The sequence below is a fragment of the Rhinatrema bivittatum genome, chromosome 2, assembly GCF_901001135.1.
Source record: "Rhinatrema bivittatum chromosome 2, aRhiBiv1.1, whole genome shotgun sequence".
In the NCBI taxonomy this organism is placed as follows: Eukaryota; Metazoa; Chordata; class Amphibia; order Gymnophiona; family Rhinatrematidae; genus Rhinatrema; species Rhinatrema bivittatum.
In genome coordinates, this window is record NC_042616.1 from 119,691,764 (window position 1) to 120,194,421 (window position 502,658).

Consider the following 502,658-nt stretch of genomic DNA (forward strand, 5'->3'; position numbering starts at 1 on the left):
CTCCGGTGGGTCGTGAAACTGAAGCTGGCGCCTCCAGCAGGTCGTGGAAACTGAAGAAGTAACAAAGTTGTCCAGCAAATCAGAGCCAACTCACTCCGCAGCCAGTCCAGGGGTAAACGCCAGAAGAATCCGCAGCCAGTCCAGGGTCAAGAGCCAGAAGAAACCGCAGCCAGTCCAGGAGTCCAGAAACAACGAGAGTCCTCAGCCAATCCAGAAGTCAGGAGCCAAACAGGAACGAAAACCAGTCCAGGGATCAACACAGAAGCAAGCAGGAACCGGAACCAAACCACACTGGAGCCACGAAGCCGAGGCAAGGTCTGAGGCTCCAGACCTTGCCTTAAGTAGTGCAGGGAAGCTTGAGACAACAGGAAGGAACCCCCTACACTTCCTGTAGGGGTTCCTTTAAGGCTGGGCATTAGCTGCCAGCGCGGGCCTAAGAGAACCTCAGGGGGCGTGGCCTAGCCGCGGCGAAGATTCGGCGGCCATCTTGGAAGGCAGCAACGCTGCCGCGGAGGCAGCCTTCGATGACGGCCCCGAAGAAGCGGAGGTGAGTGACCGGCCCCCCGGTCGTGGTTCGCCACGACCGGCGGTCACAACAGAGGAGGAGAGCAGTGATGCCTCAAGCTGCCTCCTACTTTCACTCAGCGCCCCACTCAAATTTTGAAATGCAGCGAACTCCATATTGCCATGCTGTTCAAAACTCCAGTTGGAACCTGGACAGCAAAGGAGAAGGACATGGCCTAAGGCACCACTGCCTCTTCTTGTAAGCCTGAATCAGCATAGGAGAAGAAGTGTCATGTACCTGACTTGTTGCTCACCCCAAGTCTGGCACCTGATTCCCACAATTCCATGGGAACCTGGCAATTCAATGGCAAGGGCTGCATTTTGCTGCCCTTGCTGTTGCTGTGGAATTGCAGGCAACCAGAGACCCTGACTGTAACTACTAATTCCTCTTCATCCAGCCAGACCGGTCCAGTCCAGACAAATGGATTATGTCCACCAAAAAGCAGCTGGAGACAGAGATCAACAGATTTGCTGTCAGCACTTCTTTTAGGCTGCCATGCTGACCTCAGCCTACCAGTATCCTCTGTCTCCAATAGATGGTAGGTGAGCATATCCTCTGGTTAGGCTGCATAAGAAAAATCCAAAATGAAGTTCCTGAGATGAAAGCTTGTTCTTCCTCAGTTGAACATCACCGGGGGCCAGTGGGCTTCCAGTGTTTCTGAAGAGGCTTTGGACTAAGTCTGTAACTGGACTTTCTTCCCTTTTTGTTCCCACTTAGGGAATCTTGTCACAAGCAGCAAAAAGAAATTTAAAAAGTGGTCTTTTCTCTGGCTTCTGCTCTGTTCAATGAGGATAAAGTAAAAAAAAAAAAAGGAAAAATGGAGTATTGAAGAGTGGTGCTTAGGGGTAGTCTCCACCTGCAGCGGTGAGTTTCTACAGCTTGCAGAGGGGGTCATGACTGCTTCAGTGGAATGCAGGAAAAAAGCTGCGCTTTGCAGCAGCTGCAGTGTGCTGTATCCGCAAGCTGGGGGAGTCTCTAAACTATGTAAGACGTGGAGGAGAGGGGGGGGTGCCGAGCAGGGAGGCGATATCACTGCCCCATAGTGGGGCTGCAGTGACAGGTCTGGCTGATTAAGCAGTTTCTGAGGATGGGGTCTTGGCTAAAGTGGGAATGGTGGCCATATTTGGAACATGGTTGAGAGATAAGGATTTAGAACCTCCCTTTCTCAGTCCTCTGGTGCAGAAAGCTGATTTTAGCTTGATTGATCAGATAGGGGCTGTCTCTTTTAAAGACACAGTACCTTCCTCCTCAGTTTTTGAAACTTTTGCCTGGGCACACCTCCTCCCGAGTGCTCCTCTCTGTCATTGCGATATAATTTGTACCCCAGTATAGCACTGTCCCATTGGTTATCCTCTTTCCACCATGTCTCTGAGATGCCAATTAAGTCTATGTCATCATTTACTGCTATACATTCTAATTCTCCCATCTTACTTCTTAGACTTCTGGCATTAGCATATAAACATTTCAAAGTTTGTTTTTTGTTTGTATTTTTATTCTGCTTTTTAATTGATAGGGATGTTAGAATTTTTTAGCTCAGGTGAGTTTTTAGTTACAGGCACTTGGACTACTTTTCTAATTATTGGAACCTCACTGTCGGGATGCCCTAATTCTAATGCATCATTAGTATCCTTTAAAGATACCTCTCTCCGAACCATGCGCTGCTGAGCGACTGTCGGCTTTCCCCTTTGTTCTAGGCATACCTAACCAGTCAGGTTTTCAGGATTGCTTCAGTGAATATGCATGAGATAGATTTTGCATATCCTATGTCTCCAATGTATGCAGATCTCATACATATTATGGATATCCTGAAAATCTGACAGGTTAGGTGTGTCTCCAGGAGATGGTTGGGAAACACTGCCCTAGAAGCCAATTTTAAAGGAGGATAAATTGTACCCATTGGTTTCACAGGAGAAGGAAAAGCTGAAATTTCCCAGAGTAGATGCAAGTGGATTATTTCCCAGAGTAGATCCAAGTGGATTATTATTCCTCTTGAAGGGGTGCACTGCTCTCAAGGATTCACAGACAAGAAAATAGAATCAGTTTTAAAGCGAGCCTTTGAGGCTTCCAGTATAATGCTTCAGGTAGCTGCCTCCAGCTGTATTGTTTCAAGGTCTAGTTTACGCTTGTTGCAGCAAATTTAGGAAGGAACCATAAAAAGTGGTTCAGTAATAGAGGAAGCCTCTCAAATGGAACCTGTGTTGTGAGTGTGAAATAAATGCTTAAAACCTGCAGCTTGAAAAGAAAAAGTCCCTTTATTCAGAACATCAAATAACAGAAGAATAAAATTACCATACAATAGAATAGGAACAGCTCTGTCAAAGATTGCTCACTGATACTAGGATCTAAACAGTTCACAGCCTTAACGTGTACACCACATGACTAAGTTATTTACGGCCTGATTCACTAAGGCATTTCTCCCCATTCTTTGTCTATGGGAAAATACTTTGATGAATCAGGCCTTTAGTTAGCAAAACATGTCTCTAAGTGGATGCATGAAAATTTCTTCTCTCAATATGCAAGTGCTATTAATATGTAAAATGAACCTACAGCTAGACTGGAATGCTGGCATTGGCCTTTGGCACACTTTTACATATCTCGGTAATTTTCCAGGGTGCACTAGTCTTTTTCCAGCACATTCTTTTCATGCTGCTTTTATCTTGCAGATACCTTGTATAATACTAATAAAAAATGCAATATAATACTTATGAATAATGAAAAGTTTAAGGATAATGACTTACTATGGCATGTCTTTTTAAGGTTGACATTTTGCCCCTTCACCACTCTGGAATATATTTATTTATTTTATTTATTTAACGGCCTTTATATACCGACGAACGTTGGGAACATCTCATCGGTTTACATGGAACAAAATTAGCAACAGGCTTTACAGGTAACGCATGATTAAAAGAGGAACAAGCTTTACAGGTAACACATAACTAAGGAGGAACAAAAATTATCAATAGACTTTACAGGGAAAACTTAAATAAACTTAGTGGAGCACTAAATTCATAAACGTTGAGAAAGCATATATACACAGGATTGCATGTAGGATACAAAGATAATGCTATATATAAGTGATGTACAGGGATAAGATCGCAAAGACGGTGAGTACTTGTGTTTTCCCAGTCGATTCCGGTTAAACCGAATTTTTCTGTCAGAAGACCGTCAATGGCTGTCTGGCCTTCATAATGGCAACAGGTTTTAAAAAATGCCCGAACTGCCCTCGCACTATGTCCATCACCGACCCGCATGTCGAGTGTGTGCTGTGCTTGGGTGAATCCCATAATGTCTCCACCTGTCCACAATGCGCCGAAATGATGGCCAAGGGCAGGCGGACCCTTCAGGAGAAGATGGAGCATCTCTTCCATATTCAATTAATACCATCAACGTCCACGTCAACTCAGTCGTCTCTAGCTGGAGCGGCTAAAAAATTAGTCGTTTGAAAGTGTTGCCCTGATGGCTCCGGTGACCGCTTATCACCGACTCCATCCCGGTCATCGGTGAAATCTACATCGGTACTTGAGAAGAAAAGCATCGCCATCATCATCGACTGACCGACACCCGATGTCACATCGATTCCGGGAACCCTGTCGATGCCCAAAGGAACCATCGCCAAAAAGGTCTCAAGTAGAGGAGTCATCGATGCCTCTCACTCCAAGGCATTCCCCACCAGTAACGGTGCCGGGTACCGAGCCACCACAGGGCCCTGTGGAAGTGCTGGTTCCATCTGCTCTGCCACCCCCTATAGCTGCTCTGACCTCACCAGCTTTACGGGAGGAACTGGATGGTTTTATCCGCCAGGCAGTAAAAGAAGCTCTCCGAGACCTTCAACTTTCGATGCCGGCACCGATGTCGATGCCAGCACCGATGCCGATACTGCCGTAGATGCCAGTACCAACACCGGACCTTTCAATCTTCGCACCGATCCTGTCGAAGCTCAACACCCTCATCAGTGCTCTCCCTGCACAACCAAAGACACCGCAAATACCAATCCCCGTGAGTGAAGACGAAGCCTCCGGGGTTTCTCCCATGCCTGAACCTGTTCCAGGACCATCTGGGATTTCTCGGCCAAGAATTCTGGTGTCTCCATCGATGCCCATTTTCTCCTCCATCGATGCCACCCAAGCCATCACAAAGAGGGGAGTAGCTGGCTTGTTACGGTGGTTACTACCCCAAACCAAATGTGCCTGATACTTCACTTTCGATGCATATCCAGCATGGCGCTTTGCTTCAACAGCATGGGAGAAAGACTGATACATCACGCATTTCCAGCATAGCTCTCTGCTTCAACAGCAGGGGAAAAGAAAAACTGATGCTTCACGCATATCCAGCATAGCTTCAACGGCAGCGGAGAAGAAAAAAGGATTCGCAATCACAAAGTGGGGAGTAGCTGGCTTGTTACGGCAGTTACTACCCCAAACCAAATGTGCCTGATACTTCACTTTCAATGCATATCCAGCATGGCTCTCTGCTTCAACGGCATGGGAGAAAGACTGATACTTCACGCATATCCAGCATAACTCTCTGCTTCAACGGCAGGAGAGAAGAAAAACTGATACTTCACGCATATCCAGCATAGCTCTCTGCTTCTACGGCAGGGGAGAAAAAAAAAACTGATACTTCACGCATATCCAGCATAGCTCCCTGCTTCAACGGCAGGGGAGAAGAAAAAACAACCAATAAGGGCTGTATAACATAGTCTGGGTAAAACAAATAAGCATGGGTGTAGCTTGCTTATTGCGGCGGTTACTACCCCTAACTAATCAAGCTAGATATTTCACTTGGATGCAGCTCCATCACTGCTCTCTACATTAATGGTGGGGGTGGAAGGGAAATAGAACCAAGAGCTAAGAGAAACAGATAAGTATGAGAGGAGAAATGTGTGAAGCTTGCTGGGCAGACTGGATGGGCCGTTTGGTCTTCTTCTGCCGTCATTTCTATGTTTCTATGTGATGCTATCGATGCCTTTGTTTATACCACACTCTACTCCCCCACGATGTCCTTCATCAGACACCTGGGAAGAGGGAGACACGGATTCCTCATCAGAGGACGTACTGTCTGAGCCATCCGCACCTGAAGAAAGGAGGAAGTCACCTCCAGAGGATCTCTTCTTTTCAAACTTTGTGAAGGAGATGGCTGATACCATCCCCTTTTAACTAGTAGCAGAAGAGGACACCAGGCAGAAGACCCTAGAAGTTCTGCAGTTTGTGGATCCTCTTAAGGAAGTTCTAGAAATTCCAGTACATGAAGTCCTGGTGGATCTGCAGCACAGTTTGTGGGAGCACCCATGTTCAATCCCACCAGTGAACAAGAGGATGGATGCCACCTACCTGGTACAACATATCCCAGGCTACCAAAAGGCCCAGCTCCCTCACTAGTCTGTGGTGATGGAATCTGCCCAAAATAAGTCAAAGGATCGATTCCCACTCATCGACACCTCCTGGCAAAGAACAAAAGTTCTTAGACACTCTGGGCAGGAAAGTCTTTCAAGGCTCAATGCTGGTTTCCAGGATAGCGTCATATCAACTCTATATGAGTCAGTATCAACACAACCTCTGGAAGCAGATGCAACAACTATCTGAGACTTTACCTCAACAGTATCAAGACTCAGTTAATGACATAATACATAAGGGCCTAGAAGCAGACAAACATGAGGTCCGTGCAGCCCATGATAGCTTTGAAACCTCATCCAGGATGGCTGCAACTGGAATCAGTGCACGCAGGTGGGCCTGGCTGAAAGCCTCTGACCTCAGGCCTGAGGTTCAGGAAAAGCTAGCAGATTTGCCTTGTGCTAGTGACAACCTTTTTGGAGGAAAAGTTCAGGATGCAGTAGCACAATTAAAAGAACTCTCTGAAACTCTGCGTCAGCTCTCTGCTGTTCTGACAGAAACACCAGCTTCTGCACGTAGGACAGTACGAAAAGACACCAGAAAACCCTATTACCGGCCACGGAGGTATTATCCACCAGCATCCCATGGTAGGGCTTCTAGACCAGCACAAAGGAGTCAGCCTAGACAACCAAGGGCATCTAGGCCCCAACCTCCGCCTCAGAATGAGCAGTGATTCCCACAGGCCTGGAGACAAAACAGACTGACTCCAGCCTTCTTATAACAGTAACTCTTTATTATAACTTCACACATGTACAACCATAGACTGTCTTCTCCTCAGACAGTGTACATTCTTTACTTTCAGTGTGTTGCATCATCTCAGCTCAGTGTTTGGACAATATTGCATACAAGAGCTGCCTTCTTCCTGGGCCTGATCTGGTAATCCCCATCTGGATCCCAGCTCTTTTTCCCAGTCTCTGGTTATGCCCTCTGAGCACCCCGCCCTGCAGGATCCTGCCCATAGAGCATAGTCTCCTTAGAGAATTTAAGGTGGCCCAGGCATGTAGCCTGGTCCTGCAGAGGTAAATAAGGGAACACTAGGGGCACTTCCTCACAATCCCCTCATTTACTCTCTTGTCCCTCTTCCCACCCTCACTCTGCTTTTTCTCCCTTTGGTCACTATCCCCCACTCATGCACTTACTCTCTTGCCTCTTCTCCCAGGGTGGACAACAGGGCCTGGGAAGTTAGTGCAATAAGCAGCAGTGGGGCCAGTAAACCAATATACCAGTAGTAATAGAATCATTAAGGCTAATAGGCAATCGGGCATTCACCCTGTGTGTCTTCAGTCTTGGGCCATTCTCTGTCACTGCTTCCTCACTTGTGCTGAGAAATCGCACAAAAATCAAGGCCTTGTGGCTGTCCCCATCTCAAGGGTAAGCAGCTGCAACACTTCCTCCAGGGCCTGAAGGGCTAGAAATGGTTCGTGCCACTACTGGTTCTGCTCCATTGATACTAGGAGCCAGAACTAATTTACACTGCCAGCTCTACTCCACGTCCTTGGGTCCTGGAAAAAGGATGGCAGAACGCAGTTCTGGGTTGCTCCATCAGAAAACAAACCTAAAATAAAATAGGTGGTATAGTATACTTTAATCCATATTTAATTCCAACAATTTTTAGAACAATTTACACAAAACAGATCTTTATGTATAGTACTTTTTGAAAAACATTGAGTGAAAAACCAGTATGTTCACATACGCTTTGCAACTTGCAAAAAGATGACGCTTAATAATAAAGAATAACCTTTATCTAATCATTACTATAAAAACACTCCCTATAATTCTCAAAAATGTGTTGCAGTCATTAAACCATATGTAATAGACACAACAAGGAATTGAATTAATTTAGCACAAGTTTGAAAGTGGTGAGCGGTAATGATATTTATCAAGGCCAGGGTTGAAGGCTTGACAATTGGCACTATTGCTTATAAGTTTCAAATTAATGCTAATTCAATCTCTTTTTGTGTCTGTTCTTTGCTCTGCTAGTGTCTGCTTCAGAATTAACCCCCCCCCCCCCTCCTGCTCCCCTAAAGAAAAGTGTGTGTATGGGGGGGGGAGGCAGAGTAATAGGGGAGGGAGCTGGATTTAGGAAGCAGAATGGCTGTTCTCTGTCTGCTCCAGATTCATCCCCTCTCATGCAGACTACCTGGATGGGAGAGGCTGGAGCAGAACACCCCTGCTGCTCTGCCTGTTAAATCTGAAAAGAAATGGTTGAATTGCTGTTCCTCCACAAATAAAACCCTGATTAGATGCGGATTGAATTAGAATGCCTGCATAAACAGAGTGTGTTAGAGTTTCTAAAGCCATAGTACAGAAAGGTCTCTTCTACATTGCTTTCCCTGTTTTTCTAAAATAGCATTGTGTGTGAGGGGCCATGTAACTGTAGGACTTTAGCACTTTGGTTGTAGTTCCATTATATTATATGATGACACCTTGAGTTGAAAAATAATCCTAGTCTTTGCTACCATGACCCTGTAGTTTTACAAGAGTATTTAGCCTAAGTAACGTGCCTTGTTGTCCTGAGTTTTGTGTTGGAGCTGTGTGGCTGCAATGTTGTGGTTCTTTTGTATAGCCTAGCAGCAACTGGTGTCTTCCTTTGCCAATCACTAGAAGCCCTGTGCTGACAAAACCCTCGTCTCAGATACTGCTTCCTCTGTGTCCTTTGTTTGGTGAGCAGTTCCAAAGCCCTGGGCTGTAGCTCCACAGTACACATCGGGATTTCCATGCTAGGGCCGATACAGTAAAGTCCGCGGGAGAGCGGACGAACGCCCGCTTTCCCGGCGCACGCACCAACCCTTCGCCAGTGCGCGCGATTCTCTATTTAAATTAGGTGACGCGGTAGATCCGGGTAAAAGGAGGCGCTAGGGACACTAGCGCGTCCCTAGCGCCTCCTTTTTGACAGGAGCGGCGGCTGTCAGCAGGTTTTTTCAGCCGACGCTCAATTTTGCCGGGTTCTCGAGCCCGCTGACAGCCACGGGCTCGGAAACTGGACGCCGGCAAAATTGAGCGTCCGGTTTTCGGCCCAACAGCCGCGGGCCGAATTCAAATTTTTTTTTTTAAACTTTTCGGGACCTCTGACTTAATATCGCTATGATATTAAGTCAGATATTAAGTCAGATATTTCCGGTGCTGGAAGAAATTAGCGCCGACCTTTGGGTCGGTGCTAATTTCTGAAAGTAAAATGTGTGGCTTGGCTGCACATTTTACTTTCTGTATCCCGCGTGCATACCTATTAGGTGCCGCGGGTTGGACGCGCGTTTTCCTCCCCTTACTGAATAAGGGGTAAGGGAAAACGCGCGTCCAAGAGCAGGCTAACAGTATGCTCCATCGAAGCGCACTGTACTGTATCGGCCTGTATGTTAGCTCAGTAGAAGTGCTTTCATCTATGAAAGCATTTTACACATACGGTGATAGATTTAGGATTTTGCCGCCCCTAGGCATTGTTCATACTCTCATCTTGTGAAGGGGTACAGAGGAAAAAACCTAGAACACTTTAATACAGTGATTCTCAACCTTTTTACAGTCGGGACACACCTGACAGATGGTTCTCACAAGCATCACACACTGCTCATTACAATCTATGGTGGGGGGGAAAAAAAGGCCCCACATTACTTTTATTGTTAAGAATGACACAAGGGAAAAATAAGACTACACTCTCTGAACATAAATTATATAAATAGTAAACCTCCCATACCAGATCAGCACCAGCATTCAAACAATAACCAACTTGCCTAAGGAAAGGCAACACTGAAAATATTACACCAGGCCTTAAAACTCCAATACTTCTATTAGGAAAATGGAACAAGCCAGGCTGCTATAGAGCCCTACCTAGAAACTACATGCAGCAAAAATACCTCACCTCAATCACATGTGCAGACCCTCACCTAACAAAGAATAAAGAGACCATAAAGCATAAATAGAAACATGCAGATGAAAACTGAACTGGAAACCACAAAAAGTTAGAGTCTCTGTAAACAGTGCAACAAAGGAAAAAGAGAAATCGCCAGTCCTCATAAAGAAATATAAAAGCAATAGAAATAAAACAATACTAATAAAAAGAACAGATTATTTCAAAATAGCTATTGAATGGAATATCCAATAATTAAAAATTCAAATAAAAAAATTCTAGTCACCAGAATATTTCAAAATAGCAGACACAAAGACCCAATAATTAAAAATAATAAGGATAAAAAAGGGTGATTGGTTCGTTCTGAATGTCCATGTGACTATAAATTTCAGTATGTAGTTGAGCGCAGTTTGACCGCCATTAGGACACTGGCGAGGAGGCTCATTGCACCCAAAGTTAGAGTGAAAAGAACCAAACATTAACATTTCATGAACTTCGGGTGTCACTGAGAAGTTAACCTCTGAAGAAGGATGCCATCCAAAACTTGTACAAGTCAGGTTCCCTGTACATACCAGGATCATTCCAGACGGTGGGTTATGTTCCATGTCCAGCAGATGGAGTCAGAACACAAAATTCCCTGGGGAGGACCCATATAACCACGCCTCCCCTGTAACAGCTCTCAGTAACATTCTGACTCCAGCAGATGTGAGCAGGGGACTTGTGGTCCCCAGCTTGTTAGCTTAGGGCTACCTCCTCAGGGGGATCAAGTTTTTAAAAAAAAAAAAAAAAAGGAAGTTTTAAATTTACAGCTTAGGTCACTTTGCTAAGGCTCCTCTTACAGCAGGGGGAGAGCTCTCCGCTGGTGCTGGCTCATCGCTCTCTAGCCTGGTGACTTGCTGACAGGCTGTTGCCTGTTTTCTTTCTTTCTTTTCTCATTTTCCTCACTGAGGGCTCAGGGAGAGAGAGAGAGGGGAGGGAGGCTCTACGGGTGGCTCGCGCCTAAAATGAGCGCCGACCCGGCAACGAACGCTTGCTGCGGTCCCCCACCGACCTAAAGAAGAACTGACGGGGAATTAACCTCCCGACAGCAGGCGGCCCCGGGGAATGGTGCTTCGCGGGGCCGCAGGTCGGGACGTCGGTCGCTCCCCAAAAGGGAGGGGGGAAACCTGGGTCAGGAGGGAGAGGCCGGCACTACCGACTTTCACCTCAGAGAGCCGAACGGAGTCCAAAAATTGCAGTCTTCTGCTGAAAAAGAAGATTAAACAAAAATACACTTACCCCAACTGAGCCCTCAGTGAGGAAAATGAGAAAAGAAAGAAAGAAAACAGGCAACAGCCTGTCAGCAAGTCACCAGGCTAGACAGCGATGAGCCAGCACCAGCGGAGAGCTGGTACATCCGCTAAATCTACCCAATGATGCCAGATGGACCCGCTGACAGCCGCCGCCCCACCCAGGAGCGGGGCAGGACCTGGAGGGTCCAACAGGGCCGGATTATTTTCTGAAGAGGGTCTGTGCTCAGGCTGTCTTCCCGAGGGGGAATGTGTGCAAGCTACTAGCAAGGACATTCGAGCTGCAGACCGCGTGGGAAGGAAGCGCCAGGCCCCGTTCCCTCTCAACGCGGGAACGGCGGCCATTTTGTTGCAAGATTCTGATGCCGCGCTTTCTGAGGAGGACACGGATAATCCGTTCTCCACTTCTAGGCCCGTTTTGGACCCTTACTCAGAGTCTAATCCTGATAGGCAGAGGGGGGATCCCCGGGGGGGGTGACCCCTCAGGATGCCAGGCCTTTTCCCCTGAATTCATAGTCCTGATGCACAGGGCTTTTCTTCAGAGCAGAGACACGACCTTTGGGACCTGGGGACCCTTCAGCAGAAGACTGCAATTTTTGGACTCCGTTCGGCTCTCTGAGGTGAAAGTCGGTAGTGCCGGCCTCTCCCTCCTGACCCAGGTTTTTGCTCTCTTCTACGAAGAGTGGGTCCAAATCACGTCGGATCAATGGGTTCTGGATATTCTAAGACGCGGTTACGCTTTGGACTTTGTTTGCGCTCCTTGGGACCGGTTCCTGTTTTCCCCTTGCGGGTCCTTAATCAAACAGGGAGCCGTGTGGCAGACCCTCGATCGTCTCCTTCAATTGGGGGCCATAGTGCCGGTGCCAGCCGCCGAACTGGGCCGGGGGCATTATTCAATCTACTTTGTGGTTCCCAAGAAGGAAGGTACTTTTCGTCCTATCCTGGACCTCAAGCAGGTCAACCGGTCCCTCAGAGTCCCTCGTTTCCACATGGAGACACTCCGTTCAGTGTTAGCAGCAGTTCATCCGGGAGAATTCTTGGCTTCGTTGGATCTCACGGAGGCGTATCCCCACATACCAATTTGTGAAGCTCATCAGCGTTACCTACGCTTCAAAATTTTGGGTCAACACTTCCAATTTCGCGCTCTTCCCTTTGGCCTGGCCACAGCTCCACGGGTTTTCACGAAGATCATGATGGTAGTGGCGGCAACCTTGTGCAAGGAAGGCATCATTGTGCATCCTTACCTAGACGATTGGCTCATCCGTGCAAAGTCACGAGCGCAGTGTATCCTCGCAGTCGACAGAGTGGTACAACTTCTCCAATCTCTGGGATGGATTGTCAACTTCACCAAAAGCAGCCTGGTCCCGTCCCAGTCGTTGGATTTTTCTGGGAGCTCACTTCGACACCAAGAATGCCAGGGTTTTTCTGCATCCGGACAGAGCTCATTCTCTGCGTCAGCAGATTCAAGGATTTATGGCGCTCGAGACGCCCACTGCCTGGGACTACCTGCAGGTACTGGGGACCATGGCCTCGACCATCGATCTGGTTCCTTGGGCATTCGCGCATCTGAGGCCTCTGCAGAGATTCCTACTCTCCTGGGGGCAGCCGGTGTCGAGAGATTTCCAGGCAATCCTTCCGATTCCGAGAGGATCCTTTATCAGTCTCCATTGGTGGCTGGAACCGCGGCACCTAGCTCAGGGGGTGTCGCTGGAGGACCCGGATTGGGTGATTATCACCACGGATGCCAGCCTCACAGGCTGGGAAGCGGTCTGTCGGGACAGCTCAATCCAGGGTCGAAGGACGGAGGAACAGTCGAAGTGGCCCATCAACCACTTGGAGACCAGGGCGGTCCATCTGGCGTTACAGGGTTTCTTCCCCATAGTACGCCATCAAGCAGTCAGGATGCTATCGGACAATGCGACTACAGTGGCGTACATCAATCGCCAGGGAGGCACGAGAAGTCGGTTGGTCTCTCTGGAAACCGACAAATTGATGGTGTGGGCAGAGCTTCACCTCCAACAACTAGCGGCCTCGCATATAGCGGGAGTGGACAACGTACAGGCGGACTTTCTTAGCCGACAAAACTTGGATCCCGGAGAGTGGGAGCTCTCGCAGCAGGCAATGTGGATAATAGTACGGCGATGGGGGACACCGCACGTAGACAACCGCCGGAAATGCAAAGGTCGCCCGCTTCTTCAGCCTCAGGCGGGAGTGCGGCGCCGAGGGCGTGGATGCGCTGGTGTTGCCCTGGCCGCGCCACTGTCTCCTATATGTTTTCCCACCGTGGCCCCTAGTGGGCAAGGTCATCTGCAGGATAGAGGCACCCCAAGGGCCGGTGATCCTTGTGGCGCCAGAGTGGCCCCGACGACCGTGGTTCACGGATCTGCGCAATTTGACGGTGGAGGGTCCCCTTCGTCTCTGTCAGCTGCCACGTCTTCTATGCCAGGGACCAATATTTTTCAAGGAGGCAGATCGCTTCTGTCTTGCGGCCTGGTTTTTGAGAGGCGTCAGTTGAGGAGGTGCGGTTATCCGGAGCCGGTTATTTCAAAGCTACTGAAAGCACGTAAGATGTCCACCTCTGTTACCTATGTTAGAGTCTGGAAGGTCTTTGAGGATTGGTGTGGAGGGAATGACATTCTTCCCATGCAGGCCTCAGTGTCACAAGTCCTTTCCTTCTTGCAGGCAGGTTTGGATTTAGGTCTTGCTTACAATTCTCTTCGGGTTCAGGTGGCTGGCCTTGGGGGCTTTTCTTCGCAGTGGAAATAAGGAGTTTCTGTCCTCGTATCCGGACGTCTCCCGTTTCCTTAAAGGAGTGAAACACTTGAAGCCTCCGATTCGCCTACCTTGTCCGTCCTGGAATCTGAATCTGGTGCTCCAAGTCCTCTGAGGTTCGCCGTTCGAACCTCTAAGCTCGGCTACCATCAAGGACGTCACTCTCAAGGCCATTTTTCTCGTGGCAATCAGTTCAGCAAGACGTATTTCCGAGCTGCAGGCCCTATCCTGTCGTGAACCATACCTTCGTTTCACGCCTGAAGGGGTTTCGCTGAGGACGGTTCCTTCTTTTCTCCCTAAAGTGGTTTCGGCATTCCACCTCAACCAATCGGTGGAATTACCATCTTTTGCCTCTTCTGAGTCTGGAGTCCTGCGTAGACTAGATGTACGGCGGTCTCTGATACGCTATCTGGAGGTGACTAATGATTTTCGGCTCTCCGATCATCTGTTTATCCTCTGGTCCGGACCCCGGAAGGGTTGCATGGCCTCCAAACAATCTATAGCGGGTGGTTGAAGGGTGCGATCATAGCAGCGTACCTTGGCGTAGGTAAGTCCCCTCTGCTGGTTGTCAAGGCTCATTCTCTTCGAGCCCAGGCGACATCTTGGGCGGAGAGCTCCTCCGTCTCCACTCAGGAGATTTGTAGGGCGGCAACCTGGAAGTCTTTTGCGAGACATTATCACCTGGACGTCGGTGCTCCGTCGGGCGGTCAGCTTGGAGACAAGGTAATACGAGCAGGGCTGTCTGCGGCCCACCCGTGATGGGAAACCTTTGGTACATCCCACCATCTGGAATGATCCTGGTATGTACAGGGAAAAGAAAATTATTCCTTACCTGCTAATTTTCGTTCCTGTAATACCATGGATCATTCCAGACACCCTCCCTTGGTTTGGGGGTTTGCTTGTGGGACATCTCTGCCTACCTGTCTTAACAATCTGTTACTCTGTATTTCGAATACTGCGTGTCTTTTTTGTTCACGCACTGCTGTTCGCAAGTTCACTGTTCAGAATTTAGTTGCTGTTTATTTGGACAGCGGTTATTTCAATTCCTTCTTTGATTACTTGATCCCTCTGTTTTTAATCTCTCTCTTTTGGGCTTTGTTAGTCTAGTTACTGAGAGCTGTTACAGGGGAGGCGTGGTTATATGGGTCCTCCCCTGGGAATTTTGTGTTCTGACTCCATCTGCTGGACATGGAACATAACCCACCGTCTGGAATGATCCATGGTATTACAGGAACGAAAATTAGCAGGTAAGGAATAATTTTCTTTTGATTAACACATCCAAAATGAGCATTGGAGAGGAAACATCGATATACAAGGCAAAACATTCAGCTAAGTATTTACACAATGGCGGTGATTTGAACATTGGGATGTCATACATGACACAATATAAATATAACAAATAATTGAGAGACATTTGATATAGAAATAGTAAATGTTATTGTTTGTGGCACGATTGGGATTATACAAATGATGGGGAAACCTGAATGGTCCCTGCTCAAATATTATATGAAATCACCATGTTTCACTTTAAAAACATTTTTTACACATTAAAACATTTTTCTAAAATATTATAGGTGACCACGGCAGTAAAATTTCATATGAAATAAAGAGGTAGTGGGTTTCATATTATTGAAAGTTTTAAGTTGAGCCCATACTAGTGATCGTATATTACTTGGTTTAAAACAAGGAGGGCTGCAGGCCTATGGCCTCTCCAAAATTTCCATGCTTTTGCTCACCTTGGTGGCTGCTGCCGCTGCTACTGCTGCTCCTGCTCTTGCCCCAATACCCTCACTCATTCTCCATGTTCTACAGAGAATAAGGATTATGGCCTTGCAGCACCACGGGCTGCTTCCTCCTCCTCAGCTGCTCGTACCTGAATGACTTCATCAGGCACTGACAGCCGAGGAGGAGGAATTGGCCTGAGTTGCTATAAAGCTGCGTTCCTCATCTTTCAGAGCATGGAGGGTGAGTGAGGTGATCACGGCAGCACTAGGGGGGAGGGGCATGGAAAGGAAATAATGCATTGTCCCACCTGCCACCAATGACACTTCATATTGGAGATGGGGACTGTATGTGAGTGGGCAGAGTGGGGTTGGTGAAGTTGGTGAGGGGACAGTGAGGGATCGAAGTGAAGAAAGTGGGGAAGGGAGTGGGTTGTGAGGGGTGACAGTGAAAGTGAGTGAGAATATTGTGGTGGGGAGGGAGTGAAAGTATTGAGATTGTGGAGAGTGAGAGTGAAGAAGATGAGAGGGGAGGTTGGAGTGAAGGGGAGATGGGATGAAGAAGGTGAGGGGATTGTAGGGGTAGGAGTGAAGGAGGTGAGTGAGGGATGGTGGGTGAGAGGGAGTGAATGACAGTGAGTGAGAGGATTAGAGGAAGGGTGGTGGGGGCAGGGGGAGAGGATGGGGCAGGGGACAAGAGCAAGCAGGGGTGGGGATAGGGGAAGAGAGGATGGGCTGAAGGAGAAGAGATGCCAGGGGGTGGACAGAGGCAGCCTTCCATTCTCCAGGCACAGGGACTCTTCAGCAAGGCAGGTACAGCAGGCAGCCATCTTCACTCAGGCACAGGGACGCTTTAGCCAAGGCAGGCTCAGCTGCAGGGATGTCAGAGCACAGGAAACTCTGAACAAGGGCAACTTTCCTGTGCATGCATATTCATTAAGGGTATCATGATAACCTGATTGGCTAGGTGTGTCCTGAGCACTGGATTGAGAACCACTGACATAAGATATTCACCTTTCAAATTAGAAAAGTGAACATTTGGAGGCTGATGACGTCAGCGACACGAGTGGCTGCCTAATCCGGAGCCCCTGGCCGTGCCGGAGCGCATCTCTCTAATATCCTAGCCATCCTGAACGCCATCGGGGCAGAAATGGCATCAAACAACTCCCCACAAGCTACAGATGTCCAGTCGGAGAAAGGTTATGGACTTTCATAAGTTTTCATACCAAAAATCGGATCGGGACGACTCAGCCGAAAAATCCAAAATGGCGGCCGCGAGCGGAGACGACCCGCCTGAGGCCGTGGAGGACTCGCCATCGCTCATGGACTCGGAGGTCCCCTCCCGGGGTGAGTTCAAAGCCTGGTTTGGCGCACTGAGCCGGGATCTCAAGTCCTTCAAGACAGAGATAAGAGAGCTTGTGGGGGACATGAAAGAGGAGATCAGCGAAATGGGGAGACGTATCTTTGAATATGAAACTCTCACTGAGGCCCAAACTGATAAACTGACTAAAGTTCAGCAAAATCAAAAAGAGATGGCCAGTGAGTTACATCAGCTATCTTCTAAACTGGAAGATTTGGAGAATAGGAATAGAAGAATAAACTTACGTTTCAGGGGGATACCCGAGTCCCCAGAGTTTAATGACTGCAAGCAAGTTATCACGCAGCTGTGCACAGATTTGTTACAATCAGCAGCAGGAGAGGCAACAGCGGACTCTGATGCGGTCCCCAGAGTAAAGATTGAGAGGGCGCACAGAATACAGGGCCAGCGGGGCACTAATCTCCCTAAAGATGTGATAGCCTGCTTCCATGACTTTCCAGTTAAAGAAAAAATAATGGCGCTGGCAAGGCAGAGGGGGAAACTGCAGCTGAAGGGTCATGATATTCAAGTATTTGCTGATATCTCTCCCATCACTATTAAAAAGCGCCAGGATATGAAACCAGTCACTGCTATTTTGCTGAAGGAAAACATTAGGTATCGCTGGCTTTTTCCGTTTGGTCTCAGTTTTACATTGGAAGGAAGAACATACAGAGCTCACTCTGTGCATGAAGCAGCGGGAATTTTCAAGGATCTTGGATTCAATATCGCGGATCTGCATCCGTCTTCATCTTCACGTGCTGACCACAAAGAGGAACCTCGCTGGCAACGAATGGGAAAGGGGGGGAAGAGGCTCCGCCGAACCCCTGACCCAGAAATAGTGGCTGCAGCCCCGACATGAAGAGGATATATTTCTATTCTGCTACAAACTTTACTTCTCAGCACTAGGCTTCACTCAATTAGTTAACAAACCTACCCACAAAGCCGGCCACACGTTAGACCTGATCTTCGTTAACGCTGCAATCAAGCCCCTATCTATTCCAAATTGCACAAAGGTCCCGTGGTCAGATCACCACCTCATAACAACTTCATTCTCCATTAAAGATACTAGCCCGGCTTGCATTCCTTTGCCCTCCTTCACTTACAGGAAAATTTGCTCCCCAGAAGACCTCAACAATCACCTATCACCACAACTACACCAACTGGACCTTACAGACCCGAACACAGCACTCCAATCTTGGAACACCATCACCGAAACTATAGCTAACAAGCTATGCCCAACAATTACAAAAAATCCACACCAAAATTCTTCCAAAAGACAGCCCTGGTTCTCCTCAGAACTTAGAAAGCTCAAACTCCAACTAAGACAAAATGAGGCTAAATGGCGCAAAAACCCAGGAACCAACACCCTTTCAACCTACAAATCATCACTGCACCAATACAAATTAAGCACCTCAAGATCCAAGAGGGACTACTACGCCTCGAAGATTCACGACATCGTATTCGATGCCAAAGCCCTCTTCAGCTATGTAGCCAACCTCACACAATTAAACCAACCAGAGATTGCACATGACCAAGCTCAATCGAAAGCGGAAGAATTAGCTCTATTCTTCAACAACAAAATCAACACTCTTCTATCGCAGTTCCCCACTAACCCCATTGATCCACCAACTTCTCCTCAACCCTCAATCAACTACTCTCGGTTAGAAGAACTTGACACAACTTCATCCATTGAGATCCAAGGAATTCTAAGGAAAATGAAACCTTCCTCTCACCCTTCAGATCACATCCCAACTAAACTACTTCTCTCAATCCCAGACTCTATCTCCAAAACCCTGGCAGATATCATAAATTGCTCCCTCACACAAGGACTCTACCCTGACAACCTTAAACTAGCCTCACTTAAACCCCTTCTCAAAAAACCAAATCTTGACCCTCTCGATCCGAACAACTTTAGACCGATAGCTAACCTCCCCTTCATAGCCAAGATAATGGAAAAATTGGTAAACTCACGACTCTCTAATTACCTTGAAGACAACAACCTATTTTTCCCATCACAATACGGATTCCGTAAAACCTTAAGCACAGAAACCCTCCTCATCTCCATGACTGACCACATCATCCTAGGCTTAGACAAAGGACAATCCTTCCTTCTGATCCTACTCGACCTGTCATCTGCATTTGACACGGTCAATCACTCCCTCCTCATCAACCAACTAACAGCCATAGGCATCTCAGGCACTGCCCTGTCATGGTTCAGAACCTTCCTCAGCAACAGAGGATATAAGGTTAAGATTCACAATAAAGAATCCTCTCTTCACCCCATGTCAGTAGGAGTCCCTCAGGGCTCTTCCTTGTCTCCTACTTTGTTTAACATTTATCTGTTACCCTTATGTAAACTTCTCACCGACCTCAATCTCAAACACTTCCTCTACGCTGACGATATTCAGGTCCTGATCCCCATCAAGGAGTCGCTCGCAAAAACACTGTCTCACTGGGAAACCTGTCTCCAAAAGATCAAACAGCTCCTCACAAGTCTCAACCTGATACTAAATTCTTCAAAAACAGAACTTCTACTCATCACACCAGAAAACAGCTCCCTCACACACACTCATCCTACCGTACCAAACACTACACAAGTGAGAGACCTAGGAGTCCTAATTGACAATCACCTAAACCTGAAAGCTAGCATCAACAAAACCACCAGAGACTGCTTTTATAAGCTCCAAGTGCTGAAAAGAATAAGACCTCTGTTCCACACACATGACTTTAGAACGATTCTACAATCAATCATTTTCGCAAAGCTGGACTATTGTAATTCCATCATGCTTGGTCTCCCCTCATCACACACCAAACCACTGCAAATGGTCCAAAATGCCGCTGCCCGCATACTCACAAACACCAGTAGAAGAGAACACATAACCCCCATCCTGATGGGCCTCCACTGGTTGCCCATCTACTTCAGAATAAAATACAAGGCCACTCTCACCATATTCAAAAGTATCCACCAACTAGCCCCAATCGATCTCCATTTCCCCCTTCGATTACACCATTCTACAAGACCGACAAGAGACGCTTACAAAGGATCACTACAAGTACCTCCAGCCAAAACCACCAGACACATCACGCTAAGAGATCGGGCTTTCTCCACAGCCGGTCCAACTTTATGGAACTCCATTCCCCCGGATCTTAGAATGGAACCCAGCATCTCAACCTTCAAGAAAAGACTCAAGACGTGGCTGTTCACACAGGCCTTTCCTAACTCCAATATCACTTAACTCTCTTCAACTACCACGCTTCTCTAGCTATAGCATTAACAGCCACCTCGTACAATGTTATTATTTACATATATAATTATCTGATCTTCTTTTTCCTTCTTAATCCAAGTTATTGTTTCCCTGTTATATGTAACTGCTTCTCTACACTACAGTTCAAATTGTAATGTTTATTATATTTACACCCCTGTTCTTTGTGAACCAGCATGATGGGACTTCTGTCTTGAATGTTGGTATATAAAAAACCTTAAATAAATAAAAAATAAATAATATCCTTCATATTCTCCTCTGCAGAGCTGGATGGCTAGGTCAATTACCAGTATTTTTTCTTGTTCTATAGAGATGCTAACTGGTGGGACAGTGACTGTGAGCTGTCTTCATTCACCCATATTTGGTGGTGGAACCCAAGAGTTGATTGTGGTTCCAGCGAGGGTGGGGGGTGGGGGGGAAAGGTTATATAGGGGATCTGTTACCTAAGTGTTGTTTACTTTGTTTTTTTCTTGTCCTGATGCTAGGCCTTTTTAACGGGCGGTCAAAATGGAGACTCCCTGCCATTGTTGCGCTGATGAGGTTTTTTTTTTGGTTTTTTTTTTTTGCTGTTTGCCTTCTTGATAATGTTTACATAGATGGCGACTTTCAAGGTACTGTCATTCAATGTTAAAGGCCTGAATTCGCCCCGTAAGCGTAAATTACTTTACAAGGAATTACAGAGGGCGAATGTAGCCATTGCTTTTGTGCAAGAGACTCACCTGAGGAGGCGCTATGAACATTTAATGCGCTCATCTTCTTATCCTAATCAATACTGGGCTGCGAGCTCCAAATCTGCCAAATACACGGGAGTGGGGATACTGTTCCAAAAGGATTTTGCTTTTGAGTTATTGGACTGTATTGCGGACCCCTTGGGCAGATACCTTATGCTTTTACTTAACATTGCAGGGGAAAAGTATATGTTACTTAATATTTATGCTCCCAATGTCCATCAATCTGAGTTCTTTGACTCCTTAACACAACTGGTACAAATGAAAAAAGAAGGCCAGTTAATTATGGTGGGGGATTGTAACATCCCTCTTTCCCCTACCAATGATACGTCTGGGGGCAGGTGCTCTACTTCCAAAAAAGATCGTAAAAGTTTGCTTAACTTTCTAAGGCTCCATCAGCTGGTGGATGTGTGGCGATTTCTCCACCCTACTCACAAAGATTATACCTTCTTTTCGAATCCCCACAATACATATTCAAGGCTAGACTACATTTTTGCGGATAAGGGGGTGGTACACAAAGTGCTTCAGACCGCCATAGAAACCATCACGTGGTCCGACCATGCTCCTGTTTGGGCGGAGCTATCTTTTCCCAAATATGATAGGGGACAGCGTTTTTGGAAGCTAAACGATAGCCTCCTAGATTGTGAAGCCTTTGTGGCTCAGTGCAGGCAAGTACTCGGAGATTACACAATGCTAAATAAGAAGCCTGATTTATCTCCTATAGTTTTCTGGGATTGTATGAAGGCTGTGATTAGAGGGACGTTTATTGCCCGAGCCACTTTTGTTAAAAAACTAGCCTTACAGGAGCACAAACTTTTATTGGACAAGTTATTGGAGCTGGAGCAACAACACAAACGAACACCTACTGCAGCCTTACGCATTGCGTTAGATGATTGCAGATCACAGATTGGGGCCTTGGATGCGGCCAAAATAGCTTATGACTTAGAGCGAGTAGAGCAAATATACTTTGAGGGTGGCAATAAAGCGGAGAAGATACTCGCAAATAAGTTAAGGGCCCAACGCCTGCAAAATATTATCCCTAAAATTAAAGATGAACAAGGTCATTTGCTTACCTCTAATGATGCCATTCGTGACCGCTTCCTTCAATTTTATTCCAAGTTATATTCACATAATACGAATATAGACTCGAGGAGTATCTCCGCCTTCTTACAGGAGACTCCCTCACCTAAATTATCAGATGCAGCCTGTGAAGTGTTAGATAAGGAAATCTCTGAATCTGAAGTGATATATGCCATTAAGCAACTTAAAACAAATAAATCACCGGGATTGGATGGTTTCACTGCTAGATTTTATCAGTGCTTTGTCGGCGAGGTAGCCTCACCGCTGATTGCGATGTTCAACGCACTGCGAACCACAGGCTCTTTAGGCACTAACTCTAATGTGGCGGGTATAACTGTCCTTGCGAAGCCTGGTAGGGATGCGACTCAGTGTGGTTCCTATAGGCCTATCTCTTTGTTAAATATTGACCTCAAACTCCTGGCCAAAATATTGGCTAACCGGCTTAATGGCTATATTGCACAGATTATTCACCCGGATCAGGCTGGATTCATACCGGGCCGTATGGCATCTGACAATGTTCGAAAATTATTAAATTCTTTATAGTGGGTCAGATGGAAAAATATCCCATGTCTCTTTATGGCCATGGACGCTGAAAAAGCGTTTGATTTGGTACATTGGCCCTTTTTATTTCAGGTTTTACAAAAAATGGGATTTGGGAATTTTTTTATTAATTGGATTCAAAAATTATATGACAAACCACGTGCTAGCATTAAGGTGAATGGAGGTTACTCTACGTTCTTCTTAGTAGAACGTGGTACTCGACAGGGATGCCCGCTATCCCCCTTGCTATTTGCCTTGTTCATTGAACCTTTAGCACAGAAAATACGGGACTCCCCTGCAGTGATGGGTATCAGCGTGGGGACATATTCCTCTAAGCTAGCTATGTTCGCTGACGATGTTATTTTGACTTTGACAGATCCCATGCGATCTCTACCAGCAGTCGTTGATATCATCAAAACTTACAGCCTGGTTTCTGGCTACTCGATTAACTGGGACAAAACTGAAATTCTGAATGTCACCTAAGGAGACGAACAAGTTCGGGACCTTAAAGCTAGTTTTGCTTTTAGATGGGCGAAAGAAAAGATTAAATATCTGGGCATATATATTGGGGCTCATCAGAATGTTTATAGCTTGAACTATCCGCCACTCCTTGAAAAACTATACAGGGAGATGGAAGAGTGGAACCGCTACCACATCTCCTGGCTGGGCCGAATAGCCACCTTTAAAACGAATATTTTACCCAGGATTAGCTACCTGTTTCAAACCATTCCGTGCACGATTCCTCCGGCGATTTTGCTTAAATGGCAGCGCAGGATACTGAAATTTTTATGGCAGGGCAAACAGCCTCGGATAGCACAAAAGGTTTTATACCAGCCTAAAAGCAAGGGCGGTCTTGCAGTACCCAACCTCTTAAGATATGTTGCGGCTCAATTACGGGCGGTAGTGGACTGGCACAGAACATCTAACCGCAAGCTTTGGGCTCTTATGGAACAAGAATTTTTGGGATCGCTCCCCTTGACTAATCTGGTATGGCAGTCTAGTAGATCCTGGCCTAAATTGGATAGCCTGTCCACTCCTATTCAATGCACTTTGCAACTATGGCAAAAATGGAAATCCATGTTAGTGGGTGACAAAACGGGGTCCGCCCTTTTTTCCCCTTTCTATTCCCAGGATTTCCTAGAGGGTAGAGCTGCCACAATATTTCACCGTTGGCTGACTAACAGCATATACAATTATAGCCACCTGTGGGAAAATTCAGCTTGGGTGGGATTCCCGACTCTGCAATCTAGATTTGACTTACCACAAGGGGAACTATATCATTATCTCCAACTGAATAGTTATACACGTACCTCTCGCATACATTTGGATCTGGTTAAACCGGTCTCTCTATTTGAGAATTTTTGTAAGTCTGCTGACAAAGTCCAACGATTGATGTCCAAAATTTATAAATTGCTAATTCAGGGCATTCGGGTACAACCCACCTTTATTACCTCGTGGGAGGTGGATTTGGGTGCGCCCCAGGGAACGGACTTTTGGGATGACTTGTTTATAAGTGGCAGTAAAGGCTTGATTTCGGCCATGCTACTAGAAAATAGCTTTAAACTTTTATATAGATGGCACTACACCCCCTTCAAGTTGCATAAAATATATCCCGCAGTGTCTGATAGGTGCTGGAAAGGCTGTGGGGAGAGGGGATCATTTTTCCATTTGTGGTGGGAGTGTGCTGCTGTCTCCCAGCTGTGGAAGAGCCTGGAGGGTTGGCTTACAGATATCCTACATATGTCTATCATACTTACACCAGCTGTAGCTTTATTGAACTCGGGTTACGACCAAGGTGATAGATCAACTCAACGATTTATTAAATTGGTGGTCACTTCTGCTAGATGTGCGATTGCGCTCCACTGGAAAGCTAAGGAGGTACCCACACTGGCTATGGTGCAATCGAGGGTGGCCAAACTTTTTACTCTTTGTAAGATCACAGCACATAGACGGAAACAACTTGGAGTTTTCAATCGTACTTGGAACCCATACCTAAGTTGGCACCAGCAGCAGGTGCTGGCTTGACATCCTTTTACACTATAATATAGGTGAATTCCCGCAAACTTACCCTCTAGCGTCAGGAAAGATTCTACTTTTTGACAACCTTTTTTTCTTTCTCTTTTATCGACTTAGGCATGATCCCAGGGGTCTTGGGGGGGGGGGGGGGGATTAAATGAGAAACGAAGAGACTGTTTGTTTATCAGTCTGTTTATTGTACAGTTTACAGTTGATTGTACCTTTCTTGCTGAGTGATGCTGATTTTGTACGTTTTTTGCATTATATTTCTCTAATAAAACTTAAATTTCAAAAAAAGAAAAGTGAACATTTTTTTTACCTGCACTCACTCCTCCTGTACCCTACCCTCATACCCACCTAAGGCTTACCAACTTCTTTGGGTCCAGATCTCACACCACTCCCTCAAAGTGATGGGTGTAGCTCAGCTCTGCCAATAAAGAGGGAAATGTTTTAGTTATTTATATTTTGTTTGTATTTTATGATATATTTTATGCTGTAATCTGGCTAGCACAAATTTTCACTATAGACAGAATAAAAACATTTTCTAAATAAATAAATAATCTGGCCCCAGTCAGTCTCTCAGTTGCTACTCATTTGCTGTGAGGATTATGGAACAAGATGCATTGGATCCATGCTTCCTCTGATAACTGGCTATCTAGGTCTCCTTCACTTTCAGGCTGGCCTTGAGGACTCAGAAGCGGTGGGAAACCTGGTCACTGGTATATCTTCTATTCTTCCGGGCAATCCTGTTGCAGTCCTGCTGCAGATGAGGGTCTTCGTGGCCTTGGATGGTTTTGCTGCCTGCCGTCCGATGAGTGGGCCATAATTTGCCAGGACTCCTTGGATGAGCGTGTCATTCTCCTCTGTGGAGAACTTGCAGGCACAAATCAACTGCCTGCTCTCACTGCTGCTGTCACCAGGTTGGCTTGAATGTTCCGGGGGTGGGACTCTGTTTCCTCTCTGCCTCCCTCCCTGTCTTTCCAACCCACTTCCAGCTCCCTGCCCATCTTTAACCTCCCCCTCTGAGTGGTCTCCCTCTCCCCTCTCTACTGTCTTTCATTCACCTGCTTTCCTCCACCCTTCTGACTCTCCTGCTTTCCCCTCACCACCTCTCTCTCTCCCTCTAACACTCCCACTCTCCCTTACTCTTATCTTATCCTTTCTACCTCCTCCTACATGGGGACCCACCACTTCGGTGCTCCTCCTCCTCCTCCCCAGCCTGTTCCCAGCCCATCCTCCTCTTTTAATCCTCCCTGTCCACACTTGCCCCACTCACTCCCCTGCCACTCCCCACCCTTGCCTCTAGCACACACAAGCTGCTCTTTCACACTCTAAACACAAAAGCCAAACAGACAAGACAAACCGAACAAATACACAGTCTTCTTTCACTTACACATAAAGACTACAGAATATGGAAAAGGTAATAATAGCAGGAACACAGAAAAAGACAAAACACAGCACTCAGCTAATCATAATACAAAGCCTCCTCTTCAAAAAAAACTCTTACCTCTAATGCCTAACCAAGGTGAAACCCTTAATGTGTTTTAAGTCCCAGGGAACAGAAACTAATTTATTACTCTTTTGGGCTGCTCTGGCTAGCATTTCTCCCTTGGCTTTCACTCTGTCTCCCAGAGGTGGATTCTTTTTATGAAGGGAGATTCTCATCTATGGCCCAGATAGTGAGATGAAAACCCCTTTATGTTTTGATAGCTGTGGCATCCCCAGGAGGGAGTTGCTGCTACAAAATAGGCAGGGACCAGGCACGGGTGTTAAATAATAATTTTATTGATTGATAAAAGTCTAATTAAAATCCATCTTTAAATAATTGTGCAGTTACAGTTGAATTTAATACAGATAAGGTATCTCATCTTGGGTAGGTGTCCTTTACTTCAGCAGCCTGCAGAGCTTCCCATGGTAATGGTAAATGTGCACAAAAGCTCTCCTAGTGGCTTATCCGGCATTCCTATGACAGGGGTCCCCTTCTAGCATAGAAAAAACTGTCATGCCTCAGTCTCCAGTTCAAATCTGAACACCCAGCCCGGGATCCTAGTCCCATATCGGTGGAGATGCAGATGGGGTCTCCATGTCCTTACTTGATTCTTTTGGGTGTTTTGAAAGGGTGACTCCTTGAATGGAAAAGTCAGTGGTTCAGGAACCTGCTGATCCAGCCAGGCTCTCAATGAGGAAGGGTGGCTCAAAAAACCTCACAACAAAAGAGGAAATACCTTCTTAATCAAAAATCTTCCCAGACTGGTGTTCTGCTGTCACAGGTGCTTGGTGAATAGGCTCACTGGTCTACAGCCTCTGCTCTCTGAGTCCAGCCAGCAAGAATGACTTTCTTCAGAGAAGCAAAGTTAAACACAGTCCCTTAAAAAATAGGACTCTTCTAGCCTTCAATCGCCTCACACTGCCAAGCCTGTCACAGGTGCTTGCCTCATTCAGGGTTTGACTGGGCTCACTGGTCTTCAGTTCTGGAGTGAGAGTCCTGCAGGGGTTCCATCAAAAAGATGTCCTAACTGTAGCTAAACTCCAAGAGACCCTCTGGCAGTGTGTGCACAGAGGAGTCTCCCCTCAAAAAGCAAAAACCTGATGAGGCAGGGAGGGGAAAACATACATCTTTACTGCTCTATGTCTGTCCTGAACTGATTCTAGCCACACCTTAAACTGCAAAATGGCTGGTTATAAAGCTAAGAGCAGGGGCGGATTCCCAATGAAGACTGGCCCGAGGATTTGCCGCCCAGGAGATATCACGTGGTCTGCCGAGCGCGACTCTGTCACAGCCGCGCTCGGCAGACCACGTGACTAGAGCGACCGGCCCACTGGGGGATGCCCGATTCCCCGATAGGGCAATCCGCCCCTGGCTAAGAACAACTAATCCCAGATCTCCTAGATGGGAGAGGGGGATAGAAAGCTCAAATGGACACTAAGGGCATTTAATGGCATACTGGGGAGGTCCTGCCACACAGGGTTTCCAAACTGAGGGTTGGCACCCCAAATGGGGTCACAAGACCTTCAATTGGGACACAGTTAAGGTTTTGTGACTCCTTTTGGGCTCACAAAATCTTCAGCAGCAGCAATAGCATTAGTAGTGGAAGTTAGCATGGGGCTTTTGAGTCAGCATGTGCTCACAGGCATTGCCCTTGCATGAGTTTCTGTAGTAACAGAAAGCCTTGTGTGAGGTGGGATTTGGGTTGCTGCAGGGCCTGTGAGCTACCACTAACTTACAGGCCGTATATTGACTTTTATTACTAAGGGTGCTGCTGCTTGCAGATCACCATTTATTTATTTATTTATTTTATTTAACAGCTTTTAATATACCGGTGTTCGTAGGGCACATCACGCCGGTTTACAGTAAAACTTGAGAAAGGAGGAAATAAAAGTTACAATAAAACAGGGAGCGGGGTGATGGAGACAGGTGAGAAAGGGGGTGCGAGGGGGTAGATAGGCAGAGGAGGGTAGCAGCTGAGAGGACAGAGGGTTACATTGGGGTAGGGAACAGTCATGAAGAGAGGGGAGGGGAGGGCTAAGTGTGCATGGGCTGGAGGAGACTGTCACTGCTCCTCTCCTCCCCATCTGCACCACCATTATCACAGAGCGCAAGGTCTCCATGTGAAAATGAGTCACCTTCAAATGATGGTTGACCCTTTTGAGATCCAGGATGGGACAAAAGGAACCCTCCTTCTTGGGCACAACAAAATAAATGGAATATCATCCCATATTTTCTTGAGACGTGGGCACTGGAACCACAGCCCTGAACCTGAAAAGCCTTTGAAGCGTAGGCTCCACTGCCTGCTTCTTCTGTGGGGAGTGGCAAGGAGACACCATGAACACATCCCGAGGAACACTGTGAAATTCCAATTCATATCCTACTTGTATCACCTCCAGGACCTACTGGTAGATGTGATGTCGACCCACCTCTGATAAAGGAGAGAGAGAGAGATGTCCCCCTATCTCTTGTTCCCGAAGGTGGGTCGGCAAACCTTCACTAGGAAACTCGGGAAGATCTGCCACCCAAGCCCGCTCCACTCTTGAGCTGTCTGAGATGAAAGGACTGAGACCTACCGAAAGGCTGAATCCTCTGAAAGGTCAACCCCCTGTAGTGCTTGGAACCCTGGAGATGACCCCTCATGCCAAAGGGGCGCTGCAATTGATTCTTATTCTCTGGCAACTGAGGAACTGGAGATTCGCCCCACTTACTGGCCATTTTCTCCACTTGCTCCCAAACAAAAGCGAACCTTTAAAGGGCATCTTTGAAAGATTAGCTTTGGAGGCTGCGTCAGCTGACCAGAGTTGATGCCTGGCTGTTATCTACGAAGCCACTACTCTGGGCAAGGTATGGACCAAATTACAGCCTGCATCTTTTAAAAAGGTGGCAGTGGGTTCCATAACCACTCTGGAATTCCCTCCAGAGTCATCAACTCCTGAGAGAGAAGCAGACAAGATCGTGCCACTCAGGCACAACAGGAAGCGATCTGTAAAGTCATCACCATTGCCTCAAAGGCTTGCTTAAGGATAGTCTCAATCCTCCTATCTTTCACATCCTTCAAGGCTGCTTCTCCCTCCATGGGGATAGTCATCCGCTTAGAGACGGCCCAGACCAGGGCTTCTACTTTGGGAAAACGCAAATGCTCTCTCAAAGCTGAATCCAGGGAGTACAGGCCTTCCAATGCCCGATCTCCTTTAAAATGTACCCCTGGAGCATCCCATTCAAGATCAATCAATTCCTGAATGTCATCCATCACAGGGAAAAAACAAGAGGCTTTACACAAAGAAACCAAAATGGAATTCTTTGGCTCCGACATGGCATCCAAACCAGGAACACCCAGCTGTTTGTTTCAAAGTTTGGGAAATCAGTGCCGGCAGTTCATCTCTATGAAAGAACCTCCACATGGTTCAAAACAGTTCCAGTCCTGGAGGAATTATAGAAACATAGAAATGACGGCAGAAGAAGACCAAATGGCCCATCCAGTCTGCGGGAATCAGGATCTACCTCTTCATCAGTGTCATCCAGATCCCTGTCGAGAACACGCGCAGGGAGCTGAGGCGAACTCCAGCGCTGAAGCCTAGGACTGGAAGACAGAGGAGCCACCAGCTGAGGGTTCGACTTGACAAGATTGGGTGAAACAGAGGACTGCACCTGAAGAAAAGCTTGTAAGCCTTGAAATAATTCCACCCAAGAAAAGGCAGTTGGATCCAAACCAGGCCCAGAAGGAACTGGAGCTGATCCCACAGAATTGCCCTTGCCTGCGGAGGAGCCAGTCAAGGGAGAACCAAGGTCTGGTGTCCCTCCAGTCAAAGCCATAACCAACCCATCATCAGAACGGGTGGAGCCAGGCTTAGCAAAATCCAAGGATGACAACTCTCCCTGAGTGTGAGAGCAGCGCTGACACAGGTTAGAAGCCAGGTCAGGCTGAGAAACCCTAATATGACAGGCAACACAAATAGGAAGATGCTTAGGCTTCTTGTTAACAGCGCTATCACGGCAGTAAATGTGCATCTGAATGGCTCGCGCTCAAAAATTTATGCTCACAAAACTGAAGCGCTGCAGAAGCATGCGTGACAACGTGCACACACAACTTATGTGCCAAGTCCCTAACAGTGAAAGTCCAAAGGTTGTACACGTAAAAGGTACACCCAAAAATGAGCGCACAGAACTGACACACCGCACGCACTGATGGCCTGTAGAGGGTAGCAGAGCATGCAAAAAAACCACCACAGCCTAGCACGTAGGTTGCAAAGAAAAAGTCTAACTGCGATGCCTAGCCTACAGGGGCCGCTCAACCTGCCAGGCTGCCCAGTTCCCCAACCCCAATGGGAGCGGGAACAAAGGCGGTACGGTGCGCCAAGCACAGAGTCTGGAGAAAGTCCTAAAACCCTTTTAACTGTCTCTGCTTAGAAGGTAAAACTTTTTTTTTAAAACTTACCTGAGCTCAGTGCTTACCGGTTGAGTACAGAGCCAGTCTCCAGCTATGGGGGGGGGAGAGGGCATCTGCCGTCACCGCCACGCTCGGCCTCCTGCACCTGCTGCCTTTCAGTTGAATGAGCAGCTAAGTCCATGCCGGGAAACCCGGCTGCTGGATCAAGGCACACCTCTGAGGGACCACGGAAATCATCTCAGGAATTCTCAACTGGGAGAGGGACCTTTTGGCATCACCTCAGGAGAATGGGGCTTTCTTTTCCTTAAATCAGAATTTCAAATTTCTCCTTTGAAAAAACACGAAGCAATCCCCATAGGGAGATGCAAATCCACCATCTGCTGGAGATGGAGAATACTAGCAGGCTGGGGTCACTGAAGGAGTATATATACTGTGACATCAGCTTGCTCCGTCTCCATCTGCTGGCAGGAAAGCATAACTCCATGATCCTGAGTCCATCTGTCTACACGCTAGGAAATTGCTACATAGCCTTTCTTTGGGACTGGCAGGACTTGATGAGAGGCTTTTATGGCTTCACAAATGTTCCCAGTGTTCTGGGAGCTATCAACTGCACTCAGATGGCCATCATTCCACCCTGTGACAGGGAGGAGATGTACCGCAACAGAAAGCTCTTCCACTCCATCAAGGTGCAAGTGGTCTGTGACGCTCGAATGTGCATCCTTCACGTGGTGGCCAGGTACCCAGGAGCCTCACATGATTCCTTTATACTTAGCCAGTTAAGACTGTGTGAAAATTTTGAGTATGGCCTGTATGGTGATGGTTGGCTTATAGGTAAGAGAGACTCTTCTTTCTATATTCCATCTCTGGCTATGTGTTTGGGGCAAACGGCATGGACATGAGGGGTGGCTGGTAGGGAGGAAAAGCATAGCTGCCATGACAAGTGGCTTGTAAAGTTACGTCAGCAGCCCATTGCCCCAGGTCCTGGCTTTTTCTCCCCTTGCTGCAGAGGCCTGCTAATCTGGTGATGGCAAACAATGTACCAGCCCAAAAGCTTGGTGTGTGAGCAGGCACTATACACTTTCTATGTGTTAAATTTCAAAATGGCCCTGCTCTGTTCCTATCGTCCCATTGGGAGCTATTTAAATCTCATTGATTAATGACAGGCTTGAAGTGTGCACAGTGCTGGTACTGCATGATCACATGTGTCTGGTTAGTGAAATGTCACCTACATTGTCGGACAGCCTCACACAGCTCTACCAGAAGCAGTGTCCTGTGCATGTCAGTGGCCTGGCATATTCCCTGTGTCGGGCCTTACAAACTGGTAACCTATCATTAAAATCATCCATTGTACCTGAAGACTGGAGGGTGATTAATGTAACCCCAATATTTAGAAAGAGCTCCAGGGCAATCCGGGAAACTACAGACCAGTGAGCCTGACTTCAGTGCCAGGAATAATAGTGGAAAGTATTCTAAAGATCAAAATCACAGAACATATAGAAAGGCATGGTTTAATGAAACAAAATCAGCATGGCTTTACCCAAGCAAGTCTTGCCTCACAAATCTGCTCCACTTTTTTGAAGGGGTTAATAAAGGTGAACCGGTAGATGTAGTGTATTTGGATTTTCAGAAGGCATTTGACAAAGTTCCTCATGAGAGGCTTCTAGGAAAAGTAAAAAGTTATGGGATAGGTGGTGATGTCCTTTCGTGGATTACAAACTGGTTAAAAGAGAGGAAACAGAGTAGGATTAAATGGACAATTTTCTCAGTGGAGGGGGGGTGGGCAATGGAGTGCCTCAGGGATCTGTACTGGGACCGACGCTTTTCAATATATTTATAAATTCTGGAAAGGAATACGACGAGTGAGGTAATCAAATTTGCAGATAATACAAAATTATTCAGAATAATTAAATCACAAGCAGGAGGACCTTGTGAGACTGGAAAATTGGGCATCCAAATGGTAGATGAAATTTAATGTTGATAAGTGCAAGGTGATGCATATAGGGAAAAATAACCCATGCTATAGTTACACAATGTTAGGTTCATATTAGGAGCTACCACCCAGGAAAGAGATCTAGGCATCAAGGTGGATAATACATCGAAATCGTCGGCTTAGTGTGCTGCAGTAGTTAAAAAAGCAACAGAATGTTAAGAATTATTAGGAAGGGAATGGTGAATAAAATGGAAAATGTCATAATGCCTTGGTATCGCTCCATGGTGAAGACCGCACCTTGAATACTGTGTACAATTCTGGTCGCCGCACCTCAAAAAAGATATAGTCGCGATGGAGAAGATACAGAGAAGGGTGACCAAAATGATAAAGGGAATGGAACAGTTCCCCTAAGAGGAAAGACTAAAGAGGTTAGGACTGTTCAGCTAGGAGAAGAGACGGTTGAGGGGGGATATGATAGAGGTGTTTAAAATCATGAGAGGTCTAGAACGGGTAAATGTGAATCGGATATTTACTCTTTTGGATAATAAAAGGACTAGGAGGCACTCTATGAAGTTAGCATGTAGCACATTTAAAACTAATCAGAGAAAGTTCTTTTTCACTCAACGCACTATTAAACTCTGGAATTTGTTGCCAGGTGATGTGGTTAGTGCAGTTAGTGTAGCTGGGTTTAAAAAAGGTTTGGTTAAGTTCTTGGTGGAGAAGTCTATTACCTGCTATTAATCAAGTTGATTTAGAAAATAGCCACTGCTATTACTAGCATCAGTAGCATGGGATGACTTAGTTTTTGGGTACTTGCCAGGTACTTATAGCCTGGATTGTCCACTGTTGGAAACAGGATGCTGGGCTTGATGGACCCTTGGTCTGACCCAGTATAGCATGTTCTTATGTTCTTATATGGAGGACATACTGCAGAGCCTGCAGGGACATGTGCAAACACATAATGACGTAACTTTTTTCAGCTAACACAGGTGTGGCAGCTCGTAATTATTGCTTAAAGGTTGGAAGCCTGCTACACACCAGTAGCCTTAGCAAGGGCCTGGCATGCAATTGTTGGAATACCCAGATGCGATTTAGTTGTCTGGAAGAACAGAGCTTCTTTTGGCTACTACTATCCTGCACATATACTGGCCCAGAACAATGTGACATGCACTTAGGCTAGGCAAATCAGCCTTCAAGGCTCAGGGAAAGGTACAGGCAAACTTATACGGACTTATAGGATGCTGTGGTTTGCAAGCCAGATCTGCATATGACAATGCTATGAATGATGGCTGAAATCTGTATTTGCTGCAGGAGATTCTGGATACAGTTGCAAGTCCTGGTTTCTGAACTCTGTTACCATTCCCAACACACCGACAGAGACAAGGTACAGTGAGGCCTTATGTGCTACCCGCTGTGTCATCCAACGCACCTTCAGAGTTTCAAAAGTCACTTTCGTTGTTTGGACAAGATGGGTGGAGCTTTAATATATGCCCCACCCAAAGTTGGAGAAATTGTACGGCTCTGCTATGTCTTCCATAATATCGCCAGGGGCGGTGTAAGGGAATTAGACGCTCTAGGCACCTTCTGCCTTGTGCCCGCTCCCTTCCTCCCTCTGGTCGCACCACCAGCACCCCAGTCTCGGCCCCAACTCAGACTCCTACCTTGTTCTCAGTTTTCTGGGCTGCGAGCAGGTTGGGCGCTGCTTGTGGCCTGCCGAATCTCCATGGCCCCACATGACTCGCACCCTCTAATGATCGGTGCCCTAGGCCCAGGCCTAGTTCGCCTAGTGCTTCCGCCGGCCTTGAATATTGCTCTGTTCCATGGACTACAAATGGATATAGTTCCTGATCTTCTCCAGGATCCCCCATGTGTCCCCGTACAAGCGGAGGACACTGAGTTGAGTGGCAGCCAGCTTCGCCAAAACTTTATACACTACTTGCCTGATAGGCCTCACCTATCGCATCCTCTTCTAGGGAAGGGAGGCCAGTAGACTGTTAGTGCTGCTCTCCTCGCTATCATCTTTCTTTCTCTCACTGCTTCTCTGACTGGGTCACTGTGTAACAGAAAACACATATGCCTACTCAAGATTTGTCTTGACAATGAAGCCGTAGAGTGTACTGGAAAAACAGTCAGGAAAGTAAAGATGACATAAAATGTATGTGGCTGCCAAAATGTGGTTTGCCTCATACTGACACAAAAAGAGGCATGTGTGGCATGTGAGTTTATGAACGGCTGCCAACACAGAGTTCATAGTTTGACCTGCAGACCCCATCCTAACACATACATGTGGATGAGATAGTGTAACAAATGTGATGCCACCCCAGCTGGTCCTCGAGCATGGAGAGCAACAACTCTAGAAATGCTGTAAATATCAAATAGCTCTGATGCTTAAAGGCACAACCTGAAGGTACAGGTAGACAGTTAATGGTTTCAATGACAGAGTTCCCATTTTACTGTCTCATTCCATAACTGACACAAGATGTGCATGTGAAGTTATATACCTGTACTGTGTCGGCTTACTGACACATGGGCATAGCAAGACACAGCTGACACCACAGCATCAACAGTTTTAGAGCCACTGCTGACTCAATTTTCCTACTGCATCCAGATTTCCTGGATATGTTGATCCAGTCCTGGTCTTACTCCCGTGCATGCAGGTATTGATAGTGTTGTTTTGGCTTTGAAAAGCTATAGGGAAATCTAAATAAATCCCTGCATGTAATGTGTTCCAAACCAGGACAGGATTTACCTGACCTGAAAATTGGAGCCAGCTGGCACAACTTTTGCTGACATCAGAGTGATCTAGTAGCACGCCTTCCCTTACAGCCTTGGGTAAAGGACCTCTGGTACCTGGTGGCATTCCCACAATGCGCACAGATCCTTCCAAGGTAGCATGCCTCTTGGTGGTTGCATGTACCCCGACACACATGCACCGTACTACATCTACCTATGCAATTTGTAAATGATAATGTGTAGAAAGGGAGGGCCTTAGCCACTGTGATGTCATGTAGGTGCGGCTGGCTTCTGGGTAAGCCTACACCAAGATGCACGTTTGGCTCTGTGGAGGCAGAATTGAAAATCTGATGGTGTCCTGCCTTCACTTGTATTTTTCTATGAGCTCGGAGAAATCACCATCATCGTATAGTTTGTAATTACTCCAAGAACATACACATCTCTCCTAAGCAAAGGTTGACATCATAGAAGCCACCGGTTAGGTGTGTTTCAACCTCTGGCCTTCATATTACCCGTCACAGCTAGCCTTACAGAAATATTGAGATCTGGTGTTGCAAGGCCCTTGACTGCTATGGCTCACTGATAGTCATGTGGTGCAGCTGTATGTAAGTATGTATGTATCCAGAAAATATGCCGAGAATTTTGCTTGGACCAATAGCTAGTCTCTCTGAAAGTACTGGTGTGATCTATTACCACCCTTAAAGCACATAGGCTGAGCACTCCTGCGCCAAACAGCTTGCAGATAGTTCCATTTGCAACGTCATTCCACACTTTTCCCTGGTTTAATGGTTGCAAGCCCTTGCTCATCCACATGCCTGTCATGACTTGGGAATCAGGAAGAGCTGCTGTCCTCTACGCTGTGCCTCATGTGGTATAAGTCACTTTTACAGTTAGTGGTGAGCAGGGCAGGTGTGCTCCTACATTGTGAATGATCTGCTCTGTGTAAAGCATTAAGACTAGAGAAACTGTTATCAGCTGATGTCTTCATGAGCCTACAAGCTGACTACATAGTACACAGGACACAGTGCTGAATGCATAGACCTACTGCTCCCAGAGGTCTCATGGGGTTGGCATTATGCTGATGGCCTATCTGTGTTTCTCTCTTGACAGACACACATTTAGTTCCACTTAATGCCTTGAGGGGCCTATGTCAGTACCTCAGACAAAGTTGGTGTCATATATATGCCTCTGACAGATGTCTTTTAGGTGGCCAGGTATACATAATTAGTGCCGAGGTAGGACTAGCAATACCTCATTAGCAGTTATGGACAACTGGCACACACATCAATGTTGTTTAATGACAAACATTCCTGGCACATACTCATTGGCCATGTGTAGGTGCACAAAGTGCGACAAGTAGTCCGTACTCAAAAGATAAGTGTGTCAGTGTGCAACTCTGTGAGTGACGTGCTGTGTTATCCTCTATCAATCTCTGGCTCTGGGGGTGCTGTTGCACTAGGAGGTTCCTCCCTTACCACAGCAATGCATATCCCAGAGCAGGCAGTGAGTGCATTAATTTTGCACACACAGCTTTTAGACAGCAGTGATCGAGGGCTTACACGTTTAAGAAGGGGTGCTTCTGAGAGTTGACTGTATGGGCTGCAGTATGAATGGCCTCACACGTTATACTCTAAAATTTCCTCTGGTCCGCTCACTGTTTATACCTAGCATTGAGAGAGGGGTGGAGGTGTGAAACCTGCCAGCATCATACATCAAATATGCAGTCTTACAAGTGTGCATATTAGTAGACATTTGCCTGTAATGTACACCATGCTACCCCTGCCATGGAGGCTTTTGCACCAAGTACTTGGAGTGGGCCTAATAGTCCAGTTATTTGGGGGGGGGGGGGTGCAGGCTACCCAAAGCTTAAGCTGTCACTGAGGCTTGCCACTTTAGGGATGGAGGAAGTGGTGTTAAGAAGATGTCTGCTGACTGTGGGTATGCTGGGATGGCAGGAACGTGGCGTGGCAAGGACCTTCTAATGGCATCGACGTTGGCCTAATTAAGATTAAAGTTTTGGATGATGGTTTAGTGGCAGCATGTAGTGAGCTACCCGATACAGGGGGCTGTGTTTGTATGTGGGGTTGGTTTGCTTGTGGGTGCCCGAGGTCTGGCAGGAGTCCTAATTGAGAATCTCTTTTTCCAATGACTGGTCTCCTTAGCCTCGTCTCTGTTGATCATATCATGAACAGTAGACATAGAAGCTGCCACTCCAGGCCACTTCATTGGACACTCATTCTGTCCTCTGTATATGCTGGCGGGGTAGGGCTACCTTCTTTCTGCCATATGTAGGTCTATGGCTTTCCTGTGCATACTTAGAGGTGGTGTGGCCACATCCTAGAACCTAGGGGACAAGTTTTGCTTAGTACTTTCAGCACTTCACTTGTATACTAACCAACCTTTCCCTTCGACACCACTGTGCACTTGGTGACTGTTGGAACAGAGTGTCAGCTGCTATGTGACAAACAGGGAAGAGGAGTGAGGGAGTAGTGTCTTGTCCAAAGGCAAACAGCAGAGGGCCTAGACGGCTGCTGTTGCTGTTTGTCACCAGTCAGACTTCCGCAGACTGACTGCCATCCCTGTAGTGGGCTGCCTTCGGGATCTGGATACTACCTGCAAGGTCATCCTTACTTTACACATATTATCCAGATCCCCAAGCCATGCCAGTACAGGACTGGCAGCAAGGCTGTGAAAGTGTACCTGATCCCAAGCAGAAGCAGCCCTCGAGGCCTCTGCTGATGGCCTGTGGACATTCTCTACACAACAATATTCCCTCACTCCTCCTCCCTAGTTGTCACACAGCTATTGACAATCTGCTCCAACTATTTAGCAAGTAGACGTCATATTTGGTTTACTGTGAAAGGTTCAAATGGTTGGGTATACATGGCCTTTGAGTCATGACAGAAGTGATAGGGCCGAAGATCAAGTCTTGTGTTATGATGATTCTAAGTTCCCCTTAACACCACACAAGCTCTACATGTACACAATATACTGTGTTGGGCAGCTAGCTACTGTCCATCTCCCATACAGGCCCAAGTAAGCTAAGAGTATGCATTGTGAAGAAGGCTACAAGAGGCAATACTGAAGGTCCCCAGTAATAAACATCTTCTTTACCTCTTGCTGTTCAGTTGTATGGCCTAGCCCATATAGCCTTGCCTGCTAGATAAGTGGCTTCTTGCAATGTGCAAGGGCACGCTAGCATGCATGGTCATGTGGAGGGCAAACCTTGAATCTAGTGAACCCTTTACACAAAAACCATACAATGAAAGGAGCCAACCAGCAAGGTTTTTTTTTTTTTTAAGCCAGTGACCACCTTATTAGGGAAGACATGTATGCCACTGTTTGAAATCAAGTCAGTCTTAGGTGTTACAGTTTTGGCTGCAGTGCAACCGCCTCACCACCAGGGGTCCCTCTAGTGCTGGCTTTCCTGACAGGCCCAGTCCATCTCCTCTGTCCACTCTATGTTCTGGGTGTGCCCTTATAACCTTGCCTGACAGTTGCCTCGGTGCTTCGGCATCGAGCTCTCCTGGGCTCCCTGCTCTAGCCTCGTGCGGCCTTCGGGCCTTCTTCCTTGCTTTTCTTACCTGGCCTTCTGTGTGTGTGGCCTACGGGCCTTCTGTGTGTGTGTGGCCTATGGGCCTTCTGACCTGCCTTGCCCAGCTTACGGTGTGAGGCCTACGGGCCTTCTGTGTATGTGTGGCCTACGGGCCTTCTGACCTGCCTTGCTCTGCTTACGGTGTGTGGCCTACGGGCCTTCTGACCTGCCTTGCCCCGCTTACGGTGTGTGGCCTACGGGCCTTCTGTGTGTGTGTGGCCTACGGGCCTTCTGACCTGCCTTGCCCCGCTTACTGTGCCCTGACCCAGCCTGAACCTAGACACTGCTATCTGCCGCCTGCCCTGACCCAGCCTGAACCTAGACTCTGCTATCTGCCGCCTGCCCTGACCCAGCCTGAACCTAGACACTGCTATCTGCCGCCTGCCCTGACCCAGCCTGAACCTAGACACTGCTATCTGCCGCCTGCCCTGACCCAGCCTGAACCTAGACACTGCTATCTGCCGCCTGCCCTGACCCAGCCTGGACCTAGACACTGCTATCTGCCGCCTGCCCTGACCCAGCCTGGACCCAGACCCTGTACTAGCCATTCTTGTCTCTCTCAACCTGGAGCCACCCTTCGGGGTGGTGTTCACAACTCCTGACCGGAGCCCAGCCGTAACAGTATGCCGAAGCCATTCACATTGGGAGAGACAGGACTCAGTATTCAGACGGTGAGTCCTCACGGTTTATTATCTGTACCATTTGTCAAACTCTGAATTATCCTACGTACCTGAACTGTTTAGCTTGTCAGCTCTCGGACCAGGAGCACTGGATATGCAGCAACTGTCACAAAAGAAATGTGTCTGTATACCAAGAATGCCTTAATTGCAATTCTCCCAAACCAGGCTGGTGGAAGTGTCTCTGTCTTCCTTGTCTTTTGCCTCCAGGCAAACCCTGCCCCCGCTGCACAGCTAACGGGCCACCGTCTCCTCATAAAGATTCAGCCAGAGCTATCACACTCTGCCCTGCTTCTGGCTCAGCTAGGAATGTTTTCACCCTGGACAGTTTACTAACAGAAGATTGTAGCATAACTTGTCACAAAACTTTTCACCAAAAAGCAACTTATACTTCAGGAAAAACAAAAACTTACCTGGCCAAGAGAACTTCTAGGGCTTCCGTTCTAGGAGATCAAGCACAAAAACAGATGGAACTCATTAACCCGAGCAGGGCTCTGCTTCCCACAGCTGCTGAACAGCCTGTAACGAGCACCTTCCCTAGACGTCCTAGAACGGTCTGTGCCTTCTCTAACCTGCTCCTCCAGAAACAAAATCAGGAGCTTCAGACTTTGGCTCGAGGTATCAAGCCCTTGGCAGTACAATCTGTGTCTTCCATGTACACTACTTCTAACCTTGCTGCTCTGCCATCTGAGTTTGCTTCATCGCCCCGAGAGGGGTCCGAGCCTGCTTCATCGCCCCGAGAGGGGTCCGAGCCTACTGCAACGCCCGGACAGGTGTTCGAGCCTGCTTCATTGCCCCGAGAGGGGTCCGAACCTGCTTCATCGCCCGGAGAGGTGTTCGAGCCTGCTACAACGCCCCGAGAGGGGTCCGAGCCTGCTTCATCGCCCCGAGAGGGGTCCGAACCTGCTTCATCGCCCCGAGAGGGGTCCGAGCCTGTTACAACGCCCCGAGAGGGGTCCGAGCCTACCACAACGCCCGGAGAGGTGTTCCAGCCTGCTGTTTCACCCCAAGAGGGGCCCGAGCCTGCTGCACTACCCGAGAAGAGCCTGCTAAACCGGTCCTGCTGCCGCCCCCGGAGGGGCTTAAACCGGTCCTGCTGCCACCCCCGGAGGGGCTCAAACCGGTACCACTAACAGACTTTCTGACTCAGCCATCTGAGCCTGTTGAATCGCTCCAGCTGTTGCTGCCCTCGGAGGGGTCTGATTTCATTTTTGAGTACCCCCTGCTAAGATGGGACCCAGGAGGAGGGGGAGGCCTTGAGGAGGGGGTACTGTTACAGTTTTGGCTGCAGTGCAACCGCCTCACCACCAGGGGTCCCTCTAGTGCTGGCTTTCCTGACAGGCCCAGTCCATCTCCTCTGTCCACTCTATGTTCTGGGTGTGCCCTTATAACCTTGCCTGACAGTTGCCTCGGTGCTTCGGCATCGAGCTCTCCTGGGCTCCCTGCTCTAGCCTCGCGCGGCCTTCGGGCCTTCTTCCTTGCTTTTCTTACCTGGCCTACGGGCCTTCTGTGTGTGTGTGGCCTACGGGCCTTCTGACCTGCCTTGCCCCGCTTACGGTGTGTGGCCTACGGGCCTTCTGTGTATGTGTGGCCTACGGGCCTTCTGACCTGCCTTGCTCTGCTTACGGTGTGTGGCCTACGGGCCTTCTGTGTGTGTGTGTGGCCTATGGGCCTTCTGACCTGCCTTGCCCCGCTTACGGTGTGTGGCCTACGGGCCTTCTGTGTATGTGTGGCCTACGGGCCTTCTGACCTGCCTTGCTCTGCTTACGGTGTGTGGCCTACGGGCCTTCTGTGTGTGTGTGTGGCCTACGGGCCTTCTGACCTGCCTTGTCCTGCTTACTGTGCCCTGACCCAGCCTGAACCTAGACACTGCTATCTGCCGCCTGCCCTGACCCAGCCTGGACCCAGACCCTGTACTAGCCATTCTTGTCTCTCTCAACCTGGAGCCACCCTTCGGGGTGGTGTTCACGACTCCTGACCGGAGCCCAGTCGTAACATTAGGTAATCACAATCTGCAAGATCAAGATAGCAAATAGCACAAAACATTGCTAATTTATATGCACAGCACATGCTATGTAGACCTGTGCATACATTGAAATGGCATCATTACATATACAGGCTTAGCATCTTATCCTTTTGGCACAATCATGATGACAACAAAGACCATGGAAAGTGTAAGTTGCACCCGCAATAGCTACAGTACAGCTCTAATATTGGAGCTGAAAGCAGCCTTGCTGTGTGATGGATAGGACACGGCCTAGACAGTCCATGTTGAAAGAGTGCACTCAAGGAGACAGCCTAAGGGCCAAAGCAGCAGTTTCAATTGAAGGCCCTAGACAGCCCATGTTCAAAGAGTGCACTCAAGGGGACAGCCTAAGGGCCAAGGCAGTAGAGTTCAAGTGAAGGCCCCAGACAGTCCATGACTGGGCTTGGTGAACCCAGGGGTTGCAGCATTTGCAATGGCTCCTGAGCCTGTGTCTGCTGCTGTTCTTCCTCCTCCTTCTTGCTTACCTGAGTCTGGGCATCCATCAGGAAGGGCCTGTGCAAAAGGGGTGCTGTACTGCTGGTCCCTGGGGCATCCTGGCTGGGATCGGCTGCTTCGTGGGCAAGAGCTGTAGAAACAAAATGTAACACAGCAATGGAATGGACCAGCGTGTGTGAGTTTTGATATTGATACCATCTCCTCCTGCTAGAGCTCTGTTTGTACCGAGACATTTAAAAAAGAATTATAAGAGAGTGCTATACTTAGTGAGATTTCAAACCCATTTATACAGTTGTGTACATACACTAGAATCACCAGAGAAGAGTGTTATACTTCGTGGGATTTCCAACCCATTTATACAATTGTGAAATTTATTCATATAATTTGTGAGAACATCGGAGGATGTAATTTGAATGCCCTTCAGAGAACACCGGAATGTGTAAGTTGAATATCCACAGGCTGCAAATGATTGATAAGACCGGACGGCTCTGTATGAATGTATTGAGCACGTTGACAAAGGCTTGCTGATGCAGTCCTGTTCTTCATAATAATTTTTTCAAAATAATGTTTTTCAAAAATTTTTTTTTATCATTTTGATTAGACGGTGCGACTAATTGTATACCTTTTTTGGCGATACCTTTTGTATTGATTGAAACAAAATGTAAGACATAAGTACCAATGGCAGCAAGTATCCTTTTTTGCATTTGACATCAGAGATGCACTTTCCTTCTTTGCATTGTGAGCATCTTATGCCAAATGATGTGTTCACCTGTTGCTGCCTACCCATGTACAGGTGAGGTGAATTTACCAGCTGCAGCTCACATATGTCCAGCCGCTCAGCCATGCCCTCGAAGACATCCGGTCCTAGCCTTTGCACAAAATGCTCCTCCATGGGGTCAGGACGATGGGACAAGAGATTCCTCCTCCAGTCTGCCTTATATATTTATTTCTGGCCACCACCCTGGCTTTCAGTTGCGCCTTGATATCCGGTACCTGTGGGCCACCTGCTCCCTGGTTTGTTGGACTCTGCTCTGCCCGTAGATGCCCTGGGCTATGTTTCACCAGATCTGGTCCTTGGCTGCCTTTGAGGTCTTGGCCACTCAGTTGCCAAACAGCATGGCATAATGCTCCAAAACCTCTCCAATGCCATCTCATTATCCTGGATGCTGAACTTGACAGCCCTGAAATAACGGTGTCCTGCTGCCTGGCTGCCAGAAGGGGGTGCCACTTCCATTTCTGGAGAGGTGTCCTCCCTTTCTCTCCTCCCTTCCTCCTCCACTCCTGCCCTGCCAACTCCCTTCCCCTCTGCCCTGTCTCAAAGAGGCAGCTGCAAGAAGCCAGGATATATAAACTGAAAAAAAATAACACACCATGCATTAATTTATGCTGTGTAAAATGGCGCAGCACAAGTTGGTGTGAGGTGCTGATAACACACCCTGCGCTAACACAACGCTGCATGCATTATTTACCTATATGAAGCGGCAGACTGAAATTTTCCTAGCTCGCCCTTTTTTTCGCAGGTGCTATTTGCGCTATATTTATAGTGATTTGATGAATCTAGGTCAGAGTAAGCCATGTTTCATCCCGTACCTTGAGGACAAAGCAAACTAATCGGTGGAATATTCCATCAATAAAAGTATTATAGCAAGTGTACATGCAAAATGCTGCTTTTTCTTGGGTTGTGCCACAGCTTTGGAATAATTTACCAGTGGAAATTAGGGCTGAAACTGATTTTTTACAGTTTAGGCAGAAATTGAAAACTCATTTATTTCAAGACTTTGTGAAAAGGATAGAGGAGTGATAAACCCTGAATGGAGGCATGAGATACTGAGGGACAGTATGATTGGTTTCATGTAATGTAATTGATTCGACTGAAGTCAGAGTGCTAGCAGGCCACTGTATTTTGTATTTGTTTTATTTGCTATTTATTTTGTGTTTTAGAGATTTTAAGTTTTGCTGGAATTTCAATGTTTTAGGCTTTGTACACCGCTATTGGTGAGCAATGATCTGGAAGGTGGTAAATAAATTATTGTAAGTAAATAAAGTGTCTTGTACATGTTCTTTGAAACACTGTTCTCTTTCTTCAGGCAGTGTCTTACAATTTACCATGGAAATCTAGGGCTCACTTTACAAGTGAACCTTAGGTTAGCCTTTCATTTCTCCTCTCCCTCTGTTTCGCCTCACTTCTGCAGCAAAATATTTATGTTTCAGTTACTGATTATTTGTCTCCTTGAGAATATTCCTGTTCACAGTAGCTTCATCTTCTCATTCGAAATCAGACAGGCATCTGCTTTCCAAAGTCCAGTCTCAGGCTCTTGGTTTTCTTCCTCTCTGGTAAGGTCCTATAGACTGCTGTGTCATCTTCTTCCCCTGCCTAGCACCTGTTTCCAGCAAGAATTATCACTCTTTGGATTCAATCTTAGCTCAGTTTCTGTCCTTATGTCTACTAGCCCCTCCTTTCGCAGGGCTTTCCAAGCCTTTATTTTACTCTTCACTCATGCCACTGTGTAAATGAAAATCCAAATGGGTGAAGGCACTTTTAGCATATGTTTTCTTTTTTTCAGTAGAGTTTATTTATTTTATTTATTTAACAGTTTTTTATACCGACCTTCATAGTAAATTACCATATCGGATCGGTTTACAATTTAACAAAGGGGAAAAAAAAGGGAAAAAAACTAGAGTAACAAATTCACGTAAATGAAAGATAACAATAAGTAGGAATAAGTCAAAGTTACAATCAACAGGGGGAGAGAACTTGGAAGCTTGCAACAAGCTGGAAAGAAGATAGGCCGGTAAAAGAAATTTTACCATAGAGTGTACAAGTTAAAAACTTAAGGACGGTGCTTTAACCTGAATGTCTCAGGTTAAACTCAAGGAGGTTGTCACCTCCTTGAGTTCTCTCCCTTTTTGGAGGATAATTGGGTATATAAAACATTACATATTTCAATTCTATTTTCCAACTGGACAGCTCCCAAAAATTTGGCCTTGTTCATTATTTTTTTCCTTTATCTTAAAATTATGCAAGCATGTCACTATATCTCTTGGCATATTATTTCTCTGCGGACTAAACGTCTGTGTGCTTGGTACACATGAAAGGAAAATTAGTTTCTTACCTGATAATTTTTGTTCCTGTAGTACCAAGGATCAGTCCAGACTGCTGGGTTATACTTCCCCTCCAGCAGATGGAGTCAGAGAAAAGCTGAAAAGCACCCCCTAGATATACCGGTGTGCCACCTGCGAACCCTCAGTATATTCGATATCAAAGCAGAAGGAACTAAATAATCACTTCCGCCAAGAAATCAACCTTTTTAGCCCAACCACTGACCAGATCAAGTAGTAACATTGCCTAAAGACAGAAACAAACCTGTAACCCTATATATTAAACTAGAAACAAACCTCAGAACAACTTACCATATAATCTGCAGCAAGACTTGTAATTATAAGCTGTAGGTGTAGATCACTGCAAAAGAACGAACAGATAGAAGCACGAGCGGACTCTCATAAAAATGACTTGGGCGGGCGTCTGGACTGATCCTTGGTACTACAGGAACGAAAATTATCAGGTAAGAAACTAATTTTCCTTTCCCTGTACATACCAGGATCAGTCCAGACTGCTGGGATATACCCGAGCCGCCTTAAATGGGGTGGGACCCAGAGAGCCCCGCTCGAATCACACTATTCCCAAAGGACTCAGTCGACGGACCACGAACATCCAAGTGATAATGCCTAGCAAATGTATGCAAGGATTTCCAAGTGGCCACCCTGCAAATCTCCTGGCAAGACACAAACTGGCTTTCAGCCCATGAAGTCGCCTGAGAATGCAGAGAGTGAGCCTTCAGCCCATCAGGAACAGACTTACCGCAACCAATGTATGTGGACACGATTGCGGTCTTCAACCATCGTGCGATAGTTGTCTTGGATGCCTGAAGGCCCTTCATGGGCCCATTCCACAACACAAACAGGTGATCTGACCTCCGAAACTCATTAGTCACCTCCAAATACCTCAGGAGTACACGACGGACATCCAAAAGCCTCAAGTCCCGACCTTGAGAAGACTGGAGCTCCTCCTCCTAAAAGGAAGGCAATTCCACAGTCTGATTAACATGAAAAGCCGATACCACCTTAGGCAAGAAGGAAGGTACTGTGCGCAACGACACTCCAGACTCAGAAATATGCAAGAACGGTTCCCTGCACGAAAGAGCCTGAAGCTCCGAAACACGACGCGCTGACGAAATGGCCACTAGGAATATTGTCTTGAGAAATAAATCCTTCAAAGAGGCCCGCTTAATAGGTTCAAAAGGGGCAGTACAGAGACCACAGAGGACCAAGTTCAAGTTCCAGGAAGGACAGGGGAACCTCACAGGAGGACGCAAGTTCTGAACTCCGCGCAAAAAACAAGCAACATCTGGATGACATGCCAGAGAGGAACAGTCAACCTTGCCCCTCAGGCAACCCAGAGCCGCCACCTGAACCCTAAGGGGTAGATTTTATAATTTTGCGCGAGCACGTACTTTTATTTGCGCACCAGGCGCGAACAAAAGTACGCTGGATTTTATAAGATACACACGTAGCCGCGCGTATCTTATAAAATCCGGGGTCGGCGCGCGCAAGGGGGTGCACATTTGTGCAACCTGCGTGCTCAGAGCCCAGCGCGCGCTGCCTGTTCCCTCCGAGGCCGCTCCGATTTCGGAGCGGCCTCGGAGGGAACTTTCCTTCGCCCTCCCCCCACCTTCCCCTCCCTTCCCCTACCTAACCCCACCCCCCCGGCCCTATCTAAACCCCCCCCTTACCTTTTTTGGCAGATTTACGCCTGCTGAAAGCAGATGTAAATCTGCGCGCGCCAGCGGGCTGCTGGCGCACCATCACCCGACCCAGGGGCTGGTCCGGAGGCCTCGACCACGCCCCCAAGCCGGCGCCACGCCCCTGGGCCCGCCCCGAAACGCCACGTCACGCCCCCGAAACGCCGCGTCATTTTCGGAACGCCCCCGACATGCCCTTTTTACGAAGCCATGGGACTTACGCGCGTCCCGGGGATCTGCGCGCACCGGTGGCCTATGCAAAATAGGCGAGCTGGCGCGCAGGGCATTTAAAATCCAGCTGTAAGAGAACTGTAGGCCAAACCCTTCTTTAAACCATCCTGCAAAAACGTAAGGATATGCCCCATAGAAGTCTGTCGTGGCGAAATCTTTAAGTCACAGCACCACGAGTCAAAGACCTTCCATACTCTAGCATAAGTAAGAGTAGTCAAGGATCTGCGCGCCCGAAGGAGTGTAGTAATAACCGCTTCGGGATACCCTTTCTTCCTCAATTGCCTCCGCTCATAAGCCAAGCTGCCAGACAAAAGCGATCCGCCAGATCGAAAAATACTGGACCCTGGTGAAGGAGATTCGGAAGATGACCTAGACGCACTGGCCCGTCCACCGCCAGATTGACAAGATCCGCGAACCACGGGCGCCTTGGCCACTCCAGAGCCACGAGAATCACCAGACCCCGATGGGATTCTAAGCGCCGTAACACCTTTCCCACTAGGGGCCACGGAGGGAACACATAAAAGAGAACATGAAGAGGCCACGGAAGCACCAGTGCATCCACTCCTTCTGAACCGTGCTCTCGCCTTCGGCTGAAGAAACATGCCGCCTTGGCATTTAGTTGAGTTGCCATCAAGTCCAAGCGCGGCACCCCCCAACGCTGAGTTATGAGATACATTGCCTTGGCCGACAGCTCCCACTCCCCCGGGTCTAGGTGCTGCCGACTGAGATAATCCGCTTGAACATTGTCCACACCTGCAATATGGGTGGCCGCAATGCGGGATAAATGACGTTCCGCCCAGGCCATCAACAATGACGCTTCGGCTGCCACCGGCCGACTTCTTGTGCCTCCTTGTCGGTTTATATATGCCACCGTGGTTGCGTTGTCCGACCGTGTACCATCGGGAGGAGTTGACGCAAGACCAGATGGACCGCCCTGGTCTCCAGGCGATTGATGGACCACGTGGCCTGGTGAGGAGACCATGTCCCCTGTACCGCTCGGGACTGACACACGGCCCCCCCAGCCGGACAGACTGGCATCCGTCGTCACGACTATCCAAGGTGGAAGTTCTAAGTCCACACCTTGCAGGAGATGGTCCGGGATCAACCACCAAGCGAGGCTGGACCGGGCCAGTTCCAGCAATGGTAACACCATGTCGTAATCCTCGGATCTGGGATCCCAACGAGAAAGAAGTGCTCTTTGTAAAGGCTGCATATGCGCAAAGGCCCATGGCAACATCTCCAGAGTAGAAGCCATATGTCCAATGACTTGTAAATAATCCCAGGCCGTAGGTAACGGGAGATCCAACAGGTTCTGATGTGGCAGGAACACCTTGCCTACCGAAGTATCGAATCGGGCTCCCAAGAACTCCAATTGTTGGGTCGGTTTTAGCTGGCTCTTCACGAAGTTGATAACCCAACCTAGCGTCTGAAGTTGTTCCACCACCAACCGAACTGCCCGCTTGCACAATGCTTCCAACTTTGCCCGGATGAGCCAATCATCGAGATAGGGATGTACCAGTATTCCTTGACGGCGTAGAGAAGCTGCGACGACCACCAGAACCTTGGTGAACACTCTTGGGGCCGTCGCTAACCCAAACAGAAGGGCACAAAACTGGAAATGGTCCCCTAACACCAGGAACCTCAGGTATCTCTGATGATGCTCCCGGATTCCAATGTGGAGATATACCTCGGTTAGATCCAAAGAAGCCAAAAATTCTCCCTTGTGGACAGCCGCAATAACAGACCGTAGCATCTCCATGCGAAAACGAGGAACGCGTAAGGCCCTGTTGACCCGCTTTAAATCCAAGATCGGCCTGAACATGCCTTCCTTCTTTGGAACCACGAAGTATATGGAATACCGGCCAGTCCGATGTTCGGCCGGTGGAACTGGGATCACTGCCCCCAGTGTCCTCAACCGGTCCAAAGTTTGTGCAATAACTAGCTGCTTTTCCGGAGGACTGCATGGCGACGCCAGAAAAAGATCCCGGAGCGGATGAGCAAAATCCAACACGTAACCATGACTTACCATGTCGAGGACCCACTGGTCTGAGGTTATCTTGACCCATTCCTCCTGAAACAGGGACAACCGACCCCCGATGAGCGGAATGGAGGAATGGGTCTGCGCGCCTTCATTGTGTAGCTTTGTTGGGGGTAAAGGCCTGCGAGGATCCTGACAGCTGAGGTCACCTGCCATGAAAGGAAGGAGTCCAAGATTGTGCCCTCGACGCTTGCTGTCTCTAGGGAAGGGAACCACCCCTCCCCATACGGAACCGGCACTGACCCCGAAACCGACCCCTGGAATTCCCGAAGGGTCGAGACTGTTGGGGCTTATCCTCAAGCAACTTATAAACCTTGTTGTCTCCTAAGTCCTTGATGAGTTGATCCAGCTCGTCTCCAAACAACAATTTTCCCCTGAATGGAAAAGAGCCCAATCATGACTTAGAGGAAGCATCTGCCACCCAGCGACGGAGCCAAAGTAACCGCCTGGCGGATACTGCAGAAGACATAGTGTGAGCCGAAGTCCGCAGCAGATCATATAAGGCATCTGCTGTGTAGGCGACCGCAGCCTCCACGCAGTTAGCCTGCTCCGCCTCGTCTGGCGGAAGATCCTGCGCCGTAAACATTTGTTGAATCCAGTGAAGAGTGGCCCGCTGCACTAGGCTGCTACAGACCACCACCTGGACTCCTAACGCCGCAACTTCAAAGATGCGCTTCAATATGATCTCCAACTTCCGGTCCTGGAGATCCTTCAACGCTATACCTCCTGTCACGGGGATGGTAGTATACTTAATCAAGGCCGTGACCGCCGAATCCACGATGGGAGTCTTGAGAAGGTCCAAGGACTCAGACGGCAGAGGGTACAACTTATCCATAGCCTTGCTAACACGCAAGGAAGCTTCCGGAAGATCCCATTCCTTAGAGACAATCTGGAACAGTTTGGGATGAAAGGGAAAAGTTTGCGGGGGGTCCCGAAGGCCCGCCAGAGCTACATCCCCCGTGGAAGTGTCAGCTTCCTGGTGTGGTGCCGAGATTTCCAGTTCCTTCAACACCGGCCAGATCAAAAAGCGTAGCTCATCCTTGCCAAACAAATGAAGAACCTGGGGGTCATCCCCCTCCACAGTCGCCTGACCTTCCAACTCGCCCCCTCTGTCTGTATCCGGAATGTCCGGAGTGGGATCCGGGAACTCCGGTACTCCCGCGCCCCCCTGTGGACGCGGACAACGAGCCCCCACCTTCCCCTGATCCGGTGTCGCCCTGGGGATCTTAGGTGGAGAGAGGCCATCCGCCTCCCAGCCTGCCTCTGCTTCCAAGAACGCTTTGTGCATCAACAGCACAAACTGCGATGAAAACGGCACTGGCCTCTTAAAGGTGTCCCCCGCGGGTCGGGAGGGACGGGCTTCATAATCGGGCGAACTGTGCGGGCTTAAGGCAGGTGGGGAAGAAGGAGGGGAATCCTCCGTCTCCAATGCTGTCCCCTCTGTCGGCAACGAGTTCAAAATGGCCGCCGCCTTCTCTATGGGAGGCGGGGCTGCTGATCGAGAGCGGAGCACTCCCCAATGCCGCGCTGAAACAGCAGGAGAAGAAACGCTGCGGGCAGCGCTCGGCCCCTGAGAGGGTCCCTCGCCCCCGGGAAGACATCGGGAGCAGAGACCCTCTCGGGAGAGTCGCGCCCCCGCCCCCCCGCAGGCTGTACAGGCCGAACATCGCGGCATGAGGAGAAGAGTCGGGAAGACAAGCGGCCAGAAAAGCGCACCAAAAGGTAATGCACTACCTCCTAGTTAGAGCAACGAGCCGGGTGAACCAGCCACCCCCTCCGGAGTCCCGGGGCTGACCCGCAGCAGGCCGGGGCTGCAAGAATAAGTCCACTGCCTGCCACCAACAGGACTTAAGTGGCTCCTTTTTTTTTAAACAAAGAATGTGTCTGCTCCTAAAAGCCCCCTTTATTTATTTATTTATTTATTTATTTCTGATTTTTATATACCGGCATTCGAGACCGTAGTCACATCATGCTGGTTCACATAAAACAGGGGTGCATAGTAAACTTAAGCTAAAACAATGGTGCGGAAAATGGTGAGGAAAACCTCTGGAGTAGTGCAAATGTGGGGGGAGGGTGACCGGCCCACCGGTAATCTCTCCCCCTGGACCAACTGGGACTAACTAGCTCCGGCCAAATGGTGTGAGGGCAATGCCCTCCCAAGCCTGCCGCAAACCTGCCTTCTCGCTGTGCGGGTAATCCGACATAAGAACAAGAAACTAACTTGCCCTAAAACTTCCTACCTCTTATTTTATTCTATTTTTTTTTTTCAAAGAAATAAACTAGTTGATCTAGTCAGTGTTACTGTAATAACAAAACCTGGATAACAAAGTAGAAAATGCAGAAGGACCAGGACCGCAGGTTATGCCTCTCAATCTGCTGGAGTCAGAGAAAATACTGAGGGATCGCAGGTGGCACACCGGTATATCTAGGGGGTGCTTTTCAGCTTTTCTCTGACTTCATCTGCTGGAGGGGAGGCATAACCCAGCAGTCTGGACTGATCCTGGTACGTACAGGGAACATCTTGGTCCCTGTTGCTGCTTCCATCTTTAGGATTTCTCTGGGAACTTTCTGGACAACTGTGTGCAATCTATATATTCAGTATTGTCTACCAGTTCCAGATTATGTTACTTTCTCTGTTTTTGCATCTCCTCTACAGTTCTCCTCTTGTTCATCTATTCTGCTCTTCCTGTTACCTATTTTGGCAGTGAGTCTCTTCAGCTATGATACCACTGCCCTGCAACTTATTTTTGACAGATGCAATATCTACTTTGAGTTCTCGCAACCAGGCTCTCTTTTCTTACCTACTAAATACTATCTCCAGCTCTGGCCTATTCTCTAATCTGACTGGCTCAGTTGCTGATTCCAACACTACCATGTTTATGTGCTGTGTCTCTCTCCTGCTGTTGCTTTTTTTCTTTCTGATCCACCACTTGCTCTTATAGCTGTTGTTTTTTTCTTTCACCATTACTTTCTTTACCGTTTTTGCTTATTGAAGGTCTTGTCTTGTGATGTTAAGGTGAAAGCCAGGCAGGGGCTTGAACGAGGGTCAGTTCTGGGGTTCAGGATAGGAGTTTTAACCCTTAGACCAGCTATCTGCCTGAAGCAAGGGGAAAAAGCAGGAAAGACAACTTTGGGTAGCCCCCAAAGCCACATCTCTAGGTATCGGGGATTGGCTGGAGCTCAGTCAAAATGGACTGCAGAGGAAACAGGAAGTTGTTAGCAGCAACCCAAAGACTGCCTTGCCCTCTTGCTATCAGATTTGCTACGTGCTGAACCTTGAATCTCCAGACTCTTTGTGACAAACATTTGGTTCCAGTTTGTCACTGCAGTCTTGTCCTTCAGTTCCTTCCTGCAGTTCTACCAGTTTTAGTGTTTACTAGCTCTGCTATTGCTTATGACCGGTTTTCTGATTTTGCTTCCTGACATGCAGTTCCAGCCTGCTTCTAGTACCTGTAACCTGCCTTGTAACCTTGTAACCTTGCCTTGTAACCTTGCCTTGTAACCTGCTTGCCGATTCCAGTACCTGGCCTGCAGGAAAATGATGAATCATGTTCTCCTGCTCTTCTTACCAGCTGGTTCCCTGGCTGTTTCCCAGTCCATGCTTGGCCCAGCCTGTGCACTAACACCCAGCTGTGGCACTGCCTGCGACCCATAAGTACCAAGAAGATGGGAGCCTCACATGTGGACAGGACAGCTTTTTTTTTTTTTTTTTTTAATACTGGTTTCTATTTTTCAGCCTACAGAACTCATCATTTATGCTGCCATTCCTGCTGGTAGTATAATTTCATCCAACCTCGTTGCCATTTCTTCATTCTCTCTATGCACTCAAACCAGGATCACACCCTTCCTTTTTATTTATTTTTATATTTTGCCTTTTGACACTTCAAAGCAGATTACATTCAGATACTAGAGGTATTTCCCTACCCCGACAAGGGCTTACAACCTAAGGGCTTAATTTCTTTAAGGCTTTTCTCCCATTCTGTGCCTATGAGAAAAATGCTTAGTAAATGAGGCGCTCTGAGGCAATGGAAGGGGAAGTGACTTGTGCAAGAGCATAATGAGCAGCAGTTGGATTTGCACCCTGGTTTCAATGTTTTTCAGCCTGCTGCACTAACCACAAGGCTTACTCCTCCACACTCCTCTGATGATCTTCACTGTCTCTCACCTCCAGCTCCATCTGTCCCAAAACTACACCTCCACAATACTCCTCTGCATTGTGCATCTTGGCCCCTCACGGGGTTACTCTCATAAATCTCCTGCTATCTGGTTCCCTTCTCCCTATAACAGCCACCACTATTCTCCAACATCCGACTGACTCTTCCTTCACTCCCACCCCCTCCCAGTGTTTATCCCACGCCCCTTTGAAGGACTTCAAAGGGGTATGGGATAAACACTGTGGATCCATAAAGTCTAGAGGACATGAATGAAGAGTGGGTGGCTTGCGGGAATGACGGCTACTACCTGGAGATAATACCCTTATTCAATAAACATACACACGGTTAATGCAACTCCAACATTGCTCTAAGCTTCAACAGCAAGAGGAAATGTGGAAAAAAGGATATGTATTCACAAAAAAGCGGGGAGTAGCTTGCTTGTTACGGCGGTTACTACCCCAAACCAAATAAGCCTGATACTTCACTTTCAATGCATATCCAGCATAGATCTCTGCTTCAACGGCAGGAGAGAAAGACTGATACTTCATGCATATCCAGCATAGCTCTCTGCTTCAAAGGCAGGGGAGAAAGTCTGATACTTCACTCATATCGAGCATAGCTCTCTGCTTCAACGGCAGGAGGAATGAAGAAAAGTGGATCTATATACAGACAACAACCAACAAGGACTGAATTACATAGTCTGGGTAAACAAATGAGCATGGGTGTAGCTTGCTTATTGTGGCGGTTACTACCCCTAACTAATTAACAGGTCAATCCAGTAACGAGTGGTAGGAAGAGCTGCGTTAGTGCCCGGCTCACCTGCGGTTGCCGCACACACAGTCCAGCTCACCTACCACTCGATCCTGTATGTAAATAGCTTGCAAATGCAAGCTGCATCTAAGAAGCGTCCGTGAAGCGTTAGGCCCGCGCAACCCATTTTACTGTATAGAGCACTATACAGCGCCTATACAGTAACCTGGGTGCTCGGGCCTAACGTTTCACGGACACGCTGGTACCTGTCATTTCAATTGTCATTTGAAATGACAGGTACTAGGAAGTGGACAGTTCTCCGACGCTCGGGATTGTCAGCCCTCTCTCCCCTCCTCCCGAAGCAAGCAACGAAAGCGGAAAAAATTGAAAAAAAAAAAAAAAAGTAGCAAGAGAGAGGACGGGCAATCCTAAGCTCGGGATTGCCAGTCCCCTCTCCCCTCCTCCCGAAGCAAGGCGCGAAAAGCAGCCTTGCTCCGGGAGGAGGGGAGAGAGGACTGGCAGTGTAAAGCGACGAAGCGACTTATTTTTTTTGCAACCCCCCTCCGGAGACGGACATCGGCGAGGACGACCGCGGCTCCCCTCCCTCCAGCTGCCCGCAAAGATAGACGCATCGCATGGGCGAAAGCGGCCCCTGTGCGTGCAATTGGGCCGCTCAAGACATGACGTCACATGCCGTGATGCCAAACGTCGTGACGTCACGCCTTGAGCGGCCCAATTGCACGAACAGGGGCCGCTTTCGCCCGTGCAGGCGTCCATCTTCGCGGGCAGCTGGAGGCAGGAGAGCCGCGGTTTTCCTCGCCGATGTCCGTCTCTGGAGGGGGGCTGCAAAAAAAGTAAGTCGCTTCGTCGCTTTACACTGCCAGTCCTCTCTCCCCTCCTCCCGGAGCAAGGCTGCTTTTCGCGCCTTGCCTCGGGAGGAGGGGAGAGAGGACTGGCAATCCTGAGCGTAGGATTGCCCGTCCTCTCTCCCTTGCAACTTTTTTTTTTCGATTTTTCGATTTTTTTCGCTTTTGTTGCTTCGGGAGGAGGGGAGAGGACTGGGGCTGCCCCGGAGACCAGCACCCATGGACGCGGCCAGGGCAGGTGAGCGGGGGCTGGGGGAAAGTTTGCCGCCTACCCTTACCCCTGCCTCTAACGCAGGGATAAGGGTAGGTGGTAAGTTAGCAGGTTAGACGCGCGGCAAAACAGCAGGGTAAAAAAGCGATAGTCGGGGCACGCGTTACTGGATGATAGGGAATAGCTAATTCGATCGTTTACATGTAATATACATGCCGCGTGCGGAAGGGGTTACCCGGGGATTTAAGGACGCGGTAAGAGTAGGTTAAAGGGGATTGTGGATCGCAGGAAGGGCTAACGTGGCCGGAAAGTGAGTAGAAAGCGGGGTAAGTGAGCAGGAGCGGGGTAAACGCGGCCGCACTTTACTGGATTGACCTGTAAGCTAGATATTTCACTTAGATGCAGTTCCAATACTGCTCTCTTCATTAATGGTGGGGGTGGAAGGAAAATAGAACCAAAAGGTTACTAAGAGCCAAAAGTAACAGATAAGCATGAGAAAAAAAAAAGTGCAAAACTTGCTGGGCAGACTGGATGGGCGGTTTGGTCTTCTTCTGCCGTCATTTCTATGTTTCTATGTAAATTCACCCCTTCATATTCTCCCATCCCTTCCAGTCTGATTCATTCACCTCATCCCATCTCTAATTGCTTCTCCCCATTTATTCCCTCTAATATTCCCAGGTCTCCATTGCTGACTTTAGGGAGGTGAGGTAGGAGATGGCATTCACCCCCCACCCCTCCCATCTCCCTAACATTCACTACCTTTTACAATGGCCTCCTCCCCTAAGCATTCAGCCTCTCAGTGCCAGATTTAGGCACAATCTACTGAAGCTACAGCTTAAGGCAGTAGTACTCAATTCTAGTCCTTGAGACTCTGAAACGGGTCAGGTTTTCAGGATATCTCTAATGAACAAGCATTAGGACCGGATTTAAGAGTTTGGCGCCCACAGGCCGAGTGCCAGGACGCAACAACTATGAAGCTGTGCTGGAACATGGCACTAAAGCAAGAAGCAGGATCCTCTTTGGCCTGGATATTTGGCACCTTCAAAATTTGGCACCCTCTGCTGTTGCCTAAATCCAGGCCTGAGATAGATTTGCATGAACACTGCCTCAACTGTATGAACATCTATCTCATGCATATTCATTAGGGATATTCTGAAAAGCAAACCCTTTTGCAGCCTTCGAGGTCTGTAAGTGAACACCATTGGTTTAGAACCTCAGAGTATGAGGGGGTCTGTACAAAAAATTAGTAAAGTTCAAGTTCAACATTTTTTTTGGTAATGCTAGGGAGTTATTTATTTATTTATTTAATTCTTTTATATATTTGGCACAGTTTAATATGGCCCTGCAGCCCCTTCTCACACTCCCAACACTCACCCCTTCTCATCTCCTTTCAGTTTTCGACTCCTCTTCCTCTCTCTCTCTTCTGCTAGCAGCTGACTCTCGAGTCCCAAGAGCACAGAGAGTTACAGGCCAGATGTTGGGACTGCTTTTCCTGGCCCCAAGCAAAACTAGTCTGGAAAGGTATTAAGTTAGTCCAGTAAGAACACGGTATTGCTTTAGATTTCTTTTTAAACTGAGCTATATTTTCACGGATTGGTAGGAATTTGAGAGAGGCTGTGATGTGAGTGCGCTCTTGGACATGGGCTGAGCCCATCAGCTCATTTCACAGGGTTACCTTTATAAGTCCTTACCAATTTGAACAGCGCTCTGAATTAAAAGAAGTCAAATTCCACACATTCTCATGTGTGCTTGCAAGCTGTTTGCCAGGGTGCAATATTTTCTTTACTGAAACCCCTTTTCCTTTCCTTTATTTTCAAAACCTACTGTGAATCAGTCTCAAGGGAGGAAGGTTTATATACAGTTTGCTTAATAGTTAAGCAACTAAAAGTCTGTTTCTCACAGGAAAACCTTTTTATTTAACTCGGCAGATCTTTGCAGATGTTAAAAGAGGAATCTTTTTTGCTGTTTCTCTTTCAGAAATATTAAGACATATGGAACATAGTTGCAGTTGCGTACTTGGCCTGATTTACTACGGCTTTTCTCCAATTCTGTGTCTATGGAAATACATCTTAGCAAATCAGCCCTTGGTTTCCCCAGCCATCCATCTTTGGGCTGTTCAAATGTAGCACCTGCTGGCAGGGCCAGCGTGACCATTAGGTGGGACTAGGTAGACGCCTAGGGAGACGTCAGTGGGTAGGGCGCCGCCGGGGTTCACGTGCCATTTGCAAAATGTGAAAGGAGGGGTGACAGCAGTCGCGGAGCACTCACTAGGTTTGTGCGACATGCTGTATGCAATTTGAGAGAGAGCGAGCACTGTATGAGGGAGACCATAACTCTCTATATCTACCACTGAGGGGTACATTCAACTCAGGGTGGGTTTGGCACGGGCGGAGGGGATGTTACATTGGTCTTCCTAGGGCGCTATAGACCCTTGCACCAGCCCTGCCTGGAGGTAGAGGCAGGGGGAATAGAGGGATGCCTGGAAGAGATGGATTGGATTTGGGAAAAGAGTAGCATTTCTCTGTTCTGCTCTGTCCATTCCAATCTTATTCCCTCCTCTTCTATTGTCTGCATGACAAGAGGCTAAATTAGGGAGTACAGTAGCTCTTCTCTGCTCCCCATGCTCTAGCCTCAGTTCCCTTCCCTCCTGTTTCTTGTAGCACAAGCTAAGCCCTGAGAACAAAGCTGAAAGTCAGCAACTCAATTCCTGTCAGAACTGTAGATACTAACAGGCTGACACAATACCGTGCGCTCTGGCTAGCGTACAGGTTAACCCACGGTTGGTTGCGCATCCATGATCCCTTATACAATAAGGGGATTAGCGTGTCCAAAAAGCGCGTCCAAACAAGTGCGTAGCTAATAGCGCTCATCACTTGTAAATGCCATGTTGATGAGGCTATTAGCTAGTACCCCCTTATGTAAAAAATAAACATGCCCTGGAGCTGGCATTAAGTCTTGAAGAGCCCCAAAAGTTAGCAGAAAATACTTTTCTGTGGTTACATAAGAACATAATATAAGAACAAGATATGCCATACTGGGTCAGACCAAGGGTCCATCAAGCCCAGGATCTTGTTTCCATCACTGGCCAATCCAAGTCACAATTACCTGGCAGTACCCAAACATTAGATAGATAACAAGCTACTATTGCTTATTAATTACCATCATAGCAGTTTATGGATTTATCCTCTAGAAACTTAGCCAAACTTTTTTTAAACTCAGTTACACTAACTGCTGTAACCACATCTTCTGGCAATGAATTCCAGAGCTTAACTATGCGCTGAAGGAAAAAGAATTTTCTTCGATTTGTTTTAAATTAGCTACTTGCTGACTTCATGGAGTGCCCCCTGTCCTTCTTTACATTAACTTGTTCAAGTTCTTTCATGATTTTGTAGACTTCTATCATATCCTCCCTCAGCCGTCTCTTCTCCAAACTGAACAGCCCTAACTTCTTTAGCCTTTCCTCATAGGGCAGCTGTTCTCTGCACTTTCTCAGGTGCAGCTATATCTTTTTTGAGATGCAGTGACCAGAACTGCACACAGTATTCAAGGTGCAGTCTCACCATGGAGCGATACAGAGGCATTATGACATCTTCCGTTTTATTTTCCATTCCCTTTCTAATAATTTCTAACATCGTGTTTGCTTTTATGATTGCATCAGCATACTGGGCCGACGATTTCAATGTATTATCCACTATGACGCCTAGATCTCTTTCCTGGGTAGTAACATCTAACATGGAACCTAACATTGTGTAACTACATCAAGGGCTGTTTTTCCCTATATGCATCACTTTGCACTTGTCCATGCTAAATTTCATCTGCCATTTGGAAGCCCAATCTTCCAGTCTTGCAAGATCCTCCTGCAATTCATCATAATCCATTTGAGATTTAACTACTCTGCATAATTTTGTGTCATCCGCAAATTTGATCACCTCACTCATGTTACCCCTTTCCAGATCATTTATAAATATATTCAAAAGCACCGGTCCAAGTAAATATCCTTGAGGCACTCCACTGTTTACCTTTTTCCACTGTGAAAACTGACCATTTAATCCTACTCTCTGTTTCCTATCTTTTAACCAACTTGAAATCCATAGAAGGACATCACCTCCTATCCCAGGACTTTTTAGTTTTCTTAGAAGTCTCATATGCGGGACTTTGTCGAATGCCTTCTGAAAATCCACATACACCACATCTACTGGTTCACCTTTGATGACATGTTTATTCACCCCTTCAAAAAAATGTAGGAGATTTGTGAGGCAAGACTTCTCTTGGGTAAATCCATGCTGGCTGTGTCCCATCAAACCATGTCTATCTAAATATTTTGTGATTTTATTCTTTATAACAGTTTCCAGGATTTTTCCCAGCACTGAAGTCAAGCTCACTGGTTTATAGTTTCCCAAATCACCACTGGATCCCTTTTTAAATATCGGGGTTACATTGGCCATCTTCCAATCTTCAGGTCCATCGAATGATTTTAATGATAGGTTACAAATTTTTACTAATAGATCTGAAATTTCATTTTTTAGTTTTCAGAACCCTGGGGTGCCAGGTGATTTACTTCTCTTCAGTTTGTCAATCAGTGCTACCACATCTTCTAGGTTCACCAAGATTTGGTTCAGTTCATCTGAATCATTACCCATGATTGGTGAGAGAAGTAACGGGGGTGGGGCCGCTTGGCAATGTTGATCATAATATGATCAAATTTGATTTAATGACTGGAAGGGGGACAGTAAGCAAATCCACGGCTCTCGTGCTAAACTTTCAAAAGGGAAACTTTGATAAAATGAGAAAAATAGTTAGAAAAAAACTGAAAGGAGCAGCTACAAAAGTAAAAAGTGTGCAAGAGGCGTGGTCATTGTTAAAAAATACCACACATTAAGAAAGGTGGAAAGAAGGCAAAACAATTACCGGCATGGTTAAAAGGGGAGGTGAAAGAAGCTATTTTAACCAAAAGAGCTTCATTCAAAAATTGGAAGATGGATCCAACAGAAGAAAATAGGATAATGCATAAACGTTGGCAAGTTAAATGTAAGACATTGATAAGACAGGCTAAGAGAGATTTTGAAAAGAAGTTGGCCATAGAGGCAAAAACTCACAGTAAAAACTTTTTAAAATATATCCGAAGCAGAAATATATCCAAAGCAGAAACTGAGGGAGTCAGTTGGACCGTTAGATGATCGAGGGGTTAAAGGGGCACTTAGAGAAGATAAGGCCATCGTGGAAAGATTAAATGATTTCTTTTCCTCGGTGTTTACTGAAGAGGATGTTGGGGAGGTACCCGTACTGGAGAAGGTTTTCATGGGTAATGATTCAGATGGACTGAACCAAATCACGGTGAACCTAGAAGGTATGGTAGACCTGATTGACAAATTTAAGAATAGTAAAACACTGGACCGGATGGTATACACCCCAGAGTTCTGAAGGAACTAAAAAAATGAAATTTCAGACCTATTAGTAAAAATTTGTAACCTGTCATTAAAATCATCCATTGTACCTGAAGACTGGAGGATAGCTAATGTAACCCCCATATTTAAAAAGGGCTCCAGGGGTGATCCAGGAAACTACAGACCAGTTAGCCTGACTTCAGTGCCAGGAGAAATAGTGGAAAGTATTCTAAACATCAAAATCACAGAACATATAGAAAGACATGGCTTAATGGAACAAAGTCAGCATGGCTTTACCCAAGGCAAGTCTTGCCTCACAAATCTGCTTCACTTTTTTGAAGGAGTTAATAAACATGTGGATAAAGGTGAACCTGTAGATGTAGTGTACTTGGATTTTCAGAAGGCATTTGACAAAGTTCCTCATGAGAGGCTTCTAGGAAAAATAAAAAGTCATGGGATAGGTGGCGATGTCCTTTCGTGGATTACAAACTGGCTAAAAGATCGGAAACAGAGAGTAGGATTAAATGGACAATTTTCTCAGTGGAAGGGTGTGGGCAGTGGAATGCCTCAGGGATCTGTATTGGGATCCTTACTTTTCAATATATTTATAAATGATCTGGAAAGAAATACGACAAGTGAGGTAATCACATTTGCAGATGACACAAAATTGCTCAGAGTAGTTAAATCACAAGCAGATTGTGATAAATTGCAGGAAGACCTTGTGAGGCTGGAAAATTGGGCATCAAAATGGCAGATGAAATTTAATGCGGACAAGTGCAAGGTGATGCATATAGGGAAAAATAACCCATGCTATAGCTACACAATGTTAGGTTCCATATTAAGTGCTACTACCCAAGAAAGAGATCTAGGCGTCAAAGTGGATAACACATTGAAATCGTCGGTTCAGTGTGCTGCAGCAGTCAAAAAAGCAAACAGAATGTTGGGAATTATTAGAAAGGGAATGGTGAATAAAACGGAAAATGTCATAATGCCTCTGTATCGCTCCATGGTGAGACCGCACCTTGAATTCTGTGTACAATTCTGGTCGCCGCATCTCAAAAAAGATATAATTGCGATGGAGAAGGTACAGAGAAGGGCGACCAAAATGATAAAGGGAATGGAACAGCTCCCTTATGGGGAAAGACTAAAGAGGTTAGGACCTTTCAGCTTGGATAAGAGACGGCTGAGGGGGAATATGATAGAGGTGTTTAAAATCATGACAGGTCTAGAACGGGTAGATGTGAATCGGTTATTTACTCTTTGGGATAATAGAAAGACTAGGGGGCACTCCATGAAGTTAGCATGTGGCACATTTAAAACTAATCGGAGAAAGTTCTTTTTCACTCAACGCACAATTAAACTCTGGAATTTGTTGCCAGAAGATGTGGTTAGTGCAGTTAGTATAGCTGTGTTTAAAAAAGGATTGGATAAGTTCTTGGAGGAGAAGTCCATTACCTGCTATTAATTAAGTTGACTTAGATAATAACCACCGCTATTTATAGCAACCGTAACATGGAATAGACTTAGTTTTTGGGTATTTGCCAGGTTCTTATGGCCTGGATTGGCCACTGTTGGAAACAGGATTCTGGGCTTGATGGACCCTTGGTCTGACCCAGTAAGGCATGTTCTTATGTTTTTTAAATTTTCTCTGGAACGGGTATCTCTTCAATATCCTCTTCAATAAACATTGAAGCAAAGAAATAGTTGAATCTTTCCGCGATGTCTTTATCTTCTCTAAGTGCTCCTTTAAACCCTTGATCAACCAATGGTCCAACTGACTCCCTTGCAGGCTTTCTACTTTGGACATATTTTAAAAAGTTGTTATTGTGAATTTTTGCCTCTATGGCCAACTTCTTTTCAAATTTTCTCTTAGCCTGTCTTATTAATGTTTTACATTTACCTTGCCAATGCTTATGTTTTATCCTATTTTCTTCTGATGGATCCTTCTTCCAATTTTTGAATGAAGATCTTTTGGCTAAAATAGCCTCTTTCACCTCACCTTTTAACAATGTTGGTAATCGTTTTGCCTTCCTTCCGCCTTTCTTAATGCACGGAATATATCTGGTCTGTGCTTCTAGGATGGTATTTTTTAACAATGTCCACGCCTTTTGTACACTTTTTACCTTTGTAGCTGCTCCTTTCAGTTTTTTTCTATTTTTCACATTTTGTCAAAGTTTTCCTTTTCAAAGTTTAGCGCTAGAGCTGTGGATTTACATACTATCCGCCTTCCAGTCATTAATTCAAATTTGATCGTATTATGATCACTATTGCCAGGTGGCCCCACCACCATTACCTCTCTTACCAAATCCTGTGCTCCACTGAGAATTAGATATAAAATTGCTCTCTCTCTCGTTGGCAGGCAAGGGTCTTGGCACAGAGAAGCTGAAGACAGGAAACAGATAACAGATGATTGCGGATCCAAACAGGAACTGAAACCAGGAGTAGCCAAGGCAAGGCCTGAGAAGCAGGCCTTGCCTTAAATACCTGCAAGTTTGGGAGGAGGAATCTGGGCCCCTCCTGCGGTGACCCCTGAGAAGGGGTCAGGTGGCACGCACGCGTGGGAGGAAGGCCAGAGCAGCAGCCGCCGGCGTATTGGGGAAAGGCACGCATGTTATAAAATCAGGCGTAGATTTGTTTGCGCCGGGTTGCGTGAACAAATCTGCACCCACGCGCAGGTTTACAATCTGCCCCTTACTTTTTAGGTACTTGCCAGATTCTTATGGCCTGGATTGGCCACTGTTGGAAACAGGATGCAGCCTGTCTTCTCCTGCCCGTGGCAGGAGCCGCCGACGCTGGGGCCTTTGCAGCCTGGCCGCCATCTTGCCGTCACGGTAGGAGCCGTGCCAGGCCTTCCCTAACGTGGCAGGAAGCCACCGGTGACCTTGTTGGCTTCGTGGTCCGGAGGCTGTCGAAGCCGGGACCTCTCCTGCGACTGGAGCTGCCCTCGGTGGTTCTTCAGCGGCTTGGACGCCGTCGTCTTCCTCAGGGCCTATCCAAGGCCCTCCTCTGGCTCCTCTGCATGTCTGCAGCAGCATGTCGCCGTCCAGGGTCCTGCCCCCTGCTACAGCTCCTCCTAAGGGGCAGGCCTGTGGCTCTCTTCCGTATTTAAAGGGATAGTGAGGGTGCGGCTCCTAGAACTCCTCCCCCAAGCTCCTCCCAGGGAGTTGCCACCTCAGCCCTACAAAAGGGCTCCGAGCTCACTTCATCATTGCTTTGTCAAGGAGCTAGTCCTCCTGGGCTAGTCCTCCCAAGGACTTCTTGTTTCCAGCTCTTTCCTGGCATCTTGCCTTTCTTCCATGGATGTTCATTTATCTTCCTGGTCTCTGTCCTGATGTTCCTTGATATCCTGATGTCCCAAGTTCCGTCATGTTCCCGATCCTAATGCTCCAGGTCCGGTGGGACCCGTACCTCTGGAGATTCCCTGCTTTTATGCTGAGTTTCCAAGCTCCAAGGTTTTATCTTGCTTCCCAAGTCCTGACTCCGGAGGATCCGAGGGGTTTCTGCTAACCTGCGCTATGAGACTTTCTGAGCCTGTCCCGATCTCCTTGTGGTCCGTGACCAGCCATCCGGTTATGTAGGGCGCGAAGGGGACAGTTTGGTCCGCTACCAGCCCCACGTGTTGTGTAGGGTGCCTGAGGGTCTTGCTCATCCCTCTTGTTTCCTGTCTTCATCTCAAGCTCCACATCAGAGTCATCATTCCAAGCTCCAGTGCCTACGGCTTCCTTCCTTCATGATCTCTGTCCGGCCTGCCGTCTCTGCTGCACCCTGTGGCAGGTCCGAAAGGGCTAGGAGTAGTTGGAGGACCACTCAAGAGACCACCATTGCGTTGGTGGTCTCATGGGCGTGCAGCTTGGCGGAGGATTCGAGGCTCCTGACTCACAGACTTGGACTGTCTTCACCGCAAAGGCACACATTCTCTTTGTTCCACGCTGGAGACTTCTCTGTTGTGCTCCATCCCATTGTCAGCGCAACAGGATTGCCAAGCCTTGAGCGTTCCGAGCTCGAGGCCAATGCAAGCTACAACAGACTGTGCTTCTAAGACGGCATTTTTTTTTTTACAATGACCATGCCTGTTTGTACACTCTTAACATTTGTAGTTGTACCTTTAGTTTTTTCCTATTTTTCTCATTTTATCAATTTTGCCCTTTTGACAGTTTAGTACTAGAGCCATGGATTTACTTATTGTCCCCCTTCATTAATTCAAATTTGATCATATTATCATCACTATTGCTAAGTGGCCCCACCATCATTACCTTTCTTATCAAATCCACTAAGAATTAGATCTAAAATAGTTCCCTCTCTCATTGGTTCCCGAACTAATTGCTCCATAAAGCTGTCATTTATTCCAACTAGGAACTTCATCTCTCTAGCATGTCTTGATGTTACATTTGCCTAGTTAGTATTGGGGTAATTGAAATCTCTCATTATTACTGCTCTACTAATTTGGTTAGCTTCCCTAATTTCTCTTAGCTTTCCATTGCACGTCTTATTATTTTGGCCAGGTGGATGGTAGTATTCTCCTATCACTATGCTTTTCCCCAATACACATGGGAATTATATCCATAAAGATTCTATCATGCATTTAGTCTTTTGCAGGATCTTTATCCTGTTGGACTCTATGCCCTCCCATACATAAAGCACCACCACTCCCCGCTACCAAGTTGCTCCTCCCTATCATTGCGATATAATTTGTACTCTGGTATAGCAATATCCCATTGGTTATCCTCCTTCCATCATGTCTCTGAGATGCCAATTATTTCTAAGATCATTAGCTGCTATTCACTCTAACTCTCCCATTTTCCTTCTTAGACTTCTGACATTGGCATACAGACATTTCAAAATGTGTTTTTTGTTTGTATTAACATTCTACTTTTCAGTTGACAGGGATAATCTTTTAGCTCAGATGATTATTTACTTATAGGTACATGGAATACTTTTGCTTTTATTGGAATCTCTCTGTTGGGATTCCCTAACTCTACTACTTCATTAATATCCTATAAAGACACCTCCCTCTGAACCATGCGCTGCTGAGCGAATGTTGGCTTTCCCCTTTGTTCTAGTTTAAAAGCTGCTCTATCTCCTTTTTTAAGGTTAGTGCTAGCAGCCTGGCTCCATCCTGGTTAAGGCAGAGCCCATCCCTTCAGAAAAGACTCCCCCTTCCTCAAAAGATTGCCCAGTTCCTTACAAAATTGAATCTCTTTTTCTTGAACCATCGTATCATCCATGCATTTACACTCCGGAGCTCTGCCTAACTCTGGGAACCTGTGCACGAAACAGGGGCCATTTCAGAGAATGCTACCCTGGAAGTTCTGGATTTCAGCTTTCTACCTAAGAGCCTAAATTTGGCTTCCAGAACCTCCCTCCCATATTTTCCTATGTCGCTGATGCCCACATGTACCACACCAGCCGGCTCCTCCCCAGCACTGTCTAAAATCCTATCTAGGTGATGTGTGAGGTCCACCACCTTCACACCAGGCAGGCATGTTACCAGGTGATCCTCATGCCCACCAGCCACCCAGCTATCTACATTCCTAATAATCGAATCACCAACTATGAAGGCCAACCTAACCCTTCCCTCCTGGGCAGTAGCCCTGGGAGACACATCCTTGGTGCGAAAGGACAAAACATCGCCTGGAGAGCAGGTCCTTGCTACAGGATCACTTCCTGCTAAACCAGGATGATGCTCTCCAACCAGGAGACCTTCCACCTCCAAAACACCACTAGGGCTGCCAGACTAGAGTTGGGACTTGGTTACTATGTTCCTGAAGGTCTCATGTATTTACCTCTTTATCTGCCTCAGCTCCTCGAGGTTTGCCACTCTAGTCTCCAGAGATCGGACTCATTCTCTGAGACCCAGGGGCTCTTTACATGCGATGTAGACATACAATCTCTCACCAGCGGGTAAAAAGTCATACATGTGACACTCGATGCAGAAGACTGAAAGGGCGGCCCTCCCTTCTTGCTGCTGGATTGCTGCCTTAATCTTAATTTTGATGAGTTCTGAGTTAAGTTTAGATTCCTAAGGGGCTGATGCAGACGCAGGTTAAATAGGCGCTAATCCACCCCCTAATGCAATAGGGGGGATTAGCACCTATTTAACGCGCATCCGACGCGGAGTGAATGAGTTAACGATCATCACATGCAAATGCATGTGAACGAGGCTATTACTCATTCACTCCAAATGCAAAAAGATAAATGTGCAAATCAGATGCACATTTATCGCTCAGATATTAACGCCTGGAGCAACAGTTTTCATTACTGGCAGACAGGCAGGTTATGAAAACAGAGGCAGGGTTTACCGGCGTCGGTCTTCATAACCGGCAGCCGCGGCAGGTCGCGTTAGCGTGACCCCCTAATTTATCTATTGCCCTTGCGGGCGCTGAAAAGTCAGAGCCCGCTTTCCGCGAACATTATAGCATCGGCCCCTAAGGGAGTAGGAATGTGTAAATAAGAGTCCTTTAAATGATTTGTATATTCACTATTAATCTGGTAGTGACAGAAACGTGATAATTAAATTCTTAATAAGGGCTGTAGCAATCTTGTGTTTTAGATAAAAGTATGATTTTTAATGTGACAGTGTCTCTTTCCTGTAAATCAAAGGAGGGAAAGACTAAGCTTTTTCCTATCTTTTGTCTTGCTTTTTTATAACAAATACACAAACACACTAAGAATATACCCTAATAATTTACCTCTCACCAAAACTTTTTAAGTTTTAAAATTTCCCAAAGCAATACCTACGGATCCTCTTCAACCACCAGCAAGATGAGCTCTCAGGGCTCTCACTGAGGATGCGGAATGTTGTAGGAGGAGGGAGAAGCCTGAGTGCAGACAAGAGGAGCCAAAAGCCAGATGGGAAGGGGCAGAGAGTAAGCGAGCGGACTGGAAAGGATGGGAGGGGGGTTCGATGGAGCAAAACTGAAGTTCCGTTACTCCATAGATGGCGCTTGGCGTTACTGAGTCTGCCTGGGGAACTTTGACTCCACGAGGCTTCCATAGTTGATTCTAGTTTGTGAGGAAAAGAGGGGGGGGAAGCAGCGAGAGCCCCGATTCCTTCAGGCGCAGGCGGGGGGTCGCCATGCCTCCTTTCACCCGCACAGGTAAGGAGGTGCCGTGGCACGAGCTCGGGGCCGGAAGGACGCCGCTGTGGGGTAGGGGGGGAGCACTGCAGCAGCGTGTCCCCTCGCACCCCTGTGGCCGGGGCGGGGAGTGGCGCCTTCCAACCATGGCCGCACTGTGAGGAGGCGGCGGCAGCGGCAGCAGCAGCGGCGGTGACGGGCGGCCGAGGAACTTTCTGCGGGCCGGGGCGCCCCTCACTCTCTCCACCAGCAGCAGGTAACGCGCTTTCCGCTGCTGCCCTCCCTGTCTGCCACTGCGCCTAATCTCCCCGATCTCTGCTCCTGGGCCGGCGCGGGGAGGAAGGTGACAGGTTCGGGGCTGCGAGCGCCTCAGGCCGTGAAGGGAGCAGGGGGGGGGGGCTGTTGCCGCCGCCGCCGCCGCCGGCGGCTCTCGCTGAGGGGCTGCAGGGCGCACTTGGAATTTTTGAACCGCGCTGTGCTTTCTCCTTGCTATTTCTTTTCGGGAGGCAACCTGGGACGGCACCGGGGCGGGGGGGGAGGGCAGATTCGCGCGTGTCCGGCATCGGAGCTCTGGCGCGTTCGGTTACAAGCGAAAGTGAAACTATATTGCTTGGACTATGTCCGTCCGTCCGTCTGTCTGTCTGTCTGTCTGTGTCTGGTTGGAGGAGGATGTATTGGGCGCAGAGACACTTTACCTCGGGTCCGGGGCACACATCAGTGCAGCTTAGCTCACGGACTCCGAGGATGATGTCGTTTGGTTGCAATGTTAATACACCTGGATGGGCAGAATTAAAGGGAACCAAAGATTACAGTGTGATACCTTTTTTATTGGATTAAGGCAATATGTTTCTTTATTAGCGTTTGCGATCTATACTCCCTTCATTTTGGTTGATGCGATGGATTATTAGCCTCTGAAAACTAGAGAGGAAAGGTATTTAAAGTTAGTCCAATAAGAAGGTATTCCATTTGAAGTTTTTAAAAAACTGACTTTTGTTTTCATAGATCTGTGGGATTTGATAGGGTGTCAGGAAGTGATGTGAGTGCTTTTGCAGTGGCTTTAGAACATGGGCTGAAACGACCAGCTCATTTTAAGTCCTTGCCAATCTGAATAAAAGAAGTCAAACTCCACATATTTTCATTTGTTGTAAGCTGTTTCCAAGGTACTTCGGTGTTTTCTTTATTGAAGCCCCTCTTCCTTTCTTCTTTTTTCAAAACCTACTGCGAAACTGTCTCTTATACTGAGTTTGTTTAATAGTTAAGTTATTAAAAGGTGTCTTGTTTTGCTGCCTTTCAGAAATATTAAGACACTTGGTCTGGTTTACTAAGCCTTTTCTCCACTTCTCTGTAGGAATACATCTTAGCAAATTTGGCCCTTGGTGTTCATCCATTTTTAGCTGTTAAAATGTAGCTTGATCAATCTTTGCATAATCTTTCTTGAGGGATTCATTGTTATTTACAAATATTGGTGGTATTTATTCTGATTGTTCCTTCCTGTCACCAAATTCTGCATCCTCTTTGAGGCAAAGATGTTTTCTGATATCTTGCAACACCAATTATTTAGTGGAGTTGAGCTTCTGCTTTATAGAAGGATTGCTGCAAAAGCTTGCAATATTAAGATCATTCATCAAGTTATCAGGTCCTTGTAATTCTGAAGTTCTGTCACTTACATTTTTAACAGTTCCTTTGTTTTAAAGTTGGTATAAAAAATACACCTTACTTCCATGAGCTGATTACAAAGCAGGAGATGTGTTAAATCACTTGCACTCATTCGCAAACATGAATGTTCTTAATAAAGAAGAGAGTTCATTTATTTGTAATCAATCAAGCAGACAGACAGTCAGAACCTTTCAACATTAAACAGGTTAAAGTCCATTTACAGCACCATTGGTTCCCCGACATCGGCTGTTTCATAATTGCTGCATCGGGAGGGACAGAGTAGGACCACACCAGTCTTCAGAACAGTATGAATTATAATCTTTAAACCAGCATACATCGTGCTTAAGACTTAGCTAGATACGTTCCTGACTTCTTTTGTCTTTTTTGGGGGTTTTAAGTGCCATTGCAGTAGGGCTGGAAACAGTCTCGGACCTGGAATTAAGTTTCCAGCATTAAGAAAATCCTAGTTGAGCCAATGCACCTCTCTGCATTGGGGAGTACTACTTAATTTCCTCATTTGTGTGGGATTTCCATGGGAGGATGCTAATCAATATTCCCTTTTTGGTACGCAAATAAGTCAGTACTTATTTGTTTATTTGGCTGTGGTTTATTGCTACTTAGCTGGATAAATTCTGTCTCCTGTCAGCCATAATGGCCCCCCTTCTCTTTTTGGCCCTTTCCCTCCTATGCCAAATGCACAACATGCTTTATTTAAACTCCAGATGCATTAGCATAGTATTATCTTACTGCATCGGGGAGTTAAAAAAATTGTAATCTGTATGTAAAAACTGTGCTGAAATCAAGTGCACAGGTTCTTAGTGTGCAGATTACTGCATCAGCGTGTAAGTTTGGCCCTGAAGTAATGGAGGGTAAATTGACCAGCCCAGTACAAGGAGTAGCAGTGGGATTTGAAACTTGGTTTCAAGAAGCCGCTGCTCTAACCATTAGGCATGAGGTGGGCAAACCTTTTTGTGTTGGGGCCACATTACAAGATATTGACTGCAACGAAGGGCGGGGGTGGAGCTCTTTGACATGACATGACAACCAAACCCCCAGCACTTGCTGCAGGCATTTTCATTTTTAGTACCTTAGGATCCCCTTCAATCATTGATCCCAGCCTCTAAAAGAAATCAGCAAAACCTTCAACCCAAGAGGTACAAGATGTTTTCTTGGCTAGCAGACTCCCTCACCTCGGTCACAAATGCAGAACACAGACAGACCCTCACCAAATAAGGATACAAAGGCTATAAAGTATAAATAGAAAGGTGCAGACAAAAAAACTGAATTGGAAATCACTAAAAGCCAGACTCATATGCAGTGCAATAATGCAAAAACCAGAAATATCACCATTCCTCATAACAAAATCAAGAAATATAAATCATCAATCATAACAGTGAGTAAAGCATACCAATAAAAAAATCTCAAAACAGATGAAGAATAGAACATATAATAATTAAGAATAAGGGAAAAAACCCCCTCGAATGTTTCCATAAAAATCAGTTAAATATTTCAAACTGTAGCGATATCAAACACCCAGTAATTTAAAACTAATAAGGATAACAATTTCCCTTTCTCCATACCTATGAACTTTTGATTTCCAGTCACCTTGAGATTGGATTAGTGGAAGAGAGGTGGGGAGAACACACACTGCCTCTTGTCTCTCTCATATACATATACATGCACTCACAAATCCAACCTTCTTTCCTCGTTCCCTCTTCCACTTCCTCCCACCCCATTCCCTTTCACTCACCCTCCCATTCAATCCCCTCTTTCCTTCTGTCATTCAGCTTTCACTCCCTGCACTCTGTCACTCTCCCTCCTTTCCACTCACCTTCCCTCAGTTGCTTTTCCTCCTTTCCTTCCTCCCTTCCTTCTCAGTCACAAACACCCACTTATTCCCTCCCTTCCTTTCTGTCCTCTTTCAGGAACTCCCCACCCTCATTCCTTTCCCTTCTAGTCCCAACCCACCATGTGACTCACCCTTCCTGCTGGGGTTCTCGTCATCTTTTTCCTGCCATCTGGGTGCTGGAAATCCGCTGGCATGTCAGCTTTGGGCCCACCACACTGAAGGGCCTATTCTTGCTGGTGAGGGGTGGGAACCTCGCCACTGAGCCATGCCGTGGTGTCGGTCTTCTTGCTGGGGAGTGGGGAAACCCCGCCAGTGTATTGCTAAATGTGCTGTGATACAGGATGGGTCCTCTTCCTGCTGGCGGGGGTGGGAACCCTTCCAGCACATAATTCAATGTGCCATGAGGCAGACTTCCTCTTCCTGCTGGTGGAAGAAAGCTGATGATGAGCTGGATTTATTTTTTTGTGGGCCATAGTTTGCCCACCCCTCCATTAGGAAATTCACCCTAGGCAACTTGAATTTGCAACCTGGCACCTGCTATTGGGCAAAGAATCTAGGGCCAAAAGGAGAGCAGTGGTTGCCTGGAGCAGTAACAGCAGCCTCTAGGGTAGGGAATAAGCATTGGAGGCCTGGGACCAAAAAATCGCTGGAGTGGTGAGGAGAATTGGAAACTTTCAGCCTGAGAAGAGAGGCCAAGGCTGCAAAAAGTGAAAAGAAATAATGAAGATTCCCTAAGAATCTCGGCCAGTGTGTTAGGTTTTTGAACTACATGCAGAGGAATATCATTCCATTCCCTTACCAGCATTGGCTTGTTGATCTGGAGTGCATTTTTCTCAGCAAGTCGGGGTTTGGGAGATCAGAGGGCTGCAGCGGGTGTGTAGAGCAGCAGAGTGAGAAGAGGGGGGATGTGAGACCGGTGCTGGAGGAGAGGACGTCAGCAGGATGTGGTGGATGCGAGTGAGAGAGGGCTGCATAGAGGGGAAGGGTGTCCACTCACCATGTACTCCTGTCGTATCCTACCATATTCCTAAAAACCCATTATTTGGTGGGTGAGGGAAGAGGAGAGATGGTGAGTGAGTTCTGGAGGAATTCTAGAATCCCTGACATCACAGGATTTCAGAATCCTGGCAGATATGAATATCTCCAGGTGGATTCTTAACAAGGGCTGGAAAACGTTTAGAATTCAGGAGCCAGGTGAAAATATTTTTCTTTTTCTTTGGCTCAATACATTTTTTTTTTTTTTTTTTTTGCATTATTAGGTTTTGTCTGCTTTTTTTCTTCTTGTCCTCCTGTATTTATATTTTGTTTTCTTTTGCAATGCTCTATATTTAGGTTTACCGAATGTGATAATTAATGCTATACAGCTCTTGCAGAACGCTGCTGCTCGCTTGATCTCGGGACAAGTCAATTCGAGGATATATTTCACCTGTCTTGACTGACCTACACTGACTCCCTGGGCATTCAAGAATAAAAATTAAAGTTGCAGTAAGAACACATAAATTACTCGCTCGGCATTCACTACCAGACGTGATGCGCTTTAAAAAGATACGATCCAAGCAGAGCTGTGGGCTCATCCCAAAAAGCTTTATTGGAAATACCTAGCATTTGAGAGCTCATTTGTTGGTTACCTGGCAGTGCGCTTTTTTGGTTGCTGTGCATTCTTACTGAATAATTTATCATATACATTAAGGTCTGTTACATGTTTAAAAACTTTTAAAACTCAGTTAAAAACCTTCCTCGTTCAGGAAGCATATTTTAACAAATAGATTTAGTAGCTTCTGATATTATGTGATGTATTTTAGCTGTTCGGATATTTTGTCTTAGAATATTTCTTTGGATTTTTTATGGCTTGAAGAGTTGCTTTAGTATATTTATATATGTCCTTTATGTAAACGGGTTAAGAAATTAAGTGGATTGTAAATAAAGAAACCAGAAACCTCTCCTTCTAGGCACTCTCTTTCCACCCTTCCAGCTATATTCCCTTCCTCCAGTCATTCTCCCTTTCCACCAACTCCCCTATTTCCCCTGTTCTTCTACTGCCGCTCTTCAACCTTTCTGCTTCTATGCTTATCAGTTTTAAGGAAACTCACAGGCCGATGCAAAACAGTGCGCTCGCCTAGCGCACAGCTTGCAGCGTGGTTGGACATGCGGTTTGGACATGCTACAATAACTCCCCATGCGATAATGGGATAAGCGCATCCAAAATAGAAGTAAACACTGACAGGCTGAATTGCAAATGTGAAAAATCATGCTTCCCAAATGGACACACGTTTTTTCAACTCGCACACATCCACCTTTCCTGGGCGCCCAATGCAGTATGCAAATAAGCTGTTGGCCTAAAAGGGACATGTTAGGGATAAATTGTGTGTCCCTAGCGCGTCCATGGCATTGGGTGACCAGGAGATTTGGCTGTGTGCCGGTTAGGAAAATGGACGCGCAATTAACTAGCATCCGTTTCCTAACCTGCATAGCTAATAGCGCTCATCACACGTAAATGCCATTTAGATGAGGCTCTTAACTATTACCCCCGATACAAAAAAATCACTGTGCGCCCGACGCGCATGTTTTAACATGCAAAACCTAACGCTAGCCTGGAGCTGGTGTTACATCTTCATGCCCTCCAAGCCGCCACAAAAAAGCAAAAAATGCTGCTTTCCTCTCATAACCACAGGAAGCAGCATTAAAAAAAAAATCTCGACAGCTGTCAGATAAGGAAAATGGGCGCTCAATTTACGAGTGTCTGTTTTCCTAACTCGTGGCTGTGCTCGGGTTAGGAAAACAGATGCTCGTTAATTGAGCGTTTGTTTTCCTAACTGGCGCACAGCCACATTTCCTGGGCGCCCAATGCTAGGAAAGCACAATTTATCCTTAACATGTCCTTTTTAGGCCAGCAGCTTATTTGCGTGCTGCATCGGGCACCCAGGAAAGGGGGATGTGCGCGCATCAAAAAATGTGCGCCCAGTTTGGAAGCACGACTTTTCATGCTTGGTATTCAGTCTGTCAGTGTTTACTTCTATATTTATTATTTGTTTCATTGATGTTTTTGTTTTTATTGTGAAATTTATTGCTGTTGAAATTTTAATGTAATCTATCTTAAGCATATTTGGAAAAGGCAAAATATTCTTACTGCAACTCAGGCTAAACTGAACTAAACTTATGCAGCCCAGCTAGCAATGGACAATTCCTGGTTGCTGCAGCTCTTCCTGGCTCAGCTGGCAGTGGGCATGCAGCAGCTTTTCGTGGGTCTATCCACTGCCGTGGCAACTCTTCCTAGGTCCTTTGGCAGTGGGCAGGCCAGTACTATGGTGGCTCTTGCTGGGCTCCACATCACAGATATAGGAATCATATATTGTTTCACATATTTTTAAACATTTTCATATCAATTATTTCAAATGCATCAACTCATGATACCAGAGTATATATGAAATATTTATGAAATTTCAGTGTACAAATTATTTTTAATATTGTTATATGTTTAACATAATACTCACACTGTATTTCAACATTACACATATCACAATAAATAGTTGCTCATAGACATTATACAAACACTATAATCATGTATTTCACTACTGGACATATCCAACTGTGAACATATTTTGTACTAAAACTTATCCAATACCTTATAAATCCCAACCCCAACAATCATACACATACTCTCACCAACCATATCACATTCATTACATACTTATTCATATAAAATTCACCTCATAAAATAAACCCATATATAGTCCCCTTGCTGAATTTTTTAAGATGTTATGATCAATTTATTATTTACTATTGTATCCCTTCATTTATTCTCTGCAATCCCTTATTTTTCAAAAGTATAGTTTACCCTTTTTTTGAATTACTGTGACTATTTTTCCCGTTGATAGCAGGCTGAATTAGCTATGCTGTCGTGGGATTTGTCAATCAGGTCTGGGAGGCGAAGCTACCAAAGTGATGTCAGAGCTTTGCTCTGAGGCTGCGCGTGGTTTCCTGCGCTCGGATCGACTCTCCTCAGTCTGTTTGATCCGCGCGCGGGATCGCACGCTGAACGCCAGACATCCTCAGTTTTTCAAAAAAAAAAGAAGGAAAGAACAGCGAGGAAAGAAAAGAAGGACCCTCGACCGGGCTTCAAACCTTGTGCTTGCAGCAAGGTGATGTCCTGAACCGATGACCACCACAAGTGGTACAGGTGTCTGGGCCCAGACTACCCGATGGCAACTTGTTCCCACTGCGGTAAGATGTCCCTGCGGGCGCGTCGACAACGGACTGAGTAAATGGAGCCCTTAAAACTAGGCCGCATGGGCTCTTATGTCCCACCGTCTGAAGCACGGTCGTTGCCGGGGCCGTCTTCCAGCTTGCCGCCCCATCAGCATCGAGCAGCCTCGGTTGAACCGTCCACATCCCGGGCTGCCAGAGGGGATGCGCGCCTGGCACCATCCAGAGGCCGAGACCACACTCGGGACCGAGTGAGGGGCCGGACAGAGTCGCCTGCGTCGATGACACGGCCATTAATTGAGCATGGAGCTCGCAGGCCAACGACGCACAAGTCAAAGGTGCGTCCTACGTCGGTCGCCTCAATCGACGCGATGCAGACGACGCACACGATACCTCCGCGTCCACTGACGTAGGCAGAGTCTCACTGGGAGTCGATGCCGACGCACCGCTCGACACGTCCTACACCGACGCAATCGACACATCCATTCGAGCCGACGCATCAATGCAAGCATAGGACATCTGCTCTATCTTCCACAAAGAGTACGACGCAGGGGACAGCATCGGACATGTCCTCTTCCATATCTAGATCACAAACTCCTTCGGGGGCTGAAAAAGTGCGAGGGGAAGGGACATCTTATTGCCCAGGTACCACAAGGCTCCCCGGTGGACTTCTCCGCGGACTCCAGTGAGGATCTCGGACAGGCACACACTCCACACTCTCTCTCTTTGTCTTCTCTTTGTCTTCTTCGTCCCTCAGGGTCTACTCGGACCTGTCCTCTGTCTCCAAAGCACGCTTTCATGGACATAGTTTACAAGAGCCGCTTGCAAAGAAACGGAAGACATTAGCTTCACCACTGGTTCGTAAGGTGGCTGCGCCTCCACCGGACTCAGATATTCGTTTAGCGGCGTTACCGCGCCAAGGCGCAACATCTCGCCCAGTCATGCCTCCACCCACTCAAGAGGCGTTCTCTAATCTCTCGTTGGCTCTAGCGGGGTTCTTTGAGGTCATGCAGGCTACCTACAAATTACAGATTAGTTTATTTATTTATTTAATATATATTTCTATACCGGACTTCACGAATAGAATTCACATCAGGCCGGTTTACATGGAACTTAGGGGAAAAAAACAAGAGTAACCAAAAAACAAGAAGGCTGAATCAAGCAAAGTTACATAAAACAAGGGCATAGAACTTGGGGGCTAAAGTAGCCAGGAAGAAAGGTAGAGCGGAAATTAGCAACAAATAAATAATATATAACTGGTTATGAGATAAGAAATTATCTCATTCCTTAAGCTGAGTCCGAAGTGTCATTTTGACTAGGGGAAGGCTTGGAGGAAAAGCCACGTCTTCAGTTGTCTTCGAAAGGTATGAAGGCAAGGTTCCAGTCTTAGGTCAGTTGGAAGTCTGTTCCAGAGGACAGGGCCTGCTGTGGAGAAGGAACGTTCTTTGGTGGTTTTTAGACGGGTGTATTTTGAAGGTGGGACTTGAAGGGTCCCTTTATAGGCTTCTCTGATGGGTCTTTCGGACGAGCGGTGTTTGAGAGGGTTCTGAAGGTCTAGTGTGAGCTGTTGGTGAATAGATTTGTGGATTATTGTGAGAACTTTATATAGAATTCTATATTTTATTGGCAGCCAATGCAGGTTTCGAAGGATGGGGGTAATGTGAGCACGGCGGTTGGTATTGATTAGGATTCTAGCTGCTGCATTCTGGAGCATTTGTATAGGTTTTGTGGCTGAAATGGGGAGTCCCAGGAGTAAGGCATTGCAGTAGTCTGTTTTCGAAAATAACGTGGATTGAAGGATGGTTCTAAAGTCCTGGAAGTGGAAAAGGGGTTTGATTCTTTTTAAAACTTGAAGCTTATAGAAACAGTCCTTGGTGATATTATTAATTGATTTCTTTAGATTCAGATGATTGTCTAGTATAATTCCTAAATCTCTAGTTTGAGAGATCTGTGGGTCCAGAGCCGTAATGTCGGTGTTGGTGTGCTAGCTGTGCTAGGTGAACATTAGTTCACCTAGCACAGCACCATCCTCTCCACAGTGCTCGGCACCGGCCTCGCTTATTCATGCCACGCCGACGCCAGTGGAGGTGCCCCCTCCAACCACATTACCACCACCACGGGATTTGCCTTCTCATCCAGAATCACCGACGGGTCATACCACCACTCCGGACATGTCGACGGGATATCCCTCAGAGCTGGAGGAACAACCGACTGAGCCGTACTCTCCGCCCGAGGACCTTACTTATCCCAAATTCCTGGAAAAGATGGGGAAAGCTCTCAACCTGGACATACAGAATATACCGGATCCTAGGGCGGACACCCTAGGACTGCTAAAGATCTTTGACCTACCAGTGGAACCTACAGCTCTACCACCACATAAGGTTCTCGATTCAGTTCTTGAGCATTCGTGGGAGTCACCTGCCACACTGCCGGCAGTCTCCCGGAAAACGGACCTGAAGTTTAAAATGCAAAAGTCGTCCTAGTACTCGCCGACTTAACTACCTCACGCCTCGGTGGTGGTAGAATCTGCTATGTCGCGAGCTAAAAAATCGAAGATTCATTTCTCTACCCCACCGGGGCGGGACTTGAAATCTTTAGACTACTTTGCAAAAAGAACAATTCAAGCATACATGTTAAATGCCCGGATAGGTCATCATCAGTTTTACACTATCCAGTACCTTTATGACTATGTATGTATATTTATTTATTTATTTTTAATTTGTATATACCGACATTCTTGTATAATATACAAATCATACCGGTTTACATTAAAACAGAAGATGCAGGAAAAATGTTTCCTTTGTCTAATACATTGAACATTTATAACAAGGAAATTGTTAACAAGGGTTAAAAACTAAGAAAAACATGGAGAAAGATAAAACAAAAGAGGAAGAAACATAGAAGTTTAAAAATGAAAAGGAGGCACATCTGAGGTAAAAAAGACAAAAAAAATTGAAAAAAAGATGCACCAGAACTTTGAATGGCCCCTACTGGGCATGCCCAGCATGGCACTAACCCCTTCAGTCTTCTTTTTTCCGCGCAGCAGTAGCCTCGCGGTTTAGGTGCTCTGAAGAGATTCCTGACAGGAATTTTCCTCACAGGATTATTAAAAGTTAAATTGCCCCACGGGGTCCCTCCTCAAGCAGGGTTTGGCATCACAACCTATCACTACAGCGGATCCCGTCATCTTACAGGATGTAGAAGAAGCTATCTGACATCTACTCCGCATCGTATACGAAGGTTTTGAAGCCTCTTCCATGATTTTGGCGGGAACTATAGCAGCGCGCAGAATAGCTTGGCTCCGCGCTAGCTCTATCCGACCGGACGTCCATGATAAACTGGCCAACCTGCCCTGTAAAGGTGACAACATCTTTGGGCCACAGTTCCAGGAGATGATTGCACATCTAAAGGAACAATCAGTAACTGTACAATCTCTCACAGCCGCTCAGTCCTATCCACCCTCGAGAGGCTACTATACCCCAAACAAAAAATAGTCTTTCCAATGACGTCCATACCGTCCATTCACTTCTTATAGAATGCCGCCATATCAGCCTCCACCATGGCAGCAACCACAAGCCCCTCAAAATCGCAGAGGCCGTCAATGCCCCCAGCGTCCAACAACACAACCACCACCTACCGCACAGAAGTCAAATCCATCTTTTTAGACTTCGCTCTGCCACAATCACCAACAGTTTTAGCAGGAGGCATAACAGGTCACCTTCCACAGTGGGAAGCGATCACATCAGATCAATGAATACTGGATATTGTCCGTTCCGGGTACCGAATTCCCTTCCTGAGTTTACCACCCCTGCCCCATCTAACATTCAAGGGGCCCAGATCCGACCTCGTGCGGTTGCAGAAGAAAGTGTCGACCTTACTTCATCAACAGGCAATCTGTCGAATCCTTCCATCCAACCATGACACAGGGTTCTACTCCCCATATTTCCTCATCACAAAGAAATCTGGAGGACTCCGTCCAATTTTGGATCTCAGGGACCTCAACAAATTCATAATCAGGGAAAAATTCAAGATGATATCCCTCAAATCCATCCTACCCCTGATTCCTCCCAAGGCGTGGATGTGTTCTTTGGATCTCAAGGATGCCTACACTCATATTCCAATGCATCCTTCCTCCTGGCAATACTTATCCTTTCAAGTTCAGGGCCAGCACTTCCAATATAAGGTGCTGCCCTTCGGCATCTCGGTGGCACCCAGGGTATTCACCAAGTGCATGGCGATGGTGGTGGTGTTCCTCTGTCAACTGGGAATAATAATTTTTCCGTATCTGGACGATTGGCTCCTGATAGCGTCAGACCCTCAGACGCTGCAGAAGAACTTAAAGGACACAATCTTCCATCTCGGCTAGTTGGGCCTTATCGTCAACTACGAGAAATCCCATCTGTTGCTGACTCAACGGCTTCAGTTCATAGGAGCCCTGTTGGACATGATACAACACAGTGTTCCTACCATGCGACAGAAGGAACATGATGCGTCAGCTTTTCCGCAGTTTACGACATACCCCCAACTCCTTCGGCGCAGCAAATTCTCACAGTGCTGGGCCACATGGCAGCGGTCACTTCAACAAGACTACACATGTGCCACATTCAATGGGATCTCAAACGTCAATGGCACCAACATTCCCATCCATTGACTAGGAAGGTGTCTCTCCCCAGAGCCATGTGCAATGAACTCAACTGGTGGCTTCGCATGAGGACACTCAGCAAGGGTGCTCCATTCTTACTGTTACCTCACAATGCCGTTCTCACCACGGATGCCTCCCGCAAGGGATGGGGGCGCACCTAGATCACCTGCAGACTCAAGGTCTGTGGTCTCGACGGGAACAATCCTATCATATCAACCTATTAGAACTTCGAGCGATACGCTACGCCCTACAGGCCTTCGTATCTCACCTTCAAGGTCATTGAGTGATGGTCTGCACGGACAATCAAGTTGCCATGTTTTACATCAACAAACAAGGCGGATCGGGCTCATGGATCCTCTGCAAGGAAGCCCTAACCATTTTGTCATGGGCAGGCAAACACTCAATTCAGTTACAAGCAACTTACTTACCGGGAATCTCCAACACCAGGGCCGACTGATTGAGCAGAGTGTTTCACCCTCATGAATGGTCTCTCAACCCAGTCATAGTAGAGGACATATTCCGCAGGTGGGGAACATCGACAATAGACCTCTTCACAACAGAGGCCAACAGGAAACGACCTGCTCGGTCTGGCCGAGCCAGTACAGGATCTCCCAGGATGCCTTTCTCATTCCATGGACGGAAACCTTCATGTACTCTTTTCCTCCCATTCCTCTTATCACCAAGACATTGCAAAAATGCATGCAGGACGAGGCACAACTAATTCTAATAGCGTCCGCGTGGCCACGTCAACCGTCCACAAGACGCAGTTACCAATTCAAATGGAAACGGTATGAGACGTGGTGCATGTCAAATGGGTCAGATCCACTCACAATCCCCCCGGATATTCTTCTTGCGTACCTACACACATTGCATGTAGCTGGCCTGGCCACAGCTTCTGTTCGAGTCCACCTGAGTGCTATAGCTGCCTTTCACTGTCTACATGAAGGACATCCGATCTCACATCATCCAATGGTTTCACGATTCAATGGTTTCACTTTCAATGCATATCCAGCATAACTCTCTGCTTCAACGGCAGGGGGAATGAAGAAATGTGGATCTATATACAGACAACAACCAACAAGGACTGAATTACATAGTCTGGGTAAACAAATAAGCATGGGTGTAGCTTGCTCATTGTGGCAGTTACTACCCCTAACTAATTAAGCTAGATAGTTCACTTAGATGCAGCTCCAACACTGCTCTCTACCTTAATGGTGGGGGTGGAAGGGAAATAGAACCAAAAGGTTACTAAGAGCCAAGAGTAACATAAGTATGAGGGAAAAAAAAAGTGCAAAACTTGCTGGGCAGACTGGATGGGCCGTTTGGTCTTCTTCTGCAGTCATTTCTATGTTTCTATGATTCCTCAGAGGTCTTACCTTTGACCTCCAGTAACAAAACCCCCCGTGCCATGGAACCTCAATCTGGTACTGGAACAGTTGATGCTGGCTCCATTCGAACCAATGGACGCGGCACATCCCAAATACCTCACTTGAAAAGTGGTTTTCCTAGTTGCGGTCACCTCAGCTCACCGAGTTAGTGAGTTACAACACTTAGTACATTATGCTTCATATCTCCAGTTTCACCATGATAAAGTGCTCCTTCGAACCCATCCTACCTTTCTACCAAAGGTGATCTCTCAGTTTCATCTCAACGAATCTATTGAATTACCTACATTCTGTCTGAAACCGCATCGGAATGAATGGGAGAAACTTCTACACACATTATAGTAAGCCAATGCCTTCTTGCAGTCTAAACAACAAACCCAATCCCCTGACAGAGTCTCACAACTATTTGTCTCTTTCAATCCAAATGCCCCGGGACAACCAGTAGTTAAACGAACTATTTCTAGTTGGATTACTCAATGCATACTTTTCTGCTATAACAAAAGGCAGATCGACTTACCGTCTCGTCCTACGGCTCATCAAACTAGAGCAGTAGCAGCTTCTCTGGCTCATTTGAAATATGTTCCACCACTAGACATATGCAAAGCCGCCACATGGGCATCTATTCATACATTCACCTCACATTACTGCTTGGACCAGCAGATAGTGGATGATGCCAAATTGGGACGAGCATTATTGCATTCATTAAAGGAACCACAGGAGAGGTCGTCTGGCACATAATAGGTAACACGCTGCACGTAAGATACTAACTAAAATAATACCATGCAGCATGTTGGGGAGCTTCGGACTCCCACGACAGCATGGCTAATTCAGCCTGCTATCGATGGGGAAAAAGCAAGTTTGCTTACCGTAAACGGTGTTTCCGTAGATAGCAGGATGAATTAGCCATGCTGACCCACCCACCTCCCTGCACAGTCGACCATCATATCTTGCTTTATCACAGACTGAGGAGAGTCGATCCGAGCGCTGGAAACCACGCGCAGCCTCAGAGTAAAGCTCTGACATCACTTTGGTAGCTCTGCCTCTTGGACCTGATTGACAGATCCCACGACAGCAGGGAGGAGGAATAGCCTAGTGGTTAAAGCAGTGGACTATGAACCAGGAGACCAAGGTTCAAGTCCTGCTGTTGCTCCTTGTGACCTTGGGCAAGTCACTTTACCCTACATTGCCTCAGGTACAAAAACTTAGATTGTAAGCCCTCTGGGGATAGAGACATTCCTACAGTACCTGAATGTAAACCAGTGTGATATCTCAATTGAGATGAATGTCGGTATATAAAAATAATAAATAAATAAATAAATATGCGTCCCAACAAGGTGCCTTGTTTCGCCCAAATGGGCTTCCTCAGGGGTATTCCTTAAATCACTCTTATTCTTCAAGGGACAGCCCCTAATTCCACATAAGGACTCCTAAAATATATATATTAATTAGTCTACCAATCAACACATACTTCCAAATACCCTCCCCCCAATATAATTTGGAAGTATATGTTGATTGGTAGACTAATTAAGTGATTAAGTGATTTAAGGAATGATTTAAGTGATTTAAGGAATACCCCTGAGGAAGCCCATTTGGGCGAATCAAGGCACCTTGTTGGGATGCATATGAAGATTGAAGAGGGGACCATTTAATGAAGAAGGAAAAAGACAAAATAGAGTCACAGTAATTCAAAAAAAAGGGTAAACTATACATTTGAAAAATAAGGGATTGTAAGAATAAATGAAGGGATACAATAGTAAATAGATCATAACATCTTAAAAAAATTCAGCAAGGGGATTATATATGGATTTATTTTATGAGGTGAATTTTATATGAATGAGTATGTAGTGAATGTGATATGGTTGGTGAGAGTATGTGTATGATTGTGGGATTTGGGATTTATAAAGGTATTTGATATGTTTTAGTACAAAATATATGTTCGCAGTTGGATATGTCCAGTAGTGAAATACATGATTATGATTATAGTGTTTGTATAATGTCTATGAGCAACTATTTATTGTGATATGTGTAATGTTGAAATACAGTGTATTATGTTAAATGTATAACAATATTTAAAAAAATTTGTACACTGAAATTTAATAAATATTTTATATTTACTCTGGAATCATGAGTTGATGCATTTGAAATAATTGATATGAAAATGTTTAAAAATATGTGAAACAATATATGATTCCTATATCTGTGATGTTGTCTAAGTATTAGGGGAATCTTGATTTTCTCTCTAGTATTACTACCAGAAGAGGTCTTGCTGGGCTCAGCCAGCTCCACTAGTGGTAGTGGCTCTTCCCAAGCTGGTGTATGGATGCCAAATTTTAGGCACCTGGGTACCCTGGGTTTTCCCAGTCTTGTCTTAACATGTTAAATAAAAAAAACAAAACGTATTGTTTTGTGAATAAAGGGGTATTTTTCTTCATCTTCCTGCAGAAAGCTTAGGCACTATTCAAATTTTAGGAGCCAGGGAGAATGTTTTTTCTTATTTTTTCCCTCACTTTTTAGCTCTTTTTGTATTGCTGTTGTTATCTTGCTTATTTTGTTTAGCTTTTTTCTTTATTTTGCTTTTTCTTAGTTTTTTATATATATATTTTTTATTTTTTGCTTTTCTGAATTTTAGGTGTCCAAGTGACCTGGCTACCAGGATTTTTCTAGACTTCTCTGTCCATATGGATAATATTGCACTTAGCCCCCAAAGACCTTGTTCTGTGTTCAGAAATCCAGGTGATCATTAACAGCTTTTGATTGTCTGAACTCAATTTCATTACATATTTCTGCATCTTCTAATTACAACACTGTTAATCTGTTTTTTTGTACATATATTTATTTAGTATGATTCAGAATAGATTATATATTTTCAAAGTGTGACTGCACCTTGCTCTGAAATTCACTTTAATTATATGTTTCTAATCTACCCCTACTCTAATCACAATCCTTGTTTTTCACATATTTGTGATGAAGTGCTTCAGATAGGGGTATTGTATCCACCAGGGTTCTGGAATCTTCTGTTGTGTTCTTAAATGAAAAGATCTCTTGTTCTTAACATAATTGTGGGAGGATGTTCTAGAAAACCATTTATGATAATACAGTAATATCGCTGCAGAAGTGCACTTCTCCATATAGTGCTCATCTCTTTGTGGAGTAGTCGTTTTCCCCAGTTTGAGGCCAAAAACAAGGCTGTAGTGAGTGATTGGATAGGAAAGGGTTGAGCAAATATTTTAAATGTTATCTTGTGTTTCAAAAATCCATTCTCTAGAACTTGACTAGATGGTTAATGAGAATATAACAAAGCATTTGAGGTTGAGCCGGCTTCACGCCATGGAATATGTTACTGCTTTATCTTTTTTCAGACATGCAAGAGTGCTGCTTTTTAAAAAAATGTTTGGGCTTGGCATTTACTTCCTATTCCTTTATACTTTTAACTCAGTTGGCACTGTCCTCTACTGGGCTACAGTACCATGAATGTAATGTTGGGCCGGCCGAGGCAGCGACCCCCTCCCCACGGCCAGTCTCACTCGCTCTCTGGATGCCACACTAGAACACTTTTCACTTCAATGCAACAATGGCCCCTCTAGGTGCATGCGTGCTTGCTCTGCAGCAGGAAACCTCACTGAGGCATCATTTGATGAAATCAACCTGATTGGAGATTTAAAAAAAAAAAAAAATAAAAAAAAATTGCGAGAGGCCAGTTTGTGTGAGCAATGATGAAAAGATAAAGCAAGCAGGCTGGTATGATCTTATCCAAAATACAATACAGAGCTGATCACCCATAGATGGTCAGACAATGCAGACTAACGCACCTGGGTCTCAGCCAAATTCTTTGCTAGCCCGAATGATAAGATCAAGCTGTAAACATAAGCACATACCCTAACTGATGCCTTTGCAACAGGTCTCCTGCTCCTCTGTAGTGCTCATTGCTTCAGTATGTTTTTGTTTATTTCTGGTTCTGTTCCTGCATGCTCCTGTAAATGTCCTGCTTCTGTTCCTGCGTGTCCCTCCTTGGTTCTGGTTGGTTCCTATCTGCGTTCCCTTGCTCCTGTGTCTCTATGCCCTGCCTTGTTCCAGTCCTTCTGCTGGTTTGTCTCATTTTGTTCTTTCTTTGACTGGACTCTTGTTGCCTTGACCTTGGGTTGGATGTTGATTTTGCCTTGACCTCGGATTGGACCTTCACTTCGTTTTGTTCTCTGGCCACCTCAACCTCTGTCTGGATCTTGGATTTGCTTTACTCTCTGCCTATCTGAACCTCCGCCTGACCTCTGACTTTGCCTACTGACACTGCCTTCATACCTGGCTTGCAAAATCACTGTCATCCAGAATCTGCGGGCTCAACCCAAGGGGAAGGTGGCTAGGTAGGCATAAGATCTAGTTCCATGGCACGTCAGCTGCTACACAAACTTAACAGTGGCTCAAGAGCTAACTGACCCATGTCACAACACTAAACCTTCCTTTAAAACTATCTGGGAAGTTTTCCACTATTTTTATATCACTCCTTCCAACTCAGCTTGGTCATTGCAGCGAAAGTCTTTGACAAGGGGCTGTAGACTGCAAGTCCTTCCAGAATATGGCTATCATGGACCCTGAGTCTGGCCACATTGTGACTGCCCCTAGCCCAGGGACTGTGAGTGCATTCCCAGCTGATTCAGGGAGCAGAGTCCTGGCCCAGGAATTGAACCCAGGTCCTGTGCAGCATTTTGCCATTCAGCCACTAGGCTGGCCTGCAAAGTCTCTCCTCTGCTCTTTGTCTCTGTAAAGTAGAGGAAGTACATGGAACATCCTTGACAAATAGCACAAGTGAAAACTAAGGAAGGAAACAAAAACAATGCTTACCCATTCTCTATAATGCTTATTCAACTCAACTCCATGGGATATAATGGGATAAGAAACAACATTTGAATTACAAAAGTATGGTGCCATATAATCAACTCTTGTTTTATCAGCAGAACTGTTCGATGTTGTCCTATGATGTAGGATAGTTACTGATATAGTCCTGTCCTGGCAGGACAGGACTATATCAATAATATAGAATAAATTGCAATTGGGGGAGGGAGTGTATTTTAAGGTATCCCACACAGGGATGTGTTGTATGAATGTGAATGAATGAGACAGTTTTAGGGGATAATTTAATGGGTAATATACTAGAGTAATATGTACATATAACAAGTGTCCAGACTGTTATATGATTAAATGTTGGAGAGGGGTGTATTTTTTGATGTTTTATAAAATGATATGATATTAAACAATTTATAAGCAGTAAAAAATTTGTAAGAAGTGAAAGTCCATATTATTTAATAATTATAACAAAAAGGATCCCTTATTTTGTGATTTCCAGACTAATTATCTCCACTGCCTTCTGATAGCATGTCATTCATTCTTCCTTTTGACAGGTCAAGTTTAGGATGCCTATTGCAAGATAAGGGTGTGTGCCTATGTTTACAGCTTGATCTTATCATTCACTCTAGCAAAGAGTCTAGCTAAGACCCAATTGTGTTAGTCTGCATTATCTGACCATCTATGGGTGATCAGCTCTGCATTGTATTTTGGATAAGATCATACCAGCCTGCTTGCTTTATCATTTCATCATTGCACACAAACCGGCCTCTGTTTTTTATTTGATATTTTATAGAATTTTCAAAATGCAAATACAAATACAGTTTTACAAAAAATCAAAATGCAGAATTTCAATAATTGCAAATGGAAATAAATAGTTAATTCAACATAATCCATAACAAAGGGGGACAAGAAAAAAGTCATGGCCATAAACAAACATAATGGGGAAAAACCCCAAACTGGCCAAGTAGCTGTAGTATATCAGCAGGTCTGGACTCCATGCACTGATCAAAAAGAAAAAGATCTTGACTGACTTATGAAAATGTGGATCTTGCATGACATTTCTTCAGGAAACCCATTTGGATGAGGACGAGCACAATAAATTGCAACGTGATTGGGACAGTCACTGTTTTCTCTCATCTTTCTCATCTCGACAAAGATGAGTGGCAGTATTGATTCATAAGTCACTATCATTTCAGAAGGAAAAATGTTATTCTAATCCTAATGATCGATTTGTTATTGTAGTGGGGATATTGCAAGGGATAAAGTTGGTTTTGGTTAATCTTTATGCTTCCAGTGTATACACTCGTAATTTCTTTTCTGCTATTCTTAGTAAATTGACGGTATGGGATGGATACAGTTTGGTTTCGTGAGGCGATTTCAGTGCAGTAGTTAATCCCTTAGCGGATTGTAAATCAGCCAAAACTCCAAAAAAAAAAAAAAAAAGCTGACTTGGGGGTGGGTTTTTTATCCCACGAACTGTGCCTAATTGATTCGTGGCACATGATGCACTTAGAGAACAGAGAGTTTACGTTCTATTCTCGTGTCCACAATGTGTACGCCCGTTTGGATTACATTCTTATCTCTGAAACTCTTTAATAAGATAATAGCTAGTGAGATTCAGGAAGTCCCTTTCTCAGACCATGCCATAGTTTGAATCATACTTGAGTTAACTTCACTACCTTCGGGCCAATTCCGGTGGTCCTTGCCCCCTTATTTTTACCAGGATAAGCGTTTTGCTGCATATTTGCAAGACAAATGGAAAGAATATGTAGACTTTAACTTGACCCCTAATATTAACACCATTCTCTTCTGGAATGCGGCCAAGGCGATCATGCGGGGCCATATCCTAGCCTATCATACCCACACTAAGCGGGACAGGAATTCTGCTATACTAGCGCTGATTAAAAAAATTATGACTTTGCGTCGGGCCCATGTGAGAGATCTTAGACTGGTTACTAAGGTCCAGCTTGAAGATGCCTGGAGAGAGCTTAACTCTCTTATCGATAGCCGGGTCCGTCAGAACATATTCTTTCTCAAATATAAACTATACAAATGGGGTAGTAAATCTGGCAAGCTACTGGGTTGGCCGGTGAACTCTGGCTGTTCCAAAGGGTCAATTACTTGAATTCAAGATCAGTCACTGAATCTCACTACTACCTCCTCTATATCTGATGCCTTTGTCAGGTACTACAAATTGTTGTATACTGCTGGGCCTAGAAGTGACCGGGATTATCAATCCTTTTTTCGGGGATTGCATCTGCTGGAACTGAATGACCAAGGGCGGGCATTGCTTTTGTTACCTGTCCAGGAAGCTGAAATCTGTGGGGCTATCCGCAAATTGAAACTCAACATCTGGGCCGGAAGGCCTTGGGCCAGAATTTTACAAATTATATGGTGACCTCACTCTTACTCCCCTGAAGGACATGTTTCACGCTGCATGGAATCTGGGCGAATTTGAGAAGGGCCAAAATTTAACTACAATAATTTTTTCTCCTCACTGGGAAAGGATACCACTCTTATCTCATCCTACAGACCTATTTCCCTTCTTAACCAAGATATTAAACTTTTAGCAGCTATCTTAGCACGGCGGGTCAGTACTATCATCCAGGGGGTGGTAGCTGCAGAGCAGACTGGTTTTATCAAGGGGAGGCTTTCCAGTGTTAACCTTTTAAAAACCTTGCTGGTAACACTTTTTCCAAATGCTCGACTCGAGAAGGTCTTCTAGTAAGCCTTGATGCTGAGAAGGCATTCAGTAGAGTGGAATGGCTGAATCTTTTCCACATTTTAGAGGGGTTTAAGTTTGGGGCTTCCTTTCTGTTCTGGGTTAAAGTACTGTATTGGCACACCCAAGCGCAGATCTTGGTCAACGGATCTTGGGCAGGGGAATGAGACAGGGCTGCCCCCATCTGTTATTTGTCTTCACTCTGGAGCTGCTCGCAATTAAACTGCAGAGTCTACCTTTTTTTTCTGGTATTAGGCTTCATAAGTCACAGGTCAAACTGAATCTTTTTGCGGATGATATGTTGCTATATTTAGGCAATCCTGCTGATTTGCCTAGAGGCCGTTATCACTATCATTTCTCAGTTCAGGTCTTTTTCTGGGTTTCTCATCAATTTTGCGAAGTCTTTGGCCTTCCCCTTGTCTCCTTCCCTGCATCAAAACTAGGCTGGCCCTTTCCTGCTGGCTTGGGTTGGGCTTTCCTTCAAATACCTGGTCATTCACATTGCTCGATCTTTGAGGGGCATAAAATCACATACACCACATAAGTAGTCGAACAGGCTGTGAAATGCTGAAGTTTATAGGTATATTGAGTAATAGGGCAAGTATATTCTTTGATTTGTAGTCTGATCGCAAATCATGCAATGTCTACATTTATAATGTCCCTGCACTTCAGCATTTCACAACCTGATTGACTTGCTATGTGGTGTATGTGATTTTATGTCCATGTTAAAAAAAATCTATATGGGACAAACAAAAAGTTTTTAGACAACGCATTGGGGAAACTTAAAAAATTGTTTACGAAACTTAAGGGAAAGTGCACTAATTGTATCACATTGTTTGAAAGAAAAAACGGTTAGAAGATCTGAAATGGTTTGTTATAGATTTCATTGCACAAAATAGAAGGGAAAGAGATCGACAAGGGAACAAAAATGGATATTCAGGTTGCGAGCAGAGGAACCAGTTGGTTTAATAGCAAAACTGAATGGAATAGTTTGAAATAAGATTGTGGATGAAACAGTTGTTTAAATATAAAAGAAATTGGGCAAATTGGATAAAAGTTTTTTCTAAATAGGAGAAACAACTATGTTTGACAGCTGTCATTACATGATGATGTTTTTTGAAATGTGGGTAACGTGGAAACGTAGATTACAAAGAGATATGATTAGTTGAAACTGAGATGTTTGTGCATTATAAAAGTTGGCACGGCCATGTTAATTGTTTGAGCCCAACCTGTTGAGAAACAAATGTGATACCTCAAGAAAAACCGTGAGTAGTTTTGAAATTTAGAAAAGTGAAAAATTCATAAGATGTTTGAAGATTGAATCCTTACATATCTCTTGAATTATATAGATTACCCTGATGCAGCATTAGCGAAAAGTTGTCAACGTTGGCGTCTCTGTATATAAGAAGATAAGTTTTGGTAATCTGGTCTCTCACTGATACCGTAGACAGCTTTTTGGACACCTCGCCTCGATTTAACAAAATTGCAGTTCCCTGTATGTACCCAGATCAGTCCAGACCTCCTGGGTTTTGCCTCCCCTCCAGCAGATGGAGACAGAGAAGTTTTGACAGACTTGCCCTATACCCTGAGGTACCATCCACGGTCCGTCAGTATTTCTCTGTATCCAGCAGATGGTGGAGGTGCAAAACTCACAGTCTGTATGGGTTTACTTAGTTTGAATTGCTAGTTTAGTCATAGACAGATAGTGATAGGATTGTTAAAAAAAAAAAAAAGGGGTGGGGGGGATTCTGAAGAGAAAATACTTTCAGAAGGTGAAGATCCTTCAGCCTCCCAGGAGATTGCCAGGTCCTGAGAGGACTATCCCCCCCTGGTATCTGAGGCAGCTGCGGCTGGGGGTTGAGAACCCTATCGCCATCTTAAAGCAGCACCTGGGGTGATACCGGGGAGCCCGGATCACTCGCCCCAGGGGGGACCAAGACCCAGAGGAGGCAGGTTTATAAAAAAAAAAAGACGACATAGTAACAGCATTGCTGAGCCAGTTGACATTGGTTTATCTTTTTTTTTTTCTTTATACTTTATTAAATTTCTTAATATTTTCCAATGAAATAAGAATATTGTGAATTACATCAACATAAAGTAGGCAATCTTATTATATAAGTAAAAGAAAAAACAAATGTAATATCACCAAATACAGTCCACATTATGGGAAGCACAATCATTAAACAATATTCAAGAAAATATCCAACTGATAATTCAGGAGAGATATAATATTTTGCCAAACTAACTATCCAATTTGGAAGCTGCTATAACCCTATCCACCTTTATCTAGAAGGAAAGTTTCCAGATGACCAGGATCTGACATTGTTTTTCTGTCATTATACTCTCCCTTACCTCGCTGCCACGGGTTGGTTTTTGCACCATTGTTTATTTTAAGTTTCCTGCATTGCTTGTTTGAGCAGCATGCCGAGACGGTCGACCTGCCGCGCGTGCGGCTCTCCCGGGACGTCCTCTGCTCGGACTGTCTGCCCGAGGGCGAGGGAACTTCTGCGACGGCTGGGGGAGGGGGTAGTTCTTTCGGTCACTTCGTCCTCTCACGCGTTCGGGGACCTGCCGCCTCCATTTTCTCTCCCGTTCACGCTGAGCGCAGGAACGGGCCCCATTTTGGCTCTTGGCACTTCAGTGGCACGAGTAGCAGGGGGGAGGAGATTCTCCCACTCTCTCTATCTCCACAGCGCCTGGCTCCAGCAAATAAAACGCCATTGGGGCAGCATGCTGGGGTGTTTTCTGACCCTACTGATCAGGGAGCGGACCCCGCGGGGGATACAGATGAATCCTCCTCCGATTTTATTTTGTTATTGCACAAGGCCTTTAAGGCCAGGAGGGCTAGTAAGAGGATGCGGGCAAATCTGCCATTTTGGAGGTGCCTACTAAGGCAAAAAAGTGCCCTAGAACTGATGGGAGCGTGGGGGGCCCCCAAAGTCAAAGCGTCCCTTGCGGTCAGGGGTGTCACAGGGCATGTCTTCTGATTCCACAGACACGGATGATCGGGATCTCCCATCTCAGCCCCCGAGGGGGGTGGGGAACCGCAGAAGGGTTCTGTCCATGAGTCTCATGGTATTGAGGGAGATGATCCGAAGGTGGTACATCTCTTCAGGAGAGAGGAACTTGGGCCGCTCATTCCCACCATATTAGGGGAATAAGGAATCGAGGCTACGCAGGAAGAGTCCAGGTTAGGAGCTACGGATCCGGTGTTGTTGGGCCTGAGGGGTCCTCCTACTTCTTTTCCTTTCCATTTTTCTGCTACGGACCTGCTGTTCTGAGAATGGGACACCCTGGATCTGGGATTGAAGGTCTCTAAAGCAATGGATAGATTATATCCTTTACCAGAGGAGGCCTTTGATCTTCTTAGGGTTCCAAAAGTTGATGCCGTGGTATCAGCAGTTACAAAACAGACCACTATCCCAGTTACAGGTTCCACGGCCCTTAAGGATTTACAGGACCGGAAATTGGAACTGCAGCTCAAGAAGATTTTTGAGGTTTCGGCTCTGGGGGTCCGAGCAGCGATGTGCAGCAGTTTTTTCTTGAGGGCCGGCCTTCGCTGGGTTCAGCAGCAGCAGGCCAATGAAGCGCTCTCTGAAGATGAAGCTCTTCAGGCGGGTCGGCTTGAGGCTGTGATTGCTTACAGTGCAGATGCTCTTTATGATTTGTTGAGGACGTCAGCCAGATCCATTGTTTCCGCGGTCTCGGCGCGTCAGTTCCATTGGCTGAGAAACTGGTTGGCGGACATTTTTTCCAAGGCCCAGCTAGGTTCTCTGCCTTTTAAGAGCAAGTTGCTGTTTGGCAACGACCTGGAAGATATGATTCAATCCCTTGGGGAGAATAAGGTTCAACGACTTCCGGAAGATAGACCCAGGTCAAGGGGCTCCTTTTCTTCTTGGTCTCGTTACTGTGGGAGTCGGAGGAAGCGTGCTCCCCGGTTGGCTGCTACCTCTTTTAGGAAAAATTCTAATAGGCAGCAGTTTTGGTCGCAGTCCTTTCGCGGGCGGCTTTTTGTGGAAGAGGAGTTGCAGCCTCAACTCCCTTCACTGGCCCTGGTGGTATGACCGACCTGGCTGAGGCACCTTCTGGCGAAGCAGATCTCTTAGCTGGTGTCTTCTTTGGTCTCTTTGTCCCGGTGAAGACTGCGTGGTTGATATCTTTAAACGCGCAATTTTTTCTGCGCGTTGCCTTTGGGCCTGGGGGAACATACGACCACAGTCTCGGCATGAGACTTGGTCGTGTTCCGGCCCCAGGCATATATAGCCGTAATTATGTCCATCTGTAATGGACATAATTTTACCACATTGACTGCCCAGAAGAAAAATGAAGAGAATCGAAAAAATTGTGAAAAAATCTCTTCAGAGACGAGGAGGAGAAAACCCCCGCGTGCAGACTACTTGCGGGAAAAAAGAGACTGAGGTAACAAGGCAATTGCGCGGGAAGCTCACCGTGCAGCCGTACAGAGTTCAAAACTCTGTACTAACTGAGAAAACTCCGCCTACTGACCGGTCGCGACGCACTCCCAGACAGCATGGCTAATTCATCCTGCTATCTACGGAAAGCAAACTTGCTTATTGTAAACCTCTTTGATTATTTCTGAAAGGTGCTGTAACAAATTAATATTATAAACTACCCTATTAAGATTGTTGTTTTGTAATTTGCCCGTGTCAATGTTATTGGAAGAACGGCGGATTCTAAAAATGTACAAATAAATAAATGTTTGTCCCATATACATTTATTATGCGTATTTAGATGGGGACTTGTTAGTCGTACTTTCTCTAGAAAACTGGTGCTTCCTTTAATGCCACCATGGGACAAAAGCCACAGAATCGTCACACATCAGAGGCACAGAAAATGACCCCAGATCCCTCAAACTTAAACTGCTGAGAGCGACATGGCAACCGCACAACACTACCCAAAGCTCTAACCCTTATACTAAGCTCATATGCAAAAGCTAAGATTTGTTAAAGGACCTCACGCGCCAGATAGCAAACTCCCAGCCTGATCTTATTTTGCCTTCCACCCCAGATTACTTTTTTCTTTCATCCCCTCAGCCCTTTTCTTTCACCCTCTTGAAACTCCTATTAAGTTTTAATCCTGGTCTCATCCAGGAGTTAAATTTTCTGTATTGGGAAAAGTGGGCACAAAGCTGCCTGAGCTTTAGCATGCTTGCTAAATGCATTCATTAAAATGGGATTTGCATAGAGATATACTAATCCATATTTTAGTGTTTTGTTTTTTTCTGCGCAAAAATACACCGTTAAAAACCAGGATTAATTCTGTGCTGAAAATCACAAGCTAAAATGCACATTAAAACCTGCACATTAAAATCTGTAGTACATCTCTATGCAAATCCCATTTTAATGAATTAATTTAGCCGGCATGCTTAATGCATTAACCTGTAAGTGAGCAATTTGCAGGTCACCTGATGGAAAAAGTCTGGGTCCAGACAGGGCTGGCGCTTCCATTAGGAGAATTCGGCAGTCACTTAGAGTGCCAACCTTTGGGGAGGGCAACAGAATGGTCAGCGTGAACCTGTGGCCACCGATGGTGGCCAAAGAAAAGCGAGAGAAACCCGGTTCGGCTGTGAGCAGAGCCTCTCCACCGGGGGATGAAGAAAAGAGAGAAGAGGACCTGGGGCGGAGGCACAAGGCTGAAAGTTTAACCTAGTTTACTGGGTCAGATGGATTGGATTGAAATCTTTGTAAGAAGTTTTCATCTGAATTTGTATCCTTTCTTTCAGAGCTATTAAATGACTTATGCTCTCTAGGTGCTAGGTTTGGAAGCTGTTATAGTTATTATCCGTAAACAAGATGTTCCAGCCAGAGCTAATGGAATCTACTTTCTGGGACATGCATAATCCATATATGTTTGTGGATTTGGAATAAAACATTCCTGCCAGCATCCTCTTGTTTCCCCTTGCATCAGGAATGGGCAGCTCTGGTCCTTGAGGGCTGCAAACCACTTGGATTTTCAGGATATCCTTATTTATTTTTTATTTATTTATTTAGGGTTTTTATATACCGGCATTCGAGAACGCAGTCCCATCATGCTGGTTCACATTAAAACAAGTGTGCATCGTAAACAAAACTAAAACAATGGTGCGGAAAAAGGCAGTTACAAATAACAGGGAGATTAGAACTTGGCAGAGAGAGAAGAGAAAGGACAGGTTATTAATTCAAACATGTAACGATAGTGTAAAATAATATAAAATTCAAACAAGAAGGTTAGTCATGGTGTATGTGAAGGTAAGGATTGGCGTGGAAGGTAGATCAGTTTGAGTCCGGGAATGCTTGTGTGAATATCCATGTCTTTAGTCTTTTTTTGAAGGTTGAGATGCATGTTTCAAGTCTGAGGTTTGAAGGGATAGAGTTCCATAACGGTGGAATGGCTGTAGAGAATGCCCGATCTCTTAGTGTGATGTGTCTGGTAGATTTGGACGGTGGTACCTGTAGCGATCCTTTGTATGCATCTCTTGTTGGTCTTGTTGAATTATGTAGTTGGAGAGGGATCTGTATGTCGATGGGAGCCAGTAGGTGGATATTTTTGTATGTGGTAAGGATGGCCTTGTAAATAATTCTAAAGTGTATAGGTAACCAATGGAGGCTCTTTAGGATGGGGGTTATGTGATCCCTTCTCCTGGAGTTTGTCAGTATTCGTGCAGCTGTATTTTGTACCATCTGAAGCGGTTTAGTATAAGAAGCGGGAAGACCAAGTAGGATGGTGTTACAATAGTCTAATTTTGAAAAAATGATTGCTTGCAGGATGGTTCTGAAATCTTGGGCATGGAAAAGAGGTCTAATTCTTTTCAGCACCTGTAGTTGGTAGAAACAGTCTTTGGTTGTTTTGTTAATGGTGGCTTTGAAATTCAGGCGATTGTCAATTAGGACTCCTAGGTCTCTCACTTGTGTGATTGTTGGTGTGTCTTGTGTTGGTGAAAAGGTGCTGTTCTCAGAGGTGATGAGCAGGAGTTCAGTTTTGCCGGAATTTAGTACCAGGTTTAGGCTGGTGAGGAGGAGTTGAATTTTTTGAAGGCATGTGTTCCAGAAAGTCAGCGTTTTTGCAAGGGAATCCTTAATGGGGATCAGGACCTGGATATCATCAGCGTACAGGAAATGTTTGAGGTTGAGGTCGGTAAGAAGTTGGCATAATGGTATGAGGTAAATATTAAATAGAGTAGGAGACAGGGAAGAGCCCTGTGGGACTCCTACTGATGAAGTGTGTTGTGAGGATTCTTTGTTCTGTAATTAGACCTTGTATCTTCTGTTGCTGAGAAATGATATGAACCAGGAGAGTGCTGTGCCTGTGATACCCAAGGAGGCTAGCTGGTTGATGAGAAGGGAATGGTTAACGGTGTCAAAGGCTGACGAAAAGTCCAGTAGGATCAGTAGGAAGGCTTGTCCTTTATCAAGGCCCAGGATGAGGTAATCTGTTAAGGAGATGAGGAGGGACTCCGTGCTAAGTGTTTTGCGGAATCCGTATTGTGATGGGAATAGGAGGTTGTTTTCTTCTATGTAGTTTGAGAGTCGGGTGTTCACCAATTTCTCCATGATCTTGGCTATGAAGGGGAGGTTGGCGATCGGTCGGTAGTTGTTTGGGTCATTAGGATCTAGGTTTGGTTTCTTGAGTAGAGGTTTGAGTGAGGCCAATTTGAGGTCATCTGGGTAAGATCCTTGAGTTATTGAGCAATTTATTATGTCTGACAGGGATTTTGAGATAGAGTCTGGAATTGATAGGAGCAGTTTCGAAGGGATGTGATCTGATGGGTGAGAGGATGGTTTCATTTTCCGTAGAGTATCTTGGATCTCGATGGAGGAGGTGAGTTCCAGTTCAGCTAAGCGGGTATTGTTGACGGCGGTCTGAGGTGAGGTTGATGTAGAGACGGTGTTAGGGGGAAGCTGCGTTAGAAGTTTGCTGATTTTATTGTTGAAAAATATTGCTAGTTCTTCCGCTTTGGATTTAGCTTGGTTGAGAGCGATTTCTGGAGGGCTTGTTTGTGTGAGGTTAGAGACGTAGTTAAAGAGGGCTTTAGCATCGAAGACTAGGTGGTGGATCTTGGATGCGTAGTAGTTCCTCTTGGATTTTAAAGTATTGGATTTATATTGGTGAAGAGTAGATTTATAGGTAGATAGGGTGATGGTGCATGGGTTTTTGCGCCATTTAGCCTCTTTTTGTCTTAGCATTCGTTTAAGCTTTTTTAGCTCTGGTGTAAACCACGGTTGCCTTTTGGATGAATTGGGGTGTGGTTTTTTTGTTGTTAGCGGGCATGAATGTGCATGCGAGAGATTATGAATGTGCATGCGAGAGATTTTCAAGCACAGCTGCCTCAGTTGCATGCAAAACTATTTCATGCTTATTCATTAGGGTTACCCTGAAAATCAGATCAGGTTGTGTTTCTTGAGGACTGGAATTGCCTCTGCCTTACATGTCCTGAAAATATAGTATGCGTAGGACACCAATATCATAAACCTTCTTTCCCTTTGGAAAGTAGGCTAGAAAGAAAGAGAATAGCAGGATAGTAATTAATATAGGCTAATTAAAATTGATGTAAAAACGTGGATTTGATCAAATGGTTTTATAAAAGGTAGACTTTCCACAGCTAACCCTAGGAGGCTGTTTTAATGCACTTAACTAGCAAGGGGCGGATTCCTGAGTTGTTCATCTTGCTAGATAAAGGCACAACTTTCCACAGATTATGCTGGATCTTTTTTGTTTTGCATTTTACAGTATTTTGGCTTTCTCTGTAGTTTTACAAATTGGGTTAATTTCCTCTATTTAGGGACCTTTGTTTTCAGTTTTATTTTTCCTAAGAATTTCTCAGTTTTTATTATAACGAACAAAAAGATTCCTGGGAAAAATAAAATCTGAAAATGAAAGTCCTGACCTACACTCAAATCCAAGAGCTCAGGATCATGCTGAATGGGCAGATTTCCTCCTTTTAATATTTTAAGAGATATTGGCCAAGGGTGTCCACACACTGCTATTATTTGATTTAGCTTTAGACCCCTAACACAAAAGAGCCGGTCCAGTTATACAGGCCATATCTTTTGGGTCTGCATGCAATATTTCATTATATGCTGATGATGTGCTGCTGTTTTGAACACATTTTAGATATTATCTCTCTTGTTAGTATTGGAAGCATAGAGCTAGGGACCTTTATTTTCAATTTTTATTTTATTTTCCCCAGGAATTTATCAATGTTTATTATAATATGAACGCAAACAGAAATATCAGTGGAAAAAACTTACACTTTTTTTTTTCCATGGAAGTTTTCTCCCATTTTTGTTCATTACAATAAACACTAAAATTCCTGGGGAAAATAATAATTAAAAAAAACCCAAACAAACCCCCCCCCCCCTGAAAATGAAGATCCCCACATATAGCTTAGTTTCTAAGCATAAGGTCAATTTTTAAAAAATAAACTTTTGCTACCGAACCAGGGTTTCACATTGCTCTTGAGTTGGCAGGGTTTAAAATAACTGCTTCCAAATTTATATACATAGTGGGGCAGATTTTCAAAGGGTTACGCGCTTAACCCCGAAAACCTGCCCCTGCGTGTGCCGAGCCTATCTTGCATAGGCTTGGCGGCGCGCACAAGCCCCGGGACGTGTGTATGTCCCAGGGTTTTCAAAAAGGGGTGGGGAGCATGGCCAGAGCCTCCAGGCACAGCGGCCATTTGCCATTGTGCCCGGGATTGCGGGCCGGCTGTCGGCCGGCGCACGTAAGCTACGCCTGCCAGGAGGCAGGCGCAACTTCTCCAACAAAGGTAAAGGGGGGGCGGGTTAGGTAGGGGAAGGGAGGGGAAGGTGGGGGGAGGCGGAAGGAAAGTTTCCTCCAAGGCCGGTCCAATTTCGGAGCAGCCTCGGAGGGAACGGAGGAAGGCTGCGCGGCTCAGCGCACGCAAGTTGCACAAGTGTGCACCCCCTTGCGCGCGCCGACCCTGGATTTTATAACATGCACGCAGCTGCGCACGCATGTTATAAAATCGGGCGTAAATTTGTTTGCGCCGGGTTGCGCGAACAAATTACGCCCACGCACAGGTTTTAAGATCTTCCCCAGTATGTTTAGTCCTCTCATGGCTTTAAGATTTGTTTTAAAACAGATTTTATCCTAGTGACGTAGAAAATGAAACAAGTCTTACATTACAGAGTCTCATCTTTACTTATCTTGATATGACATATAAATCTATAAAATGTAAACTTTTCCCCCTACATTATCTTTTTCAACATGGGCATTTCTTTTATTCCTACCAAAGTTTCCATACATTTTTATTTTATTATTTATATTCTGTTGCCCACTTTTAATAACAAAAAAAAAAACAAACACCAAACAAATTAACTTATAATAAAATCATAATAAAAAGAACACAATCCGAATAATCAGCCATAACATTCTCAATACAATACGAACCATAACACCCCCACCCTTCCCTCACGCCTAAATTATACAATAAAAAATCTCCCCAACTCCAAATCCCCCCTTCACCCTATCCGTTTAAACTTGATAATGGAATATATAAATATTTAAAAATAAAAACTAAAATCAAATGGAGTAAAAACTGTATACAGTATGCCTCCCAAGGGCACTTAATCCCCCCCAAAATCTGATACAGTAGTGAAGTAGTATGGCCCTAAATGATGTCTGCACTCCACTACTCAGACCACTAATCCCCAAGCTCATGTCAAAGATCCCTTCCCTCACAAGATTTTCCAAAGACCTGTTCAAATAACCATGCCATTTTTCCCAAACAGATCTCCAAGGCATTAAGTTCCACAATATTGAATGAAAAAAAGTGTCTGGTGGTTAGCAGTTTTACAACTGGAAATGCAGGAACTACTACTAAAGCCTATTATGACCGCAACAATCTTTGTGGCTTATGTTGAAAGTAAGAGATACGGCAGCTTAGTTTGATGGAAGCACTTGAAAACTATTGAAAAGACTTTAAATTGGATCCTCTCTTCCACATATTAATGATATGATTACCAGGTTTATATAAAATAAGATTGCCAAGAATTAAGGCAATACTATGGAACAGGAAGAATAGTGGCGGTATAATGTTACCTAACTTGCAGGTTTATTATTGATGAGAGAGATTACAGGATCTGATGGTAAAGTTGAGTACTGACCCTGATGCGATATGAATCTCCCTCAAACAATATCAGACTGATTCTGAACTGCTTATCCAGTTACATCTTTACCCTGCATTAGTGCTGGTTAGGAAAGTAAGCTGTGAAGAACAGATTATTGCTCATACTTGAAAGATTTGGTACTCAGTGTGCAAATTCTTAAATTTGCAGAAAGAAGCGATTTCACCCATTTCTCTGCTGATGAATAATCTCTGCATCTCGGTATGTTCGTTTATTCCTGAGTTGGAGCTGCGGAATCAGGCAGACCTGCGATTTGTCTTGCAGGTATGGAAGGATTCACATGTGAGGTCATTTGAGCAATTGAAATCTGCATTTAAAATTTCTGGATGCATATACTTCATGAGTATTTTCTGCTTAGCAAGGCATTATTACATAATGTGGAGCAAGGAGGGATTGTTAAAGAATCTAAATGACTAGAAAATGTTTTGTCATCTAACAGGTAACATAGTAAAGCTTTATAGCAGTATCATGGAGTTGAAATATAATTTCAAAGGAGTTACACGTGTAAATGTAACATACTAGTGTAGCAATTTTCAAAAGCCATTTACTAGAGTAAAGTACACTTGCTTGAGTAAATCCTATGGGCAATTCAATGGCATAGAGTGTCGAAATGTTCAAAAGTCCACTTACTCGAGTAAAGTGCATTTACTCCAGTAAAACCCAGTTTTACTCAAGTAACTGCTTTTTAAATCAGGCCATGTGTGCGTATGTATACTTCTGTATTTGATCCAAAAGTGGAATGAAGATTTGTTCCTTAAGTTGTTGACAGATGGTTGGTTACACATTTGAAGAAAAGCATACAAGTCCACTTTTGGTTACAAGAAAGAGAAATTGTTTATTGAATGACTGCATTGTACATACAGGTTTCCAAAGTATTTTTTTGAAGTTTTGTTCAACTGCAAATCTGTCATGTTGGAGAGGATATGGAAAATTGGGGACTTTCTACGTAAGTAGTGGCAGTACCGGAACCAACTTCTTCTGCGGCCAAGGCAAATATTCAGAACTACGCACCCTCCAACTTACCGGTGGCCGCTCCAGCACAGCACGTTTTACCTTATTAGCAAAGGCATTGTTGTTGCTCTGGTGGCAGTGGTTTCAGCAAAACATACACCTTTCTCCCTCCTCTTTCTCTTCCTCCTACTCCTTGCCCAACAACCCCTCTTTCTTTTCCCTTCCACTCCTTTCCTTGCATCCCCTCTTCCCCCTCCCCTCACTGCTTGCCCTGGATCCCACTTTTACTCCCACCCATTTCTTGCCATGCATCCTCCTCTTTCTTACCCTATAGTTCTTGTCTAGCCATATCTCTCCTCTCTCTCTCACCCATCCCTTTCCTTTCAGCTTCCCCTCTGTCCTCAGTCCCTGCCCAGCAACAACCCTCTCTTCCAACTGCTTGCTCAGCAACAGAAGCCTCCTCTTCCCCGCCCATTGCCCAGCAGCATCCCACTCTCCCCTACCAACTCTCTGCCCAGCAGCAGCCCCCTTGCTCTCTGCCCCCAACCTCCTGCCCAACAGTTTTCTCTTCTTTGGCTCCTTCCTTAACCAACTGCTTATGGTAGCCCTCTCTTCTCTCCCTCTTTCTTTCTCCTCTCTCTCTCTTGCTGCTCAGGCTGCAGTGCTGTAGATCTTTGTGCAGCAGCAATAGCTGCAGAAACGTAAAATAAAATCAGCACATAGCCTGTGAGCCATCATGCACCCTCAAACCGTGAGGTAGCCCTGACCCTACTCCCACACAACCTTATTCTTTGCCATATCCTGAAAATGTGACTAATTGGGGGTCCCCCAGCACAGGTATGGGAGCCGCTTCCTAGATCCTATAGCCCTCAGCCTTGTACCACCCTCCCCAATTAATTTTTAGGCCCATAGGACCCCCTAAAATTTTAATAATTAAACACAACAATCATTCTGTCACTACTGCAGCTGTTTCCAGAACAGTTCTGTAGTCACATAATTGGACATCATACTTTTTAAAATATTAAACTTGTGTGGGTCTCTCTCTCTCTCTCTCTCTCTCTCTCTCTCTCTCTCTCTCTCTTTCTCTCTCTCTCTCTCTCTCTTTCTCTCTTTCTCTCTTTCTCTCTTTCTCTCTTTCTCTCTTTTCTCTCTCTCTCTCTCTCTCTCTCTCTCTCTCTCTCTCTCTCTCTCTCTCCACACACATTCTCAATATAATATGAACCGTAACTCCCCAATCCCAACAAAAGCCATAGCCCCAAATCATAACATACAAAATATCGCTAACTCCAAATCCCCAACCCTTTCCCTCTCCTGTCCAAACCTGATAATGGAACATATAAGTAATTAAACACAACAATCATGCTGTCACTACTGCAGCTGTTTCCAGAACAGTTCTGTAGTCACATAATTGGACATCATACTTTTTAAAATATTAAACTTGTGTGGGTGTGTCTCTCTCTCTCTCTCTCTCTCTATATATATATATATACACACACACACATTCTCAATATAATATGAACCGTAACTCCCCAATCCCAACAAAAGCCATAGCCCCAAATCATAAAATAAAAAATATCGCTAACTCCAAATCCCCAACCCTTTCCCTCTCCTGTCCAAACCTGATAATGGAACATATAAGTAATTAAAATAACTAAAATTCTGTAAAATCACATAATTGGACATCATACTTTTAAATATTAAACTTTCTGTGTGTATACAAAACATTTTCCATAGAATAGAAACCTGTAAAAGGTTAGCTTGGGCGGTTATATAAATTACATCATAGAACACACATACACAATCTGGTAAAAGCAAAACTTTAGTTTACTAAATATGGTGAATATAGAGTATAACCAACAAAGAGAAGTATTACATAGCAGCACAGCAATATTACATAAATCAATACAGGTAAATAAGATTATAATAATAGAGATAGAAATAAGGAAAGAATTTATACAAAGAATACTCTAATCATAGTTCTTCCTGGCTATGAACAATGTATTCTCAGAAACAAAAGATTTACAGCCTTGGGAATTCCATGAAACCAGCTGCTTGCTCTCTGTCTGTGGGCCATTCAAAGAATCACCATTGCACATAGCTTTTTATATCTCATTCTCTCTGGCTTTAAGCCAGCTTCTGCAAATTAGGTGTTTCGATTTGCACCCATAATTCTGACATTAGCCATCTCAAAGACAGGCCTTTACCTTCCTTATTGCTTAGAATAACAAATGTAGAAAGAACAGAATGTCCTGGCTTATCTTTTAGCTCATTAGTATCAAGCAACATGCCTAAAAGAAAAAAATGATGACATTCTACAGTTTCAGGCCTTTCTTATGCTTAAGATGTGCTGAGCTATGCTATATGCTAAGCTGTGAGATCCACATTTATCAGTTGGGGACTGTTTTGATCCATAGCTAACCACATCTTTCATGAACAATGTCTTCCGAAAATCTAGTTAACTGCCTAAAATAATCTTCTCACAGAACCATAATATCTCCCACTTCCCATCCCAACCCAACCCTACATGCAGCCCCAAATCATAAATGTATTAGCAGTGATTTTTGGAGAGAGGCCGCAAAACAATCTCCCAAAATAACTACATTTTGGGAGATTGGTTGAAGGTAATCTCTGAATGACTAGGTTGAACTGGAATCTTTCCCTTTATTGCTCACCATAGGAAAAACATTTAAATTATATTGTCTCTTCAGTAACAGTGACTCAACAATACTCCATTACCAGGCACTTTGTGAAATAATACAAAATCCTGCAAGAAGTCAGTCAGCACCTATATAGGAAACCTGCCATACCAAAACAGCATTAACTTCTAGAACTCAAATTGCAGCAACCCTCTATGAAAAGGCAACACTACAAATACTCCACCAAACACTTAAACACCAGTACACCTTCTAATAAGAAAGCAGAACAAATCCCTACACAGAATCTACATACTAGCAGAATATTTCACCTTGGTCCACACATACAGAACACAGATCCTCACCAAATACAGAATAAGGGATCACAAATTAGGAATATGCAACAAAAAAACCAAAACAGAATTGTTCTTTCTTCTGCTGTCTACTCTTGCTTCACACGCCCCATCTACCCCTCCATTTCTGATCCCTGTAGGCGGGAGAAGAGGAGGAGCTGCACTAGGGAACAGAGAGCTGCTCTTTGCTATGCACAGAGCTCTGGCTGCTCCAGGCACACTCCCCATCTCCCACCCTATTCTTTGCATGTTGCCTGGGAGGAGAGTGGAGGAACTGGAACAAGAAGAAGAGTGCTGTTTTCTGCTGCTTGAGATTTGGGGCACTGGCCAATAAAGTAATTGGGAAGAACTTTGTGTGCTTATGACCATATGTAAAAGCTGACAATATTCCTTGCTCTTGACAACTGGGGCAGCTGTCCCCCCATTTTCCCAGCTCTGAGTGGTGGCGGTGTAGGTGAATGTAGTCCTTCTTGAAAAGGCTGGAGGATGAGGTTTGCACCTTGATTGGGTATACATAGCCTTGGGTTGACTTCTAGGCTTTCTTTTCTGGGTTGTTGGGATAGGATCCAGGTTTTAACTCAGTAGCTTCCAGTAACCTGCCAGATGCTCAAAACCCACATAATAGTTGAAAAACTATGAAAACTATAAGGAGTAGCTGGAATAACACTTTAGTTTTGTCTTAGGCATTTGTCTTTCAAAATGGCCTCTGAAAGTTCTCTTCTGTTGTTAAAGTTAGGTCATTTTAATTGAAAGCTGCATTGACCAATTGATTTTTTCATTCCTGCGTGTATGGGGATGAGGCATAATGAGGAGTCAAAATTTAATCAGAACTGTGCAGTTGTGAAAATTTCTAGGCATGTACAAGAAATTTTGACAGCCAATCAATCAGAAAGCTCCCCTAGTCCTACCCACCATGTATGCAGTCACTTGAAGCTGCATAGTAAATCACATTTCCTGATTATTTTCATACTATTTTCTTCTGTAAAATATTTAAAATGTAAATTATTTATTTCATTATGAATAAATGTTAGTACTTTTAAAAACTGAAATGGTGGTTATTGGTAGCAGTTAAGTAGAAATTCATTACCTACTACAGTGGTTAGTTTTTCAGGATAAATGCAATGATGACTCAAACTGAAAGTTTTGAAAACTGAACATGTTTTTATTTGCTGTTTTAGATTTTAACACTGAAACCCCAGAATGTCCCTGAAACCGCGAGTAGTGGATTTTGAGGAAACATGGAACAAACTCCTAACGACAATCAAGGCAGTTGTCATGCTGGATTATGTTGAGAGAGCAACATGGAATGACCGGTTTTCGTATCCTTTAAGGAGACTAGCAATTTATGGAGGAGTTTGTGTGAATATAAAGCTTAGGCTGCAAGAATATCTGAAGCACTGACATATAACTGATTTTAGGTGGAGTCCCTTTTGGATTTCTCTTTTCCTCACAGTGGAATCTTGCTATTATCTTTAATTTGCTGTTTTTCTGTGGATAAGTAGATGGACAAACAATAATGGGAAAACTTTCAAAAGGTTTATGCTTTAAATGGCATAAATTTAACCAGTCAAAAATTTCCTGCCTATGTCTGCACAAAATTGCTGTTCACACAAATTTAGCCGTACAAAAAAGGATCCAAGTTGCGGTATGTCCAGGGCAGGGTTTGCAGATTTAGCTAGTTAGTGATACTCAGTGCTGACCAGCTAAATTTGTGTGGACAACTGTATCTGAATAATTTGAGCAGGTAGATTTAGAAAAGGCTGAACATGTGGAGAAAGGTAACAGGATAACTTTGATGCTCAATGACTCTGAAAATGTCTGTAATATTATCCTGGACTGGCCCTAAAATTTGATCACAGAAATTAATAATAAAAAATTAATAAATAAATTGAGGCTCAGTATCTGTTAATTATTGGGGAAATAGGTATGCTAACATTAAATTCCAATAAAAGAGGTTTATTCCTTTTTATTTAAAAAATAATAAGATTTTATAGGTCTCTTACAGCTCGAAAAGCTATTTTATTAAAGAAAATGAGAGCACATGCATCTTTCGGAGCCAAGGAACATGTTTTTCCTTTTTTTTTTTTTTTTTTTTGCATTTTCATTTTTTATTTTGCTTTTAGGCTTGGCTTGTTTGGCTATTTTTAGCCTTTTGCTCCATTTTGTTTTTAATTTAGTTTTTGTTTTACCTATTTTTTAGTTTTAGGTTGTGTGTTTTTTTCTTCTTTCTTTTTTTTTTTTGGTCTTTCAGTTTTAGGCACCAGGTGACTTGGCTCCCAGGATTTTTCCAGTTCTGAAACTGGTCTGGAAAACTTTTACACATTTTATCTTTTGGTAGTTTTTAAGTTGGACCAATAAGAGATGATATAACCTCAAAGAATCCAATTTTCTCTAGGTGTAGTATGAGTACTGGATCTATGCACTCAGGTAGTAATCAGGAGTGGAAAGTTTTTCAGAATCCATGGTTCAGTTTTACCATAGGAAGGGAGTACGAGCTTAGAACCCTCAAGTAGAAAAGAGTTCATTATTTTCAGTTCGGTTTTTGCAACCTAGCAAGGTGAAATGCTTTCTAAAAACTTGAAGGATTCCAGGACATTGCGTTTTTTATATGAAAATAGCTTACAAGATTATTCTTTCCAATTATTGTGAAAAGTAACTTTTTAAGTGTTCTTAGGCTTCTGACGTTGTAACGTTGGGTCCTTGAGTTTTAGAAATAAAAACGAAGTACTGTAGCATTGAGAGCTGCTGGAAAGGGTCAGCCCTGAGATTAAGTGGCAGTCCGATGCACTGTTTTGAGAGACCCAGATTCAGTTTCTGAGCCTGGCTTCTATTTCTCGGGGTTTGCTGTGTGGAAAATTTCCAAGAGGGAGGGATTCCCAGCAATCACTCAACAGCAGCTCCTACTGGCTAGCTAAGGGCACATTTGTCTGTGTTCCAGAGAGAAATGTAGTCTGTGGCAATCAGCCCAAAGATGAGTGCTGTAATGGCTTGGCTAGATGGGAGGGGATTAAAATAGCTGCAAATGAAGGCTTATGACACTGTAGTCTCAGGGACCGGTTCCACTTGAGTTGGAATATCAGAGGAGGTGAGGAAATAGCTAAGCTTAAAAAAAACCCATTTGCTGGAACCACAGCAGTGAAAGAATATTTAGCACGTTATTTAAAACTGGACTTTTTAAAAGTTGTACCTTTGGCCTTCATAACTCCTCTCTGAGCTCTTACAGAAATAAATTGTTCCTGGCTCTTTCTCATTCTTCCATTCTCCCTCACATGCCTATTGAATTATTTAGGAGGCAGACTGAATATTTGAGCAGTTGTGAGTCTGGATTTGTTTCAGTACAGTTTTGTGCTCTTGAAATTCCTTGAGCTTAATGGTTCCTAAACAGCATAATCTAAGACAGCCCTGTAGTCACTATTCAGAAGTCATAGCTCATGCTAACACTTTGAAGGGAATAGTGTGCATTTCACTCGTTGTCATGCTGGTCTTGTCACAGTTATTTCTTATATAATATTCTGCTTAGAATAAAATTTGGAACTGGGGTAGACTATTTGGGGAGGAAGGAAATGTTTTCAGTTACTCAGGCGTTTTATTTTCAATTTTTGTAACTCTCTCTTGTATGCTGGTTTCATGGATTCCTGTAAATGTAAATAATATATATCTACATATATATATATATGTGTGTGTGTGTGTGTATAATATCAACTTAAGTGGTGGGCTCGCTTTATCTGTGACCAATGGAGTGTACAACAGAGTGCAAAATGCCCACTCATGTGGCTCTAGCAGCCACACAGGCTAGAAGGAGGGGTCAGGCATTGGCCTCCGGTCCATGCGGCCAGAAAATTCTGGAGACTCAGTATTGCCATAGGACTCTGTGTTGTCACATGGGCCACCAGATGGAGCAAAGGCCTGGAATGGCTTAATTTTATTTTTTTAAATATTCTGCTTTTCGATTAGCTCTTGCAAGTCAAGTGACGGCGACAGCAGGAGCTGTAGCACAAAGGATATGGGACACCAGTGCGATTTGTCTAAGGGAGTGAGTACTGGGGTTAGACAGGGAAGGGGGGCATACAAATTCCCACTTCTCTCCAAATTTTTTGCGGGTGTCAGCTAGGGTGTATATCATAATGGATACTGCTGTTCAAGATGGTTGTAAGGATTGACCTAAAGACTTTAGATTCCAAGTCTAAACACAGAGTGGGTAAATAACTTAGCCAAGGTCACAGAGTTTCTGACAGCCATAGAATATTCAGATAGGTTCAGAAATTGATCTGTACATAGAGGAATCTATTTAAAAAATCTTTTATACTATCTTATTGATCCAACAACCACCCAAACATTACCTAAAATTACACATTAAAATGAAGCATTAACTGCTAACAGTTAAAACAAACCTAAACCTCGCAAATAAGTTTACAAAAATCAGAAAATAAAAGCTAAAATATAAAAATAACTCCCAAATACAGCAACAAAACTAAGAAGAAAAAAAATAAAATAATCACCAGCAAACACCTCATGAATGCTAAGAATATCCTTAGCGTTGCTATTCTGAATCTCAGGAAAAAGCCAAGTTTTCATTTTTTTTTATGAAAGGTGAGATAATTCAGCTCCTGTCTGATCTCTACCTGGTAATTATACAGAGGGAAATGCTTTTTTAGCTAAACTCTCTGGTATCACATAACTATATCACATCACAGAGAGACCACATACATGTAAATTATAATTTATCATTTATTAGAAATCACAAGGTTTTTACCTATCTAGACATTTAAAATCTAAACTCACACATTCATCCATCAATCACACACCCACATAAAAATATCTGTATTGCACAAATAATATTCAATAATCCAAGATTACAATTGATTATCTAACAGTATCAGGTGTATAGAATTATTACTGCATTAAGGTTATTCACATCATTTTTATTCCCGTATTTCTCTGTACTTGTCCTGTTTGTCCAACAAAGGATCTCCTTGTTTCGCCTTTCAATCAGGCTTCCTCAGGGACTCAAATCTCATAGAGCCGATTATATCTCTCAAGACTTTTATTTCTTAAGACTTTTGTTCTTGTTCCACCACTCTCATAAAATGTAAATCTTCACACATTTCATTATACCATCGATATAACTCAAGATCATTTTCAGCTGTAAGCACACCTTCCCAGAACTGCTTTTGACCAACCTCTCAATAGTGCAAAACATTACAACCAAACACCGCCGCTGGTTCCAGTCTTTAAATCACTCATAGTTCAAACGGCTCATCAACATTAATTCAATAAGGAACCTTGCGTGTTGTGCTTCATTGTATACGTGACCCGACGCAACGCCCTGCGTCAGAAGTAGACACTGATAAATTATAATTTACATGTATGTGGTCTCTCTGTGATGTGATCTCTACCTGGAGCATATTCCACAGTGTGGGTGCAACAATGAAGAAGGCCCTAGCTCTAGTCTGAGCCCCTTCTACCAACTTGAGAGGGAACCCAGAGAATAAAATTCTGCAAGGAACAATTCCAACCCAGTTTGTCAAATAAAGCGGACCATTCATTACTCCTCATGACCCTAAAAGTAAGAGCAGAATCTTAAATTGCAGCTAATGAAGAAAATTGAGCATAACTTTTGTAAAAGTACATCTGGGACCTTCCAGAACCACATGTGCTACAGCATTTTGAGCAACTTTAACCTATGTGCAGACATTGAGGAAGACCCACACAAAAGCTATTACAGTAGTCCAACTGGGATATCACTGAAAAGATTAACCACTGTCTTAAAGGCCTTCAAGTCCAAAAGAGGATGCAATTTCTTCATGTACCATAACTTTAAAATAACTGATTGAATAACTTTGGCCACACAAGTTTCTAAAATCCGAAATAAATAAATTTAAACTGAGGTTCAAAAAAGATTCCTAGATCTTTAATCACATCAGACATTGTTACTCATATGTCTCAACAAGAATGAGCAGGGCAATATCTGGCCTAACTGTCCTATTCTAAGGATCTCAGAGTAAGGATCTCAGAGTAAAAGCTACTCTACCGTCACAAATTTACTGTTTAATTCCTGTATAGCCCTCACATCCTTTCTCATGTGCATTAGAAGCTGGATGTTATCTGCATACAGATAGCCCCACAGCCCGGGAGAACAAATCAAAGTTTTCAATGGCTGCATAAAAATATATAAAAAAAAATGTTGAGAGAGGAGCTCTGAGGAATACATATCCACTCACTAATATGGAAAGCACCCCTCTAGCTGATACCTGAGTAAACCTATTCATTAGGAAGGAGGCTATCCATTGTAAAACAGTTTCAGAAAGTCCTGCAGATTTACAATGATCTAATAAGAGAGTGAATGTCTAGGTCAAAGAAACATAGAAATAACAGCAGAAAAGGACCAGTGGTCCATCCGGAGTGCCCAGCAAGCTTTCCATGGTAGTATCTGCTGTGAAGATACATGTATCAATCAGTGCTGCTTTACATGCTTTGCTTATGAATTTGGTCGTAGAAGCAGTCCTGTGTTTTTTTTTCCTTAATGTCTGCGCATCAGTACTCCAGATTGTAAAAAAAAAAAAAAGTCATGGCTTGGGTTGGTTGTCCCTAAATCCAAATTTCTTTTTCTCTCCACCCCCTTCCTTTGAAGCAGAGAGTGATATTGCAGTTGCAGCAAAAGCATCAATGCTTATTTAAGGGTAGTAATCCATGCCTTCTGTTTAAGGGTAGTAATTGCTGCTGTGTTCAGGTTACCCCCATAAGTATCAGTTCCCCAGATTGTAAAAGTCGGGGCCCTCGTTGGTTGCTATTTAAATCCAATTCCCCTTTTCCTCTGCCGTTGAAGCAGAGAGCAATGTTGGAGTTGCATCAAAAGTATCAAGGCTTATCGGATAAGGGTGATAACCGCTGTACCAGCAAGTTACCCCCATGCACACTTTCTTTGTTTCCTTTAGGATTTGGCCTGTGCTTTTTCCCTTATGTCTGCTTATCAGTATCCCAGACCTTAAAAGTCAGGGCTCTCTCTTGTCTTCTGAATCCAATTCCTCTTTTCTTCCTGGCGTCTAAGTGGGGAGCAATGTTGCAGATGCATTAAAAGCATCAAAGCATTATGTTTAAGGGTAATAATCTCCATGCCTTCTGCTAAGGGTAGTAAGTGCCATACCCACTAGTTAACTCCCAGCATGCTTATCTCATTTCTGTCCTCTGGCCTTTAGAGATCCACAGTGTGTATCCCATGCCGCTTTGAATACTTTTACTGTTCTCTTCTTCACCACCTCCTCCAGAAGGGCATTCCAGTCCTCTACCCCCCTCTACGTGAAGAAATATTTCTTGATGTTGGTTCTGAGTCCATCCCCCCTGGAGTTTCATTTTGTGAGCCCAGGTTGTATTGTTTTCTTTCCAATGGAAAAGATTTGAAATCCATGCATCACTAAATTTTTGTAGATATCTGAAGGTCTGTATCATATCTCCCCTGCACCACTTCTCTTCCAGGGTACACATATTTCAGATCCTTCAGCCTCTCCTCATAAGTCTTCTGATACAGACTCCACACCATTTTCGTCACCTTCTCTGGACTGCCTCCATCCTGTCTAACCTTTTTGAGTTACAGGCTCCAGAACTAAACACAATACTCCAAGTGAGGCCTTACCAAGGACTTGTACAAGGGTATCATCACTTTCTTTTTCTTACTAGTTATTCCTCTTTTTATGCAGCCTAACATTCTTCTGGCTTTAGCTATCGCCTTGTCACATTGCTTCGCCATTTTCAGATCCCTAGACACTATCAGCCAAAGATTCCTCTCTTGGTCTGTGCACATCAGTCTTTCACCCCCTATCACATAATGGCTCTTTTGGATTACCACATCCCAGATGCATGACTCTGCATTTCTCCGTATTCAATCCCAGCTGCCAAATCTTTGCCCACTCTTCAAGCTTTCTTAAATCACTTTTCCTTCTCTCTACTCCTTCAGGAGTGTCCACTCTGTTGCATATCTTAGTATCATCTACAAATACTTTACTTCAAAAGCAGAAGACAAATTCAGTAACACTAACTAAATCTCCCCTCAATCTACAGTGCATAAAAATATCAAGACTTACTAAGACCATAATAGTCTAAGTTTTGTGCCCCATCTGGAAAACTCCTTAGACTGGATCAAACCTCTGTTCTTTCCAAATAAGTTGTCATTTGAAGAGTGATTATCTTTTCCAAAATCTCTGCCAAAAATGGAATACTATGAGATATTTATAATTGGGCTGGCCTGATCGCTTAGTGTCGTTCGTTGTTCAATTCCTAAACCTTGCTTCTGTTCCTAAAGCCAGTTTTGGAAGCTGCAAAGGCAACTCTCGGCCTCTTGAGGAGGAAGGAGGTCTCAATCATTGTTTAACAGCCACACCTAATGACCAGGTTCAGGATCAGGATCTAGAGAGAGCCATGGTCTGTGACTCCTGGCCAATGACTGTCATGGTAGTTGGGATAGACAGGAGAGTGATAAAATTGAAGGGAAAAACCTTGGGTAACTGCAAATGAAGGCTCATGGCACAGCCCTGGATTTGTCAGTAGGCACCCACTATGTCTGTGCCTAGTATGCCAAACATTTAGGGGCAGCATGCTTGCTAAGATTAGCTGCCTTCCAGCTCTGCTGAATCTCATTCAGCAGAAAACAGATCTCTGCTACCCTTTAACAAGACTCTTATAGAAGATGGGGTGAAAACACCAAAAGTGCCTAAGGGCAGCAAAATCGTAAATCCATCCCTGACGTAGCACCTTTTAAAGCAGATTCTAATTTGAGTTGGAAGCTGCTGAGCAAAAAATAAATATCTATGTAAGTCAGGTTTTAGTACTGATGCGTCTACAAATCTAAACATGTAGTTTCTGCAACATAAGCCATATTTTTTCATCTTTTTCACTTGAGGCAGATTCACTTTATTTATTAGAGCCTTTTAAAAAAAAATACATTAATGCCATAGTTTTAGAACTGTCAGTAAAATATATCCTGACAGAACAAAGATCATCACTGAATTGGAATCAATGTTCTGCTAACTAGACACTATTGGAACAAAAAGCAGACTGCTATTCTAGTGCAGTTAAGAACAGTGCTTTTCTTAACACTGGAACCATGTCCTCTTTAATAACATGAGTATTGCTAGATCTGCTGTGCTTCTTAGAAACTTGGCAAACTGGTAATGACTCTACATTGACAATTTTCCTTTGAATCTGTAAATCAAACTAAAGGACTGAAGATTTTTTTTTATTCTGGGGAATGGTGTTATGAGTGAGTATTCTGATTTAAAAGAACCTTCAGACTTTTTTCTGTTGACAAGCAGGGCTGAATTAGAGATGACATATGGATAATGCCATCTGGCAGCACCGAATTGTCCTGTCTCTCTTAATAGATATTTTGCATGTGTGGGAAATCCTGTGCTGATGTTGCCTCGTGAGACGCTTGAGCCTTCTTTCATCTGAGCAACAGCATGAACATGTAAGAACGTAAGAAATTGCCATGCTGGGTCAGACCAAGGGTCCATCAAGCCCAGCATCCTGTTTCCAAAAGAGGCCAAACCAGGCCACAAGAACCTGGCAATTTCCCAAACACTAAGAAGATCCCATACTACTGATGCAATTAATAGCAGTGGCTATTCCCTAAGTTAACTTGATTAATAGCAGTTAATGGACTTCTCCAAGAACTTAACCAAACCTTTTTTGAACCCAGCTACACTAACTGCACTAACCACATCCTCTGGCAACAAATTCCAGAGCTTTATTGTGCGATGAGTGAAAAAGAATTTTCTCCGATTAGTCTTAAATGTACTACTTGCTAACTTCATGGAATGCCCCCTAGTCCTTCTAATATTCGAAACTGTAAAAAACCCGATTCACATCTACTCGTTCAAGACCTCTCATGATCTTAAAGACCTCTCTCATATCCCCCCTCAGCCGTCTCTTCTCCAAACTGAACAGCCCTAACCTCTTCAGCCTTTCCTCATAGGGGAGCTGTTCCATCCCCTTTATCATTTTGGTTGCCCTTCTCTGTACCTTCTCCATCGCAACTATATCTTTTTTTAAGATGTGGCAACCAGAATTGTACACAGAATTCAAGGTGCAGTCTCACCATGGAGCGATATTTTCTGTTTTATTCTCACCATGGAGCGACATTTTCCGTTTTATTAACCATTCCCTTCCTAATAATTCCTAACATTCTGTTTGCTTTTTGACTGCTGCAGCACACTGAGCCGACAATTTTAAAGTATTATCCACTATGATGCCTAGATCTTTTTCCTGGGTGGTAGCTCCTAATATAGAACCTAACATCATGTAACTACAGCAAGGGTTATTTTTCCCTATATGCAACACCTTGCACTTGTCCACATTAAATTTCATCTGCCATTTGGATGCCCAATCTTCTAGTCTTTCAAGGTCCTCCTGCAATGTATCACAATCCACTTGTAATTTAACTACTCTGAATAATTTTGTATCATCTGCAAATTTGATAACCTCACTCGTATTCCTTTCCAGATCATTTAAATATATATTGAAAAGCACCGGTGCAAGTACAGATCCCTGAGGCACTCCACTGTTTACCCTTTTCCACTAAGAAAATTGACCATTTAATCCTACTCTCTGTTTCCTGTCCTTTAACCAGTTTGTAATCCACGAAAGGACATCACCTCCTATCCCATGACTTTTTAGTTTTCTTAGAAGTCTCTCATGACGGACTTTGTCAGACGCCTTCTGAAAATCCAAATACACTACATCTACTGGTTCACCTTTATCCACATGTTTATTAACCCCTTCATAAAAATGATGCAGATTTGTTAGGCAAGACTTCCCTTGGGTACCTCTGTCTCTCTTTTTTTCTGTGAAATTCTCAACTCTTTTTTTAAAAGTTGGCTTGCTGCCTCAGCACTTTTCAGTGCTATCCTTTAAAAAATAATAAAATAAGACATTTTTTCCTCATGGTGTCCAGTAGAGAAGAAAGATCTAGTGAGTGGCTTCAAGTACTGCATTGCAGTAGGAGAACGTCTGTTACTGATGGACATGAGACGTGCTACCGATTCCTAGGACTAGACCATAATCAGGCAATTATTACCATTGTGATTTCCCCAGGATCCCAAAGATCTAGGGCCTAAAAATTGGAGGAACTATGTTTGACAATGATATCCACTTCGAAACATCCAATGTATGAGTATGGAATATAAATTTTTTAAAATATTAAGTCTCTCAGAAACTATAGTTAGTCCTCTTCTCAAAGTGCAGCCTCGTCTATTTCTCCGGGAAAGGAGTTGAGCAGGAGCGCCTCAAAAATATCTCCCCTGTCGGCGGAACAGACTGAATCCTTGGGTTAAATAAACAGAAGTGGCATGCATCATTCCAAAGAGCAGCCAGCACCAAAAAATTAACGACTCTCAGGTCTTTTGGCACCATTGAAGCACAATGCCTTAGTGTGGTTTGAAGCACAAGTTCCTGGCACCATCAATACATACCTTCTTGATGCATTGAGCCCCAGTACATCAATCCTCAACTCATTTGGCCAATAAATCAGTTCCATCATAGACGCATCATGCTGCAGAGCTTCCCTTGCAACTCTATGCTAACCTATCAAGAATGTTAATGATGCAGAAGGGAATATGATACCCCTACCTCCACCAATTACCAGGGCACTTACCCCATCAAAATTAATGGAGTAAGGGCTACATCTGGAGACCCTAGATCCCATTTGTTCTCAGGTACCCCTCACAACTAATTGTCCTCCAATCCAAATTTTGCAGACCCGGAAGATGTACAACATTCCATTCTAGTATCGGAAGTTAATGTTCTATCGTCCGTGCTAGGACAGAGGACACAGAAGCCCCTAAACCAAGTAGTGGAGTTGGTGACAAATTTCTTTATTTCATTCAGGGGCTAAGGATAAGGAGGGTACCTTACAACCTCTCCTTTCTAAAATATCACATCTATTCCCAGTATCACCTTTTCATACTGATACTCAGCAGAACTTCTGCACGGTGGTTCTAGCAGTTGGCATTTCCTTGTAGCAGAGGATGTGCTTGTAGCAGAGGATGTGTACCAGGAGTATATCCCTCTGAAGCAACTAAGGACCCCTCAATCAATTTCTTCATCTTTGGAGTCCTGATTAGTGTTTCTTCTTCACCAGGCTCTGAAGAGGGATCAATAGGGATCCTCTCTGCCCCCCTTCCAGAGCCTCCAAAGCACTTATCTCCACTGGAAGTCCTTTCCTATTCCAGGTTTCTGGACAAGTTGGGAAAAATCCCCACACTAAGGTCTTTGGTCTCCTCCAATTTCTGGACTCTCTGGTGGCTTTAGCATCTATCCCAATCCATGATATTCTGCAAGAATTGCAAACAAGAATGTGGGAAAATCCTGATTCCTGTGATGCAGTTGCAAGGAAACTAGATCTCATATACAGAGAGCAATCAATCAGTTGTATTAGAATCGGCTCTAAAAACAGCAAACAAAACAAAGGTATACTCAAATATTTTGCCAGGGAAAGATTCTAGGTTACTGTTTAATTTCAATAAAAAGGTGTTTCGAAACTCCATGCTTAATGCATCAATCTCCACACACCAATTTTACATGGTTTAGTACTTACATGATTGTATCCAGAAACTAAAATCTTTTTCTTCCATCCAGTGAAGGTAGAATTGCATACCCTCAGCCACTCTTAGATGTAGAAGAGTGTCTATTCCATCTTGTTTGATGCCATGGCACACACCTAAGCAACATCCATCAAAGCGTAAGGCTTGGTTGAGAGCCAGTAGCCTACATGATGCCTACGACAAATTGGCAGACGTCCCCTGCCTGGATGATCACCTTTTTGGAGATAAGCTCTGAGAAACAATTGCTCAAATAAATTAACAGCATGTGGCGGTCCAGTCCCTCCCTGTGGGACAGGAAGAACAATCTTCTGCAAGACGCTTACTATGCTTTTCAAAGACCATATTTCCAGACACCCCTTCCAGCAATTCCAATGATACCAATTGCTGACGCTATTTGCATAACAGAATCAGCTTCCAACTCACAATCGACTGTGTGAGTGCCGTCAGCCAAAAACAATGCAGCAGGTTCAACAAAAACCTGGACTAAGTTTCTGACCACCTTTCAAACCCAGGAACACTCCTTTCCAGTAAGAGGAAAAATTCAGCACTATCTGGAGGAGTGGTGTATGATTGGCAAAGATTGCTGGATTCTCAAGATTATGGAGTCTGGATACCACTTTTGTTTCTCCTGGCTTCCTGCACCACTTCATCATTCGGCCTTCAATTTGGATCTATCTCACTCCACGCAACTCCACCTGGAGGTGAGTCTCCCCTTGAACAGCATGTGATTGACTCAGTTCCTCCCTATTACTATGGCCAAGTGTTCTAATCCCACTAGTTCCTTATCCCCTAGAAGTCTGGAAGACTGAGGCCTATCCTAGATTTAAGAAGCTTGAACAAGCACATACTCTCGGAAAAATTCAAATTTTCTCCACACAATTCTCCCATTCAGAAGAGGGAAGGATGTGCACTCTGGATCTATAGCATGTTAATATTTATATTCCCATCCATCCTTTCCACTGGAATTTTCTGTGATTTACAGTAGAATCTTGCTATTTCTTAGCATTCAGACAGGTTAATCCACACCAGAAGGTTATGCACCTCTACCAGCAGATGAAGACGGAGCAAAGTTGATGTCATGGTATATATATACCCCTGCACTGACAGCCTGCCAGTATTCTCCATCTCCAGTCGATGATGGACGTATATCTCCCTACTAGGGATTGCTTAAAAAATTTTTTTAGGAGAAAAGAGAGAAATTAATTTGCCCCACTCTCCTGTGGTGATACCTTATGGCCTTTGCCCTCTCTCCCCGCAGCCAAAGACCGACTCTACTCGGTCGGGGTGGGCTGAGCTCAGGTAAAGAGTAAATATATATATATAAAAAAAACAAAGAAGGAGAGATACTTTTAGGGATTCCATTTCTCTTCTGGTCTCTGAGCTTGGCGTGCCGATCTGACATCTGTTCCCATCTCCGGGGGAGTTTGGAAAGTCGTGGCAGATTAGTAGGTTGAGTAACATTTGGCTAGGCCCCGCTCTCAGGTTTTGCTTAGCCACTGTGTGGTAAGCCGCAGTGACGTTGGTGCGCTTTTCTATGTACAAGTCTGCTGTGAAACAGTGTCTGATGGTTCGTGCTTGTGCACCTGGCTGGGCACTCATGTGGATGCACAGATGGGCGCCTATCTGGACCGCTTATTGGGTGCCTACAGTTTGGGTGTCCATAGTGTGTGCTTATTGGACAGTATTTGTTTTTGGGTGCCCTGTCCAGGCTTACTTCTGCAGATGCGCAGCTGGGTGCACAGTTGTCAGATGCTTTTAGGAGTATGCTGCTAACAGGTGTTTATCCATGGCCTGGTAGCAAAGAAGCCTAAGCGCCTTACCCTTTATGCTGCTTGCCATAATTGGGAATCACAGCTTGTATTAGTGCTGCTTGGAGTCTCCGACAGATTTTGCTGAGACTGGCTCTTCAGTGGGCACAGGGCAGATGTCCCCTGGTTTTGGTATGGATCCTTTTGCCTTTTCTTGGGTGAAATGTTTTCAAGGGCTGCAATCCTTTCTTCAGGCACAGTTGGTGGCTCGGCCAAATCTAAAAGTTAAGGATCGCAGGCTGCGGATTCCTGCACATCTGGTGCTGCATCGGAGTACGTCTAGACCTGCTGCGGGTCATGCTGATAAACACTCAGATGGCACAGATGATGAAGGTGATCCTTACTTCCTGGAGGATGGGGAAATTCCTCTCTGGTTGGAGCTGTATAGAACAATGTTGTGTTTCTTTCATAGAGATGAGTTGCCAGCTCTGATCTCCCAGATGCTGAAGCTGAGGAAGCCAGGTGCTGATTCCATGTCTAAGCCAAAGAAAAATGCCATTCTAATTTCTGTGTGTAAAGCATCATGTTTCTTCCCCATTATGGATGCTATTCAAGAGTTGTTGGATCTTGAATGGGGCAGTTAGCAATCTGCTAAGGAGTTAGCAATCTGTTACCAATCTGCTAGGGATTAGCAATCTGTTACCAATCTCTCCTCGAGATGGGAGGAGTTAGTAATCTGTTATGGAAGCTGCTAAGGGGTTAGCAAACTGTTATTGATCTCCCCGACCGCAGGGCGGAGTTAGCAATCTGATGTCACTCGCCCCATCAGGAGGGAGGATTTAGCAAGCAGTTATGGATCTACTCCCCAAAGGGGAGTAGATCCATAATCTTGTATCGATCTGGCTGCTGAATACTCTTGTAGAGAGAAGAGCTATCATCTGTTATAGATAACCCTGCCAGGAGGAATAGTAATCTATTGTAAATCACTCCTTGAGAATAGAAGGATAACAATCTGTTAGTGATGTGACCGCCAGGGAGGCGGAGTTGGTCTTCTGTAGAATGATGTTTCCCCAAGGAGAGGAGCTAGTGATATGTAATACTCCGTAGGCGTAGTTAATGTGGAGTTGGCTCCCACAGAGTGACAGTTAGAACGATACCTGCTCTAGTAGTGTAAGAATAAACACTTAGTAGAAATGATGAATCCCTGGGTCGATGGTAGATGACAGCGCCCCCAGGAGGAGATCCTGAGAGGAACCATCGGCTAGGCTGGAGTATAAGACAAACACAGATAGTTCTTTATTAGACTGGAAGTTGAACCACCAGAGGTGGCAGTAGTGAGTTGTTGTGCCCGGCAGGGCTGAAGTCCCTCAGATACTGGAATTACAATCTCTGGGCCGCTGAGCTGTAGAGAGAGACTATAGGTAGTGAGTAGACAGGGAATGCTGGATACATAACCAGTAGAAGATGGTACACTCACAATTGTAGATATCTGTAATGGCCTCTTATGCAACAGAGTCTTCAGTATATTCAGGAACAGGAGCCGTAGGCGAGCACTGGTTCCTATAGGCAGTCTGTAATAAGAACTCACAATAACTGTGTATGGGATGGCTTCTGGAATAGAAGAGTCTGTAAAGGGTTTAGGAACATGGGCCCTCGTGGAGCGAGTACCGGTTCCTATCTGTAATCTGCAACAATAACTCACGATCTCTGTACCTGCGATAACGTCTTAGACAGAAGGGAGTCTTCAGAGATTAGGAACATAGGCCCTCATGGAGCGAGTACCGATTCCTGTCTGCAATAGAACTCACAGTGTTCACGTCTGCGATCGCTTCCAGGCAGTGAGGAGTCTTCTGAGTATTCAGGGACGTAGGCCCTCGAGCGAGTACCGGATCCCGTCTTAGCAATCTGAAATCAAGAAGAGAGAGAGCAGGGCCCCCGAGGAGCGGTTACCCCTAGGTAAGTTTGTAGAGGCCGAGCAGCAGAGAAAGGTTTCCCCTTGCTCACTCGGATCGTAGTTGCAAGTAGCATGGACCGCCGAAGCAAGTCCCATTGGAGTTCCTTGCTAACTTTGTTTGTAGTAGCAAAACAAAGACCTTTTAAATTGGAAATGGATGATGTCACTACGGGGGGGGGGGGGACGCCCCCGAGGTTCGCCCCCTTGCTGGTACAAAGTCTGGAGTGCGCGCGCGCCATTATGTCATCAGGAACATGGCGGATCTGTAGCGTCAAGCCAGCCCGGGGATTCTGGGGCGAAGAGGCAGGGAGAAGCCACGGCAGCATCTGTCCGTCAGAGCTGAAGGGAGTCGCCACAAGATAGAGAGGGTGGAGCGAGGGCGAGAATAGGCACGAACGCAACAGGGGCACCCTGAAAGCTAACTTTAAAGGGGGATGAGCCTTGAAAGCACTGTAAATCCGATGGCAAGAGAGCAGTTGGGCTTTCTGAAACTCATACTTGTTTGCTTTTCTCTCGGGGCAGTGATGGAACCAGAAGCTGCCTTTTTGGCAGATGCAGGCTGCTAGAGGGGTAGCTTCGATGCTAGTGGCCAGGTATCAGCTATGGCTGAGGAATTGGTCGGCCTTTTAAAGGATCACTCTTGTTTGGGAGTGAGTTGGAAAAATGTCCAATAGGTGGGGTGAGCCCCAGGTTCCTCAGTTTCCAGAGAATAAAAAGCAGGCACTGCACTCATTCGGTGTGATAGGTCATGCTAGGGGTGGGCAAGGCTGCATCTGCGTCCTCTTCAGCACACGCTGCTTATACGTTGGAGTCCACAGTCTCAGGACTACTCGATACGGCTTCACTTACCAGTGGAGATCAGCATCCAGCTGCAGTAGTGGTTGCAAGCGGATCATCTAAGGAAGAGTGTGCCCCTACAAACACCAGACTGGCTAGTCCTCAAGATGGATGAGAGTCTCCAGGTTTGGGGGACTCACTGTCAGGAGTTGACAGTACAGGGGTGCCGGTGTACAGACAAGTGTCTCTGGAGCATCAACCGGATGGAAGTTCGTGCTGTTCGGTTGGCATTCTTGTGATTCGTCGACCGCTTGCAGGGTAGAGCGGTCCAAATAATGTGAGACAATGCAACAACAGTGGCTTACATCAGTTGCCAGAGAGGAACCAAAGCCAGCAAGTGTCACAGGAAATAGCCCAACTCATGGAATGGGTGGAAGTTCATCTTCAGGAGATCTCAGCCTCACATATTCTTGCATCCGTAGGTCGCAGACAGCTGCGACCACTCTGCCTTACCTCTTTTTCTCCCCTTTCTTTCTCTTTGGGCAAGATGGCTGTCTCTGGTGCCGAGGGCCTCTGCGTTTCCAGACCAGCATGGGCGTCCCCATCCGCCATGCTCTCTCCTGTGGCTCCTGTATTAGAGCGTCAGAGATGTGCGAGCACGTACATCTCTGACGCTCTAATACACATCATGGCGGGAACCTTGGGGGCGGCCCCACCGCATGACGTCAGTACCTTCGGGTATATCTAGCCTCCGCTTCTGCTACCAATTTGAGTTAGCAAAGACTTCGGTATTCTGCCTGCTCTAAGCTGTCCGCTTAGATGCCACTTTCACGCTAAGGGCCTTGCTCCAGCAGAAGCTCTATACACCCGCCTCCTCGGGGGTTTCTCGCTTCCAACCTCCCTTCGGGGTCCTCACTAACCAAGACAACCGTTCCTCGGGGGTCTTTTCTCTCTATTCTTTTCAGGATATTGGACCATTGGGTACTCGCTTCTTGAGGGCCTATCTACTTCATATTTTGCACCACTGACCTTTGGTCCTACCATTCTACCAACAGGAAGATGCCTTCACTCTGTGAGTACCTCTACGATCCGGCGCTCCAACTCCACCCACCAGCCGTGGCGTTACCCGCACTGCGGACCCCCGCCTATCGTGAACATCTGGGTGAGACTATACTTCTGAGCCTGTTGAGTGTATTGGCACTTCGTGGATCAGTGCCTTACCTTCCTGCTTCACCATCTATTTGCAGCAGTACAATAAAGACTCTATCCATTCTGTGTCTGTTATCTGTGTCAGCCTATTGCAGTGGTTCCCCACGGGGCTCCTCCCCGTGGGCGGATTCATCTCCATTGCAACCAAGGGTCCACAATGCCTCAAACACAACAGAGTGCTAACTCCATGGCTCAGCTCACAGCCCTGCAGGCCATCCCTGGCCTAGCCCAGCGGATTACAGAACAACAAAAGATCGTTTCCAATTTAAAAGGTCTTTGTTTTGCTTCTACAAACTGAGTTAGCAAGGAACACACAGAGTTCTTTGGAGAACCTAGCTACTGCCTTCAATCAGTTACACACTCAACTGAACTCTTCAGCTTCTTCTGTGAAGGAATTGCTGTCACCAGTGGGAACCCTTAAAACCATTGTGCCTTTATCTACACCTACCCTCTTCACGGGTGAAGCCAAGATGTGCAGAGGATTCATCAATCAATGCAGCATGCATTTTTCATTACAGCCTACCCTCTTTCCCCCTGAGGCTTCAAAGACCACCTACATCCTGTCGTTACTTGAAGGACGAGCCCTGGCCTGGGCTTCACTGCTATGGGAACGTGAAGATCCTATCCTGAATGACGTACCAGGATTTCTACAACTTTTAAAGTCTGTGTTTGATGACCCAGCTCGCCAGACCATCGCTGGATCCGCCTTGCTCAACATTCAGCAAGGAAACAAGCCACTTACAGACTTTGCTATTGAATTTAAGACTAGCATCCAAACTGCATTGGGACACTGGATGCTTACATGCCATATTCATGGAGGATCTCAACTCTCGCCTAAAGGACAAATTAGTGGCTCGTGATTTGCTTGATTCCCTTGAGTCCCTGATGGATCTAGTAAGGAGAATTGACCACCATATCCGCGATTGTACTCAAGAAGCTAAGAGTCCACGAAAGTCTACAGTGGGGGCTAACCGTCCTAAACCTGTGCCTATTGCTTCCAGCTTACCGTCTGCACCCCTAGAGGAGGAAGAGCCTATGAACTAGGCCGAAGCCACTTGACCTCTAAGGAGAGACGTTATCACAAGTGCATGAGGTTGTGCATGTACCTGTGGCCAATCGGGTCATGCAGTCCAAACCTGTCCCATTTTCCGGGAAACTGATGGGCCTAGGATCTGCAGGAGGACTTCTCCTGGGCCTCACCTCTCCTACTCCTCCATTATCTTTACCTGTATCTCTGTTTTGCGGAGGTCTCAAATTTCAGACTCTCACTCTCATTGACTCTGGTGCCGGAGGTAATTTAATTCTGAAGTGCTTGGTCGAACATCTGAGGATTCCTACCACACCAATAGTTAAGCCTCTGCTATTGTCATCCATCCATGGAGAACCACTTCCTGGAGAAGTTTCATTGACCACCCAGGCCATTGGCCTGCGCACTAGAGCCCTACACTCAGAATCAATGAGACTATACTTCTGAGCCTGTTGAGTGTATTGGCACTTCGTGGATCCAGTGCCTTACCTTCCTGCTTCAGCATCTATTTACAGCAGTACAATAAAGAATCTATCCATTCTGTGTCTGCCATCTATGTCAGCCTATCGCAGTGGTTCCCCATGGGGCTCCTCCCTGTGGGCAGAGTCATCTCCATTGCGACCAAGGGTCCACAATGCCTCAAACGCAATACATATTACAGGAAAAGACAATGTAAGAGCTGACTATCTCAGCAGACAGAGTCTGGATCCAGGAGAATGGGAACTGTCAAATGAAGAGTTCCAGCTCATAGTGGGCCTCTGGGGCCTCCCATTTCTAGACTTGCTGGTGACATCACACAATGCAAAGATTCCTTGCTTCTTCAGTCACAGGAGAGATCTGAAGTCTTTGGGCTTTGATGCCCTCGTGCAGGAGATGCTGGAAGTCATGCTTCTATATGTCTTTCCCCCATGGCCCATGTTGGGCAGAATGATTCAGAAGATTGAGAGACGCATGGGGATGGAGCTTCTCTTGACATCAGATTGGCCCAGGAGGCCGTGGTATGCAGATCTGTGGAGGCTTCTGGTGGACTTCCCTCTCCGATTACATGTCCTCAGGGATCTGCTGTGGCAGGGGCCTATTCTTCACAAAGATCTGACTCGATTTTGTCTTACAGTATGGCCCTTGAGATGGCTTGGTTACTGAAGCGTGGGTACGCCACTACTGTGATTTCTGCCCTGCAGTGAGCGTGAAAGTTCTCCATTTCCTTAGCCTATGTTCTGGTTTGGCGAGTGTTTGATGCTTGGTTAAGATTCTGTTCATTTTGCATTTTTTGCAGGATGTGTTGATTAAGGGTTTGGCCCTTAATTCCTTGAAGGTACAGGTGGCAGCTCTTGCCTGTTTCCAAGATCAGTAAATGGTGAACCCTTGTCAGCCCATCCAGATGTGGCTCGGTTCTTAAAAGGGGTGAAGCATCTTTGTCCTCCTTTGTGGTTTCCAGTTCCCTTGTGGAGTCTTAATCTGGTTCTGGATTTCCTGGCGGGTCCCACCTTTCGATCAATACATAGCCTCTCCTTGAATTTACTTACTTTGAAGATGGTGTTTCTTGTTGCGACGTGTTCTGTGTGTAGAGTTTCTGAACTGCAGGCCTTATCTTGCCAGGAACCGTTTCTGCGAGTGACTCCAGGGGCAGTACAGCTTTGAACTGTTCCAGCCTTTTTGCTGAAGATTTATTTATTTTATTTATTTTTAATTTTTATATACCGGAATTCCTGTATGCAATACAAATCAGTCCGGTTTACAAGTAACGAAAAGGTTGCCCTGGTCTGGTAGATTAGACTGGGGTTTTTTTACATAGAACATAGAACAATAACAATCAACTATTGAACATTATTACAAGGAATGGTCTCAGAGTTTCACTTGAATCAATCAATTTCCCTGCCGACACTAGACAGTGAGAGAGATGTGGATGAATATCACCTGTTATAAAGCTTGGAAGTGAAGTGACATAACATGAGGTATTTGGAGGTTTCTAAACCTCTCAGGAAGATGGATCAGCTGTTTTATACTCCCCGGTGGGAGTAAAAAGGGTGAGCTGGCGTCGCAGGCTATGATAACCTCCTTAATCCAGTAAGATATCACGGCTGCATGTGTGGATGCTGAGCAGCCATTGCTTAGTCAAATTAGGGCTCATTCCACTAGGGCTCAGGCAGTGTCATGGGCGGAGATTAGATTGTTTTCTCCTGTCAAGATTTGCTGAGTTGCGACCTGGTCCTTCTTACCCACATTTCCCAGGCATTACCACCTGGATATGCAGGCCTGGGAGGACACAGCCTTCATGCATGCGGTGTTGATTGGACCGCGGGCAGCCTCCTGCCCTGTTCAGGAGTAGCTTTGGTACATCCCACTGATGTGGATTAACCTTCCTGAATGCTAAGAGAGGAGAAATTACTACTTACCTGATAATTTCCTTTTCTTTAATGAAGACAGGTTAATCCACCTTCTCGCCCCCCCCCCCCCTCCATTTCTTGAGGAGGGACCACCAATCTTTCTGCTTTCTTACCAAGGTTCATTGGTGACAGATGCCTCCACAAAAGGTGGGGGGGGGGGGGCCGCACGGGGCCATTTCAAACTGAAGGAACATGGTCATTCATAGATAGGCAATTTCAAATCAACTGCCTAGAAATTCTTTATTTATTTATTTGAAAGTTTTGTGTACCGTCATTTGCAAGAAACATCACAACGGTTCACATCATAGAATCATAAAAGCAACAATAAATTCTGGTAGTTAAAATACAATAAGATATTTAAACAAAATTATTAATAAAAGGATGGGTAAAAAAAACCAAAACTTAAGAATAATTGCTTATTTGTTCTAACTACTACTTTCCAGTCTAAATGGTCTGCGTAGGCCTCACTTTCTCCAGGGGAACAGCATTCACATTTATACCAAGGAGCCATTTTCTTTGTAAACAAGCAGAGGCACATGTTCATGTATTCTTTGCCAAGAAGCATAAAAATATAGGAATAGGCATGCAAACATCGCGTTAAACTGCAAGTAATTTACCTTCCAGGGATCTCCAACACATTAGCACATGGCCTCAGCAAAGGTTTTTGAACACACGAATGGTTTCTGCATCAGTCAACAGCTGACAGACTATTTACTCTATGGGGACGTCCAGCAATTGACTTATTTGCGTCAGAACAAAACAGAAAACAGGAAAAGTTTTGCTTCATTCTTCCCAGCAAGTTCAGAATGCTTTTCTACTTTATTTGCAATGTGGATCTCATGCATGCCTTTCTACCTATTCCACTGATAGCCAGAATGGTGCAAAAACTGCTCAAAGACCAGGCCTGTCTAACCTTACAGTTCCAGCATGGCCCAAACATGTTTGATTTGCATGTCTAGTACAGCTGTAGAGCAGTCCGATGTCTCTTGGGTCAGATCCATCCTTATTAACTCAAGAAGAAGGAAGTCTGTTTCATCTGAACTTTCCCTCTCCCATCTTGACAGTTTGGATATTGAGCACTCAGTTGTCACCACATTACCCTTACTAAGGAAATTGAAGACTTTATGTTGTCTGCCAGACACCATCAACTAGAAGAGCCTATTGTTTAAAATGGAGAAAGTTCTCTACATGGTGTCAACACAATACTTGGGATCCGTTCACATGCAAACCCAAAAGGTTTCTGAGCTATTTGCTCTCTCTTTCTGCTTCAGGACTTAACATCTCTTCAGTTAGAGTACATCTCAGTGTGATAGGTTTGCCCTTGATTTGAGAATGGTAAGCTATCTCCACTCATCCACTAGTTTCCAAGTTCATGAAAAGCTTATAACATACTAAATGTCCAGTTATGAAACCACCTGTTCCACAGGACCTAGATGTGGTTCTGGCTCAATTGATAAAGCCGTTATTTGAATCTTTCGAATTGGATTCTCTCAAATTTCTAACATGGAAAATAATATTCTTTGTAGCAATTATATCAGCCAGAATAGTCAGCAAGTTTCAGGCTTTAGTTCATCTGCCTTATATGCAATTCTTCCACAACAGGGTGGGTGCTTCGCACCCATCTGAAATTTCTACCAAAAGTAGCAGCAGCTCTCCATATCACTTAAGCCATTGTGTTTCCTACCTGCTTTGCAAGGCCACATGAAGATGAGAGAGCACGTCATACCCTAGATTGTAAAAGAGCCTTGGCATACTACAAAAGAAGGATTCAGCCCCATCGTCAGGCTTTGCAACTATTTGTCTCTTACAATTGTAACAGACTGAGCTTAGCAGTGGCCAAATTTATATTGTCCAGCTGGTTAGCAAACTGCATTGCACTTTGCTATACATTAACAGGCCTACAGATTACATACAAAATCAAGGCTCATCAGGTTAGAGCCATGGCTGCATCAGTGGCTTATCTGCAAGCCATGCTTTTTAAAGACATCTGCAAAGCTACAACTTGGTTGTCAGTACACATCTTTACATCCTAATAATCTCTCAAATGTTGACAGTAAATTTGGACAAGCCTGCTCACTTAGTAGTCTACTTCCCACGGTGAGGTCTGGATTGCTATTTCAGCAAATGGGTCAGCTTAGCTTAGCTTGGGCTTCCCCATATATCATGGCTAATTCAGCCCTACTTGTTGATGGAGAAAGCAAGTTTGCTTACTTGTAATCTGTGTTCTCCTTAGAGCAGGGGTGAGCAAGTCCGGTCCTAGAGGGCTGCAAACCAGTCGGGTTTTCAGGATACCCCTAATGAATATGCATGAAATAGATTTGCATACAATGAGGCAGTGTGTATGCAGGTCTCTCTCATGCATATTCATTGAGGATATCCTGAAAACCCGACTGGTTTGCAGCCCTCGAGGACCGGAATTGCCCACCCCTGCCTTAGAGAGTAGGATAAATTAGCCATGCTAAATACTCAGCCACCTCCCTAGAATGTTGACTACTTAGAATTAGCTCTAAAATCGAGTGAGGGATTTGTGAGAGAATGTCTCCATGGGAACTCCTGCACATGCTCAGTAGAGCAAAAGCTCTATCATGCCGGATGTCACCCAGATGGCATGGCTAGCTAATCTTGCTGTCTACAGAGAACACAGTTTACAGTAAGCAAACTTGTTTTATCCACAAAAATGTTTTTTTTTGTGGGATATAATTATGCATATTTAGTTACTTTTTTTCTTTAGTGTGTCTGAGTTCATTTTTATTCTGATTTTATTTGAGTGGCCGCTAGTGTGTTTGTGACTTGCAGTTTGACATGAGCACCCAGCATTATTTTTTATTTTGATTGGCTATTTTTATTTGTTTAAAGCTTGGCAATAGTGGTCTTAACAATTACGTTTGGTAGCATTATTGAAAGGAGGCCATTAAGTAAAGCTACTGCAGTAACTATCTTAAAAAGGGCAAACCACAATAAAATGAGGAAATTTATTAAAAAACAAACTAAAAGGAACAGTTACAGGGGTTAAAAGTTTCCATAAGGCATGGATGCTGTTTAAAAATACTATTTTCGAAGCCTAGATAAAATGAATTCCATACATTTAAAAAAAGGTCAAAGGAAGACTAAGGAGGTCATTTACCAAGCGGATCACACGCGATAAGGGACGATTTTCATGAGAAAAGTCCCTTATCGCGTGCGATACCAAGATGGGGCGGAGTCGGGCGGCGTCAGCCCCGGAAGAGGAGGAGTCGGGGCGGCACCGGGGCTGACACAGCGAAGACTTCGCCAACAGCGAAAGGTACGCTTGTTTATCGCTGTCAGTTTTTCACCGAATAACTACACCTTTTATGGTGTAGTTATTTGGCGTGATGCCGGCAGCGATCGCACCGAGGAGGTGCGATCTCTGCCGGCTATCGCAGGACCGCCCCCCGTTTCGCTCCCCCCATTACCGCGGGATTCACTATGCCTTGCGGCATTAGTAAATCCAGCTCCAAATGCTGTTAGCATGGTGAAGTGAATGAGGCAAATAACGCCAAAAAGACTTGTCTCAAAATGGAAAGCAGTAAGGAAAATGGGAATGAAAGTAAGCACCTGCAAGTTAGAAGAAAACCATTAATAAAGCAGGCCATGAAAGAATTTGAGAACATATTTGCCACTGAGGTAAAAATGTTTTCAAATACATTTGCAGCAATAAGTCTGTGAGAAAGGCAGTTGGACCATTCGATGACTTGGATTAAAGGGGCACTTAGGGAAGCACGTAAAAATAAATAATCCTAATATAGGTAGATAGGGCTGGATTCTGTTTTAGGAATTGCCATCCAGGATAAAGGATCTTGCAGTCATTGTGAATAATATGTTGAAATCCTCAGTTTAGTTTGTGGCAGCAGGCAAAAAAGCAAATAGCACATTAGAAATTATTTAGAAAGGAATGGAGAATATCATAATGCCTCTGTATCAGTAAATGGTACAAATATGCCTTAAGTATTGTATTGTGTTCAGTTCTGGTAACCTCCATCTGAAAAAATATGGTGATACAAAGAAAATTGCATAAACCATTATTAGCCCGGTGGACTTGGGAAAACCACCACTTATCCCTTGAGGTGAGCAACAAGAAATGGATCTACTTTTTTTGGATTCACTGGACACTTGTGACCTACATTTGGCACTGTCAGAAACAGGATGCTGAACTCAATGGACCTTTGGTGTGACCCGGCATGACACAAGTTAGGTTCTTATTACCTCATATATTGAGTCAAAATAACATACAAAAAATGTCAGGCTAGGACTTGGCACATTACAAGACACAATTCAAAGGCACAACTATCAGATTGCTAGTCACTGATATCTTCTCATTCAATGCCAGGTTTGTTCATAGCATAAACAGTTTCTCTTTGCCTTCATTAACTTGAACATAGTTTAACAATGGAGAAGGTACAGAGAAGGGTGACCAAAATGATAAAGGGGATGGAACCGCTCCCCTATGAGGAAAGACTAAAGAGGTTAGGACTGTTCAGCTTGGAGAAGAGACGGCTGAGGTGGGATATGATAGAGGTCTTTAAGATCATCAGAGGTCTAGAACAGGTAGATGTGAATCGGTTACTTACTCTTTCGGATAATGGAATTACTAGGGTGCACTCTATGAAGTTAGCATGTAGCACATTTAAAACTAATTGGAGAAAGTTCTTTTTCACTCAATGCACAATTAAACTCTGGAATTTGTTGCCAGGGGATGTAGTTAGTACAGTTAGTGTAGCTGGGTTTAAAAAAGGGTTGGATAAGTTCTTGGAGGAGAAGTCTGTTACCTGCTATTGGATGACTTAAATACCATGAAAGACCTGACTGCATTAACATATACAGCTAGACATTCATCCTGTCTCTAGCTTTAGCACACCCCACAGTCTCCTACCTTTCCTCATTTCTACCCCTATAAACATATGTTCTCAGTAATGTTTCTGTAATGTTTCTCTGGAAGGAAAACCCAAGTCACCTCCCACAGTTATGTTTGCGGTAGTTAATCGTTTTGTAACTGATGCTATACCTAATCTGTTGCTATATAAGCGGTTATATATAACCTATTTCTATCTGATGTTATAACCTAGCTGTATCTGATGCTATAACCTAGTTGTATCTGATGTTATACCAATTGTGTTAACGCCTGTAATATGTTGTTATACCTGTAAACCGGAGTGAGGGCCTTTCGCTAAACTTCGGTATATACCGTATTTTTCGCTCCATAAGATGCACCTGACCATAAGACTCACCTAGGATTCACAGGGGGAAAATTAAAAAAAAAATTGTGCTAAATCGACTCTGTCCCCGGGCGTCTGTGCGTCTTATGGAGCAAATTAGGGGAGTGCATAACATTTTTTTTTCTCCCCATTTTGTTTTTGGGTCTGGGGAGGGCTATTTCGGTCCATTCCCCAGATCAGAAAACTTTTGTCTTTCTAATTCTGTGGGAACACCCCCCCCCCCCCCCCCCGAAAAAAAACACCTCATCCCAACCCTTTAAGTTAATTAACAACCCCCACCCTCCTGACCCCCCGAGACCTGCCAAATTAATTTACTACAACCCCCCACCCTCCTGACCCCCCCAAGACCTGCCAAAAGTCCCTGGTGGTCCAGTGGGGGTCCAGGAGCGATCTCCTGGACTTGGGCCATCGGCTGCCAGCAATCAAAATAGCGCCGACGGCCCTTTGCCCTTACTGTGTCACAGGGGCTACCACTGGCATTGGTCAACCCCAGTGACATAGTAAGGGCAAAGGGCCGTCGGCGCCATTTTGATTGCTGGCAGCCGAAGGCCCAAGTCCAGGAGATCACTCCCGGACCTCTCCTGGACCCCCGCTGGACCACCAGGGACTTATGGCAGGTCTTGGGGGGGGGGGGTCAGGAGGGTGGGGGGTTATAGTAAATTAATTTGGAAGGTCTGTGGGGGTCAGGAGGGGGCGGGGGTTTTGTTAGATTTTTATTTTTTTTTATATTCGTTCCATAAGACACACAGACATTTTCCCCCCACTTTTGGGGGGAAAATGTCTGTGTGTCTTATGGAGCGAAAAATACGGTAAAAGCTTACAAATAAAATAAATAAATTAAGTTGACTTAGAAAATGACCACTGCTATTACTAGCAATGGTAACATGGAATAGACTTAGTTTTTGGGTACTTGCCAGGTTCTTATGGCCTGGATTGGCCACTGTTGGAAACAGGATGCTGGGCTTGATGGACCCTTGGTCTGACTCAGTATGGCATTTTCTTATGTTTAATGGACTTAGTTTAGACAAGATTACAGATCTTCCAGACCTGGGGTCCAGAGCACAGGATATAGCTCTCAAGTTGCAAGGAAAACTGGGATAGCCCTAGTTATCCCTTATTAACTTTTGAGATCCAGTCTGATTCCTTGAGGTCGGGGTTGCAGGTCTAGGCTGAAAGCAGGTATGCAAACCTTCTCCGTTTACCTGGCTGCAAATACAGAGACCTACTCTGTGGCTCACAGGTAGTAGACAAGCCCTCCAATAGGGCAGACCCCAGTTCAAGATGAAGTCTAACTCTTCTTACCCTTACACTCACAGAAAAATCAAGGTAATAAGTGATTTTATTTTTATATTTAAGTACAAGAGATTGTGATGTCAATATTCAAAGCTATTCAGCCAGTTAACTTGCATATTATTGGTCTAAATGGCAAGTTTTGAATATTCCCCTTACTTGTCCAGCTAAGATTTAGCCAGATAATAAAGGGGAATATTGGGGGCATTCTGGGGGGGGGGGGGGGGGGGGGGGGGGTTGAGTTAGCCGAATAACTAATCTAGCTAACTTTGGTAAGTTAGTCAAATAAATTATTTGGCTAATTCCAATTTATTATTTGGCTAACTCAGGAAATGCTTGAGAACAGATCTAACGTTATCCAGTTGGATTAAATGGTCAGTTTTTTCAGTGGAAAAAGTTAAACAGTGGAGTGCCTCAGGGATCTTTTCTTGCACGGGTGCTTTTCAGTATATTTATAAATGATCTGGAAAGGATTATGATGAGTGAGGTAACCACATTTGCAGATGATACAAAATTATTCAGGTTAAATCACAAGCGGATTGTGATAAATTGCAAGAGGTGCTTGTGAGACTGGAAGATTGGTCATCCAAATGGCAGATGAACTTTAATGTAGATAAGTGCAAGGTGTTGCATATAGGGAAAAATAACCCATGTTGTAGTTACAGGTGTTAGGTTCCATATTAGGAGCTACTAGCCAGGAAAAAGATCTAGGCATCATAGTGGATAACACATTGAAATTGTCAGCTCAGTGTGCTGCAGCAGTCAAAAAAAGCAATGTTTGGAATTATTAGGAAGGGAATGGTTAATAAAATGGAAAACGTCATAATGCCTCTGTATTGCTCCATGATGAGACCGCACCTTGAATACTGTGTACAATTCTGGTCGCCGCATCTCAAAAAAGATATAATTGCGATGGAGAAGGTACAGAGAAGGGCGACCAAAATGATAAAGGGGATGGAACAGCTCCCCTATGAGGAAAGGCTAAAGAGGTTAGGGCTGGTCAGCTTGGAGAAGAGAAGGCTGAGGGGGGATATGATAGAGGTCTTTAAAATAATGAGAGGTCTAGAATGGGTAAATGTGAATCGGTTATTTACTCTTTTGGATAATAGAAGGACTAGGGGGCATTCCATGAAGTATACAAGTAACACATTTAAAACTAATCGGAGAAAATTCTTTTTCACTCAACTTACAGTTAAGCTCTGGAATTTGTTGCCAAAGGATGTGTTTTGTGCAGTTTTAAACCCAGTTGTAGCTGGGGTTAAAAAAGGTTTGGATAAGATCTTGGAGGAGTCCATTAACTGCTATTAATCAAGTTGATGTAGGGAATAGCCACTGACATCACTAGCATGGGATATGCTTAGTTTTTGGGTACTTGCAGCCTGGATTGGTCACTGTTGGAAACAGGATGCTGGGCTTGATGGACCCTTGGTCTGATCCATTATGACAGTTTCTTATGTTTAGCCTTAACCTGCTATATTCTTTTTTTTTTTTTTTTTAATATTTATATTTTGCTTTTTTGCACCTTTTTCAGCACTTCAAAGTGGATTGCATTCAGGATAAAGTGACTTGCAATGGAGGGTAAAGTGACTTGCCCACAGTCACAAGGAGCGACAGTGGGATTCGAACCCTGGTCTCCTGGTTCATAGCTCACTGCTCTAACCACTAGGCTATTCCTAGATGATTAAGTGGTGCTGCAGTTCTTAAGAAAACAAAAAAACCCCTCCAAAGCAACTATCTTGTGAGCCCAAATGACAGCTCCTCCCCCAAGCTAAGGCACCCAGTCCTACTGAGCTGAGTATCTCCACCTTCCCCAAACCCCTCAAAAGGGATTAAATACATTAAAAACTGATGTGGTCAGGTGCCGCCTGCCCTTCTCCCCTACTCACTCGCCGTCTTTAATGTTAAAATACCCTACTTTGGGTTTCTCTCCCTCCTCCTCCTCCTCCAGGTATTTTAACTTTCCAATTATTGTTTTATTGTATTATGTGCTGTAATCCGCTCTGAACGCTCTAGCTGAAAGATAGTGGGGATGGGGGCATCTGACATTCAGGCCACTAGACCGGCAAGATAATATATATATATATTTTTTTAGTACTGCAACTCTGCTAAAGGTTCAGGCTAAAGTTATCCAGCCACACGAGGCTGGAACATAACAGGTAATACTCAGAAGATAGCCAGTTAGGGTTAAACATTATCCGCCTTAAAATCGTATATATTCAGCGGGATATTTATCCCGCTGAATATCCAGGATAACTTATCTGCTAAATTATTATTATTATTATCTGTTGTAGTTTTTAAAAAAATATTGGCTTCTGTATGTTGACTAACTATCTTAGGTATGTGAAAATTAAAGACCTTAACAAATAAAAACCAGGGACATTTATGCACTGTGTGTGGCCTATCCTGAACCTCTTGGAGAGCGGCTTTATACAGAGACTAAAATATTTTTAGAGAATCACGTTCAACAGTTGCATAAGGTAACTATAATCTGTCCATAATGTAAGTATGCTTTGTCTGTGCATTGACAAATGTAGCATTGTAGAAACATTGGACGGCAGCTAAGTAAGAGATACCCCTGAACACCATATTTAATAAGTTAGTAAGTACATCATGAGATCTGAGAAATACTTTCCCACTGATTAAGTGAGAGGACAGACTGACAGCCTAATGCAAAAACCTGAGCATTAAAACTGTGTACTGCAATTCAGCGCACAGTTTGCTAACACGCAAGCTATTATTTCTTTTTAACGCCTGATGCAGTAAGCTAATCCATTGGGAGTTAAAATGGGTTGAACACACATTTTAACTAGAGATGGGGGGGGGAGGGGGTGAGGAAGCTGCCAGTGGGAGAGTTCTGACATCCTCCGCTACATAACTGGATACAGACTTATCCGGCCAGCTTGCTGAGGTTTGCCACAACTTATCCGGATAAGAACTTCACTGCCAATATAGCAAGAAGTTTTACACTCACAAAATGGAAGTACTACTTAGTGTCCTCGCATGGAAATCCCGTGCAAATGAGGGCATTAAGCAGTACTTCCTGATGCAGAGAGATGCACTGGCCAAACAATCTTTCTTAGCAGTGGAAAGTTAACTCCAGGATCAGAGTGAGTTTCCACTGCTTCTGTGCTGGCACTTAAAACCTATAAAAAAGATAGACAAAAAGTCAGAGAAACACTTCAAGGCTAAGTACTGATTTCTGCTGCTGCTACTTCACCTGATAAGTACTGACTTATTCGGTTCTCTGGCGTGGTTTTCTGCCACCTAGCCGGATAGGTATTTATCCACAAAGTGTTTCTCTATCATTTTTTATTTTTTTTTACAGGTTTTAAGTGCTAGTGCAGTATAACTGAAAACTTACTCTGGTCCTGGAGTTAACTTTGCAGAGCTAAGAGAGATTGTTTGGCCAGTGCATCTGCATCAGGGAGTACTGCTTAATGCCCTCATTTGCACGGGATTTCCATCCATGAGCGCTAAGTAGTATTCCCATTTTAGAACACATCAGCATTAAAATGTACACTCACAAAATGAGTGTTCAAATGAGGCCAACACTATATATTGGCCAGAACGCACCTTTCTGCATCAGCCTGTGAGTGAGTGATTGCCCCAAGCAGTCTGAGACAGGTTGCTTATACATCACGGAGTATTTCCTAACTGAGTTCTGTTTTGTTTTGATTGTTTGTTTTATGATATATGTTATTAATCGATTGTATGTATTTACTATGATTATTTTGTAACCCATTCTGGGCAATTTTTTGATAGGACACTTAAAATATCAAAATAAACATATTGATTTTTTAGGACTTTTTAGGAGATACTTAATATTTTAGAGTGTCACTTACTCTTCTTTTGTGGTGCTCAGCATTTAAAAGAAGCAGAATGTAAGACTAATGTATTGATGAAAAGAAACACACAAAAAGAACAGAATTTATTTTTTACAGATGTTAGTTTTTGTTTTATGTAGTTATATTTTGCCACTTCCAGCTTGCATAGTATGTCTTTTACTGTCCATAGAGACAGTTACTGATTGTCAAGAAGTGTAATACACTAACAGCATAAGGGAAGAAAGTGATGTCCGTTTCTGTGTGGAACCCAATTTCTCCTCCTGATTAACCACTCTTTCTCCAAGGACTAGCAGGATGGTAGTCCTCACAAATTGGATGATATAATTGGATGGATCCCTGCATGGAAAACTTTTGTCAAAGTTTCTAGACAAAATGGAAAAATTGTTCGGGGCCAAACATTCCGAGTAGTCCTCTGCGTCGGGGACCTCCGCCCCACTTGGTAAAGAGATCCTGACCTCGGCACCCCTGAGCTCCCCTCCTTTCGGGCCTGGTCCCGAAATTGGTGCAGGAGACCGGCTGTTGTCCATCTCATCCCCCTCTCAGTCGGGTTCCTCGACATTTCCATCGGCCTTGGGGAAGGATCACCGGGATAAGCCCAGGAAGCATCTACACAAATCCTCCTCTTCTTCCAAGCCAGACCGTGGGAGAGCATCATCCTCTGAGCCTCCCATGAAGCGGTTGAAGGCGGAGGTCATCATCCCCTCCGACCCCACTGATGCCTCCAGGTGGCCCCCACTGGCTCCGGTGGAGGGATCGGTTCCCCTCCAACTGGAGGGTCCCCTGATTTCGCCGGCTCCTCAAACCATGCCTTCCTCACAAGCATTCGAGGAGGAGCTGGAAAGGTGTGTGTGGAAGGCGGTCGGCCGGGCCTTGCAGTTTCCCCGGGTACCGCCTCCACTGCAAAAGGCTGCTCCACCAGTGCTTGCACCATTGCTGGAACGGCTTGATATGCTGCTCGATATGTTACCTACGCAGCCAGCACCAGTGCCACAAGTCACTCAGAGGCCTCTGGGTACACTGCTACCATTGCCACTGGCCCCCATACCAGTGAGCAACTCCTCAGAGGAAGACAGGCCATCAGGCTCGATGGCGGGCCGGAGGCTCGTGGTGACTTTTCACCGTCCAGCTCTCCCAGGGCCCTCGGGGTCAATTCCACTGATTCCCTCGGTGCCCCCTTGAGAATTTGAGGCCTTCAGGTACCGCCCTCAATGCTGTCGAGGCCCAGGCCCCGCATCCAGGTGAGCCTTCATTGTCTCGCATCCCTGGAGGCTCGCAGCGAGGGGGTGGTCCCCTATGACCCCTGGGAAGGGGAAGCATCCGTATCTTTGTAGAATGAATCGGAAGATTTACCTTCTGAATCCTCCCCCCTCTGAGGAACAGCGACGATTCACATCCCCCCCACCCCCCCCAGAGGATCTCTCCTTCACAGGGTTCATCAAAGCCATGGCCGAGTCAGTCCCCTTTCAACTGTTGACGGAGCAGTACTCTAGACACAAAATGCTTGAGATCCTGCAGTTCATAGATGCACCGAAGGAGGTAGGGGTGGTACCCGTCCATGACGTTTTCAAGGACCTGGCAACCTGCTTATGGGAGTATCCCATCTCGGTGCCACCAGTCAACAGAAAAACTGACGCAGTGTACTTGATTCAACTTTCCACTGGGTTTGACCTCCGTCAACTCCCCCACCAATCGGTGGTGGTAGAGTCAGCCCTCAAAAAGATTAAGAGGGTGCGCATCCATGCCTCAGCTCTGCTGAGGCATGAGCACAAAGCCCTAGATGCCTTGGGCCGTTGAGTGTTTCAGTGCGCCATGCTGATTGCCCGCATAGCTTGTTATCAGCTTTACATGGGGCAGTATTCTCAGAACTTGTGGAAGAAAGCCCTGGAATTCAGTGAGCACCTGCCTCAGCTGTTCCAAGAGGATTTTCAGGCTGTCGTCCAACAGGGCCTAGAATGTGACAAACACGAGGTCTGTGCAGCTTATGATGTGTTTGAAACAGTCATGAGGTTGGCTGCAGCGGGCATTGGGGCCCAGCAAACAGCATGGTTACGGGACTCCGACCTGCGTCCAGAGGTCCAGGACTATTTAGCCGACCTGCCCTGTACTTGGGGAGAACCTGTTTGGCGACCGGATTAAAAAGTCGGTGGCTCAGTTGAAGGACTATCAAGAGACTCTTCAGCAATTGTTGGCTAGTATGTCTGACACCCAGCCCACCAGAAAACCCACTCAGCCATATTTGAAGCGGCCTTTCTACCGACCCGCTGGTATTATCCTCCTGCTACAAGGTCTAGGCCTCAGAGACCGGTCGTAAAAACCAGGCAAAGGCAGCCTAGGCCCCCTCGGGCACCCACGGCCCCACCACAAAACCCCGCCACTAGATTTTGACTGGAGGCAAGGGAGCAAGAGCCAGCCACGGAACTCTAGCCTATCAGTTGGGAGTCGTCTCCAACTATTTTCGGATTGTTGGGATTCAATTATGTCTGACCACTGGGTCCTGTCCATCGTTCACCAGGGTTACCGGCTTCATTTCCAGCGACTTCCGCCCCGCTCCCCGCTCCAATACTTCGAGCAGAGCTCTCTGCCCTCCTTTCTGCTCAAGCGGTCAAGCCTGTGCCGACCGTCCAACAGGGCAGGGGGTTCTACTCCTGATATTTTCTTAATTCCAAGAAAACAGGTGGCCTCTAGCCCATACTGGACCTGAGAGCTCTAAACCGGTTCTTGGTAAAAGAGAAGTTCAAGATGGTCTCGCTGGACACCCTAATTCCCCTTCTCAAGGGGGGGGGGGGGAGGGACTGGCTCTGCTCCTTCGATCTGCAAGACGCATACACCCATCTCATTTTTCACGGCGATCGGCAGTAACCTTCGATTTCTGGTTGACCACCAACATTACGAATACCAAGTCCTGCTCTTCAGCCTGGCATCTGTCCCCCGAGTTTTTACCAAATGTCTGGCAGTTGTTGGTGCCCATCTTCGCAGGCAGGGGATTCATGTATTCCCCTATCTTGACAACTGGCTTATCAAGTGCAGCTCCTACCAAGGGGCTCGGACTCGTATCGCCTCACGATAGACACGCTGGAGGCCCTGGGATTTCTGATCAACTATCCCAAATCCCACCTTCAGCTGGTCATGCAACTGGACTTCATTGGGGCACCCCAGGCCATTGTCCAGAACAAGGCTACCTACCTCATGACAGGGCAGAGACCTTAGCGGCTCTTGCATGTCATATTTCTGGCTGCAGTCAAGTCTCTGCTTGCCACTTGCTCCAGCTGCTGGGCCATATGGCGGTGACAGTATGGTACGGTGCATGTCACCCCATTCGCTCAGCTACACATGCGCCGTGCATAATGGACACTACAGGGGTGTCTGGCGTCCCAGGACCTGCATGCCCGCATCCAGGTCACAGACAAGTTACTGTGGTCCCTTCTATGGTGGACAGTTTCTGAGAATCTGGTGCGGGACTTTCCATTTTCAACAGCTCCACCCCAAGCCATGCTCACCACCGATGCTTCTCGGACAGGGTAGGGAGCGCATGTTCTCGGATATCATACATAGGGTTTCTGGTTGCTTTATGAGACATGACTTAAGATCAACTTTTTGGAGCTGAGGGCGGTCCATTATGCCCTCAGCTCCAAAAGGTTCATGTGAGGGAGCTTCTCGTGAACAAGGTAGTCCTGGTGCAGACCGACAGCCAGGTAGCCATGTGGTACCTGAACAAGCAGGGAGGAACCGGGTCATTTGCTCTCTGCCAGGAGGCGGTCCAGGTATGGACATGGGCCATCAACAATGATATAACTCTCTGGGCAGCATACCTTCCAGGAGTGGACAACACCCTAGCCAATGCCCTGAGTCGGACATTCAGATCACACGAGTGGTCCCTCAAGCAGGAGTTAGCGAACCACCTTTTTAGCTGCCGGGGAACCCTGGACATAGACCAGTTCGCCTCCACAGAAAACAGGAAAGTACGCTGTTTTTGCTCCCTCAGCAGGAGGGACAAAGGATCGATTAGACACATTCTGGATCCACTGGGGAATGGGCTGATATACGCTTACCCGCCCCTTCCCCTCATCTCCAAGATACTCCAGAAGTTGCAACAGGATCAGGGCTCCATGATCCTGATCGCTCCCTCTTGGTCCCGTCAGGTCTGGTACCCAACACTTCAGGAGTTGGTGGTATATTCCCCGATCCATCTGGGAATGGCACCAGACCTAATCACCCAGGTCCAGGGCAGGCTATGCCATCCCAACCTGCGGACCCTGACCCTTATGGCTTGGATGTTGACCGGCTGATGGTAGAGGCCCTTGGCCTATCTGAGAAGGTATCCCATATTCTGGAGTCCAGGAAACCGTCCACCAAAAAATTCTACAATCTGAAGTGGAAATGATTCTCCTCCTGGTGCAAGGGTCAGGGCTTAGACCCCTTCACTTGCTTCCCCTCTGCTCTTCTGGGCTACCTGTTTTCTCTCTCTGACTCCGGCCCTCAGACCGTGACAATGAAGACACACCTCTGTTCCATATGGGCATACCATTAGGGTGTGGATGCTTCTGCAATTTCTTGCCATCCACTTCTGGGCCGTTTCATTGAGGGGTCTCCTTAAATTGAAACCACCCACTTGTCCCCTGGCAGTTTCCTGGGACCTTAACGAGGTTCTCCCACAACTCATGAAACCCCCATTTGAGCCGTTGCGCTCTTGTGACCTGAAGTACCTTTCTTGGAATGTGCTATTTTTGGTGGCAGTCACATCGGCTTGCAGGGTAAATGAACTGCAGGAGCTGGTGTCATAACTGCCTTACACGAAGTTCTGTCATGACAGGGTGGTCCTGCGTACACACCCCAAGTTCCTACCCAGAATGGTTTCAGAGTTCCACCTCAACCAGTCAATTGTACTGCTGTCATTTTTCCCAAGGCCTCACGCTCACCTCGGTGAACGTGCTCTCTCCATACCTTAGATTGTACGAGGGTACTCGCCTTCTACCTGGAACAGATGGCGCCCCATCGCACCTCCACTTAGCTGTTTGTCTTGTTTGACAAGAACAGATTGGGTGTCGCTGTCTCCAAACAGACACTGTCCTACTGGCCAGCTGCTTGCAATACCTTTTGCTACATGCAGGCGGGTCTGCAGCTTGCTGGCCATGTCGGCTTCGGTAGTGCACTTCAGGGCGATTCCCATCCACGAAATCTGCAGGGCAGCAACTTGGAGTTCCTTCCACACTTTTGTCTCCCATTACTGCCTAGACAAAGACTGTTGGCAGGACTCTGGTTTTGGGCAATCCGTCCTCTGGAACCTCTTCCAGCCATAAGAACCCAACTCTCCCTCCATATTCCTCTTCTTGGTTGACAGCCACCTGTTGTTTGCTGCTCATTTTCGGAGAGGCCTGAAGCTACTTAATCACCCAGTTGTGAGGACTACCATCCTGCTTGTCCTTGGAGAAAGCACAGTTGCTTACCTGTAACAGGTGTTCTCCAAGGACAGCAGGATGTTAATCCTCACAGAACTCGCCCACCTCCCCTCAGAGTTTGGGGTTTTTTCTTGCAGTATTTTTTGCTTTTTCACTATTTCGTGAACTCTGTTATAAGACCGAAGAGGGACCCTACGTGGGATGCGTGGTTAGCAACATGCTGAGTGTGCCAGTCAAAGTTTCTAGAAACGTTGACAAAAGTTTTCCGTGCAGGGCTCCATCCAATGATGTCACCCAGTTGTGAGAATTAATATCCTGCTGTCCTTGGAGAACACCTGTTACAGGTAAGCAACTCTGCTATAAAGCTGGTCTGTGATTAAGGAAGATCGTGTCAGTGGACAGACATCCAGCAGCAAGAGAAGGTTCAGCCACTCAGGACTAGAGACAACAATTCTCCTCCCACACTTCTTACTTCCTTCATGGCACATCAGCTGAGACCCAACTCTTGTCAGTAATTTTTTTTTTCCTTATCCCGATAGAGCATGCCAACAGTGGTTTGTGGGGGCCACTTAGCTGCCATTTTACAGGTGGTCTGCGTAATGCATTCTTACATCCACCGTCTTGTCAGCCAAAGCCTGCAAATATATGTATGGGATTTAATGACCCATTTCTTTTTGCAGGGTGGGTATGGGGAAAGAATAGCATTCCATCTGACTAGCCCTATTGACTGCCCAGATTGAATACTTTTTTTTTTTCCCCCACTGTTTTTTATTGTGAAGTAACTGCAGTTGTTCAAATATTACAATTCCAGTCTCACAGCCTCCTTGCTTTTTTGATAAATTCCCACCCCTGAGCCCCCACCCCTGGCACATTGTATATGTAAGAACAAATCCTTAGAAAAGTGGAACACCTACGCCCCAGTATGGTGTTTTAAGAGTCCGTTTTTCAGGTCCTGCAAAAAAATATAGGATCTCAGTCCTCCCCCATGGAGGCTATTCTACGAGTTTAGTCCGGCAAGGAACCATAAAAGACCAACCAAATTTCCTTGAATAGGCGCTGCTTCTTTGGAGAAAAATGACGATATAAAGAGCTGTATTCCAGTTGGTAAAGTTCCATCATCGAGGCTTTCCACATGTCACGAGTGGTTGGTGAAGCCTCGATCCAGCGAGCTAAGATACACTTTTTGGCTATTGGACAGGTTTTAGAGAAGAACCCCAGATTATCATGGTTCAAGCTACCCTCCCCTATATCATTATTCAAAATACAGAACAAACATGACCACAATGTATTCATACCAAAGATACTCGAAAGATGGGTACGTACATTCTCCCAGAAAGTCTGGATTTCTGCACAGGTCCATAGACAGTGAATAAGTGACGCCTGTGGGGTTCCACATTTAAGACATTGATCTGAGGTAATTATATGCATTTTGAAGGCCTTTGTTGGAGAAAAAATGATTCTATGAAAAATCCATTGTTGTAGTTCTCTGAGACCCACATTGTTCATTATCTTTGGTAGGCTATGTAACAGTTCTTGAGCATGGTTATATCAGTCTCTTCTTGACAGTCCCGTGCCCATTTAACTGTCAGATTTGAGTACACTGAATAGGAGGTAGCAGACAAAATTTATATAAACATGATAGTGAGCCTAATTTGGCCCCAAAATAGTGAAATAAACCAGAGTAAGTTGGATTGTCAATCACCCCATCAACACCCTTCATTAAGCCTTGGCAGGTAGCCCTCAAATAGCCATATAGTAAAAAGTGCTGGGATTGGAAACCCAATTTTTCCTGGCACTGTGCAAAAGTATATATCATCCCAGTAATTGGTTCTAGTAAATCTTTTAATATCCAATTAGGCGAGACCTGGAAAGCATGATGTTTGGGTAATATCAATAGGGATTCTTTCGAGGGGCCATGCAACAGTAAGTGTGAAGAGATCTGCGTGGGCAGCTTCAGTATTTTGCGGGTCACTACCCAAATATGTCTAAGAACCCCAATCAAAGCATATCTCTTGTGTTTGCTCTGTAATTCTTCTGTGGCTGCATGCAAGACAAGATTTGAATCAAAGGGGTCACATATAGTAGTTACCAGGTTCCCATCCGTATATTCGGAGGTATTATTGCACCAATCCCCCAGGAACCTAAGGTTTGCCGCCCAAGAGTAAATTTTAAAATCAGGTAAACCATACCCCTTTGAGACTTAGGAGCACACAAGGTAGCATAAGGGAGTCTGGCTTTCTTCCCCCTCCACAAAAATACTCGGATTTTTTTTGCAGTTGCTCTCGATCTTTTGCCCGGAAAAGACAGGGCACCATGAGAAAAACATAAATGAGTTTCAGGGCAATCACCATCTTCATGACTGCTATTCGGCCTTGTAGGGATAGCGGGAGGGTTTGCCAGCTTGCTAATTTCTGTTTTATCTTCTCTAGTATTGGAGGTATATTCAAAGAGTACCAGTGCCCTGGGTGCTTATGTGTCCATATTCCTAGGTACCTGATGGAATCAGTAGCCCACTTTACAGGAAAATCTGGCCAAATCACTTCTTAGTGTGCCCAACAAGTCCAATGCTTCGGTTTTATCTAAATTCAGCTTGAAACCTGATACCCTTTGATACTGCCAAAAAATCTGTAAAGCTGCGGGAAGAGAATCTCGGGCATTGGTGAGCAGTAAAAGGATATAGTTAGCGAATAGAAGGGTCTTGTAATGCTGCGAATCCACAGGAATACCCATAACCATCATTTCCCTTCTCAATCTATGGACCAAAGGGGATAGGGGGCAGCCCTGCCTAGTTCCTCTGGCCAGTGAAAACGCCTCAGAAAGTATTCCATTGACCAATATTCTAGCCGTCGGGTTGGAGTATAGAGTGATATATTCATATATTTTCCCAACAAATCCCAACTTTCGCAAAACCAGTTTAAGAAAGGGCCATGCCACCCTATCAAAAGCTTCAACAGCAGTTGAGGGAGAGCTAACATGTGACAGGTTTCTAAGGTCGTTTGGACCTTGTGGATATTGACCGTTGACCTCCGGCCATGGACAAAACCCACCTGGTCTGTTGACACCAAGAGTGGCATAATTGGTTTTAACCTATTCGCAATTACTTTTGCATAGATTTTGATATCTAGGTTAAGTAAGGAAATTGGTCTATACGATGAGGGTTGTGTGGGATCTCTGCCCGACTTTGGTAAAACCACCTAAGTAGCAGCCCTCATGGTAGGGGGCATGGACCCCTCTGTTGACATACTTTCAAAGAGAGAGCACATTACAGGGGCAATCTCTGACACAGGTGACTTGTAAAATATGGCCGCTTTGTTGTCAGAGAGAGATTGAATTGCAGTAGTGACCTCCTCCACCTGAATCTCTTGGTTAAGACTTTCCAGCATGTCTTGGGAAAGCTCTGGCAGAGGAAGGTCTTTTAAAAAATTTATCGCTATCCCTGTCCTCTACTGGCTCTGCATAATATAGTTGGTGGTAATATTCTAAGAAGATGTGGGCAATATCCTTAGTCTGATTTAATTAGTCCGCTAGGGGTTTTTAAAATGGCAATAAATTTAGAGGGCTCCTGAGCTTTTAAAAGTGTAGCCAGCAGGCGTCCCGCTTTATTCCCAAACTGGAACAAATTGAATTGACGATGCCTTAAGAAGCGGGAGGCCCTATTATGTAAAAGGGTGTTTAGAGCTGTCTGAAGTGCTTTAAATTGGGATACAGCAGCAGCATCTCCTGATAGGTGTTGCATTCGACGGCTTCGCCCCGCCTACCTCTCTCTACTTGTGGCTCCTCCCGCTCACCTTGAACTGATGGCCACCGCGGCATCTGCTTGCCGTTCTCTCCAGTGTCCCTGGACCGGCTTTGGTGCTGCCTCGTGCCATTCTCCTTCAAGGTACCTCTGGGGCCCGCGTGCGCCGCCCTCATCTTTAACTTCACGTTGGCGCGAACCTCAGGGGCGTCCCCCTGTTCTGAAGTCACGACTCCAGGGTATATCTCCTACAGTATTTGCTAGCTCGTTGAGTTAGCAACAGGATTTGTACGGATGGGATTTGCTCTCTGTTCCTAAGCTACTTTGCCACTCCAGCTCTACTGGAACTCTTATTACCCTTCGGGGTCGCAAAGGGATACCCGCTCCTCGGGGGCCTCTCTGCTTCTTTCAGGTGCTATCAGGAAACCGGTACTCGCTCCTCGAGGGCCCATGTTCCCTGTGTTGCTGCCTGCAACCTCTATCCTTCTACTTGGAAGAACTAACTTACAGTCACCATCTGTGAGTACAGAAAACATCTCTCTCTACAGTACTGCTTCACCGGAATCAGGTACTCCCTCCTCGAGGGCCTGCTCTCTGCTCCAGTGCCAGACCTCTCGTCTAGTGGAATCTCTGCTACTGCTAGTGAGTACAACACTGCTGAGTCTCTCTGCTCTAAGGGATCAGGTACTCGCTCCTTGAGGGCCTGCTCTCCCTGTCTCGGAGCTCTCCTATTCTATTTGGGACTCTGAATGCTAATCTTATTGTGTGCTCATAACTCTCAGTCTCTTTCCACTACAGCACTGCTCTACAGAGGATCCGCTGTTCCAGCGTTCTGTGAGAGACGCGCCCAGCCGGGCTCTACAACCACTACTCACTACTGCCACCTCTGGTGGTTCCATAAACTTTAATAAAAGATTCAAATCTGTGTTTATTTGTCCGGAGTTATGCTTGACACTGTGGTCCCTCACGGGACTGCCCCCCCCCCCCCCCGTGGGCGTGGTCAGCTGCCATAGTGTCCAAGGATCTACCCAAACACCATTAACCATAACAATAGGTTGATTCTCCGTTTTAGAATTCTCATCTGCTTTTCTAGGGCAATAATTTCTGCATCCATTTTTTCTTTTATAGCTCACATAGCTAATAATATCTCCTCTGAATACTGTTTTTGCCATTTCCCAGAGAAGGATTGATTGACTGAGATGTTGCGCATTAAAAGCCATAAACTCCCGCCATTTCTTTTCTAAAAACGGGGGGAATTCAGGTTCCCTTACAAAATGGCTGGGCAGTCTCCATTGATTACGCCCCTGTGAATCTCCATAACTGAGCTCTCCCTTTACTGGGCAGTGATCCGAGACCGTCAGACCTTGAATTGAGGCTGTGCGAAATCTAGGAAATATGGATTCCGAGACTAGTAAGTAGTCAATCTGGGAACAAGTAGGATGCGCCCTCGCCATATGGGTAAAATCCTTTTCCCCGGGATGTTAAATTCTCCAGAGGTCCAAGAGCTTAAGGTGTTTGCACAGGAAGTTTGGGCCTTTGTTGATATTAATCTGATGACCTCCCCTTGGGGGCTGTCTATCCAGCAAGGGGTCTATCACAAAATTCAGGTCCCCCCCCCCCCCCCCCCCCCCCAAGATAATCAGGTAATACCCCAGTTGCGAAATTTGCATAAGCAAATTTACAAAAAATGAATGGTCATAGGAGTTCGGGGCATATACTGAGGCTAATATGACTAGAGAGCTCATCAAGTTACCAAGAACAATAGTATATCGCCCTTGTGCATCGATTACCTTCTTTTGAGCAGTAAAAGCAGTGGTTTTATGGATTAAAATCGCAATGCCACGGCTTTTCAAGGACCCTTTTGCATGGAATACCTGAGAGACTCATTTTTTCCTTAAGTGCCTCTTTTTCCAAAAGATGGGTTTCCTGTATAAAAGCCACTTTGGCTTGGAGTTTGTTTAGCCCAGCTAATACTTTTTCCCTTTTCACAGGCATACCCAGGCCTGCTACATTCCACGTCACTAGTTCCCATAAGGCAGGGGTCGGGAACCTTTTTGGCTGAAAGAGCCATGAACGCCTCATATTTTAAAATGTAATTCTGTGAGAGCCATACTAACTACAACCCCCCCACCCTCCTGACCCCCCCAAGACCTACCAAATTAATTTACTACAACCCCCTACTCTCCTGACGCTCCCCAAGACCTGCCAAATTAATTTACTACAACCCCCCCCCCCACCCTTCTGACCCCCCCAAGACCTGCCAAAAGTCCCTGGTGGTACAGGGCTCGCAGACAAATCTTTAATAAAAAAGTAAAAATCTAACAAAACCCCCCACCCTCCTGACGCCCCCCAAGACCTCCAAAATTAATTTACTACAACCCCCCACCCTCCTGATGCCCCCCAAGACCTCCAAAATTAATTTACTCTGACCCCCCCAAGACCTGCCAAAAGTCCCTGGTGGTCCAGCGGGGGTCCAGGAGCGGTCCGGGAGCGATCTGGACTTGGGCTGTCGGCTGCCAGTAGTCAAAATGGCGCCGACAGCCCTTTGCCCTCACTATGTCACTGGGGTCGACCAATGGTGGCGGTAGCCCCTGTGACATAGTAAGGGCAAAGGGCTGTCGACGCCATTTTGATTACTGGCAGCCGACGGCCCTTTGCCCTTACTATGTCACAGGGGCTACTGCCGCCATTGGTCGACCCCAGTGACATAGTGAGGGCAAAGGGCCGTCTGCGCCATTTTGACTACTGGCAGCTGACAGCCCAAGTCCAGGAGATCGCTCCTGGACCCCCGCTGGACCACCAGGGACTTTTGGCAGGTCTTGGGGGGGGGGTCAGGAGGGTGGGGGGTTGTAGTAAATTAATTTTGGAGGTCTTGGGGGAGCGTCAGGAGGGTGGGGGGTTTTGTTAGATTTTTACTTTTTTATTAAAGATTTGTCTGCGAGCCAAATGCAGCCATCAAAAGAGCCACATCTGGCTCGCGAGCCATAGGTTCCTGACCCCTGCCATAAGGGAACCGCGTAATCTTTGGAATGCAATGTAGCTTCAATTTCCTTTTAGAACTGGTAACAAATAGGGAAATGGTCTTATCCAGTTTGAAAAACCTACAGAAATACAGACATAACTCACAATAATGGATACTGCTCTCTCCACTTATCTTTAACAACCATAATAGTGCGTGACCGGGGCTTCCCCCCCTTATACTCCCCACCTTGTTCTGTTCCCCCTGTAGGTAGCACTTCTCGGCAGAGAGTGAACAGACACCCAAGGAAGGTGCTCTCAGGGTCACTTCCTCCCCTGTTCCCCAAATCGAAAACATCCCTGAATAAGGGACATGGATCACTACGGTGGACAATGTGCTCACTCACCACCCCGCCCCTATGTAGGAAAAAGACATTCAAGCCCTCATATGATCCTGGTGAAAAACAAAGGTTATCAGGCAGTCCACATAAATATATGAAAAAAGAAAAAAAAAAAAAAAGGAAAAGCATAAAATAATCCCAGTTGTGGACACTGTGCAGTCGGTCCAGAGAAATCCAAATAAACAAAAAGTACCAAAAACAAAAAAGAAAAACAGTCTCTCTCGAGGACTCCCAAATCTCAAAGGAGAGTCAAAGACTCGTATCTCAAAGGGAAGCTCCCTGCTCGTTTGCCACCAACGTCGCAACAAAATCTCTCGCAGCACTTGCTGAATCAAAAAGTCGATTAGTGCCTTGGTAACTGATCCTTAATTTGGCTGGGTACATTAGTGCAAAGCGGATCTTCTTCATCACTAGCTCTGAGCATACATTGGTAAATTCATTTCGCTGGAGGGAAACTCGAGTTGAGAAGTCTTGAAATATCAGAATTTTCTTATTCTCAAAAAGAATTTCTTGACATTTTCGATAATGTTGGAGAACAAGAATTTTGTGCGCATAGTTGACAAAGCAGGCAATCATAACATGTGGCCTCTGATCTGCTGATCCCTCGGCTTTTCGGCCCATTCGATTTGCCCTCTCGATTAAACCCGTTCTTGACCCCGCTAACGTTTCCAATATTCGGAGGAGGTCATTGTCGGCAATATGTTATGGTTTAGCGGTGTTTGGGTGGATTTTTGGGTGCTGTGGCAGATGACCACGCCCACGGGGAGGAGCCCCGTGGGGAGCCGCAGTACTGGGCTAGACTCAGGACGCACAAACACAGAGTTAGCTCTTTTATTGTACAGCTTGATGAGTACCACCATAGGTAACAGCAGTGAGGTGATCCAGAGGTAGCAGTCCCGGGACCCTCGGCAGAGGGAACCCGTCTCACCACGTTGGTATAGGGGATTCCGGTGTAGGTTTCCCAGGCAAGGCAATGCTGTAGATGAGACAGACTTGAGAGTTAGATTACTCACTAGATGGTAGCTGTAGGTTGGCGATTCCACCAGTAGATGGTACAGGCACTGAGGCAGGGAGAGCAGGCCCTCGTGGAGCAAGTACCTGATCCCAGTAAGGCACCTGAAATAAAGCAGAGGACCCCCGAGGAGCGGGTACCCAGGTTAGACAATACCCCGAAGGGCAGAGAGGGAGCTTCCAGCAGCAGCACGGAAGCGGCAGAGTAGCTTAGACCGGCCGAGACCAAGCCTTGCTAACTCAATGAGCTAGCAAACACGAACAGGCTAAATACCCGGATGGCGTGACGCCCCCGAGGTTCGCGCCATAGCTGGAATAAAGACATAGGTAGCATGCGCGTGCGCACACCCTAGGAGGTCTTTGGGAGAAACATGGCGGGAGGCAACGCCATAGCCATTCCGGGGACGCCGGAGAGAGCGGCTTGCAGATGCGGCGATAGCCATCTTCCCAAGGCTAGCAGGGAGAGCTGAGAAAAAAGTGAGGCACAAGGGTCGAAGCCGTCTGAGACCGACGGACGCAACACAATAGACTCTGAAAATCCAACAAACCGCAGATTGTTGCGCCTGCTGCGGTTTTCCAAGTCTTCTATTTTATCGTCTCTAGGCAAAGCGGCCTTTTCCATCTCAGCCACCCTCCTCTCTAAGGCCCCGACGTCATCTTCTACCAATGCCACTCTTCTGCGCACTCAAGTCTCATATCTAAAGCCCCCAATGCAGTCCTCACCTCCGCGATTTGCTCAGAAATTTGGTGCAAGCGGATGTCCAAAGCATTTACCACGGCCTGCGAGATCTTCTCCTCCAGGGATTCCTCGGGTGAAGGCGGTGTGTTGTTAAGTGCTGCAGCCATTTTGGTTTCCGTGCCCCTGGCCTTCTCCTTATCTTTTCGCACAATTCTGGAAACCATGCGACCCATAAACCTGCACCTTTCTGGGTAAAATGCTTCCAATCGTGATTAGCTCCCTGCCGGGGGTCCTCGTTGATCAGTGTGGGGGCTAAAAACAGGTATTTGGGGTGGGTGGTGACTGGAGCTCGATCAACGTGCAGCTTATCGAGCCCACCACATCACATGATCTCCCTGAATACTTTTTTATTAGAGCGCTGGCAAGAAACTGTTTGGTTCTATAAATTGCTCTAGTCATGCCCACCTTAAAGATTGAATCAGTGGAGTATGTCTTCCTTTCCTATGCTTATAGTTCCATAGCAAATAGAGGGAAAGCTCCCCAGCCTTTTATGTGAGAAACCCCTTTCTGGCAGGGAATCCATAGACATATTTTGACTTGGTGATAATGGGGCTGGAATGGGTGAAATTTGAGCTGGCAGGTGCCCCAAGGGCTAAACCTTTACACCAATGATTTTCGACCTTTTCACACCCAAAGCACACCCACCTTAACAAAAATGTTGTGTGGCACACCATCTTCCATGGAGAAGACAGTATAGACATGAAGCTAGGAAAGCAATGAAAGTCCCACCACACCAGACACACCAGAACCCATCATGATGCATCAACTTTCTCTATATACAGGAGAAGGGAAAAGCCAGTGTGATGCGGGCAGCTGACTCAGTTATCTTGGCTACATCATGCGGCTGCCAGAGCTCCTTTATTGCTGCTATTCTCAACCTTTAAAGTGCACACTGTTTCCACCTCACTCAGCTTGGGGATAAGACAGAGGCTTGAAGGATTCAAAGATGAGGAAGATGAGCAGGTGCTGTGTGCGTTGTGTGTGCTGCACAAAACTGGTCCCAGCTATCCATGCCCTTCATGCTGTCCATTGATTACCGCACACTGTCCTTGTACTAGCACAAGCGGTTGAACATGTTCCGCCTAGTCAGCACAGTGAGGAGTTCTATTCCAGGTATTTTCTAATCCCCAAGAAGACGAGGGGACTCTGGCCCATTTTGGACCTGAGGGCCTTAAACTGTTTTCTGGTAAAGAAGAAGTTCAAAGTGGTCTCGCTGGGCACCTTGATTCCCCTTCTCAAAGCGGGAGACTGACTCTGCTCCCTCAATCTAAAAGACGCATACACTCCTATCCCCATCTTTCAGGCGGATCGGCAATACCTTTGATTCCTTGTTGACAGAAATAACTACAAGTATCACATTCTACCCTTTGGCCTGGCATCCACGCCCTGAGTCTTTACCAAATGTCTAGCGGTTGTCGGTGCATATCTTTGGAGATGGGGGATTCATGTCTTCTCATACCTCGACGATTGGCTTATCAAGAGCACTTCAAGACAGAGGGCACAGAGTGCCCTGTGCACCTCTATCCAAATTTTGGAAACCTTGGGATTTCTGATCAACTATCCAAAATCCCAACCATCCTTGCACCTGGTCTTCATTAGGGCTCAACTGGACACTGACCAGGAGAAAACTTTCCTGCCTTGGGACAGGGCGGAGATGCTCTCGCTCGAGTGGTCTCTGCTTGCTCTCATGTCTCGGCACACCAGTTTCTCCATTTGCTGGGCCACATGTCAACGACAGTACATGTCACCCTGTTGGAGTCATTTTTTGTTACTTTTTTGCTGAGGATGTATATAGAGGATAGGCCGTATGGATTCACAGTTTTCACCCAGACACAGACTAGTTTGAAGGCTACAGGCCTACCTCTGAGTGAACTCCTGTTTACTGTTTTGCACTGTGAAATGTTTACGAATAGGCAAGATTGTTTGTTTGTTTGTTTATTTATTTATTTAAAATCTTTTCTATACCGTCGTTAAGCTAAATGGCACATAAATTTAGTTATTCCACTTAGTTTATGATAAAACTAGCATTTAACTTATATTAAAGCCTGAGAGAGAGAATGAAGGCCGCACAGCTGTTTCTGTAAACTGATAAGAACTCAGAGGGAGGGAACAATGTTGCTTTCACAAGTGTTTGTAGTGTATAAGGGGAGACAGCGAGAAAGAGAGGAGAGAAAGAGCCCTGGACGTGATGGTGCGGCTGATCCTTTGGAAATGTAAGCTTTTTTATATCTATGTAGCAATTGTTATTATTTACTATTACTTTTTCTGTATGATCTGATTTTAGTTGTTCTATACTCCTATCGCTCAATTAAACTTACTTTCTTACCTGGAACCGTGACATACTGAATCTAAGTTTGTGTGTTGCTCTCTATGTAGGGGATAAGCTCCTGGGTTCAAGCCCGCAGGTGTAATCCCAGTAACTGTGTGTGTTTATATGAGATTAGCACCCTCCCAGGGCAGAGCCCCTGGGCAGGATACCAGTGTGCACAGTCTGAACCCGTAACACATCCCCTTTGCTCGATTACACATGCGCAGAGTGCAGTGGATGCTATGTTCTCAAAGATACCAGGCTACTCAAGACCTGTGTGCGTGTGTCCTAATCACTACATTGCTATGTCAATCCCTCCAGTGGTGGGTGACTCCCTCTAATCTGGAAAGGGGAATCCCCTTTTGGAGCCCACAACCCCAGGCTACCTTCACCACAGACGCATCTCGAACGGGGTGGGGAAGCACATCTTGCAGGTCTCCACACCCAGGGGCTCTGGTCTGCACAAGAATCATAGTCTCAAATCAACTTCCTGGAGCCGCGAGTGATTTGGTACGCCCTCCGGGCATTCCGAGAACAGCTCCTGAACAAGGTGGTTCTTGTTCAGACCGGCAGGTAGCTATGTGGTATCTGAATAAATAGGGTGGAAAGGGATCCTTCACCCTCTGTCAGGAGGCAGTCCACATTTGGTCGTGGGCCAATGACAACAGAATCCTCCTCAGGGCAGTGTATCTCCCAGGGATGGACAATGCCCAGGCAGACTCCTTGAGCCGTGCCTTCCGACCTGACCAGTGGGCCCTCAGTCATAAGGTGGTGAATGGGATCTTTTGCTCGTGGGGGACTTCGGACGTAGACTTCTTCGCCTCCTTGGAAAACAGGAAGGTGGACCGCTACTGCTCCCTAGGCCGGAGGAGCAGTGGATCGCTGGCGGATACATTCTCGATTCACTGGGGCACCAGGTTGCTGTACGCTTACCCTCCGCTTCCTGTCATGTTGAAAATACTCCAGAAGCTTCAGCAGGATTAGGACTCCATGATCCTGATCCCCCCCCCCCCTCCCAAAATCCGGTTGGGGATAGCTCCGGACCTAATCATCCAGAACTGAAAGTTGACTGGGTGACTCTACAGGCCCTTGGCCTTTCGGAAGGGGTAATGCGGGTTATTCTGGAGTCCAGAAAAACTTCTACCAGAAAATCTTACGATATGAACTGGAAGAGATTTTCAACTTGGTGCGAGGAACATGGTCTGGATTCCTTTTCTTGCTCCCCTCCCACGCTCTTAGACTATGTGTTGTTCCTCTCCGAATCTGGTCTGCAAACCACATCAGTGAGGGTTCACCTCAGTGCCATAGGGGTTTACCACCAGGATACAGATGGTACTGCGATCTCTTCTCATCCACTTGTGGGGCGGTTTATGAGGGGCTTATTACAACTAAAGCCCCCCACTCGCCCTCCAGCAGTTTCCTGGGATCTCAACGTCGTCCTGTCGCAACTCATGAAATCTCCATTTGAGCCATTGCGATCTTGCGACCTTGTGACCTGAAGTGTACCTCTCTTGGAAGGTCATCTACTTGGTCGCAGTTACATCAGGGTCAGTGAACTGCAAGCCCTAGTGTCATACCCACCTTATACAAAATTTTGCCATGACAAAGTGGTCCTCCGGACACACCCGAAGTTCCTTCCCAAGGTGGTTTCGGAATTCCATCTCAAGCAGTCCATTGTGTTGCCTTCCTTTTTCCCAAGGCCTCACACTTACCAGGGTGAGCGGGCTCTGCACACAGTAGATTGCAAGAGAGTGCTGGCTTTTCACTTGGGGCAGACGGTGCCTCACCGCCACTCCACTTAACTCTTTTGCCTCCTTCGACAGGAACAGGCTAAGGGTTACTGTCTCCAAGTAGACTTTATCCCATTGGCTTGCGGACTGCATTGCCTTCTGCTACACACAGGCGGGCTTACTGCTTGACGGTCATGTCAGGGCTCACTCTGTATGAGCCATGTCAATCTTGGTGGCTCATTTGCGTGCATTCCCCGTTCACGAGATTTGCAGAGTGGTGACCTGGAGCTCCCTCCATACCTTACATTATTGCTGGACAAGGATGGTCGGCAGGACAGTCTATTTGGACAATCTTTTCTCTGTAATCTCTTCCAACCATGAAAACCCAACTCTCCCTCCGTGGGCCCTGTCCTTGAGTGCAGGCCTGCTCCTCTGGTTGTTGCAGCTCTAGTTGTTGTGTATGTTGGCACCTGTTCTATGCTGCACATGTTGGAAGCGGCCTGAAGCTACTTAATCACCCATGTGTGAGGAGTACCATCCTGCTTTTCCTTAGAGAAAGCAGAGTTGTTTTCCTGTAACAGGTATTCTCCAAGGACAGCAAGATGTTAATCCTCATGAAACCCACCTGCCGCCCCACAGAGTTGTTTTTTTTTCTCTCGGTTATTTTATTTTTTTGCAAACTCTATGTTATAAGACTTAAGAGGGGACCCCGCGTGGATGGGTGGTTAGCAGCATGACAAACGTTTCCGTGCCGGGCTCCATCGGATGATGTCACCCATGTGTGAGGACTAACATCCTGCTGTCCTTGGAGAACACCTGTTACAGGTAAGCAACTCTGCTTTCTGAATACTACCTGTATAACCCATCTTTTTTTGTTGATTTATAGCTCTGAATGTTACTTTTGTAAACCGTTGTGATCTATGCATGGAATGATGGCATATAAAATAGCTAAATAAATCTAAATTTTGCGCTCATTATGCTGATGAAGCCCTCCTCCCCCTTTGAACCTCTGAGTTTGGCCTCTCCTTATTTTATGATCTTAAATCATTTTGTTTGTGATTTGTTCTGCAAAGAGTGTTGGTGAGTAGAGACACTGTCTTTAGTACTATCTTTCTTACATACAGTTTTTGTTCTTGGATAATGTTCTCAGAAAAGCTGCTAGTCACTTTTCTAAAGAAATTCATCCTTTCACTTCCATGAGGAGATCATACTTTCCTACCTTTTGTTCAAAACAATTCCCCAAAAGGTGGTGAAAGTTCACTTTTCAGGATCTTAAGAGAATCTCAGAATTTTATATGAAGTCTAGAGTTTTTGGGAAGTTCAAGCACTATGGGGCATGTTCAAGCATGTGCCACTACCATCTCCTCATGGATTATTATTATTGTAACTGCTACAATTTATTATTCACTTTTCCAAGATAACTCAAGGCAAGGAACAGAACAGAATAAAATCACACAATTCAGAAATCATATTAAACAGCTGACAAAAACCACAAAAGCAGAGTATCAATAAAACAAATAATGCTTAATATAATAGCATATTAATGAAAATAGACATAAAATCAATAGTAAAACAGAAAAAAATTAAACCTGACAAATGTGTTCAACTATATAATCAACCAAACACTTTTTGAAATAACCATGTTTTAATTTAGCACCTGAAGATTAAACAATCCTTATTTTCCTGATTTCTTTTGATAAGTTTCTTAAATATGGAGCCCCATTAGAGAAAGTGCTTCTCCTAATTAGATAAAGTTTGGATAACAAGGGAATTGTTAAAAAGCATTCACTGACCAAGCCCAGAGCTCGTGAGGTGATTTAGAAAGATAAAATTCATGAAATATAATGGTCCCATCCCATATAGAACCTTAAAAGCAATTAACAGTACTTTAGTGCCCGAAAGGACAGTGGTGGCCATTGTAACTTGGAGTGTTATGGTTGTAAAATTAAATGTTAGTTAATATCTACACAACTGGTATGAACTAATTGGAGCTTTTATATTATCTTCTAAAGAGTCCCTAAATACAATGCATTGCAATAGTAAGGTTTAAAAGTTACCAGAGAATGAATCTCAGTTGCTAAGTCCACTGTCTTCAGGAAAGGAGTTAAAAAATGCATCATCCTCATTTGAATAGAACAACTGTTAGAAGCCACTTAGTCCCGTGCGATACAGAAAGTAAAATGTGCAGCCAAGCCACACATTTTACTCTCAGAAATTAACGACTGGCACCGGGAAAGTGTACAGAAAAGCAGAAAAAACTGCTTTTCTGTACACCCTCCGACTTAGTATCATAAAGGTATTAAGTCGGAGGTGCCAAAAATAAAAATTAAAAATTAAAAAAAAAAAAAATTAAAATCTGCCCTCGGGTTGGAAAATGGATGCTCAATTTTGCTGGCGTCGGTTTTCTGAACCCGTGGCTGTCAGTAGGTTCGACAACCGATGCCGGTAAAATTAAGCGTCGCCTGTCAAACCCGCTGACAGCCGCTGCTTCTACCAATAAGGAGGCGCTAGGGACGCGCTAGTGTCTCTAGTGCCTCCTTTTTACCGTGGGCCCTCATTTGCATACAGAATCGTGCGTCCAGGAGATTGGCCTGGGCGCGCGTCTGGAGAGCGGGCACTCGCCTCAGAGCGCCAGCTCTCCCGCGCATTTTACTGAATCGGCCCGTTTGTGCTGAATCTATAATAATTCCAAGGCTATGTACTTGTCAGTTAAAGGAAAGAGTGATCCCATTCATTGATTGGATTATAACTAAGTTTTGTGGGACAGAAGAGTCAACCCAAAATACTTCTATTTTTCTTGGGTTTAGTTTAAGTTTATTGGATTTTTATCCAATATATAATGAAATTTAGTATGCATTAGGTGCTGTATTTCTGAATCATATGAAAGGGTTTATTAGATAACACTTCACTTCATTTGAGCTCACTCTGCAAAAGTGCTGTCTACTTCTTATGGCCTGTGCCTCCATGAAGGAAATATACAAGGCAGTAACCTAGAGTTTGATATATATCTTCACAAGGTTGGACAACTGTATTTATTTAGATTTTAGCTCACACCTTTCATTAGTAATGCAAGGCAAGTTTCATTAAGGTTGTTAGGTATTTCCCTGTCCTCATAGAATATACAGTCTTAGGGCCTTGTTTACTTAGCTGTGGTATTTTTTTCTGGAGGGGAAAATACTGTGGGATTTACAAAGCGAAAGTACTTGGCACTGCTGCTTTGTGATTCCCATGATAAAGCTGTAAAGCTTTATCATGATAAAGCTGTAAAGCCTCCAAGTTTATAGTCCTTGTTCAATGTAACTTTCTTGCTCTCTTTCTGATTATAACTTATTGTTCCGTTTTTTGTTACAAGTTTCTATCCCTCGTTCGATGTAAACCGATCTGATATGGTATTCAACCATGAAGCTCGGTATAGAAAAATGTGAAATAAATAAATAAATAAATGATACTTTTTCCTGGCAGCATTATATTGCTGGGAAAAAATATCACAGTGTTATTTAACCCCTAAAAAATGCATGATGTTAGCCCCGGGACTGTGGGGCCACTATGTGTTAAATATTTATTTATTTTATTTATTTAGAAACTTTTATATACTGGTATTAGTGGGGACATCATACCGGTTTACATTTGAACAAAAAGGCTTGAAAATACATGTTAACAGGGAAAGCGAACTGGGAAGGGGATAACGAGGAGCAGCGTGGAAAGAAAGATTAACATAACAGCAACAAGCATAAGTTAACAGTGTAATTAGTTCCTTAATATAAGGAGGTTGTGATCACCATGAAGCGGTGCAGGTATGGGGTGGATGGGGGATCTATTCTGGATAGGCTTGTTTGAATAGTAGCGTTTTTAGTTTCTTTTTAAATTTGAATAAACATGGTTTGAGGCGCATGTGTACAGGGAGGGAGTTCCAAAGAGAGGGGCCTGCAATAGAGAGGGAACGATCGCAAGTGGAAGAGAGGTGGGCAGTTTTCAGAGAGGGAACATGTAGTGTGCCTATGTTGGTGGATCTGGTGGGACGGGTGGACTGTGGGGTATTGAAGGGGATGTCGAGGCAATTGGAGTTGTGGGCGTGGATGGATTTGTGTATTATAGTCAAGGTTTTGTAGTGAATGCGAGAGAGAATGGGGAGCCAGTGAAGTGTTTCCGGAAACCAAATTGGGAAACATGGAGGATGGCATGATTTTCTAGATGGTCCATAAGTTGGGAGTTAACAACCTTCTCCATCACCTCCGAGTAACCCCCCTCCCTCCCAGTGGTGCAGAAAAACCCCAGGGGGTCTTCATAGACCTCTTGCCCTGCCAATTCTGTAAACAATAAAGATCTTTTAAAGTTAAAAGTGCTGGGGCACTTGCAGTCCAGCCCCCTACCATCTGATCCCTCATAAGAAGAACATAAGAACAAGCCATACTGGGTCAGACCAAGGGTCCATCAAGCCCAGCATCCCGTTCCCAACAGTGGCCAATCCAGGCCATAAGTACCTGGCAAGTACCCAAAAACTAAGTCTATTCCTTGTTACCGTTGCTAGGAATAGCAGTGGCTATTTTCAAAGTCAACTTAATTAATAGCAGGTAATGGACTTCTCCTCCAAGAACTTATCCAATCCTTTTTTAAACACAGTTATATTAACTGCACTAACCACATCCTCTGGCAACAAATTCCAGAGTTTAAGTGTGCGTTGAGTAAAAAAGAACTTTCTCCGATTTAGTTTTAAATGTGCCACATGCTAACTTCATGGAGTGCCCCCTAGTCTTTCTATTATCTGAAAGAGTAAATAACCGATTCACATTTACCCGTTCTAGACCTCTCATGATTTTAAACACCTCTATCATATCCCCCCTCAGCTGTCTCTTCTCCAAGCTGAAAAGTCCTAACCTCTTTAGTCTTTCCTCATAGGGGAGCTGTTCCATTCCCCTTATCATTTTAGTAGCCCTTCTCTGTACCTTCTCCATCGCAATTATATCTTTTTTGAGATGCGGCGACCAGAATTGTACACAGTATTCAAGGTGCGGTCTCACCATGGAGCAATACAAAGGCATTATGACATTTTCCGATTTATTCACCATTCCCTTTCTAATAATTCCCAACATGTATTTATTTAGGAGCTTTTATATACCGAGGTTTAGCAGTTAGCCTTCACCCCAGTTTACAGTATAACACATTGTTACATCGAACTGTTAATGGAACATAGTAGAACAGGGGTCGGGAACCCATGGCTCGCGAGCCAGATATGGCTCTTTTGAGGGCTGCATCTGGCTCGCAGACAAGTGTCGCCACACTTTCCCGCTGACCCAGCTACTCCCCGGTCCTCCTCCACCCGGGCTTAAAATGCTGTCAGCCCGGGCGGAACGCGGCAGGACAGCTGGAGTCAGCGGCACCTGCGTGCTCTCTTCTTCCCGCCCCCCCCCCCCCCGCGGCCCGGAAGAGGAAGTGGAGAGTATCGGGTGCGTGCGCGGCAAGAAGAGGCCACGCTAGTGCGCTCGGCATCGGCCCGAAGAAAAGAAGACTGCAGCGCGGCTCGGAGGGAAATGAAGAGCTTCAATCGCGGCCGATGGGACTCCGCCTCCGCGAGGGCTGAAAATGAAGAGGTTAGTGTTGGGAGAAGGCTGCTGCTGCCGCGAGTTCCCGGGGTGGGGGAGAGAGAGAGTGAATGAGCGAGCAACACATGCTTGCTCGCTCATTCACTCTCTCTCTCCCCCACCCCGGGCACTTGCTCCCAACGCTAACCTCTTCATTTTCAGCCCTCGTGGAGGCGGAGTCCCATCGGCCGCAGTTGAAGCTCTTCATTTTCCTCCGAGCCGCGCTGCAGTCTTCTTTTCTTCGGGCCGATGCCGAGCGCACTAGCGTGGCCTCTTTACCATTGGGAACCTGTATGTGTAAGTTTGTGATTGAAAACCTGTTTGTGTGAAAGAGTATGTGTGTATGATTGAGATCCTTTGTGTTTGAGAGAAATCATGTGTATGTATGATTAAGAGCCTGTGTATAAGTAAGAGAGAGATCATGTGTGTCTGTGTGTGATTGGGAGCTGGTTTAGGTGATGGAGCATGTGAGTATGTGATTGAGAGCCTGTGTTTAAATGAGAGAGAGAGACCATGTGTGTCTGTGTGTGATTGAGAGCTGATTTAGGTGAGGGAGCATGTGAGTATGTGATTGAGAGCCTGTGTGTAAATGAGAGAAAGAGAGGACATGTTTGTAAGCGTGAATGAGAGTCTGTGTGTGAGAGAAAAAGACAGCATGTATTTATGTGATTGAAAGCCTGTGTGTGTGTGTGTGTGTAAGCGTGAAAAGATAGACAGCATGTGTGTAAATGTGTAATTAAGAGCCTATATAAGTGAGAGAGAAAAAACATGTGTATATGTGAGTGACTGAGAGCATGTGTGTATAGGTGTGTCATTGAGAGCCAGTGTGAGAGAGAGCGCTGGTATGTGACTGAGAGAGGAGAAAGTTCCAAGCAAACCACCCCTCCTCCTGCTAATTCAGAACAATCTCAGGACACCTGGATATCAAATGTTCCCAGGTATGCAGAGCAAAAAAATTTTTGTATCCTTATTATTTTTCATTACTAGGTCTTTGTGTCTGCTATTTTGAAATATTTTGTTGGTATCTGGAAATGTTTTATATGAGTTTTTAATTATTGGATATTCCACTCATCAGCTGTTTCGAAATATGTTCTTTTTGTTAGTACAGTTTTACTGCTGATGATTTTATATTTCTTGATTTGTTTTATAAGGATGGGTGATGTTTCTTTTTTCCTTTGTTACACTGCATACAGAGACTCTGGCTTGTTGCAGTTTCCAATTCAGTTTTTTCTGCATGCTTCTTGTTATGCGTTTTGGTCTCTTTATTCTATGTTAGGTGAGGGACAGCACGTGATTCAGGTGAGGTTTTCTGCTGGCGTGTAGTTTCTGTGTAGGACTCTATAGCAGCCTGACTTGGTCCGTTTTCCTAATAGGAGATGTATTGGTGTCTTAAGGCCTGGTGTACTATTTTCAGAGACTTATTGTACTTTAAAAGTGTGATCTTACATAAAATGCACACATTTACTTGTATTTAGTTTTAAACATATTGTATGGCTCTCATGGAATTACATTTTAAAATATGTGGCGTTTATGGCTCTCTCAGCCAAAAAGGTTCCTGACCCCTGTAGTAGAACATATATTGATCAATTGAATGAGGGACGAATATTGGTTAACTGTGATTTATAAGCAGCCTAATACTAATAATACATTTCTAAACGCAAACTATAAAACAGTGAGATATGAGTTAAGTGGGGGGAGAAGGGGGAGGGAGGATAGGAGGATCATTCGAGGTTCACGTTATGCGAGGAGAGCGGAGGTGGAAAGCAGAGGAACGGAGAGGTGCGGGGGGGGACGGGGACAAAATGTAAGTTTAGTGTGTTCCGCTGACATGTAAGTTGTTGGTGGTGGAGTTAAGTCGTTTAACCCACGCCATCTCTGAACGTTTGGCTGAAAAACCATGTTTTTAGTTCTTTTTTGAAGGATTTGATGTCGTTCATTGAGCTTAGGTATTGTGGTAAGGAGTTCCATAAGTTTGGTCCTGCTATGGAGAAGGCTCTTTTTCTAGTGCTCGTGAGCTTCGCCATGGGAAGCGAGGGTATGTTTAGGAGTAGTTTGCAGGCAGTTCTTGTGTTTCGTTGAGGTTTGTGTAGCTGTAACATGTTGTTGAGTGCGTTGTTATCTGTATTGTATATGGCTTTGTGTACTATTGTAAGGGTTTTGAATTCGATTCTCTGTTCGATTGGGAGCCAGTGAGGACTTCTCAGAACAGGGGTTATGTGTTCAGATTTTGTCTTGCTGGTTAGGATTCTGGCTGCGGCGTTTTGTAGCAGTTGCAGTGGTTTTAGCATAGATTTAGGAAGGCCTATCAGGAGCGAGTTGCAGTAATCGAGGCTGCTGAAAATCAGTGATTGTAGCACTGTTTGGAATTCATGATGGTGGAGAAGTGGTTTTAGATGTTTCAGGATGTGAAGCTTGTGGAATCCTTCTTTGGTTTTGGTTGCGATGTTCTTTTTTAAGTTAAGTTCGTCGTCAATCCAAATGCCGAGGTCCTTTGTAGCGTTTTTTAGCGGGATGTTGAAGATAAGTAAAAAGTAAAAAAGTAAAAGATAAGTAAAAATTAAAAAGTTAAGTAAAGATAAGTAAAAAAAAAAGCAAACATTCTGTTTGCTTTTTTGACTGCTGCAGCACACTGAACCGACGATTTCAGTGTGTTATCCACTATGTCGCCTAGATCTCTTTCTTGGGTTGTAGCACCTAATATGGAACCTAACATTGTGTAACTATAGAATGGTTTATTTTTTCCTATATGCATCACCTTGCACTTATCCACATTAAATTTCATCTGCCATTTTGATGCCCAATTTTCCAGTCTCACAAGGTCTTCCTGCAATTTATCACAATCTGTTTGTGATTTAACTACTCTGAACAATTCTGTATCATCTGCAAATTTGATTATCTCACTCGTCGTATTTCTTTCCAGATCATTTATAAATATATTGAAAAGTAAGGGTCCCAATACAGATCCCTGAGGCACTCCACTGCCCACTTCCTTCCACTGTGAAAATTGTCCATTTAATCCTACTCTCTGTTTCCTGTCTTTTAGCCAGTTTGCAGTCCATGAAAGGACATCGCCACCTATCCCATGACTTTTTACTTTTCATAGAAGCCTCTCATGAGGAACTTTGTCAAACGCCTTCTGAAAATCCAAGTATACTACATCTACCGGTTCACCTTTATCCAATGTTTATTAACTCCTTCAAAAAAGTGAAGCAGATTTGTGAAGCAAGACTTGCCTTGAGTAAAGCCATGCTGACTTTGTTCCATTAAACCATGTCTTTCTATATGTTCTGTGATTTTGATGTTTAGAAATTTTCCGCTATTTTTCCTGGCACTGAAGTCAGGCTAACTGGTCTGTAGTTTCCCGGATCACCCCTGGAGCCCTTTTTAAATATTGGGGTTATATAAGCTATCCTCCAGTCTTCAGGTACTATGATTTCAATGATAGGTTACAAATTTTTACTAATAGGTCTGAAATTTCATTTTTTAGTTCCTTCAGAACTCTGGGGTGCATACCATCCGGTCCAGGTGATTTACTACTCTTCAGTTTGTCAATCAGGTCTACCATATCTTCTAGGTTCATAGTGATTTGATTCAGTCCTTCTGAATCATTACCCATGAAAACCTTCTCCAGTACGGGTACCTCCCCAACATCTTCTTCAGTAAACACCGAAGCAAAGAAATCATTTAATCTTTCCGCGATGGCCTTATCTTCTCTAAGTGCCCCTTTAACCCCTCGATCATTTAACGGTCCAACTGACTCCCTCACAGGCTTTCTGCTTCGGATATATTTAAAAAAGTTTTTACTGTGAGTTTTTGCCTCTACGGCCAACTTCTTTTCAAATTCTCTCTTAGCCTGTCTTATCAATGTCTCACATTTAACTTGCCAATGTTTATGCATTATCCTATTTTCGTCTGTTGGATCCTTCTTCCAATTTTTGAATATAGATCTTTTGGCTAAAATAGCTTCTTTCACCCTTTTAACCATGCCGGTAATTGTTTTGCCTTCTTTCCACCTTTCTTAATGTGTGGAATACATCTGGACTGTGCTTCTAGAATGGTATTTTTTAACAAAGACCACGCCTCTTGCACACTTTTTACTTTTGTAGCTGCTCCTTTCAGTTTTTTTCTAACAATTTTTCTCATTTTATCAAAGTTCCCTTTTGAAAGTTTAGCACGAGAGCCGTGGATTTCCATACTGTTCCTCTTCCAGTCATTAATTCAAATTTGATCATATTATGATCACTATTGCCAAGCGGTCCCACCACCATTACCTCTCTCACCAAATCCTGTGCTCTACTGAGAATTAGATCTAAAATTGCTCCCTCTCTCGTCGGTTCCTGAACCAATTGCTCCATAAAGCTATCATTTATTCCATCCGGGAACATTATCTCTCTAGCATGTCCCGATGATACATTTACCCAGTCAATATTGGGGTAATTGAAGTCTCCCATTATTACTGTACTACCAATTAGGTTTGCTTCCCTAATTTCTCTTAGCATTTCACTGTCCGTCTCATCTTCTTGACCAGGTGGACGGTAGTATACTCCTATCACTATAGTCTTCCCCGACACACAAGGGATTTCTACCCATAAAGATTCAATTGTGCGTTTAGTCTCATGCAGGATGTTTATCCTGTTGGACTCTATGCCATCCCGGACATAAAGCGCCACACAGCCTCCCGGGTGCTTTTTTCTGTCATTGCGATCTAATTTGTACCCTGGTATAGCACTGTCCCATTGGTTGTCCTCCTTCCACCATGTCTCTGAGATGGCAATTAAGTCTATGTCATCATTCACTGCTATACATTCTAATTCTCCCATCTTACTACTTAGACTTCTGGCATTAGCATACAAACATTTCAAAGTTTGTTTTTTGTTTGTATTTTCATTCTGCTTTTTAATTGATAGGGATAAGTTAGAATTTTTTAGCTCAGGTGAGTTTTTAGTTACAGGCACTTGGACTACTTTTCTTATTATTGGAACCTCATTGTCGGGATGCCCTAATTCTAATGCATCCTTTGAAGATACCTCTCTCCAAACCATGCGCTGCTGAGCGACTGTCGGCTTTCCCCTTTCTCCTTTTGAAAGGTTAGCGCCAGCAGTCTGATTCCACCCTGGTTAAGGTGGAGCCCATCCCTTCGGAAGAGACTCCCCCGTCCCCAAAAGTTTCCCCAGTTCCTAACAAAACTGAATCCCTCTTCCTTGCACCATCGTCTCATCCACGCATTGAGGCTCCGGAGCTCTGCCTGCCTCTGACCTGCGCGTGGAACAGGGAACATTTCAGAGAATGCTACCCTGGAGGTTCTGGATTTAAGCTTTCTACCTAAGAGCCTAAATTTGGCTTCCAGAACCTCCCTCCCACATTTTCCTATGTTGGTGCCCACATGTACCACAACAGCCGGCTCCTCCCCAGCACTGCCTAAAATCCTATCTAGGTGACGCGTGAGGTCCGCCACCTTCGCACCAGGTAGGCATGTTACCAGGCGATCCTGACGCCCACCAGCCAACCAGCTGTCTACATTCCTAATAATCGAATCACCAACTATGACGGCCGACCTAACCCTTCCCTCCTGGGCAGTAGGCCTTGGGGAGATATCCTCAGTGCGAAAGGATAATGCATCACCTGGCGAGCAGGTCCTTGCTAAAGGATCCTTTCCTGCTGCACCTGGTTGATGCTCTCTAATCATGAGAGCGTCTTCCTCCAAGGCAGCACCAGGGCTGCCATTCTGAAGTTGGGATTTGGCTACTATGTCCCTGAAGGTCTCATCTATATACCTCTCTGTCTGCCTCGGCTCCTCCAGGTCTGCCACTCTAGCCTCCTTGCACTTACTATTGTAGCCCTGGTGGTGTAATGAAAGCCTGGAGGGCCCCCTATGCCCTGGGCCTAGCGACATCCATTTTTCAAAATGGTGCCAGCCAGCTGGACCATGCCTGGGGCATCTATCGCCTTTTTGAAAACTGGCCTCTGCTGGACTTGGAACGTAGGGGGTGCTCTGGACCCTTACTACACCACCAGGGCTACAATAGCAAAAAGGTGCAGTAGCAACTAACTCATGAAGAAACGGAGGCTGTAGCACTCTAAGAAACAGGGCAAACAGATTAACTAAAAATGTTGTTACTTCATAATCTGTGCAATAAAATACTAGAAAGAAATCTGTACCCCTATTTCATGTTTTCAGAGGTTAAATTTTGGCCACTTTTCCCCTTTAATCATCTCTTGCTATTCTTTTCTTACTGTCTTTCAGCTTGGCTTTATTAATGCTTTTGTTCTCTAGTGAAGAAGGCTCTTGGTTGTTGGTTAAGCATAGTTCTGCGCCTCTAGGGCATGCATGCTGGCTCATCTGTGACTTGACATTTGTGGGGATGGCGTGACGTTTGCTGGATCACTGACCTGTTCTGAAGCTGTCACTGATAGTGAAAAACTGGAAGGTGTACAAACATTTATGTAAGATATGTGCATTTCTTTCTAGAAAATATTAAGGCTTTTGCTACTTTTAGTTTTGTTGGATGGAAAGAGGAAGACTCTGGTATGGATTTGCAAAGCATGATAATTTGCACTGCATATTATACTCCAATTTTATAGTTCATCTTTAGAAAACCATTACTTGCAGATTATTAAAGTAGAATAAATTTGTTTTCCTACTCCCTTTTCCCAGTTTTGATTTCTATAAAATCCTGAGCACAGCCTTGATTTTTACAGCACAGGACAAAAGGCAGAATCCTTTGTACTAGACTTGCCAAACATCTTGCAGTCCCAATTTTCTCCTGCGATAGCTCACCATATTTGTATCTATCTATCGGTAACTTTAACGTAGTGAGAGGTAGAGTCATGTAAGGTGAGCTATAACAAACTGAGCTAACACGCCGAGAACATAAAGAAATATGACAAGGAGAGAGAGATCGGAGTGGAATTGAGCCAGAATTACTGCAAAGAATTTTCTTGGGCAACAAACAGGAATGAAATGAGTCTGGAGTTGCCTTTTCCCATCCATCAATTCATTATTATTATTTTTCCCATTTAGTTTGTATACCTTCCATAGCAATGGAGCGAGTTTCCTAAAGAAAACTGTTTAGATAGAATTTTTCTAGCTCTAGGTGTATGTTGCTGGAACTGATTTATGAGAATAAGGTGAAAAATCTGTGTTCACACTAAATGGTTTTGTTCTAAATCACTTGGGATCAACTTTTCTTTTTGCTGAGGCCTTAACAGAATTTTGTCAGTCATATGGGCAGTTCAGAAGGACTGCCTCTATTTTTTAAATGACGTGGCATATCTGCTTTATTATTTGAATAATTCCCTTTTTATGTTTTTCACTCTGCATTCCACATGCAGGTCCCCAGAGGCAGGCAGAGCTCCAGAGTTTCAATGCATGGATGAGACGATGATGCAGGGAAGAGGGATTCAGATTTGTAAGGAACTGGGGAAACTTTTGGGGAAGGCAGAAGGATGATCAAATTTAAACTAATAACTGTAAGGGGAAAATAAGTAAATCTACAGCTGTTGTGTTTGAGGCATTGTGGACCCTTGGTCGCAATGGAGATGACTCCGCCCACGGGGAGGAGCCCCATGGGGAACCACTGCGATAGGCTGACACAGATAGCAGACACAGAATGGATAGATTATTTATTGTACTGTTGTAGATAGATGGTGAAAGCAGGAAGGTAAGGCACTGATCCCTGAAGTGCCAGTACGCTCAGCAGGCTCAGAAGTATAGTCTCACCCAGATGTTCACGATAGGCGGGATCCCGCAGTGCGGTTAACGCCGCGGCTAGTGGGTGGAGTTGAAGCGCTGGATCGTAGAGGTACTCACAGGAATGATGTTGTCTTCCTGATGGTGGAAAGTTGGGACCGAAGGTCCGTGGTGCATGATATGGCTTGTAGTCCCTCGAGGAGCGATGGTCCAATATCCTGAAATGTAGAAGAGAGAGAAATGTAGAAGAGAGAGAAAGACCCCCCCTGAAATGTAGAAGAGAGAGAAAGACCCCCTAGGAGCGGTTGTCTTAGTTAGAGAGAACCCTGGAGGGTAGTTGGAAGCGAGAGACCCCCGAGGAGCAGGTATCTGAAGCGTCTACAGGAGCGAGGCCCTTGGAGTGGAAGCAGTGTCTAAGCATGCAGCTTAGAGCAGTCAGAGTAGCTAAAACCGGTCCTTGCTAACTCAAGGTGGTAGCGGAGGCTAGATATACCTGGAGGTACTGACTGATGTCATGCGGTGGGGCCGCCCCCAAGGTTCCCGCCATGACGTGTATTTGAGCGTAGGAGATGTGCATGCTCGCGCCCTAGGAGGCCACGGGAGTGAGCATGGTGGATGGGGGACGCCCATGCTGGTCTGGAAATGCTGAGGCACTCTGCACCAGAGGCAGCCATCTTGCCCAAAGAGAGTGAAAGGGGAGAAAAAGAGGTAAGGCAGAGCGGTCGCGGTTGTCTGCGACTGGATGCAACAACAGCTCTGACACTAAATTTTCAAAAGGGAAACTTTGATAAAATGAGGAAACTAGAAAAAAACTGAAAGGTGCAGCTGCAAAGGTTAAAAGTGTTCAACAGGCATGGACATTGTTTAAAAATGCAATCATACACGCGCAGTCCATATGTATTCCACGCATTAAGAAAGATGGAAGGAAGGCAAAACGATTACCAGCACGGTTAAAAGGTGAGGTAAAAGAGGCTATTTTAGCCAAAAAAACCATCCTTCAAAATTGGAAGAAGGATCCATCTGAAGAAAATAGGATAAAGCATAAGCAATGTCAAGTTAAGAGTAAAACATTGATAAGACAGGCGAAGAGAGAATTTGAAATGAAGTTGGCCGTAGAGGCAAAAACTCATAATAAAAACTTTAAAAAATATATCTGAAGCAAGAAACCTGTGAGGGAGTCGATTGGACCATTAGATGACAGAGGGGTTAAAGGGACTCTTAGGGAAGATAAGGCCATTGCAGAAAGACTAAATGAATTCTTTGCTTCCATGTTTACTAATGAGGATGTTGAGAAGATATGAGTTTTGGAGTTGGTTTTCAAGGGTGATGAGTCAGACGAACTGAACCAAATCACTGTGAACCCGGAAGATGTAGTAAGGCAAATTGACAAACTAAAGAGTAGCAAATCACCTGGTCTGGATGGTTTGCATCCTAGGGTACTGAAGGAACTAAAAAATGAAATTTCTGATCTATTTGTTAAAATTTGTAACCTATCATTAAAATCATCCATTGTACCTGAAGACTGGGGGTGGCCAACATAACCCCAATATTTAAAAAGGGCTCCAGGGGCGATCCGGGAAACTATAGATCAGTGAGCCTGACTTCAGTGCCGGGAAAAATAGTTGCAAGTATTTTAAAGATCAAAATCGTAGAATATATAGAAAGACATGGTTTAATGGAACACAGTCAACATGGATTTACCCAAGGGAAGTCTTGCCTAACAAATCTGCTTCATTTTTTTGAAAGAGTTAATAAACATGTGGATAAAGGTGAACCGGTAGATGTAGTGAATTAGGATTTTTCAGAAGGCATTTGACAAAGTCCCTCATGAGAGGCTTCTAAGAAATCTAAAAAGTCATGGGATAGGAGGCGATGTCCTTTCGTGGATTACAAACTGCTTAAAAGAAAGGAAACAGAGTAGGATTAAATGGTCAATTTTCCCACTTTAAAAAGGTAAACAGTGGAGTGCCTCAGAGATCTGTACTTGGACTGGTGCTTTTCCATGTGTTTATAAATGATCTGGAAAGGAATATGACGAGTGAGGTTATCAAATTTGCAGATGATACAAAATTATTCAGAGTAGTTAAATCACAAGCGGATTGTGAAACATTGCAGGAGGACCTTGCAAGACTGGAAGATTGGGCATCCAAATGGCAGATGAAATTTAATGTGGACAAGTGCAAGGTTTTGCATATAGGGAAAATTAACCCTTGCTGTAGTTACACGGTTAGGTTCCATATTAGGAGCTACCACCCAGGAAAAAGATCTAGGCATCATATGTATATACCTTGTTTATTTGTTTAACCGTTCATCAGTTATAGATGTTATGTTGTAATATGTACTATCCTCACCTCTGATTATTTGTTCAACCGTTTATCTATTATAGATGTTCCTTGTAATTAACAAAAGGAAACACTCAAGTTTCCTGCACAACTCAGTTCTATGTAAACCGATGTGATATGTAAAATCGAATATCTGTATATAAAAACAAACAAATAAATAAATAGTGGATAATACTTTGAAATCGTCGGCTCAGTGTGCTGCAGCAATCAAAAAGCAAACAGAATGTTAGGAATTATTAGGAAGGGAATGGTTAACAAACAGGAAAATGTCATAATGTCTCTGTTTCGCTCCATGGTGAGACTGCACCTTGAATACTGTGTACAATTCTGGTCGCCGCATCTCAAAAAAGATATAATTGCGATGGAGAAGGTACAGAGAAGGGCAACCAAAATGATAAGGGGAATGGAACAGCTCCCCTATGAGGAAAGACTAAAGAGGTTAGGGCTGTTAAGCTTGGAGAAGAGATGGCTGAGGGGGGATATGATAGAGGTGTTTAAGATCATGAGAGGTCTTGAACGAGTAAATGCGAATTGGTTATTTACAATTTCGGATAATAAAAGGACCAGGGGGAACTCCATGAAGTTAGCAAGTAGCACATTTAAGACTAATCGGAGAAAATTCTTTTTCACTCAATGCACAATTAAGCTCTGAAATTTGTTGCTAGAGGATGTGGTTAGTGCAGCTGGATTCAAGAAAGGTTTGGATAAGTTCTTGGAGGAGAAATCCATTAACTGCTATTAATAAAGTTGACTTAGGAAATGGTCTCTGCTATTACTGGCATTAGTAGCATGGGATCTTTTTGGTGTTTGGGTACTTGCCAGGTTCTTGTGGCCTGGTTTGGCCACTGTTGGAAACAGGATGCTGGGCTTGATGGTCTGACCCAGATTGGCAATTTCTTGTGTTCTTATGCTGTGATCTATCTCTTTCAGAAAAGTTCTGTATGTTATCAAAATTGATTTAATGTGTATTTTCTTTTACAGAGAGTTCTGGATTCTGAAGAACAAGTATTAGTTATGTATCACCGATACTGGGAAGAATACAGTCAAGGTGCTGACTATATGGATTGTTTATATAGGTAAAGAACATATAAATCTAAATTAACATTTGTACTAGTTACTGATTGTTCAGTGCTATGCTGACAGAAAAGAAGAGAGTGGGGCATTAGAAAAAGAAACACTATATTAAAACAGGATTCTATTATTTTGGAAGAAAATCTTGTTTTAATGTCTGTTTTGCAGGCAAAGCATCTTTCCTAAGAAATATGGTGTTTACTTGTGCTACTGACTAAATTCTGTTACTCATTTTACCATTTTGCTAAAGAGTCTTTCAGTAAAATGGACAAGATTGGTTAAAGTTTTCCTGTAAATGTGCTTCATCCTGTGACTTTACCTTGGGTTTGGTTTGTTGTCACAGGTATTTGAACACACAGTTTATTAAGAAGAACAGGCTGACGGAAGCTGATATGCAGTATGGCTATGGTGGGACAGAAATGAACGAACCACTGATGGAAATAGGAGAGGTTGGTGTTCCAGCTGTTGCGCAGAGGATGGCTTAACATGTGATAAAAAAAATGGGAAGAGAGTTGGGAGTTTGCTGCTTAATTTTTTTTTTTAATAAGAACATTTTTCATTTTTAGTTCTAATTTCCATGCTGTGAGAAGCTTTCTGGTCTATTCATTTTGTTACTGCTACTACTATTGCTTATCATTTCAGTATGCACCTAGACAGTTGCACTGTTGTAAGTATGTATGTAAGTATATGTGTGTGTGTGTATATATATATATATATCTAAATATAAATGGAGTACCTGATTCATGGAAATTATAGTCTAGTTAGGCACATGAACAAGATAATTTTCTAATAATCTCTTAACCAATACAGTAAAGCATGTTTAACATCAGAAAGCCACAATATTTGGAAAAATTGAGTTTCTTGGATTTAAAAGTTTAGTTTAAAAAATACAGATATTTTTACTGAACAGAGGAGAATCTATTGGGAATTTTGAGAACTGTAATTCACTAAGAGAGAGATTTTAAAAACATACGTGTGCGCGTACTTTTGTTTGCGCCACCGGCGCGAACAGAAGTACACCAGATTTTATAAGATACGCGCGTAGGCGCGCGTATCTTATAAAATCCGGGGTCAGCACGCGCAAGGCTGTGCAAAATCGGCAGCCTGCGCGTGCCGAGCCACGCAGCCTGGCCTCGGAGGGAACTTTCCTTCCACGTCACCCCACCCCCCAGCCCTACCTAAATCCCCCCCCCTTACCTTTGTTGGTAAATCCGGGAGGATTTACGCACGCAGGGGTTTTAAAATCTACCCCAAAGTGTGAAAGAGATCTAGGTGTCGTAGTGGATTCACATTGAAATCGTCTGTTCAGTGTGCTGCGGCAGTCAAAAAAGCAAACAAAATGTTGGGAATTATTAGAAAGGGAATGGTGAATAAAACGGAAAATGTCCTAATGCCTCTGTATCGCTCCATGGAGAGACCGCACCTTGAATACTGTGTACAATTCTGGTCGCTGCATCTCAAAAAAGATATAGAATGGAGAAGGTACAGAGAAGGGCCACCAAAATGATAAAGGGAATGGAACAGCTCCCCTATGAGGAAAGACTAAAGAGGTTAGGACTTTTCAGCCTGGAGAAGAGACTGCTGAGGGGGGGATATGATTGAGGTGTTTAAAATTTTGAGAGGTCTAGAACGTGTTAATGTGAATCAGTTATTTACTCTTTCGGATAATAGAAAGACTAGGGGGCATTCCATGAAGCTAGCATGTGGCACATTTAAAACTAATCGGAGAAAGTTCTTTTTCACTCAGCGCACAATTAAACTCTAGAATTTGTTGCCAGAGAATGTGGTTAGTGCAGTTAGTGTAGCTGGGTTTAAAAAAGGATTGGATAAGTTCTTGGAGAAGTCCATTACCTGCTATTAATTAAGTTGACTTAGAGAATAGCCACTGCTATTACTAGCATCAGTAGCATGGGATATACTTAGTGTTTGGGTACTTGCCAGGTACTTGTAGCCTGGATTGGCCACTGTTGGAAACAGGATGCTGGGCTTGATGGACCCTTGGTCTGACCCAGTATGGCATGTTCTTATGTTCTTACATTAAATTGAGAAATCTTGTCACATGTGCTGGGTTAAAGTCAGTATAGATTTGGTTTAACATAACTGTATGGTATCCACTGAAAAGTGTGTATATCCCTCCGTGCTCTGCTCGCACCACCCTGTGGTGCTTGATTGTATTTTCTTGGGACTAAGAGAAAGTGGCATGTGGCTGTCAAATGTTTCACTGGATGATAACAACATAGCTTAAAAATAAACAGAAATATAAATACAATTACTATTAAGAAGGATAAACAATATTGGCTGAGTATAATGAAAGCATTAATAAAAATGATACAGTAAAACATTTGGGGTAATTTTTAAAAGGTTTTGAACAATTAAAGCTGGGTTTTATGCATGAAAATGGACTTTTGAAAATTGTTATGATATGTGCAACTTTTACGTGCGCAAATCCTTTTAAAAATACCCCCCTTTATATTTACAGCTTCTGGTGTAAATATACCCCTTGTATTCTTATTTCAAATTATGTTGCGCATTTGAAAGTGAAACAGAGGTTTCTGACAGGTTTTCTGCTCTGTTTGCTTTTGCAGCTTGCACTTGATATGTGGAGGAAGTTAATGATTGAACACCTGCAGGGCACACTCATCCGAATGCTCCTCCGAGAAATCAAAAAGTGAGTGGCTGGCCAATTTGCCACATTTCAGTCTTTTACTACATAATTTTTTTTCATTGGTTGTTATTTAGGTTACCTATTAACTCTTAGAGGACTTCAGCTGACCCACACATTAAAAATATGCAAGATGATGGTTTAATAGAATATGAAGAGATTGGGAACAAAATATGCATTAGTGTCTGCTTTGTGTGTGCCCTTTTGTCATAAGGGAGTGATATGAGCAGAGGGAGAAGAGGACTGCTTAACCTGTACAGGACCAGGTTAGATGCCTGGTCCCCTTTAAATCCTACAGAGAGAGAGAGAGCTCTGTGGGCAGGATCCTGCTGCGCAGGAAAAAAGAGTGAAACCAGCTGGGAACAGGAGGCCCGCATCTCCAGGAAAGGTAGTTTCTGAATCCTCTCTGTCAGAAGGTAAAAGCTGTAGGTACACTGCTGGAGGTAAGCAGTCTACATTTTTGTTTGCTAATTCTTGTAAATAAAGCTATAATCTTTAAGAAGGGAGGCTGGAGTCCTGTGTGGATGCAGTATCCGGCCTGAAATTTACTCGGCTATCCCACATATGATGTCAGCAGGGGGATTTCTGCACTACGCTGTGCACAAGCAGAACCCCAGCCTCCACAGAAGAAAAAGAAAGGAATAGTTCTGCTTGAAGGCTTTGAAAGACTGTGGCTCAGGGAGGAGCACAAAAGTCAAACATCTTAAATTTTTTTCTTTAATGCAGAGAACTGTGTCTTGGGGCCTAAATAAAAATATTAGCTTCACAGGTTTTACTGCAAGTAAGGAGAGAAGCACCTCTTGCTTAGACAGAGATTTTTTTTTTACCTTTTCCTCAGAGGAAAAAAAAGAATAGTTTGTTGCAGTATGTGTTTGACCAGAGCATTTCCCTCCAGCAGCATGCCAATTGCTCAGCACTAGTGCTCAAGGAAGTCAGCTTTGTCTGTGGGAAAGCATGACTGAGCAAGAAATGCAAGCTGTGACTCAAATCCTGTTGGAAGGACAGAAGCAGCTGTAAGGTCATGCCATAAAGTGCCAGTCTGCTTGGGTGTGTGTCTTGAAAGAACGGGAATCAAGCTAGGCGCTTATAACTGCCAGTCTTGCAGAAGTAAAGCTGGAAACAGAGAAGGCACAGCAGCAGTATGAATCACAAGACTGATGCTTTATCATCCAGATGGAGAAAAGTGCAGAGGAAGTTAATAGTGCAGATGTGTAGGGGTAAGAGAGCAGCCTATGGATGATGGGATAGGAAAACCTGGCATGGAACCATTGAACACACTGCTGAATCGGGTGACGGAAGAAATGTCTGAATTTCAAGGACAGGCACAACATAGTGTAAGGCTGTAGAATGGACGTCAGGTGGCTGATGGGCTAGAGAGATCATGGTGGAGTTTTATAGCCTGGCCTGAAGGAGGTATCAGAGATTGCTCTGAAGGAGGTAGTACCACATGGCCTGATGGAAGCAAGACAGATTGGCTTGAGGAAAGCAGCATGGAAAAGCCAGACAGCGGCACTGCATAGAGGCCAGACGGTGCTGCTGTGGAGTGGCCAGAGAGAGGCACTGCAGTTGGTGATGGTATAGAGGAGTTAGAAGTTGCTGGGAGAAACATTGAGAAAAGAGAAGAAGCCTGGTATAGAGCAAGTGGAAGAGAAACCACATCAGCAGCATCTGGAGGAGGATTGGAACTCAGAGCAGCAAAGAGACTCATTTGAAGGACTGTGGATGAAAACTCGGCAAAAGGCACAGTGGGTGGTTGTGGTGGTGGTAGTAATTGGGGTAACCCTAGTGAGAAAAGAGTGGATTCACTTCTCTGGATGGGATCCAGGGGTGACTAGATGCCTGGTCCAATTTAAATACTGCTAAGAGAGAGCACTATGGATGGGAACCTGCTGAGCAGGATAAGAGAGTGAATCCAGCTGGGAACAAGAGTCTCGCAGCTCCTGAGCCCTCTCTGTTAGAAGATAAAAGCTGTAGGTGTACTACTGGAGGTAAGCAGTCTACATTGTTTGTATGCTAATTCTTGTAACTCTATAAATTGTAAGAAGAAAGGCTGAAATCCTGTGTGGTTGGTGTCTCCAGCCTGAAGTTCTTAAAGGCCACAAGACAAGGTAGAAGAACCAAGGCAATGGTGGCCAGGTCAAGGAGGGAATGGACAGGGCTGGAAGTGCTGCCTCATGTGATCCGCGAGGAGGTTACTAGAGTAGTTGTGAGCGAGACTCGCTAATGATCTCTGCTGGCTGGGAGCCTGCATAGCAGGCGACAATTACAAGTTATTTCGAAGCAATCTCAAATGACATTTCCCTGTACGTACCCAGATCAGTCCAGACCATGGGTTGAGCCTCCTGTCCAGCAGATGGAGACAGACCAAAACTGTAAGGGTATCCTATATCAGGACAGAGCCTACCCTGCTTCCCTTCAGTATTTGTCTGTCTCCAGCAGATGGCAGGCAGCTTACCTTGCGGTTCCCTTACTTCAGTCTTTTTCGAATCCTGAGGGGTCCTTTTCTCCCTATGTTTCAAGCTCAGGCAAGAATTCTTATTTGTATTTAATATATTTAAAAAAAGGAAAGACTTGGACACAGGTTTTTCAACTGCTCTGTTTTTTAGGGGACAGCTCTGTCTCCTCACTCTTGGGGAGCCTAGAGAGGCTTGCCCCTTGTGTTACCTCAGTCTAGACTCCCTTCCCGGTGATCCGTGTACCTGGGGCGATACTGGTGGTCCAGTTACTCCCCCCTGAATAACTGCCTTGGCCCCCGGGATGCTGTAATTCCCCGGCTGCATTTTCAGGGAAGCTCATTCCCCAGACTGGCCAAACAACTAAAAAAAAAAAAAAAAAGGAAATACAAGATTCTTTTAACTGAAGGCAGTTCTTTCCTCTGCCCCTGCAGGGGCAGGGTTCGATTGCCTGCACTCGTTCCTCTCCTCAGCACTACTCCGCTGATTCCCCTGCTCGCGGCTAATTTTAGCGCTCTCTCATGCCGCGATTGGGTTCTTGTTTAGCCTTCGGCTCACCCGCGATGGGCTATGCTGGGGGTGCCTACCGGGTGGTGAGGGTCCCTCCGAGGCACCGATTCCCTCAGAGACCCGGGGGAGCTCCTTCAGCTGCATGGCCAGGCCATTCCCGACCTGGCAAACTGCGGGAACGGCGGCCATTTCAGGAGTTCGTGCAGCTCCCGATTCGGAGCTGCAGGGGGGAGGGGAACCAGCTTTTCAATCTTCTCCACCTGATTTGAGCCCAGTGCACCCTCCTGATGAGGATCCCGACCCTACTCCCCCCCCCTCTTTGAGAAATCTAGGACCCGTTTTTCCTCAGAATTTGTGCTTTGATGCACAAATCTTTCCTAGCTATGTTGCAAGAAGAGGAGCCACCCCCCTCCTAGCCCCCCGCCTGCCAAAATCCTTTGGATGGCTACTCCGCCCGCTCCTGTGGTGCGGGACACACAAGGCTCTGTCCGAGTCAGAGTAGTTACGGGGGTATCCCCCCGGACCCACCTCAGCCTCCTGCGGCTCCGGATCAGGATCCAGATGCAGATGTATCTTTGCAGGGGCCCCTCTCTTGAAGGGGATGACCCCGAGTTCTTCATTTTGTTTCAAAGGGAGAAGCTGGAGCCTTTATTCCCTTTATCCTAATGGAACTGGGACTTGAAGTACCTCCGGATGACATGGTTACAGCCTCAATGCCAGCTCACGTGGACCCGGTCCTGGCGGGACTCAGGGCGCCTCCATGCACCTTTCCGTTTCATCCCATGCATACCCTGCATACCCTGCTTTCATCCCATGCATACCCTGCTACGAGATGGGGCTACGTGTGGGTAGAGCTATGGATAAGCTCTATCCTCTTCCCGAGGATTGCCTGGAAATGCTGAAAATTCCCAAGGTGGAGTCTTCCGTCTCAGCGGTTACTAAGCACACCACGCTTGAAGGATGTCCAGGACTGCACGCTTGAATTTTATCTCAAGCGTATCTTCGAAGTCTTGGCCCTAGGGGTCAGGGCGACGATCTGCAGCAGTCTCATGCAGTAGGCCAGTCTTAGGTGGGTCCAACAATTACTCAGCACCCTAGACCTCCCATCTGCAGAGGCGGAGCAGGCTGAACGTCTGGAGGGTGCTGTGGTACAGGCCAAGACGATGGTCTCCACTGTGTCGGCCCGAAGCCTCCTCTGATTGTGCAACTGGTCGGCGGACTCCTCTTCCAAATCTCAGTTGGGCACACTGCCATTCAAATGTAAGTTGCTTTTTGGCAAGGACCTAGAGTGGCTTATTAAGTCCTTGGGTGACAACAAGGTCCATACGCTGCCGGAGGACCGCCCTAAACAGCCTAGGACTTTCTTTCCTACGCATTCTCTTTTCCGGGGACAGCATAGATATACCAACAGGGCACGGATTTCCTTTCCTAGGGGGAACTCCTCCAGGTCACAGACATGGTCTCATTCCTCTTGTGGCCACCTTGCCTTCCGGGATGGTCACCCACCACATGCCACCGCAATGCCCGCCTCCCACTGAGATTCGGCTGGCCCATTCCTCCGTTCCAGACTTAGGTGGATGACTCACCCGGTTTCTGGAGGAATGGGTCACAATCACGTCGGATCAGTGGGTCCTCGAAGTGATAGCAAAAGGCTACGCTTTAGAGTTTGCTTGACACCTTCCGAACCTGTACATGGTCTCCCCCTGCGGGCACCGAAAGCAGGCGGCAGCCTCCCAGACTCTCGCCCGGCTCCAGGATTTGGGAGCCATAGTCCCAGTGCTGGTGGTGGAACAAGGCGCCAGCCAGTATTCCATCTACTTCGTCGTGCCAAAGAAGGTCAGTTTTTTTCCCATCCCATCTTGGATCTCAAGAGTGTCAATTGGGCCCTCAAGGTACCCCATTTCAGAGTGGAAGCCCTGAGGGCGGTGATTGTGGCTGTTCGCCCGGGCGAATATCTGGCCCCCCTCGACCTGACGGAGGCCTACCTACTCATACCTATTCATCATGAGCATCAGTGGTTTCTCCGTTTCCATATCCTGGCCAACACTTCAGTTTTGAGCTCTGCCATTCGGCCTCGCCACCGCTCCACGCACCCTTACCATTGTCATGTTGGTGGTGGCGGCAGCTCTTCGCCGCGAAGGGATCCTAGTCCATCCTTACCTGAAAGACTGGCTCGTGCGGGCCAAGTCGGTGACTCTCTGCAGACTAGCAGTCGATCGGGTCCTTGCTCTCCTCACCTCTCTCAGGTGGATCGTCAATTCCTCCAAGAGCAACCTTCAGCCCTCCCAAGTCCTGGAGTTCCTGGGGGCACGCTTCGATACCCGAGTTGGCAAGGTGTTCCTCCCGGATGCTCAGGCACTCATACTTATGGATCAAGTGCACAAACGTCTCTCGCATCCCACGGCGTGGGACTACTTCCAGGTATTGGGGACCATGGCTTCCACTGTTGACCTGGTCCCCTGGGCCTTTGCGCATATGCGACCATTACAGAAAGCTTTGCTATCCCGCTGGAAGCTGGTGTCCGAGCAGTTCCAGACGCCCCTACCTCTCTCCGATTCTACCATCGCCGACATACAATAGTGGCTATCGTTGGCGCACCTCTTGATGGGACTGCCTTACTGACTCCGCAGTGGATAGTATTGATGACGGATGCGGTCTGTCAATCCGGGCCATGCAGGGGTACTGGTCCCCAGTCCAGACCCGCTAGCACATCAATCGTCTGGAGGCACGAGCGGTACGTCTGGCTCAAGTTTTTTCTTCCGCTGATCCACTGCAGAGCGGTGCGCGTCCTCTCCGATCCCACCACGGTGGTCTATATTATTCGTCAGGGGGGCACCAGGAGTCGCCTGGTGGCTCTCGAAGCCAGCAAGCTTCTCGCTTGGGTGGAGCGGCACTTGGAATGCCTGGCGGCCTCTCACATAGCAGACAAGGAGAATGTCCAAGGTGATTTCCTCAGCCGTCAACGCCTCGACCCCGGCGAGTGGGTGTTGTCAGGCGAAGCAATGGATCTGATTGTTTACAGGTGGGGCCCTCCTCACCTAGACCTGATGGCAACTCTGGGCAATGCCAAGGCTCCCAGATTCTTCAGTCGCTGGAGGGAGCACTGTTCAGAAGGGATGGATGCCCTGCTCCTTCCTTGGCCCCACGACGTTCTCCTCTATATGTTTCCTCCGTTTTCAAATCCACTTACTGGAACTGAGAGCAATAAAATACTCTGTCAGTGTTTGCGCATCTTCTTCAGTGAAGAAACATCCTGATTCAAACAGACAACCAAGTTGTCATGTTCTGTGTCAATAAACAGGGAGGCACAGGGTCATGGCCTCTCTGCCAGGAAGTGCTGAACATTTGGGATTGGGCAGCAAAGATTCAAGCTGTCCTATAAGCCATCTATCTTCCAGGGATCTCCAATACACTGATGGATCGCCTCAGCCGAGTGTTTTGTTCGCACAAGATATCTCCACAGCAATCAGTAGCCAACAGACTTTGACTTAAAGGGATCTGCTGTCAGTATATCTGTTTACCTCAGAACAAAACAAGAAACTAAATACATTTTGCAAATTTCTCATTTAGAAAGCCATCAACTAGGGAAAATTATGCCATCAACTGGAATAGATATTCCAAGTGGTGCCAACAGAATGTTTTGAACCTGTTTTCTTGCGAGACCAAGCATTTATTAAAGTAGAGACCAAGCATTTGTTAAAGTACTTACTCTGCCTTTCTGTTTCAGGTCTGTTCATTTCTTCAGTGTGTATACATCTCAATGCCATAGCACCATACCATAACCTGGTGGACAGTGAATCAATTTCTAATTATTCACTGATATCTAGTTTCATGAAGGGTCTATTGCATGTCAGACCTCTGGTTCCATGAGATTTAAATATTATTCTTTTTCAACTTATGAATCCTCCTTTTGAGGTGTTGGAGTCCACTTTGCTTAAGTTCTTGACTTGGAATGTACTGTTCTTGTAGTGGTTATATCAGCTGGAAAAGTTGGCGAACTCCAAGCTCTCATTCAGTATCTTCCGTACATGCAATACTTCCACAACAGGGTGATGCTCCATACTCGCCCAAAGTTTCTGTCAGAGGTTGATTCAGCTTTTCATATCAATCAATCCATCATATTGTCTACTTTCTTTCCAAGAACTCATGCCCATGAAGGGGAGAAAATCCTTCATACCTTGAAGAGCAAAACAGCATTAGTGTAATGCAAGAAGCCAGTTGTTTGTGTCATATGACCCATACAGACTAAATGTGCCAATCGCCAAGTAGATCTTCTCTAATTGGATAGCTGAATACATTCAACACTGCTACAACTTAGCAGGATTGCCTTTTACAGACTCCATCAAAGCTCATCAAGTGAGAGCTATGGCTTCTTCTGTTGCTCATGTTCAAAAAGTGCCTCTCAAAGATATCTGAAAAAGCTGAAACTAGTCATGAGTACACACCTTTATGTTCCATTACTCTCTCGACAACCTCTCAAGGACTAACAATAAATTTGGACAGGCAATTTTGCGTAACCTGTTCTTGCAGTAGCCTATACTTCACGGTGGGGGTCTGAGTTATTTTTTCCGTATACGCTCCGCTGCAACCTTCAGCTTGGGACTCCCCACTTGTAATGGCTCATTCAGCATGCTTATTGATGGAAAAAGCAAGTTTGCTTACTGTAAATGGTGTTTTCCTTAGGTGGTAGGATGAATTAGCCATGGAATACCTGCTGGCCTCCCTGGAGAGTTGACTGCATAGCTGGAAGGAGCTTTGATTAAGAACTGAGGAGGCTCACAAGGCAACGCTTGCATGGGAACTCCTGCAAATGCTCAGTAGAACTGTTTTACTAACTTGGAAAGATGAGTCTGTTCAGTGCTGCTAGATATCACCCTCATGATAAATAGTGTACAGTACTTCATGCAGTTAAGACACTTATAGGCCAGGTATGCAGACTGTGCATTTGCTGAGAGTAGTACACTGGGGGAGGGGTTGGCAGAAGAAACCCAGTGGGCCTCTGGCAGAGCCCATCCTGCTAGTGGACAAAAAAAGGAGAGAGAGAATAAGCTTGGTGTGTGTGTGAGTGAGCTAGTGAGTAAGTGTTTGTGAGTGAAAGTGTGAGCATGAGAGTGAGTGTTTGAAAGAATGAACATATGTATGTTAGAGATTGTGTATATATGAGAAAGAGAAGAAAGTTTGTGCGACACTCCGCCCACCTCACCAATTCACGAAAATCTCAGGATGAATTGTCACGGTCTGGTAGGCTGTAATCAGGGACCACCCCTGTAGAAGTGACACAGGGCTGCAAGGCAGGACTGGAGATTATCTTCTGCCTAACCAGCACCTTCCCCTGCAGGTTGAGCCCTTGGGTTCTGGGGGCCAGTAGGACTTTGCTTCTAGCTAATGTCATAGTGATGCAGGCACAGACTGGGAGCTGGATTGAGGCCCTGAAGATAAGGTTGAGGAAGGACAGGGGCTTGGATTCAGGTAGGGCCTGAAACAAGGACAAGGGCATGGCCTGGGAAACAGCAAGGGACCGAACTGGTCTGGACTAGACAAGGACTGGACTGAACAAAACAGAATGAGACAAGGACAGGACTAGGCCATGCAGCCTAGAAAGAAGAAAGCCCAACAGGGCACGAGACTGGACAAGGTAATCTTAGTAGGCCCGAAGGCTTCAAGGCAGGACAGGTAGGCCCAGAAGACCACTGAGCAAAGCAGGGGGGAAAGGTAGGCCACAGAGCAAGGCAGAAAGCCAAGGTAGGCTACAGAGCAAGGCCAGAAAGGCCACAAGACAAGGCTAGCCAGGTCAAGGAACTGAGGTGACTCCATGAATAGGCAAGGAGGAACTGGACAGGTTGAGTTAAGTAGGGCTGGAATTATGGCATGAGGTGATCAGCGAGGAGGTGGTTAGGGCAGCTGTGAGCAAGGCTCGTTGGTGAGGAGGCTGCATAGCAGGCAAGACCATGACACAGAGAGGCTGCATAGCAGGTGGAACCGTGTCATGAATGAAAAATTAAAATATCCCAAATATGGTACACGGGGAATTTGTATTCTTATTAATTTTAATTATTGAGTATTATTTGATGTCTGCTGTATTGAAATATTTTATTGATTGGGAAATTTAAAACATATTTTATATGAATTTTATTTGTCTACTATTTTGAAATGTTTTTTTTATTAGTATGGTTTTATTATTATGATTGATATTTTATATTTCTTGATTTTGTTTGATGGTTTATGAGTGATGGGGATTTAATGACTGGAAGAGGAACAGTGTGCAAATCCAAGGCTCTCGTGCTAAACTTTCAAAAGGGAAACTTTGATAAAATGAGAAAAATTGTTAGAAAAAAACTGAAAGGAGCAGCTACAAAAGTAAAAAATTTCCAAGAGGCGTGGTCATTGTTAAAAAAATACCATTCTAGAAGCACAGTCCAGATGTATTCCACACATTAAGAAAGGTGGAAAGAAGGCAAAACGATTACCGGCATGGTTAAAAGGGGAGGTGAAAGAAGCTATTTGAGCCAAAAGATCTTCATTCAAAAATTGGAAGAAGGATCCAACAGAAGAAAATAGGATAAAGCATAAACATTGGCAAGTTAAATGTAAGACATTGATAAGACAGGCTAAGAGAGAATTTGAAAAGAAGTTGGCTGTAGAGGCAAAAACTCACAGTAAAAACTTTTTAAAATATATCCGAAGCAGAAAGCCTGTGAGGGAGTCAGTTGGACCGTTAGATGATCAAGGGGTTAAAGGGGCACTTAGAGAAGATAAGGCCATCGCGGAAAGATTAAATGATTTCTTTGCTTTGGTGTTTACTGAAGAGGATGTTGGGGAGGTACCCGTAATGGAGAAGGTTTTCATGGGTAATGATTCAGATGGACTGAATCAAATCATGGTGAACCTAGAAGATGTGGTAGGCCTGATTGACAAACTGAAGAGTAGTAAATCACCCAGACCGGATGGTATACACCCCAGAGTTCTGAAGGAACTAAAAAATGAAATTTCAGACCTATTAGTAAAAATTTGTAACTTATCATTAAAATCATCCATTGTACCTGAAGACTGGAGGATAGCAAATGTAACCCCAATATTTAAAAAGGGCTCCAGGGGCGATCCGGAAAACTACAGACCGGTTAGCCTGACTTCAGTGCCAGGAAAATTAGTGGAAAGTGTTCTAAACATGAAAATCACAGAACATATAGAAAGACATGGTTTAATGAAACAAAGTCAGCATGGCTTTACCCAGGGCAAGTCTTGCCTCACAAATCTGCTTCACTTTTTTGAAGGCGTTAATAAACATGTGGATAAAGGTGAACCGGTAGATATAGTATACTTGGATTTTCAGAAGGCATTTGACAAAGTTCCTCATGAGAGGCTTCTAGGAAAAGTAAAAAGTCATGGGATAGGTGGCGATGTCCTTTCATGGATTGCAAACTGGCTAAAAGACAGGAAACAGAAAGTAGGATTAAATGGACAGTTTTCACAGTGGAAGGGAGTGGGCAGTGGAGTGCCTCAGGGATCTGTATTGGGACCCTTACTTTTCAATATATTTATAAATGATCTGGAAAGAAATACGATGAGTGAGATAATCAAATTTGCAGATGACACAAAATTGTTCAGAGTAGTTAAATCACTAGCAGATTGTGATAAATTGCAGGAAGATCTTGTGAGACTGGAAAATTGGGCATCAAATGGCAGATGAAATTTAATGTGGATAAGTGCAAGGTGATGCATATAGGGAAAAATAACCCATGCTATAATTACACAATGTTGGGTTCCATATTAGGTGCTACATCCCAAGAAAGAGATCTAGGTGTCATAGTGGATAACACATTGAAATCCTCGGTTCAGTGTGCTGCGGCAGTCAAAAAAGCAAACAGAATGTTGGGAATTATTAGAAAGGGAATGGTGAATAAAACGGAAAATGTCATAATGCCTCTGTATCGCTCCATGGTGAGACCGCACCTTGAATACTGTGTACAGTTCTGGTCGCCGCATCTCAAAAAAGATATAATTGCGATGGAGAAGGTATAGAGAAGGGCTACCAAAATGATAAGGGGAATGGAACAACTCCCCTATGAGGAAAGACTAAAGAGGTTAGGACTTTTCAGCTTGGAGAAGAGACCGACTGAGGGGGGATATGATAATGGTGTTTAAAATCATGAGAGGTCTAGAACGGGTAGATGTGAATCGGTTATTTACTCTTTCGGATAGTAGAAAGACTAGGGGGCACTCCATGAAGTTAGCATGGGGCACATTTAAAACTAATCGGAGAAAGTTCTTTTTTACTCAACGCACAATTAAACTCTGGAATTTGTTGCCAGAGGATGTGGTTAGTGCAGTTAGTATAGCTGTGTTTAAAAAAGGATTGGATAAGTTCTTCGAGGAGAAGTCCATTACCTGCTATTAAGTTCACCTAGAGAATAGCCACTGCCATTAGCAATGGTAACATGGAATAGACTTAGTTTTTGGGTATTTGCCAGGTTCTTTTGGCCTGGATTGGCCACTGTTGGAAGCAGGATGCTGGGCTTGATGGACCCTTGGTCTGATCCAGTATGGCATTTTCTTATGTTCTGCTTTTCCATGGTTGTGCTGCATACAGAGCCTGGCTTGTGGTTTACAGTTCAATTTTTGTCTGCATATTTCTATTTATACTTTATGGTCTCTACTGTATTTGGTGACAGTCTATCTGTATTCTGTATGTGTGACTGAGGTGAGGTACTCTGTTAGTGTACAGTTTCTGTGTAGGGATCCATAGCAGGTCTTGCTTGTTCTGTTTTCAAATACGTGGTATATTGGTGATTTAGGGCGTGGTATAATATTTGTAGTGTTGCCTTTTGATTTTATAGGGTTGTTACTGTTTGAGTGCTGGCAGTTAATACTGTTTTGGTATGAAATTGTAATTGTTTACTCATGGCTTTCTGAGGGCCAAGTTCACACCCAACATGTATTATAATAGGTCTAATAATTTATACAAGGTTCTAGGTGTCTATTTTGCTTTTTTGCAGAGTTTCCTAGTTGGCAGCACAGCAATATGTGCAAATATAATATACATGCGGTTGGACGTGAAATTTTTATTTCTGAAAATTATACTTTGAATGTCCTTTTTCTTGTAAAATATCTTATTGATATTAAATTTATTAAAAACATTACAATCCATTCTCAATGCAATTTACAAAATAACATAAGATATCTGACTCTGAATATTGGAGTTAGCAATATTTCTCCATGGGCAATCAGAAATAAGACAGCTATATAAGTGGAAGACATCCAGTGACGCTAACATAGACAAAAGTGCTGACAGATCTCAGAAAGACTGATAAGTCTTTCTGACCATGTGTGGGAATTCCCACACTGTCGCGCAAGCCACTTCAGTCTTTCATCTCCTGAAATGTCCTGAAGAGAATAGTTTACTGCTCTCTCTACTTTGCTGCTGTTGTAATTTATCACATAATTTTTGTTCATTTCTTTTTAGTTTTGTTTGTCGTTACTTGTTCTTTTCCTTCTCGAGCAAAAAAAAAAAAAAATCCCTCATTTTAATCTAAATTCAGTCATGTCTGGTAAGTCTCCCAGATCCAGAAAAACTTTGTTTAAATTAGGTGCTAAATGTCAGCACAAAATGGGTAGCCAAATCCTGCATGATCTATATCTCAAGCTTTTGGACCCCTTTCATGACTCCTCAACCTGTGGTTCTTGTGGGAAGATGTCATCATGAGTAGTTAAATAAAATAGAATGAATAAAAAAAATGAGATGTCTTCCTCTTCTTATAAGGCGATACAAGTTCTTCATCTTATGGCACTGCTAGGGAAAGAAGTCATGAGGATTCGGCTTCAATGATGAAGAATAACCGCGCCAAAATGACTGTGCATCAGTCTTTGATGCTATCCTCCAAGAAACAACGCACCGATGAATTGGCATGGAGGTCTTCAGCATCATGTACCTCGGTGCTGAAGTTCTTGGGACAGAGAAAAATCATCACCGGTGTGACATTGAAAAACAAGGAAGATTTCAATCTTCACACAAAGCTTCTCTCCCCTTTCTGATACCAGAATCTAATACATCTTCTGTGAAGGCATTTCCAGAATGAATAGTGCCTTTTTTCTGGGATATGGAATGATTTTGTAAGGAATTACATGACAGGACCTTTTACTTCAAATGACAACACTTCCTCTCTGCCTTTTCTAGAGAGCTTGCTGCAGAGTTTCCAAATCAGACCCCCATTATACCTTAGAAGAAAAATATTCCAAAAAATATTTTTTCTCTTTTTCAATGGAAACATCAGCACCAAAGGATTCTCATATATTTTCTGATTTTGAAAATTAAGGGTATTCTAATCATTCAGACTTACTTTATTCAATAAAGGAATCTATTGATATACCAGCAGATCTTTCTCCAGAGCCTCAGAGAAACAACACCTCTCTTGAAGACATGACCTATCCAGCATTTCTACAAAAAAAATCAGAAAGTATTCCTTTTCAGTTGGAAGAGAGCTTACACCATTCCAAGGAGTTAAGAGTATTTTGAAATTCATTCAACCACAAAAGCAGGTTCTGTTCATAAAGCACTACAGGACCTTCAGACAGAATCTGGAAAATCACTCAATTAGTACTTCCAGTTGCAAGGAACATGGACATTGTTGAACTCTATATTTAACATCTATGTCACTCCAAAATTCAACTTACTCATATAATAGAGTCTAATATGAAGAAAGAAAAAAAAAATTAAAGCTTTTTTTTGAAGGTCCCACAGTAAAAGAAACTATAGTCAATCAACCAGTTCAAGTTAATCAAGTTTTAACGTTTAACCAAGTTATGAAGTTATTCAAGTTAACCAAATTATTAAGTTAATCAGTCAGTCACACATATATCCACAATGCTTTTCGAGGAGAATACTGAAGAGCTGCACTTCCTGCAGGGGTATATGTACTAGGGGCTGACGTCAGATTGAAATCTGATCCGTCTCCAACTGCTAGCAGTACACTATACCCATTGGTCCTGAGTCCATCTGTCTACACTAAGGAAAACGAAATTATCAGGTAAGTAATTTCTCCATTATTATATTTCTTATCAAAACATACAAAAATGTTTTCTTTAATTAAAAGAATTTACATACAAAAATGTGTTCACAAATACTATTTCACAAATTATTAACCATATACAGTGCACCCTAAAATCAATAATTCTAAAGCATGACAAAAATCCCATTACCTATTGGACACATATTCAAAAATATTTTAATTCATGTACATTACAACCAAAAACTTTTAATTCTAAGACATAACATTAAACCCTCCTCATGCTCTTAAACATCACTCACCACACTCATTCCTTACTTCCATCCATACCAACACACACATTCATACATTACCATACTTTACCCCTAAAACCCGTTATCCAAATGTCAAATATCATCCATTGTTACTATGTTCTCAAATGTTCAATGTGCTTCGTTTTTACTATACTCCTGATGAGGACCCTCGTTTCACCCAAAAAGGGCTTCTTCAGGGGATACAACTCCAAGACCACATTTCACACAACTATGTTTATTATCTGCAAGTATCATCCTCTGCACACATCTTCTTATCGGAGTCAACGGTTCAAACACTTGTCACGTATAATGAAAAGGAGGTAACCAAATTTCCCATAATCTCCTCTTCAACAATCACTCAACCATTCTAGAAATCATAAAAAAAACATCAGCATATAGCATGAAGCAAATGGCCAGTTAAATAACATATCGTTTTACCAAAAGATAGATGCTGATCGTGGTATGGAGATACAGATGAATATTAAGACCATTTTGGATAGATGCTGTACAGGGGAAGGTAATCGTGCTTAGGGAATATAGATATTTGTGGTTGGCATCTTTTACTACACTGCACATGTATTTTGTACTGAAAATCCATAAACTATTATACACGCTCCTGGTCGACCGAGCGTATCAGAAATTGGATCCCTTTTTGGATCCCTTTTTGAATCCCTTGCAAAATTCATTGACATTCTATTACAGTGTTTGGTTAAAAAAATAAAATCATATTTTCGTGATTCCACGCATTTCATTAATCATATCAATGGGATTGACCAAATAGAGGGATCATGGAAATTGGTGACAGCTGACATCATCTTGCTTTACACAAATATTTCCCAGCATGAGGCGCTAGATATTATAGCCCAGTTAAATATTCCCAAGGTTGGGAGTATGGTTATTTTGCAATTGGCTGATACTGTTTTAAAAAAATTTTTATTTTGAGTTTCAAGGTACCTTGTATAGACAAGTCAAGGGGATCCCTATGGGTTCTCCCCTTGCCCCATCAGTAGCATGCCTATATGTAGCAGCTTATGAAGAACGATATATATATATATATTTCAATTCATACCTTTTTGGAAGAGATTAATTGATGATCTGTTTTGGTTATGGACAGGTGATGAACGGGATCTCGTGAGGTTCATTACATGAATGAATTTGTTGATTCCAATTTACTATTTACAGTTCAATCTAGTGATGTTCAGTTACCGTATTTGGATGTTATGGTTTGTAAACAGCAGGACAGATCGGTAACTTCAATATATGTCAAACCTACGGATAAGAATTCCACTTTATATTTTGATAGCTTTCACCCTCGCAAGTTGAAAGAAAGTATTCCAGTTATCCAGTTCTTAAGATACAGACGAATTTGTACCTCAACTAATGATTACAAGATTTGTGCTAAATGTCTTATGAATAAATTTGTTGAACATGGTTACCCTACTAAATGTATTAAACGAGCATATGAAAGAGCACTATATGATAATAGAGACAATGTTAGGATCGATGGCATCCCGGGACTAGGACCATGCCGACAGTAAGGTGCGCTAGCTGTAGGATGGACCCCATGGTCGGCATGGCATTACAGTACCCCTTCTTTTAAGTCCCTCCCCCCAAGCACATCTGCTTGGGTTTGTTGGGAAAGAGGTGTTGGAAATCCCTGGTGAGCTGAGATGCTTGAAGATTCTTGGCAGGCTCCAAAAGTATTCTCCTCTGGGCCATACTTCTTCCAAGAGATGAGATAGTCAAGTTTTCCTTGCTTTTGGCATCCAGTATTTCTTGTACTTCATACTCCTTATCTGGATCCATTGGTATGATGGTTGAAGAAGGTACTCTTTTTGACTCCCATGAGAGTACCGGAGGCTTCAATATCGACACCTGAAAGGAACTGAGCATCTGTGAGGTTGGAGGCAGCTGAAGCTAGTATGTGACCAGGCCCAGTGGCAAAGTATTAGGAAGGGTTCAATAAAGCGAGGGGATAATTTTGCTGATGGGATCTTTAGTTGGAGATTCTGGGTTCTGAGCCATATCTTGTCTCCTGGTTTGAATTGAGGTGCGAGTCAGAGTCTTTTATCGGCCCCCTTTTGTATCATTCAGCAGCCTGGAGGAGGAGCCGATGAGTCTTCTTCCAGAACTCTCCGAGGTTGTGAGCTGTATGTTCTGCTATTGGATAAGGTTCACTTAATGACATGAGAACAGGAATTTTTGGATGCCATCCATACACAGTGGTAAATGGCGAATACACTGCTACCCCTTCCACATGGTTGTTGTGGCAAAACTCAGCCCAGTTTAGCAGGGAGGCCCAATTGTCTGTTGTTGATGTAGGCTCTTAGAAATGCTTTCAAGATTTGGTTAATACATTTTGTTTGCCCATTGAATTGAGGGTGGTAGGCAGATGAGAAATCTAAGGTGATGTTGAATTTCCAGCACAAGCTTTTCCAGAATTTTAATGTGAATTCAGTTCCTCTGTCACTTAGTGTGCTCTGGTAGTCCGTGTAGGCAGAACATATGTTGAAAGAAGTGATGGGCCAGTTCAGAAGTCGTAGGTAGGCCTAAAAGGGGCACAAAATGTGCTATCTTTGAAAAATGGTCCATCCAGATTACTGTACATCCCTCAGAAGGTGGGAGTTTTATTATAAAATCCATTGGTATGTGGGTCCATGGATTTTCTGGGACAGGTAATGGTTGTAGGAGTCCCCAAGGGTGTGAATGAGAAGGCTTGTTGGATATGCAGGTTGGATAGGATTCAAAGTACAACTGAATATCTTTAGGGAGTTGGGACCACCAGTAGTGTCGGGGCAGAAACTCCAGTGTTTTGCGAATGCCCAGATGTCTGGCCAACCTAAAGTCGTGGGCCCAACAGAGCATTTTCTTTGAGTCATTTGGGCACTACATTTTTCCGAGGTGATAGCAAGGATTCCGGCCAGGTCAATGATGTGTTGTGGTGTGTCGTGGGTATCCGACGGGTCGAAGGAGCAAGAGAGAGGGCATCTGCACGTGGATTTTTCTCTGCTGGACAGTGTCAGTTGGAAATCAAAGCAGTTGAAAAAGAACAATCACCTTGTTTGCTGAGGATTTAGTCTTTGAGCCTGCTAGAAGTACAGGAAGTTCTTGTGGTCTGTAATTATAGTGATGGGGTGAACGGCCCCTGTCAGGAGATGTCTCCATTCTTCCATTGTGAGCTTTATTGACAGGAGCTTACAATCCCCGATTGTATAGTTCTTCTTGGTGGATGTGAACTTTTTGGAGAAGAATCCCATTGGCATTCAGCTGAGAAAGCACTGCCCCAACTGCAATGGGTGTCTACCTTCAGGAGGAAGGATTTGTGGGGATCAGGATTTTTTAGACACAAGGCAGTTAGAAATGCAGACTTAAGCTGTGTGAAGGCATGGGTTGCTGCTTCAGGCCAGTTCCGGTAGAGGGCAGTGAGAGGTGCTTCAAGCCAGTTTTAGTGAGGGCAGTGAGAGATGCTGCTAAAGAGGAGTAATTGGGAATGAACTGGCGATAATAATTAGTGAAACCCCAAAATCTCTGAAGGGCCTTGAGACCTACTAGTTGGGAGCAGTTCTGAATAGCAGCAAGTTTATTGTGGTCCATCCAGAGACCTTATATAGAGATGATGTACCCCATGAAGGGTATCTCCATTTGCTCGAAGGAGCATTTTTCTTGTTTTGCATACAAGCAGTTCTTCCTTAGTTATTGCAGGATGACTTTGACTTGTTCCCTATGTTGGATGAGAAAACAGGAGTAAATGAGGTTGTCATCTAAGTATACAAGAATGCAGGACTGTAAGACATCTCTGAAGATCTCATTGACCATATGCTGAAATACTGCCAGGGCATTGCAAAGTCCAAATGGCATGACAAGGTGCTCATAGTGACCATCCCCGGTATTAAATGCTGGGGTGAGACTTCCACTCGTCTCCCTTGCGGATCTGGATAAGATTGTACGCCTCTTGGAGGTCAAGCTTCATGAAGATGGTGATCCCTGGGAGCCTATTCCAAAATGAGGGGCAGCAGGTACCTGTTCCTTTTGGAAAAGGTGTTGAGACCATGATAGTCAATGCAGGGACACATTTTTTTTTTCTCACAAACAAAAATTCTCACCCTACCAGGGATGTGGAGGGTCTGATGAACCCCCATTCAAGGTTCTCCTTAATGTAATTAGACATTTCTTGCGTTTGTGGGACAGAGAGAGGGTAGACTCTGCCCCAAGAGGGTAACTAACTGGGAATAAGATCAATGGGGCAATTGTAGGCTCTGTGGGATGGTAGTGTGTCTGCTTTTTTTTTTTTTTATTAAGAATGTCGGGGAAGGCTACACATGCTTGTGGATGTCCAGAAGGTACTGGGAGCATAGTCAGAGCAGCGGTCAGGGTGGAATCACTGGATGCCCAATCGACGCTTAGATTATGTTTTTTAAGCCAAGGTAACTCCAATATAATGGGATTTGCGGACCTAGGCAGAACGAAGAAGGAAATTTGTTCCCAATACAAAGCTCCTGTTCACAGTGTCAAGGGCTCAGTGGACGTCTGTATGCTTCCCGGTAGTAGCTCTCCATCCACCAATGGGAGATTCCGATTGGTGGTGGTGGTCGTGGGGGGTGTCCAGTCAGACAATTTGAAGGTTGTACTTCCGCACCATTTCTTCCTCAATGATGTTCCTAGCGGCTCCAGAATCCAGGCATGCCTCAGTGGGGATTTCTATTGTCCTGATTGTCAATAAGACTGTGACCAGTATTTGCGTGGAGGGAGGGGAACATGAATGATCTAAGGCTGCCTCTGCAACCAGCCCTAGGCTCAGGAGTTTCCCGACTTCTCCAGGCATTTAGTGGCATAGTGACTTGGTCCAGCGGAGTACAAGCAAAGGTTGAGACACTTACACCTCTGCTTCTCTTCCTTGGAGATCTTGGGTCTTCTGAGTTGCATTGGTTCCTCTGTCCCTGGATGCGGGGCACACCCTCATGTAGGGTTCACGAATGGTCTTTGAAATTTAGGAGTCAACTTCAGGTGTCTACGAGAGGAGTTCCTCTCAAGAGCTCGTTCTTGGAACCCTACATCAACCTTGATGCAGAGGGTGATGAGATTGTGAAGCCTGTGGGCACATCCCTTCAGGGCAATTCGTCCTTTATATGGTCAGTGAGGCCTTGCCAAAAAATGGCCATCAGGCTTTCCTGGTTCCATCACAGCTCAGATGCAAAGCTCCTAAACTGGATGGCATAATTGCCCACAGTCCTACCTCCCTGTCGATGATAAAACTGGTCAGCCATGGAGTAGGAGCTTCCAAGCTCATCAAACACCCTGTGAAACTGGCTCATGAATTCTTCAAGGTTCCCCATGAGGGGCTCTTTCATCTCCCCCACGGAGAAGACCAGCTTGGCTGAGCCAGTGAGGCTTGAGAAGATGAACATCACCTTAGTGCAATCACATGAGACGCTGGCTACCTGCAGCTTGAAATGCAGCAGGCACTAGTTTATAAAACATCAGCAGGCCTTGGGCAGAGGCGCCAGATGAGGAATGAATGCTGGTGCGTGTACTTGCACAGGAGAAGGTGGTGCAGGTGGTGGATCTGAGACTGCAGGGCATCTATATATATGGCCAGACCTTGGAGTAAACCTGCTGTCTCTGTTAGTTGTTCCTGCTGTTGCTGCACCTTGTGGGCCAAACCTGGAATGGCCTGAGATGAAGGCGTGTCCGCCAAACTCATAGCGAGATGTCCGATGCCGTAACCATTTAATCTTATAATTTAATCTCATTATTTCCCTGCAAGCTGTATGTTATAATGCATTCATGCTTTTCAAGTCTGCTGTAAATCCAAGTTTGTTGAATGTTAATGTTTATGTTTATTTGTATTTTGTATATTTATACTTATATTTATAATAATTTTATTTTATTTTAAGTCGTTCGCTGCTTTATCTATAAGTTCATACGAAGTTAGCCCTGTTATCTGTACCCTCTTGTTTGATGTAATTTCCAACTTTGGTTCTATGTAAACCGACATGATATGTACTAGTACAGGAACATTGGTATATAAAAGCCTTAAATAAATAAATAAATAGCTTCAGCAATCTGCCATGGAGTGTGAGTCCTTGGGCCGTGGTATAATTTGTACTACCCAGCTCATGGGCATGGGCTGGATTCATGCCAATAGCAGACAGGCATGCTACTGGCTGGGTCTGAGAAGAGGCTTTACCTATATCAGCCTTTTCCCCTGTGGATTGAGTTTTGGGTTCTGAGGCCAGAAAGGCGAGGGTCCACAGCAAGAAGTGCTATCCATGGCTCTGGGCAGGTAGCGATCAAGCAGAGTCTGTATCCAGGCATAGGGTCGAGGCAGGTAGAGAGCAAGCAAAGTTGGCATCCAGGCACAGTGTTGAGGCAGGTGATGGTCAGGCAGATTCTGTATCCAAGCATGGGTCAAGGCACGAGAAATCAAGTCAGTGGAAAGAGAAGAGGAAGGAAGTCCAGGAAAGCAGGACAGGGAACAGGGAGCAAGGCTAGACAAGGGCAAAGCTGGATCAAGGCAAGGATGAGGCAAGACTGGAATAGGGCAGAAAAACGACAAGTAGGACATGGCAGGAAGGAGACAAGGACTGGAACAAGGCAGGAGCGAGGCAAGGCAGGAACTGGAGCAACGACACTGGTGAGATGTAGGAGGACAAGTTGCTGAGGCATCGACTGGTAGTTTCAATGCCAGTTAAATAACCCGGGAAGGCTGACATCATCAGAGGGCACCTCAGGAGGATTCTGTCCATGGGACCTATAAGACACAGAGGTGCACATGCCTTAGGTGGCTTGTGGAAGCGGCGATGTTAGCAGCAGCGTCCAGGACTTGGGCCAGGCTGATGGTAAGCTGTGCCGGTTGCGGGACAGACCTAACGATCGGTGTGGAGTTACAACAGCAAAGCTTTGCTGTTTTACATGGACAGGACAGAGCAAAGTCATGTAGAAGTCTTCCCAGTTGTTTCTCTCCTATGATATAAACAGACAAGGACATCCAGGCAGAAAGCAGATGCTTTCATCTTGGCTATCTCAATGTACTGTATTTCTTACTGCTTCTCGAAAGCAGGAATTCCTCTTTCACAGAAAGTGAAGGTGCACCAAATAAGAGTAACTGCAACATCTATTATACATTTGTGTAAAGCCTCTAATCAAGAAATTTTTAAGGCTGCCACTTGGACATCCATTCACACTTTTACTAAATACTACTGCTTGGACCAAGATTCCCACAATGCTAGTAATAGTAGTTTTGGCCAAGGAGGTCTGCAAAATATGTTTTGGTTTTGTCTTTCTGCCATTCATTTCTTATGGGATGCAAAAATCTTTTAGGCAACTCCTGGCTTGGGAGTCCCCACTTTTGTGGCTGTTTGTTCCTGCTTATCCTCGGAGAAAGTAAAATTGCTTACTTGTAACAGGTGTTCTCCATGGACAGCAAAACAAATCAGTCACACTATCCCAATTGCTTCCCCAAAATTGAACCTCAGCTTATAAATATCTGAGGTGGCAGCAGCATGGGAACTCCCACACATACTCAGAAAAACTGACTGACGTTAGTGCCATCAGAAGAAATTACCTCTTGAGTGACTGATTTGTTCTGCTGTCCATGAAGAAGACCTGTTACAAGTAAGCAACTCCACTAACGTATTCAGCCAGAGGTAGGATATAAATCCAGATAATAAATATATTAACTCCACCCTGGAGCAACTACGTAGATAACTTGGAGGCAGTCAGCTAGTGGGAATTTTCAAATCCTGCCATTTGTCCAGCCAAGTCCAAATTTAGCTTGACAAATGGTGCTGAATATCGGCCTCACAGTTTCTGCCTGCGAGGTCCGTTTTCTTCCTTAGATATCCCAGGAAATGTTCTTCGTTGAATAACTAGTGTATAATTTCTATCAGAAACTTGTCAATTATAGCAAGTATGATAGGGAGTTGTAATTGCAAAGCACAACAAGAGAGAGAGAAAGCTAGAGAGAAAATCAAGCTGAAATCTTTTTCTGCATTATAGCCAATTTTTTTTTTCGTAAATCACAGATTTACATATTATCTGCTTACTATTCATTTACTCCTGAGAGAATTTTGCACACAAAATGTAAGATTCTGCAGACTTTCTCTCTCTGCCCCTGGCTTTAACCCCCTCCCTACCCCAAGCAGGACCTTAAGCTTTCTTTCTGCCCCATCTATGTTTGGCCTCCTCCTCAACTCTCTCTCTCTGCCCCACCAGGCTCAAACCTTCCCTCCCAACCAGGCACCTCCCTCCCCAGCTTTCCTTCTGTTTGTCCTCCTCAGCAAGACCCCCACCTTCCTCTCTGTGCTCCATTCTCCCTCAGGCTTGACCTCCCCCCCACCCCCAGCTATACCTCTGATTCCTTGCTCCCCAGCTCTTTCTCTCTGTTACCCCTCAGCCACTCCAAACTCCTCTCACTGTCTCTAGTTTAACCCCCCACTGTTCTCTTCTCTGTCAGACCACCACTTCTGCAGCCTGTTCTCTCCAGGCCTGCACAGGCTGGCAATCGTGGCTATAATCTCCTTTGTCTTCCAGCTTGTGCAGGCCTAGAATGAGACAGACGCTTCTTCCTTCTGGCCACATGGGCCAGCACCAACATGTCCTCTTTCTGGCCTGCACTACTAACTTCTGGTCCCTGTGCTGAATTCTGCAAAGCAGGGGAATTCTGTGCAATTTTTCCACAGTTGTGCAGCACAGAATTTCCCCAGTAGTAATATTTGATTAGAAGCTAGCATGTTAGCTACACCTGTATCCAGTAACATTACTACATTGATTTGATATTGATTGGAAATTGGTATAACCATCTCAGAATTAGCTAGTTTTATTGTGCCATTTAGTGAATATAAGCTTACCGAAGTAAAACAGGAATAAAATACTGGAATAACTAACCTTTCACAGCAGCTGAGTAGATACTCCCCACTAGTTCCCAAGCTGATCTCATAGCTTTTAATGAGGATATTTATTCTCTTATTTTTGAAGGTCACATAATGAACTGGAGTTCTCCTCTGGTTCAGAAAGGCATTAATGTGATTCTTTGCCAGCACTGTACAGCAAAAGAAACAGGCCCAAGAACCAGATTCCAGCCTTTGTTTTATCAGTAGGGGGAAGCCCCAGTTTCTGGGTAGTTGGGAGCTTAGGTTGCATTTGCTTACACAGCTGACTTATATGCTAGTGAGAGCAGAGAAAGTGTATTAATCTGTTGATGTGCTACAGCACAGTACAAACCCTGCCATCCATAAGTAGTTGTTCTGGACATTGGGAAATGAAAGGGATAGGTCTCCTTCTGATTCGTCATAATCCGAAATGGCATTGTCATAATCTCTGAAGCATAACTAGGCAAGTCCTTTATTGTCCTTATGATTCCATGTTTGTTTCTCAACTTTTTTAGTGATCGCTGTGGGGAGGATCCAAATCAGAAAGTAATCCATGGGGTTATTAACTCCTTTGTTCATGTTGAACAGTATAAGAAAAAATTTCCCCTAAAGGTAAAATGTTTTATTTTCAGTCTTTGCTAATACAGATCTTATTTTTTGATACATTGTGAACACAGACTGATGAAAAATATATTTTGCCACAGTGTAATGCTTTTTATGTTCAGTTTTATCAGGAAATATTTGAGTATCCTTTTCTGACGGAGACAGGTGAATATTATAAACAAGAAGCTTCAAATTTACTACAAGAGTCAAACTGCTCACAGTATATGGAAAAGGTAAGTCCTTTCTCTTTCTCTAGGGTCCTACACAGTTTTGCACACAGTATACACGAAAGGAATAGCACAGAACAGGCTTTTCTTGTTTGGTAGGAAAGGGTGGGGATTCACTGTCAAACTGAGAGCCTGAACTATTCTCACAATGTTGCTTACAGGACAGATGCAACCTTGCTTCATTTTTATATTTCTCCAAGGGACAAGCAGGATGGCAGTCCTCACACGTGGAACTTTGTTTTCAAAGAATCAAGGGGCTAATGCAATAACATGCGCAGCAGCTAGCGCACAGATTAACGCGATTGGACATGCATCCATAAAACCAATGCAATACGGGGATTAGCATGTCCAAAACACATGTCCAAATCACCATATAGCTAATAGCACTCATCACATGTAAATTCCATCACAAGTAAATCCCCGCCATGCAAAATATTTCCCGCTTGGCCTATGCGCCCATTGCAATGCGGCAAATTTTATGCCAACCCAGGGCTGGCATAAAGGTATGCCACAGTCAAAGGTGTATTGAAAAAAAAAAAGAAAAGTCCTGCTTTCCGTGATTCCTCCCAATAGTATTGTCGTGATATTAAATAGGAGGAGCCAAAGAAAGCAGATTTAGGTAAAAAAAAAAATAAAATTTTTTTTTGGAAAAAATGATTCTGAATGCCCAATATAAACACTGCCTCTCCACCTCTCCTGTGCGCCCGATGCCAAGAAGGCGCTAGGGATGCGCAGTTTTCCTTAGTGTCTCCTTTTTAGCATGACCCCTAATTTAAATATTGCATTGCTTGCCCAGGAGAGGGGACTGGGCACACATTAAGAAAATGGGCCCTCAACACTGAGTGCCTGTTTTCTGCGCACAAATATTGCATCGGCCCCATAAAGCTTTCAGCATGCTCTACTGAGCATGTGCAGCTATAGTTACTTCCCTGCCCCCATCTCAGTCTCTTTTTCCATAGGGCCATTTGGTCACGGTATTCAGCTTTGCTCTCTCTCTCACAGATACTGCTGTGATTTTTTTCTGGAGCTGCAGCTCTTTTTTTCTAACAGAGCCTTTTTTATACCCTTACTTTATGGTATTTTTGTTTTCCCCTATTTTTTTCTCTTATTTAAGCTCTCTGCTGGCTGAATAGTGGGTCTTATGCTGTGTGGCCTGGTAGAGTCTGCTTTATTTTCTTACTAATTAATTCTGCAGATGCACGTCATTTTCTGTGTCCTCTCCTTAGTCTGCCTCTATGCCTTTGTCAGGTGCTGGTGGGACTGACAGTAAGCAGTCCATGTGTGGATCATGTAGACCTCTGGCCTGGGGCCTCGCCTGAGTTCTTGCCCATACTGCAGTTCCATGTGATATCGTCTGACTGCTTGGCATCGACGGAGGTCCAGGCAGTGAAGGAATCGAGAGGACTGGATTGTTCCTATGGGGGGAGGATAGATCATCCTCCCCACATTCCTAGGAAATAGTCTCCAAGGGCCTCTGGTACCCTGGACGACATAAACTCCTCTCCTGCTTGTCAGCTGTGACAATGCAGTCTCTTTGAGAGTGAGGGTGAGCATGAGCTCGGGCCATCAGCATGGCTGCTGCACCATTGGTGCCATGCCTGAGATCAGTTGGTCATGCACGTCTGTGCCAGAGTAACAAAGGTCTGATGCGTTGGGTGCCATGGATGCCACCGAATGCCGTGGCCGCCCTTGATGCCATTAAGACCACTCTTGAGGCAAGGGCCATTGACGGCTGTGGACAACAGGCGTTTGTGGGTGCTGTAGAGCACCATGGATGCCCTTGATGCCATTGGGCATTTATTTAGTTTTATTTATTATAAATCGCAAACTTCCAACAATTTAGTGTTCAGTGTGGTTTACATAAAAACATACATAAAATGCAAATAAAACACAAAATCAACATCACATATACAGTACTTTATAAATTGAACAACAGAACTTTACCCAAATGCCTCTTGGAAAACAAAGCCTTCACCCCCTTTCTAAACATTTTTAAATCTGTTTCCTGTCTCAGATGCAATGGTAAGACATTCCAGCATTTTGGGGCCACGTATGAGAAAGCTCTATCCCACAATCTTTGTGCTTTATAATTTCTACTCAAAGGTAACTACAATAAGTACATAATTTTTGAGTGAAAAGCATGTATTGGACTATACCATTTTAATTTTTTCTGAAGCATGCAAGGCGTAGTTTTACGCAACAATTTAAATATTGTGACTAACAATCAAAATTTTGCCCTATACCTAATTGGCAGCCATGGTACCATGGTTGCTATTGATGTTTGATGCCATGGCTGCCCTTGATGTAGTTGAGCATCATTGGGCCATGGATGCCGACGAGCACCATGGATACCCTTGACCCATTTAGCGCTTTGGGTGTAACCGAGCACTATGGGCCTCAAGCGCCACAGATACTTTCAGCAATGTGGGGTATCAGGGATGCCAACACAACATGGATGCCAACGACCCCATCGAGTACCAGGGCCCTCGAGTGTCGGGAATGGGCATTGTGGGTGCACCATGGTTGTCGTTGTGTGCCAAGGGTACCATAGAGCGCAGACAGCACCTTTGATGTCGAGTGTTGTAGGCACTGATGAGCAGCATTCCACATGGGCATCGTGTGCATTGGTGCCGCTGAGTGCCATGGAATACCATCGATATCGTAGATGCTGTGAAGCACCATGGATGCTGACACCATTGAGTACTCTGGGGCTTTTTGTGTGCCATGTTGCCATGTGTGCCCTTGTGTGAGGTAGGCTCCATCGACACTTCGAGCACCATGAGTGCTGTTGACTGCCATAGACATTGTTGTGGTGACCGCCATAGATGCTGTCGAAGCCATTCACTTCCATGGCATCATCGATGCCTTTGAGTTCTGGTGGACACCATGGACGTCGTCAAGGCATTCTCCGTTCTTTTGAGCGCTGGGGTGCTGTTGAATGGGTCAGTGCCACGGGACCTTTGGGTACTGTGGATGCCATTGGTGCCACTGGACCATTGATGCCTTCAGGCGACATGGGCACCAGTGGCCCCGCCAGACCATTGCTGCCTTCGGATGAGGTGGGGGTCATCACTGTGTTCAGGGGCCATGGGCACTATGAACTTCTCTGCCTTCAAGATACTATTGGGCATCTTCGGTGCTGTTGTGCGCCACCAATGCTGGGGATGCAACATCATTCGGTGCCATAGATGTGGTCAGTTGCTGACAAGCGTTGACTGTGCTATTGGCTCTACAGCCATCACCACTGTGGGCACCTGCGGGTGCAGTCAGACACCTCAGGGTGACAGCTGCAGCCGCATAGCACCATGGGCTTCCTTGACATTTTAGCGTGCTGGGGAACACTGTTGACCACTAATACCATGATCATCAAGTCTGCAGTTAACCGCTTTGGGCATCTTCAGGTGTCGTGGCTACCTGAGAAGTGGTGCTGTTAAGCATTGCCCAGCGACAGATGGATGCAGTTTGGGTGCCAGTGGTACTGTGTACAACATCGTCATAATGATGCAAGGGTTTCATAAGGCATCATTGAGATAGTGGAGCGCAACAATGGGATTGAACTGGTGCAGTTTACCACAGTGATGGCGCCGGTAAGCAAGAAACCTAAGTATCTTCCTATTTGTGTAGCCTGTCATATTAGGGCTTCTCAGCCTGACTTGGCTTCTAACCTATGTCAGTACTGCTCAGACTCTCAGAGAGAGTTGTCTTCCTCGGATTTTGGTAAGCCTGGCTCTTCACATTCTGATGATGGGTTGGTCAAAGCCTTGACTGGGGGAATGCCAGATCTTGGTTTTCCCTTGACGGGCTTCTCTGCTGGCGAGAGCAGATCTGTGGGACCAGCTCCAGTTCCTTCTGGGCTTGGTCTGGATCCAGCTGCTTTTTCTTGGGTGGAATTTTTTCAGGGTTTACAAGCCTTTCAGGCGCAGTCTTCCACTTCCCCCATTTCTGTCAGGTCGGACCCTCAGCTGGTGGCTTCTCCCTCTTCCAGTCCTATGCTTAGGCGTAGGGGCTTGCTTCGGCTCCCTGCGGATGTTTACAGGAATCCGGATGACACTGATGAGGTTGATCCTAATTTCCCTGGAAGATAGAGAAATTCCTCCAGGGCTGGAACTGTATCGAACCATGTTGCGGTTCTTTCATAGAGATGAACTGCTGGCCCTGATATCTCAGACCTTGAAACAGCTGGGTGTTCCTGGTTCAGATGCTATGTGAGAGCCAAGGAAGAATCCCATTTTGGTTTCCTTACATAAAGCCTCTTGTTTTTTCCCGGTGATGGATGCCATCCAGGAATTGACTGGTCTGGAATGGGAAGCCTCAGAGGCAAATTTTAAAGGGGGTCAGATATTGGAAGGCCTGTACCCCCTGGATCTGGCTCTGAGAGAGCGTTTGTGTTTTTGTAAAGTGGATACTCTGGTATGTGCCGTGTCTAAGTGGACGACTATTCCTAAAGAGGGAGGAGCGGCATTAAGAATGTACATGATGATAGAAGGATTGAGGCTTTTCTTAAGCAAGCCTTTGAGGCAGTGATGATGAATTTACAGATTGTCTCCTATTGCGCCCTAGTGGCGAGATCTTGTCTGCTTCTCTCTCATGAGGTTGATGAGTCTGGAGGTAATTCCAGAGCAATTATGGAGCCTGCTGCCACCTTTTTAGGAGACCCAGGCTGTGATTTGGTCCAGACCTCGGCCAGAGGAGTGGCTTCGGTGATAGTAGCCAGGCATCAACTTTCTTTTCCTGAATTTAGAATTTCTCCTTTCAAAAAGCTCAAAGTAATCCCCATATGGAGATGCCCGTCCACCATCTGCTGGAGATGAAGAATACTGGCAGGCTGGGTCACTGCAAGGGTATATATACTGTGACATCAGCTTGCTCCGCCTTCAACTGCCGGCAGGGGAGCATAAACCCACTGATCCTGAGTTCATCTGTCTACACGCTAGGAAAAAATTTTTTTTTTTTTTACTTTAAATGGTAAAGGTTTTGATTACATGGTGTATGTACTAATACTTTTACTTGAAAAGTCCTGCTGGAACATCAATCATCTGGAGGCCCGGATGGTATAGTTGGCATGCTTGCAATTCAGCCACAGGCTGCGGAATCAAGCGGTTCACATGATGTTGGACTATGCGACGACAGTGGCCTATATCAGTTGCCAGGGAGGAACTAAGAGCCAGCAAGTGCACAGGAAATAGACCAGCTGATGGAATGGGGTGCGCAGAAAGAAGAAAGAGCCAAGCTGTATTGAAAATTGGATTGGGAAGTGATATGCAGTGGGGTGCGCAGAAAGAAGAAAGAGCCAAGCTGTATTGAAAAGTAGCAGCAGCAGCATCGGCCCAAAGTAAAATCAGAAGCTGCCGGCAATCGTCAAAGGAGACTGCAGCATTAGCCTCCCCGCAGCCGATGGGATTCTTCTTTCTTGGCCTGCGAGGGCTGGAGGAGGAGGAGGCTGCTGCAGCTACCATTTTTGCTCGGGGGTGGGGGGGGCAGGAAGTCAGAGATACAGAGAGTCAGCCCACCAGCCTGTGTGATTGTGTATGTGTAACTGTGATTGAGAGGCTGTATGTGAGAGCATGTATTTTATTGAGAGCATGTATGTAAGTGTGAGAGAGAGCATGTGTGTGATTGAGAACAACTAGTCGGAGAGGAGACGTGTGTATATGTGAGAGACAATGAAATTGACTGGTCAGGGAGATGACTGGAGTGTGTGTGTGAGAGAAAGAGAGACTGGTCAGGGAGATGATTGGTGTGTGAGTGAAAGAAGGAGCATGGAAGTGAGAAACTTGAGTATGTAAGAGATCATGGGAGTAAGAAGCCTGTATATGTGAGAGAGACCATAGAAGTGGGAAGCCTGTATGTGTGTATATGCATGAGAGAGAGACTGGTTGGGGAAGTGACTGATGGTTGTGTGTGAGAGAAAGAAAGTGATTATGGGAATGAGAGGCCTGAGCATGGGAGTGAGATAGAGACTGGTGCGCGTGTGAGAGAGAGCGAACATGATTATGGGAATGAGAAGCCTGTGCATGTGGAGAGAGTGAGCATGGGAGTGAGAAATCTGGATGTGTGTGAGACACAGCATGTAAGATAGAACATGGGTGTGGGAAGCGTGTGTTTGTGCATGAGAGAGAGAGACTGGTCGGGACTGTGACTGGTGTCTTTGTAAGAGAAAGACTGATAGGGAGATGATTGGTGTGCGAGAGACAGAAACTGGTCGTGGGGTTGTGACTGGAACGTGTGTGTGTGAGAGAGAGAATGAGAGACTGGTCATGTGCCCTAAGGAAGAGGGCCTGCATGGAAGAGGAGTAGGAGAGCTGCTGGAGGGGATAAGTAAAGGTGGCTTTTTAAGTTTATTTTTTTTGATTGACTGCCATTTTAATTACCGAATATTATGTGATGTGACTGTTGTTTTGAAATATTTTATTGGTGTTTGGAGAATTTTTAATAATTTTTCTCAGTTTTTATTTGTTGGATGTTGCTCTGTTCATAGCTGTTTTGAAACATTTATTATGTTTGTTAGTATAGTTTTACAGTTATTTCTGTGTGGGGATCTATAGCTGCTTGGCTTGTTCTTTTTCCTAATAGGAGGTGTATTGGTGTTTAGGGCTTGATTTAATATTTATAGTTTTGCTTTTTCATAGGTAGGGTTGTTACTGTTTGAGTAGCATTCCCATAATACAGGTGTAACTGTGTGTGGATTAGAGTATGCGCAATACTGCAGATCCTGGAAGTATGTTAGGTCGGTTCTGTGTGTATGACCGAGGTGAGGTATTTTACTAGCATGTAAGCATTTGTATCAGTTTTATTTGTTGTATTTTCTCAAGAAGACATGCACTGGAGGTAAACTGCTGTCTTTTCATAAGTAGGGCAATTGAGCCTAGTAGTAGGAGGAGTTTGTGTTGATGTTATCAAGATGATACCAGAAGCAGAATATCTTTTTTTGTAGGGTGTTGTATGGGGAATGTCGTTCTGCTTTACATCCATTATTGTGGGTCAGGGGGATTCCTGTGGATGCAAACTGTACTTTTACATTTAGCCCCTTGATAGTCATGTGTTGTGTGTCACGTATGTGAGAACCAATTGTCAGGTGTGTCCCAACAGAAAAAAGGTTGAGAACCACTGGTCTAGAGTCTTTTTCTGTGCTCCGGACTTCATTGCATATTCATTCCATAGGATCCAATGTTGATCTCTGATTGGATATCACCACCATCTATAGACACAGGATTAATGGGCTGCTAATTACCTCTTCTGAGTCCAGATATATGTGCATCTTCTCACTGTCAGTAATGAGGTTCATCAGCAGACATTTCCTCAACAATACCCGCTTCATAGCTGGTTTCATGGTTAGATACAAAGTTTCCCCCAGGGACTTGCTTAGCAGTTTGTGTGTCCAGGGTGTACTAGCAAATTCTGAGGTATAGACAGACATCTGATAGGGAAGAACACTTGCGATTTCTTCTTCTCTGATGATTCATAGCTTCATCACATGGCTGAAGACTCCATTTTGTGTTACTCAGGCCTGCACTTTGGTTCAGTCTGTATGTAAGACTGCAGGCTTGGGTTCAATTGTGCACATCCTTTTAGGGTGACTGGCTTCTTCTGTGCAGGCTCAGGAAGGCGAGGACGAGGAGGTGCTATGTGCTGCCCAAAGCAGGGCCTAGTTATTCATGCCCTGTAAGCTGCCCATTAATTATCACATGCTAGGAAGAGAGGCATGCATGACTACACATGATCTCAAAAAGGAGCGCTTGTATGTTTAAGAGCCACTGCTACTGTCTTTTGTTGCTGCAAGCAGAGCCCAAGTGCTGGTCTGGATCTGAGCAGCAGGCAGAAGTGACTTTTTTCCTTGGCACACCTGGTCAGATCTGTAGGCACACCAGTGTACTGTGGCACATTGGTTGGGAAACACTTCTCTATGTTTATTTATTTATTTATTTGTCGAGTTTTATATATCGTCGTTCGGTTTCGCCATCACAACGGTTTACAAATTTTGATGGATAACAAAATGTTAAAACATGTTGAACATATGTTAAGAAAGTTAGTAGAGTCTTTCTGAGCAGGTTCCAGTAATCGAATTAGAAAAGTTAACTATGTGCTTTCAGTGGTTAAAAATGGTTACATAGAACAGGAAGGGTACAAAGTGGTTATGTAGTACATGAAGGGTATACAATGGATATAAAATGGTTACATGGAGCAGATTGCATAGTTTAAATGGTTACATAGAACAGGAAGGGTATAAAATGGTTACATAGAACAGGTAAGGTAGGACGTTTAGTAGGTTGGGAGGAAATGAATATCATGGTTGGGAGCCTTGTTATGTTGCGGGGGTGGGGGGGAATGGAAATTCATTAGGTGTTTTGGTAGGCTTTGGTGAACATCCAGGTTTTCAGTTCTTTCTTGAAGGTTTTTAAGTTTTGTTGTGTTCTAAGTTCAGTTGGGAGAGTGTTTCAGAGTTTGGGGCTTCCGAGGGATATGGCTTTTTCGCGAGTTGATATTAGTTGTTTGGGTCGAGCAGGTGGAATTTTTAAGAGTCCTTTGTTGAGCGGAGGTTTCGTGAGTGTAGTTTTATTGATGTACTTAACCAATTGATTTGTTTTTAGTATATTATTTTGTGTAGTCTATTCGTAATTTATTGGGAGCCAATGTAGTGATATAAGAATTGGAGTAATATGTTCATGTTTTTTTGTTCCTGTGAGGATTCTGGCAGCTGTATTTTATAAGAATTGGAGTAATATGTTCATGTTTTTTTGTTCCTGTGAGGATTCTGGCAGCTGTATTTTGTAAGATTTGGAGTGGGCGGATTGTGGTAAGTGGTAAGTTGAATAACAGATTGGAGAAAATGAGTAGTTGAAGTACTGTTCTGAAGTCGTCTGGGGTTAGGAAAGGTTTTAGTCATCTTAGAGTTAGTAGTTTGTGGTATCCCTCTTTGATTTTGGTTGTGATATGGTTCTTGAAGGATAGTTCACTGTCGATTATGACCCCTAAGTTGCGGGCATGAGTGACTGGGGAAATTGCTGTCTTTTGGTTCATTATGTTGAGCGGTGGTAGGTGTGGTATGTTGTTTTTTCTATCCAGAATAATTATGTCTTATTGATGTTTAATATGAGTTTCATGTTTGTTAGTTGTTTTATTTTTCTTATTGCTTTGATTGCTGTAATTACTGATTATTGTGTTACTTTGCATTTTCAAGTTTAAATCAAGTACAAACTTAAAATGTAAGTAAAAATATTAAAAGAAAATGAATATATTAGAGTCAGTGCATGCAAATATATCTTAGGCATATTCAATAGGGATATCCTGAAAACCCAACTGGCTGGTTTGAGCATCACCTCTCTGAAGGACAAAGGCCGCTCATCTTCATTTCTGAGAGCGAAGAATTATGCTTCATTTAAGATTATTGGTGCAAACGGGCTCAGATGCTGATATTTAAAATATTTCAGAGTGGAAGCAGTGGGGGAACTGTAAGTATGATGAGGTAAAAGTCTCTCACAGAAGATGGCAGAGCGGCCAGAGTTTAGTGGATATTTGAGACAGCAGCATCTTTACCTGTAGAAAATTTATTTTTATTTCCCTTTGGCAAATATGTTTTAATTTTAGTGACTGATTGGTCAGGGAATCTGATGTTTGAGAATTGTTTCTTTATAGATTTTAGCTAGATTAAAAGATGAAGAGATGCGATGTCGGAAATACTTGCACCCCAGCTCATATGGCATAGTGATTCATGAGTGCCAGCAGAGGATGGTGGCTGACCACTTACAGTTCCTGCATGCTGAATGCCACACCATCATCCGGCAAGAGAGGAGGAGCGGTAAGGAGAACTGAGCCAGAGATAAGTGAATATCTCCCCTAGAGTGGCTATGCCCTTTATTGGAAATATTGCTTTTGGCAAATTAACTCAAATTAGAGATGGACAAAGCTACTAGGAAAAGCCCTACAACTTTACATGCTAAATAAGAAAAAGAAAACTTGTAAAAATAAACTTAACAGATAGTTCTCTGTACGTACCCGAATCAGTCCAGTCAGTGGGTTATGTCCCCCATCCAGCAGATGGAGTCAGACAAAGCTTCGGAGGGTGCTGTCTTATAAGCCAGTGCACCCTCTGCCACTCTTCAGTATCTTTCCGACTCCAGCAGATAGGAGCAGGGAAACCTCTGATTCCCCACTACATTCTTAGAGTACTTGTTTTCTTCCCTTTCTACTCTTAAGCTTCTTTTGATGGATCAAGTTCTTTAGATTAAAAAAAAAAAAAAAAAAAAAGAATTTCCCGATTTAACTTGCAGACAGATCTGTTATCTCTCTCTTTGCCTGTTGTTTCCTTTCCCCATTGGGCTGTGCGGGGTAAGTTCTGTGTACTGTTTTGGTTCTTTTTTTTTTCAGCTTTCATTTCCAATATAGCTCTTCTGGGGGTGCATATTGGAGGTTTCAACCTCTTCCCCCCCCCCCCCCCCCCCCCCCGCCGCGTTCCGACCCACGGCCCCGAGAAACACATTCCTTGGGGCTGCTATTCGCAGAGAGGTCACATTCTTCTGCGGCGCCTGTGGAGCTCTTAGGGTTGGTGTGATTTAGTAAGCGGAGGCTCTTTCTCGCTTCCAATTGCACTGCCTGTCATTTCCTCGCGGCTCCCCTCCCTTCCTTCCAGTCATGCCGAGGGCTTTCTGATGTTCAGCCTGCTGGGAGCTCGGTTCAAGGCTCTCCCGCGAAGGGATCTGCACGAGGTGCCTCCCTGAGGGGGAGGGCACCTTGCAATCAGCGGGATGTTCAGTTTCGCGCAGCCAAGCGCGCTTTCACAGGCAGAGGCAGGCCCCAATCCCGCTGAGCGCGGGAACGGTGGCCATTTTGGATGCAGATCCAGCGGCCCCGGCTCCCCCAGAAGACGAATCGGATGATATTTCTACGCTTTTACCACCGGTTATAACACCGGTTCTGCTGCTGGGGCCTGTTTTACCTTCTGGGGATTCCTCTGTTTTGCCTCCCTCGGGCCCACCTCCGTTTTCCACAGACTTTGTGCTTCTCATGTACAATGCCTATCTGGTCAGGATGTCCCAGCCTCTGGATCCCGCTCCTGGGCCTCTGCCTCCCAAAGTTTTCAGGACGGCTGACTCTCCTCCCGTGAGAGTCCCCCAGAGAGTAGAGGCCCCAGGGATGTGGGCCCCGGGGGTCCCTCAGGGGTCCTCCAGGGTGCTTCTGGTTCTCCCCCCTGTGGGGGGGGGGGTGGATTTGTGCCAGAGCCTGACCTTGGATGATCCCCTGCTTGCTTCACAGATGGAAGGGAACGACCCTAGGGTGTTGCAGATTTTCCAGAGAGACGAGTTGGACACCCTTATCCCACATATCCTGCAGGAACTGGACATTGAGGCCCCTCTGGATCTGTCTGGTTCCACTCCGGGGAAGAAGGGAGACCCCCATGCTTGCGGGGCTCCGCCCTCTGATCAGGGCCTTTCCTACCCATCCGACTTTTCTCCAGCTGTTGGCTAGGGAATGGGATTCGCCCGAAGCCTCCCTCAAGATCAGCGGGGCAATGGGAAAACTATACCCCCTCCCTGAGGACTTTCTCAAGCTACTTAAGGTCCCGAAGGTCGACTCCGCGGTTTAGGCAGTCACGAAATGACAACCATTCTGGTGATGGGAGGCACAGCATTACGGGATCTGCAAGACAAGAACCTAGAGGTCTATCTCAAAAGAGTGTTTGAGGTTTCCGTGCTGGGAGTCTAGGCGACCATTTGTAGCTCACTGGCACAAAGAGCGGGACTTTGCTGGGTGCAGCAGCTCCTCACTTCACAAGAGCTACCACCGAGGAAGCACTTCAGGCTGACCGTTCGGAGGCTGTCATTGCCTGCGGAGCAGATGCCCTGTATGACCTTTTCCGAGTTTTGGCCAGATCAATGGTATTGGCAGTCTCGGCCCGACGTCTTCTCTGGCTCCGCAACTGGTCGGCAGATTCCTCCTCCAAGACACAGTTGGGATCTCTTCCTTTTAAAGGGAAATTCCTTTTTGGGGATGATCTGGACCAGATTATCAAGCCTCTCGGAGAGAACACGGTGCATAGGCTCCCAGAAGATCTGCCGTGAACTACTAGATCGTTCAATACCTCCAGAAGCCGGTTCTGCAGTCAACGCCACTTCTGCACCACAAGACAGGTGACGCTTCGGACGCCCTCTTCCCGATCTCAGTCTTGGTCCCGTTCCTTTCGAGGCCGCAGACCGGCAAGGGACAGGATGGCACGAGGGGCATCCTCCAAGTCTTCCCAATGATGCCAGACTGGCCCACTCCCCGACTCCCAGGATTGGGGATGGATCTCTCTTTTCTACAAGGAGTGGTTCCATATCATGTCGGATCAGTGGGTCCTAGATATTCTAAGGCACGGCTGTGTATTGGACTTTGCTCAACCCCCAAGGGACAGATTCCTCTTCTCTCCCTGCGGGCCACCCCAAAAGCAGCTCATTGTACAACAGTCTCTCGACAGACTCCTAGCTCTTGGGGCAGTCATCCCGGTGCCCCCCCACGGAAGTGGCTCCGGCCATTATTCAGTCTACTTTGTGGTCCTCAAGAAGGAGGGATCCTTCCGCCCAATTTTGGATCTCAAGTTGGTCAACAAGTCACTCAAGGTCCCTCACTTCAGGATGGAGACCTTGCGCTTGGTGATTGCTGCAGTCCATCAGGGGGAATTCCTGGCCTCCCTTGATCTGTCGGAGGCTTACCTTCACATTCCCATCAGCATGGGAATGTGAATCGCAGGAAACGCATCAGCGTTTCCTGCGATTCAAGATTCTTGGTCAGCATTTTCAGTTCCAAACTCTACCTTTAGGCTTGGCAACCGCCCCCCCCCCCCCCAAACGTTCACGAAGGTAATGGTGGTGGTAGCGGCAGCTCTCCGACGAGAGAGAATTCCGGTTCACCCATATCTGGACGACAGGCTCATTCGGGCGAAGACTTTGATCCAGAGTCACCGGGCGGTCAACAGAGTAGTACATCTCCTACAATCCCTCGGATGGGTTATCAACTACGCCAAGAGCAGTCTTACTCCTTCGCAGTCTCTGGACTTCCTGGGAGCACGGTTCGACATAGCGACGGGCAAGGTTTTCCTCCGGCCGGATCGGGCCCAGTCGCTCTCGGCGGAGGTTCAGCGCTTCTCTTGCCTCTCCTTTCCCATGGCTTGGGATTACCTACAGGTCCTGGGATCCATGGCATCCACTATCGATCTCGTACCCTGGGCTTTTGCGCATTTGCGTCCGCTGCAGAGAGCATTACTCTTCCGATGGAAACCAGTGTCGCAGGATTTCCAGGCCATCCTTCCACTCCCGCAGCTCACCAGAGACAGCCTGCTTTGGTGGCTATACCCGCTCCATTTGGCGCAGGGGATGTCCTTGGACACTCCGGAATGGGTGGTGGTCACCACGGATGCAAGTCTCTCCGACTGGGGGGCAGTCTGCCAGATGAGTTCAGTTCAGGGGCAGTGGATGAGGTCTCAAGCTACTTGGCCAATCAATCGCTTGGAAACCAGAGCAGTTTGTCTGGCACTGAGGAGTCTCCTCCCCCTCGTCCATCATTGGGCGATCAGAATTCTCTCAGACAACGCAACCACGGTAGCGTATATCAATCACCAGGTGGGCACGAGAAGTCATGTCTCGTTGGAGATGGACAAGCTGATGGCGTGGGCGGAGATCCACCTCTCTCGGCTGGCGGCCTCTCACATTGCAGGGGTAGTCAACATTCAGGCGGACTTCCTGAGTCGACAATGTCTTGATCCTGGGGAGTGGGAGCTCTCCGAGGAGGCAATGCAGCTCCTCATCCAGCATTGGGGGACCCCTCGCCTGGATCTCATGGCCACCTCCCTCAACGCAAAAGCACCACGGTTCTTCAGTCACAGAAGGGAGCACGGCGCGGAAGGCATGGATGTGCTAGTGCTCCTGTGGCCACGTCACCTTCTCCTCTACGTGTTTCCACCGTGGCCCCTCGTGGGCAAGGTCCTCCAGAGAATCGAAGTCCACCAGGGTCCGGTGATTCTGATGGCACTGGAATGGCCCCGCAGTCCTTGGTTTGCGGACTTGATCAACATAGCAGTGAACGGCCCTCTCCGCCTAGGCCATCTGCCGCGCCTACTACATCAAGGGCCAGTATTTTTTGACCAGGCAGATCGCTTTTGTCTTGCGGCCTGGCTTTTGAGAGGTGCAGACTGAGACGCCGTGGATATCTGGAGGCTGTAGTTTCGACACTCTTCAAGGCTCGGAAGACTTCTACATCCATCGCTTATGTCCGGGTTTGGAAAGTTTTCAAATCCTGGTGTGCTTCCTATTCAGCACTTCCACGGATGGCTTCTGTACCTCAGATCCTTTCGGTCCTTCAGGCAGGTCTGGAGAAGGGCCTCGCCTACAACTCTCTGAGGGTTCAGTTTTCTGCCCTTGGATCCCTGGTCCATCGACAGGAGGGAATTCCACTTTCCTCTCACCCGGATATCGTCTGGTTCCTCAAGGGAGTGAAGCATCTGAAGCCTCTGGTGCAGGCTCCTTGTCCTTCCTGGAGCCTCAATTTGGTTCTCCGGATCTTGGGCGGCCCTCCCTTCAAGCCTCTGCGTGCCGCTACCCTCAAGGATCTCATCCTCAAGATTGTTTTCCTCGTGGCCATTTGCTCTGCCCGCCGGGTTTCCGAACTCCAGGCGCTGTCTTGCAGGGAACCTTACCTCCATTTCACGGATTCTGGGGTCACCTTGCGCAAGGTGCCCTTGTTTCTGCCCAAGGTGGTTTCTGCATTTCATCTGAATCAGACGGTGGAGCTCCCTTCTTTCTCCACTGACGATCCACGAGATCTCTGTAAGCTTGATGTCAAGTGCATCCTGAATTTCGTCTGTCAGATCATTTGTTTGTCCTTTGGCATGGTCCCAAGAAAGGATCCAAGGCTACGAAGACAAGGATTGCTCGCTGGCTGCAAGAAGCAATTGTGGCAGCGTATATAGGAGTGGGTTGGCAACCCCCGCTGGGCATTAGGGCCCACTCTCTTCGTTCTCAGGTGGCATCCTGGGCGGAGAGCCAGTCCGTTTCTTCCCAGGAGATATGCCGAGTGGCCTCCTGGAAGTCGTTGCATACCTTTGCTACACATTATCATTTGGATCTCCAGTCGTCGTCTTTTGGTTCCTTTGGTGACAGGGTCATTCGAGCAAGTCTATCACGGGCCCTACTTAGGGAAGCTGTGGTACATCCCACAGTCTGGACTGATCCGGGTACGTACAGGGAAAAGAAAATTATCCTTTACCTGCTAATTTTCATTCCTGTAGTACCACGGATAAGTCCAGTGCCCTCCCTGTTGGGATTTCTGTTTTGGATCTACTGCTCGACTTCCTTTCCTTTGCTTCTCTGTTCACCTACCACTGTTGTAGCCTCTCTTTGACGGGGCTGTTCAATAGTTCTTTTTGCAAGTTTGCCTCTTGGCATTAGTTTGTGTGTTTTCCATAAACCCTGTTCAAAGTTACACTGGTCTGGTTTCCTTGATCCATCCTCCTCTGTGTCTACTGCTTTGATATTCTTATTACTGAAGAGTGGCAGAGGGTGCACTGGTGGCTTAAAAGGCAGCACCCTCCGAAGCTTTGTCTGACTCCATCTGCTGGATGGGGGACATAACCCACCGTCTGGACTGATCCGTGGTACTACAGGAATGAAAATTAGCAGGTAAGGAATAATTTTCTTATATATATGTGCAGTGTATAGAAACCCCACAGATTTATATCATTTTTGTCTGTTTTTATGATATAATGTTGACTTGCCTTTTTTTTTTTTTTTTAATATTAAATATAGTGGAACAGGAGACAAGGCTTTTTAAATGCTGTGTCTATTGAAATAACACATGTTGCCAAGCACTGTTCCACTGTAATGAGTTATTTCTCATTACAAGAAAAGATTATTTTAGGAAAGGTATTCCCTATGCTAAGAAATTCTTTATGGCAAAGGTCCAGAAATTAAGTTCTGGCCATCAGCTGATGCTCAACGCCAGTAGTATGGTAAACTTCTCTATAGTTGGTTTTCTTCTTCCTTGGGTATTTTTTCTCTCCACTTTTCTGCACATCCCCCCCTTTCCAGTGATATTTGTCCTTCCAGCCTCCCTTACCCCCACTCACAGTTTCCCAATAGTATTGTCTTTTTTGCTTTTATTTATTTTTATTTTACTCTCTATCTTGTAAATTTCTATTTAATTTACTATACTTGTTATATTGAAAAAGGCAGTCAGGCAAGTTAAAGCTATTTATGTGGATTACACAGCTTTTGCTAGTTTTAAACAGACTGGTAGGGGGATGGGAAAGGGTGCTGTCCATTAAAACATATATATTTTTGTGAATGTGTATATATATTTTTCAAATTCCAGATATGGCAAACATGTATACTCTGCTTCGTGCTGTGTCAAATGGCTTACCTCATATGATTCAGGAACTACAGAACCATATCCATGAGGAAGGCCTTAAAGCAACTAGCAACCTTTCTCAGGAAAACGTGAGTTGGTGTCTGCATATCTGTGTGATTCACAGTCGCTGTGGTTTCATTCTGCATAATTCTGGAGCCACAGAGATAGTTGGCTAACCGAAGATAATGGGCCTATGGCAATTTTTCCTCATGCTGTAAGAAACGTGTTTTAGCAGCCTATGAGATGCCTCTCTCTTTTTTATGGATTTATGTCTATGATATTTTACACGCTTAGAATAGAGGCCTTAAGGACTGGGTGAGTGATGGGGAAATTTATCAAAGCTTTGCTCTGATTTTGTTATAGTGCAAACATTGTTCCAGATTTAACAGTGAGATTATTTTAGCATTTCAATGAAAAAATGTGCCACTGAAATGTTTTCCCAACCCTAACTGTTCCCTTTTGAATAATCATTAATATTTTTTAACCAGCCCACCATTTACCAGTGCTGTCTCCGTACCTCCTCCCATCTACAATATTATAGAACTATAAGATGCAACTGATTACTTGTTTTCAGTTTTGGAAGGAAATGGGGGGGGGGGGCGGTGTTTGTAGTTTTGTTTTTAAATGTGATCCCACTTGATGGTTATATTTACAAGTGCTTCTTTTCACCAAATATATTTTTAGATGCCGACACAGTTTGTGGAGTCTGTATTGGAAGTCCATGGTAAATTTGTTCAGCTTGTCAACACAGTTTTGAATGGCGATCAGCACTTTATGAGTGCACTTGATAAGGTAGGGGTACCTTTTCACAATGAAAAGCATTTGAACATTGTCCTACTGAATCCATGTTTCTCTTTGAACAAGGAGGACGAGAATTGGCCACTTAAGTGGATAACTTCATTCAGTAGCACCAAGACGGAAAAGCTCTCCCAGAGCTTAGAAAGACTGGGAAAGTTTTCCTGAGCATCCATGGACCTTCCTACAAAACCACTGCCACGCAAGCCTCGTCAGTTATAAGAAAATAAGAAGTTGCCATACTGGATCAGACTAAGGGTCCATCAAGCCCAGCATCCTGTTTCCAACAGTTGCCAAGTACCCAAACATTAAATAGATCCCATTCCATTAATGCCAGTAATAGCAGTGGCTATTCCCTAAAAACTATATTTTAAAAGGCCCGCGCATGCACATGGACACAGCTGTTTTCTAACACGCATGCGTCAGCGCGCATGTTATAAAATGCGATTCCCGTGCGCACTTGCGCACCGGATTTTAATGTCTGCCCGCGCATGTGCAGGCCGTTGGCCTCCTCCGCATGCTGGAGGGGGGTGGATTTTAAAAGAATCGTTTGGCATTGCGAATGGGACTTTGCCCAGTTTCCTCCCAGTCTGCTTCAATAAAGGAGCGGACTGGGAGGGAACTTCCCTAACCCTAATTCTATCTTTCCTCCCTCTTTCCTTCTCATCCCCAACCCCTAAGCTTACCCTAACTAGCGTTTTTTTTTTGTTATTGAAGAACTTACCTGCTCCTTCGAGCAGGAGTAAGTTCTGGTGTGTGCTTCCCTGGGACAGGGCTTAAAAATAAATAACAGATTCACATTTACCCGTTCTAGTCCTTCCATGATTTTATAGACCTATCTCATATCCCACCTCAGCCGTCTCTTCTCCAGGTTGAACAGCCCTAACCTCTTCAGCCTTTCCTCATATGAGAGCTGTTCCATGCCCTTTTATCATCTTGATTGCCCTTCTCTGTACCTTCTCCAGTGCAACTATATCTTTTTTGAGATGCGGCGACCACAATTGCACACAGTACTCAAGATGCAGTCTCACCATGGAGCAATACAGAGGCATTATGACATTCTCATTTTTATTCACATTCTCTTCCTAATAATTGCTAACATTGTTTGCTTTTTTTGACCACTGCAGCACACAGAGCTGACTATTTTAATGTATTATCCAGTATGACGCCTTGATCTTTTTCCTAAGTGGTAACTCCTAATATGGAACCTAACATCGTGTAACTACAGCATGGGTTATTTTTTCCTATATGCATTGCCTTGCTCTTGTGCATATTACATTTTATCTGCTATTTGGTTGCCCCATCTCGCAAGCTCCTCCTCCAATTTAGCACAATCTGCATGTGATTTAACTACTCTGAATAATTTTGTGTCATCTGCAAATTTGACCACTTCATTCATCGTATTCCTTTGTTCCACTAGTACAAAAGGACTATTTTGCTCTCTTTCTAAAAGCTGTTCGCCAAAGTTTTTCTCTTATGGCTTTTATTCTTTTCCTTATTTTCATTTTCTTTATTTATGTATTCATGCCCTGAAAAATATTTTTTCCTTTATTTTCCAAAACTGAGTTTGATTTAGCCTTGGTCCTTTTGAAGATGTCATACAACAAAGTGGGTTCAAAAGATGCCAGCATTGCTCCTTTAAAATGACATCTAGAACTGAGAGCTATTTTTAATGCTGTCAAACTGTTCAGACCTTGGTTAAAGAACAAGGTTGTCTTAATCCAGACAGACAACTTAGTAGCCATGTTTTACATCAACAGACAAGAAGGGGACAAGTTCCTTCAGCTTTTGTCAGGAGGCCTGCAAAAGAATTTTTCTCCAAACTGTCCATCTGCCTAGCAGCCAGAATCAGCAGACAGATGAAGTTACCAGTTACAGCCACCCACAATGGTCATTAGACAATCAAGTAGCACAGGAACTTTTACAGTTTTGGGGCACTAATCATAGATCGCTTTACAATGACATTAAACAACAAGGTTCCCCTATTCTGTTTCAGGATATCAACAGGATATGGTCTAGCCACAGATGCCTTCTCAGTCCCGTGGAATTCCACTTATAACCAAAAGTTCAGAAATTAAGTAGAGAAAATGATCAAATGATTTTGACAGCCTTGTTTTGGCTTCACCAAGTTTGGTTTCCCTGTCTACAACACCTAGCTGATCAACATTTTGTAAAATTGCACATATTCCCATCTGTGATCGCAGCCTTCACATGTTGGCTATGATTGCGTGAATGTTGAAAGCAAGCTAATATCTTCTCAACAATTGCCTTTGGAAGAGGGCAAGATTCTCCTAGCATCCAGAAAGTGCTCCACGAGAAGGTCTGATAGTTTCAAATTGCAAAGGTTCACTATCTGGTATTGAAATTGTCAATAAGACCCTTTTACATGACCTGTTCCCATTTTCCTGTTACATCTATGTAAATCAGGATTGAAAGCTAACTCTGTCAGTGTTCATCTCAGTGTTATAGCAGCATACCATGAGAATTTCAAAGGTCTTCCTTCCTGTTAACCTTCAGTTGCCAAATTCATAAAAGGCCTAAATCTTCTTAAACTGCCAATTAAATATCCTCCTATACCATCTGATCTTATTATAGTTCTGGCTCAACTCATGAAAATGCCATTTGAGCTATTGGTGACAGTAGAACTATAATTCCTTTTTTAGAAAATTTTCTTTTAATAGTCTGCCTGGAGAGTAAGCGAACTACAAGCCTTGGTTTCATAATCTCCCTGTACTCAAATTTTCCAAAACAGATTAGATTTGAAAACTCATCCTAAATTTGTACTAAGTTGTCTCTCAAGTTCATTTAAATCAATCTGTTGTCTTGCCAACAATGTTTCCAAGACCGCTAACACAGGCAAACAAGCTGTTCATGCTTTGGATTGCAGAAGAGTTGCTTTGTTCTATTTAGGAAGAACAAAATGTTACAGAAAAGTTTTCACAATTATTCATTTATGTATTTTTTTAGAAAAATGTATAGTATATCTATAATAATAAAAATTAAGCTAAGCGGATTCCTCAGTTGACATAAAACAATTGTAAAATAAACAAAACACAATATTTAAAACCCTTTAATCAATTCATGACCTACAACTCAATCAAACAGGGTTTCTGAGTTACAAAAAGAACTTTTTCAACTTGGATCTCTGATTGCATCTCTTATTGTTATCAACCAGGACAACATCTTCAAAGTAAAGTGAAGGTCCATCAGCTCAGAGGTACAGCAACTTCCTTAGCTCATATTCACTCTACGTCGATAGAAGACACATGCAGAGAAGTCACCTCATTTTCCATCTATACATTTACTGCTTATTACTGCCTAGAAAATGCTTTGCGTCAAGAGCAGTTTTAAGAAACCTATAATTCTTTCAGCTCTCCTTCAGGCTCTGATTTAATTATGGTTTGCATGCTGCTCAAATAATATAAGACAAAACAACCTCATGCAAACCTCCGCTTAGGAGTTCCCACTTGAGTGGATGATCCTTTTTCTGCTTTTCCAGGGAGAATGCAGAGTTGCTGATGTATAACGTGTTCACCATAGATAACAGGACAAATCATCCACACAATCCCATTTTCCTCTCTTTTAAAGCTGAAGGTCAACTTTCTAGAAAAACAGACTTATGCAGCAGCGGCTGCATGAGTAGGTCCGTACATACTCAGAAAAACCTTCTCTGTCTTTCTGAGCTCAGAGAAAGCTTTTCTCTCTTGGCTCCAACTGATGACATTAACCATTTACATGGCTGATTTGTTCTGCTGTTTATGGCGAACAGCTGTTCCCCGTACATACCCGGATCAGTCCAGACCCCTGGGTTGTGCCTCCCTTTCAGCAGATGGAGTCAGAGAAAAAGCTGAAAGGCACCCCCTCTTAGCCTGGTGTGCCACCTGCGATCCTTCAGTATTTCTCTGACTCCAGCAGTTGAAGGTGGCAGAACCTGTGGTCTTGATCCTTTTAAAAAAAAAAAAAAAGAGAAAAGGGGTCTTGTTACCTTTCTTTGCCTTTGGCTAAATCAATTAGTGGATAAAGATAGAGTAGTTTAAAAAAAAAAAAAAAAAAAAAGGAAAGTATTTTTTCCACAGGAGTGCAAGTCCTCCCAAGGGGTCCCTCCCCTCTTGGTAGTAGGAACGGCTGGGGTTCTTACCCCAATAGCCTTTTCTGCACAGAGACTGCTTCACGACCCACTGAGTAAGGGGATTTACCGGTGGGCCGGTCCCTTCCCCTAGTAGCCCAGAGATGTTTTCATTCCTCTGGTGGGAGCCTCTGTAGTTTGGACCCAGGGACGTTTTCTTTCCCTTGGTTGATTAGCAGCTACACACACACACACAAAAAAAAAAAGGTGTTTTGAACTTCCAGATCTCTGGAGGTATTTTGGAGTGTAGCTGCCTACCTTGTCACAATGCCGCGCGGATTGTGGTGTTCAGCCTGCGGGGAGCCGGCAGTGCGGCTCTCCTGCAATGGCCTCAGCTCCCGATGCATTCCCAGGGGTGAAGGCCCTTCGAGGATGCTTAGCGATGGCAGGGGAGCGTCCCCCACGTAATCGCGTGGTGCAGGGAGAAGTTTGCCGGCTCGGAGGCCTCGGCCTGCCCCGTTCCCGATTATCATGGGAACTGCGGCCATTTTACCTCCTTCAGGCTCTGACGTGTTGCAAGCCATGGGGGGAGGGGAATTTCCACCTCAGCTCTCGCCGCTGAATTTGAGCCCTGAGAGGCCTCGAGATCCTGTGTCTACCCCCTACCTCCAGGGTTTCCTCTGGGGGGGAATCTTAAAGAGACAGCACCCTTTTTCCTCCCAATTTGTGCTTTTCTTGCACAAAGCCTATATGGAGGCAGAGGCTGATTTAGATTTACAGGAGCCTCCTCCAGCAAAGGTCCCTAGGCCTGCTGAGGGCCAGAGGGCGAGCGATTCCGGAAGTGGCGGTGACTTCTCTCGCTGACCCTCCAGATCTCATGTCCCAGGATCCTCTTAACGCGGACACGACTGATGATGTGGACAAATCCGCTCCGGTGGAAGGGGATGATCCGCAGGTGCTCCGATTGTTTCACAGGGAAGAGCTGGACATTTTGATCCCTCATGTGCTGTCGGAACTGGTTATTCAGGCTCCGCAGCCAGTGGCTGAGCCTTCCTCAGGGGATCCTGTTTTGTCAGGTCTTCGGGCTCCCCCTAGAGCTTTTCCTTTTCACCCGATGCTCTTACAGCTCATGACCCGGGAGTGGGACGTGCCAGAGGCTAGTCTGTGGGTCAGTAGGGCTATGGAAAAGCTTTACCCGCTCCCGGAGGAGTCGTTAGAGCTGCTTAAGATTCCTAAGGTGGATGCGGCCGTCTCAGCAAGCGCACCATGATCCTGGTGACAGGAACAGCTGCGCTTAAAGATCTCCAGGACAGAAAGCTGGATTAGCAGTCATCAAGACTTAAATACAACATATTCTTTTAAAAATATTTTTTCTTAAATATTTATCTTAATTTTATTAGGCTCTTGTTGAAATGACTACAGATATGGAACATACCTGTAGCCTTCCCTGGGTTTCTAGATCATTGATTCTCAATGATGTCCTGGAGGCACACCTAACCAGTCTGATTTGTAGGATGACCATAAGGAATATGTATATGTGAGGGTGGTGTTTCCAGTATATGCAAATCATATTCTTTGTGGTATCTTGAAATCAAACTAAAGTCCATACTCAGAGTCAGTGAGCATGTAAATTATCCAGATATTCAATGGAACTTATCTGGATAAGTCTGCTGCTGAATATATCCAGATAACTGTAGGGCAGCCATTTTCTCCAGCCATACTTACCTGCATAATTTTAGCTGGAGAGCACTGAATATCTTTTACTGTACCCCAGGAATGCCTCCAGCCCCACCTTAATGTCGGTAAATTTTGGGTGGGCCATGATTTTCCCGGACAAAATTTACCCACTCAGGAGAGAGGGTCATTTAAACCCTGAAGATCTGTCAAGCTAACTCCCAATGCTAACCCAACAAATCTTTTGAATATGGAACTCACTGAGGTTATATATGCCTTCAGTAAAGGGCATTTTTACATTAAATAAATATAAATGTATTTTATATATATTTATATGTATTGTGACTTGCCTTGGGTTGCAGCAACCCCAAGGCAAGTTACCTGGTTGAGAACCATTGTTCTAGAGGGCTCTTACTGGATTCTATCTCTATACACAATTCAGTTGTAACCTCTTTTTTCCTGCAAAATTTCACATTTGTGAATTTCAATGTTCCTGGGAACAGATGGCTAAGGATGAATGAGTAAGTTAGTTCAGAATTTAACTCTATTTGGAGCATTCTAAAGTTGTCTGTTGCGGACTTTAAGATGAGAGGATCCTATGAACAGGATATTCCAAGGAGTATCAAGAATTTCTCTTGCTTCCCTCTTCAGTAAGCAATTTCTGAAGTATAGTCTTGGCGCTTGGGAATCCTAGTGACAGACCTCTCTCCATAAAATAAAACAATTTTTCTTTGACTTCCCTCTTCAGTCAGTATTACAGAATTTTCGACATGAAGCCCATCGTACCCACCACTTAAAATGGAACTCCCATTTTAGCTGCCAACACCAGAAGCTGACACACTAACTCACTCTCCATAAAATGGCGAACTTGTAAATACGTGTAGAAATCGTTGTTTGACAAATCAAACATATTGCATAACTCTTCGAAAGACCACATTAAACTGTCATTTTGAAGGAAATAATATAACTTATAAAATCCCTTCAGAACATAAGAACATGCCATACTGGGTCAGACCAAAGGTCCATCAAGCCCAGCATCCTGTTTCCAACAGTGGCTAATCCAGGCCATAAGAAACTGGCAAGTACCCAAAACCTAAGTCTATTCCATGTTCCTGTTGCTAGTAATAGCAGTGGCTATTTTCTAAGTCAACTTAATTAATAGCAGGTAATGGACTTCTCCAAGAACTTCTCCAATCCTTTTTAAACCCAGATATACTAACTGCACTATCTACATCCTCTGGCAACAAATTCCAGAGTTGAAATGCTAATTTCATGGAGTGCCCCCTAGTCTTTCTATTATCTGAAAGAGTAAATAACCAAGTCACATCTACCTGCTCTAGACCTCTCATGATTTTAAACACCTCTATCAAATCCTCCCTCAGCCATCTCTTCTCCAAGCTGAAAAGTCCTAATCTCTTTGGTCTTTCCTCATAGGAGAGCTGTTCCATTCCCCTTATCATTTTGGTCTCCCTTCTCTGTACCATCTCCATTGTAATTATATCTTTTTTGAGATGCGGCGACCAGAATTGTACACAGTATTCAAGGTGTGGTCTCACCATGGAGCGATACAGAGGCATTATGACATTTTCCGTTTTATTCACCATTCCCTTTCTAATATTTCCCAACATTCTGCTTGCTTTTTTGACTGCCGTAGCACACTGAACCGACAATTTCAATGTGTTATCCACTATGACGCCTAGATCTCTTTCTTGGGTCGTAGCTCCTAATATGGAACCTAAGATTGTGTAACTATAGCATGGGTTATTTTTCCCTATATGCATCATCTTGCACTTATCCACATTAAATTTCATCTGCCATTTCGAGGCCCAATTTTCCAGTCTCACAAGGTCTTCCTGCAATTTATCACAATCTGCTTGTGATTTAACTACTCTGAACAATTTTGTATCATCTGCAAATTTGATTACCTCCCTCGTCGTATTTCTTTCCAGATCATTTATAAATATATTGAAAAGTAAGGGTCCCAATACAGATCCCTGAGGCAATCCACTGCCCACTCCTTTCCACTGAGAAAATTGTCCATTTAATCCTACTCTCTGTTTCCTGTCTTTTAGCCAGTTTGTAATAAACAAAAGGACATCGCCATCTATCCCTTGACTTTTTACTTTTCCTAGAAGCCTCTCATGAGGAACTTTGTCAAATGCCTTCTGAAAATCCTACGTCTACCGGTTCACCTTTATCCATGTTTATTAACTCCTTCAAAAGCGTGAAGCAGATTTGTGAGGCAAGACTTGCCTTGGGTAAAGCCATGCTGACTTTGTTCCAATAAACCATGTTTTTCTGTATGTTCTGTGATTTTGATGTTAGAACACTTTCCACTATTTTTCCTGGCACTGAAGTCAGGCTAACCGGTCTGTAGTTTCCTAGATCACCCCTGGAGCCCTTTTAAAATATTGGGGTTACCAAAATAATAGGTACCTTTTTAATTACCCTGAACAATTAAGACAGTACCTGGACTCCCACTCTTAAAAAGACCTATAGAAGGGTTATAATGGATTATTGATGAAGTATAACAATGTTTTTCTTGTGAAACATGTTAACCTTAAATCGCTGCTTGAAACTACTGCTATATAATGTCTCTATATTTCTTGTAACAATGTTTTGAATTTAGAGAAGGGTGTATACCCTTCTCGTTATTCTACTTTGTAATTATTGAAAATATTTCAAAATTTAAAAAAAATAAAAATAAATAAAATATTGCGGTTATATTAGCTATCCTCCAGTCTTCAGGTACAATGGATGATTTTAATGATAGGCTACACATTTTTACTAATAGGTCTGAAATTTCATTTTTGAGTTCCTTCAGAACTCTGGGGTGTATACCATCCGGTCCAGGTGATTTACTACTCTTCAGTTTGTCAATCAGGCCTACCACATCTTCTAGGTTCACCGAGATTTGATTCAGTCCATCTGAATCATTACCCACGAAAACCTTCTCCATTATGGGTACCTCCCCAACATCCTCTTCAGTAAACACCGAAGCAAAGAAATCATTTAACCTTTCTGAGATGGCCTTATCTTCTCTAAGTGCCCCTTTAACCCCTCGATCATCTAACGGTCCAACTGACCGTTAACTAATGTAACCCCTCACAGGCTTTCTGCTTCACAGGCTTTCTGCTTCAGATATATTTTAAAAAGTTTTTACTGTGAGTTTTTGCCTCTATGGCCAACTTCTTTTCAAATTCTCTTTTAGCCTGTCTTATCAATGTCTTACATTTAACTTGCCAACTTTTATGCATTATCCTATTTTCTTCTGTTGGATCCTTCTTCCAATTTTTGAATGAAGATCTTTTGGCTAAAATAGCTTCTTTCACCTCCCCTTTTAACCATGCTGGTAATTGTTTTGCCTTTTTTCCACCTTTTTTAATGTGTGGAATACATCTGGACTGTGCTTCTAGGATGACCATGATAGGATAACAATGACCATGCCTCTTGCACACTTTTTACCTTTGTAGCTGCTCCTTTCAGTTTTTTTTTCTAACTAATTTTCTCATTGTATCAAAGTTTCCCTTTTGAAAGTTTAGCACAAGAGCCGTGGATTTGCTTACTGTCCCCCTTCCAGTCATTAATTCAAATTTGATCATATTATGATCACTATTGCCAAGCGGCCCTACCACTGTTACTTCTCTCACCAAATCCTGTGCTCCACTGAGAATTAGATCTAAAATTGCTTCCTCTCTTGTCGGTTCCTGAACCAATTGCTCCATAAAAATGTCATTTATTCCAACCAGGAACTTTATATCTCTAGCATGTACCGATGATACATTTACCCAGTCAATATTGGGGTAATTGAAGTCTCACAAAATAAACGTCGCATAGATTATAATTTTTTAGATTTTTTTATGTGCATAGAATTTATCTGGAACAGTGGACCATCATAACACCCTTGGTTTTTTAGGCAGTAAGCCACACTTTCAACCTTACAGGGTCATGTTTAATCATCGGTCCATTAAATGTCTTTTGTCTTCTTTATTCAAATGTTCTCTTACTCCTTCTTTTTTATCTTTTTTATAATTAGTAAAATCCTTTGTAATAAATTCAAAGACGGAATTGCCTTACTTGTGCGGAGCGCCGCTGCGCTTCCGACCTTTATCTCCTGTGCCGCCGCGCTATTATCTCCAGCGCTGTCGTGCTTTACTTTGCAATAAATTTAAGACGGAATTGCCTTACTTGTGCGGAGCGCCGCTGCGCTTCCGACCTTTATCTCCTGTGCCGCCGCGCTATTATCTCCAGCGCTGTCGTGCTTTGTAGGCGAAAAATACTTCTGGGTTTTTTATTGAACTTCCGATTGGATGTGCTCACACACTTTAGAGCTCCTGCAGTCCGACGTACGTTTCGCGATTTGCGCTGCTTCAGGGACTGATCGGGAAGTTGTAGAGTCTAGGCTTGAAAAAATGCAAGGTTAATTCCCGCCAAGATAGCTTCGATATTTAAATGCTACTATCCAGTTCATATGGTATTTAATACCGCATTCAGCCGCATTCAGCCGCCTAATCCTCTTGTCGGCGTTGTACGAAGCTATCTTGGCGGGAATTAACCTTGCATTTTTTCAAGCCTAGACTCTACAACTTCCCGATCAGTCCCTGAAGCAGCGCAAATCGCGAAACGTACGTCGGACTGCAGGAGCTCTAAAGTGTGTGAGCACATCCAATCGGAAGTTCAATAAAAAACCCAGAAGTATTTTTCGCCTACAAAGCACGACAGCGCTGGAGATAATAGCGCGGCGGCACAGGAGATAAAGGTCGGAAGCGCAGCGGCGCTCCGCACAAGTAAGGCAATTCCGTCTTAAATTTATTGCAAAGTAAAGCACGACAGCGCTGGAGATAATAGCGCGGCGGCACAGGAGATAAAGGTCGGAAGCGCAGCGGCGCTCCGCACAAGTAAGGCAATTCCGTCTTTGAATTTATTACAAAGGATTTTACTAATTATAAAAAAGATAAAAAAGAAGGAGTAAGAGAACATTTGAATAAAGAAGACAAAAGACATTTAATGGACCGATGATTAAACATGACCCTGTAAGGTTGAAAGTGTGGCTTACTGCCTAAAAAACCAAGGGTGTTATGATGGTCCACTGTTCCAGATAAATTCTATGCACATAAAAAAATCTAAAAAATTATAATCTATGCGACGTTTATTTTGTGAGACAAGTGTAGTTCGTTGCACTTAATAATTAACTGTTCTTATATAGTGGTAATTGAAGTCTCCCATTATTACCGCATTACCAATTTGGTTAGCTTCCCTAATTTCTCTTAGCATTTTACTGTCCGTCTCACCATCTTGACCAGGTGGATGGTAGTATACTCCTATCATTATAATCTTCCCCGACACACAAGGGATTTCTACCCAAAAAATTCAATTGTGCATTTAGTCTCATGCAGGATGTTTATCCTGTTGGACTCTATGCCATCCCGGCATAAGGCGCCACACTGCCTCCCGGGTGCTCCTCTCTGTCATTGCGATTTAATTTGTACCCCGGTATAGCACTGTCCCATTGGTTGTCCTCCTTCCACCATGTCTCTGAGATGCCAATTAAGTCTATGTCATCATTCACTGCTATACATTCTAATTCTCCCATCTTACTTCTTAGACTTCTGGCATTAACATACAAACATTTCAAAGTTTGTTTTTTGTATTTTCATTCTGCATTTTAATTGATAGGGATAAGTTAGAATTTTTTTTAGCTCAGATGAGGTTTTAGTTACAAGCACTTGGACTACTTTTCTTATTATTGGAACCTCACTGTCGGGATGCCCTAATTCTAATGCATCATTAGTATCCTTTGAAGATACCTCTCTCGAACCATGAGCTGCTGAGCGACTGTTTGCTTTCCCCTTTGTTCTAGTTTAATGTATAATGAGATATCATTTTGTCCTACACTGTGAACATAATATTTCTAATTGTACACTATTCTTTAAAATTATAAATTAAAAAAAAAATTAAATTAAAAAAAAAAAAAGCTGCTCTATCTCCTTTTTAAAGGTTAGCGCCAGCAGTCTGGTACCACCCTGGTTAAGGTGGAGCCCATCCCTTCGGAAGAGACTCCCCCTTCCCCAAAAGGTTCCCCAGTTCCTAACAAAACTGAATCCCTCTTCCTTGCACCATCGTCTCATCCATGCATTGAAACTCCGGAGCTCTGCCTGCCTCTGACCTGCGCGTGGAACAGGAAGCATTTCAGAGAATGGATCACACAGCTCTGGCAAAAATTGCGGAAGACTATAAATTGATAGGACGGGAGAGACTTCTCCGATAATCTGTAACTTTCCACGCTGGTCTACAACCTTTAATAAGACATTATGCTTGACAAACTCTGGTAATTTATGCATCTGTAAATGCAGAGCATTACTTAGGTTAATTGGTCGACACCCAAGCTTGTAAAAAAAAACCAAAAAAAACTGTTGGTGAACAAGAATCTGTTATATAACCAGTCTTTGACATGCCTCAGTAGACAAGCTAAATTATAGCTTTGTAAATCAAGGCAATCCATACTGCCTTTTGTCAAAGAGAGCATCATGTTTTTGAATGCTAGTCTAGCACCTTTTCCCCCTCAAAACAACCTCATGGCCCATTGGATCCCTAACATCTCTCGTCTTTTTATCCAAACAGGTAACATTTGTAAAAGATATAGCCATTTTGGCTGCTCCATCATCTTGAATATATCTTGCCAAAAAGTGACAATGGCAGAGATTTCCATTCAGGTAGTTTCTTTTTCATTTTGGGCAATAATGATAATATATTGCATTTATATATATATATTGCAGAGTTAGTGAATTGCAGGCCCTAGTTACCTATCCGGGCAGTGCTTCGCACTCACCCTAAATTCTTACCTAAGGCAGTATCAGAGTTTCATCTCAATCAATCCATTATACTACCTACCTTTTTTCCCAGGCCCCATTCCCATCCAGGAGAACAGGCTCTGCATACCCTTGACTGCAAACGGGCTCTAGCGTTCTACCTAGACCGTACAGCTGCCCACAGGAAGAGCACTCTGTTATTTGTGTCTTTCCATCCTAACAAATTGGGGCAGCCTGTGGGTAAGCAGACGCTCTCCTCCTGGCTAGCGGACAGCATATCCTTTTGCTATCAGCAAGCGGGCATTCCACTCCAGGACCGTGTTAAAGCACACTCTGTGAGGGCCATGGCGACCTCAGTAGCACACCTACGATTGGTGCTGCTTCCTGACATTTGCAGAGCTGCCACTTGGAGTTCTCTCCATACTTTTACAGCTCACTATTGCTTAGACAAAGCCGGAAGACAAGATTCCATCTTCGGCCAGTCTGTCTTGCGTAACCTATTTACGACGTGACGAGCAACACCCTTCCACCTGCCCGGTGGGGTTCAGGATGCCCTCTACCAAATTCCACCCCAGTTGTTGTGCCTGTTGCACGCCTTTGGCTACATTTGGTGCATATTCGGACATCCTCAGCTCGGTACTCACCCATATGTGAGGACTACCATCCTGCTTGTCCTGTGAGAAAGCAAATGTTGCTTACCTGTAACAGGTGTTCTCACAGGACAGGAGGATGTTAGTCCTCACGAAATCCGCCCGCCACCCCGCAGTTTTGGGTTCGTTTTATTATTTTATTTTTCAGCACTACCTGTAGCTTTTAAATAAGACTGAAGAGGGACCCCTGCTGGCTACAGGGTTAGTTCCATGCTGGGCATGCCCAGTAGGTGCCAGTCAAAGTTCTAGAAATTTTGACAAAAGTGTTCCGTGATTGGGTTCCATCCTGTGACGTCACCCATATTTGAGGGCTAACATCCTGCTGTCCTGTGAGAACACCTGTTACAGGTAAGCAACATTTCCAAATAGTTTCCCTACTACATAACTACTATCAACATCCTTATATGTGAATGTTTGCTCTAAAATGACCTGTTTTGTTACCAAAATGGTTATCCCTCCTTTTCTGTTTATAGCAGAAGAGAAAAAAGTTTGCCCTACCCAAACTCTAATCAATTTTTCACGTTCTGTAGCAGTTAAATGCGTTTCCTGCAAACATGCTATTTTAGTTTTTTTGCCTACGAGGTGATTGAAGCACTTTCACTCTCATTATAATATGTTGACAACAACATATTATTATACTTCACTACAATTCATATTTGGTCAATCTTTCCTACCCATCTATATTTTATAATTTTATACATATTTATTAATTGATACAGTTGGCTAAAATGTTAATATTCTTTCTTTAATTTCCTCCCCTTTCAGATCCTAGTTATTTTTCCTTGTTTTTTGTAACTTCCTCACATCCTAAATATTGTTACAATGTTTTTATTTGTTAAGTTTCTTATTATATTTGATGTCGAATTGGGAAATGTTTCTACCATGTTATTCTCTGCAGTTATTCACATTGTTAATTGTAAACCGGGTTGATGTGATTCATATCATGAAACTCGGTATAATAAAAATAATAAATAAATAAATAAATAAATTATTGGTGAGCCTAAGCCTGCAATATTCCATGAGATGACATGCATGTTTTCACCCATATTGAATCCAAAAATATAATCTCACTTTATTCAGAATATTCATTAACCTACCATTTGTGCTAGCTGTCCCCCAGCATAGATCACCAGCACATAGCTCCCTCAGGAAATCCAATGCCTATCCCTTCGCATTTGCTGCCACACAGATAGGATTTGTTTTTCTGCTAGTTTACACTGCCCAACCCTCCACTGTCCATTCCTTTTCCCGCTCTTCTCCCCCTTCCTCCCCTGTCCTCATAATACCAACAGTAAATACATAACCCCCATAAGGAGCATTAGAGACCACATAACAATCAGTACGGGTGCGGCCCCCCCCCCCCCCCCCCCCCAGCTGTCCTCCCTTACTTTTATGAACTTTAACTTCCCCAGCATGTGGTAATCAGGCAGTTTTTTTTAGCTAAATGTAAACATGTGAGACACATAGCTTTGTAACAAAATGCTCCTTGAATTCTGTTTCGCCCGAAAGCCTCAGCTTGCGAACAAATGCAAACTTTATGCTGTGGTCAAGACTGATGTTATTCTTTAACCTGCTTGGCGAGAAAGCTCTTTCCTTCCACAACAGAGTCCAGCATATACCATGATCCATTATCATCCACTCTAAGCCATGCCTGATATTATAGAGTAAACTTTATTTGCCACTTGAACAATTCTGCAGAAATAGGAGAAAATCCTTTCAGTTTTTGAGAACCCACAGTGGAATAATCCTAAAAATTAGGATCTGATGACCCTCCTAGTTTAACTCCCCACATTTGCAGTAGGCTTGCAGAATTTCTATTTTGCAAGCAAAATTTAACAACCTCACAATTATTACTCTAGGCCTTGCTCTTTCTACGTGGCACTTGCCTTCCAGATTTTGTAGCCCAAGCTCCCTCATGAGCTATCCCTCTAACTATTATCGCACCTCATGATCCGATAGGGATTCAGGAATGCCCATAAACCTTTAATTATTTCTCCTTGAACGATTTTCCAAGTCATCTAATTTAGATTCTAATTTCAATACTTGTGTTTTCAGAGCTTCCTGCGTTTGCATTGGTAACTGCGAAACAGTTTCCACCTCAGTCACCCACCTTTATTTGCCTTTCACCTGCTGCTTAATTTCAGTTAATATTTCATTGCCAGAAGCGATTTGCTGAGAGATGGCTTCAAAATTTTTGTAGCGCTTTTACCACTGCCTTTGTTACTTCAGCTACTAACGTTTTGTTAGCAGTTACTGAACGCGAGCTAAGAGGGCCGTCGGCCATTTTAACATCTGGTTGCTTCCCCACAGTTTTATCCATTGTGGCCTCAGACATTTCGCCACCACCTCTTATCACAGAGTTGTCCATAAACCACTGATATCTGCAAAATGAGTTTTGTAGCTTTTAATCCGTGCTTTACCAAGATTTTCTTTTCTTAGCGGGGAGGGCACCCAGAGCGAGTCTCTCGTCCTATTCACTCAATTGGATTTTGTGAACCTGCAAATTTTTAATTTTTTTTTTTATCAATTTTCAAATTACAAACTACACCATAAGGATAATTCAAAGAACAACTACAAACAAAGCAAATCATATCATCACTTAATGTAACTTTTTTCTAGTCTACAAAAAACAGGGCTAATGATACCACAGCTCCAAAAGAAATATAGGCAGCACAATTCAAATTATGTATGAGAACATTTTGCAGCTCAAAAGGTTACTGCTGGTAAAGTTCTAAGGAGCCAGCTGAGAAGAAAGTGGTATGCAGAGCAAAGCAAGATTGGAGGAAGGTTAGGAGAAGTCTCTGCTGGCTGTGGTGCAGGGTGCAGCTGCAGGGATGGTCTTGCTTCCTCCTCATCCTCCTGCAATCCGTGTCATTCTGCAGCCCGTCAGAAATGCAGCTATAGGTTCTGGTGCCTATCCATAGACTGGTGATTGAGAAACTGTTGTAGGATATGTTAATATTTAGTTAAATTCATTCTTCCTTCCTGTGCCACTGGCTGCCCTACTACCCCAAAATATAATAGAGACCACACCCCCATGCTTAACAGTTGTCAAGGTTATTCTTTTCTTCAAATGCTTCACTCTTCATTCTCCCAATGTATCTTGTGTGTTTGTGGCCAGACAGTACAATTTTAGTTTCATCAATCCAAAGCACTTTGTTACAAAAGGATTCAGGCTTTAAACAATGACTTTTGTGATAAAGTCATAGAAGAGGTCTCCTTCTGACAACTCTCCCATGCACATCATTGTTGTGTAAGCGACACTTTACTGTGGATCTATGGACAGATACTCCAGTGGCAGCTAAACTTTTCAGTAGGTCACTTGCAGTCATCTGTGGGTTCTGTTTTACAGATCTGACCAGTTTTTGGACAGTTTTATCTGAGATTTTCCTGGTCTTCAAGCTTTTACCCTGATCTCAACAGTTCAATGTAATTTCCCTTTCTTAACAATGTTTGACAGTTGAAATTACTAGCTGGAAGTGTTAAGAAAGCTTTTTAAAGCCTTTTCCTGCTTTGCGAGATTGAATTACCTTAATTTTCAATTGCTCTGACAGTTGTTTAGAGGAGCCCATGGTTGTAGAAAGTAGACAGAGTATTTGTTAAACCGTGAATTTGCCTTCACCCAACTAACTGAAGGCATAACAAGTCAATCAATGTTTTGGGCCTTAAACTTAAAAAAAAAAAAAAAGACTCAACTGGAAGGGTGTCTAAAAATTTCCACATGCCATGTTAATCTTATTTTATATCTGTTAAAATCAGCAACTGGTAATTTTGCAGGAAGACATGTTTAACTTTAGTTGTCAACGAGCTAAGACTGTCTAAAGATTTTTTTATATGGGCTTCAACTTTTAATTAACTAAGATTATTTTGTCTTAAGACTTTTTATATGCAAACAAAACATTTAAAAAATAGGCTTTCTTATGAGGTGAATGAATTAGGTGACCAGGAGGCCTTTGATGTTAATCTGAAGATACACTGACAGACTTGCTGACACCTCGGTATACATTTAAAAAGAAATATCTAAGTGTTTGAATTAGATTGGTAGTCTGGTTGTGGGTGAAAAACGTAGTGTATTCATGACGCCTTCCTTTTGGTGTGTCAGCTGCTGTTACTTTGAGATTCATCGAAATATACAATTTGACCAGGAGATCCTAAACTTTCACACGCAACTGTATATATGTAGTTATGTAGGTGTACATCAGTATATGTAGATAATAACGTGTACATGTTAGTGAAATACCAAAGCAAGAAAATACGTTCTACAAAATTCCTACAAGCTTCTGTGGGAAAATTAAAAGTAGAACCCCAGTCCACTTAATAAGAGCACTTGATTGTAATTCCTAGGAGGTCTATGACTGCAATGTAAGCTATAAGGTTTTCTCGTTTTATCATGTCTTGGGTCTAGAGGTCTGGTAATGGGAGTATGACAGTGAATGCTGGATGACAAGGTTTGTGGGCTGGTCGCAGAATGATAGGATTACTGAGATAGAGAGTGCTGGTGATGCTCTTGGAATAAGGCTCAGGAAGTATTAGATGATACTGTATGAGGTAGGAAGGTCTGGGTTATGGATATGTGTTGGACTACAGTGTGTGTAGAGATGCAGTTCTGTTTTATATTGTAAGGCAGTGCCATATTATTGTTTTGTTTTTATTTTGATGCTATGGTCTTTTTCCTGCTATTGCTTTTTAATAAATATAAATTTGTAAATTTAATTTTGGTTTTCATATGGTGCCTTACCCCAGGGTACCTTACATTAAGTATCTACAAAAGATGAATTTAAACGGTACATAAGTCAATGGAAAATAAAGTACATGGAAAATTAAATAGAAGATAACAGAAAACCAATGCAGACTAATCAACTCCAAACCAAAGGGGCTGGAACAAACTAGAAGGACTCACACCCATAGATACTGAAAAATATAAACCGCTTGAGCCAGCAGACTGAGGCATGTAGACACAAAAGAGATGCCCTTAGACCTCCTGCTGGCCATAGCTGTTATTGCATTTTATGGAGTTTAAACAGAGGTGACCAGGCATCAAGAGTGTCACAAGCATCTGGGCTTGGCAATCAGGGCTACCCCCGGAGGGAAAAGCATTTACTTGGAGAGGCAGGGTGGAGACACGGTGGCAAGGTCAGGAACTGGAGAGTCGCCAGGAGAAACACATGGAATAGGAATGCTGGATCCGGACACAAGCAGGACACTGGAGACTGAACTGTGAAGCAGGAAGCTTTATATGCAGGAGTGCTATACATAAATTCAAGTGCAGGAATCTTAAGATACAAGTGGAAGAATCTTGGAACACGAATACATTATCCAGAATGAGGCTTGGAAATCAGGAAACAAACCAGTAGCGCTTCTGTAGGGCAAATTCCAAGATAGCTGTTGAACAAGTACTGTCTTCTGAGCATGCCTTACATACTGATGCAAATAAGAGGCACACCCAGTGCTGGTCCAGTCGGATGGCTGCAGGGGCGTTTCTGGTTCTCCCAGGAAACAGGACAAATATATTATATATCCTGGGAAAGCCAGCAGCCTCTGCAGCAGGTTCATGGCCTAGAAATCCCAGAGTCACAGGTTCAAATCCCATTGACCCTGACAAAGAGCCACAAATGGTCTGATTTTCAAGTTATCCACAGTGAATAAGCATGAGATAGATTTGCATGCATTGCCTCCATTGTATGCAGATACATCTCATGCATGTTCATTATGGATATCCTGAAAACCAGGCCTGTTGTGGCTCTTGAAGCCTGGAGTTGACCATCCCTGCATTTAAATATCCCCTGGTGTCTGACTTCTAATTCCAGAAGGTGAATTTTTTGGGCTGCGGTACTACGGCCATCATAGCACACCGAGGGGTCAGAGCAGATGAAAGGATATCTGTCAGACAGAATTTAGTAACCATTCTTTCATTACAGATCTTTTTTTATGCACTAATCTGACAGCAACTGTATCTCTTCCTAATAGAGGAAAAAAAGGATTCGACTGCTACACATCCACCAGGCAACATATGTATTTTTTGCATAGTGAAAATCGGGTGAGCCACTTATCACCAGAGGTACCAAGTGTGGTCTGTAGATTACTTTCAGCAGGATGCTGTTCAATTCAGAAGCATATTCCAGTCTTGCTATACAGAAATTGCTGTCTCTGTTTAACATATGCATTAAGCCAAAGGCCCACTTCCTGATGTGCACATATTTGTCTACCAGCTCTGGTGTGAAAATATTAAGTTGAAGCAGCCCTATGGTTTGCTAGCAGTGCTCCGTGCAGGAAAGCAGATCTCCATGCAGAGTGTGGTCCTTGCAGAGGTAGAGCTTTAGACCCCATAGATGCATGGGTTAGTGCTTATGGTGCACACAGCTGGCTGCAACGCTGTGTGGCAACCCCAGCTGGCTGCAACGCTGCTCCGGAGCACTCAGATTGGATTAAAGAGCAAGAGAAAGAAAGTGCAAGGGAAAGCAACATGAAAGCCTGAGGATCCATCTCAAATTAGTAATGACCAAGTCAATATCATCAGAAATTACTCTTCTGTTTAGTGTAGTAGACGAAGCTCACCTTCACAGTTACTACTAATTGTCATTCCATTTATCAGTCTCTACAAAGAAGTTGAGAATTGAATCAGTATGGGAAGTGAAGGTAGGGATTTACCTTAAGAATAGGGTTAAATTATGTTGACACCAACACATCCCATATAGTGGGAAAACTTGTCTATCTTGCTGTACTTGCTCTTATACTAAATAGAGACCTGAATTTCTGTTGTTCACCACAAGATGGTGTGGTGTGCCCGTAAGCTGTCCAAGTACTCTCTAACAGCAGTTATTGACTACCACATATTAATCCTGCCAAAGGAATTGATTTGTGTAAGGATACATCTTGCTTGGACAAAAGAAGTGTGAATTAAAAAAATGCACTTCTCTAATCAAACATTTCTGTTTTCTAATGTGTGTATCGGGTGTTAAAACAAATGTTAGTGTGATGATAGGACAAGGAAATATTATTTTCGTCTGTAAAACATATTTTCTCTACTCCCTTTATCTAATTTATAATATATTAGCACTCGTGTATTGGGGTCTACCAATTAAGGTTTTGCAAAAGTGATATTCTAATTATACAGGGTCATTGACTTAAAAGCAATGCATTACACTAGGGGTCTATTTACTTTACTTTACATTTACATGTATTAATCGCTGCTAACCAGTGACTCACGATTTCCGATTTTGTTTGTAAAAACAAAACCATTAAAAGCAATTTAACAAATTTAATGTTGCTAAATAAAACAAACAAATATATAATCTCCTTAACACCATTTCCTATCACTGATAGATCTAAATGAAATGGAATTTGAAATCTACTCAGATCTATATGAAATGAAGCTAAGAACCCTGTTATAGTGAAATAGGAGTTGTAAAAGCTAGATGAACTGAACGGATAGGCAGACTTGATGGGCCATATAGTCTTTTTCTGACATCATGTTTCTTTGTTTCTAAATATCTACCAGGGAAAAGGCTTCCCAAAAAGGACAGAATTTAACTGCCTTCCTGTACTGCTCATAATTCTCCAAGGACCTCAACATTCTAGGGAGCTTATTCCACAGCTCTGGTCCCCTAATTGAAAAGGCTCATTTTCTGGTTTTGTTTTTTTTACAAATGGATCCCATAAGAGCGTCTCTTTTGAAGACTTTGGGTTCTGCTAAGGTTAGTTAATTACCTACAATCTGTGAGATACGCTAGACCACTATTAGACCTAAATTTAAAATGTTGCTTCAGAATTTTAAATTCACACTGGTACTCTAATGGGAGCCAGTATAGTTGCTTGAAGAGATATCCCTTGGTATGCAAACCACCCAAGATCTTTGCTGCTGTATTCTGGAGCAATTGTAATCTTATTATCATTTGCTAAAGTAGCCCCAAGTAAACTGAATTACAGTAATCCAATCTAGAGATTATTAATGCCTGGACCACCTAGACCAAGTTCTTGTTTAACAAATATGACCTCATCTGGCAAACCATTCTTAAATAATGGAAAACTGATTTTCTCATGGAGGAGACCTGAACTTTCAAAGGTCAGCCTGAAGTCAATCTATATTCCCAAATTGCAAACTGATGTACACAAGGGGATAATCAAATCATCTAGGATAATCTTAAAATCAGAATGAGGTTCTCTTTTCCCTATCCTTAAAGCCTTGGGATTTTTTTAACATTAAATTTGAGTTTATTATCCTATAACCATGGGATTATAGCTTTCAATACACAATTAATAGTCTTTAATTCTGCAGGACATCCTTTGATACTGGTAAAAAAAAAAAAAAAATCTGAATATCATCAGCAAAGCAATCATATCTCAGTCCCAACTTCCTAATAACCTTGCACAAAGGTGCCATGTAAAAATTTAAAAGATAATGGGACAAGACTGCCCTTGTGGGACCCTACAAGACAGTTTCCAGGGCAACGACCCAAAACTATAGAAATGCAATAATGGTTTAAAAATGTTGTTAGTAAATAGGCCCCATTAAGATTGAGTTCTATTTATTAACAATGTGTGTTAATGTGTATCAAATTTTGGTAAATATTCTATAAATGGACTAATAAAAATGATAGATTGTGTATGGGCATGCCACAAGACAATGAAATAGGTTTGTGTATTTTTTAGTACTTAATCTATATAGATTCTGTGTGATATAACTACATTTTTTCAATTTGCAGTGTAAGGTAACAAAATAGAAAATATTTAGAGATCTGTAGTAGAGAGTAGAGATGTGTATTCGTGTGCCCGTTCGTTTGACACCTATTGCATATCTAACGAATGTATGCACAACGAAGGGTGTGCACCTGATGGACGCATTTTAGACAGATGCGCATACCATTCGTTTTGTGTGTACATTCGCCCAATCATTATATACGCACTTACACGCAAAATGAATGGACGTCCAAAAACTAATGAATACACATCCCTAGTAGAGAGTTGATATAAAAGAAGAGGAGCAGGGCAGAGGGGAATGATAGTAGGAGCCAGAATTAGTACCCTAAATGTACTTCATATATTACACTTACTGCCTTCCTTCCTCCTTAGATTATTCATACCTGTCAAATACATAATGAAGAAGTATAGTGGAATGGGTTTTCTTAAGCTGGTGTTGGAGGCTTACATGAAAGACTTCTCTTCCAGGAATGAGGACTGCTTTTGCAATCACATGATATGACAAAGGATTCAAGAAAAATGTATTTCAGGAGCATCGGAAAATGATCTTCCTTAACCCATTAGTTCCAGTCCTTATTTCATTTGCATTCATTTTGAAGAGGCCTTCCCTGTGCTTTTTCTAAATGAAAACAAGTGAGATGAAAGTCTCCATTGTGTATTAAGTGTTCTTTGCACTTTAATTATGGCCAGTTCTCCTCATCTGTGGTGATTTCTCATGCACAGGCCATTACATTTCTCCCAGCCCACCTCTACAGCAGGAGGCTGTCGAGCTGGAACATTGTAGGGGAAATGCCCTTAGCAACTCATATTAGTAGCGTATTGCTTCTTTGGATGGTATAATCTGTAGCTAACCAGAACTGGATTATCTGAGATATTCCAGTAGCTATGCCTTTTGGGCATTTTGACAGCCAGTTGAATTTATCTCTACAATGCATTGGTCACTATTATTGACATCTTTCATCCATCCTGGTCAAGAAAGAGGATGGAAGCTTGCTGCCTTGCTTGATAAACAACAGTACAGCATTGTGTCTATCTAGTATAGATTATTGTACCATATGCAGAGTACCATCTACTATCATGTGCATGTTTGGTGAGAGGGACATAGTGAAGTGAGCTGCATGTTTCTTATGTGAAGGTATTTGTAATGTTGGGGCAAGGAGAGGTTTAACCAAATAGTGACTTTGAATAAAAAGATCTCTCCCTGTTGGTCAAGCTGCTGTTCCACTGCATACATCAGTCCAGCCCTCTTCTGTACAATTCTTCCTAGAAAATAAGATTGTATGTTTTTTTTTGTAAACTTAACTGATTATTTCTGAGCTTCTAGCTCTAATATAACTTAGTCTATCTGGGTAATGGTTCCATAAATCGTTACATACAGCCTCCTAGTGGTTTTCTTTCCCATTTTTATCCCCCATCCAACCCAGACATAGCAACGATCCTTAGTTGAGAGATTCAGACTGCAAATCCCTTCAGAGCCAGAATCAAGTGCACTCCAAAATCATCCTGTAAGTGTAACTAACATATGAAGGCTGGGTCTTGCTACCATCTCAGTCCCATAGCTCTGCCTGTCCTGGATGGCCCTGGAAGCAGGAGGAATTGGGTATCCTATGCCACAGTGCACAGTGCTGCTTCAGCCCCAAATAGAAGCATCTTCTGTATCAGTTATAAATATTATTTTAATAAGCTCTGTAAAAATGAATGAAAAATAGTGTGTCTGTTTTCATTTTCTTTTCAAGTTATATATTAACTCGTCTGCATTTGCTCACATGCAGGCTCTGACATTAGTAGTAAACTACAGAGAGGCCAGATCTATCTGCAAAGCACCCGAATTGGTGAGTACAGGAACTCTGTCTTATGGCCTTTATTCTGTCACCATATGATAAACCTGCCACTCAGTTTTTCACTTCCTCAGACATACATTTTCACAGAAGTGTTTTACTATATTTATTTAAGAACGTGTTACTCACCATTTTAGTAATGTTCATGGTGCAGTACATATGAAGTTAACATAAAAATGTAATATAGTGTATATAAAATATACACAGCATGAATAAAAAAATAAACATGAAGACTGAGACAAAAGTTTGATGGTCATCTAAACAATGGGATTTTAGAGGATAACCTTCAGGATAACCTTTACTCTCTGTTTGTCCTCTGACAGGACTCTACTGACCTCTTGCAGTAGCTGCATCACAACTCACTTTTCAACAGTCAGAAAGACATAGCCTCTCTCAGAACTCCATATTTTGTCAGCTAGAGGCTGGGTATTTTATCTTCCTCGCAAGGTTTCTCCCTCAGCACTCCCATTCAGCTTCTACCATATAGTCACCACATAACTTCCTCCAATATTGACCAGTCAACTCCCTCACTCAGGCCTAGTATTAGTCATATTCTGTGCCCAAAGGCAGAATGCAGCTCTTGTATAACCTGATTCCCATGTTGCAGGCCACTATCTCTCACTGTAAAAGTAGTATGTGACTCCCTCCTGCTACAAGATCTGTGATTGCTACTGTGACAGCATTCCCAACGGCATACAAACCAATTAATAAGGTTTGGAACTCAACGCTCCTATGATAATACTGACTAGTAATCACTGGACCTGTGAGCTAAATTTGAAAGTGTTAGGCATAGAGGACTAATTGGGAATATTTTTATATTAGTTAAAATGGCTGATAAAAAATGAGATTAAACAGTTCAGATTGGCCCCTTCCCTGCTCCTCTCCCTTCTACCTCCCCCCTCCAACCATGTCTCCAAGTAGCCCCATCCCATGTCCGTTCCTTCCAACCAGTAGGAAGCATGTTACAGATAGACAGATGGAGTCGTTTTTTTATATAGCTAGATTCTGTGTTGTCATTTACAGAGCCGTCTTTTTTTTTTTTTTTTAGTTGGCCAAATACTGCGATAACTTGCTCAAGAAGTCAGCAAAAGGAATGACAGAGAATGAGGTGGAAGACAAGCTCACAAGCTTCATTACTGTTTTCAAATATATTGATGACAAGGATGTTTTCCAAAAGGTAAGAAGTGATTTGGATGAAAAAGGCAAACTATGCTATTGTACCTGTAATTCTTGGAATATATAGAAAATAGAAGTTTTCACCCACAATATGTGGCCCACAGTATGAAGATATACACCAAAAGAGGATGAAAGGTAAGAAATAAAAAAAAGCACATTAGCGCCCTTTTTAAAATGAAAGGACAAGAACAACAGCATGCATGTTGCTCTCTTTTGCTATGGGGCCTGCTCATTCTTGGAATGCATGCCTGATTCTGTGTTAACTCTCTCATACACAGTTCTATGCCCGAATGTTGGCAAAACGATTAATTCATGGATTGTCCATGTCTATGGATTCTGAAGAAGCGATGATCAACAAATTAAAGGTACAAAAACAATTCTATTTTCAGATATAGCATTAGCCGGTATTTGTTATTTTATTTTTTCTCTTGCCATAGACTTGTAAATGGTATAATCAGGGTCCTTGGTTTCCTGTGATTTCGCAACTACAGTGAGGGCCGCAAAATTTGGTACTTGCCATGGAGTTAGCTGATCCTAGCCAGGTCCAATCAGGAGGAGAAGTGGCATTGGTGACAGTGGCAAAAGTGACAGCAGTGGTAGCACATCTTTCCTGATCCTATTCTCATGGATAGGAGGAGGACAGTGGCATTGCAGCTCCTTGGGCCGTGCCATCCTCTGTTTCTGGGACTGGAGTGTCACGCTTTGAACAGCGCAGTTTAAAGCACGTCACTCCAGCCCAGCAGCAGAGGAAGAGAACGTGCCCTGAAGTGCTGTAATGATGCTGTCCTCTCTATCCTCGAGCTGACATGGGAGGGCAAGTGAGGGGATCGAGGAGGCTGTGGAGAAGATGAGTGAATGAAAGGGAAGCTAGGATCATGAGGCTGGGTGGAAAAGTGAGTGAGGAGATCATGGGGAGGAATGTGAATGAGGGGGAGAGAGGAGATCTTGAGGGTCAGTGAAAGAGTGAATGGGAATCATGGGGAAAGAGGAGGGAATAAAGGGAGAAAGATAATGAGGGAATGTGGGGAGAAAGGGAGAGAGTGTTAGGAGAAAGTAAACAAAGGAGAATGAGGGAATCTTGGGGTTGGTGGAAGAATGATTGAGGGAGAGGAGAGAACATGGAAGATAGGTAGGGAAGAGTGAATGAGGGACAATGGAAGGTGAGGAGATAAGAAAGAGTGCCATTGAGAAAGTGAGAGAGGGAATGGGGGGAGAGCAAGATTATAGTGGAGAATGAATGAAAGGGAATTGTGGGCACAAGTGAAGAGAGGAGACTGGAGAGGTGAAAGGTGTGAGAGAATTGGAGGTGGGTGAGGGTGCAAGGAGATCAGGGGTGGGGAATGAGTGAGAGGGAAGGGCTCAGTGTCAGAAGGTAGTGAATCTTTCCTCCTCTCTCCTGATCTTGAATATCCTCCTTCCTGGTCCAAGAAACCCTCCATCTCATAAGAACATGCCATACTGGGTCAGACCAAGGGTCCATCAAGCCCAGCATCCTGTTTCCAACAGTGGCCAATCCAGGCCATAAGAACCTGGCAATACCCCAAAAACTAAATCTATTCCATGTTACAGTTGCTAGTAATAGTGGTGGTTATTATCTAAGTCAACTTAATTAATAGCAGGTAATGGACTTCTCCTCCAAGAACTTATCCAATCCTTTTTTAAACACAGCTATACTAATTGCACTAACCACATCTTCTGGCAACAAATTCCAAAGTTTAATTGTGCGTTGAGTGAAAAAGAACTTTCTCCGATTAGTTTTAAATGTGCCACATGCTAATTTCATGGCATGCCCCCTAGTCTTTCTATTATCTGAAAGAATAAAAAACCGATTCACATCTACCCGTTCTAGCCCTCTTATGATTTTAAACACCTCTATCATATCCCCCCTCAGCCGTCTCCTCTCCAAGCTGAAAAGTCCTAACCTCTCTAGTCTTTCCTCATAGGGGAGCCGTTCCATTCCCCTTATCATTTTGGTAGCCCTTCTCTGTACCTTCTCCATCGCAATTATATCTTTTTTGAGATGCGGCGACCAGAATTGTACACAGTATTCAAGGTGCGGTCTCACCATGGAGCGATACAGAGGCATTATGACATTTTCCGTTTTATTCACCATTCCCTTTCTAATAATTCCCAACATTCTGTTTGCTTTCTTGACTGCCGCAGCACACTAAACCGATTTCATTGTGTTATCCACAAGATTTCAATGTGTTATCCACTAGATCTCTTTCTTGGGTAGTAGCACCTAATGTGTTATCCACTAGATTTCAATGTGTTATCCACTAGATCTTTTTCTTGGGTAGTAGCACCTAATATGGAACCTAACATTGTGTAACTATAGCAAGGGTTATTTTTCCCTATATGCATCACCTTGCACTTATTCACATTAAATTTCATCTGCCATTTTGATGCCCAATTTTCCAGCCTCACAAGGTCTTCCTGCAATTTATCACAATCTGCTCTTGATTTAACTACTCTGAACAGTTTTTGTATCATCCGCAAATTTGATTACCTCACTTGTCGTATTTCTTTCCAGATCATTTATAAATATATTGAAAAGTAAGGGTCCCAATACAGATCCCTGAGGCACTCAACTGCCCACTCCCTTTCCCTGAGAAAATTGTCCATTTAATCCTACTTTCTGTTTCCTGTCTTTTAGCCAGTTTGTAATCCATGAAAGGACATCGCCACCTTTCCCATGACTTTTTATTTTTCCTAGAAGCCTTTCATGAGGAGCTTTATCAAATGCCTTCTGAAAATCCAAGTACACTACATCTACCGGTTCACCTTTATCCACATGTTTATTAACTCCTTCAAAAAAAGTGAAGCAGATTTGTGAGGCAAGACTTGCCTTGGGTAAAGCCATGCTGACTTTGTTCCATTAAACCATGTCTTTCTATATGTTCTGTGATTTTGATGTTTAGAACACTTTCCACTATTTTTCCTGGCACTGAAGTCAGGCTAAGCAGTCTGTAGTTTCCCGGATCGCCCCTGGAGCCCTTTTTAAATATGGGGGTTACATTAGCTATCCTCCAGTCTTCAGTTACAATGGATGATTTTAATGATAGGTTACAAATTATTTACTAATAGGTCTGAAATTTCATTTTTTAGTTCCTTCAGAACTCTGGAGTGTATACCATCCGGTCCAGGTGATTTACTAATCTTAAGTTTCCCTCTCCTTGCAATTCTTTCTTCCTCTGCTGTCTGATTCCCCCTCTCTTCCTATTTCTTTGTACCTCGATTCTCTATCCCTGTTCCTCTCCTCTCTGAGCTCCCCCCTCCTTTACCCTTGGAGAACCCCCTACTGTATCCCCCATTGTATATCCCCTAATTTCTCCAAGGACAAGCAGGATGGTAGTCCTCACACACATGGGTGACATTATCAGATGGAGCCCCGATATGGAAAACTTAAGTCAAAGTTTTTAAATTTTGACTAGGCATACTGAGCTTGCCCAGGATGCCCTATACCAGGCGTCCACTCTCCAGTCTCTCTTTTTTCTGTGGAGCTGTAAGCTTCACGGTGTGAGTGGCTGTTTTTTGGCCTTCTTGAAAAGTTGTTTTTTCTCGCATTTTTTGCGGGGTTTTCCTTATTGTTCTGTCGCCGGGTCGCTCTCGGGTACCCTCCCATAGTGTCTCCTAGGAGTTTTCGGCGATTTGGGTAAGTTTCCTTTTGTGATCGATTTTCCCATGGCACAGTGACTCTGTGCCCACCAGCCATTGACGCCTTGCCCCATAGTTTTCAGTTCGTACCCCTTTTGTCCGGTTTTTGGCGATGTGTTCGATGCCTGAGGAACATGGGTATCATGGATCCGCATGAGATATGTTTCCTCTGCCTGGGGCATTGCATGACGTCCAATATTGCCGTTTATGCGCTCAGATGACCTCGAAGGGATGTCTGCTTCGACTCGACAAGATGAAGCAGCTCTTCAGGTCAAAGAATTCCAAGCCATCTGCATAGAAGGACCAAAGGGCCACACCGATGAACACTTAGCCATCAACGACAGCGGGATCGTCAGTTCTGTCAATGCCGTCGGCAGACGGGCGCCAGAGACTGACCATCGTCGATCTCCTACAGGCCGAGGACATCGGTTTCCTCGTCATTGGCCTTGACACCGAGGAAGGACTGAGCTGAGCATTGGCACCGGTCCCCGTGGATGCGGGGATGCACCAGCTTTTGCTCCTGAAGTGACCCAGTGGCAAGGAGTGCGAGTCTTCCATCGGTGTTGGTCCGCAGTGGTCTCCACCGGTCCTGATTTCAGTCACTAATCCACCTCAAGGGCCCGAAGAGGTTCTGGCCACCCCTCAATCCTCCCAGTCTGTATTGGCATCAGCAACATTTGAGGAGGAGCTGGAGCGCCAAGTCCAGCTAGTGGTGAACCGAGCACTGCAGGGCTCCTGTCCTGTGGTATCGACGGCACTGGACCCAGTACTGCCCATCCTCGTACCGCTTCTGGAGAAGCTTAACATGCTCATCGATGCGTTATGACCCAGCTGGTGTGTGTTCCCAAGACAGCATCGGTGCCCAGTGGGGCACTGAGGCCTCATCCTACTGATACAGTAGTCATCACCGGTTCTGAGGAGGAGGAAGCTCCACCAAGGCTGGCAGAAACCCCGAGTTCTGCCATCCCCTGTCCAGTTTTACTGGTGCCTGCACCTCTGGACGAAGGCCGAGTACCTAGGAACCCATCTCCTGTAGCTTACAGTGAGGATGAAGAACACTGTGACCCTTGGGGGGGGGGGGATGATGTTTCAGAGTCCTCCTCTGAAGGCTCCGATGGTCTCCCTTCAGACCCTTCTCCTCCAGAGGAGTGAAGTAAGTCTCCACTTGAGGGCTTAACCTTCACAGATTTTGTGAGGCTGATTGTAGAAGCCATCCCTTTTCAGTTATTAACAGAAGAGGATGCCAGGCACAAAATGCTTGAGATCCTCCAGTTCGTGGAGCCTCCTAAGGAGATTGTGGCAATCCCAGTACACAAGATCCTTAAGGAGTTGCTGCTGAAGATCTGGGAATACCTCCTTATGGTGCCTCCCATTAAGAAGGCAGACAGGGTCTACCTTGTCCAGAAGGCTTCCGGATTCATTAAGCGTCAGCTGCCCCACTGGTTGGTGGTGGTCCAATCCGCCCTCAAGAGGGCCAAACGTTCTCGGACTCATTCCTCGGGACCCCCAGGGAAGGAACATAGAGCGATGGACGGTCTTGGGAGGAAGGTATTTCAAGGTGTCATGCTCATTGCTCACATTGCTGCCTACCAGCTCTACATGAGCCAGTACTTGCAGGACATCTGAAGCAGGTGCAGGAGGTGGCCGAGCAACTGCCTCAACAGCAGCAGGGCCTGGAGTGTGGAAAACACAAGGTCCATGTGATCTACGATGTTTTCAAGACCACATCAATAGTCTCTGCAGTGGGATTCGGCGCCTGGCATGGCTGCAGGCCTCATATCTCCAGAGGCACAGAAACGACTTGCTGATGTGCCATGTACTGGAGAGAATTACTTCAGAGATAGGGTGAGGGATGCTGTGGCCCAACTTTGGGACCACCATGAAACCTCCAACAACTCTCCACCAGTACTCCAGACCCGTCCTCCTCTTCTAGGAGGCTGGTGAGAATAGGGCCAAGGAAGTCTTTCTTTCACCAAAGGAGGTACTATCCTTTGTCCCCTCGCTCCCATGAACACCATTAGGGCTCCTGCGGCCATCCTAGGCAGCAGAGAGCCCCCAAGCTCCAACTTGCTTCTCAGTCAACTCCAGGGATGGAGTTTTGACTGGGTCTTTGGGAGCATAGGCCAGTTGCCCATACCTATGACAATGGACCTTCCGGTCGGGGGCAGACCACAATTCTTTGTGAACCGGTGGCCCAGTATAACCTTGGACCAGTGGGTTCTGTCCATCAAGGTTATCAATTGAATCTATTGGGTGTCCCACCAAATTGCCCTCCATGCCCATCTTGGGGGTCGGTAGCACATCAGGAGGTAATACTAGCGGAGCTCTCTTCCCTCTTAATAGCCTGAGCGGTTGAGCCTGTACCACCAGGTACTTGCTGATTCCAAAGAGAACAGGAGGATTCCATCCCATCCAAGACCTATGGGCCTTGAACAAGTTTCTAAGAAAAGAAAAGTTAAAGATGGTTTCCCTGGGCCCCTTGATCCCCCTCTTATAAAAAGAGGACTGGCTATGCTTCCTCGACCTAAAGGACGCATACACGCATATCTAGATCTTCCCTGATCACAGGAAGTATCTCCAATTTTTAGTGGGAAAACAGCACTTCCAGAACCGGGTGTTGCCCTTCGGGCTCGCATCAGCCACACAGGTCTTCACAAAAAGCCTGGCCATGTTGGCAACACACCTCCACAGACTGGGAGTGCATGTTTTCTCATATCTGGACGATTGGCTGGTTAAGAGCACATCTCAGGCAGGGGCCGTCAGGTCCATGCACTTGACCTGGATGTTGGAGTACTAGGGTTCGTTCTCAACTACCCAAAGTCCCATCTGAGCCCATCATTTCAATTGAACTTCATAGGAGCCCTGCTAGACATGGCTCAGGCCAAGGCCTTCCTGTCTTGTTAGAGGGCTGTCTCCTTGACGACCATCGTGGCAGAGATCCAACAGAGCCAGCAGGTGTCAGCCTGGCACATGTTGAGACTGATGGGCCATATGACTGCAACCGTTTATGTCACTCCCTTGGCACGTTTACACATGCGCCAAACCCAATGACCCTGAGGTCGCAGTGGTGCCAGGCCACTCAGAGCCTCCAGGAGAGCATCCAAGTCACCCTGTCTCTCCAGAACTCATTATCCTGGAGGGGTACTTTTAAATCTGGAATGGGGATCTCTTATCAATATCTACCTACTCAAATTGTCCTAACCACAGATGCATCCACCCTGGGATGGGGATCTCATGCAGCTGAGCTAAACACCCAGGGTCTCTGGTCCGCTCAACTTCCTGGAGCTTTGGGCGATCAGGTACGCGCTATGGGGCGGATTTTAAAAGCCCTGCTCGCGTAAATCCGCCCGGATTTACGCGAGCAGGGCCTTGCGCGCCAGCGCGCCTATTTTCCATAGGCCTGCCGGCGCGCGCAGAGCCCCGGGACTCCCGTAAGTCCCGGGGTTTTTTGTCGGGGGGCGTGTCGGGGGCGGGGCCGATCGCGGCGTTTTGGGGGTGGGACGCGGCATTTCGGGGGTGGGCTTGGGGTGTGGTTTCGGCCCGGGGCGGTCCGGGGGCATGGCCACGCCCTCCGGAACCGCCCCCGGGTCGCGTCTCGGCGCGCTAGCAGCCCGCTGGCACACAGGGATTTACTTCTCCCTCCGGGAGGCGTAAATCCCCGGACAAAGGTAGGGGGTGGGTTAGATAGAGGAAGGGAGGGGAAGGTGAGGGGAGGGCGAAAGCGAGTTCCCTCCGAGGCCGCTCCGATTTCGGAGCGGCCTTGGAGGAAACGGAGGCAGGCTGCGCGGCTTGGTGCGCGCCGGCTGCACAAAATCGGCAGCCTTGCGCGCGCCGATCCTGGATTTTAGCAGATACGCGCGGCTACGCACGTATCTACTAAAATCCAGCGTACTTTTGTTTGCGACTGGTGCGCCAACAAAAGTACGCGAACGTGCATTTTTTGTAAATCTTCCCCTATGGGTTTTCAGAAATTGATTGTCCAACAAAGTTGTTCTGATCCAAACAGACAACCAGGTAGCCATGTGGTATGTTAACAAGCAGGGAGGAACGGGATTGTACCTGTTATAAATTGGTGTGGGTGATAGCCACAGCGTGGAGAGAAAACACAGTCCAGAGTAGTAAGGCTGCTTGATGTTGATATCCCTGGTAGTGGCTCATGGAGTGGGGTACGCCAGGAAACTCTTCTCTAGATGACACCCCTCAGAGTAGATCCGGTAGTGGCCCGTGGCGTGGGGTATGCCGAGAATCAGCGAGTAGTAGTTCAGAGAGGTGCAGCAGATCAGCAGAGCGAAGTAGATGATGATACTTATTCTGGAGTGTAGGAAGGTAGCTGGGATGAGCATGATAGTGGCCTGAAGTAAGGGGTACACCGGCGATTCCGTCAGCAAGATGATATAAGCGATAATAACACTCACAAGGCTGAACTGGCAGGATCCTGAGTAAGGATAACAGGAATCTCCAGGCAGGAAGGCCCTCCAAGGAGCGGATAGGCAGAATGTAACAAGGCCCCCAAGGAGCGGATACCTAAGGCGTTCTAAGTTCAAGAGTTTCAGGTAGCAGTTCAAGTAGTGACGCGAAGCGTCTCCGAATGGAGTGGAATAAGCAGGAAGGAAGTCCTTGCTAACTCATAGGAAGCATAGGCTGGCTGGATTAAATACTTCTGGCGGGAGACGTCATGCAGAGGGGACGCCCCCGAGGTTCCCGCCATGACGTGGATAAGAGCGGCCCTGGCGTGCGTGCGTGTGCCTTAGGTAATCTCTGATTCAAGATGGCAGACGGGATCGCCCACGCTTTTCCGGGGACGCCGGGGAAGGCGGCGTTTGCAGGCTGAGGCCGCCATGGCTCCTAGAATTGCTGGTGAAGAGAAAAGAGACGTGAGCAGCAAAGGTCGCAGCCGTCTGTGACCGGGCGCAACAGTCCCTCCAGTCTAAATCTGATCGTGGGCCTTGTCCCATGAGATGGTGCTCAGGGCCATGTACCTGGCTGGGATGGAGAATGTGGTAGTGGTCAGGCCTTCAGATCTCATGAGTGGTCCCGGGACCAGGAGGTAGTGAATCGGATATTCCTCTTCTGGGGAAGCCTGGATGTGGATCTGTCCGCCTCCCCCTGAAATAGGAAAGTGCCACAGTTCTGCTCCCTGTACAGGTCAGATGGCAAACCAGCCTTGGATGCCCTCACCCATCATTGGGGCAAGGGTCCTCTGTATGCATATCCTCCGATTCCCTTAGTGGCGAAGAATTTCTTGAAGCTTTGTGAGGACAGAGGGACTATGATCTTAATAGCCTGTTATTGACCGAGAGAGGTCTGGTTTCCACTCCTACGGGAGATGGCCAACCAGAGAGCAGTCAGTCTGGTGACTTCCCCAGATCTCCTCATGCAAGATCAAGGCAGACTGCGACATCCCACCCTCCAGGCTCTGTCGTTCACAGCTTGGATTTTGAGATGTTAATCCTGCAGTCACTTGATCTTTCAAAGGATGTGTCTAAGGTCCTGGTGGCTTCTAGAAAGCCTTCCACTAGAAAGTCCTATGGACTGAAATGGGGGAGGTTTTTCTTTTTGCCGAGCAGAAGGCCCTAGATCTGTTCTCCTGCCCCACACAAAAACTGCTTGACTACCTTCTACACCTATTGGAAGTTGGCTTAAAGACCAACTCTGTTAGAGTTAATCTCAGTGCAATTGGCACATATCACCAAGGTGTAGATAGTACGCCCATCTCTGTACAGCCTATAGTTATAGGATTCCTGTGGAGCCTGCTTCATCTGAAGCCTCCCTTAAGGCCTCCTGCTGTGTCTTGGGACCTCTACGTGGTGTTGGCTCAGCTGATGAAAGTTCCTATTGAGCTGCGCACCTGTGACCTGAAGTACCTGACCTGGAAGATCATATTTTTGGTGGCAGTCACCTCAGCGGGCAGGGTCAGCAAGTTCCAGGCCTTCTTGACTTATCCATCTTACATTGTTTTATCATGACAGGGTGGTCTTGGCTTATGGCACCCTAAGTTCCTGCCGAAGGTGGTGACAGACTTCCATCTTAACCAGTCCATCGTCCTGCCAACATTCTTTTCCAGGCCCCATTCGCATCAAGGCGAACAAGCACTGCACATTTTGGCCTGCAAGCGAGTCCTTCTGTCTGGAGTGGACAGAAGCCCATAGACAGTCCACCAAACTTTTTATTTCTTTTGATAGGAATAGGTTGGACATTGCTTTTTCAAACAGACACTATCCAGTTGGCTAGCAGATTGCATCTCCTTCTGTTATGCCCAGGCAGGACTTCGTCTTGGAGGTCATGTCAAGGCTCATTCTGTCAAAGCCATGGCAGTGAGCATTATTTGCCATGGAGATCTGCAAGGCTGTGATGTGGACTTCTCTCCACACATTCACTTCTCATTACTGTTTGGATAGGGATGGCTGATATGACAGTAGGTTCGGCCAGTCTATCCTTCAGAACCTCTTTGAGGTGTAGAACCCAACTCCCGCCTAGGTCCCCTTGTTTGGGTTCAGGCTATCCCTCCCTCTGTTACCAACAGTACCGGTGTTGTGCCCATTGGCACCTGGTTGGTATCTGTTGGTCCCATTTTGTGTTGGGATGCAGCCTGTAGCTAGGGATTCACCCATGTATGAGGACTACCATCCTGCTTGTCCTTGGAGAAAACAGAGTTGCTTACCTGTAACAGGTGTTCTCTGAAGACAGCAGGATGTTAGTCCTCAGGAAACCTACCCGCCACACTGTGGAATTGGTTTTCTCCTTTTTATATTTTGATTTGATTATAATTCTATGTTACAAAATTGGGGAGGGAACCCGCGTGGATATGTGGGATAGGGCATGCTGGGCATGCTCAGTGTGCCTAGTCAAAGTTCTAGAAACTTTGACATAAATTTTCCACATTGAGGCTCCATTTGATGATGTCACCCATGTGTGAAGACTAACATCCTGCTGTCCTCGGAGAACACCTGTTACAAGTAAACATCTCTGCTTTCTCTCTTTCCCCAAAAAGAATCAAATAAATTAACCAGACACAAGAAATATTAGAAAACAACTTTATTTTTCTAAAGTTAAATACAAATTAACATTTTAATATACAAACAATTCAAATTTATGCAAATGTGCCACGTAGTTACTGCAGAATTGGAGAAACTTTGCCACTGAATTTTCAAACTCTTGCTGCAGAATCTGCCCTTGAGCTGCCACAGGAAACTGAGTATAACTTATAAGTTCAAGCAAAAATATGTACTGTAGGTGACTGAATGGTAGCATACATCATAAAGCTGACAAAATCTTACATTATTTATATTTAACCTACCCCATCTGAACATTTTTCTTGATCCAGACAATAAGGAATCAATTTTCTGCCTAAAAGTAGCATATATTGTAGTAATTTACGGTTGCAAAACCTTTTGAAAATTCAATGAAATCTTAAAGGAGTTGCATGCATACAAGTAGAAATTTTTGAAAGCCTATTTATGTGTGTAAACCCAGTTTTACATGCAGAAATCCTTTTGAAAATGACCTCCTTTGATTTTATTGTAACTTCTATTAACATTTGAATACACTGAATAAGAGGTCTTATCAACATGTTTCCTGAGGAAAAAAATAAACATTTGTAAAAAGATTAGAAAATGCGGTGATTTTAGTAAACTGTCACATGGTATGTTACTATTTTAAAAGCTTGAGTTTAAATGTACTTTAGTGAATTGCTGCACAGTTTATAAAATATAGCATAATTCTGCTCTGAAAGTAAGCACATACATTTCATTCTGTGTGAATATTTGCACTGTAATGAAAGTGCTTGTTTTCTTTACCTAGAGATCCATATTCAAAGCCATTTACATAGAAACATAGAAATGACTGCAGAAGAAGACCAAATGGCCCATCCAGTCTGCCCAGCAAGCTTCACACATTTTTTTTCTCTCATACTTATCTGTTTCTCTTAGCTCTTGGTTCTATTTCCCTTCCACCCCCACCATTAATGTAGAGAGCAGTGATGGAGCTGCATCCAAGTGAAATATCTAGCTTGATTAGTTAGGGGTAGTAGGGGTAGTAACCGCCGCAATAAGCAAGCTACACCCATGCTTATTTGTTTTACCCAGACTATGTTGTACAGCCCTTGTTGGTTGTTTTTTTCTTCTCCCCTGCCATTGAAGCAGGGAGCTATGCTGGATATGCATGAAATATCAGTTTTTCTTCTCTCCTGCCGTTGAAGCAGAGAGCCATGCTGGATATGCATTGATAGTGAAGTATCAGGCACATTTGGTTTGGGGTAGTAACCGCTGTAACAAGCCAGCTACTCCCCGCTTTCAGCCCGATCCAGTAAAGTCCGTGGGAGAGCGGACTAACGCCCGCTCTCCCGGCGCGCGCACCGGCCCCTCGCCGGTGCGAGCGATCCAGTATTTAAATTAGGCGACGCGGTGCAAACGAGGAAAAGGAGGCGCTAGGGACACTAGCGCGTCCCTAGCGCCTCCTTTTGGCCTGGAGCGGTGGCTGTCAGCGGGTTTGACAGCCGACGCTCAATTTTGCCGGCGTCGGTTCTCGAGCCCGCTGACAGCCACGGGCTCGGAAACCGGACGCCGGCAAAATTGAGCGTCCGGTTTTCGGCCCGACAGCCGCGGGCCAAATTCAAAAATTTTTTTTTTTTTTTTTTTTACTTTTTTTTACTTTTGGGGACCTCCGACTTAATATCGCTATGATATTAAGTCGGAGGGTGCACAGAAAAGCAGTTTTTACTGCTTTTCTGTGCACTTCCCTGGCGCCGGAAGAAATTAGCGCCGACCTTTGGGCGGCGCTAATTTCTTAGAGTAAAATGTGCGGCTTGGCTGCACATTTTACTTACTGGATCGCTCGGGAATACCTAATAGGGCCATCAACATGCATTTGCATGTTGAGGGCGCTATTAGGTGCCGCGGGTGGGCCGCGTGTTTTCCTCCCCTTACTGAATAAGGGGTAAGGGAAAACACGCGTCCAGAGCAGGGTGACAGTGCGCTCCGACGGAGCACACTTTACTGGATCGACCTGTTTGTGATTGCGAATCCTTTTTTCTTCTCCCCTGCCGTTGAAGCTATGCTGGATATGCGTGAAGCATCAGTTTTTCTTTTCCCCTGCTGTAGAAGCAGAGAGCTATGCTGGAAATGCGTGATGTATCAGTCTTTCTCCCATGCCGTTGAAGCAAAGAGCCATGCTGGATATGCATGGAAAGTGAAGTATCAGGCACATTTGGTTTGGGGTAGTAACCGCCGTAACAAGCCAGCTACTCCCCGCTTTGTGAGTGCGAACCCTTTTTTCTTCTCCCCTGCCGTTGAAGCAGAGAGCTCTGCTGGATGTGTGAAGTATCAGTTATTCTTCTCCCCTGCCGTTGAAGCAGAGAACTATGCTGTATATGCATTGAAAGTGAAGTATCAGGCATATTTGGTTTGGGGTAGTAACCGCCGTAACAAGCCAGCTACTCCCCTCTTTGTAAGTGCAAATCCTTTTTTCACATTTCCTCTTGCTGTTGAACCTTAGAGCGATGTTGGAGTCACAGTAAGCATGTGTATGTTTATTGAATAAGGGTATTGTGTCCAGGCAGTAGCCATCATTCTGGCGAGTCACCCACTCTTCACAAGTTATCCATTTAAATGGTCAGTTTTGCTATATTTAACCACTTATCTGGCTACATTTTAGCCAGCTAAATCATTATCCAGACAAATTCTAGCTGAATAAAAGGTGTTCCAAGAGTATTTTGAGGAGGAGTTAAGTTTCTGGCTAACTACGGAAGTGTAAAATTATGAGTAATTTACGCTTCCAACCCAGTTTTCTTCAGAAGCTGGACTGGAAGCACCAGGACTGGGAAGTACAGTATCCAGCTCCCGGCAGGGGCTTTTTCACTGGCAATGGGGGGGGGGGGGGGGGAGATGAGAGGGGTCCAGCTGGTGAAAGGGATGGCTGGCTCAAGACTTTGAGACTACAGGTGAGTAGGGGGAGGGTCCGGGCTGGGATACAAATGTGTATTATTTACGAGAACAGAGAAAGGAAGGGCTGGGATGTGGGGTCCCGATCTGTGGACCTCGGAATGATGTAAACATTTAGGGTGGGATGGGGGGTGTATGGCCTGACAGGCCTTTCTAAGAAATTTGATGGGGGGAATAGAGGAAATCAGGTCATAAACCCCTTTACTTCTTGTTTTGGTTTTGCCCAGTGCTACTTAACCGGATATCTTTGGAAGATAACTGATTTAGTAGGAATTTATCCAGCCACACAAGGCCAGATAAATACTGTATTTTTCGGCTCCATAAGACGCACTTTTTTTTCCCCCCAAAAGTGGGGGGAAAATGTCTGTGCGTCTTATGGAGCGAATATAAACCCCCCCCCCCCCAAAACTAACTACAACCCCCCCACCCTCCTGACCCCTCCAAGACTTGCCAAAAGTCCCTGGTGGTCCAGCGGGGGTCCGGGAGCGATCTCCTGCACTTGGGCCATCGGCTGCCAGTAATCAAAATGGCGCCGATGGTCCTTTGCCCTTACTATGTCACGGGCTACTGGTGCCATTGGTTGGCCCCTGTTACTGTACAGGGGCCCCCTGTACAGTGACCGACCAATGGGAGCCGACAAATGGGAGCAATCTCCTGCACTTGGGCCGTCGGCTGCCAGTAATCAAAATGGCGCCAATGGTCCTTTGCCCTTACTATGTCACGGGCTACCGGTGCCATTGGTCGGCCCTTTTTACTGTACAGGGGCCCCCTGTACAGTGACAGGGGCCGACCATTGGGAGCGATCTCCTGCACTTGGGCCGTTGGCTGCCAGTAATCAAAATGGCGCCGATGGCCCTTTGCCCTTACTATGTCACGGGCTACCAGTGCCATTGGTCGGACCCTGTCACTGTAGCCCGTGACATAGTAAGGGCAAAGGGCCATCGGCGCCATTTTGATTACTGGCAGCCGATGGCCCAAGTGCAGGAGATCGCTCCCGGACCCCCGCTGAACCACCAGGGACTTTTGGCAAGTCTTGGGGGGGGGGTCAGGAGGGTGGGGGGTTTGTAGAAAGGGGTGGGGGGGTTTCCCACAGAAAGAACGATAAACGTTTTCTGATCCCGGGGAGTGGACCGAAATGAAATGGTCCTCCCCAGACCCGAAAACGAAATGGGGACAAAAAAATTTTTTATGCACTCCCCTAATTTTCTCCATAAAACGCACAGACGCCTGGGAACAGAGCCAGTTTAGCACACCATTTTTTTTTTTTTTTTTTAATTTCCCCCCTCTGAATCCTAGGTGCGTCTTATGGTCAGGTGTGTCTTATGGAGCAAAATATATGGTAACCTAACCTATTTTCAAACATAACTGGTTAGTTTTTTATTTATCGCAGTCATCTGGATAACTTTAGGCAAGTATATTCAGTGGGATGTTTATCCCACTGACTATATGGGACAAGTTATCTAGATAACTTGTCCACTCAACAGCTTACTGAATATGGACCTCCCATTTTATAAACCTACACACACATATTTTACTTGTGAAAAAAAAAAAAAAAATGTATATGTAAAATCTTGATTTATATGTGGAGACAGGTATATTTTAAAGTATGCACATATACCGTTTGGAAAATACTTGCACAGATGCTTGAAATTGCCAGATTGCCAATACCTCTGCCAATTCACCCAGTTCATCTGCAGTTCACTTAGACCCTCTAGTACTTCACCCTGAACTCTCTCCAGTTCACCCAGATCGCCCTCCCAAAAACTATAGACAAGAGACAAGTCCGATTTCACTTGGGCTAGTCAGTTAGTAGGTGTAAAATTATATGAATACGAATGATAATTTATATATGTAAATCTCTTATAAAATAGCAACTTCTTGATCCCATACCAGACAGCCCTTTGTGTGAAAATTTGTGCATACTTGGAGATTTATTAAATTGGATGTACACGATTACATGCTGCCGTCATACAAATATGTTATTTTTCTGCACATAATCCCCTTGAAAATGTACTCATATGTATCATTTTGGCATCGCTTTATTTTTCCATGGAAAATCTTCCTTTTCTAAAACTTCATTGGTTACAATGAATGCAATGCAATATTAGACAAGCTTGGCAGTTTTGAGCTTTGAATTTGTTTCAGTATAACATTTAAAGCACATTTCATTTTATTTATTTATTTGCAGTTTTTATATGCCGACATTTGTTTAGTAACCTCACATTGGTTCACAGATAACAGAAACATTGCAGCTGTGCGAACTAGAACAAAATATGCAACAGTGCTTTACAAAAAAAAACATTTACAATAATCAATAAACTTTACAATAAACTTGTTAATGAAAATATGCAACAAAAATATGCTTTATAATAAACATTTCATCTTTATGGATTTTTTTTTTCCCCCTTCCTAGTGTTGCAGGTCACTTATTTGGCTACTTCAAAAACTTTGGGGTACAGTCTGGAAAATTAATATGGAGGGAAGTTTTTAAAACAATTTTTATGTAACTTGCCAAATCAGATAACAGATCTAGTTAGAGCATCAGGCAAATTTTCATAGTAAAAATTTTCTGAGATTTTTTATGCAAATGGGAAAAAAATTTCATGGGAAAACATTCTAGAAATTGTTCCATTTCAAAATTATTCTGTAAAACTATCTCTTTCTGCCTGTATTTTGATTTTAAATGGATAGCTATTTTGCCAAGGGATCTCATAGATGTGAATTGCATAGCACTGTATTGTCTACACTTGACAATATTCTTTGTCAATGAAAATATCATTGTCTGGGCGCAAATAAAAATGTTCTGAAAAGTCAGCATGGCTTTACCCAAGGCAAGTCTTGCCTCACAAATCTGCTTCACTTTTTTGAATGAGTTAATAAACATGTGGATAAAGGTGAACCTGTAGATGTAGTGTACTTGGATTTTCAGAAGGCATTTGACAAAGTTCCTCATGAAAGGCTTCTAGGAAAAATAAAAAGTCATGGGATAGGTGGCGATGTCCTTTCGTGGATTACAAACTGGCTAAAAGACAGGAAACAGAGAATAGGATTAAATGGACAATTTTCTCAGTGGAAGGAAGTGGGCAGTGGAGTGCCTCAGGGATCTGTATTGGGACCCTTAATTTTCAATATATTTATAAATGATCTGGAAAGAAATACGACAAATGATGTAATCAAATTTGCAGATGATACAAAATTGTTCAGAGTAGTTAAATCACAAGCAGATTGTGATAAATTGCAGGAAGACCTTGTGAGGCTGGAAAATTGGGCATCAAAATGGCAGATGAAATTTAATGTGGACAAGTGCAAGGTGATGCATATAGGGAAAAATAACCCATGCTATAGTTATACAATGTTAGGTTCCATATTAGGTGCTACTAACCAAGAAAGAGATCTAGGTGTCATAGTGGATAACACATTGAAATCATCAGTTCAGTGTGCTGCAGCAGTCAAAAAAGCAAACAGAATGTTGGGAATTATTAGAAAGGGAATGGTGAATAAAACGGAAAATGTCATAATACCTCTGTATCGCTCCATGGTGAGACCACACCTTGAATACTGTGTACAATTCTGGTCGCCTCATCTCAAAAAAGATATAATTGCGATGGAGAAGGTACAGAGAAGGGCGACCAAAATGGTAAAGGGAATGGAACAGCTCCCCTATGAGGAAAGACTAAAGAGGTTAGGACTTTTCAGCTTGGAGAAGAGATGACTGAGGGGGGATATGATAGAGGTGTTTAAAATCAAGAGAGGTCTAGAACGGGTAGATGTGAATCGGTTCTTTACTCTTTTGGATAATAGAAAGACTAGGGGGCACTCCATGAAGTTAGCATGTGGTACATTTAAAACTAATCAGAGAAAGTTCTTTTTCACTCAACGCACAATTAAACTCTGGAATTTGTTGCCAGAAGATGTGGTTAGTGCAGTTAGTATAGCTGTGTTTAAAAAAGGATTGGAGCGGGAGCTTGCCGTGCCGTGCAGAGCCTCTGTCAGGCCAGGAAACACCTACCAGCTGTGAGGACGACCCGAGGGGGAGGAGCCAGATGCGCCTTAAAACCGGCGCGAGAGAGGCTGGTTGCCGGGAGCTTGCCGTGCCGTGCAGAGCCTCTGTCAGGCCAGGAAACACCTACCAGCTGTGAGGACCGACCCGAGGGGGAGGAGCCAGACGCGCCTTAAAACCCGGCGCGAGAGAGGCTGGTTGCCGGGAGCTTGCCGTGCCGTGCAGAGCCTCTGTCAGGCCAGGAAACACCTACCAGCTGTGAGGACCGACCCGAGGGGGAGGAGCCAGACGCGCCTTAAAACCGGCGCGAGAGAGGCTGGTTGCCGGGAGCTTGCCGTGCCGTGCAGAGCCTCTGTCAGGCCAGGAAACACCTACCAGCTGTGAGGACCGACCCGAGGGGGAGGAGCCAGACGCGCCTTAAAACCGGCGTGAGAGAGGCTGGTTGCCGGGAGCTTGCCGTGCCGTGCAGAGCCTCTGTCAGGCCAGGAAACACCTACCAGCTGTGAGGACCGACCCGAGGGGGAGGAGCCAGACGCGCCTTAAAACCGGCGCGAGAGAGGCTGGTTGCCGGGAGCTTGCCGTGCCGTGCAGAGCCTCTGTCAGGCCAGGAAACACCCACCAGCTGGGAGGGCCGACCCGAGGGGGAGGAGCCAGACGCGCCTTAAAACCGGCGCGAGAGAGGCTGGTTGCCGGGAGCTTGCCGTGCCGTGCAGAGCCTCTGTCAGGCCAGGAAACACCTACCAGCTGTGAGGACCGACCCGAGGGGGAGGAGCCAGACGCGCCTTAAAACCGGCGCGAGAGAGGCTGGTTGCCGGGAGCTTGCCGTGCCGTGCAGAGCCTCTGTCAGGCCAGGAAACACCTACCAGCTGTGAGGACCGACCCGAGGGGGAGGAGCCAGACGCGCCTTAAAACCGGCGTGAGAGAGGCTGGTTGCCGGGAGCTTGCCGTGCCGTGCAGAGCCTCTGTCAGGCCAGGAAACACCTACCAGCTGTGAGGACCGACCCGAGGGGGAGGAGCCAGACGCGCCTTAAAACCGGCGCGAGAGAGGCTGGTTGCCGGGAGCTTGCCGTGCCGTGCAGAGCCTCTGTCAGGCCAGGAAACACCTACCAGCTGTGAGGACCGACCCGAGGGGGAGGAGCCAGACGCGCCTTAAAACCGGCGCGAGAGAGGCTGGTTGCCGGGAGCTTGCCGTGCCGTGCAGAGCCTCTGTCAGGCCAGGAAACACCTACCAGCTGTGAGGACCGACCCGAGGGGGAGGAGCCAGACGCGCCTTAAAACCGGCGCGAGAGAGGCTGGTTGCCGGGAGCTTGCCGTGCCGTGCAGAGCCTCTGTCAGGCCAGGAAACACCTACCAGCTGTGAGGACCGACCCGAGGGGGAGGAGCCAGACGCGCCTTAAAACCGGCGTGAGAGAGGCTGGTTGCCGGGAGCTTGCCGTGCCGTGCAGAGCCTCTGTCAGGCCAGGAAACACCTACCAGCTGTGAGGACCGACCCGAGGGGGAGGAGCCAGACGCGCCTTAAAACCGGCGCGAGAGAGGCTGGTTGCCGGGAGCTTGCCGTGCCGTGCAGAGCCTCTGTCAGGCCAGGAAACACCTACCAGCTGTGAGGACCGACCCGAGGGGGAGGAGCCAGACGCGCCTTAAAAACCGGCGCGAGAGAGGCTGGTTGCCGGGAGCTTGCCGTGCCGTGCAGAGCCTCTGTCAGGCCAGGAAACACCTAACAGCTGTGAGGACCGACCCGAGGGGGAGGAGCCAGACGCGCCTTAAAATCGGCGCGAGTGCGGCGCCCCGCAGCCGCCGGCGCCACCAAAGCCGTGCGCACCTAAGGGGTGCGCACGGCTTGGTCCGGCTTAGTCCGGATTGGACGGACTAACAGAGGAAGCCCTGCAGACGGACTCCAATGACTGGGATCAAGGAAAATAAAGGTACAGAAAACGTGTATTTTCTCAGTTAGAATTCTGGTATAAACTTTCTTTAAGTATTATTATGCCAGCTAAACGAAAAGGCAAAGTGAGGGTTTTCCCCTCAGAACCTTTACCTTCATTACTTCAACTTGAGATAGACCGTTTTATGCAGCAGTTAGGAAAAGAGGGTTCCGGTGAGTCCTTTGGGAGCTCCTCGAAAGGAGAACAGGAGACTCCCCAGGATGAGATTTCCCTCAGTCCTGATTACAGACCGCCTCCACCTCAAAGCGATCCAGAAGGAGGTGCAGTAATTTTGCCCACTGATAAAGTGGTGCAAAATGTAACATCTGAGGAAGTTGTTCCGGGACAAAGCTCAGTGATGAATCCCACTGAGCCTGCCTCCATTGGAGGAGAAGAAACAGCTATATTGTCTACAGGTTTACATCTGAACGTCCCTCAAACTGAGAACCCTGTGGATAGACTTTCTTTAACAACTAGGCCAGAGACGGTCACATTAGGGGCTATTTGGGACCTGGTAAGTGGTTTGAATGCCACTGTAAATAGGTTGGAGGGGAAAATAGATTCGGTATCCTCTAATTTACAACAACAATTATATGGTACACAAAGACAAGTTACTGAAATGTCAACAAGAGTAGATGAAGTTGAAAATAATATAAGAACTGTGCAGTCTGTTAATAATTTAGTTGTAAAGGACCAGATTGCATGTTTAAAGCGTTTGGAAATCCTTGAAAATAATATGAGACAATTAAATGTAAGGATTGTAAATTTTCCTAAAATAGCGGGAGAAATCCCATTTACGTCCCTGAAAAGATTTTTCACTGAGGTTCTGGGATTTACAGAAAATAGTACTCCATCAATTAATTCTTGCTTTTTTGTAAAGAAAAGAACCTCAGATCCTGTTGTATCAATACCTAGTAATTTAACAAGTTTTTTAGAAAACTCTACCTTACAGGTAATAGAACGAAGTACATTGATTGTTTCTTTAATTACTACAGCTGATGTGAGTAATTTAATGAAAGTTTACTTTCAGAAATTTCCTGTTAATTATTGTGGTCAAGATGTAAAAATTTTCCCAGACCTGGCTCCCTCTACACGTATTAAAAGAAAAGAATTTCTGGCATTAAGATCAAGGGTAACTGCACTAGGGTTTTCCTATATGCTCAGATACCCTTGTCGATGTATAATTAAGCGGGGAAATGAAACTTTTATCTTCTCCCAATTAGAACATCTAACCCAATTTGTAGGGGCAAGAGAGCCAACTGCCTCTTCCCCAATAATACCCTGAAGTATCAGGCATTTTGTAACGAAACTGCAATAACTGTACCATATGTAATAGAAATTAGTTTATCTTATTTAATCTCCTAAATAATGATTTCCATTGATCCCAGGTTTAAATTCCTTTAAATTATCACTAAAAGAAGTTATACAAAAGAGTGGTTTTGCAACATTTGCTGTACGATTATGGTGTATATTTTTCAGTTAAAAATTTTTTCTTTGGAAATCTAAACAGTATTGTCAAATGTTGAAATAAGGACTGAAAAAATTTACTGTATATCTGTCGTAATGTATCATGACATGAAAAATTGAGAAATAAAGAATTAAAAAAAAAAAAAAAAAAAAAGGATTGGATAAGTTCTTGGAGGAGAAGTCCATTACCTGCTATTAATTAAGTTGACTTAGATAATAACCACTGCAATTACTAGCAACGGTAACATGGAATAGACTTTTGGCCTGGATTGGCCACTGTTGGAAACAGGATGCTGGGCTTGATGGACCTTTGGTCTGACCCAGTATGTTAATTTTTTTTTTTTTTATTCTATAAAATAAACTTAAAAGCAATCAATCTGACTTTCTAAAATACTTAACCTCACTACTAGTGTAATTATAATAATTTTGTGACCCATGTGATTAAGGCACACAACTCTGTGTTTTAAATGTAGAAAAGATGCACGTTTTTAATTTTAAAAGAGCTTGTGAAGCAGACACTTGGCTATGTGTCAAACGTTTTTCTGGGCAGGGGTTTGTTTCAGGAGAGAGCATTTCCACAAAATCTCTGATGTAATCTGTAGGGATGAGAAAATGAGGAAAACAATCTGTACAAGAAATCTACACCACACTAAATTAAAAGTGCATTTTATATTTCTCTACAGGCTTTCAAATATATATTTTTTAGATGTGTTTTCTAATTATGTTTTACAGCAAGCCTGTGGTTATGAGTTCACGAGCAAACTTCACCGAATGTACACAGACATGAGCGTCAGTGCCGATCTCAACAATAAATTCAACAATTTTATCAGAAACCAGGACACCATGATAGATTTGGGAATTAGTTTTCAAATATATGTATTACAGGTATGGATGGAGGCTTGTTGATTTATTTTCACTAGAGTTATATTGGCCTCAGCTGTCAACTTACAAGCTTTTCTGTACCAAAAGAACAATAGATTTTGAGTGTTTGAAGCATTTGGCCTGCATGCACACTTCATTACTCAAGTTCTCGGTCAGTAAAGAATCATTCTGTAATCTGTCCTGGTTATTTGACAACCATGGAAACCTATTTCTTATAGGGACTCTGGGGACTGCTAGATTCACATTCATTAATAACTGTTATCTCACTTATGAATGGTGTATGTATCTTGGGAATATTGTGCTCAAAATCATCCTGACTTGTATTGAAATTCATTCTAAGAGTTTGGAACTTCTAAAAGAGGGATTAAGTTTGTTCAGGGATGAAATTTTATTTTAGAATAGTTTAGATGCATTGCTGCTTTGACATGCTGGCTGTTATTTCTTTGTTTTTTTTTCTTTTAGGCTGGTGCTTGGCCTCTTACTCAGGCTCCTTCATCCACATTTGCAATCCCTCAGGAACTGGAAAAGAGTGTACAGATGGTAGGTTCGCTGGAGGCTATGTGTGAACTTGTGGGAGGGCGAATTAATACAACAAACCTGCCTAACAAATCTGCTTTATTTTTTTGAAGGGGTTAATAAACATGTGGATATAGGTGAACCGGTAGATGTAGTGTATTTGGATTTTCAGAAGGCGTTTGACAAAGTCCTCATGAGAGGCTTCTACGAAAACTAAAAAGTCATGGGATAGGAGGCGATGTCCTTTCGTGGATTACAAACTGGTTAAAAGACAGGAAACTGAGAGTAGGATTAAATGGTCAGTTTTCTCAGTGGAAAAGGGTAAACAGTGGAGTGCCTCAGGGATCTGTACTTGGACCGGTGCTTTTCAATATATATATATATATATATATATATATATATAAAAATTATCTGGAAATGAATACGACGAGTGAAGTTATCAAATTTGCGGATGATACAAAATTATTTAGAGTAGTTAAATCACAAGCGGACTGTGATACATTACAGGAGGACCTTGCAAGACTGGAAGATTGGGCATCCAAATGGCAGATGAAATTTAATGTGGACAAGTGCAAGGTGATGCATATAGGGAAAAATAACCCTTGCTATAGTTACACGATATTAGGTTCCATATTAGGAGCTACCACCCAGGAAAAAGATCTAGGCATCATAGTGGATAATACTTTAAAATCGTCGGCTCAGTGTGCTGCAGCAGTCAAAAAAGCAAACAGAATGTTAGGAATTATCAGGAAGGGAATGGTTAATAAAACGGAAAATGTCATAATGCCTCTATATCGCTCCATAGTGAGACCACACTTTGAATACTGTGTACAATTCTGGTCGCCGCATCTAAAAAAAGATATAGTTGCGATGGAGAAGGTACAGAGAAGGGCAACCAAAATGATAAAGGGGATGGAACAGCTCCCCTATGAGGAAAGGCTGAAGAGGTTAGGGCTGTTCAGCTTGGAGAAGTGACGGCTGAGGGTGGATATGATAGAGGTCTTTAAGATCATGAGAGATCTTGAACGAGTAGATGTGACTTGGTTATTTACACTTTTGAATAATAGAAGGACTAGGGGGCATTCCATGAAGTTAGCAAGTAGCACATTTAAGACTAATCGGAGAAAATTATTTTTCACTCAATGCACAATAAAGCTCTGGAATTTGTTGCCAGAGGATGTGGTTAGTGCAGTTAGTGTAGCTGGGTTCAAAAAAGGTTTGGATAAGTTCTTGGAGAAGTCCATTAACGGCTATTAATCAAGTTTACTTAGGGAATAGCCACTGCTATTAATTGCATCAGTAGCATGGGATCTTCTTGGTATTTGGGTAATTGCCAGGTTCTTGTGGCCTGGTTTGGCCTCTGTTATAAACAGGATGCTGGGCTTGATGGACCCTTGGTCTGACCCAGCATGGCAATTTCTTATGTTCTTATGTTCAAAGCAAAAGCAGTTGTAGCAATTTTCATCTTACAGTACCTTCATATAAATTCAGAAAGGCTTTCTCTGCATTATAAGACCCAGATGATTAACTCATCTGGCATTGAAGCACTATTCTGACTGCACTAAGATGGACAGAGAACTTACATAAAGATTAAAATAAATTCTTGCTTATTTGTCCATATACAGTGCCTTGTTAATTTTCCCACCCTTTTACGTTTTTCACAGTCTACTGTCTTAAAAATACCAATTAAAATGCATTAAAGTAGGAGTTTGTTTCACTGATCTGTACAACATATGATGAACAATTATAGAAATATTCCAAAGTAATTAAGAATAAAAACAGAAAATTCTTTGATTTTTATAAGTCTTTACACTCCTCGACTCAATACTTGATGGAAGCTCTTTTTGCAGCAATAACTGCCATGAGTCATTTATAAATGTCTACCAGCTTTGCATAGTGGGATGGTGCAGGATTTGCCCATTCTTCTTGGCAGAAGAGTTCAAGTTGACTAGATATCATCTGTGGACTGCAGTCTTAAAGTCTTGCCACGCATTTTCTGTGGGATTCAGGTCTAGGCTTTGACTGGGACCAGTCAAAGACATTCAGTTTGGTTTTTTTTTTTTGCTCCACACCTTTGTTGCTTTTGTTTTGTGCTTAGGATCATTGGCCTGCTGAAATATGAATCTCCTCCCCAATCCCAGGTCTGTAGCAAACTGGAATAGGTATTCTTCCATGATCTTCCTGTACTTTGCATAATCCATCTTTCCCTTGATCTTCACAAGCCTCCCTATCCCCACTGCTGCAAAGCATCCCCACAACATAATGCTGCCACCACCTTGCTTTATTGTAGGGATGGTGCTAGTAGGGTGATATGCTGTGTTTGCTCTATGGCACACACATCGCTTAGCATTGAAACCAAAAGGTTCCACTTTTGTCTCATTGGACCACAAACCCTTCTCCCACATGCATTCAGTGTTCCCTAAAGCCAGAATTTTAAAAGGGCTGCATGCGTAAAAACCGGGGGTTACGTGCGCGGCCGGGTCCTGCTCATTTTACAATGGGCCCAGCCACGCATGCAATCCTCGTTAAGCACCGAAGTGCTGGGCTTGCTGAAAGGGGTGGCCCAGGGGGGATGGTCTGGGAAGGGGCGGGGGGGGGGGGGCAGGCTGGGGCAGTGTCATCAGCCGCTGTCAAGGGGGAAGTGCGCGCAGGCAGCTGGCCGGTGTGCGGAAGATACTTCTGCTCTGGAGGAGCAGTAAGTAGTAAAATAAAAAATTAGGGGCCTAGGTTAGGGCTTGGGGAGGAGAGGGGAAAAGGTAGGAAGATTAGGGTTAGGGAAGTTCCCTTCCAGTCCGCTCCTTAATTGAAGCAGACTAGGAGGGAACTGGGGACTAGGTTATGAAATCCCTGCCCCCCCCCCCTTCCGCATGTGCGAATCACGGGCCACCCACACATGCGCACGGCCATTGTCGTTAAAAAATCGGCATGTCCATGTGCATGGGTCTTAAAATCGACCCCTAAGTATTTCTTTGCAAATGCTGTGCGGCACATCATATGGGTTTTCTTCAGCAGCGTCTTCCTTTTTGCCACCATCCCATACAGGCCTTGTTTGTGGAGTAACCTTAAAATTGTTGAACAAAAACAATTTTCCCCAATCTCAGCCAGAGACCCTTATAGCTCTTTAAAGCAATCGTAGTCCTCATAGTGACCTTCCGCAGCAGTTTCCTTAATCCATGGCTACTGATTTTTTTTTGTTTGTTTTTTTTTTATTTAAAGTTTTTGGAGGCAACAATCATAAATTAAATACTTCATCTTGTACACTATACAGAAGTAAAACAAGACTATCAAAATACAAATATAAGACATGAAATACAGAAAATCACCTAGTTAGGTGTCTTTTCAGATCTGGTTGATCATACGGTAGTCTCATCTTGTTCTTTAATCAATTAAGTAAGTCTCCCACAATCTCCAACAACATTATCCCCCACCTTCCCCGTCTGCATCCTGTAGCAATTAAACCACCCTTCCTGAGGAGCAATCTCAAGGAGCCCTAATACCTTTAAAGCAGTGTTTGCCAAGATGTATATCAGTGCCATCTTTTTTCAGATTTGGCTGTTTGTTCTTGCTGAATTGCAGTCAATTAGCTGAGTGTGACGGTGACACCAAACTATTTCCACTTTACAATGGTAAACGTGGCAGGGTCCCAAGGGACATTCAAACACACAAACATTTTCTTTTAGCCTTCCCACAATCTGTACTTTTGAATAATGTTATTCAGGAGCTTTTTTTGGCCTTTGCTTCAGATTCTCTTCATACAACAGAAACGGTTCGATTCTTCATCCAGGAATATTTGAATCTGCTTAGCTACTGTAATCGGACAAAGATTGGTTCTATTTATGGCCTCGTTAAGACAGTTCTTTGAACCAGAGCTAATATGGGTTTCCTATAGTAAAGGGTGTGAAGACTTATCAATCAAGATTTTTTTGTTTTTTTATTATTAATTCTTATTAATTATTTGATATTTCTACAATTGTTCTTTTACGATGAAAGTGTAAAGTCTGTTGTATAGATCAGTGAAACAAGCTCCTATTTTAATGTATTTTGATTTGTATTTTTTAGACAGAATGTGAAAAATGTACAAGGATGCAAAGGCTTGTAAAGGTACCATATAAAAAGAAGATACTACATTTTTAGAAAACTTAGGAACGGTAACTAGGAAAAAAAATTAGGGAAGGGTGGAGCACAGAGAGATGAATCAAAACAAAAAATAAAACCCCAGGGCAGTTTATTATTTATTTGATTTATAGTCCATCTTTCAAGCACTTCAAAGTGCTTGAAAGATGCATCACCTTGCACTTGTCCATATTAAATTTCATCTGCCATTTAGATGCCCAATTTTCCAGCCTCACAAGGTCTTTCTGCAATTTATCACAATCTGCTTGTGATTTAACTACTCTGAATAATTTTGTATCATCTGCAAATTTGATTACCTCACTCGTCGTATTTTTTTCCAGATCATTTATAAATATATTGAAAAGTAAGGTTCCCAGTACAGATCCCTGAGGTACTCCACTGCCCACTCCCTTCCACTGAGAAAATTGTCCATTTAATCCTACTCTCTGTTTCCTGTCTTTTAGCCAGTTTGTAATCCACGAAAGGACATCGCCACCTATCCCATGACTTTTTACTTTTCCTAGAAGCCTCTCATGAGGAACTTTGTCAAATGCCTTCTGAAAATCCAAGTACTGGTTCACCTTTTTCTCACAGGACAAGCAGGATGGTTGTCCTCACAAATGGGTGACATCGAAGGTGGAGCCCACCACGGAAAACTTCTGTCAAAGTTTAAGAGAACTTTGACTGGCCCCTACAGGGCATGCCCAGCACGGCACTGACCCTGCAGCCAGCAGGGGTCTCCCTTCAGTCTTCTTTTTTCCGCGCAGCAGTTGCCACGCGGTGAAAGGAGCTCTTCTACCACGTTCCTGACAGGAATTCGGTTCTTTTCTTTCCAAAGAAAATTTGCCTCTCAGGGGTCTCCCTTCGACAAATTTTTTTCAGCTTCGCGGAATCCGGTAAGTTTTTTGCCATTTTTCATCGACTTCCGTCGATTTTGGCCCTCGAGGCCTGTTGGCAATTGCCGATCCCGCAGCTAAATTTTGGCCTAAGGCCATGGCGACGGGGTTCCGTCGATGTCCGTATTGTACCCGGACTATGGTAATCACAGACCCCCACAGGGTTTGTGTTTTGTGTTTGGGTAGTGAGCATGATGTCCTGACTTGCACTAAATGTGCCTTAATGACACCCAAAGGTCGCAAAGCCAGGATGGAGAAGATGGGGCTCCTCTTCCATGCACCCACCCCAACGCCATCGATAGCATCGACGTCATCGGAACCGGCACCGTCGAAGTTGCACCATCACCGTCAACCCTCCGGTGACCGTCCTCCCTCGATGACTTCTCGGCCGTCGACTCCTGTCCCCTCCCCGGATGGGCGAGGAGATCGGAAGGACAAACATCGCCATCGACGGCACAAGTCTCGGCCCGTCGAGGATCCAGAGCCATCGACCTCTGTACAGGCCGAGCCACCGACAAAAAAGCCTCGGTCCGACCTGGCACCGTCCACGTCTCGATCGCAGGCACCGAGGAAACCCTCACCCTCTCCAGGTGTGGGAGCCGTGATCCCACCGGTTACGGTGGTCCCTCCGGCTCTGCCTCAGCCTCCCTCTCCCGTCGAGCCGGGTATTGTTACCCCTGGTCTCCGGGCAGAACTGGACCGGCTGGTCCAGGAGGCCATCGAGAAAGCGATGCGAAGGTTCCAACCTCCACCGACACCGACTCCGGCATCGATTCCGGCACCGTCTCCGGCACAGACTCCGGCACCGACTCCGCCACCGAGGAGGGAACCGACCACCGAGCCTCTAGTGGAAGCACTGGCACCGCTACTGCATCGCATGGAGGCACTCATGCAGGCCCTTCCATCGGTGCTTCCAGTTGCACCGACAACTCCACCGTCTCCGACAGGATTCTCATCGGCAGGAGAAACACCGTTCCTGATTCCCCCTTCCGGGGTGGTCCCATCGGTGCCTTCTCGTATATCTCCACCGATTTATCCTTCGGCGCCATCAATTCCAAGACCGGCACCGTTTCCATCGGCACCCCCGAAGCCCTCGATGCCATACCCTATTCCGCCTTCAGCACCGATGCCTTCAAGATTTCACTCGATGCCTTCGGATCCTCAACCGGGTCCTTCAGGGCTTCAACCCCCACATGATCCCTACGATACCTGGGGTGATGATACATCTTCTGACACCGATTTGCCTTCACCACCATCTCCTACAGAGAGTAGAAAACGTTCTCCTCCTGAGGATCTTTCTTTTATTAGTTTTGTGAAGGAGATGTCAGAAGTTGTACCTTTTCAGCTACAATCTGAAACCGATGACAGACACCAGATGATGGAACTGCTCCAATTTCTGGATGCTCCTAAGATCATCGCTTCCATCCCTATTCACCAGGTATTTCTGGATCTGTTGAAGAAAAACTGGGAATCTCCTTCATCTGTTTCCCCAGTTAACAAGAAGGCTGACTCAACATATCTCGTTCAGTCAGCACCAGGATTTCAGAAGCCTCAACTAGATCATCGCTCTGTTGTGGTTGAGTCCGCGCAAAAGAAGGCCAAGCGTCTGAAATCACACTCTTCTACTCCACCTACCAAGGACAACAAATTCCTGGATAGTGTGGGACGGAAAGTATATCATGGAGCTATGTTGATTTCACGCATAGCTTCATATCAACTTTACATGACCCAATACAACAGAGCCATTCTCAAGCAGATGCAAGACTACGCTGATACCTTGCCGGAACAATATCAACCACAGCTTCAAGCCCTTCTTCACAAAGGCTTTGAGGCAGGGAAGCACGAAATTAGAACGGCCTATGACATCTTTGATGCTTCCACAAAAGTTTCGGCCACAGCGATCTCAGCCAGACGTTGGGCTTGGTTAAAGTCGTCCAACCTTCGCCCAGAAGTCCAAGACCGTCTATCTGATTTACCCTGCTTAGGGGACAATTTGTTTGGAGAACAAATTCAGCAAATTGTAGCTGAATTAAAAGATCACAACGAGACGTTGAAACAGCTCTCTTCCATTCCAGCTGAGGTGTCCTCCAAACAACCTCCAAAGAAGGACACTAAAAAGTCGTTCTTTCGTCCACGGCGTTATTATCCTCCATCGGCTAGGCCTCGACCTGCACGGTCCTCCAACAGAGCTCAGCCACGCCAGCCTCGGAAGCAAAGGCCTACTGTAGCCCCACCCCCGGGGCCTGCGGCGGGCCTTTGACTTCCCTGTAGGGAGCACATGCCAAACCCCTCTTCCAGACATCCCTGTGTGAGGTCGACTGTACCATTTTTTACAACACTGGATGCAGATCACCTCAGATCAGTGGGTTTTAGCGATTATCGCACAAGGTTACCACCTCAACTTCGTCACTCTTCCAGCAGACTCCCCGCCTCTTCAAGCATGGAGTCTAACCAGCCATTTGACTCAATTACAACAAGAAGTATCCCTTCTTCTACAATCAAATGCTATAGAACCCGTCCCTCCCTCTCAACGAGGAAAGGGATTCTACTCCAGGTACTTTCTAATACCAAAGAAGTCAGGGGGGCTACATCCCATTTTGGACCTTCGAGCCCTCAACAAGTACCTTCAAAAAGAAAAGTTCAAGATGGTAACCCTGGGCTCGCTTCTCCCTCTGCTACAAAGGGGAGATTGGCTGTGCTCTCTCGACTTCAAAGACGCTTATACCCACATTGCGATTACACAATCTCATCGCAAGTACTTGCGTTTTCTGGTGGGCCGGAACCATTACCAATATCGAGTACTTCCTTTCGGCCTGGCGTCTGCACCACGGGTCTTTACCAAATGCCTCGTTGTGGTAGCAGCATTCCTCAGGAAGGAAGGTGTCCACGTCTACCCCTACCTGGACAATTGGCTAATCAGGGCCTCCACCCAACAGATTGCTCAATCCTCCCTAAACTTGACAATTCAAACACTCCTTTCCTTAGGGTTTCTTGTCAATTACGAGAAATCTTGCTTAGTCCCATCTCAAACCTTATCCTTCATTGGGGCAGACTTGGACACCTTACAGGCAAAAGCTTACCTTCCTCATCAAAGGGTTCAAACCCTAATATCCTTAGCTCGCCAGCTCCAGTCTCAAACCACAGCCACGGCTCGCCAGTTCCTCGTTCTCTTAGGACACATGGCATCCTCGGTTCAAGTCACTCCCATGACCCGACTAGCCATGAGAGTTACACAATGGACTCTGCGACACCAATGGATTCAAGCTATTCAGCCTCTGTCCTCCATTGTCACGGTTACACAAGCGCTACGCCTGTCCTTAACCTGGTGGACAAATCGTGTCAACCTCCTTCAGGGCTTACCCTTTCTCCTACCAGATCCGCAGGTCATCCTAACCACCGACGCATCCCACATCGGTTGGGGAGCCCATGTAGATATTTTACAAACTCAAGGAGTCTGGTCTCGAGAGGAAGCCAAACACCAGATAAATTTCTTGGAACTGCGAGCAATCCGCTACGCGCTCAGAACTTTCCAGGTTCATCTATCGAATCAGATCATCTTGATCCAAACGGACAACCAGGTGGCTATGTGGTACATAAACAAGCAGGGAGGCACAGGCTCCTTCCTTCTGTGTCAGGAAGCTGCGCAGATTTGGGCGGAAGCCCTCTTCCACTCTATGTACCTCAGGGCCACCTACCTGCCGGGAGTAGACAATGTATTGGCAGACCAACTGAGCCGTGTCTTCCAACCACACAAGTGGTCACTCAATCCCTTAGTAGCGACCTCTCTATTTCGCAAGTGGGGTTATCCTTACATAGACCTCTTTGCGTCTCCTCAGAACCACAAAGTGGACAATTACTGCTCTCTCATTTGGAGCCAACACTCTCGGCCCAGAGATGCCTTCTCCCTCAAGTGGGCAACCGGTCTGCTCTATGCATTCCCTCCACTTCCTCTTCTGTCGAGGACTCTCGTGAAGCTACGCCAGGACGGAGGAACCATGATCCTGATAGCACCTTACTGGCCACGCCAAGTATGGTTCCCCATACTCCAGGATCTCTCCATCCGCAGGCACATTCCCTTGGGAAAGGACCCGCATCTACTCACTCAAAACGACGGATGCCTCCTCCATCCCAACCTCCAAGCCTTGTCCCTGACGGCATGGATGTTGAAAGGTTAGTCCTTCAGCCTTTTAACCTTTCCGATTCAGTTTCTCGTGTCCTGATAGCTTCACGAAAGCCCTCCACCAGAAGATCCTATTCATACAAATGGAAAAGGTACACATCATGGTGCACTTCTCAGTCCCTTGATCCCCTTTCCTGTCCAGTCTCGAAATTCTTGGACTATTTATGGCATCTATCTGAATCAGGTCTTAAAATCTCTTCCATTAGAATGCATGTCAGTGCGGTAGCCGCCTTCCATAAAGGTATTGGGGGTGGTCCTATCTCAGTACAACCCCTGGTAACACGCTTTCTTAAGGGCTTGCTCCATCTCAAGCCACCCTTACGTCCTCCGGCCCCATCTTGGGACCTTAATCTGGTTCTTGGTCGTCTAATGAAACCACCTTTCGAACCTCTGTACTCCTGTGACTTGAAATATCTCACTTGGAAAGTGTTATTTCTTTTGGCTGTTACTTCAGCTCGCAGGGTTAGTGAATTACAGGCCTTAGTTACCTATCCGCCTTACACTAAGCTCCTGCAGGATCGGGCGGTACTCAGCTCTCAACCTAAATTTTTACCTAAGGTAGTTTCGGAGTTTCATATCAATCAATCCATCATACTACCTATCTTTTTTCCCAGGCCCCACTCCAACTCCGAGGACAGACTCTGCATACCCTAGACTGTAAACAGGCTCTAGCTTTTTACCTAGACCGTACAGTTTCTCACAGGAAGAGCACTCAATTATTCGTCTCTTTCCATCCTAACAAATTAGGACAACCTGTGGGTAAGCAGGCTCTTTCCTCCTGGTTGGCGGACTGCATTTCTTTTTGCTATGAGCAAGCTGGCATTCCTTTTCAAGACCGTGTTAAAGCACACTCGGTGAGGGCCATGGCGACTTCAGTGGCACACCTTCGATCGGTGCCGCTTCCTGACATCTGCAAAGCTGCAACCTGGAGTTCTCTCCATACCTTTGCAGCCCACTATTGTTTGGACAAAGCTGGAAGACAGGACTCCATCTTCGGCCAATCTGTCTTGCGTAACCTTTTTCCAACCTGATGTACCAACACCCTTCCACCTGCCCGGTAGGGTGCGGATGCCCTTTCCCAAATTCCACCCCAGTTGTTGTGCCTGTTGCACGCCGTTGGGTACATTTGGTGCAAGTCAGGACATCCTCAGCTCGGTACTCACCCATTTGTGAGGACAACCATCCTGCTTGTCCTGTGAGAAAGCAAATGTTGCTTACCTGATGTAACAGGTGTTCTCACAGGACAGCAGGATGTTAGTTCTCACGAAACCCGCCTGCCACCCCGCAGTGTTGGGTTCGTTTTATTTTTACTTTTTAGGCACTGCCTGTAGCTTTGAAAATCAGACTGAAGGGAGACCCCTGCTGGCTGCAGGGTCAGTGCCGTGCTGGGCATGCCCAGTAGGGGCCAGTCAAAGTTCTCTTAAACTTTGACAGAAGTTTTCCGTGGTGGGCTCCACCTTCGATGTCACCCATTTGTGAGGACTAACATCCTGCTGTCCTGTGAGAACACCTGTTACATCAGGTAAGCAACATTTGCTATCCACATGTTTATTAACTCCTTAAATAAAGTGAAGCAGATTTGTGAGGCAAGACTTGCCTTGGGTAAAGCCATGCTGACTTGGTTCCATTAAACCATGTCTTTTTGTATGTTCTGTGATTTTGATATTTAGAACACTTTCCACTATTTTTCCTGGCACTGAAGTCAGGCTAACCGGTCTGTAATTTCCCGGATCTCCCCTGGAGCCCATTTTAAATATGGGGGTTACATTAGCTATCCTCCAGTCTTCAGGTACAATGGATGATTTTAATGATAGGTTACAAATTTTTACTAATAGGTCTGAAATTTCATTTTTTAGTTCCTTCAGAACTCTGGGGTGTATACCATCCGGTCCAGGTGATTTACTACTCTTCATTTTATCAATCAGGTCTACCACATCTTCTAGGTTCACCGTGATTTGGTTCAGTCCATCTGAATCATTACCCATGAAAACCTTCTCCAGTACGGGTACCTCCCCAACATCCTCTTCAGTAAACACCGAAGAAAAGAAATCATTTAATATTTCTGCGATGGCCTTATCTTCTCTAAGTGCCCCTTTAACCCCTCGATCATCTAACGGTCCAACTGACTCCCTCACAGGCTTTCTGCTTCGGATATATTTAAAATTTTGTTACTGTTTTTGCCTCTATGGCCAACTTCTTTTCAAATTCTCTCTTAGCTTGTCTTATCAATGTCTTACATTTAACTTGCCAACGTTTATGCATTTTCCTATTTTCCTCTGTTGGATCCAATTTTTGAATGAATATCTTTTGGCTAAAATAGCTTCTTTCACCTCCATTTTTAACCATGCCGGTAATCGTTTTGCCTTCTTTCCACCTTTCTTTATGTGTGGAATACATCTGGATTGTGCTTCTAGGATGGTATTTTTTTAACAATGACCACGCCTTTGCACACTTTTTACTTTTATAGCTGCTCCTTTCAGTTTTTTTCTAACTATTTTTCTCATTTTCTCAAAGTTTCCCTTTTGAAAGTTTGGCACGAGAGCTGTGGATTTGCTTACTGTCCCCCTTCCAGTCGTTAATTCAAATTTGATCATATTATGATCACTATTGCCAAGCGGCCCCACCACCGTTACCTCTCTCACCAAATCTTGTGCTCCACTGAGAATTAGATCTAAAATTGCTCCCTCTCTCGTCTGTTCCTGAACCAATTGCTCCATAAAGCTATCATTTATTCCATCCAGGAACTTTATCTCTGTAGCGTGTCCCAATGATACATTTACCCATTCAATATTGGGGCAATTGAAGTCTCCCATTATTACCGCACTACCAATTTGGTTAGCTTCCCTAATTTCTCTTAGCATTTCACTGTCAGTCTCACCATCTTGACCAGGTGGACGGTAGTATACTCCTATCACTTTAGTCTTCCCTGACACACAAGGGATTTCTCCCCATAAAGATTCAATTGTGCATTTAGTCTCATGCAGGATGTTTATCCTGTTGGACTCTATGCCTCCTGGGTGCTCCTCTCTGTCATTGCTATATAATTTGTGCCCCGTTATAGCACTGTCCCATTGGTTGTCCTCCTTCCACCATGTCTCTGAGATGCCAATTAAGTCTGTCATCTTTCACTGCTATACATTCTAATTCTCCCATCTTACTACTTAGACTTCTGGCATTAGCATACAAACATTTCAAAGTTTGTCTTTTGTTTGTATTTTCATTCTGCTTTTTAATTGATAGGGATAAGTTAGAATTTTTTAGCTCAGGTGAGTTTTTAGTTACAGGCACTTGGACTACTTTTCTTATTATTGGAACCTCACTGTCGAGGTGCCCTAATTCTAATGATGGACCCTTGGTCTGACCCAGCATGGCAAGTTCTTATGTTCTTATATGATAAAGACATTTTAATGCATCCAAGGTTTCCATGCATAGGAGGTAAGCCTTTTTCAACAGAAAAGAGGCCCTAGAATGAGGAGTTATGAGATGATTTTAGAACCCACCCTCTGGGCTGACTCCATCCGGTTTATTTCCTTTTGAAAGTGTAGTCTCCAGAACTGTACATAGTATTCCAAATGAGGTCTCACCAGGGACATATATAGGGGCAATATCACCTCCTTTTTTCTGCTGATCAATTCTCTCCCTATGCAGCAAAGAATCTTTCTAGCTTTTGCCATCGCTTATCCACATTTTGGCCACCTTAATATGATTAGGTACGATTCCCCCCAGCTCTCGCTCATCTGTCATTCCTCGAAGAATTTCATCCCCAATAGTATACCTCTCCCTTTTGTTTTGTTGTTTTAGCCAAATTGCATAACTCTGCATTTTTTAGCGTTAATAGCTGCCAGACCCTAGACTATTCCTTGAGCTTCACTGGATCCCTTCTTATGTTTTCCACACTTTCCTAGCTGTCTATCCTGTTGCAGATTTTGGTATTATCAGCAAAAAGACAAACCTTTTCCAATAATCCTTCCACAATGTCACTCATGAAGAGGTTGAAAAGAACCTGTCCAAGAACCAATCCCTGAAGCACACAGCTAGTAATGCCCTCCTCTTCGGAGAGTGAAAGAGAATTGGGAATTTCAATTATTAAGGAAATGATTAATAAGCAGGATAATCAAGGGTTAAAATTTTAAAACAGCCTCAAAAAGGTGGGTTTTTAGACTGGATTTGAATAAGGCAAGAGAGGGAGCATGGCATACCAGTTCAGGAAGACTGTTCCAGCCATATTAGGCAGCCAGGTGAAAAGCAGGGAGTCTAGTTGACAATAGAGGAGAAGGCCATAGATTGGAGTCACTTGCCTGATGAATAGTGTTCATGATGGGTGGTGAGGGAAAGATAAGAGAAGAGGGGTAGTGAGGAACTGCAGAGTGAAGGCTCTTGAATGTTAGTAAGAGGAGCTTGAATTGTAAAATGGATAGGGAGCCAATGTAGTGATTTTCGAAGAGAGGTTATATGGCTGTAGCAACTTTAGTGGAAGTTAAGCTGAATTTTGGATAGATTGTAGAGAGAGATGTCCACTGGGAGACCTGTGAGGAGCAGGTTGCAGTAGTCTAAGCAGAACGTTATATAAGTGTTCTGGTAGTGGATTCAGGAAGGAAGGGGCAGATTTTGGTGATGTTACAGAGAGAATAAGGACATAGTGTTTTGGATATATGTATAGAAGGTTACGGTCTGTGGGGACTGTGAGGATGACAGTGTTATCCACAGAAATATAGAGGGAAGATGGGAAGTGGGTGTGGAGGAATATAAGGAAAACTGTCTTGGTCATTTTGAATTTAAGGTAGCAATGGGACATCTAAGCAGCAATTTCAGAAAAGCAAGCTGAGATTTAGGACTGGATTCCTAATGAAATTTCTGGTGTAGAGAGGTAAAACTTTGAGCCATCAGCATAAAGATGGTATTAAAAACCATGAGAAATCAGAGCACCAAGGGAATTAGTATAAAGAGAAAATGAGGGACTAGTTGATGGTATGGGCCAGAGGGAAGGGGAGAGAAATTAATTGAGGAGAGGGGAGGGGAAGATAGAAAAAGTAGTGACCAGGTTGAGAACCTGGAATTAATTTTGTGAACCTTGTCATGGAAGTAGTCATTCATAATCTGGGTGGGGAGGCAAAGACAGTTTGAGGAGGGAATTGAGTGTGGCAAAAAGATGGTGACAATTGGAATCAAGAGAGTTTGTCAGAGTATTATTTATTATTACTATTATTTTACCTTATTTATTTATTTAGCCATTTTATATGCCGTCATTCCAACGGTTTACATCAGGACATAAAAATCATAGGTAGACAGTTACATTCACTAGGTGTGTTCAAAAATTGTACATTTTAGCAAGAGGTCAGGGGAGGGGGTAAGGAAAGGGGATGAGGTAGTATTTTTGACAGAGGGTGCTGGAGGGAAAAATTGAGGGGAGGGGAAAGGAAGCCCCAAATATTTGTATTTAAGCTGAATTGGAAAGTAATGAGGTATTGTGTACTTTAGATGGGTTCATGGTGAGTTTGTCCATGAAGGGGCAAGTACAGATTTCAAAAAAGTTTGTTAGGTTGTAGGCATTTTGAAATAACCAAGTTTTAAGGTCGTGTTTGAATTTCTTTGTTTCAGTACCCCATTTCCATTAACAAACCCAGTGGAGCAGTTTACTATAAAACTGCAAGAAAAACATACAATGACATAGTAGTCTTGGCAAGAGCAATAGCAAACTGTAAGGAGGTCAGCATGGAGTCAGCATGGGTACAGGATTTTAGCTGGAGATGCTCTGCAGAATGAATACAGAAACATAGGAAGCAGATTCTGTGGGTGAGCCAAAGTTGGGGTTTGGTGCACCTTACAAGACAGGTGATAGGAGGGGTAAGAGTGTATAAAGCAGAGGAGAGTATAGTGTTGTAAGAAGAAATTGCCTTGTAGCTGACTCAAACAGTGCAGTGGAGGGGAAGAAAAATGAAACAGTAGTGAAGAGGAATACATGGTGTCGATAGCTTGGGGATTCCTGAAGGTGTAGGGGAAGGTGATTTAGTCGAAAAGTTATCAGATGATGGGAAGAACTGAGGTGGAGAAGTCTGAGAGACAGCAGTTGGAAGAGAGGATTAGGTCAAGGCAGTAGCCATGCTGGTGAATAGGGGCAGTACAGAAAAGTTGGAGGGCAAATGAAGAGGTTAAGGCAAGGAATTTTGAGGCATAAAGAGTGTTAGAGGGGTCATCAGCATGGAGGGTAAAGTTCCCAAGAATAAGGGAAGGGGAAGATGGTTCAAGGAAGAAGGAAAACCAGGAATTAAAGTCAGTGAGAAAGGAGAGGGGAGTAAATAAATGACAGTTACCTAGAGAGGTAGTGCAATGAATAGGTGGATGGAGTGGGTCTCAAAGAAAGAAAAGAAGTGGGATGGAGGTGGAAGAAAGTGTTGAAACCTACAGGGGGGGGGGGGAGCAGTCCAGCACCACCACTGCAACCTACGTTTGCGAGTTATATAGGAGAAAACATAACCTAAATGACAGAAAGCAGCAACTGAAGCAGACTCCTCAGTGGAAAGCCAAGTCTCAGTCAAGGCAAGATGAAAAAAACAAAAAAAAAACCATAAGAACATACCATACTGGGTCAGACCAAGGGTCCATCAAGCCCAGCATCCTGTTTGCAACAGTGGCCAATCCAGGCCATAAGAACCTGGGAAGAAGAGCAGGAGCAGGAGAATACAGGGAAAAGGGGATAAGAGGTCTGATCACAGCAACAATGATGAGAATCTGTCAGGAGGATTGGAGATGTTTGGATAAGAAGAAGAAAACTTTGAAGCTCAAGAGCAGTGGACAGGGCAGAAGACAAAACAGCAGGTAAGATAAAGAATGTAGAGAGTGGGGACAGTAGACTTGCTGTTAATAGTGGTTTGCAGCAAGGAATAAAAATAGATGTATTGGAGCCATAGGAAATAGAGAGGGGAGAAAAAAATCTACTGACTTAAGGTAATGCTATGCCATGCATCTCCTGGCCAGCTGGTGGAAGCCCAATTGAGTTGGAATATTCCCTGAGACTGCTGGAAGAAGTATGCAGATGCACCACAATATCCCCCAGTACCTGGCTGACTGCTTGAGGTGGGTTGTGCTGTTTTCTGAAGTCATCCTTGGGGCGAAGTATGCAGAGGTACTGCAATCTGCCCAATACCAACCTCTGGCTAGTGCAAATGCACTTGTAAGCCAGCCACCTGAAAAAAAGTTGTAAACTGCCTTGAGCTAAATCTGGAAAGGTAGTCTAGAAATACAAAATATTATGAATGTTAAATGTGACTTTGTACCTTCCCCAGAGGGTTCGGAATGTGCCCAAATAGGGAATTGAAAGCAGGTCTTCCACAGTGCAATTCACAGCGCTGCTACTGGGCTATAGGCTAAATTCTTCCTAAACTTTTTATCTCTTTGTTTTTATTTTGTGCATTTTGCATGATGTTCAATACTTATGTAGACTCTATTAGATTTTAATAAGGTTCGGAAGTTTGGGCTAGAATATGGTACTTGTCAGTCTATAAAACCTGGGTTCCTCAAGTACTGAGCAACTACATGAAACGAAGGCTATTTTATTGAACATATAATAAATGAGGGGACTTGACCTGGACCAGTCACTTCAAATCTTTTAAATTACAATTCTCACATGGGATTTTGCCAAGAAATATAATTTAAATGCAAATGTCTAAAATAATAATGCCAACTCCCAAATGCAGAATTTTCAAAACCCCATCAGTATCACAACTAAGTTATATCTGTTGGGTTATAGAATCTAATTTTAAAATTTCATAATGTTTGTTGAATCATATAATCACCCCCAAAAAGTCTGAAAGCAACAAGCTAATGCCCAGCTTGTGTGCTACAAGGGCATTACAGTTGTAATGGTGCTCCTGTCTCCCTTCAAACTATAGTTACCAACTTCATGAAAGGCCTCACATAGCTGAATCCTCCAGTTAAGGTTCCCCCTGTTCTTTGGGATCTAAATGTAGTTTTTGTTGTTGACATTTGAGCCATTGTCAACAGCAGATCTAAAATTCCTTTCCTGAAAAGTGGGTTTATTTTTTTTTTTATGACCATTTTTTCTGTCCAAAAGAGTAAGTGAATTGTGAATCCTAGTCTTGTACTATTCTTATCTTCAGTTCTTTCACAACAGACAATTTTGAAAATTCGTTGTAACAATCAATCCATTGTATTATTAGCATTTTTTCCAAGACCTCACCGCCATAAGGGCAAGGAAGCTCTTTACACTTTGGACTGATGAAGAGCATTACTCGTCTATTTGGAAAGAACAAAATCTCACAGGATGTCCTCATAATTGTTTTTTTGGTTTTTTTAAATCAGTTAAGAGGGATTTCACAGTTACAAAAAGGACTCTTTCATATCGGATCTCTGATTGCATCTCCTAATTCAACAATCCGTTAGGTCAACATTTTCAAAGTAAGGTGAAAGCCCATCAGGTTAGTGCTACAGCAGCTTCCTTAGCATGTCTTTGCTCTGCTTCCATACAGGCTGATACTGTAAAGTGCACTCAGCTGAACGCACTGTTTAACATGCAGTTGGACGCACGTTTTGGATGTGTGTCCACAACCCCTTATACAATAAGGGGTTTAGCGCGTCCAAAACCCCCCGAAACTAATAGCACTCTTCATTTGCAAATGCATTTTGATGAGGCTATTGGTAATTCGCCCCAGATACCGTAAAAAAAAATGTGCGCCTGAGCCGCACATTTTACGCTCAGAAATTAGCGCTTGCTCAATGGCGAGCGTTAATTTCTGAGCAGTCCGAAAAAGTGTACAGAAAAGTAGAAAATACTGCTTTTCTGTATATCCTCCGACAATATCCTAGCGATATTAAGTCGGAGGAACCAAAAAGGTTAAAAAAAAAAAAAAAGTGCCTGCGGATCACGTTAGGAAAACGGACGCTCAATTTTACGAGCGTCCATTTTCGTAACCCATGGCTGTCAGCAGTTTCGGAAAAGGGACGCTCGTAAAATTGAGCGTCCATTTTCTGAACCACTGACTGCCACCTCTCCTGGGTTTCCGCTGCTAAGTAGGCGCTAGGGATGCACTATTGTCCCTAGCACCTCCATTTTAGCACGACCGCTCATTTAAATACAGTATTACGCGCCCAGGAGAGGTGGCTGGCACGCGTTGGGAAGGCAGACGCTCAACACTGATTGCCCGTTTTCCCGCACACGTTATGGTATCAGCTTGATAGAATATATCTGCAGGGCTGCCTCTTGGTCTTCCATCCATATTTTCACTGCTCAGTACTGCCTAGAAAATGGTTCCTGGAAAGAGGATTATTTAATTAATTCTTTCAACTCTTCCTTTCATCTTCTGGCTTTAAGTATGGGATGCAGTGTTTTCACAACAGAGTACTTTTGAAAACTCATTCCAAATTTCTCCCAAAAGTGCTTTCCCTATTTCATTTAAATTAATGCATTTTTTCAGAGGACATGAAATGTATCTTTTGTATTTTCATTTTGGATATCCTGAACATCTGACTGGCTGGGGGGGTCCCCCACGTAGGTTTTAGAACCTCTGCTCTAGATGGATTACAGATGTATATATGATCCAAGAAAGTAATTTTTAAAGGAACTTATGTGGATAGGGTAGTGCTTTTACCTGCAGAAATGGCCCTTTAGAAAACCGCACGACCAGTACCCGTGTAAAATTACACATATGGGGAGTCTGGGCAAGGTTGGGCCTTAAGCACGTTCTTTTTGATTTTAACAAGGGGGACGGTAACTTTCAAACAAACGCACGGGCGTGTATGTGCACTAGTATGCCAACTTGTGTGAATGGACTCAGCCATTTTATAACATACTCACGTATGTGCATGCATGTTATAAATTTGGCTGTATGTGCCTACATGCGCGTGTGATTTTTTGTGCGCGCAAATGCCATCTCTACCAAGTAAGTAGAAGGATTTTGCTAGGCACGTGCGGTGGCACAAATACCCATTTCCCCAGTTTGTTCTATTCGCCCTGGTAAAGGATAGGACTTCTTAACCCTCCCCTAGCTAGATAGCCTCCCTTTTATCCTATTAAAACTGACCCTTCAAACCCCGCTGACTAGACCTGATTTTTTTTTTTTATTTTAAAACTTACACGCCATCCATTTTTCGCCTTTTCGATTTGTGCGCAGACCGGGAGATAATGTGCATACTCAGGCACTTCTTAAAATCCGCGCAGCGCACACCAGCCCAAAACACGCACGTATCTCCTGGCTTTGGCACGCATAGGGCTTTTAAAATCAACCTTTATGCAGATAAATCCTCTTGAAAAACTGTGCACACTAGATAGAGGTATTATTGTGTATACACAGGTTTGCTGGGATAATTTTCAAAACAGGCTTATGCACAGAAGTCTGCTTTGAAAATTGGTTTAATTTATGCACATATTTGCCAGCTAACTTATGTACAATGTTACAAGATTACTCCCTAAATATGTAACTTTTTAATAATGTGGGGTGATGTACAGTTTGTGATGTAATGGCATTGCCGATCTGTTCAGTGACAGCATATCTGAGACAAACATTAATGTGCCCATCCTGCTAACTGTGGAATCCCTGGCCCCCCCAATCTAATTTTTGTAATAAATAGATGTGTAAACTGTAACAGTGACAGATGATGGTCACCACCCTTATCAAAATGAATGCGACTAACAAATTTATAATTCCCTGTACGTACCCAGATCAGTCCAGACTCCTGGGTTTTGCCTCCGTGCCAGAAGATGGAGACAGAGAAAGTTTCACTGACAATGTACATAACCTAGTGTGCCACCTGCAATCCCTCAGTATTTCTCTGTCTCCAGCAGATGATAGATGGTGTAAAACATGCAGTCTAGAGAGGAAAAAACAAAGATTAAAAGACAACATTTCTGGATCCTCCCAGGGTGTTGTGAGGTCCTGGTGGGGCCATCCCCCCTGGTTTGAGGTGGATGAGCAGGGGGTTGGTGACCCTCCTAATAGCTCAGTCCGGAGGTCCATGGGGTGAACATCTTGGTGGTCCAGATCCCTCATCCCCGAAGAGACAGCGGTGGAACCTGCTGGCAGTTCTGCAGTTCAAGCCCATTAGAGCAGGGAAGTATCCCTTTTATGCGGTTTGTCCTGGACTGGGTTGCTAAAGTATGACAAAAGGAGACTGATATAGCCAGTGGCTTTTCTGATCTGCCATGCGGCTTGCGATCCTGGAACCTGAGCCTCTGCATCAAAGGAAAGTATTGGTTTCTATGTATCTTTATTTGTTCTTAGAGAGTAAAAAAAAAAAAAAGAGAGATCAAGGAATTAGATAGAGGAATATGTACAGTAGTGAGGTTCTAGGGGAGGAAGCTACCTCAGCAGCTCAGGGAGCTCAGCGATGGGGTTTTTCAGCAGCTTCTCTGCAGGCAGAGGAGACCAGGTGTTGGTTCCATGATGCTGAGGGACTGTTCTCCTGCTTGCTGTTGAGATGCTGGTGGTGCCGCAAGTGCGGGGAGGAACAGCGTGTGCGTGCAGCAGAAGTGTTGGAGGATCTGCATCAAGCATGACCGCACGGTAGAACAAGCCTTACAGGTGACGGGGTCTAGCCCTGAGGCTTTCCCTGTCAGCGCAGATACGGCGGCTATTTTCGATTCCCTAGCAGCTTCAATGAGAGAGTCAGGGGAATCCCCTCCTCAACTATTGCTGGCGGTTCACTGTCTCGCAAAGGTGGCAGAGAGGCACTTGCACTAAGCAGGAGTCTCTGGTTCTGGTAGAGGTCTTCTGCCAGTTTGAATTTGCTTATGCGCAAAGTGTGCTTAGCAAGATGCTGGCTCTTGGCCCCAGTCTCCATGGATTCTCGTCCAGTGAAGAGGCCTAAGCTATTGAGAAGCTCTTCAGGCTGATGATTTTCAGTGCCAGGTGTTAAACTGATCCGGGCCTAAACGCCCTGAAGGTGCAGGCAGGCTTTACTTAGCTGTGTGGTAGGACACTGCAGCTGTTCTTTTCTCGCATGCGTAGGTGTGTGCACACATTCTCACTGCATGGCGGTTGCATGTGCTGGGACCTGGGCGCATAAGGCCATGACCTAGAGAGCATGTACGCCTGCAACCTAGACTTTAGTGCATATTTGCACAGGTACTTGAGAGCATATTGGCGCAAGTACTTGAGTGTGTATTGGCTGCAACTTAGACTGGAGCGCGTATTTGGCACAGATACTTATGCGCATAAGACTGCAACCTAAACTTGAGCACATTTTTGCACAGCTACTTGTGCATGTATGACCATGGCCTATAGAAGCGTGTATTTACGCATGTACTTGTGCGCTTACGACTGTGACCTAGTCGTGAACGCGTATTTCTGCGCATCCTAGAGAGGTTGCATGTAGCCAAGGTGGCATTGGTGTGCACACAGGAGGCTGCCTAGAGCCAGAGTTCAGGAGAGCTAGGCGCTGGGGACGAACAGGTCCAAGCGCCTTGCTATCTGTGAGACGTGATGTCTGATAGCAATTCAGTCCTCTCTGTCCGTTTGTCAGTCATGGTGGGCAACTGCCACAGGGAGGCTGTCCCTGGTAATGTTCAAGGGGGTGTGGATCATGAGACATCGGAGGATTCTGATGGGGAATTAGCTTTCTCACTTCTAGAAGAAGGAGAAATTGCATATGAGTGAGAGCTGCTTTGGACTCTGCTCAGATTTTTTCTTTTTTCACAGAGATGTCTTGCTGAGTTTGTTGGTTCAGACCCTGAACACACTTAGTGTGGCTGGAGGTCAATTTTAAGTTAAGTATCCTGTTTCTTCCTCCCCCTCCCCCATATCCAATTCAAGAGATATTGGATTTAAAGAAAGTAAATGCAGCACTCAAGGTTCCCCATTTCCGCATGGAAACTCTGAGATCCAACTCTGAGGTCCGTCTTAGCAGTGGTATGCAAGGGAGAGTTCTTGGTATCTCTTGCCTTGATAGAGGCATATCTGCACATAGCCATCAGTTGGAGCACCAGAGATTCCTGAGGTTCATGGTCCTAAGGGAACATTTTTGGTTTCGAGTCCTTCCCTTCGACTGGCGACGGCTCCACATACCTTCCCCAAGGTGTGATGGTTGTGGGGGCAGCCGCATTGCAAAAGGAAGGTGTGTTAGTGTATCCATATCTGGATGACTGGTTTATTCGTGCAAAATCAAATGACCTTTGTTGACAATCGGTACAAAAGGTACTGATACGCTTGAAGTCTCTAGGATGGGTGATGAACTTACCAATGAGCCATTTAGTCCTCTTACAAACTCTGGAGTATCTGGGAGCTCAGATCAACACACTGGTGGAGAGATTGCTGAAATTGCAGAGTCAAATTAGGATTCTGCTAGATCTTTCGGTGCCCAGGATCTAGGGCTATTTACAGGTCTGGGTTCTATGGCATCGACACTGGAATTAATGCATTGGGTGTTCGCACATATGTGGCCTCTGCAGGGGGCTCTTCTCCTGCTGGAATCCGTTATTGGAAGAGTTTCATCTTCCTCTTCTGTTAGAGGGGGGAAGCCAGGGGACAGCCAGGGACAGGTGTGGAATTGGAGATTCCGAATTGAATAATAGTCACCACCAATGCAAGCCTTTCTGGATGGAGGCAGTTTGGCAAGATCAGTCAGCACAGGACCAGTAGTCAAAACAGGAAGAGTCATGGCCTATTAATCAGTTAGAGACAAGAGTGGTGCATTTCACGTTGCTTGCCTGTCTGCCAAGGTTACGCAACCATCCAGTACAGATCCAATCAGACAATGCGACAACAGTGAACTACATCAACCATCAAGGCAGAACCAAGAATCAGGCAGCAGCTCGAGAGGTCCAGGAGTTGATTCTCTGGACAGAACAGCACTTGCAGCAGCTGGTAGTGTCTCACATCACCAGAGTGAACAACATTCAGGCGGATTTTATCAGTCGGAGAACGTTAGACCCCAGGGAATAGGAGCTGTCGGAGACAGCGATATGTCTCATTCACAGAAGATGGGGATATCCCAACCAAAGAGAATACCAAGGCATCGCAGTTTTACAGCCCCTGAACAGAACACGGTACAAAGGAATCAGAGGTCTGGTGCTGCCTTGGACTCAAGGGATTCTTCTTTGTCTTCCCTCCCAGGCCTCTGGTGGATAAGGGATTTCAGCGGATGGAGAAACATCCAGGCAACGTGAACCTGGTAGCTCCAGAGTGGCCACATCGACCATGCTTCCTAGATCAGATCAACATGGCTATATATGGGCCCCTGAGGTTTGGTCATCGGTTGACTGTTTTCCACCAGGGCCCAATATTTTTGGGTAAGGTGGCTCACTTCTGTCTCTCTGTTTCGCTTCTGAGAGGAGAAAACTGAGATGGAGGGGATATTCTGAAGCAGTTATTTCCATCTTCTACATCTTGAGCAAGAGAGAGTCCTTGTGGTGATAGTGTCTAACGATCTGAAGTCGGTGAAACAATGTGACAAGGCGATAGCTAAAGCCAGAAGAGTGCTGGGCTGCATAGAGAGAGGAATATCGAGTAAGAAAAGGGAAGTGATTATCCCCTTGTACAGGTCTTTGGTGAGGCCTCATCTGGAGTACTGTGTTCAGTTCTGGAGACCGTATCTCTGAAGGGACATAGACAGGATGGAGACGCTCCAGAGAAGGGCGACCAAAAAGGTGGATGGTCTTCATCGAATGACTTATGAGGAGAGATTGAAGAACCTAAATATGTATACCCTGGATGAAAGGAGGAGCAGGGGTGATATGATACAGACTTTCAGATACTTGAAAGGTTTTAATGATCCAAAGACAATGACAAACCTTTTCCGTTGGAAAAAAATCAGCAGAACCAGGAGTCCAAGGAGGAAGACTCAGAACCAATGTCAGGAAGTATTTCTTCACGGAGAGGGTGGTGGATGCCTGGAATGCCCTTCCGGAGGAAGTGGTGAAGATTAAAACTGTGAAGGACTTCAAAGGAGCATGGGATCAACACTGTGGATCCATAAAGTCTAGAGGATGTGAAGGAAGAGAGGGAGGCTTGCGGGAAAGACTGCTACTACATGGAGATAATACCCTTATTCAATAGACATACACACGGTAAATGCGACTCCAACAGTGCTCTATGCTTCAACGGCAAGAGGAAATGTGGAAAAAAGGATTTGCATTCACAAATAAGCGGGGGAGTATTTATTTATTTATTTAGCATTTTTATATACCGACTTTCCAGTAACAAAATTACTGATCAATTCGGTAGCTTGCTTGTTGCGGCGGATACTACCCCAAACCAAATAAGCCTGATACTTCTCTTGCAATGCATATCCAGCGCTGCTCTCTGCTTCAACGGTGGGGGTGGGGGGGGGGGGAGGAATGAAGATAAGAGGATTTACATTGACAACAACCAACAAGGACTGAATTGCATAGTCTGGGTAAACAAATAGGAGTGGGACTTGCTTGCTTGTTGCGGCGGTTACTACCCCGAATCAATTAATCTGGATACTTTACTTTGATGCAGCTCCAGCACTGCTCTCTGCATCAATGGTAGGGGGGAAGGAAATTAGAACCAAAAAGTTACCAATAAGAGCCAAGAGTAACAGATAAGTATGAGAAAAATAAGAGTGAAAGCTTATTGGGCAGACTGAATGGGCCATTTGGTCGTCTTCTGCCATCATTTCTATGTTTCTATTGACATATGTGCAAATTTGGAGGATCTTCAAGTCCAGGTCTGCTGTTGAAGGAGTGCAGACTCAGTCTGTTCAGGCTACGGTGTTGCATATTTTGGCTTTTCTACAGAAAGGTTCTGGTCAAGGGACTGGGTTTTTTTCTGAGTATCCAGGTAGCGACATTGGGTTGTCTCCGAGGTAAGGTTCAAGGGTATCCTCGATCCACACATCCAGACGTCTGTGGTTCCTTCATGGAGCTAAGAACTTACATCCTCAGGTGTGGAACATTTGGCCATCTTGGAATCTGAATCTCAACCTTAGAGGATTGTGTGAGGCTCGGTTTGAACACTAAAGAGAGATATGGTTAAGAACTTGACTCTTAAAGTGGTTTTCTTGGCAGCTATTTGTTCAGCCGGGAGAATCTCGGAGCTCCAGGTGCTATCATGTCGAGATCCCTTCCTACAAATGTCATTTGGAGGTATCTTTATGCATGGTGCCTTCATTTCTGCCTGATGTAGTCTCAGCATTCCATCTTAGTTAGACAGTAGAGCTTCCAGCTTTTATAGATTTGGATTCATCTATGCCTCATGCGGGAGAGCTTAGGCTCTTAGATTGGAGGCATGCATTATTGAGGTCACTTATGATTTCCATAGATCGCATCACCTCTTTGTACTGTAGAGTGGTCCAAAGAAGGGAAATAAGTCATCTAAGGCTACAATTGTGAAATGGCTGAAGGAAGCGATCAAGTCGATTTACATTTCTAAAGGGCACCCGCTGCAGGGGGGTTTAAGGGTGCACTTGACACATTCTCAGGTGACTTCCTGGGCTGAGTACAGCAGGTGTCTCCGCATAAAATTTGCTGGGCGGCTACTGGGAGGTTGTTGCCCACTTTTGCTAGATATTATCACTTGGATGTCAGGGGTCTGGCTTCCATGTGCTTTAGTGAGGGTGTTCTACGAGTGGAACTCTCCGCGTCCCACCCTATTTAAGGGGAACTTAGATACATCCCAGGAGTCTGGACTGATCTGGGTACATACAGGGAAAGCATAATTGGTTCTTACCTGCTAATTTTTGTTCCTGTAGTACCACAGATCAGTCCAGAGACCCACCCATTTACTGGGAGTGAGAGTCCACTGCTTGTACTGTTGCTTTGTATATAGTGCAGAGATGTTGGAGGTTTTCAGTGCTGATTGCTTATGTTAAATTTGGGAAATGAGTTTTCCATTGTCTTTTTGGGCAACTTCACCGTCTTCCAGCTTGTTGGAGGGGAGTGAGTTTGCTTATAAGCTTGCTTAGAAATTTATGTTTTTTGCTGTCATCTTGGCTTGGGTACAGGCCAATACCGAAGGACTGCAGGTGGCACACTAGGTTATATAAGAAAAAGGCTTAAGACTTGGCTATTTAAACAAGCCTTTCCCGAGTCTAATATCCATTAACAGACCATTGCTGCACAATGTAAATACTGCTCAATGTAAATAATTTACTTCTGTATAAATTCTTTAATTATTGTCTCCTTCCTCCACCAGTTCCAGCAACCCTGTTATATTGTAACTTTTTGTTTCTTATGCACTTGTTAAATGTACAAAGTTACTGCACCCCCTGTTATCTGTAAACCGGCATGATATGATTGTATCATGAATGCCAGTATAGAAAAGCTCTAAATAAATAAGTAAGTAAATAAATAAATAAAATATACATTGTCAGTGAAATTTTCTGTCTCCAGCTGCTGGCAGGGAGGCAAAACCCAGGAGTCTGGACTGATCAGTGGTACTACAGGAATGAAAATTAGCAGGTAAGAACGAATTTTCTTTTGGAATGCCCCTTACTTTTCTAATAATTAATTAATTAATTAATTTTTGTATACCGATATTCTTGTATAAAATACAAATCATGCCGGTTTACATTAAAACAGAAGATGCAGGAAAAATGTTACCTTTGTCAAATACATTGAAACATTAATAACAAGAAAATTATTAACAAGGGATAACAACTAAGAAAAGAGAAAGGTAAACAAGAAGAAGTAAAAGAAAACATAGAAGTTGAAAAACAAAACAGGTGGCACAAAGGGTTAAATTAAAGAGAATAATGAAAAATATCAATTTCTTTATGCTGCTAGACCAGTCTAGACCCTGGTTTATACCACCCTGCCAACAGATGAAGACAGAAAACACAAATATTCCAGCTACATCATCACTGATGATAGTGGTAGTGCAGATTGACACCTGCCAGTATTCTGTTTCATTTGAATTTGATGATATTACTTCCAGCCCTTGCATAGGAGGATTGCCTTGGAAAGAATAGCTCACTTCATTTCTTAGATGTACATTCGGTTTTCCTCAGATATCTTAGGGTAACGAATCCCTTTGGGCCATTTTGTTCAGTGGTCACACAAGGGTGAGGCAGTTTCTCAGGCAGCTTTGTCCCAGGGAATCCAGGAGAGAATTTCTTCAACATACATGCTTGAAAGGTCTACAGATTTATTCAACAAGAGCTCAGGTTTCTTTGTGGGCAGAAGCTGCAGCAGTTTCGCCAGAAGATATTTGCAAGGTGGCCACCTGGTTGTCTTTGCATTCCTTCACTAAACATAACAGACTGAATGTTCAAGCTAAAGTGGAAACAGCCTTTGAGCAAGCGTGCTTAAGACAGCCCTGCCTTCTAGAGGCTTGGATACCTCCCACCGGTCTAGCAGGATGATAAGGAAGGTGAAATTTAGCCTTATCTGTTAATTTCCTTTACTTGAATCCTGCTAGATCAGTCCAGGACCCTTCTGGAAAGTCAATGGCTGCATATTTTTTGCTTATCCCTGCTTGAGAAGCCCCACATTTCTCAGAAAGGAGCTCCTTATTTCTCCTTCTTAGGAAAGCCTGAAGTTCTCTGAATCTGTTATGTTTGTTCCTTTTTGGTTTTTTTCCTTCCCTTCTATTCCAGTGTGCTAAGGAAAAGGATTTTTCTTCGAGGGTTCTCTGTGGTTATTCAAAGGTTTTTATAGCTTTATAAGGGGTTTGGTTATACTGCATTGCTTTGTCATAAGGATGCTGGCAGATGTCATTGCTGCCCTACCACTAATAACAGTGATATCACAGGCAGAGTTGTTTTCTTTATCTCCATCTACTGGTAGGGTAGTTTAAACTCACGTGTCTGAACTGGTCCAGCAGAATTCATGGTAAGGAAATTAATAGACTTCACCTTGAGGTTATATTCTTAAATCCTGCCTGTTTTCTGAATTCTTCCGGTGTGGTAGGTTTTGTGATTGTGACCTGATATCAGCAGAGACATAATTTAAAACAAATTTATTCAAGTGACTTTGAATGTTACAAAGTCGTTTGAACAGTAAAATATAATAAATTTCACAGTATGTATTTTTGTGATTTTAGATTATGAATACCCCATCTAGGCGATAACTGCATAATGCATGAGAATTCTGTTCATGACCTGAAATCATGATTTTTCATGTTATCTCTATTTAAAGCTATGTAGTGATATTTGGACCATTGAATATTGAGACTGAAAAGGATCATTTGTTAGAATTAATGTGATGCAATTTTCATTTTGTTTTGCAGTTTGAATTATTTTACAGTCAGCATTTCAGTGGAAGGAAACTTACATGGTTACATTATTTGTGTACAGGTAATAATGAAACATTCTATATTAAAAGTTTCAGGAGGCTGAAAATTGCTTTCTCCCCTTAGCAGCCTAAAGTATGTATATTGTTTCACAGAATGCTAACTTTTTGCCACTGTAAATAGGGGCCAGGTAGGGGAGGTAAAGTACGTGCAGGGGTCTTATTTTGAAATCCCTGTATGTACTTTGCTCCTGATGTTTCCCTTTGAAAGTTCGTTTTCAGGTTCTTGTGGAGTTGTAAAATTGCTCTCTTTGTGGGTAGCAGATTATACATAACCAGGAATGGTCCTTATATCTGTACAGGTTATTTATAACTTTTCAGGAGTTTGATTTGAGCAACTTTGGTGTATATGTATACTATCTATCTCTATATCTATCTATCTATAGTAGAAAACAATATTAATTACTAGCCAAATGACCCAGTATCTATTCTTATGTACATCCAAGCATGAAATTGGGGTTGTTTCCTCACCTGGGCTCTTGCTCCTGAGGCTGATGAGGGATGGGAGTCCTCACCCCAGAGGATAAGGAGTAGAGTATTGCTCTTAAATTACTGCCAAAGCAGAGGTCAGTATTAAAAGTAGTTCTTTGTAGAGCTGCAACTTACTTTCTTGGCCACAAGAAAGTTCAGCAGGAATTTTTTTTTAAATTCTTTTATATGTTTTCTGCAAAAGAAATTATCATGCAAATTACATATCATATATCTATATTATAGAACTAAACAGATCTATACTTACCACCATGTAGCTATTCAGCTTTAACTGTGAGGTTTCCTATAATCACATAATGACGAAAGTCTAAGAATCATAGACTATCTCAAGATGATACATTCTGATCTGGTACATCTGCCGGTGATTAATTCGAATTTTCTCCTAGGACAAGTAGGATGGTAGTCCTCACAAGTGGGTGACATCATCAGATGGAGCTCGGCATGGAAATGTTTTGTCAAAGTTTAAACTTTGACTGGCACACTGAGCATGCCTAGCAATCTACTATCCACGTGTCCATGCGGGGTCCCTCTTCACTCTCTCTTTTTCCGTGGAGCTTTTGTCTCATGGATGTGGAACTTGTGCTGTTTTTTCTCGGAAAACTGCCACGTTCGAGTTCTTCTTTTTCTTTTTCCTGCACCAGGTCCCCTTGACATCATCCTGGCCTCAGTTAGTGGGTGTTGTGGTGAGTTTACACTCTTTGTGGTTGATTCCCAACAGTTCTGTCCCCCGGTGACTGAAGACTATCTACTGCTCGTCGGTTGTTTTTTGACATGGAGTCATCAAGCTTTCGCCGATGTCCGCAGTGCCCTCTGAGATGTCCACGAAGTCTGTGTTCTGTGCTTGGGGGAAATGCACGACGTCAGGGGGTGCCCCTCTGTGCCCAGATGACCCCCAAGGGTCTCCGCACGCCTGTCTAGGTAAATGGAGAAGCTGTTTGGCCCCAGGAAGTACAGTCCTTTGACTTCTGCATCAGGATCATCGACACCCCTGGGAAAGGAGAGTCTGGTAGCTACCAGGGCCATACTGTCTTCTCCACCGCTGGGTCTGCGGGTCGAATTAGGTGCTGAGGACTGGCCTACATCTCTTTCTTCCCTTTCCAGGGCTGGGAAGTCACCCTCAGCACCGGGGAAAGATTGGGCCGAGCACCGTGGAAAGGCAAGGAAGCACCATCATCAGTCTCCGCCCTCGCATGAGACAAAGCTCTGGAAGGCACCGGCGTTGGCCCAAAGTGGCCCCCCGGGCCGAGGAGGCAACACCCTCCATCGAGGCTGAGGGCCTGAGATGGTCCCCAATGATATCGGTGCCGCACATCGATCTTCCTCGGGGCTCCGAGGGAGACCAGGCAATGCCGCCTTCTCCTCCAGCTGTTCTCTCTTCGGCAGAATTCGAGGAGGAGTTAGAGCGCAGTTGGCCGAGCCCTACAAGGCATCAAGCCACCAGTCCTGTTGGTGCCACCACCGATCCCGGAACCAGTGCCGTTGATGCTGGCACTGTTACTGGAGCACTTGGATATGCTCCTTGGTGCCCTGCTGACACAACCGCTGCCGATGCCCTGGGCGCCTTAGATGCCCCGGGGGCACTGATGCTGCCTACCATGGAAACCATTCCCATTGCCGATTCTTCGGATGAGGGAGGACCGTTAGGTCCAGTGGCGCCTCTTCCAAGGCCGACTCCGCAGCCAGCATTGTCTGAGCCCCTCGTGTCTATCAAAGCCCCCAGTGCCTCCGATGCCTGCGGTGCCTTCGGTGCCCTTTGAACTTCCTGTTCCCTGTGCCTCATGCCAAGAGCGTAATGAGGGTTCCCCCACCAGTGTCCCTGGGCGATCTCAGTGAGGAGGATGGCCCATACGACTCGTGGGGAGAGGATGCTTTAAGTTGTCTTCTGCTGACTCAGAAGAGAGGCGTAAATTCCCTCCAGAGGATTTGATGTTTGCCAGCTTTGTTCAGGCCATGGCGGAATCTGTCCCCTTCCAGCTCCTGACTGAGGTGGGCTCCAGGCACAAGATGCTGGAAGTCATTCAGTTTGTGGATGCAACTAAGGAGGTGGTGGCTGTCCCAGTCTGTGACATCTTCAAAGAATTGTTTGTCCGGCTCTGGGAGCACCCCAGCTCAGTAACTCCTATGAATAGGAAGACCAATGCAATGTATCTAATTCAGCCTACCACAGGGTTTGAATGCCACCAGGTACTGCACCCATCCATGGTGGTGGAGTCCGCCCTACGGAAGGCAAAGCATTCTCAAACCCATGCCTCAGCTCCCCCGTGCTGAGAACACAGGGCTCTAAAAGCCCTGCGGAGGAAAGTCTTCCAGGGTTCTATGCTGGCGGCCTGCATTGCATGCTACCAGTTGTATATGGGCCAACTCTTCAGGAACCTCTAGAAGCAGGTTCAAGAGCTGGTTGAGTGCCTGCTGCCTCAGCAGCTGTAGGAGGATTTCTTGAAAGTGATCCAGTAGGGCTTGGAATGTGATAAGCATGAGGTCCGGTCCGCATACAATGTGTTTGAGACATCGGCGAGAGCAGCCGCAGTGGGCATTGGAGCCCACCGTATGGCCTGGCTCCGAGCCTCCGACCTCCATCCAGAGGTTCAAGAGCGTATTGTGGACTTGCCCTGTACTGAGAGAATCTCTTCGGGGACAGGATTGAGGAGGCAGTAGCACAGCTGAAGGGTCATCATGAGACCTTCCAGCACCTTTCTGCCAGCACCTCGGACCCGCAGTCCTCAGGCAAGAAGCCCTCACGGCAAGGGCCGAGGCGCCTCTTTTATTGGCCATGCAGGTACTACCCTCCGGTGACCAGGGCGTGGTCTCAGTGGGCTGGCCCCAGGGCTTGCCCGAGGCAACAACAAGCTCCAAGGACTCAGCCGGTGCCCCAGCAAAGCCCTGCTACGGGGTTTTGACTGACTAGGAGGGAGTGTAAGCCAGCCACCTGTACCCTCAAAGGGGGGCCCCTCCATTCAGGGTTCATCTATGGTTTTTTGCAGACACCTCGGTCCGATGGGTCCTTTCCATCATTTGTTGCGGGTACAGATTGAACTTTTGGGGCATCCCTCTGGACTCTCCCCCATGTCCCTTTTGGGGCCCTTCAGTGAATCAAGAGATACTCTCATTTTTTTTTTTTTTTTCAAAATAATTTTTATTATTAGCAGCAAGAATAAGCAGCCATCTTTGAAATACCAGTATTGTACAGCCAGTGCCAACATGGCATAATACTGCAACAACAGTATGTACTTACAATACCAAGAATTACTATACATACAGCATAACAACTTCAGTGCAATTCTCGCTGCCCTTAGTTTCTTTTATCTCCCGTTTCCCCCTTTACCTCATGCAGTAGGCCTCCATGCATTTCACCACTCAGATATCCAACAGCACAGTCATCCCAATTCCCCCAGACATATCTTTATCCAACCACCCCATCCACAACATCAATATGCCCCCACTCCCCCCCCCCCCCCCCCCGAGACCAGGGAATTTAAAGCCATAACACATTATAGCCTATTTCCAACAAACCAGTTTGTGTTTCCAGGAGTAAAATTGCAAACAACGCCTGCCAACAACCCTCATATTGCTTATCCCTTTTGTGGTTCCCAGCAAGATAGTCCATCTGTTCCATCTGCATGAACATAGCCATCCACTTGTGCCAGGCCGCTATGGTGGGAGATGTTTCTGGTTCTACCCACACCGATAGAATCATGCGGCATGCCAGCAGGGTGACAACTCTCTTGAATTTTATCTTAGAGGAAGTGCTCGGTACTGATGCCAGAAAAGGGTGAGTCAATACGGTCATACCAGATAGTTGAGTAGCCATACTTGTGCAACGGGTAATAGTATCCATCACTGCTGCCCAGAACTGTGTGAGCTTCGGACATTGCAGAATACGATGTAATAAAGTGCCCTCTTCCTGGCCGTATTTAATACACAATGGGGAGTCAGTAAGGCCCATCCAGAACCTGCAAACATCATCATAGTAGGTCAAATGAAGAAGTCGAAACTGCAGCTCGCAAAGCCCCACATCTGGATTTTGAGCATAGAGAGATTTGAAGCAATTCACCATGTAGTCCACCGTAATATCATGGGTCAAGATAGTGGACCACCGACCAGCCAGCGGCCATAGGAAGTCGCTTGTTCTGCGAGCCTGGCCCACAGACTTCCAACCAGCAATGGTAGTATGAAGGCACACTACATCAAACATTTCATTTGCAAAAACAGTTTCTGCAGCTTTCCCTCCACGCAAGAGATTGCAAATAGTATCGGACCTGTAAGAAGGCAAAGAAGTGGCGTGGGGACAAGTGGTAATACTAACTCAGTGTTTGAAAATCCAAGAGCCTGTGAGAGAGGCAAAAACCACCCCACGGCTAGCCCACTGCTGAAAGACACCTTCAGAGTCCCGGCCTGGTAAAAAGTCTAAGTTACCCACCAGTGGCATCAGCAAGGAAGTCATCCCATAAAGCACCCACATCCACCTCCAGGCACAAATACAGGGGTTCAAGAGTCATCTAGGGAAGTCCAAAGTGCGGAGTTGGGAAGGCTGCAGCTGTAACAGACAGAGCAGCTGCAGCTGTAACAGACAGAGCAGCTGCAGCTGTAACAGACAGAGCGTCATCCTGCTCACAACCCTTGTTCACAGTAACAGTAATTGTCTGTTAGCCATTCTCCCACAAATCTCAGCTGGCAGGCGACATTATAAAGCCGAAAATCCAGCATCCCATACCTGCCCACCTGCCTGGTGTTTTCAAGAGTAGTATATTTAATACGGACAGCCTTCCCCTCCACAAAAATTTCAAGATACTTGAACACAAATGCTTTAAATCCCACACAGTTAGCCAGCAAGGAAGCATGTGGAGCACACAAAGAATTTTTGGAAAGATTACCATTTTCAACAGTGCACACCTGCCAAACAGAGAGAGTGGTAGAGAGCGCCACACCAACAACTGCGCCTGTACTTTAGTGATAATTACAGAAAGATTCAATTTATACATTTGTCCCAAATCCTTGGGGATCCAGACCCCCAACTACTGAAGCTTACCGGGAGCCCATGTAAATTGGAAAGAGTCGCCCCATGACTCTGGTAACGCTGGGTCTCGTGCCAGGACCTCAGATTTAGAAAAATCAATCTTCAGCCCGGCAATACTTTGAAATTGATCAAGAATATTTATAATCACCGGAATTCTATGGTGCAGGCGCCCTTCAAATAATACTATGTCATCAGCGAAAAGCGCTATTTTCAAAGGGTGGCTGCCAACACTGTGCCCCTAAAATTCCTTTTCTCCCCGCAATCGATTAGCTAGTGGTTCCACTGCAAGCACAAATAAAAGTGGGGATAGCGGGCATCCCTGCCATACCCCACATTGTAATGTGAAAGGATCCGTGAGGGAACCATTCAGCAGAATACACGCACTAGGATTACAATATAGTGCCTCGAGTCAGGTCATGAACGGGCCTGAGAGTCCATATTGCCTCAATGCCCAAAACAGATATTCCCATGATATGGAGTCAAAGGCTTTCTTGGCATCAAGACTCAGTATCAAAGCCTCTTTGGTCAGGTGATAACTGAGTGCTGCTATGAGGTGCCTCACATTCCGGACCCCTTGTCTCCCCTTAATAAATCCAGTCTGGTCAAAATCAATTATAGCAGGTAAACACCATTCAATCTTTTGGCAAGGATGGTCGTTAAAAGCTTTACATCAACATTAATCAGGGAGATAGGCCTGTACGAACCTACCTACCTTTTTGGGCAGAACCACAATGACCGAACGGTTGGCCTCATCAGGGAGCCGTTTGCGGGTAAGCCGCTCATTGTCATGTTGGGACAGGGGGGCCAGAAGCTGAAACTTCAAAATTTTATAAAATTCAGCCCCTAGTCCATCTTGGCCCACCGTCTTCCCCACCTTCAACCCCTGTATCGCAGCATACACCTCACTATCGCTAATTGGTGTGTTCAGGGTCACTAGCTGATCCGCAGTCAGCCGCAGCCAGTTCAGCCCCTGAAAAAATTGTGACAGCCGGGTTAGGTGTCCTTTTAGCATACAGCAGTTTAAAATATTCCAGGAACCTAGCTGATATGTCTGCTGTTATCGTCTTATGCCCGCCATGCCAACCTCGGATACCGGTAACGACCGTCTGCTGATTCCGAGGTCGAACTAGGTTAGCTAACATTCGGCCTGCTTTATTGCCATACTTATATAACTGAAATTGATAATACTTCAATGATTTAGAGGCCCTCTGATGTAGTAAAGAATTGAGTTTGGTATGCGCTTGGTCCACCAAATCTTTATCGGCTAACGACATGGTGTGAATGTATTGTTGCTGCGCTTTTTTGAGCACGCCCGTGAGGCGTAAAATTTCCATATTACACTGCCTATTAACTTTGGCAACATAGACTATAATAACACCATGCATCACAGCCTTCCCAGCCTCCCAAAGAACTCCTGGAGAGACCTCTGTGGAAGTGTTAAACTCCACATAGTCTTTCCACTGAGCCTACAGGTGAGCATGGAACTGTTTGTCCAAAAACAAGTCAGGGCGCATGCGCCATGAGAAAGGACACCAAGGTCCTCGCTCCCCCTTTTGCTTGAGAGTCACCGGGGCATGATCAGAAAATGAAATAGCACCAATGCTAGCATCGACAATCCCGGGGAAAATGCTTTCCGATACTAATAACTAATCTAGGCGGGAATACAACTGGGGTGGGTTAGAGTAAAAGGTAAAATGCACCTTGTTAGGATGCAAGGTCCGCCATATATCTAGCATATGGAGTTCTTGACATAAAAAGTTTACCCCCAATTTAGAATCATTGGCCATAACCAACCTTAGGTGGACGACAGTCAATTTGTTTATTTCCTAGCATGCAGCAGATGGACTCAGGACCAATGGGTACAGTGTGCTCCTGATAGCAGTTGGAGACAGAGTCAGATTTCAATCTGACGTCAACACTACATATACCTCTGCAGGAAGCTCTACTGTTCAGTATTTTCCGTCTCCATAGCAGTTTGGGACTCTATACACGCTTGCTCAGCGTTAGAGTATTCAAACCAAAGAAGAAATCTTACCTCTCCAGACGAGCCCCGCTCTCCTGTGGTGATACCTAAGGGTCCTTCCCCCAGTTGAAATTTCCTGAGGTGATTTCCGAGATCCCTCAGGGGTAGGCCTCGGTCCGGTAGCCGGTTCCCGGCGTGGACTTAGCCCCCGGCAATGGGAGTGGCTGAGAGGCAGCGGGTGCAATACCGAGCGTGGCGGTGAAGGTACTTCCCTCTCCCCCTGCAGCCGGAGACCGCCCGGAATGAAACCGATAAACGCCGAGACAAGGTAAGGTAGAAAACTTTTTCTAAGTCTCTGGTCTCTGAGGCTCGGATAGCCGCACAGATCGCCAGCCGGCGTCTGTACCATTGGGTTGATCAGCCCAGGCCGAGCTAGACCCCGATCGGATACGAAGGTCCTCCCACGTGGAGACCCTCTGAGATGGTCGCCATCTTGCTCGCGTGGTCGCCAACGCCATTTCGCTGCTCTGTCCGCCTAATTGAACCGTGCGCACAGGGACGAGCCAGGCGCACAAATTACTTGTGCACACAGCGGCGCGCGCATAGGTGCCGTACGCACAGCTACACGCACAATGGTGCCAGGCGCACAAGTTAAGGCTGTGCGCACAGCGGCGCGCGCATCTCAGTGAGCGCACATCCCGGCCTACACGCACATCTTGGGCATACCCAGAGCGCATAGGTAAGCCTCCCGGCGCGCACATTAAATGCACAGACCAGGGTTTCAACAACCTACGCGCACAAAACCATGGCACCACCGGCCAAGAAAACCAAGGCACAAGCCCTCTGCCCAGCCTGCCACATAAGAGCCTGCCAGTATTCTCTGACTCCAGCAGATGATAGGCAAGCATCTCATGTGTAAGGACACTGCTCGGGCTTCTGAGGTGAAAGACTGGTTACTCCCTCCCTCAGTTGAATGAGAGCCAGGACAAACATATAGAAATGACGGCAGAAAAAGGCCAGTCGGCCCATCCAGTCTGCCCAGCAAGCTCCCACACTTACTTTCCCATACTTATCTGTTTCATCAACCATCAAGTTCAGGGCCCTTGTTGGTAACTGTTTGATTCAAATTTCCTGCCATCCATGCAGAGAGTAATGTTGGAGTTGCATCAAAGGTGCGCGTGAGGCTTAATGGTTAAGGGTAGTAACCGCCGCATCAAGCAAGTTATCCCGATGCTTGGTTACCCAGACTGCACAGATCAGTGCCTTGTTGGATGTTGTCTGAATGCAAAACCTGTTCTCCTCATTTCCCCCTACCGTTGAAGCAAAGAGCAGTGCTGTATATGTATTCAAAGTGATGTATCGCTTAATTGGTTTAGGGTAGTAACCGCCGTAATAAGCAAGCTGTATAAGGAGTAAAAATAGCGTGCTGAAAACGCATGTCCAACCGGGGGCTAGCAGTGTGCTCCGCCAGAGTGCACTTTACTGTATCGGCCTGAAAGTACCTGAAAGTACATGACAGCAGAAAAAGAATGAAATAGCCCATCCAACTTGCAAGGTGTTTTGAGTTGTACTTGCTGCTCCACGCAGGTCACCCCCATGACCTATATGGAACAACAGGTACAATCCTAAACACTTTGCTGGAGAGACTAGATGGGCCATTTCTGTCTTTTTCTACAGATCACTGTTTCTTAATTGCTTGCCCTGTGTCCCCAGAACAGTGTGAAACTTGAATTCATCACTGAGATAACATGGTATGTGCTCCTCAGTAAGCACCTCAACTTTGCTTTTTCTTAAATCATTCTGTTCTTTGTTGATGCATTACAGCAGTAGGTGGCATGGCCTTTGTAATTCCAGCATTTAAGAAAATTAGTAACTAGAAGCTCAAAGGGGAGGGGTAGTAAAATGAGGATTGGCTCGGCCTGCTCCTGGCTACCTGGAGTTGGTTGGCAGCTCTGAAAAGGTCTAATTCCAAAATCCCCTCCTGACTTGGAAGACAAAGCAATTAATGCACATAGTTTTACTATAGTTGTACTCACAATTTTTGTGTGCAAACGTTAATGACAATGCAGCAAAAAGATTTGCGTATAAAAAGTGTGCACATAAAACTGAGCTTTTCCTAGCGTGTATTCAGATGGACTCAGGACCAATGGGTATTGTGCTCTCCTGATAGCAGATGGGAGACGGAGTCAGATTTCAAAGCTGACGTCAGCCTACATATACCTGTACAGCATGCTTAGCCCTTCAATATTTCTCCGTCTCCATAGCAGATGCGGACACTATCCCAAACGAGAATAGTGTAACATTTACAAGAAAGAAGCGACGTGCACAACTGGGCATATAACTGTGCCGCGCGCACAAACTCTGTTGCCCGTGCGCACTTCATGCGCATAACTTCTGCACATCCAATGCTCACAACTAAGCGCATCCACATGCATAACTCCATGCACGGGCGAGTTCCTAAGCCCTACACACGCACAAATAATGGCACCGCCATCCAAGAAAGCCAAGGGTCCCTTCCTTTGCCCAGCCTGCCATTTAAGAACTGCGCAGCCTGGATTGGAATCCCTCCTGTGTCAACAGTGCAAACAGAACCAGGGAGAACCAAATCAAGACCCTCTACAGCCAGGAGAGGGATCTGGTACCATGGATGATGGCATCCCAGACCTAAGTATTCCCAACTCGGCGCCCCTGCAGGAAAATCATTTCGGGGCTACCACTACAACCCCTCCTGGGATCAACATGGATCCAGGAACCTTCTCCTGTGTGGAATTTTTCAAAGGCTGCAGACCTTTGTCCAGGCACAACCAGCCCCTGCTATACACCTGACTCAAACCCAGCCGGAAGCACAAGTCCTTTCCGGCACCTCCTGGGCTTCTCGAGACATGCCTCTCCTAACCAAGAGCCTCTCTGATGGGGATCCAGATACCTCAGAGGACGAAACAGACTCCCTGGAAGAAGGAGAAATTCCCCCAGGAATGCTCCGATTCTTCCACAAGGACGAATTACCAACCCTAGTGTCCCAGACTGTGAAGACACTGGATCTTCCAGGCACGGAGTCCACAGTGGAACCAAAGAACAATCCCATGCTGGTGTACCTCCGTAAGGCCTCATGCTAATTCCCTATGTTGGAGCCCATTAAGGAACTGATTGACCTGGAATGGAATGCTCCAGGGGCCACTTTCAAAAGGGGGAGGACTCTAGAAGCTTTATACCCACTGGAACCCACAGCTAAGGAACGTCTACGTTTTCCTAAAGTGGATGCTATGATCTGTGCAGTCTCAAACGCACTACGTTCCCAGTGGAGGGAGGAGCGGCAATGAAGGACGCCCAGTACAGAAGGCTGGAAGCCATCCTTAAGCAGTCCTTTGATGTATCAGCAATGATGCTACAAATTGCTTACTGCTGCGCGTTCCTGTTTGATCCTCGCCAGAGACACAACCACACCCGGAGAAGCGATGGAGCCTGCGGTCTCCTTCCTTACCGATACTACCACAGACCTTGTGCGCACCTCAACCAGGGGTGTCATCGCCGCAGTGATGGCAAGAAGACAATTATGGCTCTGGAATTGGTCAGCTGGTGCGACTTCCAAAGCGAACCTCACAAAAATGCCCTTTAAAGGATCCCTCCTGTTCGGGAGCGAACTGGAGAAATTAGCCAACAAATGGGGTGAATCTCCAGTACCCCGATTACCTGAGGACAGGAACAAAAGAACATATCAGCGCTCCTCCCCTTGAAGAACCAAGGGTAGAGGATCACAGCGCTTTAAGCCTTACAAGAATACACAGTCCCAAGCACCTCGTCCTTCAGGAAGATCTCAGTCCTTTCAGAACAGGCACATTAAGAGAGGAGCAAGCTCAGGGGCAGGCCCCAGCCGTACCCCACAATGAGAAGACGCAGACCCATCCACAGGAAAAAGACATAGGGGGCAGACTTATCCTCTTCTACCAAAGATGGGTCGAGGTAACTTCGGACAAGTGGGTCCTAACTATCATTCGAGAGGGGTATTCGCTGGAATTCCAAAGCATTCCCCCAGACAAATTTATGAAATCGCCGTGCCACTCCCACTCCAAGAGACTGGCAGTGGAAACCACACTAGCAAGACTACTCAGCCTGAAGGCAATAGCCCCAGTGCCCACGCTTCATCAAAATACTGGCCACTATTACATCTATTTTATCGTTCCCAAGAAAGAAGGAACATTCCGGCCTATCCTGGACCTCAAGGCTGTCAACCGTTACCTGAAAGTCCCACACTTCCACATGGAAACCCTACGCTCCGTTATAATGGCGGTACAGCCAGGAGAATTCTTAACCTCCCTGGACCTATTCGAAACCTACATTCACATCCCGGTCCATCAGAACCACCAGCGCTTCCTGCGATTTGCGATACTGGGCCATCATCATCAATTCCGAGCGCTACCCTTCGGACTAGCTACCGCCCCCAGAACCTTCACCAAAATCATGGTGATAGTGGCGGCAGCACTGAGGAAAGGAGGAGTCCTGGTACATCTTTATTTGGGCGATTGGCTGATCAGGGCAAAGTCTCCAGAGGAGAGTCGCCATGCGACCACCAGAGTCAAGAATCTACTACAAGAACTCGGGTGGGTCGTGAACACAACCAAGAGTTGTCTACAGCCCTCCCAGTCACTAGAATACCTGAGAGTCCGGTTCAATACCAAACAGAACAAGGTCTACCTTCCCCCTCCACGAAGAAGGAAGCTAATGGATCAATTACAAAAGCTGTTGACCTCGGTCCGCCCCAAGGTATGGGACTACCTTCAAGTCCTCGGCCTCATGACATCAACTCTGGAGGTTGTTCCGTGGGCAAGGGGCCCGTATGCGACCGCTACAACGTTCCCTACTATCACGATGGAATCCAGTGTCCCAAAACTACTCAATTCGCCTCCAGCTACCGAAAGAGGTTCGAGAGCAGCTTCAATGGTGGCTACAGGAAGAACACCTAAGCAGAGGCGTAAACCTATCCGCACCAAAGTGGATCTTGCTTACCACGGACGCAAGCCTGCAAGAGAAGGGAGCCCGCTGTCAGGAACTGACGGCTCAGGGACAATGGAACAAGGAAGAGGCGGGATGGAACATAAACCACCTGGAAGTGCGAGCAGTCAGACTAGCCTGCCTACGATTCAGCCACAGACTCCATGGTGAGTCCGTCAGAGTCATGTTGGACAACGCAACGACCGTTGCTTACATCAACCAACAGGGAGGAACCAAGAGTCAGCAGGTGTCTCTAGAAACAGACCCCCTCTTGGAGAGGGCAGAAATAAATCTACAAGGGATTTCGGCCTCCCACATCGCGGGAAAAGATAACATCTCTGTGGACTATCTCAGCAGAGAAGGTCTAGACCTGGGGGAATGGTCACTGGCGGACACAGCCTTCCAGCTGATAGTAAATCGATGGGGTCTCCCAGCCATGGACCTACTAGCAACTTGTCGCAATGCCCGGGTACCCAGATTCTTGAGCTGCAGACGAGAACCACAATCTCAGGGAATTGACGCTTTCGTCCAGATCTGGCCAGAGGAAAGCCTCCAGTATGCTTTCCCACCCTGGCCACTACTGGGCAGGGTTATCCACAAGATAGAACACCACAGGGGACTAGTCCTTATAGTTGCCCCGGATTGGCCAAGAAGACCATGGTACGCGAACATGCGAAAACTATTGGCGGGGAATCCTCTGCGTCTACCGCCATACAGGGACCTTCTTCAGCAGGGAGCGATCTCCTACGAAGACCCGGCTCGATTCTCTCTTATGGTATTTATTTATTTATTTGTTTTTTATATTCCGACATTCAACTTAAGTCATCACATCGGTTTACATATAACAGATTAAAAAAGAAAAAGTTACATTGTGATAAATAGTAGAGAGTAGATAGATAAAAAATAGAGGGAGAATTAATTAAAGAGGAGGGAAATAAAATAAAATATGATTTTCAAACATTAAATAGAGTGGTGATGATGATGATCCTTCTTATTATGATGGGTATGCTATCTCAAAGAGCCAAGTTTTTAATTTTTTTTTTTTAAGTTTGTGATGATGGCTCAATTCTTAGTTCAGTGGGGAGGGTGTTCCATAAAAGAGGCCCAGTCAATGAGAAAGCACGTTCTCTTGTTGAGTTGAGGTTTTGGGGAGATAGTTGCAAGGAGTCCAGTATTAGTGGAGCGCAGATTTCTCTTTTGGACTTTGAAATGAAGTATCTGTTATAGTTAGTGAGGTTTGGGTGGACCCTTGGACACTGTGGCAGCTGACCACGCCCACGGGGGGATGTCCCATTGGGGCCACAGGTCAGGCTCAGCTCTGGACACACAAACACAGGTAGTTCTTTATTTAGACAGTTTTAGAAGCCACCAGAGGTGGTAGTAGTGAGTAGATGATGTAGCCCGGCTGGGCTAGTATTCCCCAGGGCCTGGAACAGCGGTTTCTCCAGTAGCAGTGCTGTAGTGGAGAGAACTGAGAAAGTGAGTACAAAAGAACATTCACAGAGTCCCAAGTATGGCGAAGCCCCTAGAGAGAGCTGGCCCTCGAGGAGCGAGTACCGGTTACCTGACAGCGACCTGAAAGAAGCAAAGAGGCCCCCGAGGAGCGGGTACCCCGTTAGCAGAAAGAGTCCAATGGAAGTTGGAAGGCAGAGTAGCTGGATACGGAGAGTGAATCCCATCCGTAAGATCACCCTTGCTAACTCAATGGCTAGCAATAGGCTTAAATATCCGGGCAGCGTGACATCATGGCAGGGGGACGCCCCTGAGGAACGCGCCAATGAGGAACTAAGAATGAGGGCCGCACGGTGCGTGCGCCCTAAGGTACCTGAAGAACATGGCGGGAGGCAGCGCCCAAGCCGGTCCAGGGACGCCGGAGAGGACGGCAGACAGACACCGCGGCAGCCAGGCGTCCATGAAGAGCAGGAGGAGTCACAGAAAAGGAAAGGTAGGCGTAGTGAAGCCATTAGGCAGCGAAGGTCGCAACAGTACCCCCCTTCAAAGGGTGGTCTCCTCTGTGGGTACCAGGTTTAGGTTTCCAAGGATGCGAGAGATGAAACTGATGGAGCATCTCTTTGTCAGGGATATTAGCCAGAGGCTCCCAAAAATTTTCTTCGGGGCCAAAACCTTCCCACGAAAGAAGGTATTCCCAAGTCTTGCCTCGTCTTCGGACATCAAGGACAGCTTCGACCTTGTATTCTAGGTCATCTTCTGCATTGATGGGAGATGGTTCCTGAGACTTGGAAGAGAACTCACTGAGAATGAGTGGTTTCAAAAGTGAAACATGGAAAGCGTTGTGGATGTTTAATCCAGGTGGTAGCTTCAGACTGTAAGTGATGTTGCCAAGACGATAGAGGATTGGAAATGGTCCAACATAGCGAGGAGCAAATCGAGTGGAGGGTAACTTCAGTCTAAGGTGCTTAGTGGATAGCCAGACTTTGTCTTCAGGTTGAAAGACAGGCGCTTTAGAATGGTGAGCGTCATAAAACCTTTTGGCTCGATCACTCGCTTTGAGTAGCGTTTCTTTCGTCTGAGTCCATGATTGATGGATATCATCAGCAGTGGATTGAGCTGCTGGGGACGCCACTGAAAGCTTAAGTGGAAGTGGCGGTGATGGTAAACATCCATATACCACTTCAAAAGGTTTTGTTCCAGTGGATGATGCTGGATGAGAATTAATGGCGAATTCAGCCCATGGTAACAGTTCGGCCCAGTTATTTTGATGGCAACTCACATAGGCCCGAATGAACTGTTTCAGGGTCCTATTCATCCTTTCTGTTTGGCCATTTGATTGAGGATGATAGGCAGATGTATTATCTAGAGAGAAGTCGAAAAGCTTGCACAAAGCCTTCCAGAATTTTGCCGTGAACTGTGATCCTCGATCCGAGACTATGTGCTTCAGTAGGCCGTGAAGGCGAAAGATGTGGGTTATGAAGAGCGTCGCAAGCTCCAAGGCTGAAGGTAAGCCAGGCAGAGTCACGAAATGGGCCATCTTGCTGAAGCAGTCGACTGTGACCCAAATGGTATTCATACCTCCAAAGAGGGGAAGATCAACTACAAAGTCAGTAGCGATATGCATCCAGGGCTGTTCCGGAGCTGGAAGCGGTTGCAGCAATCCCCATGGTTGGCCAGAAGTAGGTTTGTGCTTAGCACAGTTGGCACAAGATGCTACGTTGGAGAGTGTATCTTCCTTGATAGTTGGCCACCAATAATACTTCTGGAGCTTCAGCAGGGTACGGTGTTGACCAGGATGGCGAGCCAGCTTGGAATTGTGAGCCCAATAGAGCACTTTCTTCCTGAGATGTTTAGGCATGATGGTTTTACCTGCGGGCACAGAATGGGTAGCACCCAAGATGACTTTCTTCTGGTCGATTATATGCTGAGGTTCTTCTGAAACATCCTCCGAGAGAAAGGAGCATGACAGGGCATCAGCTCTGGTATTCTTGTCTCCGGGGCGATATTTGAGCACAAAATCAAAACGGTTAAAAAAAATAAGGACCATCTGGCTTGTCTATGGTTAAGATGTTGCGCACGGCGGAGATACTCTAGATTTTTATGGTCCGTAAACATGGTAATTTGATGTTGAGCGTCTTCGAGCCAAGGCCGCCATTCCTCGAATGCTAACTTAATAGCCAGGAGCTCTTTATCTCTGATCCCATAGTTCTTCTCTGCCGGAGAAAAACATCGCAAAAAGAAGGAGCAGGGACATAAGGATTTGGAGCCTTCAGCTTGGCTCAATACAGCCCCCACACTGACATCAGAAGCATCGACCTCCATGATGAATGGCTTGTCAGGGCCTGGATGACGCAGGCACGGTTCAGTGAAAAAGGCAGTCTTTAATTCCTCGTACGCGGATTTGGCCTCCGCAGACCATTTAGAAGCGTTGGCCCCTTTCCGGGTCATTGCAGTTAAGGGCACAGTTAAAGAAGAATAGCTCTTTATAAAGCTTCTATAGTAATTAGTGAACCCCAAAACTTATCTCAGGGCCTTCAGGCTGGTAGGTTGTGACCAATTTTTAATATTCTCTAATTTTTGGGGGTCCATCTGGAAGCCATCTTTAGACACAATGTAACCAAGAAAAGGCACAGAGTCCTTATGGAATTCGCACTTGATTAGCTTGGCGTAGAGCCGATGTTCTCGTAGTCTTCGTAGTACTTTTTTGACATCCTCTAGATGAGTAGACAAGTCCTGAGAAAATATCAGGATATCATCTAGGTACACTACGACACTCTTGTACAACAGGTCCCGCAAGATGTCGTTCATCATGTTCTGGAACACCGTGGGTGCGTTGCACAGGCCGAAGGGCATTATTAAGTACTCGAAATGACCATCTCGAGTGTTGAAGGCTGTTTACCATTTGTCGCCACTGAGAATGCGAAATAAGTTATAGGTCCCATTCAGGTCAAGTTTCGAGAATATCTTGGCAGCTTGAAGCCGGTCGAACAACTCTGAGATTAAAGGCAGGGGATATCGATCTTTGATTGTGATCTCGTTCAGACCTCGATAGTCGATACAAGGACGTAAGGTACCGTCCTTCTTCCCTACAAAGAAGAAGCCTGCGCCGGCTGGACACTTTGATGGTCTAATGAATCATTTCTGTAAATTCTCCTCTATGTACTCAGACATAGCCTTATTCTCTATTGCAGAGAGTGGATAGACACGTCCTTTAGGAGTTCAATGTTCGGTTTCAGCCTTATGGCCCAATCATAAGATCTAGGTGGAGGAAGGATGTCAGCAGCTTTTTTGGAGAGCACATCAGCGAATGATGCGTATTGAGGCAGCAGTCCTGGCATCACTGGAGTTGTAGGCATGCAGAGGACAGGAGAAACCTTAAGGCACGTGCCATGACAACCTGGGCCCCAGCGGGAGAGTTCCAAGGTGACCCAGTCGAATTGAGGCGATTGCAACCAGGGTAACCCCAGAACGATAGGGTGCATGGCCTTCTCTAACACAAAGAAGGAAATTGACTCAGTATGGAGGACTCCAGTGTGGAGGGTTACCGGTTCGGTGCAATGGGTCATGTCACCCGGCAAAGGCTTTCCATGGATAGATGATAAGAGCAGTGGAATCTTCAAAGTGACGAGGGGAATCCTTAGATGTTCCACTAGGCATCGAAGTATAAAGTTGCCTCCTGCCCCTGAATCCACCAGGGCAAGAGTTTGAATTTCAGACTGTCTACAGATCAGGGAGACTGGGAGAGAGAGCGGAGGAGAGGACGTAGTAAGACCTAAGAACAGTCCTCCCGCAGGACTTAGGCCCGTCCGTTTCCCGGACGAATTGACAGGTCATGCCTCTTCCGAAGTCTTCTATCTTGTGAAGTCAGGTGACTGCGACCAAGTTGCATCGGTTCCTCTCCACTGGCGACAGGTATTGCTGGTATCATCTGAAGTGCAGGTTTAGCACGAACCTCCTTCTGAACCGGTCCTTTACTAGGCTTGAGTTCTTTCACCTTATCACGAAGCCGGTGGTCAATTCTAGTGGCCAAAGCCACAAGTACATCCAGCGAGTCAGGTGTCTCATGAGCGGCCAGCTCGTCTTTCAAGCGAGTATCCAGTCGTCTGAAGAAGAGGGTTTTCAGACATTTAGAATCCCAGCATAATTCGGTAGCAAGAGTCTTGAACTCTATTGCAAAATCAGCAAGTGGTCGGTTGCCTTGCTTCAGGTCCACCAGAGCAGAACCAGCAACAGTCAGTCAAGCAGGATCATCAAAAACGGATTTAAACAAATCCAAAAATCCGTCAATATCCTGCAGAATTGGATCCTTACGTTTCCACAGTGTTGAGGCCCAAGACAAGGCCCTTCTATCAAGGTAAGATAGAATATAAGTAGTCTTGGCATAGGCTGTGGGGAAGCGAGAAGGCTGTAATGCAAAATGCATGCAGCACTGATTTAGGAAACCTCTAATTCTTTGAATTTCACCAGAGAAATGAACTGTAGCAGCCAGAGGTACCATAGTCTTTATAGTTACTTCAGGTAACTGACCTTCATTACTGGAAGCAGCGCTTTGATTCTTCTGTGCGTGCAACTGATGAAACGCAGAAGTGAGTTTCTCCAATACGTCCTGTTGTTCAGCAATGCGCAGGGCCAGGCAAGGAATAGCCTGCAAGGCATTGAGCTGTGCCGGATCCATGGAATTAGCAAGCTGTTATAGTTAGTGAGGTTTGGGTGGACCCTTGGACACTGTGGCAGCTGACCATGCCCACAGGGGGAAGTCCCGTGAGGGGCCACAGGTCAAGAAGATTGAGTAGGTGAGGTTGTCTTTTTTCCGAGCTCAAGAAGATGGAGTCCATGAGAGGCCTAGTAGTTGTGTGACCGGTGAGAGAATAATAGGGATTAGTCTCTTCTGCTGGATGGGATGAAACTGAGGAGGTTTCTCTTTGTGTCTGAGGTGTTTGCTGATGATAGGGATGGTAAAGGAGTGCATTTTAAAGGGGGAAGTGAACTCTTTAAAGCCTAGACAAAGTTGGTGTGAAAATCAGTGTCTGAAGAAGGGCAAAGGAGAGGAAGTGATTACGAGGAAAGAAGCTGCCCTGCAGGCCTCTTTGTTGTGCTCCTTCGGCGCGTGGCGCCGGGAGCAGCAAGATTTAAAGTTCTTCCTTAGCTGTTGCTGATTGGGTGTCCGATGGATCAAGAGACATAGAGACAAGGTGCTTGTTGAGAGAGTCGGGAACTTAAGTTATAGGTCCCATTCAGGTCAAGTTTCGAGAATATCTTGGCAGCTTGAAGCCGGTCGAACAACTCTGAGATTAAAGGCAGGGGATATCGATCTTTGATTGTGATCTCGTTCAGACCTCGATAGTCGATACAAGGACGTAAGGTACCGTCCTTCTTCCCTACAAAGAAGTCTTTCCTTGTTTTGAAGATGGTGTTCTTATACTTGTTGAGGTTGGATTTATAGATTGCTTGGGTAGTGGTAGAGGGATTTCTGCGCCAAATATGTTCTTTGTTTCTGAGGTCTAATTTGATGGCCTTCAGTTCCGGTGTGAACCAGGGTTTTCTGTTGTCCTGGGCCTTGAGAAGCACCTTGGTGGTTAGTGGGCAGGTTTGGTCTGCGACTTTGTTGGTGATAGCATGCCATGAAGATGATTGATTAAGACATCTGAGGAGCAGGGTTTCCTGAAGTGAATTGTGGTTTTGGGGAATGATGGGGGGAGAGTGGACATGGTTTGAGTCTTGGGAAGCAACAAAGGTTGGGACCCATATCCGAAAGGGCTTGGCATCAGGGAGGAGCTCAATTCCGCAGTCATATGCAAGGTGAGGCGGCAAGATCATGGCCTTTTTCTTCAAGAAGACATCCTCAAAGTCTGCATACCGTGGGGGAAGCCCCAGAAGTGCTATGGCCATAGTCATGGGACTAGGAGATTCCATATGCTCCAAGCAAGAATCTGTATACTCTCGGCACCACCGGGTGAGTTGTAGAGTAGCCCAGTCAAAGTGTGGATGATGCTGTTGTAGCCAAAATAATCCCAGAACAATGGGATGAATGGCCCTGAGTCTCTCCAGATGTAGAAGGCTAGTGTATAAGGTTACTGCTATTGTGGTCGGGGTAACTTGGCCTGGAAAAGGGTCTCCATATATGGAAGAGATTATCATAAGAGAAGCTTCTCCAGACCATGGGAATGGGTTCCTTCAAGATAAAGTTCCCTCCAGAGCCTGAGTCCACAAATGCCTGTGTGGAGAAGTGCATGGAACACAATTCCAAGGTCACGGGAAGTAGTAGTTGGGGAGCTGGAACTCTAAGGCCTAGGGTTATCTCCCTGCTGGACCCTAGGTGCTGAGGTTTCCTGACTTCAACAGGCATTGGGCCAAAATGTCCTCAGCCAGCGCAGTATAAGCATAGGCCCTGCAGCCTACGGCAGAATCTCTTTTCTGGTGCCAAACAGCTACAGCCCATTTTTTTGGGCACTTCAGGAAGAGTAGAGGTCAAAGGAGCAGGAGTCGTAGGCAAAAGCAGGCATTGGAACTGGGGTGCCAATGTAATGGTCATTCAGGGTGGGCAAACCTCTCATGCCCTCTGCTGGAAACGGCGGTCAGTTTTCCCAGCCAATTCGATGAGTCATCCTAAGGAGGATGGGAGGTCCTGAGCAGTGAGCTCGTCCATAATCTTTGAGGAGACGCCCTTGAGAAAGAGTGCGATGTCAGGGTCTGAAATTTTCTGGCAAAGTCCTGCCAAGGTTCTGGAGCCTTGGCAGAAGTGGAGTAAGTCAGAAGCCATAGTGGCTGTACTACCAGGCTCTTTAAAGACAGTTCTAAACACTTTGGTAAATTTGTGCAAGTCGTGCAGCAATTGATGCACATGCTCCCAGGGGGGGGGGGGGGGGGCATGCTAGGGCTGTTCCATCCATTAGGGAGAGAATGTAGGTCATTTTAGTCAGGTCATCAGGAAACAATATTGTTTGTAAGGAAAAGTGCATATAGCACTGATTCAAAAATCCCCGGTATCGCTTGAGGTCCCTGGCGAACCGGGGCGGGGCTGGCAGCTGCAGTATAGGATTGTTGGAGGCTTCGGGAGGTTATGACACTGATGTAGGAGGCGGTGAACCCACGAGAAGGTCAGTGCATCCGATCATGTGGACAGCCAGGAGTTCCAGGAGTATTTGCTGATCCTGCAGCCTGTGGTCAAGACCCAGAATGGCCTGCAGGGATGTTAAGTCTGCCGAATCCATGGCATCGGCAACATATTGTGTTCGTGGACCCTTAGGCCAAGGTAGGATTGATGCAACCTGCAGGGTCTCTGCAAGTCCCCACCGTCGGCAGGCGGACCTAGACAAAGCAGAGGCCCAGCTGGAGCTTCGTCCTTACCAGCTCATATTCTCCTTGGGTTGAGCCTTTGGGTGCTGGGACCTGCAGGTCTTAGGTGGGGGCCTCTGCAAATGGCGATGAGATCCATCAAGGTAGCTGGGTCAGAGAAAGACGTAGGACAGGCATATCCAGTGGCAGGCAGTGGTGAAGCTTATCCAGAAGCAGGCAGCAGTCAAAAGTAATCCTGGCAGGCAGAGGTCAGTGACAGACGGCAATCAAGAGCATCCAGCAGCAAACAGTGGTCAGTGGCAGTCAAGAGTATCCAGAGGTAGGCAGTGGTCAATATCAGGTATCCATTCGAAAGGAATGGCAGGATGAATAAGCAGGGCAGGAAGGCAAGGAGAAGAACTGGTGGGCAGCAAGGGGGATGTAGAAGAATTGAAGACAAGGATGCTGGAATGAAGAACTGAAGGCAAGGAACACTGGAATAGGAGACAGGACGCTGGAGCAACATGCACTTCTACTAGAGTAGGGAAACCTATTGCCAAGCCTTCTTATATGCCCTGGTTGCTGGCATCATCAACAGGAGACAAAGGAGATTTCCCGCCGTGGTACCTTTAAGTAGCGAGAAGGGATGCATATGTGCGCCTAGAGAGAGGCATGGTGCTTGGGCTTTTAGCGTCCAGCCACATGTACTGACGGGCATCCATGGGGAGGCATGACAGCTTGGGCCAGTGGCATTCTGCTGCGTTGAAGGGCAGCCTTGGTTGCGTTTGAAGCCAGCGGAGGCCCAGTCGGAAGGTGTGTGCGGCCGTCCGTGGGAGCAGCCCTTGGACCACCAAACGTAACAGAATATGCATGAGAGATTTGCATGCCCTGCCTCCATTGTATGCAAATATATATTTTGCACATTTATGATGAATATCCTGAGAACTAGGCCTGTTAGTAGCTGTTGAGGATTGGAGTTGGCCAACCCTGCTTTGTTATTTATGCCCCCCAATCACACTTTATCCTAATGGTGCAGAGTGGTGCATAGGCTGAGCATGTGTTTTCATAGCATTAGAAACTTAACTCTTAATCAGAATTGGAGTCAAGTTTCCATGGGTACTGTTAGTCTATGGCAGAAGTTGGAGTTCTGCTACCAGGACCTTCTACATAGTAACATAGTAATGATGGCAGAAAAAGACCAAAATGGTCCATCTAGTCTGCTCAGCAAGTTTCCCAAGGTAGTAACTGCCGCTCCATGCAGATTATCCCCATGTTTCTCTTAAAGGTAATAACTGCTGCTCCAGGCAGGTTACCCCCATGTTTCTCTTAAGGGTAGTAACTGCTGCTCCAAGCCGGTTAAGTTTTTTTTATTTATTCCCATCCTCTAGCCTTTTAGGGATCCACAGTGTTTATCCCATGCCCCTTTGAAATCCTTCACAGTTTTAGTCTTCACCACCTCCTCTGGAAGGGCATTCCAGGAATCCACCATCCTCTCAGTGAACAAATATTTCCTGACAATGGTTCTAAGTCTTCCTCCCTGGAGTTTCAAATCGTGACCCCCTAGTTCTAGTAAATTGTTTCCAATGGAAAAGGTTTGTTGACGACCATGGATCTTTAAAACCTTAGTCGTCAACAAACCTTTTCCATTGGAAACAATTTAGTAGAACCTAGAGTTCACAATTTGAAACTCCAGGGAGAAAGGCTTAGAACCAGGGTCAGGAAATATTTCTTCACTGAGAGCGTGGTGGATGCCTGGAATGCCCTTCCGGAGGAAGTGGTGAAGACTAAAACTGTGAAGGATTTCAAAGGGGCATGGGATAAACACTGTGGATCCCTAAAAGGCTAGAGGATGGGAATTAAAAAAAAAAAAAAAGCTTAACAGGCACAGAGTGGCAGTTACTACCCTTAAGAGGGTGGTTAGCAGACCTACTTTCAAGCCTTTCACTGTTGAGTTCCTCTCTCGACAATCTAGCCCCAAAGGTAGGTAGGATGTGAATAATACTGCCAGAGTGAGGGAGAGACAGAACCTGCATGTTAATCCTCAGGCTGGACCAGCCTAGGGAGAACTTTAGGTATTTTTTTGCCTGGTCCAACCTGGGGACTAACCTGCTAGAGGAGGGGAGAGAGAGACGGTAGCACTGTGTTTCTTCTTTTTCCAATTATCCAGGGAAGACTGACCCACTTGAGCTTCAAGGGTGACCACCTCTCCCTGACCCCTGGTGCAGATGACAGCCAATAATATGGCCCTGTTCAAAAAAAAAAAAGGTTTGCCCTGCAATAAGAGAATGCCTTCTAAAGAAAAATAAACAAACCAGGGAAGTTTCCTCTTTGAGACTGCAGTAAAATAGCACTGTTTTTATTAACAAGGTAAAATGGAGCTGTAAACAGGGAACAAGTAAGTACACAACAGAGCAGTACAGAAATCCTAGTAGTCCATAATAGTTCAGTACTAGCTAATTCCGACCAGTCCAGCACAATGACATGAAACATATTTCTAATAGTAATAAGATGCTTGCTTTAGGTAGTTTGTTAGTTATTAAGAAGGAAGTTAAGATGGGGATGGTGGGTTGGGAAGTTAGGTTTGGGATTATTTAGAATTTAAATTAAGTTTATTCTTATTAATGTGTGAGTTTTGGGAGGAAATGTAATTCTTTTTTTATGTTACTGTTTTAGTTTTGTTATTCACTGTTCCAGCTCCTTAGTGAGAATAGGGGGAGGATCAGATAGTAGGGATTTTTATATTGATGTACTTTGTATTTATATTTTATGATGTATTTTTTCATATTGCTGTATTGCGTATGTGTGGTATTCAGCCTATTAAACATGAACTGAGTGCAGACTTTGTAGAAAAGCATGAGTAAAGTGAAATTACATTCCATTACATTGAATCATATACCACCTTCAGGAATTCTTCAATGAAAGAAAAACGTGTGTGTATGTATGCTTCCTTCCTATATACATTTTCCAGTATATCACTGAGATTGTAATCTAGATATTTTTGACTGTTTAAATAAACCATATCTAGTTGGTTTTTTTCCCAGAGGAATTCCCTAAATACATTGTGCTGTGCATATTTCTAAAAAATTGTTTTTACTGACCCTCCAATGTGACCAAATCTAGTTTTGTCTCATCATAATGTAAGAAGTGCCATGCTTGGTTAGATCAGTAGTTCATAGAGCCATCATCCTGTCTCTGATATTGGCCAGTTTGGGTCTTTTGCAGATTCTGGCAGATCCAAATGGGTAGATTCGTTCTGTGTTGAAGTCCCTACATCTGCCTGGCTAATAATTGTTAATGGACCTCAGGGCTAAAAAATCCCCAGAGTCAGGTCACCTGGTCATCTAAAATTTGACACCTGGTTCCTAAAAAATAGAAAACGAAATGACACACCCAGAATTGGGTGGCCTGCTACAGATTTCTTAACGTTGGTGTTGATTATAGAGCAGGGATGACCCATGTTACTGACTACCATTTGTTACAGGGGCAGGAAGGCTTCCTCTTGGAACTCCTTGAGTGGAGAGGTTCCCTTGAAAGTCTTTGAGCCCCCTTAAAGCTCTCGCTCTCACTTGCATATCTCTCTCTTTCACTTACACATACTGTCTCCCTCTCTCTTTCTCACATCCCTCACTTTCACTTGCATCTCTCTCTCTCTCTCTTTCATACACATGCTTTCTCTCTCTTGCACATGTTCTCTCCCTCACTTCAATACTTATCACTTATACTCTCGCTCCCCCCATCTATCTCACATACATCTCTCATACACAAACATTCTCCCTCTTTCTCACTCACCTACCTCTCTCACTGGTTACTTCTTTCTATCTCTTTACTCAAATGCTGCTCTCCCTCACTGGCATACCATGAGCTGTTTGCCATTGCTGGATGCTTGCCTTGCTGCAGCATCAGCAGCCTCCAGGTTGTGCTCTCTACCCACCTTACAAATGCCATTTCTGGCTCCTCTTGGGGTCTGCCAGTGAACTCCAGCCTTGCTGCTGTTCTGGGCCCTGCTCTTCCAGGTTGGTGACTAGTGCACACTGAGCAGCATGGGAGCTGGCTCCGCAATGTGCAGACATTAGTGGGAGTCCAATCTTCCCTTTCAAGCAGCTCTCACGCCCAAGTACAAGCTGGCCGCTATGTTCCCCCTTGTGCCCACATGTGCGCAGTGCAGTATGGGAATGGATGTGGAGGTTGGGTTGGCTGGAAGAGTGGGCAATAGAGTTTTAATGCCCACTCTGTTGACACATCCAATCGTTAACAGTCTTCCGCTGCAAGGATTTTTCTGACTTGCATGAAAATGTATCAGCATACTCCACCTTGAGTCGTCTCTAGCCATTGCCTGTGCACATGCAGCAGATTCTTGGCAAGAGGAGTCCAAGCTTCCATCTCAAGTGGCTCTTGCACCCAGATGCTGACAGAAATGGAGAAAGAAGAAGAGTCAGTAGAATTATATATTTTTCAGCTGTGCAGTACAGTAGAGGCACAGCCCAAAGTCATTCATGAAGGCAAACATCACATGCGTCACCATTGTATTACAGGCCATCACTGATGACACTGGGCAGTAGGCCAGATGATATAGTATATGTCTGGGAGGTAGGTGGCCTGGAAGGATGTAGAAGATGAGCCATTTCTGGCCAATGAGCTGTAGTTTGCTTATCCCTGTCCTAGTTCTCCCAGGCCTGGGAGAAATGGAACGAACACCCACAGGTTTTAAATGTTAATGGGAGTCAATGGGCAGAACAGGTACAAAGTGTGGGCATGCATTTGGGTCTGGACTCCGAGACCTGGTATCTCCAGACTCAAAGGTATAACTATGCTTTGTACCTATTCTGCCCTTTGATTCCCATTTGCAAAAATGTGCTTCCTTTGCACTCAGGCAAGCCAATCCACATGAGTGGGTTATGCACCTCTACCAGCAGATGGAGACTAAGTAAAGCTGATGTCACAGATATATAGTTCTAGCACTGACATCAGCCTGCCACCAGTATTCTCAGTCTCCAGCAGGTGGTGAGCATGCATCTCCCTACTGGGGATTGCTTGTAGTAAAAAAAAAAAATAATGAAGTGGAAAATTAAGAAGAAAGGAGAAATTTGGAAGCACCGCCTGTACTCCTGAGGTGCAGTGTGTCCCTCCCTCAGTTGAGTGTCTGGAGTCCTGTAGCCTAGTCAAGCGTGGTCTTAAAAAAAAAAAAAAAGTTTTTTAAATGATTAGAAGACAAAAGAGGCCCGGCGGTGAAGGCTTTCGCTTTTCCCCCCCATAGCTGGAGACCCATTCATGCTCTCAGCCAGGGAGGGCTGAGCTCAGGTAAAGGAAAGTTTAAAAAAAAAATAGAAAATAGAGATATTTTATTTCCTCTGTTCTTTTCCTTACCGAGTCTTCTTCCATCAGTGTTGATGGTCAGCATCCATCTCTTCCTTCATCTCACTTCTCCGAGGAGTTTAGTGAGGCGTGGTGGCGGTGTGGGCTCAGTGGGTTGAGCAGCCTTTGGCTAAGCCCCACTTTCAGGCTTGGTCTTCCAGCCGCTTGGTAGATCTTGGTGGCGTTTTTTTTACGGCACATTTGCTTGTGCACCTTCTAGCCACGTGGTAGTGTAGTGATATCAGCATGCATGATGTGCCTACTTGTGCATGTAAGGCCGCGACCTATCTTTCGGCATATAGTTATACGCCAGGTTTGGGTGCATACCTTTGCAGCCTTCCAGTGAGCGCTTTCTTGAGTTCGTAATTGAGTGGGCACGGAACCGCATGCAGCTCAGTATGGGGAAGTATGGCGCCAATGGTGAAGAAGTCTAAGCATTTAGAGATCTGTGCTGCTGCCATATAAGAGTAATTCAGCCAGGGATTTCTGCGAGTCTGTGTCAGTGCTGCCTGGATGCTCGAGGTGATTTTCCTGCTGCTGATTTTTCAGATGCTGGTCCATCCCCTCGAAGAGAGGGGAGTGGGGCTGAAAGTGGCACAGTGGGGGTGTCTCCTTCTTCTGTCTACCCATTGATAGAGACATCTTCATGGGATGTTCTGTTAGAGAGCATCCAATTTGGGCCTATGGGGCCTGGTGTGGACCTATCCTCCTTTTCCTGGATGTAATTTTTTCAGGAACTACAGACCTTTCTGCAGGGTTGTCCAAAAGGGCTATCTTTTGTTCAGCAGTGAGTTGGTAAAAATGGCAAATAGATGGGGAGAATCCCAGGTCCCTCGTTTGCTGGAGGATAAGAAGCAGGCCTCGCATCCTTTTGGAGCAAGAGGTCGCACTGGAGATTACAGGTGTTTTCATCCTTATAGGGGAGTGACTACTCAGAGGCCTTGTCCCTTCAGTAGATTTGTCCTTTCGGCCCACAAAGCCTTGGAAGGATGCAGACTCTGAGAGTGGAGCACCTCAGGCTTCACAGTGAAGGTGTGCAGATTCACCGGCTGGTACAGAAGATAGCTGGGTCCAGATCACCTCGGATCAATGGGTTCTGGAAGTGATAAAGGACAGTTATGCTCTAGAGTTTCTTCGCATTCCTCCAGATGCCTTTCTGATCTCCCCCTGCAACTCCCTACAGAAGAGGATGGCATTGGAGACTATTTTAAGGAGGCTGTTGGAATTGAAGGCCGCCATTCCAGTTCCCGAACCACAAGAAAATACAGGCCGCTGTTCCATTTATTTTTTCATACCCAAAAAGGAGAGGTCCTTTTGGCCAATCCTGGATCTCAAAAAATTCAATCTACGTTTACGAGTGACTCATTTCCGAATGGAAACTCTGCGCTCCATAATAATGGCAGTGCAATCAGGAGAATTTCTCACGTCTCTGGATCTGACGGAGGCATATTTGCATATTCCCATTTGCCAGGAGCATCAACAGTTCCTGCAGCTTGTCGTTCTAGGACGTCATCATCAGTTTCAGGTCCTGCCTTTTGGGCTGGCCACTGTGCCTAGGACCTTTTCCAAGTTCAAGGTTGTGGTAGCAGCATCCTTGCATAAGGATGGCATCCTGGTTCATCCGTATCTGGACAACTGGTCGATTCGGGCCAAGAGCATAGAAGAGTCACCTGGGATCTCGCAAGGTTATCACCTTACTGCAAGAACTAGGCTGGGTGGTGAACGTGACCAAGAGCAGCTTACAGCCTTCTCAGACACTGGTGTATCTCAGTGTTTCTTTCAAAACAAAGCAGGACAGAGTGTTTCTGCCAGAGTCGCATTCAGAGGCTAATTGGTCAAGTTCAAACCCTGTGAAGGACATTTCACCCAACAATGTGGTCTTATTTTGCAGGTCCTGGGTTTGATTTGAGCCACTTTGAACGTAGTTCCCTCGGCGAGGGCGTACATGCAGCTTCTTCAGCATATGTTGCTTTCCCAGTGGAATCCACATTCTTAGGAGAAGGCTCAAATCAAACCCAGGACCTGCAAAATAAGACCACATTGTTGGGCGTCCTTCACAGGGTTTGAACTTGACCAATCAGCCTCTGAATGCGACTCTGGCAGAAACACGCTGTCCTGCTTTGTATTGAAAGAAACACTGAGAAACTCCAGTGTCTTCACTTGTCATTGGAGGTGAGTGTCCAGTTGCAATGGTGGTTGCAGATAGGTTATCTCAGGAAGTGAGTTTTCTTGGAGATACCGGATTCGTTAGTGCTCACAAGAGATGGAAGCCTTCTGGGTTGGGGGTCTTACTATCAAACGTTGGTGGTGCAAGGTATCTGGAGTGCAGAGGAGCATCAATGGAGTATCAATTGCGTGGAAGCACATGCAGTTTGGCTGGAATAATTGAAATTCACTGAGCGTCTGAAGGCACGGATAGTCAGAATAATGTTCTGATATGCAAGACACTAACTTAACATCAATCATCTGGTGGAACCAGAAGCCATCAGGTATCAGAGGAGATAGATGCACTCATGGTATGGGCAGAGCAACATCTTCAAGACCTGGCCACCTTCCATATTGTTGAAAAGGAGAATGTAAGGGCCGGCTTTCTCATTAGGCAGAGCTTGAACCCAGGAGAGTGAGAGTTATCAGACGAAGCCTTTCAGCTCATATTTCCGCACTAGGGTCACCCTTTTCTGGATTTACTGGTGACCTCCGGCAATGCAAAGGTTCCACGGTTCTTCAGTCACAGAAGGGATCTGAAAGCACTGGGTATCGATGCTTTCATTCAGGTGTGGCTGCAGAGGGAATTGTTGTATGCCTTCCTGCCATGGCCATTGATATGCAAGATCATTTGAAAGATTACAAGCCAGACTGAAACTGTAATTATGGTGGCTCTGGATTGGCCCTGGTATGCTGATCTGCAGAGGCTGCTGATGGGTAGTCCTCTCAGACTGCCACTCAGGAAGGATCTGTTGTGTCAGGGACCCATTCTAAATGATGGTCTGGGTCGATTTTGTCTTACGGTTTGGCCCTTGAGAGGGCACGGTTGTTGAAGCATGATTATTCTTCTGCAGTGATTTGCACTTTGCTCCTGGCCAGGAAATGTTCTATGTCTCTGGCTTATGATAGAATTTGGAGAGTTTTCGAGGCCTGGTATGAGGAACAAGATTCTCAGCCTCTCAAAGTGGAAATTCCATTAAATTTGGACTTTCTACAGGAAGGCTTGCTTAAAGGCTTGACCCTTAAAACCCTGAAGGTTCAGGTAGCAACTCTTGCTTGTTATAGGGGGGCAAGTCCAGGATGGGCCTTTGTCTTCTCATCTGGATGTGTCCTGGTTTTTGAAAGGAGTTAAGCATCTCAGTCCTCTCTTGCGGCTATTGATGCCCTTGTGGGACCTTCATCTGGTTTTAAAGATTTTGGTGGGTCCAACCTTTTGGCCATGGTCTCTCCTTGCAGCTACTTACCTTAAAGACAATTTTTCTACTGGCCATCTGTTTGGCGCATAGGGTTTCTGAGTTTCAGGCTCTTTCTTGTCATGAGCCATTTCTGTGCATGACTCCGGGATGGTACAGCTTCGGACTGTACCTTCCTTTTTGCTGAAAGTGGTTTCGGAGTTTCATTAGAATCAGTTTGTTTCTCTGCCCATGCTGGACAGGGATAGAGATGAGAGAGTATTGTCTTTTGCATGCCTTGGCTATCAAGAGCCATCTGATGCGGTACTTGAAGGTTACTAAATCTGTCAGAAAGTCTGATCGACTGCTTGTGCTCCATGGTGGAGGTAAACTAGGTAAACCGGCGATGCGGGTTAAGTAAGTTAAGTAAGTTATCATGGCCGCCTATGTGGATCCTGAAATTCTTTTGCCCAAGCTAGTTAGAGCTCATTCTACTAGGGCTCAAGTAGTATCGTGGGAGGAGCTTTGATTATTGTCTCCTGTTGAGATTTTCCGAGCAGTGAAGCAGTCCTTCTTACACACCTTTTCCAAGCTTTATCGCTTAGACATTCAGGATCAGGAGGATGTCGCCTTCTCACATGCAGATTTGACTGGATCGTGGGCAGCCTCCCATGTTTTCAGGAGTAGCTTTAGTACATCCCACTCATGCTGATTGGCTTGCCTGAGTGCAGTGGAAGGAGAAATTACTACTTACCTGATAATTTCCTTTAAAGAAGGCAAGTCAATCCATGGCCCACCTTTGGCTGTCGATTTACCTTTAATGTGTCCTTGTGGTGTGGATGATGCGAAGTGTTGTTTCTGTTATTCGTTGGAGGACTGGTAAGTATAATAATCAGCCCCTCAGTTTAGTGAATGTTCATTCTTTTGTCTGAGCTCAGTGTTCACAATTGGTTGGAAGCATGAGTGGTTGACTGTTAATAATCATGTTCAAGTATAATCATTTTGCCCACAGTTTGGCTTTTGCAGAGAATACTGGTGGGCTGATGTTTGAGCAGGGCTATATGTCCATGACATCAGCTTTATTCCATCTCCATCTGCTGGTAGAGGTGTATAACCTACTTCTGTGAATTGGCTTGCCTTCCTTAGAGGAAAGGAAATTATCAAGTAACTACTTCACTTTGGTTCCTGATTCAGAGTATCAGAAAAAGTAAAAGGTTTTACAAATTCTAATTCAGTTGTCACCCAGTGTAGTCTTTTATCCAGTGTATTGCATTTCTGATTTATCTGGGTTTTTTTCGCTTCTCTAGGTGAAGTAAAAATGAACTATTTGTGCAAACCCTATGTCGCCATGGTCACAACTTACCAAATGGCTGTCCTGCTTGCCTTCAACAACAGTGAAACTGTCAGTTATAAAGAACTTCAGGACAGCACACAGATGAATGAGAGAGAATTGACAAAAACAATCAACTCGTTAATTGATGTTAAAATGATTAACCACGATTCAGACAAGGTATGCAGTAGCATGAACTATAATTCAATTTGCCATCACATTATCACATTGACATTCACAAATTTAAAATTGAAAGAAAATATATGTTCAGTTCAAACCTGTTTAGAATTTTTTCTTTTTTTTTTTTTCTTTTTCAATATGGGCTGCCTGAAAGACAGAAGTGAAACAAGCACTATATATTCTGTGGGAGTGTATCTCCTATGGCTTCTCATGGGCAGCCTCATAGGAAGAAAGCACAAACATCATTACCCTCTGCTGCCTCTCTGTGATAGGTGTGAGAAAGTTGGCATATCCCTAAGGTTGAATCTACTTGTAATCTAAAGCATAATGGTTTATTCCTCCTGTATGTAAAACTTCCTATTCCAGGTCAGAAATGTTGATTGTTCTGAGTTGAATAAAGAACCATGTTAACCACTTGTATCATCGCCTTCTTTAAGAGGAACAGCCTATGATGTCAGAAGCTAAGCTAAGCTGAATGCCCAGGCTTGTGAGCTAGTCCAACAAAGGTATCATCAGAAGAAGATAAATCTTCTTGTAAATCCAGTAAGAAAGATTAGTCTGAGCAGCACAGTTGAAGCATAGAGAGGCAGAGCATGGATAGTGTAGCATCTCCAGTACTGTAGAGCAGCTGGCAGGAATGCATGCCGCCTCCTGGTGGAAAAAAGTCACTGACAGCAGCAACATGGATGCTTTGAAGCATCCAGCAGAGCTGAAGCTTACAAGAAATCTTGAAGAATCTTGAAAGCACCTTCAGCAAAGATTCCTGTTGTATCTGAGAGCCATTGGATGTCATAAAAGAAAGGATGAACAGAAAATAGCTCTCCCGACTGTGACTCAAGCAGATGCTCTGGATGTATATAATACTTTTACAGTTTCACAGAAAGAAAACAAAAGTTGCTAGGCAGTGCTGAAAAAAATTTAATGCCTACTATATGCCATGAAAAAATGTGACATATGAAAGGAATATCTTCTGATTATAATAACAGGATTTTTTGATAATTGAAGAATTTGTTACTGACCTTAAACTAAAGGTCACTGATTTTGGTATGTTGATGGACTCGCTGATTAAGGACCAAATTGTCCTGGGAATAAGATATGAGTGTAAGAACGCCTACTTAGAAAAGCTGATCTGTCATGGAGAAGGCAGTTGGCACATGCCAAGCAGCAGAAGCCACTCACAGATAAAGGTAATAGATAACAGCAGTGACAGTGGATCTGTTCTGGTAGTGACCAGAGATAAAGTAGTGAGCACATGGAGAGGGCAGAGGAGGACCCAGACACACAATGAACCTGACTCTCAAAAAGGAAGCAATAGTAAGCAAAGCAAGTGCAAGGTGTATCTAAGAAGTGTAGTTTATGTGGCATGAAACATGCATATAAATAATGCTCAGCTTTTGGGTTGAAATGCCACAGATGTGGAAAGCATAACCACATGAATAAGATGTGCAAAACAATAAAAGAATTTTGTGAAGTTTGCAATGAAGAGCCAGATGACTCGGAGGAAGATGATTTCTTCCCAGGTAGTGATGTAGACATGATTGGATGCCTTATCACAGACTGGATTGAAACAATACCTGACAATGGAGCAACCATTAACTACAAAATTCATACTGATGCTCGAGTCAGCTTAATAGTAAAGGGTCACAACTTAAGACTGAAGCCCAAACCAGGGCTGTCTACAGTAGACAAGCATCTGAAATTATATATAAAGGACCCCATAGCCATCCTAGGCAGCTGTGATCTTACCCTGAAATGGAAATGCAAGGTTCACCTAATGGTACCAAATCCTCGCAGAATCAATCTGGGCCTGGAAGCATAAAAAATGTTGCACATAGTTAACCAAATAGACACTGTCCTCAGAGCAAAAGAAGAAGATACTCCCATGGCTAAGCAGATCTGAAGATGTCTTCCAAGGCATTGGATGCCTTCCAGTTTCTGAGTGAAGGGGCTCATCCAGTAGTATATGTCATGAGAAATGTCCCAGTAGCTTTAAGACAAAAACTGAACTGGACAGCATGGAAAGCAAGGGAATAATTTGCCACACAGAGAAATAACTGAATGGGTTCGCGCAATTGTCATTGTTCACAAAAAATATAAGTAATGTAAGATTTTGCTTGGATCACAAAGAACTACACCGGTGTATTAAAAGAGAACATTGCCACTTTCCTACTTGAGCGGAACTCTTTTCAGAATTGGCAGGTACAAAAATATTTTGCAAGCTGGATGCATCATCCTCTCTACTTGAAGAAAGTACACGTTTGTGTACCTTTAGCACACTATACAGCCGGTACAGTTTCAGATAATATGCCCTTTGGATTATGTTCAGCCTCCAGAGCTCTTTCATTGCACTATTCAGCAGGTGATGGAAGATCTTGAAAGGACAATGGTGTGTATGGATAATCTTGTGTGGGGATCCACAGAAGAAACACATGACCATTGAAACATATATTGAAAAAGGCAAGATCCTCAAACATAAAGTTAAACAAAAGCAAATGTTGTTTCAGAGTACATGTGATCCAGCACTTAGGACAGTTGGGCAGACTGAATGGACCATATGGTCTTTTTGTTTTGTCATAATATTTCTGTTTCTAGGAGAAATATTAACAAAAGATGGCCTTAGGCCTGACCAAGGCAAAGTTAAAACAGTTCTACTGATGCCCAAGCCAGCATGCCAGGAAAACACAGAGAAGCATGGGAATGGTGAGTTATGTCTCAAAACTCATTCCTAACTAATGGCTCACACCAACAATCTGAGAGCATTGCTATACAAAGATGCAGCCCAAGACAGCAATTTTAACAATATTCAGAACATGCTATGTATTGCATTAGTCTTGCAGTTCTGATCCATTTAAAACAAGTAAGTGGTCAACAGATGTCTAGGTACCTTCATTTTCATATTTTATATTCCTGGGAATGTCTCAGTATGTATTATAATGAACCTAAATGTGAGAAAATCAGTGTGAAAGAAAAGACTTTTTTTTCCATTGATTTTGTCTCATTTATGTTTGTTATAATAAGTAGTGAGAAATTCCCAGGAAAAATAAAATAAAAGCTAAAAATGAAGGTCCCTACAGATGCCTCAAAAAATGGTCTTGGTGTAATTCTACTCCAGGAACATGAAGGGTCAGGGTTATCAGTCACGTATGCTTTTCTTTCATGCTCTGACGTCAATAGAGCAAATGTGTGTCCAAATAGAGAGAGAAACACTAGGATGCAAATAGTTTCATCTCTATCTGTATGAACACAAATTATTGGCTGAAACAGAACACACACACCCCCTAATAAGCATTGTAAGGAGAGGCCTAATCAACACACCTCCCAAATTCAAAGGTTACTGGTAGCCTTCAAAGATATAACTTTGACTTAAACTTTAAAACAGGCAAATACTTGGTTTTGATGGTCTTTCTGTCCTGAGCAATTCTCACAGATGAAAAGTAGTACATCATGGAGAACAGTGATCCAGCGTTGAGCAGAGCCAACCTGTGGTCCATTTCATGTAGAAACAGCTTGCAACATGAACCCTTCTACTTATTATGCATAAAATCCCTGCATTGTCATTTCCAGTATTTTGTTGTGTTGAAGAGGAGGGATGATATACCATGCAAAAGCCATTGGTGAAAATAATCTCTCTTGCCAGATTCACAATCTAGCTTTTTTTGGTGCATTAATATTTTGGACCTATTAACACAGCAGTAGTACCCATTGACAATAAATGCAACATACTTGCATACAATCACATCTAGGTTGTCACCATTGTCACAGCATTGCCTGTAGCTCCAGGCTAGAAGAGGAAAAACGTTGCAGTTATATTAAACTAAGACTGAATTGTAATATTTATTATTTTTCACAAAAAGTATGTATGGGCTAGATTTTGTGATGGGACAGACTGGGTGAAAATGGTACAAAATGACTACAAGTCAGTTGGCATGCATAACCTTAACCCCAGGCCTTCATTTCCTGCATCTTCCAGAAGGAAATCATTCTACAGTAACAAATTCTTGTAGTCAGATTCTTGTACAGAAAGCACTGTGAGATTTTAACTCCATCCTTAAAAGTAGCACATTTGCACAAAAACTCCACAGAACATTTTGCACATTTAGCCTGGGTTGGGTTTTTTTTTGGTTTGTTTTATTTTTGCTGCATAAGGTTAATATGCATCCGAAATGTGGTGCTGTAGGAGAAATCTAAAGATTAGCTGGAAGGACGATTTCAAATGAGTGTGTGCATGGCACAGTAGGAAGTATAAGATCCCTGACAGAAGATCTGGTCATAAGGAAAAAGGGATTTGCTGGGCATGATCTGAGCTTTCGTTGGCAAAGCAGCTAATCTTATTATTGGGAGCATGATAGAGGGTAAAAGAGAGAGAGAGAAAAACAGATGGCAGTCTGGGGCGATGACATCAAAATATTGTCAAGATCTGCATAAATGAGTGAAGTAAATAAATTTGAGAAAAAAGAACTGATGCACCGTGGCTGCCAACCTTTGTATTGAAATGGAACGTGTTGTTGCAAATGAACCATCAGTATGAGCCACTTGACTGGTAAGACTTATTTGTAAAATGTATCAAATAATTTAACATCTCATGATATAACGTATAGATGGAATGTCTATAATTCAGGTACCTCCATTATAACAAAAGAAACATATGGTCTGGGGTGGTTATGATGAACAGACTTTTGTCATTTTATTTTCTTACAACAGTGTCAACATTGCTCTAATGTATTGAAAGCTGTGACTGTTCACAGGTTTGATTGTACTGAAAAAGTAACTCTACTACAGCTCAAAATTTGGATCCTTGATTTTTACAGAATAAAGCAAACAGAATGAAAGGAATTATTTGAAAATAAATAAAAGCAGTTGAAAATATGATAATGCCTCTGTAGAAATTTATGTTGCAACTGCACCTTTAGTATAGTGTGTAGTTCTGGTCACCTCATTTCTAAACAGATAGAGCAGAATTAGAAAAGGTACAGAGAAGGAAAACAAAAATGATAAAGGGTATAGAGAAGCTTCTTTATGACAAAAGGCTAAATAGTTCTCTTTAGCTCAGATGACTGAGGGGGGATATGATAGAAGTTTATAAAATTATTTGTGTAATAGAACAAGTAAATAGGGAATGGTTATCAGAGGACACTATGAAACTAACTTAGCAAATATAAAACAAATTGGAGGTAATTTTCAAAGGAGTTACACGTGTAAATGTGGCACACTATCATAGCAATTTTCAAAAGCCATTTATGCGCTTAAAGTGCTGTTATACGTGTAAAATCTATGAACAGTTCAATGGCATATATTGTAGCAATTTTCAGAAACCAGTTTACAAGGGTAGAGTACACTTACACGTGTAAAACTGTTTTAAGTGTGAAAATTAGGCTCTAAGAAAGAATTTTGTCAGTCAAGGGACAATTAAGCTGTGGAATTTGCAGCTAAAGAATGTGGCCACAGCCAGTAGAGTAGTTGTGCTTAAAGGTTTGGACAAATTTCTGGCAGACAGGTCCATTAATAACTATTAGCCAGATAGGCTTGAGAACAAATCCTCTTAATGCCAGGGGCTGGGAGTGAACAACAGGAAATGGATCCCCTCATTTGGTACATCATGAGTACTTCTTTCAGGTGACCTGGACTGGCCTCTGTTGGAGACAGGATGCTGAAGTGAAATTGTCTCTTTAGGTTTTTCTTACTACTTCTGTTTTCGGAACTTCAGTCCAGAAACAGGGAGATATATGGATTCATATGGTTCTTGACAAGATCGTAATGTTTTCAAGATATAAATGGTGTAGTGTCCTACTGCTTAGTGTGTGTAGGGGGTGGGGGGAGGGGCGGTTGGGCTTTTTCACTTTGTTATGTTTTTAAACTTCATGTTTGTTTTCCATACAGGAAGATGTGGATGGAGAGTCTACCTTTTCATTAAATATGAACTTCAGCAGTAAAAGAACAAAATTTAAAATAACTACACCAATGCAAAAAGACACACCACAGGTAATAGCATTTTACTTTAAAATGTGTTTAATAAAAAAAATTGGTTTAATTACAGCGATTTAACAAATTTATGTTGATATAGGAGGATATATATATATATTTTTTTTACTTTGTGAATGTAACTCTACATAGCAGTCAAAGTAGATTCATGATTTTTTTTTAATGCTGTGCTATTGCAGTACAAAATTTATAGATATTAGACTGAATCTAAGAGTAAACAAAAGTAATAAAAATCCAAAACTTTCTAAATTTGAGCTTTTGGTGAACATCTTCCTTTTAAAAAATGCTGATCCAATAGGGAGCCTGCAGGAGTATATCTAACTCTTCAGGATAACTGAATAAAAATACTGGAACTTCCTGAAGAGCCAGCAGTCTCTACAGTTCTGTGCAGGTGCATTGTCTGGAATCCCTAGGGCCACAAGTTCAAACCCCATCAACCTTATCAGAATGTGCCCCCCCCCCCCAAATGAGTGGCCTCTGGACACCCCCAAAAGACCTCCAGAATCCCAAACCCAACCCAGCAAGTACAGTCTTGAGTAGATATGGACCCAAGAGCAGGAACATGGGTTGACAAGGGAACTGACAGAGAGTTTTCTGGACCAGGCATTAGATCTGTGAAGTTAGCTGGCACTGACTTTACCAGTGCACAGACAGGAACTAGAAATGGAAGACCAGTAGAGACAGAGTTCACTGGTGTGAAGACAGACACCGGAGCTACAATGACAGCTAGTGCTGACTTCACTGATGCTCAAACAGGAACTTGGGTCGGCAAGGAAGTGGATGCAGAGTTCACCAATGTACAAACAGGCACTGGAGTTGTAAGGCAGGCATTGGCTTTCTGATGACAGCTGGCACAGACTTTACCGGTGCACGGACAGATATTAGAACTGAAGAAACAGTTGATATGGAGTTCACCAGAGTAACAGCAGGCAGTAGAGCTGTAGGGACAACTGGCTTGGACTTCACCGATGCATGGGCAGGAACTTTGGTTGACGAAGGAGTTGACATGGAGTTCACTGGTGTCCTAGCAGGCTCTAGAGCTGTAGAGACAACTGGCACTAACTTTATCTGTGCATGGACAGGACCTTGAGTTGACGAAGAAGCTGGTGCAGAATTCACCAATTCAAAAGCAGGCATTGAAACTGTGGTTACAGCTGACTCTGACTTTATCAGTGCACGGACAGGAACAGTTGACAAGGCAGTTGATGTGAAGTTCACTGGTGCCAGTACAAGCACTAGAGCTGGAGGGACAACTGATGTTGACCTCATCGCTATTCTGATAGGAACTTGGGCTGACCTGGTAATCAACATGGAATTCACTGGTGCCAGTGCAGGCAATAGACAGCTGACGCTGACCACATTGCAAGGGCTGAAGCTTCTGGGACAAACTTGGCATGGAATCTTAGACTTTACTGGCATAACCAGGAGTGAACTAACTTGGCATGGAGAGGAGCTAACGCAGGAATTGGCTTGGCCTGCAGCAGAGATGTGGCAGGAACAGCTGGTTCAACCTGTAGTGGAGACGTGGCAGGAACAGCTGGCTTGGCCAGGAAAGTTGGAGTCCTTGGAATGGCCTGGGCAGCTGACACTGGACTTGCTAGAGCCAGTGTGGCCTGGAGCACAGTCTTTGGTGCTGATGAGAGATGCTGCCCATCTTCTTAGATTGTAAGCTCTTTGAACAGGAAGTCTATCCCCTCACTCATTGCTCAGCATCTCTCCCTCTCTCTCTTCCCCATGCTCTGCCTGTTATCTTCCTTCCCTCTCCAACTGACTGATCTTTATATTTTTAATACTCCCAAGCCATTTTACCAGCAGTGGTTCCCAGATCAGCAATGGCTTTCTCTTCAATGGCTCTGTCTAGGCACAGATGAGCACTAGCTCCTTTGGCAGAAGTATCGACAGGCAGCTCCAGAGCTCCCAGCCTCTGTACACGGCAGTGTCTCCCCCTTCTCAGTAGCCAGTTGAGGAACAGAAGCTGCAACATGCAGGCACAGGCACACACGTCTGCACCATGCCCCAGAAACATACTTGGGAATTTACCAGTTGTGGTCATCCAGAGATTTGGTGTGGGAGAGCTCTTTTCAGAGTTTTACATTACTTGCTTCCCTCTCCCCCCTAAGAGATGACCCCAGAACTCTCCTCCTAAGCCAGACCCCAGCACTGTCCTCCTTCCCTGACCCTTGCTAGACATTGCAACAGAGAGCATTCCTTTGTTTCCTGCTCCAGCCCCTCCCCTCCCAAGCAGCATGCAAGGAACAGAAGAGAGGAAGGAGTGAAATGGATGTTAAAGCAGACAAATTCAAATAACTGTTAGAATGACAGTTTTTAATTGTGTTGTCAAAGTGATACATAAAGAGGGTAATTTTATAATATTGCCCATAAAAAAGTCAGAACATATGTACATAAATTACACCAGTTTTCAATGTGGACTTCAAAGTCCACTTTGAAAATGATCCCACTACATCTATCAACACACATGCCTGCTAAATCATCCTTGAGTTGCATGGCAGTAGCAAATTCTCTGGTGCACCAAATTAAGGAGCAACCTTTAAATGTATGCATGTACTTCTTAAAATCAAAAAAATGTATGCATGTACTTCTTAAAATCCAAAAAGCTCTGCTCTCTGGAGTGCTCCTGCTCATTCTGGATTAATTTACATGCGAGCATGTTTTACATCTTAAATTTACCCACATATGAGGTGAGTTATTTTGTAAAAGGCCATTTAGAAACATAGACACACAGAACATGGCAACAGATGAAGAACATACAGCCCATCCAGACTGCCCATCCACATCTGCTCAGCTTTATAGTCCTTTTATCTCCCTCAAAGGCCTTCTGTTCTCTTCCTTCTGCGAAGAAAATAATGTTTTACCTGCAGAAGTCCCTTTAAAAATGAGGGTAATTTTCTAAGAGACTAGTACAGAAAAAACAGTGTTTTCCTAGCATGTAGACAGATGGACTCAGGACCAGTCGATTTATGCTTCCCTGCCAGCAGATGAAGACAGAGTAAGCTGACGTCACAGTATATATATATATATATATATATCCCAGCCTGCCAGTATTCTCCGTCTTCATCAGATAGTGGATGTGCATCTCCTTATGGGGGATTGCTTTGAGCCTTTTGGAAGGAGAAATTTGAAATTCTGAATTCAGGAAAAGAAAGCCCCGCTCTCTTGCAGTCATACCTAAAGGTCCTTCTGCCAGTTCAGAATTCCTGAGGTGATTTCCATGGTACCTCAGAGGTGTGCCTTGGTCAGGCAGCTGATTTTCCTGGCATAGACTTAGCTGCTAGTTCAGCTGAAAGACAGCGAAGGCAGGAGGCCAAGTGCAAAAGTGACGGCAGATGCCCTCTCCCTCTGCAGCTACAGACAGTCTCTGTACTCAGCCGGTAAGCAATGAGCTCAGGTAAGGTTTACAAAAAATGTTTTACCTTGAATTAGAGACAGAGGGGTTTCAGGACTTCCTCCGGTCTCCATGCTCGGCATGCCATACTTACGTTGGTTCCCATTCAGGTTGGGGAACTGGGCAGCCTGGCAGGTTGAACGGCCCCTGGTGGGCTAGGCCCCGCACTTAAGCTTTTTTCTTACACGCTGCGTGGTAGGCCACAGCGGCCGTTTTCACACGCTCCTGTGCATGTTCTGCTACCCTCTATAGGTCGTCGGTGTGCGCAGTGAATCGACTCGGCATGCATTGTGTTCTCTGTTTTTGGGCACGCTTTTTATGTGCACATTTTTCACTATTTCCACGCTTAACTTGTTGCACAAGTTGTACGTCGCCTTGCCGCGCTTTCTTCTGGGCGCTTATTTTTTTGTGCATTCCACTTTGAGCGCGAGCTGTTCCAACACACGTTTACTGTCGCGATGGCGCTGGTAAGCAAGAAGGCTAAGCATCTTCCTATTTGTGTTGCCTGTCACATTAATGTTTCTCAGCCTGACTTGCCTTCTAACCTGTGTCAGCGTTGCTCAGGGAGAGTTGTCTTCCTTGGATTTTGCTAAGCCTGGCTCTTCCCATTCTGATGACAGGTTGATCATGGCCTTGACTGGGGAGCGCCAGATCTTAGTTCTCCCTTGACTAGCTCCTCTGCTGGCGAGGGCAGTTCTGTGGGACCAGCTCCAGTTCCTTCTGGGTTGGTCTAGACCTGGCTGCTTTTTCCTGGGTGGAATTTATTCAAGGCTTAAAGCTTTCCTTCAGGTGCAATCCTCCATTTCCCCGTTTCTGTCTGGTCAGACCCTCAGCCAGTGACCCCTCCTCCTTCCAGTCTTATGCTTAAGTGGCGAGACTCGCCTCGGCTCCCTCCAGGTTTCCCGACAGGAATCCAGATGGCACTGATGATGAGGTTGATACTGATTTCCTGTAAAATGGGGAAATTCCTCCAGGGCTGGAACCGTATCGAACCATGTTGCGGTTCTTTCATAGAGATGAACTGCCGGCCCTGATTTCCCAGCCCTTGAAACAGCTGGGTGTCCCTGGTTCAGATCTTATGTCAGAGCCGAGGAAGAATCCAATTTTGGTTTCCTTACATAAAGCCTCTTGTTTTTTCCCTATGATGGATGCCATTCAGGAATTGATTGATCTGGAATGGAATGCCCCATAGACAAATTTTATATGGGGGTCAGACATTGGAAGGCCTGTACCCCTGAATCCGGCTATGAGAGAGCATTTGCGTTTTCCCAAAGTGGATGCACTGGTATGTGCCTTCTCTAAGCGGACAACTATTTCCATAGAAGGAGGAGTAGCTTTGAAGGATGTATATGATAGAAGGATTGAGGCTTTTCTCAAGCAAGCCTTTGAGGTGGTGGCGATGACTTTACAGATTGCCTCCTGTTGTGCCCTAGTGGCGAGATCTTGTCTGCTTCTCTCTCAGGAAGTTGATGAGTCTGGAGGGAATTCCAAAATGGTTATGGAACCTGCTGCCACCTTTTTAGCAGACGCAGGCAGTGATTTTGTCCGGACCTCGACCAGAGGTTAATTTCGGTGATAGCAGCCAGGCGTCAACTGTGGTTGCGAAATTGGTCAGCTGACGCAGCCTCAAAAGCCAATCTTACCAAGATGCCCTTTAAAGGCTCACTCTTATTTGGGAGTGAGTTGGAGAAACTGGCCAGTAAGTGGGGCGAGTCTCCGGTTCCTCGGTTGCCGGAGGATAAGAAGCAGTTACAGCGCCCCTTTGGTATGAGGGGGTCGTCTCTGGGGTTCCAGGCGTTTTCATCCCTGCAAAGGGACAACTTTTCAGCGGACTCAGCCTGTCGGTAGGTCTCAGTCCTTTTGTCCCTTACAGCCCAAGAGAGGAGCAGGCTTGGGTGGTGGACCTTCCCAATGAAGGTTTGACGACCTACCTTCCAGAATAGGAAATAGGGGGACATCTCTCTCTTTTATCAGAGGTGGGTCGAGATCACGTCTGACCAGTGGGTCTTGGAGGTGATACGAGAAGGGTATGCATTGAAGTTTCGCAGTATTCCTCATTACATGTTCATGGTGTCCCCTTGCCACTCCTAGCAGAAGAAGCAGGCAGTGGAGGTCACGCTTCAAAGGCTCCTCAGGGCTGTGGTTCCGGTGCCCATATCTCAAGAAAGTATGGGCCGATATTCCATTAATTTTGTGGTGCCCCAGAAAGAGGGCTCTTTTTGTCCCATCCTGGATCTCAAGAGGGTCAGCCATTACTTGAAGGTGACTCATTTTCGCATGGAAACTTTATGCTCTGTGATAATGGCGGTGCAGTCGGGGGGAATTGTTGACCTCCTTGGGTCTGTCATAGGCTTACCTTCACATTCCTATCCAATTGACATACCAACGCTTTCTATGCTTTGCAGTGTTGGGACACCATTATTAGTTTTGGGCACTGCCTTTTGGTCTAGCCACTGCTCCCAGATCATTTTCCAAGGTTATGGTAGTAGTAGCTGCGGCCTTGTGAAAAGAAGGAATCCTGGTGCACCCATATTTGGATGACTGGCTGATTCGAGCCAAGTCTCAGGAAGATAGCTGTCTGGTGACACACGATCTCCTTATTGCAGGAGCTCGGTTGGGTGGTAAACCTGACCAAGAGCAATTTTCAACCATCCCTGTCGTTGGAGTAGCTGGGAGTCCGATTCGACATGGGACAGGACAGAGTTTTCCTACCGGAAGTTCGGATCCAGAAATTGATCTGACAGTGTGGTCCTACCTACAAGTGCTAGGCTTGATGGCTACCCTGGAAGTGGTACTATAGGCAAAGGTGCATATGTGCCCTCTTCAGTGCTCTCTGCTGTCTCATTGGAACCCACAGTCTCAGGACTATGCGGTTTGGCTCCACTTGCCGATGGAAATCTGCTCCCGCCTCCAGTGATGGTTGCAGGAGGATCATGTGAGAAAGTGAGTTCCCTTGTCTTCTCCGACCTGGTTGGTACTCACAACAGATGCGAGTCTCCACAGTTGGGGGCTTGCTATCTGGAGTTAACAGCCCAGGGGCGCTGGAATGCTGAAGAGTCCCGCTGGAACATCAATTGCCTGGAGGCCTGGGCAGTGAGGCTAGCATGCTTGCAGTTCAGCCACAGGCTACAGGAACAAGCAGTTGCATGATGTCAGAAAACGTGACGACGGTGGCCTATATCAATTACCAGGGAGGAACCAAGAGCCAGCAAGTGTCGCAGGAAATCGACCAGCTAATGGAATGGGTGGAAGGTCATTTGCAGATGAGCTCAGCCTCTCACACTGCAGGAAAAGACAATGTAAGAGCAGACTTTCTCAGCATGGAGAGTCTGGACCTAGGAAGAGTGAGTGTTGTCAGCCTAGGTGATTCAGCTGATTGTGGATCGCTGGGGCCTTCCATTCCTAGACCTGCTGGTGATTTCTCAGAATACGAAGGTTCCTCAATTCTAAATCACAGGAAGGATCCGTGGTCCCTGGGAATAGACGCTCTCGTACAGGTCTGGCCAGAAGACAGATTACTTTATGCCTTTGCCTGGCAGGATAATTTGCGTCCATGGTATGCAGATTTGCGACGACTCCTGGTGGAGGCCCCTCTTCGTCTTCCGCTGCCCATGAATCTGTCACAGCAGGAACCGATTCTTCACGATTCTTACTTGAGTCTGTCTTATGGTTTGGCCCTTGAGAGGGCTCGCCTGTTAAAGTGTGGTTATTCATCTGCAGTGATTGCCATTTATTCCGCACTCACAAGTTCTCCAGTTCCTTGGCTTATGTGAGGGTTTGGAGAGTTTTTAGGCCTGGTATGAGGCGCGGGGTGTTCTTCCTCATTCATTTAAGATCCCTCTCATTTCGGATTTTTTGCAGGTTACAGCTCTTGCCTGTTTCAAAGGCCTGGTGAATGGTACTTCATTATCGTCTCATCCTGATGTGGCTCATTTTTTGAAGGGAGTGAAGCATCTTAGGTCTCCCTTGAGGTTACTGGTTCCATTGTGGATTCTTAATTTGATGCTGGATTTTTTTGGCGGGCCCTAAGTTCCGACCACTGAGTAGCCTTTCCTTACGGATGTTGACCTTGAAGACTATGTTCCTGGTCATTATATGTTCTGCGCACCAAATTTCTGAGCTGCAGACCTTGTCTTGCCAGGAGCCGTTCCTTAAAGTGACTCTGGGAGCATAACAGCTGCTTACTGTTCCATCTTTCTTGCCCAAAGTAGTCTTGGACTTTCATCTGAATCAGTCCATCTCATTGCCATCCCTGGATGAGGTCAGGGATGTGAAGGAGTTTCACCTCTTGCGCTCCTTGAATGTCAAGCGACTTGTCGTGCAGTATCTGGAGGTCTCTAAGTCTTTTCAAAAGATGGATCGCTTGTTTGTTCTACATAACAGGGGTAAGCAGGGCGCTCCAGCTTTGCAGGCTACCATAGCTTGTTGAATTAAGGAGGTAGTCATAAGAAATTGCCATGCTGGGTCAGACCAAGGATCCATCAAGCCCAGCATCCTGTTTCCAGCAAACCAGGCCACAAGAACCTGGCAAGTACCCAAACACCAAGAAGATCCCATGCTACTGATGCACTTAATAGCAGTGGCTATTCTCTAAGTCAACTTGATTTATAGCAGGTAATGGACTTCTCCTCCAGGAACTTATCCAAACCTTTTTTGAACCCAGCTACACTAACTGCACTAACCACATCCTCTGGCAACAAATTCCAGAGCTTAATTGTGCGCTGAGTGAAAAAGAGTTTTCTCTGATCAGTCTTAAATGTGCTACTTGCTAGATTCATGGAGTGTCCCCTAGTCCTTCTATTAACAGAACGTATAAATAATTGATTCACATCTACTCGTTCAAGACCTCTCATGATCTTAAAGACCTCTATCATATCCCCCCCTCAGCCGTCTCTTCTCCAAGCTGAACAGCCCTAACCTCTTCAGCCTTTCCTCATAAGGGAGCTGTTCCATCCCCTTTATTATTTTGGTTGCTCTTCTCTGTACCTTCTCCATGGCCATGTATGTGGATGCTGGAAAGCCATCGCCTACTCAGGTTAGGGCTCATTCCACTAGGGCTCAGTCAGTATCATGGGCAGAGGTTAGTCTGTTGTCTCCCATCGATATCTGCCGAGCTGCAGTGTGGACATTCTTACACACTTTTTCCAAGTTTTATTGTCTGGATGTGCAGGCCCGGGAGGATGCAACCTTTGCACATGCATTGTTGACTGGACCGCGGGCAGCCTCCCACCCTGTTGGTGAGTAACTTTGGTACATCCCACTGGTAGTGAGTCCATCTGTCTACACGCTAGGAAATGAAGAAATTTCTTGCCTGATAATCTTGTTTTCCTTAGTGTAGACAGATGGACTCAGCTTCCCGCCCTTGGCTGCTGCATGAGTGTGTCAATAGTCCTCCTATGGGGCTCTGGATCTCAAGGGATTACGGGCAAATGTTCTGCTAGTCCCTAGCTTGGGGTACCTAGAATCTTATGTAAGTTCAGTGTTTATAGTTGGTTGTGTACAGTTCTGTCTTTTGCTAGTCTGTCCACAGTTGCTTTTGAAGAGAATACTGGCAGGCTGGGGTCACTGCAGGCCTATATATACTGTGACGTCAACTTGCTCCATCTCCATCTACTGGCAGGGGAGCATAAACCCACTGATCCTGAGTCCATCTGTCTACACTAAATGGAAATTATCAGGTAAGTGATTTCTCCATTACATGTGGAATTGGTCTTTTACAAAATTATCTGTCTAATATGCAGACAAACTTACATATTTCATCTTTGCATGCAAGTTTACTGAGTGCTGGGCACAGAGTTGGGAAGAGGTTCGTGCTTATGCTCATACTTTTAGATTTTAATAATTATATGTGTAAACTTTCAGAAAAATTTGATGTGGACAATTTTAATAGGTGCAACTTGTGTGGGTAAATTTAGTAGGAAACTTTCAAAGATTTATGCATGTAAGCCCACTTTGAAAATTGGTGCAACTTATTCCTTGTTTTTTTATGTGCAGTGTTACAAAATTACCTCCAGAGGGTAATAAATTGAAAGCAGTAAAATACCTTTACAAAGGTCTATTCAAAAAATGAAGTAACAAACCACAATAAATTAGTTGTGAAGGATAACCTTTTCAAATTAATAATTACCTTTAGCCAAAAAAAAATCCTTAAACCCATTCATAATCAGATCTTTAATAATTACTGAAAAAAAAAGTGAAAAAGGCTCCATCATTCTGAAAATTTATTCCAGCTGTGACATAAGCTAATCATTTTGAACCAAAAAACACTCCAAAGAGTAGCAAACTTTAACAGTTTATATAAAAAACTTTTATATGTAGTTTATTTGCTAAATGATAGTCCACAAGTTTTGTCACATGTATCCCATTATTAACTGTATCAAAAGTCACTGACAAAGGTCCTCTGTTTCACCATAACGATGGCTTTTTCCAGGGGGGTATACATTAATCCTTTTTTAATAATAGTGAAAGTATTCTGAGATTTTTAATCAACACTTATCTAGCACAACTGTATTCCATTTGGTGAGAAATCTTGTTTTACAACATATTTCTTGCCAATTCAACCGCTTCAGTCAAATCCTGCAGCTGGAGAATGTTAGACACTTTTTACTCTCCAGCTTCGAGAAGGTTATCCTTCACAACTAATTTTTGTAGTTTATCCTGCAGGGAACAAGAAAGGAGGAGATGTGTTGGAGTGCACAAAATAACCCAGAGATTTCCCAGGTGTCTCCAAAGATACACACTCTCCTTTCCCCCGTGCCTACGAACCAGGGTTACAGGTCAGCAAGGGAAGGAATGGGGAATTTGTGAGCTTTTATTCTCTGCTGCACTGGCTGGGGGAAAGTCAGAGACTTGCAAACTCCCCCTTCAGTCCTCTACACTTCTCTCCTTTACCCCTGCTTAGCTGTAGTTCAAAGAGCCTCATTTTCCTGGACCCTAGGCATCTTTGATTGTGGTCCATGGCACATTTTTTATTAAATTTGGTCGTTCCTATGCTCCACTGTGCACTAATAATGATAACCCCGTGTATAGGGGAGTGTAGGGAGAAATAAGAGAGGAAAAGTAATGGGGAACTGCAGAGTGATTGCATTTGTAGGAGAAGCTTAAACTGTTTGCACAAGTGGATAGGGACTCAATGAAATGACTTGAGAATATGAGTTATACAGGTATAGTGACTTTGGCAGAAGATAAGTTGTGCAGCTGATTTTTGAATAGATTGTAGTGGAGAGAGGTGGTTCACTGAGAGACCTGTGAGGAGCAGGTTGCAGTAATCTAAGCGGGAAGTGATAAGATTGGATAACCATTTTGGTAATGTGTTCTGAAAAGAAAGGATGGATTTTGCTGCTGTTATAGAGAAAGAAGCATATTTTGTCAGTGTTTGGATATGTATCAAGAAAGAGAGAAAGGATTCGAAAATGACCCCAAGGTTACAGACTGAGAGCACTAAGAGGATGGCAGTATTATTCATAGAAGTAGAGAATGGAGACTATATTAAGTTTAAGGTAGCAATGGGACAGCCAGGTGGAAATGTCAGACATTTTCACCTGATGAAATTTCTGGTATAGAGGTAGATCTGGGAGTGAGCATAAGTACTGAAAGCCATAGGAGGAGATCAGAGTACCAAGGGAACAAGGGAAATTTAATATCAAATCCTCATCATTTCAAAAAGGCTTTAAAAACATTCTTTTTTCAACAAGCATTTAACACTCCCACTAAGCATCTCCCCGATCAAAAATGAAACTCCATCCCCTAAATTTCTCTCATCAGATACATATTACCTTAACGTCTCTCCTCTATCATCCCATCCGTGTTCTTTCTAGGACATTACAATTCGATAAGTTGCTACCCCCCCCCCTCCCCCCCTCCATCCCTTTTACCCTCCCTACTCTTTACCCATGGCATGTTACCATTATTATTATTTTATTATTTAATAATTTTTTTTAGCTAACATTTATCTAGCTATTTAGTTAAATTTATGTATTTTAAGTTTATTTTAGTTATATTTTATTTTTACTTTATTTTAACATGTTGTAAACCGTTTTGATAAAATTTTATTTTAAAAAGCGGTATATAAATACTTTTAAATAAATAAATAAATAAAATAAACAAGTACTTGCCAGGTACTTGTATCCTATATTCCCTGTACGTACCAGGATCAGTCCAGACGGTGGGTTATGTCCCCCGTCCAGCAGATGGAGTCAGAACAAAAACTCTGGGGGGAGGTCCTATATAACCTCACCTCCCTTAGCTCCCTCTTCAGTATCTTCTGACTCCAGCAGATGTGAGCAGGGGACGGTTCGTCCCCAGCACAGGGATTTAGCTTGCTAGGTCTCTTGTTGTTCTGGAGCAGTGGTTCTCAACCCTGTCCTGGGGACCCCCCCAGCCAGTCGGGTTTTCATGATATCCACAGTGAATATGCATGAGATAAAATTTGCATACACTGCCTCCATAACATGCAAATTTTCTCTCATGCATATTCATTGTGGATATCATGAAAACCCGACTGGCTGGGGGGGTCCCCAGGACAGGGTTGAGAACCACTGTTCTGGAGGGATCAAGTTTAAAAAAAAAAAAAAAAAAAAAAGGGAAATTGCCTAGGTTGCTGAGGGAGCAGGGGGAGCTTGTGGACAGGCTTGTCTTCTTCCTGTCTCCCTTCTTTCTGCCCTTCCCTTGTGTGGGGGTAAGTGTGTTCTTTTTTGTTGAATTTCCTTTTTTTTTAGGTAATTTTTGTTGTTGGACATCGAAAACTCCCCGGTTCTGGGAGCTTTGCGTTGGACCGTGGCTGGCGCGCGGCTGGTACTGATCTTCCCCCCGCCCCCCCCCCCCCCCGCTGCGGCTCATTGCCAGACGACCCGCGGCCCCGCGACGTAACATTCCCCGGGGCCGCCCGCCGCTGGGAGGACAGATTCCTCAGCGGCTTCGCTCAGGTCGGCGGGGGGGGTTGGTTCGCGTGCACGGTCTGGCCGGCGGTGGGGGGTTTTCCCGCCGATACTCGCCTGTTCCTGCCTCTCCCTGCGCCTGACAATGTCGCGGTCTATGGCTTGCTTCGAGTGCGGCCGGCAGGGGGGCCGACTATCGCAAGGGGGGCTCTGCACGACCTGTCTCCCCACGGGGGAAGACAGGGATAGCCCGGGAGACTGCACAGGAGCTCTCGACGAGGACCGCGCGGCTCGCAAGCGCCAGGCCCCGTTCCCGCTGAGCGCGGGAACGGTGGACATTTTTTTTTCAGAAGGCAAGGCTGGCGTTTCAGTTCGGGCCGCAGAGAGCCCGGTCCCGGTGTCAGCGCCCGTTCTCACGCCTAGTGGGGAGCAGGAACAGCATTTCCCGGGCGGGGAGGCCCCAGACCTTCCCACTCCGGGGGTGCACGCGTTCTCTCCGGAGTTCGTGGTGTTGATGCATAGGGCCTTTCTTCAAAGCAGCAGTCTGCCCCTGAGCTTTCCTATGGGGCTTCCTTCTCCAAAATTGGCGCGCACGGTTCTTCCCCAGGGGGGATCCTTCCCACGGAACGGTGGCCATCCCTCCGAGGAGCAGCCGGGACCCGGCTGGGTACACACGAGGAGCGCACTCAGGACCAGCGACGGACCTCCTACAGGATCCAACAGGGGATGACCCCACCTTGACAGCTCAGATGGAAGGGGACAATCCGAGGGTCCTTCGCATTTTCCAGGTGGATGAGCTGGATGAGCTTATCCCTCATATTTTACAGGAGATGGACATCGATGCCCCTCCGGATCCGGTCGCTCCTGAACCCAAGGTACGGAAGGGGGATCCCCTCCTCGCGGGTCTTCGTCCCATGGCTAAGGCCTTCCCCACTCACCCTACTTTTTTGCAGTTGATCTCCTGGGAGTGGGATGCGCTGGAGGCTTCTCTCAGGGTCAGTAGGGCAATGGAGAAGCTCTATCCCCTTCCGGTAGATTTCCTTGAGCTCTTGAAGGTCCCGGCCGTGGATTCGGCGGTTTCGGCGGTCACGAAACGAACCACCATCCCGGTTATGGGTGGTACGGCGCTGAAAGACCTATAGGACAGGAAATTGGAGGTCTACCTTAAGAGGATCTTTGAGGTCTCGGCGCTTGGACTGCGAGCCGCTATCTGTACTTCCCTGGCTCAGCGAGCGGGTCTACGGTGGGTGCAGCAGCTCCTCATATCACAGGACTTACCTACAACTGAGGCTCAGCAGGCGGACAGGCTGGAGGCCGTGATGGCCTATGGAGCGGACGCTCTGTATGACCTCCTCAGGGTTCTGGCGCGGTCCATGGTAGCGGCGGTCTCGGCAAGGCGACTGCTGTGGCTGCGCAACTAGTCTGCGGACGCCTCTTCTAAGACCCGTCTGGGGTCGCTTCCATTCAAGGGTAAATTCCTCTTCGGGGAAGATCTGGATCAAATCATTAAGTCCCTCAACGAGAATGCGGTGTACAAGCTCCCAGAGGATAGGCCTCGGTCTACGAGATCGTTCAGTTTCTCCAGGAACTGATCTCGCAACCAGCACCGGTCCAGGCCTGCGCGGCAACAGCAGCCACCTAGGACTCCGTCCTCACACTCTCATTCCTGGAACCGGTCCTTTCGAGGGTGCAGGCCCGGAAAGGAGGGTCAAGGATCAAGCACCCCCGCGAAGGCTGCGCAATGATGCCAGGCCGACCCACGAGTTGACTCCTCGGGTAGGGGATCGACTTGCTCTTTTCTACGAAGAGTGGGTCCGAATAACGTCGGATCAGTGGGTCTTGGATACCCTAAAACACGGCTACGTATTGGATTTTGTTCACGCGCCCAGGGACAGGTTTCTTTTCTCTCCTTCGGGTCCGCCCACAAGGAGGGAGCCATTCAGCAGACACTCGACCGCCTCCTATCCCTCGGGGTGATAGTGCCAGTTTCCGCAGCCGAGCTGGGCCGGGGACATTATTCCATCTACTTCGTGGTACCCAAGAAGGAAGGTACATTCCGACCCATCCTGGATCTCAAGACCCTCAACCGGTCTCTCCGAGTGCCCCGTTTTCGCATGGAAACACTTCGTTCGGTCCTGGCGGCGGTTCATCGAGGGGAGTTCCTCGCTTCGCTGGATCTTACGGAGGCGTATCTTCATATCCCGATCCATCGGGATTATCAACGCTTTCTGCGCTTCAATATTCTGGGACAACATTTCCAGTTCCGCGCTCTGCCTTTTGGTTTGGCAACGGCTCCACGCGTCTTTACAAAGATCATGGTGGTGGTAGCGGCGGCCCTGCGTCGGGAAGGGATTCTGGTGCATCCTTACCAGGACGACTGGCTCATCTGGGCAAAGTCGCGGGCCCAAGCCTTCCAGGCGGTGGATCGAGTAGTAGAACTGCTTCAGTCCTTGGGTTGGATCATCAACTTCGGCAAGAGCAGCCTGGACCCTTCTCAGACATTGACTTTTCTGGGCGCGCGGTTCGATACAAAGGAGGGCAAGGTATTCTTGGGACCGGAGAGAATGAGGGCGCTGTGCGAGCTGATACCGCGTTTCATGGCTCTCACGACCCCAACGGCATGGGATTACCTGCAGGTTCTGGGGACCATGGCCTCCATGATCGACCTGGTGCCATGGGCCTTTGCGCACCTCCTGCCCCTCCAGAAGGCATTGCTGTCCCGGTGGAAGCCGGTTTCGCGGGATTTTCAACTTCTGGCACTTGCTCGCCTCAGCCTCCGCTGGTGGCTGGATCCTCGTCACTTGGCCCAGGGGGTGTCCCTGGAGGTTCCAGACTGGGTGGTGACGACAACGGACGCCAGTCTCACCGGCTGGGGAGCAGTCTGTCGGGAGAGCTCCATCCAGGGCAGGTGGACGGCGGAGCAGTCACGGTGGCCCATCAACCGCTTGGAGACGAGAGCGGTTCGCGTGGCTTTGCGGGCCATCCTACCTCTGGTGCGGCATCTTGCTGTCAGGATCCTCTCGGACAACGCGACCATGGTTTCCTACATCAATCGTCAGGGAGGCACGAGGAGTCAACATGTCTCGTGGGAGGTGGACAAGCTGATGCAGTGGACGGAACTTCATCTCCTTCACCTGGCAGCCTCTCACACCGCGGGCGTGGACAACGTTCAGGCGGACTTCCTCAGTCGACAGCACCTAGATCCCGGGGAGTGGGAGCTCTCCCGGGAAGCGATGCGATTGATCATTCGTCAGTGGGGGAGTCCCCACATGGATCTCATGGCCACGACAGACAATACAAAGGCTCCTCGATTCTTCAGTCGTCAGTGAGAACGCGGCACAGAAGGGGTCGATGCGCTAGTCCTTCCGTGGCCCAGGCGGATCCTCTTGTATGTGTTTCCGCCTTGGCCCCTGGTGGGAAAAGTGATTCGTCGGATAGAAAACCATCAGGGACCGGTGATCTTGGTGGCCCCGGAGTGGCCCCGGCGCCCGTGGTTCGCGGACCTTCTCAACTTAGCGACGGAGGGGCTGTAACGTCTAGTCATCTCCCGCGGTTGCTGCGACAGGGTCCCATATTTTTTGAGGAGGCCGATCGCTTTTGTCTTGCGGCTTGGCTTTTGAAAGGCGTAAGCTGAGGCGTCATGGCTATCAGGAGGCTGTGATTTCGGCGCTGCTTCGGGCTCGAAAGACGTCCACTTCCGTCACGTACGTGCACGTTTGGAAGGTTTTTTAGATGTGGTGCGGGTCTCACACTATTCATCCGACCCACGCCTCGGTGCCTCAGGTCCTTGCCTTCCTACAGGATGGGCTGGACTTGGGGCTCGCGTATAATTCCATCAGGGTACAGGTGGCGGCTTTGGGAGCTTTCCCACACAAGGGGGATGAGTCCTTGCTGTCCTCCCACCCGGATATCTTGCGTTTCCTCAAAGGGGTAAGGCACCTGAGGCCGCCCACCAAGCCACCTTGTCCTTCTTGGAATCTCAACCTGGTGCTCCGAGCTCTCAGTGGGCCTCCTTTCGAGCCCCTTCGTGCTGCCACCCTCAAGGATCTCACTTTTAAGACTCTGTTTCTGGTGGCAATCAGTTCGGCGCGCCATATTTCTGAGCTCCAAGCGTTGTCCTGTCGAGAGCCTTACCTGCGGTTCACGGAGGGGGGGGTTTCATTGCGTACGGTACCCTCATTTCTACCTAAGGTTGTGTCCGCCTTTCATCTCAACCAGTCGGTGGAGCTTCCTTCCTTTTCGGCCGCGGACTCCAGAGAGCTTCGTAGTTTGGATGTCAAGCGATGTTTGATGCGGTACTTAGAGTTCACTAATGAGTTCCGGGTGTCGGATCACCTTTTTGTGCTCTGGTCAGGGCCTAAGAAGGGTCATATGGCTTCCAAGGCCACGCTTGCCAGATGGTTGAAAAGGGTGATTGCCTCCACCTATCTCGGGGTTGGCCGGTCTCCGCTGCTGGGGGTTAAGGCACACTCCCTTAGATCCCAGGCGACGTCCTGGGCGGAGAGCACGTCAGTATCTATGCAAGAGATATGCAGAGCGGCGACTTGGAAGTCCCTCCATACTTTCGCAAGGCACTATCGCTTGGATGTAAGGGCTCCAGTTTTTGGATCCTTCAGCGATAGGGTCATTCGAGCAGGGCTGTCTTCGGCCCACCCGGAGTAGGGAAGCTTTGGTACATCCCACCGTCTGAACTGATCCTGGTACGTACAGGGAAAAGAAAATTATTCCTTACCTGCTAATTTTCATTCCTGTAGTACCATGGATCAGTCCAGACACCCTCCCTGTTTGTATGTTGGGGGTTGTGTGGTTATGCCTCTGCTCGACTGTACTTCTGCTACTCTCCTGAGATCCCTGGGGCTCCAGGGTCTGTCTTGTTTCACAGTTCTGTTTGTGCAGGTTCCCCTTGGGGGTTAGTGTTTTCGCCAGTTTTAACTTTGTTTAATATGGCCTTTTGGGCATTGGAGGAGCTTGATCCCTCTGTTTTCCTTTCTTCTGGGCTTTGTTAGTCTGATTACTGAAGAGGGAGCTAAGGGAGGTGAGGTTATATAGGACCTCCCCCCAGAGTTTTTGTTCTGACTCCATCTGCTGGACGGGGGACATAACCCACCGTCTGGACTGATCCATGGTACTACAGGAATGAAAATTAGCAGGTAAAGAATAATTTTCTTTTGGCCACTGTTGGAAACAGGATGCTGGGCTTGATGGATCCTTGGTCTGACCCAGTATGGCAATTTATTTTAATCTTAAGTGTAGAGAGAAAAGCAAAGAGATTCCAAGACATACCTCAGGCACACAGATTGATACTATTTATTTATTTTATTTATTTAAGAACTTTTTCTATACCGACATTCGTAGGGCACATCACGCCGGTTTACAATAAACTGAGGCAGGCGGAAATTACAATATAACGGGGAAGGGTAGATGGAGCAGGCGAGAAAGGGTAAGAGGGGGTTAAGGGCACTAGCAGAAAGGAAAGGATAGTGCAGATGGAGCCTAAAAAACAATAGTTAAACAATATAAGAGGAACATAAATGTAGCTGATAACTTAGATTTATAATATTCAAGATGCTTATATACATAGAATTGGAAAGGTGATGGGGGGGGGGGGGGGCAGCGGACAAAAGGGAAAAAGGGGAGGTGGCTGGAAAGCAAGGGGTACGGCGAGGGGATGAGGGCGGTACGAAGGGGGGGGGGGGGCAGTGAGCGAGCGGGGACAGATTATGTTTGATTAGCATCTGGGTATGCTTGCCTGAACAGCCATGTCTTGATGCCTTTTTTGAAAGTGTGTGAGGAGGGCTCAAGTCGTAGGTGGTGAGGGAGCGAGTTCCACAGTGTAGGGCCGGTGATGGTAAAAGCTCTTTCCCTGGTATTAGAAAGGTGAGCGGTTTTGAGGGGTGGGGTGTACAGTGTACCTGCGAGGGCATTTCTGGTGGGTCGATTTGAGGTGCGAAAACGTGGCATATCCTTGAGCCATGTGGAGTTGTTTTTGTGTAGGGCGTTGTGCAGGATGGTGAGGGTTTTATATTGAATACGGTATGGGATCGGCAGCCAATGTAGGTCTTTTAGTATGGGGGTTATGTGTTCGGTCTTATGGGTGTTGGTAATAGTTGTTGCCATAGAGTTCTGTAGGATTTATAGGGGTTTGATGGTGGATGAGGGGGGAGGGGGGAGGCCTAGCAGGAGGGAGTTGTAATAATCCAGTTTGGAAAGGATTGTAGACTGTAGAACTAAACGGAAATCTTGTGTATGTAGGAGTGGCTTCAGTTTTTTAAGTATTTGAAGTTTCTAGAATCCTCCTCCTAGTAGGGATTTGATGTGTGGCTTGAAGTTGAGGTGTTGGTCTAGTATGACTCCTAGGTCTCTTACAGGGGTAGTAGGTGAGTTAGTTAAGGTGGGGCCGGAGGCAGTAGGGAGAATAATGTTCTCCGGTTGATTGGAGATGAGTAGGATTTCGGTTTTGGATGCATTGAGTGCAAGGTGGAGATTGTCTAATAAGGAGTTAATGATAGAGAGGCAGGATTCCCAGTATTGCAGAGAAGCCTTGAGTGTTGTTTGGATGGGGATAAGAATTTGCACATCATCTGCATACAGGAAGAAATTCAGACCTAGGTCGGAGAGAAGATGGCAAAGGGGGAGAAGATAGATATTGAAGAGCGTTGAAGATAGGGAGGATCCTTGGGGGACGCCTTGTGTGAGGGGGATGTGTGAGGAGGTACACTTATCAACTTGTACAAAGTATTCTCTGTGGGTTAGATAGGAGGTGAACCAGGAGAGGGCAGTGTCAGAGATGCCTATTTCTGCCAGTCTGGTAAGAAGGATTTGGTGATTGACAGTGTCAAAGGCTGCAGAGATGTCGAGGATAGCAGGTAGGTATGATTTCCCTTGGTCCATGCCTATGAGAATGGTGTCGGAGATTGCTAAGAGGAGATTTTCAGTATTACGACCTTTCCGGAAGCCGAATTGAGAGGGGTGGAGGATGTTGTAGTCCTCGAGGAATTCAGTGAGTTGGTTGTTGACTACTTTCTCAAGGATCTTGGAGAGGAAGGGCAGGTTGGAAATTGGCCTGTAGTTTGCTGGGATTGTGGGTCAAGGGGGGTTTTTTGAGGAGGGGTTTGACCACTGCAAGTTTGAGGAGATCTGGGACTTTGCCAGAGGTGAGTTAATTATGTTGGCTAATGGCTTGGCAATAGTAGAGGGTATGGCGAGGAGTGATTTAGAGGGGATAGAATCTGCTATGTGTGAGGCTGGTTTCATCTTTTTTAGGATATTTTCTATCTCCAGGGTGGATGTGTGCTCAAGGGATCCAAAGTGGTGACTGGAAATGTTGGTGAGGGAGGGTGTAGGGGAGGGTTTGGAGGGGAAGCGTAGGAAGATATTGTTAATTTTGCTCTGGAAATATCTTGCGATTTCTTCACATTTTATGTTAGTATTTCCTTCATGGGAGGTGGGGGAGGGGGACTTTGTAAGGTTTGCAACATAGGAGAAAGGGCGTTAGAGTTGAATTGATAGCTGTGAATTCTGGAGGAATAGAAGTCATGTTTGGTTTGGAGGGTGGCTTGATGGTAGTTGTGCAGGGTTTGTTTGTATATTGCTTTGTGTGCAGGGGATGGTTGTCTACGCCAGATGCGTTCTTTGGATCTGAGGACATGCTTTGCCTTTTTTAGCTGGTCGGTGTACCAGGGTTGTTTTTCTTTCGAGGGGAGTGGAATTTCTTTGTGTACATTTGGGCAGAGTTCATTGCCTATGGTGGCAGTAATGTTATTCCAAGATTGTAAGGCTGCGTCAGGATTGAAGAGGTCAAGATTCTTGGTTGCACTTTCAAGTGCAAGGGCGAGTTCCTCTGAGGGATAAGGTTTGTGAAAGGATATGGTTTTGCTCTGTGTTTGCGGTATACTGGCAGAGGTGTTAGTAGTGAGGAGAGCATTGATCATGAAATGGCCTGACCATGGGATGGGTGTGGCAGTAGGGGTGTTGGGTGCCGAAAAGTGGGAGTTAACAAAGAGGAGGTCAAGGGTGTGACCAGCTCTGTGTGTTGGTGTGGTGATAAGTTGTCTGAATCCTAGGGCTTTGAGAGTGATCAATAGGTGATCCTAGGGCTTTGAGAGTGATCACTGGTATAATGGTGGAGGAGGATCCATTAGAGAATACACTAAAAGTGCATTGGATGAGGTAAGAAGAGAACCAAGATAGAACAGAGTTTCAAAATCTAAGTGAGGACGAGTATCAAGGAGTGGTGATCAACTGTGCTGAAAGTAGAAGAAAGATCAAGGAAGATGAAGACTGAGTAAAAAGGCCCTTGCAGTTGGCCAGGAACAGGTTGCTGGAGACTTTATCAAAAGTTGTTTGAGTGGAATATAGAGGGTGAAAGCCAGATTAGAGTGGATTAAGAATGGTTTGAGATTAAATAAAGTCCAGACCAGGAGATGAAAGGCACATTCAAGAGGTTTGGATACAAAAGAGGAAGATGATGAGACAGTAGTTATAGGGTCCAGTGAGGGCTTTTTGAGAAGGAGTATGATTACAGCATCTTTGAGAGCAAAAGGAACTGTTGCAATGTAAAGTGATACATCAAGGATTTAACAGATGGAAGGAATGATGTTGGGGGAGATAGAGATGAGGATATGGGTGGGGATAGGGTCAGAGAAACACATAATAAGTTTGGAGGTAGAGAGAAGATGCACATTTTCCTTTTTTGACAGGTGGCAGGGGTTAAAGGATGGGGCAGGTGTGGAGATGATCTGGTGGAGAACTCAAGTAATCTTGTAATTAGCCATGCATGACTGGGCAGGAGTGAAAGGGGGGAGATGTGTGGAGGTAGAGGAAGTTGCAGAGGGAGTTGAGGGTGGCAGTGGTGGTGTGGGTTGTAGGCAAAGGAGTTTGTCAACGGGCCATAGTAGTCTTGCTTGGCAAATGCAGTAGCAGATTAGAAGGAGAAGAGCATGAATTTGAAATGTATGAAGTCATCAAGGGCATGAGATTTTAAGCCAGAGATGCTCTGCAGAGTGGGTACAAGAATGGAGGAAGCAAATTGTGGAGGTACCAAGGCTGGAGTCTATTCCTTACAGGACAGAGAAGGGGGAGGAGCAAAATTACTCAAAGCAGAGCAGAATATAGTGTTATAAGAAGAAACTGCCTCATCAACAGACTCTTGACATTGTAGTGGAGGGGAGGAGAGCTGAGACTATGTTAGAAGGATGCAAGGATCAATAGTGTGGTTAAAGTCCCTCAGAATGAGAGAAAGGGAAGATGGTTCAAGGAAGAAGGGAAACCAGGAGTGAGTCAGTAAGAAAAGAGGAGGGAGGTGGGGTTTATCAGGGAGTCATCAAATAACTACCTGGAGAGGTAGTGGGGTGAATAGGTGAATGGAGTGGATCTCGAAGGTAGAAAAAGATTTAAATTGAGGTGGAAGAAGAGATTGAACCTACAGGAGGGGAAGAGTAGCAGCCTACTATCCTACTATCGTGGCCTTCTATCGTGGCCAACTGAGCAAGATGTATGGGAGAAAAGGTAATCTTCATGATAGAGCAGCAACTGAAGTAGAGTCCTCAGGAGAAAGCCAAGTTTTAGTCAAAGCAAAAAGATGGAGAGTATGAGAGATAAAAAGGTCATTCATGTATGCAAGCTTGTAAATAGAGTGGGCATTCCATAGGAAACATGAGAAAGGGAGAGAAGAGAATAGGAAGGATGGAATAGGGATAAGATTAGAGGGTTAATGAAATGATGTACTCAGATGACGTGAGCTAGGGTTGGGATTGATAACACCAGCTGTGAAGAGATGGAGAAGAGAAGTGGAAGTGTAACGACAATGTCATGAATGAGATACTGTCAAGGAGAATAAAGATGACTAGATAAGAGGAAGAAAACTCTGAAGCTCAAATGCAGTGGATGGTGCAAAACATAAAGGGGTAGATTTTAAAACCTATGCGTGGGCGTCCATGTGCGCATGCTACTCGGCGTGTGCACATGGACGCCCGATTTTATAAAATGCATGCGCAGGTGCGTGCATGTTATAAAATCGGGGGTCGGTGCGCACAAGGGGGTGCACAGTAGTGCATCTTGCATGCACCGATGCTTGCGGCCTTCACCCATTCCCTCCCAGGCCGCTCCAATTTAGGAGCGGCCTGTGAGGGAACTTCCCTTCCCCCTACTGTATCCTTCCTACCTCTTCCCCTAACCTTCCCACCCCCTAGCTCTATTCTAAACCCCCCCCCCCCATTCCTTTAATTTACCATTTGTGCTTGCCTTGGGGCAGGTGCAGATTGCGCGCGCCGGCACACAATCCCTCGGCACAGCAGCAAATGGCCGCTGTGTCGAGAACCTCTAACTCCACTCCGCCCCCTCCCTGCCCCTTTTCCGAAGCCCTGGGACTTAGACACGTCCCAGGGTTTTACACGTGTCACCGGGCCTTTTTAGAATAGGCTCGGCGTGCGTAACCCCACTGGATTTACACGCGTAGGGCTTTGAAAATCCAGGGCAAAATGCATGGTGAGGTGAGGAATGTAGTGCATGAGGACAGTGGGCTTGATAATCATAGCAGATTGCGGCAGAAAATGAGATTAGGGAGGATTACCATGTATGTTATCTAAGAATAGATTTCTTAGAGTCATTTTTATTTAGGTTCAAAGAAGAAAGAATCTTCTTTGTTCTAAATTCAAATTTTTTTTTATCAATTACACGATTTATTTTACTTTTGTAAAGTGTATAATACATGGCAATTGCTTTAGAAATTCAAGACAGTTATTCAGACTTTTGATAGCATCTGAATTCATTTATTAGAGTAGTCAATTGAAAACCTGCACATACTTCACCAATACTCAGATCCCAACAGCTAGCTAACCCCAAGTTGCTTAGGGCCTTTATCATAATTAGGAGTTTGTTTTATTACCACACTGATCGAGATCAAAACTCTATACAGTCTGTCTTTCTCTCCATTGGCAAAGAACTTTTGTGCTGGTCAGAAAAACAGGAACTTCAGCTTCTGTAGATGTAGGTTTGTCACTGAAAATAAGCAGAGATGCTGGCTTGATGTAAAATTCTTCAGATTGGTGACTCAATGTAGGGATTTCTGGTCAGTACGCAAGAACGTGTGCAGTTTCTAACCTTGTTTTTCTGAAATGTCTGCATTTTCCAAAGTCCTTACTGCTGTTCCTTCCATTTTAGTTTGATTCAGAAAAAATGGCTTTTGGCCTAACTCAGATTTGTGGTCTGTATTGCACTTACAACCATCAGGAAGAGAAGGTGTAGTGGAACCATAGGAAAGAGAGAGAGAAAAAATGTACTGACCTAAGATGATGGTATGGCATGGTGTGATCCACTACAGAGGAAGCCGAAAGATGTATACAGATGGACTGCAACCACCCCAGTAATGATTCATAACCATGCTCCTTGTTTTTGTAGTCTCGGGTGACTCTTCTGAACTTTATTAAAAAGATTCCATTTCCTTAAATTGTGGATGGGTCTAAATCTTCCTGTCTGAGTGATTTCTTCCTGCTTTCCTGTGGTGGTATAGGTTTGATGGTATTGTCTTCTAAGAGAAAAATGACTTCAGGTCTTAGTACTTCCTTTTTTGAGAGGGACCATTTGCTTTTTTAGTGGCTGATTTTAAAAGGCCATCCAAACATTTGGCTACATTCTTCATATGTCAGTCTGGCTTCATTATTTTTAGTATAACTTGCTGAAAGTCTATGGACTTGATTTAAAAAGATTTTGTCTTATTTGTTTCTCTGTGGGGAAAAATGTTTAGCTGATCAGGGCCTATACCCTCAAGAAAATCCATTTCTGTCTATCCTTTACCTGTTAGATTGATGTAAAGTTTTGTGTGTGATATGCTATCAATGTGATTATATTATCATATTATCTTTAGAAAGCAATTATTTATATATTTTATTTAAAATTGTTTATATACCACCTATACAAATATATGAGATTTAAGTGGTTTACAATATAATAATAGAGTACAAAATTCATAAATAAAGTAAAAGTAGAAGAGGAAGAAATTTAAAAATACAAGATCATAATACTATAAATAGAGTAAAATGTAGTTAAAAATAAAAAATGAGAAATGTAGAGCTCATGATGTTATCGCCTTTGTTAAAAATAAAGGAGAATAGATAAGTTTTGAGCATTTTTTTGAATTCTTTTTTTATTTGCTATCGGTCTAATAGAGTTGGGAAGCAAGTTCCAGAGAGTAGGACCTGCAACCGAAAAGGCACGTTTTCTTGTAAGGTCCAGTCTAGCCATCTTAATAGTAGGAACTTGTAATAGGCATTTGTTGATTGAGCGTAATTGGCGTGGCAGTTGATAGAGTCTCAAGGAGGAACAGAGCCATATTGTAGATGGGTTGTAAATTAAGTTATGAATTATTGTCAGGACTTTGAATTGTATATGTTGTCAGATCGGAAGCCAGTAAAGAGCTTGGAGAATCGGTGTGATGTGGGTCTGTATGGTTTGAATTAGTGACAAGACGAGCGGGAGTGTTTTGGACCAATTGAAGGGGACGGGAGTGTAACATCAGGAAGACTTAGGTTGAGTGAGTTGTAGTAATCTAGTCCTGTTAGAATCAGAGCTTGTAGAACTGTTCGGCAGTCATTAGTGTAAAGTAGGGGTTTTAATTTTTTCAACACGCGAATTTTGTAGAAGGATTAATTGAGCCTTTTAGTAGAAATAGTCTTCCCAGTCCTTTTCCTTTTATAAGCTGCTCAAGAACTACAGTGAAATCCAAGGATCCAGTATGAATATGTTCTTATGTAAAATAATTTCTATTAAATTTCTCCAGTTTTGTGCTGTGAATAGGGGTTGTAGTTGTTTTTAGACACAAACATAAGACGTACCATGCTAGGTCAAACTAATGATCCATCGAGCCCAGTAGTCAGTTCAGGTTGCCAGGAAATAACTGGCAAATGTTAGATGTGAGTTATATAAAAAATGAGAGGACAAATATTTGGGAACAATACACTTCCTACACTGTAAACATACATTATACCAATTTATTTCTAAAATTCAATGTACAAATGTCAAAAATATCCACATTTTAAAAATGACACACAACACGTGCTTCTATAATACAAGATTCAAACATAATTTACTGTGTTCAGTAGTGCAGTTACCCCATACCCAATATATACATGCTCAATACACATACTAATCCTTACTCACACTCATCATCCCCATTCATACAATGCTCTTCTCTCCATTCACCGCCTAATTTTTCTAAAATACAACCTATAAAGATATCATTGTCAGTGAACAATGGACATCTCTTACACTCATATCTTACTATTATGTTCTATCCATGAAAGCTATCAATGAAAGCTATTCCTCAGTACTGTTATCCCAATCTCTTCAGTTATCAATGTTACTCCGGATACCCGGTGTCTCAAGTTCACAGGATTTTTCACACAAACCCCCAGAAGATGTGGACAGAGTGAATGGGAGTTGGGATGGGTGGATATGTAGGAAAAACAAACAAGGCAACAGCTTTATCACACTCTCAAACAGCCAGATAGTATGCCTTTAAAACTCTCAAAAAGCAATTAATATACTTTAAAGCTCAATGACATTCCCAAACAGAAAATAATATACTTCAGAGCTCTATCCCACTCTCAAATAATAAATAATATGAATTAAAGCTTTTTCACTCTCAGATTTAAAAAAAAAACATATACTTCAAAGCTTCAACGCACTCTGCTCAGCAAGCAAAATAGTTTAGCAAATTAGACCCCAGTTTTTATCCAATGAAATGTACTGCTCTCACCAGTTTTTCTTGATCCATAATTGCCTCAAAACTAAGGTTCATTCAGTCCTTGCCTTTCTATTTATCTGTATTCCATTTGGCCGTCTACACAGATCCTTTGAGGATTCACCCTTCACTTCAAACAAACTCTTATTCATCTACAAACAAGGCATCAGTTCTTTCACACTCTCAAACAGCCAAATAATATGCTTTTAAAACATGATCATACTCTCAAACAGCAAATAATAAACTTTAATGTTCAATCACACTCCCAAAAAGAAAATAGTATACTTCAAAGCTCTCTCACACTCTTAAACAACAAAAAAGTTAAACACCATCTAGAATTCTTAGGGTTTGCTGGGAAAAAAATCTTTATATGTATTTTTATGCTTCACTTTTAGCTCTCCCAACTTTTTTACTTTCCTCTCCAGCCTATCTCTCCTACTTCTTCCTTTCTTCTACAGCTTGGAGGCTGTTCCACATCCTAGAACCATTCTTCTTTGCAGCCCATCGGCAGCCATAGCTGCTCACTCTCGGCCCCAGCAGCTTCTGCTCATTCTAGCATGTCCTTTCCCACTCCACCCCACCCCTTCCTGGTTGCTGCTCTTCTTTTGGGTCGGAGACTATTACTCCTCCCAGCCCTGGCAGATCCATTCCTTCAGGCCTGGGACTGTGGCTGTTAACCACTACCCCAGCAACCACTGTACTTCCAAACCAGAACAGCTGCTTACTCTTCCATGCTTAGGTGCATGCTGTTCTTTCCAGCCCTGGAGTGCTGCTGCAGCTGCTTCTTGGCCCTGGCTTACATCCAGGCCTAAAACTTTTGTCTGACTCCACACCTAAAGCTGACACTCTGCTTTGCTTTGAATCTGTACAAGTCAACAAACCTGACTAGCTGTATTTTGCTTTTCTTTTAGTTTTCTTGATGGAGCTTCCTCTTGTGATCTACTTGCAAGTCTTCAGTGATCTTCTTTTGGGTCCCAACCCAATGATTGTGGGGCAGTCTATTTTAAAAAATGTCCTTTCAGTATTCAGTGGTATGTTTAGTCTCCAGGAAAGAAGAAAACAGGCTTTTAACCTCAGAAAATAGTTTTAATTGACAAGTGTTATAGCGCTTGCTGTTTGTTAAAAATTACTGAATTGGAAAATAACTTTCAGCTTTTAAGGTCTGACCAAAAAAAGTAACTCCTAAAAATGAGTGTTTGGATCCAGATGTATGAAAGGGTTTTTTTCCATTTATGTTTGGGGTGAAATATGTACAGTGCAACTGACTCTCTGGGCTCCATCATCTTGGATTAGTTTTCATCTGATTTTACAAAGGACTTGATATAGTAAGCATTAATGATTAGAAAACAACATTATTTTGAGTTTCTGTGCTACCAATTTATATCTTGCTTGAAATAATTCATATTACCTGCTCTATCAGGTGGCAGACTACTGGACAGATGATTTTAGTATAGTCACCATTTTGTTTCTGGATTGTAGGAGGTGGAACAGACCAGAAGTGCCGTAGATGAAGACAGGAAAATGTATCTTCAAGCTGCTATAGTCCGTATTATGAAAGCACGTAAACTACTGCGGCACAATGCTCTAATTCAAGAGGTAAGAGGGAGAACTAGCCACTGCAATGGCCTAGAAGTGGCAAACTAGTCTGTAATTAGTAATAATGAAGTGTATTGATCCAGTGTGCAGCTTTCAGCTCAGATCACTAATCTACGAACTGGCAAGGGGTATAAGAATAGTAATAGCAGCAGGAGCAGCACACACAGCCCCTGGAAGGTTGGTGATCCTGGCACTGCTTTTATAGCAGTGCTTGATGACTTACCTAAGATTAGCATTGGATGGTCCTTGGCAAAAACTGCTTCCAGCCTCCTGTCTCTCGCAGGGCCTTGCTGCGGTTCTTTGGCAAAGGGAAGGGCAAGGGAATAAGCAGAAGAGTTTGAAGGCTCTGGTCTTCAGCTGTTATAAAAAAATAATAGTAAAACTACTATGTAGTATAAGATGTGATTGAAAGGTGATCTAATAATCACAACCTGAGAGGCTAGAAGGGTCAGAGTATTTGTTCAACAGGAGCATTATCTTCACTTGACTAACTGAAGATCTAAGTCAATCAGCTTTTGAGGCCTTATTATTTTCAATCTGTTAAAATCAGCAATAATAGTAATTTTGCATTAAAAATTGCAGAAATATTTAATGTTTAACTTTGTAACTTAACTACTTATCTTTATCTTAAACTACAAAGAACTAAAGTTAAGTAACACCAAACTTTTAGCAGAGTTAGAAAAACTAGACATAACTTATAACACTCACCAAATAGTACTTATTATGATATAATGTTACAGTATTTTTGATGGCACCTGTTTAAGAGTTAAAATTCCAGACACTTTATGCAACATAGTTTTTGTGCCTTATTGTGAACCGTTGTGATGGCACCCCCTTAACGACGGTATAGAAAAGATTTTAAATAAATAAAATTTAAATAAATACTTTCTAAAGCCAAAAATAACAAGTTCCAGTGCCTCCTTTCAACATGCATATGCTTGAATATTGTTGAAGTCATAGAGGCGTGGTGCAGCGAGTGCCATGACTTTGGATATACATATACCAGATTAAAATCTGTTTAGGAAAGATGTAGCAGATAAAAAAGGGAGAGGTATAGCACTTTATATAAAGAAAAAAATCACATTAAACTAACTGAAATGCAAGAGGTATTGAGAAGGGAAGAAGCACCGTGCATTAACAAAGGAAGGACAGTACCATAGTAAATGACAGCAGATGTGATGGTCCATCCAATCTGCCCATAAGTTGCTTAGGGTAATAATTGTCGCTCCGTGCTGCTCCCTGCAGGTTAGCCCCCTGCTGTCTGTTAAGGGTAGTAACTGCCACTCCATGCAGATCACCCCCATGCAGAAATGTTACACTTGATGTTAACATAGTGTACCTCATTCCTTCCTCTTGCCTTGCTCCTTTGAATTCCATTATGGTTTTTGTGTGAGGGCATTCCATGCATTCACCACCCTTTCCATGAAGAAATATTTCTTGAATTTAGTCCTGAGTCATCTCCCTTGAAGTTTCAATGTCATGACCCCAAGTGCTACAGCTTCCCTTCTATCAGAAAATGTTTGATTTTTGTGAATCATTAATACCTTTTAGGTATTTAAAAGATCATTTATACCAATGTGAACTACAGATCTACAATACAAGACAGAAGAGCTGGACTGATTTTTAATGAGACTTTCATTAGTTTAAACATAAAACATGATGGCAGTTAAAGACCATATGGCCCATCCAGTCTACCCATCCACATCTCCTGGCTCAGCTTTTATAGTCTCTCTATCCCTCACAGGTCCTGTCCCATGTTTTCTTGAATTTTGATATAGTACTTGTCTCCACCACCACCACAGGTAGGTTGTTTTATGTATCCACAACTTTTTCTGAAAATAAATATTTCTTTAGATTACTCCAAGTTTACCCCCTTTCACACTCATCCTTGACCCCTCGTTCCAGAGCTTACTTTCTGTTGAAAGCAGCCTACATTCTGTGCATTATTCCTAGGAAGTATTTAAATGTCTCTATCAGATTTCCCCTTTCCCCATGGTGTGCGCTTTTAGATCTTTAAATCTGTCCTCATATGCTTTATAATAAAGATTGTTGACTATTTTATTAACTGCCCTCAGGAATGACTCCATTTTATATTCTTTTGAAGGTTCGGTCTCCAGAATTGTACACAGTATTCCAATGAGGTTTCACCAGACACTTATACAAAGGCATTATCAGCTTTTTCTTGTGGCTTTGTCTACCTGTTTGACCACTTTAATATTATCAGATATGATCATTCCCAGATCCCAATCTGGTTTTCTGAACAGAAGAACTTCATGCACTATACTATACTGCTCCCTTGGGTTTTTGCAACCCAAATGCATAGCCCTGAATTTTTTTTAGCATTAACTTTTAGTTGGTAAACTCTCTAGCCCATTCCTCAAGCTTCACTTTATCCCTCCTCGTTCTTTTTATACCTTCCAAGGTATCTAATGTAATGCAGATTTTGGGATTATCCATAAAAAGGCAAACCTTTCCCGATAGCCCTTCTGCAATATTGCTAACAAAAAAGTTGAAGAAAACTGGACCAAGGACCAATCCCAACAGCACATTTCATAATTCCCCCCCCCCCCCCCTTTCCTTGGAGTGAACTCTATTTACTACTACCCTTTGTTGCCTCTCACTCAGCCAGTTTCTAATGTAATCAGTAGCTTTAAGGCCCTCACCTAGAGCACTCAGTTTGTTTATAAGTCACCTGTGTGGAACTATGTTAAAGGTCTTGCAATGGAAGGGGAGGTGATGCTGGTGGGAGATATTAATCTGCCAGATCTTGAGTATGCTGGCTGCACAACACGGAATCTGAGAAATCCATTACTTCAAGGTGTGGTATGCGCCACAACTGCTGGTGACAGAACACATATTGAACTTAGTCGTGGTAATTTTCAAAAGCATACAAACAGGTGAAAATTCCATGGGCACATTTGCCACAGATTTTGCATCAGTATTCAAAGACATAGTGCGCACATACTTCACGTTAAAAATTGCTCAAAGATAAAGTACACTCACGCTTTTTCTGCAGACAGTTTTTCTAACCAAAACAGTGTGTTGCTGCCTCCCTTGACCCAACCTTGCCCCAGGTACATCTCCACAACAATGCGATGAAAGTATGCAAATTGTGGAAAAATGCATTCATACAGCAGTTCTCAAGTAGCCATTTGCACATGTAAATGAATTTTGAAAATTGCCTTCAGTGTGTAAAAATGGGGAAGTATGTCTGATCACACAGTAGGTAGTTATATGAGCTCCAGGGAAGACTGGATAGTGTGGTTTAATTATGGGAACAAAAGTAGAGATATATCACAAAAAGGTCATGGTCCTGCACTTGCTTAGACTGTCAGCTTTATAATGAGGGGGCACTGACAGGTGGGAAAAGCTAGATGAAGTAGTATAACAGTGGGAGAAACTAAAAAAAAAAAGCCACTGTAAGGGCAACAAATATTTATATTAGGTAAGTGAATAAAAATAAGAGAAAAAAGAGACCACTTTGGTTTTCAAAACAAGTGGCTGGAAAGTAAGGGCAAATAGATTAGCATTCAGAATCTCACAAAGGAAACCAGGAGAAAAGGCACAATAAATCAGTTTTCAGCGGAAAGGAAATTCTTGAAAAACAGGTTATGCTATTAGGCTGAAAGGGGGAAAGTCTCAGAAGTAACATAGGGAAATGTTTTTCTTCAGAGAGAGTGAATGGAGGATTCACGATATAGCTTCCCCATTGGCGTATTAGGATTCAAGAAAGCTTGGGATAATGCTAGAAGATCCTTTAGTTGTAGGAAAGTAGATGTAAAGTCAGAGATCAAGTAAGGTCTACAACATTGTAACAGGAAAAGAAAATGGACAGACAAGATGGGCCTTGTAATCTTCATTTATTTATTTATTTATTTATTTATTTATTTATTTGTTGAGTTTTATATACCGTTATTCAGTAAAGCCATCATAACTGTTTACAAAATTTAAATTGCAACTCTCTTAACAATTGTGGAAAAAGTATAACAATGTGCATATTAAACAGAGGTTAAACATTTCAAGTCCAGAAAGTATCATTATGTGGGAGGAGGAGGGATTGTTTGTTCTGGTTGGAGAGAAGTTATTTTAAGGTTTTTGGATGAAAGTTCAATTGGGAGTAGGATGTTCAGAAGTATGAAGGTCAGTGTAGAATTTGCAAACAGCAATGTTTTAGGTCTTTTTTGAACGTTTTAGGTTGGGTTGAGTTCTCAGATCTTTAGGTAGGGAGTTCCAAAATTTAGGGGAGGCAATGGAAAAGGCTCTTTCTCTTGTTGTTAGATGCGCATCTCTGTTGGGGGGGATGTTTAAGCATCCTGAGTTGCTTGAACGTAGGTTTCTTTGAGGGTTCTATGGGGTTGTGTTTAAGCCATTTAGTCCTTGATGATCATTTGTTTAGAATTTTATGAATGATGGTCATTGATTTGTGTTCGATGTGTGCTTTAATTGGGAGCTAATGAAGTGAGATCATATGGGCGTTATGTGTTCATTTCTTTTTGTTCCTGTCAAACTCTGGCTGCTGAGTTCTGCAGATCTGGAGCGGTTTGAGGTTTGAATAAGGTATTCCAATTAGTAAGGAGTTGCAGTAGTTGAAGGTGGAGAATTATGAGTAGTTGTAAGACCGTTCTGAAATCATAAGGGTTAAGAAACGGTTTTAAAGTGTCTTAGGGTTAGAAGTCTGTGGATATCCTCTTTAGTTTTATTTGATTATGTGGTTCTTAAATGAAAGTTCTTTATCGATAATAATTCCAAGGTGTCCTGGTGTGGGTGGTGGAGAGTATAGAGTTCATTTTGTTTGTCAAGTAAAGGCAGGGGTGGCGGAGTTGGATTAGGTTTTTTGTCATGAGTATTATTTCAGTTTTGTCTATGTTGATTATGAGCTTCAGAGAATTTAGGAGATGTTAATTGAGATAAGTAGAGTCGAGATTTTCTTGTAGGTGTCTTCGATCGAATTTGGATGGGAATTAGAAGTTGAATGTCATCAGTGTAGAGGAAGTGGGTGATTCCATTATCTTTTAGTAATTGGCAGATGGAGAGAAGGTATATGTTAAATAGGGTGGCGGATAATGCTGATCCCTGGGGAACTCCAGTGTTGAGGTTGATCTTTTTTGGATGGGTTGTTATTGATTAAAACTTGGTAGGTTCTGTCTAGATAAATAGGAAGAGAAACCATTGTAGGGTGGTGTCAGTTAAGCCGATTTGAGTCAGTCATTCTAACAGTATATTGTGGTTTACTATGTCGAAAGCAGCTGAGAGGTCAAGGAGGATGAGTAGGTATTTTTCACCTTTGTCAAAGCCTCTTAGTATTATGTCATTTAGTGAGAGAAGCTTTGTTTGTTTTTTCTGAATCCATATTGAGTTGGAGGTAGGATGTTGTTTGTTTCAAGATAGTCGTCAAGTTGGGTGTGTACGACTTTTTCAGTGGTTTTGGCTATGAACGATAGGCTTGAGATGGGGCGATAGCGAGGATTTCAGGATCTAAGTTGTTCTTTTTTAGAATAGGTTTGATAACTGCAGATTTGAGGCATTTGGGTTAATTACCTTCAGTCAGGGATAAATTGACAATTTTGGTGATAGTTTTAGATATGGTGGGTTCAATTGTTTTGAGGGTTGTTATAGGGATGTTGTCTATTGGATGGCTGGCAGGGTTCATTTTATTTATAATAGATTGAATTTCGAGAGTGGAGGCGGTATCAAAATTTGACCATGATGAGGTTATCTTAGTGATCAGTTTAATGTTTTGGTTGTTGTTGATTATGTTGGTTTGGATTAGATGAGATATTTTGTTGTTGAAGAAGTCAGCAAAGTCATCGCTTCCATGTTTGGAATCTTGGGTGGTTTTAGTAAGTTTCTGAACTATTGAGAATAACATTCTGGGGTTATGGTGAAATTTGGAGATTTTGTTGGAGAAGAATTCCTTCTTTGTATTGTTGATGATATTTTTATATTGTGCTAAGTGGCTCCGATAAATATTTAGTGTGGTTGTATTTTTGTTTTTTCTCCATTCTCTTTCTTTTTTCCTGAGTATACATTTGGCAGTTCTGATATTATCATTATACCACTGTTTGGATTGTTGTTTTGTCTTTGTAATAATGGGATTGATGCTGCTGCTACTAGTTTCGTGATATTTAGCCATGATGTTGTTGCATCCTCAGAGTTAGATAGATTTATGTTGATTAATTCGGCTTGAAGAATTTTTTGTAGAAGTTCAGTGTTGATCGGAGGACGGTAAGATATTTTGTTTGGAATGATTTGAGGTGCTTTAAGGTTGAAGTTGATAAATAAGTTGAATTAGGTGGTGGTCAGACCAAGGTATCTCTATGGTTTGAGTAGTATTTGATTGCCAGACTTCAATGTTGATAAAGATGAGGTCGATGGTGTGACCTGCTTTATGAGTTGGAGATTGGATTATTTGCTTTAGGTTTAGTGTTGATAGTGCATCGATGATAGTTTGGCAGGGTTTTGAGTGGTTGGGTAAGTTGAAGTGTATGTTAAAGTCACCAAGGATGTTGATGGGGTTGTTGAGAGATATGTTATTCATGATATTTTCAATTAGTGGGGAGCAGTTTTTTTAGAGAGCTCCTGGAGGACAGTAAACAAGGCAGATCTGTAGTTTTGGCGAATCAAATAAAGCAATTTCGAATGGTGGAGATATGTTTTGAAGGACGAAGAGTCAGTTGAAGGTTTGTTTTTTTTTAGATAAGCATTAAACCACCTCCTTTTATATTTTTTCTGGGAATTGAGGAGGTGTTGTATTCCTGGTTGGACAGTTGGTTAATTAGTATGGAATCTGTGTTTTTGAGCCAGGTTTCCGTTATTGTGATGAAATCTGATTTGGAGTCAATGAGTAGGTCATTGAACAGAGGAATTTTTTTTATTATTGAACGGGTATTGACAAGTATGAATGAGAGTAGCATATAGCTTGAGAATTGGATATGTGTGTTGTTTTTGTTGTTTATTGGTTGTTTCAGTTTGTAGAGCGGTTTAGAGGCTCGGTGCTTCTTTTGTGCTGAAAGGTTATTAGAGGGCATGGGTTGTTTGTTTGGAGGTGGGATTTTGTTAGTCATATTCTTATCTTCTGCTTGAGCTTCCTTTAGTTTGTAAGGAGATTACAAGTGATATTTGTGAGTAGAGTTGGTAGAGGACAGTAATTGGTTGTATATCATGAGAGTTGTTTTCTTCAGCGTTGGGAGAGGTAGGGAGAGAGAAAAATAAAATTAGGAAAGAGGAAACAAACTGGAGGGTGCGCTGAATGGGCTGCGCAAAGGGGTCTGCTCCTTTGGACGCGCTCCTTCGGCGCGCGACACATGACGCGCGGCACCTGGGGTGAGGGAGTATTTGAAATACACTCACCCGGCCCCTCCTCTGACGTCAGGGGGTTGTGCAAGCCTCGGATCCGCTGGTGCAGCTTTGTGACAGGCTCCTCCGAGGCCTAGACTAGGGCCCTGCTTCGCCGGATGCAGGCGCAATCGGGGAGGGGGTCGCTTCGTTGGCCCTCCTCGTCGTTGGTGGGGGCAGGTGGCCGGTCGGGTCGCCCTCGGGGTAGGCCCCTGCGGAGTCAGACGTCGGTGGATGGAGAGAGACTCCCGGCAGTGCTGCAGAAGTCCCTGAGAGCTGGTAAGTGCTGGACTGTGTTTAACGGTCTCCAAGGCCACTGGGAGGAAATCCCAGGCTTTGTTCAACAGTAAATATAGAAAGATAGATATTCAAATGCTACTTAGCCAGATAAGTAAGACTTATCCGACTAAGTGGCAGCCGCTGAATATCCGGCTATGTTTAGTGGTCACCATTTAGCCAGATAAGTTTTATCTGGTTAAGTAGATTACCAGTTATTTCGGGAGCGAGCAATAGGCAGATCAAGGCGGAGCTACTTATCTGGTTACCATAACTGGATAAGTGCCTATATTCAGCCTTATCCGGTTAAGTTAATCGAATAAGTTAGACCAGCTCAATAGCAGGTCTAACATTATCTGGATATAACTTATCTGTTTAACTAGTACTTATCTGTTATATTCAGCAACATAGTCATACTACTGAATATCCATTCTAAGTTAACCGGATAATTAATATCCAGATAACGTAGATAGCCAGATATCTTTGAATTTTTGTCTAAGAGTGCATGTACATCAAGTTATAAAGAGAGCCACAGTTTGACCTTCTCCAGTGTACTGTTGTTACAATGGCTGTTATATAGAGGGAGGTGGGTGAGGTATAATCTGAGAAGATATGATATTCATTGCCAGTGAAAATCACTGTTGCCTCAGTTTCAGACCCCGCCCCTTTCATAAACAGCAGTGAACAAGATTGACGCAGGGTCATAAGAATATAAGAAATTGCCATGCTGGGTCAGATCGAGGGTCCACCAAACCCAGAATCCTGTTTCCAACAATCCAGGTTACAAGTACCCAAGCATTAAATAGATCCCATGTTGCTAAAGCCATTAATAAACAGTGGCTATTCCCTAAGTTTGATTAATAGCACTTTATGGACTTATCCTCCAGGAACTTATCCAAGCCTTTTTTTAAACCCAGCTACACTAACTGTCTTAACCACTTCTTCTAGCAGTGAATATCAGAGCTTAATTGTCCGTTGAATGAAAAAGAATTTTCTCCAATTTGTTTTAAATGTGCTACTTGCTACCTTCATGGAGTGTCCCCTAGTCTTTGTATTATCTGAAAGAATAAACGATTCACATTTACCCATTCAAGTCCTTTCATGATTTTGTAGACTTCTGTCATATCCCGCCTCGGCCATCTCTTCTGTAAGCTGACCAGCCCTAACCTTTTTAGCCTTTCCTCATAGAAGAGCCATTCCATCCCCTTTATCATTTTGGTTGCCCTTCTCTGTACATTCTCCAGTGCAACTATATCTTTTTTGAGATGTGGTGACCAGAATCGCACCCAGTATTCTAGGTGCGGCGTCACCATGGTGCGATACAGAGGCATTATGACATACTCCATTTTATTCACCATTCCCTTCCTAATAATTCCTAATATTCTATTTGCTTTTTTGACTGTTACAGCACACTAAACCGGCAATTTTAACGGATTGTCCATTATGATACCTAGATCTTTTTCCTGGGTGATAACTTCTTTATTTTTTAATAATTTATTCTTTATTACATCTTTTAAAATACAATACAGAAAAAGGGGAAAAAATATAACCAATACATACTGATCTGTGATATGACATAGTAATAATCTATACTTCCCTCATAGACCAAAAAATAAGCGCATAAGAAAATATTGGGGGAAGAGATTAGGAAAACAAAAAGAGAAAAATAAAAGGAAATGAGATTGTTATCTCCATGAATGTAATTACTAAACACCACCATTCCTACCAAGAAATGGCTGCTACTATTTACTCTTATTAGAAATAAAAGTTTCAAGATGAACAAGATCAATGAATATAAACCTATTCTTTTGGTACTTACAGGGAAACCTAAGATAGAAGATCCCGCATAAATCAAGAACTTTCTTTCGTAACTGGAGACACTGTTTCCTCCTAATTTGTGTTGATCTAGCTACATCTGGGAAGATTTGAATCCTCTTTCCACAAAAGGAGAAATCTTTACATGAAAAATATTTTAGGAAAACCTAATCTTTATCCTTCTCAGCACAAAATGAGACCAATAAAGTGGCCCTCGCAGAAATATCATCAATAGAGGCTTCTAAAAATGTAGATATATTTGGACTAGCAACCGTTAAGGTATCCAATTCTCCTTCTTCTCTAGTTTCTTTCTTCTAGTTAGGCAAATAAAATTTTTTTGAGATAGCCATTTCCTTATCAGGGGAAAAACCTAAAACCTCATGAATATATTTTTTAAACAATTTATGGGGCGAAAGCAATCATGTAACAGGAAAATTAAGAAAACGTAGGTTTTTGCCCTCTGAACATTTTCTAAAGCCTCTATATTATTGTGCAAAAGAAAACAGTCTCTAATAAAAGAAGAGGCTGATACCTGCAATGTAGATACTTGATTAAACAGAATATTTGTAATAGCCTCAAGGGAGATAAGCCTTACATTTTTCAATTTTAACCTTGGAGTCTCCCATATACTTGGAAAACTGTTGAACTGAACTAGATAAAGTCTTAACCATCTTTGCCATAGTTCTCCAAACATCCATTAATGTCACCTGAGTGGGTTCTTTTATACTATTCAGCGAAACTGAACCAAGTTGCTGAATTATATCTCCTTCCCCCTCCTGGCTTACGCAGGGAATTGTCATTTAATTTACGGCAATAGGAGATTGCGGAGCAGTATCTTGGATGGACTGACCTGGAGGTTGTGGTGGTGGTTGATTCTGGTCTGGGCTTAGAGAAGCCTCAGAACTAGATGAGGCTTCTCCACTCATGCCCTCTGTAGGCTAATGTACCAACCGCTTGAGGTGGTTGTACATTGACCCTCGAACTTCTGAAGAAGGCGGTGAAGAAGTCCACAACTTGCCCTTCCTTTTCCTTCCCATAGAACAGAGTCTTAACCAAATTGCAGGAGGAAACAAAAATCCTCCAGAAGGGGGTGCATCCCATTGGCATGCAGCTTCAGCAGTGCGTTGGTGACAGCATGCCGCTGGTACGCCACTCTTATGTGTCCCAGTCACCACTGGATGACATCAGTTCCGAGTCCAGATAAGAGGGAAACCTCCCACTGCTCCACCAGCTGGAAACAGTCCTTCTCCCTCTGTGGTAATCTCTCTCTCTTCCCCTCTGTGCACAGGGCTGGGACGCCACTGTTAATGTGTCCCGGTCACCACTGGATGAGTTGTTTGGGGCATAGACAGTGGGGCAGGAGGGAAACCTGCCACTGTTCCACCAGCTGGAAACAGTCCTCCTCCATCGGTGGTAATCTCTCTCTCTCTCTCTCTCTCTCTCTCCCTGGTTGGTAACTTCTAATATGGAACCTAACATTATGTAACTACATCATGGGTTATTTTTCCCAGTATGAATCACCTTCCACTTGTCCACATTAAATTTCATCTGCCATTTGGATGCCCAATTTTCCAGTCTTGCAAGGTCCTTCTGCTATTTATTTATTTTAAGCTTTTTTTTTATACCAGTATTAGTAGTTACATCATACCGGTTTACATCAGAACTGAAGGTGGAAAATACATCAAACAGGTACCAGGGATGGGACTACAGAGAACAAGAGAGAAGTAGCCGGAAACTGGCAAACAAGAGCAACAGACTGTATAAAATAAGTAAACAATGTGACATAACTTTGTACATAGGTTCAGATCACGTACTCTAAATAATGTTGTCATCTGTAAAATTTGATTACCTCACTCATCATACTCCTTTACAGATCATTTATAAATACATTTTAAAAAGCAGCAGTCCAAGTATAGATCCCTTAAGCACTCCACTGCTTCTTTTTCCATTGAGAAAACTGACCATTTAATCCTACTATTTCTTGTCTTTTAACCAGTTTGCAGTCCACAAAAGGACATTGCCTCCTATTCCATGACTTTTTAGTTTACTTAGAAGACTTTCATGAGGGACTTTGTCAAACACCTTCTGAAAATCTAAATACACTGCATCTACCAGTTTATCTTTATCCACATGTTTATTCACCACTTCAAAAAAAATGTAGCAGATTTGTGAGGCAAGACTTCCCTTGGGTAAATCAGTGCTGGCTGTATCCCATTAAACCATATCCCATTAAATCCATCGTACCTCAACCAGAGAACGTGCCATCTCAATAATCGGCCCCTCAATATGGAACAAACTCCCAGCACAACTCAAATTAGAACCCTCAACCCAATCTTTCAAAAAAACCCCTTAAAACCTGGCTATTCCAGAAAGCCTTCCAACCTACGTGCTAACAACACCCCTGATCACCATGTTCCCTCCTTCCCCCAAGTCCTTCTACGCCTCCTCCCAACCGCCCAAAGATATTCAATCGAAATTCCAATTGTTAATTAAGTTACATAGTTTCAATATAAACCAAACATAGGTTCCAATTTGTTAATTAAGGTTCTCTGTAATAATTGTTAATTAAGTTACATAGTATCAATGTAAACCAAGCATAAGTTCCAATTCATTAACTAAGGTTCTCTGTAATAATAATAAGACACTGTTGTCATATTATACCATGAGTTAATTGTAAACCGATGTGATATGCCAAATTGAATGTCGGTATAGAAAAGACAAATAAATAAATAAAAATCTTTCTATATGTTCTGTGATTTTGTTCTTTAGAATAATTTCCAGGATTTTTACTTGCACTGAAATCAGGCTCACCAGTGTATGGTTTCCCAGATCACACCTGGAGTCCATTTTAAATATTGGGGTTATATTGGCCACCCTCCAGTCTTCTGGTACAATGAATGATTTTAATGATAAGTTACAAATTAATAGTAATAGGTCAGAAATTTAATTTGTGAGTTCTTTCAGAACCCTAGGTTATATACCATATGGTCCCATTATTGCTACTCTTCAGTTTATCAGTCTGGCGTACTACATCTTCCAGGTTCACCATGATTTGGTTCACTTCATGCAAATCATCACCCTTGAAAACCATCTCTGGAGCTGGTATTTCTCAGAGGCCCAGCAGGATGGTAGCCCTCACACATGAGTGACATCAGATGAGCCCCGATGTAGAAAAAACGTATCAAATTTCTAGAACTTTGACTAGATACACTGAGCATTCTCAGTAAGCCCTATACCCTGCGTCCTCGCGGGGACCCTCTCCAGTCTCTTCTTTTCTACAGAGCTTTATGCATTGTGGTGTTAGTTCATTATAGCTGTTCTTGGCCTTGTGGATAACTTCCCTTTTTCACGTTTTCACAGTTTTTTCCTACTCTATTCCATTGCTGGGTTCCTCTCTGTGCCTCCCCATAGTGTTCCTAATCATATCTTTTGGCGATTCTTTACTTTTGCGATCTTTACTTTCGCAGTCGATTTCCCATGTAGTGGCGATGCCCAATGGCCATTGATGCCTGCTGCCATCACTTTCGATTTTGCAGCCCACAGGATGGTGCTCAGGGCCATGTTCCAGGCCAGGATGGAGAATGTGCCTTCAGACCCCACAAGTGGTCCCTGGACCAGGTGGTAGCAAATCAGATATTCTGCCTCTGGGGGAACCCTGATGTATATCAGTTCACATCCCCTTTCAACAGGAAGGTGCCTCTGTTCTGCTCCCTGTACAGGTCATCTGGCAAAAAAGTCTGTCACCCTTGCTTGTCATTGGGGCAAGGGTCTCCTGTACGCGTTTCCTCTGATTTCCTTAGTAGCAAAGACTGTCTTGAAGCTTCACGAGGACAACAGGACTATGATCCTCATAGTCCCTTATTGGCCGAGATAGGTCTGGTTTCCACTCCTGCGGGAGTTGTCCATCAGGAGACCGATCATTCTGGGTACTTCCCCAGACCGTATCAGGCAAGGTGGAGGCAGGTTATGGCATCCCAAATTCCAGGCCCTGTTGCTCACAGCCTGGATGCTGAGAGGTTAATCCTGAAACCACTAGATCTTTCCGAGGATGTGTCTCTGGTCCTGATGCTTTCTAGAAAGCCATCCACTAGGTAGTCCTATGGACTGAAGTGGAGGAGATTTTGCATGTGATGTGAACAGAAGGCCCTAGATACGTTCTCCTGCCCCACACAAAAACTGCTTGATTACCTTTTCCTTCTGTCGGAAGCTGGCTTAAAAAACAATTTCGTTAGAGTTCACCTGAATTTATTTGGCACATACTACCAGGGTGTAGAAGGTAAGCCCATCTCTGTACAGCCTATAGTTGTACAACTCATGCAGGCCTGCTTCAGTTGAAGACTCCCCTAAGGCCTCCCCTGTGTCTTGGGACCTCAACATGGTGTTGGCTCAGCAGATGAAAGCTCCTTTTGAGCCACTGCACACCTGTGACCTGAATTACTTGACCTGGAAAGTCATATGTTTGATGGCGGTCAGTTCAGCTTGCAGGAGGACTTATCCACCTTACACTAAGTTATATCAATGCAGGGTGGTCTTGATTATGTACCCCATGTTCCTACCTAAAGTAGTGACTGACTTCCATCTTAAACAGTCAATCATCCTGCCAACATTGTTTCCCAGGCATCAAGCACACCAAAACAAAGAAACCCTGCGCAGTTTGGACTGCAAGCGAGCCTTACCCTTTATCTGGAGCGAACAAAAGCCCATAGACAGTCCACCCAACTTTTTATTTCTTTTGATAGGAATAGGTTGGGCGTTGCCGTTGCAGTTGCCAAACAGACACTATCTAATTGACTAGCAGATTGCATTTCCTTCTGTTATGACCAAGTAGGACTACATCTTGGGGGCCATGTCAAGGTTCATTCTGTCGGAGCCATGGCTGCATCAGTGGCCCACTTGCGAGCAATTCCCTTGGAGGAGATCTGCAAAGGGGCGATGTGGAGTTCTCTTCACATATTCACATCTCACTATTGTCTGGATAGGGATGGCCGACATGACAGTAGGTTCTGCTAGACTGTCCGTTGGAACCTGTTTGAGGTGTAGAACCCAATTCTCGCTGCCTAGGACCCGTTGTTTGGATTCAGGCTGTCTCCCTTTCTATTCCCAACAGCACCATTGTTGTGCCCATTGGTACCATGTTGGGTGTCTGTTGGTCCCCTTTTGTGTTGGGGAGCAACCTGTAGCTAAGGGTTCACCCAAGTGTGAAGACTACTATCTTGCTTGTCCTCTGAGAAAGTAGGGTTGCTTACCTGTATCAGGTGTTCTCCGAGGGCAGCAGGATGTTAGTCCTCATGAAACCCACCCACCACCCCGCAGAGGTGAGTTTCTACTATTTTGTTTTATATAATTCTGTGTTACAAGACTGGAGAGGGACCCCGCGTGGACGCGTGGTATAGGGCATGCTGGGCATGCTCAGTGTGCTTAGTCAAAGTTCTAGAAACTTTGACATAAGTTTTCCACATCGGAGGTCCATCTGATGATGTCAACCATGTATGAGGACTAACATCTGCTTTCCTCTGAGAAAACCTTTTACAGGTAAGCAACTCTGCTATCTCCAACATCCTCATTAGTTTACACCAAAGCAAGGACTTCATTTAGTCTTTCCATGATGGCCTTATCTTTCCTAAGTGCCCTTTAACTCTTCGATCATTCCCTCGCAGGCTTCCTACTCCAGATATATTTTAAAAAGTTTCTATTAGGAGTGTTTACCTCTATGACCAACTTTTTTCAAATTTTCTCTTAGCCTATCATATCAATGTTTTACATTTAACTTGCTTATGCTTTTTCCTATTTTCTTCAGATGGTTCCTTCTTCCAATTTTTGAAGGAAGTTCTTTTGGCTAAATAGCGTCTTTCACCTCACCTTTTAATAATGCTGGCAATTGTTTGGCCTTCCTTTCACCTTTCTTAATGCATGGAATACATCTGGACTGCACTCTTAACCTTTGTAGATGCAACTTTCAGTTTTTTTCTAACTCTTTTTCTCATGTTATCAAAGTTTCCCTTTTGGAAGTTTAATGTTAGAGCTGTAGATTTACATTTTGTCCCCCATCCAGTCATTAATCATATTTGATCATATTATGATCACTATTGCCAAGTGGTCCCACTACTGTTACCTCTATTCCACTAAGAATTAGATCTAAAATAGCTCTCTCTCTCTCCTGTTCCTGAACCAATTGCTTCATGAAGCAGACATTTATTCCATCCAGGAACTTAATCTCTCTAGCATGCCTTGATATTACATTTACCTAGTCATTATAGTGGTAATTGAAGTCTCCCATTATTACTGCACTGTCAAATTGATTAGCTTCCCTAATTTCTCTTAGCATCTCATCGTCCGTCATCATTTTGACCAGGTTGACAGTGCTATACTTCTTTAGCTATACTCTTCCCCAACTCACTTGGAATTTCTACTTATAAAGATTCTACTGTGCACTTTTGCAGGATCTTTATCATGTTGGACTCTAATGCCGTCCTGGACATAAAGCGCCAATTACCGCCCCCCACCTAAGTTGATCCTCCCTATCATTATGATACAAATTGTTACCTGGTATAGCGCTGTTCCATTGGTTATCCTCCTTCCACCAGGTCTCTGAGATGCCAATTATGTCTATCTCATTCACTACTATACTCTCTAGCTCTCCAATCTTATGTCTTAGACTTCTGGCATTGGCATACAGACATTTCAAAGTTTGTTTTTTATTTGTATTAACAGCCTGTTTTTCAGTTGCCAGGGTTAATTTGGAGTCTCTTAATTCAGGTGATTCTTTACTTATAGACACATGGACTCTTTTTGCTTTTATTGGAACATCTCTGTTGGGATGCGCTAACTCTCCTGTTTCATTAGTATCCTTTGGAGACACTCCCTCTGAATCATGCGCTGCTGAGCAAATATCTGCTTTCCTCCATGTTCTAGTTTAAAAGCTTTTCTATCTCCTTTTTAAAGGTTTGTGCCAGCAGCCTGGTTCCACCCTGGTTACCCCTTCCCCAAAGGTTTGCCCAGTTCCTTACAAAACTGAATCCTCTCCCCTGCACCATCATCTCATCCATGCATTGAGACTCCAGAGCCTGCTTCTGGGGACCTGCACATGAAACCAGAAGCACATCAGAGAATGCTACCCTGAAAGTACTGGATTTCAGCATTCTACCTGGTCTTGAAGTTGAAGTGAGCTAGATCAAACATTACACATACCCACCAGTAAAGTTTTAACCAAGAATGACAGCATAATGGGAAAGCTTCAGATGTGCTTTGCGTATGTATATGTTGTCCTTGTTAAGCTGCTAGGAAGCTTTCTAAATATATTGTTGATTTGTATTGAGCTAGTCTTAGTGCTGATGCTAATGGTATGCATACTTTTAGACTTGTCTGCCTCTTCTTTCTGAGTTCCTTTTGAACAGATTTACTGTGATAGCTCAACTCAGTAGCTTGTTCATTTTGCTGCCAGTATACAAACAAGTGCAACTTCCATTGATTATCCTTTGATTTGAGTATTACTTGCACATAGTGAAAGCATGCCTGAGACCTCAACATTAATCCATAATATAGTACACTATCTGCCTATTAATAATGTGTTTTATTGGCAAATGGTTTTGTAACTCTGAGGAAATAAAGCAAGCTGCCGTAGTTGATTATGATAAATGTAATGGACTGCAAAAATCAATCCTGCATGCATATTTATGCATTGTAGGCAAGACCCTGTTTTCCTGAGATTCTGTGACCATGGCAGTGTCTACATAAGTTACTGGTCACCACTTAATTATCAGGGAGACCAGAGCTGGTGCAAGGGTATCGGGGGGGTAGGTGAATCTTTTGCCTTGAATGCTCCCTATCCCATTAATTGTGCAAATTTAATATTGTGCATTAATATAGATAAAAGTTCAGCATTTATATTTACAAATTTACATGAAAAAGAATGATACCAATTGTAATATAGTAACACTGTAGAAGACAGCATAAAAAAGACCAATTGTGCTATCCAGTCTGCCCAGTTATTCTAGTCCATATAGCTAAGGATATATGCCTGCCACTAGCTACAGAAGCTTGACCACTCGTAAGAGCTCATTTTTTTATCTACATTAGATTTTGTCATCATCCTTTTCAGTTCCCTGTCAGAAGAACAAATACATTTCAACACTCATCAGCTCCCCCCTCTCATCTCACCTCCAAGCTATGTGACTACCCAAGCAGCCTCCAAAACTTGTGATGCCGTTGCCCACATATTCAGCCACCTAGGTCCCCATAGCCTTGTCTGATAGTAACTGGCTGCTAAAGATTTGCTGGCATCAACCCACTTGGTTGCTGGGAAGTTGTAACCTGCTGGTACCAGCTTGGCTATCCCATTTCATTTGATGTTGCTAGCAATCGTTTTAATTTGTCTTTTGTTTTCTCCTTATCTTGCTGGATAGTGCCTAGTCACCACCAACCTGCTGGCACTGACCCAGATGGTTTCTGAGGAGTTGTAGCTTGCTGGTACCAACCCAGCTATCCTATTGTCTGCTTCATCACTAAGTTTACTCAACCCTACTATTGTTTTCCATATCTTACCAAAACATACTCATATTCTGTTACAAGTGTTGGCCTCTTCCAGCTCTGCTGGTAGGCTATTACAGATTCTATTTTGATTCCTGTTTAATTAATATAGCCCCATATTTACTTCAACATCCAGGTCCTCTTCAGTGATTTGGTTCCAAATTTTGTAATGTTTGCATAATCACTAAAGCTAGGAAAGCAATTGTCCAAAAACATTTGGCCTCCCCATACTCATTGATACTTGAGTTCTGGCAATAGTATCTCCCTCAAGTTCCCTCTGCTTTTTTTGAAGCTTGATGCAGCTGTGCCGCTACTAATAGGGTTGCAACCACTGCTGTATGCTTGTAACTTCAACCTTCTTGGAAGTCCAATACAATCATACTGCTCTTGTTAGAGTTGTAACCATGGCAAGTTACCCCAGGTTAGAGTTTCTCTGAGTGCAAGCAGGATGCCAGTCCTCACACATGGGTGACATCTGATGGAGCCAGGCACAGAAAACCTATAAAGTTTCTAAAACTCTGACTGAGCCTCTCTGAGCATGCTCCAGCATGCAACATACCACACGTCCATGCTGGATCACCTCAGTCTCTTCATTTCCATGGAGCCCGGTGTTTTATAGTGACGTTTAGTCTCTCAAACATTTTTTTCTGTTAAGATGTTTTCTCTACTGTTGTGCATGTTTTTGCATTATCAGAATCACATGGTTGACATGGGGTCCCGTTGGTTCTTTCCTTTGTCATCTTAGCTTTTTCACTGTTTTGATAAGTTCCCTTTCACAGTCTATTCCCTGGGGTGGCAGTGCACTTGTTGCTTGCTGGCCATCGACAGCCACCACCATTGATTTCAACATAGCATCCCTTTTCTTTTGTAATGACATGTCATTGACAGTGTTCCAGTGATGCCCTTGGTACGCTAGGACTATGTCTATCATGGTTCCCCACATCTATCTTGGTTCCCCATGATAGATGTGTCCTCTGCCTGGGGGCATCACATAATGTCCGAAATTGCAGCAAGTGCTCATATATGACCCCAGAAGGATGCCGGGCTCAGTTAGAGAAGATGAACCAGCTCTTTGGACTCTGGAAGACCAATCTACTAACATCAGCATCAGAGGCACCAACATTTGCATCAAAGGCATAGACATCGAGGGAGCATGGAGCCACACCGATAGCCATCGACATCAGTAGGGCCATCTGCTCCAGTGGCATCAAGTGCTTCCAGGGACATTGGGGATGGGCCATCGCCCACCTCTTCCAGGTTGAAGACATTGGGTTCGTCATCTTCAACCTTGGCATCGGGGAAGGACCGATCTGAGCATCAAGAGAAGCTGAAGAAGCATTGACATCAGTCAATGCTTCTTCAGCTTCAGCTTGGGATACACCAACATCAGCTGTGATGGCCCCGAAGTGACCCATTGGTGAGGAACACCAGTCCACCATGATTTATAGGGATTCACCACGTCCTCCACTGGTACCGGTCCACCACCAGCCGTCCTCTTGGTTAGACCAACCCTGCAGGAGACCACTCTGCTGCCGTTTCCTCTCCTTCCAACTGCTTTTCTACTTTTCTGCTTCTGTTGCTTTGCTGCTTGGCTCTGTTTACTGTGAATTGCTTGGTACTGACATTGTCTTCTCACTGAAAACAAAGTTATTGTTGGCACCATGTGACTCAGAGTAAAATAGAGTCAAATGGTGATATAGAGGAAATGCAAGAGTCAGCAATGAGGGTGAAGGCAGGGCAGCAGAATGAGGGACAAAGAAAGGATGGAGTGAAAGAAGGAGAGGGATGAAATAAGGGAAAGAAGGAGTGAGAAGGCAAGGAATAGGATAAGAGGAGGGGGCAAGGGTGAAGACAGGGATGAAAAGTAGATGGATAAATGAAGAGAGAGAATATGAGGAGAGGTGTGAAAAAAGGAAAAGAACAGAGAAAAGAAATGAAAAGAAAAAATGATAGTGAACTAAAATCATTAAAGGAAAGAAATAATTGAGACCCTAACACAGGCTAGATCATTTCTTTTGCATACCGTTATTGAAACTTGAAATACTTTCTCTAAAAATCAACATTTGTGCATGTTAACTAATATACAAGCATATGCAAATGAATATAGTTTGCAGACCCTCAAACTTTGCTTCTGAATCTTCTAACTTTTGCCACAGAATCTAGACCTGAGCTGCTACAGGTCTCTGGGGGCCTGTGGTATCCCTCCATTGAAAGAATCCCTCTGTTGTAATGAAAATGTAGGATATAGAGCTTTATGTTCCTCTTCCACCATGGAAAACAGGAAGAGGCAATACTGGGTTGTTACTGGTGTATTAGGGGGCCCCATCTCCCTGGTAAGTGGTACAATGAGTCCTTTCCAACTCCTACTACTACTTCCTACTAGAATGTTGACTGAAAGAGGTGGTATCAGGCTCACATGCATTGTGCTTTCCTATTGGTTTTGCTGGTAGAAGTCATACAACATTTCTAAGAAGAATAAACTGGCTCCCTATTACTCAGAGAATTAAATTTAAATTGATAACATTAATATTCATAGTATCACATGGGAAATGGCCGGAGCATTTGAAAAACCTAGTTTCCTGGTATATACCACAGTGGGCATTGAGGTCCAAAGGTATGTTTTTATTAAATGTGTCTGGGTTAGAAAGGCTAGGCTGCAGGAAGCAAGGCATAAAGCCTTTTTGAGTGCGGCCCCAGTACTCTGAAATGAGCTCTTGGCTAGCATCTGGCAGGTGCAAGATTATAAATAGTTTCAAAAGCATGTCAAAGCTTATCTGTTTAAGGAAGATTTTAATTTTAAAAATGTTTTAGATAGTTTAACTCTGAATGTTGTATTGTTTTATGATTATGTATGGTGTTATAGAACCCACCCAGAACAGTTCTTTGGTACTTGGGTGCAATAGAAATTTTATAAATAAATAATGTGTGAACTACTCAAAATACTGTAATCACAATTATAATGAATGGGTATTTCTTTTATATTGTATTGTTTTGAGGTTAAATTAATTATTACTCCTGGAGAAATTCTGTACAAAACATTTACAGGGGTAGATTTTCAAATAGCGCGATTTGGCGTACTTTTGTTGGCGCATCAGGCGCAAACAAAAGTACGCTGGATTTTAGTAGATACGCGCGTAGCCGCTAAAATCCGGGATCGGCGCGCGTAAGGCTATCAATTCCGTATAGCCGGCGCGCGCCGAGCCGCGCAGCCTACCTCTGTTCCCTCCAAGGCCGCTCCGAAATCGGAGCGGCCTTGGAGGGAACTTTCTTTTGCCCTCCCCTCACCTTCCCCTCCCTTCCCCTACCTAACCCACCCGCCCGGCCCTGTCTAAACCCCCCCCTTACCTTTGTCGGGGGATTTACGCCTCCCGGAGGGAGACGTAAATCCCCGCGCGCCAGTGGGCCGCTAGCGCGCCGGGATGCGACCTGGGGGCAGGTCCGGAGGGCGCGGCCTCGCCCCTGGACCGCCCCGGGCCGTAACCACGCCCCCGGGCCCGCCCCCAAAACGCTACCGCCCGCCCCGAAAATGCCGCGTGGATTGGGCCCGCCCCCTCGACACGCCCCCGACACACCCCCTCGGAAAACCCCGGGACTTACGCGAGTCCCGGGGTCTGCGCGCGCCGGTAGGCCTATTGAACATAGGTGCAACGGCGCGCAGGGCCCTGCTCGCCTAAATCCGCCCGGATTTAGGCGGATTTAGGCGAGCAGGGCTCTGAAAATCCGCCCCACAGATTCTGCGCACAATATTTTAAAATTCTGCAAAATTCTACAGAATTTATTCAGATAAAACAATATCATTTTATTTATTTATTTGTTGCCTGGTGCCAGGCATTCATAAAGCATAAAACAGACCAGAGTAGAACAAAAACATCTAAAACATTCAATGACTGCAGATCAGCATATTCTGACAAGTTAAATAAAGAAACTTACAGGAAAGCCTGCTGAAAGAGATTGGTTTTAAGCAAAGCTTTGAACGTTTTTGTGCAAGACATTAAACGAAGATTCAGAAAATAGGTGAAGCTACTGAAAATGCACAAATGCCATATGTATGAAGGGAACAGCTAGGAGACCTTTTTCTCCTTTTGTGCCCAGCTGTCCTCAAGCAAGCCTTAGCACTGCCCAGCGCCATCAGTCACTTCTGTCTCTTGGCTGCACTTTTCGCACTAAGGTATAGTTGCTTTCAGGGAATCACCAGCTGCATCCAGGTGTCATCTAGTGGATGCACTTTGATTCCACGGACTGCCATCTTGATGCTCCCCTTACTGCCTTTACCCACATCCAGCTGAGAATCATAGTAGGACAAGATGCCACTCAAGCACAAAGTAACAAATCTGCCAACCTGAGAGGTAATTTATCCATTTCAGCAGTGCTCCTGTCTTTGATTAATAATTTATTTATAGTGCTATGCAGAAAAATGTACTGCTTAAAGATGTGCAGATTTTTACAGTCATAAGGCCTGGCCCCTCTAAATTGCTCTCCCCTTTCCCAGTCTCAATGACCCTCTGTTGTGAGTTAACAAAAATAAACACTTCTTAACAGCAGTTTAAGAAAGATCTTATAGTTTAGATAAAGTATTGCAATATTTCAGGAGAGTGTGAGATTACCAGCAAGGCAATTCAGAAGCAGTCTTGGAGAGCATTGTTTACACAATAGTTTAAATCCAATTTACACACCAATGAGCTAGTTTGTTTTGTTTTCATAACATTTTCCTAATTAATTGACATTAACACAACATCCTCTTAATAGGATGGTATTATAATTTTATCTCATATCATATCATGAGGCTGAGAATCTTGGAAGTCATGTGATTTCTTGAAAATTGAGCCAAGAAGGCAGGAATGAAACTTAAGGCTGAATGTGACACGCTTTTTGACTTTTGTCCTACTTTGTAATATTTCAATATGTTCTGTCATGATAGCAACCTTATAATAATTTTTACAAGTCTGATTAATATGATTTTCACAGTGCAGTGATGACAGCTTCATAGGAAAATGTTTTCAGTGTACCCTAACACCTCCCCAACTGTCTCACTGTTATGGCTTGAACCCTTCCTCATACATGATCTCTCCTCCCCACTTGCTACCTCTGCCTCTCCCGAGGACTGGCCACTCTCCATCCCTTTCCCCTCACCAGATTTTTCTCTCTGTCCCAATAGAATCAACCTCCTCTCCATCCCCCAGAAAGCACCCCACAATACTTGAACCTTACCCCAGTTCCCTCTCTCTCTTCTCCCCCCAGTTCTCTTTCCCTCACCCGAGCAAGAACCCCTGTCTCTGTCTGCCCTCCTCCCCCCCATAGTAAGAAATACAGTTTCTCTGTCTGCCCACCCCCAGCTTGACTCTTGGGGGGAAGCAGACAAAGAGCTCCCCCCCCCCCTGTTCTAGTGTTCTCCCCTCCCCCCAGTAAGACTCCCCTGTTTTTCTCTCTGTTTGCCAGTCCCTCTTTAGCAAGATGACCAGCTCTTTTCTACCTTTCTCCAAGCTCGCTGTCTGCCTTGCTCATTCAGGCTCCACTGGATCCCCATTGCTCCCACCTTCATTTGGGCCATGCAGACCAAGGCAAACGCTGCAGGCTTATCTCTTCTGGCCTGCATTAGCCAACATAAATTCTCAACTCTCTTCCTGTTCATGTAGGCTAGCCCACTGTTCCTTTCTCATTCCTTTCTGGTCCGTGCAGGCATCCACTGCAATTGCTACTGCTGCTTTCTAGTCCCCACTTCTAATTGTTTGGAACAAATAAGAATTCTGTGCACTAGGGGAATTCTGCACAATACAGATTTGCCCTAGGAGTAAAATAATCTGTATATGGAAGGAGAAATGCATGGTGTAATCTGGTTAAATTTAAAGGATACTATTCAGCATTAATGGCCCTAGAGGATAGAGAATCCTGCCCATCGTGCAAGGATGCTATCTACTGCCAGACATGGGCTGCATCTAGTGTAGATGGCATAGTGTTCTGTGGACTCTGGACAAGGATGGTTATGGGTGGGTTTTTAATTCCTTTGTCATTGAGAATAATAGTTCATGGCATCCTAGCCCAATACAGGGCAGTTCTTATTGAGTTAGAAGCCCAAAGAAGTAGCAGGAAACTTCAGAGCTGCAAAAGGGATATTGTCAAACTTGCTATAGTGACAAAGAATGCATTTTAAAAAGAACAAAGTTGGAATTCTTATGTAATTCCTTCATTTTGCTGATGTTCCAAAGGTCAAGGCAGTTTACAGTTTGAATACATACATAAAATAGATATTTACCAAAAAAACACAATACATATAGAGGTCTATATTCAGATACAGTCTGAATGGCAAAGTTAGGCCTAGATTTATCATTTTGCTATAATTTTTGTGAAAATAGTGCCCACAATTAAAAAAAGGAAGTGTAGTTAAGGTCATTTTCTAGGTACTGCATCACATAGCTGTTTTACCGCAATGTGCATTAAATTTATCGCACCCGCGATATTTTTACATCGCAAGCTGGGAAGTGCCCGAACAGGCTTTTATCGCAATTTGGGCTGCTGGCTAGAGAGAGAGACTCTTTATAAGACTCTCATATAAGTAAACTATATATACCACGGTAAGAGGGGCAACTAGTAACTAGGGGTGTGGTTTTGGGGAGCAGTTTTACATGCATAGACAGAGGTATGGATTCAGCTATATGTGAGAACTCTTCATAACAATTATCTAACAGCCATCATAAATTGCCACAGAGTGCTTGGTGGCTTATGCCATAAAGCCTGAATAGCACTGGGCTTGTCAAATCATAGGCTGTGTAGATATTAGATATTCTCCTTCCGGGGCTATAACAAAGAGGCAGGCACTGTATATTGTTAAAACACTAATGCATGCACTTATCTCAGAACTTTGGGACTGCACATACAACCTCTTATGTTGTGGACTGAGATAAGTGCATGCAACTATTCAGAGCTGTGTGCTTTTTCTGTTCTCTAGGATCAATTAAGCATCTAGATGTTAATTTACAGTTTCAAAGAATTTTTTGAATATCGCTGTTTTGAGCTCTTTTTTGAATGTTTTCATGTCCATCGAGTTTCTCAGATGTTCTGACATGGAATTCCAGATTATCGGACCAATGACCAAAAAGGCACAATTTCTCACTTCCTCTAAGTTGGCATGGTGGATTTTTGGGATGGTTAGAAGGCCTTTGCTTGCATGCAGATGAAGTGCAGCGCCCATCCAATGTGCATGGGTCCCCATGATTATCTTATAAAGAATTAATACAGTTTTGTACTGTATTCTAAATTGAATTGGGAGTCAATGCAAAGTGGACAGTATTGGTGTTATATGGCCATATCTTGAGTATCCAGTAAGTATTCATGCAGCCAAGTTTTGGAGAAGTTAAAGTGCTCTCAGTGTAATTCTTTGTATGCCTAGAAACACTGAGTTACAGTAGTCTGTACTTATGAAAATTAATGTTTCAAGAACTGTACGAGAATCTTCAGGCTCTAGGAGAGGTTTTAATCTTTTTAGTATATGCAGCTTGTAATACCCTGTTTTAATTATATTTTTAATATGTTAAGTAATAGTTAAGCAACTTTCTAACATTATACCTAGGTCACGTACTTTTGTGGCTATATTAATTTTTTGTCTATGAAGATGTAAATTAAAAGGTGACAAAGCCACACAATATCAGCTGAGATTTGCTTCCAGTTTTAGTGTCTGTTCATAAAGCTCAGGATCAGCCAGTTCAGTTTTTTAATTTGTGCATTTTTTTTTCATGTCCCATAGAGGAAGATGAAAGTTTAAAAAAAAAAATCAAAATTTGTGAGTGTGAACCAACAATGTTGTTTTGGTTTCTCCTAGGACAAGCAGGATGGTAGTCCTCACACATGGGTGACATCATCAGATGGAGCCGGCAAGGAAAACTTATGTCAAAATTTCTAGAAACTTTGACTGGCACACTGACCATGCCAGGCATACCACGCGTGGTCCCTCTTCAGCCTCTTCCGCGGAGCTGTCATCTCATGGTTATGGAGCTCATGCTCTTTTCTTCGGAAAGCATTTTTTCCTGCGCCAGCTTCTTCTCAATTCCCGGTTTTAGTTAGTGGGCAGTGCAGTTTTTACCTTTTGTGCTGTTGATTCCCAGCAGTGACATCATCCAGTGTCCACAGTCATCTACCGCTCCCCGGCCTCTTTTTCATCATGGCGTCTTCGGGTTTTTGTCATTGCCCCCAGTTCCCTCAGACCTTACCTCACAGATCCGCATGAGGTGTGTATCCTTTGTTTGGGGGCATCGATTGACGTCCGGGGCTGTTGTTTTTGCAAGCAGATGACTCCCAAGGGCCGGTATATCCACCTAGACAAGATGGAGAAGCTGTTCGGTTCCAGAAAGTCCAATTCCTCAACACCGGTGTCGGGAGCATCAACGCCGAAAGGATGAGGGGAACCAGTGAACCCCAATCCCTTGGTGTCTGTTGTGGGAATGCTGGAGGCGGTCCCATCTCTGGGATTTCGTGTACTCTTGGGCCACGACACCACCGCAGAGGAGCTCTGGCAAGCGCCGTGGCAGGCGAGGAGTGTCCAAGCACGGACTGAAGATTCAGGAATGCTGACCCCTGGCCACTACCGAACCTGATCACATAGAAAGACCCAACAATGCAATGTTGGTCTCTGGAGTAGCCTTCCGGCCACTCGATAGCCCTTTTGGACCTGCCGCAAGGGAGCAACAAATACGACAGGATGGACAGTGGCTGAAGGGCGAAGATATCAGACGAAGACATCAATTGAAGACGAAGACTCAGGATAAGTGAGGGCTTCATGGAGACTTGATTACATGAAGAGTCGAGAAGAAGACGAAGACTTGAAGGGCTGAGACGAGACTCAGGGAATTCAATGATGAAACAAAGACTTGAAGGGATGAGACGAGACTCAAGATATTCAAGGTGAGACGAAGACTTGTAAGGATGAGACGAGACTCGAGGGTAATCCAACAAAGAGATGAAGCCTTGTAGGCTAAGACGAGCTTTGGTTATACGGAGGACTCAGACGGAGTCACAAGGTTTGAATTTCTACATGGAGTTCTGAAGTGGTACTGCCACTTCACGCGCCCTACACTACCAAGTAAGGCAGGTCGCAGACCACGCTAGAGATCTCCCAAGACAGGTTGCTTGAAGAATCAGGAGGACGACATGAAGACTCCAGCAAGGCCTGAACTGACACGTGCCCTCCTGGCCAATTAAGGCAAGACACAGACACGCCAGGACAGACAGGTTAGACAGAGTTCATATCAAGATGGAGGCTGGAGGAAGAGGCTCCGAAGATCCGGACAGGGTTCAGGTAAGAAGTTCAGGATCCAAGGCTCGGAGAACTTCACCTGGCGCGGGAGCTCAAGTGGAGTCGGAGTATGGTCCTGAGGCTAAAAGCTCGATGAGGTCACTCGGAGCGAGAACAATAAAAGCCAGGGTCTTCTGGATGCTTACACTGCCATAGCCGAGAACATGGGAAGTGTAGAAGATCTGAAGAATGAAACATCAGCAGATCTGACGACAAAGGATGAAGACATCAGGACAACTGGAACTGACGAGACTGTGATGAAGACGTAGACATGGAATTCCAACGAAGAACATGGAAAAGAGTGCCAACGAGAAGCTGGATTGAAGAGAAGTCCAAAGGAGGACTGGCTCCTTGCGAAGGCAAGGAAGGAGTGAAGCCAGGCCCTTTTTATAGGGCTGAAGAGAATACTCCCACTATGATGTCACAGGAGCACCACTCCCTCGCTGTACCTTTAAGAAGAGAGAGGTGGTGCGGCCTCGCCCCTTAGGAAGAAGAGGCAGGACCTTGGAGAGCGGCGTCCCTGCCGCTGAAGACTGTAGGAAAAGGAACTAGGCCTCGAACCAGGCCTAGAGGTGAGCGTCAGCGTCCAAGCCGCTGAAGAGAGATTGCTAGCGGCTCCATGCCGCAGGAAATCCTGGGGACGAAGGCCCCTCCCCATGGAGGGGACGAGGTAAGGTCGGAGACCTCTGGGTCGCATGGGAGCACTGTCGGCAGCTTCCTAACCGCATAGGGTGTAGCAGCACGGTTCCAGCCGCATGAGGAGTGGGTTGGCGGCCTCCGGGCCGTGCAGGATGCAACAGTGCGGCACCAGCCGCATGAGGAGCATGACAGCTGCCTCCGGGCCGCATGGGATACAGAAGCGCAGCGTTAGCCATGTGAAGAGCGTGTCGGTGTCCTCCGGGCAGCATGGGATGAAGCAGCACGGCTCTAGCCGCGTGAGAAGTGGGTCGGCGGCCTCAGGGCCGCGTAGGTGAAGCAGCGCGGCTCCATGCTGCATAGAAGGCGAGCACCAGGCCGAGCACCATGGGAAGTCCCGGAAGCATTGCCACTGGTCTCTGTCCTCGCACGGTGCTGTGCTCGGGTTGGCACCGGTGCCTGCTGTGATGCCCCCCGAAGCGACCCCGCAGTGAGGAGGTATAGCCCTCCAATGAGGCCAGGGATCCGAGACGTTCTCCACCAATTCCAGTGCCGAATACTGATTCCCCTCAAGGCTCCAAGGGAAATCTGATTACACCTCTTCTTCCTCCTGTCCTATCCTCAACAGCATTCGAGGGGAGGAGCTTGAGCACAGGGTGCAATTGGGGGTTGGTCGAGCCCTGCAGGGCATCAAGCTGCCGGCCCTTTAGGTGCCTCCACCAATGCCAGAGCTTGCACCGTCTATGTTGGCACTGCTGCTGGAACAACTTGACATTCTCCTTGGTGTTCTCCCGACTTAGCCAATGCCAATGGCAGAATGCCGTCGATGCCCCAGTGGTCACCGGTGCTGCCTACTCCTCCTGATGCTATCCCCTATTCTGGGGTCCTCTGAGGAGGATGGTCCTTTGAAGCCAGAGGGGCCTTCGAGGCCCCTAGTTCCCTGGCTAGTGTTACCCAGTCAAGCTGTTGGGGCCTGGGAAGGTCTCCCCCCATGGGTACTTCTGGGCAGTTTTAATGATGATGATGCCCCTTATGACCAATGGGAGGAAGATACCTCCGAGTTTTCTTCTGATGACTCTGGGGACCTTCCCTCGGACCCATCGCCTCCAGAGGGCGCCAGTCCCCACCAGAGGACTTAACCGTTTCATGCGGGCCATGGCGGAGGTGTTGCGACCGTCGCTGCTAGACATCCTCACTCCACCCTCTTTACCTCTGTGGCGACTCCCTCCGGGTCTGATGGACAGCTGGCTGCCATGGCGTCTCCATGCCATCTCCTGCCGGCGTCCCCGGACCGGCTCGACATTGCAGATCCGCCATGTTGCCTAAAGACCTAGGGCGCGCGTGCGTTGCACTCTGATTGAAGTACCAGCAAGGGCGCGAACCTCAGGGGCATCCCCCTGAGATGACATCATTCGCTTCCAATATTTAAAGGTCTCTATTTCGCTATCTAATTGAGTTAGCAAGGATAAGGACTCGCTTCGGCTATACAAGCTATTCTGCCTCCTCGGACTTACCAGAGGTACCCGCTCCTCGGGGGCCTCGCTCTTTTTCTTTACTTTCAGATTACAGATAGGAACCGGTACTCGCTCCTCGAGGGCCCATGTTCCTGGACACTCTGAAGATTCTCTACTGCCTGGAAGCTATCGCTGCTACAAACAATTGTAAGTTACCATCGCTCTCTCAGAGCTTTCCCTGGAACCAGATACTCGCTCCTCGAGGGCCTAAACTTTTCCAGCTCCTGAGCTTTCTTAAGACCTTATGTGAGTTTTGTCATCTAGTTCTGTTCATGAACTCTGTCTACTCTGCCTACTCGCTTTCTACAGTTTCTCAACAGCTCAGCCATCCTGGATCGCTGTTCCAGTACCTGAGGGACTACAGCCCTGCTGGGCATATCAGCTCACTACTGCCACCTCTGGTGGTTTCAAAAACCTGTTTAATAAAAGAACTAATGTGTGTCTGTCTCCATACTCAAGCCTAGCCGGTGGTCCCTCTCAGGAAATCCTCCCGGGGGCGTGGTCATCTGCCACCGGCCCAGGGATCCACCCACAACTATATCAGATCCTGAACAGATTGCCAACTATATAGCAAGACGATATCTGAGACACTACAAGATTGCTGACTCCTCCTTCTTTAGGAGCCAATAATAACAGATTGCTACTCCACAGTCTAACTAACAGCAGATTCATAACAGATTGCTAACTCCTAGCATCAGATTCATAACAGGAGGCCGTTCTGTTCCAACTTCTAATGGAGGAGTAAGCCAGCCACAAGATGCTGGAGGTTCTCCAGTTTGTGGATGCTCCAAAAGAAGTGGTGGTAGTTCCCGTCCATGAGATTTTCAAGGAATTGCTCCTTAGGATATGGAAACACCCCATCTCTGTGCTTCCAGTCAACAGGCAGGCGATGCACTGTACTTGGTCCAGCAGGCTACGGGGTTTGAGAAGCATCAGCTCCCACACCAGTTGGTGGTGGTGGAGTCTGTCCTTAAAAGGGCTAAGTGTTCTCGCCCCCATGCCTCTGCTTCTCCAGGGCGAGAGCATAGGGCACTGGATGCATTACATAGGAAGGTGTTTGAAGGCACAATGTTAATTGCCCAGATCACCTCCTACCAGCTGTATATAACACAGTACTCTTGGAACCTCTGGAAACAAGTCCAGGAACTGTCCGAGCGCCTGCCTCAGCAACAGCAGGATACCCTTTCGGTGGTCATCCAGCAAAGTCTGGAATGCGACAAGCAAGAGATGCATTCCACTTTTGACATTTTTGAGACGGTGGCAAAGGTAGCAGCTGCAGATATTGGTGCCCACTATTTGGCCTGGCTTAGGGCCTCAAATCTCCGCCCAGAGGTGCAGGAGAGGCTCGCGGACCTGCCCTCTACTGGCGACAACCTCTTTGGTGACAAGGTGAGGGATGCTGTGGCTCAGTTGAAGGACCATCATGAGACCCTGCAGCATCTCTTGGCCAGTACAACAAACCTGTCATCCTCGGCCAGGAAGTCCTTGCATCAGAGCCCGAGGATGTCCTTTTACCACCAGAGAAAATACTATCCTCCTTCTTCTCGCACTCGGGCCCAGCAGGCAGGATCTAGGGGCCGCTCTAGACAGCAGCGAACCCCCAGAACTCAGCCAGTGCCCCAGACAAGCCCTGCTACAGGGTTTTGACTGGCTGCGAGGAAACATAAGCCGACCATCCATACCCTCGACACAGTACCCTATGGTCGGGGGCAGACTACGGTTTTTCCGGGACCATTGGCCCCTTATTACATTGGACCAGTGGATTCTGTCCATCGTGCGGCGAAGGTACTGGCTGAATTTTCTGGGTACCCTTCTGGACTCCTCCCCTGTGCTACTCTTAGGGTCAGTCCTTGTATCAGGAAATGTTGTTGGTGGAGCTCGCCACCCTCATAATGGCCAGGGCCATCAAACCCTTTCCACTGAGTTGGCGGCGGTTCTGCTCGCGATATTTCCTGATTCCAAAGAGAACAGGGGGACTTCATCCCATTCTAGACTTGAGGGCCTTAAACAGGTTTCTTGAAAGAGAAAAGTTCAAGATGGTCTTTCTGGGCACCCTGATTTCCTTCCTACAAAGAGGAGATTGGCTTTGCTACCTCGATCTAAAAGACGCCTGTGCTCATATCGGGATCTTCCAAAGACACAGGAAGTACCTGCGGTTTGTAGCGGGCGAGCAAAATTTTCAGTACAGGGTGTTGCCGTTCAGCCTGGCCTCGGCCTCGTGGGTCTTCACCAAATGCCTGGCCATTCTGGGTGCGTACCTCCGCAAGTTAGGGGTGCATGTGTTCTCCTACCTGGACGATTCGCTCTTCAAGAACTCCTCCCAGGAGGAAGCGGTGCAGTCTCTATTCTTGACCGTTCGGGTGTTAGAGTCCCTGGGGTTTATTATCAACTACCCGAAGTCCCATTTTGACCTGTCGCCTCAGTTGGACTTCATTGGTGCCAGGTTGGACAGACCCGAGCGTATCTTCCCCAAGATCAGGCGCTTACGTTGGCGTCCATAGCAGGAGTGGTCCATCAGAGATGGCAGGTTTCGGCGCACCGCATGCTACGACTTTTAGGGCACATGGCACGACTGTCCATATGCCCCCTTAGCTCGTTTGAATATGTGCAGAGCTCAGTGGACCTTGCTGTCCCAGTGGTGGCAGGCCGCCCAGGACCTCCACGTCCGCATTCGCATTACTCTGCCTCTCCAGGACTCCTTGTCCTGGTGGGAGAGCCTGGCCAACTTGGAGAAGAGGGTGTCCTTTCAAAGTTCCCCGTCCAGATTGAGCTCACTACGAATGCGTCCAACCTGGGGTGGGAGGCCCATTTAGAGGGGCTCTGCACCCAGGATTTGTGGTGCGCCCAGGAAACACAATGCCAGAATCAACTTCTGGGACCTACGTGCGATCTGGTATGCACTCTGGGCGTTCAGGGATCGACTTATCAACAGATGGCAATGTGGTACATCAGCAAGCAGGGAGGTACGGGGTCATTCCTCCTATGCCAGGAAGCCATTCAGATTTGGTCCTGAGCTCTGTCGCAGGATATGGTGCTCTGAGCCATGTACCTGGCCGGTACAGAGAATGTGGTGACAGACAGGCTGAGTCGAGCCTTCCGGCCCCACGAGTGGTCCCTGAAGCAAGAAGTGGTGGATTGGAACTTCTGCCGCTGGTGTATCCCGGTCGTGGATCTGTTCGCATCCCTCTGCAACAGGAAAGTGGATCAGTTCTGCTCCCTGTACAGGGTGGCGGCATACCAGCCTCAGATGCCTTTGCCTGTCATTGAGGCAAAGGCCTTCTGTACGTATATCCTCAGCTTCCCCTGATTCTGAAGACTCTCTCCTCATAGCTGCTCGCTGGCCGAGGCAGATCTGGTTTCCGCTTTTGCAATATCTCTCCCTTCAAGAGCTGATCGGTCTGGGGACCTTCCCAGATCTCATCATGCAGGATTGGGGAACACTACGCCATCCCAACCTCTGGGCTTTGTTTCTGACGGCCTGGATGTTGAGAGGGTGATTCTGCAGCCCCCTCGACTTCTCGGATGATGTGTTTCGAGTCCTAGTGGCTTCCAGGAAGCCTTCCACTAGGAAGTCTTATGGTCTGAAATCGAAGAGGTTTTCTGTCTGGTGTGAGCACTGCGGCCTGGATCCATTCTCCTACTGTGCACCGAAGCTGCTTGATTACCTATTGCACCTTTCAGATGCTGGCTTAAAGACCAACTCCAATAGTTTACACCTGAGTGCAATCAGTGCCAACCACCGGTGTGTGGATGGTTTGCCCATCTCTGTGCAACCCATTGTGGGGTGCTTTATGCAGGGCCTGCTACAGCTGAAGCCACCCCTGCAGCCCCCTGCTGTGTTCTGGGACCTTAATGTGCTGTTGGCTCAGCTCATAAAAGCTCCTTTTAAACTGCTGCGTTCTTGTGACCTCAAGTACCTGTCCTGGAAGTCATCTTTTTGGTCGAGGTCACATCAGCGCGCAGTCAGTGAGCTTCAGACCTTAGTGACGTACCCACCTTACACGAAGTTCTTCCACTACCCTAAGCTCCTGCCTAAGGTAGTGATAGACTGGTTAAGATAGAAATCCATCATCCTGCCTACCTTTTTTCCCCAAACCTCATTCACGAATGGGCTCTGCACAGTCTGGATTGCAAGACAGCCTTAGCCTTCTGCTTGGAGCGAACAGCAGGACATAGGCGATCTACGCAACTCTTCATTTCTTTTGACAGAAATAGATTAGGAGTTGAGGTTGCTAAGCAGACCCTGTCCAATTGGAGGCCATATCAAACAAGCGTGCAAATGCACATTTGTGCGCATACATCAGCCCGCGCCCAGGGCCATTTTATAACATGCACACGCAAATGAGTGCTTGGTATAAAATAGTCTGTCGGCTTCTACCATGTAAACTGGGAGATTTAAAAGGGGCGTATGCCCAGACATTCCCAGGTTACCAGTTTATCTAGTTAAAAGATATGTCGTCCAATCCCCCACCCCACCCCCTACTCCCGGTTTGATAGTTACCCCAGACCCTTTAAACCCCAGAGTAGCTTGATCCTTTTTTTTTTTTTTTTTTTACTTACATGTCATCCATAGCAGAAGTAAAGTTAGGTGTCAGAGGATTTCTGTACGCGCCAGGGCATGTATTTACTCACACATCTCTGGTTCACGCCCTGAAAAGCATTCCCCACCCAGACCACTCCCATGCCCTTTTTAGAAATGTGCGTGCTGCAGGAGATATGCGCGTATTTGGGCGGCTTTTAAAATCTGCTCAGCGCGCGAGCCCGACTTATTCACACATCCCTAAATTAATGCACAAGCTGGGCTTTTAAAATTCACCTTAAAGTTTATCCTTTGCAGTCTTCTGTTTCCTTCAGCAGCAGGTTAGTTCATTTATAAGGCAATGTTTTCCTTTCAGCAGGGTGCAGAGGGATTACACTAAACACCCATATCTTTAGTTTTCTTAAAACTGGAATAGAGCTAATGAAGCTGCATGATTTTTGTTAAAATGCAACCTTGATATCGCAGTTATTAGTAATAGTAACGTGACTGCAACATATTTTCTTTCTTCTGCAGGTAATTAGCCAGTCAAGAGCCAGATTTAACCCAAGCATCAGCATGATTAAGAAATGCATTGAAGTTTTGATAGACAAACAGTATATCGAGCGAAGCCAAGCCTCAGCGGATGAATACAGTTATGTGGCATGATGCAGCTGCTTGCCCGCAGGTGAAGGTGTGAGAAGATCATCGCTGTTTGGTGTGTTCCTGTGGGAAGAAGCAGGCCTGTGCCTCCATAATTAGTCACTTGACAGCCCCTGATTTTCTGCTGTTTACAACATCACCAGTGCCATGTCATGAGCCTCAGTGAAAATGCCTATAGATAAAGTCAAGCTCATGTCATTATGACATTTCTTAAAACTTTACTGAAAGAATGAGTGAAGTATTGCTGGAATGTGAAAATTTGAGTACCATGCTTTTTTTTTCTCTCCCCTCACGTTTGCAGTTGATGTGTTTTTTTTAATGTATCTTAAAGGACTTAAAGTAAAAACTAAATATTGTAATATGACAGATAACCTAATAATTGTATCTACTTTAAAATGTAAAAAAAAATGACAAACATGATATTGCTGCTTGTCAAATAAATAAAGAAACAAAATGTTTGCAGTGCAGGATTTTTTAAATATTGCTTATAGTGTAAATATAGCCATTTCTGTGAGGTGGTAACCGTATGTTTAGTCTGTCTTTGTAGGGGAGAGTTGAGGTTGGCTGGTTTTATGTTTTAGCAGTATTCATATTTATTGAATGCTGGGTGATCAAAGGATTGGATTACTGGACATTTAAGTATATGAAATAAGGCACAATAGACAACATAAAACATGAGTCTGTCTTACAAATAGCATTCTAACTGGGAAATGCATCAAGCCGCGTTAGGGCTCTACCGTGCACTAAACAGCATATATCGTGTGATATCACCTGTCGTAGTGATATCTCACTATATATGTAATATTTTGTATGGCTCTGCCCAGATTCCCTCCCCTATTATAATGAGCTGCTTTGCATTTGATGTGATTTGCATGCATGAATTTTGCAAGCCACATGCAAAAGTAGCTCATTAATAGGCAATTTCATGTTAATAATTTATCATGGCCGACTTAGAAACTGGTCAGCTGCAATAAATTAACACCAACCTGGAGAATCATTAAATATAACGGTGCCCTGGGATCCTGACATGGGTCCTGAGGTTCCTGCATTAGATGTAAAGGGTTGATGCAAAAACAAAAAAAAAAAACCCCAAAAAATAAAAAGTGTACCTGGGGTCAATGCTGACCCCCGGTCTGCCCATTTTTTTTGTTCTAGTTTCTAAATACAAGACTGAATGGACCTCACTTGAATTCATGATATAATGGCATGCATGGGCATGCCCAGTGAGGCACAATCAAAGTTCTAGAAACTTTGACATAGGTTTTCTATGCTGCGCTCCATTGGATGATGTCACCTATGTGCAAGGACTAACATCCGGCTGTCCTCTGAGAACACCTGTTACAGGTAAGACACTCTTGCTTTACACAGCAGCAACCATGACCTCTCAAAGTGGCAAAATTGTATTATTCTGTTGTGGCCATAATTAGTTGAGAATATAAAGCATGCTATTTGTCAACAGAAGCTTTACCTTTTATTTTCAGAAGGTTGGGATTAGTCTCCTTATGGCCAAATATTCAATTTCTTTAGTATTAATGTCAGGCTGACCTTCCATTTAAACAAACATAAAAATTGTGCAAGCCTTTAGAAAAGAAATGCTAACAACTTGAATTGGTCTATGTCTAGTTGGCAGGTCTGCTCCAATATGTCTTCTCCTAATCTGCGCAGCAAACAAGCCCATTGTGAATCTGATTTGGCAGTAAAAGTAATTTGCTGTCCATTCAGAACTCGTATCGTGTTAATTCATAGCAAGCACCAGGAGATCTCCTGGATCAGACCTGTTAAAAGGACGTAGCCTCATCTAAAACGTTGGGTTGTATTTTGTATGGAAGTTAGTTTGTTGATTAAAATACAACATTTTAATGCTGAGGAAAATTTAAAATATGTATTTATTTGCTTACAGGTTCTTATATACCGCTCATATCGGAGTCCTATGCTGGGCAGTTTACAGTATCATAACAAAAAGTAAGGAGTACTCAAAAACAGCAACAGTTTAACAAGACAAGGCAATAATGTAGCAACATTCAGCATACAATGAGCAAAAACAGGAGGATTCAACAAAGCATACAAAACCAGCAGTAAGAATTAGGTGCAGTGATTAGGCAAAAGTTTGAGAGGGCCAGTTGGAAATAATGGGCTTTCAGCTGTTTCCTGAATATTTGGTAATCAGCACTGTTTCTGAGGGAGGGGGTAGAGCATTCCACAGGGTGGAGCCTGCAATTGAAAAAGCCCTAGCATGAATGGTCTGCAAATGACAAGATTTAATAGTGGGGATTATTAACAGTCCTATATCCACAGATCTTAATTGGCAATGGGAAAAATACTGTACTAATATATTACCCAGATAGTCTTGTCCCTTTGCTTGAAGAGCTTTGAAAACCAAGGTGATGACTTTGAACTGGATCTGGTACTTTACAGGAAGCAGTGGAGCTGCTTAAATACGGGGGAGATGTATTCTATGATAGGATGCGAGACAATCAGATGCTGTGCAGTGTTTGTTAATAACTGAAGTGCTCCTATCATGTATTGAGGCAACCCAATGTAAAGAGAATTACAGTAGTCCAAGGTGGTCAAGATGAGTACCTGATCTACCATTCTAAAATCAGCCTTGGGCAAGAGGTGTTTCAGAGGACGGACAAGTCGAGGTGTGAAGAAGTCTGACTTGATGATGGCTTTGAGTTGGGGCATAAAGCAAAAAGTAGGGTCTAATAAGACACCCAGGTCTTGAATGACAGCAACGAATGCAAGAGATGAACTGTCTACAATGATTTCCAGTAGATCAGAGGGAGGCAGAGATCTACTCAACACAGAATTTCAGTCTTGGCTAGGATGAGAGTTAGGCAATTTTTTCTCCCAATATATCTTTATTGAGGTATACAGCAAATACTTTTCAATCAACTGATGAAAAATATTTTCACCCTCTACATCCCTTCCCACCCCACTCCCTCCCCAGAGTAACACTTTGGCAGATTCTCACCGGCCTAACATGGTATACTTCCCATTTAATGAAGAGAGTCATAACTATATTGATCAAACAAAAGAATGGGGTTTATGAGCCCTCCCATTCAAATAGTCTTCCAGGTTATACAAGGCCTGACAAGATTCAGGTAAAGACTTGAAGAACTGACGCCAGGTTTCCTTAAAGAAGAATTTCTTCTTCCTGGAGAATCTTTGATACATCGAGCCATATTCCAGCGGAAAAAGTTTAATCATTAACACCTTTCACATTTCCAACGTGGGAGGGTCAGGTTTGATCCAATAAAACAGGATACATTTCTTAGCAATTAAACATACCTTACATAAAAAAGGTATTATCAGAATTAATACTTTCCTCACCCAAATCATCATTTTAGAAGCAAAAAGAGCAGGACCAATAGATCTCCATATTCATCAAAATGCAAAGTAAACCCCGTATAGAGTCCCAAAATGCACGAATAACTATGCAGTGCCATAAACAGTATATCATTGAAGCTTGTAGGCCATTACATTTTAAGCAATGATCGGTTTCAATCAACCCCATTTTGTGCACTTGCAGTGGTAAGAACACAATTCGGTGGGAAACTCTCAGTTGTAGTTCCCTAAGACTAACATTGTTAGACACCTAAGAAATCGAGAAATAGTATTCCTGCAACATAAGTTCATGAAGTTCCTCCTCAGTATCCGTCCTCCATTTTTGAACAAGCCATCCATAAATTGGGCAAATTTTAATCTGTTGCAAGAAAGCACAGAGGCGTGACAGGGACCCCATCTTAGTAGCAAACAATTTTAACAATGTGGAATAAGAGGAATTATCCAAAACCCCTGACTCCACAACCTTAATTTTCTGAAAATGTGCTTTGATTTGCCCATACAAAAGGAAACGTTCATTCTGAAAACCCAGTCTATCCTTTCATTCCTCAAAAGAATGCAAGGTTCCAGAGGTGGGATTGATAAAATCTTGGAAAACCCACTCTGAGGAGGTTCACTGGACCTGTGGCTGGGGCAGCTGTAAGAAGGGGAATCGCGGGTTCCCTAAGGGCAGGTGAGGCGATACATGAATTTCCAGGGATAACAATTTCTAAACCAAGACCCAAATGCAACGTACTACCAACACTAGACCAAAATATGTTGCAACTTCTTCAATTCTTCCAACCAGGCATACAAATTTAGGGCTTAAAGGAGCACATAGGTCGATCACCAGAGAATAATCAATATAATCAGACTTTGCAAAGAGCCAATCCCCCAGGAATCATAAATTGGCTGCCCAGGCATAGTACATAGTAATGATGGCAGAAAAAAACCTAAATGGTCCATCTAGTCTGCCCAGCAAGCTTCCCAAGACAGTCACTGCTACTCCGTGCAGGTTACCCCCATGTTTCTCTTAAGGGTAGTAACTGCCATTCCGTGCTGGTGAAGCTTTTTTTATTTATTCCCATCCTCTAGCCTTTTAGGATTCCACAGTGTTTATCCCATGCCCCTTTGAAATCCTTCACAGTTTTAGTCTTCACCACTTCCTCCTGAAGGGCATTCCAGGCATATAATTTAAAATACAGAACCCCCAAGCCTCCTTTCACTTTTGGAGCCATTAAAGTTGCATAAGATAAGAATGCTTTTTTGCCCCACCAGAGAAATAATCGTAGCATCTTTTGTATAGCCCACTGTTCTTTCAGAAGTAAATAATCAGGGATCATCTGAAGAAGGTATAACAGTTTAGGAGCTATGGTCATTTTTATAACTGCTATACACCCCTATAACGAGACAAGGAGCATTTTCCAGCTATTCAATTGCTGACTCAGTTTTTCAATAAGCGGTGCCATATTAATAGAGTACCATTGAGTGGGGGTTCCGATGTATATGAATACCCAGGTATTTAATGGTGTCTTCCGCCCTCGCGATCAGGAAGTCTTCCCAATTCTGCTGCAGGGTACTCATGATGTCCAATGCCTCTGTTTTATCTAAATTTAACTTAAATCCCGAGAAGATTTGATATTGAGAAAAAAGCTGAAGCGCTAATGGAAGTGCCATTTTAGCATTGGATGATAATAACAGAATGTAATCTGCAAATAATAAGGACTTAACATGGAACTTGCCCAATGAAATCCCAGTTACCTCCTTGTGCTGGCACAACAAGAACCAGAGGATCTACCATTAAAATAAACAGGCTCTTGGACAGAATTACGGACGCACCCCTCCAGTATCACATGTATCTGGTGTATGAATAGTGGAGCGTATTCCAAAAACAAATCCCACTTGATCAGGCGAGATCAGAGTGGGCAGAAGATATTTCAGTCAGTTGTCCAGGACCTTAGCATACAACTTAATGTATAAATTTAGAAGTGTTATAGGTCTATAAGAAGATAGGAGCTGAGCATCCCGCACCGGCTTAGTTATAACAACAATAGTAGCTTGTCTACTTGTGGCAGGCATGGTACCCCGTGTCACACATGGCTTCAAAGACCTTACACAAAGATTCAGGGAGATCATCAATCAAAGATTTAGAAAACAAGGCATCTGAACCATTGGGTCCTGGGGCTTTCATAGAAGGAAGAGACTGCTCAGCCTCTCGATTTACCTGCATAGTTATGGGCTGATTCAACCTCTGCAATTCCCCTTCCCCAAGCCTAGGGAAGTCTAAGTCTTTTAGGAAATGCATCATCTCATGAAAAGCATTTGTGTCAGCTGCATACAGCTGTTGGTAGTCATCGCTAAACACCTTAGTGATAGCATCAGTAGAGATCAATTCCATGCCCGCCCCATTTTTTTTTTTTTTTGTCTTTATTTATAATTTTGCAACTTTACATCCCAAGAACAGTACCAAACATTCGAACAGTTAACATAACCTGGTGACACACCCGTGTACTGTAATGGACCCCCCCCCCCCCCCCCCCTTCCTACGCATCTCCAACAACAGATATGGATACAGTATGGCACAGACATTGCAATACAAGGGCAACAAGAAGAGAAGACAAGTGTAGGCAGTAGTCTCTAGAACATGTGTCTACTATCTGATCTGCCCGACAGTGCAAAATAACAACATAAAAGTTATAAAAGGGAATCCGCCGATCCGAGCCCAGAGTCCTCCAGGCTCTGTCCTAGAAGGAAAACAGCTCAACAGAAGGGCTCCCTGTAGACCTTGACTTAAAATTCGAAATCCAAAATTTTGCTCCTCGCATGTTGATTTAATGTTTGAAGGTATGGTGTCCAAATGTCCAGGAACTGGTCGCGTTTCTTCGGGGAAGAAGCAGCCTTTGCCGACAGTTGTTCGAAAACCACCATCTGATGAAATTTTAGTCGCCACTGGGTAAACGTCGGTACATCCTTCTCTATCCAATGTGACAGAATAGTTTGCTTAGCCAGTAACAGGCCTTTACGCACCAGAGAACCTGAAGGGTTATGACGGTTCCCCAGCTCTGAGTCCCCTGATACGTGTAACAGACAAAGAAGTGGGTCCAGTGGGATGTTGTGGTCCAATAGCCGGCTCAGATAATGTAAAACTGTAACCCAAAACTGGCGAATCCTAACACAATCCCAGAAATTGTGCTTGAAAGTAGCTTCCTCCACTCCACATTTAAAACATGCTGATGAGGCGGACATCTTCCAGAGAAAAGCTTGAGCCGGGGTAACATAGATTCTGTGTAGTAGTTTAAATTGAACTTCCCGTAACTGTACATTTTCCGTGATAGAGCAGATAGAGCGAAAACAGTCCTTCAGTTGTTTTATAGAAAGCTGACATTGCAAATCGTCATTCCACTTAGTTAAAAGGTAACTTAGTCGCTCCACGGGATCTAGTACTACAAGTTGTTTAAGCTTATAGGAACAGGAAGTCCTTGGAGTAGCTGTGGAGAAGACTGTTGACAATCGGTCCAATGGAGTTCCATCCGACGGCATCCTGTCCCACATAGCAATAAAATGTCTAAGCTGCAGGTAAACATAGAAATTATTGCGCGGAATCCCAAATTGCACCTGCAGATCCACAAATGCTCACACCTCTGACCGTGTGTCATTAAGAACCTGAGCAATATGGGTGAGACCCAGCCTCCCCCATTGATGAAATATAGAGTAGTCCCAGCTGGAAGGGAACTGTGGTAGTCCCCGTATAGTGGCAAACAATAAAGTCCTCCATGAGATGTTGAGCTTTGCACATAACCTTTTCCATACCAACCGACACGCTCTGATATACGGAAAGTCTCGAATGTGTACCGGAAGCTCCGATCTCCGAGCTATGAGCACGTTAGGAATGTCCAGAGGCTGGCACCAGTCTCGCAGTAGATCCCGAGGTATGAAAGTGCTAGAGCCCCGTAGCCAATCTTGAAGGTGACAAAGCAAGCTGGCCACATTATATAAGTGTAAGTTGGGGCATGCAAGCCCTCCTTCCTGCTGCGAACACATAAGCGTATTCAAACCGATTCTCGCCTTCTTATTGCTCCACACAAAGTTCCGAAGGGCTGCATTCAATGCCAAGATATGCTGTTTCTTAATCCAGATGGGAAGCATTTGCATTATATACAACCATTTAGGTAGTTCAATCATTTTAAACAGCTGTATCCTCCCTGTTATGGATAGCGGGAGTTGCATCCACTCCGCTAATTTTTGTTTCGTTTTGTTGAGCAAGGGCAATATATTCACGTCATATAATTGAGTAACATCAACCGGTATACGAATACCCAGATATTTCATTTCAGAGGTAACCCATCGTAATGGGAAAACTCCCGGCCAGAGTCCTTGGATCGAGCCTAGAATGTCAATGGCTTCTGATTTTTCTCTATTGATTTTTAAACCCGAAAAGACCCCAAATTGCGCTTGCAGTTCAAGGACTCTGGGAAGTGAAACAATAGGGTTCACAACAAATATCAGGACATCATCCGCGAAGGCGGCAACCTTAAATTGAGATTGCCCCACTCTCCAGCCCTCCACCCCTGCATCCTCTTGAATAGCTCTCAACAGTGGATCCAGAGATAAGATATAAAGCAAGGGGGACAGTGGGCAGCCCTGCCTCACTCCTCTACATAACTCAAAAGGAGCCGACATCATCCCATTTGCCACAATCATAGACTGGGGATGTTGGTAGAGTGCCGCGATGTTGTCTACTACCGTGCCTTGAAACCCGTATCTCTGTAGAACAGAGAATAAATAATCCCAGGCCACTCGATCGAACGCCTTTTCGGCGTCAAATCCAACAGCTAAAGCTGGGATTCGATGCTTTACACAATGCGCGATCGCCATCCATAAGCTAAGCAGATGTCGGCTAGCTTTCCTCCCCTTCACAAAACCCACCTGGCCTACTGATATTAAGGTTGGTAATACCCCATTCAGCCTGTTGGCCAGAATCCTAGCAAAGAGTTTGACATCATAATTGAGCAAGGAAATAGGCCGGTAAGACGCCGGATTCAAGGGATCTTTACCCCCCTTGGGAAGCACTGTAATATATGCCATAGTTGCTTCCTGGGAAAACCCAACCTGAGCTATATTCGCAAAGTAATGTTGTAAGGGTTCCCCAACATCCGTTTTCAATAACTTATAAAAGTCCGCATTGAGCCCGTCCGGGCCTGGTGCCTTATGGGCCTTGCTTCCCCCGATGTTGTCCCAAATTTCCTGTCTGGTAATAGGGGCATTTAAAAGCGACAATTGGTCAGCTGTAATTTTGGGGAGGGACCGAGTCTGAAAAAATTCTGCTTCAGCTAGTGGTGCCAGCTGTGATCTGTCGTTTGCATATAAACTTTCATAGAACTTTCGAAATATAGCACAAATTTGGGAACCAGATGTATGTCGAATACCCGCCGAGTCCTGTAAGCTAGGAATAAAAGTCAGTCCCCTCTGGGCTTTAACCTGATTCGCTAACAACTTCCCCATCTTATTCCCATACCGATAAAACCTGTGGGACTTATGTAGTAAATCCCTCTGTGTTCTCTGGTGGATATAACAATTTAACGTGTAGAGAAGGTCTCGATATGTACGCTTAGCCTGTGGCGAGGGGTGATTAGTAAGTTGTTTCCTGGCCTTCGCTACCTCCTTTCCCAAATCAATAAGTTGTTTGTTTGCTATACGTCGTTGTCTTATGGCATAAGCTATGATTTCCCCTCTCATCGAAGCTTTCCCCGCCTCCCAGAATAAGGTCGGAGTAGCCAAATGCTGGGCATTGTTAGTGGCATAATCCTTCCACCTATCCTGAAGATGGGTGCGTAGGCCCATATCATCAGATAAATAAGCTGGAAAGCACCACCTCGGCTGGTCTGGTCGTTGTCCCCCCAAACGGACCTCCACCCAAATCATAGCATGATCCGAGCATTCTTCCGGACCTATTTCGGCCTCTGTAAGCATGTTAAAGCACCGTGGAGATACAAAGATGTAATCTAACCTGGACATGGCTAGATGCGCCCGTGCTAAATGGGTATAACTACGTAATTCAGGATGTAAAATTCTCCATGGGTCCACCAGTTGAACCTGCTGGCATAAATACGGCAAGCCTCTATCCTGTCGCTGACGGTGCCCCTGGCCACTTGATGTTCTATCCAACTGAACATCCATCACCTGATTGAAGTCCCCTCCTACGAGCAAAAGGCCCTTTTGATTGAGTGTGATACATTGGATTAAATTCAGAAAAAAATCATGCTGGTACCCATTTGGGCCATAAACACAGCATAATGTAACCATGGTACCAAATAGCTTCCCGGTAACCAGGACATATCTGCCTTCCAAGTCGGAAACAGTCTGAGCTTCCTCAAAGACCACATTTTTCCCAATGAGAATGGCGACCCCCTCCCTTTCGTTGCACAGCTGAGGAATAGTATACTTTGGCCACCCAGTCACGAGCTAACTTTTGACTTTCCCCCTCTGTGAGATGAGTTTCTTGCAAAAATGCAATTTTTGCTTTATGACATCGCAGGGATTGGAGAACCTTAGCTCTCTTTATAGGCGAGCCAAGACCTGCAACATTCCAGGACATACACCGCAGACATTCAGCCATGCTCTTTGGCATAGTAAAACATCACCCTGAGAATGACATACACGGCTAACCTCCAGCCTGTCCAGCCCCCCCAGCCTGGGACTAGACTCGGTGTAAAATTTTCTCTCCCATATCTCCCGGTGCCCCTGGCATACTCCATTAGAGTCCCATAACCATACATAGCATGAAAAACACAATAAATTGTGATGCGTAGCAAAAACCTCTTCCCCATGCCCACCCCCTCCCCCCCATTAATAGAAACCCATTTCTTGCCCTCCATAGTAGGAGGAGAGAGACCACCTGTTCCACCTCCCTCCAGCTCCCCCACCGCTATCATGGTTAATAGCAAAACCGCCCTAAAAAACTCAACAATAACAATGCTCTATACAACAGATAGAAACCTGTATACCACACACTCAAGTCCATAGCAGAATGCAGCCCCGTGTAGGCCTCTGACTCATCTGGAATCGACTTTTTCCATTATAAATTTCTTAACTGCATCTACAGTCTCAAAACAGTGCCATGTGCCATTAAGCTCCATGCGGAGCCTCGCCGGGTATTGCAAGTTGAATCTCATCTTTCTCTTAAACAAATCCGCACAGATGGGTGAAAATTCTCTCCGCTTAGCCGACACGTCCGCTGAATAATCTTGAAAGATCAGTATTTTAGTATTCTCATAGAGTAAAGAATCACATTTACGGTATGCTTGCAGTATTGCTGATTTTTGACTAAAGTTCAGAAGGCGGGCAATGACCACCCTGGGTTTGGAAGCCTCCGGTGTTTTTGCCCCCAGACGGTGTGCTCTTTCAACATCCATCTTGCTAGCTAATTCCGGCAAATCCAGAGCTGCTGGCAGCCATGCTTCAATAATATGCGCCAGCTCTCTTTCCCCCATAGACTCTGGTAGCCCCACAAACCTCAGGTTATTCCTGCGGGATCTATTCTCTAGATCCTCCACTTTATGTTCCAGGTCAGAGATTTTCTTGGTGAGAGTGCCCTGTGTCTGTAGTAGTTGTTGCGTTTCAGATTCAACATCAGCAACACGTTGTTGGGTCTCAGCTACCTGTTGCTTGATTTCCAGCAACGTTTCATTTCCCAAATTTATTTTTTGTACTAAGTCGCTAAAACGGGGTTCCAAGGCTTTCACCACCGCCCCTGTCACATCACTCACGAGATCGGGCGTTCCGGGGACCGCGCCAGGACTCGAGGGGCCGGCGGCCATTTTTGCTTCACTCTGCCGGCTCACAGCTTTCTCCTTTCTTGGCGGTTTAGCAGCCATCGCAGGTTCTTCAACTCGAAAAAAGGCCTTGATGGTGGTTTGCGTTCCTGGTTCTATCGGGGACGCCACTTTGTTCGCGGTTCCCCGGCCGATTTTAGCGGTAACGCGGTGGGGGAGCTAGGAGCACGGCTCACACGCAGCTCACCGGCTCATCGGGTCACGTGGTCCTCCTCCCGCCCCATTTTTTAATAGAAGAAATAAATTTAGGTGGGTCTTGACTTCTCAGTAAATTGGCCAATAAGCACCCCAATTTGTTCCCAAACTGAAACAAATGATATTTCATATAACATATAGAGTCTACAGCCCTGCCATGCAAAAGAGTATTCAACACAGTCTGGACAGACTTAAATTTATTCAGGAGGGCCACAGATGAATCATGGAGCATTTTTGCTCTTGCAGGCTCTCATCTTTTTCTCGACAGCCACAATGTCTTTGTTTTGCTTTTTACAGGTGAGCTAACATAGCTAATTATATCCCCTCTAAGGACTATCTTAGCAGTTTCCCAAAATAATAGAGGTTGATCCAAATGTTGCCCATTAAATTCCACAAACTCCTTCCATTTACTTTGGAGATAGGAGGGAAAAGTCTGGATCCTTCATCAGATATACAGGCATATGCCCCTGACCTGAGTCTTTAGGGTCTCCTACCCGCAAACTCCCCAAAACAGGACAATGGTCAGAAATGAGCAGATCTTCTATAGACACCTTAAGAAAATGGGGGAACAGATTCTGACATTAATAAGTAATCAATCCTGGTTCTGGTGGAGTGTGCCTGGGCTACATGTGTGAAGTCCCATTCACCTGAATGTAATAGGCATCAAAGGTCAATTAGATTTAAATTTTTATACAGAAATCAGGGCCCTTTGTTTTCACAGAGAGGATGCCCTCCCTTGGCTGGCTATCAAAATTTGGGTCAATTACATAATTTAAATCTCCTCCCAAGAATACCGGAAAATTACCCAGCTTAGAAATTTGGGCTAAAAGGGTCACAAGAAAAGAATGCTTATATGTATTCGGGGCATAGTCCAATACTTAAAGAACAGTAGAGCCCATTAACTTCCCCAATACAATAATATATCTGCCAGCAGGGTCAGCTACACTTTTCAGTAATTGAAAAGAAACCACTTTGTGAACAAGATTAGCCACCCTACAGCTTTTAATGGTCCCTTCAGTATGGAAAACCTGCTCCATCCACTTAAATTTCCACTTCTCAATTTAGTGGCTTCCCTGGAACTTAAGTGGGTTTCCTGTAAGGGTGCTATTTTAACTTGTAATTTGTTCAAGTGGCTCAGCACCTTTTCTCGCTTCACCGGGGTAATGAGCCCCGCTACTTTCCAGGTAACTAAATTAATTGCTATGAGAGCAAGAACAACCCAGTGAAAGCCCCCCAAAAAGCCACACTATGATACAGGCCACCATGTCAATCCGTTAAGCCAGGAAAATGCGGTTCCCCAAGTATAAATTGGCATATATATTCTCACAACAAGGGAAGGCTCTTCTAAATGAATGTTAAAACCAGAGAGATTATTGTTACACTTCCATTCCACCCCCCCCCCTCCCCCCACCATAACCCTCCAATAACCAACCTAATTCATGGGAATCCCCCCACTCCCTCCAAGCACCCCCATATCCAACATCTACACTCCAAGCTGTCTCTACAAAAGAGACTAGAGGCCACACTAGATGGTAGACATGCTCAGCCACCATCCCTACAGCAGATTTATCAGCAAGATAGAAATAAAACAGACGTATGCATCCTAATTATGTCACAACAGCAAGCTGATTGCATAAGAAAAAATCATGAAAAAAAACCAGACAAATCCCTGCAAAAAAATTGTATTGGGAAAAGTTAAAAAAAAACATTAACAGGGGAAAGAAGTGGCAGACAGTTCATCTGCCTAGCGTAGAAGCAGGCTTCTTCTTAGTCCACCAGAGAAATCCTAGACAAGCAGACCTTGTGTAAATTCACATTTATTTTTTTTATATTCTGCTTTTCACACTTTTTTTTTCAGCACTTCAAAGTGGATTACATTCAGGTATGGTAGGTATTTCCCTATCCCCAGGGGGCTTACAGTCTAAGTTTGTACCTGAGGCAATGGGAGGGTAAAGTGACTTGCCCAAGGTCACAAGGAGCAACAGTGGGACTTGAAGCCTGGTCTCCTGGTTCAAAGCCCGCTGCTCTAAACACTAGGCTACTCCCCCTTGTGCTTGCATCCAGTAGGTTTCAGGTAGATGGTTCTTCAGCAGCTGTCAGTTTCCACAAAAGCTGCCACCTACCACGTGTCTTCAAAAAAATGGCATTCCCCTGATGCCAAATGCGCAACTTTGCAGGGTACAGTAAAGAGAAGCGCATGTTTTTGCCAACCAAGACCAAGCAGACTGAGGCAAATTCCTTCTGGAGGTTAGAGACTCTTAATGAAAAGTCCTGAAATCTCAGAATCTTTTGTTATCAAATTGTATGCCTCTGTTCTTTCGATAGTGCTGTAAAATTTCAGCTTTCCGTGCATAATGCAGAAACTTGGCGATGACAACTTGTAGCTTCTGGGCAGCAGCAGGCTTGGGGTCCAGCCTGTGAACACGCTCAATCAGGCCCGCAGAAGTAGGCACAAGAGAGGCAACCGCTGCAGTCAGCCATTTTTCAATAATCAGCACCAGGTCACGTTCCAGGATACTTTTGGGTAGACTGACGAACCAAAGGTTATTTCGATGTGACTGGTTCTCTATGTTGTTGATTTTGGCGTCTCCGGCGCTGCCCGCTTTTTCCAGGGCTTCTACCTTCCATTCCAGCATGTCCACATCATTCTCTTCCACCACGACCCTTCCATCTACATTGTCCATGCAGTTACCGATCTCTGTGATAGATGTTTTTGCCTCCGTGATTTGCTCTGAGATTTGATTTAACTGTGTATTAAGAGCAGATACAACTGCTGCAGAGACTTTCCCTTAAAGCGACTTCTCTTCCGGGTCCGTGGGTGTATCTGGTTTAGCAGCATCCATTTTTGGCTCCAGGGCCTTCACCCTGTCTCTGTCTTTTTTTTTAATTCCTTGGTTGCCATAAAAAGAACTTGGGTGCTCGGAAAGATCGCTGAAGACAGGAAGACAAAGCTCGACTGCTGCCCAAAAAGGAGCCAGGTAAATGCAGACAAAATGCAGAAATTTTAGGGTGGTGGCTGGAGCTCGTCTTCCCACATCTTACCGAGCCCACCACATCACGTGACTGAGTTAAGCCATTTTACTTGAGCTAATAATTAATCGCAGTGATGCAACTGCCTATGTTCAGGTAAATGGAGGAGTTGGAGTTGATAACAGGGAAAAGTAGCTGGATGTCTTCAGCATACATTTTAAACTTGTCAACAAAGAAGGAAATGACAGAACATAGTGTTGCCAGGTAGAAGTTAAATAACATGGATGAGAGGGCTGAACCCTGAGGGAACCCTCTTGTTAGTTTTCCATGATGAGGTGGTCTAACCAGATCTAACATAGAAGCAATGTCCTGTTAAGTAGGAGAAAAATCAAGAGAGAACATCCCCACCAAGGCCATAGGACTGCAGATGATCTAATAAGATGGAGTAATCCACAATGAGATGCTGAGGGAGACCAAGATTAAAGGGTTTCCTTGATCAAATTGAAGAAGAATGAAATCAGAGAGAGATAGCAGCAATGTTTTGGTACTGTAATTGGGCCAGAAGCCACATTGGTTTGGGTGCAGTAACTGGTTGTCTTGTACGAACTCTATAAGTTAAGAGAGGACCACCTTCTCAAGGAGTTTAGCAAGAGTAAGGAGGTTAAATATTGATCTGTAGTTGGTCACTGATGAGGTGGGCAAAAAGGCTTTTTTTTTTTTTAAGATGGGGACAAGGCCCTGAATCAAGGACAGATTCAAAATATTGGAGAGTTGGCACAACGAAAGTAAATTATAAACCAAGCAAGAGACCAACAGGGCAATGGTCCAAAGGACAGTGAGAGAATGTAGAATTTTATCTACCTAGGTGCGGCTGACTAGTTCAAACTGAGACCATTGAGGGATATGGTTACCTGAGGCGGGTGGTCATTTCTTGCAAGGTACAGCTAGCAAAGCAGACTGCAGACAAAACAAAGTGAACGTGTTGTAATCAGTGCTAAATTGGTTGACTGGGCTGCTTGCTGAGCAAGACACTATTAACTGTTGAAAAAAGCTCACAGGGCAATTGAGAGAAGAACGGAGGCAATTCGCATAAAATGAGCATTTGCAAGCATGTAAAAGAACACAATATTGGCCTCAGATTATTTTATAATGTGCCTCTGTGTGGGCTGATTTATGTAAGCACAAATGTCGCTCAGCACGACACATATGTCTCTTCAGATTTACAAGGTCAAGAAAAAACCAGGGAACTTGATGTCTGGGAAGAACAGATTTGGTGGCCCTGAATGTGGCAACCACATAAAGTACTGTGGTCAAAGAGCAATTAAGAGTTCACCAGTCATTGACATTATCATGGTCAGAGTCTGAGGGGACAGTAGAGCCCATTCTGATTCAAATTGACTTTATCGATCTGCTCACAAAATAGCTCAATGGCTGAACCGTTGGACAGGGAGCATAGAATCCATTGGGGTAGGAGTAATAGGAAGAACTACCACACAGCCTCCAAAGACCCAAGACTCAGGAACCCAAATTAAATTAAATGTGTGGCCAGTCCAGTGGATGGGCATGGTGATGAGCTGACAGATCAAGAGAGCCCAGCAGAGAGAAAAACTCATCCCTGCGAACTTTAGGGGTATTCCCCTCATGAATGCTAAGATCCCCAAGTACAATCAATGTAGATTATTTGAGATAGAGTTGGGCGATAAATTCTGCAATGGCCTCAAAGTTAGAGCGATAAATTAAACAGAAAACTCAAGGATCGCATTTGATAAGAAGGCTTTCACAGCCATTGGATGAGCATTCAGAAAGTGTAATTATATTATAGAAGGACTTAAAGATAAGAACAACACTCCCACCTTTTCTATTTTCTCTAGGCACATGATGATAGTTGTAGCCTTGTGGACATAACTGATTTAGCAAAATACTATCAGAAGAGGAATTCCAGCTTTCAGTTATGCAGAGGAAATCAGGCCACTGTGACGATTGTTACATTTTATTTTTACAGACAGGGCATTAATATAGTGAAACAAATATTGAACAATAGTCACATTTCTATTAGATGAATGCGCAAATGGAGCTAGGGGGTTGATATTGACTCTTTTAATATCTGGATAGTGCTGGTGGTGTATGTGTGTGTGTGTCTATGAGAGAGAAGGGACAGGCATTTACCATCTGTTGGTGAGAAGAACACAGATTTTTTTGCAGACTAGTTTTTAAACTGATAAGCAATGAGGTATCTTTTTCAAGCAAGGAAACTGATTTTAGTCATAGGTTGAAAAGGGAAACTGCAGGGTTTTTTAACATCAAATTTATCACATTATATATTTGATAATCAGAATATCACTTAATAGTAAAAAAAAAAAAAAAAAGAAAAGAAAATCAAGAAATTACAAATACAAATTTATAATTTGAACCTAATATTTGCTATTGCAATCGTTTGGTTAAAGTCCCAGTGGTACAGCAAATGCTATGGGGAAGCCTCCCTTGTTTCTAGTGGGATATATTTTATTTTAGGTCAGCGCTATCATAAAAGGACTTGAAAAAATCAATTCACTGTTTTGGGCAAAACCCATCTCTGAACTGTGTGTATTTTGCAGCAGTATAAAAAATGATGTGCTGGGGCAAGCTCCTGGTTAAATTTATTTTATGAAAACGGTCTCAGTATGTGAAGCATGCCTAGCAAGAAATTGGTAGCACATATCCGAGAATAAATATGTTGATAAATTGTCCACAGTTTATTTTATTCATTCTCTCACTATAAGGAGTGATATCAAACTCCTCTACCAAGCAGCATCAGTCCCAGCATTTGGCAGATTTCTGCTGACAGATGAAGCATCATGACAGTAGTAACCACAGAAGAGTGCTCTGTCTAGCACTACATGGCCTCATCTGTTCATACTGTTAGGTGGTTGTAAGCTTCTCTTTGTAATGAAGCTGCTCTGATACCTCTTATTGCTCCCTCGTGGTTTTAGAAAAGTCACAGAGGAGAGAAGCACCAAGTTAAGAATCTCAGCAAAATGCTCAGTGATTAAATTCCATTAACAAGTAACAGAATTAAGCATTCTTTAAAAAATAAAAATCTTTTTCACATGAAGGTTATTTTTCTTTATAGGATTATGATGGTAGTCACGTTCCTACCTTTTCACCTACCTGGTAATAGTTTTCTTCAGAATTTTATTTCCTCCTGAAATGGGCAAACGCAAAGGGAAGACCCAGGTGTATCCTGCAGCTCCTCCTGCAACAGCCTGTTTGATGGGTTCATCATCTAAATGGCAGCACTAGTTACTGGTGAGGATCCATTAGAAGGCAAGGAGGGAGAAGGAGAACCACCAGCCACCTTGGAGGGCAAGATTTTGCTGAGTCCCGGGCTGTGAATTCTGCTAGCAAATCCCACGAAGCCGGCATCTGTTTGAGTATTCCCAGTGTACACAGATGATATGGTTGCTCCCTGGACAATAAGAATTAAAAATATAAGAACATGCCATACTAGGTCAGACCAAGGGTCCATCAAGCCCAGCATCCTGTTTCCAACAGTGGCCAATCCAGGCCATAAGAACCTGGCAAGTACCCAAAAACTAAGTCTATTCCATGTTACCGTTGCTAGTAATAGCGGTGGTTATTATCTAAGTCAACTTAATTAATAGCAGGTAATGGACTTTTCCTCCAAGAACTTATCCAATCCTTTTTTAAATACAGCTATACTAACTGCACTAACTACATCCTCTGGCAACAAATTCCAGAGTTTAATTGTGCGTTGAATGAAAAAGAACTTTCTCCGATTAGTTTTAAATGTGCCACATGCTAACTTCATGGAGTGCCCCCTAGTCTTTCTATTATCCGAAGAGTAAAAAAACGATTCATATCTACCCGTTCTAGACCTCTCATGATTTTAAACACCTCTATCATATCCCCCCTCAGCCATCTCTTCTCCAAGCTGAAAAGTCCTTACCTCTTTAGTCTTTCCTCATAGGGGAGATGTTCCATTCCCTTTATCATTTTGGTCGCCCTTCTCTGTACCTTCTCCATCGCAATTATATCTTTTATGAGATGCGGCGACCAGAATTGTACACAATATTCAAGGTGCGGTCTCACCATGGAGCGATACAGAGGCATTATGACATTTTCTGTTTTATTCACCATTCCCTTTCTAATAATTCCCAACATTCTGTTTGCTTTTTTGACTGCTGCAGCACACTGAACCGATGATTTCGATGTGTTATCCACTATGACACCTAGATCTCTTTCTTGGGTAGTAGCACCTAATATGGAACCTAACATTGTGTAACTATAGCATGGGTTATTTTGCCCTATATGCATCACCTTGCACTTGTCCACATTAAATTTCATCTGCCATTTATATGCCCAATTTTCTAGCCTCACAAGTTCTTCCTGCAATTTATCACAATCTGCTTGTGATTTAACTACTCTGAACAATTTTGTATCATCTGCAAATTTGATTACTTCACTCATCGTATTTCTTTCCAGATCATTTATAAATACATTGAAAAGTAAGGGTCCCAATACAGATCCCTGAGACATTCCACTGCCCACTCCCTTCCACTGAGAAAATTGTCCATTTAATCCTACTTTCTGTTTCCTGTCTTTTAACCAGTTTGTAATCCACGAAAGGACATCGCCACCTATCCCATGACTTTTTACTTTTCCTAGAAGCCTCTCATGAGGAACTTTGTCAAATGCCTTCTGAAAATCCAAGTACACTACATCTACCAGTTCACCTTTATCCACATGTTTATTAACTCCTTCAAAAAAGTGAAGCAGATTTGTGAGGCAGGACTTGCCTTGGGTAAAGCCATGCTGACTTTGTTCCATTAAACCATGTCTTTCTATATGTTCTGTGATTTTGATGTTTAGAACACTTTCCACTGAGCCATCTTGCAGAGGGAGGTAGTTTGATTTCATTGGCATCAGGGGCTCCTGCTGGCATTTCTTTTGTCAAGGTAGGGAGGAAGGAGAACCAGGTCTGTAAGCAATGGACTCCCAAGCTGGGAGTGAGCAACATAAGCCTCTCTTTCAGGGAAGTCTGCCTGCTATACATTTGAAGCAAAGTGTAGAGGGAAATAGCTTGGCTGTCACCCTGAAGAAATCTTTGTAGAGGCTCTTGGTAATTAATTTTAAGGCTCTCTGGGAAACCATGCTAGATTGGAGACTTCTGTATCTTAATAATCAATTAATAATCAATAATCAATTAATAATCAATTGCAAAATTCTTTGGTAAAGTTCATGTTTCTTGAAAATAGAATCTTGAATATAGTCCAGCATTTGGAGATAGCAGAAGTTTCTTTAAAAAAGAATACTGAAGTAGAGACTCTCTTGATGCATGAAAACACCAATTTGCATCAAATACAGAAAATTTGGAAATGGTGGTCAGATGCGAGACATGGCTTTTTTTTTTCATAAGCTTTCCAAAGTTGCCTACAGTTACACCTATTGTTGTTTCGAAGGTATATTTATTTATTTATTTATAAAATTTTTAAAGATTCAGCAACAGTCTTCTCTACTTATATCCCGTGGATATTAAGAACATGCCATACTGGGTCCATCAAGCCCAGCATCCTGTTTCCAACAGTGGCCAATCCAGGCTACAAGTACCTGGCAAGTAATTGCCATCCTATGTGGAGAAAAAGGAGGGTGTGGCCCAACCCTTGGAGATTGAGCTCTCTCTTCGTTTTCTGAATTTAAACAAGTTTTGGAGAAGGAAAACGATGAGACTGAAACCAGCTTCTTTAATTATCAATTTTTGTTCTTGAGCTAGATACGGACCCGGGTCCATCATTTGTTCCTTAGATATTGGGAGAGAGATTTCTTAAAATGTAAAATTAGTGCTTTTCTGGATGTGGCTAGGGCAGGGGTGAGCAAACTGTGGGGGGCGGGCCCCAGGAGGGGCTTGAGCAATCCTAGTTGAAGCCACAGTGCCTGCCCAGAGAAGAAAAAAATGGTAATACTATTGAGTCTTTGTGCTGTGGTGGCATTGCAAGCTCAGGAGGGAAGGAGCTGCCAGCATGTAGAGAATTATTGTAAGCATGCCACAGCATAGCCATGTTTCTCTTTCAGTGGACCAAGGAGAGTAGTTGTTTACTCTGTGGCAGTACTGGACATGGGAACAGCTACTGTGGTGTTCCACAACTCAGGAAGATCAGTCACCCTCAAGCCTCAGTCTAGGGAGAGTTCCATCTGCTGAAGGATCCCTGCACAGAGAGAGAGATCACAGCTCTTGCCTGCTGGGTAGAAAAGAACTGGTCAGGTTGGGGAGGGGAATGGGCAATAAGGCCAGAGAGAATGAGGAAGTGGAGATTAAGGAGGTGGGGAAAGGAGAATAACAGCAAATAAGAAAATAACATGAGAAAATAAAAAGGATGAGCAAACCAGGAAAAATTAGTGAAACCATTAAAAAAGCAAAAAAAAATAAAATAAAATAGTTGCACAGGCTGAGATGGTTTTTCTCAGCTCATAAAAAGTTTTGGTTGGCATTTAAGTTTTTTTTTGTTTTTTTTAATGTACCTTGCCCTTACCATTGTGGTGTGTGGCCTGGGTATGATGTGGAGTTTGTGTATCTGTGTTTGTCTGGTATGCTTTGGTCTGTGTGTGTTGTATGTGCGTGTGTCGGTCTGTCTGCTTTGTCTCTCTGTATGTGGTGTGTCTGCCTGCGTTTGGGTTTGTTGTGCCTATGCCTGTGTGTATGTGTGTGTGTGTGTCTTTATGTCTAGGTGTTGTATGTCTGTGGGTCTGTGCTTGTCTGGGGGTTGGGTTTCTGTCTCTCTGGGTATCAGTCTGGGTATCGGGTGCCTGCCTATGTCAATCTGGGTATGTGTTTTGCTCTATGTATGCGACATTTGTTTCTCTCTCTGTATAGGGGTGTCTGCCTCTCTGTGCCCGTGTATATGTAATATATGTGTGAGCTTACTCCTTTAGTAACTTTAAGAGAAACAAAATGGGAGCTTTCAGCCACGGGTTGGTAGTGTAGCTGCCTGGTGGATACCCTTCGTGTGTGTGTGTGTGTGTGTGTGCGTGTATATATATATATATATATATATATAAGGGGTGGAATAAAAATGCACAGTACCAAATATCTTCATGATTTCAGGGTGGGGGACTCAAGGAGGACTTCTCATCCACACAAATCTCTCTCAATACCCCACCCCGTCCCTACCACTCTTTCTCTTCCATCCTGTTACCACCAGTTTCTCTCAGCATTCATTAGGGATGTGCAGAAGGAAAAAAATTGTTTCGATTCATTTTTCGTTTCACTGGGACCCAAATTCGTTGCATTAGTTTCATAGGGGGAAAACCAAGTCGTTGATTAGTTTTATTCGTTTTCCAATTACAGTCAATGGGGGAAGTATTTGCAGCCTATTTTTGGCTGCAGAATTGGGGTATTCTTATCAATTCTGATGAAACTTCGGGGAGCAATCATCAGAACGAGAAAAGAGCTCCAAGGTACTTAGACTGTGGCAAAGTGGCACCAAAGTGGCATGAATAGCCTAAGGCACTGTAAAGGGGCAAAGGGTTACCAGGAGTGGCAAGAGTGCTTTAACAGAAGTGCAAAGCAGCAGTGAGAGTGTCAAAAACACACCACAGCTTCAAAAGAGAGCACCGATAACAGTTGCATGAACCCTCGAAGGCAGCATGACATATAAAGTGGCAAGACAAGTGGCATCAACATCCTACAGCACAATGAAGGGGGAACATAGCAAGCAGAAAGAGTGTCAGAAAAAACCACAAGGTCCCTTTAAAGGGACAAAGCAGCAGAAAGACTAGCACCAACACACTGAGGAACCATGATAGTGGCAAGAACATCACTAGAAGTAGAGTGAGTTGTCTGGTGTATGGCAGCAAGGCAGAGTGGCTGAAAGTTGATAGGGGTAAGACAGGCTGGCAGAGCTGAGGTAGTCAGGTCCCTGTGGTTTTGATAGGGGCAAGATGGGCTGGCCCCGGGAAGAGTTCCCTTTCCTTTGTGCAGGAAAGGGCTCCCTAGAATGGGTTCGCCCCTAGAGTTGGGTGTTTCCATTGGCATCTAGTGAGCTCTCGCTGGTCTTTTAAAATCTGGTGGACGTAGCAGATGTACAAATGAGAATTTTGAAGGCCGAGGCGGAGGAGGTTTCCATGTGAATAGTGGTTCAACATGGGTCAGCGGGAGTTAAGAGATAGGCTGGCTACACCCAGGGAGAGTTTCCTTTCCTTTGCGCAGAAAAGAGCTCCCTAGAATAGGTTGGCCCCTAGAGTGAAGCACGAGCCTTCAAAGCGTGGGGAGTCGATGTGGAGGAGGTTTCCATGTGAACAGCGGTTCAACATGGGTCGGCGGGCGTTAAGAGATAGGGTGGCTACACCCAGGGAGAGTTCCCTTTCCTTTGCGCAGAAAAGGGCTCCCTAGAATAGGTTGGCCCCTAGAGTGGGGTGTTTCTGTTGGCATCTAGTGAATACCCAGAAGCTATTAACTGCTTATGAACTTCAGCTGATGACAAAGGAACTTGAAGAGCTCTCAGAAATAAGAAAACTGCTACTCAAGTCCAAATCTACAATATCAACCTATGTTGACTTTGTACCCTACACAGTGCTTTTGTAAACTATGGGAACACAGAGGATGACCTAGAGTGCAGCTACCACCAGTTTTCTATAGTACTAGAAACATTAATATTGGCACCTAAGAAAGATTTAGGGACAATGGCCCATATTATAAAGGTTTTGAAAACTATTGAGCATATGAAATGTGCAAGCTTTAAACATCTTAAGTCAGCTTTTTATGTTTTTACATTTCAAATGTTGCAAAACAGGAAAAAGAATATTCTGTAAAGAAGTTATGCACAAATACATGAAACTGAAATTAGAAATACTAGAACTAAACTCAGACAGGCACAGCGTTTGAGATCAGGCCCTTGTAGTGACGTAAGGGCTGGACAGTGGACAGACAGGCACAGTGGTTGATGTCAGGTACATGTGCTGATATTATTGGGAGCATATGAGGCAGTTGGAGCTGCTACAAGGCTTTAAATTGCTTTTATTTATCTTGCCATTCACAGGGAAAATTTGGAAACCCAAGCAAAGGCATGTTTATTTTAAAAACACTAGCATTTCCATCAACTCTGGTGCCGGCCTTGAGCGGTGAGGGCTCATGATATCCCCTGTCATTGAAAATACATGTTCACTGGGCACACTGGTTGGTGGACATGACAGATATTGCTGAGCCACTTTGGCTAGGTGTGGCCAGACAGTGGACTTGTGTGCCCAATATGCCAGCGGATCTGTCTGCATGTCCTCTATGGGTTCTGTGAGATACTGTGTCACTGACATTTGTGCTGGTGTCTCCATAGCTTGGGTGGGCTGAGAGTCCTTCTTGCCAGCTGCTTTTGCTCTAGCCCGATCCAGAACAGATGCTTGTTTATGGGCAACATGGCTTTGGTGTACTGAAGTGGAGGAGGAAGTACTAGCTGTCACTGACAGAGTGCTGCTCCTGCTTGGGCTAGCACTACTCTCTGAAGTGCCCGCTGTTTCCTCCTCTGCTTCATGCCTAATCTGTCTCTGCCTATGGCGCTTCTGTTCATGGACTTTTACTAACAGCAGGTCCTTCACAAATGTGAGACAATCGGACTGTAAGGTGAGTTTCCCTATCACATGGGGATCACAGACTGTGGCGAGCATGTATGTGTGGTCTTTTGTTAAAGGTCTTAATCTCTTTTGCACCTGCTTCTGCAAAATGTCCAGACAATGCAGCACCTCTGCTGTCATTCCCTCTTCCTGTTTAAAGCCCTCCAAATTTTCCTCCAGAAAATTAACTATAGGGATGATGTCAGCCAAGGTGGCACTTCTGGAACTCAGCTCCTCCGTGGCATCCTTGAAGGGCTGCAGGATTTTTACCAGCTGACTCATGACTAACCAATCATGATGCCCTAGGGGACTATGCACACCTATCTCCATTTCCAGAGTAAGGTCATGAAGGGGTGTCTGCTGCTCCACTAACCTCTGCAGTATCATATAGGTGGAATTCCACCGGGTGCTAATGTCTTGAATGAGATGCTTGTGAGGCATCTCCTAATCAGTCTGCTTTTTTCGGAGAACCTGCCCCGCCTTCACACTTCTGTGGAAGTGTGCTGCTATGTTCCTGCACTTGTGTATTAACGTATGCAGGTATTCATTCTCTTGGTGATTGGACTCCAACCCCAGAGCTGACTTCACTACCAGGTGCAGAGTGTGTGCAAAACATCGGATGTTCTGAAAGTGCCCGTCGTTTATTGCCTTTACAATGTTTGCACCATTGTCTGTGACAAGGAACCCTGCCTGAAGATTCCAGCATGCTAGAATATTGGCTGAGGCATGGGCCTTGTCTGTCAGGTGGGTGCGCAGTAAAGCCCACCTCCACCCTGATACTTGTTCACTAATAGAGCTGCTGCCTGCCCCTGCCTCAACCAGGTCCCACCAGTGTGCTGTCGGAGAGGTAAGAGTGTGCAGCATTCATGGTGGTCCAGATATCGCAGGTGAAATGCGCTAGCAGCGCTTGGATGTGACTGCCTGGTTGTACAGGCTGGGGATGACCTTTCTGCTAAATGTGGTTCTGGAGGGGACTTTGTAATTTGGAACTAAAACCTTCAGCAAATGCTTGAAATCCACATTCTCTACTACCTGCAAGGGCTGGTCATCGAGGGCAATCATTTCCTCGATGCTCCTGGTTACAACTTTTGAGGCTACCTGCCTCCTTCCTTGGGATAATGTTACCAAACACCACCCGATTTCCTTCATGGGGGTTTTTGCTTCTGAACCATGGCAGGGGGCTGCTGACCTGCCACCTGACTGCTAGAAGGGGCTGAGGGCGTGGGGTGACTCTACTCCTTTTCAACCACTTTATGCTGCCTGGAAAAAGGGGTCCCCTGACTGGTACTGCCACCATCCCCAGATGGCAGTACTGTTGGGTGTTGCTTCTGCATATGATGCACCATGCTAAAATATATTAGATGTTCCATTTGCTTGCCTCTGCTAATAGCCCTGGCACAGTAATTACACTGAGCAAAATGCAGGTCCTCCGTCACTTTAAAGTGGCTCCAGATCGCAGATTTCTTTTGTGATCCCTTCTCTATAGCCTTCGGGGTGGATGCTGGCACTGGAGTTGAAGTAGTGGGTGCACCCTGAGAAGCAGTGCCAAGGGCATCAGTCACACTCTGTGCCTGCGCTGACTGCTCTTTCTCCTCATCATCATCTGTTTCATTTCTCCCCTGCAGCACTGAAGTGGAGGCTAAGAGAGAACTAACTAATCCTCCTAAACCTTCTTCAGCTATTACTTCTTCCATTTCTGATGATGAGAAATCCCACACAAGATAATTCTTCATCGGAATCAGAAGCAAACAGTGCCTGCACTACATTTTCAACTCTGTCGAGTCTGCTGTCACACTGCTGCTTTGGGTCTCACCCTTTTGTCTTGCATGACTCAGCCTCCCCTTCCCTCACCTCCAAAACTACAGGGTCGGAAACAGATGGTGACGGTGCATCATCTTTAAATTCCAGTTTTTTCCGGATGGAACTGCCTGCTCCTCCAGAGATTTTAGATTGAAACATCTCCCTTTTTAACTTTAATGGGGGACTGGCACTGCCTTTTGAAGTGCCTCCTTTGCCAGTCCCAATCACTTGACCATGGCTACCTTTCCCTGACATCATGGATTTAATGTCACTGCCTACTAGGGATTTCAATTAAAAGAATTATTTCTGTATTGATGAATGAACACCTCTGTCCCAATATATGTGAGTCTGGAAAACTGCCCACAAATGCACGGTGCAGTGCCTTGATGTACACTACAATTGAGACTGCTATATGTGCACACAACAAACTTTTAACAACAAAAGAGGCCTACTGGGGATTTGGCTTAAAAGAGCATTGCTGTAACAATATATGTGAGTCTGGAAAACTGCCCACAGACGCACGGTGCAGTGCCTTGATGTACACTGCAACTGAGACCGCTGTATGTGCACATACCAAACTTTTAACAACAAAAGGGGCCTACTGGAGATTTGGCTTAAAAGAGCACTGCTGTCCCAATATATGTGAGTCTGGAAAACTACCCACAGATGTAGTACAGTGCCTTGATGTACGCTACAACTGAGACTACTCTGTGTGTACAAAAAAATGAAACAGCAGAGAAAAGGCTTGACTGGAAGCCTGAGCAAGCACAATTCCTAGTGATGCTGCTTCTTGTTTGAAAATACCAACTCACACTACCCAAACCCTGCCTGCAACCTACCCCAGGGGGGTAAGATAAGCAGCAAAATGCCACTGCTGGCAGCTTGTCTCAGTGGGAGAGACAGAGAGACCGTCTGAGTTCAATAAAAAAAAAGTGTAGTCAAAAAAAGCCTGGCTGGCACTGCAGCAAAAACGAACAAATATCTTTTTCAATGGAAAATTCTATCAAAGTAGCTAGCAATTGAATAAAAATTTGAGACACTCTGACTAGCTCTGAGTAAAGCCACCTTCCCGGACAACCCCCGCAAAGAAAGAGCGTGGCACGCCGCGTGCTTAAGGTATAAATAGTACAGCATCATCAGGAACATCGTCACAGAGCACTGAGTGAGAGTGGCAATTGGCTGCATTAGAAAAATGCTTAGCTCTGATAGGTTGCATTCTCATCTCCTTGCCAACCTGCCTGACCCACTCTATGACAGGGCTGTGAGGTCACATATGACTCACAGGAAAGGGCTGGGTTTTGCTATGGATACTCCCACATGGCCTTCTCCTATTTCAAATGGCCACTAAGAAATCACTGCGACCCAAAAGAATGAAACTAATATGATATGTTTTATTTGTGGGGGATCGCCATGCGTTTCGCGAACCCACGATTCAAACGAACAGGGACTTATGCGTTGTGGATTGCACATTCGTTGAAAACGAATGCACATCCCTAGCATTCATTCCCTCCTCAACTCTCCCAACATTCACCATTTTTCATAATGCATTTACTTCCTCGTACAAGCACTCTTCCCCCAAACATTCACACCCCTAAGCTCCAACATTAATACTCCCACACAAAGCATTAACCACCTTTCACCACAAATAATTCTGGTCTGTCTGGAGCTCTGGGTGATTCCCTCCTCTCCTCTGCTGTTACATAAGAACATAAGATATGCCAAACTAGATCAGACCATAGGTCCATCAAGCCCACTATCCTGTCACGAACAGTGGCCAATCCAAGAGACAAGTACCTGGCAAGTGCCTAAACATTAACAGATCCCATGCTACTAATGCTGGCAACTTGCAGTGGCTATTCTCTATTGATTAATAGTAGGGATGTGAATCGTTTTTTGATGATTTAAAAAAATCGTCAGATAATTTTTAAATCGTCAAACATCGTTAGAGTCGCGATACAATAGAAATTCCCCCGATTTATCGTGAAAAATCGTAAATCGGGGGAGGGGGGAGAGGGCGGGAAAACCGGCACACCAAAACAACCCCTAAACCCACCCCGACCCTTTAAAACAAATCCCCCACCCTCCCAAACCCCCCAAAATGTTTTAAATTACCTGGTGGTCCAGTGGGGGGGGTCCCGGCGCAATCTCCCGCTCTCGAGGCATCGGCGCCATTTTGGCTGCCACTAATATAAATGGCGCTGATGGCCCGATAAAAAAAACCCCACCCGACCCTTTAAAATTACCCCCCTTAGCCTCCCCCCTCTCCCGACCCCCCCCCCCAAACTTTTTACACATACATGGTGGTCCAGGGGGGCCACGGGCAGCGATCTCCCGTTCCCAGGCCATCAGCTGCGCTAAAAAAAAATGGCGCCGATGGCCCTTTGCCCTTACCATGTGACAGGGCAAAGGTAGCGCCAGCGCCATTTTGAATATTGGCAATCCGGCCCGAGTGCAGGAGATCGCTCCCGGACCCCCGCTGGACCCCCAGGGACTTTTGGCCAGCTTTGGGGGGCCTCCTGACCCCCACAAGACTTGCCAAAAGTCTAGCGGGGGTCCGGGAGCGACCTCCTACAATCGGGCCGTATTGCCAGTATTCAAAATGGCGCCGGCGCTACCTTTGCCCTCACTATGTCATAGAGGCCGACGGTCGGCCTCTATGTCATAGTGAGGGGTCGGCGAGTTTTTGCGTGAACTCGCTGTTGAGCGTTGGTTGGCGAGTTTCTATTCCTCTGTAAGTCTTCATTAATCGGTATGTAATACTGACATCTTTTAAGTTCTGCTTTGAACCCTAAGGAACCTCCTCTCGATTGCCCTTGGCATTGTTTTAAGCCAATTTATGTGGCTTGTAAGCCCCTGAGGCAGCTCCAGAGTCGGGCAAGCTTCAATAAATATTTGTTTATACCGATCCATCTACGTGTTTCATTGCTGACAGCCATCTTGGATCGGCTACCGGTTTGTTTCCTTGCTGATTTGTCAGGCTACACTTCCCTTGGTAAATCCATGCTGGCTGTGTAGCATTAAATCATGTCTATCTATATGTTCTGTGATTTTATTCTTTATAATAGTTTCCATGATTTTTCCCAGCACTGAAATCAGGCTCACCCGTCTATAGTTTCCCAGATGACCCCTGGAGCCCTCTTTATATATCAGGATTATATTGGCCACCTTCCAGTCTTCAGGTACAAAAGATGATTTTAACGATAGGTTACAAATTACAATAATTTTTTGGTTCTTTCACAGCCCTGGGATGTATACCATCTGTTCCAGGTGATTTTTTACTCTTCAGTTTGTCAATCTGGCCTACAACATCTTCCAGGTTCACCATGATTTGTGTCAGATCATCTGAAAAATCACTCTTGAAAACAGTCTCTGGAATGGGTATCACCCCAAAATCATCCTCAGTAAACACCGAAACAAAGAATTCATTTAGTCTTTCCGCGATGGCTTTATCTTCCCTAAGGTCCCCTTTAATCCACTCGATCATGTAATGGTCCAATCAATTCCCTCGCAGGCTTCCTGCTTCAAATATATTTTTTAAAGTTTTTATTATGAGTTTTTGCCTCTATGGTCAACTTCTTTTCAAATTCTCTTTTAGCCTGTCTTATCAATGTTTTGCATTTAACTTGCCAATACTTTTGCTTTTTCCTATTTTCTTCAGATGGATCCTTCTTCCAATTTTTGAAAGATCTTTTGATTAAAATAGCTTCTTTCACCTCACCTTTTAACCATACTGGCAATCGTTTGGCTTTCCATACATTTTTCTTAATGCGTGGAATACATCTGGACTGTGCTTCTAAGATGGTATTTTTTAACAATGTCCACACCTGTTCTATACGCTTAACCTTTGTAGCTGCACCTTTCAGTTTTTTCTAACTATTTTTCTCATTTTATCAGTTTCCCTTTTGAAATTTTAGTGCTAGAGCTGTGAATTTACTCATTGTTCTCCTCCTTGTCATTAATTCAAATTTGTTCATGATATGATCATTATTGCTAAGCAGCCCCACCACCATTACCTCTCTCACCAAGATCTAAAGTAGTTCCCTCTCTATTGGTTCCTGAACCAATTGCTCCATAAAACTGTCATTTATTCCATCCAGGAACTTTAGCATATTTTGAATTTATATTTACCCAGTTGATATTGAAGTAATTGAAATCTCCCTTTATTACTGTACTACCAATTTGGCTAGCTACCCTAATTTGTTTTAGCATTTTATAGTCCATCCCATAATTTTGGCCAGGTGGAAATGGTATACTCCTATCGCTATACTCTTCCCCAACACATGGAATTTCAACTCATAAAGAGTCTAATGTGCATTTAGGGCCAGATTTTTAAACTTATGCGCGGGCATAGATTTTATAACATGCGCGTGCAGCTGCGCGCATGTTATAAAATCCGGGGTTGGCACGCACAAGGGGGTACACACTTGTGCATCTTGCACGCGCCGAGCATAAGGGGAGCCCCGATGGCTTTCCCCATTCCCTCCAAGGCCGCTCCGAAATCGGAGCGGCCTTGGAGGGAAATTTTTTTGCAATTCCCCCCACCTTCCCCTCCCTTCCCCTAGTTAGCCCACCCCCAGCCCTAACTAAATCCCCCCTACCTTTTATTTCCGAAGTTACACCTGCCCAAGGCAGGCGTAACTTGCACACGCCGGCCATCTCCCGGCACAGGCCGCTGTGCCAGAGGACTTGGGACCGCCCCCTGGACTGCCCCCGAATCTCCGCCACACCCCCAGACCACCCCCGGACCCGCCTCCGGACACACCCCAAGACCGCTACCACGCCCCCGGACCCGCACCCTTCCTGACCCTTTTTCGAAACCCCGGGACATACGCGCGTCCCGGGGCTTGCGCGCGCCGCCGAGCCTATGCAAGATAGGCTCGCATGCGCAGGGACAGGCATGGACAGCTTTTCGGGTATTACGCATGTAACCCTTTGAAAATCTGCCCCTTAGTCTCTTGCAGGAGCCTTATCCTGTTGGACTCTATGCCATCCCAGATATAAAGCGCCAACCAAGTTGCTCCTCCCTGTCATTTCAATATAATTTGTACCCATTGGTTATTCTCCTTCCACCTTGTCTCTGAGATGCCAATTAAGTCTATCTCATTGTTCACTGCTATACACTCTCCCATCTTGCTTCTTAGACTTCTGGCATTAGCATACAGACATTTCAAAATGTGTTTTTTTTTTGTATTAACAGACTGCTTTTTAGTTGACAGAGATAATTTGGAATCTTTTAGCTCAGGTTACTCTTTATTTATAGGTACATGGGCTACTTTTGCTTTTATTGGAACCTCTCTGTTGAGATGCTCTAACTCTCCTGCTTCATTAGTATCCTTCGAAGATACCACCCTCCGACCCTTGCACTGCTGAACGACTGTTAGTTTTCCTCTTTGGTCTAGTATAAAAGCTGCTCTATCTCCTTTTTAAAAAGTTAGCCTCAGCAGCCTGGTTCTACTCTGGTTAAGGTGGAGCTTGTCCCTTCAGAAAAGACTCCCCCTTCCCCAAAAGGTTCCCCAGTTCCTTACAAAACTGAAGCCTTCTTCCTTGCACCGTCGTCTCATCCACGCTTTGAGACTCTGGAGCTCTGCCTGCCTCTGGGGACCTCTGCATGGAACAGGGAGCATTTCCATGAATGCTATCCTGGAGGTTCTGGATTTCAGCTTTCTACCTAAGAACTTAAAATTGGCTTCCAGAACCTCCCTCCCACATTTTCCTGTCGTTAGTGCCCACATGTATCACAACAGTTGGCTCCTCCCCTGAAATGTCTAAAATCTTATCTAGGTGACTCGTGAGGTCCGCCACCTTCCCACCAGGCAGGCATGTTCCCAGGCAATCCTCGCACCCACCAGCTACCCAGCTATCTACATTCCTAATATGCGAATCACCAACTATGATGGTCAACCTAACCCTTCCCTCCTTGGCAGTAGCCCTGTGAGACATCCTCAGTGTGAGAGGACATTGCATCACCTGGAGAGCAAGTACTTAGTACAGGATCACTTCCTTCTGCACCAGGGGGCCGATGCAATAAATAAATATATATATATATGGGGGCCCCAACCAATTGCATGAATGGAAAGGGGGGGGGGGGCACTGCAGCTCAAAAAGTTTCCTCACCTCTGGGCTAGGGCAAGAAAAAAAGGAAGAACATTTTGGGTACTGAGTTGTAGGGTGTTGCGTCCGTCGGTGCTAGACGGCTTCGCCCCGTTTGCCTCACCTTGTTCACGGCTCCTCCCGCTTACCTAGGATAGATGGCTACCGCCGCATCTACAAGCTGACCTCTCTGGCGTCCCTGGAACAGCTATGGTGCAGCCTCCCGCCATGTTCCTCCAAGGTACCTACTAGGGGGCGTGCACGCGCACCACCCACATCTTTATTCCAACCTTGGCGTGAACCTCGGGGGGCGTTCCCCCTTACTGATATCATGCCATCCGGGTATATAACCTATTCTAATTTGCTAGCTTGTTGAGTTAGCAAGGACTCGAATCCGTTCCTGTATACGCTACTCTGCCGCTTCCGTGTTGCCGTTGGAAGCTCTCTCTCTGCCCTTTGGGTACCTGCTCCTCGGGGGCCCTCTGCTTTATTTCAGGTGCCTTACAGGGAACAGGTACTCACTCCTCGAGGGCCTGTTCTCCCTGCCTCGGTGCCTGCACTATCTTCTTCAACCTGGTGGAATCGCAAACCTACAGCAAACATCTAGTGAGTACTCTAACTCTCATTCTATCTCATCCACAGTGCTACATTGCTGGGAAACCTGCTTCGGAACCTCCCTATACCAACGGGGTGAGAAGGGCTCCCTCTGCCGAGGTCCCTGAGACTGCTACTACCAGACTGCCTCACTACTGCCACCTCTGGTGGACTCTTCAAGCTGTATAATAAAGAACTAACTTTGTGTTTGTGTGTTCTGAGTGTAGCCCAGTACTGTGGCTCCTCATGGGGCTCCTCCCTGTAGGTGTGGTCATCTGCCACAGTACCCAAGGATCTACCCTATCACCTCTTAACCATAACATAGGGTTCTGCAGCTTGTGGAGTTATTTTGGTTGAAATTTCCATGTAAGGGAGGAGGAATAGCCTAGTGGTTACAGCAGTGGGCTACGAACCAAGAGACCAGCATTCGAGTCCTGCTGTCACTCCTTGTGACCTTGGGCAAGTCACTTTACCCTCCATTGCCTCAGGTACAAAACTTAGATTGTAAGCCCTCTGGGGATAGGGAAATACCTACAGTACCTGAATGTAAACCAATGTGATATCTCAGATCAAATGCCTGTATATAAAAAAAAAAAAATAAATCTGTGAGAAAATATGAATTTAATAAGTCTATATTGCATGAGGCATCCCATTTAACTATGTTCCTGAGTTCTAGGCCAGTCAAAGGAGCTCATTTGCTGCTGCTACATCAACTTCTTAAGTTAATTAAGTTTGAGTTCTGCCAGTAAGACTTCTAGCTATGATGTCTTTATGAATCAGTAGTAATATGGCCATTGGGTAATTTCTTTGCATAGAGAATCTTGTAAGTAGAGTGAATTAGTTTACTTTTCCTTTTTTCAATCCTATTCATATTGTTTCAAACAAAAGATATTTCATGTACAATTATATGAAATTGCATTAAAAAATCAAGTCTTGCCCTGCTCTATAGACCAGGTTAGCAATTCTGGCTAGAATATTATGATCTCCTGTGCTGAAGGTGTTCAACAAATTAAGCAAACTGAATACACACAAATTCCATGGTCTGACCACTTCCTTATTCATTCCGATGTAAAATTCCTTAACCTCAAATCAAACAAAATCATAAACCCATAGAATTTAAATACAGACCACCTTTTAATACCGAAAAACTAAATGACAAACTAGAAGAAAAACTAACTGATATTGACTACAACAACTGTAGTTCTGTCACAAAAACATGGTTAGAAACAACCAAAAAAATAGCTGACGAAATAAACCCCATCAAATCAATACAGGAAAAAGAAGCAAGACAAAAAAACCTCTGGCATAATGTAAAAGTAAAAGATGCAAAAAGGACTCTCAGATCAATGGAAAAAAGATGGAGAAAACACAAAACTACCGATAACCTAACCAAATACAGAAAACAGCTAGCTTTTTACAAACATTTAATACTCAATGCTAAGAGAGAATATTTCAGCAATAAAATAGAAAAGTTTGCGAACAATCCAAGAACACTATTCTCAATAGTTTCAAACCTAACCAGTGACAAGCAAGAATCACCACAAAACCTACCAGAAGCAAAATGTAATGAAATCGCCAGATTTTTCAGTGACAAAATTACTAAATTAAGAGACAAACTTCCAAACGCTGCCAACCAAGAAATCAAAATGCAAAAAAGAGATGTCAACCAATGGACATCATTCACTGAGATATCTGAAATGGAAGTGGAACAAATGCTAAAAAATGTAAACCCCGCCCCACACAAAATTGACGCAATACCAACAATTGAACTTAAGAAATCAGCTAACACAGTCACCCATACACTAACTAAAATCATAAACCTATCCCTTGAAGAAGGAACAATGCCAGATATACTGAAAGGAGCAATGATAAAACCAATCATTAAGAAAAAAAACAATGATCCCCTTATCCTGAACAACTACAGGCCAGTATCAAATCTTCCCTTATTAGCCAAACTAATTGAGAAAACAGTACAGAAACAGCTAGCTGAACACCTGGATGACAATAACATACTGTATCCTTCTCAACACGGATTTTGAAAACACTACAGCATGGAGACATTGCTCCTATCTCTAACAGATAACATTCTAAGAGGCTTTGATAGCGGTTAACCACAAAATACTACTAAATAGACTGGAAGAAATCGGACTACAAGGCAAAACATTAAACTGGTTCAGCTCATATCTAAAAAACAGGTTTTTCCAAGTTCAGATCAATAACACATTATCAGAAAAAATCAACCTCAAAACAGGAGTTCCGCAGGGATCAGCCCTGTCTGCGATCCTTTTTAACATATACATGCTGCCATTATGCCACTTACTGGCAGGACTAGGAATTATACATTACATTTATGCTGACGATATCCAACTAATTCTACCTATAGATGACACAACAGAGAAAACATTAAATCTAGCTAACATGTACCTAAGCATTATAAAACAACTACTAACACAAATGGAACTTGTTATTAATATTGATAAAACAGAATTTCTACACCTAGAACGGAAAAATACTGAAATCAGCCAAACCTCAATAATCCTCAAAGACAACCAGAAAATTGAACTAGCTGGAAAAGTACGTAACCTTGGAATAATAATGGACCCTGAAATCAATCTAAAACAGCACATATCGCTAAAAGTAAAAGAAGGATATGCAAAACTCATGGTACTCAGAAAACTAAAACCACTACTAACTCAAAATGACTTCCGAACAATTCTACAGGCTCTAATTTTCTCCAGCATGGATTACTGTAATGCCCTGCTGCTAGGACTACCAAATACTATGTTAAGACCACTTCAAATACTTCAGAACACAGCAGCTAGAATACTAACCGGTAAAAGGAGGAGGGACCATATAACCGAAACCCTAGCGGAACTACATTAGTTACCGATTGAACACAGAATTAAATACAAAACCCTATGTACCATCCATAAACTAATTCATGATGAGAAATCAGACTGGCTAAACATAGCATTACGGGTACACGTCCCACACAGAAATCTTCGATCAGCAAATAAAGCACTCCTAACCATCCCCTCAGTTAAAACAGCAAGACTAACCCAAGTGAGGGAAAGGGCCTTATCATTAGCAGGACCCACAATTTGGAACACAATGCCTCCAGAGATCAGATTACGAAGTGATCTCAAGGCATTTAAGAAAAGTTTAAAAACATGGCTTTTTAAACAAGCATTTAACAAGGCGACAGGAGAATAGAAATTATTCAGGAATAAGCAGATAAGCACCGACACACAGTACTTAGGACGATACAATAGAGTAGTCTATGAACCCCACATCACAGCTAGCATATTGATAACACTATGTATGATAAATTTACCCGTAAAAGTACCTTCAGTACACTCGGTCATGACCCACTTCTCTAAAAATTATTTTGTCTAATGATATATTGTAACCGAACCTTTGACGGCACCTGTTAGAATGTACTATAGTACACTTTTACCTACATTAAATATGTGCCTACATGTAAACCGTTGCGATGGTATATAACTTAGTAACGGTATAGAAAAGATTTTTTTTTTTTTTTTGTAAGACAATTTTATTGAGTTTAGTCAAAAAAAGATAACAACACAGAGACGGGTGTGTTCAGATCCCGCTCTGAATGAACCTACCCAACAACCAATATAGCTCCCCCCCCCAGCCTCCCAACCCCTCACCACCCATACACCCTTCCCACCCCTACCCTATATCCCGCACAGTACAAAACAGACATCGACCACTGCACATGAGTGATAAATCTGCAAGTCGGCCAGCCCAGGTGCCACGACCTCCTTCAATCATTCAGGGCCAAACTGCGTGCTCGGGGAGTAAGTCGCTGAAGATAACAGTTCCAAGTATTGGAAAAGATGCGTCGTCTACGTGGAGATCCTCGCGCACCCATGCTCTCCATAGTCATCATCGCATGGAAGTGGTTCCGCCACGCTCCAAAGGAAGGGGCATCGGAAGAGCGCCAAACCTGTAGGATTGTCTTCTTCCCCACCAAGTACGCCTTTTGGAGAAGCAGACGAGAGCCAGGATCTCGAACTCGTAGTGGTGAAATGCAGCCAAAAAGCACCCACAAGGGCGAAAAGGGCAATGCCACATCAAGCAGAGCTGCCATATAATCGACAAGCCTACGCCAAAACTTATGCACTGAGGGACATGTCCAAAAAACGTGAGACATGGAGCCCACCGCCAACACACAGCGTGGGCACATCGGTGAAGGCGCTATGGTCAATTGATAAGCCCTTTGGGGGGACACATAAGCCCGACACAAAAATCGGAACTGCATTTCCCGATAGTACATGTTAGAAGAGATCCTGGATAATCGTCTGAAACACACACAAAGAATAAAGCTAGTAATACAAAAGGCTCCGTCCCCATTCCAGCGTGCAACCAGAGGGGAGCAAACATCTATTTGGGTCTTTCGCTGTATGGCCTTATAATAGCTAGAAAGGGAGGGAGCGCTCAACCTCTCAAAATGGAAAATATCATCCAGCGCCTTATACACTGCCATCTCCTGTGCTGCGATTGGCAATGCCCTCACATAATGCCGTACCTGTAGGTAGGGAAAGGTGTGCGAGGGCCCCAATTTGTAAAGGGTTTGGAAGTCGGTAAATTGCATAAACGACCCCTCTTGAGTCCATAAATGCCCCAGTCTAGTGATACCTCTGGTTTCCCACGTACGAAACATCGTAGAGTGAGAGCCTGAGGGGAACTCAACATTACCCTGAATTGGGAGAAAGTAAGCGCAGACCTCAGAAATATGCAAAAGTCTTGTCAAACGGCTCCAGGTACGCCGCAAGGGTCGGATAAGAGCGGATGCGTTGTAAGAATGAAGGAAGGAAACTAGCCTTAGCCTGCAGCACGTATGAATATAGAAAAGATTTTAAATAAAATAAAAATAAATAAATAAGCATCATTAACAGTGCTGCTCCACCATGACGGTGACATTGATGACCTGTTGTCACAAGCAAGAACAGTCTTCCTGCTGAAGTTTTTCCTGAATCCAACTCTGCCAGTTCCGTGAGTCTGCTGGTCACCACACATTCAATTATCTTGGCAAGGAATGTAGATTGGTCAATAGTTCTCACATAGTACAGATGTGGCTGAAAGAGAAGATGAGGGATTCGTGTGACAGAGGGTATGGGTGGTAGGGACATGCGTATAGATGAGAAAGAGAGGATTAGTGCCTGAGGGATGGGGTGTCTGCATGAGTGACAGAGAGGAGACCTATGTCAAGATATGTGTGAGAAGGAGGTATTCTGTACTGAGCGAGGTATGTGGTTGATCTGCACCTGGTAGGGAGATAGGAGAGGGGATCTTCCCTCTCATTCCCCCCATCCTCCATCCCTTGGTCCCATATCCCCTCATTTCAATCCTCCCTCTCTTCCTCCATGTCCCTTCTCTTTCCTCACTTCATCCCAGAGATCCTCTCTATTTCACTCTCATCACCATCCCCAAGATCCCATCCACACACCAATCCCTTCCCTCATCCCCTCTCTGTGTATTCTTGATTCCCTTCTTCCATTCTCAGCACCAGTACCTGAGATCCCTTTTCCCCTCCCTAAAACTCAAACAAGAACAAAATAGGCCATCCAGACACGGGTTGAAAATGACTTTACTTTTATAAAGTGAAAAGCAATTTGTATTATTTAGTATGCAAACATGCAGCAGACTTGCTGCGGAATTTCAGAAACCTTGCCACAGAATCTCCCCTGAGCTGCTGCAGGAAATTGGAGCCCATGGATATAACAAAAATCAAAGGAATTGTGCAGCACAACCAGGTTACGTAAAACCAGCTTCTGCTAACTGTCCCGTGGTCTGACAGCTGTTCTCCCACACACCCTTCCCTGAAGGGAAAAAAGATTGAGCACTGTCATTTTCTTACTGTTAGCACACTGATGTAATTTTTGGCAGAGTGATGTCGTTTATTGTTCTGCGCTGCACTCTTATGGCAGATGAAGTTGGCAAGCATCACTGTGCAGTACCAAGCAAGCCAATGGCCAGCAAAACCCTGTAGAAAAAAAGAGAAAAAAAACAAAACCTACAGAAACTCAACAATGAAAAGAATTGCAAATGGTATTATCTTTGTTGTGGCCTCCTGGAACGTGCCCAGCATTGAGTGTTCATTCACAAGAAGCTCATTGATGGAGACATTTCCAACTTCTAGCTGAGAAAGCCTTTTGCTCACCTGGATAACTGACTGTATCATGTCTATTCATTCCATTAACAAGTATGGTTGTAATGTCCTGACAAATTGGCAACAGTCATTTTGCAATATGTTTGATCATTTTCCCCCTTGGCTCCTTTTTATGGGTGTAGCGTGTAACCTTTTTGTAAACAAACATCCATCCACATAGAAGCCAGCAAAAAAGCTACTCCTAGCAGTCGATTTTAAGACCCGCACGCGCACATGGACGCGGCTATTTTATAACACGCGTGCATTGGCGCATGATATCCATGGGCATGTCTGGTGAACTTTAATATCTGCGTGCATGTGTGTGGGCGGATGATCTCCGCGCGGAAGGGGGGGGGGGAGCAAATTTTAAAAGCCCACGCGCAGCAACGGCAGTAGGGCTTGCCCAGTTCCCTATATCCCTACCTAAGCTTCCTACTCGTTCCTCTCTCCTCCGCAACCCCTAACCTCTTCCTAACGACTTACTTTTTTTTTGTTTCATTACTTATTGCTCCTCTGAAGCAGAAGCAGTCTCTGTGTGCTGGCTGGCTGCCGGCACGTGCTTCCCCAGGACAGTGTGGATGTCGAATGGCGCTGTCCCTGCCTAGGCCCCTCCCCACCCACACGATGCCCACGGCTTGCCTGGCACTTCTGCGCATAACGGGGCCCTTCTGAAAATGCACGCAGCGCGTGCAAGGCCCAGCCATGCACGTAACCCCATTATTTACACGCATGGCCCTTTGAAAATGTACTTGTTAATGCGGGAACCTGCAATCCTTCAAAATTTAAGAGTTATTTCATGTTTTTCCCTTTGTCCAAAATATTTTGAGAGGCAAATTCATATATCAGGACACTCATGTAAACTGATACCTCATCCCAAGCAATCAGTCTTACTCAGCTTCCCCATCCCTGCAGTCTCTCTCTTTCTCGCTCCCCCTCACCCCCAGCAGTCACCTACACCTTTGTGCAGACACTCCTCAATTTAAGCAGTCTCTATCTCTCTCTCTCTCACTCAATCCCTCCTCACCCACAGAAGTTTTTTTTCTCAATCCCCTCACCTCAACTAGTCACTCTTTCCCAATCCCCCCATCACCCCCCAGCAGTCTCTCTCACTCTAAATCCCCCCTCACCTCCAGCAATCATTGTCTCTCTTTCTTAATCACCCCTCACACCCAACAGTCTCTCTTTCTCAATCTCTTCTCACTGCCAGAAGTTAGACTCTTTTTCTCCCAATCCCTCTCACACCTAGCGGTCTCTCTCAATCCTTCCTCATCACCAGTAAGCACACACTCTCTCTTGTATTCTCCTTACCCCATCAATCATTGTCCCATTCTCCAGCACTCTCTCTCTCCCACCCCCAGAAAGCAATGTCTCTTTCCCTTGTCCACAACTGAATCTCTCAAGCCCCCTGTTCCCAGCAATATTTCTATACCCTCTGACCCAGCAGTCTTCATCCTCCTAGTCCCCAGTGCTATATTTCTCCCTCATCTTCCAGCTGTCTCTCTCAAGCCCCATCCTAAACCATCTTTCAAGCCCCCCTCCCCAGCAGTCTCTCATTTCCCTTCCCTTCACCATAGTCACTTTCTCTCTCTTCCTATTCATCCCCAGTAGTGACTTTCTCTCAAGATCTCAGTCCCCTAGCAGTCTCTTTGCCCCTCCTCTCTAGTCCCTAGAACAGGGGTAGCCAAGTCTAGTGCTCAAGAGCCACAAACAGGCCAGGTTTTAAGGATATCCACAATTAATATGCATAAGATAGTTTTGCATACAATAGAGGCAGTGTATGCGAATCTATCTCATGTCTATTCATTGTGGATATTCTAACAACCAGGCCTGTTTGTGGCTCTGGAGGACCAGAGTTGGCCACCCCTACCCTAGCAGGCTCGTTCTCTCTCAAGCCTCCTGTCCCCCAGTAGTCTCTGTTATCCTTCATCCCAAATATTTCTCTTTAATAGCTAACACCGTTACCTTTTTCCTACCAGTGTACTCACTTCTTGTATATATTTACTAGAAATCTAACTCGTTTATCATATTTGATGTATCATTATTTATCTACTCATGCCTTGTCAGTTTATGTAATCTGCCTTGGGTCTGCCTTTAGGAAAAGACAGCATGTCAAATGCTTATAAATAAAATATGTAAATAAAATAACAATTATTCAGCCAGAAGTGCAACAGTGAACTAGAGGCTGTCCAGTTTTTTGTATCAAGTGATTATCTACCAGTTAATGAGAGGTTATATGTGTGCACCCAGTTCAAAGAGCTCCTTGCTCTCAGATAACGAATCTGATCTCTGGAGGCTAGAGTGGCAGACCTAAAGGTGGTGAGGGAGAAAGAAGTCTCTTCAGGGATACAATAGAACAGTCCTACTTCCAATCTGGCAGCATTTGTGTTGCCTTGGAGGAACAAGGTCACCTGGAAGGAAAGTATCATCTTCATGTGGAAGGAAATTAATCTGCAGCTAAAACCTGCTCTCTAGGTGATGCACTATCCTCTTGCAATGAGGATGTGTCTCCAAGGCCATGTGCCCAGGAGGGAGGGATTAGGATGGCCATCTTGGTAGGAGATTCAGTGATTAGCAATGTAATTAGTTGGGTGGCTGGTGGGTATGAGGATTACTTAGTAACTTGCTTGCCTAATGTGAATATGATAAGCTTCATGCATCACAGAGAATTCAGGAGGAGCCAATTATCTTGGTACATGTTAGTACCAATGACATAGGAAGTTGTGGGATAGAGTTTCCAAAAGCCAAATTTAGTATCATAGGTAGAAAACTGAAATCTAGAAGGTCCAGGGTTGCAGTCTCAGAAGTGCTCACTGTTGCATGTACAGGACCTCAGAGGCAGGCTGAGCTCCACAGTCTCAGTGCGTGCATGAGACCATGGTGCAGGGAAGATGGCTTCAGATTTGTTAGGAACTGGTCAATATTGTGGGACAGGTGGAGTCTATTTCCAGGTCCAGGCATTTTATTAGCCAGCTGTGTGGTCATGCAACTCCTCCCACACACACCAGCATGGGTCGATACCTGTTCAGGATGACTGGCTCTGAAAAGAGAAAAGAGGCAACCTAAGTTGAAAACAGTACTTCCTTGTCCTTATCTCACCCGGGCTGCACTAAAGGGAAAGAAAGGTTTTGTTGGCATCGCCGGCCCACACAGAAAGAGAAGGTGTCATTGGCTGACAATGCCATCGTGCAGCCTGTGGCAGGCACAGCTTAATGAAGCTTCTTACCTCCATGTGAGCTGATAATACTGATGCTATGATGTTTTTTCCTTCCATGCTGGCTCATGCAGAATGAACCACAAACTCACAAAGCCCAACAGGTCCTCTTTTAAACTAATCAAAACGTAACAAACAGAGGACACTATATTTTTTATGTACACTGATATTCGGTGTTTTTCATTAGGCTAAACCATAGATTGGTGACAGCTTTACTAGTAAATATACCTTTTAAAATTTTTATTTCATAATTTAAAATTCTCTAAAATTACTTATTGGCCATCTATAAATGGTATCAGTCAACCAATAGCATTTTAATGATATGCTTAAATCAGCTCTCTCATACGGTATCCATCAATTGCCTATGTTGACAATATTTTATACTTAGATATTTGAGTGGAAGAGTTTCCTCTCCTTGTAAAGTCCATTCATTGTTGCAAAATTGGAACTGTCAGCCCAACAATGGCAGAGTTTCGACCATCCCGTCTTCATCAGGGACTAAGAGAGATTTTTGTTGACTTGAACCCTTTCATAACGTCTGATAGCAACATTACGTTATGAAAGGGTTCAAGTCAACAAAAATCTTTCTTAGTCCCTGTCTCCTCCTGTACTCCACCCCCTGGGGTCAGGTGCTTCCTGGTCCCTACCAGGGAGCTGTTCTCCACTGCTCCAGGACAAGGGTCCACCTCCAAGCGCAACAATTGGTTTCTTCCGATCTCGCTTAGTCCAGATAAAAATTCATTTTAGACAGGACAGCAGGCGAACAAGAAACATTTAAATTGCACATAATTTTTGCCCTTGCCCAGAGGTAACACTTGTCATGTTTTCAAAATGGTTGGACATTGACTCATTAAATTTATACAGTGAGATGGTTTCTGAATCAACATAAATTAGTGTATGTATGACCATATACAATACAGAAGGTGGTAAACTGATGAAATCATCACTGGGACCCACAGATGAAAAATGGGGGAAGGCAATGAAAGAGTTAATCAGTATCACTACCTTAAACTTTGAGAAGTCTGTTAAATTGGTGTGTAAATTGGATTGTAACTTTGCTCCTTTTGTTAAATGATTGTTTATTGTTAAAGTTCTTACCCCATTCTATGTAAACCGATTTGATATGGTTATTACCATGAAGGTCGGTATAGAAAAGTGTTAAATAAATAAATAAATAAAAATAACTGAGTCCATTTTAGTGTTGCTCATTGCCATGAATTTTATGTTATATTTAGGGTCCTTTGTTTTTCACTGCTAAATTCCTAGGTTTTAACTGATGTTCACCTTACTTTCAAAAGCATAGTTGCAGGCCCACGATGCTTTCCAGCATCTCCTCCTGTAGAAGAGCAACAGTGAGGCGTACACAGGAACGGGGCCAAGACCATACATGCAACAAGAAAGTGCCAGAGTAGCAGGCATGTGCATTCTACAGTCACGATCACGTGCCCATGCTGAAGGAGGAAAAAAACTTGCTGGTAGAAGAGGGACACTGGATCCACCACCAAACCAGAACCCCCATTGTGGCTGTACTAGAGGAGAGAGTTGCCATCGGAAAGGAAGGCCAAATCTGCCGTTGAAACCGCTGCGGAGCTGGGAGGCACAGGGAACTGTATTCTTCTGGGTGGAGGGGAGAAAGAAGGGGGCATCAGGAAGGAGTTTTGAAAAAAGTGAGATGCTGAGGGAAGGAAGAGGTAAGATACTAGGCGAGTGGAAGATGCTGGAGAGAAAGGGGAAAGGACTGAGCTGGGAGAGAAGGAGGAAGATACTGGAAAATAGAGGGAAGTGTGAGATGCTGGGGGACGAGGTCATTACAATTTTTCATCTGGCCCTGTCAATGATTTTTAGTTATGTTGCCCTCTTCATAAAAAGCCTAAAATTCCCTGCTCTAGGATCCTAATCTGCTACATATTTACTTTTACTGTCCTTGGTTCTGTCTACCAAAATAAACTCTTACATATATACCCAGGAAAATAAGGAACTTTTTACAATGATTTTCTCTTGTTTTTGTTCTTGTAATAGACACTGATAAACCCCAAACTGAAGGTCTTTATTTATGTTAAAAGTCATTGCTTCATCCATGAAATCCAAGGGACAAATTACAAAAACATGAATATTTTTATCCAAATGTTATATTGGAGCAAAATGCTCCAATATAACATTTTATGCTCCAATATAACATTTTATGCTCCAATTTTATGCTCCAATATAACATTTTATGCTCCAATATAACATTTGGAGCATAAAAGAAATATAGTAAATATTTTAGCAGATCAGTGTTTGTTTAATAAATGCTTACCTGTAAGAACATAAGAACATAAGGTATGTCATACTGGGTCAGACCAAGGGTCCATGAAGCCCAGTATCCTATTTTCAACAGTGGCCAATCCAAGTCACAAGTACTTGGCGAGTACCCAAACATTGAATACATCTCAAGCTACTATTGCTTATTAATTAATAGCAGATTATAGATTTTTCCTCTAGGAACTTATCGAAACCTTTTTTAAACGCAGTTACACTAACTGCTCTAACCACATCCTCTCGCAATGAATTCCAGAGCTTAACTATGCACATAGGGACGGATTTTAAAAGCCCTACGCATGCTGGGCCTATTTTAAAAAGGCCTGGCTACACGCATAAAACCCCGGGACACGTGTAAGTCCCCGGGCTTTCCTAAAGGGGCGGTCTGGGGGGTGGGGCGGGGCCAGAAACCTCCGACACAGCAGCCATTGCTGCTCTGTCGAAGGATTGCGCGCCCGGAGGCAGGCGCAAAAGGTAGGATAATTTTGGGGGGGTTAGAGTGGGGCTAGAAGGGGAAAGGTTAGGGGGAAGGGAACAGGGGAAGGCAGCTTGGCTCGGCGCACGCAAGGCGCACAATTGTGCACCCCCTTGAGCACGCCGACCCCTGATTTTATAACTTGCGTGTGCTTGTGCGCGCAAGTTATAAAATCCCAGTTACCATTCGGTCCAGGTGATTTGCTACTATTTAGTTTGTCAATCTGGCTGACATCATCTTCCATGTTCACAGTGATTTGGTTCAGTTCATCTGACTCCTCACCCTTGATATCCATCTCCCCTACATCCTCATTAGTAAACACAAAAGCAAAGAATTAATTTAGTCTTTCTAAAATGCCTTATCTTCCCTAAGAGCCCCTTTAACCCCTGGTCATCTAATGGTTCAACTGATTCTCTCACAGATTTCTTGCTTTGGAAATATTTTTAAAAGTTTTTATTATGAGTTTTTGCCTCTATGGCCAACTTAATTTTGAAAATTCTCTCCTAGCCTGCTTTATCAATGTTTTACACTTAACTTTACAATGCATATGCTTTTTCCTATTTTCTTCAGATGGATCCTTCTCCCAATTTTTGAAGGATGTGTTTTTTGGCTCAAATAGCCTCTTTCACCTCACCTTTTAACCATGCAAAAAATCATTTTGCCTTCTTTCCACCTTTCTTAATGTGTGGAATACATCTGGACTGTGCCTCTAAGATTGTATTTTTAAACAATGTCCATGCCTATTGTACACTTTTAACCTTTTGAGCTGCACCTTTCAGTTTTTTTCTATTTTCTTCATTTTATCAAAGTTTCCCTTTTGAAAATTTAGGGGCCAATTTTAAATTTTAAGCATGCGGGGTACATTTGTGAGCGCTACCTGGCACGCACAAATGTACATCTGATTTTACAACATGCACGCACTACCAGCGCATGTTATAAAATCCAGGGTCGATACGTGCAAGGGGGTGCACACTTGTACACTTTGCGCACGCCGAGCCCAAGTGGAGCCCCGATGACTTTCCCCATTCCCTCCAAGGCCGCTCCGAAATTGGAGCGGCCTTGGAGGGAACTTTTTTTTTGCTCCCCCCCACCTTTCCCTCCTTTCCCCTATCTAACCCACCCCCCAGCCCTACCTAAATCCCCCCCCACCTTAACTTGCTGAGTTACGCCTGCCTCTGGCAGGTGTAACTTGTGCGCGCTGGCTCGCCATCCCCCGGCACAGGCCGCTGTGTCGGAGGATTCGACCCCACCCCCGAACCACCATCACGCCCCCGGCCCGCCCATTTTTGAAAGCCCCAGGACATACGCGCGTCCCGGGGCTTGCGCATGTGCGCAGGGGTAGGTTTTCGGGGGTTACGCGCGTAACCCTTTGAAAATCTACCCCATAGTGTTAGAGCTGTAGATTTACATATTGTCCCCCTTCCAGTCATTAGTTCAAATTTGATCATGTTATGATCACTATTGCCTATTGCCAAGTGGCCCCACCACTGTTACCAAATCCTGCATTTCACTAAGAATTAAATCTAAAATAGCTCCCTCTCTCATTCGTTCCTGAACCAATTGCTCCATGAAGCAGTCGTTTATTCCATCCAGGAATATATTTTATAAGCGGAGTATGGTCATGTGTCATCAAAAGTGTGCAGACTTTGATACCTGCTAATCAAATTGCAAAAAATTAAATTAGACTTTTCTTTTCTCTGCAGTTTTTGGATGGGGGTCCTAAAACAAATGGTGAGGGTAAGGGTGAACTGGTGGAGGTCATGGCAGATTGGAGCTTGGAAGTACACAAACAAGAATTTTCATAAGTGAGATATGTGCCGACATCGGCCAGCTTTACAAACTGCCTCCCTCTGCGCATAAACCAAGGGTTATTACATGCACACATTACAGTTATTTTGTTCGTAAAATATGTGAATATACTTGTCAAAAACAGGTGCGAATCCTTCATTAAAAAAATGTGTGCATACTGAAACGTATGTGTGCACTTTGGCGTAGAGATCTGCAGCATTTTATAAATTGTGTGGCTCCCACTGCACAGTTTGCCGGCATAGCTTTAGCAGCACTTACATGTATGTGCTCATGCATGTACGTGCTGCGTTATGTCCACTATTGAAAATTCCCCTCAGTAAGTTTGGCAACACAACTAATTATAGGCAGCAGAGCATTCTCTTACATAAGAAAGGAAACTTGAACGCTTTCTGTATTTAAAATGAGTGCTCTTTTCTTCAGAGGCCTGGCTTGGAATATGGAGAACTGAGTTTTTACATAGGAGTTTTCCCACATATACATAGTTTGTGTACTTCAGTTCACAAACTGGCTGCTTCTCCCAGGGGTGGAGTCAGCAGAGAGCTCAGTCGGAAAAGCCAGGATTCAGGTTATATTTCAGCAAAGCGCCTAAGGGCTGCCCCTCACACTGTGTGGTTAGGAGCAGGTTTTTCCAGATAGATGGATGTATTCTTTGTAATATAATTGTTTGTTGGTGCTATGTCTGTAAAGTACCTTCTATTTCTTAACATCCATGGTCAGGGTTCTTTCTGTGTAATTTCTGCTGCAGGAACTCTTTATTGGCATGCATTAAGTCAGATTCGTGTCCAGCAAGTCAGTGCTGCTAAATTGTACAGCTTTTTTCCATCTAAAATGGTCACCTAACCCACTCAAAGAAGGTAAGTGGGAGCTCGTGAATAATAATTGGAAAACATTTTTGGGAAATGTTTGAAGCAATCGCCAGATAATTAATGGAAATGTTTATACATATACTTATTTATTTTTAAAAATTCTTTTAACCTGTATGTTCCGAGGGAAAGTTCACAGCGGCTTACCAAAAGAAATAAAAACACATACATCATTAAAACAGAAAAAAACTGTTACATTATTATTATTAAAACAAATAATCAAGAACATCACAGAACATAAAAAAAGACTTGGTATTAATTCTGAATCATTGGAGGTTTGTGAAACCACCGGTATTTTTCACTACCAATGTGATCGCTAGAACTCTACTCTTCACGGGGTATAAGGCGCCTGAGAATGAATGTACTTGCATAGAGGATAACTTTAAAATGAATATGAGCGTGTGGCCACATAAGCTGAAATCTTATATCCCGCGCATACTTAATAGGCCTTGTGTGCTCCTAATTTTGAGTATCTGCGAAGTCAGCATTTACACACACAAGTAAGTAAATTTTAAAACTTGTGCATGTGAAGGAAATGACCAGTTTAACCACTTCATCCACCAGTTTGCCCAACCTATATCCTGGTGATCAAGACCCCCCTCTCTGGTTCTTTAGCCTGCACTCCCCCCAGTTTACCCAGACCTCTCAAGCATTTCATATGTGGATAAAAATATTTTTATTTACACTTACAACTGATCTATAGCAGATGTAAATTAGTGCTGAAATGGAGCTAGACGTTTTGTTCCATACATGCCTATCTCTTGGCCCATGCTCCTCCCCATTCCGCCCCTTTTGGTATTTGTGCGTGTAGGTGGCAGGTTTATAAAATCAATCGGAGATGCGCACGCATCTGCGCATTTTGGCACGCACATCTCTTTAAAAATTCACCCTGTACTTTTCAGCCTGCACCTGCCAACCTGATATTCAAACACAAAGTATCCGCATAGTTTGTATTTGTTGTACAGGTGAATAACATATGCATTCTTGCAGTCATATCTAATGAAGGAATACATTTTGCACAAATATACATGTACATTTTTTAAAAATTAAATGCATAACTGCATTTTTTTCAACCACACCTCCAAAATGCCCCCCCCCGGAACACTTCTTTTTATTTGCAGCCAAAATCATGTGTGTTGTTAAAGTATGTGCTTAGTTTAGGCACAAAAAACTCACTTGAGCCATTCTTCTACTTAACTAGATCTCGACTAAGCCTTTGAAAATTGACCTGTATATTTCTGTAAAGATAGACACAATTATTATTTATTTATTTATAGTTATTTATACACCGCCACTCATCAGAGATATCACGTCGGTGTACAGAGAACAGGAACTTACGCCGGAGCGTTATACATTTAACATTGGTTAAATATAGGTAATTGAACATAAAACAAGTAGGAGTAATTAAGTCAAAACAATCATTTAGGAGCGTTATACATTTAACAATGGTTAAAATATAGGTAATTGAACATAAAACAAGTAGGGGTAATTAAATCAAAACAGTCATTTAGGTGCGACTTAACTGAACTGAGTTAAACAAAGCTGGAGAATATAGGGATTCTAGGAAATGTAGGTATAAGGTTAGGGAAGGATAAAGAAGATATAGGATTCAAAATTAGAGGTGGTAGGAGGGGGGAGAGGCAGAGGGGAGAGAAGCACTTAGATTGCAATTAGGAACAGTTGTAAAAAAGGGTATTGAAAGTAGTAAGCAGATATAAGGGGAAATCAGAGTTGGTGCATAAAAGGAAGTATTGGGTAGATAGAGGCAAGGCATATAGAGGAGTAGATAGACGTATGTATATCAAGTATAAGCATGCGTAAATAGCCATGTCTTGAGTTTTTGCTTGAATGTTTTGGGAGACAGTTCAAGGCGTAGTTCGGAGGGCATAGTATTCCATAGCAAGGGGCCTGCAAAGGAAAACGCTCGTGCTTTGGTGGAGGCATGGTTATATAGTTTGGGCGAGGGAGTCTGTAAGGTGGCGAGGTATGGATTTCTGGTAGGTTTAATAGATGCTTGAAATTGTAATGAGTTATTAAACCATTTCATTTCAGGATTGTGGAGGGCTTTATGGATAAGTGTTAGTGTCTTGTAATGTATGCGAGATTGAATGGGGAGCCAGTGTAACTCTTTCAGAACTGGTGTAATGTGAGTTTGTGTTAGTAAGGATACGGGCTGCGGTATTTTGCAGAATTTGTAAAGGGTGGATGGCATTTTTGGGTAGGCCTAAGAGAAGAGAATTGCAATAGTCCGTTTTAGAAAATAACATGGCTTGTAGAACTGTCCGGAAATCAGATGCGTGAAGCAAAGGTTTCAATTTTTTGAGTGTATGTATTTTGAAAAAACACTCTTTAAGAATTGCATTAATACATTTTTTAAGGGTCCATTATGTTTACAAAGTTTTATACATGCACCAAAGACTATTCATCAGAGTTAATAAATACTGTAAGAGTCTTTGCCAATGAAAATTTGTGAAATGAAGTGCTTCTAAGACTGTCCAATCTCGTTGCACAACAAACGACTGCTCAACAAACAGTCCCAAAATCCAACAAAAGGTGAATGTGCACAAACTGAGAATGGGAGGTAGTTTGATTAACAAAACAGAATGCATAATGGTTACCTATTAGACAGAGATTTTATTCACACCATTCATGAATTTATTTAAATCAGGAATGTACAACCTATTTTCAGCATGAGAGACACATTGACGGAACACAAACATTTTACAGACTGCATTAACATTTCAAATTCCATTTCATCCTGTTATACTAGTTCGGTTCAGTCACATCAGGAGGGTCATGTCCCCCTACCAGCAGATGGAGGCAGAGCACACTAATTTCTCCCATAACATCATCGCCACTATATATATAGATGGTGCAGCACAGAGGACAACCCCACATACTCTGCCTCCAGCAGATGGTAAGTCTCTGGTGCTGCAGTAGGATTTCTTGAAAGGAACTGAAGCTGCTGGGCCAGGTGTCTGGTTCGCCCAGTGTGAATGTTTCAGTTACCAAATGGGACTTGGTGGAGCTTGGGGGGGGGGCCCTCTGTCTCCTTGATTAAAAAAAAATTATATTGAAGAAAGAAGTAATTTTGTGCTTGGTACAGAAGAGATAATCCTCCTGCTTGTCCCCCCTCCCCCATCCACTGAACCCTGCACTCATTGTTTCTACACGGGATAAATGTTTGGAGCAGCGGCTGGTCTCCAATGCCTTCTCTGATTCTAAGAATTGCCGAGGGGTGTGCGGGGACTTTATGGAAATGTCTGATCACCACTGTTCAGTCTGTGGATGGTTAAGGACTGCATCGGTCACAGGGCCATTGTGTTCATTGTAGGTCTGAGTCAGGAAGCTCCTGGGGAAGTGCTCTAAAGACTCCGGTGGAGCGGCCACTGTTCCCCCCCCCCCAGCAGAACCTGCTCCTCTGCCAGGTCTGCATTCAGAGCTTGAGCAGGCTGAGGCCTCTGGCTCGCCGGTTTTGGTGAAAGCAAGCGATGGTCATCTTAAGTCAAGCTCCCGCAGGGGTCTCCATATCATTTGCAGTTAGGCCTGCACTCAGTTTTGAGGACCCTCAATTTTGATATTTGTAGAGGGCCTTCTCAATTTTGCTCTATGAGGCAGTGCCCCTAGTATTCCCCTATTTTCTTGTGCAGGACCAGGCTAGATGCCTGCAGGGCAGTTCAGAGCTCAGAGGGCATAACCAGAGACTGGGGAATAAGAGCTGGAATCCAGGTGGGGATAACCAGACCAGTCCTATGGGAGGAAGACAGCTCCTGTGCGTAACACTATCCAAACACTGAGCTGAGATGAAGCAACACACTGTAAGTAAAGAGTGTACACTGTCTGAGGAGAAGACAGTCTACTATTGTTTACCTGTGAAATTGTGAATAAAGAGCATGTTTTAAGAAAGACTGGAGTCAGTCTAGTTGTCTACAGGCCTGTGGGAATCCCTGCTCATTCCCACATATGGTGTAATGCATGGGATTTACTAGGTTTTGTACAGAAACACCCCAGCCTCCAAGAAAGTGTCTGTGTGGAGTGCAGTGAAGAAGACCTGTGGTTCTAAATGCTGTACAGAACCCAGGGGGCCTGTGGTGGTTTGTGATGTGTGGCAGAAGCTGCACTGAAAAATCCTCAAAGTTTCAGGTAGAGAGCAAACTGTGTTTGGGCCTAGTTGCAGGGACAACCAGGAAGTGATAGGGTTGTACCTGCTAATGGGAGAAGCCCAGCTGGAAGCAGCCAGGGAATTAACAGTGCTTTAGTTAATGCTGGTTACGCAGGCTTTCTTGTTACCTTTTTTTTGCCTTGAGAAAAAAGAAAAGAGGAAGGAACACTGGTGCAGCAGGGCTGTGTTGAACAGGGTATGGACCTGGAAAAGCTGCCAAAGTGGGATGTGAGTGTGGTGAATGGAAGCCCGGCAGGGCCCTATTCCAGCAAGCTAGCCATTCTGCAAGGAAAGTGTGCAGCCATGAGAAAACCTGGAGTGCAGCAGCCTCACAATGCAGCAGTCTGAGAGCATGACGGAAGGAAGCTGGCAGGCCCTGATCCAAAATCTCCAGGAGAGAGATAGGAGATTACAAGAAAGCCTGGCAAGGAGTCAGCGAGCCTGGGCTGAGCAAACACGGATCCAGGAAGCATGCTGGGCCGCCCTCAACTTCTATGTGGAATGCAGCTTTATGGCCTTTTCAAGAAGTGGTGATGCAGAGTGCCCAGGAGGGGGCATTACAGAGTGGCACTGCTTGGACAAGAAGTACCAACAACTCATGCAGGAATTGGATGAGTAGTCGGCAGAGGTGTCCAGTGAACAGAATGCGTCGTGGCAAAAATCTGAGATTGGAACATCCAATAATTATAAACACATCCAAAAATGTTTAAAAAATTACCAAACACCAATAAAAGAAAATATTTCAAAACAGCAGACACATCAAATGATATCCAATAACTGTAATAATGATTTTAAAAATCCCATGTTCTCAATACTTGGGAACTTTAGATTTCCAATCACCCTGAAATTGTTGTAGATTAGAGGAGGGTGCACAGACTTTAATTTCTTACCCTCTCTCACACACACATAGGAACTCTTTCTCTCTCATGTACACATAGAGGGACCCTCATGCATACACACACATACATACACACAGGAACTTTCTCCCTCCCTACCTCCCTCCCTCACACACAAGACAAACATACAAGCACTCTCACACATACTCACAGACACATACTCTAACACATTCATGCATGGAGGAACTCACACACACACACACACACACACAGGGACTCTTACTCTCACACATACGCACAAAGAAAAACTCTCAATATCACACACACGGGAATTCTCTTGCTTTCTTACACACACAGGCATCCTCTCATATGCACAAAGGCACTCTCTCACACACACACACTCACAAACACAGGCACTCTGTCTCTCACTACCTCACACACACACATGGGCACTCTCCTTCACTCTTACACACACACAGGAACACTCTTCTTCAGCTGCCAGCTACAGGAGAAATGGTGGAGGCCCCACAGGGCCTATTCCTCAGCTGTCAGTTACAGGAAATGCCAGCAGCCCCAGTGAGCCTCTTTTTTGCCACTAGCAGCAAGGAAATGCTGGCAGCCCTTCAGGTCCTCTTTCTTACTGCCAATGGCCCTATAAGTCCTCTTCTTTGGCCATCAGCTGCATGGAAACACCAACAGCCCTACAGGGCTGCTTTTATTCCACCAGCAGCTGACAATTGAGAGTCTTGGGGCACTGAGGAAAATATTATGCGGAAAGGCTAAACAGGTCAGGGCTCTTCAGTCTGGAGAAGAGATGGCTGAGAGGAGATATGAAAGAGGTCTATAAAATCTTGGATGGGATGGATCAAATAAACAGATAATTATTACTTACCCTGTCTACTACTACTACTACTACTTAACATTTCCACAGTGCTCTGTGACATATGCAGCACTGTACAAACATACAAAAAAACAGTCCCTGCTCGATAGAGCTTACAACCTAATAAGACAAACATACAGAACAAGAGACCTGTTATGACCGAGGGCTTCGAGGCCTTCAGATCCTGTTGTGACCGCGACCTACAGGTCCTGATGCGGGTGCGGCCGCTAGCTCATGAGAGAGTGAGAGCCCCTGAACCACGGCACGACTCAGAGAGGAGCCCCGAGCCACACCGTGGGAGGTGAGCTCATGCAAGCATGGGCGGAGCAGGAACAAGGTGTTATCATTTTGAGGTGTTGAAGTGGATTCTTGGGCACTGCGGTTCCTCACGCGGAGGAGCCTCTTGAGGAACCGCAGTGCTAGGCTAGACTCTATACACGCAGACACAGAGAATTTGTATTTATTATACAGCTCGGTGGTACTGCCCGGGTTGGACAATGAAGGTAACTCAGTAGAAGCAGTCCAGGGGTCCTCGGCAGAGGAGACCAGTCCCACACTTAAGTAGCTGAAAGGCAGCTCAGGGTAGTAGAGGCAGAACCCGGATGTAGACTCCAAGTGCTGAAGCTGAAGGTGAGACAGACTGAGAATGTTAGTACTCACTGGGCAGTTGGCTGTATTGATGAAGATCCTGGCTGGCAGATACAGGCACCAGGTTAGGGAATGCAGGCCCTCGAGGAGCGAGTACCTGGTTTCAGCTAGGCACCCGAAACAGAGAAGAAGGGCCCCTGAGGAGCGGGTACCCAGATTAGCGATGAATTACCCCGAAGGGCAAAGCTTCCAGCGACTGCTAGGAAGAGGCAGAGCAGCTTGGACCAGAGCAAAAACACAAAGCAGGACTGGAACTAAGGCAAGGAACTCAGAACAGGAACCAAGCAGGATCAGCCCTCCGCTGGACCCACACGCACCAAGGAGACCCAGCAATGCAATGCTAGTCTCAGGAGTAGCCCTCCGGCCCTTGAAACCGCTTGGGAAACACGAGTGCATGAGGGATTGCTCACATTCATTTGACATCATTATGTCGCCGTCGACTAGTGACGCTAAGACTCAGCTGGTATTTAAACTCCTTTCAAACTGTCATTTGGTCTCTGTTCCGGTGGCGAAGTTTGTGGAGACAAGACGTCTGACAGAAATTGATGGTATTACCGACATTAAGATAAGTACCTTGGATAATTCAATTTTTTAAAGCATTGACAGTGGGTTCTCTTTACATTTAGTGAAGCCAGATCTGGAATTCAGCAAGCGGCTGTGCACCTCTGCAATTCTTTTGGTTAACATATGAATATATGGCTCCTGAAGAAGCAGGACTATGCGAAACACCGGCCGTTGTCAAGCCATGATGTAAAAGACAGTTGCTGTGGGGGTCAAAATTGAAATATTTGATATCATCTTACATTAACTTGAAGTGAAATTGAGTTACAATGCAAAAGATTGTCACTGTTAGACGGTGGCATCAAAATTGAAACATTAGGCAACATCTGATAGTGAAACTGCTAATGATCGAGTGGACAAGGTACTTCGTCTGGTTTGCTGATGCGGCTTCACAAATGAATAATAAATAATAACAAAACATTTAAAATATAAAAAATGTTCTAAATATTAAATAAGTGAAAATTCAACAAGAAAATTATTTTGAGTTAGTGGAGGTACAGAGAAACGATTATTGATGTTCCCCATTTTTTGTGCAATTTAATTGGACTTGGGAACTTGAATGCTCTTTTTTTGATTTGTTACTTAAGTACTGGACAGGATGAAGACTGTTTTGCTCAGTTCTTGCATTCTGGCATGTGCTTGGTATATTTGATTCAGATTTTCTATTTGTAATGTATCCCACAAGTGGTAAACTGAGATTTCTTCATTAGATCAGTGGTGTGCAGCTCTGGTAGCCGTTCTGCTCCTGGAGAAAACTGGAATCATTGTAGGCTGTAGTACATCCTTTCTATGGGCTCTTTGAAAGGTATCACAGCCTACAGACATTATCATAAAACAATGAGGGTGTTTATAATATCTTACTTCTGTTAAGAAAATGATTCCGAGAGATTGCACTTATTTATATTTTCATTTATTTTTTTGTGGGGTTAGTACCCCACATCTCCTTAAATACTCACTCAAAAGTTCCATCTGTCATGTATGATTATGTGTGTAAAGGTGCTTGTCACGTGTTTTTTTACTGCAAGAACAGGGTGTGTGTCAAAAATACGGCAAACATGAAAACATATAAACAACCAACACAATTATGACAGTTCTGGTCATATGACAGCAAGCCAACATTACTGGAACCTCCGAGGTTGTAGCTCTCTGAAACCTGACTGACACCTATTCAAAATTCGCCTTTCCTCCAAAAGCATAAGCCTTTCTAATAATGATTAAACAACAAATGCTAACTATTGCCTCTACTGATAATTTGTTCTGGAGGTTACACATTAACTGGGGTGGGGGATTTGGGCTAAAAATAATGGAATTGGTTTTTTAGAAGGTCTTCAATCCCACTGATTTCAAATAACAGGCTTTCATCTTCTTCAACCTGAAAATGCCTAACCCTGCTCATTGCCCACAGGATAGGTTTTGCAAAAACCAATTGTTTTCCTTTCTAGCACTTTTGCTTCCAGCAGGTACCACTATTTGATTGTGGCTTTTTCACGGACTGGACCCTGCGTGCATCCTTCCTGTTTCATCATTCACTTCCTGACCAGTAATGCTCTGAGGCAGCGATATTCAAGCAGGTGAGGTTCGGAGGGAAGCCTGCTCGGAAGGGGAAAAGAGCTGGTGTGTTTTTAAAGATTCCACGTACGGATGCTATTTTCCTTCCCGGACCTCCACACGCCCGAAGGAATGCCTCTTTATATTGTGGTGGCAAGTTCGCGGGATGTGAACTCTGCCCCCACCTCTACCTGGATTGAGGGAAGGCAGTCTGCCCGGGTAAATCACTATTAATCCTCTGAAATGACAGTGAAAATTGCCCCCTCAATCAGAATCTCTTTTTCTTTCTTTATTGGGGGGTTTTGTTTTTTTTTGTAATTTTTGCTTTCTAATCTTTTTTTTTTTTGCCTTTGAGCTGCACTTTTATCACCCTATAAAACTATAAAAAAAAAAAAAACCCCATTGGCCTGCTATGGGAGGCAGTTGTTTCCTGAAATACCTTTATGCAGTGGCGTGGGGGGGGGGGGGGGGGGGGGGGCAGGAGTCAAAGCCCCCACGTGCAGGGGCATTCGTAGCCTTCTTTTTCCTTTTTTTTTTTTTTTTTTTTACAGCCACAGGCAGGTTGAAGGCAAGAAGAGGGCGTTATCTGAAATATCTGCTGTTTCCGTGACCTTAAACATTTCTACAAGGAGGAAGATGGTGGTGGTGGTGAGAAGGGGGAGATGCACAGGGGCTGCCGGGCACTGGAGACCCTTGCTCCGCCACTGCTTTTATGCAACCTACAGCGGCGATAAATGCGAAATCAATATTGTGTTTTATAATAATAAATGGGAGAACCTGGAGAATACATTTTGTAACCCCTGGGCTGGTTGCACCCAGATAGTGGTACCAGAGGCCATATCTCAAATATAGCTTCAGGTGGTAAACTTCTCATAAAGTTATAATATGTTAAACTTCAAGGGCAAAACTTACTTTCAAGGCCCTTGCATTACATTCCCTTAAGTCTCAGTTCATAGTTCTTGTATACAGCACTGGCAACTGCTAACATTAGTTTACAGCAAAAAAAATTACTGGAAGCTTACTTTGGTTTCCAACAATACTTTTACTGATATAGTGTGAAATGATGAAATGTTCTTTACAGTGGTTCAATTCATGTTAAGATGGTAGAAGGGCTTTAAATAAATTTGTGACTTATAGTCTTGCTTCAGTCTTTAATCTGATGTTTCTTCCATCCTACTGTTATAGTTATTGATGTTTGGGTGGATCCTTGGACACTGTGGCAGCTGACCATGCCCATGGGGGGCAATCCCGTGAGGGACCACGGTGTCAGGCTAGACTCTGGACACACAAACACAGATTTGAATCTTTTATTAAACAGTTTTGGAAACCACCAGAGGTGGCAGTAGTGAGTAGTAAATGTTGAGCCCGGCTGGGCGAGTATCCCACAGGACGCTGGAACAGCGAATCTTCTGCTTGGCTGTGCTGTAGTGGAAAGAGACTGAGAGTTATGAGTACACAGTGAGAAACATATAGAGTCCCAGGTAGAATAGGAGAAGTTTTTGGGTACTTGCCAGGTTCTTATGGCCTGGATTGGCTACTGTTGGAAACAGGATGCTGGGCTTGATGGACCCTTGGTCTGACCCAGTATGGCATTTTCTTATGTTCTTATGTTCCTAAAAGCAGCAACACCTCTACTAGCGTAGCTGGGTGGGGCGGTAATTTTGCCAGAACTGCATCACGGGGAAGGGTGTGTGGGGAGACGAACCTAAAGAACAGAGACAAGCAAAGGATGCAGTTCTCCAAGATCACTGCTCCATAGCGCCAGCCTAGCCTGTCACTGTTAGTGGTGGCAGGCAGGTGGCAGTGAAGGGGATTTGAGCTGTTCTGTGCTCTCTCTCTCTCTTAATTATGCAGCAGCTCTGTGTTCTTTGTGTGTGTGTTTGTGCAGGCTCTCAAAAAAAACCCAAAAACCTGTGCTGTCGTGCCTACTGCCTCTCCTCACTCCGGGTGATGACAGAAGTTGTCAATGACTCAACCTTCCCTCCCACGGCAAAACTGGACCTGAAGTGGGGCTCCAGGCTTCACAGCTCTGTGCTCTCATGCCTAGCTCCGTACTCCTCAAAGCCGCCACATGCTGAAAAAGAGCTGGGTATAAAACGTCTTATCTTCTTTAATTAGAACTTTTGTTAAGATATAGGGAGTAGGATGCATATTTTGATCTGCAGCTTTCATTTCCTTTTATTACCTAAGCACCTTTAATTGATAGCACTGCCTGGCAGTAATCACTGGATGCGTTTTCGCCATCATTTGGATGAAAAATATCTTCCCATAAAACTTAACAATGCCAAGCAGCTGGCAGTACAGTTGCACAGGTTCTTCCAGCAATTACGGGATGGCTGCACCTAGCTACGTTGTATGAGGGCCTGCTGTTAACGGTTGTGTTGTGCACTATTTGTTGTATTTGTTTAAGGTTTCATGCCACCTGGAGTTTGTGGGAGAACTGCGGAACTGAAATGGAAAAAAAATAAATAAACTACATTTCCAGCAGAAACAAGGACTCAAAAATATTTACCGAGCTAGTTGTAAATGGATGACAATGCCGACACTGCATCAGGACAAGCTTACAGTAAAATTATATAGTCTCCTTCCCCTGACTGAAAAAAAAAGGCAGGAAGGAAAGTTGAGCTGCTGTGGGTCATGCAGAGTATCAGAAAATGAAAAATTCTTTATATCAGGAGGGGAAACCACAAAAAGTAATTTAAGTAACAAGAAAGACAATGAAGAGCATTACTGGATTGAGAAATATTAAACAACATCAATATGGCATTCGTTGTGCATTCACTTCATGCACAAAGTAGCTCGCAGACTTTATAGTATACGCGAAAAATGGATAGTGTGCATGTATTTTTAATAACAAGTTATGTGCACAGTATCCATTTTTACGCGTGTACTTTAAAGTCCGCGAGGTACATGCGAATCTCCATAACAAATGAAACGAATGCACAACAAATGCACATTCCTATATGGCATGGCTGTTTTCTTGTTTTCAAACTGGCACTGTGTGATTTGTATATTCTTGTGTGAACCTACAATGTGTGTTTTGAGTCTGCTTTGACTTTTTTGGAAAAGTTGTGTATTCCTTTAAGCGTCAGGCACCTAGTGTGGTGAACTGAAGAACAGGGAGCCAAAAAACCCCAGACTCCAACAAAAGCCCATTCATCACAGAGCGCTACAGTCTGATGACCACATGCTTCCAGGAACACCAGGGAATTCTCATCCTACCCTGCCTATTTTTAACTCCAAGTCCAAAGTGTTCCCGACAGGCCTACCTTGGATTTTGGACTGACTAGGAAACTCAAAGTGACAAGGACCTGCACCCGAATGCTTTTGGGATCCAGAGTTTTCTGAAGTAATCTGGTCACTCAAAGCCACAAGCAATGTCAGCCCAGAAGCAGTAATCAGCATTTCCAATGAAAACTAACATACATATAATTAAGCATCCACAGGCATTTGAGACTCCTCATCAGTGTCTGAATTCTGTGCCAGTTGGATTGCACGAAGGAACATTATATAGAAAGGGAGAAGGCAGTGAAATTATAAAAATGTCTTCATAAAATCTGCACAGCAAGCACCTCCAAAATACTGTTGGAGTTTCATATTTATGTTGTGGGTCCGGTGCTAGGGGAGCATGGTGGACACTACCTCCAGAGTGGCACAAGATGGCATGACGAGACTAGGGCTAGACTTGTGCAATCCAGTGAGGCTGGAGCAAGGCAGGCAATGCTGGAACTCAGGAACTGATTGTTGGTAAGGGCGGAACTGGAACTCAGGAACAGACTGGAACTGTGTGCAGGTAAGAGTGAACTGGAACTCAGGAACAGACTGGAACTGTGTGCAGGTAAGAGTGAACTGGAACTCAGGAACAGACTGGAACTGTGTGCAGGTAAGAGTGAACTGGAACTCAGGAACAGACTGGAACGGTGTGCAGGTAAGAGTGAACTGGAACTCAGGAACAGACTGGAACGGTGTGCAGGTAAGAGTGAACTGGAACTCAGGAACAGACTGGAACGGTGTGCAGGTAAGAGTGAACTGGAACTCAGGAACAGACTGGAACTGAGTGCAGGTAAGAGTGAACTGGAACTCAGGAACAGACTGGAACGGTGTGCAGGTAAGAGTGAACTGGAACTCAGGAACAGACTGGAACGGTGTGCAGGTAAGAGTGAACTGGAACTCAGGAACAGACTGGAGCTGTGTGCAGGTAAGAGTGAACTGGAACTCAGGAACAGACTGGAACTGTGTGCAGGTAAGAGTGAACTGGAACTCTGGAACAGACTGGAACTGTGTGCAGGTAAGAGTGAACTGGAACTCAGGAACAGATTGTTGGTAAGGGTGGAACTGGAACTCAGGAACAGACTGGAACTGTGTGCAGGTAAGAGTGAACTGGAACTCAGGAACAGACTGGAGCTGTGTGCAGGTAAGAGTGAACTGGAACTCAGGAACAGACTGGAGCTGTGTGCAGGTAAGAGTGAACTGGAACTCTGGAACAGACTGGAGCTGTGTGCAGGTAAGAGTGAACTGGAACTCTGGAACAGACTGGAACTGTGTGCAGGTAAGAGTGAACTGGAACTCTGGAACAGATTGGAGCTGGGGCTGACTAAGACAAGGACAACGCAGAACATGGAATAAGAAAGCCCAAAGGCAGCACAGACAAGGGAGACCCTGAGGGGCAAGACAGGAGAAGCCTAGGCAGGCAACAAGTCTAGGCCAAGCCTGGTAAGGCCAGAGGTCAGGGACAGCCTAGATAGGCCACAAAGCAAGGAAAGAGCCAGGGGCCCTAAGACAACAAAGCCAGGGGCCCTAAGACAACAAAGGCATCTTGGCCTTCTGGAAACAGAAGGCCAAGATGCCTCAAAGTAAGACAAGGCAAAGCTAAGATCAGAAAGCCCAATGGCCATGAAGCACGAAAAGAAAGGCCTGAGAAGGCCGCAAGGCAGAAAGGGCTAAAGCAAGGAGCCAAATGGAACTCAATGCCGAAGCACTGAGACAAGGGACAGACTGTGCTAAGTAGTGCTGGAGGCTGGGTGTGGTGCAGGCAGGCAAGAGGAGTTTGACCAGCCAGGGGAGTGCGCTCATGGAGGTCCCCTGGTGGAGCAGAGGCTGTAAGATCGGGTGAGGCAAGAAACCAGGGACGTGCTAGAGAGTACAGTTCAAAGCAGGGCTCACCGGAGTCATCTGGTGGAGGGGAGGCTGCACAGCTTCTGGAACCGTAACAATTTAATTAGCCTTTAATGAAAAGACAAAGGTTATTCATTTTTCAAACAGGGCACGTGCTCTGGCCTTGAGGAGATACTGCTTTCACGTGAAATCACTCTCTGTGTCTTTGCCTGTGTTAAAATGTGAGAAAATACATTCATGGTGCTCTATTTTGGTGCTTAGCCCTTTGGTGAGCACAAGATATCCAAACCAAAAATAAACACAACCGCATAACACTTAGCCTCAATAAAAGCAGATCTTGAGGCTTGTGGCCAGCCTGGTGGCTGACTGCTATGTAGAGGACCTGGGCTTTATTCCCAGGTTGGGTTTCATGATGGCTGGATCAGATGGGCCTGGGGGGGTTGCTGTGGATGGAGGGTGTCCCAGTCATCATGCTTGGGTGATACTGAGTGGATGGATTCAGGTTCCAGAGGAAGCCTTGATGTATGCATCCTGGCTGATGACCAGGTTAAGTGAATTGGGAGAGGAAATAAAACAGGAGAAAACTCCCCATGTAGTTGTGCATGAAAACTTATCCTAGTCCTAGCTCCAACGGAGCAGGACGTCTAAAAGGAGCAAGAAGAAACTGCTGGGCACAAAAGAAAAGTAGATCTTGATTACAACACAGTATAAACAGCTGGAAGGCTACCATTCTTGACAGCTTCTGTTCCACCCACATGCATTTCCCATGGCAAATGAAGCAAGTTCACTCTCCTCCTAGGCCCCTGCAAATCATTTACCAACTGTCCAGACTGGGTCTGGGTTTTAACTTTACCTTTCTCCACAGGTTGAACCTTTGGGTTCAGAGGCTGTCAGGACTTTGGTGAGGTCCCAATGAGTGAAGGAAGTCCAGGAACAAGCCAATGGTCAGGGCAGGCAGCATACAGGGGATGTCAGATACCAAACAAAGGTCAGGGTAGGCAGCATGCAGGCAGAGTCAGATAACAGGCCAAGGTCAAGCACAAGAGATCAGTCCAAGAGAAAGAAAGGAAAAGAGGCAGGCAAGAACAAGACAAGGGCAGGATCAGGGGTCACAGACAGAAGCAGGAACACAGGAGGCACATAACAGGATCAGGAACAATGGAGTTGCAACACCCACTGCAGAGGAGGAGGATCTGTGCTGAGATGCTGGCTTATCGCAAGGGATTTCCTTATATATTCTCATACAGGATGTGATGTCATCAGCCAGTGCCACATGACGTCCCAACTGGAGAACCTATAAAAGGGATTCAGATGTACAGGAAGTTCAGCCATGTTCTTGGAATGCAGCATGATGCTGGAGGCTACATCGGAGGTGCTTCATATTAGAGGTGAGGGGTGTAAGAGTACCCATCTTCTAAGCCCTTCCCCATGCCCCTAGGCTTGGACTTATAGGGATAAAAGCTATGAAATCTCCTGGTTAGCAGATGGGCATGAACATTTGAAATAGGCACCCAGATATTTTCCTCAGAATCAAAACCTTACCATGACATGTAATAATGCAACTTGTCTCGGATATGCTTTGAATTTAAGATGGCCTCCACTTCATACTCTGTATCTTCCTCCGTGATAATCTTGATGGAGTCAGGGATGGTGCAGGATGGCTAAGACAAGGTTAATAGCTTGAGTAATAAAGCATGGAACACATTGTGGATCCTCATTGTAGGTGGCAACCTAAGCTGATAGGATAGGGTACCCACTTGTTGAATTACAATTAAAGATCCAATGTATCTCGGTATAAACTTCATGAAAGGACTCCTTAGTTGTAGGTTATGGGAGTTCAACTAGACTCTGTCCCAGACTTGAAGTAGGGTGCAGGGTGATGTCTCTTGTATTTATCTGCAGCTGAAGATAATAGTTGTTTAGCTTTTGCCAGAGCTTTCCCAGGTGTTGGCCCATGCAGTCAGTTGCTGGGGATGAATTAGATAATGGGAGTGGTAATGGAATACAGAGATGTCAGCCATAGACATTCTTGAAGGGTGATTACCTGGCTGTCTTACTCGTGTGGTTATTATGGAAGAACTCTGCCCAAGGTAGCAGATGCCCAATTGTCCTGTCACTCATTCACGTAGGCTTGAGAGTTTGATTTGTCCATTGGTTGGAAGTGGTACACCAAGGAAATGTCCAAGGAAATATTGAACTTAAGGCATAGGCTTTTCAAACATTTTGTGGTGAATTGCATCCCTTGACCTGAAACCATGGAGTTGAAAGATGTATTAAAAAAAAGAATTGGGCAAAATCTTGTGCCAAAGGCAATATGGGAATTGGGACAAAATGGGCCATTTTAGAAAAATGGTCGACCACCACCCAAATGATGATATACCCGTTGGATATCGGAAGTTCAGTCATGATGTCTATGGCAATATCGGACCAAGGTTCTTCTGGAACAGCTAAGGGTTGAAGTAGGCCCCAAGGGTAGACATGCAATGGTTTGCAGATTGCATAGGTGGGACAGAATTGTACATACTTTCATACATCAGTTTTCACTTACAGAAACAAGTAGTGACAGGAGAGCAGCTCTAATGTTCTTTGAATCCCAGGATGGCCAGCAAGGCAAGAGTCATGTGCCTATTGTAACACCTTCTCCCAGAGGCCCTTGGGGAAAATGGATTTCCCTAGAAGTATTGGAAAGGTTGCAGACACAAGAATTTTTGCCGGGTAAATATGTCACTGCAGGTTCTATACATCTTCGGCTTCAAAGAACCGAGAAGAGCACGTCAGCAAACTGATTCTTTTCTGCCAGCCGGTATTTAATTTCTAACTCAAATTGATTGAAAATAATGACCAGTGGGCCTGACGGGGATTCAGATGTTGTGCCTGTTGCAGATATTGCACGTTTTTTGTAATCAATGTAGATGGTCACAGGAAATGTAGCTCCATTGAGCATATGGTGCCATTTCTCCAAGGTCTGCTTCACCACCAGTAATTTGCTATCTTCTTTTATGTGGCAAGAACTTTTCTGAATAGAAGAAGCAAGGCAAGAGAGTGCCCCTGTTATGCTGAGAGAGGACAGCCCCCAGCCCAGGGCTTGGAGGAGTCAGGATGCTGAAGCTATGAAGCATTGAGGAAAGCCATCTTCAGTTGTGAAAGTCTGAACGGCTTCTTCAGGCCAGTTTCTAGCATCCACCACCTTCCTGGTGAGGGCCATGGGAGGTGCTGCCAAAGATGAATAATTGTGAATAAATTGGTGGTAATAATTACAGAAACCTAGGAAATGTAAGGACTTGAGACCCACCAGTTGGGGCCATTCCTGGAAAGCTTCCAACTTTTGAGGGTACATATGTAGGCCCTGGTATGATAGTTTATATCCTAGGAAGGGTAGCTCTGTCTGCTGAAATGTACACTTCTCAAGCTTGGCATACAGTCGATTTTCCTGAAGCCTCTCAAGTACGTATTTGATGTGCTCATGGTATTGGTGGAGAGTCCAAGATAAGATTAGAATATCAGCCAATTATACCAACAAACAGAACTGAAGAAGGTCTTGGAAGATTTCATTTATCATGTGTTGGAACATAGCCGGGGCATTGCAGAAACCAAATGGCATCACCAAATACTCGTAGTGTCCATCTCAAGTATTAAATGCTGTTTTCCATTAATTTCTATTCCTTATGAGTATTCTGCAGCAATATGTGGCAAGTGCATATATTTGCATTTAAATTAATGATAATTTTATTATACTCTATAAAAAATAAAGAGGTCCATATTGATCCACTAACCATCTAGCAAAGTTGAATATCCAGCTAACTGTGCAGGGATATTCAGCGGCATGGATACACTGCTGAATATACTTAGCTATGTTACTATTAGCCAGATAGATTTATCCAGCTAACATTAGCACAGCTCTTTGGCAGTGAGATCAGTATCAAGACACACCACCGCTGGCCCCCAAGATTTGAACATGCTCGTAGTGCCGGCATTTAGGAGGAGAAAGAGCAGTGGGGTGCCACAGCACAGGCTCCCTCTTCTCCATCAGTTATTTAGCTGGCATAGCTTGGGGATCCCTGCCGACCATGTTGGTCTACCTTATGTCAGGCCTATGCCCTATACCTACCTTACTCTCTTCAGCTGGCAGGGCCTAAGGATTCCCATCACCCACACTATTCTGTCAGGTGGCTCCTCCTTATGTTCTGCTGGCTGGACACTAGTGTATACCACAAAAACAAATGAAGATCAAAAATACACCAGAAGAAGAATCCAGTAACCTACAGTGTTTCTACTACATTTTGCTTAAATGCTTTATTACACAAGATATGTTTGCCTGATAAGAATGTCAATTGAATAAAATCACTACTACTTCATTATGGCACTTGCGCCTGTGGATGCTTTACTCTTCCGAACACACCCTTGCTTTACTGGACACTAGTATAGAGCATTTTGTCACTGAGTAAGAATAGGGAAATTACAAAATATAGGCCTCTTTCTTTACACTTCAAAATAAAATGCCATCTGAATCTATGGACCACCTGCAAGCTGCAGCAACCTCCAGTGGAGATGCTATGGCAAGATGGTATCGTCCTATATCCTAACATGATCAGTCTTAACCACTAGGCCCAAATCTCTAGAGGAGATGCTAATGGGGTCTTTACAAGTAACAAAATTGTGTTTGCCTCTTGTTTTAAAAAACACACATTCTAATCCAGTTAGCTGTTGAATTTACATTTAAACAGAAGGAAGGACTCATGGTGTACTAATGTAATCTTCTCTCTCACACCTGGCACCCCTCCCTCCATCTCTTATTTATTTAGTTAGTTAAACTGGGTATCTCACCCTACCCTTGAAGCCAGAGTGAGTTATATACACTAGATCTGGCTAACAGAGAAAAAATATTTTCAATTTAGGATTAACATTACAAATAAAACAATACACTTTCTCTCCAACCCATCCCCTATCCACACAATCCTCAACTCCCACCACAAAAACATTCCTCATACCTCCCAATTTCTCCATCTATAAAATCATCACCTCCTTTACTGATCCTTTACCAGCAAAGTAATCATCCACTAAAAGCCCCAGAAAAAGCCATGATTTTGACTTTTTTCGAAAGGATAAATAATTGAATTCAGTTCTCAAATCCAATGGATGGAATTCTATAAACAAAGTGCATAATAACTGAAAGCCCTATGACTAGTGATCGACAGCTTTACTTGATTCAGCCAGCACAACCAACAATGCCTGTTGTGAAGAAAGCAATTGCCTCAAAGGTCAGCTAAATACTTGGGAATCCCAGTCTGATCTGCTTTAATGATATTGGATAAAAAATATATAAGTGCATAATTGAAATACCGACACCCATCCAATTATGTGAAATGCAGAACAGGTCTATATGTTCATCCAAACTCAACATGTAGATTGCAGAAATGTTCCTATTTACATATCTTCTTTTTAATAACCTTATATTAAAAAGAAGAGGAAAAGAGAACCAATTCAATATTATTATTTTTGAAATAAGGAAGGTATTACCAGTGGGGTAGATAAAAATCCCTCTTCCCTTTTCCATCTAAAACAGTTAACTCCATATCTTCCTCTACCTAAAACAATATTAAAAGGTAGAACTTCATGAAGCCCAACTCTAACTTCATTTACTACATACATCTTAACAAATAAGAATCTAAATAAAATATTGTGCTGCCTTAGGGCTCTCGAAGACACGAGTCCCTTAGGCTCGCCCCTTCAGTGGCAACCTGGTGCTGCCCATATCAGACCTCTTCTTTACTTGTCAGGCCAGGTGATGACATCAGCAGTGAGGGTAGGGCTAGAAAGATCCTGCTCCTGGACGTAAAGTGTAGTGGGGCAGAGCAGAAAAGCCCAAGTCCCCAGGCACAGGTGTGAGGTTGAGCAAAACGGCTCAAACCCCTAAGGCCCCCAATATCATTTTGCCCGCATCCCGTTTTCCTGCAGCTAACAGCAGGCAGGCCATGGAATCCCACTTCCTCTTTTTAACCACTCTAGAAAGAACAATTTTCAGGCAGGCCAGTTTACTCCACTAAATTGCTATTTATCCATGTAAATGGATTTGAAAATTGTCCTCATACTGTTCTTACCTGCACGTTTTCCTCAGTGGAACCAAAACATTGTAAGTGACTGTTTTCAAATGACATATTACAAAATTCACACTATTCCATTGTGTGTTCTGAGACCTAACAGGCAGGGCCTTTCATCTCCTGCAATTCCATGGCCAGGTGAGGTGCCATAAAATCCTGCCCTTCCCACGGAATTGTTCAGTTCCCAAGGAATTGCCAAGGGAGACCGGGCAATGAGCTGAACAGGAGACAAGAGTAGTGGAGCAGGCCAGCGTGTTTGACTCCCGACCCCCTCACCTGCAGATCGAGCAGCAGTAGGAGGAGAGCAGCAGCACATTGGCTAGGTCTTCATCCTCTGCCACCTGGGGCCTGACTGCTGATTTGCACCATGAGGAAATAAAGCCTCACAGTTCAAAGCAGTAGTCGTCCAGGCAGCAAAGGAAGAAGATGCTGCCCAACCTATTGTGGCTCTGCTGCTGCTGCTCCTCTCCTCCTCATAGACATAGATTTCTAAATGGTGTGGGCCACAGCAGGGCTCAGCGCAGCAGCGGGAGCTATCTAGCAGGGCTTCCACTGCACTCCTCCCAGGCTGCAACACCAGCAGGAGGCGGACACGAGACCTCCCACTGCTGCCTGTCTGCTGAGATAGAGGGGGGGAGAGAGGGGTGGGTGGTGGCATGTGGGAGAGAGAGAGTGTGGGGGTCAATGGGGAGCAGGGTCAAGGGAGGGAGGAGTTGGAGAAAAGGCAGAGCTTGATTGGCTTGCTCCCCAAACCAAAAAGATGTTTGGCTACCCCTGCTCTTCCTCCTGCCGCTGATTCTGTGAGGGGACATGGAGAGGGGGGTTATGGAGGAAGATGCAGCTGGACTAGAGAAAAGACTTTGGGAAAAGGAAGAGCGAGCGACAGGATCTCAGAGGTTGTGGAGAGAGGGAAACCGAGTGAGGGGTGCTGGAAGGATTGGAGGGGAGGGAGTGGGGTCAGGGAGGCAAGAGTGAATGAGGGGATCTGAGGGATTGCAAAGAGAATGAATATTAGTGAGTGAGCAGGGGATAAGAGTTAGTGAGGGGAGTGGGTTGGGTGGCGGAAGAGTGAGGGAGAGGATCTGAGGAGTTGTGGGGAAAGAGAGTGTGAGTGAGTGGTGCAGGGGCATTGAAAGATAGGAGGAAGTGAGGGAAATAGAGAGGAAGCAGAAGAAATAGTGCATGAGAAGATCAGAGGGAATGCAGGGGGATTAAGGTGAGAGGGGTGGTGCTGTGTGAATGGGGAGATTGGAGTAGCACATTTGTAGAGATAATGAGGACTGGGTGGGGTTTGGGATGTGAGTTGGGGAACTGAAGGCATGTGAGTGAGAAGATCATTCTTCCTATTCTTACCCTAGATTCCCCTTCCCAGATTCATCTTTCTCTTCCCTACTCCCTTCCCTCCTCTTATTCCCTTTTCCTCTCCTCCCTCTGTCTCTGTCCTCCTCCATCCTTTACCCCTCCACCCTCCTGCCCGAGATCGTTCATTTTTCTCTTCTTTTTTTTGTAATTAGTAATTTTTATTCAACAACCATAACATTTACAGAATGTTCAGCATAATACATTGTCTAATAAACAATTGTACTAAACAATAATGCAAATCCAATACCCAAATCACAAGACTTTGTGTGTGATTGTTTCAAATATATAGAGATTTACCCTCCCCCTCCCCTTCCTATTATGCATACATGATAGTATTACCATCTATAAACTTGTAATAAACGTATAAAAATGTCAAAGCATATTTTGGATCTCTAAGGATGTTATCCAGTTGGTATAGGGATTCCATATTTTTATAAAAGAAGGAAGGACCTTGTTTTTATGGGCACTAATTCTCCCTAGCTGATACAATTTAGCTACACATTCTAGTATTTTAAGACACCCTGGAGAAGCAGTATCCCTCCATATTCTCGCATCTTTGCACCTAGCTACTATTATTATATAGTGCAACAACTTCTGATGATTTGAGTCTGCAATAACAGTTAAATCATTTAAGAGGGCCATTTGAAGCGAGAGTGTAACCTCAAACCCCAGCATTTTTTAAAACCACTCAGAGACCACCTTCCAGAATATTTGTAGTCTTGGGCATAACCACCATTGATGTAGATATGGTCCTAATTTCCAACAGCCTTTCCAACATCTATCAGACCTAGAAGAATATAGCCGATGCAAGTGGCCAAGGGATATGTACCATCTATAGAATACTTTATACTCATTTTCAATAAGAGAAGCTGAACATAAGAACATGCCATACTGGGTCAGACCAAGGGTCCATCAAGCCCAGCATCCTGTTTCCAACAGTGGTCAATCCAGCCATAAGAACCTGGCAAGTACCCAAAAACTAAGTCTATCCCATGCTACTGTTGCTAGTAATAGCAGTGGCTATTTTCTAAGTCAACTTAATTAAGAGCAGGTAATGGACTTCTCCTCCAAGAATTTATCCAATCCTTTTTTAAAGACAGCTACACTACTGAGATAATCCCTTTCCCCAATTTCCCATGTATATCATCCCAATATTTATTAGGTTTTTCCTCTCCTATGTCTATTTCCCAAGCTTTTAGATGATTGGGTTTATATAGGAGATCAGAGTTAAGAAGCACATTTTTGATAGAACCTTAGTAGCTTTGTCAGCTTGTCTACAAAACGTTTCAAAAAAATGGTATTCCTTTCTGTAGGTCAGCTGCTATGCCTTGAGTAACAGAAAAGTGTCTCAATTGTAGATAAGCGAATATCTCTTTCTCTGGGAGGTCATATTTCGTTTGCAGTGAGGGAAAAGTGATTAGCCCCGAGGGTTCCCATAGGTGTGCCCATATGCTAATACCTTTATTCTTCCATTCAGAGAAGGAAGAGCCTCCCAGATCTGGTGTAAAAAACATTAGAAAAAATATGAGTGCTATAATAATATGTATGTGATCCCACTAAATGTCCCTTCCATTTGTCCCAGGTATTAAGGGTACAAAGCATAGCTGGTGATAAAGTTGTATCTATTGGCCAAGACTTTTTTGGCTGCCAAGCTAGAGCGGATATAGAAAATTTCCCCAGTATAGTCTGCTTGAGTTGAACCCATAGGTCTGGGGGGTTGACCCTATGCCAATCAATAAACGCCCTCAATTGTGAAGCAGCATAATACCAGTATATATTTGGTACCCCTAAGCCTCCCTGTTTTTTCTGCAGGAACAATATTTTTTGTGCCACTCTCAGATGTTGCCCCCTCCATATAAATTGTAATATCTTTCTTTGCCAACTTTTCAACAAAGTTGAAGGGAGTTCTACTGTCAAAGTCTGAAAAAGATATGTGAGATGGGGCAAGATATTTATCTTAACTGTGGCTACTCTTCCTAACCACGATATTTGGTATCTATTCCATTCCTCCATATCTTTATGCAAGCGTTTCCATAAGGGTAGATAGTTTAAATGGAAAATATCCTAGGAATGCCCTAAATAAACCCCTAAGTATTTAATTTTATGCTCTGCCCACCTGAAGGGAAGCTTTGGACGAAACTCCTCTGCTTCTTCCGCAGATAGTGTGATGTTAAGGATCTCTGATTTCTCCAGATTTACTTTGAAACAGAAATTGCACTAAATCTAGCCATTTCCGAAGTCACCCTCTCCAAGAAATATTTGGTTGGGACAATGTAAAAATAATGTCGTTTGCAAATAGGGATAATTTGGAATAGAAATCTCCCACTCATACTCCCGCTATCTCTACATTATCTCTAATCCTCTGTGCAAAAGGTTCCAGGAACAATGCAAAGAGGAGCGGTGACAAGGGGCAGCCTTGTCTAGTACCTCGGCATACTGGGAATATAAGAGTATCCTCCATTGACCTTTATACATGCCCTGGGGGAGGAGTATAATTTCTGAATACAAGTGATAAACGAAGGTCCAAATTGAAATTTGGCCAGGACTTTAAATAGATATGGCCAATGTACATAATCAAACACTTTTTTGACGTCTACCATTAGTTGCACAAATGGGTTCTGTTGCTGCCATGCCCACCACATAGAATTTACAATCTTTCAAATTTTATTAGAGGCCATCCTGTCTGGTTGTTAGGAATTTGCTAGGGAGTTAGCAATCTGTTGTGGATCTGCTGCTCGAGTTAGCAATCTGTTAGAGATCTGCAAGGGAGTTAGCAATCTGTTGTGGATCTGCTGCTCGAGTTAGCAATCTGTTAGAGATCTGCAAGGGAGTTAGCAATCTGTTGTGGATCTGCTGCTCGAGTTAGCAATCTGTTAGAGATCTGCTAGGGAGTTAGCAATCTGTTGTGGATCTGCTGCTCGAATTAGCAATTTGTTATATCTCTGATTTTAGTTAGACTGCGGAGTTAGCAATCTGATGCTTGATGGGAGGAGCAGTCAGATAGGAGGAGCAATCTGTAGAGAAGGCTCTGTGTAGCGGGCTCCTGGAGAGGGAGGAGTCAGCAATCTTGTAGTGTCTCAGATATAGTCTTGCTAAGGAGTAGCAATCTGTAATGAATCTGAAATAGTAGTGGGTGGATCCCTGGGCCGATGACAGATGACATACTCCCGCTACTTATTTCCACCCAATCCCCCGCTCCACTCGCACTGTCTAACAACCCCAAGCACAAACTCCTATCAAAGCAACCTTTTGTAAAAGACCTCAGAGTACTCATCGACCACCAACTAAGCATGAAGAACTACGTCAACTCCATACTTAAAGCAGGTTTCTTCAAACTTAACGTACTCAAAAAACTCAGACCCCTCCTACACACTCAAGATTTCCGTACAGTGATCCAGGCCACCATTTCATCCAAATTTGACTACTGCAATGCTCTCCTCCTAGGGCTCCCACACTCCACTATCAAACCACTACAAATGTTGCAAAATGCCACAGCAAGACTCATTGCAAATGCCCGTAAACATGATCACATTACTCCCATTCTCAGAGACCTTCACTGGCTCCCCATACCCTCCCGTATACACTACAAAACCCTATCCATAATACATAAAACCATTCACACCCACAACTCCAAATGGTTAGACCTTCCCTTCACTGCTCCCCAGTCCACTCGGCCAACTAGAACTACCAACAAAGGCACCCTCCTGGTGCCCTCGCTTAAAATAGCCCATCTCTCCTCCGCACGCGACCGTGCCCTTTCGATCGCAGGTCCCTCTCTCTGGAATACCCTGCCGCCCAACCTACGCCTGGAACCATGTGCGGTCAAATTCAAAAAGAAATTAAAAACTTTCTTATTTAAACAAGCTTACCCAGAATAGACGGCCCACAACTAAGTCAAATTATGCATCACCACCTGGTGCTTCAGCGTTCCTCATATTGAGGACCCAGTTGTCTTGTTAACCTTTTTGTTATTTTTTTCTTCCTAGCTGCTCTTATTACCCCTTCTCCCAGTTTGCCTTTCCCTGTTACAATGTAATTTCCAAACTTGATTAGTTCTATGTAAACCGGCATGATGTCCGCAACTAATACCGGTATATAAAAATGTTTAAATAAATAAATAAATAAATAAATAAATAAATGACTACGCCCCCAGGAGGATACCCCGAGAGGGACCACCGGCTAGGTTTAAGTATGGAGACAGACACACATAGTTCTTTTATTAAACAGGTTATTAGAAACCACCAGAGGTGGAAGTAGGGAGCTGATATGCCCGGCAGGGCTGTAGTCCCTCAGGTACTGGAACAACGATCCCAGGATGGCTGAGCTGTTGAGAAACTGTAAAAGTGAGTAGGCAGAGTAGGCAGAGTTCATGAACAGAATTAGATGACAAAACTCACGTAAGGTCTCAAGTAAACTCAGGAGCTGGAAAGGATTAGGCCCTCGAGGAGCGAGTACCTGGTTCCAGGGAAAGCTCTGAGAGAGCGATGGTAACTCACATGTTTGTAGCAGTGATAGCTTCCAGGCAGTAGAGAATCTTCAGAGTGTTCAAGAACATGGGCCCTCGAGGAGCGAGTACCGGTTCCTATCTGTAATCTGAAAATAAAGAAAAGAGCGAGGCCCCCGAGGAGCGGGTACCTCTGGTAAGTCCAAGGAGGCAGAGTAGCTTGGGAAGCATAGCCGAAGCAATTCCTTGCTAACTCAGTTTGTTAGCGTTTTCAAAGACCTTTAAATATTGGAAGCAGATGATGTCATCTCAGGGGGACACCCCTGAGGTTCGCGCCCTTGCTGGTATAAGAGACGGGACGCACACGCGCACGCGTCCTAGGCATCAGGACAAGATGGCAGAGTTGCAGCGTCGAGCTGGTCCGTGGATGCCGGAAGGAGACGGCATGGATACGCCGCGGCAGCCAGCCGTTCATCAGAGCCAGAGGGAGTCGTCACAGAGGTAAAGTGGGCGGAGTGAAGACGTTGAGCAGCGACGGTCGCAACACTGGTATAAACCCTGCCTGGTCGGGGTGTACTATCTTGGCAATAAAACTATTTAATCGATCAGCCATGATTTTAGCTAATAGTTTTAAGTCAATATTGATTAATGAAATGGGTCTATATGAGCCATACACAGATGGGTTTCATCCAGGCTTGACCAGAATAGTAATACCCATGACGATGGAGGTTTGATACGGAGTGTGTTGTCCTTACAGAGCATTAAACATTTTAGTTAAAGGTAGGATCAATAATGCTGAGAATTTTTGATAAAAGCAGTGTTGCGACCATCGCTGCCCGATGTCTCCACTCCGCCCACCTTACCTCTTTTACGACTCCCTCTTTGGTTGATGGAAGTTTGGCTGCCGCGGTGTCATCTTGCCGTTCTCCTCCGGCGTCCCCGAACCAGCTAGACGCTGCCTTCCACCATGTTCTCCTGAAGCCTAAGAAATGAGCTCCACTACGGCCCTGCCGATCTTCCTGTTGTGTGTGTTCATCCACCTGCTGCTGCATGGGCCTCCATGTTGGCCATCAGCAACACCCCTATGGCCCTGCACCTGGGGGCATTGCCCCCCTCCCTTGGTATGCATTGGCAGGCGCGCAGAGCAGTGATAGCAGCAGCAGCAGAATCGGGACGAGAAGCATGCAGTCAGGCAAAGCATGCTACTTTATTTCCAACTCTTTGGCTGGGTCAATAGGCCCTATTTAAGCCCTTAGCAAGCTGATTCGTTCTTGAGATGCCCAGCCCTCCCTTACTTGACCTGGCTTTATAGTGTCCGGTTACCCATTGTAACTGGACACTGAACAGCAAGCTTTAAAACCGGGCTCTCTGGTTCAAAACCGGTCAGTTGGCCACCCTAATTGCAACCTTCATATTGTCCAACAGAATTGTACAAAAAGAGTAAAGACTTTTGGTTATTCATGGAACTAAGCAATCGCAACAGCTTAACTTTCCTGTAGATTGCACATTGGAAGAGCCCGGCACAGCTCAAAAGTACACCCACAGAAAATTCACACACAATTAGAAATAAGAACAATTTCCAGCATAATGCAGCCAATAGGAGAAATGTTTCTCATAATATTTTCACATCTGCTGTACTGGCCAGTTTAAGATTTGCTGCCTTCCAGAAGTGCTGAATCAATCTCACTCAGTCCTCTGCTTCCTGATCCAACCCAACTTCTTCCAGGCAGCTTGCAGGGAACAGAACTTTTTCCAAGGTTATGGTGGTTGTGGCAGCAGAGTTGAGAAAGGATGGAATCCTAGTACACCCGTATTTGGACGACTGGGGTGTGAATGCCCGTTTCCTCGGTTGCTGGAGGATAAGGAGCAGTTGCAGTGCCCCTTTGGTATGAGGGGTCATCTCATGGGTTCCAATCAGTTTCGTCCCTACAGAAGGTCGACCTTTCAGAGGACTTGGCCTTTCAAAAGGTCTCAGTCCTTTCGTCCCAGACAGCCCAAGCGAGGGGCAGGCTTGGGTATCAGATCCTCCTGAGCCTCACAAAGGTTTGCTGACCCTCCCTCAGCAACAAGAGATAGGGGGACATCTCTCTCTCTTTTATCAGAAGTGGATCGAAATCACATCGGATCAGTGGGTCCTGGAGATGATACAAGCAGGATATGTCTGGAAGGGCCATTAACAGTTTTGGTGCTGCCTTTTGATCTAGCCACTGCTCCCAAAACGTTTTCCCTTAGATTTGGTGCAGTGGTTCAGTGCGCTTAGTTTTGCAATTCATAGACTTGGGATGCCTAATTTTTTGTTGGATGAGACGTTTCAGCTGATAGTAGATTACTGCGGCCTTCCATTCCTGGACCTGCTAGCGACTTCTCACAATGAAAAGGTTCTTCAGTTGCAGGAGAGTTCCAAGGTCCTTGGGTATCGATGTTCTCATGCAGATCTGCCTGGAAGATAAGCTGCTATATGCCTTTCCCCCATGGCCCCTGTTGGGCAGAAAAGTTTGCAGAATAGAGGGCCACAGGGAGATGGTGCTCCTAGTGGCACTGGATTGGCCCAGGAGACCATGATATGTAGATCTGCGAAGACTCCTGGTAGAGACCTGCTTTTGTCTTCCGCCGCAGAAGAATCTGTTGCAGTAGGGTCCTGTCCTTTATGAAGATCCAACTTGGTTTTTTCTTACAGTATGGCCCTTAAGAGGGCTCACTTGTTGAAGCATGGATATTCTTCTGCAGTAATTGCCACCTTGCTAAGGGCTCAAAGGTTCTCCACTTCCTTAGCCTATGTGCAGGTTTGGCGAGTATTTGAGGCTTGGTGCGAGGATTGAGGTGTTTCTCCTTGTTCAGTTAAGATCCCGCTCAATTTGGAATTTTTGCAGGATGGGTTAAATAAAGGGTTGGCCCTTAATTCCTTGAAGGTACAGGTTGTGGCTCTTGCCTGTTTCAGGGGCCAGGTGAATGGTGAATCTGTATCATTTCATCCTGATGTGGCCTGTTTCTTGAAGGTAGTAAAACATCTTTATCCATTCCTTGTGATTACTGGTTCCCTTGTGGAGTCTTAACCTGGTGTTGGATTTCTTGGCAGACCCTACATTTAGACCACTGTGTAGCCTTTCCTTGCAATTATTGACCTTGAAAACAGTGTTTTTGGTGGCAATATTTTCTGCGCATAGAATTTCCGAGCTGCAAGCCTTGTTTTGTTGGGAGTTGCTCCTTTGGGTAATTCCAGGGGTGATACAGCTGTGTAATGTTCCCTCTTTCTTGCCTAAAGTAGTCTCAGATTTTCACTTGAATCAGTCCATTTCCTTGCCGTCCTTGGATAAGGGAAGAGATGTGGAAGAGTATCGCCTGTTGTGTCCTTTGGATGTCAATAGACATGTCGTACAGTATCTGGATGATTCTCAACCTCTTCGAAAGATGGATAATCTGTTTATCCTTCATAGTGGAGGACAGCAAGGTGAACCAGCTTTGTGGGCTACAATAGCTCACTGGATTAAGGAGGTAGTCACGGCCATGTATGTGGATGCTGATAAGCCGTTGCCTATTCAGATTAGGGTTCATTCCACTAGGGCTCAAGCAGTGTAACAGGTGGAGGTTAGATTGTTTTCTCCCATCGACATTTGCCGAGCTGCAACGTGGTCCTTCTTACACACTTTTTCCAGGTATTATCGTCTGGATGTGCAGGCCCGGGAGGATGCAGCCTTTGCACAATCGGTGTTGACTGGACCATGGGCAGCCTCCCATCCTAGTCAGGAGTAGTTTGGGTACATCCCATTGGTCCTGAGTCCATCTGTCTACATGCTAAGAAAGGAGAAATTACTACTTACCTGATAATTTTGTTTTCCTTAGTGTAGACAGATGGACTCAGCTTCCCACCCTTGGCTGCCAAATGGCTGTGTTAATGGTCCTCCTGTGGGGCTACATGTTCCAGGGGATTACTGTTAAGTGTTTATCTAGTCCCTAGATTGGGGTACATACTTTGCATGAGTTCAGTGTTTCCTGTTGGTTGAGTACAGTAATGATTGACTGTTTTCAATCAAGTTTGTTTTGCTAGTCTGTCCACAGTTGCTTTTGAAGAGAATACTGGTAGGCTGATGTCACTGCAGGAGTATATATACCGTGACGTCAGCTTGCATCGACTCTATTTGCTGGCAGAGTTGCATAACTCTGGCGATGTCAGGGAAACTCTTTCTCAGATGCTCCTCCTAACAGCAATTTCGTAAGATTAGCTTTGGAGGTTGCGTCGGCCGACCAGTTTTGCAGCCATAATTAACGCCTGGCCGCTATTACCAAGGCCACTCCTCTAGCCGAGATACGGACCAAATCGCAGCCTGCATCTGCTTAAAAGGTGGCGACAGGTTCCATAACTGCTCTGGAACTCACTCCAGAATCATCAGCTTCCTGAGAGAAAAGAAGACAAGAGCGGCCCAGCGCTTTCAGAGCTCCCGTCTCCAGTCATCTCTCCCTTTCCTCTCGCCCATCCCCCACCTTCTCAGTCCTCTCTCCTTCTCACACTCCTCCTTCCCCCATTCCTAGTCATCTTCCCCTTCCCTTCCCTTCTCCTCTCCCCAACCCTGAGATCACCTCCCTGTACTGATACTTGAGATCGCTCAAGAGAAAGAAAATAAATTATACAGATGCAAGCAAGAGTGGGAAAGCGACTTTACTTTTATAATGGTACATACAAGATAGAAATGTTTGTCAGTGTGCTTCAGAATTTTCTAATGTTTGCCAAAGAATTTAGCCTTGAGCTGACTCAGGAAACTGGGATCCTTGTTGTCTGACCTTAAGGGGAAAGAAAGAGGTGAGAGCATCAAGACTGCTTAGGGGCGGCAAAATGCTAAAATTTGTCACTGGATGGGATCCTTGCTCTTGCTGCAATCAAACAGAAAATGCTTGAGATCCACTACATGAAGACAATAAGAGAAGTGGAAAAGCTACAGTATTAATACTGTATGGAAGTACAACCTAATTTCAATGGTTTATTTCTCAGTACATTAATAACCAGCAATGCTCCAAAGGGTTACCAATTAAAAAATTATTTGAACTCGAAAAAGCTGCCAAAGCAGGCTAGGAACATCTGCCAGCCAAAGTTAGCACCCTCCTTTGAGAAAACAAATCCTCTTAGCCACACATAACTTTGTATTGCCCACCCACAGATTTTAATAGCAGAACTAATACACAAACAAATACAGAGCAAAAGAGAGAGAGAGAGAGAGAGAGAGTGCCTGAGAGGCAGCCAAACACAGACAAAAAGATTAGAAAATGCAATCTCAAACGCCAAAGAAATTCTTCGCATTAATTATTAATCCCCATTTTACTTTCCAAACTTTCAGAGTCTCTTAAATGCTTATGGATTTAATAGAGTGAAATGTCACTGCAAACATTTGTACAGCCGAGCCATGCCAAAGGGAATCAACTTAGTAACATGCTGAAACCTGAAATTTAACAGGCTGCTTTTAGCTTGTTCTCTTCACTGTTTGCTTGCCCGGGGTGCATATGTGCAACTTTTCCTTCTAATGCTAAATGTACTCAGAGTTAGAAAGTCACTGCAGATATCATAATTATTGTTGCGAAGAGCAAACTCAAACATTGCCTAATGCGAATGTCCACAAATTCATGGTCTCCTTATCTCCATACAAACTGAGCCTGTGTCTTTTGACATTTGCATTCCAGAAACATTTAGAAAAAAATTGTTTTTAAATCACAGAAATATTTTTTATTATAAGATTAATAATTCTTCAAATACAGAAAGAGTTCTTATTGCTAAATTAATAATCGATAGATTTATATAGGGGAAATTTATGATGACAAAGGAATGGAGACAGGCAGATGTGGTTCTTCTTCAGTAAGGAGCAGGTTGGAAACTCTAGGCCGGTTAGTCTGACCTCAGTGATAAGTAAAATATATAGTAACATATTAAATGATGGCTGGTAAGGAGCCAAATGGTCCATCCAGTCTACCCAGCAAGTCGTTACTCTCATGCAGGGATGTTACACCTGACATTAACACAGATTACCCCGCCATTAACACAGAGGATCCTTTCACCAGTAAGGATTCCCTGTGTTTATCCCATGACTTTTGGAATTCCATTACCAGTGTTCACCATCTCTTCCAGGAGGGCATTCCTTGCATCCACCACTCTGTGAAGAAATATTTCCTGACATTGTTCCAGAATCTACCCCCTTGGAGTTTCATATCATGCGCCCTGGCTCTACAGTTTTCTTTCCATTGGAAAAGTTTGATTCTTGTGCATCATTTGTAATTTTAAAATGTTTAAAAGTCTGAATCATATATCTCCTGACTCTCCTCTCCTCCAGGTTATGCATATAGAGCTCCTCCAGTCTCACCTCGTAAGTCTTTCGATGCAGACCCCACAGCATGTTGGTTGCCTTTCTCTAGACGGCTTCCATCCTGTCTCTATCCTTTTTGTCAGAGGGCATCCAGAAGTGAACACAGTACTCCAGGTGAGGCTTTATCTAAGACCTATACAGAGGTGTTATCACCTCCTTTTTCCTGCTGGTTATGCCTCCCTCTATGCAGCACAGCATTCCTCTTGCCTCAGCCATTGTCTTGTCACATTGCTTCACCACCTTCAGGTCGTCAGACACTATCACCCCGAAGTTTTTTTCCCAGTCCGTGCACATCAGTTCTTTTGCCTCCCATCCCCTGCAGCTCCTTTGGATTACTGCAGACCAAATGCATAAATCTGCACTTTTTGACATTGAATCCTATCTGCCAAACCTTTGACCACTCTTCACGTTTTCTTAGATTGCTTCTCATTCTCTCTTCTTCCTCAGGGATGAGCACTTAGTGTCATCCACAAAAAGACAAGCTTTACCTTCTCTGCTATATTGCTCACAAAGATATTGAACAGAATAGGTCCCAGAACTGACCTCGAGGTACTCCATTTATCACCACTCTCTTTTTGGAGTAGGTTCCATTTACCACCACATGCTGTGGTTTGTCAGTCAACCAATTTATAATCTATTCCAGCACATTGGGACCCACTCCCGAGCTCCTCATTTTATTCATGAGTCTCTTATGTGGAACTGTATCAAAAGCTTTGCTGAGATCCTAATATAGCGGACACAACCTGTCACACTGTCAGTAAGCCCTGGGTTCTAAGGCATCAGCTAGTTAGAGTAGGATGGAGTATGGGAGGTCCCATTCAAATACAGCCCCTCCTTCTGCAAGGTCTGGAATGGCCGTCCCCCTGTGATCCTTTATAACAGCTCTCTGGCTACTGCTCGGGAGGCAGTCCCTTTAAGGTTATCTTTTGTTATTTTACAGGCCCAGTCAGAGGAGCCATGCAAGCCTGTTGGGTGGTTCGGACCAAGATTTGGAAGCGTTTTTCCTTTCCAGTCCACTTCTTGACTGGTTTGGATTTTTCCCTCTGGGTAAATGTTTTTGGATTTAACTTTTTTAAGTGGTAGGAGCCTTACTGGAGCCTGTTCAACTCCTGGGCCCTGGGAACAGGGAACCCTGGGTCTGAGGTTGTGTAGGTTAGGGAAGACCTGCCCTCCATATTTATCTATCTATTTATTTATTTAAACATTTTATATGCCATCATTCCATATACAGATCACAGTGGTTTGCAAAGGTAACATCCCATGCCCTCCATGAGGAAGGGGTTGCCAGTGACCTGCTGTAAGGATACACTCCGGTGTTACCTTCTGTCTTTGGAAAAATTAATTTCAAGATCCAGGAGGAAGTTCTGACTGCCCTTCCTCCCTGACTGGAGCACAGAGAGTCCTGCTTCAGGGGATCCCTCCCATCAGGGATCAACAACAGAAAAGATAAAGGACTGCATCCTAACTAAAGAAACTTAACATCTCTGAAAACAGCCATCTGCTGCTTCTAATCCCTGGGGGAAGAGAGAGTTTATCTCTCTGTGCAGAGACAGTAACTTTGTATCTTTGCCAGTTGAAGAGGTTTTCTGCCCATCTAAAGGACCCTCTACCCAGCTGGGGAATCTATTTTTTCCAAAGCCCTGGAGGGTAGAAGTTTCCCTGGCTCAGGCATAAGAACATAAGAACATAAGAACATAAGAACATGCCATACTGGGTCAGACCAAGGGTCCATCAAGCCCAGCATCCTGTTTCCAACAGTGGCCAATCCAGGCCATAACAACCTGGCAAGTACCCAAAAACTAAGTCTATTCCATGTAACCATTGCTAATGGCAGTGGCTATTCTCTAAGGGGGTCATTTTCAAAGGAGTTACGCATGTAAATGTGACATACTATCGTAGCAATTTTCAAAAGCTATTTATTTATTTATTTATTTATTTATTTATTTATTTAACATTTTTATATACCGAAGTTCTAGCAACAATGTTGCTAATCACTTCGGTTTACATATAACATTGTAGTGACTTAACTTGTGTGTCTTACATGGAACAGGAACATGAACTTGGAGAAAATTGAATAAATACTAATAACAAATAAGATTAAATAAAAACAGTAGTAATAGAAATGTTATATACAGGCGATTAAAAATCAATTAAAGATAAGGTATCTGCAAAATAGATAGGAGGGATTGGCAAATTAATTCTTAGATGTCGAGCAAGAGGTATTATATGGCATAGAACTGGAGGAACGATTTGTGAAAGGTGCTCAATCGAAGGCTTTAGAGAAAAGCCAAGTTTTAAGTCTTTTTTTAAAAGTGAGGGGGCATTGTTCAAGCCTGAGATCTGATGGTAGCGAGTTCCAGAGGAACGGACCTGCAGTGGAGAAGGCTCTTTTGTTTGAAGAAATTTTGAGTGGAGGGGTTTTCAGAGAGCCTTTTTGCGCAGTTCTCAGTGGACGAGAGGAAGTATGTAGCTGGAATTGGATCCTGAGGTCTAGGTGTGAGGCTTTGTAAATGAATTTATGGATAGAAGAAAGGGTTTTGTAGATGATTCTGTATTTTATAGGGAGCCAATGAAGATTTTTCAAAATTGGTGATATGTGATCCCTTTTTTTTGCTTTAGTTAAGATCCTGGCAGTGGCATTTTGGAGCATTTGTAGTGGTTTTAGAGAGATATCTGGGAGACCAAGTAAAAGGGAGTTGCAGTAATCAATTTTAGAAAATATGATTGCTTGCAGAACTGATCTGAAATCCTGGGGGTATAATAAAGGTCTGAGTCTTTTTAGAACCTGGAGTTTGAAGAAGCATTCTTTCACTGTATTACTGACAAAACTTTTGTAGTTCAGTAGGTTGTCCATAGTGACTCCTAGGTTTCTGACCTGGGTGGATAGAGGAGGTGGTGCCGAGGGATAAGTGTTGGAGAGTTGGTAGTTGCCTTTTTGGGTGATTAGGAGGTATTCCGTTTTGTTGGTATTCAGAACTAGACAGAGATCAGCAAGGAGATTGGATATGGAGAGGAAGCATGAATTCCAAAAGTGAAGAGTTTCTTGCAAGGATTTGGTGATAGGAATAAGTATTTGGACATCGTCCGCATAAAGGTAGTGGGTTAGATTTAGCTTAGAAAGTAGGTTACAGAATGGGAGCAGGTAAATGTTGAATAAGGTCGGGGATAAAGAAGATCCTTGAGGGACGCCAAGGTTAGAACTGATCGGTTGAGATACATAGTTGTTTATCTTAACTTTATAGTACCTGTCTTGTAGGAAGGATTTAAACCAGTTGAGTGCTGTGTTTTTGATACCAATCTCTGTTAGTCGGTCTAAGAGGATCTTGTGGTTTACAGTATCAAAAGCCGCTGATAGATCAAGGAGGATCAATAGACAGGGGTGTTTTTTCTCTTGGTTTAAAAGAATATTGTCGGTTAGAGAAATGAGAAGGGATTCAGTGCTTCGGGATTTGCGGAATCCAAATTGTGTTGTGGCGAGAAAGTTGTTATCATCCAGGAATTCGCAGAGTTGATGGTTGACTAATCTTTCTAGGATTTTAGCTATAAATGAGAGATTGGCTATTGGCCGAAAGTTGGCTGGATTTTCCGGAGAGAGGTTAGGTTTTTTAGAAGAGGTTTTAGTATAGCGAGTTTGAGTGGGGTTGGCACTAAGCCCTGCGTAAGGGAGGCATTGATGATTTGAGCAATGGGCTTCGCAATAGTTTTGGCACCAGCAATAAGCATATTAGCAGGAATCGAATCAAGCGGGTGGGATGCAGGTTTAAGTTTTTTAAGAATATTTTCTATCTCAATAGTGGATGCTGGCTCGAAGGCTTCGAGGCTTGAAGTCTGAAGAGGATTGGAAGTTGAGAGGAGATTGGGGGGAAGTTTTATTTACTCGAGGAGATTGGGGGGAAGTTTTATTTACTCGAGTAAAGTGCACTTACTTGAGTAAATCCTATGGACAATTCAATGGCATATATTGTAGCAATTTTGAAAAGCCCACTTACTTGAGTAAAGTGTATTTACTTGAGCAAAAACCAGTTTTGCTCGAGTAAATGCTTTTTAAAATCTACCCCTAAGTGAACTTAATAGCAGGTAATGGACTTCTCCTCCAAGAACTTATCCAATCCTTTTTTAAACACAGCTATACTAACTGCACTGACCACATCCTCTGGCAACAAATTCCAGCTGATATTCCTGCACAGATTGAGAAGGACACTATAAAATAATATATTCTGTGGTTCTTTGGAACAGTGTTGTACTGTTTTCACTCATTTACAATGGTAAAGATGTATTTGGAAACTAACACAGTGACTCCAGTGACTTTATCTGGCACTTCCAGCACACACTGGGACTCACATGTGCTCCCTTCCCCAGGGACAAGAACACAGGGTAGGAAGGCCAAACCTTAGCACTCGGGGCAGTGGAAGTAACCTCCACCCCCACTCGAAAAAGAATCCAGGTCCTGAAATGAACCACCTGTGCCAAGCTAGCCTGGGAAAGTACCAGCCCCAAAGAGTTATACAAATATTTTTATGACTTCATTGGGTAGCAATCCCCACAATATTAAGTCAGCAGAAGTACAGAAAAGCAGTATTTTCTACTTTTCTGTACACTTTTTGGGCTCCTCCAAAATTAACGCCTGCTCAGGGCAGGCGTTAATTTTGGCGAGTAAAAATGTGTGCATCAGGTGCACATTTATTTTTTTGGCATTGGGGGGATACATAATAGCCTCATCAACATGCATATACATGTGATGAGCGCAATTACCTACGCATGAGATTGGATGCCTGTTTTGGACGCACTAACCCCCGATTTGCATCGGGGGTTATGGATGAGCGTCTAAAACGTGCATCCAATCGCAGGTTGAGCCGTGCACTGCAGCCAGTGCACGGTATTGTATCGGCCTGTTTGAGTGTTCTTCCTTGATCTAATGCACTAGTCATCCTATAAAAAATTCAATCAGGTTCATTTGAAATAACTTTTCTTTTGTAAAATCTATGTTGCCTCAGATACCGCAACCCATTGGATTGTAGATATTTCACTCTCTTTTCCTCCAGCAGAGTCTCCATTAGAACAGGTCCATCTTCTTGGATCTGCCAGCCCCTCTTTTAGCTCCTGGGCTGTATCTTGTCTGACCCCATGATCTTGTCCATTTTCAGTTTTTCTGGTTCCAATCAAACACTCTCTTCTGCAAATGGGGTGGCATCTACCAGGCACCCATCTGTCCTTTTGTGAACCAGCAATGGTCCTCCCCCAAGTTCTTCTTTAATGAACATGGAATTGAAGTATTTGTTTAATATTTCTGCTTATTTCCTCATTTTTCTCCACAAATTGTTCCTCGTCAAATTTCAAGCTACAGTATCACTTCTGGCCTTCCTCCTTTCTTTGATATATCTGAAAAGTTTTTTAGTCATCTCGCTTTGCCTCTTTTATGATCCTTTCTTCCACTTAAGCTTTTGCTATCCTGTTCTCTTTCCTCAAATCTTTCAGCTTTACTAGATATTCTTCCTTGTGTTCCTCTAACTGAGCTCCTTTGTACTTTTTTGCCTTTATTTTCTCAGCCACTTCTTTGGTGAGCTAGATAGGTTTCCTTTTACACTTACTTCCTGTGGTAACTTGGGTCAGTTGTGGCTGGGGAAACAGCCAGTAGGATAAAGGAGGTAGAATCTGACTGTTTCCTTATATACAATACAGGGTGGTCTTTTAAAAGTTGCTCTTAATATAAGTCGGTGTTATCATTACAAGCTTGGCACTCTAGCGTTACCACAGTTGCTAAATTTCTAAAAGTTTTATGCGCACCTTAATATTCACAAAAAATCATATAAGGGTGGAGGTGGAAAGTTCATGATTAAATGCTGCCATAAAGCATTACAAGCCAGTAATGCTTTGAAGATTTATGAAACATTCCATTTCCTCCTTAAAAAATTGTTGCTTACAAAAAATTATGGTTATGAGCAGCACTCAGACATATGGGAGTTTTTTGTTGCCCCAATAATTCAATATATCATAGAATATAGAATGTGAGTTTGAATTGTTATTGATATACCAAGTGTCTTTCAGTAAGTTTTTTGCAGTGCATAGTTTTTTGGTTTATCATTCACTGCTATACATTCTAATTCTCCCATCTTACTTCTTAGACTTCTGGCATTAGCATACAAACATTTCAAAGTTTGTTTTTTGTTTGTATTTTCATTCTGCTTTTTAATTGATAGGGATAAGTTAGAATTTTTTAGCTCAGGTGAGTTTTTAGTTACAGGCACTTGGACTACTTTTCTAATTATTGGAACCTCACTGTCAGGATGCCCTAATTCTAATGTATCATTAGTAACCTTTGAAGATACCTCTCTCCGAACCATGCGCTGCTGAGCGACTGTCGGCTTTCCCCTTTGTTCTAGTTTAAAAGCTGCTCTATCTCCTTTTTAAAGGTTAGCGCCAGCAGTCTGGTTCCAACCTGGTTAAGGTGGAGCCCATCCCTTCGGAAGAAACTCCCCCTTCCCCAAAAGGTTCCCCAGTTCCTAACAAAACTGAATCCCTCTTCCTTGCACCATCGTCTCATCCACGCATTGAGAGTCAGGGGCTCTGCCTGCCTCTGGGGACCTGCACATGGGACAGGGAGCATTTCAGAGAATGCTACCCTGGAGGTTCTAGATTTAAGCTTTCTACCTAAGAGCCTAAATTTGGCTTCCAGAACCTCCCTCCCACATTTTCCTATGTCGTTGGTGCCCACATGTACCACGACAGCCGGCTCCTCCCCAGCACTGTCTAAAATCCTATCTAGGTGACGCGTGAGGTCCGCCACCTTCGCACCAGGTAGGCATGTTACCAGGCAATCCTCACGCCCACCAGCCACCCAGCTATCTACATTCCTAATAATCAAATCACCAACTATGACGGCCGACCTAACCCTTCCCTCCTGGGCAGTGGGCCTTGGGGAGATATCCTCAGTGCAAAAGGACAATGCATCACCTGGGGAGCAGGTCCTTGCTACAGGATCCTTTCCTGCTGCACCTGGTTGGTGCTCTCCCATCATGAGACCTTCTTCCTCCAAGGCAGCACCAGGCCTGCCAGTCTGAAGTTGGGACTTGACTACTATGTCCCTGAAGGTCTCATCTATATACCTCTCTGTCTGCCTCAGCTCCTCCAGGTCTGCCACTCTAGCCTCCAGTGATCGGACTCGTTCTCTGAGAGCCAGGAGCTCTTTGCATCGTGTGCACATGTACAACTTCTCACCGGTGGGTAAAAAATCATACATGTGACACTCGATGCAAAAGACTGGGAAACCCCCCTCTTGCTGCTAGACTGCTGCCTTCATCTCAATTTTGATCAGTTCCTAGTTAAGTTTTAGGTTGCTATGGGAGTAGGAATGTGTCTAATGTCCTTTAAATGTATTCGTGAATTCACTATGTGGCCTACCGGGGTCTGATCGAATTCTCAATAAAGTTTTTGTTGATGTTTGTTTTTTTTTTTGTGAAAGTGGCACCTGCCTATAAATTAAGGGATGAGCTAGGGGTGGGTGAGTTGGGAAATACAAACAGTCTAACTTCAGTTATGCTAGCTGTGATGTGGGGTTCATAGACTACTCTACTGTATCGTCCAAGTACTGTGTGTCGGTGCTTATCTGCTTATTCCTGAATAATTTCTATTCTCCTGTCTCCTTGTAAAATGCCTGATTAAAAAGCCATGTTTTTAAACTTTTCTTAAATGCCTTGAGATCACGTTGTAATCTGATCTCTGGAGGCATTGTGTTCCAAATTGTGGGTCCTGCTAATGATAAGGCCCTTTCCCTCACTTGGGTTAGTCTTGCTGTTTAACTGAAGGGATGGTTAGGAGTGCTTTATTTGCTGATCGAAGATTTCTGTGTGGGACGTGTACCCGTAATGCTGTGTTTAGCCAGTCTGATTTCTCATCATGAATTAGTTTATGGATGGTACATAGGGTTTTGTATTTAATTCTGTGTTCAATCGGTAACCAATGTAGTTCCGCTAGGGTTTTGGTTATGTGGTCCCTCCTCCTTTTTCCGGTTAGTATTCTAGCTGCTGTGATCTGAAGTATTTGAAGTGGTCTTAACGTAGTATTTGGTAGTCCTAGCAGCAGGGCATTACAGTAATCCGTGCTGGAGAAAATTAGAGCCTGTAGAATTGTTCGGAAATCATTTTGAGTTAGTAGTGGTTTTAGTTTTCTGAGTACCATGAGTTTTGCGTATCCTTCCTTTACTTTTAGTGATATGTGTTGTTTTAGATTGATTTCAGGGTCCATTATTATTCCAAGGTTACGTACTTTTCCAGCTAGTTCAATTTTCTGGTTGTCTTTGAGGATTATCGTGGTTTTGGGCCTGGGAGAAGATTATAGGGACCAGGATAGGGAATACTCTGTCCTTCCACTCCTCAAACCTGAGGGTGGCGGTATGGTTTTGACCCTTGGCAACCAGCACTGGATTTGACAATGTTTGTGCTAGAGCAGTAAATATTTAGGGGCAGCAGGCTGGCTAAGATTTGCTGCCTTCCAGCTCTGCTGAATCTCATTCAGCCCTCTGCTACCCTATAACAGACCCTTACACGAGTTGGGGGGGGGGGAGCGCCAAAAGTGGTTAGGGATAGCAAAGTCTGAAATCCATCCCTGGCTGCAACAAATTCCTGGGTTTTGATGAAGCAGAATTTGGTTTGGAGAAGGTCTGGGAGGAAGGTCCTTTCGCTGCCTCCCTTCCTGCCCTGGAGAGCTGTGGTGCTCCACGCTGGAAAAATCCTGTCGAGACATTTGAAGAGGGGAACTGTGAGTAAAACTTTTTGAGACAATCTGAGGACCCCTGCCTGGAGTCTTCGTCCTGCCAGAGAGATAGAGACTGTGGGGAGGCTGTGCAAAGACTGTAATCCTTATTGCCATTAGTACTTTCGAAAGGGGATTTTTCTGCCCAAAAAAAGGATGCCCATCTCCACCCGGGATCCTTACCTGTCCAGGACTTGGAAGGTGGGAGCTTCCCTGGCCCTGGTAGTGAGAGACCCTTGCAGAGACAGAGAAAAGAGTAAGATCTGTAAATTCCATCTTTATGCCAAGAAATGACGTGAACAGTGCCTATTTACCTTTCAAGAACCTTTACAGTGTAACCCCGTCTCGGGAAGCAGGTCACACTCCAGTGGGGCCATAAACATATTTATAGTTCTTCAGGGCAGGGACACCTGTCCAGGCCTAGGCCTAGAGCAACAACAATCCCTGTGTGTGTGGGGAGGGGAGGGCAGCAGGCTGACTGAAGATTTACTGCCTTCCAGCTGTGCTGAATTTCACTCAGCAAAGAATAGCCCTCTGCTTCCTGATCCAGGCCCTCCCTTCCCAGGCAGCAGGCAGGAAACAAAATGGAAGAAGAGTGAACCTGGAGCACAGGGAACAAAGGGGGGGGGGGGGGGGGGTCATTTTGGCAGGACTAGGAGGGGCGGAATGGGGATCACTGAGGGTGAGAAGAGAGGCTGAGGGATAAAAGTGGATCAGATGTGTGTGTGTGTGTGTGTGTGTGTGTGTGTGAGACAGAGAAGGGATTGATGCTGGATTATGTGTGCCATACTGAGATGTTAGAGAGAAGTTGTAAGGGGGAGCAGGACCAGATCACAATAGGGATACCTCCTCCCCCTCCCCCACCCACTGCAGTTCAGGTTCTCTCTCCCTTGATCTCAAATTCTATCCCCCAGATCCTAAAACCTCTCTTCTTTCCTTTCCCTTCTCTCCAGCTCCTGGAACCCCACCCAACATTTCCTACTCCCTTTCTCAATCCCAGAACCTCCCTCCCTCTTTTTCCCCATCCCATATTCCTCATTTTTCCCTTTTCCTCAATCTTCCCCATCTCTCATACCCCTCCCCTCCCTCCCCAGTCCTCTTTCTTTCTCACACTCATCCCCTCCTTCCCCAGTCCTCCTTCCTTTTCATACTCCTCCCTTCTTATCCCCAGTCCTTTCACCTTCTCCTCACCTCATTGTTAGTCCTCCTCCTTTCCTCCCCATCCCTGGTCCTCTCCTTCTCTTCTGCCCATGCTTGAGATCTCCTTCCGAACTAATAATTAAGATCCCTTTTCCTCACCCAATAAAAAAAATTAATTATATAGACACAAACAAGATGGGAAAATTATTTAATTTGTATAATATGAAAAATGGAAATGTTTGCCAATGTGCTTCAGATTTTTTCCAGTTATTGCCACAGAATCTATGCCTGAGCTTCCGCAGCAAATTGTGGGACTGTGCCTTACACCTCCTGCTCACTGTGTCTGATCTTACCTGGGCACCGGGGGATGGAAGAGGGGGGAGCGATCGCAGCATCAGTGCCTAGGGATGGCAAACTCCTCAATCAGTCTCTGCATCTGATTGGCTCTTCTCACAGGGTGTGGATCCTTTTTACAGGGGGGGGGGGGGAGGGAGCGTTAATTTTCAAGGGTAGGGGTGACTTTCTCCAGTTGTGCTGTTCCTGGGAGAAGGATCTCACTTCCTCGCTTTCTCTGTCTGAGTTCCCTGGGAGAGGGATACATGTACTCACTGTGTGCCGGGTGCTCAATAATCACTCTGGAACCACTTTGTTACTGGCCAAAGGTCTTTCCCATTGAAACGCTGATGATAAATGGCACGGTAACTTAAATGGCAGCACCACAGAATGCTCTTGCTTTCTTCTCTTACAGTCTCTTTCCCTCTACCTGTGCAGGACTCATGTAACAGGGCCAGGGAAATGTCCATCCTCCAGGGCTTGGTTAAGTGGTGTTCCATGTGGGCAGAGTCCCTTTAAGCTAGTCGAAAACCCTTTCCAATCTGTAAATAGTCTATAGCACAGAGAGTAAATCTTCTCTGTCTCCCCCGAGGGCAAAATCCCAGATGGGTGTCCTCAGTGATTGATGGTTTTCCTTACTCACAGTTAGCAGATCTTCTGGATCTCTTTGGTTCTTACACAGTCTATCTCTTCTAGTGGGAGGGATCCCCTTGACGTAAGCAGCTCTCCTTGCTTCAAACAGGAAGTAAGGGGGCAGCCAAAACTTCCTCCTGGATCTTAAATTCAAAGTCTTTTTCTCTTAAATGGAAACTAACACCCAAGTGACTCCTTGCAGCAGGTCACTGACACCTCCCAGCCTTGTGGAGGGTATGGAGGGCAGGTTTTCCCTAAGCTGCACAGCCCCAGCCACAGGGTTCCTCATGCCCTGCGTCCAGGTGTTGTATAGGCTCTCACAAGGCTCCTACCACTTAAAATCTTAAACCCGAAAAATATACCCATAGGGAAGATCCTAATCAGCCAGAGAATGTTGCAGGAGGGCTAGGGTGCAATCCCGATTTTGGGGAGATGTGTGCCCTTGGACCACGATGTGACTGCAGAGAGGAGCTCCATGGCAGTGCCGCAGTAGGCAAGACGTGTCCAAGCATGGGAGGAGCAGACTGACCACCGAGCCCTAACCTCTGCTGAGCCTGCAGGCACTGGTAGAGACCCAGCAATGCAATGCTGGTCTCTGGGGTAGCCCTTCGGCCACTTGATAGCCCTTTCGGACCTGCCACTAGGGAGCGGCAAATGCGGCAGGACAGGCAGAGGTCGAGGACAGACAATGGTACTGGAACTAGGAACAAGACGGGACCTCGGACTTGGACTAGGTTGAAGACCTGAACAAGGCGAGGTTACTTGGAATGTGGAACTCAGACGAGACGAGGACGCTTGGAACTTGGAACTCAGACGCAAGATGCTCAGATGTGGAAGTAAATCAGACATAGACTGAGGAGAGGATTCCAGTTACTCAGACGAGGACTTAGAACTTGGAAGGGCTTAGACAAGGACTTGGAACTTGGAAGAGCTCAGAAGAATTGGAACTTGGAACTCAGATGAGATGAGACAAGGATTCTTGGAACTTGGATGAGACCACTTGGAACTTGGAAAGGACAAGGACTCAGGATACTCAGTCTATGTCTGATTTACTTCCACATCTGAGCATCTTGCGTCTGAGTCCTCCGTGATCCTTCTTCACTTCTTCAAGTGGACCCTTTGGATCCATGTTGCAAATGGACCATGTTGCAAATGGACTTCAGTTCCATTTGCAACATTTCCTGTGTTGCAAATGGAACTGAAGATCCAGGAGTAGTCCGACTCCATGACCAACTCCTTGCGAAGGTGAAGTCTGAGTGAAGGAAGGCCCTCTTTATAGGGATGAAGAGGAAACGCATAGAGGACATCAGCAGGAAGAGCCTAGGAAGACAGCCCACTGCTGGCCCTTTAAATGAAGAAAGGAGGTGTGGCCGCACGCCTAGGAAGAGGCAGGACCATAGAGAGCGACGTCTTGTTGCAGGAAGAGGAAGCAAGGCCTTGATGACGGCAGCTCCCTGCCACAAAGCAGGAAGATGATGGCAGCCTCCAGGCCGCATGAAGAGGAGCTCCAGAGTGGCCTCCAGGCCTCAGAAGAGGACCCGATTGATGGCGGCCTCTGGGCCATGGAAGAGAAGCTTCAGGTTGGCCTCCAGGCCACAGAAGAGAAAGGCTTCAGCGGCGGCTTAGCCGCAGGGAGACGGCGGTGATGGCGGTGGCTTCAAAGCCGCAAAGAAGGACATCGGTGGCGGTCTCTGAGCCGCGAAGAAGAACGGTAGCCCCAGGCCTGAGGAAGACGGGCGTCGGCAGCCTCCAGGCTGCATAAGGACCTGAACGGCGGTGGCTCCCCACCACAAGCAGCGGCGGTGAGGGCGGCGGCCTCCCAGCCATGAGGAGCAACGGCCAGGCCGCAGGCAGGCCATGAGGAGCAACAGCTGGGCCGCAGGCAGGACAACAGCCGGGCCACAGGCAGGACATCGGGATGGCAGCGGCCTCCAGGCAGCAACAGAGGTGAGAGACTGCTTGTGAGATTAGCTCACAAGCAGAATCGTAACAGAGAATGGACTGGTTAAGGAAAACCCTCCTAATCCTGGTCAGTATCCCCAGGCAGAGTTTGCCTGGCTCCTCTGATTGAAAAAAACAACTCAGGCAAAACTCTTCACTACCTCCTAACTCTCAGCAAAACCATAAGGGACTGCCTCCTGAGACCTCTGTAGAGAGCTGCTATATAGACTCTCAGGGGGACGGCCATTCCAGACTCCTCAAAGGGAGGGGCTGCATTTGAATGGATCCTTCCTCCACTCACTAACCTACACTAAACTAAGGGTTCACCCAGACTTTAATGGTAACAGACTGGCTGTCAGTTACAACAGTAAAGATTAATTATGGACACTCATTTTGAGCCTCCAGAGTTGTTGTTGGTACTCACATCTCTAACAGTAGCATTTAAATGCCACCAAGAATTAAATGCACAGGAGACAGTTTCCTTAATGAACTTAAAGTGGCCAAACAGATGGATGAGGTGAGAGCAAAAGCCAGAAAGATACTTGAGTGCATTGGGAGAGAAATGGTCAGCAGAAAAAAAAGGAGGTGATATTGTCCCGTCCTATATAAGACCCTGGTGAGATGTCATTTGGGATACTGTATACGGTTCTGGAGACCACACCTTCAAAAAGGATTGAGTTGGGCTACTAAAATAGCCAGTGGTCTTTGCTATAGAGCATATGGGGACAGACTGAAAGATCTAAACATGTATACTCTAGAGGAAAGGCAGGATATGATAGAGACATCTAAATGTTATTAGAACAGAGAATGCTGCATGGTGAGACGGCACCTAAAGTATTGTGTTGCAAATGGAGGCTCAGAGCACCAGGATCCTGGCCCTGATTCCAATTGAGCTAGCAGGGTCAAACAATGGGCTTTTCACCTAGATTGTGAGGTGGCAACACTTTTCAAAACATTTTTGATATCTACAAGTACTGAAAAGATAAGTGTACTTGTTATGTGAGACACTGCAGCAAAAAACATGTTTGATAGTGTTTAGGGAGGCAGTGCTCTTTTAGGACCTGATACACTTAATTTGAGGCCAACAAGGAAGTCATGGAAAATAGCTATTTAGGAAAACAAGTGGGGGGAAAAAAGGATTCAGAGATGGCATAAAACCTGTATACCAGGCCAAATAGTGGTGGATTGGACAGTAATTAGCATAAAACAAAACATGTGGGATTTGGCTGACTCTAAGCTGCACAGTAAAGTGCTGTTAAGCAGTGTTATTCAGCACGGTGCAGCAGGGTTCATGAAATCCCCTGTGCATTTTTGTGTTTGCACCCATATTTTTTGTGTTCTTGCTAAAGTGGCTTCATTTTAGCAGTTATGCAAAAAAAAAAAAAGAATGTAGTGTATCTCATATTCAGTGATATTTTAGTGTGCACACCAAATTTTTAATGACACGCATGCTAAATCTTTTTAGCATGACTTTTAGTGTTCTCTCAATAATATAATTTATAGTGACAACTGATTTTTGGGAAGGAAATGTGAGCAATGGGAGTTGTGTAGATTTATGGTGATAATGGGAGGGGTGATTATGAGTCTTTAAGACAGGATACACCATGATTCAAAAAATTCTCCCTAAATTTGTGATGAGGATTTCAGTGAATGGCTTGATTCTCAAGTCTATTTTAGTTCTCTCATCTTGTCCCAATCACTAGCACTTTCTTAAACAGAAAGGTGCATAGGAATTGACTGTTTTTGATTGTAGCATTACAGGTTTGCAGTTCACATCTATTCATCGGTGTATGGATAGATTTGAAGTAGCAGAACTAAGCCAACAAGCAATGAATGTGGCACAGGAAAGCCACCCTCTTCACGTGCAGTTTCTAAGGAAGGAGGGAAGGAGGTTGTGTGTTATCACGTGATTTTCCATGTCACAAAGGAAGCCTCTTTGACGTTTAGCAGAAAAGACCTACATAAATCACTTATTAATTTACCAGCAGTGGCGAAATATGCATGCTCAAGAAACTGAACATTAATTAAAACCTGATTGAAGACAATGGATCTGATATATTAGGTAACCCAAACATGAGTTCATGTATTCTGAATTGTAAGTAGGTCCAAAACCCCTTCCTTAAAATGGATAGTTCTAACAGCAGTCATCTCTGCATTTGTGTTTTGATGTGGGCATAACCATGGTACTCTTCAAAATATAGTGTATTTCCTCAGCAGTATGGCCAGCTTGCATGATAGGGTACTGAAGACCTCAGGCAGAAAAGGAACATAAGACAACCAACCTCTCTCACTGCGGTCCCAGTTAATCATTACCATTTTAAGCAGCAGCGTTGGCTATGAAATAAAGAGCCTAAATCTGGATTTGGTCAACCCTCAACAAAAAAAAGATCCTGAAAGAGGCTATTTATTATGTTTTAGCACTGAAATAAGGTCAATGACAGAGCTGTGTAGGGAATCTCAGGGCTGGTGCTACCTGGTTTGCTACCCTGTGCATACAATTAGCATGCTGACCCCCCACAGATTGAAATGGAGACCTTCATGGGCCTCTCTGTTTTTCCCCTAGAGTAAAATTACCAGATTTCAGGTGGGTGAATCGGGGACACTTTTTCATGATACTGTCAGTAATGATCAAGAAGATCTTGAGGGGGTGAGAGGATTACTGTCTGGACTGTCTCTATGAAAATATAACTAAAAGCACACTCCACATTTTGTCACCACAAAACATTTCAAATCCAGCTCAAAAGCCTCAAAGCTGGTGGGTATGTCTTATTTACAAAAGAATTAATTATGCACCAGAAAAAAAGATTCAAATCAGGCAACAAAATCCAGCTGTTATCAACATTTAAATTCTGTGTGAGAGACATGACCAGGTCAGAGACTTTGAACTGGGGTCCCAGGATATTTTAAACTGATGATGTTATTTTATTTTATTTATTTTTATTACATTTTTTCTCATTGTGTCTCTTTTTCTAAATGTTCTGTTTGTTTCTGTTCCTTTTTATCTCTCTCTTTGGTGTCCTTTTCTGTTTAAGTTCTCTCCCTTTTTATCTTTTGCCTTCAAAATGAATATATTAATACTTTTATCTTCCTTCTCTTCTCCTGCTTCTCTCCCTCCTCATCAGATTCTTCCTGCACCAGGAACAAGCTGTCTAATATCTGGAGAGATAAAGCCAGGCTGATGACAGTGAGAGCAGGAAAGCTGGGCATCTTATGCCTATCACAACAAGCAAATGGGCGGCATATAAAATAAACTGGACAATAATAGTATAACCAACAACCAGTTATTTATTTTACATTTGCACAAAACCTTGTGCAAGATATTTTAATATAAATTTAACAGTGGTGAACAAGCGACAGAGCCCCTTTTTTTTTTAGTGACACGGCCGTGTTTCGCCTCCAGCTGCGTCAGGGGGACCGAGGTTTGTCAAAGTCTACAATAGTGAACAATCAAAGTATTACTGTGCAGGTAGGCATCCACCGTCCATTATATCAAATTTGTTGTAGCTGGAAGAGACCATAGCATGCAAAACAAAAAAGTTATAAAATACTCCAAGACAGGTGGGGAAAAAATGTCAATGCGGGAGGGAACAAAAAGAGAGAAAAGAGGGGGAAGGGTGGGAGAGGTGGGGAAGGGGAAAGAAGGAGAAAGGGGAGAGGAGGAAGAGGGAAAAGGGGGGAAAAAGGAGGGGGAGGGGAGGGGAAGCAGAAGGTGCCGGAAAAGAAAGGGAGGGGGGGAGGGACAGTAATTCCTGTAGCCGGAGTCAGAACTAACTATATATCTAAACGGGTAATTGGTGTTTCAGCGTTGGGAAGCCCGCTGGAACAGCTAGAAGTGTAATGTGTAAAGGGTAAAGCAGTAATAGCATTAATAGCCACCTCTTACAATGTTATTATATATATATATAATTATCTGATCTTCATTTTCCTTCTTACTCCAAGTTATCGATTTCCTTCTTACATGTAACTGCTTTTCTGCACTATTGTTCAAATTGTAAAGTTTATTATAATTGCACCCCTGTTTCTTGTGAACCAGCATGATGGGACTACCGTCTTGAATGTTGGTATATAAAAAAACTTAAATAAAAATAAATAAATAATGCAGGAAAACAAGCAGTAAAGGGATTTAAGGACAAAAAAAATTGTTTTTGGAGGCGTGGCCAAAAGGCACAGAACCAAGGTTAAAATTAGAGAGAATTATATGGAAAAAATTGTGTGTCTGAAAAACGTATATGCATGTGGAGTGTATTGATGTTGACTTTACCTGACCAGATAGCGTTGTGAGGAAATTCAAGTTATTTAGAATGGCTCAAAGCTCAAACTGCTGATGACATCGCGGCTAAAGTGAGTGAATAGACCCCTGAAATGATGGAGGTAAAAAAGGCAAGATCAATTTGGGGAAAAAATGAAAAGAAGAGGAACCAAGAAACAAAAGGCAGCAGACGGAAACAAACGCAGTGAAAAAGCAAAGAAAGTAAAACCGGCTTAGTCTTATAGGAAAAAAGTAAAATGAATAAAAATGATTACTAGGCTTCCCAGCAGGGAGCCCCAAATCCAGCGAGTAGAGTCAAAACGGTAGCAATGGAAAAAGTCAAAGAGTCAGTAAGGGCTTACCACAGAGGGGATTAACATGCTTTGCGAAAGCGTCGGGAGAATTGCAGAAATGAAAAGCTTTTGCAGAAGTAAAAAACATTTTCCCGCTGGTCGCCGAATCAGGCAACTACTCTCCTGTAGGTTTTGTGCATCCCCAAAGATCAAAGTGCAAATGTGATGACTAGATACCATACATAAACAGTTTTTGGAAAAAATGTCTCAAAAGAATGTATGTTGTCAGGCACTTACCCGAAGTCATGTGGGCTGAAAGACTGTGTTATATACTTGCAAATTTCTTTAAGATGAGCCGGTCCGGCTTCTAATTGGCAAACAACAAAACTAAGGAATAAAGTATAACATATCCGCCTATCGGTATCATTTTGTCAAAGAATTTGTAACTTAAAACTAAACAAACCTACAATCCAGATGAATGTGTTCTACACCGCGATGTACCAGGAATTAAAGCTCTCAATAGTGGCGTTTAAATAGACGGGTCCAATGTGAAAAACGCGCAAAACAGCAGAGAAGAACAGGTGACATGGATCACCAGTGACTGAGACACAGCCAGGTGAAGCTGTATGTCGTTAACCACAGGTATCTCCTTTGTACACGTCTAGAGTTGTTAAAACCAGAGCAAAAGACTCTTCTATAAACATTACCCAGAGGGAATCTGTGCACATTCGGGGTGCTAGTAGGAAAGGGGCGGGGGAAGGGGGGTTGTGGGGGTTATCTAGGAATAAAAAACTATATGGTTTGGAAAGAACAGTGTAACAACTGTCTGGAATTTTTTGTGGAAAGGATATAAATGGGAAAAAAGGAAAGTGAATAGGGGGAGGAAGGGAATAATTGGTGGGGGAGAGGAGGAGGGGGAGAAAGAAGGAGGGGGAGGGGTGTAAGGGAAGAGAAAAGAATGGAGTGAAGGGGAGAAAGGAAGGAGGGAAAAAGGGAATGGGTGGAGAAGGGGAGGGGGAAAAAAAGAGAAAGGGGTGGAGATAAGTGAAGGGGAAGGGGTAGGTATTAGGGGGCTGGTATAGGGTGGGGGAAGGGAGGAGTGAAAATTGGAGGGTTAGTGTGGGGAGGGGGGGAGGGGTGGAGAAGGAGAAGGGGAGGGGAAGGGAGAATTTTTAACAGATAACCAAAAGTCTAAAGATTAAACCATAAAGAGAAAATACAGGGAGGACCACCCCCGAACTCCAAAAGGCTTAGGAGAACAGAGAAGAGACTAGGCTGAATGGTTAGGTTGTGAACAACCTAACCGTAAAACAATGTCTGACTCAAGGTTATCCAACTAAAAAAATACAGACCACTCAATTTCACAGTTAAGCCCTAATGGGGACAATGAATTGAATTCAAATATCCATGTTTGCTCCTTACGTGTTAAGGCAAGCGACCAGTTGCTTCCATGGGAAGGTTTGGGTAGCTGTTCCAGAGCAAAGAAACGCAAATCACAGATTGAATGATTTTGTACCTGCCAATGGTCAACTAAAGAGGCTTCTAGACGATTGGATTTCAAACATGAGCGATGTTCAATAATCCTTGCCCTCAAGGGGCGAGTGGTTTTGCCAATGTAAATTAAAGAGCATGGACACAAAATTGCATATATTACACCACTTGAGGCACAGGTGGTCATGTCATGAAGAATATAATGTTTTAAAGTTGAGGGATGTGTGAAAGTTTGAATGCTTAAGGAGTGTGTGCACACTGAGCAATGATTACAAGGATAATGTCCTCTTATAGTGGCAACTGTGGCAGGGAGAGACAGTTTGTGTTCTGAGGTCACAAGGTTGTCCTTTAAGTTACATCCACGGGTGAGAGCGTACCATGGGGTTTCCTGGAAAACAACATGTGAGGCCAACGAGTTCCAATGAGCTTTTATGATGTCAATAACCACATGACTGTGTGTTGAATAGGGCAAAACACATGTAAGTTGCGTAGACGGTTCCGAGTGGCGGCGAACAAATAAAAGATCTCAATTAATGTATAAGGCTCTTTTGTAAGCACGCTTAATAACGCGTCATGGATACCCATGTTCCTGAAACCGTTGAACCATTGTAGTAGCTTGGTGGATGTATTCCTGGCATGAGAAGCATAGTCAAAGGCGTAAGAATTGCCCAACTGGGATATTGTCTCTTAAGGGCCATGGATGGTAGCTGGTGTATTGAAGAAGAGTGTTACGGTCCGGTTTACAGTACCAAGAGGTAACAAAAATATTATCTTTAACTCTAATTGTAATATCTAAAAACGAGATACACTTCCGATGTATGCAAAACTCAAATTGAAGATGTGGATTACATGAATTAAGCCAGTTGAAAAAAAGAAAAACTGAATCTCGGTACCAGTCCAAATCAAGAAAACATTGTCAATGTATCTTAACCAGATAGGAAAAAATGGTTTGAAAGGAGAGGTATTAATGAACTGTGATTCAAACTGTGTGACATATAGGCATGCTATGGAAGGGGCCATGGTGGCCCCCATTGCTGTACCTTTGATCTGTTGATAAAAATTGCCAAGAAAGCTAAAGAAGTTCTGAGTGAGTGCCAACTGGGTCAAAGCAACTAAAAATGAGGTGGGGATCCATTCATTGGGGTCACGTGTAGACAGTATAGATTCTACAACTGTGATGGCATCATACTGCGGGATATTGGAGTAAAGTGAAGAGATAAAGGGTGACAAACAAGAAAGGTACAGACAGAACATCTGTATCTTTAAGAATGGAAATGAAATGACTAGAGTCACGGGCGTATGAAGGACATTGTGGGACAAATGGACGCAGAAAAAAGTCAAACTTTGAAAGTCGTTCGAGGAGGAATCCGATCATTGAAACTATCAGGCGACCGGGGGGAGAGAAGGTAGATTTGTGTATCTTGGGGAGGGTATAAAAAACAAGGGTGATCAGATAACGTTCACAGAGGAAGTCAGCCTCTTTAGAGGTCAAGAAATGTCAATCCACACCTTCTTGTACAATGTTCTTTATTTCGGTTGACAAAACCGAAGAAGGATCATCCTGGAGGGGTTGGTAATAGGTGGTGTCTGATAGTTGGCGATACACTTCAGCTTCATAGTCAGAATGATCCTGAATTATGATGCTACCACCTTTGTCAGCTGGTTTTATTACAATTGTAGGATCAGAAGTAAGGGCCGAGAGTGCTAGTCTCTCAGAGCGTGACAGATTGTTAAACTGCTGGGAAAAACCTTGTTCTTGAAGTGACAGTTCATATAGGACTAATTTCTCAAAAGCAGTGATTAAAGGATCTGGTGGGCCGGGGGGTACCCACCGAGATTTTCGAGACAAAATTGAAATGTCTGGACCTCCAGGAGAGGTAGAAAAGAAAGGTTTGACTTTCAGCAGCCGGAGGAACCGTTGAAAATAAGTTCGAGTCTTAAACCCATCATAACGGATTGTGGGAACAAATGAAAGGCCATGTGACAACAAAACTTTTTCTAACTCAGATAGAGGATGAGAGGACAAATTAAACACTGCGGATGTGGGATGGTTCACTGCCAGGGGTCGTACGTCCAGGTTTGTGAGCGAGTTGTTTAAGGAACAGGGTCCGGTGGTTTCTGACGAGGGCGGGATGAGATAGGAGGTCGGTGGGGTAGAGGTTGTGGTTGGTTGAGGTCTAAAAAAGAGGCAGAGGAAGAGGAGGTAGTGGTAGTACCAAAGTCCAGGGATGATTGGTTGTATGTACTGGTGTGGGCAGGGATTGTAGTGTCGTCTCCTGAAGAGTCGTCCGAGGAACTGTCCGCAAACGTTACTTTCTTTTTTGGTCGGGAAGTAGATGACATCCATGAGTAGACGTAACCATGGGAATAATCAGAAGCGTCTCGCTGAAATTTTTTGAATTTGGTGACTTTCAAGTCAGATCTGAATTTCTCTAAATTGTGTTTGAAGTCGTTTAGTTATGTGGTAAAGAGTCAACAGGAAGTGAGGAACATAGATAATCAATGTTTTCATTAATTTGTTCTTGTAAAGAGCATGCCACCTGTTTTGTAGTTTCCACAATTAACAACATTAAATCAAAAAAACATTTGTTCAGTATTTGATTCCACTTAGTAACAAATTCCAGATTATCAGTGTGAAGCCGTGGCTCCTTATTAACTCTCAATCCCTGGGGAATGCGACATACACGACAGTACTCGGTTAGGGTAGCAGCATGAAGTTCAGCTCTTGTGGCTCATTTCTGTAGAGCAATTGTTTCAGACCAGGTGTAAGATGGTTGTGATGCAGGGTCCTCCGAGAAGAAAGGGGGGGGGGGCGGTGAAAAGTGCTTGGTAATCCTCTTCTGAATAGCTGACGGTGTCCTTATGAGTGGTGGACACTACAGGAACTCCGCAAATAATTGGGCGATAGCACCACTGCCACACACTGGATCAAGGATTGTCCACTATGATGCCTAAATTTATTTCTAGGTGGTAACTCCTAACAGGGAACCTAACATCATGTCACGATAGTATAAATTACTTTTTCCTATGAGCATCACTTTGCAATTGTCCACATAAAATTTCTTATACCTATGCCAGCACTTTCCCCTCGGGGTAAGCCCTCAGACGCTGGAGGCCGGTGGGGCATAAGGAACGGGGGTAGCCCCCGACACAAGTAAGGATCTCAAAGCTTAGAACAGACTGAGGAGCTGGAGCACACCAGGAATCCAGAACAGGAAGGAGAACAGAAAGGAATGCAGAAGGTAGAAACTGGAGATGAAGAAATCTTTTGGATTCAGCTAACAAGAACGGAGCCAGCGAATGAGGATAAGAAGGTAGGACCAAGCTCTGGCAACTGAATAAGGTGGATTTTATAGAAGACCTATGGCACCCATCCGATGTTAACCACTATGCTATTTTAGCACCTTGTTGAGGCAACCGGTGAAATTATGACTCTCGCTGCTGTGGTGGTTAAATTGTTTTGAGTAGTTTTTGTGGTAGACAGGTGATACTGGAGTCAATGATGCAATCCAGAGAGGTTTTACAAATTGTCCTCTTCCCAAACAGGTAATTTTATGTGTTTGGGAAACATCACCTAGCCAGTGATGCTTTCGGAGATTGGAAGTCAAAGCAGGGAGTATAAAATAGCTGGATAACTTCCCCTGGTGAACAACAACATTTATTGTTTGAAACAAAAGAAAATGAGGTTAAACAGCTAAAAACAAAAAATTACCAGTAACAATTCTCTCAATACTAGTCATAAAAGTTTTCTATGTGTTGTACAGGGTATATATGGAATTTCAATATCTTCAAATCTGATCAAACAAGAACAGTACAATAAACTCTCAGATAAGTTTCTAATATCTATATTATTCAACCAATAATAATCCCTTACAGTTCACTGCAGTATTTGCAAGAGTATGTGAACTATAAGGTGAACCCAAGGATTTGATATTTTTATATTTTTTCTTCTCAGTTGCCTCTATACGAAATCAGTGATATCAAGTTTCACATGGAAAGAAAGTACTCACTACAATTAGCAAGAAACAGTAAGTAATGTATTCTGTCAGTCTTTCTTTCTGTGGTTTTACATATATGTTTGCTTTCTCTGTAATGTCTGTCCTTTTCCTCTCTTTCTCTATGCTTTGTGTTTTTGTGTCCCAGTGAGTGCACCTACTTATCTGTTACAGACAAAAGTATGGTTCTCTCCTTCCAGTGATGTGGAGATGCTGTTGGCTAGCAGCTGAAGCTGGTGCTGTTGGAACTACTGGGATGAACTTTGTCTCCTCAGCCTCTCTTCCTCCGTCTTCAGTAATTTTTGAGCACACTCTCCTTAGACGATGTTCCTCTCCTGAAGAAAGAAAATTCTTCCCTGTCCTTTAAATAAAATAAAAGAGGGTAACTGGCTACACTATCACTGCAATATTCCACAAATGCTAATATCTTGCTTGGTGTGTGTCTTCGCCGTCTAATTTAACTTGCTTATCTTAAGGAGAAAATATAAAATAATTGCAGCAAGCCTTATCTACTTGGTCAGAAAACTGGATCATTAAGGATCTTGAAAGAAAAAAACACAGTCTCTAATTCCTTCAAATCTAACTCCAATATAATGGACACAACCACAGGTTTCTTAGAGCCAGAGTTTCAGACAATCAGAAACACCCCTCTCTCTCTTTTCTTTATTTTATTTTTGTTTGCAGCACTGCTTACACACTGAATAAAGTCTTGAATTCAGAGCACTGGGTTTACGCAGTGATTCTGAGGAGAAATGTTTCTGGATCTGAGTCCCAAAAGTCTTCACTTTTCTTAGACGCGATACAGAGTTTGGTACCCCCCCCATTCACTTGATCCTGGTACTCTGGAAGGACAAATCAGCAATCTTTTAAGCAGAGAAAAGTCAGGTTCCAACTCTATAGCTTGCAGGTATCAGTCACATTTATATATAGTTTTCCTCTTTTGCTTGGCTGTGCTGGGTCTAAAAAAAAAATCATGTTTTAGCACTTCTTATACTTTTAACTGTCACTCTTTAATGCCGTAACCTTGGGTTTCACTTTACCTTTGTTCCAAATCTTTAAAACATTCTCCTCAGGTTCTCACCCAACACATATCAGTGTCCCATAATGATCCCTCTGTGGCTGCAAACTCCACCTCATAACAGCAGCCTCTCTTGTCAGCAGCAAGCCCAACCTCTGCTGAACTGTATGCATGAGGTGTTTTGTTTTTTTTCTTCCCAGAGGGATCAGCACACCTCTGATATCATAGCAAAGATTCCCAGATTTAAAACTGCTCATCAAATGTTATTACTGTCAAGCTCCCTCAAAGCATGGCACAAGAGCCAGCCACCTCTATTATACTCACATTAGTGTTCAAAATAACACTGCTGCCCAGAAATTCCAGAGGCTGGTCACTTTATCTCCTTACTGGTAACCCTCCTCTGGCTTTCTAAGTTCCAAAAGTCCACAAGGAAAGCCTGTGCTGTTTGGAAAGGCTATAACTGATCACAGTGCTTTATAAGGCAAAACCAGGACTGGATGCCTGTTGATTCTGGAGTGTTGTCTCAGGAATTTTCTGGACACCAAAACCATATATAGCCACCCTAGCACAGGTTATGGGACATATGCAGGGCACCCTATTACAATTTCTGTCTGAAGCAAGTAGTTTTAATAAAATACTTTTCCAGGAGTTGCGGGTTTTCCATCTCTCCCCCAGCAAGTCTCCCAAGCAGCTTGCCATGTACTGCTTGGCCATTTCAGAATCCTACAAACGCCCCAATGCATCCCTGGGACTTGTGATCAGAGGAGCTTTCAACCCACAATTGACAAACCTTTTCCGATGGAAAGAAATCAGTAGAAGTAGGGGGTCATGAAATGAAACTCCAGGGAGGATGACTCAGAACCATCGTCAGGAAATATTTCTTCACGGAGAGGGTGGTGGATAACTGGAATGCCTTTCTGGAGGTGGTGAAGACGAAAACTGTGAAAGAATTCAAAGAGGCATGGGATAAACACTGTAGATCCCTAAAGGCTAGAGGATGGAAATGAAGAAAACAGAATGCAGGGGGGTAACTTGCTGGTGTGGTGGTTACTACCCTTAACCAATAAGTCTTCATACTCTTGATGCAATTCCACCATGGCTTCTCTGCTTCAATGTCAGGAGGAAAAGGGGAATTGGATTTGAACAGCAATCGAGGGCCTTGACCTTTACGGTTTGGGGAAACATAAGTATGAGGGCAACTTGCTGTTGTGGCACTTACTAACCTTAACCAGTTAGTCTGATACTTTTGTTACGGGGAGCGCTGGAGACGGTCCCATGTCTGGAAAGATTGTGTACCCCTGGGTCACGACACGACCGCGGAGGAGCTCCGGGAAGTGCAGAGGCAGGCAAGGAGTGTCCAAGCATGGGCAGACAGGCTGAACCCTGGCCTCTGCCGAACCTGAACGCATCAGAGAGACCCAGCAATGCAATGTTGGTCTCTGGAGTAGCCCTCCAGCCACTCAATAGCCCTTTTGGACCTGCCGTACGGAATGGCAGATGCGACAGGACAAACAGAGGCTGGGGAGCAGGGCCCGCTGGAGCGGCGGGGTCCAAGCCACGAAGAAGAAGCTGGGAGGGGCTCCCTGCCGCAGGAAAGGTTGAGGACTGAGGCCCCTCCCCACGGAGGGGACAAGGTAATGTTGGCGGCCTCCGGGCCGCGTAGGAGCACTACTGGAGGCCTCCTGGCCGCAAAGACTGCAGCCGGGCACGTAGTAGAAAACGTCGGCGGTCTCCAGACCACGTGGGGACGCCGATGGCGGGCTCCTGGCCGTAGGGCAGCACTGAAGTGGCTCTAGCCGCGTAAAGAGGGCGTCGGCCACCTCCGGGCCACTGAAGAAGAAGAGGAAAAAGGCGAGAGGCTACCCGCAGTTCCGGCCGCAGGCAGAATCGTAACAACTTTGATGCAACTCCAACATTGCTCTCTGCTTCAACGGTAAGGTATATGGGGGAATTGGATTAAAACAGCAACCAATGCGGGTCCTGACTTTTACGGTGTGAGAAACTGATAAGCATGGGGGTAACCTACATGGCACAGCGGGTACTACCATAAGCTTTCTGGGCAGACTGGATGGACCATTTGGTCCTTTACTGCTTTCATTCCTAGGTTTCTACTTTCATTATAAATGTCCCCAGCCCATATAGCTTCAAATATTCAGCCACAGTGTGGCTTGTCTAGTTAGCTGGATAAACTTAAGTTATTTCAACTTCTTATATACTGGACTCCCCCAGACTCCCCTCAGACCTCCACAGATAGTTCAGAATGTTGTATTATGGAATCAACATTTGAGAACACATTTCACCTATCCTTCAGCCTCTTCACTGGCTCCCAATTCATGCTCGCATTCCATACAAACTTGCCTCCATAATCCATAACCTCCTGAATATCGTTATATCCCTTTGGATTAAAACCATCCTCTGATTCTATGAGGTCCATATTCAAAACCATTTAGATGGATAACGTAATAGTTATCCATCTAATTGGGGTAGCCAGTTATATTCAGCCCTTATGTGGCTAAATTCTAGCTGGATATAAAAGTGGCATTTCAGGGATGTTCCAGGGAGGGGTTGAGTTATTCGGCTAACCTTGACAAATATCAGGTATATCCATTTAGGTTAGCCAAATAACTTTAGGCCAGCTTCGTGTGGATAACTTACCACTTGCCCATATAGCTTCAGAGATATCCAGGTAAGTAGCACATATTTGAAAAAAAAACAAAAAACCCCACAAGTCATGGGCCTCCTGGTCTGATTTCTCCCCACCCCCCCACCCCCCGCCCCACTACCACCATATGAATCTACCCCCTCCCCCCACTGCAGTCCCAACAAGTTGACGGAAGCTTTACAAGATTTCAAAAGACATCGCTGCCAGGCCAGCCCAATCCCTCCTGCCCTGTTAAAATACTTAAAATATTTCTCCCCCCAGCCATCCCCCTCCCCCAGCCCTGGCTGGTATGTTTCCCACCCATTACCTCCAACAATGGCTCTTCTTCTGTGTGCCCAGATCACTACTGTCAGCAATCCCAGCCACTTGCAGCATAACTTAGTCTATTATCTAAGTAATTGTTTAGTGTAAGTACTTTTACACCAAACAGGGTGCTTCCCGCATTACTACCTAGGCAAAGCTGGAAGTGTTACATAGGTAATAGACTAAGTTAGGCTGCAAGCGGCTGGGATCGCTGGCCACAGCAGTTCCCAGCACACAGAAGAGGGGCCGTTCTTGGAGGTATCAGGTGGGTGGAAGGATAGCAGCCGGGGTGGGGAGGGAGATGACTGGCGAGAGAAAGAGGAGGCACATTAAGTATTTTTTTATCAGGGAAGGAGGGCTGGCACTGCAGCGATGTCTTTTGAAAGTTGTAAAGTTTCAGGCAGCTTGTTGGGACCGTGGAGAGAGAGGGGTAGCCTTTATGCTGGGGGATGGCATTGGGCCAGGAAGCCTGCAAGTTTTTTTTTTTCAAAGATGCACCACTTAACCTGGATATCTTCAGAGATATTCGGGTAAGTAGCGAGTTATCTGGCTACACGAGGCCAAATACATTTAAACCTAACTGCCCATATTCAATCAATGCCGGTTAGGGTTAAAGTTATCCGGCTTCGTGTATAACCAGAGGGACGTTTATCCCACTGAATATACTGGACAAGATATCCAGTTAACAGTAACCAGATGACTTGTCTTCTAATTGGCCTACTGAATATTGGCCTCTATATTCCTTTTAGAGGACTTTGATCTGCTTTCCAATCTCTTCATGAAATCCTCTCTCCCGAAACAGCTAGGTTATCGATCACACGAGAAAGAGCCCTTTATTCTCTAAAAGACTCAAAAGTCTTCAAGGAAGCTGTAAAAACTCAGAGGCCAACATTCAGTAGGCCATTTGGTGAACAAGTTGTCCGGCCAATGTTAGACGGATAACTTGTCCTGTATATTCATCGGAATAAACATCCCGCTGAATATACTTGTTTAAGGTTCTGCGGCTACCAAGTATCCGGGTAACTTTAAAACCTAACCAGCTATGTTTGAATATAACTGGTTAGGTTTTAAAGTTAGCCAGCCTAGTGTGATTGGAATACTTGCTACTTATCCGGATATCTTTATAATTACTGAGCTGACTGCTCGCCCTCGTACCCTTTTCCCATCTTTACTTTAAAAAAATCTATGTGTTAGCCCCCCCCCCTGAACCCCCAATTCTCTATCCCATCCCACCCTCCCCAGTGACATAAAATCAATCCAGCTGGGAGCTGGATTGATTCCAGTGCTGCCTGTCAGATGCGGCGCTGGAGCTGCCAGGAGCGGGTGAGAGACACCCTCGCTCCCAGCTGGAATGAATTTTTTTTGTCACCGGGGGGGGGGGGGGGGGGGGGGGGAGGGTGGGATGGGATTGGGGTCTAGGGGGTTCCAAAGTCCAGACGGGAAAAGGGTGCAGACAGCCCAGTATTTAGTATTTGAGGAGCACAGGGCTCGATATTGCAATTTACAAGCAGATGGAAGCTGTGAGCCCTTTGATTTTTTTCCTTTTTTTCTTGCTACTGATAGATCGCTATTTTCATAAATATTAAAGATATTGGATAAGTAGCAGGCTATCTGACCACACAAGGCCACAAGGCCAGCTAACCTAGCCGGATATACCCAATGCTTATCGAGGTGAGATGGATATCTCAGCCCCTCCCCAGAACACTTCTGAAACTCCTCATATTTATCTGGCTATAATTTAGCCGGGTAAGTGGCTGAATATTGGCTGTTTAGACAGATAACTTTTGAGTTATCCGTCTAAATAGGTTTTGAATATGGACCTCTCGCTTATTTGCAGCTACCTTTTCCCTAGATTCAGCTTCCAGTCAGGTTACTCCCTTACTCAGCGTCTGCCCTTTCTCTTAATACTTTGTGAGATTTGTTCTTACTCGAATGTACGTAACATTAAGCAGTTCTTAGTTTTCTAGTGCTCCCTATCAGCTAGCAGGTTTTGACTGTAAGTCTTCACAAATGTTATTTTAAGCCTGTTGGTTGATCTGTTGACCTCGTCATTTCACAAGTCCGTCAGTATTTAGTGTGTGTTTCATAAGTTACCTGCCCTGAACTTCAGACGGTGCGGGTAGTAAATGATTTTAAATAAATAAATATTAGTGAACAGCAAAACTAAGGGATCGAATTTACTAAACCTCGGTATATTCCTTGGAGGGCCGAGTGACCCCACTGGACCACCAGGGCTGGTTGGGCTGGGGGAAGTGGGACAGGGGTTGGGATAGGGTTTGGGGGGGGGGGGGGAGCTTCCTGTGGACCTGGGCACACTTCCTGTGGACCTTCACAGGAATTTCAAAAAGGGGGAGGGTTTGGTTGCAAGCAGCATGACCTGTATACTTGGAGACAATAAACTTTGAAATCTTTTTTTTTTTTTGCTTGGGTTACCACAATGGGCATTGGGAGGTGGGACTGCTCAGCCCCTTTAAAGGACAGTCCTGAGACCATCGGGACATGTGTTAGCATCCCGATGCTCCTGGGGTAAGCTAGTTACAGCTCTTGAGTTGTAGCAGAGCTTGCAAATTTGGAGGCCAGCAGCATTACTTGATTTACAAGATTTTGCCTAGTAATGAGCTGATTTGCATGCAAATCAGGCCATTAACATTTCTGCATTGCACAAATTTTTTTTTTTTTGGGGGGGGGGAAGATAATGCATAGTATTTGAATTACTGCCATTACATTGCATTACAGCTTTTACCACAGAGTAAATGCTGTTTGCTGTGCGTTGAAGCCCTAATTTGGCTTAGTAAATGATCCGTTAAACCAGTAAGGATTGATGTCCCATAGTACATTTACCAGAGCTTAGCAGAAACATGCATCTCAGATTCTTGTGTATCCTTCCTCTGTTCTGGGATTGTTCTGTGGATTCCACTTCTGGCATCAACTGATTTCCAAGTATAGAATTGCACAAAAAAGCAGACTACAGCTCTCTTTTACAGTTTACATGCCTTTGGCACAATTTACTAATGTTACAAAGCAATAACAGAATTATTTGCCTTCCAGCACCTTTTCCAATGCATTTAAAAGACACAGGTTTTGTTCTGCTGGACATATGTAGAAGCTGAGAAGTTTTAGGACAGCTCTTCCCTTCTGGTATCCCGGCATGAGACAATCAGCTTCTAAACATGGAGGGCAAGTCACTTCTGGAGTTTTGGGCCTCCATTTGGCAAACGATAACAGAATTCTGTGTTTTGCAAATATTTGCTGTTGTTAAAAGAGATATTCAGCTTCTATTTCAGGAATTTTGGAAGAAGCAAAAATCAAATGTGGATTTAGAGCATGGAGGAAGCCATATAATGTCCATGATTAAGAACATAAGAACATGCCATACTGGGTCAGACAAAGGGTCCATCAAGCCCAGCATCCTGTTTCCAACAGTGGCCAATCCAGGCCATAAGAACCTGGCAAGTACCCAAAAACTAAGTCTATTCCATGTTACCGTTGCTAGTAATAGCAGTGGCTATTTTCCAAGTCAACTTAATTAATAGCAGGCAATGGACTTCTCCAAGAACTTATCCAATCCTTTTTTAAACACAGCTATACTAACTGCACTAACCATATCCTCTGGCAACAAATTCCAGAGTTTAATTGTGCGTTGAGTGAAAAAGAACTTTCTCCGATTAGTTTTAAATGTGCTACATGCTAACTTCATGGAGTGCCCCCATAGTCCATTATCCGAATGTAAATCAGGACTTGCACGAGCAAGTCCTACTTGATTTAAAATATATCTAACATATATGTGCTTATAGTTTTAAAAAAGGAAAAATATGGGCATTCAACGTATTAATATATGTGGTTTCAATGCACTGCAAGTATTCATGTGCAAGTCAACATTTGTACATATGTTGCAGGGTAGAGATACATGTATTTTATAAAACGCGCATAAATCATATGTGCAGGTTATAAAATACTTGTGTAGATCTGCCTATGGCCATATACGCACATATATGCCGCCATGCGTATTTGATGGAAAGTTATCCTCCCAGTCTTCATGCAGGGGAAGCCAGTGAAAGTGTTGATGGACTCAAGGGTCCAGACCCGAGCAACAACTCAGACTGAGAACAGTACTGATGGTCCTAATAGTGTCTGTTTATTCCTAGAGCCAAAACATCCACATCCATAGGCAATTCACAATGAAGTTAATACATTACATTTGTACTGAAAGATAGCAGCAAACGGTCCCTCTCCAACCTCTTCACTAATGGAGAATTTATGTACAAGGAAACCAAGTTTTAGCTTGATCAAGAAATATCAACAACCTAGGGGCTGTAGTCCCTATCAGCTTGAACACAAGACACAATTTTCTTCTCCTTACTTTCTTCCCTTTCAACAACACATCAAAACGCACAAGAATATTTTATTAACACAGTCCTGCATGTAAGTTTGTGGTGAAATCGTCCAAAAGGCCAGAGAAATCTCTGAGCGCACGTCCCACATGATCCTTCGAGTGGATTAAGTAGTAGGCCAGAAAAAAGGTGCTGAAAAAGAAGATTAAAAGTCTCCATGCTGGAAAACCCAGGAGCTCAATGAAAAGAAGTGCTGACTCTTTGGCTTCCTTCCACAACACTGGTATAGAGAAAAAAATGTTAGAGGTCTCCCCACTCGTTTCTCTGCCAGGGGTCTCCAGATTCAACTCCAAGGGCTTGAAGGTAAACTCTCTGTGCAAGAGCAAGGTTACAGAAAGCTTAGGAGCACTATAGCCATAGGGTAGCAGTGCTTTACCAGTATTGGTCTGGAAGGAGCAGCTGAATGAAAGCGAGTAGTTATCTGACAAAGCTGATGACAATTTTAGATTTTACAAGTGTTTGTGTTGGTCCAACCCAATAACTCAGTGGGAAACCATGTCATGCTTCTACTCCCTGAACCGACCAGGGATGGGGATGTTGAAAAGGCTACACTCACAGCCCCATGGCACAGCCTAAAGGCTAAATTCTGGGGCTAGAGTAGCAGGATTTTGAAGGGCATCAGCAATGTTATGAGGAGGAGAAGAGAAAAGAGTAAGAGAAGAAAGAAGTAATTTAGTGATGCAGAGGTCTTGATGACAGGTATAGATGTTGAAAAAGCCTTTGAGGAAGTGGAATGGGATTATTTATTTTAGATACTACACAAATTTGGCTACAAGCTTGAATTTGTGGAGTATGCTAAAAAGTTATATCACAGCCTTATAGCAAGGATATTAACTAATGGAGAAGTCATTGAAGAGTAAACTTCTTTGAGGTACTTTTAATATTTGTTTTTGGAGAGAGGGAGAGGGAGAGCAAGATGTAACTTTACTATTTATACCGCAGTAAGAAGGGGCACTTTTAACTCGGAATGGAGGTTGGGGGTGGGGTAAGTTTGGGGGGCAGTTTTACATACACAGTCAGAGATACGAACAACAAAGTTGACATCACTGAAGATTTTCTGTCATTTGGAGCAATGAAAGGTAATAGAGGAGTTGATTTGTACAATGTACTCTCTACCTAGCTTGATTGAGTTAAAAGTGCCCCCTCTTACAGTAGTATAAATAGTAAAGTTACATATTGGTCTCTACAGAGGCTTGCTCTCTCTCTGAACAGCATGTGCGATAAAAACCTTTTCAGTCCGTAATGCACAGCTAAGGCAGGTACAACGCACAGAAAAAAAGGTGTAGTTATTTCCAGCATTAAAACCCGCATTGCTGTGCATTACTCTATTGCAGTTGATGTTAGGAGCTGCTCATTAACTCCACCCAAACTCCTCCCACTTGCATAACCAATGTGACATTTGCATATTAGCGAGCAAAATGATAAATGACCCTGTCTGTTCCAGTTATTCTAGACACAGTGGGGTAGATTTTCAAAGCCCTACTCGCTTAAATCCAGGAGGATTTAAGCGAGTAGGCAGGTTACGCGCGCCGGGCCTATTTTCAAAAGGTTGCATGCAGAAATGTACGCCTGCACGTATGTTTTAAAATCTGCCCCAGTATATTTAATTCATGTAGTGCATTTGCTAGACTTGTGATAAACTTTAAAAAAATCTGAGACCATAGCTATTACTTTTTCTGTCAAAAAACTTTGGAGGGGACATTGGCCCATTTAAATGGGCCAAACAGGAGATAAAACATTTAGGAATTAGGATTCCAGTTAAATGGCAAGATTTATATAAATTAAATGTAACTATGATGCTGAAGAAAATATGTAATTAGTTAGAACTTTGGCAGCATCTACCTTTAACTATGATGGGTAGAAATGCTTTATTTAAAACGGCTCTTTTTCTTAAAAATACTCTGTTTTACAATTAACATGCTGATTGTGAAAATGTGATATTCAGCAATTTAACAAAAATCTTAGCGGTATTTTCTGAAAGAAGAAAAAAACCTGATATGGCGCTTAAGAAATTGTTTAGGAGAAAAGAGCTGGGGGAAGGGGAAGATAAATCTTCCACACTTGTGACTTTATAATGGAGCTTGCGATTGATATCTGATTGGGTATGAGGAGTAAATATATATGCTAATTCTGATATTGAAAAAGATATGAGGACGCCATCTTGACCTTTTATTGTGGTTCATGGGTTAATGGGATGGTTCATGTTCCCTGTCTAGGGAAATCAAAATGTACCTACTGATTAAACAATGAGGAAAGATGTTTGCTAAGTATTCACCTCTGATGACTTTAGAGGGGAAACCAATATTTGAACTTGGTAGAGAAAGCAACATTTAAAAAAATATGGCATAGACAAGGAATTATGCAAGTATCAGATGTGATAGTAGGTAATGTCCATCTGTTATCATTTGCTGAGAT

The 502,658-nt window shown here is 44.6% G+C and overlaps 1 protein-coding gene and 1 long non-coding RNA gene across 8 annotated transcripts; one reads left to right on the top strand and one right to left on the bottom strand.

Moving 5' to 3' along the window:
* Positions 1–7,110: 7,110 nt before the first annotated feature.
* LOC115084130 lies at positions 7,111–41,985 on the bottom strand. The gene is made up of 3 exons (XR_003854473.1): positions 41,885–41,985; positions 24,920–24,989; positions 7,111–7,510 (listed from the first exon to the last, which is right to left on the bottom strand). It is a non-coding gene; the product is annotated as an uncharacterized LOC115084130 (long non-coding RNA).
* A 25,141-nt stretch (positions 41,986–67,126) lies between these two features.
* CUL2 (cullin 2) lies at positions 67,127–390,280 on the top strand. 7 transcript variants are annotated; one of them, XM_029588576.1, is made up of 23 exons: positions 67,193–67,385; positions 83,729–83,832; positions 99,958–100,071; positions 104,923–105,063; positions 134,338–134,440; positions 170,680–170,774; positions 171,113–171,218; positions 173,355–173,437; positions 197,073–197,169; positions 197,283–197,393; positions 207,021–207,183; positions 213,726–213,850; positions 214,446–214,553; positions 238,225–238,284; positions 239,339–239,467; positions 239,745–239,831; positions 261,183–261,335; positions 261,795–261,872; positions 290,177–290,243; positions 321,457–321,659; positions 327,537–327,638; positions 355,135–355,251; positions 389,690–390,280. In XM_029588576.1, the coding sequence occupies exons 4-23, from the start codon at positions 104,945–104,947 to the stop codon at positions 389,819–389,821; spliced, it is 2,238 nt and encodes a 745-aa protein (XP_029444436.1). In that variant the 5' UTR covers positions 67,193–67,385; positions 83,729–83,832; positions 99,958–100,071; positions 104,923–104,944; the 3' UTR covers positions 389,822–390,280. The 7 variants fall into 7 exon arrangements, with proteins under 7 accessions (XP_029444437.1, XP_029444436.1, XP_029444435.1 ...); XM_029588577.1 differs by lacking the exons at positions 67,193–67,385; positions 83,729–83,832 and adding an exon at positions 67,127–67,154; XM_029588575.1 differs by lacking the exon at positions 83,729–83,832.
* Positions 390,281–502,658: the final 112,378 nt, after the last annotated feature.

Bases quoted from the DNA above. Each gene is read 5' to 3' on its own strand.
- CUL2 (XM_029588577.1), top strand. From the start codon at position 104,945: ATGTCCCTGAAACCGCGAGTAGTGGATTTTGAGGAAACATGGAACAAA. The intron at 171,219-173,354 runs GTTGGTGTTCCA...TTGCTTTTGCAG, and splicing joins CACTGATGGAAATAGGAGAG to CTTGCACTTGATATGTGGAG. The intron at 197,394-207,020 runs GTAAGTCCTTTC...GTTTCTTTATAG, and splicing joins GCTCACAGTATATGGAAAAG to ATTTTAGCTAGATTAAAAGA.